A 576716-nucleotide genomic window follows, 5' to 3' on the forward strand; every position below is an offset into this window, starting at 1 on the left:
CCAGCCACAACGCGCAAGCCCCAACCCCAGGCCTGGCTCCAGGGTGAAGCCCCAGCTCTGCAGTACCGGGGGACGTTGCATGCCTCATTGTTCTGGTCCTCATGAAGGCTTCTGAACCACTCTTTGTCTAACCCTGTTTGCCACGGGAGACCGTACCAGGGGCATTTAGGCCCCAGACAGCATAGCCTTAGGGATCATCCGAGCACTTAAACCCCTCCACCACGTTAAGGTGGCAGTTCAAGGAGGGACCTATTAAACCTAAACAATGAAACTTGAATAATTAAAGTCTTTACTGTGTTTTTTACACTGAGACAAGACATTAGACTCTGCACATAAATATGGTATGAATCAGTTGTTTTCTTTAAAAATCTATCTGTGTTGTTAGTTTGCTTGTTTCTTCCAGTGTCACTGCCTCACATTTTCATCGGAAACCTTCTGAGTTTTTGGACAGTCATCCTGTGTGAGAATCGAGGGTAAAAAGTCACTTAAAGACAATTATGAAAGCATTTTCCTTGTAGCCTGTTGATGATGTAAAGGTTTTTTATATGTGCTTTAGAATATATCCACGTTTTCTAAGTGTCTCACTTCCTCTAATTACATTAATATTTTTGGAATCAAACAATGATTTTCATTTTGGTAAATAAAGGATTGACCTGAAGGGAGTGCATACAATATAAGCTGTGCAGGATTTTAAAGGCTTTTTTTTTCAAACCATAAAACATAGAAGGTTCAGAGTCAGGTTAGGTGGACCAGGGCTAACATTGTTAGCCCTGGTCCACCTAACCTGACATAGAACCTGGATAGAAGAGGAATATTAAGCTATTGCTTAATATTGCAATGACGATTACAATTATGATTATGATTGCTGACAGTTTTCTTCCTTTTCCTTCATGATAATTTCTGCAACATTTTCTCTCAGCTTTAAACTCAGTCACTGAAAATATCCATATGTTGTGCATCAGGGACAATTGGCGAGGATTCAGCTAACAAAGATATTGTTGACATGTAGAGTCTGACTATAATATTCAATCAATTATTGCAAGCACTCCTCTGCCATTGCAGTATTGCAAACATTAACATTATGATGGAAATTGTTATTTCTTACATTATACAGCTCTGATTAATAATGATAAAATGGCCAACATAACACAATAAGTGTGTGATTTGAACCATTATAGGAACAGTGTGAAAGTTTCTGAGTTAAAAAATGCTACAAATATCACAAAAAGCTACAAATATCTCACAAAAACAAAGGAAATGTCAATTTCATCATATAGTTGGAAATATTAAGTTGGAATTTATTCTACTCAATTTGGAAGACCCATGCAATTTAGAGTAATAGTTAAAAAATGTTTCATGTTCATATGCTAAATATTTAGTAACAGACTGTAGCATCATCTTGTAATTTAATCTACCAAGGGTTCATGAGTGAGTAAAGACATCCTAAAAAAATATATAAATCTTGCTTCTAAAACATTAAAACACCTCCTGTGCTTTTACATATTGCTTGCAGAAGTATATAAATACAAAATAATGTATGTTTTTTGGAAAGACAGACAGGAAACTGGCTAAACCAACATCAAGCTACAACATGTAGACTTGTAACGTTCACCATCAACAGTACTAATGTATTACAGCTATGATGGTCGGAGGGCCAGCTCCAATTCATTAAATGGAAACCCTACGGCGGTGAAACACTTAGGTAAAAGCCTGAGTGTATGCAGATGGCAGCATGCCCAGTGGTTGTTGCATACCTGTGTTAAAACTGATAGAGCAAGTTTTCTATACAAGCTACACCTGTTCTGTTTAACCATAGCTATTCTGATTCTAAACAAAAAACATAAATATACGGATCTTAAAAACTGATACAGCACAAAATGTCCCACAAACAATTTGTTGGACACATTGGAATAATGCCATAATTCCAACTTTACAAATTTGTCAACGGGGTATATAAAATATTATTTGACCTCCTATTTTAAGGTTTTGATCCAGGAAGTCAAAAGTTTGAAAATGTTTGTTACACTTAACTCTTTTTGATTTACAAGCTTACTTAATCCACTTCAGTGTCTTTGCAGTGGGAAGAGCTGGAGCCCCCATCTCTCCAGCCAAGAGGTGAGAGGTTTCACACATCCTGGACAAGTTAGTCAATCACAGTACCATGATAAACTGTGATGTACACATACACTCACTCCTAAGTGTACTTTACAGTCTCCAATTAACTAAATATGCATGTCTATGGACTTTGAAAAGGAACCTGAGTGCCCTTGGAAAAATGTTCAGGGTTAAATAAGCATTTCTATACAGAAAGTCCCCTGCTTAAAGTCAAAATGGCAGCCTAGCTGTGAGAAAAGTATTAAATGTTAAAAACACCCAAAAATATTAGCGGGTGAAAGGTATCAACCACATTTTTGCTAGATCAGCCCTGACCATTGACCAGTCAGTCTGAAATTGAAAACAAAAAAAACTTTTTTCAGATCAGTGAATCACCACAATAAGCGTTGGCACAACAGACTGTCAACATCTCTCTAAGATAGCCAGTTTTAGTAAGGTATTTAAACAGATGTAAGAAGTAATGTGAAGGTAAAATATTTTTCCACAACATTTTGAAAACCTGTGTGTGGTTCAATTAGGCTGCAAGATATTATATCATTTCAGTGGATATCAGGAAGGACAAATGATGAACAGCAAAGGTAGCGTAATGGCAGCCTCTGGAATCAAATTCTCTAGAATATAGATGTCAACACCGCAGCTTTTAATACTAGAGGCACTCGCTATGCTAATCGCTAAAATACCGAACAGCTTGCTCACACAGTATCAAGATGTCATGTCTGCTCCTAATATAAATAATTAATGAGTGCACATAACTGGAAAGCTTTAAAAATACATACTTAATGCATTTTAATATATTCCTATATTATAATTCCTAACAAAAAAAACTGTGTTCTCAGGTATCAGCTTTTGAAAAACAGGGATCAGAAATTGTCAAAAAAAATGCTTTATTACTTTCAAAATGTTACAAATATGTATTAAGTTTTAAGTTATAAAGTATATGTTTATGTTCCTGATTACTGTCACAAGTGTAGTTTGTGACTGAAAATCTCTGTGACTGTTCTGCTGAGCAAGGCATTTGACCCAAAAGTGCTAAGTGGCCACCAAAAAAAAAGGTGGTTGGCATGAAAAACTAAAGACAAGTTACAGGTTTAAATAGAAACAATGTTTAGTGGTTTTCCTATTTTATTGATAAATGGAACAGGAAAAAAAAAAAAAGTACCCCAACAAACATTTGCACGAAGAAACCCTTAACGCCTTTAAGGTTACCTTGTTCTACTCAGACGTTCTGGACCAGGATGGTCTCGTACGTTTCTTGTAACTCTCATACCTTTGCTCTTAGTGCGTCTAATTGAAAGCGATTTGGAGGTAAAGAGAGTACAGTTTCTTCTCTAATCCTTCCACTGGGGAGGCTCACATGGTCTCAATTACCCCCACCCCACCCTAGAACACTAGGTCCCCTCTCTCTGCTCTATATCCATCTGCCTGACTCGCTCCTCTGCCAATGCATTGGCCCAGGCCTTTTCAGCAGTTTATGTTATTAAGCACATACTGCTGAGTTCCTGTCCTTGACAGGGGCCTGGAGATGTTATCTCCCCTGCCGCCGTATACAGTTACCAACAAAATATCCCATAAATTAGATTGGGATTGGCAATTCGCAATACAGAGGTGGAGGCTGTGGTGGCCAGGGATTGGCTTGGGCGTAAAGGGTGTGGAGATATAGCTAAAGCTAAGTATACTGTATTAGCAAAGAAGAATCCCCATGTGTTTACACTGGATGGAGAACCTCTGGGAGGTATGTCACTGGGAAACTGAAAGTGAACTGAGAAAAGTGAAGAATGTTTAGGTGCTTTGGGATAAGGTGAAGAGGAGAGCCAAATCCTGTTCCTATTTGCATAGTGGGTATTTTGGAAGTCAAGTTAAATGTCTAGCCTGAAATGAGTTAGACTAGGCATTTATTGGGCTTGAGGGATTTTGCACAATGATATGCATGCATCCTCCATCTATAATTAAACAAGGCTGTATTTGGACAAGTTACTTTTCAAGTCCAGGACAGCTCTGTCAATCCTAAGAGCATGAAGAAAGTCTTGAGCCAAGACATCCGTGGTCAATTACATTAGGTGGAACCTGTGAGGTCTTCAAACAATGGGTCTCTCAGAGGATCTGCAATAATACAAACATGGCCCTTGACACACAACCACAGCACTTCAAACAGCCTTTATGAATCTAAGCTGCAGTGGGCAAAGACATAATAGCAATCACAAATTAATTACACTGGCCAACAAACTACAAAGGTTCATGGTTATTCAGAGCTTTGCACGAAATTAGAATTGCTAAAAAGCATGGGAAAAAAGATGTATTCATTAAAATGGATGGTTGTTTAATGTCAGACAAGATTCTTAGTTCTTTTTAACATACATTAATGCCTGAATCTAAACCCCCTCTAAATCCCCGCTATCACAGTCAACCTTCACTGTTTATTTAATGAAGTCATCTGGTTTGTACTTGAAGTTAAAATGTAAAAAAACACTAATTAGTTTATTATTAAAACTTAAAATGTTACTAAAAGAAGAATAAGTATCTTGATCTATTTAAAAGCAAGTTCCATGAAAATCTTGTCAAAGACAATAACAGTCAAGCTGTGCCGCTCATTTAGCAAGCGTTGCCTTAGGGTTAAAAAGCTAAGCTTGTTACCGACTTTGGCATAACTGCTGTCTTTAGTAATGGGCCAGAAGGTGGAAAACATTGCTATATATTTTGCAACCACTAGGAGCAGCCTGAGTTAAAAATAGGTTGAGGCCTGGATATGGGTATCGGCACAATGTGCAGAATGCTAGCCATCCCTAAATTACTTAAAGCTGAGCATAAAGACTTTCTAAAATCTGTTTTACCACAGTGGTATTTAAACCTTTCCTTGAGAACCACAGCTACAGCCCCCCCCCACAAATTAAATAATAAACTGAACTCCACTGTTTGATAACTAGGATTAAATTAAAATGTATTTAAATGACTTTGAATCATTATTTAAAACTGGATTCAATTGACTTTTTTTGTGAATAAGTGCATTGAGACAATATTTGTTGTCATATGGTGCTATATAAATAAACTGAATTGAATTAAACTGATCTTGCAAGTTTAACTTTAGCAATAGCCCTGTAACCAAACAAAGACACAATAAGTTGGATTAAAAATAAACAGGCTTACACACTAAAATCAAATCCTAGTCTAATATTTTACAGTGCAGAAAACCATGGTCTATAAGTGATGTAACTTCATTTTGTTTTCAGTAAAATGGAGCATATTCAGTGAAGTTTAGGTGAGCATTAAAAGAAAGAGGGAAACTGGAGCACTGGATATGGGTCAAGAGTTCAGCCTTAACCTGCATGGCTAATGTGGCACACTGTCCTTAAATTAGAACTGACCTCCCTGGCCAGCCTGCAGCAGTTTAAAATCCAAAGTAAACTCTTAAAGACAGAGCAACCTGCATGTTCCACTTTAGGAAGGTTATGGGGTTAAAAGAAAAATTCAGCCAACATATGTTGGTACAGTTTAGATTTAAGAAAAGGTCTGTGAAAAAATTTAAAACTTTAGGATGTCAGAAAAATTGAAATGTAAGACCGAAAAACAGGAATTAACAGCCACTCCACCTTGCAGTTTTAGAAAAGAAAAAAACTCCATAAGTGACAGGTTTTCCAAAAATGTGGAGAGTCACAGTTAAACACTTTAGCTCTGGTGACAGTCGCCAGTATAAGTGAGAACAAAGAATTGGCTTCAATTCAAAAAGGATGTAGGGTATAATGTTTTGGGGGCTATGTTTCTGGAGTTTTCTGCATTTATCACAATCAACAATGGCCCTAACTCATGTGGATAAAAAATCAGAATCTACATAACATTGTCATAAACTTTGTAACCTCATATACTTTCCTTTTTTTGCCATAAATGTATGAAGATTGAGATTAATCCAACATTTTTTTTAATATTATTATTAATCATAAAAAATAAACCTTGTACCAAATCTTAAAATGCTAAATGTTGCTTCTATCATCAAATTGCCTGAAATATTAATTGCTACACAATGCTAAACAGCTTTAGAAATGATAAGCAAATATCTTGTCATCCTTGATGTGCAAGAAATAAATTGCAAAATCATATTACCTGATGGTCATGATTATGGCTGGACAATATATCATCAGTTTATCAATATCGCAATATCACTTTACCCAATAAGCTTATCATTAACAACCATTTGGACAATAAATGTTGGTTCATTATTTAAGCACTATGCATTCAGCATTACTATGTTTTAGAAAGGAAAGAGGAGGAATGCTGGCAAATTAAGAAACTATAACTAATGCCCTTTTTCCATTGGCTCGATTTAGCCTGGCTCCACTCCACTACGCTCTCTTTACGAGCATTCCCATTACTGTTTTCCCATACCGGTAGCTTTTTGGTCCATGCTCCTGAGCAGAGGCTGAGTAGGGACTACATGTGATGTGAATAGATTGCTGTTCACTGATTGGCCATGGGACCAGGAGAATTTAGAAGATTTTCAATGAGCGAGTGCAGAGAAAAGTTAAAACTCAAGAGTGACTACATATTAAGGACCACAATGGCCGGAGCGGGTCATATCGAAATATAATTTTATTATTCGTAAATTATAAACCATGACTGAAGACTGAAAAAAAAAGAAAGGGACACATCAGGTTTCTAAATTACATACAGACGGAGCTCTGTATTTAATAACCATTAATAACATAAACCATCTGATAACACATAAAACCAGCTGTTCAGTCCACAAACATTTCCCCCAAAACACACAAAACAAAAACACCATGAAACAGTGTATTTGGATCCGACATTTATTGAAGGTTTTTAAGTGAACCACCCTCTGCAGGAGGAGGGAGCAGGCAGAGAGCAGCTGCCCATAATCAGACTGCCTGCATTAGATCAAATGCGAGGAAGACCCCGCTGAATCCGCGGAGCACATATGTCCACATGTTGAATGTGGTCAAACGTCCTTGTCCTCATTATTGCCAGGGCTGAGAAAAGAGCTTCCTCATAAAGCCTGTAAGGGGCCAGACTTAAACAAGGACAAAAAATGTAAAAAAATTGGAAACAACTTCAATTTAATACTGTCAAAAGTAGTTAACCTGTTAAGCCCTAAGGGATTTTAGACCAATTTCTACCTGAAATTACATACCTTAAATAAATCAAGTGTAGCTCCACAACTACAAGGTCTACATGCAAAGTTCTGGTACCTGTGTAAAGGTAAGACCTAAATGAATATATCTCCAATAGAACCACTGTTGCAACTGTTACCATGTCTGATTTATTCATAATTAAACACAGGAAATGTTCTATTTTTTGGCCCTCACCTAAATTATTTTCTAAAGAAACACTGTAAAACACTATGAAAATCCTTTGGAAATTCTAGGAGAACCCCCAGGTTGTATTCATCAACATCCTGGCTATAACTGCAGCCGATTTGGACTGAATCAGTAGAAGCAATTATTTTCTATAAAGGTTTTAGTGGGATACGTGGCAGGTGGACATGGGATTTTGGCACAATTTAGCCAAATGTGTCAAAACTGTGCCAAATGTGTTTTTCACCTCATAAAAGGGAATCTGGTCAAATAAAAGTGCTGATTTCCATTGGATGACTCCTTCTGCATATGACATAACCTTTGGTCATGACATTTACCCTGTGTATCATCAAAATGTACCATTGTGCAGAGCATAATATCAATATAATGAATAGAAAACAAGCTGAATTATATTGAATTATCTCTGGAGAGGTTTTATTGAAACAATAATTTTCAATAGAAAACAATCTAAAGTAATGTAAACAAAAAACAATTATTGATAAACAACAGTGTAAACAAATGTTGAAAAAACAGTTAGGTGGAGGGGCAGCCCTACTCGCCCGTCTGGAGACTGGCCTGGTTGAAGTGCTCCTTTTTTTTTGACGCAGATGCAACCTTGCGGTCTTGAGGGGGATCGTAGCTGATGGGCAGGTGGCTGACACATCTCATCTTCTTCTGCACCATTATCACTGGGGAAACAGAAAGATACACATTGAAGATTAACTTTGACTGTTTATCTAAATGGCAAGCTAAAAATGAAGTCGCATCTAACAAAGACTTATAATAGGCCTTTGAACACAATGCTAACACTGTGATGACACATTATGTTTTTTTGTAAACACAATGGTTTGCAGAATAGATTTCTCACCTCGAAGAAGAAGAGAAGGCCTCAACTGAAGCGGTGGGAGGCTTAGTGGGAGATTAGTTCATAGCTAAGTTTTCTGTTTACAAGATGATAAATTATTTGCTACTGTACTCCAAAAATAGCCACATAACACAAAACAGCAATGTTATAAAACAGTAGTGTAATTGGTAAAGTGTAAATAATAAAACATATTTATAACAAGCTTTCAACCAGTCACCTTACAGGACAGGTACGTATTTCTTTGTTGTCCTGGAGTGGGGGGAGGGACGCAGGGTCATTGCTAAGTTTTCTGGTTACAAAACTAAAATAAATATGGCATATCATCTCTTTTTGAAATAACAGCCATGTAATATAAAGACGCTGGAAATAAAAAGTAACGGTATTACTTACTCATGAATCGGGTCAATGAGAAGAAGTTGCTCATCTTCTTCCTCATCAAAATCTACGGTTGTGTCTGAAGAATCCTCTATGTCAATATCGCTCAACCTGGTAATTTCCTCCAACGCTTCCAGAGCAGTCATCTGCCTCTTCTGCGCCGTTATTATAAAAGAAATCCAACAAAAAAAACACAGCCAAAGCAAAACAACAAGCTGACTTTGTCCACAGCTGTGCGTAATGACGCCTGTGCGCAAAACAGCTGAGACTGCCGATTTTATAACCTCCGTTGCCAGGAAAACGTCGGGCAAGCATGTGACATACCTCGTTCGAAAGGTGAGGGTCTCTAGTTTCTGTACATACTGGTCAAGTGGGAGCGGACAATATTATGCCTGTGTACCTTCAAACAACTTCCTGTGTTTTTAAAGTGCTGTAAAACCAAAAGAATTTGTGAAAAACAAATTTAACGACTTGATTTTTCAACATTAAAGCCTCATCGGGGGCCTTTTATTAGGGGCCATCTGGTCCCTGTACGAGCAGAGCAGGAGTTTGGTCCGCATTGCCAGCACTAAGTCGGACCTGTTCCCGGTGCATGTTGGACTGTGGCAGGGCTGCCCTTTGTCACCGATCCTGTTCATAACTTTTATGGACAGGATTTCTAGATGCAGCCAAGGGCCGGAGGGAATCTGGTTTGGGGACCAGTGGATTTCGTCTCTTCTTTTTGCAGATGACGTGGTCCTGCAGGCCCCCCTCTAGCCAAGACCTACAGCATGCGCTGTGGCGGTTCGCAGCCGAGTGTGAAGCGGCTGGGATGAAGATCAGCTCCTCCAAGTCAGAGGCCATGGTTCTCGACTGGAAAAGGGTGGCTTGTCCTCTTCAGGTTGGAGGGGAGTTCCTGCCTCAAGTGGAGGAGTTTAAGTATCTCGGGGTCTTGTTCACGAGTGAGGGAAGAATGGAGCGGGAGATAGACAGACGGATTGGTGCGGCTGCCCCAGTAATGGGAGCACTGCATCTATACCGGATGCCTCCTGGACGCCTTCCTCGGGAGGTGTTCCAGGCACTTCCCACCGGGAGGAGGCCTAGGGGACGACCCAGGACCCGCTGGAGGGACTATGTCTCTCGGCTGGTCTGGGAACGCCTTGGGCTCCCCCCGGAGGAGCTGGAGGAGGTGTCTGGGGAAAGGGACGTCTGGGCATCTCTGTTGAGTCTGCTGCCCCCACGACCCGGTCCCGGATAAAGCGGAAGACGACGACGAGTATTCACTTAGCACAAATAAGTTAAAGAGGATTTTGCTTCATTTATGTTTTAGTACATTTTTTATGTATTTTTTTCATTTGTTGTTCCTCCTCTTTTCTGAGAGGAAACATTTACAGAAATACCTGGAAGGGGAAGAGGATGAACAAGAGAAGCGGCCAGGTCTGAGCCAGATGAAAGAGATGCTGTTGAGGAAGGTGGAGCTGCTGGTGTTTGACATGGAAGAGGAGGGGAGTGAACCAACACTAGCAGACCTGGCTAGTCTTCTCAGAACCCATATAGCACAACAAAAGGCCAAGGAGGACAACTGGACCAGAGAAGCTGCTAAGCAAGAACAGAAATTTGAGGAACTGGAAAAATAGTTCAGCTTGTTTAGAAGGGAATTTTAACCACGAAACCTACAGGCAAAGATTCCACTCGCTTCAGGTGGAGCCTGAAGAAACTCCAAAAGATCTCCACATAAGGCTGAAGGAGCTTTATGGCAAATGGGTGCAACCTAATGGTAAAACAGTTGAACAAATCAATGAAATAATTATTCTTGAACAGTATTTGAGAAAGTTGTCACCAGAGCTACAGGTGTGGATAAAGGAACATAATTCAAAGACTGCAAAGAAGGCTGCTGAACTAGCTGACGTGTTTGTGGCTGCTAGGAGGAAGAACCTGTCTTGGGATTTTCAAAGCTGGAAAAAGGATAGCTGCAAGTAACCTGGAGGATGGAACAATTAGGTTTTGCATTGACTTTTGCATTGACTTCCCCTACCTCAATTCAGTCTCAAAGTTTGATTCCCATCTAACTCCTCGTATCGATGATTTGATTGAGAAACTTGGCAAAGCAAAATATCTCACCACCACCACCACCATCTCGACCTTTCCAAAGGGTCCAGAGAGATGATGGCTTTTATAACACCATTTCTGGGTATTTCTGTCAATTTTTCCTCTCAGAAAAGAGGAGGAACAACAAATGAAAAAAATACATAAAAAATGTACTAAAACATAAACTAAGCAAAATCATCTTTAACTTAGCACAAATAAGTGAATACTCGTCGCCGTCTTCCATTTTATCCGGGACCGGGTCGCGGGGGCAGCAGACTCAGCAGAGACGCCCAGACGTCCCACTCCGCAGACACCTCCTCCAGCTCCTCCGGGGGGAGCCCAAGGCATTCCCAGGCCAGCCGAGAGACATAGTCCCTCCAGCGTGTCCTGGGTCGTCCCCTGGGCCTCCTCCCGGTGGGACGTGCCTGGAACACCTCCCGAGGAAGGCGTCCAGGAGGCATCAGGTATAGATGCCCGAGCCACCTCAACTGGCTCCCCTCAATGTGGAGGAGCAGCGGCTCTACTCCGAGTCCCTCCCAGATGGCCGAGCTCCTCACCCTATCTCTAAGGGAGTGCCCGGCCACCCTACGGAGGAAGCTCATTTCAGCCGCTTGTATCCGGGATCTCGTTCTTTCGGTCATGACCCAAAGTTCGTGGCCATAGGTGAGGGTAGGAAAGTAGACCGACCGGTAAATCGAGAGCTTCGCTTTTCGGCTCAGCTCTCTCTTCAACACAACGGATCGGCACAGCGCCCCCATTACTGTGGCAGCTGCACCGATCCGTCTGTCGATCTCCCGCTCCATTCTTCCCTCACTCGTAAACAAGACCTCGAGATACTTAAACTCCTCCACTTGAGGCAGGAACTCCCCTCCAACCTGAAGAGCACAAGCCACCCTTTTCTGGTCGAGAACCATGGCCTCTGACTTGGAGGAGCTGATCTTCATCCCAGCCGCTTCACACTCGGCTGCGAACCGCCACAGCGCATGCTGTAGGTCTTGGCTAGAGGGGGCCAGCAGGACCACGTCATCCGCAAAAAGAAGAGACAAAATCCACTGGTCCCCAAACCAGATTCCCTCCGGCCCTTGGCTGCATCTAGAAATCCTGTCCATAAAAGTTATGAACAGGATCGGTGACAAAGGGCAGCCCTGCCGGAGTCCAACAGGCACCGGGAACAGGTCCGACTTAGTGCCGGCAATGCGAACCAAACTCCTGCTCCTCTTGTACAGAGACCGGATGGCCCCTAGTAAAGGGCCCCCGATTCCATACTCCTGGAGCACCCCCCACAGGGCATCACGGGGGACACAGTCGAATGCTTTCTCCAGGTCCACAAAACACATGTGGACCGGTTGGGCAAACTCCCATGAACCCTCGAGTACCCTGTAGAGGGTATAGAGCTGGTCCAGTGTTCCACGGCTGGGACAAAAACCACACTGCTCCTCCTGAAGCCGGGGTTCCACTATTGGCCGGACTCTCCTCTCCAATACCCTGGCATATGCCTTACCAGGGAGGCTGAGGAGTGTGATCCACCTGTAGTTGGAACACACCCTCCGGTCAACCTTCTTATGTAGGGGGACCACCACCCCAGTCTGCCAATCCAAAGGCGTGTCAACCATGACAGCCCCACAATATCCAAAGACTTGAGGTATTCAGGGCGGATCTCATCCAACCCCGAAGCCCTGCCACCGTGGAGCTTTTTAACCAACTCGTTGACTTCAGCCCGGGTGATGAAAGAGTCCAACCCTGAGTCCCCAGCCTCTGTTTCCACCAGGGAATGCGTGATGGCAGGATTGAGGAGATCCTCGAAGTACTCCTTCCACTGCCTGATAATGTCCCCAGTCGAGGTCAGCAGCTCCCCACCCCCACTGTAAACAGTGTTGGCGAAGCACTGCTTCCCCCTCCTGAGGCGCCGGACGGTTTGCCAGAATCGCTTCGGGGCCAACCGGTAGTCCTTCTCCATTGCCTCACCGAACTCCTCCCAGGTCGCGGGCCACGGCACGCTTGGCCCCACGGTACCCGTCAGCCGCCTCAGGAGTCCCACAAGGCAACCACAGCCGATAGGACTCCTTCTTCAGCTTGACACCGTCCCTTACTGCCGGTGTCCACCACCGGGTTCGGGGATTGCTGCCGCGACAGGCACCGCAGACCTTACGGCCGCAGCTACGGGCAGCAGCATCGACAATAGATGTGGAGAACATGGTCCACTCGGACTCTATGTCTCCAACATCCCTCGGAATCTGGGCAAAACTCTCCCGGAGGTGAGAGTTGAATACAAGGGGTCCGCCAGACGTTCCCAGCAGACCCTCACTATGCGCTTGGGCCTGCCAAGTCTGTCCGGCTTTCTCCTCCCCCAACAAATCCAACTCACCACCAGGTCGTGATCAGTGGACAGCTCAGCCCCTCTCTTCACCCGAGTGTCCAAAACATGCGGCCGAAGGTCTGATGGTACGACAACAAAGTCGATCATTGACCTCCTGCCTAGGGTATCCTGGTGCCAAGTGCACTGATGGACACCCTTATGTTTGAACATGGTGTTCATTATGGACAATCCGTGACTAGCATAGAAGTCCAATAACAACACACCGCTCGGATTCAGATCGGGGAGGCAATTCCTCCCGATCACGCCTCTCCAGGTGTCACTGTCGTTTCCCACGTGGGCGTTGAAGTCCTCCAGCAGAATAATGGAGTCCCCGGGAGGGGCACTATCCAGCACCCCCGACAGGGACGCAAAGAAGCCCAGGTACTCCGCACTACCACTCGGCCTGTAGGCTGAAATTATAGTCAGAGACCTCTCCCCAACCCAAAGGCGCAGGGATGCGACCCTCTCATCCACTGGGGTAAACCCCAACACTAGATGGCTGAGCTGGGGGGCGACAAGCAAACCCACCCCAGTCCGCCGCCTCTCCCTGTGGGCCACTCCAGAGTAGAAGAGAGTCCAGCCCCTCTCGAGGAGATGGGTTCCAGAGCCCACGCTCTGCGTGGAGGCGAGTCCGACTATTTCTAGTCGATATCTCTCGACCTCCCGCACCAGCTCAGGCTCCTTCCCTCCCAGCGATTTGACATTCCACGTCCCTAGAGCCAGCCTAAGCATCCAGGGATCGGGCTGCCGATGTCTCCAACTTTGTCTGCCGCCCAATCCTCTTTGCACCGGTCCCTCATGGTTCCCCCTGCATCTGGTGGGCCCACTGGGGGATGGTCTCGCGTCTCTCATTCGGGCTTGGCCCAGCCGGTTCCTGCGAGGAGCAACCCAGCCACCAGGCGCTCTCCGACGAATCCCGACCCCAGGCTTGGCTCCAGGGTGGGACCCCGGCTCCGCCGTACCGGGCGACGTCACGTGCCTCGATTTTGTAGTCGTCATGAGGGGTTCTTGAAGTGACCGTTAAAGTGACAATATAACAACTTTAACAAGTTAAGTTTCCCCCCTCAGTCTTTTGGAATAATGGTATGTTCCTGGATTCCACCCGCAGCTGGTCTGCGTTTGCAGAACCTCAAAGAAAAGAACAAGTGTAAGCAAACCATTCAGACAAATATTCCCTAAAGTGTGCACCCATTAGAAAATATATGTCTAAATAAAATAACTTGAACTTATGTATAGTGTCATCTGGAACTAATAAATGTAAACTATGAAAAACAATACTAACACTTTGTGGTGGTGGTAGAAGCATCCACCACAAAGCCCAAAATAGTAACTTCTTTAGGCAAGCTTTGGAGCTTTACCTTTCCAGACAGCAACGTCTCTCCTCTCTGCTCCTCCTGCCACAACCACTGTGAGGGTGATGTGCTGTGGTCCAGATAATTATCCGAGTGAATAATTTTATACATTAAAAAACATATATAGGAAATTCTTCCATATACAATAATACAAACAGTATTAGTACTTAGTTTATGTTTTTATTTTCTATTTATTTATGCTTTACTGTGTCACACAGTTAATAGCAGCACAGCTCACTGCACTGACGGCTGGAGGCGGGGCTTCAACTGCCATAGCTAAATCTATCAGTGGGTCAATAGAAGCACAACAAGTACTGTACCGGGTAGAGCGAAATTAAATGAAGCGGTGCCGTGCTGCCTAAAACAAGCCAATGGAAAAGGGGCATAAGCTGTTTCATTGCTCAAACAGCATTCATCAGCTTGTAGTTAAGATGAAATCCAATATGAATAGACTGCTCATTTTCTCGTGCCTATGTGTACTGTGGTGACTTCATTGTTTAGTTTTTGCAAGTTATAACTTAACACAACATTCAACAATATTAATATGTATTTATTTGCTGAATATCGTGCTGTCGTACTGAGAATACAAAAACAGTTGGTAGGGATGTTTGACAAATTGTAATTTGGTGTCTGTGAAGGGTGAGTTGTTGACTTGCAGAAAGATTAATCTCCAGTTGTACATACATGTAAATATTAGCACAGCGTAAGCAGATCTCTTAACATCTGTTTACAACATTGAGTCATCCTTAATTAATATTTTTAAAAAGCTGATTTAAAAAATTGTTAAATTAAATTACAAACTGTCTATTAAAAAAATTATAGGGTTTGAATCCTTTTTGTTCTCTTCCTTCCACATGCATACAACAATGGGATGCAGCATGGGCAATGTGTTTTTGATTTTATTTTCCTGATTCCTATAAAATGCACAATGCTGAACGGGTGTTGCGCTGGGGTTAAAATGGAGCCCTTGATGATAGAGTACCAATTCCTGATGTGGAACTGTGTTTGTCTGTTGTACACTGTGAAACATGTGGTTTTAGTTACAGAATGTTTTACTGCTCAACAACGTTTCTGCCTTGGAGCTCGGCACACTGCATAAAGACTACTTTGTCCCCTGATGCCCACACGGGGAGAGACCGCCTTTAGTGTGCACACACACACAAACATGCATTCGTCTCAGATGATGACAACAGCAATCCAATTGAGCCAATTTTGATAGAGGTGCATTTTTTTCTCTAGACTGTTGAATATAAAGTATTGACTAGCATGCTGTTTCTCTACCCAAAGAGCAAAACAGAAAGGTGAAAATTAATCATTTTTTTACAGTACATCTGGACTATGACGTTATTCAACTCTGATTGCCTGCTTGATTGTCTGCTACACTAGCATAATAACAATATATAGTATAAAAATACACCCTGGATTAGGATGGATAACTGAATACGTTTAAGAAAGACCTACCACCATCAATAACTAAGTGTAGTGTAGAAACCAATTAATATAAGGCATATACTGTATAGTGGTACATTTAATAGGGCTGAAATGATTACTCGAAGGATTCAAGTACCTCAATTACTAAAATTCCTAGAGGCAAATTACTTGCCTCAAGGCTTTGTTAAATTCTGTTTAGTTATTTAGCGCACTGTTTTCCGGCCGGGTGGTTATTTGTGTTGCACAATACTCTCACTTCTGCTAATGATAGCCTATGCTTCTGATACGTGGATGCCAAGTGCGGTTATTAGCTATGGAGGGATCCAGTGAGGGGCAAAAAGAAGCGCAAATAATTTAAAAAAGGAATTAAATAATTTGCCTACTTACATTTTCTCTTTCATGCATTTCTATTACTCATAAAATAAACCAAAGTAGTTTATTTTAAAATCAGCAAAATGTGCCTATCCGACTGCTCAATCAGTCATCAGAATAATTCTCAATTACTAAAACAATACTTAGTTGCAGCCCTAACATTTAGCTAATACCACAGTAAAATATATAATACAGTATATATATATATATATATATTTGTCTGTGTATATATACACACTACCGGTCAAAAGTTTTAGGACACCTTTCTTATTTAATAGTTTTCTTTATTCATTGTACGTAGATTCTCAATGAACGCATCAAAACAGTGAAAGGACACATATACAATTATTTAGCAAACCAAAAATTGTAAAATAACTTTAAACATGTTATACTTTACAATCCTTAAAGTAGCCGCCCTTCGCTGTAATGACTGAAATATTAACCTTTGGCCGTCCCTCAATGAACGTCGGGGAAGTTCTTTCAAGACTCTTTGGAAAACCATTTCAGTTGATAACCTCATGAAGCTCATATATAATATATATGAAACGTTTGGAGTTATTTCACAGTCTTTCTTTACTACATAATTCAATGTCTGTTCAATTACAGGTTTGTTGTCTCTGGTGAGAATCTACAATTTAAATAGTCATGAAAATAAAGAGACCCATTGAGTGAAAAAGACGTTGACCGGTAGTGCGTGTGTGTGTGTGTATAGAAAGATAGATAGATAGATAGATAGATAGATAGATAGATAGATAGATAGATAGATAGATAGATAGATAGATAGATAGATAGATAGATAGATAGATAGATAGATAGATAGATAGATAGATAGATAGATAGATAGATAGATAGATAGATAGATAGATAGATAGATAGATAGATAGATAGATAGATAGATAGATAGATAGATAGATAGATAGATAGATAGATAGATAGATAGATAGATAGATAGATAGATAGATAGATAGATAGATAGATAGATAGATAGATAGATAGATAGATCTGTATCTAGATGTATAATTTTCTAGTCATTATGACAGGACGCCAGTTTATCGCAGGGCAACACAGACACCACGCACACACTCATTCACTCCTAAGGGCAATTTAGAGAAAAAAATTACCTAACAGTCATGTTTTTGTGGGAGGAAGCCGGAGTACCCGGAGAGAACCCACACATGTACGGGGAGAAAATGCAAACTCCACGCAGAAAGACCCCCGGCCTGGAGTAGAACCCAGGACCAACAGTGCCACCGTGCAGTCCATATATATATATATACGTGTGTGTGTGTGTTCCTGTCTTGGCATCACAGTGAGAACCATTTTCCCGATTTCACCATCAAATTGAGGACCGTTTGTACCAAAGTGAGGACATTTTGCTGGTCCTCACGACCTATTTTGCTAACAGTTAGGTTTAGGACTAAGATGTGAATTGAGTTTAGGTTAAGGTTAGGGTAGGCATGCACTGGTAATGGTTAGGTTTAGGGTTATTGTCAGGGTTAGGGCATAGAAAGGGTTGAAAATGACTGAAAATCAATGGAAGTCAATGGGAGTCAACAGATGGTCCTCACTACATATAGCAAAACAAGAGTGTGTGTGTCTGTGTGTGTATATGTATGTATATATACTCGCTTCCAAACACATTGGGCAACAAGACAAGCACAGAAGAGAAATTGTCAAGTTTGGAAGTAATTCTTTAGGTGTACTAAGCACTGATGAGTAAAAGATTTGTTTTCCAATTGCTGCACATCTAGAACGGGAACAAGAAGGCAAAGTGGTGTCGGTACTGATGTGTTAGGGACAGCCATCATTCACAACAGTGTAAGTTGACATGCTTACTGGGGATGCTGGGGATGCATGATTCTATAGTTTTTGTCATACAATTACCTGACATGATAGCATTATTTATACTATGCGATGTTTTAATTTTGATCTTTCGTCTGCAAAGATTGTTTGTTCTTCTGCTCACTTCAGTTGGCCTTACTGGATTCTATCATTAGTCAAATAGGACACGCAGTTTAGCTTTTAGAGCAATAACTATATCTTAGGTGCTCGTTTGCTAATTAATACCCAGGTTAATGAAAAGTAGAGCTGTAGAGTATAGACCAAAACATACATGTTTTCTGTGCTGAATGATTTTATCAAGAACGACTATCTAGTTTCTTTAAATTACAAAACCCAGTTGTTACACTGCTTAAGAATGTAAATATATTTGACTACAAGCATAAAATAATGCAAACAAAGTTCACATTACTTATTAGAGTCTCTTCTTTATCTTGTAAATATGCTTAAATAATGGTGGCTCCATATATTGCCTGATAAGCTGTATGTATTATTTATGTTATTGAATTAAAGCCTACAGTTGTCATTGCCATCGTCTCTTTTTGTTCCTTAATAAAATGTTATTTTTTTATTGCTTACCACAACTGATAAGTAGTCTGTAGATTAGGTTTAACTTTTCATTTATTTAGTTTTAGTTAATCAGTCGCTGGTGGACATTTTATTCGTATTGGACTGGGTTCACAGTTATTGGATGATATTGGAACTAATAATGTACCTTATTTGAAGGTTTCCTTTATAACCTCTATATAAGGTGCTTATTTTCCATGTGGAATTTTTGGCTACAATCCCAGTTGGCCATGAAATACAGAAATCTCCTCTGATTCTTTTACAATTGTTACAGTTGTTGTCTGCTCAGTGGAGAGGTAAATAATTAAGAGGACTTTATGATAGACAATGAGGCTGATTTATATATGATCAATGAACTAGTCAGTCAGTCAGTCATTTTCGACACCGCTTCTTCCATAGTGGGCCACTGTGTGCCTATCTCCGGCAGTCTATGGGCAGGAGGCGAGGTACACCCTGGACAGGTCACCAGTCCATCGTAGGGCAACACAGAGACATACAGGACAAACAACCATGCACAAACTCATTCACACCAAAGGGCAATTTAGAGAGACCAAGTAACCAACAGGCAAGTCTTTGGACTGTGGTAGGAAGCCGGAGTACCCAGTGAGAACCCACGCATGCATCAATGAACTAGTTTACCATAATTAATCAGCACAACACATGGGTACCCTCAATTAACCTTATTATATCTGAATACTCCATAACTGCTCAATCATTCATATGTATACTCAAAAAGGCGGCTTCTGTTGAAGTTTGACAAATATTGACAATATTGTCTAATGCATCTGGGAAGACTGCTCTGTCTCTGGTGACCTTTACTCACTGTTTGACTGACTGTCGGAGAGTCCAGTGACTGCCAGATAGCACTGTCTCAGCCCCTGCTGCCACTACGTGTGCTCTCCGGTTTCTACTTGGCACACCCAGGCACTTTGCAAGTGGAAAATACAGACAAAAAGAAAAATATTATGAAGACTACTTACATCCTGCTAAAGGTTCCCTTAAGCCAGGGACACACTGAGATTATCGGCCACCTTACCCAAAATCTTTTACTGTGAAAGAAAATCTCTGGTCATGAAGTTTAGCTGGTCATCTGTTCTTAGTGTGACAGAATCACTGATCGCAGAATCACACATGACCTGTGAAAAATATCAAGCATTGTCTGATATTTTTTTGTGAAAGTAATGCTGCCAGGTGCTGCATTTGACAGATATTTAAAAACCCCAGAACCTTTGCTAAAACAGTTACCATCTACAATTTCAATGGTCATTTTGTTTCAAAACTGTAATTTTTACAATTGCAAAATGTATCATAGTACCCATTAAAACCAGTAACCATTTCATCTCTAACGTATACGGTACTTTTTACGGTACAGTTTTAACTAGTGACTTCATGTAGACATGAAACGTCAAGTTTCAACATTACAATGTAATCTTTACTTCCCCAGTGTCGTAAAAATAATGAACAAAAGTCAAGGGAGTGACAAGTGAAGACATTAAATGTTACCAACATGACATCGCACCTTCAACTCATTCCATTTGCTGTGATCCTTAAATAAGAAGATGGGATTGTGATCTCATATCTAAGAGATGTGATTAGCACACCAAGGAACACAAAGCGAAAGGCTATGGTCAAGTTAGAGGATGTCTGGCATGAAATAACAGCAGTTGTCCTATGTGACACAACTCTATGAAACCAAAGTGGCACCAAACCCTAGTTTAATGCATTTAAAGCCTATTTTATTCTTTGACCCTATATATGTTAAAATTCAATAGCAAGCAGCAAATCTGCCACAGCTTAGGTTGGACTAAAACTGGACAAACAGGCAATTACAACACTATTAGAAATAACCTTTTAAAATGAATTATAGTTTGTTCAAGATTTTCTTTCCATGATTTGTTGAAATTTTTGAGTTTCTGTTTGCTTTAAAATCTGTTATTTTATGGTTGGTTTAATCCCTCTTTGTATTCTGTATTTACATTATTTTATGTCAATGTTTATTGTCAACTGACAACAAATTGATTATTTGCTTAGCTAAACTGTGAAGCACTTTGGTCAATTTTGTTGTTTTTCAATTTGCCATAAAAAATTATTTTACGTTGATATTGAACCTTGAAGTATTATAATCCATTGTATGATGTTAGAGGCACTAAAAATTAAAGTGGTTCTTAAATTTATATCTCTTGAATCCAAGATAATTAAATGTGTTATTATAACTTCATTTAACTAATAAATAAACCTTTTATAGACCTATTCCTGAATTCTCCACCTGCAATATAGCAAGATCAAAGCTGAGTCAAAGGCAGTTCTGGATAAATAATGAGGTTGAAAACTATGCCCTACTAAGTGCTCTCAACAAGTGTTTGCAATCCTGTTTTGGCACATATCCATAAAAGGCAGTATTTAAGGAGCATGAATCTCCAAGGTGACAATAAGTGGATAAGAAAAGTTATTAAACTGTTAAAAAGCAATGTTGCAAAAAGGCAATTAGGAGGGATGTGTACATTTCTTTCTCCAGAATCTGAAGGAAGGCAATAGAGTCATGAAAAAGGTACAAATCTAATATAGAAACTAGTTGTGGTTCTTGCATAAACTGCACCCTGGGGGAGCACCTCCTCTCTGCCCTTTCTTTTGTCGCTTCTCTCAGTCCAACGTTCTCTTAATCCCAAAGAATCATTGCATATACTCAATCTCGAACTGGGTGTGAAAGAATCAAGTTCAGGTTTGATCAGTTGAACATTTTTATACATTGAACAAGACATGATAACATGTAGTCCAGAGTCCCTAAAAACCGAAAAAAGAGCCACTAGTTTAGAGCTGTATCAGAAGCTGTAAGTCAAATACTATCTTCAGCATCGTTAGCCGAACCAAATGGCACAGACATATTTTTTTCTGCTACTTACACTATTTAGAACACATTGAGGTGCCCAATTCTCACTAAATGAGCATACAAATAAACAACATGCCACCTCCTAACCGACTGGCACCCTAGGTGTTGAACCACATCACACATATCCAACCATTAAAATTCTTGACCCTCTGACAGACTTACACCGAGAAATAAACTCTGGGAAACCTTTGTCAAGCAGTACAATGCAGAGTTAAATTGTCAAAAGTCACTTAAAACTTTATTGTACTACAAAAAAAGTCATTGTTAACCTTGTCAAAAGGCAGGGTCAACCTCTCTGGGCTCTGAGGCATCTGTGATGGTTTGTCACACATAGGAAGTGTGTCTTGTACTGAGGCAAATCATTACTGGATAGCAGTTTTTAAGGAAGCAATATATGCCATATGCTTTGGTCTATACCATAGAGATGACAGCTATCAGCAACAGTCAAAAAATGTAATCTGTGATTTACTATTCTGTGATGCAACTTTGAAACTAAAACCACTCTGAGATTTTACTAGACCACAAGCGGCTTTCAAGATAACTTTTTCTTATTGAAATTAAAAATATAGGAATGATACGTTATGAGTTATAGCCATTTGAAGGCAAATTTGTCTGAAAAATTGAAAGAAAATAAAAGTACAATGAGTAGAAATTGCAATATTACAAAAATCTTAAAGGCTAACCATCTTGTGGGACTTTTAAAGTGCATTAAATTAAGTATTTTGTTTTTTTCCTATGCTCTGAGGCCAACAAAGTGTGTAATAGTCTTTTCCAGGGCCTGGAGATGGTAACAGATGTTTGATGTTTGAAGTGGACTCAGAGAAAGCCATCCAGAAATTTTACAAAGTGGCAAAAACATCTCATCATATCATAAAAGAGGCTGAAAGGTTGCATTTGTTTAATGTTACTGCTTGCTGGGTTCAGTGCATGGACTGGAAACCTCACACATACTGGCGTGCAACAATCAGACAGCCTTAGCTGCAACACGGGCTGTTTCATGTCAAACAGAATCTGGTCCATGAAGCGGTCTTGAGGTCTTCTGACAAATCCCCTTTCACGCACACACTGACACCATCAGCCTGGCTGCTCTGTCTCTGACTGTTGTACACCATAAACCGATATCAGTTTGGTCGATTAAAGCTAATTACACAGTAATGTAAACATATGGATGCAACTGGGTGACATCTGAAACTCCAGTAGTAAATCTTTTTTAACAGCCAGGATAAGTAGATGTTCTAAGAATAAGTAAAAAGCTAACTGTACTTTGGACATCGATTATGGTATGGATACTTTGTTTGACTCAAGTTGCTCTGCCACTGCTTTCATTATAGTTAATAAAGAACTGTAAGTCTAAGAAGGCAATTTTGAAACTGGCTAATGATTTTGAAAGACGCTTCAGAATAGTACTATGTCGCCATCTTGTGGCAACAACACATTGCTTAAACTGAACTGAGGCATTTTTTATGGTTTCTAATTCTCACCGTGTAGTTTATTGGAATTTTATATGACTGACCAACACCAAGTAGTGCATAGTTGTAAAATGTAATGAAAAAAGATTATCTTACAAATAAAGAGCCGAAAAGCCGGCATGCATTGATATTCTGACACTTTTAATCTGAAAACTCTAAATTAAATCCAGTGCGACCCCTTGCCTTATAAAGCCACCTAATTAGTAAATAAAGTTCACCTGTGTGTTATTTCTAATCTCAATTTATTATGTAATCTGTTCTGTGAATGCCTTAGATGTTGTTAGAGAACTTTACTGAACAAATTAAGCCATGGAAACCAAGGAACAGTCCAGACAGGTCAGGAATAAACTTGTGGAGAAGTTTAACATTTCACAAAGCCCAGTTCAATCATCTGAAACTAAAAAGAGGCACAGCATCAACAGGCTCGGCAAAGAGAGCATTACTTTAGAGAATATGCCACTTGGCCTGTGGTAACTCTGGAGGAGAAGCAGAGATCCACATCTCAGCCCACATCTATTTGCTTACTGAAAAACATTATACTAATAATTATTTTGGTCAATTTTAGAATTAAGATTGTTTAAAACAGTAGTGTAAAAACAGTGAATTGCCTTATGCAATACATTTCATTGATACCTTCTTGATTTAGTTTGCAAGTCTGTGGTCCACATAGGAAGCTATAGGAAGTTGCAGTAAAACAATTATCCTTATTGTATGAAATCAACATTAATAATCTGAATAGATTGAAAATAAACATCAGAAATGCAGTGAGTTGTTTTAGAAAAGGGAAGTTTTATATCACAGCTCCATGTCAGGAGGATTTGATAAAAGTACAACGGTTAGTCCTGCAATCTATTCATTTGGAAAAGTGGCAAGAAAGAGGACAATGTTGAAAGAAAGTCAAAAGAAATAATGTTTAACGTTTTCCACAAGACACAGAGAAACACATCAAAGTTGTGAAAGAGGATGCTGCGGTCAGACGAAACCAAAGTGGAAGTTTTTGGAACACATACAACAAGGTAGAAACACATCATCTCCAATATAAAACATGATAGTGGCCACAACATGCTCTGGGAATGCTTTTTGCCAGCAGGGACAGGAAGACAGGTCAGAGTTGATGTAAAGATGGATGGAGCTAATCAAAGGGCAATGCTGGAAGAAAATATGTTAGAGGCTGTAAAATACTTACAGAGGTTCACCGTCCAGCAGGAAAAAAAAAATCCAAACATACAACCAGAGTTACAATGGGATGTTTTAGTTGAAATTATATTTATAATAGAATGACCCAATTAGAGTCCAATCCTAAATTTAATTAGGAATTTTTTAGCAAGAACTGAAAATTGCTCTTCACAGCCGCTCTTTATCTGACCTAAATGAGCTTCAGCTTTTTTGCTAAGAAGAATGGGCTTAATTTTCAGTGCCTAGATGTGCAAAGCTGGTAGAGATATAGTCCGAAAGATTTCTATTTGTAATACTGGCAAAAGGAGCTTAAATGTTTACTCATGAAATATTTACTCGGATGCTGAATACAAAAACATAAGATATTGATCCTTCCTATTTCCAGAGCATTTTGTATTTGCATGTTAAGTCTTCATTAGGAGTCCTTAGGAGTCAACTTTAATATTAACTCCAACAACAGTAAATATTAATCAGCTTTATGTGGCCTACAAAACCCGATTGTATTATATTTTTTTGTTTTATTTAACTAGTAACCAGAGACAAAAAACCTGGCAAACACATAAACCCTCTAATCTAAATGAAAATATTGTCTCCCTAGAACAAGACACCTTGTAAACAAAACATAAACGGCTAATTGGAATGTTGCCAAGTCTAAAGTAATAACATCAACACAATGCAAATAGAAGAAGTGTTAAATGTAAGTTTGCTTTATTAATATGTTGTTAATGGTAACTAACATGCAAATGAACGCTTGGAGCAAAACTGTGGCAATGTGGTTCTCTGTTAATAATTACTCTGCGACATCAGGGTTATAAATGAGATCTCTCTTGGTGGAAGACATGACAGTAATTGTGGTTTTGACTAAATAACTTGCAACACAGTATAAAGCATCCGACAGTGGGGAAAATAATGATCTCTGTTAATTATGTATCTGGTCTCAGGAGAGACTGATCTATGATGGATAAGTAGAATTAGCATAAATTAAAAGATATGTATAGATTTTTTCCTACAGAAGTATGCTATTATCAACCATTGTCATGAACATTAATAGTATAAATTATTAACTATTTCTATCACTAGCATATAGTTAGTCAGACAATACATAATAATAAAATGAGATCCTGGACAAAATAACATTTCAAGGACATCTTTATCTTCTTTTGCTCAAAACTAAACAGTAAGAATTCATGTTTGTTTTAAAGTACCCTATTAAAAAATATGTTTTATAAATCTGTGGTTCAATTTGGATGAATTATCTAACATACAGAATATTCATACATCTTCTGAACTGTAGAGCACAGTCATGCTGAGAAAAGCAAAAAAAAAAAAAAAAAAAACCCAGAGGCTGAATTATGTTAGGTTGCACTCAAAACCCTGAAATGTTTGGCTGATAATTTCTATTTAATTAAAGCTAACCTCACAACAATCAAGATACAACGATATTTTATATTGCATCACTACAATGTCTTCCATTTCTTCTCAATAAAAGGTCATTTAAACATTTTCACCACTGCGCTCACTCTGGTCTACAACAACATTTGTGAAATGTTTTGAGGAGATAGCATGAATCTGAGCTAAATTGTCAGGTTTACACTGTGTGGGCCTACAACCATACAGGCCCCTACACAGTGTAGCACACACCATAGTTACAGTGTTTAAACTTTCACAACTCTTGACAACACCTCTGCCGGTCCCCCCACACGAATTTGACATGTTTGTGTAAAGATCACTGTAGGTTGATCACACTTTTTAGTGTCCTCAGCGCACAAACATGCTTTTACGTAGCTCACAACTCAGTTCAAAACAAACATAAAATGGATCATTGCTGTGGGAGTGCAGCAGCAACTCTCCAAACCACCTTTCCTTCAAGCTGCTGCAAACTCATGTTCCTGCTCATCATCAGTAAATGTTATACCACTGTTTTTCTTAGACTGATAAATGCTGCAACCTGAACAACTCCTTACAATTGTTATGACTTGTGCAAAGCTACTGCAATAACAGGGAGGTGTGCACACTTTGAGCAATATCATTCTGAGCTATAAATACTTTATTGTGTTGTGTTATTTGTGATAAAATGCACAACACAGGAATGACACTGAACTACTAAAGGCCATCAGTTCCAGAGACCCTATCAACTTGCGTTTTAGTATTGTTCTCTCTGCAGAATCAAACTACATACTGTATGTGTCATACCTTTCTTATTGACACCAGATTGTTGCTTCTAAGAGAGAACAAAAGGCGTTTTACAGTATTAGAACCAGTAAATGTGTAAAACTCTTCCGGGTGCTGTTTTACAACTTAGGAAACAATCGTCTACATTTAACGCTGAAGTGCAAAGTTGAAGTAATATTTTAAAACACATATGCCTCTTGGATTCATTATAATCAATGCTTTATGGTAAATAAAATGTTGCTTCTTAATGCAGACTTAACTTTATGCTATATGTTTATCTGCCACCAGATGCCACTGCTTCTGCAGAATTTGTCACTTTCAAACTTTGCATTGAAGTGCAGTTTGACTTCCCACAGCAGGAAACACCTAAACCAGTCTAAAGAATATACTTAAATGACTTTAAAAACTAATAGGTTTTGTTGTGCCACATTGTGTAGGAGGATCTGCCACTCATCACGTTTATAGATCATATGCGGCTGGTTGATAATGCAGACTGAATGTGCAGCTCTCTAGGATTGAAGATGTGAAAAACTTTAGTCTGGAGATCAGTTTATTGAATAATCCCTCTTTTCTCATTTTCTAATACTATAAAGGTAATATTGAACACTTTCCTGGCCAAGAGTACAAAGTCTGAAATTTCAAAATTGTTACCTAAATGTAGTAATATTAAAGCAATCCACAAGAGTAAAGCAAAAACTTTGTCTATATTTAATTCAGTTATAGTTAAGGTTGAACTGGGTTACAAACTTTGTATCTATAGGTGTTCTACTGTATGTTTCCTGAAGACCCCTTTGGTTTTTCCAAGTACAATAAATACAGGTCCTTCTCAAAATATTAGCATATTGTGATAAATTTCATTATTTTCCATAATGTCATGATGAAAATTTAACATTCATATATTTTAGATTCATTGCACACTAACTGAAATATTTCAGGTATTTTATTGTCTTAATACGGATGATTTTGGCATACAGCTCATGAAAACCCAAAATTCCTATCTCACAAAATTAGCATATCATTAAAAGGGTCTCTAAACGAGCTATGAACCTAATCATCTGAATCAGCGAGTTAACTCTAAACACCTGCAAAAGATTCCTGAGGCCTTTAAAACTCCCAGCCTGGTTCATCACTCAAAACCCCAATCATGGGTAAGACTGCCGACCTGACTGCTGTCCAGAAGGCCACTATTGACACCCTCAAGCAAGAGGGTAAGACACAGAAAGAAATTTCTGAACGAATAGGCTGTTCCCAGAGTGCTGTATCAAGGCACCTCAGTGGGAAGTCTGTGGGAAGGAAAAAGTGTGGCAGAAAACGCTGTACAACGAGAAGAGGTGACCGGACCCTGAGGAAGATTGTAGAGAAGGGCCGATTCCAGACCTTGGGGGACCTGCGGAAGCAGTGGACTGAGTCTGGAGTAGAAACATCCAGAGCCACCGTGCACAGGCGTGTGCAGGAAATGGGCTACAGGTGCCGCATTCCCCAGACGTGGGCTACAGAGAAGCAGCACTGGACTGTTGCTCAGTGGTCCCAAGTACTTTTTTCGGATGGATGAAAGCAAATTCTGCATGTCATTTGGAAATCAAGGTGCCAGAGTCTGGAGGAAGACTGGGGAGAAGGAAATGCCAAAATGCCAGAAGTCCAGTGTCAAGTACCCAAAGTCAGTGATGCTCTGGGGTGCCTTGTCAGCTGCTGGTGTTGGTCCACTGTGTTTTATCAAGGGCAGGGTCAATGCAGCTAGCTATCAGGGGATTCTGGAGCACTTCATGCTTCCATCTGCTGAAAAGCTTTATGGAGATGAAGATTTCATTTTTCAGCACGACCTGGCACCTGCTCACAGTGCCAAAACCACTGGTAAATGGTTTACTGACCATGGTATCACTGTGCTCAATTGGCCTGCTAACTCTCCTGACCTGAACCCCATAGAGAATCTGTGGGATATTGTGAAGAGAACGTTGAGAGACTCAAGACCCAACACTCTGGATGTGCTAAAGGCCGCTATCGAAGCATCCTGGGCCTCCATAAGACGTCAGCAGTGCCACAGGCTGATTGCCTCCATGCCACGCCGCATTGAAGCAGTCATTTCTGCCAAAGGATTCCCGACCAAGTATTGAGTGCATAACTGTACATGATTATTTGAAGGTTGACGTTTTTTGTATTAAAAACATTTTTCTTTTATTGGTCGGATGAAATATGCTAATTTTGTGAGATAGGAATTTTGGGTTTTCATGAGCTGTATGTCAAAATTATCCGTATTAAGACAATAAAAGACCTGAAATATTTCAGTTAGTGTGCAATGAATCTAAAATATATGAATGTTAAATTTTCATCATGACATTATCGAAAATAATGAACTTTATCACAATATGCTAATATTTTGAGAAGGACCTGTAATTGATAGGACAAGCTCAAATTAGTCTACATGTGGCAAAGAGGTAGCAGATTTCATGTGGTTAATCCGACTGTGATGTTTTATGTTGTGATGTTTTTTGTATTTGCTTAAGGTAAAGGTTTTCATTGATTTCTTCTAATAAAATCATATTATTCTACAGTCAGGGAAATCTTAAAAGGACTGTGACATTTCAGACTTGTACAACCTATCTTAACAATAATGCCCAGAAGGGACTCCTGCGGCTGATTCTCTGTGAGATGTATTTTTTCCTAAACATTTCCCATGTTTGTTTCCTGGATTTTATGCAATTGTGTATTTTTAGCTAGACATTTGTTTCTTACAGGAAGGGTAAACCGGATAGAGGAAGTAATATTATATGTTCATCAAATTACTCATTGCACCTTGCCATTCAGAACATTCCAGCTGAGCTGTTATTAGCTATGCAAAGCAGGCAAAGAGGATGCCATTGCTATTCTCATGCACTGTTTCCTTTTTTAGTTTTTTGGGAACTCATGGAGGACATTGCAAAACTTTATGTGAGTTTAAAAATTGTTAAGCTACAGATTACTACAGCAGAGATGGAAGACAGCAGTGGAGAAGTGGAGGGAAAGAACTTCATGGAAACATGAACTCTCTCTTTCATTCTGCAGTGTGTTCTTTACACGCTCAAGTGAGCATGTGCAAAATTATAAATACTCTTCATACATCCTGTGCCATTCTGTTCATTCTTGAATCCAACTCCATATGCTTGTGTGGATTTCCCTTTGTGCTTTCCACTTTAATTCCACATTACACAGACAAAAATTAGGACACCCCATAAAGAAGTATAACAGGTTGTCTCACATTAGCCACTTTTCCAATGCTTGTGGGAGTGGTGGAAAGCTCAGGGTCTGTTTTGATACAAAATTATCTGGGTAATTACAATTTCCCCAGACCTTACTTTCACAGGTAAAATGTCACACTCTGAGGTAGGACTTTTCAGATTTCCCCAGGCTTGTTAAAGGGTTTTGAGCAGTGAGGCATTGCACCACAGGCTGCCATAATGGCAGCAGCCAATATACAAATGTATCATTTTTATACCATTAATTTGTCACAAAAAGTAGTTATAAGATGTTTTTAAGTGAGAAAGAAGACCTCAAAACTTCATCTTTGCAGTCAGATCATCAAGATTATGAGCCTACTTTGAAATGTTCCGTCTGAGTTTGCAGAGCAGCAGAACTCTGGTCACAGGGTGGTCTGACTGCTAAAGTAAGCTAAAAGTTAACCTGTTATCTTTTTGTGGCGACTGAAAGTCAATATAACACGTTCAGTATGTGGTGAATAACTGCAAGTACCAGAATATAAAATGTAATATTTTTCATCTGAGATTTCTGACATTTTAAGGTAATGTAGATATTAATTTTAAACTACTTCGCAATAGTTGTAAGAAAAAAAATAAATGGTACGTGGCCTTTCTGAGTAATGGAAACAGAAGGCATCCAAATTCCCAGGATTATTTTTACCTGGGTCAAACAAATCCTGGGACATTCTAGAGCTTTCAGTGGAAAAGGGGCTGTTTTCCTCAAGAAGTCTCTGATGCATAGTAGATTTCATAGCGGGCTCTATGATAGTTAGTGGGCCAGGTCCTGTTCCAGAAAAGGATTTCCAAACCATGACACTTACAGCTCTATGCTTCATAATTGGTATGAGATGATTTGTCACCAAATAATTCAATTGTAGAATCTGTCCAAATTACATTATTCCGTAAGTCTTTCTATTTTTAAGATCTCTTTATATTCCTTAGCAGACTCATTAGCTGCTACAACCTTCTTTCTAAACACCTTACTTTGGATCCTATCATAATGTTCCCTCTCACTTCAATAGTCAGGAGCACACCAAACTAAATGTCTGACGTTAAACCTCCTTCAAAATTCTGACAAACAATGCTTTAGCATTTACATCTTATGTGACACATCTACTTGTGATTTTAGCCATTTTAAGTAGAAATAAAAATGGGATTGTCTTAATTTTTACCTGGGCAGACTTTACTTTCTATTAAATTACATTTTACAAAAAGGTCTGAAAGATATTTTCTTAAGATATGTTGTTTTTTTATTTATTGACATTACTTGAATTGTTTAGTGCTGTTAAAGTTAATTTTAAATGTTCATATGCCCAAAGGCTTTCAGGGTGTCCATGGTTTTCACAGTTCTGTAAGTTTGCACTTTTGAATTGACTAGTAGTGTGTGCACAGCTGGCACTGAAAATAAATAAAATAAATGTATATGTTGAATACATTTGTCTGGTGTCTGATTAAAACACAGAAATAATGTTTTTTTTTTCTTTTTTTATTTATTTGGCAAGCTTCAAGTACAAGTGCAACAAGGACCCAGCCATTTTAGTTAGTGGCCATCACCTGAAAAAGAATGGAAATTATTTCTTTAGTCTGTGTGATAACAGAATATTTCATCAGATTTCAACCCTTTAATAAGATCTTCTCTCAGATTTCTAACACATCCAAATAACTGTCATCCAACAGTTTGTCATTTTGTGCTTTATATTGTTTGTAACAATTGCAAACTTTGTCAACCCCTCTCTAAAATATACAGCATACTGGGTTATTAAAATCTTAAGTTAAAAAAAAAAAAAAAAATATATATATATATATATATATATATATTATCATGCAGTACTATTAACCAATATTGATGGTATACAAATGTTTTCACTCACATTGTTGATCCAGCTGATGTATGCACTGACTCTGGTAAAGACAGAGGGCTTCTTGGGGTAGTTGCAGCCCATACTTGAGCCAAAGCTCACCACTCCATGGACATCCCAGGTGCCATCAGACCTCTGGCAGTTCAGGGGACCACCTGAGTCTCCCTGGAGGACAGGAGGGACAAATGTGACTCGGGTCAACATGGCATTAACAGACTTAAGTGTCTAAGGCGAGGAAAGTGTCTTATCTGAAGATGAAAGTTTATCAAATCTAAATAGTCTGACATACATTGCAGCTAGATACCACACCATCGCCTCCAGCACAAATCATGCTGCTGGTGACCAGGGAGCCCCACCAGTCAGGCAAGGTGCAGGTGGACTGGCCAACCACAGGGAGGAGAGCTTGTTGCAGGATGTCAGCAACGGGACCTCCAGCTTAATTAAAATCAAACAAGATATTCAGATTAACATCTGAAATTCATAAGAACATATACATGAACTACTTTCAACTTATTTTTTGAGTTTTGCGCATGTGCCATCAATTAAAGAGAAGTATTTTTGTTGTACATTTACAGATTAGCTGGAATAATGAATTATTTGAAAAGGTTTATTCACTTCAACCTTAATCGGGTTCATAGCAAATCACATTTAGGATCATGATAAACCTCTGTGTAACCAGTTTTCAAAAGAAAAAAAAAAAAAATGAAATAAGGGCGGGCTGCTGGTCAAAATGTAACATCAAACATGGGACACAAAAATAAGGTAGATTATTTGTGTTCTTTTTGTGCCTCAGAACTTACTCCAGAGACTTCCCCAGCCAGTGACGTAGCAGGGAGCGTTGTGAGGCAGGATTTCACCAGAGCTGGGAAGACAGGCGGGGGTGATGGCAGCTGAGAATGTGACAGGAGTTTCCAGCTTGATCAGGGCAATGTCGTTACTGGACCGTAAGATACAGATTAAACAATCAGAAACACTGCACTGTGGAGAATTAACACTAAACACTCACAGCATCATATAAAAACACCCAACATACTGTGAGTTCTCTGTGAGAAAACTATTGCCCACCGGATATTATAAGAGTCCCAGTTGGGATGGACGATGATCTTTTGGGGGCTGATGGCAGTGGAACCAGCCTCGTTGGTGGTCAGGTCATGTTTTCCCAGGTAGACTCTGTAGGTGCGGCTTCTGTAATGCCACAAAAAACACAGAACAAGATCTGATGAGATATCAAAAACATTCCCTCCATCACAAAAGTTACTAATAGAAAACCACTACAGTTTTGGATGTACAGTATAGAATTAAAAATGCCAAGGGATTTAAAGCATTACATCTTTCTTTAATGTCAATGATTAAAAACAAGAATACTCTACTTATCTCAGCTACCAATCATTGACCCGTCTCAGGGTCAAATAATGATAATAAAAATAAGTATTTTCTTGTTTTGTTTTCAATAAAAACTTTGTAGCTATGTAAACATGCAGATTTTAAAAGGCCTAAAAAAACACAAGTATGATTAAAAGTTAAGGTTTTCAGGCTGAAGTAGTCTCAAAAGATTTAAATGTCTAAAGTGCAAGTTTAGTTTTTTGTTTTTTATTTGACATTGTACAAAAGTAATCCTCCTGGAAATATATTTTATTAAAATAATTCAGTCTTTTTCAACAAAAACACTGAAGTTTGGTTAACCACTGAGCTTTAAAAGCTTGCCAATCCCAAACATATAGGTATTATTTGCTGTCATAATTTTAGGCTGAAAAAGTTTTAAAAGACTGACATGTTTAAAATGAAAGAGAAATCAATAAGATATTTTTACATCATTTCTTTGGGGAAGCAACCACTGTTTGTCCTCAGGGACACATTTGTTAGGATTTTTAAGAACTACTTAAGGGTTAATAAATAATAAATACACAGTGTGGCAAATTTGTGTTTTTTTCCCTCTATGTTACATTTGTAATCCAACTTCTCACTGTTTCTACAGTCATCAGACTTAATCATTTTTTTAAAGTTATCTTAATGTATATCTTAATTGTAATACTAGATTTTTTAAATGATCATATTTTTTCCCCATATTTTAGATCCTTAATTTCTTAAGTGTTGCCTGGGTGTTTAAGTCATAATTATATTTGTCTATTTTCTTTACCCAATGCAGTGAGCAGCAGTGATGACCCACAGGTCGGAGATCAGAGTGCCACCACAAGTGTGGTAGAAAGCACTACCACTCTTGTACTGAAGAGACACCTGAGGAGAGCATAAAAACAGGTACACACATGTGTTATAATTTGCAAAAAACTTTCAAACTATGGAGTCTAGTAAGAAGGGTAAATACCTGCCAGGGCCAGCTGTTCTGACGGACATCATCTCCGCCAATAACCTTGGAGATGATGGGGGGTTTGGTGGGCCGGCCACAGCCGTAGGCTACGAGACAATACAACTACAGTAGAAAACATTGCTATTCTTGCCATTATTAGAATCTAAACATACATGTTTGCATTTCATCTTTGTGTTTAGGACATTCAGTAAAAGATTTTCTTTTGTTAACGAGGAATCTTTAGCTTACCACTGGCAACGAACAAAGCCAAGATCACAAACTTCATTGTGACTGTCAGTGAGTTTTATGGTGACTTGTAGCTCTTTATATAGTATAGCTCTGGTCTGTGGCCATCTCAGAATATTGCAGTGAAGATAAATGCACCGTATCTCTCCTGTTTCCACCGTACCTGTGTGAGAAACACACAGATGCCTCCTGATGTGGTCAGCTTTTTTATCAGCAGAGAAAATACTTTTGTTGACAAAATATGTTTTTCTTTTTTTTTATTAAAATGAAGACTACTCATACAGCCATGGAGAAAATACAGTCATGGTTAAAAAAACATTTGATGTCCAATCTGTATGACTGCTGAAGCTAGGATGAAGCTTTGAGTGATGCATAGAAAATGAGCCGTGTTACAAAGAAAACTGGCCTAAAATCCATCCATTTTTTCTTTACAAAAATATTTAAACGATTCTGAAGTTTGTAACAGATGATCAGTTGGTAAGCCTTTGGTAAGCCATTCTAACACATGAATATACTTTTTATCTAAACCATTTTATTGTGACTCTAGTTGGATATTTTGTGTTATTGTTGTGTTGGAAGTTGAACCTTAGCCCCATTTTCAAGTCTTTTGTGGCTTTTATCTGTTTTTTTTTTTCAGGATTATTGAATTTAGCTCCATCTGTCCTTTCCACAGATCTGATCAACTTCCCTGTCCCTGCTGAAGTAATCATTCTCACAGAATGATGCTGCCATCACACTGTTTCAATGTGGAGATGGTTTGTTCAGGGTTATTTTTCTGCCCTTATGTTTTTCACATGTTGGCCAGAGATTTCCGTTTTGGTCTCTTCTAACCAGGACATCTTTTCCACATTTGCTTGTGGAAAACATAATGGAACATCTTTTGGTTTTCCTTCAAGAATTTGTTTGTGGCCAATTTTCAACAAGGGCCATGTCTGAGTTGTAGACAATTAATAGTTGCTGCACAAATGCCAATTTCTTTTCATTTCCCAATATTGGATTGATCAGTGCTCCATGAGATCTTCAAATCTTTGGATATTGATTTATTTCATCAATGTTTACTTATTTAATACTCAAAAAGTGCCAGTGAGGTAGAACTCTCTTTCAATTGTGTCAAGGTAAAACCATCATATACCATACAAAGACCAAAAATTGGAAAAGGGATAACAGCTAAGACTCATAACAGTGACACTTTTAATTAATAAGATTAGTAATAAAAACTGAGACAGAGGAGTCAGTGATGTCAGATTAAAGCATTGTTGCAGCATATAACAAGTGTCAGGTGCGTGAAAACAAAAGGCTGATCTTCCTAGATCCATAAAAGCTTTTGGAACTTGTAATCTATGATTGATTACAGGTATAATGATTAGTAACGTTCCAGAAAAGCAGGTCAGATAAGTATGGAAGTTGCTTCTGTAGGATGGCTTTGTGAGTAAATAACAAAGTCCCTTCCTTTGGAAAGATCTGAAAATCAAGATTCTGATACAATACATTGTGGTGTGTGAATAGCTACCTCCAGCGGAAAATTGTGGAGCAAATTATTGAACGGGATGAGTGGGTTTGAAGGTGGACCCTAACTCTGCTTTAAACTTCTCATCAACTTTATTTCAGGCCTCTCTGCTCTGTTTCTTGATCTGCATGAGGCTGTTTGTTAGCTAATGTTCTCTCACAAACCTCTGCGGCATTCCCAGAACAGCTGGATCTATACTAGCAACTACTGGAACACACAAGTGAAGTCTCTTCACTTCTTAGGTGATTTCTGAAGGTGGTAGGTTGCACTGGATTTTATTTCAGAGTATCAGATTAAACTTCGTCAGTACTCAGCCTGGTATAATGCTGCACTCCTCACAAATCCAGTTTAGAGCACAATCGTTGATGAATCAAAAAAGACTTCCACTAAATGTGTATGCCATACTTTTCAGATATTTATTTGTAAAAATAAAATCAAATAAAAGTGAAAAACCTGAGTCATTACACCTTTTATTTATGTAAAGTTTTGATGAGATGGAAAACTGTTAATGGATCCACACAGACAAAAGCAAGTTCTGTAATACAAGAGATTACATAAGCTATACCTTACATATTTTTGAGCTTTATGTAAGGTAAGTCAACAATCAGCAAAATCCAAAAACAGTTACTGGCCAGTTTATATGGTTAGGTGTGTCATTCAAGGTTTTTTTTTTGTAGTTCTTGACAATAAAACTTCAGGAATAGTAAATGGCTGTGACATGTTCAATAAACAATTAAAAAAATAGAAAATGCATCTTCAGCTGCAGCTTTGACCTTGGAATTGTATTGGACATCTGCCAGTTCTGCATGTCCACCTATAGCTCCACCCCCTCTGTTAAATTTTCTCAAGGAGTAATTTTCCAGGAATAAGGTCCAGATTTTGCAGGTTACATAAGAAAGGTGGTGACAGATATAAATATCTCAGAAGTTTACTTCAAACTGTGACGCTACTGATACAATGAAGTTTGTGGTGCTTGCTTTGCTCTTTGCTGGCGGTAAGAAAGACTTTCCTGCTAAAAACAACAGATAAAATAATTTTTTTACCCCCCTCTCTTCATTTGGTGTGCCATATTTACCTGAAACATGCAAGTAAGTCTCATCTTTGATTTCAGCCTACGGGTGTGGCAATCCTACCTACCAACCTGTGGTGAGTCGAGTGGTTAACGGAGAGGATGTCAGGCCTCACAGCTGGCCCTGGCAGGTAAAAAAAAATATGAAGCTCTACAAAGAAACCTGTAAAATTATATATGTTAAAATCATTAAGGCAGCGTGAACAGATATTTTGGGTGCAGAAATGAATAATAAGCATAAAGCTAGTTTACATGTATCTTTTGAACATAATATAAGGGAATAACAACAGGTACTCACTTATTTCAATTACATTAATGAAACGTCAGTTCCATTTTATACAACCTTTTGAAGATCTACTGCAAAAGCTAAAATATCTAAAATAATGGCTCCATGAGCAAGGATATTAGCCCCCAAAATGCTCCTTTGGCGCAGCACAGTGGCCCCCTGCTGGGTTTCATTGGATCATAAAGATCAACAGATTAACAGAATATTATTAAAGTAGGAGTTACAAATTCTCATCAAAACACTGGTAGCATAAATGTCAACACCAGCTAAAACAATGATAACAAGACATGAAAATAATTCTTGTTATTGTCAGATTTCCCTGCAATACAACAATAATGGTGAATGGAGACACACCTGCGCGGGAACTCTGATCTCTGACCAGTGGGTTCTAACTGTTGCTCACTGTATCAGGTGGGAAACTGTCACAGAACCCTTTTATAAAGACTCATGAGTCACATTTAAAAATATTTCTTTCTATATAAAACCAATTAATTATGTTATTTCTGAAAATGCAAACACATGAACATAGTGTTAAATCAGATCTCTGCTGCTTCTGATTTTTCAACTCGTAGCTCAACCAGGCAGTACAGAGTGGCTCTGGGAAAGCACAACCTGGTCGAAAATGAGAATGGCTCTGTATTTGTGAACCTGGCCAACATCATTGTGCACGAAAATTGGACCTCTTTCCTCACTCGGTAACTATTATGGTCTAAACTGTTTTTCTGAAGAGTGCAGCAATATTAGTACTGATAAAGTCTGATGTTCGTGTTCCACAGTAATGACATTGCCCTGATCAGGCTGGCGGCCCCTGTTGAATTATCTGACACCATCCATCCCTCTTGTCTTCCTGCTGAAGGCTTTATCCTCCCTCATGATGCACCATGCTTTGTGACCGGGTGGGGTCGCCTCTACAGTGAGTTGTCTATTTTAAATTTTTTGGGTTGGCTGGAACATAATCAAATAAAGGTTGCATTCTATGTGATGTGTAATACTGCCCACCTGTGGCCATCCTACATATATTCTAGCATTATGAAATTAAGAAAGATGAGAAAGCACTGTTGAGTTTCTATACCTTAAAGCAAGCAGAATAGATTGTAATTCTATAGTATTTAATTATGTTTACAGGTTCACAGTCACTGGATTTATTTGTTAATTAGCAAAGTAAAATGAGGTGCAATTGTGGCTTTGTTGTACAGTGGTTAATGCATCTCTTATGTGCACAGCCGGAGGTCCCATCGCTGACATCCTGCAGCAGGCTCTGCTGCCAGTTGTGGACTACGCTACCTGCAGCCAGTCAGACTGGTGGGGCTCTCAGGTGACACAAACTATGGTCTGTGCTGGTGGAGACGGAATTGTTTCTGGATGCCATGTGAGTCCTAAACACAAATATTTTCAGTTAGTATTGACTCTTCCTGTGGATACTGATGGATAACGTTGGTTTTTAAAAAAAACAATTCACAAAAATATTTGATATTTTTATAATCATTGCACTTTTTTAAGGACGACTTTATACAGAAATGAAAATTTGCTATCTTTTACTTTTACTTGAAATAAGATGTCTGCATAGAAGATCTGCTTAAATATACAAAGTGAATAATCTATTTCTGTCAAGAAAGTCTGTTAAATTTATCTTGCAGATATATATGCAACATATATGTGTATTACATTTTTACTCTCAGATTTTGATAACTGAAATTTTGTTTTTGTGGCACTGTTTAGGGAGACGCTGGTGGTCCTCTGAACTGTCAGGCCCCTGATGGATCCTGGGAGGTTCATGGGATTGTTAGCTTTGGCCCTGGGCCTGTCTGCAACTACTACAAGAAGCCCACTGTGTTCACTAAAGTCAGCTCCTTCGTGGACTGGATTAACCATGTAAGCTTCTGAAACTGCTGCTAAATCACTGTATATAGAGTTCAAATTTTTTATGTGATACATGTCATAAAAAGACACATCTTCATGATTTTTTCACAGTACATGATGCTGTTCGACTGATGGAGTACCATTTAAAGACCTAAACTGACATTCTAGTCACTCTAAAAGAAATAAAACCTTTTCTATACTTTATGTTATCTTGGTTTTTTATTGACCTGACGTTCCAGTCTTGTTAAAAAACAATGGAACAAGCTCATTTTGAGCCTTAAAAATCAGAAAATAATTGTTGCTTTTTTCATTAAATGAAAGTTGCAAAAGTACTAAAATTATGCTTTGTTCCACTCTCTTGACACCTTTTAGAAAAATATAACTTTTAGCTATTAAAACAAATGAATAGCCAAGAACTGCTAAAATAAATTTTTTTAATGAATAAGTGTTTTTTCTTAAACTGAAAGCAGCAGTTAACAATAATGTTCTAGCGCTGATTGATTCTTGTTTTTCTATGATCTAAATGTATCCTCCTAAACAAACCAGGACACACACACATGCATGCTCACACAAAAGCACACAGCTACTACAAATACCCTAGAAAATCCTAAATGCCCAAATGTAACTGTACTTTATGTTCTGTAAAAAAAACTCCTATTAATCTTAAGAAGTTCAATAATTCCCTCACCAGTGTTCTGTGACACATCCTTAGTAACATTTTTAAAGTAAATACCTGTACACCAATCTCCCTCACCTTGCATCTTATCCTCTTCCTGGAATCTTCACATTCCCAACTAATAAGATAATAAGACTAACTAGAAAATTTCGGAAGAAATGTAGACGGGGCCTGCCTCTCAGTGCGTGCTTCTCAGACCACAAAGGTTCTCTGGCCGTTAGGTTTAGCTATTTAAAAATCATTATGTATGCAATTATCACCTTAAAAAAATATTAGTAAGGCTAGTGATGCTTTTATTTTGAAAGTTTCAGTAAGCCTTATTTTAAAGGGCTGACATGGTCCTATTTCCTACACTTGATGAGCTCCAAAAATAGTGTGAAGTCCAGTCTTGCAATGATCTATAGTTTAAATTGTATAGGCTTTTATTTTGTAGAGCATATTTTGTCTTATTTTGAAAGTCCAGCATGGTTGTACTTTCAGGTCTGGGTTCGTTCCATTAGTTATATAGAACCCGCTTGCTATTTTAAAATCATTTTCTATGCTCTTTTCAGCTCACAAAATCCATAGTAACTATGTGGGGTTGAGGCTTTTATTTTGAAAGTTTCAGTAACCCATATTTCAAAGGAGCAGCATAGTGCCATTTCCAACACTGGGTGAACTCCAACAGTAGTGTAATGCCCAGTTCTGCAATGATCTATAGTTGAAAATGTAAATGCTTTTATTTTGTAGAGCATGTTTTGTCTTATATTGAAAATGTAGCATGGTTGTCTTTTCAGATCTGGGTTACTTCCATTAGAACCTGCTTCCAAAAATTATTGTGTATACTGTTATCAGCTTAAAAAAATCAATAATAATGATGGAAGGTTGAGGCTTTTATTTTGAAAGTTTTATTGCTTTTCTGAAATCATTGTGTATGCTATTATCAGCTTTCAAAAAACATTAGTAAGCATGGAAGGGTGATGAAAGATATTGCCCTTTAGGGTTAATCACAGTTGTCTGGGTGTTGAAACAGCAGTACATGCACAAAATGGCCGCCATGTAGTTGCCTCCTATGAAGATGGTGAAAGGGTTAGGGGTCGGGTCATGTTTAAGCCATAGAAATGAATGAAAATCAATGGAAATCAATGAAAGTCCTTAAAAAGATAGATGGATGTGTGTGTGTGTTGGTATTTGTGTTTTAGCAGGACATTTTGTCAGAATACACACCACACTAGAAGGACATTTTGTATTAACAGGACAGGAGCGGTGTCCTGCTAATTTTGATGCAATTCTGATGATGTAGAATGGTTTCTATTGATCCATTAACCCTAAAAATAAAAATAAAAAAACAAGATGCCCATTTAATACACATAAACCTAATTTTGTGTAAAATCTGTGTATCACCTTAGCGCCCCCTATGGCAGGTTGTGTCTTAGCAAGACCTCATGAATATTCACAAAGTGCCTTATTCTGATTGGTTGTCTGCCCGAACGTCCTGATAATTATTACACTGTCCTTCTTATTCATGTGTCGAAATTTACACTGGGGATGAGTTGGCAATAAGATTACTCTCTATGCTATAAAACTGAAGATTTTATAAAGGTTAGTTGGGTGCCGAAACCCAACCTTTTGTTCAACCTTGAAATGTATACGACATCTAAAAATATGCACAAGTGAATTTACATTTTGATCAAATATTGTTTTTTGAAACATTATGAATACTAAATGTCTGTGATAAGTGCACAGATGATAAGAAATTTAAACCTTAAGAGCCATTTTGTCACCACACTATTTTTGCACTCCACTGCTACCATTTTGTTGAATATGTCATTGAGAGAATGAAAAGAGCATATTCAAGCACAGATCAAAAAGAAGAGGTCACCATTTCTTCAAAGTCTTAATACTTTAACCTGTTGAGCCGTAAGGAGCTTTAGACCAATTTCCACCTGAAATCACATACCTTAAATAAATCAAGTATAGCTCCACAACTATAATATATACATGCAAACCTTTGGTACCTGTGTAAAGGTAAACTTAAATTAATATATTTCCAATGGGACCACTTTTGCAACTGTTACTATGTCTGTAAATCTTCTATTTTTTGGCCTTTGTCTAATTTTTTTTTCTAAATAAACATTGTTAAACACCATGAAAATCCTTTGGAAATTCTAGGAGAACCCCCAGGTTGTATTCATCAATATCTTGGCTATAACTGCAGCAAATTTGGACTGAATTAGTTGAAGCATTTATTTTCCCCAAAAACCTTAGAAGGCAATGTGCCAGCCGGAGCTGGGATTTTGGCACAATTTAGCCAAATGTGCCAAATTTGTTTTTCACCTCAAAAAAGAGAATCTGGTCAAATAAAAGTGCAGATTTCCATTGTAGGACTCCTTCTGCATATGAAATAACCTTGGTCATGACATTTACCCTGTGTACCATCAAAATGTACCATTCTGCACAGCATAATACCAATATAATGAATAGAAAACAAGCTGAATTACATCAGTTTGTCCCCCAACAGAGGGATTTTATTGAAAACAATCTAAACAAGTGTACAAAAACAATTATCTAGGGGTGTCAATCCTGGGTCCTGGAGAAAGCCTCGGTGAAAACATAGGAGCTTGTGGCTCAGTGTCAGCCTCACCTGGAGAGTGTCACATGTTCTCACTGTCATCACGGGGTGGAGGGGTAGCCTTACTCACCCGTCTGGAGATTGACCTGGTTGAAGTGTTCCTTTTTCTTGGAGCAGAAGCAACCTTATGCTTCACAGGCCTTGAGGCAGACTGTAGCTGACAGGCAGGTGGCTATACTCATCTTCTTCTGCATCATTTTCACTCGGGAAACAGAAAGATATATGTTGAAGACTAACTCTGTTTTTCTAAATGGCAAACTAAAAATGAAGTCACATCTGACAATGACTTTTAATAGGCCTAGGAGCACAATGCTAACACTGTGATGACACATTATGTTTCTTTTGTAAACACAATGGTTTGCAGAATGGATTTCTTACCTCGAAGAAGAGAAGGCCTCAACCGAAGTGGAGGGATGCAGAGATTTTTTCTGTGCCGGATGGCCCTACTTCCTCCTGGCTGTAAAAATATAGAAATAGATTGGTTCATAGCTATGTTTTCTGGTCACAAGATGATAAATTATTTGCCACTGTACTCCAAAAATAGCCAAATAACACAAAATAGCCATGTTATAAAACAGTAGTGTTATTGGTAAAGTGTAAAGGATAAAACAGCTTCTTTAGTGGCTTTCAGCCATACAGAACAGGTATGTATCCCTTTGTTCTGGGGGGGGGTTCATTGCTAAGTTTTCTGGCTACAAAACTAAAATAAACATGCAATTTCATCTATTTTTGAAATAACAGCCATGTAATATAAAGTAACTGTATTACTTACTCATGAATTGGGTCAATAAGAAGAAGTTGCTCAAATTCCTCCTTAACAAAATCCACGCTGGTGTCTGAAGAATCCTGCATTTCAATGTCGCTCAACCTGGTAATTTCTCCCAAAGCTTACAGAACGGCTCTTCTGTGCCAAAATAATAAAAGAAATCCAACAACAACAAAAACACAGGTGAAGAGAGTTGCTGAAATAACGAGTTGACTGTGTCTACAGCTGTGCGTAATGAGGCCTTTGCGTGAAGCAGCCGAGACTGCCAATTTTATAACCTCCGTTACTCACGGAAATTACAGCACGGGACAATGTTGGACAAACACGCGACATACTTTATTCGAAAGGTGAGCGTCTCTAGTTTCTAGTTTATATACAGGTCCTTCTCAAAATATTAGCATATTGTGATAAATTTCGTTATTTTCCATAATGTCATGATGAAAATTTAACATTCATATATTTTAGATTCATTGCACACTAACTGAAATATTTCAGGTATTTTATTGTCTTAATACGGATGATTTTGGCATACAGCTCATGAAAACCCAAAATTCCTATCTCACAAAATTAGCATATCATTAAAAGGGTTTCTAAACGAGCTATGAACCTAATCATCTGAATCAACGAGTTAACTCTAAACACCTGCAAAAGATTCCTGAGGCCTTTAAAACTCCCAGCCTGGTTCATCACTCAAAACCCCAATCATGGGTAAGACTGCCGACCTGACTGCTGTCCAGAAGGCCACTATTGACACCCTCAAGCAAGAGGGTAAAACACAGAAAGACATTTCTGAACGAATAGGCTGTTCCCAGAGTGCTGTATCAAGGCATCTCAGTGGGAAGTCTGTGGGAAGGAAAAAGTGTGGCAGAAAACGCTGCACAACGAGAAGAGGTGACCGGACCCTGAGGAAGATTGTGGAGAAGGGCCGATTCCAGACCTTGGGGGACCTGCGGAAGCTGTGGACTGAGTCTAGAGTAGAAACATCCAGAGCCGCCGTGCACAGGCGTGTGCAGGAAATGGGCTACAGGTGCCGCATTCCCCAGATCAAGCCACTTTTGAACCAGAAACAGCGGCAGAAACGCCTGACCTGGGCTACAGAGAAGCAGCACTGGACTGTTGCTCAGTGGTCCAAAGTACTTTTTTCGGATGAAAGCAAATTCTGCATGTCATTCGGAAATCAAGGTGCCAGAGTCTGGAGGAAGACTGGGGAGAAGGAAATGCCAAAATGCCAGAAGTCCAGTGTCAAGTACCCACGGTCAGTGATTGTCTGGGGTGCCGTGTAAGCTGCTGGTGTTGGTCCACTGTGTTTTATCAAGGGCAGGGTCAATGCAGCTAGCTATCAGGAGATTTTGGAGCACTTCATGCTTCCATCTGCTGAAAAGCTTTATGGAGATGAAGATTTCATTTTTCAGCACGACCTGGCACCTGCTCACAGTGCCAAAACCACTGGTAAATGGTTTACTGACCATGGTATCACTGTGCTCAATTGGCCTGCCAACTCTCCTGACATGAACCCCATAGAGAATCTGTGGGATATTGTGAAGAGAACGTTGAGAGACTCAAGACCCAACACTCTGGATGAGCTAAAGGCCGCTATCGAAGCATTCTGGGCCTCCATAAGACCTCAGCAGTGCCACAGGCTGATTGCCTCCATGCCACGCCGCATTGAAGCAGTCATTTCTGCAAAAGGATTCCCGACCAAGTATTGAGTGCATAACTGTACATGATTATTTGAAGGTTGACGTTTTTTGTATTAAAAACACTTTTCTTTTATTGGTCGGATGAAATATGCTAATTTTGTGAGATAGGAATTTTGGGTTTTCATGAGCTGTATGCCAAATATTTCAGTTAGTGTGCAATGAATCTAAAATATATGAATGTTAAATTTTCATCATGACATTATTGAAAATAATGAACTTTATCACAATATGCTAATATTTTGAGAAGGACCTGTATATATATATATATATATATATATATATATATATATATATATATATATATATATTCATGAGCTCTGTTCCCACTGCTTTCTTTTTTTTGTGTATTTTGTGTGTTTTTATGTTTTGGGCCACAATTCTGTGGTCTCACTCAGCAGAGAGGAACTTTTCAACATCAGAGAGTTTTCACTTGGGATTTATTTCACCATCATTCATCGATTCCAGTTTCAGTGGGGTTTTGGCTAGCACAGCAGCTGCGCTCAGGTAATTCTATATTTGTCTTACTTTTTAACCTTTTGTCTTGTTGACTGTACTAACTCATTTGTCTTGTTCTTTTTATATAACCTCTTTGGATTACTTAAACATTTAAGCAGAAGAAGGCCTTGGAGTTGAGTTCATTCTTATGTTGGTGTAGAAGTAGAAGGAATATGTGGAAGGTTCTGTTCATTCTAGGGAAGCACAATCTTTATTTTCTTTTAGGTCTTCCTATTTTGTACTGGTTAAAACACTATATTCAGCAAATAAGTCCTGCGTTAATGCAAAATGCACTTACAATTCTGTCAGCTTACATAGTAAATTTTATTAGGATTTAATGTTACTGGCCAGCATTAAGTTGAGTATACCTTTAAAGTATATAAATATATATATATATATATATATATATATATATATATATATATATATATATATATATATATAAACATCTAAAAAACATAAATAATGAATAACACCCTTAAACACACCCCTCTGTTTTAATTGGTTCATTCATGGTTTCGCCCATAACGCCCCTTAAGGACGCTCCTCTATTTTATGCCCCTCAGTCACACCCCTACACCACCTGTTCTCATTCCCTCATAACCCCTCTTAAAGGTCAAAGGTAACTTGTCAAGTAAGTTTGATTAATGGGTGTCGTTTAATCTCTGACTGGACTACTTTTGAAACTTCAGCCACTGACTTAAACCAACTAACTGATGTGGTGACATCATACATCAGTTTCTGGGTGGACATGTGTGTGCCATGGTTTACTCCACATCTCAGGAACCTGCGCAGGGATCAGGAAGAAGCTCACAGCAAAGGAGAGTGGGTACTGTATAGGCAAACCAGGAACAAACTAACAAAGGAGATCAAAGCAGCCAAGAGAAGCTACAGTGAGAAGCTAAAGAACAGCTTTTCTACTGGTGATGCTTCGTCTATCTGGAACTGTTTGAAAAACCTGACTGCCTAAAGGAGCCCCCCCTACCCACCCTGAGCAGAATCCTTGCCTGGCTAACCGTCTGAATGGCTTCTACTGCAGACATGAAAGAGAGCTGTTCACCCCTCAGACCATCTCCTCCACATCCCATTCAGGAACAAATTCTTCAACAGCAACAAAACCCCTACCTTCAGACCCCCTGCCTACACTACAGATATCTGAGGAAGATGTAAATTGGCTCTTTCAGTGCATGAAAACAAAAAAGGCTGTAGGACCTCATAAGTAACAAGTCACTGGTGTTGTGAAAGGTCCCCTACTGCTTCAAATGCCCCTCAGCAGACCCGTCTGTGAAACTCCTGAAGTTTGCAGATGACACCACCGTCATTGGTCTGATCCAGGATGGTGAAGAGTCTGCATACAGACATGAGGTGGATTGGCTGGTACACTGGTGTGGTCAAAGCCACTTTGAACTCAACCCACTCAAGACTGTAGAGATGATGGTGGACTTCAACATCCTCAACAATAACATGTCAGCTGTGGACCACTTCAGGTTCCTAGGAACCGCCATCTCTTCGGACCTTTGATGGTCCTCACACATAGACACTGTCTGGAAGAAGGCCCAGCAGAGACTGTACTTTTTGAGGCAACTCAAGAAGTACATCCTTCCTCAGGAGCTTTGGCTTGCTATCAAATTTAACCAATGAGCGCTAGTATGGTTAATCAGTTAGTTCTGAAAGGCCTAACAGTTAACACCCATTTATCCTATACTAGAGATTCTACATATGCACGTCAGAAAATTCCAATCGAGCTTACTAGGATGGGTGGAATTTAAAATAAAAAGTGAAAAAAAAAAAAAACACGGCTGCTCAAAAGCTTAAGAAGAAGAAAGAAAGTTGATTCCTGGTGGGGGATAGAGGACCGGTTTATTGAGGGGTCAGAATTACTTTAATCCTAGCAAGGAGGCATCTGTTTGCCGTTTACTTTTAGGAGAGACAGCTTATCCCGGCAATCCCAGTCCGTCTCTCTTCTTTTTATATTTTCACAGGAAGGCCCCCTCTGTCCCCTGATGGGGACCTACAGGTTGACTCTAGGAGGGAGTCTAACTAAAACCCTTTAAAACACGAGCACGTGCCTTTTATTATTACCCTCAGTCAGAAACCAGAAGTTAATTCAGAGAAGGAAACTCACCCAATAAAAAGAAAAACTCCCAGAGGCAGGGTTCTGTGTGAAAAATATTAAGTTCCAAAATGAAAAAATTGGTGCAGATGACAAAATATAAAAAGCCTTCACTTCTATGTCTGAAGAACAAAAGGTCCACTCGACTCCACAAAAACAAAAAAAACTACTCCCTAAAATCTACTGTCACAAGCTTTTATATGGTTAGATAAGCTTGATTACCATATTTGGATGCAATTTAACAAGTGCAATACATGTGAGAGAAAAATTAAAGCATTTAACATAGTGAAGAGGTCGCTGGCATCTTTTTTCGTCATAGTCCGCACATGGACTTCTTCTCCCCCTGCTCTCTCTGTCTGCTGGATGATTCATCTCCATGATCCTCAAGGCCCAGTGTCCTGCATGTTTTAGATGTTTCCGTACTTCAGCACACTTGATATCCATTGATGGCTCATTAACAGGCTATTGCTGACCTGCAAACATCTGAATCAGGTGTGTTAAAGCAGAGAAGCCTCTAAAACCTGCAGGACACCTGCCCTCGAGGACTGACTTTGGCCACCCCTTCTATAGTCAGAGGACTAGAGAGTGTCAGGGCCACTGTCCAAGATGAAACACACAAAATATACATTGGAAAGATGGCCGAAATGGATGAAGTGCTCAGTGAATGTCTCAAACAATGTAAACTGGAGGAGAATGAGTTGGAGGAACCACTGTGCAAAGAAAAAACACTGCATGGAAAATACAACCGAAAGATAGCTTAAGTGACTGATATGAACAAATCCTAGCAATGGACAGATAGGGCTAGGCTGAAACACAGCACAGAGGCACTAATCATGGCTGCACAGAAGCAAGCCATGAGCACCAGAGCAATAGTGGCCCAGATCTATTGCATCAGGCAAGATCCCAGGTGCAAAGGGTCCCTTGAGACAATCGGGCACCTAACACCAGGATGTACAATGCTAGCAGGAAAAGAATACATGGATCTTCACAACCAAGTAGCTGGACTAGTGTAAAGACAAATCTGTGCATAATATGACCTGGTTAAAATGGGAGATGCCACACAAGGTGGTAGAAAATGAACGAGCTACGACCTTATGGAACTTCCAGATACAGAACGACAAAATGGGAATGGCAAACCAACTGGACATTGTAATCATTAAGCAGCAGAAGAAAGCTGTTGTGGTGATGTAGCCATCCAGAATGATGGAAACATCAGGAAAAAGGAACACAATAAACTGGAGAAATACCAAGGGCTCAAAAAAGCAAAAAAAGAGCCGGGAAGGTGAAGAGACACAGTAGTGCCTGTGGTCACTGGAGCCCTCGGGGCAATGACCCCCAAACTGGAGTGGCTCAAACTCTAGTTTGGGGCTCAAACAGATACCTAGAGATGCATCAGACTTTTCGATACAGGAGAGCTCACCTCTGGTGCCCGTGGTAGAGGACCCAAGCTTGAAAGAAGGGATAACCACGCCTAATACAGAATTACAAATATAAAAATAAAAAGCATTAATTTAAAAAATACTTAAAGTGCAAAATTATCACGATTACTTATGTTACTGATAGCAAAAAACTATAAAGATTGATATTTTGTCCTTATCCCCAGGTAATACCATTAGTCTGCATTATCTAGGTAGTCTAGATTGTCTATAGGCAGGCACATCAGACAACCTTTTTCTGCTGGTGTTGTGCCTACCATTAGACAGCAGTTTCCAGAGGAAGGAACAATTTATAAAGCGTTTAAGCTACGTCATTTGGTTGAAAATGAATAATAACAAATACCAATCGCAAAGTGTCTCTGAATAAAAATGTGTTTTAAAGTATAGCTGCTGTGACATCATTTAGGTCAGTAGAAATTATCAAAAGTAGTAACTTGCCTGATAAAGGGTTAAACATTACTGGTGGGAGATACTATGTAACTGTGGCCTCCTAATTAAAGCAAAATGTATAAAACTATTCATTTTGAAATATTGAATGAAAGTAACAATATATTACTTGAATACATTTGTTTTCTTGTTCCTGGATAAATCAAACTTTGTGCTCTTTAGAAATAAAAAGAACTTCTCCTTTTGTCATACCCCTCCTCTTCTATCAATGTGGTACAGTCCACCAAGTTCAGGTGCAAGCCTTTACGTGTTAATTGAACACATTTCATTTGTTTGCATGGAGAAATAGGTAAGACCCATACAAGGAACATGTTATGTAATTATGCAGAATGGTGTAGGTTACTTGATGTTCGGATACACCAAAGATTTGTGACAGTTTAGCTAGTTATTAGCAAGCATGCTAGTCAGTGTACTAGTGTTTAAAGAAAAGTGAGAGATGTGATACTGTTAACTTAATTCATAAAGCATTTCACATATAATAACATTAAATCATATTGTATGCAGTAATGTGCTATTGCTAGTTATCAACATTTCATTTTTGCAGGAGATGGCAGCAACAAGGCCACAGAGAGTGAAAAGAAATCACAAACATGATGCCATTTATTATTGCTCCTTAGGTGAAGATAAGGAAGGATTTGAAATAAAATATTTTAATTAATTTAAAGGTGAGTTGTGAGTTTAACACCCAAAGGTTCCCAGAGTTCATTACAAAAAGATAGTTTAAAAGTGAAAAAAAAATTTAACTGTACTTTAGAAGCATATAACATGTTCTATGATAATTATGATCAGTACATCTTTCTTATTCCAAAGGAGACAAGCAACTGCTCAAAGAAGAAGCTTTTATGTTGGATTTTTTTTTTCTTGGAAAGATAATTGTATATCTAGATAGATAATTTATTTATGAAACAAAATGTTTATGGATTAATCCACAGAAGCAATTTGTTAGTGAAATAGTCATTCCACCACTCAACTGACATAAAATGTTTATATAATCACAAAAAGACATCAAATTAAATAAATTAACTGATTAAAAAAAGGTTAATAATCAATTGCTACTATTTGATGGCTCTACATTGTTGAAAGTTTATAATTCTACTTCGTTTACTATGTGTACTTTCAGGTTGGGGTGTGTTCAGCTGCCGGTGCTTTCAAAAAGATTTCCTTATTGAGTACAGAGGGGAAGTCATAAATAGAAAGGAACAAGAAAACCGATTGAAAGTTTACCATGATGCACTTAAGGTTTTTATGTTTGATTTCCGGTTCAATGGACAATAATTATGGTGTGTGACTGTTTTAATGTGTTTTTTTTTTTCTAAATTTGCGACAAAATGGGAATGGCAAACCAACTGGACATTGTAATCATTAAGCAGCAGAAGAAAGCTGTTGTGGTGATGTAGCCATCCAGAATGATGGAAACATCAGGAAAAAGGAACACAATAAACTGGAGAAATACCAAGGGCTCAAAAAAGCAAAAAAAGAGCCGGGAAGGTGAAGAGACACAGTAGTGCCTGTGGTCACTGGAGCCCTCGGGGCAATGACCCCCAAACTGGAGTGGCTCAAACTCTAGTTTGGGGCTCAAACAGATACCTAGAGATGCATCAGACTTTTCGATACAGGAGAGCTCACCTCTGGTGCCCGTGGTAGAAACGTTGGTTACATACAGTGAATCCAAACAGCAAAATGAAAGTTACAAGAGTGGATGGAAGACCCCATCTCTGTTTATTTGCACTCAAAGATATTGGTCCAAGGGAAGAAGTCACTTATAATTGTGGTGATTCTGACTGGCCATGGAGAAGCAAGGTATTTAGAAGTGTAGCAATACTGTCACAAGTCATTCTATCAGCTTTGAACACAACTTTAAAGGTTATATCAAGTTGTAGTACACAAAGTTTCAATATATTCAAAAACAAATCACAAGCATAGTGCCTAAAAAATGTCGATTTTGTAGAAAGACTTAATCAGACTACACTATTTTTAACTTCTTTAGTACTATTCAAAATTTTAGAAACTGTCACATGTAAATAGATTTATGCTGACCTTAGATTTATAAATATTAACTACTATGTAATATATTTTGAAGTGTCTAGACAAACAGGTCCTGTGTAATACTCAACATGTAAAGTTCAGGAATAAAGAGGACTGAGTTTTGAAACTGCACGTGCAAAAGAATGAAAGTTACATTTAGAAGCGTCCAGACACACAGGTCCTGTGTAATACTCAACATGTAAGATTCAGGAATAAAGAGGACTGAGTTTTGTGCATTAGGAACAAACTCACATTCAGTGATTGTTCTTTACATTTCAGATCTCTAAAGAGATGCTCGGTCGGGTTGCTGATGTGGACGCATGCAGATCCCCTTCAGGCAACACACCAAAGGTAATTTTCATCTCCAATGACAGATTTATTTTCCAAAATAGGTTAATGAGAATGATATTTCAATTCAATTCTGTTTTATTTATATAGTGCCAATTCACAACACATGTTATCTCAAGGCACTTCACAACAGTCAGGTACATACATTCTAATTAATCCTAACCATTGAACACTGCAGTCAGATTCAGTTATTTATTCAAATTGGATAAAACGTTTTTCTGTCTAAGGAAACCCAGCAGATTGCATCCAGTCAGTGACTTTCAGCATTCACTCCTCCCGGATGAGCATGTAGAGACAGTGGACAGTCACTGGCGTTGACTTTGCAGCAATCCCTCATACTGAGGATGCATGTAGCGACAGCGGAGAGGAAAAACTCCCTTTTAACAGGAAGAAACCTCCAGCAGAACCAGGCTCAGTATGGGCGGCCATCTGCCACGACCGACTGGGGGTTTTAGAGAACAGAGCAGAGACACATTTATTTAGCAGTATTCAGACACACAGGTCCGATGAAACCTTATTATGTAAGGTTCAGGAATAAAGAGGACTGAGTTTTGAAACTACACGTGCAAAAGAATGAAAGTTACATTTAGAAGCGTCCAGACACACAGGTCCTGTGTAATACTCAACATGTAAGATTCAGGAATAAAGAGGACTGAGTTTTGTGCATTAGGAACAAACTCACATTCAGTGATTGTTCTTTACATTTCAGATCTCCAAAGAGATGCCCTGTCAGGCTGCTGATGTGGACGCATGCAGATCCCCTTCAGGCAACACACCAGAGGTAATTTTCATCTCCAATGACAGATTTATTTTCCAAAATAGATTAATGAGAATGATCTTTAGCAGTATTCAGAGACACAGGTCCGATGAAACCTTATTATGTAAGGTGCATGCATTTGGAGGACTGAGTTTTGAAGCTACACGTGCAAAAGAATGAAAGTAACATTTAGAAGCGTCCAGACACACAGGTCCTGTGTAATACTCAACATGTAAGTATTAAGTTGGATTTAGTAAACCAGTGTTCTCAACCATTGATGTTGCACCTGTAGAGAAAACATCTTTTGGTGGTGTTAGTAAGATGGTGCGAGTGGAGTGGGATCTCCTTCACTGGGAAACAAGATTAGTCTTTTGGCTTTGGATCATTCTTCACAAGTTGCTGAGGCCTGTTTGTCAAACAATTAGAATTTATTTTAATTACAAATATGTCTTTTCTTCAGAATTCAATCATATAAGCAACAACACTTACCAAGCAAGTGTCAATAAGAATAAGCTGTTTGGCAATGGCAGAAATTAGTTTTCATATGTGCAACCCACATGCTCATTTCTGTAGCTTGTCCCACTAATGAATGTTCTTTATGAATGCATATTTTAAAAGGGGACTAAACAGGCATTACATCAGTACATAATTTATAGCCAAGAAACTTTGTTGCAATAAATAATATACCAAACACAAATTTCCTTATTTAAAAAATGTTTAAAGTGGAGTTGGTTTTCATTAATTATTTATTTGTGTTTTTTCTAGCATCTCTAGAAAGTGCTAGGAGAGCCAAAAAGCATCCATGGTCTCCCGTGGAGGTTACCGCGGTCATGCGACATTTTACCGAACAAATCAAAAAAAGGAAAACTGGCCACTATGATTGAATGCCAGCAATGCAAGAAGGCTGAAGATCCTGCTCTGGCTGGTCGCTCTATCCAAAACATAAGATATTTTGTAAGGAATTGGGGCATAACTATGAAAAGAATACAAAATCCTGGATAGAATATGGGAATGTGATTAATTGTCCATCAGTGATATCATTAGGACACATGGGATGTTAAGGGTTAGACCAGAAGTAATCTCTGTGTTCTGATTATATCACTGGTGGACAATTTAAATATTTCATCTTGTGGAGGCAGGAGGAGAGTTAATGGTGTTCCAGTTATAATGGCAAACTGGCTGTTGAACAAACGTTTTACAGTGTATATTGTTTGGTGTGGATTGGTTACTGTACTTTTCATGCAAAAAGATTCAGTTTTATTTCTACTGTGAGACGGTAAGTTCATCTTGTTCACTCAATTTGTTTAATCTGTGGGTTGATTTAACACTAGACATGCATAATTTTATTTTGCCATTCATACATTTTTCTGTTTACAAATAGGATTCTGTTCCTCTAATACTTAGTGAAGGAGCTGTAAAATGCAGTCCACTTCTTTTTGTTTAGTTATATTCCATTTATACATGTTTGGCCTTTTTAATACACAGAAATTTCATGTTTGTGTACGTGTATGGCCGTGGTCCTGACAAATAAATTTGGCCCTGGCAATTACTGTTTGTGTCATGGGCGGAGCTAAGTACCTCATTATCGTTTGTCCTCTTAATTCAGCATTGCGTCAGGTTCTTGTATTTTGAGTTCTGATGTGTTTATATACAATTTGAAGTGAGATGTATGTTGTATAGCTCAAACTGAATTTTTAAAGGTTTATTACATCTTTCTAGCATAAGTAGAAAGAGGTGTCCGTCTAGTGTTGCAAAAAACTGGTTTGAAAAAATTGTCCCTCTAATTCACCAACACCCGTATGTGTGTGCATGTGTGTGTCTGTCTGTTTGTGGGTGGGTGTGTGTGTGTGTGTGCTTGTGTGCACAGGTCTTCTTTCTCACTTAAAAACATCTTATAACTACTTTTTGTGACAAATTAATGGTATAAAAATGATACATTTGTATATTGGCTGCTGCCATTATGGCAGCCTGTGGTGCAATGCCTCACTGCTCAAAACCCTTTAACAAGCCTGCGGAAATCTGAAAAGTCCTACCTTAGAGTGTGACATTTTACCTGTGAAAGTAAGGTCTGGGGAAATTGTAATTACCCAGATAATGTTGTATCAAAACAGACCCTGAGCTTTCCACCACTCCCACAAGCATTGGAAAAGTGGCTAATGTGAGACAACCTGTTATACTTCTTTATGGGGTGTCCTAATTTTTGTCTTTGTAATGTGGAATTAAAGTGGAAAGCACAAAGGGAAATCCACACAAGCATATGGAGTTGGATTCAAGAATGAACAGAATGGCACAGGATGTATGAAGAGTATTTATAATTTTGCACATGCTCACTTGAGCGTGTAAAGAACACACTGCAGAATGAAAGAGAGAGTTCATGTTTCCATGAAGTTCTTTCCCTCCACTTCTCCACTGCTGTCTTCCATCTCTGCTGTAGTAATCTGTAGCTTAACAATTTTTAAACTCACATAAAGTTTTGCAATGTCCTCCATGAGCTCCCAAAAAACTAAAAAAGGAAACAGTGCATGAGAATAGCAATGGCATCCTCTTATTTTGAAAGTCTCGTATAGTTGTCCTTTCAGGTCTGGGTTACTTCCACTAGTTATATAGAACCTGCTTGCTATTTTAAAATCATTGTGTAGTAAGCATGGAAGGGTGATGTAAGAAATTGTCCTTTAGGGTTAATCACAGTTGTCTGGGTGTTGAAACAGCAGTACATGCACAAAATGGCCGCCATGTAGTTGCCTCCTATGAAGATGGTCAAAGGGTTAGGGGTCGGGTCATGTTTAAGCCATAGAAATTAATGAAAATCAATGAAAGTCAACGAAAGTCCTTAAAAAGATAGATGGATGTGTGTGTGTGTGTGTGGGTGTTTGTCCCGCTGGAAAAGAGTTAGTGGTAGTGTCATGTTTAAGCCATAGACATGAAGACAATAAAGGGAATTCCTCACAAAGATAGTAATCCATGGATGTGTGTGTGAGTGTGTGTGGGTGGGTGTGTGTCTGTGTGTGAGACACAGAGAGGCAGAAAGAAAGACAGAATCCCATCCAGACATATACAGTAGGAGATACACAGAGCTATAAATAGAACAGTGAGGAATGAATCAGCCAATCAGCAAAGAGCGTCAGTGTAACTTGACACCTGCTGTTTCTCACTCACGCAGCACCTCACTCTGTGTCTGCCCCTGGCCTGGCTTTATAACATGGAGGCGCATGCTCCCGAACGACTGGCCATAACTCGGAAACCGTAGGGGCGATCGATGTCATTCTTGGACCATTTTTATCAGAACGGACAGGGGATCGAGAATGTTAACACATTTTTGTTGAAAATATAATAATAAAGGCACAACACTAGGTGAAAAGAGTAGGAAAATGGAGAAAAGACAAAAATGCCTGAACATGCTCCCGAACAAAGTCTAATCTCTCGGAATCCGTACATGGTATTTGAAATTTTTTTAAACTGTGGGCGACAGCTGTCCCTCATCCCCAATCATGGAGATTTTCATAGCTCTTTGTCATTCACAGTATAAAATAGGATTATGGAAATAAATGGTGTCACTCATGGATTACAGGTCAAGCTCTCATTGAAAATACATGGGAGAAGGCCTACAGAAATCTACTGACTCTTGGCGATCGAGGGGTGTTTGACAGAAAACTATGAGACTTAGAACAATTTTGAAGTTATTGTGTGAAAGCAGAGGCCCGGCCCTACAAACTGACGGAAAATTGTGACTGTAGAGCGTAATCTGTGGCCGTGAGTGCCAGTTAAAAATAATTTTTCCTTAAAAAATCCCCTCTTTCTACACTCTATTGACTGCCATCTCCACTGTTAAGAGTGTGATTTTCTCGCAAACTTTGTGTCACTTGGAGTCTAATTTTACAGAAACCGAAGCAGTTATCAACAAACCGTTTTCACTGCTGAAAAGCCGGCGGATTGTTCTACAAACTGAAAGTCAAACTGTGTTTCTAGGTGAAAGTACGGCGATACAGTAGAGGCTCAAAAACAGTGAATTTTGAGGATTCCTTCCGCCCCTGACTCCATTCATTCCTATGGGATTTTGGGGCTCGGTTTTTCGTTAATTATGTCGCCATGGTAACTCGAAACGCCAATAAAAGTAATAGCACACCTCACGGGACCGAGCCGGACGTTTTGATATATATATATTGTGGGGGTGCACGCTGCGGTTCGGGCCGCAGTCCAGTTTAGAGGTGAATAGTAATAGGTGCCTGCCATGCATTGCATTGCTCTCCTATGCATTGCTATGGCAGGCCCCAATTAGGTGGCTTTATGCTCCATGCTATAAAGCCAGGCCAGGGGAGACACTGAGTGAGGTGCTGCGTGAGTGAGAAACGTTGGTTACATACTGTAACCCCAGATTCTATTTTGTATAGGCTTCGCCCTTTAAGGCTATTGCTAGTGGGTTTATCCCTTCGCGCGCAGCACTGAAAACTTTAGTCCACGCCCACCTGCTGTGTGGGCCCCACCCCGGTCCGTATAAATTACGGTGAGACCGGACAAACGGCTCCCAAATAGCTTTTTCTTCAGCCATTCCGGGACCAGTGAGGCCCAGAGCTTAAAGGGCTGCTCCTATACTCATAGAATCTGGGCTTACAGTACGTAACCAACGTTCTATTTCGTATAGGCTTCGCCCTTTAAGGCTATCGCTAGTGGGTTAAAGGCGAAGCAGGATGTAGTCTATGCCTCACTGGGTCCATCCAGACCACAACTGAACATCTGCTCGCCTAATGACACCAAAAATCAGCCTTCTGAATGCGTCATGACGCACTCCAAGCGTCTTGCGCATCATAATGAACAGAGAAAATATCTGGTCAGGGAAAGGCTGAGATAATAGACCTGCTGCTGTAATTGGAAAACAAAGGTTACGAACTGTAACAGTGTAACAATGAGCAGAACAGGTCAAAAATCTCCATGAGGGAACGTGGAGACAGATCAGCGGCTGGATCATGCGTAATGATGCGGCAGAACAACCTCGTGTGCCACAGACAACACAGCAGAGGAGAAAAACCTCTGTTCACACGGAGGCTTAATTAATACAGCCGCAGTGACAATAACATCATAAGTCACGATCAGTGGCTGATAATAATATTACGGCACCCTGCGTCTGCATGCAGGAAGGGTGACGAAATAACAGTCATTCTGTCAGAACCCTGAGAACAAAATGAGTCATGGAGAAACCTGACACATCTCGCAGGTAGAAACAAATAAATGAGCATGGAGATGACCATGAGGCTGCTGTGCAGATGTCTTCCACTGTCATTCCTCCATGCAGAGCCGTGGAGGATGAAATCCCCCTGATCGAATGAGCTCTGAGATTCTCTGGAGGATCCAATCCAGAGGAAATATAAGCCTGTGAAATAGCCTCGCACAGCCAATGTGAGAGGCGCTGGACAGATAGAGGACATCCTGCAGAGTTTTCTCTGTAATGTAGGAACAGATGCTGGGAGCGGCGCTGTGCGCGCTACGTAACATGAAAGCGCGCGCACGGGACAGAGGAGATGAGAGGTGGCCTCCTCTTCAGAGTTATGAGGAGGAGAATAAAAACCATCCAGAGTTATCAGTCTCGATCTGAACGAACTCGTGATGCTTTTAGGTGTAAAAGCAGAGTTAGGACGCAGCACAGCTGAGCTGCCGTCGGCTCGTATTCTGAGACATGAAGGAGCGACAGAGAGCGCAGATAAATCGCTCACTCTCTTCGCAGATGTCAGAGCTAACAGCAGGGCTGTTTTAAAAGACAGAAATTTTAGTGGAGCCTGATCTAAGGGCTCAAATGGGGCTTTAACCAGTGCGCGCAGGACGAGCGCTAAATCCCCGTTCTGTCACCAAAACCCTCATGACAGAAGGAAATAGCTGCAGCATAAGTTTTAATGGTGCTGAAAGCTAAATTTCTGTTCATCAGCTGCTGGAGGAATGACAGCACGCACCCTAATGGACATGAAAAAGGCTCCATGCCTTTCTCTGCGCACCAGCGCTGAAAAGCTGCCCACTTTGATGCGTATGACGCTGTGGTAGAGGCGGCTCGTGCGCCCTGAATCGTGCGCACCACATCGTGCGGGAGACCCAGCCTTTCTAAACGCTCCCGTTCAGCGGCCAGACCCAGAGACGTTGACCTAACTCTGGGACGCTCCTGATCGCCCCTCCCGCCTGGAGGAGTGCATCCTCTCTCCACGGCAGCTGCCACGGGCAACCTGACACCAGCTGCTGCAGGCTCGGAAACCATGGCGCGCTTTTGCGCTCGGGGGCTACGAGAATCACTGAGAGCTGTTCCTCTCAGATTCGATCCAAGAGCCGCGGGATCAGCGGAACTGGTGGAAAGGCATAAAGGAGCGTTTTTGGCCACGGGCTGTGAGCAAAGGCGTCCACTCCTAACGGTGGATCCTCCCGTGGGCTCAGTGAGAACCACAACTGGCATTGTGCGTTCTCCCGTGTGGCGAAAAGATCCACTGCTGCTTTCCCAAACCTGCTCCAGATCTGAACAATCAGCTCGGGGTGGAGACTCCAGTCCCCGGGACGAGGACCACCTCTGGACATGATGTCCGCTCCTCTGTTCAGGACGCCGGGGATGTACACTGCTCTGATGGAGAGCAGGTTCATGCGCGCCCAGCACAGCAGCTGCCTGGAAATGTTTAGCAGCTGAGCCGAGCGCACACCTCCCTGGCGATTTATGTAGGCTGCTGCCACTCTGTTGTCTGTGTGGATCAGAACATGCTGATCCCACAGCAGAGGAGCAAAATGCTGTGTCACCTTCCACACTGTGAGAAGCTCCAGCACGTTTATGTGGAGAGACATGTGGTCTGGCCACTGTGCTCCCACCGCCTGAGACTGACACGTTCCTCCCCATCCCGACAGGGATGCGTCTGTGAACACAGAGACGTGTGACGCCAGTCTGCTGAGGGGAACTTCCTCTGACAGGATGCGGGGATTTCCCCAATGGGCCAGGTCGGGTCCCACTGAAGGAGGGACTGAAATCATCCGCCTCTTCTGATGCACAGGATCTATGCGCAGGCGGATGAACCATCTCTGAAGACGTCTCATATGAAGCAGACCCAGCGGAACAACCACGTGAGCCGCTGACATCATTCCCAGTAACCGCATAAGTGACAGAGCTGTCACTACGCTGTGAGGTTTGACACGGAGGAGAAGCGCTGACAGCGCGTCTGTTCTCGGCTGAGAGAGCCGGGCTCTCAATGTGGCTGAGTTTAACTCCACCCCCAGATAAACGATCATCCGGGATGGGAAAACAGAACTTTTTTGCCAGTTTATTGAAAACCCCAGAACTGTCAGATGTGCGTCCAGCTTCTTTGTCTGTACCGCTGCTTCCTCTCTGGACCGAGCCAGCAAAAGCTGGTCGTCCAGATAAAAAAGGATTCTCATCCCTGCCGAGCGCAGCGGCTGCAACGCCGTCTCCACACATTTGGAGAACGTGCGTGGGGCGAAAGAGTAACCGAACGGCAGGCGGTTGTATTGATATGAGATCCCCTGATAAGCGAAACGCAGATATTTGCGGTGTTTTGGGATGATGGGGATGTGAAAATAAGCATCCTTCAGATCTATGGAGGTGAACCAGTCGTTCTGGTGAATGTTCTCTATCACCTGTCTGACTGTCAGCATGTGGAAACGTCTCTCCATGATCGCTTTGTTGAACAGGGACAGATCGAGAATCGGTCTCATACCTCCTGTTTTCTTGGGAACCAGAAAATATCGAGAATAAAACCCCGTGTTTTCCTCTCCGCGAGGAACCCTGGAAATGACGTTTTTTATCAGGAGTTCCTGCAGTTCTGACATGAGAACGGAGCTCTGCTCCGGGGAGGACAGGACTGTCTCCAAAATCCCTCTGAACGGTGGGGGCAGAGACAGGAACTGCAGCGTGTAACCTCTGCTGATCAGTCTGTCCATCCACCTGTCCAGGGAACATACGCGCTGCCACTCTGAGTGATGCTCTGAGAGCGGCCGCGCATTTATCTGTGGTGCCGTGGTGCTCATGGATACGAGCCAGGCTAGAGCCCCTACCGCCGTTACCCAACTCGGATTCTGATCAGAGGTAACCCATGGGGGGCTCAGATCGAAAGGGCTGTAAACCAGCCTCACCAAGGGGATATTCACCCAGGCTCGCAGCTTGGTGTTGAGCGGGGGCATCACTGGTGCGCCGCTTCGTAGGGAGCTGCTGTTGTGCATCCTCTGTGATCTCACCCACTGACAGCTGGGGAGGACAGGAGGGAGAAGGCAGCGAGCGTGGCTCTACCGGAACAGCATAGTATGCTCTCGTGGAGTCATGCTTTGAAACTGGGAGATTGTGGGGCCTCTTAAATGGTCGTTTAAAGGGGCCGTCTCATTACGAGTGGAGGATGTGTGTGAGGAAAGCACAGCGAGATCGTACGATCTGGCTGAGCCAGAATAAAACGGAAACTTGCTCTTAGAGAAATGTATGTGTTTTATTTCAAAACAATCAGTAGTTTTACACACATCCCCCCCCACCAGTCACTTTTTAAATCTCCGCCGTGGCTCCTGTGGAGGGTTGGACCAGGCGCACGCCAACTGCCGACCTCTGCGCTGCTGCTGCGGCTGAGTAGACGGAGCAACTCGGGGAGCTGCGGCAGCGGCCGTGGAGCGTCTCTGCTGCTGCCGCTGATCACAGCGATCCCGCCAGCGGCCGGGGGTATGGGACGACCGGAAGCCAGAGCAATTAAAAGACCCATGTCTCTTGACCCGTTCAAGTTCCTCTTGAGAGGTCTGCATCTGGCCCAGCATGGACTGGAAATGAGGACCGAACAGCCCATCCGGACTGATCGGTCCTCATTTCCAGGGCTGCCTCGGTCCTGATCATGCAAGCCTGGCCTTGACCCCGCAGTCCACCTGCCCTTCCTGCAGGCGTCTGCCTCTGGAAGAGAAGCAACGGCGGCTAGCCATTTTCTCCCCGCTAGAAGGGGAATTCCCCGCAGCGGACCAATGCTCCCTCGATGAGGCATTGAACATCTCTGGTGTTGGGCGAGAATCAGACGATTCCGCCCCAGAGACAGCGACTGATATCTCCACTCACTTCCTCCGGACGGAGGACGCGGAGGCAGATACAAAATCAGTCCAGGCTCAGGGCCTCCCGATGTCGGCGACCACCCCCTTTCCGGCGATGGGCGCACTTGTTAGCGCGCTGCCGGACATCATCTCGAAAGTAGCTGAGGCTAAAGGTGTCCCTGTTCCCGCGCCTTTAGCCCAGCTCCCGACTGACGACCTGGCGGAAAAATTCGCCCCAGCTCATTCAACTCGCCGAGATCCGGTTTGGCCCCATTTTCCGGCGGTAACTGCTTACCTGTCGGGAGCGGCGGCCGAGCCGCTTCAGCTAAAGGCACCGGTCTCCACCTTCACACCCATCACGAGGGTGGAGTCCCTGACGGATTAGGGGTTTCCCCCAGTTCCTGCTCTGGATCCCAGTCTGTCGGCAGTTTTTGGGGTTAGGTCGGCCCGGCGCGTCGGACGACAGCCTGTGCCCCCCTCCCCCAGTGATCAGATCACGGCCAGGCTGACTGATCGCTTCCACCAATGTGCCGCTCAGGTCGCTGCGGCGACCAACAACACCGCCTTCCTGGCCTACGCCATCTCCAAGAAGGCTCGGGAGATGGAGCTGCCTCTGGAGGATGTGGAGGAATTCTGCAATCTCGCAGACACCATCCTCAACCTCTGTGCGTCATCGGCTGTGTGCTCCTCCCGCATCGCTGCCTGGCAGACCTTGCTACAGCGACAGATGTGGCTTCGGTTCTTCTCCTCCATCCCTGAGGATTTTAAGAGGGAGTTACTGGAATGCATGCATGCAGGTCATAACTCATGATGTAGCCGGTGTTACAAGCCGGGCACAGGCGGATAGTGCCGACGCTAGCCATGGTTCTTCTTGAATCAGTGCTCTTAAGCTGTCGCTGAAGAAAAATGGGAGCCGTTTGTCCGGTCTCACCGTAATTTATACGGACCGGGGTGGGGCCCACACAGGTGGGCGTGGACTAAAGTTTTCAGTGCTGCGCTGCGCGCGAAGGGATAAACCCACTAGCGATAGCCTTAAAGGGCGAAGCCTATACGAAATAGAACAGCAGGTGTCAAGTTACACTGACGCTCTTTGCTGATTGGCTGATTCATTCCTCACTGTTCTATTTATAGCTCTGTGTATCTCCTACTGTATATGTCTGGATGTGATTCTGTCTTTCTTTCTGCCTCTCTGTGTCTCACACACAGACACACACCCACACACACACCCACACACAGACACACACCCACACACACATCCATGGATTACTATCTTTGTGAGGAATTCCCTTTATTGTCTTCATGTCTATGGCTTAAACATGACACTACCACTAACTCTTTTCCAGCGGGACAAACACCCACACACACACACATCCATCTATCTTTTTAAGGACTTTCGTTGACTTTCATTGATTTTCATTAATTTCTATGGCTTAAACATGACCCGACCCCTAACCCTTTGACCATCTTCATAGGAGGCAACTACATGGCGGCCATTTTGTGCATGTACTGCTGTTTCAACACCCAGACAACTGTGATTAACCCTAAAGGACAATTTCTTACATCACCCTTCCATGCTTACTACACAATGATTTTAAAATAGCAAGCAGGTTCTATATAACTAGTGGAAGTAACCCAGACCTGAAAGGACAACTATACGAGACTTTCAAAATAAGAGGATGCCATTGCTATTCTCATGCACTGTTTCCTTTTTTAGTTTTTTGGGAGCTCATGGAGGACATTGCAAAACTTTATGTGAGTTTAAAAATTGTTAAGCTACAGATTACTACAGCAGAGATGGAAGACAGCAGTGGAGAAGTGGAGGGAAAGAACTTCATGGAAACATGAACTCTCTCTTTCATTCTGCAGTGTGTTCTTTACACGCTCAAGTGAGCATGTGCAAAATTATAAATACTCTTCATACATCCTGTGCCATTCTGTTCATTCTTGAATCCAACTCCATATGCTTGTGTGGATTTCCCTTTGTGCTTTCCACTTTAATTCCACATTACAAAGACAAAAATTAGGACACCCCATAAAGAAGTATAACAGGTTGTCTCACATTAGCCACTTTTCCAATGCTTGTGGGAGTGGTGGAAAGCTCAGGGTCTGTTTTGATACAACATTATCTGGGTAATTACAATTTCCCCAGACCTTACTTTCACAGGTAAAATGTCACACTCTAAGGTAGGACTTTTCAGATTTCCGCAGGCTTGTTAAAGGGTTTTGAGCAGTGAGGCATTGCACCACAGGCTGCCATAATGGCAGCAGCCAATATACAAATGTATCATTTTTATACCATTAATTTGTCACAAAAAGTAGTTATAAGATGTTTTTAAGTGAGAAAGAAGACCTCAAAACTTCATCTTTGCAGTCAGATCATCAAGATTATGAGCCTACTTTGAAATGTTCCGTCTGAGTTTGCAGAGCAGCAGAACTCTGGTCACAGGGTGGTCTGACTGCTAAAGTAAGCTAAAAGTTAACCTGTTATCTTTTTGTGGCGACTGAAAGTCAATATAACACGTTCAGTATGTGGTGAATAACTGCAAGTACCAGAATATAAAATGTAATATTTTTCATCTGAGATTTCTGACATTTTAAGGTAATGTAGATATTAATTTTAAACTACTTCGCAATAGTTGTAAGAAAAAAAATAAATGGTACGTGGCCTTTCTGAGTAATGGAAACAGAAGGCATCCAAATTCCCAGGATTATTTTTACCTGGGTCAAACAAATCCTGGGACATTCTAGAGCTTTCAGTGGAAAAGGGGCTGTTTTCCTCAAGAAGTCTCTGATGCATAGTAGATTTCATAGCGGGCTCTATGATAGTTAGTGGGCCAGGTCCTGTTCCAGAAAAGGATTTCCAAACCATGACACTTACAGCTCTATGCTTCATAATTGGTATGAGATGATTTGTCACCAAATAATTCAATTGTAGAATCTGTCCAAAATACATTATTCCGTAAGTCTTTCTATTTTTAAGATCTCTTTATATTCCTTAGCAGACTCATTAGCTGCTACAACCTTCTTTCTAAACACCTTACTTTGGATCCTATCATAATGTTCCCTCTCACTTCAATAGTCAGGAGCACACCAAACTAAATGTCTGACGTTAAACCTCCTTCAAAATTCTGACAAACAATGCTTTAGCATTTACATCTTATGTGACACATCTACTTGTGATTTTAGCCATTTTAAGTAGAAATAAAAATGGGATTGTCTTAATGTTTATCTGGGCAGACTTTACTTTCTATTAAATTACATTTTACAAAAAGGTCTGAAAGATATTTTCTTAAGATATGTTGTTTTTTATTTATTGACATTACTTGAATTTTTTTGTGCTGTTAAAGTTAATTTTAAATGTTCATATGCCCAAAGGCTTTCAGGGTGTCCATGTTTTTCACAGTTCTGTAAGTTTGCACTTTTGAATTGACTAGTAGTGTGTGCACAGCTGGCACTGAAAATAAATAAAATAAATGTATATGTTGAATACATTTGTCTGGTGTCTGATTAAAACACAGAAATAATGTTTTTTTTTTCTTTTTTTATTTATTTGGCAAGCTTCAAGTACAAGTGCAACAAGGACCCAGCCATTTTAGTTAGTGGCCATCACCTGAAAAAGAATGGAAATTATTTCTTTAGTCTGTGTGATAACAGAATATTTCATCAGATTTCAACCCTTTAATAAGATCTTCTCTCAGATTTCTAACACATCCAAATAACTGTCATCCAACAGTTTGTCATTTTGTGCTTTATATTGTTTGTAACAATTGCAAACTTTGTCAACCCCTCTCTAAAATATACAGCATACTGGGTTATTAAAATCTTAAGTTAAAAAAAAAAAAAAAAAAAAAAATATATATATATATATATATATATATATATATATTATCATGCAGTACTATTAACCAATATTGATGGTATACAAATGTTTTCACTCACATTGTTGATCCAGCTGATGTATGCACTGACTCTGGTAAAGACAGAGGGCTTCTTGGGGTAGTTGCAGCCCATACTTGAGCCAAAGCTCACCACTCCATGGACATCCCAGGTGCCATCAGACCTCTGGCAGTTCAGGGGACCACCTGAGTCTCCCTGGAGGACAGGAGGGACAAATGTGACTCGGGTCAACATGGCATTAACAGACTTAAGTGTCTAAGGCGAGGAAAGTGTCTTATCTGAAGATGAAAGTTTATCAAATCTAAATAGTCTGACTTACATTGCAGCTAGATACCACACCATCGCCTCCAGCACAAATCATGCTGCTGGTGACCAGGGAGCCCCACCAGTCAGGCAAGGTGCAGGTGGACTGGCCAACCACAGGGAGGAGAGCTTGTTGCAGGATGTCAGCAACGGGACCTCCAGCTTAATTAAAATCAAACAAGATATTCAGATTAACATCTGAAATTCATAAGAACATATACATGAACTACTTTCAACTTATTTTTTGAGTTTTGCGCATGTGCCATCAATTAAAGAGAAGTATTTTTGTTGTACATTTACAGATTAGCTGGAATAATGAATTATTTGAAAAGGTTTATTCACTTCAACCTTAATCGGGTTCATAGCAAATCACATTTAGGATCATGATAAACCTCTGTGTAACCAGTTTTCAAAAAAAAAAAAAAAAAAATGAAATAAGGGCGGGCTGCTGGTCAAAATGTAACATCAAACATGGGACACAAAAATAAGGTAGATTATTTGTGTTCTTTTTGTGCCTCAGAACTTACTCCAGAGACTTCCCCAGCCAGTGACGTAGCAGGGAGCGTTGTGAGGCAGGATTTCACCAGAGCTGGGAAGACAGGCGGGGGTGATGGCAGCTGAGAATGTGACAGGAGTTTCCAGCTTGATCAGGGCAATGTCGTTACTGGACCGTAAAATACAGATTAAACAATCAGAAACACTGCACTGTGGAGAATTAACACTAAACACTCACAGCATCATATAAAAACACCCAACATACTGTGAGTTCTCTGTGAGAAAACTATTGCCCACCGGATATTATAAGAGTCCCAGTTGGGATGGACGATGATCTTTTGGGGGCTGATGGCAGTGGAACCAGCCTCGTTGGTGGTCAGGTCGTGTTTTCCCAGGTAGACTCTGTAGGTGCGGCTTCTGTAATGCCACAAAAAACACAGAACAAGATCTGATGAGATATCAAAAACATTCCCTCCATCACAAAAGTTACTAATAATAGAAAACCACTACAGTTTTGGATGTACAGTATAGAATTAAAAATGCCAAGGGATTTAAAGCATTACATCTTTCTTTAATGTCAATGATTAAAAACAAGAATACTCTACTTATCTCAGCTACCAATCATTGACCCGTCTCAAGGTCAAATAATGATAATAAAAATAAGTATTTTCTTGTTTTGTTTTCAATAAAAACTTTGTAGCTATGTAAACATGGCCTAAAAAAACACAAGTATGATTAAAAGTTAAGGTTTTCAGGCTGAAGTAGTCTCAAAAGATTTAAATGTCTAAAGTGCAAGTTTAGTTGTTTTTTTTTTATTTGACATTGTACAAAAGTAATCCTCCTGGAAATATATTTTATTAAAATAATTCAGTCTTTTTCAACAAAAACACTGAAGTTTGGTTAACCACTGAGCTTTAAAAGCTTGCCAATCCCAAACATATAGGTATTATTTGCTGTCATAATTTTAGGCTGAAAAGTTTTAAAAGACTGACATGTTTAAAATGAAAGAGAAATCAATAAGATATTTTTACATAATTTCTTTGGGGAAGCAACCACTGTTTGTCCTCAGGGACACATTTGTTAGGATTTTTAAGAACTACTTAAGGGTTAATAAATAATAAATACACAGTGTGGCAAATTTGTGTTTTTTTCCCTCTATGTTACATTTGTAATCCAACTTCTCACTGTTTCTACAGTCATCAGACTTAATCATTTTTTTTAAAGTTATCTTAATGTATATCTTAATTGTAATACTAGATTTTTTTAAATGATCATATTGTTTCCCATATTTTAGATCCTTAATTTCTTAAGTGTTGCCTGGGTGTTTAAGTCATAATTATATTTGTCTATTTTCTTTACCCAATGCAGTGAGCAGCAGTGATGACCCACAGGTCGGAGATCAGAGTGCCACCACAAGTGTGGTAGAAAGCACTACCACTCTTGTATTGAAGAGACACCTGAGGAGAGCATAAAAACAGGTACACACATGTGTTATAATTTGCAAAAAACTTTCAAACTATGGAGTCTAGTAAGAAGGGTAAATACCTGCCAGGGCCAGCTGTTCTGACGGACATCATCTCCGCCAATAACCTTGGAGATGATGGGGGGTTTGGTGGGCCGGCCACAGCCGTAGGCTACGAGACAATACAACAACAGTAGAAAACATTGCTATTCTTGCCATTATTAGAATCTAAACATACATGTTTGCATTTCATCTTTGTGTTTAGGACATTCAGTAACAGATTTTCTTTTGTTAACGAGGAATCTTTAGCTTACCACTGGCAACGAACAAAGCCAAGATCACAAACTTCATTGTGACTGTCAGTGAGTTTTATGGTGACTTGTAGCTCTTTATATAGTATAGCTCTGTGGGCATCTCAGAATATTGCAAACAATTTTCAGGAAAATGTCAGGAAAACTTTGCTGGAAAAACAAATGTAACCTTGGATATAAGAGTGAAGATAAATGCACCGTATCTCTCCTGTTTCCACCGTACCTGTGTGAGAAACACACAGATGCCTCCTGATGTGGTCAGCTTTTTTATCAGCAGAGAAAATACTTTTGTTGACAAAATATGTTTTTCTTTTTTTTATTAAAATGAAGACTACTCATACAGCCATGGAGAAAATACAGTCATGGTTAAAAAAAACATTTGATGTCCAATCTGTATGACTGCTGAAGCTAGGATGAAGCTTTGAGTGATGCATAAAAAATGAGCCGTGTTACAAAGAAAACTGGCCTAAAATCCATCCATTCTTTCTTTACAAAAATATTTAAACGATTCTGAAGTTTGTAACAGATGATCAGTTGGTAAACCTTTGGTAAGCCATTCTAACACATGAATATACTTTTTATCTAAACCATTTTATTGTGACTCTGGTTGGATATTTTGTGTTATTGTTGTGTTGGAAGTTGAACCTTAGCCCCATTTTCAAGTCTTTTGTGGCTTTTATCTGTTTTTTTTTTTTCAAGATTATTGAATTTAGCTCCATCTGTCCTTTCCACAGATCTGATCAACTTCCCTGTCCCTGCTGAAGTAATCATTCTCACAGAATGATGCTGCCACCACACTGTTTCAATGTGGAGATGGTTTGTTGAGGGTTATTTTTCTGCCCTTATGTTTTTCACCTGTTGGCCAGAGATTTCCGTTTTGGTCTCTTCTAACCAGGACATCTTTTCCACATTTGCTTGTGGAAAACATAATGGAACATCTTTTGGTTTTCCTTCAAGAATTTGTTTGTGGCCAATTTTCAACAAGGGCCATGTCTGAGTTGTAGACAATTAATAGTTGCTGCACAAATGCCTATTTCTTTTCATTTCCCAATATATGATTGATCAGTGCTCCATGAGATCTTCAAATCTTTGGATATTGATTTATTTCATCAATGTTTACTTATTTAATACTCAAAAAGTGCCAGTGAGGGAGAACTCTCTTTCAATCGTGCCAAGGTAAAACCATCATATACCATACAAAGACCAAAAATTAGAAAAGGGATAACAGCTAAGACTCATAACAGTGACACTTTTAATTAATAAGATTAGTAATAAAAACTAACGTTCCAGGAAAGCAGGTCAGATAAGTATGGAAGTTGCTTCTGTAGGATGGCTTTGTGAGTAAATAACAAAGTCCCTTCCTTTGGAAAGATCTAAAAATCAAGATTCTGATACAATACATAGTGGTGTGTGAATAGCTACCTCCAGCGGAAAATTGTGGAGCAAATTATTGAACAGGATGAGTGGGTTTGAAGGTGGACCCTAACTCTGCTTTAAACGTCTCATCAACTTTATTTCAGGCCTCTCTGCTCTGTTTCTTGATCTGCATGAGGCTGTTTGTTAGCTAATGTTCTCTCACAAACCTCTGCGGCATTCACAGAACAGCTGGATCTATACTAGCAACTACTGGAACACACAAGTGAAGTCTCTTCACTTCTTAGGTGATTTCTGAAGGTGGTAGGTTGCACTGGATTTTATTTCAGGGTATCAGATTAAACTCCGTCAGTACTCAGCCTGGTATAATGCTGCACTCCTCACAAATCCAGTTTAGAGCACAATCGTTGATGAATCAAAAAAGACTTCCACTAAATGTGTATGCCATACTTTTCAGATATTTATTTGTAAAAATAAAATAAAATAAAAGTGAAAAACCTGAGTCATTACACCTTTCATTTATGTAAAGTTTTGATGAGATGGAAAACTGTTAATGGATCCACACAGACAAAAGCAAGTTCTGTAATACAAGAGATTACATAAGCTATACCTTACATATTTTTTAGCTTTATGTAAGGTAAGTCAACAATCAGCAAAATCCAAAAACAGTTACTGGCCAGTTTATATGGTTAGGTGTGTCATTCAAGGTTTTTTTTTGTAGTTCTTGACATTAAAACTTCAGGAATAGTAAATGGCTGTGACATGTTCAATAAACAATTAAAAAAATAGAAAATGCAGCTTCAGCTGCAGCTTTGACCTTGGAATTGTATTGGACATCTGCCAGTTCTGCATGTCCACCTATAGCTCCACCCCCTCTGTTAAATTTTCTCACGGTGTAATTTTCCAGGAATAAGGTCCAGATGTTGCAGGTTACATAAGAAAGGTGGTGACAGATATAAATATCTCAGAAGTTTACTTCAAACTGTGGTGCTACTGATACAATGAAGTTTGTGGTGCTTGCTTTGCTCTTTGCTGGCGGTAAGAAAGACTTTCCTGCTAAGAACAACAGATAAAATAATTTTTCTACCCCCCTCTCTTCATTTGGTGTGCCATATTTACCTGAAACATGCAAGTAAGTCTCATCTTTGATTTCAGCCTACGGGTGCGGCAATCCTACCTACCAACCTGTGGTGAGTCGAGTGGTTAACGGAGAGGATGTCAGGCCTCACAGCTGGCCCTGGCAGGTAAAAAAAATATGAAGCTCTACAAAGAAACCTGTAAAATTGTATATGTTAAAATCATTAAGGCAGCGTGAACAGATATTTTGGGTGCAGAAATGAATAATAAGCATAAAGCTAGTTTACATGTATCTTTTGAACATAATATAAGGGAATAACAACAGGTACTCACTTATTTCAATTACATTAATGAAACGTCAGTTCCATTTTATACAACCTTTTGAAGATCTACTGCAAAAGCTAAAATATCTAAAATAATGGCTCCATGAGCAAGGATATTAGCCCCCGAAATGCTCCTTTGGCGCAGCACAGTGGCCTCCTGCTGGGTTTCATTGGATCATAAAGATCAACAGATTAACAGAATATTATTAAAGTAGGAGTTACAAATTCCCATCAAAACACTGGTAGCATAAATGTCAACACCAGCTAAAACAATGATAACAAGGCATGAAGATAATTCTTGTTATTGTCATGTATTCTTTCAGATTTCCCTGCAATACAACAATAATGGTGAATGGAGACACATCTGCGGGGGAACTCTGATCTCTGACCAGTGGGTTCTAACTGCTGCTCACTGTGTCAGGTGGGAAACTGTCACAGAACCCTTTTATAAAGACTCATGAGTCACATTTAAAAATATTTTTTTCTATATAAAACCAATTAATTATGTTATTTCTGAAAATGCTAACACATGAACATAGTATTAAATCAGATCTCTGCTGCTTCTGATTTTTCAACTCGTAGCTCAACCAGGCAGTACAGAGTGGCTCTGGGAAAGCACAACCTGGTCGAAAATGAGAATGGCTCTGTATTTGTGAACCTGGCCAACATCATTGTGCACGAAAATTGGAACTCTTTCCTCATTCAGTAACTATTATGGTCTAAACTGTTTTTCTGAAGAGTGCAGCAATATGAGTACTGATAAAGTCTGATGTTCGTGTTCCACAGTAATGACATTGCCCTGATCAAGCTGGCGGCCCCTGTTGAATTATCTGACACCATCCATCCCTCTTGTCTTCCTGCTGAAGGCTTTATCCTCCCTCATGATGCACCATGCTTTGTGACCGGGTGGGGTCGCCTCTACAGTGAGTTGTCTATTTTAAATTTTTTGGGTTGGCTGGAACATAATCAAATAAAGGTTGCATTATATGTGATGTGTAATACTGCCCACCTGTGGCCATCCTACATATATTCTAGCATTATGAAATTAAGAAAGATGAGAAAGCACTGTTGAGTTTCTATACCTTAAAGCAAGCAGAATAGATTGTAATTTTATATTATTTAATTATGTTTACAGGTTCACAGTCACTGGATTTATTTGTTAATTAGCAAAGTAAAATGAGGTGCAATTGTGGCTTTGTTGTACAGTGGTTAATGCATCTCTTATGTGCACAGCCGGAGGTCCCATCGCTGACATCCTGCAGCAGGCTTTGCTGCCAGTTGTGGACTACGCTACCTGCAGCCAGTCAGACTGGTGGGGCTCTCAGGTGATACAAACTATGGTCTGTGCTGGTGGAGACGGAATTGTTGCTGGATGCCATGTGAGTCCTAAACACAAATATTTTCAGTTAGTATTGACTCTTCCTGTGGATACTGATGGATAACGTTGGTTTTTAAAAAAAACAATTCACAAAAATATTTGATATTTTTATAATCATTGCACTTTTTTAAGGACGACTTTATACAGAAATGAAAATTTGCTATCTTTTACTTTTACTTGAAATAAGATGTCTGCATAGAAGATCTGCTTAAATATACAAAGTGAATAATCTATTTCTGTCATGAAAGTCTGTTAAATCTATCTTGCAGATATTATATGCAACATATATGTGTATTACATTTTTACTCTCAGATTTTGATAACTGAAATTTTGTTTTTGTGGCACTGTTTAGGGAGACTCTGGTGGTCCTCTGAACTGTCAGGCCTCTGATGGATCCTGGGAGGTTCATGGTATTGTTAGCTTTGGCCCTGGGCTCAGCTGCAACTACTACAAGAAGCCCACTGTGTTCACTCAAGTCAGCTCCTTCGTGGACTGGATTAACCATGTAAGCTTCTGAAACTGCTGCTAAATCACTGTATACAGAGTTCAGATTTTTTATGTGATACATATCATAAAAAAACACATCTTCATGATTTTTTCACAGAACATGATGCTGGTCAACTGATGGAGTACTATTTAAAGACCTAAACTGACATTCTAGTCACTCTAAAAGAAATAAAACCTTTTCTACACTTTATGTTATCTTGGTTATTTATTGACTCGACATTCCAGTCTTGTTAAAAAACAATGGAACAAGCTCATTTTGAGCCTTAAAAATCAGAAAATAATTGTTGCTTTTTTCATTAAATGAAAGTTGCAAAAGTACTAAAATTATGCTTTGTTCCACTCTCTTGACACCTTTTAGAAAAATATAACTTTTAGCTATTAAAACAAATGAATAGCCAAGAACTGCTAAAATAAATTTTTAAATGAATAAGTGTTTTTTCTTAAACAGAAAGCAGTTAACAATAATGTTCTAGCGCTGATTGCTTCTTGTTTTTCTATTATCTAAATGTTCTCCTAAACAAACCAGGACACACACACACATGCATGCTCACACAAAAGCACACAGCTACTACAAATACCCTAGAAAATCCTAAATGCCCAAATTTAACTGTACTTTATGTTCTGTAAAAAAAACTCCTATTAATCTTAAGAAGTTCAATAATTACCTCACCAGTGTTCTGTGACACATCCTTAGTAACATTTTTAAAGTAAATTCCTGTACACCAATCTCCCTCACCTTGCATCTTATCCTCTTCCTGGAATCTTCACATTCCCAACTAATAAGATAATAAGACTAATAAGAGAACATTCAACTGATTCATCTTCCTCACATTTGTTGCATAAACCTGTGTGGGGCTTCCATATTTTTCTTACGTTTTTGGTTTAGCCAGATGATTCTTGGTTCAAAACCTGGCCTGGGGTCTTTTTGCATGAAGTTTGCATGTTCTCTCAGCGCATGCGTGGGTTCTCTCTGGGTACTTTATCCAACAGTACAAAAAACACAATTGTTAGGTTGACTGGGCTTTCTAAATTGTACTCAGGTGTCAGGGGGGTTGATGCAATGTTGTTTGTCCTCTTTGTGTTGCCCTGTGATGAACTGATGACTTGTCTATGGTGTGTCCTGCCTCTCATCCAACAACTGCTGGAGATAGTCATCAGCCAGCCCCACGAACCTGTATGGATAAAGTGGGTATAGTAAATGGATGGATGGATGCACTCACCAATAATACACTAATAATTATTTGAGCACATATTGTTGCCACATCCTGTTGGATGCGGCAATCCCTCCTTCCAGCCTTTGGCAAGCCGAGTGGTTAAAGGAGAGGATGTCAGGCCTTACAGCTGGCCCTGGCAGGTAAAATTAAAGTGCAGAATATTATCTAGAAAAGCAAAGGACACCTTTAGACTCCTAGCGTTAATGACTGAGACTATCAGAGAACATTAGCAAGTTTATAGTGCCTATAAGGCAGAAAGGCAAATAAATCAAATTCTTTCAGCTATAACCAGGAAAAAAAAAAAAGGTACAACATGCCTACTTTGTATTGCAAAGGGAGAAAAACGTCTCTCTGTGAATTGAATTATAAAAAAAAAAAACATTAAAACATATAATTCAGTAGAGGATAAACTAAGAGCTATGAACACCCTCAGGACACCAACTCATTAATCAGCATGAAAATCAACACCATAAAGAAACATTAATACCAATGACACTAACGAAACCACTGAACCCCCAAACCTGTTTCAGTTTTCTTTGCAGTGCAATGTTAATGGTGAGTGGGGGGACTGCGATCTCTAAACAGATGTAAGAAACAAAACTTTTAGTTGAGAGGGATTTTATTAGGTCTTTGTTGCTTCTGATTGACCAACTTGAAGCCAAGACCTAGAGTGCAGAATAGGTCTGGGAAAGCACAACCTGAAGCAGACAGAGGCTAGTTCTGTGTTCATAAGGAGTGCTAACATCATTATACACTAGGATTGGGACCTTTTGCAGTAAGTAAGAATATAGGCAAATGGTGTACTGAAAGCAATACGTGAAGAGTACTGATAACCGGAGTTTATCATCTGCAGCGAGGAGCTTGCTCTGATCAAACTGGAGGCTTTCTGACACCATCAAGACTGACTGTCATACTTCTACTGGCTTCACGCTCGGCCATTATGGACCCTGCTTAATCACCGGGACAGGTCGCCTTTATAATGAGTTGATTTGAATGAGTTGCGTTCTTGCAACTTTTTGCAGAGGTGAAAGTTTACATGACATGATGAAGTTTACTTTAAAAAATGTCTAAATACTGTCTGGACTCATTTCATTAGCCATCAATAAACCTGTGGACCCTTACTTGCTAAAGTTATGCATTGTTTCTTTGTCAGCATTTCCTAGAGCTAAACAACAATAACGTCTTACGTGCACAGGTCTTATTGCTGACATCATCCTGCAGCAGGCCATGCTGCCCATTGAGGACCACACTACAAAAATAACAATTGTAGTGATGAATATAACTTTTTTTTTTCATTAAGTAACACTACTATACAGTATATGGCAGTATTAACTTCTCAGAACAAAAGGTTGGCTTTTGGTGTTAAACTTAAATTGTCTTGCAAAAGTATTCATACCCTTTAAACTATTCCATGGCAGTAGCTGAATTGTATTTCATTAAACCTTCCATTACCTTTCATAATATCCTGAAAATGTTTTATCTATCCTTGCTAATAAATATAATATATACCATAATTAAAATTAAAATGTGGATTTTGTAGATTTTTCTCACTGGTATACTCATATTTGTATATATCGATTATAGGCTCAGGCTCTGAAATTCTATATTTATGCACCTTTCCATGTGACTTTAGGCATCCGTTTGTGTACTTTGCTTATGTGAGGTATCACTCCAGTCAAACAGCAGAGGGCACTGGAGGCATGTCTGTTGAGGCACACTCACCTCCCAAGCTTGGGTCCTTTCTGTTACACACTGTAACAGGTAACAGGGCCAGTAAAACATTGCCATTTTATTTTTATCTTCGCCATGCACCAAAGGTATAGAAACAGATACACCTTAAATTTCTAATCTGCAGCCTCAAGCCTGAAAACTAGCAACATCACCAGAGCACTTTTTTACAAAGAATTCTAAGACTAAAAGTAGCTCCTAGTGACGTCATTTTAAGACAAATGTTAAGATTTTTTTTAACATTTGTCTTTGGTAAGATAAAAGTTATTCGCAAAACATCAGAGGCCTTAAGAAAGCTCCTAAAGTGAAGAAATGTTGAGAGTAGTGTGGAGGTCCTTTAGTTAGCCTGGGAGTGTCTGTCTTATCCAGAGAAGATGGTGGAAAGACAGAGATAGGGGAAATCTTCTCCATAAAATGAACAACCATTGAATTAATAAAACACGCAGGAACCCACCCCCTAAACAGCCGAGTAAATAAGCACATAAACCTCTATAACAATCATACAATTATTAATATAGAGATAAGTTAAACTTTATCATCCCCCAAGGGGGAAATTAAACTGTTTTGTCATCAGAACAGGGTAAAGGTGCATCTTTAGTAAGGTAAAATTAGGAAGGATAAATAAGTCACAGAAACAATAATGAATAACCATAGGTAAAAAGTGAAAACATTTACAAACAATACAGAAATTTAAATATTATTTACAGACTGCAAATGTCTTTCAAAAATAATTAGAAAAAAATTTAAAAAGTAAAACAAATACATATATGCATGAATACACACTAAACTTGTTTGCAATTCCCTGGACAGACTGAAATTAATGAGGGATTGCTGAAGGAGCTGGGCTAAATCCACATAATTACCATTAACAATTTGCTGACGTAAAACGGAAATACGGAACGAGGGGTTGAAGGTTGAAATGATGAAGGTGGGTGGGGGTTGGAACTGCTATTGCGAGGTTTTAAGGATTGTTGCAATGAGGAAACACATTGGGTAATGGCAGAGGGAAGTGGAAGGATTGAGGAGGGAAGAGGTAAAAGACAGACCAGTAGGAAAAGGAGAAGGAAGTCCTGGAGCAGTAGGTTGAGTTGGATGAGCAGGGGTGATTAGAGAAGATCACTGAGGCTCTTGACAGTTTTGAACAATTTGAGGAGCTTGAAAAGGAGCAGGGACCATATTAACTTGTAAAGCAAAGAAAGGGTAGAAGAAGTGATTGAGGAATGAAAGGATGCATGTACACTGGGATTTTGTGAAGTAGATTGCTGGGTAACTAGTGGTGTGGTTGAGGTGCGGCCCTGCTCCCGAACTTAACATATTAACTTCATTTGATTTAAGTTTGCTAAGTTTTGCCATTATGATTTACACCGTTCTTAATCCAGTCTAACGTCTACGATCAGTTAATTTGTTTTATTTTTTGCCCTATGCAACAACCAATCACAGCTCTTAGAGGGTAGTGTCACACCTAGCAACAGGATCAACCACACCTCCTGACTAAAATAGGAATTTCTGTCATCTCGCTCAGAGTCGCTCTCAGCAGTGAGGTGAATCACTCCTAACCCTAGACTCCTTGGCAGGAATGTTGAGGCTAAGATAGTAACCCTCTGAGAAAACTGAGAATCTTTGTGAATATGGGCCCAGATTTTTATTCTTCTTTTGGGATGGTTTTAATGCTTTCACGGTAGTTTAATTCAGCAGATTGTCATGGGAGTTTCTTCTGTAGCTAGAAAAATTCAGTCTGTTTAAAACCTTTCTACTCTTTCCTTGGTTGTTTAGGTGGTATGTTTTAGGTTTATTAACAAATCGGTCTAATTGTGAATTCCTGCAACTAACCGCAGAAAAACGCAAACCTCTTGTCTTCAGGTCAAAACCTAAAAATTCACTGACTTAAAGATGTTAGGTCATGTTCAGTAAATTAGATTAATGAAAAGTTCATTTATTTCAGTAACTCAGTTCACTGAGTGAAACACACTATACAGATTAATCATACAGTGAATGTTTTCAAGCCTTTGTTTCTGTTAATAATGATGATTTTCTGCTTGTAGCTAATGAAAAAATGACGAAAAGACAACATCTAAGATTAGAATATTACATCAGACCAATAAAAAATACATTTTAATGCAAAATGTGGGCTTAATGAAAAGTATCTTTAGTACCTGCTTATAGATTATTTTCAAAAGTTTTAAAACTTTTAATTTGACAAACGAGCCCCATCGGACCACATATTACTGCATATATAAAGATTTGAATATGTTCCAACAAAGAAAAACCTTAATTCATGTTTGTCTGAGATGCTCATGAGCCTGTTAAATATGTGGAGGTTATATGAATTTTGTCATTCATTATAAGCCAACAGATAAGGTAAAAAAACAAAACAAGACAGAGTTTAAACTCTAGTTATGATTTAACGAATTAAAAAAGTTACCTTTAATACAGGTTACATTGTTTGGTTATAGCGCCAACTAATATTTATACACAAAAACAATCAGTATACAGGTCCTTCTCAAAATATTAGCATATTGTGATAAAGTTCATTATTTTCTATAATGTAATGATGAAAATTTAATATTCATATATTTTAGATTCATTGCACACTAACTGAAATATTTCAGGTCTTTTATTGTCTTAATACGGATGATTTTGGCATACAGCTCATGAAAACCCAAAATTCCTATCTCACAAAATTAGCATATTTCATCCGACCAATAAAAGAAAAGTGTTTTTAATACAAAAAACGTCAACCTTCAAATAATCATGTACAGTTATGAACTCAATACTTGGTCGGGAATCCTTTGGCAAAAATGACTGCGTCAATGCGGCGTGGCATGGAGGCAATCAGCCTGTGGCACTGCTGAGGTCTTATGGAGGCCCAGGATGCTTCGATAGCGGCCTTTAGCTCATCCAGAGTGTTGGGTCTTGAGTCTCTCAACGTTCTCTTCACAATATCCCACAGATTCTCTATGGGGTTCAGGTCAGGAGAGTTGGCAGGCCAATTGAGCACAGTGATACCATGGTCAGTAAACCATTTACCAGTGGTTTTGGCACTGTGAGCAGGTGCCAGGTCGTGCTGAAAAATGAAATCTTCATCTCCATAAAGCTTTTCAGCAGATGGAAGCATGAAGTGCTCCAAAATCTCCTGATAGCTAGCTGCATTGACCCTGCCCTTGATAAAACACAGTGGACCAACACCAGCAGCTGACACGGCACCCCAGACCATCACTGACTGTGGGTACTTGACACTGGACTTCTGGCATTTTGGCATTTCCTTCTCCCCAGTCTTCCTCCAGACTCTGGCACCTTGATTTCCGAATGACATGCAGAATTTGCTTTCATCCGAAAAAAGTACTTTGGACCATTGAGCAACAGTCCAGTGCTGCTTCTCTGTAGCCCAGGTCTGGGGAATGCGGCACCTGTAGCCCATTTCCTGCACACGCCTGTGCACGGTGGCTCTGGATGTTTCTACTCCAGACTCAGTCCACTGCTTCCGCAGGTCCCCCAAGGTCTGGAATCGGCCCTTCTCCACAATCTTCCTCAGGGTCCGGTCACCTCTTCTCGTTGTGCAGCGTTTTCTGCCACACTTTTTCCTTCCCACAGACTTCCCACTGAGATGCCTTGATACAGCACTATTCGTTCAGAAATTTCTTTCTGTGTCTTACCCTCTTGCTTGAGGGTGTCAATAGTGGCCTTCTGGACAGCAGTCAGGTCGGCAGTCTTACCCACGATTGGGGTTTTGAGTGATGAACCAGGCTGGTAGTTTTAAAGGCCTCAGGAATCTTTTGCAGGTGTTTAGAGTTAACTCGTTGATTCAGATGATTAGGTTCATAGCTCGTTTAGAGACCCTTTTAATATGCTAATTTTGTGAGATAGGAATTTTGCATTTTCATGAGCTGTATGCCAAAATAATCCGTATTAAGACAATAAAAGACCAGAAATATTTCAGTTAGTGTGCAATGAATCTAAAATATATGAATGTTAAATTTTCATCACGATATTATGGAAAATAATTAACTTTATCACAATATGCTAATATTTTGAGAAGGACCTGTAGCTTTCTGAATCTCTGAGCCTGAAGAGGGCACAGTAGCTTGCAGTGCAGCTAAGATCATTACACATGAGGACTACCATATCCTGCTTAGCTGGCAACATCAGCCACATTTCTGCAAACACTTCTTTTTTTCCAATTTATCAGTTAATCTGAATGTTGTTTTATAGCTGATTTACATTGTAACATGCAAAGGAAATTGTTTCTTTTCTCTTCCTTAACGTAAAAGTATTGATTTGTTTTTTGCAGAAATGACATGCTCTGATAAAATTGTCTTTTTCTGATACAATCATACATCTCAGACCAGAACTTAGTCCTCCCACATGGGGCCCCATGCTATGTCACTGGCTGGGGGCTGGTTTGAGTGATTCTCGAGTTTCAACATACCAAATCTTTGTCTTCCATGCACATTGGCACATTGGTAGTGAAGTTGTGCAACAAACTTTTAGATCTCTGTATTTGACTTTAGTTTTTCAGAGCAGTTGCATAATCTCCCTTACAAACAGCAATAAAATACAATTAGAGAGCCTCAGACAACATAAACAAAAGATTCTTCTTTATTAATCATAAATATTCATGAGACAAATAACTTTTCAAACCTCTGCACAAAAACAAAATTTTTATAACAAGATCCTAATTTTTCCACAGCACATATAAAATACACAAACTGTAGTCATAAGAGGGCAATATTAAATGACACTGACAAAAAAATCATTGTAAAAAAGTGACTCTTACATCCAAATACTTACAATTAATGTTAAACAATTTGGCAACATATGTATACAATTTATATTTTTCCTAAACAGATTTTTGCAAAAAAAAAAAAAGGTACATTGCTGATGTCCACTGGACAACTGATACACTGTGTGACAGATATCAGCTTTCAAATAACTGTGAAACACTAGAGGGATTTTCCTTTAGCAAAACATAGAGAAAAGCTAGATTGTGCAACTTCACAAAATGAGTAACATTGACTTAAATGACTGAGTCACTCTGGCATCCTCTGTTTATATCTAAAACTGTACCGACAAGCCTGCATACCGCTGTAACACAAGTCACTTCCATGAAAAAACAAGGCCTGAGCCCTCTATTTTCATTTTTCGCCCTTTTCCTGCTTACCTTCAGAGTGAAAGCGGAACTGCAGTTAAAGTTGTGGTTGAAATAACGGTGGTGCAGCTACACACTCAATGAGTCTCTCTGTTGGTCATCCAGAAAAAAAAAAAAAAAAAAAACAAGCCCTGAGATGAAGAGACTAGACTGCCGATTTTACAACTCACAACTACTGAGCACAGGCTTATAACTATTCAACAAGTTCTTGCAAACATCTTTGCAAGAAGATTCATCCCTCATCATGCTGTGTGCAAAACCTAGAGCAACACTTTCCTTAAAAGAACATTGGAGTCAGGAAATTTGTTTTGAAATGTTTTGAACCTAATTTCTTGAAGTAAAAATACTTTGGTGTGTACGACTGGAGGGTATTCACTGATGCATTCAAAGTCAGATATTAGCATTTTTTTAAATCTACGACTCCTAATGGTTCCTGGAAACTCATTTCCTCCTTTGAAGTCATTTCTGTTAACTGGTTACCAAACACAACTTTACCACTGTAACCAAAGTTGCTGCACAAGCTAGGAGTACAAATACGTTTAAAACATGGTCCCTCACATCTTCTGCTTTAATGAAACAGCCACTTTACACATGCATGAAACTTGGTTTGCACCACAATATCGAACGGTGCCATTTGTACTTTCTACTGCCTTATCTATTTATTAAACATGTAAACATATGAGTCCAGTATAATGTTCGCTACAGCGGCTTCTGGATTTTGGCACCTCTGGTGCATAGGTACAAAAAGCCAAAAAATAATAGGATTTCTAATCTCAGAGTGAAAATGTAGAAAAATCCAACCTTTGTTTGAGTACATTGATTCAATATGGGGGTGGGGGACTATGAATATTTTGACATCCCTAAAACTTCCTATAAAATAAATGTAACTAAAGCAAATGTTAAATACATAACTTTACTTTTCCAGATGATCAGAGGGGCTAGGATTGATCAATTTGTAATGTCTTCCTGTTTCCACTGAACATACATATGGCGTGACACAAAAACCTAGTCTTCAAAACAGGGAAGACAATAAAACATACCATTCAACTAGGGCTGATGTGTGTTGATCTGCACAAACTAGGCAATTGCTACATCTCCAAAGCCTGCTTACTGCCAGAGTAATTACAAAAACAGTGTAGATAACTGGAACTGTGACACGCAGGGCTTGGTGAAAACCCAAGTTGGTCTTGCCGCAATGCAACACGAGGAGAATGGTTATGAAGGTTAAAGTAATCCCTACAGATCACTGTTAGAGAAATGCAACTTTTTTTAATGGGAGATTATTATTATTGTTACTAAAGTAAAAAAAAAAGCATACAACTTAGTTTTTATGAAGGTAAAGATTGAGCCGTAAGTAGGTTAGAAAGTGAGCCATAGTTTAACAGAGAGTCAAATCTGGACTCTTATCAAGACGTTATTCAGGTCAATGCTTATCTGTATTGTGGCAGCTATTTACCAGGTTGATCGCTATAAAAAACACCAGTGCCTTCTTTTCAGTGTTTTGTTAACTTTGTTGGTTAAAACAGGATTGCAGTGAAGTATCTGAGAATAGTTGCAGAGTTTAATCAACTTTGATTCTCCTTAAATGCAGTCCAACAGTTTGTTAGCCACCAGCTAAAACACTAGCTTAAGCTTGATCAAACTTTTTTACAACATACTACATAGTTTTAACAATTTTAGGGTCCCTGTTTGGTTATCCACTAACGGCAATAATTCCGTCTTTAAAAGTAGCCAAAATGGCAGTTACCTGCCAAAATGAGTGCACGTACCCACTTACTAACAAATCCTCAAAACAACCCCTCCAAAATGCCTCATGAGCTCTACCATACTACCATTAATTCACCTTTACAATAAATACAAAGTGAAGGTGGTTTCTTAACGTTTTGTATTAACTGAAACATAAAATGGAAAATGCTACAGCTTAACAAATTTTAGTCACCGCATGGAGTGATCCAGTAAAGCCCATAAAAGGCATGCTTCTTCCCTTGAGTGTTTTACAGTCATGAGCCATGATGACAAATTTGAATAGATAAGGTCCTTCGACCACATTCAGTTCTTGGCTGTGCAAAGCACACGCAGATCCACAAGCGCTGGCCATGGAAGTTAGCAGGAATTTCAGTCAATAGTTTTAAACAGTGGTTTGATCTCAAAGCGGAGGCACCTTATCTTCATACTGTGGTGGAGGGGTAAGAGGTTCAATACTGATTTCAGCTGCTGGCTGAGTGTTGCCAATGCTTTTCATGGGTAGCTTTTCCGACTTAATCCTTCGGATTTTGATGGGCAGGAAACTGAGGCTGTTTTTTCGATGTCTATGATTTGATGTGGAAATGGTAGCATTAGGAGAGCTACAGGCCGGGGCAGGCTGCGGTATGGTAGTGTTGACCTCTGCGCCCTCGTTCTCATAACGGATGCCGTCGACTTCAACCAGCTCATCGTAGGATGGCAGCTGGGAGATGCTTGGACGAAAGTTGCTCTGGCGGACAGGGTACTGCCCGCTGCCTACTACCTCCTCATAGCTAGGCACTGAATAGCGGTGGGCCTGCTCCCCAGCCCTGCAGAGATGCAAATGCAGAAATTATTATTACTACATGTGAATCACACACAGGTTTGGGTCAATTCACCTTTTTGTCAAATTTATACCTCAATTTCTTATCCACAGATATGTTCAAAACTATTCATGCTCCATGCAGATTTAGTTTTGAAGTAATCTTTTTATTTACCAAGTTGCTTCTGCCTTGAAGTAAGAGAATAATTGGAGGAAGCTAAAGGTTAGGGTCATGCCAGTGATGCCTTCCAACCTAAAACACTTGGAACTCATCAAGAAATATAAATAATGATTATACTAGTGGAAACATGCAAAAGCTGGGCAGCAATAATAAAAAGAGTTTGATTGCTGTAATGCAATAAAGATTATCTTCATCTGTTATTGAGAAGGGTATAGATAAGCTTTGACATGGTATTTTTCTTATAAATGAACATAAAAACTGATTTTTTTTTCTTTTACTTCCTGTACAGTGTTTTGTTGTCTTGCCTCTCTCATCTCATCAGAAACAAATTTGTTGGTCGAATAAAAATACATTTAAATCTAAATCTGCCAGGGATACATAAAAATTTGTGCTTAACTGTACATATTTACATATTCCTATTTTATCCCTTCTGACTTGAATCTATATTTTATACATTGGGTATCCATTTATTTCTCATTCTCTATTTCACTTAATTCCAGATAAAAATTTTCTCAGAGTGTATTTATAAGTTAGGTTTTATTAGTTTTTTTCTAAAATCTTTCTGCCTATCTTTTTTTTTTTTTTTTAGTTTTGGACTACTTGACTATAACAAAATAAAGAGAGATTATGACTCCTGATCAAACTAAGATTACTAAACAACCTCCTTCTGGTAAATATTTGTTGGAAGTCTTTAAACAACATTTTCTTACAGCAGATTATGAGGAGAATGAAGAAAATTGCTTAAATCATTAGCTGTCAAAGTGGGTACGTAATGACCACCGCGTGGATTTGATTCAAACCTCGGGGTGCACACAGCTCCATTTTGTACTTAAAACGTTGAGTAGAAATGAACCTAAACTAAAAACATGTACAAAAAGGTAAAAGGGTAAAATAACCAGCACCCATCACACAAAATATACCAACAGGTTTCTGGATAAAACCACTTTCCCACAAGCCACAAAGTTCTGATTTGTAATGATCTGCCTAAACAAATTTGGTAGACCTATAAATTAATGTTGTGCATTTATTAGCTTCCTGAAACTGAAATGTCACCGATATCAGCCCATCAATGAACCATAAACATTTTAAAATGTGTCTGCGCTTTCAGAAATGTTTTTTACCATTCATCTTTCAAAGCAATCACAGTATACGAGGAGCGGGTTGGCATGTAATTCTGATGGGATGAAACAGTTATGTAAAAATATCATGGCTGCGTCAGTGGATTAACACAGATATTACAAAGAAGAAATGTATAACATTATGTAATGACTTCTATTACAAAAAAGAAAAGCAACTATTTTTCCACCTGCTAGTAAAATATTACACTATTATATAGTGACTCCTAAAATTATAACAGTTTTAAATTGAACAATTATTATTTTGTTTTTGGTGCACAGACACACACACAGAGCAAGCCAACACAGGTGGGTGTGCTGACAGTCTCTCTTTAATAAGTGTGTGGCACTCCTTTAGTTTCAATGCCATGTCATTCTAAATAGTAGTTGTACCCTTTGCTGGAACCAATGGAAAACCAGCAGTTTGCAGGACGGGTGGTAGAGGGGGTAAGTGTAAGTGTTTCAAACACCAGTAGAACACTCAGTTCACCCAGAATCCTTTCTGGCATTTTATGACCAAACCTCTGGGACCAAAATTGTAGAGGTTTTACAACCTCAAGTTTTTAAAAATCTGACCTATGCCTTTAGTACAAGTACATCTCATCTCTTGACAATACTGGATACAATCTCTGTGGGAAAACTTCACACTGGCCCTAAAGCAACTTGGATTCTGCTCCTTTCCCATCTTCCTCCAGATTCTGGGACCTAGAACTCCAAATGAAATGCAACAGATCAGTCCTTTTCCCTTTTTACCCCAGGTAATATACTTCTGAAGTGTCTCTGTTTCAGGAGAGGGCTTTGCTTAACAATCCTGTCAGAGCTGTGGTTGTCCCTTTTTGCTATCAAACCTGTTTTCAACCACCCCTTTTCCTTCCACTTAACTTTCAGTTAATATGCTTGTTGCCAGCATCTTTAGTAATAATATTGTGGCTTACCCTACTTGTGGAGCGTTACAGTGACTGTCTGCTGGACAACTGTAAGTCATCAGCCTTACCCATAACTGTACAGGCCACAGCATAACATTTATGTATTAAAAGGTTTTCAGTATTAAACTGAATGTTTGGTCTTCAATATCTGCAAACTATAATCATCAAAATTAATATTTAAACAATTAAACGGTGTGTCATGAATATGACTATAAAGTATAAGTTTCACTTTTGAACTGAATTAATAAAATAAATTAACTTTTAAATTATATTCTATTTGAGATGCACCCATATAGTGCTTATGTTTGACTGTCATAGATCTAACTGGGTTTGCACGATATCAACAAAATATTTAACTACAATATCATTGCGGAAATTTGCAATAACGATATTGGTTACTATTAACTAGGGTTGCAACTAATGATTATTTTGCTAATCGAATACTCTGTAAATTTTTTTGATTAATACTTTGAGTTCTGGATACAGCATATTTACAGACAGAAAAGGTTTTTCATCTTAAATGCAATATATTTATATTTTTTGTACAATTTTGGCCTAATTACTGCTCTGAGTGGGTTGTTCTTTGAGCAAATTGAATGTTTTAGAGTCTGTATACTCAAGTTAACAATTATTCAATTACTAAATTAGTTGATTATTTCATTAACCGATAATCATGATTATTCTGATTAATTGTTTCAGCCCAACTATTAACCCGCATTTTCTAGACCATTTTCTTTCTTGCCGTTATATGATGTCCCCGCCCTACCTCCTTGAGCTTCAGCAAGTAAGCTACTGAATAAAAACTTTTAAAATTTCTGTTAAAAAGGTTCTCAAGAAGAGAACTAAAGCCTTCAGGGAATATTTCTCAAAGGGACCTTCTGAGATTCACTATGTACTCTAAACAGTTTACAGTATTTAACATTTGGTATTTGTGGACCTAAAAGCAACAAAAAAAGGTCAAGACACAGCTGGACTTACGTTTCTCTCTCCTCCTGCTCCCTCGCTGCTTCTCTCTGGTTTTGGGCCACCTGGCGTCTCACCTGCTCCCGCTGTTTGTTCCTTATTCCCACACACAGAGACAGCAGCAGCAAAGCTAGCCCGGAGCCGGCCAGCACAAAGGCCACAGAGGACGCTTTATTTTTCTTGCCCTCAGTGCCATCATTCCCCCCTGAACCGCTGCTGTTATTGAAAGCTGTGTTCGCAGGCACCACGCTCCAGACAATCATCACTACTCCGAGGGCGACGAGGCCGACTCCCAAAGCACACAGAGCATACTGGGAGCCTGAGTTTCTATAATTTTCTCTGTTACTCATCTGGTTGTTGTTGCTGTTGTTGTTGCTGCTGCTGCTGATGTTTGTCTCTACCACTCCAGGGGGGCATGGTGGTCCTTCCTCAGTGGAACGCATGTTTTTTAAATTTCAAAACGTCAGTTAGATCAGCAGCAGTGAAGACAAAAACTGCAAAGAGAAAGGCATTTTAGAATAGTTGCAAAACAAACTGAGAAACTTAATATAGACAAAATAATTAACAAAAAGGAACAAAACCTGCATTAAAAAAAACATAAAAACAAACTTAAATTTCCCTTTCTGATTTCAGAAAGTAATGTATGATCTAACTGGCTTACAGTGAAGAGAACAATGCCTTCTTCTTGCGCCTCTAAGCAGCACCTGAAGATAGACAGCACTCTGCTCAAATGCCTCTGCTGTTTAAAAAGGTTTCATAGCCCAAGCCCAGCTTTTCAGGGAACCAAAGGGACATAAAATTCACTGTAAGAAAATATATCTAAGCCTTTCCCCGAGTCATAGACGTGCTGCGTGGTAAACAATTTACAGCAGCCTCACCCAAAGTCACCTGCGACACAGCTAGAGCTGGCAATGTCAATAAAAGGTAGTGGCCGCTGTAAATCTAGTGCCTCAAGAAATATTACATAACGCTATACTCTACAGGTTTACTGAGCTCTTATCAGCCTCTAAATCAAATCTGTGCATTGGTATGTGTTTACTGTGAATTTATGATCACACATTACAAGAAGTATTTATTAGCACTTGTACCAAGTAAAAATGTTCTCTGAAAAGCAGTACGCATGTCAGATGTGTGCATAGCCATATAATGTGAATATGTCAAGGATCAGAAAGCTAATCTCATTTCTACAGTAAAAAAAAATAACTTTGCTGCTTGAGGATGGTGAGGTGACATGGTTTGCTTGGAATTTGAGGGTGGGAAATATGACTGTGTTGATGACGTGTTAAAGCTCGGAGATTATCTATACAGCACATTCTGTTAGAACAAGTGCACTTTGAATCTTAAAATCTCTTCAGAAATTTTCATTGCATTAAATCATTTGTTGCCATAGGGTTGGTATAAAACCCGGCTTTTTATTTTAATTTAAAAAAAGAAATTATAGGTTTTTGCAAAATTATTCAACTTTTGAACTTTTTTTCTACATGCACTCACAAAACAACCACAAACTTTAATGTATTGTATATGAATTTTATGTATTTGACAAAAACAAAATGGTGCATAATTGTAAAGTGGGAGTAATAGAATTTACAGCTTTTATAATATTTAGAAAATAAAAATCTATAAAATGAGACAGGTGTTTGTATTCAGCCTTGCACACTTTGACACTGATTTAATCCATCTTGCCATCAACTTCGACCAGATGCCTTATCTCTGATGAAGAAAAAGCTTCACCACATTGTGATGCAGTCACCAGCACATTAAGCCATAGGAATGCAGTGTTGATGGGGATGTGCTGTATTACTTTTCCTCCACAAATAACATTTTGCGACGTCGGCCAAGGTCCATGAGCACCAACATCCATGTATTTGCTGTGTCCCCTTCAAGGCTTAAAGCAAACTTTAGATGACTAAAAGCTGTCCTGCCAACAGATTCGAACATCTGAGCTATGGATCTCTGCAGCTCCTCTAGAATTAGCATGGGCCTTCTGGCTGGTTCTCTGATTAATGCTGTCTTTGCTCCGCCTGTCAGCTAAGGGGCATAGCTATATCTTGGTAGCTTTACAGTTATGCCATACTTGTTCCATTTCAAATGATAGATCAAGCAGTGTTCGAAGTATTAGAAATTATTTTAGATCATAACCCTGCTGTACATCTCTCTACGACTTCATCCTTGACCTGCATGATGTTGTTTATTCACTTATGTCTTCTAACAACCCTCTGAAGCCTTCACAGGACAGCTAGATTTATACACACTGGATTGACTAAAGGCTCCCCATAAGGTTAAAAAGGGCTCAACACATATGCATGCCACACTTTTCAGATTGTTAAAAGAAATGTTAAAACCATGTAACCTTTTCTTCCCACTACACAGTTATGATATACTTTGTGTTTGATTTACCACATAAATCTGAATCAAATACACCAAGGTTTGTGGTTATAACATGAAAAAAAAAGTAAAAATGTTTACGCTGGATGAATATTTTTTGCCAGGGAGCGTGCATTTCCCCCATAGCTCTACTTGGAACTACAAATAAATTCATACTAAGGTACAATAAATTAATCTGTATGCACGTTAAGAAGTATATTATAGTACTTTTGCCAGCAATCCATCTTTTGATAACTAACTTTTTGTCCACTGTGGTCCACAAACAGGCCCAGGCCTGCTGGAACCGAGGAGGTTACTGTAACTCAGCTCTCAATTATCCCCTGAATAAAGAATGCAATGCCTGACCCAAGATAAAGTTGGTGATGAACATCTGGACAGCTGCTTTCATTGTAAGGAACAAAAATACTAACCATCCTGCTCACAGACGTGTTGTGCAATTCAGATGTACAAATATGGGATAGTTTATGGGGCTCGACTGGTACAATTATACTTTACCAAGACAGCACAATAACAAATTGACAGGCTGGGGAAAAAAAAAAAAAAAGTTATTTTAGCACACATGTGTGTTATCATGAGTCAACATTGTGAGAAATACCTAAAGAATTTAATTCAGAAGGGAGGCTTTCTTCCTTCCAAGTATTTGGAGGAAATATTTATTTGTTTGTTGCAGAACCATCACTAGTTGACCAACACTGCCAACTTTCATAAACACAAAGCGGGTAAGTAGTTTCGAGCTCAAAAAGATAGAACTGTAAGTAAACTTTAAATCGTTTTTTTTATGCATCAAAGACGCAGCCATTGTCTTTATTTTCCAAACATTTCTGCGATACAAACTCGGGTAGCTACTAGTTCTTCGGCGAGCGGGGACACTGTAAACACACTCACCTCTGCACCATTTGCCAGTCTTCCTCCTCTTTCTTTAACAAAGCTATAGGTCGCTATGCTGTTTATATTTAATCTCTTACGAGCTCGGTTGTAAGCAGACCGTTTTCGTTTATAGATCAGGAACTTTCCTCTAAGAAGGATGGGCCCGGGCAGAATTAGAAGCAGGAAGGAGGGGGCTTCAGCTGCAGCTCACTTCCAGTTTGATTAACCCTTTCACTACTGGGTTACTCACACAGCCAGATTGGAGCCAAATACTTTGCAGGACAAAATTCTCCACCCTGCAGGATGTTAAAGCGACATCCTGCTTGTTGGATGTTTTGAAAAACTATATTTTCTATGTTCCCATAGTAAATTTACATGCCCATATCAATGTTAGGTGTATTTTTTTAGGTTGTGTGTGGATGACCATCATGTGTAGGCCCAAAAAGGATTTTGCTCAGGTCAGATGAGTACTAAGAAGGCCTGGGCTCACACTTGGGTGGACTACCTACAGCCCATATTGGAAATATAGTTGGGCTCCCCATGTAAGTCTAAACTGGTTTTCGAGTGGGTAGTAAGAAAATCGGTACAAACTGTACAACACATATGGTTCCTAATTTCCGCCTAAAATTGTCCTGCATTAATACTATACAGGCAGTTGACACTGACCCATTTTGGATTCTACAGATACTTTCAAATGTTCTTCAGCCCATTTTGTTTTACATATATGGGCCCAGTGAGCATTGACTTGACAATGTATAATTATTTGAAATCAATGCTATCATAGCCCCACCTCTCCTCTCTAACATTCAACCCCAAGTAAGGTAGAGGTAACAACAGCAAGTTTTACACACATGCCCCACATTCTCTTTTTGTTTTTGGTGTATTTATGTATCTTTTTTACAATGGCACATAAAAGCCATTGTAAAAAAGAGTCAATTACTTGCAAAGATAAAGTAATTTCTATAAATGATGCCTTGTTTATAAAGAACTTGTTGAAAGACAAATATATTGTTTAAGAGAAAATATTTTAATTTGGCCATAAAAATCTAAATTTGATGTGGACCTGAGTTTAATCTATTATAATTTGCAATTGTAAAGTAATCTAGTGTGGGTCAGGCACCAAAACTAGCTAAATCCGGTGCTGGTTCTCACTTCCCTTTACTGCTGCTGTAAATAGTGCAAAGAGTGCCAAGAAAATTAAATTAGCATCCAAGGTTTATGACAATTAATGATGACAAAACCAATAAAAAAAAGTAAAACCTGTTTGCAAGTACCTAAAATTAGCCTGAAAGGTCAAGCCTACAAGTATTATTAGGTTAAAGACAGCAGGCAATCGGTACTTGTCTAAGTAATTCAATTGAAGTGCAACCTAAAGAGATTTTTGCCAAAGAACCACAGAGCATGGTGTGTTGTGGCTGTAAACCGGATTCAGACATAATAAATGTAGTTTTTATAAGCAGTTATTCAACATTTAAACTGAACTGAATCTAGAATAATTTAAATGGAATTTTAAAATTCAGGTTTGAAAAAAAGACAATAAAGGATTTTTTTCTAAAACGTTTATCTTTGAAGAAAAATGCTTATAATGACTGTTGGTGTATCAGTGGCATGCAGGGTACCAAAGCGAATGTTGGCGTTCATGTTGGCATTTTGTTACTTTTACCTATTTCTGCAGTGCATCTGCACACTATTTGAAGTCAGGGTTGTCTTTGCTGCATCAGTCTGTTTAATATCCCAATTGCGAAGAGTTGCTTGCATGTAATATTTGGTGGGCTATATTAGTTCAGATGGAATGCATCACAACTTTGCTTACCAATTTTTCAATGTTTTTATGACTGCTCTAACACAGGTCTTAGTGACCTAGAATGCTAAAGTTCAAGGAGAGTAATGGGAATATCATGATGAGAAAGAGAGTAGCTGTGTAAAGCAATTTACTATTATTTGCTGGCTGAATAATTTTACAACCCAGCTTCTTTTAAGTGTCAAACTAATTTAGCAAATAAACTAACTAAAAAGGCCTCTAATTTTCAGGTAGTAACTATAAAATGTTAAACCAGTCTTAGTACAACAACAACTGTCAACTACTTTTCATCTTTGGAACAACTGGAAAATTCCCAATGATATTTCCAGGAAGGTGTAACTGACCTTTTTCTTCATGCATTTTTACAACAACCATCAACAAGGCCAACGTCAGAAACACATACTAATTTATTAGCACTTCTATACCTATTAAACCTAGTTTAATCATTGCAGGAACTTTACTTCCTCTTTGTAAATTTACCAAACACAGTCATGCCTCAGTTGCGGTTTGGTCAGTCACATAACGTAATTTGTCTTTCATCATATGTTTTTTCTTTGCATCTGTATTTTAAAATGGACTTCTTTAAAATACACTCTACTTTGTGCTACACTTCATCATTCCAGTGCCAACAACTGTATCAACCTGCCAGAATGAGGAACAGTCCTGGTCTATTTTAGTATAATGGTATAACATTTCCAGCATTTGCCAAGCCGTTGCATTGTTCGTTTTCAATGAAGCTGCCTTGTTAGTCTGGGCTCTGGGGATGCTTTCTTCCTCTTAAGCTTTTGTCTGGTTCCCCCTGTTGCACCACATATGCAAATAGAACAAGGGACAATATGCGTAGAGCCACAGTGAACGAGCCCTGATTACATCTGCTTGTCTGGATTGATGCTACATCACTGCCAGTCTGTAATCAAATTTGCTCTCAGCCACAAAGGAAAACATTACACTTGGTTACAAGCTTGATTTAAATGGCAGAAGCATCACATTTAGTTAACTTAAAACTACTGTAAGTAGATTAAGGTGGATCATTACATTAGATCAAAAAGAAGGTGGTCAAATAAAGTAAACCATTATTTTATTATTTTTTCTTTTTTTTTGTAGGGTTGTAAACAAATTCGCATGCATTACTGTGAACTTGTTGATATGGCTTTTATGGCTATAATGCCTGGTTATGAATTTCTGTTTCTTCATTCACTGTCTCTCTGCTGGAGCCTTTTATTTCCCTATCATTCCTCTAATATCCAAGAGTACAAAGTATAACCACCCAAGTCGTTCGGGATAAAGGCTCTGTGAATAAGAGTAGGAAGTTGCGTCATGCTGAACTGCAGCAACTGGTAAACCATGACTCATCCCACATAATAGATGAATATTAACGGGGGTATAAATGTACAATTTTGAGGTGTAGTCTTGGCCAATATTTTTGTCAGAGTATATGCATTGAACCACATGCTACTGTCTATATTTTTTTATATATTGGCTTATGTTTTGAATGACCAGGACTTCACTTATTTATAAATTTCAAGAATTTCCAAGTGGGAATGTTATGATATCTAATTTCCTATGAATGGTTTTACAATTTTCATGCTTATATTCTTGCTACAGTTAACAAGATGTGTAATGTCCTATTAAATGTTGTGTTTTTGCTGTTTGGGTCCAATCTTCCAATAAAAATACCTAACCGTAGCTGTTTAACTCTACGATTGGTTGAAAGTTATACTTAGGGGAAACCTCTGTGGTTTTACTCAGCTTGGTCCCTTGGTCGTAGATCTTAAAGCATTTCCTCTTTTTACTTATTGTTTTTGTGGGACCATGCAGAGCATAGAAATTGACATCCATCCATTATATTGTCTTTGAACTATTATAGTTATTACTTCTCATATTCCAATCCACACATAAATCTAGTTTCCATATTTACTCAATACTTACAGGGTCATGGGGGCTGATACCTTTCTCTAACAACCATTGGGCAAGAGGCAGGGTTGACCTCAGACAGGTCTCCAGTCCATCACGGTGCAACACAAGGACAAACAGGTCAACCATAGACACACACTCTTACACTTAAGGATAATTAAGAGTGGTCTCCTGACCAAATGCGCATGTTTTTTGGACAGTGCGAAAAATGGAGAACATCCAAATTCCACGCAGAAATCGTCCAGGCCAGTATTTATCCCAAATTATCATTACATCATTACACGTTACAAGCTTTTAAGGATTTTAACGAGATGTTGTTTCATATACTCCCTTTGAACTTATCTCTGATTAGGATGTATTTTGTGATTTTTATGGTAATTGGGCTAACCTTTGATGATGTATGGAGGGGCTGCATGATTAATTGCTTAAGAGGCAGGCAGCTGACTGAGGTGACAGATAGGTACTCACAGAATGCACTGGGCTTGGAGACAGAGGATGGGTAGCAAAACTGTTAATTCTGTGTAATTGGCAACATCTTTCCGGCTAATTTTGGTACCCCGGATAACAAGTACACGTGCAAATTGTACCCTTGCAAGCAAGAAACTGTTGATTGGTTCCATAGCAGTGTCTCTGAATCCAGTTGGACTTGCAGTGTTCTTCAGCTGATATCCTTTTGTGCAGGCAAAACATGGTGGGGTCTGTTGCAAAACCTATCCTGCGGTGCTGTGCAAATCGTATCTGTGTCAAAACCTGAAGCAGTAATGGAAATAGTGGAGACTGCCACCACACCTCGGCCAGTACAGTTGGTTACCATGGAAACTCTAGGTGCAGGTTAGTGGACAGACATTGCAGAGTAAGGCTTCTTCTTCTTTTTCATTTAACCTTTTTTGACCAGGAAACACTCACTGAAATTAAAATCTTTATTATAAGAGAATCATGACAGCAGCACAGAAACAATTTTACACGAAAAAAAATTTAACGTTAATGTATACAACAATGACAGTATGAACAAGTTTTAAATGCATGTACTACTTTCTAAGTTGTCTAAGAACTTGTTAAATGTCTTCAGAGAGATCAGCCCTTGGAATCCTGAATCATTCTGCAATTGATTCCAGATAGACTGAGCTGCACATTGAAAAGACAACTTCCCTGCTGTAATCCGGTCCATTGGGACCATGAGATGGTAAATGTTCTGTAAGTGAAGAGAGTCTTTTGGTTGACGTAGCTTAGCAGGTATGCATACCATTCTTAATGTACCATGCAGTACATTAAGAATTGTTTCATAAATTATGAATGAAGATGCACCACTGTTTTATTCTTCTGGTGGACAGAGGAGACCAGTCTACCCTCTCATATCAAAGCAATGGTGAGTATGAAATTTGACACTTGTTTTAAAAATAAGAACACAGGGCCCAGCGCAGCGGTAGAGTGCGCAGCCAATGTATAGAGAGGTTTCGGCCGTCGATCAATTGTCCCCATAGCGACCTGTGCTGCTTATGTTTCCCACTCTTCACCCCTTTTCCTGTCTTCCTACTTTTAAAAGAAAATTACAAAAAAGGCCAATTGAGACTCAAAAACAAATCTTAAAAATAAAAATAAATCAACTAAAAACACATGACAAACTGAGTTTAACATATGCAGGACAACATGGTGTTGTTTCCTTTTTAGTGACTCAATGACCTCATCAACAAACTTCAAAGCTCCTGTAGTTGTGCTGTGATTGTTTTCTTCAACCGGATTAAAAACTAGATAAAATATTGTTTGATGTCGAGTACTCTTTCAATTGCTTACTGACAACGGCTTGCTCAAAATAATTTAATTTCTTTGGCAACGCCTCCTGGTTCTTAGTTGTAAAAATATAACAGAAGATGCTCTCGTCCTGTTTAATCTCCCAATATTTGAAGAAAAATATTATTTCATTCATAACATCAAAATAATGGAAATGCAGTTTCATTTCATTGTATGTTTTTGAGAAATATATAAAAATGACAGTCAATTATAGGCTACTTTTTGTGTTGTTTGAAACATTCCTTATTCTTTCATTTTTTCAAACTTTTTACAAACGTTAATTTCCTTACAACAGCCATCTTTTGTTAGCATTGTAATGTTTACTGCACAGTATAAAACTCCAATTTCTTCAGACATAATGGTGTAAATGTACAACATGAAAATAACTGTACACATGAAAACTTTATTTAATTCTGATCTTTTTTAATTGTCCACCACATTGAGAAGGTGTCACAAAGGACAGAACTGGACAAAACAGAGCATTTTACGATGGAACCTTTTTTCTTTTAAATCATTAAGTAGTCTCTATTATACATTGAGTCAAACAATCAAATATTTCAGAAGAATAATCAGTTTGACTGTCAGAGTTGGTAAACTAAAACAATCCAGCAAAAGACATTTACACACATAATAAAAAAATAAGTTGTTTGACTCAGGTTTCCTACTTAAGAGCATAAAAATTTGTGCACAATTTACTTAAATCATGAAACTTTTAAAAAGAAACATATTCTTTTTATGAAGTGCAACATGTCCTGTAAAGGCTCAGAGAATATTCGCTGCAGTTTCAGTTTTTAGGCCATCACACATTGGTGATCTCAATGCTGGAGTAACCACGGATCGGGCTTCCTTCGGCTCTAGGGGGAGTGCGATCTCGAACGTCCCGAGGTAGGGAGCCAAAACTGCTATGGCAACTAAGGTCCCGCCCACCCCGGTTTTTGGAGCTGAACCCCATTGGAGGCTGAAACAGTAAAAAAACATATCACTGCAAATAAATACAACAAACACATTTTCTTGGTAGATTTCATTTTTATATTTTTTTATTTATACAATAATGAAAAATAAATTCTCTGCAGTGAGACCAAAAGTGTTTACAGAAGAACAAAGACAAAATTTAAGAGACACCCTTTTGTTTCTGATTACCTTGATAGCCCTTCTTCTTAGAGAGCCCTCATCATCTGTGTGTCGGGGGTTAGAGCTGGGAGGTCTGGTCAAGGAGTTCTGCCGAAGTGGTGTTGGTGGAGTTATTATACCTGAATGATCATAGCTTTGTTGTGCATTTGCTCTGCAGGGAAGCATAGTAAGAAAAGAGTATGGAAGATCAAAACAAGTAGCATTAGAAGACAGCATAGACCTTTGCATAGCATTTACAAATAAACAGAAAATATATTATCATGTATGATAATACAGTTTATTAAATATCAGCTGAAGAAAAAACAAGTCCACTCCTGACTTCTTCAGCATATTAGTGATCAAATTAGAATAGCAGTAGTGGCAAAATGTATCATCTGCCAACTAACTGTAACATTGTCCCTCCTACTGCAGCAAATACATACATAAACATTTGTTCACACCTGGCTGAGCCAATCAGTGCCCTCATTTCCTCGTCAAGGTGTCGGCGGACCATTTGTTTGCTGCTGGGGATTCCCAGAACTGCAGCCATGGAGTCAGTGTTGAAAGAGGGGTCTAGCATCATAACAGCTCCATGAACTCCACTACTGAGAAGGATGTCAGCATATTCCTGGTAGCAAAGATTGAAAAAAGAAATAGACTTTCAATATGTCTTTTTAGTCCTGTGTTTAATGACATAAGAAAAAAGCCCGTCTTATAATCTATATTGATTAAAAATTAAGACAATGTAAGTGAGTATAAAATTTAAAAAAAACATCTGGTCTGTTTACAATGCCAGATAGACATTCTTATCTGTAACTGTAGTCAGTGTTAAAGGAAATGCTTGTTCTGTACCAAGGAGGATGTAATCTGGCAGGTCCTGTGGCTATTTAAGGTAAAGTTACAAAGGGCCTTTTTAATCTGCTTCTTATCTCACATTACATCATTAGAAATAAATACCCTAGTTTCCCTAAGTAACCAAGCAACGTTTGATTCAGTAAAGATCTACCTTGGATATTTGGGCTATTGCCACTGCTCTATTCTCTTTATCAGTTTCACTATCTCATTTTATTGTAGCCTATCATAGACTGTTAATAAAAGGGAAAACTGCCAATAAACCTATTAGAATTTTAGGACTTAACCTTGAAAACATTAATAGTTGTTGTTGTCCTGCTTCAAAATGATCTTTGATTATTAACAAGTTTTTCCTAAGTAAACCTGTTTTAACTGAATTTTTAACCATATCCATATCCTTTCAACCATTTGCGACTGTTGACCACAGGATTTGTTCTCTTGTCTGTTCCTGTTCTCTTTGAGATCTATTCTCTATACACACACACACAGTATTATATACAGACACATCTCTAGAACAACTGTTAAGAGGAGACTGTGTGAATCAGGCCTTCATGGTAAAATAGCTGCTAGGAAACCACTGCTGATGACAGGCAACAAGCAGAAGAGACTTGTTTGGGCTAAAGAACACAAGGAATTGACATTAGACCAGTGGAAATCTGTGCTTTGGTCTGATGAGTCCAAGTTTGAGATCTTTGGTTCCAACCACTGTGTCTTCGTGCGGCGCAGAAGAGGTGAACGGATGGACTCTACATGCCTGGTTCCCACCATGAAGCATGGAGGAGGAGGTGTGATGGTGTGGGGGTGCTTTGCTGGTGACACTGTTGGGGATTTATTCAAAATTGAAGACATACTGAACCAGCATGGCTACCACAGCATCTTGCAGCGGCATGCTATTCCATCCGGTTGGCGTTTAGTTGGACCATCATTTATTTTTCAACCGGACAATGACTCCAAACACACCTCCAGGCTGTGTAAGGGCTATTTGACCAAGAAGGAGAGCAATGGGGTGCTGCGCCAGATGACCTGGCCTCCACAGTCACCGGACCTGAACCCAATCGAGATGGTTTGGGGTGAGCTGGATCGCAGAGTGAAGGCAAAAGGGCTAATAAGTACTAAGCATCTCTGGGAACTCCTTCAAGACTGTTAGAAAACCATTTCAGGTGACTACCTCTTGAAGCTCATCAACAGAATGCCAAGTGTGTGCGGAGCAGTAGTCAAAGCAGAAGGTGACTACTTTGAAGAACCTAGAATATACAGGTCCTTCTCAAAATATTAGCATATTGTGATAAAGTTCATTATTTTCCATAATGTCATGATGAAAATTTAACATTCATATATTTTAGATTCATTGCACACTAACTGAAATATTTCAGGTCTTTTATTGTCTTAATACGGATGATTTTGGCATACAGCTCATGAAAACCCAAAATTCCTATCTCACAAAATTAGCATATCATTAAAAGGGTCTCTAAACGAGCTATGAACCTAATCATCTGAATCAACGAGTTAACTCTAAACACCTGCAAAAGATTCCTGAGGCCTTTAAAACTCCCAGCCTGGTTCATCACTCAAAACCCCAATCATGGGTAAGACTGCCGACCTGACTGCTGTCCAGAAGGCCACTATTGACACCCTCAAGCAAGAGGGTAAGACACAGAAAGAAATTTCTGAACGAATAGGCTGTTCCCAGAGTGCTGTATCAAGGCACCTCAGTGGGAAGTCTGTGGGAAGGAAAAAGTGTGGCAGAAAACGCTGCACAATGAGAAGAGGTGACCGGACCCTGAGGAAGATTGTGGAGAAGGGCCGATTCCAGACCTTGGGGGACCTGCGGAGCCAGTGGACTGAGTCTGGAGTAGAAACATCCAGAGCCACCGTGCACAGGCGTGTGCAGGAAATGGGCTACAGGTGCCACATTCCCCAGGTCAAGCCACTTTTGAACCAGAAACAGCGGCAGAAGCGCCTGACCTGGGCTACAGAGAAGCAGTACCGGACTGTTGCTCAGTGGTCCAAAGTACTTTTTTTGGATGAAAGCAAATTCTGCATGTCATTCAGAAATCAAGGTGCCAGAGGCTGGAGGAAGACTGGGGAGAAGGAAATGCCAAAATGCCAGAAGTCCAGTGTCAAGTACCCACAGTCAGTGATGGTCTGGGGTACCGTGTCAGCTGCTGCTGTTGGTCCACTGTGTTTTATCAAGGGCAGGGTCAATGCAGCTAGCTATCAGGAGATTTTGGAGCACTTCATGCTTCCATCTGCTGAAAAGCTTTATGGAGATGAAGATTTCATTTTTCAGCACGACCTTGCACCTGCTCACAGTGCCAAAACCACTGGTAAATGGTTTACTGACCATGGTATCACTGTGCTCAATTGGCCTGCCAACTCTCCTGACCTGAACCCCATTGAGAATCTGTGGGATATTGTGAAGAGAACGTTGAGAGACTCAAGACCCAACACTCTGGATGAGCTAAAGGCCTCTATCGAAGCATCCTGGGCCTCCATAAGACCTCAGCAGTGCCACAGGCTGATTGCCTCCATGCCACGCCGCATTGAAGCAGTCATTTCTGCAAAAGGATTCCCGACCAAGTATTGAGTGCATAACTGTACATGATTATTTGAAGGTTGACGTTTTTTGTATTAAAAACACTTTTCTTTTATTGGTCGGATGAAATATGCTAATTTTGTGAGATAGGAAGTTTGGGTTTTCATGAGCTGTATGCCAAAATCATCCGTATTAAGACAATAAAAGACCTGAAATATTTCAGTTAGTGTGCAATGAATCTAAAATATATGAATGTTAAATTTTCATCATGACATTATGGAAAATAATGAACTTTATCACAATATGCTAATACTTTGAGAAGGACCTGTAAGACATATTTTCAGTTGTTTCACACTTGTTTGTTCAGTATATAATTCCACATGTGTTAATTCATAGTTTTGATGCCTTCAATGTGAAGCTACAATATTCATGGTCATGAAAATAAAGAAAACTCTTTGAATGAGAAGGTGTGCCCAAACTCTCGGTCTGTACTGTATATATATATATATATATTGGATGCACATGGTCCTCAAGAATGGTTCGGTAGTCCTGGGCAGTGACGCGCCCATCTAGCACAAGTATTGGGCCAAGGGAATGCCATGATATGGCAGCCCAAACCATCACTGATCCACCCCCATGCTTCACTCTGGGCATGCAACAGTCTGGGTGGTATGCTTATTTGGGGCTTCTCCACACCGTAACTCTCTCTGATGTGGGGAAAACAGTAAAGGTGGACTCATCAGAGAACAATACATGTTTCACATTGTCCACAGCCCAAGATTTGCGGTCCTTGCACCATTGAAACCGATGTTTGGCATTGGCATGAGTGACCAAAGGTTTGGCTATAGCAGCCCGTGTATATTGACCCTGTGGAGCTCCCAATGGACAGTTCTGGTGGAAACAGGAGAGTTGAGGTGCACATTTAATTCTGCCGTGATTTGGGCAGCCATGGTTTTATGTTTTTTGGATACAATCCGGGTTAGCACCCGAACATCCCTTTCAGACAGCTTCCTCTTGCATACACAGTTAATCCTGTTGGATGTGGTTCGTCCTTCTTGGTGGTATGCTGACATTACCCTGGATACCGTGGTTCTTGATACATCACAAAGACTTGTTGTCTTGGTCACAGATGCGCCAGCAAGACGTGCACCAACAATTTGTCCTCTTTTGAACTCTGGTATGTCACCCATAATGTTGTGTGCATTTCAATATTTTGAGAAAACTGTGCTCTTACCCTGCTAATTGAACCTTCACACTCTGCTCTTACTGGTGCAATGTGCAATCAATGAAGACTGGCTCCCAGGCTGGTCCAATTTAGCCTTGAAACCTCCCACACTAAAATGACAGGTGTTTCAGTTTCATTGTCCAACCCCTGTACATATACAGGTCCTTCTCAAAATATTAGCATATTGTGATAAAGTTCATTATTTTCCATAATGTCATGATGAAAATTTAACATTCATATATTTTAGATTCATTGCACACTAACTGAAATATTTCAGGTCTTTTATTGTCTTAATACGGATGATTTTGGCATACAGCTCATGAAAATCCAAAATTCCTATCTCACAAAATTAGCATATTTCATCCGACCAATAAAAGAAAAGTGTTTGTAATACAAAAAACGTCAACCTTCAAATAATCATGTACAGTTATGCACTCAATACTTGGTCGGGAATCCTTTGGCAGAAATGACTGCTTCAATGTGGCGTGGCATGGAGGCAATCAGCCTGTGGCACTGCTGAGGTCTGCTTCGATAGCGGCCTTTAGCTCATCCAGAGTGTTGGGTCTTGAGTCTCTCAATGTTCTCTTCACAATATCCCACAGATTCTCTATGGGGTTCAGGTCAGGAGAGTTGGCAGGCCAATTGAGCACAGTGATACCATGGTCAGTAAACCATTTACCAGTGGTTTTGGCTCTGTGAGCAGGTGCCAGGTTGTGCTGAAAAATGAAATCTTCATCTCCATAAAGCTTTTCAGCAGATAGAGGCATGAAGTGCTCCAAAATCTCCTGATAGCTAGCTGCATTGACCCTGCCCTTGATAAAACACAGTGGACCAACACCAGCAGCTGACACGGCACCCCAGACCATCACTGACTGTGGGTACTTGACACTGGACTTCTGGCATTTTGGCATTTCCTTCTCCCCAGTCTTCCTCCAGACTCTGGCACCTTGATTTCCGAATGACATGCAGAATTTGCTTTCATCCGAAAAAAGTACTTTGGACCACTGAGCAACAGTCCAGTGCTGCTTCTCTGTAGCCCAGGTCAGGCGCTTCTGCCACTGTTTCTGGTTCAAAAGTGGCTTGACCTGGGGAATGCGGCACCTGTAGCCCATTTCCTGCACACGCCTGTGCATGGTGGCTCTGGATGTTTCTACTCCATACTCAGTCCACTGCTTCCGCAGGTCCGCCAAGGTCTGGAATCGGCCCTTCTCCACAATCTTCCTCAGGGTCCGGTCACCTCTTCTTGTTGTGCAGCGTTTTCTGCCACACGTTTTCCTTCCCACAGACTTCCCACTGAGGTGCCTTGATACAGCACTCTGGGAACAGCCTATCCGTTCAGAAATTTCTTTCTGTGTCATACCCTCTTGCTTCAGGGTGTTGATAGTGACCTTCTGGACAGCAGTCAGGTTGGCAGTCTTACCCATGATTGGGGTTTTGAGTGATGAACCAGGCTGGGAGTTTTAAAGGCCTCAGGAATCTTTTGCAGGTGTTTAGAGTTAACTTGTTGATTCAGATGATTAGGTTCAAAGCTCGTTTAGAGACCCTTTTAATGATATACTAATTTTGTGAGATAGGAATTTTGGGTTTTCATGAGCTGTATGCCAAAATCATCCGTATTAAGACAATAAAAGACCTGAAATATTTCAGTTAGTGTGCAATAAATCTAAAATATATGAATGTTAAATTTTCATCATGACATTATGGAAAATAATGAACTTTATCACAATATGCTAATATTTTGAGAAGGACCTGTATATATATATATTTTTGGACACACCTTCTCATTCAAATAGTTTTCTTTATTTTCATGACTATGAATAATGTAGCTTCAAACTGAAGGCATCAAAACTATGAATTAACATATGTGCAATTATATGCTGAACAAAAAAGTGTGAAACAACTGAAAATATGTCTTATATTCTAGGTTCTTCAAAGTAGCCACCTTTTGCTTTGACTACTGCTCCGCACACTCTTGGCGTTCTGTTGATGAGCTTCAAGAGGTAGTCACCTCAAATGGTTTTCCAACAGTCTTGAAGGAGTTCCCAGAGATGCTTAGCACTTGTTGGCTCATTTGCCTTCACTCTGCGATCCAGCTCACCCCAAACCATCTCGATTGGGTTCAGATCCAGTGACTGTGGAGGCCAGGTCATCTGGCGCAGCACCCCATCACTCTCCTTCTTGATCAAATAGCCCTTACACAGCCTGGAGGTGTGTTTCGGGTCATTGTCCTGTTGAATAATAAATGATGGTCCAACTAAACGCCAACCGGATGGAATAGCATGCCGCTGCAAGATGCTGTGGTAGCCATGCTGGTTCAGTATGTCTTCAATTTTGAATAAATCCCCAACAGTGTCACCAGCAAAGCACCCCCACACCATCACACCTCCTCCTCCATGCTTCATGGTGGAAACCAGGCATGTAGAGTCCATCCATTCACCTCTTCTGCACCGCACAAAGACATGTTGGTTGGAACCAAAGATCTCAAACTTGGACTCAACAGACCAAAGCACAGATTTCCACTGGTCTAATGTCCATTCCTTGTGTTCTTTAGCCCAAACAAGTTCTCATGTGAGACAGTTTCTTTGTAGCACTTGGTGGTTTTTGTGACTGCATTTGGGGACACTTTCAAAGTTTTCCCAATTGTTCGGACTGACTGACCTTCATTTCTTATAGTAATGATGGTCACTCGTTTTTCTTTACTTAGCTGCTTTTTTCTCGCCATAATACACATTCTAACAGTCTATTCAGTAGGACTATCAGCTGTGTACTGTATCCACCTCTTGCACAACACAACTGATGGTCCCAATCCCCATTTATAAGGCTTGAAATCCCACTTACTAACCCTGACAGGGCACACCTGTGAAGTGAAAACCATTTCAGGTGACTACCTTTTGAAGCTCATCAACAGATTCCACATGTGTTAATTCATAGTTTTGATGCCTTCAGTGTGAAGCTACAATATTCATTGTCATGAAAATAAATAAAACTCTTTGAATGAGAAGGTGTGTCCAAAACTATATATATATATATATATATATATATATATATATGTGAGCTGTCTATATATTTGATGGAACATTCCTAAGGCATATAAAAAACCTCTAAAATGTTTTTATTCATTTTTTGCCTACTGTATTTAAATATCATTTCTATATCTTTATTAACTGTCTCTCCATCTTTCTTATTTATCCATCTTTCTGTCTCTCTCTATTAAATCTGTTTCTGTCTCTTTCCATCATTCAGTGTATATTGTATTTCTTTCTTTCTTTCTTTCTTTCTCTCTCTCTATCTAGTACGTATTTCATTACCAAGCTCAGTCATATAGAGCCAGGAGGATGATTTCACCCCCAACAGTCAAGCCAGGTCAGAACCTTTTATTTGGCGGTGACTAGACTTTTGCTGTGTGTCAGGGGCAGGACATGAAACACAAAGGGTATTTTGTGTTGCTGTCTCTCTGTACCTTTGCCATATATGCCAAGAGTAAGAGAGTTAGCCCTGCTGCTACTCACAGGAGAGTAAGTGCTGCCATCAAAACGAATTTTGGAGCTTTTAAAAATGTAGGTATCCTTGGCTGCTTTCCCGGTTTTAGTGGCATGTTTTTCTGTGTGCTCTCTGTCTGCTGTCGGGAGAGTGTGTTCACCTCATGCAGGCGCATGCAACTCAGCGTGTCACCGTTGGTGATACAGACTATGAGGAGTATGTTTTCATCCAGCGTTTGTCAAGTTTGGCTATAGAACCTAGAGTAGCGACGACGAAGGGACAAAACTACGTTGTTGGCAGGCAGGCCCCCTGTGGATAATGATAGGGAATCACTGCCCTCAGTCGAATGCGTTAGCAAAAAAGGAATGTAGAACACATGATTATTAAATTAAAATCATTTTATTTAATCTCTTTAACTTGAAAATTTATTTCTTAGGCATTTTATTCTTTTCAGCTCAAATTAAACATAAATATAACCCTGTGGCCATGAAAGTGAATAAGTAGCTAATCTAAATAAATACAAAATAAACATAAACAATAGACCTGCTTTTGTTATAACAAAAACTGGAGCTCTCTTAAATAAGTCCCCAATAAACCTAAAAAATCAGCAACAGAACACTTAACAAAAACAATGTTCAGGCTCACTATATTAGTTTACTTTGTTTTTATCATATAACTGAGCTTTAATGAGACACCTGAGATTGATTGTCCTTGATAAGCTTTGATAGGTCGGCAGAGTGGAAACAGCTGTTACTTTTCTCTCATCTTGCAGGTGTACAGCAATGACACTCCTGCTCTAGACTTTCCCACTAGTTGTTCTATTGTTTGCTCTTTGCACTGGGTCCTAATAAAGCATCACACATCCCAGAATTATCCCTACTAACTGATGATATTTACACATCATCTTGGAAATTAAATGTTAAATGTGTCCACGTACCGCCTGCAATGTGCTCACGTACCACTAGGGGTACGAGTACGCCCGGTAGGAATCACTGGTCTAGATGACATCATGGGATAGGTGGCTGTAGGGTTTCTAAGGCTTAATGATAAAAAGGTTATTTTATTCAGGTCTAATACTACCTCGCACACCTATCTCATCAATATTGGGTACTGTTGAGAATTAAAATCATGTACTTTCATGCTATTAGTTCAGTTTGCTTGTAAAACTGAGATATAACATGTATTATGAGCCTGAGAGGGAGAAGTCAGAGGTCACAGCAGGCTTCAGGTTGGGGAAAGGGTCAGGATGTTCCCAGCAGCTGTGAGCAGTAAATGCCGACTATTAGTCATAATATAGGCAATAAAGTACTCCCATAGGAGTAACAAAATTTTAGTGGGGACACGGGAACATAGAAAACTCCATTAAGTGACCTGTGGCTTCGTAAACAAACCTCAAGCTTTGAAGTAAGGGTATAAAATGCTTTGACACTGATTGTAAGACAGACCACTCGGTGATACGGCCTCGCTTTGCTGCTGACCGAGTCTTCTCCCAAAGGGCCCTTTTGTAAAATCTTTCTTTCTTTGTATCATTCTTTTTGTATTCAATATACATTGGAAATCATTGGACTTCTTTCTCACGACATCCGGACTGAGGTGTTGAGGCTGTATTATTATATCTGGTGAAATTATTTTACCTCAACAGTACCTTATTGGGTACAGTGTGTTATTAATCTGGGGGTAATTATGAATTCAGATTTTAAATTTGAAAAATAGGTCAGCTCTGTTTTGCAGATTTTTTTAGTTTAGGCAGATGGCAAAATCTAAGCTAAATCTGTCCTCTCTCCATTGGCTTCCTGTGCCACAGAATTGATTTTAAAAATCCTTCTTTGGCCTTTAAATGGCTTATTGGTCCTGCTCATTAGTACCTCTAACCAGCTTTAGCCATATCTTCCTTCCTTGGCATAAGCTGCTTTTAGCTGTTTCAACAACTTTTCTCTGTAAGAAAAGATTGAGCAATTTTAGCCAGTGTTCCCAAACTCTAGAACACGTCTCAAAATATTAAACAGGGCTTTCTTCACCTTTCAACTTTCTTTTAAAAGCTTTTCTTTTCTTCTCTCCTATGCCTTTGGAACAGTGTTTTGTTGTTTATGTCTTGGTTCTATGTCTTTTAGGCATGTTCTTATTGGACAGCATTTTGGTTAAACATTTATTTAAATATTCTTTAGTAAGAATTTGCATTTGTATTTAGTATGTATGTTGTTTTCATTCAAATTAATGTTTATCTCCCATCTATCTTAAGTGTTTAGCAATGTGTTTTACTTAGTGCACTTTGGTTTGCACTTCGTTATATTTAGTTAATTGTTCGTTCGTTGTTTTCCGCTCTATCTGGGACCAGGTCACGGGAGCAGCAGACTCAGCAGAGACACTCCGACGTCCCTCTCCTCTGACACCTCCTCCAGCTCCGGACTCTCCTGTCCAATACCCTGGCATAGGCCTTACCAGGGAGGCTGAGTAGTGTAATCCCCCTATAGTTGGAACACACCCTTCGGTCACCCTTCTTAAGAAGAGGGACCACCACCCCAGTCTGCCAGTCCAGAGGCACTGTCCCCGACCGCCACGCAATGTTGAAGAGGAGTGTCAACCATGACAGCCCACAACATCCAGAGACTTGAGGTACTCAGGACGGATCTCATCCACCCCCGAAGCCCTGCCACCGTGGAACTTTTTAACCACCTCGGTGACTTCAGCCTGGGTGATGAAAGAGTAACCCCGTGTCCCCAGTCTCTGCTTCCACCAGGGAATGCGTGATGGCAGGTTTGAGGAGATCCTCGAAGTACTCCTTCCACCGCCCGATAATGTCCCCAGTCAAGGCCAGCAGTTTCCCACCCCCACTGTAAACAGTGTTGGCGAAGCACTGCTTCCCCCTCCTGAGGCGCCGGATGGTTTGCCAGAATCACTTCGAGGCCAACCGGTAGTCCTTCTCCATGGCCTCACTGAACTCCTCCCAGGCCCGGGTTTTTGCCTCTGCCACAGCCCGTGCCACAGCACGCTTGGCCTCACGGTACCCGTCAGCCGCCTCAGGAGTCCCACAAGCCAACCACAGCCGATAGGACTCCTTCTTCAGCTTGACAATGTCCCTTACTGCCAGTGTCCACCACCGGGTTCGGGGATTGCCGCTGCGACAGGCACCACAGACCTTACGGCCGCAGCTACAGGCAGCAGCATCGACAATAGATGCGGAGAACATGGTCCACTCGGACTCTATGTCTCCCACATCCCCCGGAATCTGTTCAAAGCTCTCCTGGAGGGGGGAGTTGAATACGTCCCTGGCCGAGGGCTCTGCCAGACGTTCCCAGCAGACCCTCTCTATGCGCTTGGCCCTGCCAAGTCTGTCCAACTTTCTCCTCTTCCAGCGGATCCAACTCACCACCAGGTGGTGATCAGTGGAAAGCTCAGCCCCTCACCGGAGTGTCCAAAACATGCAGCCAATGGTCTGAAGTCACGACAACAAAGTCAATCATCGACCTTCTGCCTAGGGTGTCCTGGTGCCAAGTGCACTGATGGACACCCTTCATGCTAGAACATGGTGTTCATTATGGACAATCCGTGACTAGCACAGAAGTCCAATAACGAAACACAAATCGGATTCAGATCGGGGAGGCCATTCCTCCTAATCGCGCCTCTCCAGGTGTCACTGTTGTTTCCCATGTGGGCGTTGAAGTCCCCCAGCAGAATAATGGAGTCCCCGGGAGGGACACTATCCAGAACCCCTGACAGGGACACCAAGAAGGCCGAAACGACAATCAGAGACCTGTCCCTAACCTGAAGGTGCAGGGATGTGACCCTCTCATCCACTGGGGTAAACCCCAACACGAGACGGCTGAGCTGGGGTGCAACAAGCAAACCCACACCAGCCCGCCGCCTCTCCCCGTGGGCCACTCCAGAATAGAAGGGAGTCCAGCCCTTCTCGAGGAGATGGGTTCCAGAGCCCATGCTGTGCATGGAGGTGAGCCCGACTATTTCTAGTCGATGTCTCTCGACCTCCCACACAAGCTCAGGCTCCTTCCCCCCCAGTGACGTGACATTCCACGTCCCTAGAGCCAGCCTAAGCATCCGGGGATCAGGCCGCCGAGGTCTCCACCTTTGTCTGCTGCCCAATCGTTTTTGCACTGGTCCCTCGTGGTTCCCCCCTGCAGGTGGCGGGCCCACTGGGGGATGGCCTCGCGTCTCTCGTTCGGGCTTGGCCTGGCCGGGTCCCACAAGGAGCAACCCAGCCATCAGGCACTCTCCAACGAGTCCCGACCCCAGGCCTGGCTCCAGGGTGGGACCCCAGCTCCGCCGTACCGGGCGACGTGACGTGCCTTTATTTAATGGTCCTCATTAAGGTGTCTTAAACCGCTCTTTGTCTGACCCGTGACATAGAGCCTGTTTGCCATGGGAAACCCTACCAGGGGCATTTAAGCCCCAGACAACATAGCTTCTAGGATCATTTGAGCACTCAAACCCTTCCACAACGTTAAGGTTTATTTAGTTATTTGTTTATGCCCAAATGATCCCTTTTAGGTGATTTTCTTAGTGAGTATACTTAATTCTTAATATTTGGACTTTAGTGTTTTCTGTGCGGACCCACCTTGAGGTCAATATCCTTGATCCATTTCATGACACGATGAGACGTCCAGACCAATGGATCGTCATTCTGGTGCTCACTCTGTATCCGGCGAGCCTGCAGCACCTGGAATATTATTGTAAGAAACAAAATTTACCCATCTGCCTCCATTTTTCTTTTCTGCCTAATCACATGCAAGAAGATTCAACACCATAGTTTTTTTTTTTCTTGCTCACCTCCTTGTCGAAGTTGAACGACTGCAGTAGTTCAATGCCCAACAGCAGGCTGACCTGATGGAACTTCTTGGTGATGTTGAGGTGACGTTCTAGGTCACGACGAGTCAGTGAGTTCAGCATGCGTCCATCCACCAGGTGAGTGTGAAAAGCCTGGGAGTACTGAGGCAATCCCACATCACTCAGCCAAGCCTTGGCCACCCAGTGGTGGTCCAAATCTGCAGCCTTTGACAGCCTACAAACAGACAGAGGGAGGGTTATTTATAGAGAAAATTGCCTTATAGGAATCATAGATACCATTTGTTTAAGGACGTATGAGGTTACAGTCCATAAACACGCCATAAACAGCAGTATCGCCACAACTGCAGATTGCCATTAAAATATAATTTAGTCACTCAAGTATTCTTTTGAAATAAGATTACTTTCTTTTGTTCTCGACTGACATATTCTTGACTGTTTTGTGGGTTGTTTCAGTCAGGTTTTAAATGACGACACAGTATAGAAAGAGACAGCCTTTTTAGTTAGTTTAGTTTTTAACAACATTCTTTTAATTGTAGACTCAAGGTATTCTGTTCTTTCAGTACCTTTGGATTTATCAGCAGCCTTTGCTACCATAGATGATCTCATGATCTCAATATTCTGTTATTTTGGTTGGAACCAGGTCTGTCCTGGTTTAAGTCATACATCACAGGCAGGATCTTCTCTGACAATGTAGGGGCTTATTCCTCGTTTTCAGCCCCTCTTCATTTTGGGGTTCCCCAGGGGTCTATATGGGGACTGTTGCTGTTTGCTTTGAACATGTTGCAGCTAGCCTCTATCTTTAGGAAGAAAAACATACCTTTTCATTGTTTTGCCAATGCCAGTCAGGCCTATCTGCCAGTTAAACTAAGTGGCAGCATTGCACTTATTAACCTGTCTGGCTGAAATGAAAGCCTTGATGAGATGATATTTTCGAAACCTTAATGAAAACACTGATGCCATCTGGTTTGGCAAATCTAATTGTCCCCAGTGCAGTTGATGTTGTCGGTTCTTTAACTACTTAACTACATTGATTTTAATATCTTATTGATCACTTTCAAAGTTTTATATTGTCTAGGCCCATCCTATCTATGTGATCTCCTCAACATTGACACCTGGTTTGGTTGAGCACTCCAGTCAACCAGACATATTTCTCTTCGATGTTCCAAGATCAAAGTTAAAACATAAAGGTAATTGAGCATTCACTGTGGCAGCTCTAAGACTCTGGGATACCTTACCTCCATGTGTCCGCATGGCTCAAAGCAGAAAATCAACTGTCTTTTGAAAACTCATCTCTTTTCCCTAGCATTTGATTGATTTAGTATGAAACCTAAATGCTTAATGGTTCTTAGAAATCATAACTGTTGTGTGTTTTATTGATTTTTATTACAGTTTTCTTGTATTTGCTATTTTATGATTGCTGGTTCACTGAAATTGTGAAGCACTTTGGTCAACGGTCATTATTTTTTAATGTGCTATATAAATACATTTGACATTGACATAGATACTATTATGGTGATGTGGATATTTGATTTAAAGTTTAGTTCAAACAAATCTACATCCAACTTGAACAGCAAACGTTGTGATTCCTTGCATTTCTTTTACAAAAGCACAGAAAAACAACAGATGCATTTTTAACATTTTCAAGTTATCAAATTAAACCTAGATTATGAAAATAGCTTCTTAAAAAAAGAAAGTGCTTGCAAATATAAGCATTTTAGTTTAATAAATTTACAAATTTATGACAAATTGAAATTACCTTTTAATAAGCCTTTTTTAAATAAAAGTCTCCAAAAATGTGCTCACTAATCAAAGGACAAGTTAGCGAGTCATTGAAAGAGAACCATATATTTAGGAGTGTTATAAAATACAATTGGGAAATTCTGGAAATCATGGGGAAATTAGTCACCAAATTTTTTTGGTCTCTTCAGTGATAAGAATCTAATAATAATATCAGTATAAGTCATAAATATAATTCTTGCAACAACAAAAATGCTTTTTATTTTATAAAAAAATAATATGGAACATTTTCCATACATACTACTACTTTACAATAGTACAGGAAAAGAGATGCACAAGTTGATGCACTCTGATTGATTCAAAACTCAATTTAAGTGTGATAACTGAAAACACCTCAGTAAGTACTACCAGGCTGGGCTGAAAACAACAGTCATTTTCTGTGGAAGCTGCTACTGAGAGAAGAAGACCAACAGTTAACAATTTGTAGTATCAGTAAAGTGTTTAGCCTGAAGCCGTATGAATCACTAAATCTGTCTAAAGCTATTATAAAGGAAACAGTTTTCAACATGTTGAGACATATCAAGATATGCCTTCAAGTCATTCAGGTGGTGAGAGAACAAGAGAGAGTAAGACTAGTAAAGTAAAGTTGCTCTTGTCATGGAACATACTGGTTTTGGAAATGTTGCCGTTTTAACATTAATAGTTAAAGTATGGATCTACCTTCTCGGTAGGAGATGCACACAGAGCATGCTGTTTCAAAACCCCACAAATCACTAAAATAATATGCTGAAGACATTTTAAAATACTTGAAATGTCACCTCTGGAATGATTTTGTTTTTGTTTTAAGCAATTTTAAAGCGACTGTTCTCTGACACAAGAACAACTTCATCTCACTTCCATATTTGAATAATTAATGCCCATGAATGGATGAAAGGGTAGAAACAACATTCTTAAGGCTGTTGTTATATTTTATCATATTAAAGCTCATAAGGTGAAAGGTCAGAATTGTCCGAAATTGGGAAAAGGCTCTAAAAGCTTTAAAAAACAGGAAATGAGAAATTGGAAAAAAAAATTCTGACAAGAACCAGTGGGCAAATTACCACAGTACTATAGTAGCAGATATTATGTAAATTATCTAATGGGTTTGATCTGCCTCATCCTGCAAGAGGAAAACTTCAATTATCTAATTTATTTTTTAGTTTAAAGGGTATGCACTGACTATTGAGGCGAAAGACTGGAAGAGATTTTTACTTTAAATCACCAACAGATGGCTCCCACACACTGCCAAGACTTATAATAATTAGTTTCTTCAAAACAGCTCTCTTTAACCCTTCTCACTCTTTGCCATTCTCAGCATCTCTGTAATCTTCTATGGCAAGGCAGAGTTTCCTGCGGTGCATTAAACTGCTGACACCCAAACCCAGCTCCAGGTCTTCATCGTTTAGTCCCAGTAAGACCTATAAAATGTTAAAATAGACATGTTACAATTTATTTTGCTTCTTTCATTTAAAAAGAAACATGATTAATACAGCTGGTATTACCTTTCCGCTCTTGACGTTTTCTGAACAGGTGCGAATGTACATGGGCATTGCCATGACAACCTCCAGCCAGGCCTGCACAGTGCCCGCCCTCCACTGAGACATGGGCGTCGTCCTGGCCAGCTCCACTTGCTGGAGGCGATCCAGCTGGTCCTCTGACCCGTCTGACAGGCTGAGGCGGTTGAGACTGTACAGGCTGTCTGAGTCTGGGTGTGCAGGGGGATGAGATACAGATGGGTGATGTGGGTGAAGTTGTGAGTGGAGGCAGGGGTGGGAGTGAGGTTAGTGAGCAATGATAAAAACAAAGCGTTAATGCACCACAACAATAAAAGGTACGATATAAAAATCAGCCCATTAGGAGGGAAATATTTTGCTTTCATCACAAGCATTTGCTTGGCAGCTGTACTGCTTTAAACAAAGATGCAGCTTTTATTAACAAGCTTCTCACTTAAAAAGTCCATGAAAGGAGCAGCTGTTTGAGCTTTTAAAATAACATGAGTCATCCAGATAAATAAGCCTACAATTAGCAAGTGTGTAGGGTATTCTCATGCATTATGGTTCTGTCTGCCTCATATTACACCAATGTCCTGCGGTTCTCTGAACGGATGATAACCATCCCCTATGGATTTGCAAAGCTTATCTGCCAAAATGTTATGATAGCACAAACATTTACAGTTTTGAATAAATTATGTTAAGAGGAGACCAAGCATAAAGTTAATTAAAGCATTTTCCTTACTCTAACAGCAGGTGGCAACATCCTCATAGTTCATCAGGTATTGCTTCCCAACACAACATATAGAGTATGTAGCAGCAAACAATAGCCACGTGACTCATATAATCTTTTCAATATCACCATACCTTTCAATACAGCTAAGTTGTTTACCTGACCCTATAAATTAACATTAGCCATAGCCATCAGGGTTTAAAAAGTATGCTGGGAAGCTTATGAGCCTGGGATACAAGCATCATGTTTCATTTCAGTCATAATGGACAATGCTGAATCTTTGTCCTTGTTGGTCTCCGTACATTCAAAAGCGCTTTTTTAACACGTGAAAAAATATATAGTTGACATATTGATTGATGTACCCTGTCTAAATCACTCATTTTGAGATTTAGCCAAAAGCCTTTAACAGAAATGGCAGAAAAAACGAAAAAGGAATCATTTAGTTCTTCTCTTCCTCTTTGTTTCTCAGCAGTGAAAAGCAAACACAAATCTTGTAGTTTGTGCTGTCTTGAGCATATTCAAAAAGAAATTTAGGAATAGACAGACCTTTGTAAGCTTTCCTATTTTATCTTGCAATTTAAATTAAGCTGAATAAACCAACTCTTTGGGAATAACTCAAGTTGCCTGACAAAGAAAACCTAAGAGGGCAGGTATAATGGTGCTTGAGAGAACTAAACAAATCAAAAGACCTGTTTGAGTTATTTGTTTTATAAGGACAATCAGCTATCTGTTACTGGTTGGATGAATTGACAACAAAGCAGGCTCAAATTATGAAAGAACCAAAAACATGTTTTACAGACCAAATACAATTCTCTTTATTTTTTGCTATAGGTACTATTTTTGCCTAGTCTTTATGAAACAAAAAACAACTATTTTCCAACAGCAGGTTGGCTTGCCTATATAACCTTTAGGAAAGTGATCACAAAATAACACTCTTTTAGCACACCTTTGTTGTTCAGTGTTCAGCTGAAACATTCACAGAAGCTATTAGTTCTCCTCACAGCTGCCCAGGTTTTAACTTCATGCCCCACACAATTAGCTGGATGTCCTTCCTTTCCTTTTTTCATGTCTTACTAGGTAAAACAAAATGAAACATTTGATCTTTCTTTTTTTTTCAGAAGGTCTGGGATTTTCATGTACAAACATTTTCTTACAGAAGACAGTCTGACTATATCCAATAAGGTAAGGTAAGATAGGTAGGGTAAGTTTATTTATATAGCGCTTTGCAGTAACGAGACACTCAAAGCGCTGTACATAGTAAGCATAAGATAAGAATAAGAAGCAGTTTTGTGCATGAAAATGCCTTGTTGATGTCAAAGGTTGGAAAAGAAAGGGAACAGTGGTTCAAGATGACAAAAGGGGCAATTGTTCAGTTGCAATTTTCAGATGGTAGGGTCAGAATTTGGTAAAAGGAACACAAAAGCATGGATCCATCCTGCCGTATATCTAATGTTAAGGCTGGATGTGATAGTATCATGATCTGGGGGATATTTTCTTGGCACTCTTTGGGTCCTTTACTACCAAATAAGCATTATTTAAATGCCAGAGCCTACCTGAGTATTGTTTCTTGTTATGTCCATCCCGTTATGACCACAGTGTAGCCATCTTCTGATGGTTACTTCCAGCAGGATAAAGCACCATGTCACAAAGTTCAAATAATCTGAAACAGGTTGTTTTTTTCCCTAAAGAGCACCTTTGGGATTGTGGTGGAGTGGGAAAGTCGCATCATGGATATGCAGCCAAAAAACTGTGACCTATAAGTGACCTATAAGTTTATGCTACAAACATTTTCTTTTGCACTGCTTCGTTTTTAAGATATTTGATTTTCTTTTATACTTTAAAATGATAGCAGCTTGAACCACATTTTTGCAGTCTAAACCAGAACAAACAGGACACAAACTATTGACACCATTTCTGTTTGATCTGGGCAATGTGAGAGGTCTGGCTAACCTTCAATGACCTACTCTCCTAACTGTTATTAATATCTTTAAAAAAAATTATAGTGGCACAAATGAAAATTAAGCTAGCACTAAACAGCTCTAATAAAAACATTTTACAATTTTTGTTAGATTTGAAGTATTTAGGTGGCCCAACTCTACTCAGGTCACCAACATTTAAATGGCAGCTCTGAATGCATACAAGGGTTCAGCTCAGAACTACCAAGATGTGGCTAATAAAATGGCATGTAAGTATATATGATACAGCCAAAAATTCAGAGAATTACTCTCACAGCCTCATATAACTAAACATCACTGCTGCTCTCAAAAGCATTTATTATGTCACAGCACTCACTTTTTACACATCCTCTTTTCATAAAAGCTTACTTCAACTTGAAGAAGTGCTAATGGTCATGTCAGTGTGTGAAGTTGTTTGAGTGTTAGAAGGCACCTGCCAACACAGTTTGCAACCCAGTGCAATTTTTTGTTAAAGCAACTACAACTCATCTATCTCCAACCTACTTGAGTGTGACTGGTTGCTTCTTGGGTCGCTCCACTGTGTTGAGAGTAAGATGGGAGTTTCACAAGAAGGGGTCAGAGTTAGAGGTTAATGGTCACATCAGTACACACCATTATTGACACCATGCGCTCACACATGAGATCTGACATGGCCTTGTCTTCCCTTGTCCATTTGTTTTGACAAAACACTGTGCAAAATGTAGAGAGGCTTTCCGCTGGGAATAAATAATTCAGAGCGGGAAACAGAGAAAAGAAGGCCATTTAAAGGCTGCACATTGCAGCTTCCCCAGTGAAAAAAGGGACAAATCAGATTTAACATCATACAACCACAAAAACTCTTAGACAACACAAATACAGGAAAAGAGAGGACAGCCACATAGAAATCATTATCATTTATTTCATTTTAAAATAGTCTTATTTTTCTTAATTGGTTCTTTTGAGCGTAAAGTTGTTGCCATGCCTTGAAAAGTTGCTACTATCCACTTCTAAATATCTCAGCTCCACACTGAGGCCTACATCTCTGACTTTAAATAAAACTCTTCAAAAATAATAACAATAATATTCATGTAATTTTTGTAATGCTATTTCATTTACAAAAAGTAAAATATTTGTGGAAAAATAAAAACACAAATGGCTCAGAATATGAAATTATACAATGCTGCATTTGATATGTTGTTTCCTTATTAGCAGGTAAAAGTTTGTTAAATGAAAACATAAAAATAGCTTGTATTTTTCTATATATTAATTGATATTGAATACATTAACTGGTTGAGTTGTTCCTATAAATACAGCCAAATGTGTAATGGTTTCATCTTTGAATATCCAACAGATTTCTTTTTGTTTTTATCACATGGAAATGTTTCAGATTATGAAATACACCTTATTATCAGACCACAATGATCTGAGTAAAAAGAAAACACAATTTCCAAAAAATTATTTAATATGTTAAGAGAATGTAGCGATCCAAATCAGCCTGACCCTCTGTGAAATACAGGTCCTTCTCAAAAAATTAGCATATTGTGATAAAGTTCATTATTTTCTATAATGTAATGATGAAAATTTAATATTCATATATTTTAGATTCATTGCACACTAACTGAAATATTTCAGGTCTTTTATTGTTTTAATACGGATGATTTTGGCATACAGCTCATGAAAACCCAAAATTCCTATCTCACAAAATTAGCATATTTCATCCGACCAATAAAAGAAAAGTGTTTTTAATACAAAAAACGTCAACCTTCAAATAATCATGTACAGTTATGCACTCAATACTTGGTCGGGAATCCTTTGGCAGAAATGACTGCTTCAATGCGGCGTGGCATGGAGGCAATCAGCCTGTGGCACTGCTGAGGTCTTATGGAGGCCCAGGATGCTTCAATAGCGGCCTTTAGCTCATCCAGAGTGTTGGGTCTTGAGTCTCTCAACGTTCTCTTCACAATATCCCACAGATTCTCTATAGGGTTCAGGTCAGGAGAGTTGGCAGGCCAATTGAGCACAGTGATACCATGGTCAGTAAACCATTTACCAGTGGTTTTGGCACTGTGAGCAGGTGCCAGGTCGTGCTGAAAAATGCAATCTTCATCTCCATAAAGCTTTTCAGCAGATGGAAGCATGAAGTGCTCCAAAATCTCCTGATAACTAGCTGCATTGACCCTGCCCTTGATAAAACAGAGTGGACCAACACCAGCAGCTGACACGGCACTCCAGACCATCACTGACTGTGGGTACTTGACACAGGACTTCTGGCATTTTGGCATTTCCTTCTCCCCAGTCTTCCTCCAGACTCTGGCACCTTGATTTCCGAATGACATGCAGAATTTGCTTTCATCCAAAAAAAGTACTTTGGACCACTGAGCAACAGTCCAGTGCTGCTTCTCTGTAGCCCAGGTCAGGCGCTTCTGCCGCTGTTTCTGGTTCAAAAGTGGCTTGACCTGGGGAATGCGGCACCTGTAGCCCATTTCCTGCACACGCCTGTGCACGGTGGCTCTGGATGTTTATACTCCAGACTCAGTCCACTGCTTCCGCAGGTCCCCCGAGGTCTGGAATCGGCCCTTCTCCACAATCTTCCTCAGGGTCCGGTCACCTCTTCTCGTTGTGCAGCGTTTTCTGCCACACTTTTTCCTTCCCACAGACTTCCCACTGAGGTGCCTTGATACAGCACTCTGGGAACAGCCTATTCGTTCAGAAATTTCTTTCTGTGTCTTACCCTCTTGCTTGAGGGTGTCAATAGTGGCCTTCTGGACAGCAGTCAGGTCGGCAGTCTTACCCATGATTGGGGTTTTGAGTGATGAACCAGGCTGGGAGTTTTAAAGGCCTCAGGAATCTTTTGCAGGTGTTTAGAGTTAACTCGTTGATTCAGATGATTAGGTTCATAGCTCGTTTAGAAACCCTTTTAATGATATGCTAATTTTGTGAGATAGGAATTTTGGGTTTTCATGAGCTGTATGCCAAAATCATCCGTATTAAGACAATAAAATACCTGAAATATTTCAGTTAGTGTGCAATGAATCTAAAATATATGAATGTTAAATTTTCATCATGACATTATGGAAAATAATGAACTTTATCACAATATGCTAATATTTTGAGAAGGACCTGTATAACTATGATTCACTACATTTGTGCTTCAACTTAACCAGCTACACTCAGACCATATTACTGCCACACATTTACGATCCAAAAACAACCTAAATAGAACTTGTCAGACAACAAGAAGTAAACTAAAGAAATATCAAAAGGAACATGTTCTGATCTGATGGAATGTAAACACAGGTGAGAAGCAAAGTCGTTGACATCTATAAGTCTGAAAAAGATTGCAAACCAATTTCTAAGGCTTTGGGACCACAAAGCGAACCACAGTGATTCCAAGAGTACATTAATGACTCTTTGAAGATACTGCAAAAGCACCCAGTACCCCATCTAAAGCAATGCAGAGATGTAGGAAAATATTGTCTGGACTGATGAGACAAAAGTGAAAAGTATGCATCCTGGTATATATCTAGTGCCAACTAACCAACCGTTTCAGAAAAAAAGAACATCATACCTAAAGACAGACATGATGGTGGTAGTCCACTAAGCTAAAAACAATCTAATGCGGGACTTCTTTGCCATATTAGGACATACTTGACTTGCCTTAATTAATGGAACAATGAATTCTGCTCTCTGCACCAGCAAATCCACTTTTGAACAGCTAAAAGAATTATGATTTTAAAGTGATCGAGTCAACGTTTGGAATTAAATCTTACACAAAGGCTTTCGTATGACCTAAAACGGGCTGTTTATGCTCAAAAACTCTCCAGTGTGGCTGATTTACAAAAATTGGGCAAAAAAAAAGAGTGGACCTAATTCTTCCACAATGATGTTAAAGGCTCAGTGCCAAGGATAGCTTTTATCCTTTAATAAATGAAAACAATAATTAAAAAAAAAGTTTTTGGAGACTGCATTTTGCGTTTATTCAGATTGTCTTTGTCTGATATTGTAATTTGTTTATTGATTTGAAACATGTAATTGTGACAAAAGAAAAATAAAAAAATAAAAAATAAAAATCATTAAGGCAGTCATTAATTTTACATAGTTCTAGGGGAGGAGTTCAAAGATCTTAGTTCTGTATAAACAGCTCCAATGCCATCTGTCACTCTTTTGGGTTTTTGGTGAAGCTGATGAATACCCAGTGATAGTTTAATGTCAGGGATAGAAAGATTTCCAGTGGGGGCAGTGCAGACTCCGATTTGATCCAGGATAAAAAGAATCCTGTGTCTCTGGACATTCTTTTGCTTGAAGAAAAGATATTAACCTTTAACACAAAGTTAATTGCTCTCTTTAGAAGTAGCTTAAACCGCAGAATTTCTGGTGAGCTCTGGGGGCACCTGGAAAACAAGGTTTTTACTTGATTAGTATGCTTAAAACCTGATTTCTAACCTTCCAAGGTGGCACTGAATGTTAGAGTCCTTTGTTTAATGCATGCTTCTTTTAATTGAGGTTCCAGTTATCAGCTAAAATGACTTTAATTCCAGAGGTCTGAAAAAGTCTTGACCATCAGTTTTATATCTAGCTTCTAATTTTAGACATACTTCTCAGCTATAATCCAACCCCAGCAGCTTTTTGGAGTATTAGTATAGAGATAGCTGCGAGCAACTGTAAGATGACGCTGAAAGAAAATGGGAGAGCATTCACAAATAATTAAAAATAGAGTTGGTTTCTTGACAAGTTTGCTGATCTTTAAAGTTTTTAAGCAAATTTCACACGGAAATGCTGCCTTGGAGATGCAGAAAAAGGCTAAATTGCATTTGGGGTAGTTTAGTAACTCTTACAGAATAATCAAAACAACAATACAAGAAGGACAAGTTATAAAATATAACTGCTGCATTTGAATCCAAGAAAACTATGAATAAACACTATGAAATCAGTAACTGACCTCTCTTTTTAAAGCACCTTCTTGACAACATATGCTTGGAAAGAAGTTTCATTGTAATGAGGACCCTCTCAGCATGCTTTGGGGGTCTGAGACTATTTGCATGCATGTCACATGTTCAGGTGTGTGCAGTGCCTTGCATAAGTATCCCTTGAACCTTTTGACATTTTATCATACCACAACCTCAAACGTTAGTGGATTTTATGCCATAGACCAGCACAAAGTAACACATAATTACGGAACCGTATATGGTTACACTTGAATGACGTTGCATGCATTTGTATTCAGCTCTTGTTCTGTCACCCCTGAATAAGATCAAATGCGCCAGTTTGCCTTAGAGAGAAAAAAAAAGTTGTGCAGAAGTTTAACGCAGAGTTAGGTTGTAAAGTAATTTCTCAAGATTCAAACATATCACTGAGCAGTGGTAAATTCATCATTAATAAATAGAGTATGGCCCAACTAGAAACCTACTAAAACATGACCGTCCACCTAAACTATGTGCTGGAACCAACAGACCCATGATATCTTTGTAGGGGATACAGATTTCCAAATCTCAAATAGAACAATCTGAAGACAAGAAACTCTTAGCGGTTAAATCAGCAAATCTCAACTAAATGGAATAGTGGTAAGAAGAAAGATATTGTGAAAAGACACTAATAAGGCCATTTAAGATCAACACAATCAAGGGCCGTGCTACCATTCAGGCATTCAGGTCATGAAGCCAGGGCTGCAGAACCAAAGGGGCGAGGCTTACAACTCGCAGAATTCATCAGCATAAGACAAGTGGGGTTTACTCAAGTTAAAACACACGGCGCTGAATTCTATGAAGGAAGCCTTTAGCAGCCTCCATGTCCAAATGCATCCACTGCTTTAACTACCAGCAGAGTTGTTGTGTGCCATACTCAGCATGTTATTATCTGTGTTAGATTCTTCTAATCAACACACTGGAGGATGATACCGTGTTTCCGCTTTATGTGCACTGCAGATGGAGCTGACTTTAATTTACTTTGATTCAAATTACAGTGCCACACTTGATCCCCAATCCTGTATTAGGCCTTACAATTCAGGGGCGTAATACTGGTGGACTGACAATAACCGTTAATATACAAGCCGAGCTTCAATTGAATGGTTCACCTCAAGTTTAAATAAAATCAATGTGTTTGCAAAATGTGGAAAAAAAAACTCAAGGGGTATGAATACTTTGGCAGGGCACCTGTACCTTCTATCTCAGCAGATAGAACCCATGTTTTTTGCATTTCCTGTTTGGCTTCATTATGCTGTGGAACAAACAGCTCAATATAGAAATTTGAATCCACGCTCAACAGTTTATTTGCAATTGATGAGTTAAAATCAGTGACTACCCCTGTGCAGTTCTGAGGAATGTAATAATTGACAACCAAATTATTCCTGGAACTGAGGAGTCTGCATGTTGCCTACAGGAAACTGTTCTCATCATGGCTGTGAGAAAGGGGAGGGGTGAACCAGGCAGGATGAAAAAACAACAAAAAACAAGGGAGCTTTGAGTTGTGAGGGGAGGTGAGTACATGTCAAAATTAACAAAAGGCAATCGGAACATGAAGACATTTACAAGCACAAAGTGCACAGCAACTGTTGTTATTTACAGATACAGCAGTCCTTCAAGTTTCTAGTAATTTGAAAACAAAACGTCAAGAAGAAGAACCAATAACACAGCTTTAACAGAGCATGTCCACATTGTTGCTGTGTTTCTATTTACAGAACTGTACATACATACAGGTGCAATTTGTTCAATAAGGGTTACACTTCAGCGAAGCAAGATGTGCATCCGGCTCTTGACATGGCTTCTGACCACGGGCAGCACATGCATGTGCACACCGACCCACATAAACACATGTACTATATCCACTTCCTAGTGAGACTAAACAGGCACACGCATATATTATACTATATCTATACACTCCAGCATCCATCCTCTCACACATTAAACACAATAGGGTCCACAAGTGGTTTACTCAGAAATCTGTGCTTTACCAGTCTGCATCCTCTTCTATGTAATAATCAGGTGTGGAAGTACCATCAAACAAACCGGGGTCCAGGGACTTGCGTTGCTTTCCTCGGGCAAAGACACGCGACAGCGAGCCTAGCCCCATCTTTTCTTTCTTCTTCTTACGCTTCGCCTCCTCCAGATCTTCTAGGGACTGCAGAAGGAACAAAAGAGAAGGAAGATGAATGGACAACCACAGAACGTGAGAGCTGCAAGAGCAGAAGGGGTGCAAAGAGGGCAATAAGCACCAGAGGAGATCAAAACATAAAGGTTATATGAAACGTTTTGTGCTGCTAAGCATGCACCTTTCTAACACCCTACCAGTTTTTTCACACAAAAATTCATGTCACGTCTCTAGAGTGAGTGCACAACAGACTGCAAGGGGCAAATGTGAACTCAGCCAAAAGAACGATGAGGAAAAAACAACAGCAGCCAGGCAGTAGATCAGTCAGCAGTTACTACAAAAGGAGGTGATTACTTGGGAGGGAGCAGAAGTGGGCAGCTCTTACATTGCAGAGGGAGTGAGTCCGGTGACGTGGCGAGTTTATGTCGCTGGGTGTAGACGACCGATCTCCCTCCACTGCAGAGGCGTCAGAGATAACGGAGGGTTGACGCGAGTGGATCGGGCTCACCCGCACAGCAGCCACTAAACAGGACAAGAGCGGAGAGAGGACAGGCTTGCTTTTGTCTCGGGTGTTTGGGTCACCAAAGTTGCAAATAGGAAAAAAATATGTGTGTTTAAAAATAAATGCATGCAGAAACAAAGGAGATATTTTTGCAGCCAGCTGCAGTTGCTAAGCAACAGTGATACAGCTTCACAGAGGTTTAGAAAGTATGTGCCCGAACCAATGAGGCTGATACACAAACTATAGATGATTGCAATGTCATGACATCTTCAATGTCTTCTTGCTTCTGTCTGTGACTTCCTCCAGGTGTACCCAATTAGTTAGCAACTGGTGTGTGAACCTATGACTGTCATTTAAGACAATGTCTTTGAAGAAACTTGTACTCTGGTGGCTACAATTCTAATTTATGGAGAGCTTTCTTTCTTGGGATAACTGGGAGCGTTGGTTCAAGTTTCAGTTTGTCAGTTTTATGGTTTTTGTTCTTTTATTTTTTAATGTAAGAAATAATTGTTTGATAGAACTCCAAATAACACTTTTCCAAAAATATCTGAGCATAATTATTGTAGGAGTTCAGTATTTTTCTTTACTGGTGTTGCTAAGAGCATTTTGCTGATAACAGCAATTTATCATTACCAAGATTAATATTGGTCTGACAAAGATTGATACACGATCACTAATCAAAATACAGGCAAATCAGAGATAAATTCAACTTCTCTTTTGTTTATATAGTGTATTCAGATATCTTTCCTTGCAAAGCTGTCTTCACCCTTGTCAAAACATGATAAATGATTCATAAAGAAAATATTTCGCACATCTCTTAACATGTACTGAGTTTTTAAAATATCTATAATGATCTATTTTATTATAGGATGAAGAGCTGTTGATTGGCTGCTTAGTTTAAAAAAACAAAAAAACAACTGATCTATTTTCTATCTGCTGATGCAATTCCATTGGACTGAGCTCCACAAGAAAGAGGAATTTAAATTTCAAATGTGGTTCTGCAGTATCATAGCTGAGACAATATCACAACTGCCATCAAAGCTCCTCTCTTTTTTATCTTTATGTTCAAGCTAGCATTAGCATTGCAGCACAGCTATCCACTGTGGGAAGGTAGAGGAAAGTTATCTTTCAAACACTTTATTCACAATAATCAAATCTGTCAACAGGCAACCGGGTAAGAGCGCCCTGCTAGTTTTTGTTAGGGAATAAACAGCTCTTGATGAACTGCTTTGCTGCCATTAAACCTGATATGTTTTCGATTGCATGAAGACACATTTTTATTTGAGAGAGCTACACAAGAAAGGGAATTAGAATTTTAAAATTGGTTTTGCACTGCAACAACTAAGACTTGTGGCTCTTGTTTATGTACAAGCTAGTCCTAGCACCACAGCAGAGTTAAGCACTACAGGAAGTTAAAGAGTGGCAGTTTAGGACTCCCAAAAACTTTTGTTCCTCAAATGAAAGAGACTCTAAGGTATTTTTATGATTTGCTTTTTTTATTTTTGTCCTGTAGGTATTTAATACTGTGTGTTTTCAGCCGTTCTCCATTTTGGTGTTGCTAAGGGCATGTTGTAAATACTATTGATTAGAGACCACTTTGAACAAAATTCCTTTGACACAGATATATACTACCTGTTCCAAAGACTAGAAAGCGAAGAGTCACACTTTTGCAAATAAAGTATGTTCTGAAAATTACATGTAGCCTATGTGGAAAATTAGTTACTGAAACTGTCCCCCAAAAAAGGTGTTGAACATAACCAATGCTTTAAACAAATAGCAAATCTCTCAATAGGTACTCAGTTTTGGAAACAGTGATAGATTTCTTTATAGAGTAAACAGTATTTGGTTTGCAGCTGTGCTACAGTGAAACCCTAATATATTTTCTATCCATATTAAAATACAATTTAGTTGTATTGCCATAAGAAGAAAGCTGCACTGAAATTTCAAATACAGCTGTGCCATGCTTTTTCGGCAAATATCTGCATGCTATACTAGTGATAGGAGAAACCAATTCTCTTTTGAGTCTTAGAGTGTATGTCTGTCATAAGGTATGCCTATGTACTGCAGAGATGAAACCTGAGCAGAAAACACAGAGTTACAAAGTTAAAACCTCAAAATATTGACCAAAATATATAAACAATAAGTAAAATGTGAAGTGTTCTGTTTAGGTAAAACCACATACATTTAGCATGCAACTTATCCATAACTGCCACTTCAGAGAAAATAAAGCACATCACATAACACAGCTGCAACATCATCATGCTTAGCAGATGGCAAGATTTAATGTGTAGAAAGCATCTTCACATGAGCATGCATTTTGTAGGCAATGGGATAACCATCTCAAGATGTTCATGACAAAGTTTGCCGTCATCTCTGCCTACCTTGTCTGTCAGTGGGATGGCCTGTGTGGACATAGAGGGTCTGCTGACTCTGCCTAATGGCAGCAGTCAGGGGTAGATCCGCCTGCATCACCCACTCCTGGTTGTTGCCATTGACGACTGCCTCTGTGGGCATGGCCAACGAGTGACGCTTGGGCACATCCTTTGTCAGGGTGGCTAGTGACTGTTTGGCCTTAAGGAGATACACAGACACAAGCACATGTTCACATTGCAAACCTTCATTTTACCACACTTATTTCTGATTTTTGTGCCTGTTTACTAACAGACTCGTTATGCATCCAGAAAGCTACAACAAGTTTATGAATGTGTTAGTGCACACAGGAATCTGAGATTGCCTGCTGGTTCATCATGTTGCTCTTGCATCAGGGATAATCAGTCTGTTTTCTCGTTCTCTTTATGCTGTGCAAAATCTCTTGCTATCACTCCTGGGACTGCTGACAAAGTTATTCAATAAAAAGCCAAACATTAAAAAAGAGGGAGGGATATTGGGAAGACGTGTGAGGCGTTTGTTGCCAAGAGGGTGGAAGCTGGGGGTTGGTGTTGTGCAAGATGACTTAGAAAATGAAAAACAATTAAGCCTTTCTGTAACTTTAATGAACACATTTGCTTTGAGGTGTCTTTCAGACTTAACAATGAGCTTCTGCAAGCCTTAGGAGACATGCTTTATTCCCCAAATACCCTCAGAAAAGTTTTTTTTTATTACCACCAGTCTGTTTTTTCCGATTAGCTGTGGCAGGTTGCTGCTTGAAAATTCCTTCAAATATTGTTATAGTGCAAATGTTATCATGCCAAACACAGCAGGCTGCAATTCATCATCACAATCAGCTTCACTGCAATCACATCTACTTTACTGGCAGTCAAACAATTATCAGTCACAGTTTTTGACATGCAAAACTGAATACATCCACAAATGTTCAGGGCAATTAGGTGTCAGAATATAGATGAGCTTTATTGAGCATTCAGATAGATCACTGTTGTAATCTGTGGCATTTCTCATGTTAGGATCACTGGGATCAGAGAGGGGGAGCTCAGGATTACATAAAAACGTGCATCTGAGGAGGGTGGCTTCCCAGACACCACAATTAGGTCATAGGTGGGGGAGGTTTCCAGGGAGAGTAGGAATCAAAAAAGGTGAAATTTATTTTCAAACTGTGGGCCTGTCTTACCGCCATGACCCTAGGAGAGTAGTCCCTGTCCGCAAGCCGCTCAAACACCCGGAACTCCATTCTCTGATTGACACAGTTACTCATCTGGGGGGTTGGAGACATGAGGAATGGCTATATTGCACATTTAAAGCTGTTTTTTTTTTTTTTGATCAAATGTAGTATATGGAAAACATTGTATGTGACAGACCATACAGCTCTCAACTAGCATTTCTTATTCATTTTCTCCATGCACTGCTTTTGCTTGGTATACACTTACTAACAGTTTGACATAAAGTCTTTATAAGCAATTCAGAAGTAGTGGTAAAAGGAATTAAAAGGTTTCTTTCCTTATTACTTTTGTTGCAAATGATCACACCACCTATAAAAATACATGTCTAGACATGGAGTAGTATACGATTTTAATGATGTGATCAAGAATTACACAGTTAATTATATAGTTTTCACTGTTTTAGAAAATAAATTAAAACAAAACTATTCCATGACCTTAATGTAAGGAACAATAATGTTGCTGCCAATATTATGAAACATGAATATTACAGTGTCAATAATATTATCTATAACAGTTATTTGTTGGGTTTTTTTGGGATACACAGACTTAAGTATAAATAAAGAATAAACATTTTGCAGTGGTTTACTACACTTTAGTAAGTGTTTACTGTACAAAATACTACACGATTATCACAAGCTGACATTATTTGGCTTTCTACTGTTTTACAGAAGTAGTAGTGATGCACGACACTACTTACGTTTTATCGTAACACCTTTTTGGTGTTTTTTGTGATATAAATGAAGGCATCGATAAAAAGGCTTTAAAGGTTCATCAAGCTCACTTTGACAAATACTGCTCTATAAATAAAACTAACCTTATCTAAAAGAGCAATTCACTATAATAGTTACATTCACAGGTCTAACTGTGCTGCTAAACAGTGGACAACAGCACGTTTGGACACATACGCTCAGTATTTATTGCAGATCTAATAGAATTGATATTGGAAGAATACTTCAAACTTTAAAAGTAACAATCTAGCAATATAGTCAGTGTTTGAGGTTTGCAAACATAAGTATTCATAATAATTGATAAGCAATAATATTCCAGACGTGACATTAACAACTTCACAGCTGTAGTTTTAAAACTGTGTTACTTTGATAAGAGTGACAGGTTGGATTTGTTTACTCCCACACTGAAAACTGTAGTCGCCTTCTTTTAGTCAGCTGACCCAAAGTGCACAGCAGTAAGTGGGGGAGGGGCAGCAGTGTATCACTGCTTTCTCTGGTATCTCATTAATAGGACAAGAGGAATAGTATGATGGAAATCTTACTAATTTTCAAACTGTAACTGTTTAAAACCGTGGTTGACCTTGATTTCAGTAGCCAGCCCATGCTTATTGACCCCCATCAGTTGTGTATATATATGTACATTTAAAAAAGATATTCTTTATTGAGTGCAAAGTGTACCAGAGTCAAATTCCTTGTTTCTCTGTACAAACTTAGCAATACGGCTGATCATTCACTTTTAGAATGATTCGGATTCTAAAAGTTGGTCAAGATTTGGTTAAATCTTCCACTCCTATGAATGAACAGAATCAATAGCTGAGCAAAAAAAAAAAACCAAAAGAAATAATTGGGCAGACTTTTAATGTAAGTTTGTGAATCTCATATTTGAATTCCCATAACTTTTACTGAAACGTTAATTAGGTTTTTTCGGCAATTTTAAACTTCTTAAATCATGTTAATTCAGCACTAATTAGCACTGCTATGCAAGAGTTTAGAAAAATAGAGCTTTAGTTGGCAAAGCTATCCAAAATTCTGTTTCCTATTACTTTGTAATTATATCAAAAAGTATAAATCCAAATATTATTCCTCCACATAATTTGGCAAAAACTGATTGTTATTGAGAAAAAATTTGAATTTTTTATTTTAACTTTTTGTAAATAGTTTGCAAGTCCACTTCAACTTTCACTGAATGTCTCTTTCTATTAAATAACCCCCCGGTCTGCCCTTCTGTCTCACCATAGCAAGTTCAGCCTCCAGCTCCTTGATGCGGTTCTCCTTGAGGTCAAGCTGGGAGCGCAGCATCCCTGTGTGCTCCGTGGCCTCCTTGGTCTGCCGTCTCAGATCCCACTTCTCTCTCTCCAGGAGGTCTTTCTCCTTGGCCAAAGCCTTTACTGCATCCTCGCTCTCCTAGCAGACACACAGATCCTGATGGATTGGTTCACATATAGGGCCCTATGCATGTAAGGACTCCAGCGTAGAAAATAGCGACTCTTATTGAGTTTTCTTTTCATTCTACATATGAGTTCAGTTGATTTTTCTGAGGCGGAATTACAGATTACACAATGGCTCCATAGAAATAAGAGTATAATCATTCATCTGCACACATCCACATCACTCTCCTCTGAAATGTTCCCATCCACACTCACTGATTTCATTGTGAAAAGCTTCACTGATGCAAAGACATTGATCATTTTTGCCTGGGAGGTATTTTGTGCAGTGAGCACAGCAGGAAAAGTTGCAGGCATGCACGTTTTCAGACTGATGTACCATGTGGGTATGAGAGTGCCTTACTTTTCTGTGCTGCTCGTAGTTGCGGATGAAGTCACGGAGCTGCTCCTCTCGGCTCTCCAGCGTGGCATAAAGCTGCTGCATCTGGTTCACCAGGTCGGCTTTCTCTGCCTTAAGACGTTTACGGTCGGATTTCATGGCTGCGAGAAGAATAAAAAAAAAAACATTTGAGATAATATGGAAAAAGTGACTATGGGTTGTGAGTAAATACTGAAATTGAAATGTAGCAGCTCCAGAAAGGGGTTTAAGTCTCTGCACTGTCTACCACTTACACTTTACAACTGATTATAATGTGTTAGTAATAATTTTTTTAAATTAATAATATGTATCAGAGCGGCTTTTATTGTGTAAACCATCACAATCCCTTAGGTCTTCTGTACATGTATTCTGATAATTCCCAAAGTAAGACCAGAATCCACTCTGAGGCATCCTTTTTTATGCCCTCACCTAGGGAACAGTGATGTCAATTGAACTTCTATGTATTTTGGTTTTTTTTCTTTCCATGCTTAGCTTTGTTTAGCTTATAATGTTATTTTCTTCTTTGCTTTGTTGTTTGTTTTCTTTGCTTCCTGTTTTTATCTTACATAAAGCACTTAGTGGTGCACCCATTGTATGTGAAGAGTGCTCTATAAATAAAGACTAATTGACTGATTGATAAAGGTTCTGCAATAAAAAAATCTCCACGAGGAGAACATTGGATAATTATATTTCTCAAATTTGAAAAAATAATGTATTTTTTGAACAACGCATGTAGTTCAGAAAGTCCATTGTTCCATTACTCATAGTGAGAAGCTCCATCAGACATGGAACATGTGTATAAACCTGCCGCTGCTCCAACATGGCTGCATGTTGATAAAGAGGTAAATCGCGCACAAGCCCTTCTGTCAATCTTTCCCTTCTGCAGCTGCCTTTGTAAGAGGCTGGGACCTGCATTTCATCTATATCTCTGCCACACTTAGTCTGTAATCCTCTGGCACCGCACCCACACATCATCCTAAAAAATTACAGTTCACAGTGGTTATTCAGAGAAGTGCTAATTTTCTCAAAGACGACATCTCCTTCTACCCTCCTCCGCATCGGTTTTCTTTTCTTTCTCTTGATCTGCCTCCTCGTGCACAGCTGTTTAGCCAGACCACTAAAATGTATTTCCCTCTTGCCGACAATGACCATATTTGGTCAATTTATAGTTTTTAATATAAGATTTGTATTCCGTTTTGACTTGGACATCTGGTTCCTGAAAGTACAGCAGGTTTTATTATTATTTTAAAAGACAGTTGTTAGTAATTAAACACATCAAAGCCTGACTAAATATGAAATTGTATAGAGAGGTTTTGTTTTAGAACCATAAGCAGGTAAGTGAAGTGGAAAAGCAGCTTTTCCAAGCAGATTTTGTTTCCTCCAACCCTTTTATATCTCTCCCTAACACTCAGTGTAAATGGTGGAATCCAGTTCAATAAACACACTAGCTGGCAAATGAAGACAAAAACCATCCCTCACTGACCAAGAGAAACAGGAAACCTCACAGCACCTGCCTCGGGAAATGAAATGAAAGCTGTCTTTGGGACAAGCCAAAAACTCTTTGCTGCCGCCTCACATCCTGCACCTGTGACTGCTTGGCAACAACATCGTTCCTAGTGCTGGATAAAAGAAAGCACTCAGTGTGACTCTATGAATGGATCCTTTCACTACTGCAAATCAAACAACTATTAAATACCAATTAAAATCTGTCAATAAACACTTTTTTTGCCTGAAGATTGCCCCAGAGCTCTCTCCTGTTAAATGCCATTTATTAACAGGTGAGAAATGCAGAAGCTTGTGCACGTCTCTCCCCAATGACAGCCATAATAATGACTAGTCTGCACTGCAACTCATTCCAAGTTTTCAAGAAATATCACCACAGGACACAAGCTGAGGATGACATGCAGCTGAAGCTAATGTGTCTGGACATAGAGGAGGATTGCAAAGGGGAAAGAAAGCAGAAAGCAGAGATACGTGCACCTGCTTCCGTTTTTACAATGAACCTTATATATGAAGTAGACCCACAGTTTGGTAACTACTGGGGATAATCTCTGAAAAGTTGTCAAGCAAGGTTTTCGCAGCCATTTAGGGGATACATCAAACATCTTGAAGCACATGCTCTGGTTAGATAAGGTAAAGGGGACTTTTTGCCCTACAGGCAAAATAGTGTGTTTGGCAGACACCCTAAAGATATTATTGCCAACCTGAAACATGGTGGTGGCAGCAGAATGCTGTGGGGATGCTTTTTTTTTTAGGAGGGACAGGGAAGTTGGGAAGGGAGGGAGGATGGATGGAGATAAATTAAGAGCATTGCTGGAAGAAAACCGTTCAAAGTATGCGAAAGACTTGAGACTGGGGCGGAGGTTCAGCTTTCAGCAGGGCAGCTCTAAACATACTGTCAGCAGGAACTCTTGGAGTGGACTCCAGAATGCAGACAGGCAGGCAGAAGAAGCTCAGTTGAGAAAAACAATTTGATAGTATAAAAGCATAAAATTACAGCTTGGTGTGAGGCAAAAAGCAGGCATGGACATGGATAGACTTGACATGAACAACAGTATTAGCCAGCAAGGAGCAAACAGAACTGAAGGACAAAAATAACAGCAAACGTAGATGAGACAGGGAGACTGATTGGCATGATGCAGGTGGACTGAATGAAGCTGATTATGGTGGCAAAGACTTAGAGTGGGAACCAAAATGTGACTGGAACTAAACAGAAATACAAGGACAAAGTCTAACCAAAGGAAATGTCTTACAGATAAAACAGAACTAGAAATGCACCCTGAACAATAATGTGCCACCTGGAGTACATAAACAATAAAGATCAGAAGCAAGACCCACAAAATAATACAGAAATGCTGTAAACAAACCCAATGGAAAGAAACTAAACCCAAAGATCGACACAAACAGCTAAATTCAAATGCTCACCATCCTTTTTTTATCTTTGAAAAAAGAAATTCCAAAACTATCAAATCATTTTCCTTCTACTTCACATTTATGCACTACTGTCCATCTACTAACCACTTTATAACGGTCTATCACATAAAGTCACAATAAAATACAATGATGTTTCTGGTTGTAACAAGACAAAATGTGACAAAGTTAAATCAGTATGAATACTTTTGCAAGACACAGTATCCTATTGTCGTCAGAATCTTTGACCAACAAGATACTAAGCAGAGTGAAAAACATGCACCTTGAAATGAAGCTTACTTCTGGTTGGTCAGGGTGTATACATTTAGACTAGAGCAAATATCAAACTGCAAAACTGTCAAAATATCACCAGAGTTGTGTACTCCCAACACCAAACGTCACTAAGATCTCGTTTATTTATGTCCTGAGTTTTACTAACACTCACTTTTTAAACTGAATTGATAATCCTTGCTCAGCAGCTGCTGTTGCAAGTCTCATTCCATATACAAACCCATACTCTTAGTATACAAAGTGTTTTAGGCTGCTGTATCTCACTCATGCAGCTGATTTATGGTTTCTTAGCTTCATGCATTGCTCTTTAATGATGTGGGCAGAATATGCGTGCAATGCACTGCCCTTTAAAAACCTTTTTTCTACCTATGATTTGACACCAGATAAAGTGTCTCTTTGCTAAAGTGATGGTTTCACTTTGACACATTAGGTCAGCTGTTATTACAGTGCTGATTTGTCCATATTTGCAGCTGTGGTGGAAACCAATATATTTGAAAATAAGCATGATAGGTTTAAATTGAGTTGAACTATTTTTGGTGAGCAGATTAGCTCCACCTTTGAACAGTTTAGTTCAACAGAAACAGCTAGAGAAAATCTGACACTTTGTTAAAAGAACTAACATGATTTATGTCAAGAACTTCATTAAATTTAATCAGTAACGTCAACAGAGCAAAATATTGAGGTTTAATGTAAATAAAGAAACAATGATCTGTTTCTCCCTGTCCAGGGTGTACCTCGCCTACTGCCCATAGACTGCTGGAGATAGGCACCAGCTTCCCTACACCCCACTATGGAAGAAGTGGTATAGAAGATGACTGACTGACTGACTGATCTGTTTCTTTTGTTAAACTTCCGTTTTCTTTTTCTAAAATGTGAACATCTGCTTTTCTGCACAACTGCACAAAAGCTGAAGCCAAAGGCTACTTTCAGCTAAAAATAGTGAAGTTTACTGCTCTTGCTAAACAGCTCTCTCCAAAGTTTACTTGCTCCCATTACTTAATGTTAACAAATACACTGAGCTGTATCCTGCTCTCCTGACCCGTTCTGCGAAATCTGCATAAGTGGTTATCAGCTCACCGCACAAAGGCCCTTCTGCTACCAAATCAAAAGTGCTTTGAAGTATTTTAATGTGAGCCTCTAGTATTCTAGTGCACTAAAAGCTTTTGTCCACTGCACACTTGCATGGTGCTTTGCAACTGGAGGACTTAATAAATGAGCTAACTCATTAGTTACTGCACAAAAGCAGTGGCTTTTCAAAAGTCTGTTCCAGTTTTAAAAATAAGTTTAATCTGTGGCTTTCGACATTTTTATGTCTGTGTACTTGTACCAAATTGTTCGGACCAGCTCACAGCATATTAAAATAAATTACCTAATAGCATGGACACCTTTGAAAATATGCTTACAGTGGCTTTCAAAAAAAGTGTACCAACCCCTGTTTGAGGCCTTAATAAATAATTTTTAAATGTTTTCCACATATAGTGTGATATTTATCCTGTAAAATTCAACTGAAAACCAAACAAATGTGTTAGAAGTGAAAAATTAAGGAGGCAGAAAACCTTTGTACCGCAGACTATCAAGTCTTTTAAAAAAGAACTGAAAACATTTTTGTTTTCAGGGTATTATGATTGATATTTTAACTTCAGATTTCATATGTTTGTAAGTTATATGTTTTATATGTTATATTTTTATATGTTGGTTAGTGTTTTTATTGTCACTTTGTAGCACTTCAAGATTTACATGTAAAGTGCTTGATAAATAAAATGTATTATTATTAAGCTGCAATAACAAGATTGCATAGGTGTTCACACCTTGAAATTAATATTTTGTTGAAATACCATTGGACTCAATCCCATCATTCAGTCTTCTTTGGATAGACTCCTTGTACGATTTAAAATTTGGATGTTTGTCTGCCGACTCTATTGTGCAAAAGTTTTCTAAATGCGATTGTTTGGACCTGTCTTTCTTCACAGCCCTAATTCCACCGATTATTTGTCATACTAAGTTTTGGACTCAGGCTAGGACATTTCAGATCTTGAAAAAATCTCCTTGGAAGGGATTCTTTTGTTAATTGCGATGCATGCTTGGAATTATTGTGATGCTGAAAATGAAATGCATTCATCTTCAACCCGCTAGCAGAAAAACTCCTCAGCTCCATCTGGATCCAACTTGATCAGAGTGCTTAGGACCGTTTCAGTATAATCCACAATGTCCTGTTTCCTTAGGGTGTACATATGAAGGCCAATTTCTCTTAGCCAATTCTGAAAATTGGATAGGCAAATTATAAATTGGCTTGAAGTTAATCACCTAAAACAGATCTTACCGATAGTCAGTGCAGTAAATTAAAAGGTTTCAAACAAATGGAAATGTGGCAAATTTGGCTGGGCAAGTACCTAGGTTTCACTCACAACCAGTGAAGAAGATCATAAGGAAAGAAATATATCTACAATGATTACTGTTACTGTAGCAGACTCAGCTTACCCACCAACAAGCTGTTTAAGAGGAAAGCCAGGAAAAAGCCTGGGACATTACCTGAAATGTGCACTTTAGCAAGATAGGATGAGAGTTGGTATAATGACTAAGATTGAGCTTTTTGAAAGCTCTCATGGTCATTGTTCCATAAATATTCAGCTAGACACAAGTCAGGTTGTGTTTTAATTTAAGTTTTACTTTCTTTCTCTGAAACCAGTTAAGAGTTTCATGGCTGTGAGTTTGAGACAATTGTCCTGCTTGCAAAACCACAATCACTTCATCATCAGATTCTTATCTGATCTTGGGCCCAAGATTGGGGAGGGAGCCCAGAATGCAGTGTGAAAGCCATCACAAAACAGGCAAAAGCGATGCGGGAGCGGCTGGTTGCCTTGGAGCAATGAGACACAGTCAGGCTTACAGCTTAATTTAACTGTGTTGCCAACTCTGTCATTGCATGCAATCATACTCCACCTCCCTGTTGGCCCTGTGTTATGTAATCCATAATATAGGGCCAAATTAGTACAACAGTGGTTTTGTTAGCAGACTGCATAAGAGGGGACCTGACTATGGAGGAGCTCGACAGATTGTGCAAAGCAGGATGCTGAAAGATCCCTCTGTCTGCATGTTTCAACAATGTGGAATGGATATAGTAGAAGAATTAGGTTTATTCCTAATGGCAAAAGGGGGAGTTACATCAAAGTAGTCACACCACAGGTGCTAATAAAAGTGGCACCAGACATTTTGTAAAAACAATGATTTCTTAATGTAAGTTTTTTTTCCATACAAATACAATATAAAATAAAGCTTCAATTTTTCCAAAATTTCCTCTTGAGATTATGCTTATGTACTATAAGGTTAATATATATTTTAAGGCTTTTAACACACCTTCATCAGAGGCGGTAATAAATCTGGGTGACAGTGTTGATGACAAGACGGTGTGTAAACAGCAGTGAGAAACCTAACTAAACCACAGCATACATTGGATTAATATTAATCAATAATGTTTACTGTATTTCAACAAAGGGTGCAGTCTTTACATGTTCAGTTCACCGTACCAGATCACAAAGACACACTGATGAAAACCCCTCAGAATATTAATGAAAACACACTCTATACTGACTATACTCCATAAAACTTCAGTCCTATATAAAAAGAAGTGGCTTTGTCTCAACCCTTAAAATAATTATTTCTGGTGGGAACAATAGACTGGCTTACTGTGGGTAGTCTATTGTATGTGGTTTGGGATTTTAAATGTGCTGCCACTGACTATTAAAAATAGGAGCCTCACAGCAGCGTTCACCTTTTCTTTTCCTCAGTAAAGCCAAACTACGGGACTGGCTGAGGTTGACATCTGTATTTGTACTGATAGGACTTGCGGACTGTGTAACCATAATGTGTAATCTTCTTTGGAAAATTCAAAAATTATTAAATTCTAATGGTCATGACCACAACCCCCTGACCTAATGGAGCCACCTTTTCAGTCTGACTTCTTTTTGTGGAAGAGAACAGACTCCACTGTTTCTAACAAAGAGCACAACCTAATTTTGAAGAGAAAGATGTCACAAAGAGATGTGAGGCTATTGAAGTAAAATAATGTAAACTTAGAAATAATGTTCTCTTTATTGCAGCTGCAACAGAGCATACAAATAATGCAGCATGGAAACACATGCATGTATGACTCATTGAACAATTGTGGCAGAATAATCAAGATTCCACTTGCCCTTGTTCTATGTTAGCAATGTTAGCAATCATAAGCTAGTTACTAATTTAGCACATTGGTTCAGTTCTACACTGTTTTGTACCCCATATTTAATTTATTCTTATGTTCAATGTCCTTGTGATTTCTTTGATTTTATCCAAAGCAGAAAAACTTTGTAAATCACATTAAAATATAAAACACAAACGTAGAAATGCATGAAGAAATTTTCCGGTGATGGCTATTAGCTGCTGCTGGAAATCTTTATTTTTCTGATCAGTGAATGCACCATGCATACAGTAGGAGCTAACAGGCTGAACTGACAACAACACTCTTTGAAACAAGTGTCAAAGTTAGCTGTTGACAGTGTCAGAGAGGCGTTTAAAGATGAAGCCAGAGAAAGCAAAGAGACGTAAGAAGCTGTTTAAAATGAAAACTGTATTTTTTATGTACATGTTGAGACATTCAGCCTTGGTGTGCCATGCTGGATTTAGAAATGCTGACAGCCTTTTGAAAATCTTAAAGTGAGGATCTACATTCTTTTGGAAATACACACGAATACTGTTGTTTTGTAATGCAAGCTATGCTAACAAACCTACTTATTAATATAATAGGAAAAAGCAGTCTTAAAATCTCAGCTTTGTAATGTTTTTGTCTTTTTATAAAATATGAAAACCATTTCGTTTGTATTAGCACTTTGGTAGTGCTTTTGTTATTTTCTTTTTAATAAAAGGTACATTGTATCGCTCTGTGCATAAAAATGCACAGGTCAAAGCTTTACAAAACGTGTAGTTCATAAACCAGACACAGAATTATGGTCGGCAGATATTTCCCTAAATGTTTTTACCACTGTCTGTATAGTTTTTGCTACAAATTCCAGCATTATTTGTCAAGTTGCTCTCTATAAACATACAGACATTTCAATATTACATCTTCAAGCTTCCTTACATTTTTATCCTTCAACCAAATATTATAGTTCCCATGATGTTTAGAACAGTAAACCTGAATTAGCTTGCACGGTCCCAAATGGCACAAGGATTGGGGACAAACTATGACTGATCTGGCTTTGATTATCACAAATGGGTATTCTGATCCCATTGCGAATTTCACCAAATTGTTTGAGTTGAAACTTAATGGTATTGTCATTCTCATTATGAAAGATTCTGAAATACTGCTTGTAATGAGGTAATACATCTCAAAACATTCACAAAGCAGTCACATTTAAATTTCTGCACGTTTTATTTTATTTTTTTCCCTTTTTTAATCTTTGGTACATTTCAAAGTATTTCGAAGTATAAGTAAACAAATATGCAGTCAATTTAATGTTTTTGCCATATGAAGACAGGTAGAATTTGCCTTCACATATGCACACACTCTTGTGTATGTCTGTATGTGTCTATTTGGGTGTTTAAATGCCTAGTGAGATGAAGACTGTAGTAAAGGACACATTGTAGAGTAAAGTGGCACTAAACAGCTAGAGGACAACACTTTAATGATATATCTGTCTATTGCTTTCATACAAGCTCAAAATGATTGGAGCGGGAAGGGGTATTCCTGAGTGGTAGTAAGTAGCTAAATGGAAAGTAGATAATTAAAAGCAGAAGAAAGGGCCAACAACACTTTGAAATTTCATTAGAGGACTCGCTGATGAGGAAATCTTAATTGCAGCTGTGAAAAGTCCACTTCAGGGTCCAAAGATTGTCAGCACTGCATTATTTTAATGTCATGTAGCTTTTACACACAACAATGCAAAAGCTGCAATTTTGAACAGTCACCAATCCTCTGGATTATGGTAATGCAGATTACAGGTCAACATCTCCTTTACAATGTCAATGAAGTATGCATCAACACATCAAACAAATTTAGGCTTTGGCAGAAGAAAATGCAGAAAAAGGGATAGAAAAGGAGAGAAAAAATGGGAAAATTAAATAGCTGTAGGAAAAAATAAAGAAAAAAGTATTGCTCTTCCTTGTGCTCTCCATTTTTCATTCATGGTTGGCCAGCAAATCTGCCTGTAATTTAGCCATAAACCAACTGAACTGAGGTAGCAACAATGTTTCTGTGAAGCTTTGCCAAAGTAAACAGGTATTATCCCAACAGGCAGGGATCATAGCAAAGGATGATGAATAAATGCAACCTCATCACTTCAGTCTTTTACTTATTCAGCCAAAGCAAAACAACAGCAAAATTAAAAACTAAGTGCTTTAAAGCTTCACCGTTATTGCTGCTGGCACTTAATAATCTCAGGATGCTCAAATCCCCTGAACACTGCTTCCTTCTTTTAAATCAGAGGGGGTGGGTGGGTGGTAGGGGTTTGGGGGCAAGGACATCTAGTAGATTCAACATCTAACCTCCAATCAACTCGCACCATGTGAAAGTTGCTGTTATTGAATTGGTATGCTCTCAAGAGCCATTTCTTAATCAAGAATTCCCCTAACTTTACTAAATAACGAGTATTATTTGCTGTATTGGTTAAAATGGTTAAAGACTAGAACTTTCTAAGTCTGACAACTCTTTGCCTTTATTCCAGTAATAATTATTAGATGCACCAGGACGCTGATTGCAACGATCTTTGATGTAAATGCTGTTACTAAAAAAAGAAGACTCGAAGTTAGCTTTATTAAGTATCAGTGAAACCTGGGCAAGTCACCAGTCTATCACAGGGCAACGCAGAAACACATTGGACAAACAGCCATGCAAACCCACACTCATACATGCAGGCAATTCAGAGAGACCAATTACCCAAACAGTCTTGTTTTGGGACTGTGGGAAGAAGGCAGAGTACCCAGAGAGAACCCACGCACAGACGGGGAGAACAGGCAAACTCCATGCAGAAAGACCTCAGGCCGGGATTCAAACCCAGAACCTTCTTGCTGCAAGGCAACTGAACCACAGTGCCACAATGTAGCTCACATACAACTGAGTGAATGTGAGAGTCATTGCTTTTGTTTGTCTTTGTAGCTCACTTTCAGGCTTATTCACTATTGCTTTAATGCTTTCTTCATGACTTTTCATAACTCTGAACACCTTCAGAGATAATATTGTTAGCAGAGAAATACCATGAAGAGAATTTATTCGCTTTCACTGTCTGCTTCCTCTAAAGTACATCCAGTAAAGGTAGCTGCTAAAAGAAAAAAAAAAATACCAAAGTACCACAGTGTCTCCAAAAAGAATTTTAAAAACTGAATATTTTCACATTTAGCCAGATAAAATACACAGACCTCACGGTATTTTATTAGGACTGTATGAGATGGACCAACATAAAGTAACAACTAATTATAAAATGGAAAGGAAAGCAGACATGCTCTTAAGAATTTTTTATAGATACAAACCTAGAAAATTTGGTGTGTATATGTAGTCAGCCCCCTGATTTGATGGCTTGTAAAACTGCCTTTTGCCGCAACTAAAGCTGTCATTTTTTGGGGTATGTGTTTTGCACATGTATTCACACAGAGTGTTTTGCATACAGGCTAAAAAATTTCATTTTGGAGCATACGCTCTTCTTCCTTCAGACGTTTACTTTATACCCTAAATGTCTTGTGTTAAACTGAGGAGGATAAAGGGCACTGGAAACTACCAGCATCAGATATATTTATAAATCCAGAAAACCTACTGCATTTATTCCACTTCACATTCATATATTATTTTATGTATGCCTGTCACAAAATATTTTGGTAAAAGATATTAATGTTCGTGTGTGGTATCTGACAAATTATATTAATGTTCAAGTGCAAGACGTAGGCCAAAAACATACACACAAAAAAAAAAGCAGAAAGAATTTGAACCTTTGCAATACAGCAAGTCAAAATTTCAACCTTACAAGTAAAAATGTGAAGAGCATTTGATAAGGCTGTTTTACAGCTGCCTTAAAACAGTTTCTTAAAATTGTGTATCTCAGTTTGTGAAGAGTTAAAAAAGACAAGTGAGGACAGAAGCATGAGTTGAGATACAGCTCCTCCTGTACCGGCCACTTCAGAGTAAAATGGTAATATAAATAGAAGTATCTCCTTGCTGCCACCTAAATGCAAATACATGTTTGTGCATGAGTCACACTCTAGTCAAAGTGCAGCATAAACAATAGCCTGTTGTCTATTCCTATGACAAAATCACTTTTATGTCACACAAGACACACAAGAGAGTTATAGCTACAAGGGAATCTACTCTTTCAAGTTCACGCCCTTTCTGTTTGATCCCACGAAAATCAACATTTAACATCCCAACAACCAATGTCATCTTTTTCTCCCACAACTCCCATTTTAATTGTAGAACAGATCCACTATGCTTAGTGTTTCTTGAACTTGTAAGTCAACCGAAGTCCCGTGTTATCCAGCTTTTATTAGTGGTTGATTACTGTCACAGCCTGCAAGGGCTGGTAGGCTTTGGCCTTTATTAAAAGGCCTTAGTCATACAAATGATGGTATGAGGGCTGCCAGGAGTCTGTTTATATATTTAAACATCAAAATGGGAGAGATAAGTATCTGTTTAATGAGTGTTCTGTCCTGCTCTGCACCAGTCATTTTTGTTTATAGTTCAAATCTTCCAGAAACCGCAGTCTTGCTGGTGTCAAGCGAAAATGTCACAGCAACAAAATCTCCTGACAGCAAGTCGTGCTTTTGTGAGATTCCAAATGATAGTTTTGCTCTGTGCCTCATTTCATGGGTGATATTTTCTTTGAAAATAATGAATCATTGCTGCTCTGATGACATCTCTGCTTGAAGCCCTGCAATCCTCCGAGCAGTGTCAGGCAGAAACTCATTCCTTTTCATTTTCTGCAGTTTTGTGAGCATATTCCCACTTGAAAGAATTCTCTAAAACTGTGACAAAACCACCCCATCATGACTGACACTAACATACAAAACCATGAACCACCTAGTGGTTTTTGATTTGGTCCAAGTAGAATTATGGTGGTTTTGACCATTCACTGAATGTGGCCATGTGTGACCTGCCTGTCAGTTAATAATTTAGGTTATACTGTAGGTATTTTGTGCTGCAAGTTTATAATCGCTCATTTCAAATCTAAATCCAGAATCCATCAGTAATGACTGAAATTTATTGGCCTGTTGTGCGATATCTACATCAGCCAACAGTTCAGCTCAGAGGTTTATGCACAGTCTCACATGGCCATAATGTTTAATTTACATTAGCCACATGGAAAAGATAAATGTTTTCTGAAGAAAGATTTTATAATTAGACAAAGGAAAGACTGATCTATTTAGCCACAATCAGGCTTTCAAACCAATGCACATTGCACCAACTGTCAAGATTGGGGGTGGCAGCATCATGCTGAGGGCCTGTTTGGTTACAAGTGGCAGTGGCACACTTTGGAAAAGTGGGTATAATAATAATGAATGAGTACCTACAAATATTTCAACTTCACCTCAAATCGACAGCTAAATGGTTTGTTAATTTGCAAAGTTGGAAGAAAGGTGATCTAAAGCATACACAAAATTTAGTGTTAGAATGGATAAATAGACTATCGCTAAGTTTCTGGAATAGCCTTCCTGAAGCACTGACCTCAACTAAATAAAAACAGGAACTGTACTAAAAAGCTAGGTCTGTGCCAGGTAACCCATTCATTTAAAGGAATAATTTCTAATGAGAAGAAAGGAAAAGAATCTAGTTAGGCCAGAAACATTTTGTTGGCTACAAAAACTAGGTGGTTTCTCTGCAACTTGCTGAGTTATATTTTTCCAAATATCTGTGGACATATATGAATATATAAGCCAGTATGTTTATTTTGACCATGGGCGGTTGAGAGAAAATCCACAATCAGTCTATCACATAAAATCCCAATATGATATATTCAAGTTTGTAATTCTAATATGAAAACAACATGGAGAAGGTCAAATGGTCGGAATAGTTTTGTAAGTCACTGTCTCTTCAGGGTCTTGAGACTTTATTGTCCATATTGCTTGTTATAATAAAGACGATTCCTGTTTCAACACACCAGTTTCCAAGATGGACTTCTTACCTTGTAAAGCCTCCTTGGCCCGGTCCAGCTCCTCCTCCTTCTGAGCCAGCTGCACTCGGAGCTCCGTGGCGGACAGGACGTCAGCCGAGCAGCCTCTTTGGGTCTCCTCCAGGTCCTTGCTTAACATGTCTTTCATCTGCCGCAGCAGGTGCACCTCCTGCTGGAGCTGGGCCACCTCTTCACGCAGCAGAACTAGAATGTAAAGATAAGGGAAGAAAGCTTTCAGAGAGCTGAATGAAAACCCACTGACCTCCTTTTTTTAAAAGCCAAAGTAAAAATCATGCAGATAGAGACAGGTTCTCAGTAATCCAGCCCTATTCAGGTCCACTCAAGAGCTTTCAAACCTGTTATTTCTAAAATGCAAAATTACTTTCACCATAGGGGGTCACCAGCTTGATTTTGTTTAAGATAAGTGCTGCACTAAATCCCTTATTACTAATCATTATTATTAATCGCAGAAATCCATTTATTCCTACAGATGAGCAGAAAGGGGTTGCTGTCGCTGTAATAGCTTCTCTTTAAATTTTTGAAGCTGCCCAGTGAAACCACTCTGTGACAGCAATTGTAAGCAATTCTATTTAATATTGACTGATTGCTTTAAAGTGCTCCTCACTGCCTTCACAAGAAAGCAAACAATAAAATGAAAAACAGAAACTGTAAAAAGCTGGTTCCTCCCTTCCAATATGAATCACCAAAAAATATTTTTTTTTCTAACATTGGCATCTCATGTTTTTTAAACAAACCACAACTGAGTAATAGCAAAGTTGTCTCCCTTACATCAACTTTTTATCTAAAAACGAATCTCTTTTTGCGCACTGAATGTGCTTGTATAGATGAGTGGACTCATTCTGCTCGATTTCAGGCATCCTCAGGGCAAAGAGGTTAGATGAGAGTGAAGGAAAAACTGCTCAGCCCCGTCTTGCAAAACTTTGGCAGAAATACCACTTTATAAATGCCTGCATCCCAACTCCAGTATTTCTGCCTGAACACATTGTAGAAGGATAGAATAGCAATAGTAAACAAGAAACAAATCACAAGAGAGACAAATAGGCCAATAAAAGATAAGATACAGACTATACTTTTGATGTTAAAAGTGGTGCATTAAGATGCTGGGGGGGAACAGAGAGGGGAAACATACAGGCAAGATTTAAATTTACAGCAATGTTTGCCACTACAGCAAATATTAAAAATTTCTGTAGGGAATCAGAGTATGTATAATGTAATTGGGACTTTAAAACATATGTTGCCATATGTATTATAAAAAAACCAACATTTTTATTTGATTTCAATTAAGTTTTTTCTTATATTGCACTAGAGCTGGACGTTATTAGAAAATGATTATTGTAAAATACTGCAATAACAATATTAGCTGTAATAAATCAACATCTTAGGACATCAGGACACAGCATGACCTTTATCATCTTGTACACTTTTATCTGTCTCTAGAAAGGGTGGGGAATAAAATCATTTTTTGATCAATTGAGATGTGGACCTGGACATTTTTGAATTATCAAACGTCCAAACTTAATTATTCTAATATTAATTTGTGACCTAACTTTGAGTAACACGCATGCGGAGCACGGAAGCAAATAATTGCGGCACCTTGACAATTTATGGTAACACATAGCTAAGTTAGAAGAAAGTAGCTAAGCAAGAAATACAATGAGCACCATCTGCACCAAAGGGAAAAATTTGTTAGATGAGATCCTCAACATATGCAGGCTATGTAAATCTAAGCATGACAAATTTGTCAATGTCAATTTTATTTATATAGCACATTTAACAACAACACTTAATGTTGACCAAAGTGCTTCAAATGAAGGTAAATACAAACAAAATAACTACAGAAGACAGACATAAAACAAAAAAAAAAGCCCATTCTCTTCTATACCAAGTAGACAGAACTGTGAAAATTGCATTACTTAAGGTAAAGTTTTTTGTATGATACATTTTCCCCTTTTTCCTGCACGTTTGATAAGTACATTTACTGCGTATGGTAACGTGCCCCCTAATTTTATGTAATCTCATTTCAATCCCAATTAATTGTGTAAACATGGAAATATCTAAATTAATCAGATTGAATCCAGGCAATCCTATGTAACAGATACTAATCAATTGTAAGTTGCAGTCTCTATGATTATACTTGTATAAAAAAGTGATTTTTCTCCATTACAGTTGATCTTGTGACTGAACTGAAGCCTATTGTTGTTTATTTCCAGTTCAATCTCATCATATTTGACCTTCTGAATACTCAGATTGTTTATATGTAAATAAATTGATTATAGGGTCTTCATTGAATTAATTTTTTGTCCAACTATGTTTGTGTTTACATTTTATCTGTGGTATGCTAAATGTGAGAAAGTTATTTTGTAAAAACATAAATTCAGACAAAATAGCTTTTTTGGAGGAAAAAAAAGTTATGAATATTTGAGTAAGAAAAATTGTTGAAAGATTATGTTTTTTTAAATGTATTAATAGCTGCCTGCTACATTCCTACAAAATGCCTGGACTTCAGACAGATCCATCCAAGTGATTTTGAGCATGTAAGCTGGTGGCTAAACCTCTTATCAATTTAGCAATCGTTTATATTGAGGAAGTAGGAATACAGCTCAAAGGTGCGAGTCAGATCACAAGAACATCTCAAAAATAAGAACTTAGTCTGTTTAAATCTCCAGGAGTGCTTTGGTATGTTTCCCAAGTTGCTTAAGATTCAGAGCATGTAGAGGTAACTGTGTTTTTTACAAGCAAAGGAGTAAAACCTCCTTTCCTAATTAACTAATTTTCCATATTTTCATCTGTACACCTTGGATTAGGAGCAGTGTGTTTAAAAAAATACCTCATTTATTTATAAAGGTTATGACAGAGAATATTAGTTTTCCCCGGTGGGACAACCAAGCAAAAGTTTTCAACCAAAGGTAAAGACAGCTATCCACTTACTATTTCATGTTTTATATATGTTAATATATGTGAATTATACTCTGATTAGCATTTTGTTATGTCTGCCTGCTATACTGGCAAAAATGTATTAGGACACTATGTGTTCAATAAATATGATTCATTTAAAGACAGTTTCTTCCTCCATCTTCCAGTGTAATACAAAAAAGCATTGTTCTGAATTGTGTGCATGAATTTAAAGAAGAATCCTAATGAACAGAAACAAAAGAAAATCAAGTGTCAATGTGTTACAAATTTGGGTTTTCTCTAATTTGTTCTCTAATTTATTTGCTACTGAGTGAGGTCATCGAGGCCTCAATTAGAGCAATTAAGTTACTGCCTTCTTAAACAGCGGGGCACATTTATTGTTTTTCTTCTTGGCAGTATGCCTCAAACTCACCACTTCTGCTGTCGTATGGAATCTTGTTTGTTTGTTTTAAAAAAAGGTTTTCTAATGTTACATTTGGTGCTTAAAGAGTTAATAAAACAGAATACATTTTAAGAAATTCTACTTATAATTTTGATACCATCCTCCAGTGCACCATAACATCTGGGTAGTTTTCTAAGAGCATCTTTTCTTTAGGGGTACAACAAAACATTTCTGTTTTCTTGACTGTTTGTATTCCTTATACAATAGTGCTGCTTATTCATTCTGTGCTCACAGCTAAGATTGATATCTCATGTCAGGACAGACTTTTAAAAACAAACCATAACAGCGGATTTGCAGTATATTAAAGCACTCAGACCATTTAGCACCTTATGGAGCACTATATCTGTTTTTTTTTCTGACCTGAAAATAAATCTGTATGACAGATGTACTGTCTGGAGAATAAGAACCTGCTTCTCTGGGCTTTTAGTCTGTTAATTTGACTAAATTCATGTGACTGGGGAGTGCTGCCTGTTGAATGATAAAAATAATAAAAAGGTGAATAGAAGGTTCGAAGGGAAAAACACTGGTTAGTGGAGTGTCATTAAAAAGAGGCATAATTAATGAGCAAAAGCAAAAGCAAAAGCCTTATTGGACACCAGACGATTTATATCTGTTTTAAAACAACTGATGCCAGGGTAAATCTCATTGTGTTTTGAAACCAAATAATAGTCACAGAGCCAAATTTTGTATTCAGTAACTTGCTTCTTTTAATTGTATAAAGGCAGCAGTACCAAAAGTGAAAAATAAGGGTATAAGAACACTGAAAAAGAGCATAATGTCATAAAAACTAACAGATGAGAACAATGATCAGCTGTATAATGTAAAATATATTCTATGTATAAACATGTATTAAATTGTGTGTGTACATGCACCATATAAACAGACACATAAACACATTATTTGCACTGTCTAACATAAAATCAGGGTACATTTTCCCTATTTTGTATCCACAAGAATTACCAAAGTTTTTCTATTTGCCTACTTTTCCTGTAACAAATAATATATGTATATATATATATATATATTTTTTTTATTTCTAAAAAAATCCAATATTCTAATATTTAACATTGCTACATTTTGATTAGGGAGTCTTAATCTAAAGGTGTTTTATGATTTTATGATGATTTTTAAGTACCTGAATCTACCTAATGTCTATAACAACTGTAAATAAAACACAATAAACTATTTAATACATGGAAAGTTGTCCAAAACAACAACAAAATGAATCATTGTGGAGGTAGCATGGAGAGAGACTTCTTCAATTTGAATTTAACACATTCACTCAGCTCATTTGGCCTAAGGCTTTGTCAAAGCAATAAAAATTTAAGAAGGCTTCAAAAAGAGAAGATAACTTTATGCAGGACAGTGCTAAAGGGAAAAAAATGAATAAATGAGGCACAGAATAATTTGGATGCAACGGCTGGTTTCAGGACCTTTTTTGCTTATCCACAAAAAAACAAATAGATTACATCACAATAACTAATATTTACAGACAAGCCTCTGATTCTAATATTTGTTATGGATGCATTTTTTTTTCTAATTCAAAATAATAGGTTAACTGGATTTAAAACAATGATGCATTTGTTGGAGAGGTCCGGTTCTACTAGGTGTGACAAACAAGGCAGGTGTGGGAACCCATCTACTTAGAGTTAAATGTCTCCCTGGATTGACCTGAGCAGCAAAGATCCAACCAGGAACATGCAGATTGAGCAACATTTCAAAGCAGATGGATTTCCATTCATCTTTCGGCGATCAAAATTGTAAATGGACCGAATTTATACAGCGTTTTTCTAGGGCTGCCAACAACTCAAACCGCCTTACACTAGAGCCCCATTTACACCGACACACAGATCAGTAGGCATCTTGGTGTTAAGCGGCTTGCCCAGGGGCACATCCATATGTGACAAGAGGAACCTGATCCACAACTTTTAGATTTCAAGACGACCCCTCTTCCTACTTAACCACAGTACCCAAGATCTCTGTTTGCGAGAAACATGCACATTTTAACCAGTTATTCTCATCTGGAACTACAGGCCAGTTTTAGAAATGTATTATTCATTGTAACTTATTTGTACTGGTTCTGTGCTGCTACTTTGTTAATAGGATTGGGTGAAACTCATTTGTGACTTTGATTGACAGACAGCTTCATCCAGTTACTTGCAGATAATATTTTAATATGCTGGACTAGTTTTAAATGTATTTTGCAGAGAAATTCCCAGATGTTTGTTTAATAACAAAACATATTATGTACCAGCTTTTAATTCTGTGGTCCCGGTCTGTTGTGCTGGCCCTCTTGGCTGTGTCTTGGCTAGGTCATGATTAATACCAGATATGATTTGACTTTAATCAGTCAGCACTCAAATGAACTGAAAATGCAGCCTTGAGGTTTTTACATTCTCATTCAGTGTCTTTGCTGATTATAATCAGGCATGTAGTGACTCTGGGGTGTCACAGTTCTGAGTAATACAAGTATGCTAATCACAGTTGCAGCGAACGTTTGCTAGCTTCATAAACTTTATTACAGACAAGACAGTTTAGATCTTTACCCCATGATGCAAGATTCCCTGTCTGATTAAGCATATGGGGAATTGATATACTGTTGCCTTCTAAAGAACCATGGTATATAGAGTAAAAGCTTTTATTTAGTTTTGATGTCTGCATAAACTCTAGGTGGGAGAGAAGCCTGTCCTGTAACCTCAGATTACAGTGACAACCACAGTGGGAGCTTCCTGATGATTGCCGTCTCTCTTAGAAATTCATAGTGCTCATTTCCGAACACCCAGCAGGACTGCTGTCATAGTCATAAGGTTAATAATTATGGTTAGGTTGGGTTTTAAATATGCATTAGGTTTTTCTCCTATTGCTTTTTGAGTGTTTGCATTTTATTTAGGTGTAATTGTTACCGTGTGGTTTTGGTGTGGACCAAAGTGCAGACAAGGGCTTGGATGCAGCTTCTTAAATAATCTTCAGCTTTAATCAAGGGTACAAGCGTAACAGAATCAGTGCAGGTAAACCAGAGATCCAGAACTTACATCAGCAGGAACATGGTAAACATGGCAGTAGCGGGGTAGACCTGAGTTCTGCAACGAGCAGGCAGAACAGAGTGTAAATGAACAGAGGAACCAGCAGCGAACAATGAAACAAAACCAACTGATATACAAGGAGGGAGAACAAAGGCAGGTAATCAAAGGAACTAAGAACAGGTGAGACAAGGAGGCTGGGAGGCAGAGGGAGCAGGTGAACCTAATAAAACCAAAGCATGAGGAAAGGGACTAAAGACAAGACAGTAAGCAGACCTAAATGAAACTATAAACCAAGATAAAAATAAAGCATAAAAATCAAGGATAAACATGAATTGAAGGAAACTGAGAAACTGGAAGGAACACAACAACCTAAGCACTTAGCAAAACAGAAACCATAAGGAAACCCTGACTGCAAAAGTAAAGAAACCTTAGTAAACAATAACTAAAGCTAACCTATAAAGGAGAGGGTGGAAAACAAAGATGAACTAGAGGAACAAAGCTAAGAAGAACTGGAGAATAAAGGGAACTTAAACTGAGTAATAACTAAAAGGGGAAAACAAATGACAAGAGGAATAACAGAAAAGAAACTAATAAATGAGAGTGCAAGGGAACCAGAGAAATAAGAGAAATAACAATAATAATAATCATAAGGAAACCATTCTAAGAAAATAGACAGGAAAGCAATGCCAAGGGAACTAGGAGAGCACACTGGGGGGCAGAAGATAACCCAAAACGGAAAACCACAACTAACATGAATACAAAATACAAGTAAAAAACATCTAGCTAAAAGGTAAACAAAAACACAAAACCACAAACAAAGTCCAAAATGTCACATCCTGACAGTAATAGACTATGTCTGAGCAAACAGCAATTATGTAAGCCATATATCCTTCTCTTTTCTCCAAAAAACCTCTAGATTTATTTTTTTATTTTTTTATCATCATTGTTTTTTTTATTTAATTATGACGTTTTGATAAATAATATTTGCTAGTTAATTTGAAAAGCTAAAGGGTGCAATAGAAAGACCTAATCATTACAAGTAAAAGTATAATGACCTAGAAAGTGTAAGAATAAAGTTGTTCACACCCTTCGAGTAAGGACCCATGTAAACTCTAAATTCAAATGTCAAAGGTTACTGAAACAAGAACACATTTCTATTACATTTTTCTGCCTATACCAATAAATACAACGCTCTAAAAGTGCATAAATAGATGTTTTTTAGCAGGACTTTGAGTACAAAGAAAGTAGTTTGGCAAAACAAGGTCGTCTTGTAGTTTCAGATAGTGTGAGCCTGACATTAAGTCCCGAGGATACAATCTTGGTCAGGGTCAAATGTTTGTTGTTTCTGACTGAAGCCTCAACAAAAGCTGTTGCCTACTTGTTCAGTGAAACATCAATGGTTTGCCTCCAAACAGACAGCTACCATTTCTGCTCTGAGAGGACTCAATCACAACAAATCTCCTTTTGAACATGCCAAAAACTGCAGGCAGATGGCCACTAACACCTCAAACCAAAACGTTTCACCAGAGCTTTTCAAAGGAAAACAGTAGAAGAAAATGTCATCTAGCTTTTTTGGTTTTAAAGTAATCATTTTATAATTCTTTTCCCACTTTTAAGTCCATTAATAGAGGTTTCAAAAATAAAATGCAGCTTTTATATTGCAATGTAATACTGGGGATGCAATTTACCATGCGAGCAAACATCCTAAAGTATACAACAAATAAACTGGGGGCAAATTAATAAACTTGCAGATATTAATACAGTCATGTTCATACACAATGAACTGTGTACATCCATACTTTTGCCAGATGTATACATTTATGTGTGGGTACAGATTTAATTTGTTTTAATCTCAGTGTTGATGAAATTATATGCATATGCATATATGGATTTATTTTTATAATTCAGATTTATGCTTGCACCCTTTTCTAAAGCTATTGTTGCAGTTTTTAACATCTTACAATGTTTGCATGTGTATTGAAAAGTGTGTTACATGGGTCTAAACATGAGAAAATGAATTGCACACCAAGTCCTGCCCCTTCTTTGATGTATGTTTGTAGTGTTTAAAGAGCTGTTGATCTGAATAGTGAACCTGTATATAATAAAATAAATATAATATAATAAAATGTATATGTAATTGAAAACTAGATCCAGCCTCAGTTTCACTTTCAGTTTCAAGGATATGGCAGCCAGAGGCGTTGATTCAGTAGCAGTGACGCACATGTGCAGTACAAGTGGCTTGTGAGAGTTGCAGCACTCATGCAACATAATTTTACATGCCCTAAAAAAATTGTCAACCAGGATTTTGCTGAGGATCCACTTGTGCATGCAATCATGTCAAATGAATAGTCAGTCAGTCATTTTCTATTGCTTCTTACATAAGTGGGTCGCGGGGAAGCTGGTGCCTATCTCCAGTAGTCTATGGGCAAGAGGCGGGGTACACCCTAGATGGGTCGTCAGTCCATCGCAGGGCAACACACAGACAACCATGCACACACTCTAAGGGCAATTTAGAGATACCAATTAACCTAACAGTCATGTCTTTGGACTGTGGGAGGAAGCCGGAGTACCTGTTGAAAAACCCAAGCATTGTAGGTGTAGAACATGCAAACTCTATGCATGTGACTTCCAGTACAGTGGCAATGCATGGAGTCTAAAGTGAAACTGCTTAAGCTAAACCTAAACTATTTCTCTTGTTTCTGACTGCCAAAAAAATAAAGGTTGCTTTTACTTCTTCGCTCTGGTGTTGAATAATTTGCAGTGGCAATGGCTGTGTGGCAGGTACATGCATGGTAGGGCTTACTGGCTGGAATTGGCTCATTATAAGTGAGTGTAAAAGCTTTTTGGCAGGTACGTTTATTCCTGAAAAAATAGGGATTTGCAGCAAAATAGCAAAAGGTTGACCATGGCTTGTTCTATTAGTGACAAACTATATTTAAATGGAGTTTTATTGATTATTACAGAAAAGTCTTTCCATCTGCTTTAAAAAAAACACACATCTGTCAAAAGCTTCAAAATTGAACTGATTAACAGTTATGCTGTGTTTGACAGACTGACATAAACAATAATCTATGGGCTCACATAAAGATGTATTACTGGGTAAGAACACTGGAGATTAATTAAACAGCTTTTCAGTCTTTAGTATCTCGTTGGGTTATTCAACCTAACATCACTGCTAAGAAACCAACTTGCACTGGATACTACAGAGTTCCCTCCATGTTTTCACTGTCACCTCTGGACATACAAAATAGTTGTTTATTTCAAAGTAAAATGCTAAAATGTATCATTCCGTTTTAGTATGTATCTCTGTAGTCCTTTCTTTAGACATTTCTTATGATGAGTACCGAGAGGGATTAGACTGAAGCTAATGAGTGGCATCTACAAAACGATGCATAAATTATGTACATTCAATGATTCCTCTCCAAGACTGCTCCCATTCTTCCTCAATCCCCGAAACAGACTCCAGTTAATAAGATCCACTGAAACAGTAAATAAAACCCTCTCCGCCGGCCACATATCTAAACGGCTGCTTAAGTGTGTGCATTTGCATAATAGCCGCCATAAATCAGCTGACATGCAATAGGAAGCATCAAATTATGAATCTGATCAGTGTCGTGTCCTATTTGTATGATTTAAGCAAAATTGCTAAAACTGTCCTTCTAAATAATCCTGCAGCTGTTATGTGACAGTTTTGGGGGAAGTGGGAAATTGTTGGAAAATTATTCAAACAAAATCAGCGCTTTTCCGAGGACACAAAACTTGTCCTTCTCTCTATAAGAAGGGCAGTAAATTGTGCACAAAAAGAGAACAAACATCTTATACAAAATTACAAATTTCAAAGACCAGCTTCTTCTTTTGTTGCACATAATTTCAATTATATTGACCCAGAAACTCTTTTTTTTTATTTGCCAAAGGTTTTCCAGGAAAATACCAAACTTCTTTTGAATGCCTATTTTATAGGTTCCTACAGCATGTCAATATGAGGTCCTTTCTATCCATCTCTGTCTTTATGTCACCCTGCCACAAACTCTCTCCTCATGCTGTTCCTCGATCCTGAGGTTCCTCCTCTCCCACATGTAAGAAAAACAGCAGGACTCGGAAAAGAAAGTTGCAAAAAGGTCCAGCAATCTGTCAGAGATTTCATTGGCCATGAGGCAGCTGAAATTGGACTTGGCTGCAACAGCAGTGGAGGTGGGAAATTGATGGAGAACGACAGTAAGTGTCTAGAGGGGGGTCATTTTTAGATTGCTTTTCCGTCTTTTGAGAGAGTGGGAGGGAAAGACAGGATGGAGTTCAATTTTTTTTGCCTGCTACCGGTGGCAAAAACAATTAACGGCCATATTGTTTCCACAGAATTCTTATGCAGCCAGCTTGTAGAGAAGGGACACCCATGCCAACAGACCTGTTAACAGCAATGTCAATATAGCTCCTGTAACCAGAAGTATCGGTCCAGCCTGGCTGGAAATGCTATCTGCAGACTACCTAATGAATAAATATTAGAACTGACAATCTTTTTGAAAGAAATATATTTTTTTTCTGATACATAGTAAATATTGAGTAATTACTGCTGTCAAACATTTGAAACACAAATAAAACACAGCACCTTGCTGCCATGTCGCGTTCTGAGGTTTAGACTGACCAAAGCACAGACAAGACCTCGGCAGCAGCCTGTTTAAAGGAGTCTTCTTACTTTATTTAAAGAATAATCCAAAGGTTTTCCAAACGTAGCAAGAACGTAGCAAAATCACTGCAGATACAAGAAATCCAAAAACTTATGAAGTTGATACTGCAGGAACATAGTAGGCAAAGTACATAGACGAAGGTAGGTGAACGGAGATATAAACAGGGATTCGAATGGAAGGAACCAGCAAGGAACAAACAAAAACAGAGAGCTTCTGAACAGAGGGAAGTGGAGTATGGACCAATGATAAACTGAGGCAGGTAATCAGATGAGATGGAATTCAGGTGTGGACCAGGTAGTAGAGAACTGAGGGAATAGTTGCTAAGGTGACAAGGCTAGAAACAAAACGAAACACGAGGGAAGCTAGATAAGAACATAACCAAAAGAACCTGACTACAAAAACAAAACTATAAATAAATAACAAAGCTTAAGGAAACAGAATGAAGATAATAAACCAAAAGAGACATAAGAACCTAGAATAATCATTAACTAAAGTAAACCGAGAAACTAGAGGGAATAGAAGAAACACCAAAACCTAATAATTAACAAAGAACCCATAATGAAAGTTTGACCGAAAAGAAACAAAACTTAAACCACAGAAAGGGAACCAGGACGAGAAGGAACAGAGAAAATAAACTAGTAAACAAAGAGCGCAGGTGAACAACTATTTAAACATAAATAAACACAGATATACTAAAAGGGAAACTAAACTAGAAACTACAAGAAATACAAGGGAACTAGAATACAACAAATATAATAGTAGTCATAAGAAAACCATAACAAATAATAGAAAATAAACTACTAAAAGAACTTAGACAAATTCCAAACTAATAGAAAACACAAGACCACAACAAAACCAAAAATGTCGCTTCACGACATGGCAGTCATATCTCTTGAACTTTTTCATATTATGTCACATTACAACAATACATTTCAATATTTTATTGGGGTTTATGTCACAGATCAACAAATAAAAAGTTAACTGTGAAGGCAAAGGAGAAGGATGCATGATGTTCTAATATTTTATAAATAAAAAGTGACAGGACTAAAATGCAATAAAATCCAGTGGAAGAGTCAGATCATTAGTAAATTATCCAATTATGTACAATTTATTGCGAGTATAAATCCAGCTGCAGGCCTTTGAAGTTTGTTATATAATATTCGTGAACAAACAGCATCATGAACACCAAAGAACACCTTTTTGAAATGCTCATGGAGGACTGATCAATCTATCACCAGTATAAATGGCACAACTGCAAATCTACATAGGCGCTGTCCACCTAAACTGGGAAAGGAGAAGAGAAAGCCCATAGTAACTCTAGAGTAGCTCCAGAGATGTGCAGATCACATAGGAAAACCAGAAAGCAAGAAAAATAAATAAAGAAGGAAGCAAATGTTGACAGAACGCTAAAAGGACTTTGCACTTTACCAAAAGCCACATAAAAAACAAGAGGATGAAGGAGCAGTGGTAGGAAGCAACCAAACTTAAACCTCTTGGCCTACATGCAAAATACTTGGTCCACCTAAACACACCATCCTCACATGGTGGTGACAGCATTATGCTGTGGGGAACAGGAACTGACAGAAGTGATCAAAAAAGGGATGGAGCTAAACACAGTGCAATCCTTGAAGAAACCCAGTCGGAATGAGACAAAACTCAAAGAAGTACATCAAAGTTTGTGGTTGTAACCTGACAAAATGTAGAAAAGTTCAATTAGTTGAATACTTTAAAAAGGTTCTATAGATCTTTTCCAGAAATATGTTTAATTTGTGACACCTTAAAGTGGCATATGCTTCAAACATATTTGCTTTTCAAAAAATAATGGTGTGTTAAGGGAAATGTGCAGCCTAAATGCAGCATGCATTGTACAAAAATGAGGCAGGACAAAAGCTCAGCCCAATTCAGGAATGTGTGAAATAAGAAAAGGGGATGTAGGAACAGCTGGGGTCAAGAATGCGAGCAGCAAGTGCTTTCATGATGGGAGGCAACAACTCACATCCTCTTATTTGTTTTGGACTCTGTAATTGAGCCCCATCCCAGCTGAAATAGCTGTTTTCAAAAGCATTGTCTGAAATCTATTCAGAGACATACTGCATGCCACACTGCGTTAATAGCTTGACCTCTCTGGTAACCCTTTGAGTGGACTTGGAATTAAACAGTTATCGTTTATGGAAATCTATGAAGCTATTTCTGCATTTACCTGCCATCAAAAGGCCAATTTTATCTGTTTCATAAAACTAAAATAATTAGGGTACTTAAAAGTATGATGATGATTCACAATGAAAATCACTTGTAATCCTGAACTACTTTTCCTTACGATTTTGGTTCTTACATAAAAAAGTGAGGTATTAATTTCCACTTACGTTTAATAATATATTTTCAACTAATTATACGTTTTGCAAAGAAATGTGGTTTCATACAACACAAAGCTTGAAAGCTACAAGTACATGTAAAATCAGGCTTGGCTGAGTTTGAACGGTACTCTTACACAACCTTTACGATTTGTAAATACATGGTGGGATAATGGTAAATCATTTCATACTGCTGGTATAAAACCTTCAGCTAGCTCCCTCAGCAAGACAAAAGAAATGACTCATAAATCAGTCTCTGTTCCACATTATTTTAGACTTACAATCCTCTCTACCTTTGCACTTTGCTATCAATGAATAAATAGATTTATCGTCCCAATCATGCAGACATCAACCAAAACATTCAAACCATTATTGTGCTACGGAATTAGGCCTACTCGTTCAACCAAAAGACCTCAGTTCTGGTCGCTATGGCCTTTGTGGGCTATACATTTTCCTATGTAGGCTTTGGACACATTTCTGTATTGGCATAGGGCTAGTAGATGCCTTTGTTTGTCCTAAAATTTCTGTTTGAGTGACCAGGGTTTTTCTCTGGCTCTATGTAGTATAAAGTAACAGCTCTTTCCCTCCCCCACCTGTTGCTGCGCAATGGGAAACTACACAGTTCCCTCCATGCAAAGGTGCACAGGTGGTTAATGTTACTATCACTGCATTGTAACAACAGTCAAGTGTATTCAGCTCTCAGGCAATAAATGTCACAGTTAATTAATAAATAGTATTATGGTCCTTGGTTTAATAAATCTAATATATATTGTGACAGAGGGACGAATCACTAACTGTTACTGAAATTAGTTTAAGTGATGAAATCTAAGAGAAAAAGTACTGAATATTGTAGTCTCTGTGTAGGTTTCGGACAGTTTTGCACAGCAAAGTTTTTTTTTTTTTTTTCTGATGCCGTGGCTTTTGAAGACAGCAAGATAAAAAGTTACATTCTACAGACAAGCGCTGGTGTTTGCAAAAAAAATATGGAGACAAGGCTCACTGTATTTTACCATAAATAAACAATTATCCTCAGCAAGGTTTGTATGGAAAGATCTTCCAGAAGGCAGGCAAATGTGACCTGCATAATGTTTACACAATGCTATTAGTTTTGCATGTGATCCTACACAAGTCATTCAGAAAGCCAAGAATATTTCAAATACTCTTTCATCTCAAATGAGAAAGTGAGTGATTAATAATAAAACTAGGTCTCATCTCTTCTGCATCACACAAACTCTAATCTTCAGGCTATTGATAGCAAATTCATCAGTGGCAGATGACAGATATAACGTCTAAGCTCTGATTGATGAAGGCAGTCTGTAGCCTCTGCTTGGTCTGGCAGTGTATTGCTTTGGATTAGCCAGTCAATCCTCATGAGCTGAACAATCTCAGTTCATCGCCTGAGGAGATGATGAGGTCATGGTTGATGAGCAGAGAGGAAAAAAGGAAAAAAAGAAAAACCTTCTTGCCTGTGGGCACTCCATCATAGAAATCAGACTAATATTATGTATTAAGAGAGAAAGTAATGAAGACAGATTGGTATTCAGGATAACACAAAAGCAGGGATGGATTGCGATTTATTGATGGAAATAACAGTAATGTGGGCAAGCCTCAGGTCTCCATGGTGTTTACCCACATATAAAGTCATTATTGCTCACAAGTTTAGAGACTGCAAATATGAAAGTTTAAAAAAATGTGAACTTAGTTACTTAGATAAAACAAGAGATGCACAAAAAATGGGTGTAGTGATTAGTATTATAGTAAGAGCAACCAAGTAGCATTGACAACAACTCTCTGTGTGGTGGTTGTTACTGAGTGAAGAAGGCTCAAAGTTATCTTTAGTATCAGCAAGTCAGAGGAAGCATTTGGATTTTAATGTATTTTCCATGACATGTTGAGCCATTTCTAAGTTCATTCAGGCTGCAAGAGACAGCAAAACTTTCAGCAGATAACAGGAAGGCTGAAAGGAGTACAGCAAGGTTGTGCTGTTTTATCCTTGCACATATATTTATATTATATTGTAGATATGTTTATACTGTTTAATTTGTATTGTATTGCACCGACTACACCAAAACAAATTCCTTGTATGTCCAAAAACATACTTGGCAATAAAACATTTCTGATTCTGATTGTGATTTCAATCTCTGTAATGGATCATGATGGATCTGGAAATGTTGTCAGTCTTTTTTGAAATTTCAGAGTAAAGCTAACTGACTACATTTTCCAGGAAATGCACATGGTGACTGCAGTTTAGTAATGCTAACTACATGAATCCCTAATACAAAATACAGTTTTATATGTGTCTTATACCAATTTGTTATTGTAAATATTGTAAATGTTAATGCTAATATCATTATGTCTTTGTTAAGACATAATGATTTAAAAAAATTTGTCAAAATCCTGTTTTATAGCAACTGCCCGCTCACATGCACACACATTCTTCTCTTAATATAAATAACTGATGTCCACTAACAGTGCTTTTCAGTGCTGTTCTGAGTATATCTTCCTATAATATAGATCTTTAAGAGAAATCTGAATTTACTGAATGTTGCTGCAGCAGGAACAAACTTACAAAATGAGAAATACGAATCAAGTCTAAAAGTTCTCATCAGGGCATGTCTACAGAAATCCCATATTTCCAATTTCCAGTTATTTACTGTTGGGACCCACAGCCATGAGTTACAACAGGAAATGCGGTACGGACTTTTCTGGAACTTTCAAAATAAATTGCATTGACCTACTTCCGGCACAACTTAGGAATTGGGGGTAACAGCGAACTTCCCATGATGCCACTGTCCACATAAAACCCCACTTCCCCTAATGGTCCGATCTCTACCATCCGGACTCTGTGCGAGGCTGGCCAGTGAGACAGCGCGCTAATGTCTCTTTGCTGGCAAAAAGACATAAACTCTTCAAACTGGATCCAAGGTTGTCATAAGATCACGCGATCATATACACAAGTTAAGTACTGATGAATTACTGTTGAAATAATCTGGTATTCATTCACAAAAGGGAGATTAAGGTATAAGCATTGCTTTACTTTCTCACTGAGGCCTGCAGAAGCAAACTGTGTTCCAGAGTTCCCTGCAGAGACGCGGTCTCTACGAAGCAGAGTGGAGCAGTTTTTCCCAGGTCTGAAAGGACGACAACAGGAGCCGGATCCCGTGGAAACGTGCAGTGTGGTCAGCAGACAGAACAAGCCGTCTTTCACCCAGGAGGTTAGCTGGAAGCTAACCGTTTGTTGACTGTGGATGTTTCTTCAAACTTCGTCGTCACCTGGACAACTCCTCAACACGTTCATGAGGTTAGGTTTTGGGCAGAATAATAGAGAAGGATTTAGATTGAAATGATCTAAACGTTTTTCATTTTATGAAGTTTGGTTTTGTTTGGGTTGAACTCATCTATCTTGGTGCTAGCAGGCTATCTGCAGCACACCTGTTCAGTTTTGTGTTCTTTGTTTGTATGTTTTTAAAGTTAAGACAAACTTTACTTGAAGGGGGATTTTAAACAGAAGATTGATCATAAGGTGCCGTCCGCGCTTATGCATTTTGGCCCTTTTATTGACGGTATTTTTAAAGGTGTGTGTTTGATTCTATGCTATCAGCCTCCTTTGTTAGCTTCAACTGCTAATAGGTAAGAACAGTGCTTGCTGCCAAATAATATTTACCCAGAAAGGTTTATTTTTTAATCCAGTAAATAAAGTGTCCCTAACATAATTTTACTAAATTTGATAACTAAGTAAACACCATTAAGCCCCATTTCTCCAGAAAAATGTGGCTCTTTTCCAGAATACATCCTTAAATGTTTTACCATTCCCATAATAATATTTATTTAAATATTATTTTAATAAATAAAGGCAGCTAATGAGACACTGTTGAGAATTAGTCATCCAGAAGGTTGGTTTTATTCAACAAATCATTCTTAAAACATTATTTTATTAAAAAAATATTTTATCTGATCTTGCATTGTGAATGGTTGTCTAAAGGTATGCTGATTATTGCCTAAGTTAGTTCCAAGACTAACTTAACTTAATTTCCAGATTCTTCAAGATGATCCTTGGTTCTCAAACATAAACATTGCATGGTAATGTTGCATCACTCTTTTGGTCATGATTTCCAATAATCTTTAATCAACTTGTTTATATTGTACATAGCACATTAGTCTTTGTTATTATTTAATTCTCCTTGGTAGTTTAGTTGGATTGTTTTAGCAAAGTAAAGAGTTTGTTGATTGAAATATGTTTGACTTTGAGTTGACTTATTTTTCTTAATAAATTCTTGTATCTTAAGAAATTGTGTGAATTCATTCCATATATGTGCAGAGTTTATGCTGTTCAATAATGTCAGAGCTCATCTCACACCTTTCTATTTTGTCCTAATACCATCGCCTTACTGGGCTGGTATTCACAGGACAACCCTTAACAGACCGAAATATTATTTGATAAAATATTAAAATATTAATATTAAATAATATTCTCAGTTTCATAATCACAACATTACTATAGAAGTGAAAAGAGGCAATAGACTTTCAAATTTATCAATAGTAATATGTAGTTTTTGTCATAAATAATCATCAATAATGATCCTTAAATAATAACAAATAATCTCTATTTTAGTTTACATTTTGCCATGATTTTACTCTATAAAAATAATATCTGACCCAACCAAACCACAATCACATTTATTGGTTGCTTTAAGCAAAGTAGAATCTTAATTTCGAGATGTTTAAATAGCAGTGTCATTCCCTTCTTGATCTCTTCCCTTCTGGCCAGTCAATGATAATCAAGCACTCCATGTCTTAACGTTACAGAATCTTACAATCCACATGCTGGCAAGCCTATTTCATGCTTCAGCTCCTTGGAGTAATGGGGGCTGAACTTGTGCAGGAGTACAGCTTAGAATAAAGCTGAACAGTGGGCAAAAAAAAAAGAAAAAAATAACTGATGAAAGAAAAACATATCAGAGCCACATTCCACCACAATCTGTGTCCAGTCACTTAAAATAATTTCCTATTATCACCTAAACTCTGTTAAAAACTTTTATAAGAAATTCAGAAAATCACCTAAAGACATGTGGTTGCCACACAACCAATGGAAAGAAAGTAATCAGATCAGCATTTTTTTTACTTCAGAAAGTCTCAACTGACTTTAGTATTGTGATCATGAAATATTTAAAACTGTCTTCATGCTTGTGCTCTTTTTACAAAGTTGCATAAGGAGCCCTCTCATTTTCAAAGGCGGTACTTCATTCAAACTGACAGCAATCCATCAGAACATTGTGTTCGCTTTATAGGCTTTCTGCTATCTCTGAAGTGAAAACCGCAAACAATGAGATTACTGTCTTTCTGAGGGTGCAGATGGACAGATGTACAGCATAGCTTTCAGGATTTCTCCTTCACGGAGATTAACGAGAGAGTTTTCCATGAAACTGGAGGAGATAGAGCCATGGTCATTAGGACAGATGTATGGATAGGAAACAAGGGAGCTGGAAGCATGTCTGCTAAATCATAGGGATACTGCCTGTGTATAATTTAGATCATTGTAAATACTTTCAAAAATTTATGAAATGTTGCTAATGGGAAATAAAGGTACAAACACAATATGATCACTTATTAACAATTATGGCTAAATGAGGAGAGCATATGGTGTAGTGTTGTAGGATAAATGTTTTCTTCTTGCTCAGAATATAAAAGATATATAAATATGATTTCATGTCCACTACCAACATAAATTGCTATCTATGGTTGCACAGTGGAGCACCTGTTAGCACCGTTGCCTGACATCAAGATGGTCAAAGGTTCATTTAGTCTGGCATCTTCCTCTATGGAGTTTGAATGTTCTTTCCGTGAACATGTTGGTTCTCTCCAAATGCTCTGGCTTCCTCTCAAAGTCCAAAAACATGTCTGCTAAGGTGTTTGGTCTTTCAAAATTTCCCTGAGGAGTGAATTTGTGTGTGTGTGTGTGTGTGTGTGTGTGTGTGTGTGTGGGTGCGTGTGTGTGTGTGTGCATGGCAGTTTATCCTGTGTTACTCTGCGTTGCCCTGTGATGGTTTGACAGCATGTTCCCTTGCCCAATGATTAGCGGATTTAGGCACCAGCTCCCCCATGACCCTGCAAGGATAAGTGGGTATAAACAATGGATGGATGTTGTTGCTGAAATAATTGAGTTCACATATTATCATGAACCCCAGAAATGAAAATCAGCACTTCAACCATGACAACCTGTATCTATGGTGAAGACTTATGTTGAAGTAAGAAATGCAGTAGTTTTTGAGGTGCCCTGCAGTGTTTACAGAGTCAGTTTGTACAGTCTTGATGTGGAGCTGGCTGATAACATTCAGTTACACAACCATTGAGGAAGCCTCCAGTACTTTAAATTTATTTTGACATTAAGTGACATACAATAAATAGATGATTTTTAAGCACTGAGAGAATACAATAAATGGTTAAATCTGTTAACCATACTAAATCATCTGGTTTGGTGCTTTACATTTGGTGCTAAACAAAAGACATCGTTCTGGCCTGTATTTCATCATCAAATCTAAAAAAAAGGATCAAACTTGAACTGGATTATTCCAGATTGTTTAAAACACAGTTTGAGATTTATGAAGCCTTATATTCCATTTGTGAAAACACAAAGTGTGTCATTAGAAACACCTTAGAATTAAAAACAAAAAGTTAAACCTGGACTTGATTTTTCTACACAGATAAGATATTCTCTAAAACACAGATTTTGATTTGTGAATTTAAAGTTTTCTCAGTTTTCCAAAAAGTAATTCTAAGTAATTTTTTCTCTCCGTCTTGTTCCTTGAATACAGTACTGTACACGTTTTGTCTGGTGAGGTGTTTGTATTGTTACACACCTTGCAGCATGATTACATGCTGCAAACATCTTTCTCATATGTTCTCGGATATAACAATTATATAAGATCAAATGTACACAAATGTAAAACTAATATCTACCTACTCAATATTCCAAGCATGTTAAGTGAGTGACTTGTTCATGGATGAAATTATTAAAATAATAAAGGAGTCAGACAGTCCAAATTAGTAAAAATCATTTTGCTAGCCAAAATGATGAAAGTGTAGCCTACCAGCTTTCGCATTCCATGACCCTCTTCTAGTTCCATCCCATTTATCTTGCAGTATTTTAGGTTAGCAGGCATTCAGATGGGAAATGAAAAAAAAAAACACAAGGGGAGGGAATAGTAGTTGCACAAATTTGTACTATTTGCCCATGTTCTAAAATAATTTATAACGTGTACAGTGCTGCCTAAGTTTGGGGGTTAACGACTTGGTGTTTAATCGCTAGATGAAAGCAGTGGTTTTAATCTGGGCAGGTTTTATCAGACATAATAAAATGGCCAATTAGTGCTAAGAAAAATACATCTGCCTTGCTATGTTTCATGAGCTGTGCGGAGCAATTTGTGGAGTTTTAGAGCTAGTATAACTAACTCTTTTATTTTCATAACACGATATATAATTTTGTTTTGGTTTTATTCTGCTTTTGCACATGCCAAAATTTAATTTAACTTGTTCCCTACAATCAGGTTGTAATCACAGAGGCTGTCATGGTATGCACAGAACTTTCTTGTGTGTTATATACAGTACAGACCAAACATTTGGACACACCTTCTCATTCAAAGAGTTTTCTTTATTTTCATGACTATGAATATTGTAGCTTCACACTGAAGGCATCAAATCTATGAATTAACACATGTGGAATTATATACTGAACAAAAAAGTGTGAAACAACTGAAAATATGTCTTATATTCTACGTTCTTCAAAGTAGCCACCTTTTGCTTTGATTACTGCTCCGCACACTCTTGGCATTCTGTTGATGGGCTTCAAGAGGTAGTCACCTGAAATAGTTTTCACTTCACAGGTGTGCCCAGTCAGGTTTAATAAGTGGGATTTCAAGCCTTATAAATGGGGTTGGGACCATCAGATGTGTTGTGCAGGAGGTGGATACAGTACACAGCTTATAGTCCTACTGAATAGACTGTTAGAATTTGTATTATGGCAAGAAAAAAGCAGCTAAGTAAAGAAAACCAAGTGGCCATTATTACTTTAAGAAATGAAGGTCAGTCAGTCCGAACAATTGGGAAAACTTTGAAAGTGTCCCCAAGTGCAGTCGCAAAAACCATCAAGCGGTACAAAGAAACTGGCTCACATGAGGACCGCCCCAGGAAAGTAAGAGCCAGAGTCACCTCTGCTGCGGACGATAAGTTCATCCGAGTCACCAGCCTCAGAAATAGCAGGTTAACAGCAGCTCAGATTAGAGAACAGGTCAATGCCACACAGAGTTCTAGCAGCAGATACATCTCTAGAACAACTGTTAAGAGGAGACTGTGTGAATCAGGCCGTCATGGTAAAATAGCTGCTAGGAAACCACTGCTGAGGACAGGCAACAAGCAGAAGAGACTTGTTTGGGCTAAAGAACACAAGGAATGGACATTAGACCAGTGGAAATCTGTGCTTTGGTCTGATGAGTCCAAGTTTGAGATCTTTGGTTCCAACCACTGTGTCTTTGTGCGGCGCAGAAGAGGTGAACAGATGGACTCTCCATGCCTAGTTCCCACCGTGAAGCATGGAGGAGGAGGTGTAATGGTGTGGGGGTGCTTTGCTGGTGACACTGTTGGGGATTTATTCAAAATTGAAGGCATACTGAACCAGCATGGCTACCACAGCATCTTGCAGCGGCATGCTATTCCATCAGGTTTGCGTTTAGTTGGACCATCATTTATTTTTCAACAGGACAATGACCCCAAACACACCTCCAGGCTGTGTAAGGGCTATTTGACCAAGAAGGAGAGTGATGGGGTGCTGCGCCAGATGACCTGGCCTCCACAGTCACCGGACCTGAACCCAATCGAGATGGTTTGGGGTGAGATGGACCACAGAGTGAAGGCAAAAGAGCCAACAAGTGCTAAGCATCTCTGGGAACTCCTTCAAGACTGTTGGAAAACCATTTCAGGTGACTACCTCTTGAAGCTCATCAACAGAATGCCAAGAGTGTGCAGAGCAGTAATCAAAGCAAAAGGTGGTTACTTTGAACAACCTAGAATATAAGACATATTTTCCGTTGTTTCACACTTTTTTGTTCAGTATATACTTCCACATGTGTTAATTCATAGTTTTGATACCTTCAGTGTGAAGCTACAATATTCATAGTCATGAAAATAAAGAAAACTCTTTGAATGAGAAGGTGTGTCCAAACTTTTGGTCTGTACTGTAGTTGCCAGACAACAAAGCTGTTTGTGATTAAAAAAAAAGCAAGGAAAAGAAACTCTGAGTGTGAAAGTGTTCAGCCAAACGTGTCAGATGAATCGATGGAGCTCAGACATGTAGATAAATAATGTTTGGGTGCATTCCAATTGATGCATGACAGAGCAGGAGTAAGGATTCTGAAAGCCTTATAAAGGACAGATGATCCATTAAGCATTCTGCAACAGTGTTGATTGTTCATCTTATCAAGCTATTTGCATCTAGTCTAATAAATAGACCTATTGTAGTAAAGATGTATGTGTGTTTAGGTTTATATAGTGTAAAAAATGTCCTCATTTGGAAAAGGCAAGCATGTTGTTATTAATAGCTCGGGCTAGCAAAGAGAGGACAGGAAGAATGTTACCATAGATGTTTCATCGTATGCAGACAGCATGCATACCTGTCACTGTGACAACATTTTGCAAACTTCGAAACCAATCAAACACTTTTGGGCAGCATATTCTTTTTGCTAAAAATAAAAACTTGTTTTGATGTGTCGTGCCAGGATGACAGCAAATGATGCAGCAGAAAAATAAGAATACAGAGGTGTCAAAACAATGTTGGTTCCCTTTTTAGTTTCTGGGTCTGAGATGCGTAGATCATGCTTGTGGAGTTACATTGTTCAGTGTTCGAAATAAACCGAGTTTTTGCTGACAGCTCCTTTGAAGTAAAATACAAGACTGAAAAGACTGCCACTGCAAAAGTGAGGTACCTTTTTGAGCAACTGACTGCTATTCTGTCATTTATTTTAACAAATTTGAGGAGCTATGGAGACATACACTTTGTGTAAAATCAGCAGCCAACTCAGAGATGAGTTGGATTTAAAACAGTGAAAAGCAAGCAGCCACATTTATCTTTGCTTTTGCTTCAGCGTACAATCTGATTATGCATTGTGGTCTTCAAACATGGAGATAGTGGAAGGGAATGAAGGTTCAAATAGTCCATCCCTACTGAAATACAAAATAACTTGCTACACTCTAAAAGTAGCATGGCTCACCATTGTAGTTGCTCAACCATTATCCCTGATTTGATTTTTACAGGCAGCTGATTACCTCTAATGTGCTTCAAATTGTCACCTGTGTGTCACAAGAAGAGAAACTAGTAGCACCTAAGGGAGCAGCTCACTGCATTCACCCCAGGCGCAGCCAGTGAAGGATAGCAATTACAGAACCAGGACCAGAATCAGCTGCGCTCACAATTATGCTGTCAAAGCGACCTGACACAGGCAGGCATTTGCTGTACCTGTACGCATAAATCAGAGCAGATGTCAGAATAACATGTTGTCATTTCACTTTCTAGAAACTGCTCTGACAATATGCACAATGCAAAGTCTTATCAATCAGGGAACAAGCTCACAGTAGAAGCTTTTAACAAACGGCTGGTTGTTATCTGGTTTCTACTTGTGTTTTTCAGTATCTACAGTATTTTTCAGTATAAAGAGAAATGTATTCAGAGTGACCTTTTAGTTAGGACCCAAAAAGCACTTGGTTGTGATGTAAGTGAAATCCGACTAAAATACAGTCCTGTTTTCCTAAAAAGAAAAAGTTGCTCTGTCCTAAACTAGGAGAAAAATGTGTCTTAAGGGTGTCATATTGTAAAGATGCTGGAGCTTGCAAATGTTGAAATGACAAATTTCTGAAATCTACAAATATACAAAGTATAGACTTATGTACTTTGATAATAGGTTTCCGCAAATAGAATGTGGATTAATCTGGAGTCCAAAAACGCTGTCATGCATCAAGGGTTCAGACCTAATCTAATTAATCAATTAGAGCATCAGGGTGTAAGGTGGTAATAAAATGTCTTCCATCTTTGTTTCACAAAAAATATGAATTTTTAGAGTTAAACGTGTCAATTCATTTGAATGACATCTCTGAATAACAACCAACAGGCATTTGACAGGGGCAGAAACCCAAACAAGAAACATTTTCTACATTCTGCTGGGAAAATCATCAACAGCTTTGAATATGCATCCATCCATCCATCCATTTTCTACACCTGCTTCTTCCATACGGGGTTACGGTGGAGATGGTGCCTTTCTCCAGCGGTCTACGGGCAGGAGGTGAGGTACACCCTGGACAGGTCACCAGTCCACCATGGAGCAACACAGAGACACACAGGACCAACAACCATGCACACACCCATTCACACCTAAGTTCAATTTAGAGAGACCAATTTGATTAACAGTCATATTTTTGATTGTGGGAGGAAGCCAGAGTACCCAGAGAGAACCCATGCATGCACGGGGAGAACATCCAAACTTCATGCAGAAAGATGCCAGGTGGGGATTTGAACTCAGGACCTTCTTGCTGCAAGGCAACAGTGCTAGCAACTGTGCCCATATTAAATTACAAATGCAAAATGCAATGTATTTACTGTGATTTTATGTGTAAGATCAACATAAAGTGCATATTTATTAAGCAGAAGAATATCAATACATGGTTTTAAAATTAATTTACAAATAAGCTGAAACGTTTGGTGTGCATTGTATTAAGCCCACCTAAGTCAATACTTTGTGAAACCATATTTAATGCAAGTCTTTTGGAGTATATCTCTGCCGGCTTTACACATCTGAAACATTTGCCCATTCTTCATGCAAAATGTGGATATTAATGTTTAGATCTTGCCACATAATCTCAATTGGACTGTGGACTTTGACTGGGTATTGCAACACTTTGATATGCTTTAATATAAACCATTACATTGTTGCTCTGGCTCTATATTTTGGGTTGTTGTTCCGGTAGAAGTTAAACCTCCACCACAGACTCAAGTCTTGTTCAGACCCCAACAGGTTTTCCTGCAAGACTGCCTTATATTTGGCACCATTCATCTTCATTTTAATTGTTACCAGCTTTCATGTCCCTGCTGAAGAAAAACATCATGAAGACACAATGCCACCATCACTATGTTTTATATTAGAGACAGAAAATGGATAATGTCTGCTGTTAGTTTTCCACCACACATAACATTTTATATGTAAGACAAAAAGTTCAACTTTGTATAATCTGACCAGAGCAACTTCTTCTAAATGTTTTCTGTCTCCACTAACTAGCTTGTAGCAAACCTTAAATTGTAAATCTTGTGACTTTCTTCCAACAATGACTGTCATCTTCCATTCTTCCACAAAGCCCAGATTTGCAGAGTGCATGATTACCAGTTATACTGTCAACACATTCTCCTACCTGAGCTGCAGATCCCCCAGTGTTACCATGGCCCTCTTGGCTGTTTCCCTTATTAATGCTCATTTTGACCAGGCTGTACATTTAGGTGGACAGAGATATCCTGGCAGTTGTGCCATACTGTCTAAAATCTTTGTTCAACAGTGCTATGTGAGATGTTCAAAGCTTGGAACATTGTTTTATTACTTAACCCAGCCTTAAACTTCTCAACAACTGACCTGAATACCCTTCTCTCTGTTCGTCTACACATGGAACTACGTGATATTAATGTGACAAAATCTGAAAAAGCTGCAGGGGCATGAATGCTTTTGCCATGCCTGTAAGCTGTTGTAATAATTATAAGCACTAGTTACTGTTCAAATAAGATCCCATTGGCAAACACAAACTGTACCTAATAAACCTGGAAAAAGTGGCAGTAGCCTAAGTAAGGGTAGACACAATGGTGAATAACTGAGTGCAAATGCAAACAAAACAACACACCCTGTGATTAGCAGGGGTTGTGAAAGGGCGATCTATAGCATCCAGGTTTTTGGATTTTCTTTACAACTATTGTTTTTAACTATCCCACCTTAGGGTGAAGATTTAAATGAAATGGTAGGCCTACAGAATGTTTCAGAAGCAAGTTTTGGTCCGTTTTCACCTGAGTGCATAAGTAGCTAAACGCATCTCCTAAAGTACAAGGCACAAAAACATTCCCGCCATGCATTGAACAGATTTCAGATACATTTCAAAATATTTTTGCTCTGGTCAAAGCATTTCATTCCTTCCCAGTCAGTACTTTACAGACTAGTTGACAAGGCATGTAAGAAGAAGTATATTATCCCAACCATAGAAAATTATAAAGAGAACCCTGGAAACTAGAATTGTTTGTAAGCACTGAAGCAGTCTGCATCACTTTGTTGTTTGTGTGCCTGCCACAATGACAGCATTTGAAGACAAGATACACATAATTTGTAAGCATTTTGAGAAAACAGCGGTAGCTGCTAACGATGCTAAAGAAAGCATCTGCTTCTGACCTCATCAGTGTTAAACTACTGGCCTACTTAAGTTTTTTTTAATGCTTATAGACTTTATTAAAATTAGAACAAATTAGTGTACACCAAGTGTTGTGACTTGTTTGTGATTTGCCAAATGTAACTTGTTTGTCGTTCTCTTGAGTCCTATATCGTGTTACACCTCTCCCTATGGGCTGGATGTATTGTAAAAGGGAATGCATGTTGGAACAGTCACAACGCATCCAGTCAGATTAAGGCACATCAATTCATGCCTTTAACCCACATTAGGCACATCGGGTTAAAATACATGGAGACATGACAGATTATTGGACTTCAGCCTTTCATAGTATTATCAGAAGAACTGATGCATTGATGTGTGTAGCCTTTTACACACTTTCTGCTAACAGTTAATAGGTTTTAGCAAACAAAAAAAGAACAGGCCCTTTAATATTAGATCCTCTTTTTGTAGAACTCCCAAATATAACTCAGGCAAATCAGCTCTCCATCTACATTCATATCCCCACCACAAAGTTTTCCTTTTTGAGAAAATGTTTTGCTCTTATAACCATTCATCCCATCATACTCATTTTCTTTCTTCTTGCAAAAGCAGTTTGCCACTTTAAGAGTAAAGAAAGGTGCTAAACTGTTGCCAATTTCATGCCTTCTTTATAGACTGCTGCCACATGCAGTAAAAACAAGGTGAACACATGGGGACTTTTTATTCTTGTTGCATGAAATGTTACTTCTAAATGTAAGTGGTCTTTAGCTCAATGTTGTCCAGTTTAACTGCATGAAATGTAGGTATTATTAGGTATACTTAACAGCTTTCTTATAATAAGATTTGCCACATTATTCATGTATATTTCATTTAAAGCTGTTTGAATCTGATCTCAGAGTCTGATGCAGCGAAATAAGTAATAAAGGAAAAAAAAACCTGTATGATCAGTCTAAGGATGTAGTGTTTGCACTAACAACACAACACAATGCCTGCTTTAAAACCACTGTTTGTAGACACACTTCCCTGCAGAACTCTACAAGTCATTATTAGGATCCAAGGTTGCCTCACACTCTATAATAAGTGTTATGAAACAGCCTAGAATTAAACAACATTGTAAGACCTATTGCCATTTTTACATCCACATCTACACATGCATGAAAACTCTTAACCTGTTCCCTCTTTGCAAGTCTTACACTACAGTAGCCGATTAATGGTTTACTGTCTGTTGCAAAGTTCAAATACCAGTGAGTCTGAGGTCACAGCAGGTTAAAGTCTCCTAACGGCTCCACACAGCTACACGTGATTCACTATCAGACATGACACCTGCCAGTGTAAAACCTCCCCGTCTCAGTGTAAAACCTCAGAAAATTGCAGGTCTGACAATCACCTCACCCTCCACTCCATTTAAGTGCCGTTGATTCACTTGCTGTTTCCACTCACTTACCGGACTTTCCTCTCTCCCCATCTGACCTCCTTCCCTCTTCAGAGGGGAGCTTTCCCAAAGAGTTCAGGATCTGTCAGGTTTATGCTGGACTGTTTCAAAATTTTTAAAAAAGGACAAAAATATTTTCTTCTTTTTCTTTAAAAGTGACCTTCACTCAAATCTGAGCAATCTTCAGTATTTTGCCCCTGAAGTCATGTTCAGCTGACACCAGGAAATACATCCAAGAGCTATGGCTGTGTGTTTTCTTCTCTGAATACCTGTTCAAGGCAACTCCCACAGGATCAGTGTTACAGTACAATAGGCCCCTCCCCCTCTGCTCAAATAGTTTAGGTAAGGAAGAAGAGGAGCTCAGCAGGGCCGTTACTAGCATTTTCCCACATTACTCAAGCACACATGTACCAGACAAGGCCAATGAGGAAGGGAGCTAAACCTAATGTGTGAGCTCACAGGCAAGTTTATATTGATTTGAGTGTAGTATAACACCATCCGGCTGCACAGGAATAGGTCTGCCAGCTGTTGATTTGCCTGAGGCTCTGAGGCCTTTGTAATCAAATACTTTGTCCCCTCGCTATTTTCTTTTCTTACAGCTTTTTCTCAAAGCTGCCCATTTTTAATTGCCTTGTACTAGCTAAGTCACAGTCTTAGCAGTTCATTTATAATGGATTTAGAGCCAAAATCATGGATATCACTCAGGATAATATGATGATCTTGTGGATTAAGAAACAAGTCTTTTAAAACAGTAATTTGGAATATTTAAGTTTGATTTTTAAAATAGGTTTTCTCATTTTAAAAATTGTATTTGTTTCATTTCTGTGGTTGGCACAGATTCAAATAAGGAAGACTCACTAAAAAAAGGATACAAAACAAAAGTTAGATAAAACAAAGCCATAAGAGAAGATAACACATTTTGAATAACGTTAGCCCAAGTCATATTATGACTTAGGCAATTATTATGCACAGTGGTGCAGTTGGTAGAACTGTTGCCTTGCAGCAAGAAGGTCCTGGGTTCAACTCAAGGCTGGGAATCTTTCTGCGTAGAGTTTGCATGTTCTCCCCGTGCACGCGTGGGTTCTCTCTGGGTACTCCAGCTTCCTCTCACAGTCCAAAAACATGACTGTTAGGTTAATTGGTCTCTCTAAATTCCCCCTGTTTGTCCTGTGTGTTGCCCTGCGATAGACTGGCAACCTATCCAGGGTGTACTCTGCCTCTTGCCCATAGACAGCTGGAGATAGGCACCAGCTCCCCCACGACCCAGTTTGGAAGAAGCGGGTGTATTTGAAGAAGTTAATGATGCTGAGCGCTGTAACAATGTTTCCAATATGTTTAAAAAAAACAGGCCCATAGCATCACTGATCCTCTTCCATACTTAACAGTGGGCATGAGGTGCTTTTCTATATAAGTTCTCCTTTTGTTTCATGACAAAACCACCCCAGTGTTTGTTGCCAAAAATTTCAAACTCAGTCCTATCTGACCAAAGTGCACAATGCACAGTTGTACAACAAATAAAGTTTGCTTTTTTTTTTTTTTTTTTTACAAATATTCACTGTGATATTTGTCAATTAAAAATTTATTTAAAGATTTCTTAACAGGGGAGCCATCACATTTGTAAATATCTGTTTTTCTTTTTTTGGAACAAGCCACATTAACAGTGCAGCAAATCAGTAAACACTTGTTATGATTTTAAAGCTTCATAAAGTACAGAGTAGCAATTAGGCAACTGTGTTGTCTTTTTCATACAGAAATGTCTGAAAATTCTGCATCTATTCTTTTACCGACAATATTGAAGGAACTGTGATATTTGAGAACAATATCTTTCTACACGTAAACATGGCTGCTATTGTTACACACTGAATGAGGACAACTGTAATTCCGGTGCCACAAGTGTTTATTTGTTCTGTAAAACAAAACAGAGCTTCATATAGACACCAGTACACAACACGTTCCTGGCGCTCAACGCTCATCTACTGCTTCTGCTGTAGAATACCTAGGAGCATCAGTCAGTCACCAAATCACTACTGCCGTCTATTGGCGGAAATAAGTATTGCCGCCAATAGACGCCTAAAACAGATGAGGCTTGAAAAATCCAGTGCTTAAATTAGATGAATAAAATTAATAACATGTTGAAACTTAAGGGTGCCACACTATGAAAAAAATTATATAAAGATTATGGGCCTTCAAAATGTTTGAGCGGATGAAATTGAAAACAGACACATAGGGCTGCTGCCTGCTCGTCTGTGCTCGTCTGAACTCAGTAAGAGTAAACAGCAGATGATGACACAATATACCAATAGGTTTTTATGAGAACAGATAAGAGTCTGAGGCTTTGTCAAGCTGTGAATATGTGCATACATGAGTATATGGTGATTTAACTTCCTGATAATATTCAAAGGACTGTCAGCAAACAGAAAGAAGTGAGTTCTGAAATGCTTTATATGGCTTAATTGGAAATGAAGCAATGATTTTCCTTGGAACTTCTAATCTTTTTACAGTCTGTTTCATTTATGAAAGCAACAAACACTTTTTAGCCTCTGAGAAAAAGCTTTGTAGTTTAAGTAGCCATAAAAATCAAGCCTAATTTAACATTAAAAATATGCAAATAAGTGTGTTATAATTTTCTTACATTTTGCAGTTAAAACTGTTTGGTTACCAATAAATGAGCAAGGCGGTTGTTGGAAGTAGGAAAAACAATGAGCAGCATGATGATATTGTTTTTATTCCTCTGAGCAAGACAACATCTTAATGACACTATTCTTGCTGCAGTCCTGTTTGGATTTGCTCACTCGGCTGTTACATATCTTGAAGAGGACCAGCCAGAGCTCAGACACTTATAAAGCCAAAGTAATAATCAGCATGTCACTTGGATTTCCTAATTAAAAGAGTCTACTTGCCAAGCACTGGCTGTTTACTTTATAACAGCCATAAAAGTAAACTACAGGGATCAGGGGACAACAAAGAAAACTGGTCAGCCGATGCAGCTAAAATATTTACTTTACCTTGGTCTCTTTAGCATATTTTTGCTTTATCTTGGCTGCCAAAAGGCAATAAGCATACAGTATTATCTTTTAAATAAAAATCAATTGAGGCTGCAAATCTCTCTGCAGTCATTTAGAGAATATGTCAAAGCCAGCAGAGCACAGCTTCAAATAGCCAAGAATATGTCAACATTACAGTGTTTGGGACAGATAAATTAGTGTAAAATATGCTATGAGGGAAGGATTAGCAATTTATTAAACTTGCATGCATACACCATAAATGTGGGTAGTCAAGTTTTCTATAAATATAGGCTGTCCAACTCTTCTGGTTGTCTTTACTACTGCCCACTACTTTTAATAAAACATTTAATTCTTGTGTTAATGGATGCCCTTCCACCCATCCATTGTCTTCCACTTATTCAAGACCAGGTCGCGGGGACAACAGATCCATAAATGAATCAATTTTCTTTTACACATAAAAACCTGAATAGTGTGGCCTGCGTTTGTATTCAGCCCCCAAGTCAATAGTTCGTGAAATCACCTTTTGCTGCAATTACTATTGGACAGCCGTATCTCTATCAATTTGAACAGACAGAGGCTAAAATTGTTTCCGATTCGTCTTTGCTGCTGCTTCTCTGACCATTGCTTTTCTTGCCTAGTCTGTCAGTTTAGGTGAACGGCCATGTCTTGATTGGTGTTTTACCAACAGTAAAACTGGGTTATCTGCTTGTAACGGGGTGTAGATGAAGGTGGACTTAGAGTATTGTTGAAGCAGCAAGTGTTTATTTGTCCACATACAGTACAACTTAATGGAAGTAACAACATCTCAAGCCTTTCAACAGGAACAAAAATCTAATTTCTCCAATGACAAATGGCAGCTTTAAATAGTCTCAGCTATTAAAAGAGTAAACCATTATTCACTCACAGGTGAGTTTACCAAATTTTATAATCTATCTACATATAATACTTTAATAAATACAAATATATACATATTACCATATTAATATTAATATTCAAATATTTTATTGTTATGAAAACACACACGAAAAAAAAAAAAAACATGGTTAGAAGTCGCCCACTCTCTCTTATCCCTTGGCCTTTCCTGAAACCTTCAAATGCCACCCGGACCCCCTGAAGCATTTGTCCAAACACCCTGGAGAGAACATAAAATCCTAATAAAATACATTCAAGGTTATAAATGTAATGTGACAAATAGTAAAAAAAAAAAAAAAAAAAAAAAAACTGTTTTTTGAAGTGTACTATGAAAATATATTCAAGAGAATAGTCTCTTACCTTACTAATATTTATAACACAATTAAATTTTTACAACATTACACCTATTTTTTAAGGTTACTTGTCAGATATTTTGATCTACTATGAGAACAAGAAACATTTGCCCTGTCTAAACCTCCTGCTCTTTTATATTTGTTATCTACCTATTGTTGCACAGGATCTTTTATAACACCTCGCACAACCAGCTCAGCTCTTTTCAGTTTTTTATCTCTTTACAGCTATCATAATCAGTGTTTGAACCAGACATTAGGTGCTGCTTAGGTCTAAATCCAAGGACCCAGCTCGGACACCAGATGCCTGTTTTTTAAATGGTCATCAGAAGGGCGAGCAGACGGTAATAACATCAGTGACTCATTGCACCAGACCTGCCTGGCTCCTGTCAAACCTGTATCCAAGGTGGGTTCTAGAAATAGAAGGCACACCTCTGCATCGCCTTGCCTCAGTTATGCACAAAAGTGTGAGTCTGAAATCTTACACGGAGTTTGTCAGACCCTAAAAGTTCTGGTAGTATTTATTTACAACTAAATACCTACAAAATTGTGAGAAAGAGCTCATATCAATGATAAGGTAATAATTTTTTTATATAAGTTTATATTGAAAAATAATTTACAAATGAGAATTCTACTTCCAAAATTGAACATTAGTGCTATAAAACCCTGATGTCAAAGGAATCATGCACAGAGTAACGCCTTTTTCAATGTTCAACACAACTGTGTCAAAGCTGTGAATTACCTAAACAGCTTGAAAGGCAGAAGAAGACACTTTCAGAACAGCTTTGGGAAACATTGCATTAGCAGGTTTCAAAATTTGACAATTATAATTGTATTTATTAAGGGATAAAATATAAAATATCACCAACATGGCCCTATGTGAAACGCTCAGAATTCAGAACAGCACTTGAAGCACTGCAGGCTGCACTTACCCCAGTTAGGGCCAGTGTTCATGATAGAAAAAAATAATACATTGGAACTTAGCTATATGAGATGTAGCATGAACTTAAACAGGTTCGAAATGCTCAAAAAAACATCCAAGGTGGCTCAATTGAAACAATTCTGCAAATAAGAGTGAGCCACAATTCTATTCTGCTATACTATTTCATTTTTTCCTGTTATTTTCTATTGGCCTTCAATAGGTGCAGGTGTTTAGAAAGCATTAGCACATGAATAAAAAAACATGTACATATTCACTTACACTGGCACATTTACATTTTCTCTTCCAATTGCTCATTTCTGCACCTCCACTCACCTCTTTTCTGCATAATTCTCAGTAAATAATCATAACACACACTGCATTTAGGCAATCTTTCATCTTGTCATGCTTCTCTTCACACTGCCCTTCATCCATTTTTTTCTCTTGCTTAATCGTCTTTATCAACTTCTCTCTACAAATCTTGTTTTTTTTTTCAGAAGCACTTGCTGACTTCTTTGCTTTGACCTTCTGGTTAAACCGGCAGACATTCCAGCCTGGCCCAGCCAATGACATCAGAGCCACTCAATGTGCAGAAGCAGCACCTGTCTCCGTAATGCTTTCAGTTGTTTCCGTTCTCCTTCCCTGTCTCGTTTATACTGGAGAATGGTGATGAATTTGCTGATAATATCCCCTTTAGTTGCTTGTTCTCATCCTGACGAATCATGTAGTGATATATGTGGCCTTGGCCACTGCAGTGGTTTGTGTGCTTATGTGGGATTTTCCTGAGTCGACACATTTATAGCACCTAGAAAACGACTGAGGACCTAATGCACGAGCTGCCGCCTGCTGCAGGAGAGTGCTTGCATTCAAACAAACAGGTTAAAATAAAATTCTGCATGAAACTAGGTAGATCCCATTTTTGAATAATAGATGCAGGATTTACAAAATGTAACCATATTTTTTTATCCAAAATCTTAAACAAAAAACTATCTTGGAACTGTGTGAAGTTGTGCATAGAAAACATTCATATACACAGCTAAAGGCAATAAAGTTACTTTTAATCCCTCTGTGGTATTGTTTTTGTATTTTTTCCATTTTTCTATGAGTAAGTACAGTTTGTGAGCCCTCCTAGTATCTTCAACGCAACAACTAACTGCCAAGCAGACCCTTGAGCAGGATACTAATGAGGAATAGTTCCCCACGGCCTGCCCAGGTGACACTGCTGATCTGTGCTGAAGCTGACAGGCATGCAGGAAACAATGTTTGCGAGGCAGTCGTTACTTGTGCATAAACAAGCAGGACTATGTTGCTTTAGTTTTAAAAGTGCTGCACCATCAAAACAGACCACTCATGTCATCCTTTTACCAGGATGACATGAGACCAATCTGACCACCCAGCCAGATCAAACTCACAGGGACAAATAGAGCCTTTAAAGTTTAAACAGTGTCAATGAGATGGTTTTTAATCATACAAGCTAGAAAACACACAACAGGCATTACAGCTCTGTGTCTGCAAACCTATAAAACAATAAACTGGGATCGCAACTCAAGTGTGTGATGTAGCGATTTACTAATGGTGTGTGTGGGCAGCTAGCCAGGGATTTTAGGCAAAAACACACAGAGACAACCTCTGTACGATATGTATATGAAGCACATCCTTTCTCACCATTAAAACGCTTTGGACAAGTTGAAATGCATCGAGACAGAACAGGAAACTGGACTCAACAGTTGCAGAGTACAGTTTTTGGATAGCACTTATGCTTAAAAATAGAACAAAAGCAATGCCAACAATGTGTTCAACCCTTCAGAAGTTTTCTAACATTTTTTTCATTTCACGTGTAACATGCTATATTAACCCTTGTTGAGCTCCACTCTACTTCTTTGCTTCCGCATTGCTGTATTGATTTTAGAAAGCCCACATGGGTTCAGGATATTTGTGAGTTTTGAATGACCAGATGCAACTGAGAGTGGACCTTCTTTTTGCAGCTTTATGACAAAACTGTTTTTAAGAGGCTTTAGATTTGTTAATTGAAAAATCTAGCTGCTAATTTGTACGGTACAAAAACGTGCATATATTTACAATCTTGTAATATATGCAAGTATGTGCTAATGCAAATCTAGGTGTGGAGCAGGAATGTGTAAGTCAATGCTGACCTACCCCGTTATGGCTCTAAACCATGCCAGGAGGTATTCAAAGAGCTGTAATGACTGTGACATCGAAGATAGGTTTGCAGAAAGGTTTGCAGAACAAGTGTGGCATAATGATAGGATACAATGTAAAGACAGGAGCAGGTGCTGCACAGTCTGGTGTCCAAACAGCCTCATCACTATATCATCCTCCAGTGTCCATCTAATCCGAGCAATATATTGATCTTATGCAGATAATAATATATGGAGGGTGATGCACAATAACCTTGCTTGTGTTTGAAGCACTGAATGCATTTAGACAAAGAGCTCAGCCAGATATTATAAGGCATTTTATGCATATTGATCAGGTGAATGCTGCTGAGCTTATACTCAACACCCCTTTGGTTCTGTAATCCCAGCTGCATGACCTGAACACACAAAAAGCCCAAAATCTTCCTGGGTCGACTTCATTGATATGAATGAGAAAGTGATTTGTAAAACGGTGTCAAGCTAGCAGTGTGACAGGAATCCACCATCTAAGTCAACTTGCTTTGGTTTAATACAACTGCGAGTTGTACCTTTGTCCAGAGAGGCATCTGGAGAGTTGAAGTCCATGAGACTGCTGATTTCAGTCTTGTAGCAGAGCTCAGTGGTTGGGGGCTTCTGCTTGTGGTGAGGAGAGTGATCTGTGTAAACAAACAAACAGAAAAAAGATAATAAGTTGCTTTGATAGTTGAGAAACAGGGAGTAAAGAAGTTCAAATAAAGATAGTATAGAATACAAATGCATAAGATCATACCAAAACAAAGGCACTGTAAAGAGAAAAGCTAAACAGCACAAACACAACACAAAGTCCTCAGTAAGTAAAAAGTTTTTCTGTAAGGAACAAAATAAGTGAAGGTCTCTAACCAAACATGTGATGGAGACAGCATGATTAATACTGCCCATCAGGGCAGTCAACTCCATAAAATCTCCTTCAGTGCTCACATAATGAATTATTACTCTTCACTCTGAACGCCACACAACCTACCATTCATTAACACAACTACTGGCTCTAGGGAGAACCTGAATGGCCCAGCCAAACAAAACCATGCAAGCTTTTACAATCGAAGGCATTCAAACACAGAGGCCGCAGACTCAAATAAACATCACTATTTTTTCTGACCAGAGCATAATTTGATTTCTGGTGACGTTACGAGGTTTCTGATAGTGTTCCTCAGTAGCATATACCGATTGCATATTGAATGAATTGATTTAGATCAGCTCACATTAATGTGCATCTCAGTCACTGAAGCGTGCAATCAGCTTTTACCACACTTAAAACAGCCTCTTTTATGAGAATAACCTCTTTACTAGCCAAACTAGATATAAATTAAACATTTGAACCTTTATTAAAATAGATTTAAAAAAAATCACATTATAGCCATCTGCATCTCCTTTAGTTCAACTTCTGCCCTTCACTGGTCTCCTCCTCCTCCACCCCACCATCATTCCACCACCCACCTATTAAGATGCTTTTACTGGTTGAATTACTTACAGCAATTGAGCACAGATGTGTCTGGGAGCTTAAATTCAAGAGGTATTTGCTGTCAATTCTACAGCATTAGCCAGCTCACTCTTTTAAATGGGCATTATAAGGCTACAAATAAAAGTCTAGTCCCTACCTAGGGTAATTGTAAATCAGATTTTCCTATTTTTTTATTCTTTGTAAATATGTAATTTGTGTAACTCTCTGCAGCCTTTGGCCAGCAAAACCCACCTGTCAGTTTCTTTCCTTGAATAAAGTAAACATTCCCTCTGCATACGTGTCTGCACGTTTCAGGCAGCTAGAACTGCCCGTTAGCTTCGTGAAAAATATTCTATCTTCCTTGCATTGAGCCTTTGACAAGCCTTCACAGAAGTTTGGAGACTCAAGGGAAAGTTGAAAAGCATAGTGGAATAAATTCAGAGAAATAGGAAATCCACGATGGCTGCTGCTTAATAAAGGACAGAAGACGCCGGTACAGAGAAAATTATGAAATAGGCAAAATAGTGAGTTCAGGTTGGGACTGACATTTTGCATTGGTGCAAACCTTTGCAAAACACCACATCCCTGCTTTCTGATTTTATAAATCCAACAAAACTCTGCATATTTAATTTAACAAGCAATAGAAGGAGCAAACAGGATAAGTGTTGTCACAAAGAAGATATAATTGTAACACTTTTAACGCCTCAATCTTTGCATTTAATGAGCATTTCTCTGCAATGTCACTATTGCTGACCTTGCATCAATGATCTTTTCAAATCCCTAAGAAGTTAAGTGAGGTCTGACTGCCTCCTTCAGTCTTCAGTTCAGCAAGCTCAAGTCAAACAAAGATTCTATGAAGAGCTGATAACACTGAAGAGCTGCTGAAACAATGAATAATATCATATCTTTTGCTGCTCCTGTTCTCTGCATGCAGCACAAGACCTTGAAAGAGACTGATCCTCCAAAGACCTTTATTTGAGTGCAGTGGATAAATTATGTTTGGGATGATCTGTTAAATATTAGAGAAGAGCATAATTTCCTCTGTCTGCTTTCAGCTCATACTTGTCTGTTGCTCCTCATAAGCCAACAAGAATATTGTTTTCATGAAGACAAAGAAATCTCAAGAATAACCTTAGAGCAGATATAGGGATCTGCTACTAGGGGTTTAAGATGAATGATGAAAAGAAAGTACAACCTCTATCAAGGTTTTAATGTAAAAATGATCTGATCCTTAGAAGGTCCTAAATATTTTTATCTGATCTCAAGTGTACAAATGGAAACGATAAATTCTATCATTCCGTTATTGCTTATCAAACAAAGATTAATGTGTCCTTGATATATATCAAACATATATGTAGAAATATAGTATTTAAAGAGAACTGCATGAATAAGAAAGAAGTAATTTTCTGTAAAATTTAAAACAATATATACATTATTTTTAGGAATGGCCCAATCCTATTCTAAATATCAGATTAGGGTCCTAGTCCCACAAAAAAGGTTGTATTACTAGTGGAAAGTTCTGCATTCATTCATCAACATAAAATAGCTTCTAAAATACTTCTGTCAAGAGTAAGCAATTAAGTAAAATGCAGCTGACTTTTTCTTTAACTTTTGCAGTTTTCTAAAAGCTAATGATGGGGCTTTACGAATTAGTACCATCAGACGATTTAAGTTATCTTCATTTAATGGCGAACAGTTTAATTTATTGCTCACACAAACCTGGATAGAAAAGCGAACTTGTCTGTAAGGAAACAAGGAGTTATTTGTACCAAACCAAAGTGATTAGTTATATTTAAAGCTTGCAGGTTTGTAACAATGTAATTTATTGTAACTAGATCTTCTCTTCATTTACCTGCTGTAAGAAAAGTGTTGTATAAATCCTTCAAAGTTTTTCTTTGATTTCTTAAATCACAGTAGTGTATGTTTACACCACAATTACCCAGGTGGAGCGCAAAAAACATTTCTCTAGCAGATATAATAATACACAAAACCCATGGTTTAAGGAAATCCTAAAGGAAGCAGGATGCAGCTAAAGCAGGTAATAAAGGCATGCATTTTACTTTGAAGCTTCAAGATGCCGTTTAAAATACTAGGGCTGCACAATGTAACATTTGCCAATTATTTTCGATGCCTATGCAACAATGAACTACTTTGGCATGCAGAGTCCAAGCTATTCTGGGACAACAGTTATGTTGTGTGAAACAAAATGTCTGTGATAAAATGGATGTTTCGTTTATTGAAAGATAAGAGCTGTCAGCAAAACCGACACCTGAAAGTATAATAATGACAAAACAGATTTTGTTAATTAGCAACCAAATGCTAAAGGGAAATCAGTAGGCGTGATCTCATGTGGTTACTTTTATTATTACAGTAACGTACTGAAGTCGGGCTGCACGGTGGCACAGTTGGTAGCACTATTGCCTTGCAGCAAGAAGGTCCTGGGTTCAACTCCTGGTCAGGGGTATTTCTGCATGGAGTTTGCATGTTCTCCCTGTGCATGCATGGGTTCTCACTGGGTACTCCAACTTCTTCCCACAGTCCAAAGACATACCTGTTAGGTTAATTAGTCTCTCTAAATTGCCCTTCAGTGTGTGATTGGTTGTTTGTGTGTTGCCCTCCGATGGACTGGCAACCTGTCCAGGGTGTACACTGCCTCCTGCCCATAGACCACTGGAGATAGGCACCAACTTCCCTGTGACCCAGGAAGAAGTGGTATAGAAAATGACTGACTATTGAAGCCATGGTGTGATGGCCACACCTGCAGCCACATAGTCCATAACACCAACATGCTTTCATATTTATATACACATTCACCATAAATACAGTTTCTGTTTATATTTTCATTTGACAATATTGAAATACATTAGATCTAATTGTAGCATGCACATTTGGTTAACTTTTGTATATTTAACCCTAACCCTAACCCACCATATTGGAAGACCATGGAGTCTTTATTCTAATTTTTGCATAAGTTCTGTTTGCTATTGTGATTTGCTTAATTTATTTAGTTATTAGTCATTCAAGTTAATTATTAAGCTAACTGTATTTAGTTATTTTTGTTGGTTAAATTTCTGTAGATGTTTTCCTTCCATTTTCCTCAGTGTGTCAGTCTGGTCTGATCAGCCAGTATTTAAGTGCCCTTTGTTTGTTGTGTGGGAAGTCAGTTTATTTGTTTTGAGCAGTTAGTTTAGGTTTTGTCATGTTAAACCCTGATTTTTTGTCTTGAGTTTAGCTTCTTCATTGGGCTTCTTTTAAGGGCCCTGTAACCGTTATTTGAATTTTGTTATTTGGGGAAATAAAACCAATGTTCTTTGAAAATTATTACTGTGTCCTCATGCTTGACCCGGTCTCTCACACACGGTCACGTCTATTCCCACTGAACTGTTCATTTAAAATCTAACCATGATATTTTAAGATTTCTATGTAGAGTTATGCTATTTCATCTTGTAAAGGGCTACTGTCTTAATTGTGAATTCTAACCTGATTAAAGGAAGACATTTCATTGTATTACAAGATATTCCACAAAGTTGAGTTGGGATTTCTCTTTGAAAAGCTCTTGAATTACATTTTAACGAAGACAACAAATCAGCATAAAATTGCAGAAAAACTTAATATATCAACCTTCATCATATGTATAAATCTATTATATAAGAAGAGCTGCTAAGCTGTTTCAAGAATTCTGTTCAGAGACTGCCCAGGAGGAGGTCTTTAAAGTTAAGATAAAATCTAATTCATGCAGGTCTCTATGTGATTATAACACAAAATCCCCCATAGTGAAATGTTATTTATGCAAAATACCCCATTGTTGCAAAAAAGAAAGTCAGGCAAGGTGTATTTGTGGTTTTACTGCTGATTCTGTCTCATCCATTCCTGTTCCTTTCTCTTTACAAACTGACATCTCCTGGGCTCCTACACTCAATCGTTAACTGTCCTTTTCTTTGGCACCTTTTCGGTCTTTCTTCTGTCAATGTTAAATGGGGTTCCCCGGGCTTGTCTCTCTCCAGAGCCAACCATACTTTATCTGCTAACGCAGTACAGGAAATGGAGGTGGGAGGAACAAAAGAACACTGTAATGAGTCGTGGAAGGTGATTAAGAAATGAATAGTCCTTGCTGCTGGAATCTTCGCCACACTGCCCATGTGCCCTAGCACAGTCTGCAATCAGCAGATAGACACAATGCTTCACTTTTCTTACGGCTGCCATTCGCTTTTAATTGTACAGACATTCACTGGTCTTCAAGCCTGCCAGACTTGAGATATAGCTCATGTATTCATGCATTAATCATTGGCAGCCAGGACAGGCCCCTTCTCGGGTGCTTCATCTGCCTCAAGACCCCAATTCAGGGCACCCTATAAATATCAAGTAGATAAACAAAACTAATGGAGCAGAGTGCAATTTTGTGAAGCCAGTTCTTAACGTTCAGCCACCCACTCTAACCAGTCCCAGATTTCAAGATGCCTCCTTGTCAGTTCATATTATAATGAAAGGCTAGCGAATGTGTGAGGCAGTCCATTCAAGTAAATGTGTAGGCTGGGATGTTATTTGTTCATGTCAGGACTCAGGAGACAATAAGCTCCTGTTTGAAAGACTTTACTCGGGTGAAGTTCATTTTTGGTGAATGTAATTTTGAGAGATCAAGAGAATGAACACATCACTTCAATATAGTCAGTGAAAGATGTCCAGCTTGCTCAGGTTTATAAAATGTGCCTGGAAGCAATGTAGTTTTTTAAAGTAGACTTAGCACAGCTACTTTAACACCATCATTGTGACTGGAATTAAAGCTCTTCAGCAGATAGAAAGCTGCACATCAATTGCATTTGATAGGCTTTAATTTAAGCTTTCCTCATAACAGATATTCACCGGTACTCTTCAACAGCCTGCAGCATCTATGAGGTGGTGCATTCTTTGGAAACAGTAAGATATGAAAATGGATGTTGTTTAAATGTAATTAGCAATGCTAACTAAGAGGCCAAAGAACCCTATATATTTAGAAGGTCTAAAATTGTCTGTAAACACAGCATAGCTTGTAGTTATGGAGACATAGACATGATCGCAGCAAAGCCAGTTGCAGGAAATTATTTTTGTTTGAAAAAATGTGAATGAGCTACAACAACATTTAATTTCACTTAGGGATTAATAAAGTATTTTTGAATTTAATATTGATTTTTGAAACATTCAGAGAACACTTTCATATGTGTTTATTGCATTAGTAGGCATGAACTGAAATCTGTTTTTTTTACACCACAAAGCAGCATTCATGATATTCTGATTTTAAGAAGAGGATAATGATGGGTTTCCCTTTGTTTACATAAATGTAATCTGTGTATATTTAAACTAACTTGTCTGGAATATTTAAATTTCTGAAATACTTAACCGATTAAGCAAAAAACAATAATACATAAAAAAGAATCATATTAGGTAAAACTGCAAACAAATCCTAAATAGTGCATTTAAGTTTCGTTCTGAATTAATCTATGAAATACCATGTAGTTCAACTATTTTTATGAGCAGATTTATAAAGTAATTATCACTCAAAGCCATTGGAAAATGACTGAATATGATATTTTAAAAGGGGCCATTGGAAATGTTTTTGTGCTGCAAAGATAGTAAAGCACATTAATGTCACACATTCTTCTTTTAAGCAGTCCTCCATGCTTTACTATATAAAATTATGTTAAACCAGTTTTTGAAATTCCATCTAAAAGCCACTTACATACCACATGTTTTGAATGGAAAATGGAAATTACTACTCCTGTCACATTAATGGATTCCTAAATGAGCCTGTTCTAAAAGGAGACGTTCATGCCATCTATCTGTGATTAAATAGATTGTGTTTTGAACATGTTTAGATTAAAATTAAACTGCACTATGTTTATTGTTTTCAATTGGATGTTGGCTGTCATAGTCCTCTATGTTTTATTTTTAATTTACAGTGGAGGAAAAGGCTGCTTGTTTTTTAGATGCATAGGCTGGTTTAATTAAATTATTTGTGAGATGTGTGCAATTTTATGATAATAACAACAATTCTTCAAAAATACCTAGAAAATTGGTATGCAGTGGTAAAGTACATAGGTACAAACTGCTTTGTTTATGGAATGAAATTTGGGAAGTAGGTTGGGATAAAATAGCACAGTAAAGGGAGCAAATTACATTTATTAACTGAAGAAATGTGACCCTGACTGGCTAATTGTATGTATATAAACCTTTGAAACAAAATAAATTATTATTATCTAACATCAGTCACAGTGAAGAACACAGTATAAGACTTATGAGTTTTGTTCAGAGATTAATGCTGTTTAGCAACAGGGTATTTTTTCTACAAAACCAGGCAGACAGACACAGATGGTATATTGGTGGACAGCAACTAATTCAGGGGTCTTCATACGTGCAGCGATGTGGATCAGAAGCCATATGTGACATCACAGGACGCAAGAAATGTCATTATAAGTCTGAGTAAGAGCTGTGTTTCCATTTTATATGAGGAGGACCATCAAAAGGCAACAGGGCCAACATATTGATGACTGTAATCATGTGTGCACCTTTTGTAGTTTGTTTTCCAAATATAATCACCATACAACCAGGAAAATACACCAGTATAAAGTCTATAAATAGTTTAAACTAATTATGGATGACAACTTCTATCCCAGAAGTTCTGTTGATCCAGCACAATTAAAAAAACAATCCAACTCTACAAACAGAACAAACATTATGGAGCTGTTAATAAAATAAAAAAACATATAATGACTGCAGTAATTTCTACTCTTCTCCTTTCGTGTCATTTAATCTAGCAATATGTGTTGTATTATAGTCTGGGTTCCGCTTCATATTTATTTCTAAAATGTAACTGTCTCTATAAAAAACCTTTAGGAATGCTAGTATGCAATAAAAACACAGTAACAAGAAAAGGTGTACAAATATAAACTGTTTCTTAATAAAAAGTGAGTAAAAATCTGAACCTAATATTAGGAATGCTTACTAGTGACAAGAACCAACTGGTTTTACACTTAACTGGTGACACAACTGGTATGACACAAACATTTTTGGGAAACAGTGAAAGCACCATAACTCACCGGCCGATTAGTGCTACCTGTAGCCAATTTTATCGTGGAATTTATGAACCCAAAATTAGCAACAATAATCAATACAATGTTGAAAGAATTTGTTAAAGGCAGCAAAAGGGAATATCAGAGTGATAAAAATAAAACTTATTTTCTACAGACTTTTGATTATTATTCACACAGACTGCCACCGAAACAGATTTCCAAATCATGTTCAATCTAATTGCAACTGAATTCACTACATTGTGTCCTCTAGGCCAAAGAGCAAAAGGACTGTCCAGATTGTTATCAGCGCAAAGTTCAAAAGCCAGCATCTGTGATGGTATGGGTGTGTGTTAGTTAAGGTAACTTGCACATCTGTGAAGGCACCATTAATGCTGAAAGGTACATACGGGTTTCAGAGGAACACATGCTGCCATCCAGGCAAGGCCTTTTTCAGGGACATCACTGCATATTTCAGCACAACAATCCCAAGCCGCATTCTGCACGTGTTATAACAGCGTGGGTTCGTCGTAAGAGAGTTCCGGTACTAGACTGGCCTGCTGCAGTCAAGACCTGTCTCCTATTGAAAATGTGTGGCTCATAAGTCAAAACATATGACAACGGTGACCCCGGAGTGTTAAGCAACTGAAGTTGTACATCAAGCAAGAATGGGAAAGAACTCCATCTACAGAACTTCAACAATTAGTGTCCTCAGTTCCCAGACGCTTATTGAGTGTTGTTAAAAGGAAAGTTGATGTAACAAAGTGGTAGACATGCCCGTGTCCCAGCATTTTAGGAACGTGCTTTTAGGTTGAACAGGATGTCCCAATCATTGTATTCTGTTTTTATTTATGTTACATCCCAACTTAATTGGAATTGGGTATATACTTTATAGAAAATTCACACATAGACTTCTGCCATGCTAATTAACTGTGGTAATCACGTTAAACACAAATAAAATATGTCAAGGGCAGAAGAAACAATCTCAGCTTCATTATTAGCTGTGACGGGTTGATCAGAAACTCAGAAATTTGATATTTTTATGATCAGATACTAAGAGCTACCTGGTCACAATGACAGCCTTGGTGTGGAAGCCTTCACTGAGGACTGAAGACTCAAAGTCAGATATTTTCAGTTTAAGTGACAAGTTTAAAATTATGTCTAAGGAGGCACTGAGAGGTAAAAAGCATGTTGTTCACTTAGGCAGCAAGAGAATCAGGCTTTCACCAGACTTTCTATTTTATTCTTTTAAGCTTTCTGCACAGTGCATTATTTTAAATTGTTGATCAGTATCTGGAAATTCAGGTATGGACAGATTTTCTCTATTGCAAGCCTGTATGCTAGCTGCCCTAACTGCACTAATTATTAATATAATATGTAATGAATGATTAGTATCAGCAGTTTAAAGCTTTTCAAAAATTGTAGGAAAGTAAATTTTGATTAGTCTCAGTTAATTCAATTCAATTCAATTCAGTTTTATTTATATAGCGCCAATTCACAACACATGTTGCCTCAAGGCACTTCACAACAGTCAGGTACATACATTCCAATTAATCCTAACAATTGAACAGTGCAGTCGGAGTTAGCTTTTTATTCAAATTGGATAAAAAGTTTTTCTATCTAAGGAAACCCAGCAGATTGCATCCAGTCAGTGACTTGCAGAATTTCCTCCTCCCGGATGAGCATGTAGAGACAGTGGACAGTCACTGGCGTTGACTTTGCAGCAATCCCTCATACTGAGCATGCATGTAGCGACAGCGGAGAGGAAAAACTCCCTTTTAACAGGAAGAAACCTCCAGCAGAACCAGGCTCAGTGTGAGCAGCCATCTGCCACGACCGACTGGGGGTTTGAGAGAACAGAGCAGAGACACAAAAAGAACACAGAAGCACTGATCCAGGAGTACTTTCTATGGGAAGGAAAAGTAAATGTTAATGGATGTAGCTCCTTTAGTGGTTTCACCTAGAAAGAAAGAACAGATAAACTCTGAGCCAGTTTTCAAGGTTAGAGTCTGAAACAGAGCACATATAATTAGTTACAGTAAAAGCTCAGTCAATTTCCATGTCTAGGAGAGAGAAAGGGTTAAACACTAAAAGACAGGGCTATGTGGATCATCGGTAGAGGGTGAGCATTAAGTTGTTGCCAGCAGAAGCTGGGACGATTCCCCTCTCCAGAAAGGTGTCACAGGTAGACACAGAGCCAAGCCAGGTGTAGCTTCAAGGAAGAGAAAAGAGAGAACAAGGTTAAAAGCTGAAATAACAGCAAACAATGCAAAATTGGAGAGTAGTGTGAGAATGTAGCGAAGAGGGTGAAAGTGGTCGTTATGTCCTCCAGCAGCCTAAGCCTATAGCAGCATAACTACACAGATAGTTTCAGTTCAGATTATTTAGTTAAACGGCGCTTATTTACAACAATGTCGTGTCAAGGCACCTCACAAAGGGTCCCACTGATGGTCATTGTTATACTAAAAACCACAATGATTCGGATACCTCCCTCTGTCAGACTGATTATAACCATTGGAAAAGAGAAGGGGTCATACAGGTAGCAGAAATGGAGGGTGTGTTTGCACCTCAACCATAACTGAGCCGGTTTAGGCTAAACCTGACTCCCCCTTACTCCAATCAACAGGGAGGGAAGAAGGCTCCCTCCCTGATAAACTAAGCCACTCTAACTATAAGCTTTATCAAAAAGGAAAGTTTTAAGCCTAGCCTTAAAAGTAGACAGGGTGTCTGCCTCACGGACTAAAGCTGGGAGCTGGTTCCACAGGAGAGGAGCCTGATAACTAAAGGATCTGCCTCCCATTCTACTTCTAGAGACTCTAGGAACCACCAGTAAACCTGCAGTCTGAGAACGAAATGCTCTGTTAGGAACATATGGAACAATCAGATCTCTGATGTATGATGGAGCTAGATCATTAAGGGCTTTATATGTGAGGAGGATAATTTGAAATTCTATTCAATAGAATATTCTATTCTATTCCAATGAAGGGAAGCTAAAATAGGAGAAATATGATATCTCTTTTTAATGAGCATTCAGGATGTAAAGGCTTGTTACATTATGTGTAGTGCAAATAAATTATAGTTACAATACAAGATTAATTGCCAGTTGAACACATCTATTTGAATAAAAGTTTTTTAAAACAAAATTATTTTGGACTGATCACACCTCTTATTTAAAAGATCTGGCTCAGAGTTATTTAAACCAGAGCTGTTAATTACAGTTCTTTTCAGACGAACTATAAATAAAGGTAAGCAATTTAGAGCTTTGGAAAAACTGAAGCTGGCTGAGAAAAGTGCAAATGAAATAAAAATTGCTTTGTTTGCTTAATCTGTATAAAACTACTAATCATTTTCAGTTTCTGAATTCTGTAGGAAAAATATTTGAAATGGAAATGAAACATGGTCCAGTGCTTTTTTCACTAAGTGACAGGTTTAATGAACATTATCTGTTCTGTAAATCCTAATGTTGTGTTTCGTTTTTAACACAACATGCAGGTGTATGCGGATGTGTGTCTGTTGATTTAAACAAATCAACAACTCTTATCAAAGTGTTGTTGTGAATAAAAATAAACAAAAACACAAATATCTTCCCGTTACTATAAAGCCATTCCTTTCCTTTCAAACCATCCAAGGCAATACAAACGCCTTCATCCCTGTTTCCTCACAGGCCTTTCTTTGCTCCACGTTGCTCTGTTCACACTAAAACTCACCAACAACTGATAAGTACTCATTACGTCTGCTTTCATTGCTAACTGTAGAACAGCGTTCATGTCCTCCTTCCCAAGGGCTCCTTGCTCCCGCCTCCACATCCCTGATTATCATGTCTTCTTTACCTTTTCATGACTTCATCTTCTCCTTTCATCAGCCCTTTTCTTTCAACTACACTCTGTGTCTGCCCTTTCTTTTTCTACTTTTCTGTCACTTATATTCTACACTGACGGCCTGACCTTCAAAAAGTTTGTGTGTACAAAACCATACGCAAACTTGTTTGTATCTACAAACGAGGTGCTAATTGCCAAACAAGGTGTGTAAAATCAGAGGAACAGCAGACGCCAAGTTTTTAGCATGTTTGCCTTTGTCAATATGCAAAACATATGAGAAAGACCCAAACGTGCAAATTTATGGGAGGGGGATGTGCAAATTTAATCCTTTATCACATGCAACGAGATTTATCAAACCAGAAACGGATTGCGGTGCTGTTTTTGCGTCTAGATTTGGCATGTTTGAAATGCAGGGACTAAATGGGACGAAAAAATATCTGCTGTCGCTTTGGCGAGAAGGAGGCATAGATACATTAAAGATAATGGAGAGAGATAATCGTCTGTACATGTGTCAACAGATGTGGGTTGTCAAAATGAAAAATAATAAAAATAGATAAGAATATAGGATTCTGTGTAGGATTATCTAAGGTCTGATTGGAGCCAACCACAAACAGAATCACACATCTATGATAAAACTCATTTCAACACTTTTTGTCTTGCATCTGGATTCTTCCAGTGCACCATCGCTCTTAGTGCGATCATCTGCTGCCAAAAGCACAAACCTGATCATAGTGAAATGCGCACATAACTGATCACCCGCCTGAGAACTGCAGACAGCCAGTTAACTGTAATTGCAAGTTATACAAAGGACCTTCTGTTCTTTGATGTTAATAATATCTTTAATAGCAAAGAAATAAAGATATTATAAGGCAGATTCAACCCTCCATTTGCAAACTGGACGTTAAAATCAAAGTCAGAGTAAAATCAGAGATAAAAAAGGCAGTCTATTCCATGTTGTCACAACAACAGTGTATGATTTAACTTTGTCACTAAATAAAACAAATTGCATCATTGACAGTAACATTGTGTCTTTGCAGGGCGATCGGAGCTGGATTAGCTTGATTAAGTTGTTTGAATGTGAACATATGCCAGGGGAGGGTTTATACAGCGAAAATTTTATTTGTTTCACCAAAAAACAGTTTCAACATCATTGGACAAAAATTATTTATGTACATAAATGTTCGATTTAAATTATTTGCAGGACATCACTGTCCTGCAAAGAATTTAAATCGAATGATCGAATGATTTTATGCTGCTAATATTACATTCAAGCTTATATATTGTGGCTGTTTATGATGAACTCCGACAGTTAACAAGCTGTGCGCGCTCCTGTAGTGCTTTCAGCCTAGACCAGCTGTCCCGTGTTCATACTGATGAAAAAGGATAAAAACCGAGAAAGGTTAATAAACTGTAACAGTTCAGAAAAGCAAGAGCAGAATGGAACAAAAGGAAAAAATTAGCAACTGGATCATTCATAATAATGCAGCACAACCACCCTTGCATTTTTCAAGCAACACAACAGGGAGAATCCGTATGCTTTTCCTCTTGTTCCGCTGGGGGCAGTGGCAGCCAGCCAGTAGCACACGCAATTTCCTCATTTAAATAGGGCGGTCTGCACCTCTTTTGCACCTGTTATCCTCTGCACTCACAATCTTTGAAGATCGCGGGGCAACACACCCACTTATACCACGTGCAATTTTTTGTTGTGCAAGCAATTTAGCGCCCTTTATTTTGGATCTTTGAAGATCAGGGCCTTAATGTTTTTAAATGTGAGATAAGGAAATGGAAAGAAAAACTGAAGTTGTCCAAACCTCACAGACAGGGAGACAGTTTCTTTTATCTAACACAAAAAGCAAAAATGCTCACACAGCCTGCTTATCTTCAAGATTTAACAACACGTGATGCAGTTTTAATGAAAATAAAAATACCATTATACAGCGACATAGAGGAATAGCAATTTAGCATCTGTGTACAATAGCAGCATTAAGGCAGTCAGTAAACAAGACACAAAAAAAGAAAAACAGCCAGAATGAGTCAGACTGCGCCGTTCTTGCCAATTGCTAACAATTTTCATAGTTATCCACAGTGGAAAAAGGAAATAAAGATTTTGCAGAGCCCTGGAGAGTTGTTTAGGCCTGAAACAGTTGCTATTGACAACCACATCTGTGTGTGTCTTTAGTAGGGAAAATAATTTTATAAAATATTTTAATCCTCCATGATCTAATTCTGGTATTTGCAGATAATCTGCACATTTTATAGGCAACCCAAACAGACGTGAAGAAGGCATTAACATTTTTTAAGCAACAGCAAATTTAAGCTCCTGAGACTATTAAAAAAAATCTGTTCTCCAACACTGATCTGAGTTGGAAAAATACAGAAAGTCATATATAAACCGGAGGGTGACCAGAATCTGAGTAGTTTAGCTAATCTAAATTCCCATCTCTTTCTGGTCAGTAAACAGGTCATTGCTAACAGGTTACAACACTCTTCCAGGTGGAGACTATTAAAGAGTAAACATGACTAAAATGTAGGTATATAAGTTAGTGTTAAAGAATTAATTATAATGCTAATATAAGGCAAAACTGTCTTTTCTACAACAGTGTAGAACCAGCAAAATTGCTTGGTTACACTTTGTAGCATTCAGCTTCTGTCTGTAATGAAACACTGTGAATTTGTAAATGCTGCAAGCTTCTTGGAAAGCTCAGCTAAGGTATAGATCTACAATATTCACAGAATACCGATGGAGGCTGCTATTTTGTGATGCACGCTTCTAACCTTGCTAATCACTAATAAAAGACACTAAAATCGCTGCATATTGCCTATGTAATAATTTGCCTTTATTTTAAAATAATATGTAGTAATTAAAAAAGAAATCAACAAGTGAAAGATTTACAAAAAAACAGAAATCGGAAAGTGCACATCTGTAATCACAGGTTTGTTTAATATTATATACATTGTTAAAAAATGTCTTCAGAATTTCATGTTTTATCTTAAAGCCTGTTGGTGTTAAATTATTGTCCAATCTGAAGGGGTTAAATCTTTGCATAGAACCTACTCCATTCAATTAAGCACAACATATATAAAATCCATAACTTCAGTAAGTTAAAATAACACCATGAATGAATTTTACTCTAAATTGTTTAAAGTATTGTTATCTTTTTATTTTGACATCTTTAGATATCTTAGTTATTTGCCTGGGCAGAACATTTAGCTCATAATGTACATCACAGCCTGACTCTTGAAGGTCAGATGATTGAAAGAAGTGGACACAAAGTTAATAAGGTATGAATTTGTCCATTTTGTTAATGGCTCATGGTTCAACAGGCAAGTAGAAAATGAAAGGTTGCCATAATACAATGAATAAATAAAACTAGAGAAAATAAGCAATAAACAACTTGAGCAACCAGGAATTGAAACAATTACTTGCGATTTTGGGAGAATTCAACCATGCTGTGAATGATGCGTTTTAAACATTGTGGTTGAATTAACTCATGAATTGTGCTGCCAATTTAGGTTTTCGTTTTTTTCAGTCTGTCAGTTCAGGAATTAACATGCCTGAGTGTGCTTCAGTGTCTGAGCTGAGAAAACGTGTCCTGTGTTAAAGATGTGAAAATGTACAGCATGTAGGCAGGTACAAATCTTCGGGGCAATGTGGCAACACTGAGAAAAATAACACACAAAAGGACAAAAAGAGCTGGGAACTACAGATGGTTTATGTGTGTATAATATACAGTTTGAAGAAGATGTTTTAAGATGTTATTTTAAAAGGTTTATAGAAGTCTGCACTTTGGGAAAAAAATGCAATACAACACAATAACATATCTGCTGTATGTGTTCTTCTAAAGTGAGACCTGATTACCTACCGATTGGATACGTGTTTGAATTCTAACAGCTTGAACCAGGGCAAAGATTAAGTATCTATCTTAAATACTGTTTGAGAGCTCAGCAGAATGAATACATCATTTACTTGTGTTTGTCTGATATTTTCTGTGTTGTCAGAACAGAGAGTGTTCATGTCTGGTCTGTTTCAGGATCCGAGATGGGTTCACTCCAGATACCAGACTCTGGCATGATATAAAGTGTTCCAAGGGTTTAGTGTGAAAGCATTGTATACCACTGTCTTATCTACTCTTTTGCCAAATAGGGAAGTCACACTTAAATTATACATATAATTTTTTTTAAATGAAGAGCTGAATTGTTCCAAACTTATTGGTTTCGACAATAAGATAATTTTTCTTAGTATCGGAGTCGAGTTTGAAATTTTTGTATCGTGACAACCAGGGGTGAAAGTAGTTTTAAATTCTTGCCGGTACTTAGGGGCGGAGCTAGAGGGGTGTGCTGGGGGGGCACTGGGGGCATAGTACAAACTTAAACTAATTAAAACGTATCAATATTTTACTTTAATGTAGGCTGTCTGTATAAGGCAGAAATTAGAATTACTTGGCAATGTAGAGTATATACAGGGGTTGGACAATGAAACTGAAACACCTGGTTTTAGACCACAATAATTTATTAGTATGGTGTAGGGCCTCCTTTTGCGGCCAATGCAGCGTCAATTCATCTTGGGAATGACATATACAAGTCCTGCACAGTGGTCAGAGGGATTGTAAGCCATTCTTCTTGCAGGATAGTGGCCAGGTCACTACGTGATACTGGTGGAGGAAAACGTTTCCTGACTCGCTCCTCCAAAACAGCCCAAGGTGGCTCAATAATATTTAGATCTGGTGACTGTGCAGGCCATGGGAGATGTTCAACTTCACTTTCATGTTCATCAAACCAATCTTTCACCAGTCTTGCTGTGTGTATTGGTGCATTGTCATCCTGATACACGGCACCGCCTTCAGGATACAATGTTTGAACCATTGGATGCACATGGTCCTCAAGAATGGTTCGGTAGTCCTTGGCAGTGACGCCCATCTAGCACAAGTATTGGGCCAAGGGAATGCCATGATATGGTAGCCCAAACCATTACTGATCCACTCCCATGCTTCACTCTGAGCATGCCACAGTCGGGGTTTTACGCTTCTTTGGGGCTTCTCCACACCGTAACTCTCCCGGATGTGGGAAAAACAGTAAAGGTGGACTCATCAGAGAACAATACATGTTTCACATTGTCCACAGCCCAAGATTTGTGCTCCTTGCACCATTGAAACCGACGTTTGGCATTGGCATGACTGACCAAAGGTTTGGCTATAGCAACCCGGCCGTGTATATTGACCCTGTGGAGCTCCCGACGGACAGTTCTGGTGGAAACAGGAGAGTTGAGGTGCACATTTAATTCTGCCGTGATTTGGGCAGCCGTGGTTTTATGTTTTTTGGATACAATCCGGGTTAGCACCCGAACGTCCCTTTCAGACAGCTTCCTCTTGCGTCCACACTTAATCCTGTTGGATGTGGTTCGTCCTTCTTGGTGGTATGCTGACATTACCCTGGATACCGTGGCTCTTGATACATCACAAAGACTTGCTGTCTTGGTCACAGATGCGCCAGCAAGACGTGCACCAAGAATTTGTCCTTTTTTGAACTCTGGTATGTCACCCATAATGACGTGTGCATTTCAATACTTTGAGCAAAACTGTGCTCTTACCCTGCTAATTGAACCATTACACTCTGGTCTCACTGGTGCAATGAGCAATCAATGAAGACTGGCTACCAGGCTGGTCCAATTTAGCCATGAAACCTCCCACACTAAAATGACAGGTGTTTCAGTTTCATTGTCCAACCCCTGTATATATATTTCAATTGTTAAAGAACTGCCATGTATGAAACAATGATAAACCATTTTCTGATGCATAAGTTTTCATCTTCAGTTTCCGTCTTTTCTTTTGAACAATTAGGTTATTGTTCTCAGCATTGTGGTCAAGTTTTGATTTAATTTAAATTAAAAATTTGACAGTTCGGTTGTTTTCGCATTTTTTATTTAAAAGTCTGTAGATGGTAAGTGATTTATTGTTTGTCCTGTCCTAATGCAAGCAGCGTTTTTTTATGTCTGTGCACCACCTGTGTAAAATCTCCCAGTCCATTAAATCGAATGCAGAAATCTCCTTGGCAACCATTCTGTTTTGGAGGTAAGCGTAGTGTATGTGAAATCTCTGGTCATAAACAGTGTTTTCGAGCTGTACTGTGTTGTTGTAATACAGCAAAATAACATGAAACACAACTAGTTACTCTCACTTTGCTTTTAACTGGGGTATTTAGCAGCGAGCAAACAGACATTAAACATAGCGGTGCTCGTTTTAAAAGCTGGCCGTTCACAAAAGCCTCAAACTCCGAGGGGAAAGAAGCAAAGCAAGAGCATTGAGGCTCCAGCATAGAAGAACAGTTCAGAAACAATTTGGAATGAGGGGAAAATAGCTATATTTATAAACAGATTAAGTCGTGTTTTAGACTACCTATTGGTAGCGGATCTGATCTTCTTTGTGTGCTCGTGAGTTTTTGCGGCCGTAACTGGTTCTGGATGACGGCTTCATAGCAGACAGCCGTTCTTCCCTCTTCCCAGTACTGCGTACCGGCGCAGAATCTTTTAGTTGTACGCAGTACCGGACCATACCGGCTCACTTTCACCCCTGGTGAACACCATACTACTAGCTAACATAGCGACTCGGATCAACAGTCAAACATGGTGGTGGTAGTGTGATGATCTGGGGCTGCTGTGCTTCTCCATGGCTGTGCAACTGGCTATAGTTGATGGAAGTATGAATTCTTCTCTCTAGCAGAAAATCCTTAGGGACATTGTCCTGCCAGCAAGTTGTGACTTGAAATTCAAGATCACTTGGATTAAACAGCTGGGCAGTGATCTAAAGCACACCATTAACCACCCTAAATGGCCACAATAAATATAGGTTTTGAATTGGCATAGGAAAACTGTCGATTTAAATTAATTCATTAAAAGAGTGCATGTGTTTATGTTCAGCTGTACTAGATTATCAGTTTGCTCCAATGGTAGAACAATGTAGGTTTGACCATCTCTTATTGTCTTAAAATAATTCAGCATCCTGTTTATATGACCAGGCAGCAGCAAGGTTTATTGTCTTTCCTTACTGTAGCATCTAGCTGTTAATGTCCAGCATACAAAGGGTTGGGCTCTCAGCCAAGGAGTACTAAAACATTTGCTCACTGGGAATCTGCCGAGCATTTTCAAACTTCTTTATAACAATAAATACATAAATGATCAGCTCTTTATATAAGTGCTCTTAGGCTGCAACAGCAGCTACTGAGGAATCTTGAGCTAAGAATTTGCAGCTGGAGCCTGTGATACAGTGCTTTAGGGTGTGTATTATACTGTGCATTATAAGCATTGGGGTGGGAGGTTGGTTAGGATTTTAGCTTTAGTCCCAACTTTTGACAAGATTTGTTTTAGCACTAACATAAAGAGCAATTTCCCCAACTTTCTCCTTTAGCCAAATTAGCTTTTCTTATTTAGATGAATATTTATCTCAAAAGAGACAAATGATTATTGACATATTTTTAATAAAAAATAATTTTTCCAGTAGTTGTTAGTGCGTGTGTTTCTGTGTTGCCCTATGATGGACTGGCAAACTGTCCAGGGTCTACCCTGCCTATTGCCCAATATCAGCTGGAGATAGGCACGGGCACCCCTGTGACCCTGCAAGGACAAGTGAGGAAGGACAAAGGATGGATGGATGGATGGATGGATCTTTCCAATTTCAGTGCTAGCATTTAGACAACAATTCATCAATAACCTAAAGGACAGCCTGCTCTATATTTACAAATGTATACATGAGATGTAGGGATTATCTTCAATGTTGTCTACTACTGAAGGTTATGTGCCTTAATACACTGCTAATAATCAGAATCAGAATCAGCTTTATTGCAAAGTTCGTCCATACAAACAAGGAATTTGACTCCAGTACACTTTGGTTGTTGTTTTTTTATGCGTTATAAGAAATATTTATGCATATGTCTTTATGTCCTTAAATATACATATATACAAAAGTGCATTTGCAACTTCAGTATGCAGTTGTTTGGTACTCTATTAAATGTTCATCAGAGAAACAGCCTGGGGGGAGAAACTGTCTCTGTGGCAACTGGTTTTAGTAAACAGTGCTCTGTAGCGACGGCCTGAGGGTAAAACTCTGAATAGTTTTTGTGCAGGGTGTGTGGGGTCTGCAGAGATTTTAGCAGCTCTTTTCCTGACCCTAGACCTGTATAAGTCCTGGATGGAGGGAAGGTCAGCCCTGATTATTCTGTCTGCCGACCTGATTATTCGTTGCAGTCTGGATCTGTCCTGTTTTGTTGATGAGCCAAACCACACTGAGATGGATGAAGACAGGACAGACTGAATGATGGCAGTGTAGAAGATGACCAGCAGCTCCTGTGGAAGGTTGAACTTCTTGAGTTGCCTCAGGAAGTACAGTCTCTGCTGGGCCTTCTTCCGAACAGTGTCTATGTGTGAGGACAATCTTAGGTCCTCAGAGATGGTGGTTCCTAAGAACCTGAAGTGGTCCACAGCTGACACGGTGTTGTTGAGGATGTTGTATGTGGGTGGTGTTCTCCGAAAGTCCACCACCATTTCCACGGTGTTGAGTGGGTTGAGTTCAAGGTAGTTCTGAGAACACCAGTGTACCAGCCGATCCACCTCCTGCAGACTCATCACCATCCTGGATCAGACCAATGACAGTGGTGTCATCTGCAAACTTCAGGAGTTTCACGGACAAGTCCGCTGAGGTGCAGTCATTTGTGTACAAGGAGAAGGGACGTGGGGAGAGAACACACCCCTGGGGGGCACCAGTACTTATTGATCTGGTGCGAGAGAAGATGCTTCCCAGTCTCACCTGCTGCTGTCGGTCCGTCAGGAAGCTGTTGTTCCACTGAGTGGAGGCTGGGACGTTGAGCTGGGTGAGTTTCTGGTGGAGGACGTCTGGTATGATGGTGTTGAAGGCCGAGCTGAAGTCTACAAACAGGATCCTGGCGTATGTCCCTGGACTGTCGAGGTGTTGCAGGATGAAGTGTAGACCTAGGTTAACAGCATCATCTGCCGACCTGTTTGCTCGGTAAGCAAACTGAAGGAGGTCCAGCAGGGGGCCTGTGATGTCTTTCAGGTGCTTCCACACCAGCCGCTCAAAGGATTTCATGACCACAGACGTCAGGGCTACAGGCATGTAGTCATAATAACTAGTTTGCTTTACTAATACTGGAATCGAACTGTGCCTACCAAGCAATCACCAAGTAGGCTTTTTTTGTTTAAGATACAAACAATTTCTAAATTGTCCAAAGATGTCTAGACTAAAATTTGTTATATTTTTGTCAACTGGTGAAGGTTTTTTCAGACATCTAGTCATAATCTCGAGGTGTTGCGTCCATTATCATACCCGTTTCTTCCCTGTTGTACTCCTTTTTTCTCCGTCCATGCCCCATGTCCTGTTCTCTGTGCCATTTTCATTTTTTTATTTTATTAAACTACTTCACCTTTTTAGATAGTGAACTCAGAATTGCAGGCATCACCCTTTTTACTCCAAATGAAATAAGGTGATTATGGCAAAATACTTAAGGTCTTTGTCCCTGGTTGCAATTACGAACTATATTCTGGTTCTTTTGTTTTCTTTCGGAGTAATGGCTTATGCCTTGCAGAGTGGCATTTTAGCCTAAGTCGATACCAGACTTGTTTCAAAGTAGAAAACAGAACTCTTATCAGCTTCTGCCAAAGTCTTCACAAGGTGTTTTGCTTTTGCTCAGTGATAGGTTCACTCATTTCACACCAAGAGAGGTTCATCTCTGGGAGGTCCTTCATGAACAGTATCATGGCTCGGCATTCCCAGCTGTTTATACTTGAATACAACTGTTTGAACAGATTAACAATGGCACCTTCAGACATCTGGAAAATGTACCCAAAAATGAACCAGACTTGTGAACGTCCAAAATTTTCTTCATGATATCTTAATTGGTTCCTTTTATTTTTTTTGTGATGTCACATAAGGAAGCAGTGAGACTGAGGTATTGCCTCAAAATACATTCATAAATTTTAAACTTAATATTAAACTTAAATGTTATGAATGATCAAAAGCTTACAAAATCATGGCATCATGCCAGCTTTCCCAAATTGTTTAAAGGCAGAAAACAGGATGAAAATTGTTCATCTGTACTTAATTGAATGAGCCCTTTATTGGTTTGGTTTTCCTAGCATTTACAAATGATGTAGAAACTTTGTTTGTGGTCATTGAGACACCAGCATTAAATGTATTAACAGGACCAAAACTGCTCAGCGCAAATGTGGTTTAAACTTGTATATCTACATCAGGCCATCATGTCTAAATAAGGTCTATGTGCTAAAATCAGGTCCATGGTTCAGTGCACAGTAGATATAATAAGGTAAAGGGTTTGCACATTTTAAGTTATAAGACTGCAGTGTTCCAGACTGAACAAAACTAACAGCTAGAAGTCCAGTAATTCAACATTGTCAACTTAAAGATTTTTGTGTACATGGATGGACAGATGGGTGGATTTTGAGTCAAGTTGCTCATCAAGTTGATCTTAAAAGAAAAAAAAAAAGCACAATCTTCCTCCTCTAGTGAGCTACAAACAAATCAAACAGGTTAACCAATGTTCCATGAAGCTCTCACAACATAATGATACCCAGGCTGCAGTATTTATACCATGTCGATCTCTTTCCAAAACAAATTGCCAGTAAAGAATAATTTACCCCAACTTCAAGGCCTGCCAAATGCATAAAACCTTTAGTGATGATGCTACACATCAAGCAAAATCATTTAACAACTCAGCAGCTCAGCCTGAAACTTGGGAAAATAATCATAATACAAGAAATTATAATAATGATATTTACTTTGAGTTCTGGGCAACATGAGATGTGAGCGGTAAAACAAATTACCCAACAATGCTTCATGCTAGCGAGCCAATAAATCTTCCGAAGAGCGTGTGCTTGTTTTAAGCAAGATTTGCATGTAAAGTTACTTGCAAAAGTATTAATACCCCTTGAATCTTTACACATTTCATCACAACCACAAACATATTTTATTGTGATGTTATGTATTAGACTAACGATAGTAAATATCTGTCAAGTGGAAGTAATATTTGGTTTTCAATGCTTTTAGAAATAAAAGATGAAAGGGTGTAGAATATTTATTTATTTGTATTTAGCTAGCTGTTTCTCCAACTAAGACTGTTTTCCAGCCCCTAATATGGTATTTTCCTTGAAATGTGCTGTAAATAGCTCTATCCTTTAACTCTTACCAGTTTACTTGTCCCTGCTGCAGAAAAGCCAAAAGCCATCCCACAGTATGATGCTGCCACCATAATGTTCCTCCATGGGGATCTTCATTATGTTGTTTGTTTATTAATGTATTTTAACAAAGTTCTGAGACATTCACAGAATCACTGGATTTATACTGAGACTAAATTACATACAGGGGGGCTTGTTTACTAATTACATGACTTCTGAGAGCAAGTGGTTGATTTTATTTAAGGGTATGACATTACAGGGGGTGGAATCTATATGAATGTTATACATTGCAGAATTTTATTTGCAAAGCATTTTCAAAACCACCCATCAATTTTCTTCTTCTTCACAAATATAATGTGACAAAATGTGAAAAAGTTCAAGAAGTATCAATACGTTTGAAACGCACAGTATATAAATAATATTCACAAATAATGCTTTCATGGTATAAACGTTTTAGTGATATGGACATGGCATTTTTCCTCCTGCATACAGTAGTGTGATCTTGACCTCTATGGATGTAAGTTTTACAGCAGTGAGCTGAATTAAATTCCACAAGCCACCAAACCACCAAGTCATCTGTAGATCGCGTAGCAAGAACTGAAAAACTCTCAGATGCTTATGTCGGTAGGCAAGTAGGAGGTGAAGAGTGGGAGGTGCAGGAAAAAGAAGCCAAAATAAGTTTGTTTAAAAATTATAGATGTGTTATACAGTGCACATTTAGAGCATAATTATTAAACATTTAAATGATCGTGCAGTTGCTCATGTTAAATTATCTATATTATATGTTTCTATCAATTGATACAGAGATGGTCCAGATTATACCAATGGAGCAATACATTGGTATGATCCGGGCAAAAAAGAAATATTAAAATATTAGGTATGAGTGTTGCACTTAACAGTCAATAAGTCTCTTAGGCCTTTTCCACTTGCCATGGAGTACAGTAAAGTCTTCGGCATGAACAAAATTGTCATGAAACCATAAAAAAGACGAACACTAAATGATTTGGGTCACATATATAAAGCTGTCCTCTTGAATTTGAACAATGAGCACCTTGGCTCCTTTAATGTGTATCTCTGTCTACCTTCAGCACAAATAATGATCCAAAGCTTCTTTAAGGTTTAGCTCTAGCCTTGCAGCATCTTCCACATGCCTATGTGACAACCATTAGGTTTTTTAAACATCACTAAATCATCCAGCGCCAGCAGCAGGGAGGTGGAAATCATTCAGCCCTCTTTCAGAGCTTTATTGATTCGTAAATGAGGAAAAAGGGAACAGACCAGATTGTTCATGGCCTGCTTTGCACTTGTTTGGGACAGCCGGCAGCGATCAATATTTATGCAAGAGCTGCGGTTTTGCTAACCTGTAAATATATTTAAATATTTATTTCAATAGTTATGTAAACAATATCACTAAAAATGACTTTCTCTCTTCAGTACAAATGACATCTGTGTTATTTATGTGTATATTATTGTAAATATATTGTAAATAAAGCCAAAGGAAAATTATTTTTCTTACCCCTTTATGTTAAATGATAAATGAAAAATGGAAAAGTATGTAACTTGAGCCGTTTTTTAAGGGGAAATATGAGAGTGTCTGGGTCAGTGCAGGTCTATAGCTAACAAGCTCCTAAGAGACATATTCAATTGGGCTTGGCACCAGTGTGATCACATTGCTCAATGTGACATAAGACAACAAATCGGAAAACTCAGCGGCTGCTAAATCTTTCCTTCTATAGGAGGCTGAATGAACTACAAGCATGAAACCCTACACCCTCAACCATATACAGTCTCTATATAACTATGCATATACAGGGGTTGGACAATGAAACTGAAACACCTTTTAGTGTGGGAGGTTTCATGGTGGACCAGCCTGGTAGCCAGTCTTTATTGATTGCACATTGCACCAGTAAGAGCAGAGTGTGAAGGTTCAATTAGCAGGGTAAGAGCACAGTTTTGCTCAAAATATTGAAATGCACACAACATTATGGGTGACATACCAGAGTTCAAACAGGACAAATTGTTGGTGCACGTCTTGCTGGCGCATCTGTGACCAAGACAGCAAGTCTTTGTGATGTATCAAGAGTCACGGTATCCAGGGTAATGTCAGCATACCACCAAGAAGGACGAACCACATCCAACAGGATTAAGTGTGGACGTAAGAGGAAGCTGTCTGAAAGGGATGTTCGGGTGCTAACCCGGATTGTATCCAAAAAACATAAAACCACAGCTGCCCAAATCATGACAGAATTAAATGTGCACCTCAACTCTCCTGTTTCCACCAGAACTGTCTGTTTGGAGCTCCACAGGGTCAATATACACGGCCGGGCTGCTATAGCCAAACCTTTGATCGCTCATGCCAATGCCAAACGTCGGTTTCAATGGTGCAAGGAGCGCAAATCTTGAAACATGTATTGTTCTCTGATGAGTCCACCTTTACTGTTTTCCCCACATCCGGGAGAGTTATGGTGTGGAGAAGCCCCAAAGAAGCGTACCACCCAGACTGTTGCATGCCCAGAGTGAAGCATGGGAGTGGATCAGTGATAGTTTGGGCTACCATATCATGGCATTCCCTTGGCCCAATACTTGTGCTAGATGGGCGCGTCACTGCCAAGGACTACCAAACCATTCTTGAGGACCATGTGCATCCAATGGTTCAAACATTGTATCCTGAAGGCGGTGCTGTGTATCAGGATGACAATGCACCAATACACACAGCAAGACTGGTGAAAGACTGGTTTGATGAACATGAAAGTGAAGTTGAACATCTCCCATGGCCCAGTCACCAGATCTAAATATTATTGAGCCACCTTGGGGTGTTTTGGAGGAGTGAGTCAGGAAACGTTTTCCTCCACCAATATCACGTAGTGACCTGGCCACTATCCTGCAAGAAGAATGGCTTAAAATCCCTCTGACCACTGTGCAGGACTTGTATATGTCATTCCCAAGAAGAATTGACGCTGTATTGGCCACAAAAGGAGGCCCTACACCATACTAATAAATTATTGTGGTCTAAAACCAGGTGTTTCAGTTTCATTGTCCAACCCCTGTAGCTTTGCACTGATATTGTCATAGATACACTCACTGGCCACTTTATTAGGTTCACCTGTCCAACTGCTCATTAATGCAAATTTCTAATCAGCCAATCACGTGGGAGCAACTAAATGCATTTAGGCATGTAGACATTGTCAAGAAGATCTACAGCAGTTCAAACTGAGCATCAGAATGGGGAAGAAAGGTGATTTAAGTGACTTTAAATGTGGCATGGTTGTTGGTGCCAGACGGGCTGGTCTGAGTATTTCAGAAACTGCTGATCTACTGGGATTTTCACGCACTACCATCTCTAGGGTTTACAGAGAATGGTCTGAAAAAGAGAAAATATCCAGTGATTGGCAGTTCTGTGGGCGCAAATGCCTTGTTGATGCCAGAGGTCAGAGGAGAACGGCCAGACTGGTTCAAGCTGATAGAAAAGCAACAGTAACTCAAATAACCACTCATTACAACCGAGGCATGCAGAAGAGCATCTCTGAATGCACAACACATCAAACCTTGGGGTGGATGGGCTACAGTAGCAGAAGACCACACCGGGTGCCTTTCCTGTCAGCTAAGAACAGGAAATTGAGGCTACAATTTGCACAGGCTCACCAAACTTGGACAATAAATGACGGGAAAAACGTTGCCTGGTCTGATGAGTCTCGATTTCTGCTGCGACATTCAGATGGTAGGGTCAGAATTTGGCATCAACAACATGAAAGCATGGATCCATCCTGCCTTGTATCACTGGTTCAGGCTGTTGGTGGTGGTGTAATGGTATGGGGGATATTTTCTTGGCACACTTTGGGCCCCTTAGTAACAATTGAGCATGGTGTCAATGCAACAGCCTACCTGAGTATTGTTGCTGACCATGTCCATCCCTTTATGACCACAGTGTACCCATCTTCTGATGGTTACTTCCAGCAGGATAACGCACCATGTCATAAAGCACGAATCATCTCAGACTGGTTTCTTGAACATCACAAAGAGTTCACTGGACTCAAATGGCCTCCACAGTCACCAGATCTCAATCCAATAGAACACCTTTGGGATGTCGTGGAACGGAAGATTCGCATTATGGATGTGCAGCCGACAAATATGCAGCATCTGTGTGCTGCTATCATGTCAATATGGACCAAACTCTCTGAGGAATGTTTCCAGTACCTTGTTGAATCTATGCCACGAAGAATTAAGGCAGTTCTGAAGGCAAAAAGGAGTCCAACCCGGTAATAGCAAGGTGCACCTAATAAAGTGGCCGGTGAGTGTATGTCATCCAGTGGGTAAATATATGCAAAACATGCAGAAACAAAGGATTTCCCACTAAAAGCTGATGGTAGTTGTGATGTTTAGGTCATTTCTTGAATGCACTGCAATTAGAGAAGTATACTTAGGGATTAAAAAGGCCATCTCTGTACACATCTCTGACCTTTGCTACAAAACAAAATCTCTGGATGGAGATATAATCACTGTTTCTCCTCTACAAGCCAGATGTCTTTTCTAAAACACTAAAGTCAAGCAAATAGTAAGACATGAGGCAAATAGTTGGTTTGATGAATTAAACATCATTTTATTTATTTTTTCTAAACTAAGGTTAATTATATGCACTTATATAAATATAAATATAAATCTCACAAGGTTCCATTCCTGGCCAACTTTTTCATTGTACCTGCTGCATAACATCACATTTTCTTTCTGATTGCTGATCACTAAACATATATTACAGCATATTTCTTGGCTTTCCCTTCATGGATGCCGGTTCATTTGCAAATTCATTTTAGGATTCTTTGATTTGTTTCAAACTCTATAGTTTTGTCATCTGTCAACGGTTACACCCATATGTTGCTACATTCGAACCGCAGACCAGATGCTTTTAAAAACTCTAAAGTGACAGAGCTTTTACTGCAGCAGCACCAAAGTTAAGGAATACTTTGTCACTGTACATTCAGCTGGCACCTTAGCTCAATGTCTTTAAATAAATAACATACTTTTCTCTTTCAAGCCAAATTGAGTTGTTGACTTTGACCTCATTTACTAGCCTTTTTGTCCTGCTTGTTTATTTATTTAAATTTTATAGATCTTGTGTCTGTTATGTTTGATTTTTATGTTTAGCACTTTGGTCAGCCTAACTGTTGTTTTAAACATGCTCTACAAATGCTGTGGTATGGTATGGTATGGTATGGCATGGCATGGCATGGCATGGCATGGCATGGCATGGCATGGCATGGCATGGCATGGTATGGTATGGTTTGGTATGGCATGGCATTGTACTGTATGGTAAATATGACAAACTTTAAGGGAATAAACCTGTGCTGAAATGCACTGCACAAGAGGAGCAGCATTCAAACAGGGTTAGCAAATATCATTGCAGGAGTCTGTAAACCTGACTGTCGACATATTGACTTTTTTAGGTGTGAGGTTAGGTTATTTTCACATCTGATAGTGAAAATAAGGACTTTGCTCTGAAACTGACTATGTAAGCTCTTAAGTTTTTTAAAGTAAAATCCCTCCATACATGAGCCCATGTGCATCTACAGGTGTGTAAGTATGACAGCTGACATGGCTTATCAGATATAGTAATTATTTTTTCTTACCATTCTGAAGGCAAAATAAGTAAGGACTAGCATTGCAAAATCAACTATAAAAAATGGATTGAATGAATGCCAATACAATATTCAACTCTAACTATATATTGAATTTTTTAGGTAATAGTAGATTGTATATAGATTGAAAATAGGCTGCAGTGTTTTTATTAATCTTTGAAGGGAAATTAAACTCCCTGCTGACCAATGTCAGTAATCACAGCTTAGTTTCTGTAGTAGACTCATGTCTCAAAGGTTCTTACTACCAGTAAAAAGCCATTAATGGGATAGCTTTCAATTGCAAGTGACAAACATGAAAATCAAGCTAGTGATGACAAATCTGGACTATTACATGAAAGACAGGATTGCATTGTATACTAGGTAACCACAGAAAATGACATATACACGACCACAAAGCCAAAACCTCTTCATGAATGAAAACTACTTTTCAATTTCATTCTAAAGATGACTTTTGATATAACGCTTCTTTGATTTCTGGTTTATGACAGAAAGCTATAAAATACTCTTCATTACAGTTACTTGCAGCCTGCTTTTTTCCTCCATTCTCCATACCCTAAGATTACCCTTCACACATTTACAGCCTATGTACCGCAGCAGAAGACTAGCGGTAAACATGGTGATGTAAGCTGTCACTGCAAGGAGTTTCTACGCAAAGAAGTGGAAGGAGTTGTTAAGAGCAGCGCCTACTCTGTGTTAACATGTCTCCCTGCCTGTCTCCAACAACACACATAATTTTGTGTAAACAGCAACAGTAGATAGATAGGCAGCAGTATGGCTTCTTTAAGCCCTGACACTGGTATCTTCCTGACCTCATCAGGTGACTTGCTTTCTTTTTCTTGTCCTCTTGCTGTTCTACAATTGACAGGCTGTTACTTTGCCACACTTATGACTGTCTTTCACTTCTACTGAAGACACAGAAGCTCAGAGGTACTTCAACACAGAAAAACTTCATTACTTTTAGAATGAGATCTTTAGACGAAATATTCCTACCTTCATATATCAGGATTTTCTCTCTGAAAAAAAAACCCATCAAAGCCTGAAGGCAACATCCTACTTTAATGAATGAGGTTTATTGTTCTGAACGGATTTGAAAAAAACACAAAAACATTTGTTTTCTTCAAGAATGAACAATCAAGTTTAGTTTGGCACATGATTATAGGACACATTAACTAAGGTATTAAATATGGCTTCCCATATTTATTCTAAGGACATCACATCTCAGAAAATCACATCATCTACAGTAATAATTAAGTCACAATTGTAGTGTCTTAAGTGACTATATGATAATATATTTATAACACAGATGTCATCCATTAGAGATGATATCAAGAATACAAAAGTAAGAGGTCAAATTAAGTACTACTTCTTTATTTATTTTTTTCCAGTGGCACTAGAGCTACTTGTGGGAGAAAAAACAAACATTAGATACAAGAGGCTTATTCAACAGTTTTATGCCTGTTATTTTGGCATTTTTTTCCCAGTGCATCAAATTTTACATTTTGTATAGGGAGATCAAAATCTGGACACTTATTTTTTCAATTAAAATGTATTTAATTCTAAATGAAACAACAGTATAGTAAGCTGACAGGGGCACACATATGGAGCATTCAGTCACTTGTTTTGATCACAATCCACCCACAGCAGGGTCTCTACATAGGTCATAGGCCACTAAGTTTAAAACAAACTCATGATAATATCAATTGCGCTATAGTGTCACAAACGCAGACTCCGTGGAGTGTTGTATTTGTTTAAATTAGAGCATTTCTTAGGTTGAGTAACAATTGCTTGAGTTGTCTGTGGCTTACTTGGAAAACTTGTAAGCTGATGTGGTCTGCAGCCTGAATTTGGTCAGTGGGACATGAACAATAAAGGTTGTAGCAAAAGCACACCATCCTCTTGGTGCTTTCGATCAGTGCAGGTCTGCTTTCTACAACCATGACACCTGCGTCCTAGTTGGTAGCTGTCAGGATTTGGAGTTCTGCTGCCTGCTGCTTACACCTTTTCGACACTAGGTGCCGCCAGTAGGAGTGTACCTGAGGCGACAGGTGTTGTGCATCTACTCATCAACTGGGAAGCATATAGAGGAAGGTTGTCAAGACCTCGGCGCCTGAGTGTTTTTGCCTCTGTGGTAATTTCTGGCCAGCTCTGAAATCTTTGCATGATTTTTACCATGGATATCTTTTGAAGGATCTGTTGTTGCGAACTCTAACTTGCTTTGTTACCTGTTCCAGGTGTGAATCCTACCTGATCTGTTCCAGTCCTCCGTAGTGGCTAAGGCTACTTCCTGATCTAGTCTGTGCATAGCAAGCTGAACTCCTTTCCTAACATTTATTCTCTCCCTGGCGGGTTATTCCAGAATCTCCAGTAAGATACGTTTATGTTGGTTCATGTTTCTGAGGTTTAGCTATTTATCTTTTATCTTTGTGTTTTCACAGTAAGGAAGATTAGACTCGTTGCTCCTGTTGTTCCTGATCAATCTTTCAATAAAAACGTATTCCTTTTACAAAGTTCTCTGAGAGTCTCTGCATGTAGGTTAAGTTGGCTGTAAAAATCATGACAGTAGCCCTAACTATGTCAGCTGAATAAGCCCAGTGTTACTATGCTTACCTGCATCAAGGACCAGTGGAAAGCTTTGTCCTTCCTACAAGCCATCTCTTCACATTTCTGTCTTCCATGTACTTATACTCATAGCTCTATTTTTTCCACATGCTCACCACTCACAAATGCCATTTATTCCCCTCTCCGGGTGCATTTCTCCAGTGACTGGCTGTGTATTGTAGAGCTTAGCACCTCCACACACCAGTACGGGAAAGGAAGCTGCCAATAGTAAAAACAGCTGCAAGTCCCTTTGTAAACAAGCTTAAGATGTGACCTGACATGATGAATCCTGCTGCAGTTTGTTTGAAAGCCCCTGTAGCACATCTTTCTGAGAACTCCTCTCCTCTTAGGTTTGTCACACCCTCAGTCACAGAGTTACTTTGCAACTACCCTCTTTTAGATTTTTAATTTTCCCTCACCATGTCTCTGGCTTTCTCTGCTCTTTTCAAAAGTGAGGTCCCCCTCCATGAATCACTCTCTGTCCTTCACTTTGAGTATACTTGCACAACAAGTCAGCAGTTTTTGACAACTGAGGTTTTCATCTCGATTTTTTTCTTATATCCCTATCACACTATTCCATATCGGTCTTGTGTTTCTACAGAGAATGTAGATACGCTGTTTTAAGTTCAGCAATGTCTTTCTTTCCAACTTAGAAAATTGCATAAACAATTTGATCTCCAGATAAGCAAGGTTGCCACAGATTTTTAAAATTATGTTGCATGAGCATCCCTAATAGTCCAGCAATGACTGCATATGCTCTGTCTGTACAGATAAAAAGAAATTACTCGCCTCAGCCTACTGAATGCTTGGAGTGGCTAAAACCTACTGCAGTTGGATGTAATTCAGCAAATAATTATTTACCAACTTAGGGCACTCATACATAGAGCCCTAGATGCTTAGAGAAATATAGAAAAGTTAAAAAAACAAAAAACCGAGATGGTGACATTACAACAGAAGTGATTAACTATACTTTTGACACCCTCCATCCTACTCCACATGCACTGTACAAAACAGGAGTTTATCATAAATAACACATACTTTATATGTGTGACAGGCCTTAAAAATGTGTTTAATTGTAGCCACGTAAATCCACATAAAATTAGTCTTCACTGTCTTTTGGCTCTAGATCTGTCACAGCATAAAGAAATTGAATTTAATCATATCATATTGATATATTTTCATGGTTTCATGGAACCAACATTGGAAAAAAAAAGTTCAAACTGTGAATGTAACAATCCCAGCCATACTATCAAGTTTATGACTATGACAATAAATTACTATTTTTAATCAAAACAGTTATTTACTTGGTAATGAACAAAAAGCTAATGGCACATCCCTAGTGACAGCAGCTTTACAGTTTACCTTATCCAAAAACAAAGTTTTTGTTTTCTTTAGCCTGTCCTTCCTAATCCTAGCCCTCTAGCCCAGAAAGAAAATGTGAATATTTTTAACATTTTCTCATTATCTTACTATACCGTATTATGCGATTTTAAGATGCATTTGAATTGAAGGCTGTTTTAAGAAAAAGTACTGGATCAAACAGAGCTACCGAACAAAACGATACTCCAGCTGCTCACTGTGCTTGCTAAATCTTTAGCTCAGGGGGAACCATTCCTAAATATAGCTCCTACCTTAAATCTGTGGATTATTGAAGGGCTTTGATGCTAGTTCAAAAAGTAACTCAATGCAGACAGTTAATCTTTTTTTTAAGTTCCTTGTGGTTTTTAAAAATAAATATAAATTAATACCTCTTGATGGGAGCTTTTGTGCTACACAGAAAGGTTTATCGTGTGGATAATCTTTAATAGTGACATCATTCAGAGATCTTTGTGCTGTTTAGAAAGTTATGAAGCTTAATAAAATATAAAGGATTTGTTTGTCATTTAAAATGCTAAAACATCAAGATGTTGTGGTTGTTTAACATTTTTGATGTTAACCATTTTGTTAACATCTGTTTCACAATCTTTTTTTAGTGTATCCACTTCACAAAAAGATAATGCTGTGATCTGGCTGGTGAGTATTTAGGTCAGGCAGGTGACTACATGAAAAAGAGAGTGTTTGTCTATTATATTCCCCTAAAACCACACAAAGCAGCAATTACCTGAAATTAAATAAAGACTGCCAAAGGAAAAATCTCAGAAGGCTGCTGCTATAGCGACATATCCTGAAGCTGTCAGAGTGCATCATAACACTTAAATCAGTGATCTACAATGACACAATCCAGAGAATGCTAATGATTCCCCTATCGACTATAAATAACATGAGCGTCTGTCAGTGGAGGTGATGTAAGTGCCCTCAAACTGATTTTCAAGCGAACAGAGCAGAAGGATTTTCAGACAACCTAGCTTATCCAGCTGCAAAGCTCCATTATAAAATTTATTTGAGAAATACAAAACAGATTATTTCTCTTGAGAAGATTTAAAGACTTTAAACTGAATAATGACAAAACATGTCCTTAATCAGTAGTGATGCACATCAATGCCTTCTCTCTTCTCAGCATGGGATGGAAAGAATCTTGTGGGTCTGATTAGCAATTTCAGCACTTTTCTAAGCATAAAGTCGATAAACATGGGACATGTTTGGGCCTTTCACCTTTGGGTTTCAGGTTTCAGCATCACAGGTAGGGATGCTTTATTGTTTCAGGGAACACAACGTTTTGTCTTTTTTTAAATGTATCTTCAAGCTGTGGCAATAACTGTGTTTGTAAAGCTTTTGATTGTTTTATATAAAACTGCATGACTGCCAAAAGTAAAAAAAATGTTAATGGAATTTGTTTTTTTACATTTGTTTTCTTCTTCTTTTGCAGCATCAGAGAGACACATTACTCACAAGTCATATCTATCTGTCATAAGAGGAGTTTTCAACTATAGAGGCCATATAAGGCTGTAATTTCGTTAATGCACTTGGTGAGAAATATTAAACTCTTTCGATGCAAACCCATCATTTATGGTTCTGAGCAGAAGTTTTGATCCACTTGTGGGAACCAGTTAAACACACAGGAACAAAATAATACTTAACATACAGGCTTAGATAGAATCATACATCTTTCTAATGTAACTGTCTAATAGCAAATTGCACCATGACTAGCTACTAGCTACAAGTCATCAACAAGATTTTGACAGAAATGTTCCATAAATGTTCCTGTTGAAATAATTTGGGTTTCAATCATCTAACCCAATTTCTCAAAGGAAATTGCCTGGGATATTCAAGAAGAACCCATGAACATCCAGGTGAAAAACCTATCATAAACAGGAAGCTGCTAGACCAGATTCACTTCCCACAATGGGGTTAATTTTACATGGCCTTGACTGAGAGAATATCGGGCAAAAAAGAAGCAAAATGTTATCAGGAGAAAGGTTTTATGGTCAGACAAGACAAAAATCTTGCCACAATGTGCAAATGTATGTTTGGAGGGGTCAAATACACTGTATGAGCTGTCAACCATGGCTGTGGTATAAAGATGCTCTGGGCTATCTCTGCAAGTGGTACTGCTACATTGCATAAAGTGTATGGAATAGTTAAGACAGAAGACCACTTCATTTTTTTTTACTTCAACTCCAATCATATATATCTACTGCAGATGGCTGAAACTTAAACACACTAGGATTTTCCTACTCTTTTCTAGTTTTTGCTGCTTGGTTTTTTAAATTTAATTCCTGTCCCTAATTTCCAAATTAATTGTCACTTGTAAAGCCTTACAGGAATGTGTTAGCCCTCTCCCTCTGTTTCCTCTTTGTGCCAAGGACTTTTACTGTGATGTGAAACTGTTACATCACCAAATATTGTGATATCTAGCAGCACTGATAAAAGATGGGTAGGTACTGGACTTCTGTTTGGACAGTGTAGATAAAAGTACCACAAATATTTCCCATTTATTTCATTTATTTTAAATATGTATATATATCACCAAACCATAAAAAGGACATTTGTTTACTGCCAGCAGTTCATGAAGTCTTCTTCATTAGATTGTATGTCCGCTTTGATAAATACAGCGAGTATACAAGTTTACACAGGTAAGTACAAGCAAATTTGAGTAAGGCAAAGCATGCTCTGTTATTCTCTTTCCCTCAAAGCACGTTAAAATTTAGAGGGTGATTTTATCTCTGAACTATCAGCTCAAGCTAAAGCAGCAAAAATTCTGTGACTCTACAATCTCTTATCTATGTTCATGGTTCATTAGTTTATTCAGATTTTCATTTGATAGTCAGTTTAAGAGTTACATCAGGCTGGCTAATTAATTAGCCTTGGTTTCAATCATGTCCTTGCATGAAGAGTTTTGTGCTGGAATGTGGTTCAGTGTGCCTGAAAATTGGGAAACTTAAAACAAACACTATTTTTCTACAATGCCTTGCAAAATGATTTATACACCTTAGACCTTTTCGCATTTTGCCATATTACAACAAAAGTGTGTGTATTTTGTTAGAATTTTGTGTGATAGACCAACACAAAGTAATGCATACTTATTCAAATCACTTGGCCTTGTGAAATGTTGGTTTCATTTGGTTGCAACTCTTCCACATGTTTGCTGTATAGGTTTGTAGTTGTGCCTTACTCTTTTTGTTTTAAGACTGATGGATGAAACAGATCAATGTTTTAAGAAAACTGTATAATTTTACCTCCACTTCTCAATTTTGCACTCACACAGTTACACAAAATACATTTATTTTGGTCCGTCAAAGAAAATCACAATATAAAACACTGAGGTTTATGGTTTTAATGAGACAACAACTGAAAACCTACAAATGGTATGAATACTTTTGCAAGGCACTTTTTGGTCATGGTCCATGACCCCTGGTGGTGGGACATATTGATCCTAATTTGCAAATTATAAATAAGCTAATCAACAGTCAAAATAATAACATTCACGGCCAGCTAATAAGAAGAGGTTCAAGCACATTATGATCCATACAGTAATTGTAAACTACAATAAATAAATGTGCAGTGCAGTGGAGAATTCTTCCAAAACTTCCATGGAAGCTGAAACACATGAACTGCAGTAGTAATATAGGCTACTTGAACAGCACATGATGAGAAAATGTTATTCAGGTTGTATACGGTGACATTATAAAAGACAATTGGAGATCCTTCCTGCCCATAATCTAGAACTACTCTTATAATATGAGATTTAATTTCCCTCTGGAATTAACAAAGTCCTTTTGAATTTAACTGAAATGAATTCAATTGAATTGAAATAACAGGCAGGTTGAAAATACAGTTTAGTGAAGAACTCCCTTATGAGGTGTGGGAGAAAAATGCTAAGACATATCAGAGCTCTAAGACCCTTTATTTGTACCAGTAGTATAGTTTATGTGCCTGTTTCAATGCTACACCCCTTTAAAACTGCTATAGCAGCAACAGTCAACAATGAGTTATAGTTCATGTACAGTCTGTAACTATCATAAATGGGTAGGCTAGGACTGTTGTTTTTCCATGTCAGAAATAACAAACGTGGACTGCATATAGGTCATAGGACTGCAGCATTCCATCTGTTCTGATTCAGGAAAATCAGTAGGACCCTGAAGTTGTATTAATTACATGGAACATTTCTCATCAGTTTTGACATCAAAATCCAATAATGTACAACCTACATTAACATAAGGCAGCAGTGTTTAAAAGTACACCATGCAGATAAATTGCTTCAGGCCCACATCAGAATCCAACCTCCAAGAATAATTAAATTCAGCATATTTTCTAAGGTTATTTCAATATAAAAGATTTCAGAATTCCTGAAATGTTATATTTTTCAATTAGACTATTGTTAATCCACACTTTTTGCTTATATATCGCAAGAGGAGGCTTTAATCTTCACAAAACAATTCCCCAAATGAGTTTTGAACAAATATCGTTTAGTTTCATTTTAAGGTTGATGACTATGTAAAAAAAAAAACAGTACAAAAAGCACCTTTATCATTGCAGAACCCCCATATCTCATATCATTACAAACTAGAGACACTCACCTTTCTAGCAAGGCATAACATGTCTTTCTAGCACCTTCTCTGGTAATGTAATTTGCTTGCACATTACAGTCTGCGGTTGCTGTCCGCCGACTGCTAGCTTGCGCGCTACTCCGTTAACTTCCAGTTATGTTTGCAACTGTACATTTTGATGATACACAGGGTAAATGTCCAACCAAAGGCTATAGCATATGCAAAAGGACTCCTACAATGGAAATCAGAACTTTTGTTTAACCAGATACCCATTTATTTCGTTTTTATGAGGCGAAAAACACATTTAGTAAAGTTTTGGGCACCCTTTGCCTAACTGCCATTTCCGCCTGGGACATTGCTCTCTAAAACTTTTGTTGTATATGCTGCAACTTATTTAGTCCAAATTTGCTGCAGTTATTGAAGATGTGGATGAAGGCAACCTGGGAGTTCTCCATGTAATTACAAAGGATGTTCATAGTGTTTTGCGATGTTCATTTAGAAAAAACTTTTGTCAAGGCTAAAAAATGTTTATTTTTTCTTTGTTTATTCACAAATAAATCAGACATAGTAACAGTTACAACAGTGGTTTTAGTGGAAAAATACACTTTTATGTCTTACCTTTACACAGGTACTAAACGTTTGCATGTAGGCCTTATAACTGTAGAGCAATACTTGATTTATTTAGCGTTTGTAATTTCAGGCGAAAATTGCCCTAAAACCCCGTAGGTCTTAACAGGTTAAGACCTAGCAAAGACAACATAATGACTTTTTATCATTATGTTGCCTGTAAATCCAGTCAATACTAAATAACAGTCTTGTGTACACATCTCCAAAAAGCAATGTAAACCTATTTCGCTAAAGTATGACTGCAATAAAAACTTTGGATTTAAGGGTCAGCTAATTGAACCTATGCAAGAAATGAGGAAGTACATCTTAAGATCTGTGAAAAAATGAAGAATACTAAAAAAACTTTAACTAAAGCTGAATGATTCACTTCAGGAGGATATACAGAGCATACACAATGAATTTTGGAAAAATATTTCCAGACCAAATGCATTACTACCATAAATATCAATACGTTTCCAGGAGAGTAGGAGGTTGATTAATAGGTAAAGTGAGACAAAGTATAAATTGTGTCTTTTACATATTGAAGTATTACCAAAGACTGAGAGACTCTAGGGTGTAATTGGGCCAGTTTCAAGCCACTGTGTAATTTTCTGGATAAAAAGCAAAGAGGAACAGAGGTCAAAGCTTCATGGCTGACCTGAAATATTCCTGTCATCTCCTCAGTAGGGGACCAACATTCAGGGTTGCAGGCAGAGGTAGGTTTGAGCAATGTAGAGCCTCTTGGGGAAAAGTGAGAAAGAGAAGCAGGAAGGAGAATACGAAAAAAAACTTAACAGAGTTGGCTGCAAGGTTATGCCGAGAATGTATGATCATTGGATTGATGATTCGAGTGGTTGTCATTGGTATCTTTCTAAGATGTGTGTGTGTGCAATTATTTGTGTCCATTAATTATTTAATGACTTTTATGCCACTGTCATGTACTTTTCCTATTATGTCTCTTTTCTTTTTTCCATGTACAGCACTTTGAATTGTCTTGCTACTGAAATGTACAATATAAATATACTTGCCTTGCCTTACCTTATATTTGGAGAATAGAAAAAAACAATAAAGAAGAGAAATTTCTAAGCCTATTATAACAGTACAATGCTACAACAGGCAAAAAAACCCTCTAACCTTCACTTTGACGTCAAACAAAGCTGAATTGTGTTTATACAGTATTACTGACAGCTTTGTGATGAGAAAGAAAAAGAGTTTGTTTCTACTTTGTGTAATGTTATTAGATTGTGCTACAGGTAAATAAGTGAAACATTTTCAAAAAACACACAAAACTAATGAAGAACAATACAGCAGATTTATTGCATGGCTTTGCCAAAGGGGCTCAACAGGAAATTTCCATTTTGAAATTTAACCTATCTCTCGTTTCCAAGGTTATAAGTAGACTTCAATTACAAACCCCCTGTATTAGACATTATTACTCTGCTTCGACTGAACTTTGTTTTGCTGCCGTGTCACATTATGTAGCTCTCTGTTCATGAGCAAACAGTGATCATATTTTCCTATAAATCCAAGAACAAAAAAAAATCAATTTGCTGTAGTCACATATGCGAATTAATGTGTGCCAAGAGTCTATTTAATTGACACACTGAATTTTCCCAATTAAACAGGAGATTGTAATTTATCTTTGCTTGTTTGCATTTAGTCTTCAAACTTATTAGAGAGCAAATTTGTTCAAGAAATGAGAGGTTCTTCTGGAGAACTACAGTAACAAGAAAAGGAAACATTTGTGAACCTGATGGTAAACTTTATGTACAAAACTATGGGTGTGCGTTACCATTAACAACACCAATGTTTATCTATTTCATTTGTTTGCTGCGCTTTCCTTGTTAAAATAATGGCAATCTTAATACCAGTGTCCTACAGGACCCTCCATTTACTGTGGTCACTGTAGTTTAATGCAACATGAAAGGATCAATGCCATTATAGGAATGCAAACCATCAAAGTTGGACAAGTCTAAACAGACAACTGCACTTGACAGCTGGGCTTTAGAATGAGGTCTGCTAAAAGGATCAATATCAAAATGTTATATGCATATGTTATATGGATTTCTTGAACGCTCTACATCCATCTTCCTGGCAATCATAATACTTAGGGATGGTTTTATATAACCTCAGTACCCACTGTTGAATCTGGTGTTGTAGTTACCTTTATAATAAAAGTGGCCTAGAGCAGCACAGAGGCAGCCAGTTTATGTTGTTAAAATCAACAGTAAGAATTGCAGTAGAGCAAGCAGTATGTCAGTCTTAAAATCTATAGCCAATATGCCATATTAGCAATGTAAAGCTTTTCATTTACACTTCCAAAAAAACTTTTTTTAAGCCAGAAGGAAATGTTTATTGGTTCAGCAATCATATACGCTTGTAAATCTGATACACTGGGATATCAATACAACAGTAGATCTTAGATATTACCACAAACTGAATTTAAGGCAAAATATATAATTGTAAGCTACTAGTAAGGTTTAAGCAATATATAACAGCAATTCAAATTACACCACAGCTATATTCTGAGAAATAGTTTGGTCAAAGAAAGCTGAAAAGAACACAGCTGATTACACATGATAATATAACCAGCAATGGACTGTAACTGAAATCAATTAACACTAAATTGCTGGACGACTTTAATGTTTTATTACTAGCATTGGTAGTCTGTATTACAATGTAAAAATATGGATGTAGATGAGTAAAAATTATGTACCACTTAGGGTGGGATAAAGTGAAAGAACAAGTGCAGAAATTATTTTATAACAAACAAATAACCTTGACTCCTTTTGCAAAATATACATAGTGCTAAAAGGACAAAACATCGGAAAGTCAAATTAAATGGAGATTATGTGGGTTTCAGGCTAATAAACATGGGTCCTTGCCCGGCCCTGTTTGTGACAGGTCCTGTGATTTAAAACTTGTTAATTGTTAACCTGGCTGTTTATATTGATAAGTTTAAAGGATTACCTATTTTCTTGTAGCTCTTTCCTAATTTATGAAGATCACTGCACATCTGCTTAGCTGGATGGCATGTTCTCTTGTCTTTCTCATTTTGAAGAGTGGCAAAGAAAATTGGGTCACTGTTCTACATCATATTAATACCCCAAACAAACAGGAAGTCGTGGATTCCTGGTTCTGACCAACGTAAAGCAATGTATGTATTAATCAATACTTCAGTTACTTTTGTTCTAAACAAAATGCTAGTGGTGACAGCAACTACAATGGATTTATTAGGATTACATTGGATATACTTAGGATTTATTGCACTCAAATTGCACTCAAATTTAAGGTTGCACCTTTCTAAATTATTTTGTGTGAAATTATATTATGGCAATAGGAAATTATAAAGTTTTTCACACATTTTTTACCAAATGCACAAAAATTTAATTACCAAATATGCACTTTATACAGTCAGTCACTTTCTATGCCGCTTATTCCATAGTGGGTTGCAGGGAAGCTGGTGCCTATCTCCAGCAGTCTATGGGTGAGAGGTGGGGTTCACCCTGGGCAGGTTGCCAGTCCATCGCAGGGCAACACACAAACAACCATGCACACCTAACAGGCATGTTTTTGGACTATGGGAGGAAGCTGGAGTACCCGGTGAAAACCCACGCATGCATGGGGAGACAATGCAAACTCCATGCAGAAAGATGCCTGGCTAGGAATTGAACCCAGGACCTTCTTGCTGCAAGGCAACAGTGCTACCAACTGCAACACCGTGCAGCCGCACTGTATACAAGCTGATATTAAAATACAAAGAAAACATGCAGTGATAAATTTCTAAATTGTCTGAGTTACCGTTCAAAAAAAGTAAACAATTAGGATTTTACACCATCAAAAGTAACTGGCAACTAATGCTATTCGTTATGAACAAGGTGTTGAGGTCACATTGAAATGCGAGCCCTTCCTCTTTCTTCTGAGTGCTACAGCTGTTTCCCTTAGAACTCATTTATTTCAATAAGGGAGCCAGTGTCCCCTGTAGTTGAGGAGATAATGTCCGCAGAGTAGCCCCAGCTGCAGTCCGAATCAGAGCCATCGATTTGGCCCTCAGCTTGACGGGACAGTTTGGATCCCAAAGGAAAGAGCACAAGGGCAATTGCATGACTCATGTTGACTTCTGGCCCCCCTGCATTAATATTCATTTCCATTAAAATAAATCACCAGATGCTCTTCTTTCTTACATCACATTTCCTTTTAACAGTTTCAAATTTTAGGAAACTGAAAACTGCTATGACAAAGATACACCAACTGCACAGTTACTAAAATTATGTGTACCTGAAATGTAGGTGCTTATAAATGTGCCTCCTTATTTAAAGGTTCTTTACTAAGACCTGAAAGGTCGTTTTATTTTCCTGCTGAGAAAGTGACAGCAGTTTTACATTTTCCATACATTCAAGTCGGTCTCTCCTTCTCCCAGAGGACAACATCAAGAATCAACTCACTGCAAAAATGCCTTTCATGACTCATATGGGTAGAGAAAAATGCTTGTCTGATATTATATATCACTTTGGAGTGCCCTGAGCACAGCAAGACACCCATCTATGGCACCTGCCATTCTGCTTGAAGAGCAAATTTCAAGTTAGTATCTATGTTCTACATCTGGTTTATTGACTTTTTTTTCTTATTTCTTTTTCTTCTTGTCTCCATTGTTGTGTTGCTATGGTTCTGGTGTGAATAGAAGCTCTTTGTCCAAACATCACTGCCTTTTTCTTTAAGGTTTCTTTTGATAATTATTTTATGTGGACACACTATACTTTGGAAAGCTAAGTATATTATTGTTGAACATGGTAATGACGGTACTGATGATTAATCCACATTTTTCTCTTTCTTTCTCATCATAAGTTGATTAGAAACATCCAATTCCTTAAAAGCTGTGTCACATAAAGGCATCAAAGGCAGAAAAAAATCCATTCAACTGACCACAACAATGTATATCACTGGCATGCAAGATGTGAAGGTGAGAAACCTAATATATAATAGCCCACTAAATATCATAATAAAGCAATCTCTTGCAATTCACATATTGTACTTATGGATATTGCGATTATGATTTTGATTCTCTACATTGTACAGCTCTGTTTTTTATGTAAAATGTAACACAATTATCAGATATCACAGACACTCCTAGACGTCAAAGAATATAAGTGACACCACACAAAGTTTTCTAAATGATCCAATAAAGTTCATTAGGGATGTAAGGGTACACAAAAAGTTTTGTACAAACCTTAGTTTTAAAGTATGTATTATGAAGACAAATCAAAACAATTTATTTTGCTTTAGTCAATACTAAAAAAAGAATTGTAACATTTAAATTTTTAAAGATTTAAATTTATTTAAACATTTTAGCATTTCTAAAAGTATCATTATACAACAATAAAACAAACTGAAAATGGTCAGTGTTGATGTTAAGGACTTTTTTAATAAGACTGTGCAAACATTTGATAATAAAAAAAAATGTTCAGTCACTTTGGACTTGTACTTAAAATGTAGGAATTGTCCTTAAAATCATAGAATCACACCTGGTGCAAAAGCCCCTCCTGAGAGAGGCAAGAAGCCCCCCTGACGCCTCAGTGTGGCGTTGTTTCGGTTTAATAAATATTTACAGCGTAAATTGAGGTAAATACCTTGCTGTTAAAAAACACTGACATAAAGCTTTTGTCACTATTGCTTGTAAATGCATCCACCAAATACAACTGCACAATATTGTGTACAATATCATACTGAAAAACATGATATAGCCATTGTATTGTTGAATATTGTGAGTTTCCTGACATTCATCTTTCCTTTCGAACATCATGATTTCCCCACCACTCTCCCTAAGCTTTAGTATCTCGGTCACTATGGTCTAGATCAAATGTAAGGTTACATAACAATGAAAGTCTATTAAACTGGCCAAATATATCACTGGCAAGCATAGTTTAAATCCTTTGGTGGCCAAGAGTAATTATTTGAGATTGTGATATTGCACATATTGATATTTGGATAACACAATATATTGTGCAGGTCCATTATGGAAGACTTGATTTATTTGTGTTTGACTGCAGTTTTTCTTTATTTCCCTGCATTCATTTTTCCTTCAGATTTGACCCCTCACCCTTTATCCAGTATCTGAGAATTTGGCCATAGAAATGACGGTGCTTCCAGAACTGATTCAATGTTTGTATTGTATCAGGCAGAAGATTAACAGGTTCTGGTGTTCATCAGACACAGTTCTGTATGTTCTGCTAGCAGAGCTTTAATAGTGAAAAGAGTCTGAGGCATGACCAAGCTGTGAATACCAACTTCACATAAAGTGAGATGGCAATAAAGGATTTCTATTTTTTTCTTGATTTATTTATTTATTTTAACAAAACCCTGTATAACAACCATAGCATTTTACCCGGAGGCCTCTAAAACTAACAAAAACTCATAAAAAAAAGAGAACCTGTTCATTGATTTTACTTGTGAAGAAGATATCTGGAAGCTTACTCTCAGTTCTGCTGTGAGTTGTCTTCTCCCAGCAAGACAAAAGTAATAAACTTACCTTATTAATTCAAAGAGAAACCATAGTCCAGCTCAATTTCCTGCATCATACGGTTCACTGAAATACTGAAATACTTTCATGGGCCTTGAGCCAAAGACACCTTCAACTAGCAGCTCAGTACTAAAGCTCCCATATGAACTTGTTTTTAGCAGATTTTTTTTTTTTGCTCAACGCTTTAGATAGAGTAAGGTAAACACAATAAAATGAAGAACAAAAAAATTAACAAAGATTTCAAACCTGTACAAAAACATTTTGTCAATAATAGCAGTAACTACGAAACAGGAGAAGTCTAAAACCTCTGGCCTCATCCTAAATCCTGCAGCCTTCTGATGTCTGTGCCTCCGTTGTGTAATCTGATTAAGATATTTGTTACACTCAGACACTAATTTGCAAATTAGTTCCCTCAAGTGCATTTAGCATCTACTTTAAAAATATCAGACACAGAGTAGAGAGAGAACATATCTTTGTGAAGAGAAACATATAGCCAGAACCATATGTGTTCATCTTTTTAATTTGAGGGTTTTATTCCTTTTCCCATCAAGTAAAAAAAGTAATCGTTATATAAGCCAACCTTATGCTCTCTCGGTTGGCTTTCTGTATTTTCACTCCAAACTGAGGAGTGACAAAACCCATCAGGGACATCCAATCCACCCTCAGACAACATAAGGTGATGTTTGTTATCTCATGGACGACTAGGGAATGAAGGATCAGACAGGCTTTGTGTACTGACTAAAGGTAATGTTTAATATTGAATGGCGTATCTGTGTAATTTGCAGGAAAACAAGTAAATATGCATAGTTTCAAGTTGCCTGATAATGTACACTAAAGCCCAAAATTGTTCGTACCCCGGGAGATTAAGATTTGAAATAATTTATTTCAGCCAACAGGTTTGTGCAGATAGGAAATGAGACAGACATCTATCAAAAGATAACAAACATGTAAAAGGGATGTTCAATAAAAAAAAAAAAACATCTTTAATTACAGTGTACTAATAACCCGCAAAGGGAAAATATTTATACCCTGCTCAATAATCAATGGAAAAATATTTTGTAGCATTACAGCAATCAAATCCCATTCTTATAAGTGCTGACCAGTTTATAGCATGTCTCCAGTGATATTCAGATGTGTTAGAAGCTGGAAGGCCTCCTTCCCATCACCCTAATCTTTAGCTCCCTTAACAGATTCTCTATCAGATACCAGTTGGGACTCTGGCTGGGTCAGTCCAAAAAATTATATTATTTCCAGTCTGAAGAAGCATGTTGTTCAATTTGAAAGATTACTTTAAATGCAAATCGGCCAGGGGTGCAAATAATTTACCTGTAGGTAATAAATTATTCATTCATTTATGACATTGTGTCACTTTTGGCATTCAATGCAGGGTACACCCATCATTTACATAGAATCTATGACAGACAGGAAATTATTTTACTTAATCACCTCACTTCTACAAAGCAGAAATTGTGGCAGATTATTTCAAGCTGATGATTAAATTTGGACTGCTTACAACAACCTATTTGATTGAATTTGCCATAAATCACAAGAAAGTGTTTGCTCTTTCCTTTCCTGAGCTGTTCCTTAAAGCGCCTGTTCAGATGAATCTGGCTTCAGTACAAACTCGCCGCCTCTTGTTTTGTGTGTGGCAGCTTTTGACAGCCTGTGCGTGAAATCTGAGAACTTGGCTTCTTGATGAATGTAGCAGACCAAAAAAACCACCAGCTTCTCTTCAGGGCTGAGCATATTTTAGCGGAACTCACCACATGGACCCAAAAGACTGAGAGCTGACAGCAGACTGGTGCATCCCCAGACACTGGCATTGCTAATGCTTAGCTGGCATGTATACAACTGGATATTGATGGTCCATTTTAGCATGTAAATGGGGGAAGTAGGGACACAGGGAGCTGGGGGGAGGCGGGGAGATTCTTAATGTGTTAATGCAATTCTTTTAATAATGTGACGTACTCCAGAGCCAGGGGAAGAGGGTGGCATAAACTACTGGATGATTAGGTTAAACAAATGACTGCCTCATCAACTGGAGTTGTTTTGGGTGCATACATACAAACAGATCTACATATGTCCATCAATTCTTCATACACACACACAGACATATCCAGACATTTTAATTGGCATAAGCATTAGGTTGGCTGCGTATATAGAAAAGGGCACCACACAAAGGCAATGCTCAGGAGGGTACAACCTCCATCCAATGGACTAATTAACATCTCTAAATTGTACCAGCCAGCCCACTGTGGTGTTCCAGTTAGCTCTGGATGATTTTACACAATACAACAGAATGTGTCACCACACACGGCCATGTCGAGCTAACATCTGAGCTGCTCAACTAAAGCCAAGCTAATGACTGCAATTAGTGATGTTAGATTCCAAGCTGAGGACTCAGCTGGTGTAAAGTTTACAAGCATTCCACGTATTTTCCCTTTTTTTTTGGTCTGTCACACAGCTCAATGCATGAAAATTGGTGGGCAAATTATTTTGTTGGTTGTTTACATAGCAGCTTAGGAACAGACACTGGAATGATATTTAATTTCCTTTTTTTATTTGGGTCTTCCCCCAATCCATCCTATTTTTGATAGCTAAATATGTAAATAATTGACAAGAAAAACACCCTAATAACTATTAAATGCTTCTAAAGGCAGTTGAATAGAATTATTAGTAAATAATATTACGAAGCAAAGGGTTAAAGAGTACAGGGAAGAATGACAAAACTATTACATAGCTATTTAAGTGTAACTCATGACATTTGCTCTTTGAGAAATGTTCTCCCATCCCTGCTCCAAAAGGAAGTTATTCCCCTTGGCTTTGACTGCATGTCAGAGCAATCGCAGCACAATAAACACAAATGCTGCTCTTGAAAAATACACCCATTTTGAAATAGGTTTCTTCAGGACACAAGTTACATAAATAAATGTAACTTCCATCACTTAACTGCACAAAGTAACGGCAATTAATCATTCATTGACCCTCTCATTTAAAAACAGAGGAGAAAATGGTGAAAGTAACAATCCCAACAATACAGCTAGTTTTAGGAGTTTTTTGGGGGGTTAAATGGTAAAAAATGGATATAGATATATATCTATATATATACAGAGAGAACGATAGATAGAACGATAGATAGAACGATAGATAGAACGATAGATAGAACGATAGACAGAACGATAGACAGACAGACAGACAGACAGACAGACAGATAGATAGATAGATAGATAGATAGATAGATAGATAGATAGATAGATAGATAGATAGATAGATAGATAGATAGATAGATAGATAGATAGATAGATAGATAGATAGATAGATAGATAGATAGATAGATAGATAGATAGATAGATAGATAGATAGATAGATAGATAGATAGATAGATAGATAGATAGATAGATAGATAGATAGAAACATATTGCCATTACAACAGTTAAACCCTTCTTATAATTGCCGATTAACTGTTTGCATGTTCCAAAGGAGTTTTGGCAATTTATCTTTGGTGATGTGCTCTAAGACTTAACGGTTGAAAGGCCTCCTTGCCATCACCTTGCCACCTCACCTCCTTGGCAGATTATCTAAAAGATTTACATGAAAAATCTGGCTTGGGCACTCCAAACCATAATCTTAAATATTGATCAAATGTAAAGATTTATTTAAATCTGAATCTGCCAGGTGTATTAATTATTTTGGGCTTACCTTTGCATAACAGTCTTCAAACATTCTTTCTAGGAAGGGAAAGATAAATCTCTATAATTTAATAGCCCACTGTGAGGAAGCTCCCTGATCCTATTTAGAAAAAGAACAGAGAAAATCAGGTGGCGGACTTATGACCCCTGCAAAGATATAGTCTTGGCATGAACACTTAAGCATCTGCCACCTGACCATTAGCTAAATAATACATGTAGCTCATGGGAGGCCAGTCACACCCATTTTTATTCTTAATCAATGCTGAGGGGAGTAAAACGTGGCAGAGGGACGTGGCAAAGAAAAGAAACCATCTTACACAGAAAACCAAATACACAGTAACAGCCAAGCAAACAGACACAGAGGCTTATTGGCAAAGATTGCCGACATCTGTGGATTAAAGTGGATTCTTGAGATTATCTGGAAAGATGAGTGTAGACAGATTAGGCTCACTAGTAAGAATCCAGCTAAGGTTTAGAACAAAGGTTCTTCATCCGTAATTTTTCACAGATTAGAGCAAATAGCACATGAGTGGGTATGTTTGTGACTTGATGCATGCTGCAGTCTCACAACCTTTGAACAATGAACTGCTAGAGAAACTTGCCCAGTATCCACATGTCAACAAGGCCAAAAGTCAGAGTGACCCAGGACTATGGAAGCATTTCCCATCAGAAGTGCAATGGCCATTTTACTCCCAGAATAGCAAATCTGTGGAAATATAATCTTTGAAGTTTTAGCTAAAGTAGCCTGCCAAAGCCATTCTCTGGCAGAGGGATTGGCGGAAGTCTCAGAGGCTAGTGCAAAATTTCAAATGACTTACTTTAAGTGTCAGACAAAACATAAAAGCCCTTTAAATAATCCTTTGAAATAGGGGGTTAATTTTTTTTCAATCACCTACTGCAAAATTGGAGAATATCAAGTTTTTGTTAAAGATTGTGTCATCTTTGTAAAAAATAAATAACCTAACCTTAAACTTTGATCCTTGTCAGAGTTTTCCACTTTACAGCCACAAACTTCTGTTTATTTTATTGAGATGTTAAGACTAACTCAAAGTACTCTATAACCAAAACTAAAAGAAAATTCTAGAATATTTTTCAAGTAACAATTCAGCTGTTCAGTCAAAAGGCTCAGAAATTCATTAGAGAAGAATAGTAAATCATCAGCATCATAAAGACATGGCAGAAAGGTCAGTAATAAAGTCGAGGAAAAATATTAAGCAAGATTAGAATATAAAATGATAAAAATATATATTTTGTTACACCATCAGGTTATTGCCCAAAGACTGAGTATGGTAATACTGCAAATCGACGGAGACATGGCCACCCACCTACACTGACTGGCCAAGCAAAGAGAGCAGCAAAGTGCCTATGAAAACTCTGGAGAAGCTGCAGAAATCCATGGTTCAGTTGGGAGAATCTGTTGACATGACAACAATTGGTCATAAACTAAATAAATCTAGCCTTTATGAAAAATAAAGATTTTGTTGAGAGAAAACCATAAGATTTCCAATTTGCAGTTTGCTACAGGCAATACAGAGGAAACAGCAAAGATGCAGAAGAAGGTACTCTGTTCAGATGAAACCAAAATGGAACTTTGGCCTACATGCAAAACCCTAGGTGTAGGAAAACCAACAGTGAACTCCCTTAACCCATAATCTGGTGGTGGTGGGAGCAAGCTTGCATGTTTTTTTTTAGCAGGGACACAAAAGCTGGTCAGAAGATAGAACATGCTAAATACAAGGAAAACTTTAAAGAACTCTATCTGTCTTTAGACATTAGACTGGGGCAGCACAACAGCCCTAAACATAGCCAGAGCTATAGTGAAATTATTCAGATCCAAGCATATTCTGATAGAGTTACCCAGTCAAAGTCCAGACTTAGAGCCAATTGTAAATCTGTTCCAAGACTTGAAAATTGCTGTTCACAAGCTCAATCCATCTGGACTGACTGAGTTTGAGCTATTTTGCTATTTAAAAAATAATAATCAGCAGATTTAAACAGTAGATGTATAAAGTTAAGGATATATTCCAAACGACTTCAAACTAGGTTTTTATTTGAACAGAAAATAAATAAATAAACCATTTTTTGTGCTTAGTGTTTTTCTGTCACATTCAAGCCTAATAAATTACACAGAATTTTGTCATTTTAATGCCAAAATGTGTAAAAGTTCAAGGCGTGTCAGTACAAGGTACTTTATCAGAATAAATTTAAACAAATTATTTTTTATTAAAATGTACCTCTAACTTTTGAGAAGTTAGGAAATTACACTGTACATAATCAAGTCTCAAGTAGTCTAACACAGTAATCTATTAAAGAGCCCCAATCCGCTGGCCACCCTTCTATTACCCATTTCTTTTATCAGCTCTCTCCTGCTGAAGATAATTAAAAATTTGGTAAGGCCTAATCATTTGGACACAGGAACTGATTGGATTTAACCTTGATTTAACAGGAAGAACCCCTTGAGATACAGGCAGGAGGTTTATATAATGGACATGAATAGTAAAGAGAATGACAGAGAACCTATGGGAATTTGATAACCACCATCAGCTGCACCCCCTACCTGGAAAGGTGCCAACAGGATAAGGACAAAGGGTTGTAAAGCACTCCAGAAAAACACATTCATTCACACATGTCAAAAGGCAAATACGAAAGCACGTTAATATGTTCAAGCAAGTATGGACAACCATCTTTGTGCACACACATTCAGCATCCCCTCATCTCCAGCAGAGAGCAAACATCTGTTTATAGGTTCTAAACGAGTGAAGGCTATTTGCTATGGTCATTATCTGGCATAATATTAAGTGATAATGCTGTGAGAAAATAGGACAACACTTTCTTTTCTTTTCCCCAAGATGACATGCATGAGCTTCGGCTTCAATGGACTAAATCCATTACCAGGAATAGTTTAATGAAACTAGAGCTTAAAAAAAAAATTACAAGAAGTATCCTGATGTTTTGAATTTTGTCACATCAGACCTACACTCATACAATCCTGTCAAAGAAGACCAGGTTTAACTCATCTCCCAACATCATGGACCCTCTTTTCAGACCCTACTGAGACACTTTCTCTGTGGTTTCTGAAGGTGTCCTTGGTAGCCCTTGTGATTATGATCAGGGTCACTTTCGGCCATTCCTTCAACCCAGATCCACCAGCATTTTTTACAGGAGACACTTGCACTCATTCACCTCCTATTTTCAAAAAGCTAGTGGAAAGTGAGTTCTATAAACATATCCCAGTGTTCCCAATTTAAACTGCCTGTTCAAGATATCTCATAGGTCAATTTCTGATTGGGGCTAAAGTTGCAGATGTGTTGGGAAATCAGATGGTGACTAGAATTAAACAATCTTCGGCTGAACTGATACTAACTGGGGAAAACCTGGAAATGCAAAAATCTGATATTTTGTCACTCAGTGAACGCATCATAAGTAAGCACCACCAAGAGATGCTAACAACATCACTCTTTAGTGTGGAAGATGAAGATTTCTGAAAGTTAGCTATTTTCAATATCAGTGAAAATGCGCCAATTATTTAGAGGAAGTGAAAAGCTGGATGAAGTTAATAAAAGAAAACTATATTCTACAGAGGTATGACGACTGCTGCTGCAACAGAGTGCAACATGTGAATTTTTCAGGTGGCTCAGAGTTTCAGTTGAACTAAATATGTTCAGTCTGCCAGAGGTTGGTCTTTTTCTGGAAATATTTCTCACACCTCATCCAAGTGTCCTGCCGCCAACTACAATATGTTGTTCTTCCTGATGCCAGCTCACAAACCTCTCCAAGACTAGATGGCTTCCGTCTATGCCATGGATGTCCCTACAACTCAAAACAACCGGTCGTCACTATACCCATTAAACAATTGTGTTTCTGTTGAGAGTCTAGCAGCTTCAGCCCCTGTTGAGCTACTTACATCTTGGTTATCTGGTGGAGAATTCCAATTCCTCCCACCTCTACTAAAGTCATTGGAAAAGGCCATCTTTTATTTGATGGAAACATTGAACACTTCCTCCACGCTGCTGAGGGGACACTGGGGATGGCTGGTTTTGTCATACAACACATGCTGTATCTATGTTTTATTAAAATTCAAGCATTATGTTAAGATACACATATTTTTTCTACAGGGTATTTACTGATCAATAGAGGCCAGAGAAACAGGATTCCTCTGAATTAAATTTCCTGGATCCTGTTCATTTGAATTCAGACTTAGTGGTAGGTCCTTTCTCACCTACTCAACTAACCTGTCTTATGTACATATACATTTTTTCCTAAGCTTGTGACAGAAGGAAGAATGCATTGTAGGATAATTACCCTAAGCATACTTTGAAGTCCTCACTGAAGCAAAGTGGGTGTAGAAAATGACTTAGAAGGCCCTGGAACAGAAGTGGATTTTTACCTATCTCTATTTAATTTCCTGACCCAAACTGCACACACAGCTCAACTGAGTCCCATTATCTGTTGTAAGATTTGTATGGATTGTTAAAGGCCAGGTGTTTGGCAGCGCAGTGGTGTTGAATTAGATGTAACACAAACCTTGTCCTTTCCTCTTGTCACAGCCATCTTATCAAATCAATTGTGTTCTCTGGCAAATAATGCAACAAAGCATTCAAATCCCATAAACTCAAGTGGCTTACCAGAAACTAAACATAAACGGAAGCTTAATTTTTTCATGACCAATGTCATGAATAAGGATTTTTTGATCTCCGACCGATCAGTTATTTAGTACACATTTATAGATACTGAGGCCTATCCAAATACTTCATTTAGAGATATGCCATGTACTAAAACTAGACATTTACTTACACAATGTATAAAAAAAAACACATGCAGTAACATTTTTTTCTTACTGTCTAACTTGAAATCAGACTAAACTTTTTTTCTATTTAAGTCAGCTAAGATTATAAAATTATGCTTATTTGTGAACTGAGAGAATAATGAGCAACAGATTTTTATTAACTTTTTATTACTTTATCAATTTCAGAATTTTACAGACATTTCCTTATTATTTGGTAACTTTCAATTATACCAAATATTTCACAGCAAAGCTGTCCACACAAGTTAAAATTACTTGATGGCTACAACTTTTTTCTCCAATTAAAAATGCAAAAATATTGTAAAATAAATAAATAAAAAGAATATTTGAGCTGCTCTACATTTAACTAAACATGCATATGTTATTGCAAGAAATGCAATCAGAGTTTTGTTGAAAATTGATCTGTAAATTACCATTGATCCAAAACATTAAAAGAGTTTTGCATGTTTGCCTTATTGAAGGAAAACTAATCAGTTTACTAATTTCTTTGAAAACACTATTGTAATTTTAGTCATCTTTGAGTTGCTGGATGTTTGTGTTCCTACTCACTTTTAAATTAATATTAAACAAATAAATAAATAAACAGGGCTATTAAAGGATAAATACATTGTGTTGTCAGTCAATCAGCAATGTCATTCTGGGTGGTGTAGTTTTTCCTACCCATTTTCTGCGACAGATATTTTGTCAACTATACAACTACAGTCTTCAATAAAATCACTTCTTTCTCCTGGTGACAATGTTTTGCAGAAATTCTTGGCAAATATTACTCTGTTTACTCTCTCTTTTGATATGACTTGTTGATAAAACAAATATGGACAGCCTATATCACAGTTTTCCAAGTTGTGAACAGGAAACAAGCGGTAGTTTTAAACATTAGTGCTTCCATAAAATCCAGGACAGGTCAAAATTACTTGACAAAACCTAATCGGAACATCCCAATTAATTACCACAATTTTGTTTGTTTGTCTGAATTTCATCCAGTCAAATGAGCTTGTAAACAACTCAACATCATCACAAGGAAGTTTGTTTCTGTTCCATCAAACACAAAACTCACTCTCTGGTGTTTTGTATCATGTGTCATGTAAACAATTGTACACAAACAAACTAAATTAAGAATCTTGATCTAACAGTTTATGATTATTTTCTGTCTGTTTTTTACTGTTTTTTCAAAATAACAAAGAACCTGACAGTTGTCTGCCTTTTCCTATAATAAACAAAACAGCTACATGCCAGCACTTCTGACCCTTTTGTTCCTATGATGAACTAGTTAGCCACTGCTATTTCATACAGTCAGCTCAATTAAAAGTAGGCATACCAGCAGCTAGGTATGCGTGAAGCCATTACCTCCAGTTCCCATTTTTCCAGATGCAGGGTCGACACATATCCAACGCGGCAGCCGATCCACAGCACTATGATGAGATGAATAGTCCATCATCCCTGCTTTTTTCTTTCCCTCTTCACTGTACTCTCTTCCTCTTGCTGAAGCTGTTTGCTCAGCTGTTCCTCTTTCTGACCGCATTTATCCCAGATGAGAGGCGCAGCTTACCCCGTTAATCTTTGTGTGACTGTGTGTGTGTGTGTGTGTGGTGTGTGTGTGTGTGTACCCATCCAAGGCATCCTCTCATTGCCCACCCCATGACCATATTAAGACACGCCCTGATCAAAGGACACACACACACAAACACACACACACACAAACACACACATACTGCCACAGTATAGACAAACAGTATTCACGTGCCAGATATTAAGTGGAGGTCATTCAGAGAAAATCTGAGAATCATAAAATATCTATGGTTGTAGTGCAGCATGTAAAGGTTCTGTGAATCCTGCAGACAGTGATTCCTGCAGAACCCCCCCTGAAATGGGCTTTACGATACAAGTCAATGTGTTTTTCATTTCCTCGCTCAAATTTAGCATTTCTCTCTGTACCTCTATTTTTAGTGTACTTCTTACTTACTTCTGATTCTCGTTTCAATGTAGAAGGGTATATATTGTCCCTTTAAATCCTCATTATGAAATAATGAAACATATTGTGGAGTGAATACAAGACATTTCAGGGCATTCACAAATTAGACTTCTTAATAAAGAGGAAATATTCTTCCAAACTTTCTTCACGTTTTTTCAAAGGGTCTAACGTCATCTGCCTTTACACCTATAAATCTACATGTCGTCAACGATTTTTGCATGTTTTTTAGACATGCAAAATAAGTTAATTGTTGAGTACCATTACATGGTGCTCGAGCAGACCACAGCGAGGAGTTCTTGAGGAAAAAAAAAGGAGGTAGAATCTGGTTTTATAAAAACAAACTTTGGTGAGCTGATGTCAGACGACTACAGCTTCCTGGCTGACTGGCAACAGCAGTTAAGCTTGGGAGCATCTTCTCCCGCACAAGAACCATCAACCCCGGCGCCCTCCAGGGGTATGTTCTCTCCCCACTCCTCTTCTCCTTGTACACAACTGACAGCACCTCAGTGGACCCGCCTGTTAAACCCTTGAAGTTTACAGATGACACCAGTGGCGAAAAGCCTGCACACAGACAGGAAGTAGTTGGGCTGGTTCACTGGTTCGGTTAGAACAAGCTGGAGTTTAACCCACTCAAGACAGTGTAAATGATGGTTGACCTCTACAAAACACACACCCACATTGCCTCCCCTCACCATCTTCCACAACTATGTGTCTGGTGTGGATCACTTCTGGTTCCTAGGAACCACCTTTTCTCTGGACCTTAGGCAGTCCTCACACATAGACACTGTTCAGAATAAGGCACAATAGAGAGTGTACTTTCTGATGCAACTCAAGCACTACAACCTTCCACTTGTGCTGCTGGTCATTTTTTACACTGCCATTATTCAGTCTGTCCTGTGCATATCCAGGATGAGGCATGGTTTGGCTCATCAACAATGCAGGACAGGTCCAAACTACAGGGGTTGGACAATGAAACACCTGTCATTTTAGTGTGGGAGGTTTCATGGCTAAATTGGACCAGCCTGGTAGCCAGTCTTCATAGATTGCACATTGCACCAGTAAGGGCAGAGTGTGAAGGTTCAATTAGCAGGGTAAGAGCACAGTTTTGCTCAAAATATTGAAATACACACAACATTATGGGTGACATACCAGAGTTCAAAAGAGGACAAATTGTTGGTGTACATCTTGCTGGCACATCTGTGACCAAGACAGCAAGTCTTTGTGATGTATCAAGAGCCACGGTATCCAGGGTAATGTCAGCACACCACCAAGAAGGACGAACCACATCCAACAGGATTAACTGTGGACGCAAGAGGAAGCTGTCTGAAAGGGATGTTCGGGTGCTAACCCAGATTGTATCCAAAAAACATAAAACCACGGCTGCCCAAATCACGGCAGAATTAAATGTGCACCTCAACTCTCCTGTTTCCACCAGAACTGTCTGTCGGGAGCTCCACAGGGTCAATATACACGGCCAGGCTGCCATGGCCAAACCTTTGGTCACTCATGCCAATGCCAAACGTCGGTTTCAATGGTGCAAGGAGCGCAAATCTTGGGCTGTGGACAACGTGAAACATGTATTGTTCTCTGATGAGTCCACCTTTACTGTTTTCCCCACATCCGGGAGAGTTACGGTGTGGAGAAGCCCCAAAGAAGCGTACCACCCAGACTGTTGCATGCCCAGAGTGAAGCATGGGGGTGGATCAGTGATGGTTTGGGCTGCCATATCATGGCATTCCCTTGGCCCAATACTTGTGCTAGATGGGCGCGTCACTGCCAAGGACTACCGAACCATTTTTGAGGACCATGTGCATCCAATGGTTCAAACATTGTATCCTGAAAGCGGTGCCGTGTATCAGGATGACAATGCACCAATACACACAGCAAGACTGGTGAAAGATTGGTTTGATGAACATGAAAGGGAAGTTGAACATCTCCCATGGCCTGCACAGTCACCAGATCTAAATATTATTGAGCCACTTTGGGGTGTTTTGGAGGAGCGAGTCAGGAAACGTTTTCCTCCACCAGTATCACGTAGTGACCTGGCCACTATCCTGCAAGAAGAATGGCTTAAAATCCCTCTGACCGCTGTGCAGGACTTGTATATGTCATTCCCAAGATTAATTGACACTGTATTGGCCACAAAAGGAGGCCCTACACCATACTAATAAATTATTGTGGTCTAAAACCAGGTGTTTCAGTTTCATTGTCCAACCCCTGTACATAGAACAATTAGGTCTGCAGAGAGGATCATCGGTGCTGATCTTCCCTCCGTCCAGGACTTATACAGGTGTAGGGTCAGGAAAAGGGCAGCTAACATTTCTGCAGACCCCACACATGCTGCAAACGAACTGTTTAGAGTTTTACCTTTAGGTCAGTGCTACAGAGCTCAGTTTGCAAAAAACAATTATTGAGCTCTCATTGTAAGAAGGCTACACTTTTTTATACTTTAAATTATAGTTGCTCAAGATAAACTGGAAGCAGCTAAAATCTTATCAGCTTCTAGCTTTAAAAAAGAGACTGCAACTGGGAAAAATATACTCTGATTCGTCCACCTATACACTGATTACTTTATTTGTTTGGTTTTTAATCTGTGATTAAGTGATCGTACAGCATGTCAGTGGTTGGCACACAAGTCAAAAGGGTATTTATCACCTGTTCTAATGTTTTCTGAATAACGTCTGGCCTTGTGTATTTGTATATTACCTTAGGATTTATTTAGAATTGTGAAGGCTAAAAAAAAATAAATATAAATGTTTTGATGTTAATGTTGTCTCATGTAGAACAAATGTTTTATGTGCTTGGTACAAATATAGAACATGCTTCCTTTATATAAAAAAAAGTATCTTCCTTGTCTTCCGGTCCAAAGCCTATTGTCTAATGTAACAGTGGAATGACATGAGCAGATGTTGTTGTGGTTGAACCAATCCCCAGCTACCTATTTGTCTTCTGGTTTGTGTTCTGTCAGTGAGACAAAGAGTATCCATGCTCAATGGGAGAAAATGACACAATGTGTTTGATCAGGAATTTTGTCAGTAAAGACCACATTAAATGGAAAATAAATATTTTAAATTCCAGTCTATTTTAAAAGCTTTGACTACAATACTTTGTCCATGTTTCCAGAATAGCTCGATATGACATAGCACTGTCCCCCGTCTGTCTCATCTGTCTCTGTCCTATGCTCCAAGGGTTTTATCTGCATCTAAAACCTCCCCTACACTCAAAAAGAAATTCCCACCTCTTCTCCACAGCAGAGCATCTACAAAGTGAAACAAATAACCCTTCCTTTGTCTCTTAGGAGAAACTATTTACGCCTTTACTGAGATTTATGCCGCAGATGATAAAACAGAGCAGTGGGCAGCTAGAAGCTGAAATGCTGCCTTTGTTTTTTCTAAACACTGACTATTTTGCTATCCATCACTTTTGCAAATGAAGAGTGTGGCCCAGCTGCATATGTAACTCCGAGGCTATGTGCTCCCTGTCAAGAATATCTTATTCTACAACTGCTACACACACAAGCATTCAAAATTACAAATTCTTAAAAAATGAAAATAATATATTTATCCCAAAATAAAACTTTTATTCTAATATGTTTTGGAATATTCCTATCTCTGAGTTGCTTTAACGTTTGGGGAGTCCCTTTTTAATTGTTATATTTGCTTTAATTGCTTTCAATTTAAATATAACTGTTTAGAAAACCCTAGATTATGTCATTATGATGCAAAACATTACACGTAATCTACATGTAACAGTAAACCACAATTGAAAATTGGGACTCTTGCGTAGAATAGTTGTTATTCAGTGTCAAATGGAAAGAAAATGCTATATTGTTTACACATTTCTTACAAATAAAAAGCTCTCTGCAAAAAAGCTCAGTCTTGCAAATCACAAATTCTGCAATAGATTAATGTCTGGACTGACTGGGCCATTCTAACACATTAAAATGCTTTTATATAAACCCTTTTGTTGTAGCTCTGGACATGTGTTTAATGTGATTGCCCTGCTAAAAGTTGAGCCTCTCTCCCAATCTCAATGCTTTCTCCATATTTCCTCCAAGAAAGCTCTGTATTTAGCTCCAACCATCTTACCGTCAACCCTTCCCAGCTTCCCTGTTTATACAATAGAAAAGCATTCCCTTTTCATGATGCTTTACCTACTATATTTTATTGTATGACAACTACTATCCATAAGTTCCAAGAACTAATTTGAGATAGTTTAAATACGTAAATTATATGAGTTGTAGTCCCATATGAAAGAGGGAGAATCAACTATCCAATCTTTTAGGTTTCATGTTTTCTTTATGTCAAAATCTCAAAGCATTTACAAAGCAGCCAAAATCTTAAAACTGTTTCTAAGTTGAAAGACTGTTTGGAGTAAAAGGGAAAACTACCACAAGGGTCTGTGGTTTCTCAAGGAAAATCACAAAAATGAAGATGGATTTGCAATGTACTTTAGACAATAAATGACAGTAAGTTATTTAAGCACTACATATTAGATCTGCCAGGAACTATGTTTGTGACTCATCTCTGAGAGAGTAATTATGGTTAAGGTTTGTCAAAATGTTTTGAACGAGTGGAATAATTACAGAAACAAGCACCACAATTTCAGAAACTCATGTTTTGTCACAGATCAGCTATAAAGATCTCCTTTTTGGATTTTCTGGTTCTTCCAATGTGCTGCAACAAAAATTAAAGAGACAACCCAGCACATTTTTGTAACTGAACACAGAAAGATAGTTAGACATCAAGAGACAAAAATAAAAAAATAAGCAAATGATGTCAAACTGAAAGCAGTCTATCGCCATACACTGTGTTGTCTGAACATGTCTACTGAACTTCTGCTGGACCATTGATGCTCTTGTTGCTTTGCCTACATAGCACTTACTTTTGATCTACTTTAAACTGTATATTATACTGCATAACAGAGTTTTGCTGCGTTGTTCTCACATATCCTCAGCTGCTGACAACACAAATTGGATCCACACAGAATTGCACAGTCATGGGAATTAATGAAAAGAAGCCTGAACTGAACTTGTGGAACGGAAAAGATTCATCATCTTAACTGTCTAAATGAAAGATACTGAAAATCGACCTGTACAGGATCCTTGGGATGTTGTGTAGGCAATATGTAAGGAGAAGGAAAGGATGATTTTTTTTTTTATTTAAAATGAATACGGTTTTTCCTAGAAAGAAGTTAAGAATTACATCATACTCAGTTTTGCATGGGTAATTGGAGGCGCCCTGATACTGATACTGGGCCCGCTACCAGAGTCAGTTACTCGTACTTGTAAAAACAACCAGATACCTTTTTCATTTTTCATTTTCATTTTTTAAGGAAAACAATATGGCCATACGTGAAAAAGTAACGGCCCATTAAATCTAATGGTCTAGAATATTTTACCAAACATCAAGGGGCTCACCTAGATGATTTTGTGGATCTTTTTGTGCAGATATAGTTTTTGCCTTGAAACTTCTCCACTGATTAGCTTTCTGCCCAAGGTATTTCTTGTTGTTGAATCATGAAAATTGACCCTAACTGAGGCAAGTGTGGCTTGCAGAGCAAATTTAAAGTGGAAATTGGGTTTTGCACCTCTTTTAACTTCACACATCCAAAGTTAGTTAATTCCCAAAGGTGTACAACAAATTCATACAAACTTAAATTACACATACCAATCACAAGAACTATAAAAAATATTCTAAAGTAAAAAACTTAAACTGAACAACATTAATTAGTAAAATCTTTAAAAGAATATTTTTCCAAAATAAATATTAGAAAATGAAATAAAAAAAAAACATAATAAGAACCATCACAGAAACCCATAGACAAATCCGCATTCATGTCTGTAGGTAATACATTTTTAAGATAAAATACCCAGAATGCCTCTTTCTTTTCTCTGATAAAATGAATGTTTCCAACGTTTTGGTTGAACCAGTCAGCAATCACTATTACCTTCAATGCTTATTGTTCAGTCAGTCTACGTGTAAATTTGTGATTGGTTCATTTGATATATATATATATATTGTTTTTGTTTTTTTTGTATTATGCTGCTTTTCAACACAAACTGTTTGGGATTTTGTAATGAAACTCATGAAAGCCACAAGTTAATAAAGTTGGTTCCTCAGTATTTTAGTGTTAGTTTCCTGAAAGCTGGGAAATTTCAAATCAGATAAATAAATGTTTTGTTTTTACAGTAAAGATACATACAGATACCATTTTCTGTTTACAATCAACAGCAAAAGGACAGTGAACACTTCTTCCCTAGCTCAGCAAGCACAGTCTGCTCGAGATGCTCCACTGCTAATAAAGCTACGTTGAGATGCAATGACTGGCTCTCCATTTTAATGGTGACTGATGGAGGGTGCAGAGGCATTATTGTTCGCAGTCCATCAAGTTAACTTTGCACATTAGGAAGTTGAATTAGTTTCCTTGAGATTCTATCAGCAGTAATTACAAGATGAACAGAAATATAAAAGACTGTGGGGGTAGTGGGTTCAAGTGGTTTAACCCTTTGTTCTGCCTTCTGCACACAGCATATAAATGGATGCCATGAACTTTGTGTATACCATTAAAGAAAGAATAATTATATATCATGAAAAACTCTGTTAAAAAACGATGACCATACCAAGAAATGAAGAAAAATGTTTTTTATAATTTTATTACATACATGTATGCTTTGTCATTTATATCTCCACAACTTAAGCATTCTTCTTTGTCTTTTTTTCTACCTTCACTATCCCTCCATCTTTCCCTACTGTTCAATTTTCTTGTTCCTCATCTCGTCTGTCCACTGCTAGCTGCACTGCAGATTGCAGTAAGCTCAGAAAATCCTCTTCATCTCACAGCACCAATAACATCTGCACTCTGTCTGCCCCCAGTCACATTTAACAGCTCCATGTGCCCTGCAGCATTTGGGACAGCAATGGACACTGAAATGCGAGCCGCAGAATTTATACACAAACATGACACTGCAGGGCATAATGTCTGCTAAAGTATAGTTGCATTTTATCTCTTTTAGCTCTCCTGAACAAATGACAGGTAAAAATTATTTGTTTGTCAAATTTAATTTGAAAATGAGGAACTTAAACTAACAGCTAAAACTAGCTATTAGGGGTTAGAGATTTCTACCTTTGTATTATTTGTAAATATTTTTAACTAGGTTCATTTTTGCAATTAAATTATTTTCCTTTTCAGAGATAAAAGATTAGACATAGATATATTAAATTTATTTTTGAAAGAACTGCATATTTAAATGTGTAGCTAGAAGGAACATTTCTTGGCTTTTTTTAGTTTGTCAGAATTAGGCAACATCACAATAGTTTCAAAATATTGCCAACACTTTTAAATGATTGAACAGTTTACATTCAGTTATATTGCACAATTATCTAATAATTTATATAGTTACTTTGAGTCCTCATTTTTTGTTTAACTGTTTGTTCATCAGTTTGCAAACATAAACTTGACGACACATATATGACCTAAAGTTTTTGCTAATTTTGCAGTGGAGCTTAAGTTATACAAAAAAGTGTGGCAAAACCACCCATCTGTTCTCTGAGTGTTGGCAGATGCCTATACATGTAATTACCTAACTAGTAATGACATGTAATGCTACAAGAGCTACTGTAGTGGCAGAACTTGAAACCATAAATAAATGAAAGGTAAGGTAAGGTAAGGTAAGGTTATTTATATAGAGCTTTTCAGTAACGAGACACTCAAAGCGCTGTACATACAATTACAATACAATCACAAAGAAAATAAACACAGATAAAGACACAGAAAAACAAATCAAATTATACTATAATCCTTCTAAGAAATCTAAAAATCTATGAATCCTTCTGAGAAATCTAATAGTCTCATCATTCCACTGATTTCTAACTAGGGAAGCTGAGTCACTGGTACAAAACCACTTTAATCCACATTTTCAGGTACTAATAATATATTGCTTTTACTGGTATTAAGTTGAACTAAGTAATAACAGTCCATTGTAGTCTAATTAAGAAAATCATTGGTCATTGGGTCATTGGTGTAAGACCAGCTAAAGTTCAAATTACTAATAATATTTGGTTTTCGCTGGTAATCCTTCTGATAAAACTAAAAATCAATGAAAAAGTAATGAAATACTAATAATAATTGGCTTTTGCTGGTAATCCTTCTGAGAAATTTGACAATCTATGAAAAGTAATGAAATCACACATTTGGTAAAGTAAGATAGGAGGAAGAAAAATCATATTTCAGACTATTCTTAGCAGAATAGAGTCTGAAATAGTACAAAAACAACCTCAGCAGGGATAGGCAACACACACATAAGTAAAAATTTAGCAAGGGTACGGTGGAATCTTGAGGGTGCGGATATATATAAGTCTGAGTGTGTTTGCAAGAATTAGACTGTCAACACTGATAGAAGCGCCACTGTCCTTGAGAAGAGAGGTGGAAGTTTTATCAATCGGCCGCATAGTCCTATCAGCACACAGCTGGTAGGGGAGTGCTGGGAAAGAGCGTCGTGTTTATCTAACATCCAGGAGATATTTTGTCAATAGCCAGTTGGCAGAAGTTGCCAAGGCCACATTGGGGAGCCAGATTTAGAAAAACAATAAATGTTGTGGTTCAGGCAGTTGTGAATTTCCAACTACCTTAAGAGTTTTACTGGTATGTCTCAATTTCGAATCCAACTAGCCAAATTTCTGGTACTTTCTGCAGATTTCGAGCGTACAACTTCTCCTAGATTATATTCTTTAACCTCTGAGTCCTACCGCTGCATCCAGCTTGCAATTCTGCTCTCTTAACATATCAGTCTGAGTGCTGAGAGCTCTTAAGATCCCTTCAAACATCCCAGGCAGCTTTGGAGTGCTTTGAACAGCGTCCGATGTTTTACAAATCTTTCGATAAGCAAGGTAACTGCCAACTCCAAAAAGCAGAAATCCTGTTATCAAAAATCCAATTATGTACGTCCTCGACTGACATTGTTGTCAGGCACACAATCTTCCACTGCTGCCAGGAATCCATTGCGTATCCGGAGAAGAATGTCCCGTCTAGACAAGAAGGTTCCCCTTTACCCTTTCTTCTCGTCAGGAAAATTTGATCGATTGCATTGAGAGACCAGCTGACCAAATCCGTAATGAACAAATTAGGAGGATATGCGAACAGAGGCTCTAAGAAAAACATAGACAAAAAGCTGAAGCAGGGCAAAAAATGGGGGGAGGATCAAGGAGAGAGCGGAAAAGCATCTGACTCCACCGAGAGCAGAAGAGAAAAAAATGGCAGCTTTGTCCTCTAGTCAAATATTAGGAGCATTAATAATTAAATTGTGCAATAAATAAAATCACAAACATAACTATAGCTGCAAGCAGCATTGCAGGCCCTCGCAGCTCAACGCAACTCGGCCTGTGCAGCGACCGCGGGACCATGGCATCACCACCTACATGGCACCTACAAGGCTGCTGCTCAATTCCATATGTTGCAAGTAAATGGTACTGTAAGCAACATGTCATATGATGTTCGGTCATGCAGAGTTGTGGTCTGGCGAGAAGCATTCAAAATTTGGGGGAAATCCGACCTTCTAGATGAAAGCTTCACTCACTTGTTTGTGAGTGGGTGAGGCTTAAAAGATATCATCAAATGACTGTGCCAACATGTTTAGCATTGATCCGTGATGATGTATACTACATTTGAAGTGGATCCGATGATGTATGAGGAAGATAGAGCCCTTGAAATGTCCTAGGGGGCGCTGTTGATCCAAATTTCAATGTAATGCAATAGAACTGTTTGGGGGCTGACAAAGATCAAGCATATTTATTGTGGAGTGAATCGGACCATGCATGTGTAATTTAGAGGAACATGTATGGCCGTGGCATGACATCAGAATTCGCCACACCACCACAGCCACACCCTTCAGCTAAACCAGTCAGTACTGGAGACTGTCTTAGATCATCATGCTATCTGTTACTTGGGACAGTTTCACATTGATTAGGTGAGGAACAGCAAATATGGACCATCAAAAGGAAAACCTGACACTTCCTGTTCTCAGGGGACAGGGTTTTGATGATGTCAGCATCTGATCAGTGAATATTGTTCAGGGCCAGAGGCAAATCAATCTTAGAAAGTTTCAGGTCTCTGTGACTTTTCTAGTAAGAGCTATATCAATTTCATGTTTTATGGCGAGAAGTCAGTTTTTGAGGCTTGGCCACGCTCACACGCTTTCAAGTTTGATAACTTTTGATCAGTATACTGAGTGATTTTCAAGTCTCTAAGTGAAAAGCTGTAGGAGGAGTTCGATCAGATATTCGGGCTAGAAAGGGCAAAACCGTGGTCAAAATGGCAAATTCAATCCAAAATGGCCGACTTCCTGTTGGGTTTGGACCAACTCTCCAAGATACTTTTTTGTAGGTCCTGTCAAGTTACATATCTGTACCAAATTTCACAATCCTCCGTCAAAGCATGGCTTGGGGCTGATTTTTTTTTATTTTCTAGGGGGCGCTATGGACGAATTAGGACACGCCCACCAAATATGTCAGATCTCTATTGGGGACTGGACTAGGATCAATCACATTGAGTTTGGTGCAGATCAGATGATGTATGTGGAAATTGAAGCCAAACGTATGGCCATGGCTTGACGTCCAACTTCACTGCGCCACCACGGCCACGCCCTTTTTTGAAAAGTCACTGTGCTTCAAACGAAGTTAGACCCGCTAGTTATCAGGCACCTGACACAACTTGAAGCGGATTGAGTATAGACAGCCAGATTGCGACCTTTCCCAGTAAAAAAAGTGACTTCCTGTTCTCAGGGGGCGTGGCTTTGATGATGTCAGCATATAACCCCATAGGATCATCGAGAACCCGAAGGTCCTCCTTCATGCCAACTTTGGTGTGATTTGGAGTTTATTTGGGAAAATTATTGCAATTTTTCACTTTGGGCGCGAACGCCAAGTTTGTGCCCTAGCCACGCCCCCTAAACATTGCCGAAAACTCATAATTTTGATCAATTTAAATCCCCCATACCTTAACTGCATATTGACCAAATATGAAGCCGATAGCTCAAAATCCCTAGGAGGAGTTCATTAAAGTTCGAGGTGAGTAAAAGTGAAAAACAGCCAAAAATTACCCTTTAATCCAAATTGGCTGATGTCCTGTGCGTTTTAAGGCATAACCCCAAAATACTTTTTTTCTTGGTTAGAGGAGCTCTAGCAGTGTGCGAAATTTCAGATCTCTACAACTTACGGTTCGGCCTATCCCACGTTTGGGCCGTGGCTAAGAGGTTTGACCACGCCCACTGACAACAACGTTATAGAAACAAAATTTCACATGGGGGACAATTTTGGGTAAAATCGTGGGCATCTAGGGGCTTGGCAAATTCCCCAAATTGCCACGGAAAGAGGCAACGGGAAAAATAAAGAATTAAAGCTGCAAGCAGCATTGAAGGCCCTCGCACCTCAGCGCAACCTAGCCTGTGCAGTGACAGCGGAACCCTGCCATCGCTGGCTGCACGCCACCAACGAGGCTGCCGTTCAATTCCAAATGTTGCCTCTTGGTGGCGCTGTGAGCGTCATGTCATGATCTTCACTCGTGCAGAATTCTGGTCTGGCTAGAAGTATTCAAAATTTGGGGGAAATCCGACCTTCCAGATGGAAGCTGCACTCACATGTTTATTAGTGGGTGGGGCTAAAGTGATGTAATCAATTGACTGTGTCAAAATGTTCGGCATTGACCTATTACCATGTATACTACATTTCAAGTTGATCTGATGATGTATGAGGGAGATAGAGCACTTGAAGTGTCCTAGGGGGCGCTATTGATCCAAATTTAAATGTTATCCAATAGAGCTGTTTAGGGGCTGACAAAGATCAAACTTTTTCTGATTGGAGTGAATCAGACCTTCCATATGGAAGCTACACTCATTTGTTTATTAGTGGGCGTGGCAAAAATGATGTCATCAATTGACTGTGTCAACATGTCCATCATCAACTCATGATCATGTATACTATATTTCAAGTGGATCCAATGATGTATTAGGGAGATATAGCCCTTGAAGTGTCCTAGGGGGCGCTATTGATCCAAATTTCAATGTAATCCAATAGAGGTGTTTGGGGGCTGACAAAGATCAACCATATTTATTTTGGAGTGAATTGGACAAAGCATGTGTAATTTAGAGCCAAACGTATGGCCGTGGCGTGACTTCAGAATTCGCCACGCCATCATAGCCACACCCTCCAGCTAAAGCAGACAGTACTGATGACTGTCTAAGACCATCATGCTATCTGTTACTTGGGACAGTTTCACATGATTAGGTGAAGAACATCAAACATTGACTCTGTAAAGGAAAACATGACACTTCCTGTTCTCATGGAACGGGGCTTCGATGATGTCAGCATCTGATCAGTGAATATTGTTCAGGGCCAGAGGCAGATCAATCTTAGAAGGTTTCAGGTCTCTGTGACTTTCCTTGTTGGAGCTATATCAATTTCGTCTTTTATGGCGAGAAGTCATATTTTGAGGCGTGGCCTCGCCCACACGCTTTCATGTATCAAAAACTTTAGATAACTTTTGATCCCCAATCCCTTAAGAGTTTACTGTATGATTTTCAAGTCTCTAAGTGAAAAGCTGTAGGAGTTCGCTCAGAGATGCGGGCTAGAAAGGGCAAATCCGGGGTGAAAATGGCAACTTCGATCCAAAATGGCCGACTTCCTGTTGGGTTTGGATCAATGCTCCAAGAGACTTTTTTGTAGGTCTTGACAAGTTACATATGTGTACCAAATTTCACAATCCTCAGTCAAAGCATGGCTTGGGGCTGATTTTTTTTAATTTTCTAGGGGTGCTGTGGAGGAATTAGCCCACGCCCACCAAATATGTCATCAGATCTCTGTTGGGGACTGGACTAGGATCAATCACATTGAATTTGGTGCAGATCAGATGATGTATGTGGAAATTGAAGCCAAACGTATGGCCATGGCGTGACGTCCAACTTCGCTGCGAATACCTTTACAAGCCACTGTATGTGATTGCAGTTAATGTACAAGGAGAGCAGAAAAAAAGGACCACAGGCTGCTGCTGAGTTGTAGTGCCTTGCAAGAGTGTTTATCCCCTTTGAACTTTTTCCACATTTCAACTGTACAATCAAGGTTCAGTGTCAGGTAATGAACAAATAGAGCTTTAAGTGTGTAATGTAAATACAGCCATTTCCCAAATGTTTGTTACAAACATCAATGAAAAAACAGAATCATGAAGATCAAGGAACACACAAGGCTGTTAAGGAACAAGGCTATGAAGAAGTTTAAAGCAGGGTTAGGTTATAAAACAAAGCTTTGAATATTATGCAGAGCCCAGTTCAGTGCATCATCCCAAAAGGTAGTCAGATTCAGTGGGAATATGGACAGAGATAAATACAAAGGTTACAGCAGGAAAACAACCCTGAACAGCTAGGCCTACAATTGACTGGTTTAGGTCATAGCATATATATGTATCCAAATGTCCCAAGCAAAGCCAACTGAGGCTAACTGAAAATCTGTCTCAAGAATTGAAAATTGATGTTCACAGATGCTCTTCACCAAACTGAACTGAGCTTGATAATCAGAATTTAGGTATCTAGATGTGCAAAGCTGGTATAGACATACTACAAAAAGACTTTGAAAGCTATGAATGCAGGAGAAGATGATATTTACTAATTACTGACTCAGGGGGAGCTGAATACTCCACAAATGCACATTACAGTTTTCAGATTTTTATTTGTAAGGATATTTGAAAACCAAATTTCCTTTCCTTTCACCATACAGTTATCAACTACTTTGTGTTGCTCTAAAATCCCAGTAAAAATACACGGAACGTCAAGGCTGGAATATAACAAAATGTTGAAAAGACAAAGAAGCATGAATACTTTTGTAATGAAGTGTAAAAGGGCAAAACCAAGAAAACCTAAATAAGATAAGAGAAACATATGTTTCAGCTTGAACATTATAGCTCCATCTAAAAAAGTAATGTTAGAATAATATGCCTCATGGAAATGGTCGTGTAAAAGTTTTACTTGAAAGGAAACTTTCTTTCAAGTGGCCATGGGCAAAATAATTAAGCACATTTAGGCCAAGTTCAGATGACAGACAGCAATCATATTAGGTTCATGTGGCTAGTGAAAAGGACCCGTATAGCAAAAAATGACAAAGCACTCACCACATCCTTAATGATTGCAATGTCTTTGAAGTCACAGATGGTCAAACAGTCCTGGGATTGTTGACCTTGGCATTGTTTATTCGAGCCACAACCCTCAGAGACGACCGCTGAAGGTAGTTGCTGGAGAGTCTACCTCAGTCTCCATGGAGACAGGAGACGTTTGACTCTGAACTTTCCAGACTTATTACCAGATGAGGAAAAGCTTGCTGCCTTGCTCTGTTTGCCTCCTTTCAACTTGTGGATTCACTGCAAATCGAAGAGATGCTCAGAGAAAAAAAAATGGAGGAAGAATATGAGAATATTAACGTTGGCTGACTGAAACTGCTGGTCAGAGATCAACTAGGGAAAAGAAGAGCAAAGGAGACTAAAGTGCAAAGAAAAATGACAGTGTAGAGGGATAAAAGGAAGGAAGCAGAAAGGTTAACAGAAAGGTTGCCAAAAAGGAAAGGAACATTGTCTTTAAAATCAAATAAATCACAAATGACTAAGTAATTCAAATCTAATTGTGATAGGGAGCTTTTCTGTTGACAAAAGGCTGTGGAAAACACAGTAAAGAATATCAAGACAGAGGTACAGACAGCCACTTGGCAACTGATCGAAGGCACGAAGGCCGTTGTACTAATGGAGCAGATAATAAAAGAATCATGAGTCTCCAGGTTCTCTTCAAATCACAATCAGAACATCAAGCCTTTAAAGAAAAATTGGAGAAAAGAGGGGAAGTGAAATGGAAGAGAAAGCCAAGAAAAATATCCTCCTAACTTTCAATTACAGCTGAGGTTCTTTTAACCATTATCATGATCTATAAATACTTCCATCATTATAGCTTAATTGCTCTTTCTATCACTCTCCCAAACACCTCTGTATTTGTAATCCAGTCAGACAGCTCCATTTAGCGTGATTAGCCTTACAGGGACCAACAGTCCTACCCCGCAACCCCCCATCCCACCATACCTACCTCTGCACTGGAGTCCAGTTTGGTTTGATCTATTTCTGGACTTTCCTCTCATCTTTTCTTCTCATTATAACCTCCTTCAGTGGCCATAGCAGAATCCTAATGAGCAAAGACAATTTATTGTTCTTTTTCTCGATGCCCTGGAGAGCATACACACATTCTGCTGTCATGCACCTATGTCTTCCATGTACACACACTCTTTTTAGTTACCCACCCTTAGACCGAATGACTTGTGTGTAGTGGGACAGGGTGAATTGTTTCATCCCATGTCAATCTTGCATATAGGCGCACTTTGGATCATAATTAAAGCCAGGTGAGGATCAACAGATACACCCTGAGCTATATGGAGTTAAATTTGTCTCAATATTATTCAATCAAACAAAAAACTAATCTCAATCAAAAAAAAACTAATCTAAATCAAAAAAAACAATATTCAATCAAAAAAAAACTAATCTCAATCAAAAAATATTAAGTTGTGATCAAAACTTTCAGAGTTTTTTCTCACAAAGAGAAAAAAGTTATTTGCAAAACATAAACTTTTATTTGCGCAGGTCAAAAATCTTTGGTTACGAGTCTCGCTTTTTTGGTTTTGACGCTCTCTGTTTTTGTTTGAACTCAACGAATTTTGAGTTCTGGAAACATGAACATCCTGGGCGGGGCCTAAAGACGAACGCTGTAAGACGTTTCCCTATTGGTTAGCGCTGACTAAAGCAGCAGACTCTGATCCCCCGCATCTCTGAACTTCTGCTCGAACTGCAGGGCTTGCAGCGTCGCTTCAGTGAGGAGACATCAACTGTACAGAAGAAAACTGCGGTCAAGTGAGCCGACAGTCAGAAATACGCGGTCACGCCAGCCGACACTAGCTCTCTCTTAAAGATTAGCGTCGCGCATACAAGGCGCATTAATGGAGCATAAAGGACGCCGATCCTGGCAACGGTTGAGAAAATAAGAGGAAAACAGAAAAGTAACCTACAGAACATTTATATTAATTACATTTTTACAACTTTCACATTCATGTTTTATGTAAAAGAATAAATATTTTATATTTTACTGTACAGTTTTGGAGAAATACCTTGTCAAAATACTTCAAAATTCAAAGATTTTTGACATGCGCAAATAAAAGTTTATGTTTTGCAAATAACTTTTTTCTCTTTGTGAGAAAAAACTCTGAAAGTTTTGATCACAACTTAATATTTTTTGATTGAGATAAGTTTTTTTTGATTGAATATTATTTTTTTTATTGAGATTAAGTTTTTTTTGATTGAGATTAGTTTTTTGTTTGATTGAATAATATTGAGACAAATTTAACTCCATAGAGCTACATCATTGCATGTTGAGCGTGAAACATTCCTTGACTGTGCAGTTCTGTTAAAGGCTTTAACACTGTTGTGAAGGGAAATGTGTTAAGTTACTCGGTAGTCATAAGCATAATGTCTAAGAACTGTCAAATCTGTCTAATGAATGGTTACTGATGTCTGTAGGTTTTGTGAAAAATCGTTGTACATATCTGTGCTGTAAATATTTTTGTTTTGTGGTTTTTAGTGATGTTACTAGGAGTGCTATTTTTTAACCCTTGGTTAAAAAAAAAAAATCTTTTTTTTTAACCAAGGGTTGACTTTTATCAGTTTATGTCAAATGTTTGTGTTAGAAACTTAATAGGAGTGCATCATTATGGCAGAGGAACACATATATTACAGTATAGTAAGTGCTTTTAAACATAATGTTATGTTAACATTGGTATGGTTGTCTCTTCGAGCTTTTCAAAATATAATATGTGGCTCTGGATCAACAAGGCTGTTTGATTTTAACATTTATGTAATGCTGTGAAAGACTCACAATGATCTTAGATTGTTGTGTTGTATGTGGGACTGATTGGTGGTTTATCATAGTTTTACTTTACACTAGTTCCCTTTTAATTTCTTGTTCTGCCACACGCACATACATTTTGGGGGTTTAGTCAACATAACTAGCTTAGCACACCGTAAAAAAAATTGTTTGGTTGTTTTTTTATTTGTTATTTGTTATAACAATGCCTGGAAATAGATCTTACTCCGTTGATATGCCCGTTTAATCCCATATCTCCACTCTATCCTCAAAGGGATAAATCTCCATCCTTTAACTTGTAAATGCTCACCCCCACAGAACTTAGTTAATCAGAGATTACCTCAAACATTTCAGAGTGGAGAGGATTGAATGGCTTGCCTGCATGGTGAACTTTTAATAATTTAACAGTAGACTTGTTTTGTAAATAGAAACCCCTTCTGTCGTGATATAATGGAATACTTTCCACTTTGGGCACTTTACACCCATAATCGGACACAATGCCCACAAATTTATGCAGCACTTCCATCTCTTACATGTCTTTAAAAGCATTGGCCTGACTTGCTTCACTGTCTACAGGTTGACTTTGCTTCCAAATGGTAGGAGATTGCCATAACATTGTTACAGGGTTATAATGCATTAAACAGCAGATTTATTTGGGTGATGTTGTACACTGAACCATTGCACTTTCTCCCCATTGTGGACACACCTATTTGATGGCTCTGGAACAGAGCATTTTTCCACCACAACTGCAGTAACATGCAGAAAAGAATCAGCGGAAAAGCAAAACGACAGACACAGGACGCATGTAGCAGCAAAACATGTAGCACATGTTTGTGGGAAAACAAAACCAGGGTTGTAAGAGATTCACAGCCAGCTGGCTTGCATGCCTGCCATAGCCTTCTTGTTTACAGTTTCAAGTGTGGAGGAAAATTCCTGTGTATTTATCCACTATTATTTTTTTTTATTTTGTATTTAGAAGTTTTCATATTTAAAGGATCCACTGCAAGTACTTATTTTAGCCAGCCATAACTTACATCCACTGAGGAGGTCTCTAGTGTTCACTGAACCAAAAGCAGGGTATACTTTGAACAAGCCCCCAGTCTATCACAAGACATTACAAAGTCAAACAGGACAAACCATGAACAAATGCTCACTCTTAATAGTATGTTTTAGAGAGACAAATCAACATAACATACATGCTTTAGGACTGTGGGATGAAACCGGACATCGACAACAACTGTTCCACTTTACAGCCTTGTTATTTCATGTATTTCAGAAATATAAAATGAAACATAACGAAAGTTACGACTGTAACTACGGATCTATGAATCCCAGATGACCGCCAGAGCCAGAGCTTCAAGCACTGAATGATCATTCTTGCGCATGTGCAGGTTGAGAAATTAACAACAAAATGGTCACATGTGATCTACCGGTGGCTCACGTGAGTCTATATAGTCACATGACACTGGGAGCCCAGTCCTGACAATCTTCTCGCGAGCACACGGAGACCGAGGGACCGAGCACTCTGGCGGTCATCCAGGATTCATAGAACCGTAGTTACAGTCGTAACCTTCGTTCTATTTCATCCCTACTGACCGCCAGAGGTGGTGCTTCAGGCACTGGATGACGCATACCAACAGGGTCCCGAGGGATCCCATGGACACCCCAAGGAACACAGCAACACCACTAACCTCAGCGGGACGCAGAAGGCGGGTGCTCCAGTATGCCTTGCAGGGGATTCGGCATGGTGACGTTCACCCTGTAAAATCTGGCAAAGGTGCTTGGCGCCGTCCAAGCAGCTTCACAAATGGCCTCCAGAGGCACACTGGTCATGGCAGCCCACGAGGTGGAGAGGCTTCTAGTGGAGTGACATTGCATGCCGCCCGGCAGGGGTCGTTCCTGCAAGGAGTAAGCCACAGAGATCATCTCCACAATCCAACGTGCCAACCGCTGTCTAGAAAGGGCCTGATCCTTCCGAGAGCCAGCATAACAAACGAAGAGACAGTCAGTCTGACGAATGGGTGCCGTGGAGTGGACATACGCCTCAAGCGCTCGGACGCGCCGAGGAGAAGGACAGGCAGTCATGGAACCAGAATTTAGAACTATCCCTAAGAAAATAGTCACCTGGGAGGGGATCAGGCTGCTCTTCTCCAGGTTCACCCTCAAACCCAGCTGACGTATGTGGGCGAGCACCGTCCGGGTGTCTAGGATCGCCTGATTCAGCACATATGAGCCAGTCGTCCAAATAGGGCAGGATCCGCAGTTCCCGTGCCAGCAGGGGGGAAAGGGCCGCTGCCACACACCGGGTGAACACCCGAGGAGAAAGGGAAAGACCAAAGGGAAGAACCCGGAACTGGAAGTGCCTCCTGTGAAAGGCAAAGCGGAGAAACCGCCAATGATCCGGAGCAATGGGGACATGAAAATAGGCGTCCTTCAGGTTGATAGCCGTGAACCAGTCTCCTGGGGAGATTGTTGCAGGACCTCCCGGGTGGTCAACATCTGGAAAAGCATAACCTTGAGGAAAGTGTTCAGACCCCGGAGGTCCAATATTGGACAAAGACCGCCGATCTTCTTCAGAAACAGAAAATAAACTGAATAGAAAAACCCCGAGGCCCGAAGGGCCAGCAAGGTGCAGATCTCCCAGTCCAGGGCCTGAGCCTTCATCGGGTCGCAGATGACTGTCATCTTGGCTCGGCTGGGGATTGGAGGCCAGCGACGGAACTGAAGACATTATCCCCGGGACAGAGTGGACAACACCCATGAGTCCGGGGCATGAACAGCCCAATAACTGTGCTGGCCCGGGGAAAAAAACCCGACCGCCAGCTCCAGAACATCACCGGCAGGCCCCCAGAGGGCCTGGGGAAACGCCAACCAGAATGACCAATCCGAACTGGGCGCAAACCCTTGGCCCCACCATGGTCCCCTTGGGCCCTAGCCGGTCTCGGTCTAGGAGCCATGCTCGTGGACACCAAGAAAGGGACATGACAGGGGAGGGAACCCTGGAACAAGCTCCCAGCTGCCCCAGCAGCCACAGGCCGGCGGGGAGGTCTATGGAGACCCACCAGCTGCTGCCGTGTTCTTGAGGCCTGGGCTGTACGCTCCAAGGCCTCCAGCGTAGCGGAACCAAAGAGTTCCCCCAGAACCACAGGAAGAGTCCTCAGCATTCTCCTGCAAGGCTCAGTTAGGGGCAATTGCACCAGCCACACATGGCGCCAAGCATGGACCAGCGTAGTGAGCCTGCATCCAAGCTCACGCGTCATCAGGGCGAAGGCCTGCAGAGATGGATCCAACAAGCCCTGAGTCGACTGGTCCAAGGGAACCGACTCCAACAAAGAGGAGAGGCCCAACATTAGATGGGAGAGTGAGTTCCCGATGTGGCCCATCCGGGCACCTGAGTTGTAGGCCCGACACAGCAAATCGTCTGTGACACGCCATTGCGGTCGTGGACAACGGGCATTAGGCCTCAACGCCTCATTGGGAGGATAACGTATAAAGGAATGAACGGACTCAGCATGAGCAGAAAACGCTACCAGCGAGCCGAACAAACTTACCAGAAACCCTGGAAGAAAAGGCAGCTTGCGCAGCCTCTGTAGGGCAGAACCGCAGCTCTGACCACAAACGATCACGAGGCTCCTGGCAGCAAGAGGATCGAGGAGCAAACAAACACAAGTCAACACCTGCATTCATCAACCTGCGTGCGAGAAGAAGGAAGGGACTGGGCTCCTGGTGTCATGTAACCTTATAGACTCACATGAGCCACCGGTAGGTCACATGTAACCATGTTGTTATTAATTTCTCGATCTGTGCATGTGCAAGAATGATCATTCAGTGCTTGAAGCACCGCCTCTGGCGGTTAGTAGGGATGAAATAGAACTGTGTTTCCAGGATGTACTTATCTTTTCTTCAAATGACAGATCAGACAGAACTTGAGAGAGGAGAAGCACCTGTCTCCTTGTGATGGCCAAGTAGTAGAACGACTTAAGAAATCAGTATGATGTTTTGGTCAGCAATGTCTCAGATCATCATGGGCTGCACGGTGGCGCAGTTGGTAGCACTGTTGCCTTGCAGCAAGAAGGTCCTGGGTTTGATTCCCAGCCTGGGGTCTTTCTGCATGGAGTTTGCATGTTCTCCCCGTGCATGCGTGGGTTCTCACCGGGTACTCTGGCTTCCTCCCACAGTCCAAAGACATGCCTGTTAGGTTAATTGGTCACTCTAAATTGACCTTAGGTGTATGAATGAGTGTATGCTTGGTTGTTTGTGTGTTGCCCTGCGATGGACTGGCGATCTGTCCAGGGTGTACCCTGCCTCTCGCCCATAGACTGCTGGAGATAGGCACCAGCTCCCCCGCGACCCACTATGGAATAAGCGGTAGAAAATGACTGACTGACTGTCTCAGATCATTACATAATGATGCCTTAGGTGGTGAAGAGCCATGAACGAAATTACTATTGCTGTAGAACCTCAGCTGTTAAAGGAAGGTTTGGCTCATGGTATGTGGAGATCAAATCTAAACATTTAGCAGAAGCAGAAGCCTTTTAGAACAATTAGCAAGTACAGAAAGCCTGTTTTTATCTTCTTTTATCTAAATAAATGTAAATTGTATTTTTGTATTTAAATTGTTGCTAATTATGTAATAAATTACAAATCAAAATGGGTCTGCAGCTGAGTTGCTGTGCAGATTAACCAATCAGATGTTAGGGTTTATTGAGTGAAACATAGTAGCAGTTTAAATTATTTCATGATGTACTTTAGTAATGAAAAAGCAACAAAGAAATTTTTACATATTTGATTTTAATTTTAATTTTAATTGCCTATTTAATTTTTTCATAAAGTAATAAACCTTTAAAATATATTACAAAATAGCTATTTGTGTGATATACATATTTCAATGTTTTTTTCTAATGATCAAATATAACAATGTATAATATAACATGAATTTTGGAGATTTTGGTTACTGTTAGCCTTCTTTAAGGAATATTATCTAGAATCTGTTTTAAGAAGAAAAACAAATAAATTCACAGATAGGAAGGGGAAGAAGGGAAGAGGAGAGTAAGGGAGAACATGGGAGGAGAAAAAAGGAGACAGAATGGAGTATCAAACATGTCTTTAAATAGTAAATATTAATTTATTTTCTACTGGTTATTGAATACCATGGGTGGGAGCCCATCTGAGATGATTTTGTCCCAGGCCAGGTAAGGTTGTCAGCTGGCCTTTGTACACATGTATATTAACTAAAAGAACAGATTTAAATTTAGAAATTTCTACAATAAATAATGCAGATATGAATGTCCAATTCTGTTATTGATACTCTGAAATTATAAACCATCTAAATCAACCTAAAAAAACTACTGAAGGCAGCACAAATGAGCAGATACACAGTGGATTCGTTCATTTCATGAAGTTCTAATTTTTGACCTATGACCTATACTATTAATCCTTCCTAAATGTTGTGCTACAAAATTTAATTTCTTTGACTTAAAAAAAATGTTTCTATTATTTTTATAAATAAGCTCTCCAACCACATTTTGGTCATTTACAGTATATTATTTTACCTTTCAGGAATGCAAAGAGGAAATAATTATTAGAGCTTTATGTATTGGCAAAAAAAGAGAAGTTGAAGATGGACCCATTTTTATACAGCAAGTACTGCAAACATTTGCATTTCTTGACTTTTTATGTTGTAAATAACTTAAAATATACCTGAATTTCTGACCTGATTTTCATCATCTGATGTATGTTCTTAGTAGATGATATGCTAAAACTCATACAGAGCAGTGGGGACATCATGTGATTGTATAGCACTGTTGCCATGCAGCAAGCAGGTCCTTGGTTCAACTCCTGGCCGGGGGTCTTACTGCATGGAGTTTGCATGCTCTCCCAATGCATGTGTGGGTTCTCTCCAGGTACTCCAGCTTCCTCCCACAGTCTGTTAGCTTAGTTGGACTATCTCAATTGCTCTTGGGTGTGAATGGGTGTGTGCATGGTTGTTTGTCATGTGTGTCTCTGTGGTGCCCTGCAATGGACTGGCAACCGGTCCCACCCGTGGACTGCTGGAGAAAACAACGGTTTCCCCACAACCCTGTACAGAAGAAGCGCTTATAGAAAATTGATGGATGGATGGATGGATGGACAGTTCTTAGAATTGCAGTTATATATATATATATATATATATATATATATATATATATATATATATATATATATATTTATTTATTTATATAAAATGGAAAGAAACATGCTTGAGTATGAGCAAGTTTGGTTACTGAGCACATCCTAGAAGTTTTCAAAATTCCAGTCAGAAAATAATTTACTTTACAATGTATTCTGAATCCCAATGTTATTTATTATGAGAGGGAAATGGATTTTTTTCATCTTATCTAGTTAATTAGCATTCATTGTTGAAAATACCTTGTTTTATCAAGTTTATTGTTCAATACTCTTAACAACAGTGAGGTTCTGTTCAGTAAGGCTGTAGAAAATAAAACACTAGTTGTTCAGTAACCTTAATGGATGTTTTTTTTTTGTGCAATATTTATACCCTTACACTTGAATAAATTAAACTGGACCATCAGCTTCCTATAAAGATAATAGCCTTTTAGATTGTGAGATTAAAACGTTGTTCTAACACACAGTCTGGTATACCAGGAATCAATTCTTTATACACTTTATGGCCAAACACATCAGTGTGGCTAAACACTGATGTGTTAGCCACAAAGATTCCCAACCCACAGATCACTCACTAACACAATACAAATGACTCACTGAGACTACCTAGATGTGAGTCAACTGACTGTGACTGTGTGTGCAACATCGCAAATTAAACATCATAAATTTACCATCTTTATTTCTAGCTGAATAAAATTTTGTTAAAGATAACAATCTATCATCCTATTATATTTACTTACTTATTTCTGAATTATCTAAAAGTCATGATGACTTTAGGTGGTACTTGCTTACCTCATTCTCTCCTTTTTGGTTCTGCATTTTAATTAGCCATATGGACTGTCAAAATTACCTTTTCAGATTCCCTGAGATTCTTCCTTTGTAACACTTGATGCAAGCATGACCTTAATAAAGTAGACACTCTACTAGAATAAGCTACAAGCTGTTACCTTATAGGTTTCCCTTGATGGAGCATTAGAACGATAGAGGTGAGAGATGACAAAGGCTATAGCCTTCTCTCTCTCTCTCTCTCTCTCTCCCCCCCCCCCCCATATGTTTTAAACTCTCAGTTTAAGTCAAGTGAAAGCTGAGATGGGTGCCTGGTGCAAATGGTAGTGCCTGACACCAGATTTAAATTACAAATAGGACATGCCAACAGATACTAAGTTCCATGTAGTAAAAGACCAATAATTAAACAGGATTTTTGAGATTTTTGCAAGTTGTGCAATGCTGGATGCCAAAACCCTCAACCAGCACTGCATCTGAATATACAGCATTGTGAATATTGTGGATATTTTGGTAGAGAACAGAATGTAAGATTCCATTATTTACAACATGTCAGTGAGGTCCTGAAGCACCAAAACAGAACCAGACAAGCAAACTACCACCACCATGTTTGACTGTTGTTGTAATGTTCCTTATTTTACACCAGATGTAATGGAGGAACCACTTCTGAACATTTCCACTTTTGTCTCATCAGTCTGCAGAAATTATTTTTATCAAACGATTCCAAATGCTCACCAAGACGGTTTCTGGCAAATGTGGGAGGGGCCTTTGTGTTCTTTTTGGTAACAAGTGATCTTATAACTTGTTTGACAGTTAAAATATTTTTAACAAAAACAGCAAAAACAGGAGAAATCTGTAAAGGGAAAAAATACTTTTTCACAGCACTGCATATATCTTCTCAAATTTTACTTTTATAGAGCCTAAGTGATGCCTGGCTTTCAGAAAGAATCAAGCTCTGCAGGTCAGTTTTTACCATCAATCTATTAAGACAAGGCAATAGGAAGATGCAGCCAAAATGCAAAGGTCCTTTCACTATTCAGTCAGTGCCCATTATGCTTGTCTTTCTGTGTTGAATACAAAATCATTTTATAAATAAGTAAACTCGATTAGCAATTAACAGCATCGCTCCATTACATCAAAAAGAGAGTTCATATATTAGATTTTCTCATATCTACATGTAATGAGAATATTTTGGAGACTCAGAGGTGCGTGTCTTACTGAAAAAAAACAAACTTGTAATGTTCTCTCACCATTGTCATATTTGTTTTAGAATTATTTTTTTGTTTTTTTTACTCTCAGGTCTTTGTAATACACATACAAACAAAAGAATTGTTGGTCTTAAACAGAAAGCATCACAATATATGACTGAGTGAGGACGTTACATCTATTCACACTTCTCATTGAGTGTGAAGGGTTGGCTTCAGATGCATAATACTAAACTAACACCTCTGCTTGCCTAGTCTGTGGTGGCATTTACTCGTCCACCTTTTGATGCATTACAGATCCAGTCAAAGTAATCAATTAAGTCCCCATTAAAGCCAATTTAACAATGCAGATGGACTCTTAAACATCTAACATCTAATAGAACTGGCTGTTTTATGCCTGCGCTGCAAAAATAAAACTGCACTATACCATGTTTCAGAGTCGATAAGTTGTCCTGATCAATACCATTAAATAAAAAAAATGGGACAGATCATTGAGGTGAATAAGTATATTCATGTGTTAGACTTTTAGCGAGGTTAGAGAAAACCAAATCCTTCACTATGATAAGACTGTTTGACTGAAAAACTCCTATAACTGTACCTTAGCAACTCTGTGTGAAAGTTTTATTTTCACATTTTTCTAAGCTAAAACAAAAAGAATGCTATAATTGTTTCATTTTTGACTAAAATGAGTAATTTTAGTAAACCTTTAATGTGAAAGACTGACAAAATACACAGAACACATTTTCATTGGATAATCAGTTTGTTTGTTTTTTTGTTTCATTTAAATAAACTTCTTTGTTTCTTCTACTTCCTTTGAGCTATGTAGTACGGCTGTCCATTGGTTTACATCTAATCAATATGATAACATCATCATGCTCTCTAAGACATCATTATACCAAACAATAATATTTTTATTGGTACAAAAATAGAGCTGGTTTTATGGTGCGTGGAATTTACAAAATAACAAATTGCTGGAACGTCAATAGATTTACCCACTTAGGTGCACTTAGCTGTTTCAAAAGTGTTACATCTGGGGAAAGTAATGAAAATAAGACATTTACAACCTTTAGAAACTTACAGTTTGATTTCTGAATAGTAAAACCCTTTAATGCATGTCTGGTAGAATACAATTTTCAGGAAATGAAACAGGACAAAAAAAATCCGGCAGATAATTGGCAAGTAAAAATGGGTGAGACACTTTATTAAGAGGCATTTTTTGTTGTAAAAAAAAAAACTATATACCATATCTTGCATCCTAATTGGTGGACAGGTTCTCAGTCAGTTGTCTTAATTTTTTTACAGTAGCATTTCAGTTTGATCAGGGTTGTGATGAAACACACATCTGCTCTCCATTACTCTGCCAGTGTCTGTTCTCTTCATATGTCAGCCTCACTCTGGCACAGCCCTTGCTATCGTCTGGAAGCTTATCCAATTTGCCAGCGTTGAGATACACATGGCTCACAATCCACAATCCCGCCTTCACTTTTCCATCCCACATACCCCACCTCCCCCCTCTGTCCTGCGGCTCTGAGGCGGTCCGTCTGTGCCACAGGCATAACGATACCTGATGGCGGGGTCCACCTGCCACCACTGTGTCACTCACACCTCTCTGGTCTGCCTCTTAAAACCCAGCAGGCACCAGCTGGCTGGACAGTCTGAATGTTGATATATGGATGATTGGAGGCAGGATGATCATTCTTATTAACAATGACCACACTTGAATAACTGACCAAAACAAACACAGGCACAAAATGTGTCTATGTGCTGACTTTTGATATGATTATTAGAAAGTAAATTATGTCTCAAAACATTTTGGGAGGAAATTGTTTGTTGTGCCTAATTTCCTTTTTAAACTTTGAACACATTATCTGTGAAATTATTCACACCCCTTAAACCTTTGCAACAATTCAACCACAAATTCTAATATATTTTTGGGGGATTTTAAGTGCCAGACCAACCCAAAGTAGAAGGTACTTGTATAAGTTCAGATGGTTTTTTAATTTTTTCCAAATAAAAATCTTGACAGGACAACTTTTAGTTGTGTACTCCACAAATCTGGCCTTTACTAAAGACTTGCAAGAAGAAAGATATTGTGGAAAGTTTGTCAGAAACCATGACGGGTACATAGCAAACATATGGAATCTGGTGCTCCAGTCAAGATGAGATCAATGTTAAACGTGTTGGCATTCATGCAAAATTCTATTTTTAGTAAAAAACTAACTCTTCAAATAATCTTAAACGATCATTTTTACGACAAACTACGCTGGTAGCAGAATTATGTTGTGAGAATACTTTCAGAATTAATGGATAGATGGATGGAGCTAAATACTGGGTAATACTTAAAGCTTTAAGAGGTTGTAAAAGACTTGAGACAAGAGTGAAGGTTCACCTTCTAGTTGGACAACCCTAAACATTCAACCAGAGCTACAATGCCACGGTACAGATCAAAGTATGTTTATTTAAATACTATGTGTTATGGTCTATGCAAAGTTAAATGGAAAATTTAGATTTTCAGAGATGCTCTTTCCGTCTAATTAAGTTTGAGCTATTTCGCTATGGCAAATAGGTAAAAATGCCCACCTCTACATTGGCAAAGCTGGTGGGGACATTGCAGACTTGCAACTATGATTACAGCAATTTGTGGATCTTTAAAGTATTGACAGTGGGGGGACTCAATCTAAATGCCAGCTACGCTTTTCAGCTTGCATTTAGTTTGTAAATCTTGAAATTCCTTTATTCTTTCCTTCCACTTTACACTTATGTAATACTTTGTGTTAGTCAAATACATTCAAGCTTAAAATACATTTTACATCAAAATGTAAAAATGTTAAAGGCAAATTAATACTTTTGCAAGACCCTGTATATTAAAAACATCCTAAGCCTATCAATAATCATGTGTACACTGAAATACATACCAGATGGGAGCTATTCCACAAAAACAACTCATAAATGGTCGCGTTCTTATGCAAACCCCTCCCGTATTTAACTCACATTATGAAACATTACATTGAAAATTGTTACTGATAAATTCACACACTGACATTTCCATCAGACAGTGACTTCAAAGTAGGTGTCTCAAATCAGAACGGCATAGTTTGGGGCCATTACTTACCAGACACTTCTGATTAAATAATCAACTAATGCAAGCATGGCAGTGGTTTAAATGTTTCAAAATAGCTTTTACATGAACTGCCCTGACGCTATCAAGAGTGCTGTTGTCTTAGTACGGCAAAATGTATGCCTTTGACTTGGACTTGTGCAGACCATCTGCTTGCTGAAAGAATAACTTCTGTTTTATAAAAGCGAAGGTGCTTCATGTACTACAGGTACAATATTCACAGATTATAACTTCTCAATAAAACCTTAATTAAAAAAATATATATTTCTTAAAGAAAACAAAATTCTCACCTTTTAAACAAAAGACAAATCGCACATTGGCATCTTAGCAATGTTTAGATTACTGATCTGTTGTTTTTTTTTTTTTTTTTTTTATATATATATATATATAGGATATATATTTTGGTGAAATTATATAAGCAGTGCATCAAGTACAAAGTTGGAGGTAAATGGGAGTGTTTAATATCCAGATAACTACCTCAGTCCAGCTATGCCTGTGTGCATCTTCACTCCCACCTATCTTTGTCTGTAAACATTGGACGTCATTGATTTGGGCCATGAACACAGAATTCTGAGTGCTTTTCCCTGAGCGATGTGGTAATTTCAAAGCAATACCTCACCAACACTTGGAAACAAATGCACATCTTCCTTGAAAGGTCCGTCTGAGCCAGTGGAGGCAGTTTGACACATGAGTAGAGGCTTTACAGAATCACTGATCCGAGATTCCACTCTATTTGTCAGCTTCTAATTGGCTGCAGTGGGACGTGCGCAAGAAGATATCTGACCCAAGACCGGCCCGTACCTCTAAAAATACTCATGGGGAGGACAATGACTGAGCAGGGAAGAGTAGTAATTCTCATCTGAACCATCTAGAACCGAAATAGTCTCATCCTATTGTGATGAAATGCTGTTGTTTGTTTCCTATTCAAAAGCAAGAATTAAAAGCAGATTAGGTAAGTAGGCTTTAAACAGGACAAAAAAATATTTCTTAAACTGTATTTGACACCAACATCAACAAACATTTACAGTATTTTTATAGTACAACAGTAAAGCATTTTCAGCTGCATGGTGGCGCAGTTGGTAGTATTGTTGCCTTGCAGCAAGAAGGTCCTGGGTTTGATTCCCAGCCGGGGGTCTTTCAGCATGGAGTTTGCATGTTCTCCTTGTGCATGCGTGGGTTCTCACCGGGTACTCCAGCTTCCTCCCACAGTCTGTTAGCTTAGTTGGACTATCTCAATTGCTCTTGGGTGTGTGCATGGTTGTTTGTCATGTGTGTGCCATTGGAAATAAATGCTCCAGCATTGCCTTATGGCCTGAACATCTTTATGGTCCGCATCTTTGAACTCGTACTTGAATTTTTATCCTTTTTGGCTCTGTTAACCTGAGACTTCCAGTCAGAGGGTTGGTAATGGTTTATATGATGTTTACTCAGAAAACAAGAAGAACAACAGTAAGAACCTAAAAGAAAGAATAAAGTGATTTCGCAACGTGCACTTTTTGTCTCCCGGTGTGCATGAGGGATAATTTATACAAATAGGGAAAACAGTATAATATTCCCACAAGTATCATTGTTCTTTTTCTTCTTCTGCTCATGATCTGACTCGTGGTTTTCTTTATGTGCCATGTTTTTGGCGGCATCCTCAATATGGAAGTGTTGTCGCTGCCAATGTACACAGTACGTTTGGTCACAAAAATCTCTGCTGCATACCAATTGGTGGTGGAGTGGACAGTAGAGGGGACTTGGAGAATTGGCCTTTACTGTGCATTTGTACTGTAGAAAATACAATTTGATCACTAAATGAACCATGTTGGCATGGATTACCTGGACATGTTGAAAACTCTGCTACACAATTGCCTTAAATCTTACACACCATGTGCACTGTATCAATGGGGCGCAGTGCTACAGAATCAACTGTATTTGAAACATTGAACCAATGATCCAATAATTACATTACTTACTGTAATACCTAGTTGCGCTATGCTGTCAGCACATATAAAAATTCACTCACTTGCAATGCCAGTTGCATATGATGCGTGATGGCTTGCCTTTTTTCGTAATTAATCATCTGAAAACTTGGGGGCACTCATAAAACATTGAAATTGACATCACAGATGGTTAGTTGATTGTTAAATATGAAGAAAGTACCGTATATTGTGAATTCTACACCCTTAACCCCAATATGCACCCAGTATTTAGAACAGGAGGGCATCAAAACCAACACACATACTTCAAAGACATAACAGGACTTTATGTTCCAAAAAATCCCCTTTAATTCCTTATGATCAGACCCAAATAACAAGATATTTGCAATATGCTATCATGCCATCATAAATGGTAAAAGAGGAAACATTGAGACAGCACCTTTGAAGAGCTGAACAGCTGTAAAGATTTAACACTTTGTGTTTGGGTTTTTATGTATTTTGTGTCCTTTTGTATTTGTGTTATACCTCTTTAATTCTTCAAATGACATTGTTGAAGATCCAGAAGATCTCATTTTGTTGTTTTCATTGGTGTACAATGAAATGACAATTGTTTGGATTGTAACTCTCCATCTCTACACAGACTTGCAGCTATTGCAATAATCATACATTTGCACACTAATAAAAATAATGAATGCAGGTAAAGCTCACCTCGTACCTCTGACCTCACCTTGCCACTCCACGCTGACATATTATAATATAATGAATAATTGCAGATCAAATTTTAGGTGTACCCACAGCATTTTTCCCAACACAAAAAACGGGCTGTCACGTCACTTCAATAAAAATCCACTTTATTTCTGACTTGCTCACAGTTTCCTCATATCCTTTCGCTATATTATGAGCTATATTCCAGGACTACAACACATACAGCATCTATTAGCAGAGAGTAAAGATTCCACAGCAGGGTCACTTATACTTTAATTGCATTACAACCTAAAATACTTAACAACTGCTTACAGTTTCCATCAAATATCCTTTGGAATCCCAGGATTAGTGGCAGCAACTCAGATTTAAATGATTCCCACCTACTTTCTATGAAAGAACATGTCTAATCTAGACCCTGTGGTGTATACGTAAACCAAATAATGTCTAAAAACATAAGTAGCATTGGATGCAGTGAAAACACAATGACCCCCACCAACTACCATCACCTACAACTGCAACTTTCTATCAAATGAATGAACATTTTATTCAGTCGTTTTAAAATTCTTAGTACACCATCTACTAGATGCAAGGATACTCTTGCAAACATGAGAAAAAGTCACATTTCCTTTACACTTTCCATCTCCTTACCCTCTGCCTCCACAGCTTTGTAAAACATAGCTCAGCGTTTGCACTTCATGGCATCTGAATACAAGCAATGTCACCTACAACCGAGGACACATGCTACAGCCATCTGCCGCTGTGTGCCTGTGTTAGCATTACTTTACAGGACAAGTGAACTAAAGGACATAGGCCAACATAAATTTACATAACTTGAGAACCATTGAAACTCACAATGCAAGTTGGCCAACCTTAAAGCATTAGTCATTTAGTTGAAACCTGATTTTTAAGTACACAGTGCAAAACAGACACAATGTTTAAAAGTTCTAGGTCAGTCGCAAATATCAATATTATTTCTTTCTGCTAAATGCCAACTTAATGAGAGAGATAATTTTCTTAAAAATGCTTTTACTTTTTACTTTTTTTCAAATTCAGAAGTTCATACAGATTCCCTTAATATTTGGAAGCAGCGCCTTTAAACTGTAGGACATGGATCAAACAATTTTGGGTATCCTTTCACTAGCTTCTCAGAATAGTTCACTGGAAATTTGGCCCATTCCTCCTGACAGAACTGATGTAGTTGAGCCAGGTATGCAGGAGTCCTTGTACACACCATTTCAGCTCCATCCACAAATTTTCTATGAGATGGAGAACAGTACTTCATGCTGACCACTGCAAAACATTGACTTTGTTGTTGTTAAGCCATGTTATAATTATTTTGTGCTATGTTTTGCTTCATCTTTCTAATTAAATTTGTCCTCAAGCTTTAACCTGATGTTGCCTTGAGATATTGTTTCAGTATTTCAACACAATGTTCTTTCCTCCTAATACCATGTATTTTGTGAAGTACACCAGTCCCTCCGATTACACAATACAAACACAACATGATGCTGCCATTGCCATACTTCGCAGGTGGGATGGTGTTCTCAAACCTGTTAGGTTTCAACTGTACATGATGTTAGACAGAACAATTTTAATGGATAACATCAAACTGTCTAATCAAGACAATAAACAGACACTGAATAAGATAATTTGTCTAATAGGAGCAGAAGCAAAACCACTGATGACTGTGTTCAGTAACTTATCACAGTCTTAAGGTGTGGAAGTATATGTGTGCCCACACCATGACCCAAACTAATGTGATCGCACATGTAAAATACAGTCCATCTTAGGCTCTAAATGACTAGATAATGAATTACCTTTAAATGTACTGACTGACATCAGTTTTACTGACATGCTTTATAGACAACTAATTACAACCTCCAGCAGCTTGATGGGGATTCAGCTATAGTAATCTTTCCAACATGTGCCATTAGCCTTGAATTACAACTTCAGTTGGGTGGAAAATCCTTGTGTTGTTTAGATTCATAAGGAAAGTCATAGCTCTTGATTCAAGAAGATGACCAAAATGACGTTTACCTAAGGCAACTGGGGCAAACCCAATTTATGTTGCTTTTGAGTGTTGCTTTGATGAGTATCCATCTGTTGGGTGACTGTAAAATAAATTACCGTATTTTCCGCACTATAAGGCGCACCGGATTATAAGGCGCACCTTCAATGAATGGCCTATTTTAGAACGTTTTTCATATATAGGGAGCACCGGATTATAAGGCGCATAGAATAGAAGCTACTGCAGTCAAACGTTTGACTGGGGTTGCGTTATGCATCCACTAGATGGAGCTGTGCTAAAGAGAATGTCAACAAAACAGTCAGATAAGTCAGTCAGTCAAACTTTATTAATACACTACAAACCAGCGTTCTGATAACTCCATTCACTCTCATGGTAAGGTCTCCTCTACATAGAAATCTATTGACTAGAGCCAACCGCACGTTAGGAATGCATTGGAGTCTATGAAGTTGAAGTTGAAATCAAACGTTAGTTAAAACGTGAAAGGGAACTTTTCCCTGATTCAGTAAACACGTAAAAGAAACAGTTTGATGCACTAAATCAAACGTTAGTACATTCACAATATAGTAGCGTTAACTGTTGAATTCTCTCGCTGCTGCTCTATTCCCATGTTCGACTGCGTAGCTGACAGCCTTGAGTTTGAACTCAGCATCGTAAGCATGTCTCTTGAAAGATGCAATTTTGGGGTCGTTATACACACACAAGTGGTGTTGGACTAGGAGTAAGCACAGTACAGGTGTTTACCGCTATTACTTCGGCGACACCCCTGACTACGGTAGCCATAATGCTGCAAGCGGTGCGGCTTTGTAGTTTACCAGTCGTACTGAAACATTTTGACAGAGCGCCGTGTACAACCAGTATGGATCAACCAATTAACCAATTGATCCATATATAAGGCGCTCCGGATTACAAGGCGCACTGTCATTTTTTGAGAAAATTAATGGTTTTTAAGTGCGCCTTATAGTGCGGAAAATACGGTACTATACAATGTGCCATAAACATAAAACCTGAGGAAGACTATAAATCTTCCTCACACAAGTCATTACGTTTCTCATCTTCATACAGCAGACAGATAGGGAGTCATTTCCAGTGACAAAAACATTAATGGGACTTGATGCCACTTTCACGGTTTTGGGGTAATTCACCACAGGCTGTTACAACTGTTATAGTTTCCAGTTTTTGTTTCTTTGTTTTTCAGTCACATATTGAGTTTTCTTCTCTTAATGTCTCTAAAAAAAAGAGCAGAAAAGAAAGATCAGAATAGAAGAGGTACCAGTATGTTTGATTTGGCAACGGAAATGCCAAACAGACAAATGAAAAGTGGAGATAAAATCAGTCAAAAAGCTCTAAACTGTGCTAAGAGAATCTTCTACACTTGGATGAACCTACAGAGACTCTGGCAGGATTCCAACTTGACCATAAAGGAAAATAAAGTTTCTCCCTAAGGGCTTGATGCAGCCAAGCAAATCATCAAGACAGTGTTTAAGCATCCAACTGTAAAGAGGCGACATCACACCATGCGTCTCAGAGAGAACAGTTGGTGTCACACAGCTCTGCAGTTAAAGCTGCAGTAGGGAGTTTTGAGAAAACTGTGGACTTAGTTTGAATAAATACACCTTACAGGTCCCTCCCCCTTGCTCTCTGCTGTGCTGCAGCCCTTCCTCCACAGCGAATCCTGCTGTGAACCTGTAGGCTAGTGAGCAGTGCGTCAGATGATGGCAGATAAACAGCTATGGCATATTCACTGGCAGGGACAAAACATCAATGATATGCTTTACATTGACTATGGCCTGCCCGATCCCCACAAGTCTAATACCTTGTTCGAGGGACTGACAGTAGACCCTGATCAGCGGACCTCAGAGCTCTTGCAGAAGACTGGGACTTAAGCATGTCTAAGATATATTGAGGGGCCTGAAAATGCAGAGCCCTAAAAGTTAAAACAAGAAGTTTCCAATGAAACCTAAAATTAACTGGTAGCCAGTGAAGTGAAGCTAAGACAGGAGTAATGTGACCTCTTCTGCTTATCCCTGTCTTGCCAAGACTGTCAGAGTCTTGCCGTAGCATTCTGCACCATCTGAATAAAATGCAGAGCAGATTTGTTAAACCCTCCATTAATGTTGTGATAGTACTATGGGTGGGGCCCTGGGAATGTTAGTCATCTACTATAAAATTGGTAAACAGGAGAAACAATACTAATCAGGTTTTACCCTCTAATCAGGTTTTACCCTCTAAACTTATTTATGGTTTCCAATTATGGCGGTGCCACCAATTAAGAAAATAGATGAGCTACTCTGTTTTAACCTCACTAAAAACCATGGTCTTCACATTTAAAGTCTATGCTTAAATCCACAGTGATAAAATTATGACACAATTCAAAATCTACCGTCAAAAAAAGATTTTAGTGAAATACAAATACTATTAGGACATATAAAACAAAAAATAAGGGTGAGGTGTGTTCTTATATGCTGAATACTATTCAGCCTCCACTAACTCAACAGTATCACAAAATATCATATTTAATTAAAATACTTCCCTTTAAGTCCAGTTCAGATTTTGACCTTTTGAACAAAAACACGCAGTCTCATAAGAGATAAAGAAAACCGTTGCAGGCTTGAGACGTGGCTCCGGTTCGTAGTAGATTGTCACTCGTGATTGAAACTAACTTATGTCACAGTGTTCAGCAGTTAGACTGACAGTGAGCACAGATATGGAGGCAGGATTAAAGGTTCAACAGTCTTTATTGAAAAGCATGTGTAAATAGTTTTACTGGTCATCGGGGGGTCTGAGGACAATCGGGCTGGGCACTACGGAAGAGAGGTGACATGTTATAATCTTGAAAGTGGATGGATGGTAACTAATGTGTGGGTAGAGACGAAGCTTACTGTTGTAATGTTATTGTTAACCCAGAGCTGCACTGATCAGAGAAAATCTGTACTCATACATAAAGCTGTAACCAGAGGCCAAAATCATTTTGCTAAAATGCCATATTACTTAAGTGATGGGTATGCTGTACACCAGGGGGGCCAGTGTAAAGTCCAGACAGTACATGGATTTTTGTTTCACAGCAAGAATGCTTTAAAAAGATGGTAAATGTATTCACTACACATTCTAAATGGCTTGGTTCTTACCAGAGGAGGCAGAGATTCTGTGTCCCTCTCCCACTGTGAAAGGCCAATAGATTTTACAACACACCCAGTGAAGAACAGCTTCACCCCTTCAAGTCTTGTTCTGATTGATGGGTGGCCATCATAAAACTGCTTTTCCAAGACAGATGCTGCTAGTTGGACAAGGTTGAAACAGCTGATGGTACATCCACTCACTTTAAAGTTTAGGACTGTTTTCACAACAGATTTCTTGAAAATAGGGTGTGGTAGGTTTAGCAGAAATCCTGTTTATTAACCTTAAGCCCAAACAGTTCTAAAGACATAGCCATGACCTAACCCTAAACTAAGTGTGTAATATTACATACTAAAGATGTTGATTCACAATGCAAAGTTTTACAAATAGCAATCAAAGCACAACAATACAAATGTCTCACACTGACTGTGAAGCACAGTGGCAAACCATATTAATATTTATTAATTAGGGTTAGACCCTAACCCTTGTTTTGCAGCCACAGAACCTAAAGAATTTAAAGCCATTGAGCCAGCATTGAATTCCCCTGAACTTCCTCTGTATGCAAAAGCATTCTAGTTTTGTCCATAAAAAATATAATGTGAACTTATCTGTGTGAAAGCTAAAGCATGGTTAAAATTAAAACATGAAATAAATTAGTGATTCGATGCAAAACAGCAACTACAGCAGACTGAGCCAGAAAACAATAAAGGTGTAGCATGAACCAGTTAAGTCCAGACCTGAAGTTGATTGAAATGTTGTAGCTGGATCTCAACAGAGCTGTTCATAAACATATAATGAAGACATTGTAATCAAGACTGGCCCAAATTGTCTCCCAAGAAATGTGTATGATGGATAGGGTCATAAAAAAGACAACTGATCTGTGTTATCGCTGGTAAAATAATTCTACAAGGTACTGAATCTGGTTGCGACCTAATTACTTTTAAATATTTTCTTTTGCATTTTGATTTAAATTTAAAGGCTAAAAAATCATCTTATTTTGGAGTCATGAAGAGAAATATTTGTATGAAACAAAATCAATTATAATCTGCCTTGTTTTTCAAGGTATATCACTAATTTCAATGTGAAAAGACTCACAAAGAAAAGGGTTGGCAATTAGAAAAGTTTTAATGATGAGAAATTACATAATTATATCTTTGGCGCTCGGACCTGGGAAGAAGACATGAATGCTGTGCATGGCATGAGCTAAGATGATCATTTGTAAGGCTTAGATTTAGAGATGTCTTCCCCCTGATCCGACACTGGTGGTGTATTGGCGGCCGGGGAGCGAGAAGCCAGGAGTAGATGGGAAGGAAGATGGTGGAGGTGGGGTGGAGGAGGGATGAGCTCAGCTGACAAGCGAGGATGAACACAACCGAAGGTCCTTTAAAAACAAGGCATCGGAAGGTGATTGGATGGAGAATCAGACGGATGCTGATTGGAAGGCTGGGAGACACAGAAGAGTCATTGGAAGGTGGAAACGGTGAGGGTGAGTCTTTCATTCTGAATTTTCGTTTGAACTCCATTTTAATGGAACTAACACTAAAATCTTTTGTAGCCACACATCTCTTATAAACCGGAAGTGAGTACCATTAATGGATGGTGAAACATACTTTAGATACGCATTGCCTGATGTACTACTGATGTACATAGGACACGGGCTGTTTTCTTGTTGAGGAAGGCTGTTTAATAGCAATACGTTCAATGGATGTACCACTACGTCTTGGCAACACAGAAAAGTGGAGGAAGCACTTTTTCTACAAATGAAATACATTCATTTCAGCAGTTAAGCATCTGGGATTTAAGGGGAGTTTACCAATAGCTCAAGCACAAAATGAACAGCCAGACCAACAAGTCGGCTGCAGCTGTTGCTTGCGAGTAAAAAGGTTTATCAGATAAGAGAATGTTTTTCACTGCAGTGGCTTGCATGTTCTTATGTGCCCATGTCAGTCTAAAACATCTGCTGATCTTCACAGGTGGCGTTAAATCACTAGTCACTCTCTCCAAATGGTACTCCTGCATGTTCAGCCACGACCAATAGGTTTCAGTTACAACCGTGTTTTTTTCCACATCTTAGCCAAATGAAGCAGAGTGTCTGACTGCAGCTGTAATTTGATTACTAGTTTAAGTTCCCTTCCATTCATTACAAGTGTTGCATTAGCTTGAATTGACTGTTTAGAACCTAATAACAACATGTTGTTACAGATAGACATCAAGGGTCTGAGGACTGTGACAGTCAGTGTCCTCAGAATAATATTTTGACGGCTACACTTTACTGAAGTGAAGGTAAACCCTCAGAAGTAAAAAGAAGGAGGGATTATGAGAAGAAATGTGGGACTTCCACAAACACTGAATGGCTTGTTAACATTTAATAATTCTGGTAACACATTTTTCTTGTAGGAATGTGCTGAAGCAGAAATAAAAACAGAAATTACAGTTATCTCCACACTTCAATATTTTTCACATTTCAAATAACTATTTTTGTCTCAAATGGACATTTGCCACTGTGGTGAATTACACACTGAGCTTGCAAAAGAGCACTTTTTAAATCCTTTTACAGGGTCCCGGTTTGTTAGGTGTCCAAGCTCCTGCTGTCATATAACATTTCTCCTGACTTCCTCCTTCATACTAGATAAATCACCACACAAATGTTCACTTTATAAATTCAAATGCCATAACCACCTTTGGCCTGGATGGACATCATGTTATGTATTGATGCCTAAGTTTGACTTTTAAAACATAATATTGTCTTCAAAACTTTTTTCAATGCAGCTTTTAAATTTTGGTCATGGAAATAAATATAACATTTGTAAGCTACCAGCCTTACACCTGGTTGGTATGGAAAAGCTGCGAAACTTTATTATATATGCTCTTTAAAGTAAAACAAGCAGACATTTGGTGTTGTTAACCTGAGGTTTTATATTTAGGTAAATACCTTGTAGTGATAGAAAAATATTTTACCTTGCCATGATGTGAAATCTTTTCGAACTGTAAGATGTAGTTCCAACATTTTAACATGAACACAATTCTTTACAGACCATCAAAAACAAGTTGATAAATAGGTCCCTTTTACCACAAACACTGAGACAAATGTAACATGCAAATGTACACCACATAGGCAGTAAGAATGCAATTAAGGTCAGCTGGTTTGCTAGAAAGGTTAGTGCTGTGTATAGGGAAGGGACAGACGCACCTTCTCTTGGGATTTTCACGTTTACCGGCTGTGCAATGCACCATCGACCCTAACCACACACCTCCCTACCAGGCACGTGATAAATTACCTTATCCCCTTATCCCCAGTTGTTCATGCTATATATCCAATGCTTGTACAGAGCTGCTACAAGAGAATGGGGGTTGTGAACAGATTGCAAGAACTGGGTGTGAAGCAGAAAAAAGAAAAGAAATATTGACTTGGACACAAGAAGATATACAACACACTGAGCTCAAACAAAGGCAGGAACCAGCAAAAAAAAAGTCCAGACACAGACCCTGCGATTGAAATGTGAATATTCAGAAATATTCTCACAGAGGCCTGTGATTTACCTGCGTAATGTTCTTATCTCAGGCATCATTTCAGTAAAGCCAGCAAGCAGAAACAATGGATGGTTACATCAGTGATCAAACCCTCCCAGAGGAATGCTCATCGTCCCTTGCACTGACACACACACACACACACGCGCACTGCTATGGGAAAAAGGAGGAATGTGAATGGTCATCAGTGTTAAAGGGATAATTCACAGCATATAACACACACACGAAGAGACAAAAGCTACTGAAAACAGAGCTAAAGCCACTCAAATCTGTCCCCCAGTCAGCTATGTAACCAGCGCTCACATTTTCCCTGTTTTAAAAAAACCAGGGGTCATCAGAGGACCAAGACACGCGCTGTCCAAATAAAAGGAAATTTAACCAACAGTTTTAGCATGTAGGGAACGAAATATCGTTGGTCTGTTGGGGAGTTTGAACTCAAAAGTGTCAGAGGGAGATGTTGTTTCACAGCAGCGGGCTGCCAAGGAGTACGGACCATATCCAATCCCTCCGTTCGCTGTACCAGCTGACTGCTATGGAAACAGCAGGAGTTATAAGTGTGTGTGCTAGAAGTTTAAAGGAGCTGTAAAACCCATATACCCAAATACTGATGAGGTGAAAACATGATTATGCAACAGTAAAGAAACTTACACTAACATAGGTTACCTATATAGATGTCAGAGTAAGTATATAAATAAAAAAAGGACAAAGCAGCTGCAACATGCACACATATTAAGAGGACAGACTGGGCAGCCATTCAGATGGCTCGGTAACAGTAACCCACAGCAACCTGAAATCTAACCCTCTCTCCTTCTCTTCTCAAAAGACACCTCTGTCCAGCTAAGAAGGAAATAGCACACAGAGTCAAAAGACGCTGTAACTTTACCCACGCTGCCTCTACACGCCCCTTTACCCCCCCCCCCCCCCCCCCCCCCCCCCCCCCCTTCCACCGTTCAAAAGTTCGAGGGGTTAATTATTTAGCATGAAAGTGGATTTTGGGAGAACTGAGAGTGGACACAAGTCAACACAAACCTCTCACCAATTCTTGCTCAATTCATCCATTCTCTGACTCTGAAATAAGCACTTTCCTCATGAGTGGGGACACTTTGCAAGCTGAATCTGGAGGGCACTCATTCTTCACCACATTCTTGCCACCTTTCGGCACACAACTCAGGCAGGTTGCACACTCAGAGTGGCTCGCTTACCGTTGTGGTTGTGCTGCACTGTCTCCAGCATGCTGGCGGAGGAGTCCGTTGCACCCAGCTCGGCCAGTCTGCGGCTGGTGGCGCTCAGCTCTGACCGCAGGTTGGTCACCTCCTGACTGGCCGACTGAATGGCCCCATCGATCCGGTGAGCCAGCTGCTTGTTGTCATCCATCATTTTCAGGATTTTTGCCTGGGAGACAGAGGGGAATCCAAACACGATGTCATGCCGACAAGTTGACCATTTCCTGACAAGGAATAAAATCCTTCTCTTTCAGTTCTCTCACTCTTATGTTTATGAAAATGCAAACTTAAATCCTCAGAACTGTTTGTCCTTTCCAGTTCAAGAGACGCATCTGGCTCAGGGGAAACGTGTGTTTGCAGGAGGAAGAATATTTTTCAGCAGAGACAGCGTGTGTGTCAGTGTGAAAGCATGCCTGTGTGTGTGTGTGTGTATGTGTGTGTGTGTGTGTGTGTTTCTGAGAGCTCCGTAACAGCATGCGTGCCTGTGTGCGTGTCAGAGTGTGCCAGCACTGCCCCAGTGAAATGTGCACCCCGCAGCTGACTGTTGAAAGGACACAGAGCATTGAGAGATGACAAGAACGTTTTTAAATGGACTGTACCATTTGCAGAGAAAGACGGGGGGGTTAGGCTATCCCATGCAAACACATGGAAGTAAGGTCTCCTCATCACAGCTGGCTTTAGGAGATAGTGTCCTAGGTTTGTGTTTTCCGCTAAAATGATTCTCAGTAAAGCAACTTAACCCAATCTGCAACAAAAAAAATTAAGCTTTTCCTCTGTATACTGCACAGACCTCCTGCAGTGGCCTAATAAACAGAGGAAAGGAAATCATTAGTTTTGACAAAGAAGCAGTTGACCAGGAAATAATAAGAGCTTAACAATTAAAGCTTTTATCACAGTGTTACGTTGATGTAAAATATGTTTTTAAGTTTCTGCTGAAATTCTAAGCAAAATTTTAATTTGTCAGTACAGCAAAATACAAGTAAAGGAACATTAGTATGCAATGTGTTTTTATGTATATAAGGTTTTTCTCACAGCCTATCTCAAAGCTGTTTTTGAGATTTTGTTTTGTTTCATTGTTGGTAATAAATAAGACTGTAACAACATCAAAATGCCAAAATATGTCTTGTCAAAGTCTCTGTAGCGATGACCTATCCAGTTGCTGTCATTATGTGACTGTCTGGTGAAATTAGAGTAAACCATTACTATGAGACCCAGATGCAAACATAAGTGCTTTAGGCTTGAAATTAGGCATTTACGTTTCAAAACTCTTATTTAGAATAAAAGGAGGTAGTTCCCAAATTGATGACCTACTGTGTTGACGAGTCGGCTAATAAGTAAATTTTAATTATTTGCATATAAGCATACGACTGGAAATAAAAAACAGCGAATGACCAACAGAGAATACACAAATAATTTGTAAGCACTTTAAGAATACCACACCTGGCTAACCATTAGCATTAGTTGTGGAGCTTCCAATCGGAGCTAAACTAAAGGGCTATTACCATTGAACAGAGGTTCTTTAAAACACCGTTTGAAATTTCTGAAGCCCTTAGTCTGTTTGTGAAATCCTAAAAAGGGGGCATTTTTAATGGTTTTTATTTTTGACATTAGGACTATCTTAAAATCAGACAAACATAAAACCTGTAACATATGGACTAATCACTCCTGGACTAGAATATGCTGCACTGATTACAGATTTTTCTGAACAGAGTTAGTGTTTGTGAAATATTTACTGTGTTTTCAAGTAAAAACAAAAAATTTATGAGAATCATTAGTTTTCCCCAAGATATAGGTAAAATCTTGCCTTATTATAATGGACTGAATATTGTGTATTATCTCAGTTCATGAGCTGAATGTATCATTACACCTTTAGTAATAAGTTATCTGTTGAATTCATAATAGAAACAATCAAATGCTATCATCATCTTCATGTTGCAAAATAGCCAAAATGTATTGTCATCACAGTATCATCAAACTAACATCACACTATCAGTGCACACAATATTAATATGACTAAAAACTGCTTGGACTGCATATTAGTTACTTATAGTATGCAGGTACATTCATGCCAAATAAATCTGGTGACACCTTTGCTTGGAGCAGCAAGAAATGTCAGTAATGGATTAAACTTTAAAATTTTGCCTCCGACTGTCAGTTAAGCAAAAGCTTTAAAGATTTTATGTTTCTGTGTTTTCCAGGTCTTAAAATTATCCTTGCGGACTGACGATTAGCTGATCTGCCAAATCAGCTGATGAAGAAGAATGACAACTTGCAAACTCAACCAAAGTAATTCCACAAAGAAACACAGGCAATGTTCAGCTGAAAAATCAGCACCAAATGTGGTAATGATCTGTTATGAAATTGTAGGCTGCTTCTATCCTCTAACACAGCATTATATCCCACTGATATGAACAGTTTCAGTTTGCATTGTTTTAATCTGTTAAGGTAACCTAAAACCAATGATGTACATCTCACTGTACATCTGACTTTGACCTCTTTCATGATTTCTTTGCATATTTAACAAGCTTATTACATCTCTTTCCAGTCAGAACTAAACCTTTAAAAAATTTTCCAAAGTTCTTTGGTAGTTGTATTGTGATGATATAATGTATTTCACTTTGTTAGTTTTTCCATAAGCTACTGACCATCTGGGGTAAAGGACATCACCTTTGCCTACCTGATAAAGTCAGGTGTCAGGTGAAGACAGAAACTCAAATGAACAGATCAAACCTAAAGCAACCATTAATTGTGCCAAACAATGCACCATTATTTAAACAGGCCAAAGAGTCCCACAGAACTCTTTTTCTAACTTATACCAGGGGGAATTTCCCTACTAAGCAGAACAATAGAGTGATCCAAATACAACAAGCTTAGCAGCCTGAATGAAACATAAATGCTTCTTTCTCTCCTTTGCAGGACTAAATGGTGCTTCTCTTCAAAGTGTATCCAGCAGTGTAAATGCTTTTGTTTTTGAAAGAAGCTCAATTACATTGCCTCCTAATAATACAAAACAATATCTGACTATGTCATGTGTTGGACTTTATCATGTTTGGAAAATTACATATCTTGCATTTAGAGTTGTCTTTGGTTTCTTATTAGTAGCTTTCTGTTTTATTTTGAATATCTGGCCCTTTCCATTCTGTGTTCTCTATACGTTCTGTTTTGTTACTGTTTCTACGCTTCCATGTCTCCTGATTGGTTTTGAGTCTTTCTTATATCTAGTTATTTTTTGTTTGTGTACTGTTATTAGTATCTGGGCTCTATTTAGTTCCTGTTCTGCCATTCATTCTCTATGATTCCCTGTGCCTCTGTTCTCTGATTGCGCTCTCAACTTTCACTCTGCTCTTTAGTTTAATCTCTTTCTTGTGTTTAATCTCTTTTTTGTGTTATTCATCAATCCTGCTCCATACGTTTTTAGTCCCCTTTGGTTCTTTTGTCACTGCTGGTTCATCAGCTTGATTCTGCTCAATCCTGTTCTATTCTTCCCCGTCTACGTCTGCAGTCCACCGTGTTTCCTCCATGTTCGTGGTTTGTTTTGGGATTCATTAAGTTTCATGATCTTCACTCCATGTCTTTGGATTTTTGGTCCTTGGACTTTGTTTTTGTAAGCTGCTTTTTGTATTGTTAAACATCTTTATTTTTTTGCTCCAGTCCTGCCTCCCTTTTTTCTTCATTTGTGGTCCTCCAAAACCATCTCCCCTACTGACAAGCAGTGCAACTTCTTTCAATGCCAGTTTTGTAAAATAATTGCCCCAGTTGACTTTTCAAATGTATGTTGTATATTTAACTTGTTGTAGGTTTTTGCTGTTACCGCAGGTACAATCTTGGATTTCCTTTCTATATACAGTATAATAGACATCTCCTGTTTTATGTCAGTTAGGACTACCAAAATTATTCCTTATTCACTGCACAACAAAGATCTTAATATTTGGGGAGATGTCCTGTGGACAGATGAAACTAAAATTAAAGTGTTTGGCTTTAATGACCATTTTCAGGACGCTTACAAGCCTGAAAGCTTCATTTATAAAGCATCATGTCACAGCGTTATGTTGTGGGGAAGGAGGTTTTTCTACAGGATGAACTGGTGAGCTGCACAAAATAAAGGACATCCTGTGGAAAGAACATACGTGTTTGTATTAAAACAACATCTCAACACATCATCCAGGAAGCCTGGGCATGAATAAATCCTTAAAACTAATCCCCAAATTAGTTACAACAAAGTCACTGTTTTTGAGTGGCCATCACCAAACCCTAAACTCAGTCTAACAGAATATTTGAGGTCTTACCTAAAGAAGGTGTGTATGAGCAAGGCAACTCACAAACCTAACTCAGTTGCACCAGTTCTGTCAGGAGGAATAGGAAAAACCTCCACCAAACTACTGTGAAAAGCTTGTGGAAAGATAAACAAAATATTTTACCAAAGTCATTGAGTTTAAATAAAATCCTACCAAACATTAAAGAAATTTAAGTACATTTCTAATCTTTAAGAACGTTATAAATAAAATCTTTAAAACATATCTCTCTTTTTTCTGGCATTTATGAAATTGAAATAATTTTGGTGAAACTAAATGACCTAAAACATGAAACATTGGTTCTGTTTCAGTATCAGACACTGAGAAAAACAGGTCTTTGTCCTTTTCTATAGTGTATGTAGACATCTGGCATCAGCTGTATTCGTGTATATGTTATATTACATGCCAGCATGTGGGATCAAGTTTGCAGACGTAACTGAAGGAGCCAAATACCTCTTTCCTCCTTATTATATTTTTTTTTTCACTAAAACATCAAAAGGTTATTTAGAGTCATATACCCACAGTCAGCTTCGTAGCTCTAGTCAACATTCAAGCTGCTTAACATATCAGAGCTAAATGATTTCTTAATAAGTACTCCAAATGATCTATCTGAGGTCCTCAGGGGAAAAAAAATATCAAATGACAACCCTAGTCAGTAAAGCTGCAATCTGACATTAGGCTTCCAAAACATCCACATTCACTCAGCAGTGCAGCTGAGTAACCCATCCTGCCATGTGGTGAGTGGAGGTTAGCCACCATGCTGTTTAAGCTGGGGCAGTGTGTGACTGCTGTGTGCTCCCGGAAATTATTACAGTAGCCTAAGGCGCTCTGCGACTGTGACTATGAGCCTGAAGGTCAGAGACTGGGATCCACATAGTTGACTTGTCTCATATAAAAGATAACAGACCACCAACTGCAGTAAGAAAGCAAAGGAGATGGGAACAACAAAAACACTCTTGCAACACTTCATCCATCTGGCCAGACATATCCCACCCATCCCGCTATGTCAGTGAAAATCATGTTGTTATTTATAGATAACCCTGGTGATGTGTATGATGCATTGGTCACAGTGGAGTACAGACACAAACATGCAGACAAAAAGGGGGCAACATACATTACATTACAGGGCTAATAATCCTGTGACTATGTTCTGTTCATTTTTGAAACATTTTGTAAATAGGACCTGGACCCTTTTATGTATTTATATCATTGGTGCCTTGCTAAATTATTCATGCTCTTTGAACTTATTCCCATTTTGCCAGCCACAGACCATAGATTTTATGTGATAGGTCTAAATGGTGTATAACTGTAAAGGGGAAGGAATGGGTTTCAATTTTTAATATAGTGTTGTGTGCATTTATATAGAGTCAATACCTTGTAGAATAATCTTTCCCTAAAATTACAGTGTTTGTTGTATGTTCTCTACCAGCTTTGCACATCTAGAGACTTGCATTTTTGCTCTTTCTTCATCACAAAATAGCTCAAGCTCACTCTGTCAACATCAGTTTTCAAATATTGACACAAATTCCCATTTGTGTTTAGATTTGAACTTTGACTTGGCCAACCTAACACACAGGTGTACTTTCATCTAAATCATTCCATTATAGCTCAGGCTCCATCTTCAAACTCATTGGTCTGTTAGGAGGTGAAACTGTACCCAAATCTCAAGTCCTTTGCAACCTCTTACAGGTTTTCTCCCAGTATTGCCCTGTATTTAGCTCCATCCATCCACTCATCAATTCTGACCAACTCGCTTATCATATCCAAAACAAAGCCTTCCCATAGCCTGATGGTGCCACCACCTTGTTTCACTGTGGGGATTGTGTGTTCTGGTGATGTGCAGTGTTGGTTTTCTGCCACAGAGCATTTCAGCAGTCAAAGAGTTATATTCTGCACCAATCCGGCCAGAGCTTCTCCCACATCCTTGCTTTGCTCACTGCATGGCCTGTGACAAAATGCAAACAGGACTTGTTATGGCTCTCTTTCAACTAAAAAGAGTGGCAAAAGTCACCAAAAATCTTAATGAAGATGAATGCATCATAATGAATGGATCATCTTCATTTTAAGACAGAAAAACATATTAATATATGTGCAAATCTAGGTATTTTAAAGAATAAACTGAAAAATTTTAAAATACCAAAGTGCATATTACAAAGAAACAAATACAGGCAGAAAATACATGTTAATCAGTTTTTTTTCACAACGTAAAACGTTTGAAACCAGTACTTGCAGCAGGTAATATATATATATATATGCTTCTAGTGACAACACCTACTGTTTTCAGTATATTTACTTGACTTCCAATTGGCATAGCAGGCTCAGCAGATAGAAAATAGCTCTAGAAGTTCATCAGACCTTACGGTTTTAGATCTATACAAAATGTAATTTGAAGGTACATATTGTATTATGTTCCCTTCTGGGAAAACTGTATCTGCACCATATCCTGCCATTGCAACACAAACTAAAAAGTGATTAAAAGCTTGTCATTTGAGGTTTGATTTGTGTAGAGACCTCATGCCTATGCCTGTGTGTTGAAATATGTCTTTGTTTTTACACAAGTGGACCTTAGCTAAATGGGGCCTTCTGAGTTCTTGAATGTGTCTTCTGATCAATGAAGTGAATCGGGACATGAAGGATAAGTAATTAGTGGGTGTGCTGGGGGCTTTGGATTACCATATGAATAGTGAAAGTAGGGAGTGGAATCAGTGCTCAACCATTCTTCATTGTGCTCCAGTCGAGGGGGCATATAGCAGGTTTTCAGCAGCCAAGTTACCTGATTTAACTAAAGTCATGGAAAAAGTTATTGTAATTAAGTCTGTGTGTAACAGTTGCATGGCTGATCTCATTTGTTCACTTACAACTGTGGAATTCTGTTGCTAAGGAGTGAACCATCAAGGAGAGCATTTACTGACTTTGGATGTGTTGCCTAGAACCAAAAGAAACAAATTTCAGCTGCAATGGCAAAACAAAATCAAAAAAGAACATTGGTCACTACTTAAAATAGGTGTTTGGCCTATTTTAAGTAACTGCATGTCAGAAGTAAATTTGAGTTTTGTTTCTAAGAATAAAAGTTTTGTGTGGAGCGTATATTTCAGATATTTAGTTAAAACTCTCAAGGGGCACATTACCTAATAAGAAGGCACATTTAAATTGAAATGCAAATGGTTTAAATGAATAACTGACATGTATAAAAAGGCATTCTCACAGTTATTAATAGTACATGAGAAAGCATTCACACTTTACTATCTCACATCAGCACCACAGCTTCAGGTCAAATGTAATTATCACTCTGAGGTATTGGAAATAAGCTTAATCAATTAGAATCACTATACATGTGCAAGTCAAGAGCAAACATACAGAACTACTAATCTGCTCTTTCCACAACTGTTCAAAAGCAGTAATCTGAGAATAAGGCGCAATGAGACGCTGCAGTCAAAAGCTGACACTTTGTATTTTATAAACAATAATACCATATGTAATGATTTCAGATTCCAGGTGTCAGTGATGGGGATGTTTAAATAGAAGCTTAATGATACCTACACAACAATTTGTGTTAAGTCATTCAGGCACTGCCTCTGCAATGCAGAGTTCATGGGCTGCACCAAAATTACCTGCTCACTGAGAGCATCTGGAAAGGTTGGCCAGCAAGGTGGAAAAGATGCTGTACTGCAGGAACCTGTAAACAGTTTGTATTTTTAACCCCTAAAAGTAAAAGTAAATGGTTTAATGCACCCAGAGGAGGAAGAATTTTTTGTTTTTATTGCTGACCTCTATGTTGAGTTCCTTTCAAGATAATCTTATCTTATAGGTGATAATCGCACAAAAAAGTCTCATTCAGATGAAATCACACACACACACACCCACACACACCCACACACACACACACACACACACACACACACACACACACACACACACACACAGGGCATGGGGAATGTGAGAGACATGATGTGAAAAGTAGGATGTTCTAAAAAAAAAACAAAAAAAAAGTATTTTTCCTTTTTCAACAATGTTGTGCAAATCCTTGAGTAAAAGGGCACATCCTGTTTCCTCCAGGAACAGATAAAATGAAAGAACAGCCAGAAAATGCAAAAGGGAGCCATCTGTGTGGTCAGTGTGGATTTTTAAAAGCTGTTTAATGATCTTTAAAAGTAAGCAAGTTTTTTTTGTTCTGTTGTAGACACCATGTGATATTATTGGTGTTTTTAAAACATATTTTATCATAGGTAAGTTTAACATCAATTTTAACAATACTGAAAAATTCTAAAATATACTTCATATTCAATAAATTAGGATCTGCGTTGTGATGAAGTTTGTTTGTCTGATTAAAAGTACCTTTTGAATATAACATTTAAGCAGGTATTAAACATATGTTTCATTTCTGATGTCATTTGTCAGTCAGTCATTTTCTACCACTTATTCCATAGTGGGTTGCAGGGGAGCTGGTGCCTATGGGCAAGAGGCAGGGTACACCCTAGACAGGTCACCAGTCCATCACAGGGCAACACACAAACAACCAAGCACACACCTAAGGGCAATTTAGAGTGACCAATTAACCTAACAGGTATGTCTTTGGAAGTCAGAGTACCTGGTGAGAACCCACACATGCACGGGGAGAACACGCAAACTCCATGCAGAAAGACCCCAGGCTGGGAATCGAACCCAGGACCTTCTTGCTGCAAGGCAACAGTGCTACCAACTGTGCCACCGTGCAGCCCCTGATGTCATTTGTCATCTATGTAATTTATTTCACAACTGGTGTACTGAAATAAATGACTTGTTCAATAATATTATAATTTATTGACCGGGTCTATAAATAACAAGTAATGGCTGAGAATTAAGAATAAGGAAAGCCGTGGTTTGAGTCAAAGCCCAGATCTTGATCTCACTGAGAAGTTGTGGGGTGCCTTGAAACAGGCTGTGTTTGAAGGAAACCCTTCAAACATCTCGCATCTATAAGTCAGGAGTGGGTAAACATTTCTTAGGCTAATGTCAGTAGATGGCTTCAAGCAGCTTCTCACTGAAGTTCAATTTTATCTAAAGGCTGTAACACTAGGTATTAAGGGGTAGGGTGTCTTTTTTCTCTCTTCGAAAACATACCTTTGTTGCTGTATTTTGTTATAATAAAAAAAAAAAAGGTTTATTTTTTATGTTTAGCTGTATATAAACCACTTTCAAACCACTTCCTTTTCCCGACATGAATAGAAAAAGATTAGACATCATATGGGAACATTTCCTCAGAAGAAACTGAATATTTAATGGGGTGTCTTAATTTTTTTTTCACACAATTGCACATGTTTCAGATCATCCAATAAACTTTAATATCAGACAAAGATAATGTTAGTACATCCACAACGCAGTTTTCAAATGATGATTTCATTTTTAGGAAAAAGCAATTGTTCCAACAAACCTGGCCCCGTATCTGAAAAAAAGGATCCCCTCCCTTGTTTTGTCATGAAGTAAACTTGAAAAGATACATCTTTGGAAACCCGACTTTATTGTCACAGGCTAAAACCAGGCTTGATTACCAGCACAGAATATTGAAATAAGAAAATATTTAAATAGAACCTGACTGACAACATGAAGTAAACCCAGATGAACCCAGATGAAGCCATGCCTTACAACTAGGTGATGAATACACAAGTCTATTGGTCAAAGTTGTGAGCACACATCTTGGCTGTAGAGGTCAGGGAAGGGACTACAGTAAAACAATAATTATAACAAATTACCCACTTTACAATACAGTCTATTAACAAATAAACGTTACGGACTACAGCTTTAATAGATCTAGGGAGAATTTCTTTTTACCGGACAGATTAACTGTGTTTCCAACTAAATAAAATAATCATTTAAAAAATGCATTTTATATTTACTCAGGTTATCTTTGATATTGAAATTTGTTTGAAGATCTAAAAGATTTTAAACAAAAAAGTTTAAATAGAAGAACTTTGTGAAGGTGTAAGGATTTATTCACAGCATTTTTGAAGATAAGAATGTTAACAGCTGTGAGCGACACTCAGACTTAGTTGTTTCTATTTTAGTGTCCACATGGAGTGATGCATTCCACAAGAGAAATACCTACAGAGATTGGCATGTCTAGAAGGCGGAGATTAAAATAAAAATTGCAAGCAATACAAGAGTGCATAGTATTCCATAAAAAGACACGAGTGTCAGTTCTCCTGTTTAATTAAAATAAAGATAGAACGGTCTCATTGCTGGGTGCATTATGTGTTATGCTGCAGATTGTAATTAGTCTTTGATATATTTGCTAATTTAAAAAAGAAATTAAGCTATAAAAGTTTTACCTGCTAGTCATTGCATGTACAAACACCAGAAAGGATCACAATACTGACTAATAAACTGCAGACAGGAACTAGTTGGTTAGATTATTGTTACTATAAAATACAAGAGTTGTTAAATCCTCAGTTTCATTGAGATACAAGGTCTCATTCTTAAGCCAAAACCTCATAGTTATAACAGATATAAAATAACATTGAAGAAGGTGAGAGACTTAGTATGGCAAAGTATTAATAGTACCACTACTACTGCTACCACTAATTAATAACGACAATTAATAATACCTAGCATAGCTGCTACTTCCACTTTCTGTGTTATAACTTATATTTGTAAAAATCTTTTTACTTGAAATATTTTTTTAAATGTGACAGTGTAGAGAATAATTGAATTAAATAATTCATTAATGAATTAATTTGCACACAATAATCATGTGAATGTTCACACAGTTACATCCCTAAATGCTGTGAAATACAGTAATTATGAAAAGTGCAGCTTGAACTGAATCATCTGTGAAGGAAAATATGAACAGAATAAGACAATTTCAAAGGATGTTTTCAGTCATATGAAAAATTATCCCATGTTCGGTTCTGTTTTCTCATTATGCATACTGACACAAATTTTCCTGTCTTACAGGGAAAAAAAGCAAGTTTCTGTATGACACAAAAAGCATATGAGTTCACTCCAAAGGGGTAGGTAAAATAAGAAAATAAACAGACATGGGTCTTATGAAAAACACAGAGTTAAATTTATACTGTACTAATATTTTGATTTCCAATACTTGTCTAAATCCTTTCTGTTTAAAATATCAGAAAGTGAATGATAGAGACCAACTGGGGAGAAGGACAGAGTCTGTTTACCCTAATTACCTGCCTTATTGTTTCATGTCCACCTTTGTCTGTATTTAAGTTCCCCCTGGTCCTTGGTTCCACGCGGTGCCGTTAGTTATATTTTGCTACCAAGTTTGAGTTATACTTTGTGAATCTTGTTTCTGCAATCCTGTAGCCAGGACTTATGAACTTTGCTTCCTGGATCTCCAGTTAAGCCGGCAACGGCAGTTGTAAGTTGGCTCTGCATTAAATTGTGATCAACTCACCATACTGTCTCCGCTCGTCCTGCACTTCTGGTCCTCCACCAACTTAAACCATGACACTGTAAGGCCACAAGTTTGATGTCCACAAGTGTCAACTCTGAGCCAGCAAGCTTTCTATGTGTTACTTAGCTTAGCACTTTTGAAAAAAGAAGAAATGATAATAACCCTGTCATAAATCACCTGTTTTTCAAGCGAAAATGTTAAAGGGGGGGGTCTAAAATAAAGCTTTTGTGGCCACAAGTCTGTCAAAAAGATTGTGGAAATTAATATAACTATTGTCAGTTACAACACTGAAAACAGTTGAAAAGGAAAAGCTGTGAAAATGATGATGCCCTTTAGGTCACACATGTTTTTTAAGTCGTGTGCATTAGCTGTACTAAAAACCAGCTAAGTCAACTAGCAAGTCAAAGTTTGTCACTCTGACCAAACATAGAAATTGGTCTTACTCTACCAGGTCCCTTGTGCAAAATCTGGTCAATCAGAAACAAACAAATCAGGAATTAAATTCAAATGTGATATGTACCAAAAATGTATGCTATTTTATTCTGCTTGTCTCTGCAGGGTTTTGGTGTAGTGAGAATGATTTTTTGTTTTTTGCACTTTGGTTTTCTTCGAGCGAGCTCTTCTTATACACCTCTCTAGAGTCGTAAATTGGATTTCACACACAATGGCACAAAAAATTTGAGCAATTTTGACAAGGATTTTTAAAAATCCTCTTGATAAAATTACTGTATTTTTTTATACAATGGTAAGACAAGATACAAGTGACTCATTCTCTGTAAAATATTGTCAAAGACAGACAGACTGTAGTTATTGCTAAACAATAGTATGTGTAACCCTACAAACTCAAGCTTTGTTTTTTACCTACAAAGATAAATGAAAAAACTTGAATGCATGTTGACAAATAAAAGCCTAGATGGGGCCATGATGGAAAGAAAGAAGATGGTAAAAATAAAAATAAAATAGCTTTTCTGAACATGCTCTTAAACATATTTCCAGGCTCTTATTTCACAATTTACCAACCCACAATGATCTCTATGCAAAATGAGCACTTTGGCTGCTAAAGTATTTGAGGCAGAAAAGAGTAATAATTCCTGATTTCTAATTGAGCGGGGCACTGAGCCCAGGCACATTCCTAGGCGGTAATGAAGGAATTATTGATCCTTTTTTTAGCATTCCGCTGTTAATTGGTTTCTTGCGGGGATGAGACACTACCTCCTGGAGATTGAAATAAATTTGCAAGTGAAAGAAATTAGGATTTAGAAAACCGTTATGTGAGAGCAATTTTAAAAATTTTGACTGAAATAAATTAAATGATATTTGATCAGGAATATTAATTAGGGATATTAGTGATGCTGACTGGTGTATAAGTGTACCATTACTTTTTCTGCTATCAATAATGTTAAAAAAGTTAGTTTTTCAAGGAAGGAAGGATATAACAGAGGAAGGGAGCGCAGAATATTTAGAAAATTCTAAGTTAGTCTAGAAATGCAGGTTTTTCAAGACTGTTATTTACTTTTCCTATACCAGACCTGCAAAATGCCAAAATCAAATTGCAGACTTTTCTAAGTTGCTTAGGGAACATAATGGGCTTATCTGCATGTACTAATATTGGGATGAATGTCCCATAGGAAATTGCAAAGAAATATGGACTGGTAAATCCTTTCTGAATCCAGTATTATTGTTTTTGCCTTTCTATGTAAGTTCAAGCCCAGTATCTTTAGTTATAATCACCTCATTGAGATGAACAGCATGTTGGCGAGCAATCTCCCAGAAAATGTATACTGATATGTTTGTTGTTCTTGGCACCAGCAGCACTGCATGTACTCTCAGGTGAGAAATAAGATAAGTGGATGTACCCAGGTGAACCCAATGAATTTGCACATACGGATACGTTCTCCCATTCTGTCTGACAAGAAGGCGAGGTTTGCAGTAGGAAGCTGTGTTACTGGGATAACTTTTATCCTTATCCTGTCCTCACCAATTTTCTCTAATCTCTTGTTCCATTCACACTAAGCTTCTGTGCCCATTCTGCTGCCTTCATGTGGCCATTGTAAGTGTGAGGCAAATGCCGATAGAGATGGCAGAAAAAAAGACATTTCTGGGGGGCTCACTATAAACCTAAATGTAAGTCTGCTGCCATGTGAAAGCACAGGGCTAATCTTGGACACAAAACTGATTTGCAGACTTAGAAAGAAATCAAGCAATATGATTATTTCATTTAAGACAAGCAGGGTACATAAAACCCACAAGTGTCTGTGTACAGAGTAAAATCCTTTAATATCTGCTTGAATCTGGTTATGTGAATTCACAAAGCACTTTGCTCTGAAAGCGATGAAGATTGTATTTGCGGAAGGGATGTTGAAAGCGCATTTTTTGCCTCGGCACAACCTCGTAACCTTCAAACAGAAATACCACCATTAAAAACAATCAAACTGAATACCACAAAGGTAATTTATTCATGGAGATTTTGAAATAAATCTCCTTTTATTCCAATTGGTCATGCAGATCCCATAGAAACATTTAGCTTAAAGTTCTAATGATCACATAAAAATCCAGGACACACATAATTAGCTGATCAAATTATCCTTATTCATGATGTCTTTGTAAATATTTTGTAAAGATTAAATTTTTGGAGGAAAAATTAGCTACAGCACAACTTCACTGGCAATGGAATAACAATTACATACTAAATTAAGTTATTAGAAAACCAAACATATTAAACATCTTTGAAAGAAAACCAACAGAGTAACAAAATAGAAACACATTTTGCAACTCATATCATCAGAATCAGAATCAGAATCAGAAAAGCTTTATTGCCAAGTACGTTTTTGGACATACAAGGAATTTGTTTTGGCGTAGTCAGTGCAATACAATACAAATTAAACAGTATAAACATATCTACAATATAATATAAATATATGTGCACAGTTTTAAGTGAGTGAGAGTAAATATAGAGCAGTATAAGATGCAAGAGCAATACAACAGTGCAGGTGATCATTGTGCAAGTAAAGCAGGAGTCCAAGCTGAGCGTTAATGTAACGCATAGAGTTACAGTTTACAGGTGTCCTGTCAGCAAAAAAAGGGGGGGGAGGGAGAATGTCAGTGTGGTTTCCGGGCTTTGTTAACCAGGCTGGTGGCAGATGGGAAAAAACTGTTCTTGTGGCGTGAGCTTTTGGTCCGGATGGACCGCAGCCTCCTGCCAGAGGGGAGAGTCTCAAAGAGTCTGTGACCAGGGTGAGAGGGATCAGCCAGAATCTTCCCTGCCCGCTTCAGGGTCCTGGAGGTGTACAGTTCCTGGAGCGACAGTAGACTGCAGCCAATCACCTTCTCAGCAGACCGAATGACACGCTGCAGCCTGCCCTTATCCTTGGCTGTAGCAGCGACGTACCAGATGGTGATGGAGGAGGTGAGGATGGACTCAATGATGGCTGTGTAGAAGTGCACCATCATAGTCTTTGGCAGGTTGAATTTCTTCAGCTGCCGCAGGAAGAACATCCTCTGCTGGGCTTTCTTGATGAGGGAGCTGATGTTTGGCTCCCACTTGAGATCCTGGGAGATGATGGTTCCCAGGAAGCGGAAAGATTCCACAGTGTCAATTGTGGAGTCACAGAGGGTGATGGGGGCAGGTGGGGCTGGGTTCTGCCTGAAGTCCACAACCATCTCCACTGTCTTTAGAGCGTTGAGCTCAAGGTTGTTCTGGCTGCACCAGTCCAACAAATGGTCCACCTCCCATCTGTACGCGGACTCGTCACCATCAGAGATGAGTCCGATCAGGGTGGTGTCGTCCGCAAACTTCAGAAGCTTGACAGACTGGTGACTGGAGGTGCAGCTGTTGGTGTACAGGGAGAAGAGCAGAGGAGAGAGAACACAGCCTTGGGGGGAACCGGTGCTGATGGTCAGGGAGTGAGAGACGTGCTTCCCCAGCCTCACGCGCTGCTTCCTGTCAGACAGGAAGTCAGTTATCCACCTACAGATGGAGTCGGGCACACTCAGCTGGGAGAGTTTCTCCTGGAGCAGAGCTGGGACGATGGTGTTGAAGGCAGAGCTGAAATCCACAAACAGGATCCTGGCATAGGTTCCTGTGGAGTCCAGGTGCCGGAGGATGAAGTGAAGGGCTAGGTTGACTGCATCATCTACAGACCTGTTGGCTCTGTAGGCAAACTGCAGGGGTTCCAGGAGGGGGTCGGTGATGTCTTTTAGATGTGAGAGCACAAGGCGCTCAAAGGACTTCATCACCACAGAGGTCAGGGCGACGGGTCTGAAGTCATTAAGCCCTGTGGTCCTTGGCTTCTTGGGAACAGGGACGATGGTGGAGGACTTGAAGCAGGCTGGCACATGACATGTCTCCAGTGAGGTGTTAAAAATGTCTGTGAAGACTGGAGACAGCTGATCAGCGCAGTGCTTCAGGCTGGCTGGTGAGACAGAATCCGGACCAGCAGCTTTCCGGGGGTTCTGTCTCCTGAAGAGTTTGTTTACGTCCCTCTCCTGGATGGAAAGAGCCGTCCTCGGCGTGGGTAGGGGGCTGGTGGGGGGGAACTTCAGGGTGGGGGTTGGAGGTGCCAAGGCCCCTCTTGAGGTTGGAGAGATGGGGGTGGTGGATTGTGGCTGCAGCTGCTGGGGGGCGTCGTGGGGGATGGTTGCAGGACTGTCCCTTTGTCTTTAAAAGCGGCAGTAGAACTCGTTCAGGTTGTTGGCGAGGCGTCGGTCGTTGATGGAGTGGGGGCTTTCGGCTTGTAGTTGGTGATTTGCTTGAGCCCTTTCCAGACAGACGCAGAGTCGTTGGCTGAGAACTGGATTTGGAGCTTCTCAGAGTACAGTCGTTTGGCCTCTTTCACTGCCTTGCCAAACTTGTACTTAGCCTCTCTGTATATGTCTTTGTCCCCACTCCTGAAGGCCTCTTCCTTATCCAGTCTTAACCTTCTGAGTTTAGCTGTGAACCAGGGTTTGTCGTTGTTGTAACTCACCCTGGTGCATGATGGTACACAGCTGTCCTCACAGAAGCTGATGTAGGAAGTCACAGCCTCTGTGTACTCGTCCAGACTGTTGGTAGTAGTCCTGAACACATCCCAGTCTGTACAGCCTAAACACGCCTGGAGATTCTCCACAGCCTCACTGCTCCACTTCCTTGTCGTCCTCACAACAGGTTTGCAGAGCTTTAGTTTCTGCCTGTATGCAGGAATCAGGTGGACCATGATGTGGTCGGATTGGCCCAGTGCAGCACGTGGGACGGCGTGATAAGCGTCTCTGATGGTGGTGTAACAGTGATCCAGAATGTTGTCCTCTCTGGTCGGACATTTTATAAACTGTCTATATTTGGGGAGTTCGTGGGTCAGATTACCTTTGTTAAAGTCACCAGCGACGATAACTAAGGAGTCCGGGTTGGTCCGCTCCACACTCAGTACCTGGTCGGCGAGCATGCGCTGTGCGACCTGCACGTTAGCTTGCGGCGGGATGTAAACACCGACCAGGATGAACGAAGCGAACTCACGGGGGGAATAGAAAGGCTTACAGTTTATGATGAAGGCTTCCAGGTCTGGAGAACAGTGCTGCTGAATCACTGTCACGTCGTTGCACCAACCACTGTTGAGGTAAAAACAGATTCCTCCACCTTTCGCTTTGCCGGAGAGTTCCGTGTCTCTGTCCGCTCTGTAGAGCTGGAATCCTGCCAGCTGCAGCGCAGAGTCCGGTATTAATCCACACAGCCACGTCTCCGTGAAGCACAAAACTGCCGATGAATAAAAGTCCCTGTTTTTCCCCAACAACAGTTGTAGTTCCTAAATTTTGTTGGGAAGTGAGCGCACGTTAGAGAGAAATATTCCAGGTAACGGTGTTCGTAGTCCACGCTGGTGAAGTCGTACCAGCACCCCAGCCCGTTTCCCTCTCTTCCAGCGTTTCACCGCGTGAACAAAGGTGAGCGCACCTTTGACCAGAATGTCCAAAACTTCCAGTCGCATTATGTCGCAGAATGAATGTGATTTAGGGCTCATTTATAGAAGAATATCTATAAATACAATGGCTGATCTGATTGAAACAATGAGGTAGGTTTTAATAATAAACGGTGAAGGTAGTTTGGTGTCTGCACCTATGTCAGTCTTTGCATGAGTAACAGATAATATATTTGCTGTTGAGGTTGACAGGCAGACAGACAGCCCCTGTCTGTTCTGTTTAGTATGCAACAGCCACCGTTTGCATGACAAGGACAGGGAGAAGCTGTGTTTACATGCTCTATAGAGGTTGGGGGGGGGGGGGGGGGGGGGGTGGAAATCATTTTCCATCAAAGGGAAGCAGCCCAAATTGCAGGCTTTTCTACACTCTACAACAAACATGTGTAAAGGAAATAAGACAATTAGAAAAGCTGTTTTGTTTCTTTCTTTATAGTGAAAACCTTTGAAGGAGCTTGACGTTGAAACTCTCTGAACACTGAACTAAAGGTTATGTCTATTTATTAATTTTTACTGGTTTTTTTGACATGTAAAAAAATAATATGCTAATTTTTCTATGACAGCATAAAAGAAAACAATTTTTTATGCATCTTTCTGAGAAGACTGCTGCAAGAGAGTGACAACAGCTCCACACAGGGAAATATAAACCATTCAGCATTTCACTTCCAGCTGTAAAAAGTGGTAGGGTAGGGTAGGGTAGGGTAGGGACCTACTCTGCAGAAAGTCAGCAACCTTTGCACACTTTGCACCACAGCATTCACCGACTCCGCTCTTTGATTTTACCTAGCCTACCACTTTGTGGCCATGCTGCTTTATTTCACAATTGCTTCCACTTTGCTGTAATACCACCTACAGTTGACTGCAGAATATTTAGCAGCAAAGAAATTTTATGACTTCATCAGAGGACTTATAGTGCAAGTGCCATCCAATCCCAGTACCACGTTGGAATTCACTGAGCTCCTAACAGCTACCCATTATTTCACCAATGCTTGTAAAATACCCTAGATGCTTGATTTTATGCATCTGTGACCAAGGAAATATAACTATCACGTCTACAGTTTTGAGTAAATTTGTACTTTCTTCCCTGTACTTTCATATCATATAATGCTGCCTTCATTCTTCTTGGAAGTGAAAAGTCTAAACTTATGAAGTGAGGTAAAGTAGCACTGCTGCTGCTTTGTTCTGATTAATTACTTGAAAGACAACTAGATTTATCTTTTTTTTACTACCAAAAGATGACAACAAAATTCTGATTGTCTTTGAATGCAGTTTTGTTTTTGTTTAAAATTAGCTTACATTAGCAACAGTTCTGCATGCTAGGCTCTTAAAAAAACATTGTTATGGTCCCATCAAACCCATTGTTTAGAGTTGCTGTGGAATGCTGTTATCACAACTTGAGTAGGATGAGTGTAATAATGAGGCTGCAGCAAAATGCTCTGTTGACAAACGAGGCCCTTTAATCACAAGACTAAGGAAGTTATTTGCTCTTTACGTCCAATTCAGAGGAAAGCTGAAGGAAATATTCTAATCATTTAAGGCTTTACTTAAATGAGAAAACTGTTTTAAGAAACCTAAAACTAAAAATATATCATGTGAACACTGAGTAGACCTACTATTACATTAATGGTCTACATGTATTGCGAAAATCATTTATTACTTTTTGTAAACAAATAGGAACTTAAAATCTAGCACCTGTCCCGCAGGAAACCAGAGCTTTGTTCCAGCTAGTGCGTTTTGTTGTATCAGTAGTTTTAACTGGACTGATGTTTTTTTTCTCTTCTTTTCTAATAATTTAGAATAGAATAGACATAATATTTATTGTCCCACATTTGGGAAGTTTACAAAGTAATTTACAGACGCTTTTACAATAAGGCTGTCTATATTGAGCACTAGTAGACACAGTAACAAACGTGCAAACAAGGGCAAAATTCTGCATAGATATGGCAGTAAACGGCTTGGCTGTTTATTTTTACACAAAAGTGGAAATAGTATAATGTTTTGGACTTCAAGTCTCTGTTACAATATTTTAATATTTATTCATTCAAATGCATGAAGTAAGATCCACTTCTGTTGTACTTTTACCCTTCAAGACTACAGCACCATAATGTGCCCCAATATATATTCTGTACAAGACCACAGAAAATATCAAAGTAGCTCCTTTCAACTGGCAACTGTTTTGCTATCTGTACTGCTTTGGTCTAGATGAAATGAGTTACTGTGTGCATTTGGATTTAGACTTTTGGTGAGTAAATATGCCTTTCTATGAAACATGATTGTTCCTTCCAGTTTGCCTTCCAAAGAATTAACTCCAACAACTTTAAGCAGAGTCTGTAGCCAAACTGACTTGAAATGATCATGCCATGTCAGTTCAACTTTCAGTCCTAGTAAATGAAAAGATCAACAAAAGAAAAATCCATCTTTTATATAAATACAATGCAACATAGAATGCTTGTATTTATGACATTTAAAAAATATATTTTATCAAAACCCTAAATACATATTTCTCTCTGTGCTAATGAGTTGTTATTTAAAAGCAAATGAAACCTCTTATGCATAAATTAATTCAGTTAATTCCAATGCCTAATGTTGTTGACAGTTGATTCATTCGCAGTGAAATTAGACTGGTTACCACAGTCATTATGACTGTGGAGAAGAAATATGGATCAATTATAGGAATAGTGAGTGAGGCCTCTATGAGCACCATAGGGAATCAGTTTCTCATCACTCCTGGCATCTCACACCAGACATCTCCCTAACATATGCAGATCTTTGCAAATGAGCCATTACCTCAAGTAATAAATTAGCACTGAGTGTTTGTTGACTGTCTGTGTGTTTAGTGGAACAATGAAATGGGGACACACTCGTGTGCTAACCATCTTAGTCTGGGAACAGCCATTTTGTATACATTTATGTAGTATGGAGGAGCTAAATGTCGCACAAATACTCTGCTTGCCAAAAAAATATTCTGGTGACTTTTCCTCTCTGACTGAACTGTGGGCACGTAAAAAATAATATGATGTACATGTTTTGGACATTTGGCTGTTTATTCTTTGAATAAAAGAGTTATACACTTAAGCCAAAATTATCCATACTTCTAACAGATTTAGACTGAAAAATAGTTTCATTCAAATAAGATTTTTTTTTTTCTGATAGTAAATTGGACCAGCTTCTCTCAGAAGATAATGAAACAGCAGGACACAGACAGGGTAGCATGCACGCAGCAGGAATCACACATACACATAACATTAGGAACCGGCGGGGAACAAACGGGCTTAAATACAAAAACTGAACAACAGGGGGAACCAATGACAAATGTGACCAGACAATCAGGGGAAAACACAGAACAGGTGTGGGCTTGGGGTGCAGGGAGACAGAAAACAAAGGACTAGACCAGGTCATATAACAAAAACACAAGCAGGTATGACAGGTATGACATCTGGGTCTGCCGTCCCCGGCAGACCCAGAGCTCAGGACGCCGGCCAGAAGGCCGTCCCCGGCAGATCCAGCGATCAGCAGGCTGGCGAAGTAGGGGCTGACCAGGCCAGCAACGTAGGAGCCGATGATCTGACGGCCGGTGGCGGGACCAGGAGAACCCACAGTGGAGCTCAGTGGCGCGATGCAGAAACCGCTGGAACCCAGGTGATCGGTTCAGAAACCGCTGGGACCTTCGGCCATGGAGATCTGCGGCGGAGCCGCCAAGGCCCAGCATGCACTTTTAATTTCCTCATTATCACTGAAAAGCACAGTGGAGGGCAATAATTCTGTTTCTGCCCCTTCACAAATTGATTCTTTTGTTCATAGTGTTTCTTCATCATTGCGTGGTGCATTAGACAATGCAGCCCCCTTGAAAAAGAAGATAATCATTCATAGGAGGCTAGCTCCTTAGTTTAATTCAGAGCTGCATACTTTAAAGCAGAATATTAGAAAATTGGAGAGAAAATGGCGCTCTACACACCTAGAGGATTCCTACTTAATCTGCAAAAATAGCCTACTGTATAAAAAGACACTTCGCCAAGCTAGAACAGCTTATTTCTCATCATTAATAGAAGAGAACAAGAATAATCATAGGTTTCTCTTTAGTACAGTTGCTAAACTTACACAGAGTCATAGCTCTGTTGAGCCATCCATTCCCTTAGCTCTTAGCAGCCATGACTTTATGGGATTCTTCCAAAATAAAATTGATTCTATTAAAAAGAAAATCTTTGACATACTCCCAAAGATGATTACTTCATCCTCAGCAAGTGAGACAACATTGGAAATAACTGCAGAACCTGATTTGTGTTTGGACTGCTTTGATAATGTGAAGCTTCCTGAGTTATCAGAAATATTAGCTTCATCTAAACCTTCAACTTGTATGTTAGACCCAATCCCAACCAAATTATTTAAGGAATTGTTCCCTCTGATTATCAGCCCCATTTTAGATATGATGCCTAAAAGGCAGGTTTAAATAATATAATATCTTAACTGTGGACATTTTTCCCCATTGGCCATTTGTGCATTATTCCCTCAATTCCACTTAATTTACAACTGTGGGAAAAGTATCACAGGTACACCTCAAAGTCTCACAAGTGATCAATCTGAGCAAGAGGTCTGCTAGAAGAATTAGTATGATTTATGGCCTTCAATACTGTTATTTACAATTGTGTCGAAGCAGCCCAATAGGAGGTAACTCTAGGGAGAATTCCAATGTAGGCGAAGGAAATCAGAGATAGCTAAAGTGTAATTATCTGAATGACAGAGGAGACAAAAGGTAAGGAAAGGCAAGAAAGAGGGAAAAGAAAAAAGTCTATAGCCAAAGAAAGGGCATCAGAAACTAAATTAAAAGGAACATAGCAGGCCATAGTACCAAAACAATTTCAAAATGCTAAATATTTTCCTATATATTGAATGTTGAACATAAACTTTAAATGTAATAATGTATAACAAGATGGTCTCCTTTTAATCTGTACATCTATTATATATTGTCAGAAACAAAGAGACTGAGAGGTGTGCTGAACAGTCTCAGTCAAGCAAATGATCAATATGCAGAAGCACTGAGTCATACATCTGATAAAACAAACTGGATCAATAATCTGGTACAGTTTGACATATTTGGATAATTTCTGCAGGATAGAGTGAGCAAATATTACCAAGTCAGTATATGGCATATTGATAGACTCCTAACAAAGGACATTGTGTTGAACAAAGTGTTGAACCTCCTGTGTGCTTGTACACATTTGAGAGCCACATTTGAAGGAGAGAGCTTTATTTTGTTTGCATTAAAATCTTATTTTGATGTTTGCCATTAACTACCTTTCCAAGCTATAAAATGTTTTACCAATAAGGAACACAGTATCACCACACAACTATTCGCTCTATTCAAGACTTTAAAGCCATGAGGGTTCTTACAATATGTTCACAGTTTGTGTTTATATGACCTTTTCAAATGGTGCTACAACTCTGGTAATGTAGGAGGGAATTCAGACAAACTCTGACCTTTTCTCAATTTGGTGGTTCAATATAACAGTAAAGCTTTCAGATCTTTCCCTCAAATGTAATAGAAATGGACATGAGTCAAACATAAAAGTACATTCCCTTGTTCCCCAGGCTATAGTTTAGTTATCAGCTTCAGCTGACTTTAAAACAGATAGTGCTAATTCTTGCTTTTCTGGTCATTTCCATTTAGTGCAATAAATTAAAACACTATGTTAAATTAAAAATGTCAATCATTTTGTAGCAAAGTTCACAATTTGCATGTGACTTATTTCTTACTTAGTGTCTGGGATTGAAACATAAATTACTGACAATTATTAATAATTGTATCATCAGTGGACTGAATCATCACCCTTTTTGATGTTAAATTGCTTTTTCTGTATTATCCATATGTTTAAAAAAGGGCCTGACCTGAACAGACAAACCCCAACCTTGCAAATAAAAGACAGATTCACACAACTACAAAGTACAGCTAAAACATAATAGTATTTGCCAATTGTTTTCTACAAATACCATATCTTGAAGCAATAAAAAGAGACAGAAGTTTTGCTTTTACTGTATTTAAAATTTTCTAACACATCTGGCACTCAGAAACATTCTTAAATATGTTGTTTTAAATGTATACATGTGTAATTAACAGACAGTTATTGAAAATTGTCACATTGCAACTCTTTTTTTCACACACCCATTGTTGTGTATTGTGAGACAGAAACCACATTACCAACTCTGCCAACTATACAGTTTTTTGTAAGTCTTGCAAGAATCCCAATGTGATGTTAATGCAATGTTCAGGAAAACAATTCCTGTTTTGCCAGACCACTTTGTGTTTCAGAGTACCACATCTGATTCAAGAAGTAGGCATTTGTCTTCCATATCACCAAAGTTTATTAATCTGAAAGGATTCTGTACTCTGAGGAACTTTACATAACAAATACATAAACAACGACAACCATGTTACAGTTGGTACAGGCAGTTGTACCATTTTTATGTACTTTGATTGGGACATCTTTGCCTCCTTCTGGTGTCACGATGGCAGGCTGTTTTGGAGAATGTTTTGCATTACTAACTAAGCAGAATGTGTAAGACAGTGCTGTCCACATGCTGTGGTCAGGTGTTTGGTGTGGTTCTTTTTTTTTCAGTTTTAATATTTTTATTGATACCATTAACATAATATCATATCAAAGCTTGGCAACAATCCAAGTAATCCCCACATACACAAAAATTAAAACAATTTGGTCCATTAGATTATTTTTCTGTATTGAAGTGGAATGGTACAGGGAATAATTATTGAACACATAAAGAATAGAATGTGCAAAAACACATAAAAAGCCAAGAAACTTGATGAAATCTATCAATATCACAGAAGTTATTACTGCTGCTATGTGTAAATCAACATCTATCGATATAGTCAATATCTTTATTAACTGATGCCTAGCAAAAGGTTTGTAATCTGGAAGTGGGAAAAACATTCTTTAACCATAAACCAGCCACAGCTAGAAGCCCCTCAAATGAATTCTGTCAGGGGAGTCAAAAGCATAATCAAAAGAGTTGTCCAAGAGCCAATGAGCACTTGCAGAGATTTTCAGAAAGACCTGCAATAACATGTACAGTTTTACCAATGACAACAAGCTCAGAAAGGATGAATGGAAAAATGGACTGGAACATTTTTGATAAGAATCTGAAAATGAAACAAATGTGGATTGCCAGGCAAGGAAATAGTTTCAAACACACAACCAAGGACACTCTTGATTGATTTAAATTTCTGTAAGCATTTTATATACACATTACCAGGACACACTCTTGTTCAATTAATGAGAATGTGTGTCCAAACTTTCAACTGGTAGTGTATACGTATATATGCAAGAACACGTATATGTATCATGATAATGCCGAATTCCTGGAGACGTTTGATGCAATCCACAAAGAAAACTCAATAAAGAAGTGAGAAAACATATTTTTCTCTCTGCCTATACACAAAGATATGCAGCAGAGACTATCAATATTACAAAGATTGATCTGATAACTGTGATGGAGCAAACTGGCTTCAGGATATTGCTCTCACTGCTCTGAACCTGCTGCTGCTGCACTTGCACAGACAGATATAAGCCATCTGCAGCAGCTCTCAGCCTAGCAACATGCCCCAATCTGACAAATCATCTCATAACTCATGCCAGATAGTTATACACAATGCAATATTACCTTCATCTAAACGTGTTCCCCAGGAGCGACACTCAATTGAACCAACCTGTCTTGCCTTTCAGATCATGTCATACTAATGATGTTACACACTAAAACTGGCTTACAGGATTACCACTGTCTCTGGAACCTACAATCTGTGATAAAAACAAATATGCAAAGAAGATTATGTCAGCGTATATGTATGGGAGATGTTATGTAAATGCAAATATACCCCATCCAACCGCATTTAGGTTCTATCTTATAGATGTGCAGACCTAAAAATTCCCATGCAGTAAATGTAAGAAATGTGATGCTTTTTGCAATGAGCTCAGGTGAACTGAATAATGTCCAGTTATCCATCAGAGGCAGCTGGTTCATATTGATAAAGCAGGGTGAATTCATTTAGTATTAGATAAATGCTGGCATGTGTTAAATGCATTTTTTTCTAATTGGAGAAAAGAGTAGTGCTTGTTTAGCCAGCACCAAGTACCTCAAGGGAAAAGGACAAAACTGCCTGTTGAGAAAAGGAAAGTCATTTGTTCTATTTTTGTATTATCAATTGGGGGAGGCTGAGTTATCAGAAGGAGCTAAATTGAAATACACCCAAGCGTGCCCAGACACAGTCAGCAAAAAATACAGAAAATAGCAGCTTTAAAGACCCTTAAATAGAAACAGGACTATCACAGGAAAACATATACATCCAGTGTGTTTACAGGCAGAAGACACCAGAGAATGATTTAAGGCAAGAGACGTATTTAACTTTGGAGACATGAAGATTACAGTTTTTCTAAAGTACCTGGTAGTGTCACGGTACTGTCACGGTTTACTTGGAATTGGACCCAGAATGCAGACGAGCAAGCAGCGTGATGGTAAGTGAAAAAGATTTAATAACGAAAACTCACTCACTACAGAAGGCAGGAACAAAACAAACGGGCAGCCAAGACAGGCGTGGCATGATCAAAAAATAAGACTTGAGCATCAAACTTGACATGAGCATGAGAGTGAAAGATGTTTCCGCAAAGACTTACAGAACAGGTGTGAATATATGGCGTGAAAACCAGGTGGAGTAAGGAGACAGATTAACTTGAAGCAGGTGAACTGAATAAACTTAATTAACAGAACAAAACGTGACTGGAGCAAAACAGAGACTCTTGAACACAAACTAGAAAAACATGAAGCAAAAGCATAACCAGATCCGAAAACCAAACTTGACAAAACATGAACAAGACGACAAAACAAAAGCATGATCAGGAAAATAAACAGAAACATGATTCAAAACTTGAACAGTGAAAAACATAAGGAAGAACCCCGAAACCAAAAACCAAACAACCCTACATCAAGACAGGTAGAATTTGTTTTGGTTTGTTTGGTGTTGTTTGTTTTACTTCGGAAGCAGCTTCTTTGACTTGGTCTGAAATCCTGTTGAAACTGACCTTTAGCTCATGTTTCCAACCGATCATGTGAAACAATCCTGATGAAACAAGTTTTGTAGATCTCAAAAATGCAGCTTTAATGCTTACCTTTATAGAAACACAGCATATTGTAGACCTGAAGTCTTTGATTATTGAATATGGAAAGTCAGTCAGTCAGAAAGTATTATGGTGAATTATCTTTTTAAACCATGAGCTGCTGTGCCACTTCTTTCTGTAATAGAGAACTATACATTCTATATACTATACTATATTCTGAACTTTTTATTATTTTAGTCACACATGGGCATGAGCTGGGTTTCTCAAATCGTTCAGCAGACATGGGCATAGTTGCTGTGAAACATTCTAAAAGGGATAGTTTGGATATTTTGAAATAAGATTCTGTGAAGATGTGATCAGTCATAGTTTCCTTACCTGTAGTAGACAGATGTCATTTCGCTTTGTATTTGTAGTAAAGAAATCTTCAAAGCAGTGAAAGAATCCATTCTTGATTAACCTTGAGTAAAGTTGTTAAAATTAACTAAAACAGGGGTCCATCTGACAAGTAATGATCCTTTCAGCACTCTGAGAATTTGTTCACAGTTCTACAAGTTCACTATGAGATGACACCTGACTACTACAGGTAAGGAAGTTATTACTGATAATAAACGCTTATAAAAATAACCAAACTATCTTTTAAAAACCTGTTTGAGACTCACTTTTAACTCATGTTTACAACAGATCATATCTATTAAACAACCTTGCTTACTTTACAAAAATTTGTGGCTGTCAAATTCAAGCTCTATAGAACTCTAACATGCTATTTAAATCATTGTCTTACCAGTAACAAAAACTTATTAGGGAGCAAAAGAAAGAAAATATGTTTTCTTTTAAACAGAGACCTAGTAATTACTTTTGCTCAATATATATGTAACAAAAGTTTTTATTATTTAAATCACACATGGGTGTTAGGTATGTTTTTAACCATTAATGCTGTTAATGCCATCAGGGGTGGTTTTGGAGTTGGACCCAAGTACAGGCAGGAATGTTGGATGATTACGGTGATGATTTAATAAATTAGATATAGAACAAATGTATAGGGGAGGACAAGGAGAACAGGACTAGAAGCAGATCAACGGGCATGAAAAAAGATAGTAACAGGAAAATAGCAAGCAATCTAACAGGAGGGTTCATTAGAGAACAATGAGAACCAGAGAGCATATACTGAAAGAGGTGTGGAGAATGACTTCTAATGCCAGTATGTTCATTAGGGTATAATGTGGAGCAGCTGAGGCAGAAGGTAAGAAAGGAGACTGAGGGAGAGACACTATTTTACACAGAAGGAGCTGAACTAAGACACAATGAAACACTTAACCAGGTGGAAAACACAAATACTAACCAAAGGAAATAAACTGGAATACACCTGGAACCGAAAAAACAGAATATGGTAATAGCTTACTAACAATAATGAACACAAAGATATGAACTTAAGTTTGGAAAGACCATTAGAACATAATAAACAGGAAGATGGTGAAAACGGAGACACAAAAAAACCCCAAAATCCAAACACCTATGGATCGTCACAGTGAAATGCTTAAAATCCTCAGAATATACCTAACCAGATATTATGATGAGTTAGGATCAGAGATGAAGAGGATTTCCCCAATGCCTGATCTCTGATAAAGTTCTTAACAGGTCATTTTGATTGTTTGAAGACTTTTTAAAAATTATTTTCCACTCTTGCAATTTCTCTTTCACGATTATCTGTTGATTTGGTATCTTATGACAAAACCCTTTTAAAGTAAATACTATATTCTATGCTTTTAATCAGAGCAACAATTTTGTGATAATTGACCTAACTGTGAGTAAAGCCAAGATTATACTTGAGCATTGGTCCTGTGTCTGACACTGTGCAACATAACAGATCAACAGTAAGGGAGATTCAGAAGTGCCACAAAATAAATGTTACTTTTACACAGAAGAAATGGAACCAGAAGGAGGGAGTACATTCTTTACAAACAAACCGAGCTTCACAGTTTGGCTTTAACAGCTTTAATTATAAGCAGTATTTAAAGTTTATATATACTTGCAGTAAATGTTCCTTCTTTCACTTGTTTTATTCAAACAGACTCTTGTACAAAATTTCATAATCTGCCCTGCGGCTCTTCATCTTTAAATGTGTCCCATTCGCATGGCTGGTGACAAGTTGCAATAACTGATGTGCTGGTCCAGCTTAAACAACAAATCTCCACCCACACACATTAGTGTTGTTACATCAATTTTTGTACATGTTCAACAGTAGCAGTCTTAAATCTCTCTTAACAGAATAACACCAAACCAACATTATACTGCCTGTGTATTTTCAGAATCAGAATTGTCTTTATTGTCTGCATACACAGGAACATACCTATAACAAAATTTCATCTGAGGTATCACAGCTTCCACGACTTAAAAGAGTAAAACAACATAACACAACTTAACAAAAAACTTAAGATATAATGTAATTGCAATAAGGAACAGTAAAGTGCTGTAAGTAGTGCAATTAAGCAGAATATTATATGTAGCAATATATAGTGTATAGTGCAGTGACCAGCAGGGTACAGTATATAATGCAATGCCCAACAGAGTCCAGTAAGTGACTGGCATCGTAACATTATGCATAAACTAAGGTGTGGGAATAATAATCTCCTACCTTTGTGGATAATTGTATTAAAGTCTAATGTGGAGTGATGGCTTTGACAACTCAAAGAAAGAAGCTGTCTTTGAGTCTGTTAGAGTTCTGATGATTCTGTACCACCTTCATGAAAGCAGCGGTACAAACAGCTTTTAGGCAGGATGGGAGGGATTGGCAGTGATGTTCCTGACTCTCTTCTGGCCTCTTCCTGCATATATGGAGTCCAGATCAGAGAAAGGGTACCCCACAATTCACTGTAATGTTTTGACCTGGTGTTCAGGACCAGAGAGGATGATGTGCGGTTTCCAATTCTCACCACATGGTACCTGTTGGTGAGAAAGTCTTTGATCCAGGAACACAGAGAGGGGGACACTCCCGGGTTCCGGAGCTTCAGTACCAGCAGGATTACAGTGTTGAAAGCCAAACTGAAATCAACGAACAGCATCTTAACATTGGATTTAGGAGGCTCCTGATGGCACGGGGCTGTGTGAGGAGTTGATGATATTGCATCCTCAGTTGATCTGTTCCCCCTGTAGGCAAACTGCAGAGCGTCCAGTACCAGAGGGATAGCGTCCTTGATGTATTTTAAGAAGATATACTCAAAACACTTAATAACTACTAGTGTCAGGAAAACAGGGTGGTAATAATTTTTTTGATAAGTTTAACATGAGTTACGCTTTAATGGCAATAGAATAGGTACATGTTTTACCTAAGTCATTTTTCTTAACACTAACAATGTTTTATTAAATATTGGATACCCTGTTTTAAAAAGACAAATGTTGTTCCAAGTAGGTCAGATTCAAACCTAATTTTATAAACATTTTCTGAATTGATGCAAAACTGTTTAATGATGAGCCTCTGACAAGATCAGAAGGATATGTTTTGATTTTAATACAATGGTCGAAATAAGCATTTAAATTAAAGTTGATGAATTTATTTAAATGCCATTTTATCAATATCCAAACATATCCAGATATTTACTTTATAACAACAAAAATCAGATTTAAAAATATTTGTGCAAGGCATGCACATACAGTTGCAATGAGGATTGTTGCAGTGGGAAAAGGATATTATATACTTGAACAGCAATGTGTTCACCTTGAGTAAGACAGCTTTGTAGCTGAACTCCCGTGGCCTCATATGAAACCAAAATAATCCCCTTTGGTCTGGTGTTTAATCAAAGGAGAATCCAGCCTGTTCTCTCTAACAGCTGGTAATTACTACTGCACATCAAAGGAATAATGGTGTTGCTCTTTATCGGCCATCATACTGAAGGAATTATGTAAAGGAAGTAGGAAAAAACATGTCCCTTATAAATCACTTTCTGCCTTATACTTAATTCTATGCTATGCACACAGTTTAAAAATATTTCCGTCAGCATGGATCTAATGAAGGTTTACCCTGCTTTCAGTTCTACATATAGAGTTTTAAAACCAGAGCAATTCCAGTGCTTAACCATAGCTGGTGTTAGAATTAGTTCATTGCTGATTGTATGAAATACTCCTTTTGGTTTTCCAATCAGTTTGGGCAATGTTATTACACTACTATAAATGTTTCCTCAAATTAATATTGATCTCTCCTCATTTGTATTCTGAATATTTGTAAAAGGATTACAATGCAAGGAGGCAGTTTAACTACATAAAGCACATTACTTATCTCAGTGTCTTTCCAAACAGATGCCCTAATATCACCAGCTTAATTTATCAATGCTGTTTTAAACAATGAACTTGTTTGTAAACACTTTACAATCCAAACCTGCTAATCTCTGATGTGTAGCTAGAAGATGTTACACACAATATTTATAGCAGGATTTATTATGACCACCTGGTGTTATTAAAATAATTAACAGCGTTTATGGTCTAAGTTGGACATAATGATTACTGATTCAGAGTATAATATAAATAGAAAATACATAGAAGGAAGATAAATGACAGTGAGCTCATTTTATTCTAGCACTCATCCAACTTTTTATTAATGGCTGAAGCTCTGTGTTTTTACATTTGTTTTGTCTAAATTAGGCAAATCAATATTAAACTATTTGGAGTTTTAAACATGGCACTCACAATACTTGGTTACTGGTTTCAGTGAGCCCACACCCACTTAAAATGAGCCAGGTTAGAACCAGTTTATTGATGCCAGAGCTAGCACTGGAAACAGAAATAACTGGTACTAAGCAATGTCTTGTAACAGTTTAGTACTGGAACCAGTTTGGTGGAAAAGCTCCCATAGGGTCCAACTTCAAAAAACAGAGTTGAGACATCTGAAATGAGAGGAAATCTGACTATATATGCGACATTTATAGCCCAACAACAGAAACAAGTTTTAGATATGAAAATACAAAGTACTTCCTTGTTCTCAACAGTGAATGTGAATGAATTTTTCAACATAGTTCAATACACACAACAGTCTTGTGCAGCAATTTCATTTGTGTCTAGTGGAAAACAGCAAATATTGACAACTGTAGTTATTTGCAACTTGGTTGCAGCAGTGAATGCTGCGACAAGATTCTATTTTTCAATGCTATATCTTTGCTTGAGTGCATATATTTAACAATATATATTTTTTAACAAGTCAAAAAAATCAATATACACATGGCATTTTTACATTATTTGTGGTTCCCAACAAATACAAATATTTAATTCAGAGAACATTTTAGATTTGGAGTCCATCCAGAAAAAATTATCAAGCTAGAACCAGGTAGGCACGCACCACAGTGACCCTGTTCTGTTGTCAGAGCAGCAACTAGTGTCAAGTAAACCTCAATCGCCGGCTTATCTAAGAATCCAGTCGATAGACTGAAACAATGTTTTAGAAAAATATAAGCATTAAAACATGTTAACGATGTGAGGCTTTGGTTGTTGGTAGCCAAGTAGACTGATTTATAATGGGTGAGTGCTTGAGCTGTAAGAGATCATGCAGACTTTAATAAGGAAAGGTAGGTGATAAGGAGCAAAAAAGACAACGCAAAAGAGGCCAGAGAAGTATCCGATGGTCTGCTTCCATAGTAACATACTGCTCCTTATACACAAGTATACTCACAAACACAGATAAACACCTCTCAGACAGGAGGGACAATCAATGATGGTTTCCACTCAGGCTCAATCAATAGATGAGCAAGTTAGATTAGGAGAGTACTGGACCTAAACCCGTTGGAAAAAAACGTGTTTTTCAAGTGAGGGAGGGGATTATTTTGCCACCGGCAACAACAAGTTATAGACTCCACCATCCTGAAGTTACAAATTGTCCTGGTGAGGTAAGAGACTATTAAAATAAGTCAGAGGAGAACAGAGTACAAATAAAATGTCTGTTTAAAAGCACAAACTGAGCTAAGGGATGGTAATGCACATACAGTGTCTTGGAAAAGTACAAGGAAGATCAAGGAACACACTAGAGAGGCAAGGGATAAAGTTTACAGCCTGGTTAGAAATAATATTCCAAGTTTTAAACATCTCACCGGCCATGTTCAAAACAATTATCCAAATGGTCAAGGTATATGGCCCAGCTGCAAACCTACTAAGTCACAGCCTAGTCCCTAAACTGACAGCCCTTAAGAGAAGAGGCTAAGAGGCCCATGGTAACTCCTAGAGGGGACCCATAAAGACCCACAGCTCAGGTGGGAGAATCTGTTGACATGAGAACTTTTAGACCTGCACTCCACAAATCCAGCCTTTGTGGAAGAATGTGTGGAGTAAGGCTATTTTTGAAGTCTTAATTGCAGTTTGTCATAAGCCACGCAGGGCTGAAATGAAGAGGGTGTTCTACACAGACAAAATCAAATGATAACTTTTTGGTCTGCATACTAAAGACTTAGTGTGGTGGGAGACTAATATTGCACCTGACCCTAAAACAAAAACATGAAAAACGGTGGTGGTAGAATCAGTGTCAGATATACTTCTGACACTGCATGAGCAGGCAGCCTATTTCAGCAGCTCCTACTCAGTCTTGAGTTTTCTCTTATTAATTTAGTTTTTTGTGGTGTTGTTTTGATTTCTTCCATCTTGCTTGTTCACACAATGATCTAACTGTTTTGTGGATAACTTTATTCTGTTTTCTTATAGTTCTTGTGTTTGGAGACCAAGTCAGTGGCCAAGGCCCTTTGTTTACACCAGAAATCAGCTTTTAGATCTCCATTGCTCTGTATTGCTGCATCCCAGTGAGCGACCCGAAATTTCCAGCATGGTGAGGAGGGACCCACGCCGGCATCAGGCTTCACAACTGGAGGAGAAGGTAGAGACCCATCATCCCATCCATCATCATTTAAAATGTGAGATTCCTTTACATGAAAATGGATGAAATGGCAGTGCTAACCTGGCTTCACAGTCTACTGAGAGAGCAGCTTGGTCATGTGATGCGGACGAAACATGGCTAACTCTGGACACACACATAAACATGGACAGAACAACCCACCGCCCCACCCCACCCGACTAAAGCTTCAGCAGCCTGCGATGTCATCTACACTGTTACCAGAAGACTCCAAACACAACATCCCCAGACCCTTTTCCTGATCTCATGTCTAATCATGTCTCCCTGTCCTCAACTCTTCACTCAGTATGTTACCTGCTCCAACAAAACAATAAAATGCTGGACTAATTGTAAGCCAAAGACAGCTCATCACTTCTCCCTCACCAGGAGAGACTCAGATCACAATCTGGTTAATCTCCAGGCTGTGTATAAACCCCTTGTACACGCAGAACCAGCTGTGAGACGCACAATGAAGATGTGGTCTGAGCTCCACTCTGTGAGAAGAGCTCTGTGCTCCTTATGGGGAGGACATTGATAGCATTACAGACCGCATCACCGACTGCGTTGACTTCTGTTGGGTTAGGGGGTTAGGGTTAGGTTTCCATTTTGTGAGCCAAACGAACTACTATGCAGCTCAACAGGCGTCGCAGCTCTGATGTTACAGGAGGTAAGCTTTATGAGGGCTTGTGAAACGCTCCGACTTTGCTATTTCCACTGGAGCCGAGACCAGTCACCATGCAACGGTGGTAGATCCCTGGAGAATCAGAAGCTCGCAGGAGGAGGCGATTTTTCCTCTTTATTTTTGTTCCAGTCGACTGTCAACGGTCTATCTTATTTTTTTCCTTTTGCCGAAGTTGGAGAAGTTGAATGTTCTTGAGTGTGCCACAAACATGAGCGGACATAATTTTGCTCCACCCTCCGAGTCAACCCAAATTGTTATTTTATTCCCATTCTGTCCATAAACTGCTGGTTTGATCTTCATCTATACTCAGTACTCACTTTCATTTTTGGTTATTCGTTTACTCCCTTGTATGCTTAGTTAGATGAAGGCTGTTGGACCACAATAGTGAATTGTAATAGCAGACTATTGGTTTAATACATTTTCACATAGATAAAGAGACACCGTTTGTGTTTATTTTGTGTAAGAGTGATTTTCTGTCAAAATAAGGTTAGTGTTCCTCACTGTTTCATAAAATGGTTGATAACACAGAGACATTTTGGGTGGTTTTGGTTAATAATTATCAATTATTAATGACAATTAATTAATTGTAATTATTAAGTGATGTGAGCCCAATAATCACAACACTAGAGTGTATCTCTGATTTCTACTCGTAAGAAATTATTTTTGGTTTTAATTTATTTCTTATGAATTATGATTTTTTATTATAATTTTTGATAAATATATAAAATAAATAATCATAATCTCTTACACTTCTGTGTTGACTCACGACCCTCATGAAGGTACGGTGTTTCTCCAACAACATGAAATGGATCAACCCTGAAATACAGGCTCTCCTCAAGGACAAGAAGAGAGCCTTTAGATCAGGAAACAAGGTGGAGCTGAGACCTGTGCAGAAGAAACTGAGAAGATCAGGGATGGAAAAAAACACCTACAGAAAGAAGATGGAGGATCAGCTGCAGCTAAACATCAGTGAGGTTTGGAAGAGCCTGAAGACTATTTCAGGTCAAAAACCAAACCCTCAGGCTGTTGGAGGTTTAGGGTGGGTGAATGATCTGAACCAGTTCTTTAACCGGTTTGATTAGACACGTACCCCTCCCCCAGGCCTGTCACCCCTGCTGCAAACCCCTCTATCTTCGACAACTGCCTGCTTTTCTTCCCAGAACTTCACACCTCTCAGTTTTCAGCCATCAACCACCTCCTCCGCTTCAGAGGACTCCATCCTACTGCCTCTGGGAGGCAAAAATAACATCAGTCTTGAACAATGTCTCCCACCCCATGCATTAAGCTGTTGTAGAACTGGAGAGCTTCAGTGACCTTCAGTGACCATCACAGCTCCCAACACACTTATTAGTTTTTCCATCCCTGCTGTTATGTGCACAGTTCTTTTTTTATGCATGTCATTTTTTCTTGTAGTCTGTTGTTTTTATGCACAAATACACATGCACATTTTCTACATTTTTGAAATTACCCTGCTCAGTTTCACATTTCTTTTAATCTGAGTATGCTCTTCTTAATAACTGTGCAGTATTATTTTATTTTGTTGTAAATTTGCCCTTACTGTACAGTCTCTTATTCTTACATTTTGTTTTTAATTTTTATCTGTGTGAGAATTTCCATGCTTTCATTTGCCTTTAACTTTGCTGCTGGGACACCTGGCATTTTCCTGGCTTTGGGAAAATAAAGGATGTTTCTATTCTATTCAATTCTGTTCTATTCTATGTATTTCTTCAGCATTGACAGCATCGTATTTGATAGCAAAAATTACTTTCAAAATTACTTTCCTCACCAAAGAAACATTTCCATACCTCTTTCTCTATTGTGCAAATTGCAGTCAAGTAATTGAAAGATTAATGGTACCTTCACAGGTGTCCTATAAATATTTTCCAAACTGAAGCAATATTTATGTTAGTGTAATATTGGCTTATCTATGCATAGAACCACAACAGAATAGAAACTGTCGATTATGTTCAATGAATCAGGATTCAAGATGCTGGATAGCAAGATAGTGAATAGTCTGTTCTCTAGACCAAACCTAAAGGATCATTCAAGTCTTCAGCATCTAGTCTAAAAAATGACTTCAGTGATAATATGTAGCTTTTAATCAGTAATCATCAAAAAGTCCATTTGCTCTTGTTTGATAACAGCATTGATACTAAAAGCAAATTTATAGTTTAAAGAAACATAAGTTTCAAAAATGACTTTTTTCCATTGATATATATGAATTTTTCATGGATGATGAAATGAAATGAGATAAATAGAGCTTATGGATATTTTTATTGGTTTTCGACTGATCTGGCTGCCATTTTAACTATTGCAAAGACATGCCAAATGAATTAAGACAAATTCGAAGTAAGCAAGGTGCTAACTGGAAAAAGACTGACTCCATATCATCAATACCAAAATGTTTTTAAAGATCGACTGGACACTTACTCTTGGTCAAAATGTAACCATCCAATATTTTTAATCTGTTATGAGCATCAAGTATGAAATATTCCTGATCAGCACAAATGGATAAAAGAAAACTGATGACATAAAGTATATTCTTTACCACTCTGAAACAGATAATTATATTTATGTATGGCCTAGTAAACATCTGGAATTAAATCTGATTGTAATGCTGTAGCATGAACTTAAAAGGGTTGTTCTTGCTTAAAAACCCTCCAATGTGGCTGATATAGAAACATTTAGCAAAGAACAATGGGTCAAAATACCCCCACAGAAACAAAAATTATTGTTACCAGTTATCACAAATACTTGATAACAACTGTTAATGTTGTGCCACCACTGTTTAGGTTTAAGGGGCAACTACTTTTGAATGGCTTTTGTCCCTTCATGAATGAAAAATAATTGAAATTTGCTATTTGTATTTACTCATGTGGTATTTGTCTGAAATTAAATTTTTTTAAAGATCTAAAACACTTGAGCAACAACAAAAAGTAAAAACAGAAGAAATCTTTAAGAGCACAAATACTTTTTCACTGCACTGTACCAGCAGGGGGTCACTCGTGGTTATCTTCGTTTGCTCAGGGATCATAATATGTTTTACATTTTATAAGAGGTGACTGGCCCAAACTGGAAGCAGGATGATTAAAAAAAATGAGCTCTCTCACGCTGGAAACCGGACCAGCATCTGAGGCGCATCATTCTGGAGAAGAAAATCCCACGTGGACTTTCATTCATTCTCCCCCGTTGGCCAACGGGAAGAAAATTTATGAAAGAAGTTCCTGGAATAGGAAGGCCAGAAACTTCACTTTTCCGGTCGAAGGCATGAATTCAACACGTAACAAAAAAAAATCCAGAGGTTTCAAGGAGACGGAATTGCCATCCTTGTTTTTGTTCCACTCGACTGTTGACGGTCCGTCATAATGTTCCTTTTTGCCAAAGGAGGCCAAGGACGACGCCGACCGCTTCTTGGACCTAATTGCTGACGCGCAGCAACTTCCTCCTCTCTCCTTCCCTCCCTCTGATCCAGAGAAGATGACACCAAGTAATTCCGTTCTGTTTGTATTTCTATTAAAATAGCTTGGGCAGGATAGAGTAGGATTTTAGGGCGATTTAGAATCGGCACTTATAGTCCAATGTGTTCAATGTGTATGTGCATGCCATGTGTTATTGAATTTTGATTATTGCTGGACTCTGAAGCCGCCGAGCTTCGCAAGTTGTGTTTTACTGTGTGAAAACCTGAGCGCAGGTGCGCTGTAAAATTGAAATGCCATAATAACCTCATGGTGAAACTCAACTATTTTCTTTGTCTTCACCTTCGTGTTCCTCCACTGGTTGCCGCCGAAAGGTTTTATGATCTTTTGTTTGCTGAGCTTACGGGGGGTTCCCAAAGCTCCGTTCAGCACCATATTTCCTCTAGTTTTGCCATAACTACTGGTTTGATTTTCATACACACTCAATGCTGTTTTATCTTGTTTAGTAATTATTTTATCCACTTTTGTGTCGAACTTTGCATGCTTGATTAGGTGAAGATTATTGAATCGGAATAGCGAGGTGTATCAGGGCTGTTGATTTAATAAATATTCATGTAGAGAAAGAGAAAGCGTTTGTGTTTATTTTGAGCAAGAATGATTTGTCTGTCAAAATAAGGTCAAAGTTCCCCACGTTCGGTGAAACGGTTGATTAAACAGTGACATTTAGTAATAGTTATCAATTATTACTGAGAATTTAATAATTGTAATTAGCAAAGGCCTTGAGCCATAATTACAACACCAGAGGTTATCTCTGATTTCGATTCATAAGTAATGATTTTTGGTTAAGAAATTAATATTTTTCAAATTATGATTTTAAATTACAATTCTTGACAAATATTAATTAATCAATAATCATAATTCTTACACAGCCCAATAAAGCAGTGGTATTAGGACAAAATCGAAAGGGATGAGCCAAGCTCTGACATTATTGAACAGCAAAACTCTGCACACACATGGAATGAATTCACACAATTTCTTAAAATACAAGAATTTATTAATAAAAATAAGTCAACTCAAATTCAAACATATTTCAATCAACAAACTCTTTACTATGCTAAACAATCCAACTAAACTACCAAGCAGAATGAAGGAATAAGGAAGACTAATGGACTATGTACAATATAAACAAGGTGATTAAAGATGATTGAAAACCATGACCAAAAGAGTGATGCAACGTTACCATGCAATGTTTATGTTTGAGAACCAACGATTATCTTGAAGAATCTGGAAGTGAAGTTAAGTTAGTCTTGGAACTAACTTTACCTTTAGACAACCATTCTCAATGCAAGATCAGATAAAATATTATTTTAATAAAATAATATTTCAAAGAATGATCTGCTGAATAAAATAAACCTTCTGGATGAATAATTCTCAACGGTGTTTAATTAGCTGCCTTTATTTATTAAAATATTTAAAGAAATATTATTAAGGAAATAGTAAATTAATATTTAAGGAAATATTATTTTGAAAAAGGACCAAATCTTTATAGAGAAATGGGGCTTAATGGTGTATACTTAGTTATCAAGTTTAGTAAAATAATATTTAAGGAAATATTATTTTACTGGATTGAAAACTAACAACCTTTTTAGGTAAATGATCTTTAGCAAGCAAGCACGTGTTCTTAGCTGTTAGCGGTTGAAGCTAACAAAAGAAGCTTATAGTTTGTCATCAGATTCAAACATATACCTGTAAAATACCACTAATAAAAGGGTTAAAATGTATAAGCATGTACGGCACGTTATAGCCAATCTTCTATGTTTAAAATCACCCTTTAAATAAAGTTTGTCTTAACTTTAAATAAAAACAAACACAGAACACACGAACTGAGCACATGTGCTTACAGCTAATCTGCTAGCACTAAGATAGCTGAATTTCAACACAAACAAAACCAAACTTCATAAAACAAAAATAATGTTTAGATTATTTCATTCTAAATTACTTCTCTCTGCCGAACCTAACCTCTCAGGTGAACCTTGCTGAGGAAAAGCTGTCCAGGGCGACGAAGTTTGAAGAAAACATCCGCAGTGAACAAAAGGGTAGCCGTGGGGAGGGGCGGCTCGCTCTGTCGGCTGGCCAAACTGCACGTTACTGCGGTAGCCACGGTGATGCGGTCCCATTGTCCTTCCTTCAGACTGGGAAAACTGCTCCACTCGGCATCGTAGAGACAGGCTCTCTGCTGCGAACTCTATAACACTGTTTGATTCTGTAGACCTCAGAGAGAAAAGTCAAGCCGCACTAATACCTTAATTACCCCCGTTCATGAATGAAGACCGGATACACAAACAGCAATTCATCCGTACTTAACTTAGTGCATATGATTGCGTGATCGTATGACACTCTTGGATCCAGTTTGAAGAGTTATGTCTGTTTGCCAGCAAAGAGACATTAGCGTGCTGTGTCTCTCTGTCCAGACCCCTGGGGACCCGCGTAGAAGAGACAGGATGTAGCAAGAGCGGTGCTTTTATTTGGACAGTGACTTCACGGGAAGTTCGCTGTTACCCCTTTTTCCTGGCTGTAGGTTAATGCGATTTATTTTGAAAGTACCAGAAAAGTTCGTAGTGGACTTTCATGTTGTAAACATGGCTAGGTCCCAACAGATTCTATAACCTATGATTGTTTTCATTGTTTCCACCTGTTTCTCACAAGCCTATGGTTATATATTTGAATGATCTTGCCCTTCCTTCTGCATTTTGTTAGGTTGTTAGTTGAGATTTCCAGTTTACCTCACCTATTCAGCTAATTAATGTTTCTGCTTCACTACAGTCTTAACAGAAATCCTTGGTTTCCTTGTTTCCTCGCTTCTTTGTATATCCTGCATGTAGGCAATCCACCAACAATTCAAGGCCACAAAAAATAGCCATAGCCTGCTGAAGAAACAACAACAGCTGAGTTCACTAATAAATTCTGTCTGTAAACTTGCTTGAATTAAATACAAACTATCAATAACTGCTTTTGCACATGAAGTTACACAATTTTGTCAAAATTTGTCAGCAACAGCATAAAACTACTAATCCTTACTTTAATTAGTAAGACCAAGACATTTGTCAAGCATATTAGGAACAAACTGCTTTGTGGCAGTGATGCCTAATAAAACAAGTAAAGGTAATTTTATTCTAAGAGCAAAGGTGCTGCACAAAGTAAGACAATGCAACAACAAGGACAAAAGGGGAGAACAAATTTTTGAATCTCTACCATCCAGACTTTTTATAATCATACTTCACTAGTCCTGACACTGATATGGTGTAATAAAAATGTAAAATTCTCTTGCAAATCTCTAAAACAATAATAATAATGTTATGCAATTAAAACAGGCCCATTATGACAGAGACAACACTCCCTGAAAATCTCCCTAAAAAAGAATAAATAGGTGCTGCCTTGAGCTATGACTGCCAGTCCGCAGTCCTGATCATGATTTTATAGCTGCTTAATCTTTACAATATTTGCTTTGCAGAGCACTTTTTGTAGAGTCGAGGATAACTCTCAGGAAAGGCTAAGGGTTTAGATCAAGGAGGGATGTGATCAGCATACTTATAGATTCCTATTCACTGCCAGTTTAAATTCACGAGGGGTTTTATTTTGCAAAAACCTTTGAAAAATAGAGATTACAGGAACAGAAATGCAGAGGATTTCTTTTTAGGGATTTATAACTAAGGTCATAGGGCATTAGTATTGTGTTATTCTTAGTTGTGGGATGCGATTAAAAATTTTATCTAATTAATTAAAGGCTTTGTAATTCATTAATCTCATTTTATCAAATAGCAACGTTTAACAAAAAAAGCAAGGTTTTTCAATTCTTATAAATGTTAGTTATGGACTGAATCAAGAAATAGACATGTAAAATGTGCATTTTGACAATATACAGCCATTTGTACCTCGATTTACTGTAAACTACATTTGTATGGCTTTCATGATGTGTTTCATCCAACCATCCAGATTTAATAAAATTGAAAATTTCTTAGGACAAGCAAACCAATAGCTTTACATGACATACATCAAATCTTGCAACTATTTGGGAATTATTCTTTATTTTACAGAACAGGCTTTGTATCATTTACATTGTAGTGTAAGTGTATTATTGGGAGTTACCTTTTTAGTATTTAATGAGTGAAAGTAATGCATTAAAGTCCCAACCCAAATTATTTTTCTTAATTACTTCTTTTACCGTAGTGTACTACATTTGACAATGGAGTCACCATAACAAATAGGCAGTAATGGCTAAATTTCTTGAACAGACAAAAGTAGTTGAAATATGCTTTCTGACAGTGAAAGTCACCGCTTTGCTCAGCAGTTGGGATGCAGTGGGTTTTATTTTTTTATTTTTTTTTGCTAATAGACTCAACATGCTGAAAGAAACAGAAGAGAGAGGTCTAAATCTATACAAAGGTATTCAAAGAAGCAGCTTGGAAATATAGTTATAGTTTGTGAACATTATTTTGTTGAATAAGGTGTGGGTTTTAATGACATATGTACCAACATTACATAATCTTGGTTTTCATTTAAAATGATACATTTTTGTGTGTGGCAAGAGGGCTAATATCTGTGGGAAAACCTTGTGTTTGTGTGTGTTGTCTGTAATTTTCAGTGTTCGGTGAATTTCCTTTAGGCAGTATGTTGTGTGTCCAAATATTGGCACCAACCGACAAAATATAATCATGTAATTTGACTGATACATAATTAAATATCTTTTAGAAGACTTATTGTGGGAAACCAAGGAGGAATAAGTCATAATTTTAGCATTTTCCTGTTGAGTTATGATAATTTTCATACTATTAACATTACTCTTTTCTCTGCAGGCAAGATTCAGAAACATGCATCTATAATGAAATGCCTTTCAATTTATGCCTTACAAGATACACTGTCATTTTTAATCTACTCAACACAGAAGTCCAACAACTAGAGGAGCATTATACTGCATCTCACAATGATAGTTCAATCTGAGTGGTCCCTGCTCCATCTAAAAAGGGTTAAAGCCTGATACTATAAAACTGTTATAGATACATACAGTCATTGTATGAAATATCTGCAGACATTTCTTAAGCCCAGCACCCTGGATCACAGCAGCATTAAGAATGACAAGGGTCTGACCTTGTCTCTGTAAATACTGTCACCATGAATAACATTCTCTGAGATCTGACAACTATGACTTTGAGAAAAGGGTACCAGAGATAGATCCTTACATATATATATATATATATATTATTATTTTTTTTTAATTATTGAACAACTGCTTTAGAGATGGCCTTTGATTAGAAATAATTTGAAATTCAAAAAAACTTGTTGAACTTGTTGGAGCTAATTGAAGCATCTCAAAACTGAAGCTGGATGTTTTTTAACAGTGGAGTATAAACTTTCACTCCTTTCAGTTGTAGATGAAAGAGAGAAGAAAAGCTCTCTTCGAACCAAATTACCCAATTTTCACCCACATTTGTCACACTTTTGGATTAAAGTGGGCAACAATAGAGGTAGATGGTTGCTCCTGGGCCTGGCCGTGATTGGAGCAGCGCCTTTTAATATAGGCCTACGAAGTCAGAGGACAGTCTGAGAGGGCAGATGGAACCTAGGTGATATATTATGCATGGGTAAAAAAAAATGTGCTTATGGGGGGAATCTGAGGCCACAGAAGAAGAGAGAGACAGATTGACCCAACCAGACCCATCACACATTTACTCCCTCTGCATGGCCTCCCCCTCAGCTCTGTGAGACTGCTGCCTCCTCTTTGTGCTCCTCCATGACCCTGGGCACAAATCCAGAACTATTGGCTAACATAGGTAGTCAGCCACTACTGCTGAAATAATAATGTGGTCTCATATCTTTTCTGCATATATTTCAACATAACTAAAATAAAGAATAATATTGACTCACAGTGCCTTGCAAAAGTATTCATATGCATTCAGCTTTTTGATGTTGTCACATTACAACCACAAACCTCGAGGTATTTTCTTGGATTTTAAGTGATAGACAAACCGAATGTAGCACTTAACTGTGAAATGGAAGTCTTTTGGGCTATGTCTGAATCAGTATTGCAAGTCTATATTGTAGGTAAACATTGGTTTTAAAACTCTTGCAACAGATTTTGAATTAAATTTTTGTCTAGTCATGGACTGGGCCTATCTACTTGAATTTGCATGATCTAAACCATTCCACAGTGGACTGTATGTTTAAGGTTGTTTTTTTCCTGGAAGGTGAATGTCAGAACCACTCTCATGTCTTTCTTTTAGTATTTTCCTGTATTTAGCTCCTTTCATCTTCCCCATTGACTCTGATCAGCTTCCCTGTCCCTGCTGAATAAAATAATTCTCACATAATGTTACTGCTACTACCATGTTCCATGGTGTGGAAGATGTTTATAGGGTTAAGAGCATTGTTATTGTCTTCCATACACTAGTGTTTTTGTTGTCTTCTACAGTACATGTCTGGCAGCAAATTTAAATTGGACTTCTTATGTCTTTTTTTAAAATAGATTTCTGTTTGCCAGTCTTTCACAGAAGTCAATTTCTTAATTTTTAGGGTGTATTCATACCAGGAAAGTCCTTTAGTCCGCTTGTGTGGTCTGGACCAAAAGCAGACTTAATTTTTTTTGTTTGGTGCAGTTTGCTTTCACATTGTACTTTTTGCAAGTGAACTATTACTTGTAAACAAATCCACTCGGTGATGATCATTGCTCCCACTGTACAGAAATGACGGGCGGGACAGAGCACAGACCCGTAAATTTAGGAAATCAACTGTAGACGTGCTGCATGCAGCGATAACGGCGTTATTACAGCTGCATTATTATTGTGAGAGTCAAGAGCAGCTCCTTCGACACAAATTTTGCGAAGTTCTATTTATAATTTTGGAACGGCGTCGGAGATTGCATGTGCCTTGTCCAACAAAATGCCACTAGCGTTGCCAAGCAACATACAGCTTATCAGGTATGATTTCAGCACACCTTTGGCTACTGGCTACAGTGGCTTGTTAAGTCCAAAGAGACATACGTTTTCTGTAGTTGATTCAGATCGGGGCCGGTTCATATTCAGACCATAAGTGAACCGCACCAGAGTCCGTTTGGAAGCAGACCAAGACCACCCCAAAAAGTGGGTCTCAGTCCGGTGTTTGGTCCGGATCAGGGTTCGCTTGATTGTATTCACACCTGCGCAAAAGGTCTGGACCAAGGGGGGAAACAAACTCTGGTCCGTTTAACGCAGACCAAAAGTGGCAGGTGTGAACACACCCTGAGATAAACAGTGGACCTCTTCACAGATTTTCCCACCTGAGCTTTGGATCTCTGCAGCTCCTCCAGAGTTACCATGGGTCTCTTGGTTGCTTTTGTGATTAATGCTCTCATTGCCTCGTCTGTCAGTTTAACTGGATGGCCATGTCTTGTAGGTTTGCAGTTGTGTCATACTTTTCACATTTTTGGTTGAAAGGTTGAACAGCGCTCAGGGGGATGTTCAGGGTTTGGGATATTGTTTTATAATCGTTTTAAAATATTTCATGAATTGTATTGACATATCTATTGTACAAAATATTTAGAAATTAAAGCCAATGTCTGCATTTGAGAAAAGGTATAAAGGTCGGAATTAGACTATCTTGTTTTATGTTTGTTTTGGGGGAATGTTCTACACAAATTTTGGCAGAGGAAAATTACGCTAACCATGTCACTAAAAAATCAAATTTTAACATGTTACAGCTGTATGGCATTGATCCTCTAAGCACAGCCAAGCTAAGAAAAGTATTACACAGTTCATTCAATATGTATTTACAAAGGCTTCACAGTAACTGGTTATTTCTGCACATTTCATTAAAGGCATTATTGATCATCTGCAGCCATTGTTTTCAAGACATTTTTGGTAAATAAGTATCTGTCAGAAACAACGAGTTTGCATTGTTCGTTTTACTGTTCTTCTCTAAGCTCGACAGCCGTGTCTGCAGCGCTCCACTGATGATTAAAGTGAAGTGGAGGTTGCAGGGGGTCAGACAGATCTTATTTATCACTGTCTCTTCTTAGTCACTCTCAAAGTCACCTTAAATGGCCTCTTAACTGCGTTTGCACACAACCTATGCCCAAACTATACCCCCCTTCTCCTCCTCAGAGCACCCCATTCCCCCGCCTGTAATGAGTGACAGCTCAACTAATGCAGTCACAGCTGAGTACAGCATGAGGAAGACAATTAGTGGGAGGGTCGGTAGAAAAAACCCAGCAGCCCATCTCCTAGCTAGACAGGATACACACCAGATGGGCCTTTGGTGTGGAAGGAGGATCCACATGAAGCAGCTCTGCAGTGAGCCATGTCCAGATGGACAATAACAGTAAATAAACTCCAATGGTATGTCATGAGGCTTCAGTTTAAGATGAAGAGATTTGATTTAAAAAGATTATAACTGTGTTTTCAATTACCCAGTTCAGTTAGTGTGTTACAATCTGATTTTGAGCCTCGGTTATGGGGGGGGGGTAAAAGCTCAATGTAGAAAAAGATTATACTACTGCACTTGTGAAGACAATTAAAGAAGTTAAGCAACAAAAGATCTGTTACAACTGCAGTCATGATGTTGAATAATTTATTAGCACCTCATGAAAAGCCTCTTTGCTCTGGGCTTGTTTCGGAGAAAAAGCTTTTTGTTCTGCTTCAAATACGTTAATACATTAAAATATGTGTTCCCTTTTATACAAATCTCAAAATATTTACTCCATTCTAAGCCTCAACTATGCCATTTTAAATATTTTATACCTTCATCACACTTTTGTGTAGCTGCTGTGTTTTTCCAGATGCAACTTGAAGTAAACTCCAGAATTGCATTTCTACTTTTCTGATACTCTAGCATATATTATTTAAAATGTCATGGAATGGTTTTTGCCCCTTGCACACATGTCCTGCTGCTACAGAATTTACAGAAGCGCTAGTGAAATACCTCAGCTCTGACCAGATAATAAACACTACTCAATATTTGGCTATGCAATGCAGATGCTCTGTCAGCGCTGATGAAGAGTCACTCACCTGAGCAAGCTGAATGCTTAGAGTGGTGGCATGGCAGGCGATCTTGCTTCATTTTCCGATAAACTCAGCAAATAACCATTTCACCACTAGGGGGCACTCAAAGCCAGCATATAGACTTGAATTTTCAGCCCTGAGGGGGCTTAAATAAGACAGTGACTTCCCAACCCAAATAGCAGTACGAGGCTGTAAAGTTTGCACCCTTCATCCTGAAACACGTACTATATAATACCTGCATCCTGAGCACTACATTTCAAAAATATGTCAGGTATTGATGTTTCACAAAATGCGCTTGATCTTTTTTAAGGTTTTGAAACACTGCAGTTTTCAGTTTTATAGGATTAAGTGGCAAACTGTACTGATAAATACATGTTAAGAATTCATTTTCAACCCACCCCTTCCCAGGTCTTTTTTCATTAACATTTCTTGGTTTGTTTCCAGATTGATTTTAAACTCTTTTATTTGTTTTTAAAGTTTACATGATCTCGCCCCTCAGTATCTGTTTGCCCAGATCCAGCTGTACGCTCCCTCACACTCACTCAGGTCGGCAGATCAGTTACTGTTGGTTGATCCAAAGTCAAAGAGGAGGTTGAGAGGTGACCAAGCATTTTCAATTGCTGTCACCAAACTGTGCAATGAGATGCCTTTACAAATCAGACAGGCCAACTTCCTTCCTGTTTTTAAATTGTCTGTTAAAACACATTTTTTCTCTTTGCCTCCCAAGTCAGTACTCCTGTTATGATTCTGGCATGTCTGCTCTACCCTGTCTCCCTGGCTGCAATCAGCAGATTAGATGCACCTGGTGGCTGCTGCAGTGTAGTGCAATCTGTGGAATGCCAAACACCTGTGTCTTCCCTGATATATACTGACTCTGACAAGCAGACGGTGCCAGATTTTTGAAAGCCATTGTGTGAGTAGATATCCAGCGTTCCTTCCTGACTGATCATTGTTCTTGACCTTGCCTTGCCTTTTGGATTTATGCCTCTGCCTGCTCCCTGTTGGACTATTTGGATTCTGGTTGTCGACCTTGTTTCCTGCATCTGGTTTATGCCTCTGCCTGCCCCTTGCCTGACGCCTCTTGTTCCGATCGTTGACCCTGTTTCTGTCCTTGGATTATTGAGCCAGCCTAGCCCTCCGATTATTCAGCCTGGAGTCACTTCTTACCTGTGCTGTGGAGATCACCGCCTGCTGCCCACTGAGGTTTCCCCTCTGGGTTTCAAGTTCCACTCAAGACAAAAGCAGGTTAGTGGCTTTTCTGATTCCTGCAAAATCTGGAGGGACTACAAGTCACTAATCCCTCTTTCTGCCTCAGTGATTCCTGGAAGCTGTGAGGAATGTTACCTGTGGGACGTTTTCCTGTGGCTGAATAAACCTTTTAAACTTTCAGTACTGTGTCTGGCTGAATCTTGGGTCCACCTTTTTCTGATTCATAGCAGAAAAATCTGGCCAAAAATTGACCCATCGCCAGCACAACAGTGGCGCACCCATGTTGATGAGACCTTTTCCTGGTTGGGTTCCGGCTTGGAGGAAATAATTTCCACATTACGTTCTGGCAATCTTGTCTCCGAGCCGCCACCGTCACAAAGAAACCACGCCCAAGTAACACGGACAACAGCAGAGGTAAGGGAGCCACGCCTCTCTCCGCCTGAGATGTTCAGGGGAGACTCAGACCAATTTCGAGCTTTTCTAACTCAGTGTGAAATTAATTTTGAGCTTCAGCCGTCATCCTTTCCCACTGAACGTTCCAAGGTGGCGTTTGTTATATCTTTATGACACTTTTTCCAAGGAACTCATTCGAGTTTTTGACCCAGTCATTCCAAGTCGTGAGGCCGCAAGAGGATTATTGTCCCTCAAACAGGGTGATCAACCTGTCTCAACCTATATAATTGACTTTCATTTGTTGGCTGCAGAGAGCCGTTGGAATGAGGCAGCACAAATGGATGCATTCATGAAAGGATTAAACAAAAACATCAAGGATGAGCTAGCGACCCATGACTATCCTTCTTCCCTGAAACAACTCGAGGATTTGGCTGCTCGCATTAATATTCGGCTGGCAGAGAGAAGGAAGGAGAAGCGCCATGAGAAGGGTCGCTCATCATTAACTCAGGTTTCTGCACACCGGTATGAGAGAAGGAGTCGGTCACCTCTCACTGAGGAAAATTATAATTGTGAGCCCATGCTATTGGGCAGAACCAAGATTACCCCTGAGGAGAAAGATCGTCGGAGAAGATTCAAGCTCTGTTTTTATTGTGAAGAGAAGGGACATTTAGCACTCAGGTGTCCACTAAAAGGACAGGCTCAGTAGAGGAAGGGAGGTCTCTACAGAGCCGAAGTCAACTATCTGCCTCCTCCTTCTTGTTTCCTGCCCATTTTCAAACCCCTTCTTTGTCTCTCCAGGGGGCCGTGCTTATTGATTCAGGAGCAGATACTGAATTCATGGACGAAACATTTGCAAATAAGAACGGCATAAAACTTATTTCGTCAGCTGACACAAGAAACGTGCTAGCTTTGGATGGTCACAGCACGAACAATTCACATCTCAGGACGGAGGAGATTGCCTTAACAATTGGAGGTAATCATCAAGAAAAAGTAACTTTCATGATCATTAATTCACCTGAACTTCCTGTAGTCCTAGGGGCCTCCTGGTTGCAGAAACACAACTCTCACATCGACTGGAGGAAAAAAGAAGTTTTGGGTTGGTCTGAGTCATGTTCCGCTGACTGTCTTTTGTCTGCTGCTATGGAGATCAGTGTGGAGAATGCGGTTGAGGAGACCTATCCGGATTTATCCAAGGTACCGCAAGAATACCATGATTTAAAGGAGGTTTTTAATAAAATCAAGGCCACAGCTCTGCCACTCCATAGACCTTATGATTGTGCTATTGATTTGCTTCCTGGCACATCACCCCCTAAAGGCAGAACCTATTCATTGTCTGGTCCAGAGCACAGGGCCATGAAGAGTTATGTTGATGAGGCATTAAAGACAGGTCACATTCAACCCTCTTCCTCTCCTGCAGGTGCTGGTTTCTTTTTTGTTGGGAAGAAGGATGGTTCATTGAGACCATGTATTGATTATAGAGGCCTTAATGAGATAACAGTTAAAAATAGACATCCCTTACCACTCATGAACACAGCTTTTGATCAGATCCAGGGAGCCAAGATATTTTCTAAGCTGGATCTAAGGAAGGCATATCATCTGGTCCGAATCAGAGAAGAAGATGAGTGGAAAACAGCTTTCAACACGCCTACGGGCCATTATGAATACAAGGTCATGCCATTTGGACTTACTAATGCTCCTGCAGTTTTTCAGTCATTGGTCAATGACATTCTAAGAGACATGGTGGGTCAATTCGTATTTGTTTATCTTGATGACATACTGATTTATTCTCAAGATCTGGAAACCCACAGAAAACATGTCCGAGCTGTTCTCCTGCGTGTTCTCCAAAACCAGTTGTTCGTCAAGGCAGAGAAATGTGAGTTCCACATAACTACCACTTCCTTTTTGGGCTTCATCATTTCCCCAAATCAAGTGCTTGTCGACCCTTCCAAGGTTAAGGCCGTATTGGAATGGCCTGTTCCAACTGATCGCAAGCAGCTTCAAAGATTTCTAGGCTTCGCAAACTTCTAGAGGAGGTTTATTAGAAATTACAGCCTGGTTGCTACTCCTCTAAACGCTCTTACTTCTTCCAAGGTGAAATTTGTGTGGAATAAGGATGCAGAGAAGGCCTTCAATAGGTTAAAGGAACTCTTCACGTCAGCTCCAGTGTTACGGTCTCCTGACCCAGAGAGACAGTTTATCGTGGAGGTGGATGCCTCAAGCCCTGGGGTCGGAGCCGTATTAAGCCAAAGAGGTGAGGATGATCGTGTTCACCCATGTGCCTTCTTTTCAAGGACTCTGTCACAGGCTGAGCGGAATTACGACGTGGGAGACAGAGAGTTATTGGCTGTCAAGTTGGCGTTGACAGAGTGGAGGCATTGGCTGGAGGGGACTAAGGAGCCGTTTATGTTGTGGACTGACCATAAGAACTTGGAGTACCTGAAATCAGCAAAACGGCTAAACCCCAGACAGGCTAGGTGGGCTTAGTTTTTTGGTCGTTTTAATTTCTCCCTATCTTACAGGCCAGGGAGTAAAAATGGCAAACTTGACACCCTATCCCGGATTCAAGAGCCTGAAGAATCTCAATCTGCGGGTGAAGAGGAGTTTATCCTTCCTGAAACCGTCAGGTGGTCTGTGTCCCGAGTGGAGGTGGAAAGGGAGGTCCAGGAAGCCATTAGAGATCTACCTATCCCATCATCATGTCCACCTGACCGCTGTTTTGTCCCTGAACGCCTTGTGCCTAAGGTACTGGAGTCTTGTCATTGCTCTCGTTTAGTTTGCCATCCAGGAATCAGCAGAACCATTCAGACAGTTCGAACTCAGTTTTGGTGGCCATCGCTGGTCAAGGATGTCAAAGACTTTGTTGCTGAATGCACTCAATTTTGTCGAGCTAAGCCTTCTCGTCGCCCCCCTGCGGGGTTGTTGCACCCTTTGCCAATTCCCCCTCGCCCATGGTCACATATTGCAATGGATTTTGTGACAGGTCTACCGGTTTCTAATGGTCACTCTGTACTACTAACCATAATTGACAGATTTTCAAAGATGGTTCATCTGGTGCCATTGGAGAAGCTTCCATCTGCTAAGGAGATGGATGAGATATTGACCCGAGAAGTTTTCAGGCTCCATGGAATCCCAAGTGACTCTGTTTCCAATAGAGGACCCCAATTTGTGTCACGTTTCTGGAAGGAGTTTTGTTCTTTGTTGGGAATTTCTGTCAGTCTTTCCTCAGGGTTTCATCCTCAGTCTGATGGCCAAACCGAGAGCCAACCAAGAAGCTGAAACCAAACTTCGTATCTTATGTGAGTCTGACCCGACTAAGTGGTCACAAAATTTGCCCTGGGTTGAATACGCCATGAACTCTATGCAATCAAGTGCCACTGGTTTGTCCCCTATTCATGTTGTGTTTGGTTTCCAGCCACCCATGTTTTCAGTTCAAGAGAGAGAAGCTAATGTTCTGTCCACCCAAGCGGCTGCCCTAAGGTGCCAAAGAATATGGAGAAAGGCCAGGAGATCGATGATCAGAATGTCACTGGTTCAGTCAAGAACGGCCAACCGGAGACGGATCCCTGCCCCTAAGTACCAGGTGGGGCAGAAAGTTTGGCTCTCTGCCATTAAGGGTAGAATCCCGGAAATTGGCACCCCGATTTGTTGGACCTTTCCCAATCTCCAAGATCATCAACCCTGTCGCTGTAAGACTGAGATTACCCAACTCCATGAGGATTCACCCCACGTTCCACGTTTCTCAGGTCAAGCCCTTCTAATCAGCAGATTAGATGCACCTGGTGGCTGCTGCCGTGTAGTGCAATCGGTGGAATGCCAAGCACCTGTGTCTTCCCTGATATATACTGACTCTGACAAGCAGACGGTGCCAGATTTTTGAAAGCCATTGTGTGAGTAGATATCCAGCATTCCTTCCTGTCTGATCATTGTTCTTGACCTTGCCTTGCCTTTTGGATTTATACCTCTGCCTGCTCCCTGTTGGACTATTTGGATTCTGGTTGTCGACCTTGTTTCCTGCATCTGGTTTATGCCTCTGCCTGCCCCTTGCCTGACGCCTCTTGTTCCGATCGTTGACCCTGTTTCTGTCCTTGAATTATTGAGCCAGCCTAGCCCTCGGATTATTCAACCTGGAGTCACTTCTTACCTGAGCTGTGGAGATCACTGCCTGCCGCCCACTGAGGTTTCTCCTCTGGGTTTCAAGTTCCACGCAAGACAAATGCAGGTTAGTGGCTTTTCTGATTCCTGCAAAATCTGGAGAGACTACAAGTCACTAATTCCTCTTTCTGCCTCTGTGATTCCTTGAAGCTGAGGAGTGTTACCTGTGGGACGTTTTCCTGTGGCTGAATAAACCTTTTAAACTTTCAGTACTGTGTCTGGCTGAATCTTGGGTCCGCCTTTTTCTGATTCATAGCAACTCCTGTGTTTTTTTGAGGCTCTCTGTCCTCTCGGCCTATAGTATTTTGCAGCAGATGACTACTCATACGCCCTCTTCTGCTGAATGTTTCTTCTTGTTGGAAGGGTGTTGTGTCTCCACATGGTTGCTTAGAACGAGGAATTGCTGCAAAGTAAATGACTAAATGTAGTCAGCTGGGCTTCCTTACATATATAACAATTTTCTCAGTTTGCATTGCAACCTGAATTTGAGTAAATTGAATTATAATAAAAATCTAATTGGAAAGTATGTATTTTATTAAATTAAAATATATCTTGATTATCCACATAAGTGGACTTGGACCTGTATTTTGTAATGTCCCTTCAGATGGCATTCATTGTGAATTGGTCCTATGTAAATAAACTGAATTGATTTAAAATAAATTATCTTTACATTTTTATGTGTGTTGTTTATTTTAACCATACTAACTTTCCATGAAATATTTCCATGAAATCTTTTCTGAATGTTCATATTACAAATAAACTCACAATTCAACATCTTTTACTTTTTGAAAGTAAAGAAATGTTTGTATATAAGAGTGAGATAAAAAGCCTATTTCCTCCAATTTGAACAGGACTGAAATGTACTAATTGTGGAAAATTTTGATAACTGCAGTATTTGGTCAAGAACTGACAGCAGTTAAATGACAGCCTTTCTGAACAATTGATTAACTCTTCAAGATCTTTGAAAATGAAATTAAATACAGGCAAAGTTCCAAAACATAGCTTTAAACTTACTGAGCTGGACAGCTGCATTAATACAAATTGACGCTTTGTGACATACCATCTTGCACATCAAATTAATAAAAAAGTCAAACCTGTATACATAATTGTCTTTTCAAGGTTAATCCATGAACCATGTATTGACTGTGGTGCTTCATGCTAAATATATGATTCCTGCAAAACTGATAAGGGACACAAGCTGTTTTAATCTCTTATACATTTCAGGTACAGTTCATAATAATTATTACTATTATCCATTGTTTATACCTGCTTGTCCATGCAGGGTCTTGAGGGAACTGGTGTCTATCTCCAGCAGTCATTGGGCACCCTGGTCAGGCTGCCAGTCCATCATAGAGCAACACAGAGACACACAGGACAAACAACCATGCACACCCACGCTCACACCTAAGAGCAATTTAGGAGACCAGTTAACCTATTATGAATCATTATAAATCGTTTAGTTTTATGTTGGTCTTGTTGCTGTCATTAGTGAATTTTCTACCATGTAGATTTTTAATTGTCTCATCATTGAGACACCAGCTACTTAATATTCCATGGAGCCTTTTGATTTGAGGAAAACAAAAGGGCATGAATGCCAATTGACACTGACTGATGACATATTACCTGCATGAGAAGAATGATGTTCAGAGGAGAAAGATTGCTGGCAGAGTACCTGAGAGAGAGTAAATTAACAGACTTCACGGCTACATGTCTTTTGGAGGAAGAATGAAAGAGTGAGTGTGATAAGGTGAAAATAGGAAGGAGCATTCAGGGTCACTCAGCAGTCACTCTGTAGTCTCTGCATGTCTTATCTTCAGGCAAGCTGTTGATTTTTCAATTGACTTTCAGACTAAAACAGCTTTTTAAGGTTCAATGATAATAGGTAAAGACTGAGAAATGCTAAATGTATACACGTTATTAAAATCTGTGTAATAAATACACAGCAATTAAAAAAAAACTTGCAGGTCAACACAGTTTACATGACATCCAATATGTTGTGGCTTGTGCAGCAGATTTACTATGAAAATTAATTTGAATAGAAATGAAGCAGCAACAAATTAGCATAACAAATTCATACATGTTAAGAGGCAAGCAGTTCAATCACACATTGCCACTTAAATTTGATGAATCCTCCCTCCACTAATTGGAGCTCTCAGGAATCTGGAGTCTTGTCTATTCCTTTTTGTCCCACTTCCTTACAAAGGTTATACAAACTAATCAGCCATAACAAGCATGAAACAGGAGAAGAAAACTGAAGAAAAGACAATAAAGTAACCCGATTTTATTCTTTGACACAATAATTGCAATTCAGCAAAATGGCTTATCAGCAGAAAGAAGCCTTAGCAAGATCCAGAAACACTTGCTCTCTTTCAGCTTCTTACCTGGGCAATTAATGCCTCTGAAAATTAATTTTTGAGGATGAAGGGAGATTTAATTAAAAGTTGTCGTCCGTGGTCGGGAGGAGATAACAAAAAAAAAATATAGTTACAAGATTTGCTAAAAGAGCGATAGACATGTCACTGCCAAAAAAAAATGAATTGGCAAATGTAGGAAGTGTAAGTTTGTTGTTTCAACTCAGCACAGTCAATGCTATTATCCCATTTCATACTCTTAGTTAGAAAGACTTTATAAACATAATTAGATACCTTCAAAATCAATTTGCACTTGAGCAAAATGAGCAAGCAGTGTGTTCCCACAAAACCAATCTTCCAGTTTTCAGCACAAACTAAACTTTTTTCTCCATAGTTTCGCACATTTGAGCATCCTATTGACTTTTGTTCTTCAAAAAGACATTTTCCATCCAGTTTTAACAGAAAGGTGGTTGTGGCTGAATGCAATGAAGCACTTGTGAGAGTGTAACAAAATTATAGTAGTAAGAATTAATAGTACAAATAAAGATGAACATGAGGACTTCGGTCAAAATATGCATGGTGACAATATTTAATTAAAAATCTTACATCTAAATGACTCTTTTCATTGAGAGAAGAAAGTCTCCAAGAGCTGGGCATATTTTTCTGAGTAAGAGTTTTGCTATTTTCTACACACTTGTCAGAAATTGACTGTGATGCATACAGTACTTTGCATAAAGGTTCATATCACCTGAAATTCAATTTATATTTAAGGGATTTTATGTGATAGAACAACGCAAAGTAGTCCAAAGAGTGGGATAGAGTAGCAGAGAAGCAAACATGTGGAAGAAATTGCTCTGGTCAGAATACACCAAAATTTAACTTTTTGGATACATCCATAATGGTATGTATAAACAAAACCTGTACTTGAACGTGACACACATAATCCCTTTGAAAATAGTGGTGGCGTCAGCATGCCCCGGGGATGATTTTCTTCAGCAGGGACGGGGAAACTGGGCAGAGTTTGGTTGGACAACAAATGGAGCTAAATACAAGGCAAACCTAGAAGTAAAACAGTTAAAGGCTGCCAAAAACCTGAGACTCTATGCAGCGCAACAAGAAAATATACAGCTAACTAAAAGAATAGACTATATCAAAGCATATTCATGTGTGAGAATAGCCCAGCCAATGTGAAAGATTGCTGCTCACAGGTGGTCTCTATCTAATCTGACTCCTTTTAAACAATTTTCCAATGTATTGACCTGAATATAAATGAATGCCACACTTTTAAGATTTTTCTTTTCAAAATGTCTATATCTATATAGAATTTTTCACTTTACAGTTATGCACTGCTTTGTATTGGTCTTTTACATGTAATCCAATAATTCACACTGAGGTTTGTGGTTGTAACATGACAAAATGTAAAAAACCTCAAAGGAGGTATAAATTCTTTAGTATGGTTTTGGATTTTAGAGTCAAAAGTGTGAAAATAAATCTACAATGGTAATTAACACCTGCCCCTTGACATACTAAAGCAAAAAGGCCTTATTTTGTACCTGAGCATCAACGAGAAGGTGCCGCATAAGGTTCATGGATTTCTGCAGTGTCTCCGTCTCAGGAGGAGAGTAGGCCTGCTGCTCCTGTTCCAGGGACTTGGGTCTGGTAACCATGAAGCTTGCAATCTGGTCATTGAGATTATTCAGCGACTGCACAGCTACAGGAAGACACAAAAATAAAACCATTAACATTCTTTCTTTATTGCATTTTTTCTAATGCAGGGAGGTATACTGTATGTGCACAAGAACTCTATTTCTTGCCTTTGTAAGTGTATTGCGAACATCTTATTGCACAAAAACAACAAAGACAACAAACTAGTTTTCTGCTGTCACCAACTTTCTGTGTCAACATTATCTCTGGTTCAGAATGTTCCACTTCAGCCTCAGAGCCATCCTGTTTTTGTTTTCCTGTTCTTTCTTTTGTGTGTCCCTGGCAAACCTCTCCTTTCAGATTTCCTCTCCCACATTAAAAACTCACCACCCTTACTGTACTTCCTGCATCTCGCACACATACACACACTTCCTAAACACACTTCCCATTTACCAGTGAGTGACCCCTGCTCTGTGAAGGGTTATAGCAAACATTTCTGGTGGAAATTCAGGATAAATGAAGGCATGGAGGAAAGGATGATTTCCATATTGTTATGGGTTTTAGCAAACTCATCTTTTCAATTTTACATGAGCTGCAATGCTAACCCTTGAAGTGTCTTCCCACTTCTTTTCAGCATTTAAATTATTCCAAAACATTTACATTAGAAATGAGGTTCAAGGACTGACCATCTGTCCAGATGTGATTTTATACAAATCTTGAGCCATTAAATTTATTATATTTTGCTAAACTCCACTGCTGAAACATTTCCGCCAAATAAAGAAATGCAACTTGCCTAATCCTCGTGAGTAGGATGATTTAAGGCCAAGCAGCTGGATAAGGTATTTTCAGGATGTAAATGTAAAGCCTCTTTCAGACACAAACGCCCATGCACAGAGAAAAAGAGAGAGAGAGAGGCTAGATTAATGTGTTGCGTAACAACAAAATTGTATCACCACCATGGCTGACATTTCCAAGCAAACAAGCTCCGAGGTGGAAATTTGACAAGTCAGGATTGAAGGCAGCACAGATAAGAAGGAAACGAAGGACCTGAAGAGGAAGACTGTGTCCCCCTGAGGTGAGAGTCAAGCAGAAGTCAGAATAATGAATATGTGAATAGAGCCGTTGTTGCCTGAATTTCAAGTCACTTTAGTCAGTCTGAGCGTCAGAAGAATTTCGCCAGACATAAAAAGATGGACCATAGTATGCTGACAAGTTAGAGATTAGGCCTTAACTTTATTTAGTTTTTATTTATTTGGGTGATTAAAAATGACACATATTCACTTTGTTATAATTCACAAATAAATAACAGTAGAATGTGTATGAATCTGGTTTCTGTCAGGGTTTGAGGGGTATGTGTACTGCACAATCACAGTACCCTCTACTGGGCAAAACTAAAAATCAAAAAACACCTGAGTGTAAGTGAAATGTCGAATACAAAGAAAAATAAAACACACTGACCAGCAGACATTGAGAGTGTACAACATTTTAATATGAGCAATCATTTTATGGCAAAAAAAAAACAATACGGTGTAATTTTATAATCAGTTTCGCCCTCTCGATGTACAATGGGCCAGAGGAATATCTATACTAGATAGATAGATAGATAGATAGATAGATAGATAGATAGATAGATAGATAGATAGATAGATAGATAGATAGATAGATAGATAGATAGATAGATAGATAGATAGATAGATAGATAGATAGATAGATAGATAGATAGATAGATAGATAGATAGATAGATAGATAGATAGATAGATAGATAGATAGATAGATAGATAGATAGATAGATAGATAGATAGATAGATAGATAGATAGATAGATAGATAGATAGATAGATAGATAGATAGATACAGGTCCTTCTCAAAAAATTAGCATATTGTGATAAAGTTCATTATTTTCCATAATGTCATGATGAAAATTTAACATTCATATATTTTAGATTCATTGCACACTAACTGACATATTTCAGGTCTTTTATTGTCTTAATACGGATGATTTTGGCATACAGCTCATGAAAACCCAAAATTCCTATCTCACAAAATTAGCATATCATTAAAAGGGTCTCTAAACGAGCTATGAACCTAATCATCTGAATCAACAAGTTAACTCTAAACACCTGCAAAAGATTCCTGAGGTCTTTAAAACTCCCAGCCTGGTTCATCACTCAAAACCCCAATCATGGGTAAGACTGCCGACCTGACTGCTGTCCAGAAGGCCACTATTGACACCCTCAAGCAAGAGGGTAAGACACAGAAAGAAATTTCTGAACGAATAGTCTGTTCCCAGAGTGCTGTATCAAGGCACCTCAGTGGGAAGTCTGTGGGAAGGAAAAAGTGTGGCAGAAAACGCTGCACAATGAGAAGAGGTGACCGGACCCTGAGGAAGATTGTGGAGAAGGGCCGATTCCAGACCTTGGGGGACCTGCGGAAGCAGTGGACTGAGTCTGGAGTAGAAACATCCAGAGCCACCGTGCACAGGCGTGTGCAGGAAATGGGCTACAGGTGCCGCATTCCCCAGTCCTGGGCTACAGAGAAGCAGCACTGGACTGTTGCTCAGTGGTCCAAAGTACTTTTTTCGGATGAAAGCAAATTCTGCATGTCATTCGGAAATCAAGGTGCCAGAGTCTGGAGGAAGACTGGGGAGAAGGAAATGCCAAAATGCCAGAAGTCCAGTGTCAAGTACCCACAGTCAGTGATGGTCTGGGGTGTCGTGTCAGCTGCTGGTGTTGGTCCACTGTGTTTTATCAAGGGCAGGGTCAATGCAGCTAGCTATCAGGAGATTTTGGAGCACTTCATGCTTCCATCTGCTGAAAAGCTTTATGGAGATGAAGATTTCATTTTTCATCACGACCTGGCACCTGCTCACAGTGCCAAAACCACTGGTAAATGGTTTACTGACCATGGTATCACTGTGCTCAATTGGCCTGCCAACTCTCCTGACCTGAACCCCATAGAGAATCTGTGGGATATTGTGAAGAGAACGTTGAAAGACTCAAGACCCAACACTCTGGATGAGCTAAAGGCCGCTATCGAAGCACCCTGGGCCTCCATAAGACCTCAGCAGTGCCACAGGCTGATTGCCTCCATGCCACGCCGCATTGAAGCAGTCATTTCTGCAAAAGGATTCCAGACCAAGTATTGAGTGCATAACTGTACATGATTATTTGAAGGTTGACGTTTTTTTGTATTAAAAACACTTTTCTTTTATTGGTCGGATGAAATATGCTAATTTTGTGAGATAGGAATTTTGTGTTTTCATGAGCTGTATGCCAAAATCATCCGTATTAAGACAATAAAAGACCTGAAATATTTCAGTTAGTGTGCAATGAATCTAAAATATATGAATGTTAAATTTTCATCATTACATTATAGAAAATAATTAACTTTATCACAATATGCTAATTTTTTGAGAAGGACCTGTAGATAGATAGATAGATAACAAACCCAAAAGATTTGACTATGAGAAGTACATATTTAAAGTGGTTGACAAAAGAGATACTTTAAAAAAAACAATCAATGACAATGTGAGAAAAGGTTAAGACACGTTGCAACAGAGCAATTTTACTGTCTGCCCTGTAAGAGGTTTTTTTTTTTATAAATCATCTAATGATCTCCACAGCAAGCTTCAAATTTCACTCATCAAATGACTAAATGACAAACTAATGTATAACTTAAGTGGGATCCTGAAATCAGATTTAGTTTATTAATTAATTTCACAATAAATAAATCAAAAAGTTTCTCTTTAGGACAATTTAAACAAGAAAGATAACATTAAAGCAGGCACACAATATTGATAAAACTAAAATCTATAGCCATCGATCACAAAAGCTACATTATGCAGTCAAATCGATACCACTATTTTGTTGAAGTGAACCATAACTCTTAGAATGCCACCTTTACCCTGCGTATTGATTATCCAACACCGATTGCCTTTCTGGTGGTAACTGAGCCTATGAAGCAACAGGTTACAATTACATGGTCTGAAGTTTCATTTTATTGTCAAACTATTAACCTATTGAATGGAGCACACTATCACTGTGTAGTAAGATGTACTTAAGGTGTACTACAATAATGATTGGCAATCTTTGAACAAATTGTACTCAATGGACATCCCTCTTATCCAACACAAGATACTTTCTTCTACCAAAAATTAAAAGATATGGCTACTATGTACTTTCTTTAAAGAGCAGTAAGGTGTTTTTTTCAAGCAGTAACAATAAAGAATGACAAATCAAACTTGCTTTGTTTGATATTCTGCAAATACCAAATGCTGTACATGATTGTGACCACAAATCCAAGAGATAAAACTACCTTGAATAAGAATGCAAAATACAACAAACTATTGTGAGTGTCATTCTGTAGCTTCATGTAAAACCTGAAAAAGATTTCACCTGCAGCCTGCCTTCAGCACATATGAAACTGATGAAAGAAGCCAGAGGTATAGGTTGAAGGGTTTATACAAAAATGAAAATAAATAAGGCTGTAATTTCAGCTCACCATTTTAACTTGTAGCTTTTCTTTTTATTTTTGTCTCACCAACATAAAAGCTAAAGGTGCCTTGCATGTTCTCATTTAATTTGACCTAAAATGGGAAATGGCCTGGCTTGTATAGTGCTTTATCAAATCCGAAGACTCCAAAGCACTTTACACTACAATCAGTCGTCCACCTATTCATACACACATTGTCAGTGATAGGCTGCAATGTAGCCACAGCTGCCCTGGGGCAGACTGACATAAGTGGGGCTGCCATACAATCGGTGCTACAGGGCCCTCTGAGCAGCAGGCAAGGCAAGTGAATTGTCTTGTCCAAGGACACAACGACTGAGACGGATGGAGCGGGGTTCGAACCGGCAACTGGTTACAGCACAAACATCTACAACATCGCCCCTTCCAAATAGAATAAGGTGCAGTAGAATACAACTAAAGTTGAGTTAAAAGATTAACCAAACAACTTGTGGAAATGTGGTGAAATACAGGAATTATGAATGAAATCCTTTTTTTGCATGGTGCTAATATGGTGAAACAGTGCATTGCTGGTGGTTGCAGCAATACTGCAGCAGCAGCTGTTAGTCTCCACTACTTTCCTGAAGTGAAGAGGATTCAAACTGCCTGGATACGAGCTGTAAAACTGAAAGATAAGCTGGTCCCACCAAGCACAGCCAGTTGTGATCAGAGAACATTTTGGCAAACTGCTTTGAACAAGAAACCTCTGAATTCGCAAAAGAAATTACGTTGAATGTTGAAAAGCAGATGCTATAGCCATGCTATCCAGTGCATCTGATGTGAAAAGGTTGTTGCTTGCTGTTGCTAAATGGATCAAGGATCAGCAGGTAAAAATACTTTCTTGTCGCAAAAGCACATTTAGATATTGGTAGGTATTGTCAATAATTAAAAATCCAATAATCTGAAATTATCATTATTATAATAAGATAAATGACACATGCATACAATATATTTAAATAACTGTGTGTAAGAAATTAAACACCAGACGTGTCTTCAACTCTTGAAACACTTTTGGGATGTCTGCTGCTACTGTTCTATGCTGCTTAGCTTTGCCCCCGGTTGTTTCACTGCCGTGTGGTGCTGACGGCTCTGCCAGTGGCTCCAACATTGAAGGAGCTGCGCCCAAAACTTGTGCTCTGCCATCTGATGACAGCTGACTTTCTTCCTTTGACTGTGCTCTCTATGATAGTGACTGAAATATATCTAAAGAAACATCATATTATTTGCTACTGTATGTGTTGTTAGCCATTGTTGCAGCGGCCTTTTCACGTGCCAGGGTTCCCCTTTTATGTCATAAAAGCGAAAAGGAGTAGTCTGGAAGTGCCTTTTTAGTGAATTTTGTGACCATATATCTCAACAACTGTTCATTTCAGTGGCATGAATTTACTGCTAAAACTTTTCTCAGTGTTTCTATTACATTAATGTAACTGGTTTAATCATAGAAATTAGATGTCGAGCAGCACTTTAATAAAAATATAAAAGTGGTATATCACAGCATTAATAAAATGTTGTAATATAACTATCACAACATTTTACAGCTTGTATTTAGTTGAGGTATTGACCTCAAAGCAGTTCTTCAGAAATCAAGCTACCTGGCAGAGCTATCCAATGCTGCCCCCTATTGGTTAAAGTAAAAATAAACCCACCAATTATTCCTCAATTGTAAAATCGTATTTAGTGCTATTAGATCAATTTGCAACACCACAAAATAAATTAAAGAAATAAGCAATCATGGAGCAGAGAACAATGTTTAGGTTCCCTGAAAGTTTATATAAACATTGCACTGAATTGCACTGAGATTAATTTAAAGACCTGAACTTCACATTTGTAGGAGTGCAGTAACATTGACATTATGCAATAAGGACATCTTAATTGTGTAACATAAAAACATTACCTAAGACTGCATTACCATAATAATAAAATCTTAAATAAATTATGTAATTCCTATACTAAAAATGCAATTTAAAGTAAACAAAAAGAATTGAAGAATTGAACAAATGTTTATTGTTACTTCATGAAAAATTGATAAGGCACAATTTTTCACAGGAGAGATTTTAGCTTTTATGAATGAAAACACATTAACTTTATGCTATGGATACATGCTGACACATTCTGCATCTGCAAATCCACGTTACATCATCCCGCCACCAGTACCTACACAAGATTTACATAGTGGGGATGAAGACACAGAGATGGCACAGAAAGAAAGAGAGCACACATCACTAGTTTGGTAGAACTGAACCCCAGGGGTCCTGCAGCTGTGAATCGGCGAGCAGAACCCTCATCTCCACAGAGCTCATTAAACCCCACTAATCGTATCTGTTACTGCTGTACTGAGTGGAATAAAAGCAAAGCAGCAGATATGGGATGTGGTTTCCTGGAGGTGTAGGGCTGTGCAGTTCAAAAACTGTTTGTGTTTGTGTGTGTGTGTGTGTGTGTGTGTGTGTGTGTTTACATGTGGGTATATTTATGTGTGTATGTTTGGTAGAGAAACTTGGCAATGGCTCACTTTTTTTCTGCCCATTTATGCCTCCAGCACAGAACGCTTCCCCCTCAAATTTTCCCCATTTTCTCTGCTCAGATTTCCATGAGGCTTGCTTCATCTTTCTGTCCTCTTTCTCATGTTTCTGTGCCCTGCTTGAAACAACATTCTCAACTGATTGAATGGATTACACTCTGGCTCTATTTCACCCGCCATGTCGGCAAGAGAGATAACAGAGCAGAATAATCAGCGACAGAATCTGATGACAAAAATCGCTGTTTTTTTGTATGTTATGTAATATCATCTTCTGGTAGTGTGGTCTCACCAACAAACCTGAGGCTCTCTTGAGTTGAAAGGAAAATCCTCATGCCTGCTGCTTTGAAGGCTCTGCTTGTTTTTTGGTTTTGGTCACAGCCAACACAAAGCCTCCTCGCAGAAACAGTGAGACGTAAGTACAAAGATCCCTGCGCAAAGCCTAAGAGTGAATAAACCGAGTTATGTGAACTGCGTGCATTTGAAAAGGCTCTTCATAGAGAGTGGGTGGTCTGAGCGTGTGCCTCTTCAAAATCTCTGAGGTACAAATACTGCTTCTGCTTTTTTACTGTCAAAGTTTGGATCTAGGACAGGCATCAAGAGGCATAAATATCTTTGCCTGAGCTTGTTTTAAAAAGAGACGTTCATTTGTTTGTTACCGTTAATCCCTAGATATAGATCTATAAGTTAAACATTAAACCTCTATGACAGTTCTATTCAGTGGTGCAGCCTTGTTTTTCTGCAAAAACACAAAAACATCCTCACCATTTTATCTCTAAAACAAGTTAAAGTGCGTATACTTTATCTTTACATTTTAGAAACCCACTTTTTTTTTTAATATGACACATAAATAAAAGATTATGTTTTTTTTCATTGTTTTTCAAAACTATATAAATAATGTGAAAACACACTCTTCTCCCACAGTCCAAAAACATGACTATTAGGTTAATTGGTTTCTCTAAGTTGCCCTTAGGTGTGAATGAGTGTGTGTGCGGTTGTTTGTCACGAGTGTGTTTGTGTTGCCCTGCGATGGACTTGCGATCTGTCCAGGGTGTACCCCCCATCCTGTCCATAGACTGCTGGAGGTAGGCACCAGCTTCCCTGTGACCCACTATGGAAGAAGTGGTAGGAAATGACTGACTGACCTTTAAAAAAGAACCTTTTGAGTTACACCCATTAAAACAGAAAGCACTTCCATGTATGAATGATGACGTAGTGTATGCAACATCCTCTGCTTATTTGCAACACAGGAATATTTGCTACAAAACTCATCTATCTAGGAAATGTGACTGAGCTTCATCAACGTAAAGTGGAAACACTTTTGGCCCTAAGATTAGGATACATTTGGAATCTTGAATTTAAGGGAAGGAGCTAACCAAATCTGAGGGAAAAGGACTCAACCCAGTTCATGCTACAGATGAGATAGATCCAGCATACAGGAAGCCAACGGCCAGATCAAGTTAATCAACGCTGTTTTTTTGTAAGCGTAAATTATTGACATGCTTTATTTTACAGACGTCTTCATTTTCTGTTTCCTCTGCCTTGATAATTACCTCCAGCTACGATAATGTTTTTATCCATGTCTGAGCAAAATAAACATAAGTATTTGCAGGTGCTGTCTATTTGCATATCAGTATTTTAGCTTTCCCTCCATTCACCACATGCATAGCATTAGCTTGAAGAAACAATTACGGGTTTCAAATGTGTTGTTGTGAGAAATCTAACTGTAGGTACAGTTAAAGAGTTTGATTGGCATGATAGACTATGTCCTCAGAAGAACATTTTGACAACTAGAGTACTGTAATGCAGTCAAACCCTCACAAGTAAACCATCGTACTGATTTTGTTAACTGCATAATCATTGCATAGGTCACTAAAATGAGGTAGGCTTTTCTGGTAACATCTTGAAAGATGCCTGTGCACATAAGGGTAACGATATTGATCAAAACTGCAGGTGAAATAACATCTGTCTAGTTACTGTTAGACTTTCGAATGACAGTTTTGCTACAAAGGATTCATTACTAGTGAGGTGAATACAGGCAGACTGGGTTTAAAACAAAGTTCTTTTCAATCACTTCTTAGTGTGCCAGTTTGCTAAGTCTTCAAGCTTACTGTGTTCCTTAACCTTACCGTAAAATCTGGGACGTAAAGTTTTGTTTTATGAACTTGTATTTGAGCTGGAGACTATGCTGTTCTAACTTTTGTCTAAGGTGGATATTGTGGTCTGCATTGATGCCTGAGTTTAGCATTTCAAATTTAATATCATCACAGGCAGCTTTCGCCTGTCTTATGCTTGCTGTGTTTCTTTTACTTTCACATTTTTGCTATTATGCTTAAATGCTGACTTGAAAACGGTTAGCTAAATGTCTCAACACAGCTGAAAGCAAAAGTGTTAAAAATGAAAATATGTCCTTTAAATTTTGCAACATAAACCATTCACCTTCTGTTTTATGAAGGTTTAGGTATGTGATTCTATTTATAAATGTGTATATGGGCCAAGACTGATTAACACCTGACAAGACAGTTTTCTTTCACAGCTAACTGATTTAGCAGCGAGCTTGAAAGCTGCTGCCAAAAAACATCAACAAGAGGGAATATTCCGTTAGGGTAAAGGTCGAAGTTTAAACTGATTGGTTGGTTTCATCACAATTTAATTTGGCTAAATTATTAAAGTATTAAAACGTCAAGATATGTGTAGATGGAGTTAAATTCGTCTCAAAAACATTAACAAGATTTGTATGCATACAATATTATCAACAATTGTTTGTTTTTTTGTTTTTTTATTTAATATCTCTCAGAAAATCAAGTAACAATTAAACAAAATGCATTTACACAGTTTGGAATAAAACCTACATTATTTTATGCCATCCATCACAACCTTCTAATTACTTATTTTGGGGTTTGTCTGTGACCAGCCAGTTATTCAGGAAGAAAATGTTTTTTTATGTGAATTTTAACTATACATGTGTCAAGACATTCATTTTGCACTATTTTTCACTATTAACCATGTGCTATTTGATGCCAAACATTAACTAACAAAATAATAATGTGTAAGTGTGAACATAAAACAATTTGTGTTGTGTCCATCTAGTAATTACAATATAATGCATGAGAACAAGACATTTCCTCTTGTGTTATCCACATATAGGAGGGAATATGGATATAGTCATGAAGCCAAAGAGAATTAGTTGGAAATGTAATATTTTTAATACACACAAAACAACTCTGAGTTAATCAGTCATTAAAATGTCATGAGATAGATTTTTACCTTTTCGTTGATGTGCAGGTGTACTTCTTAATATTATTTTTTGTTTGTTTTTGTAACGATAATATCTATTTCTGTCAACCAATTTTACACTCTGCTCCCAAGCTTCACTCCACTTCACCTTTGAAGACTGAATGTGTTAAAAGGTAAAGGAACTGGCAGATATCTTACCAGCAGTAAAGACCTCTTTTAGGTCAATGAAACAGAGGTTAGTTTAAGAGCTAATGTCCAACAATCAGTGAATCCTTTTGATGTCAAAATAACAAAAATGTCACAGCAGCTCATGAATGCTTTCATAAACACTTACACCATCGTCTCATTAGCATTGGATTGCATTTTAATTTAGTGTGTGGTGGGTAATAATGGCTTTTCACGTGAAACGCTGACTGCAAAACAAAATGTGCATCTTTACCCACTGAGCCACTCACATGGCAGCAACTAAATGCATTTAGCAATCTAGACATGGTGAAGACAACCTGCTGAAGTTCAGACCGAGCATCAGAATAGAGCACAAAATTTAAGTGACTTGAACATGGCATGGTTGTTGGTGGAGTGTTTTAGAAACCGTCAACCTAATGGGATTTTTTTAAACACAACCATTTCTTGAGTTTACATAAAATGGTCCCATTGAGAGAATTGTGTTAACAAAAAATGCCTTGTTGAGGGCAAAAGTCAGAGGAGGATCATGATGATAGAAAGGGGACAAAAGCTCAATTAACCACTGTTACAACCAAGGTGGACAGAACGCCCAATACATAATATTTTAAAGAAAATGGCCAACAGCAGCAGAAGACCACGCTAGGTGCTACTCTTATCAGATAAGAGGTTTGTACAGGATTACACAAATTAAACAATTACAAAATGGAAAAACCTCACCTGATCAGATGAGTCTCAATTTCATCTGTAACATTCAGGTCGGATTTGCCATAAAAATAAAAATAAAAGTGGATCAATCATGCCTTGTATCAATCTTTTAGGCCAGTGGGATTATTAAATTGATGTGAGGGATATTTCTTTGGTTTACTCTGGGCTCCTTAGGTACAAGTGGGCATTTTCAAAGATCACAACGTACCTGAATATTGTTGCCAACCATGTCCATCCTTTTATGGCTGCAGTGAACCCATCTTCTGATGGCTGCTTCCAGCAAGCTAATGCACCATGTCACAAAGATTTCATGAAAATGACAATGACTTCAAAGTTCTCCAATAGCATCTGCAGTTACCAGATTTTAATCCATAGAGCACCTTTCAAGTGTGGTGCAACAAGGGAGTTATATCTGCAGCAATCTCTGTGATGCCATCATGTCAAAATGGACCAAATTCTTCTTGTTTCTCTTGTTAAATCTACTATATGTCACAAATAATTAAGACATTTCTGAGGGCTGAAGGAGGTGGTGCTAGCAAGATGTAATTTAATAGTAGATGTACTTTAGTCTGTAGCTTCCCACTGTAAATTGAAAATGTGTGCTAGTTTACCTTCCAAAATATAAACTTTTATATAATTTAACTGTATGTCTTGCATCAGGTTTTAAGGGAAGTAAAATATAGAAAGGGGAAGTGATATAATTTTACATAGTATATATTTTCTCAACATTTTAAACTACCAATGAGAGATTAACAGCCATGGGCTCATGTACGGCACTGGCCTGTTCCCTAAAAAGGAAAATAGTTGAAGCTCAGAAAGCATAAAAAAGTAAAGCTAATTATATCTTGTTAAAGTCTTGAAAATCAAGCTGCCCTGCAGGAGAAAGGTTTAGCAGATATTTGATCTGTATTGCACTCACAAGCAGGCATCAGAGGAAACCTTAACTGCTTCATCACATCAAAACATGACATCAAGAAAATGCAAACAGCCTACTTAAGAACTCCAATGCACGTTGGAAACAAATAAACAGGAAAGTAAACCTACAGAGTACAGTATGCCGTGGATAAGAATGGATGGTCGAATAGTCAGGGGAATGTCACATTGTCTCCTGTCTTGCCATAAATTGCCATTTCTTGTATATTTTTTTAAAATCGAAGGATAAGCTAGCCATCTCAGATATATTTCATGGTTCTATGAGTTCCTCAGGTCAGTCAAATAATCATTAGCAAAATTAACAAGAAAGTAGGTCATGCTGTCAGTTTCAATTTTAGTGTCTGGCATTCAAAGGTTAGTAAGTCTTCATCAGCATAGATAGAGCATTTGCATATTGTTGCATTAGATTAAGTAATATTTTTATTGCGTAATTGCTTCAATGCTTCAGTACCAGTTGACGTTGCTTTAGCAGCGGTGCACATATACAGTACATATGACGTTTCAGAGCTGCTATGCTCATAATGTGAACTTTCTTGACATGTCAAAAAATCAGTGGCAGCCTGGCTTGGCTGGTGATCAAATCATGTATGTTACAGTGTTAAACGTATGGAAAGATTATTTATTTAGTGTTATTTATCTTCCTAAGCCAGTGAAACAGAAGGCAGACATGTAATAGAGTGACAGCAGTATAAGCAAAACTGATAATCTAACTAATAATCAATTGTAATCAGTGAAGTAGATTTATATAAAGCAATTTTACATAATGCAAGAGTTGGGTTTTTACACAGAAGAAGTAATCAGTCATCATTAAAGTCTATTAATTTGCAGATCAATACTAATAATTACAATACAGTCCAGAACAATTCTATCAAAGACATTCATGTTTGTTTTTTGTTGTTTTTTTAATAGACTATTAACTCCTTGGCTGACAATACTGAAGTTATATTGTTATAAAAGCACCTTCGGCTCCCTTAGTGATCACATAAAGGCCGCAAACTATGGCAAATCATAAAGTCACAATCATCTGCACCAACCGGCTTCCCACCAGAGTGAAAACTTAGCATTAATGAACAGATATTAAGGGTTTAATCACTGGCTGAAAAAGGACTTTAATATTTGAAGCATAATTTTCCAGTGCTCTAAATAACACCAGGGAAAAGAGATACATTTTCATTTTAGGTGGGTGACATCAGGACAAAACATCATTACATTTGTATGATGAGATAATGGAGAACGCTTTGCTAATTTTGTCTGTTTGTGAAACTGCTAAATGTGCACACAACAAACATAGGTTAGCTGCAGGAAATGAATTGTGTCAATGAAATTCCAACATTGTCATTTATAAATTGTCTTTAATATAGTGTCCTTTACCTTATAGATGAAAAGTACTGACTAGGTTAAGAGTGTACTGCTTCATCACTTTTTTGAGGGTTCAGCCAGCTTTGTATGGCTTTTCAGCCTGCTGTGCTGTGCCATCCTAACACCTCAGCTAGACTGAGATATCTCCCTCAGACAGTAAGACCTCTAAGATAATTATAGTGGAAGGTGTTGAGTTTCTACACATCCACAGAAAGAAACGTCTATTAATCTTAACTGTTGGACAGCATTTGTTGGAAGATTTCTACTGACAGATTATATATTAATTAATTCAGACAATATTTGATAGGAACCTAATTAATATAATACTGTTTTGTCACAGAGCTAAGCACAGATTAATGTTGTATGTGCAGTTTCTCTCTCTCACCTCTTCATTCAGGGTATGACAGTCAGGTGCACTCACACAGCTGAGGATCATCTGGGCTAATCAAGGAAGAGCTTTTAAGCAGCAGGAACCCTGAAGGAGGCATCAGATTGTTAACTTACCTGAGTGGTAATCAGACCGGCAGACTATCTCTGTTTCTATTGTTTTCTCTAACCGTATCTCTTATCTGAGTTTTTCTGCTCCTCTCTCCCAGAGTGGATCTACCCTAAAGTCACAGACCTAAATGTCCCGGGCCTAGGGTCCATGTCCGAGTTCTTGTTTGGGTTTGAAGTACTTCACTGTGCTTACTCAACCGAGAGCCTCCTTCAGCTTCCTGGAACCTTTGTGGTAAGAAATGTACTTACCACTTCTCCTGTGAACCAGTTCCCTTCCCTTCCCTTGTTAGCCTCCACCTTTGTATCAGTTTATGGCGCCACCATATTCACCAAGCTAGATCTCCGCAGTGCACACCATCTGGTCCGTATTCAAGAGGAATGGAAGACGTTATTTAAATCACCTATTGGTCACTATGAGTACCTTGTCATGCCCTTTGGTCTCACCAACGCCCCTGCCATTCTTCAAGCTCTAGTGAACGACATGCTTAGGGACTTTATAAACGCTTTTGTTTTTGTTTACCTGGACAACATTCTAATCTTTTCTCAGGACCTTATAACGCATAAAAGACACGTCAGAATGGTCCCTCAATGCCTCTTGGAAAACCGACTCTATGTCAAAGCTGAGAAATGTGATTTTCACCTAAACTCCATAACCTTTCTTGGCTTCATTTACGAGGGTGGACAGGTGAAGGCAGATCCCAACAAGATTTGCGTCGTAATCGAGTGGCCTACTCTAACCACCAGGAAGCTGTCCCAGAAGTCTTAGTATTATGGTAAGCTCCACCCTTGTGCATATTATTCTAAATGTTTCTTACCCCCAGAAAGGAACTCTGACATTGGGGATCAGAAACTTCTCGCCATCAAATTGGCCCTGGAAGAGTGGTCACACTGGCTGGAGGGCACTACCTTACACAGCAAAATCTGGACTGATCACAAGAACCTCTACTATCTCCAGTCAGCTATGCGCCTCAACTCCCATCAGTGCCGCTTCTCGCTGTTTTTCTCCTGATTCAGCTTAACTATCACTTCATTGGGGCCCTCTCCTGGGACCTGGAGGATCTAATTCGCAGAGCCCAACAACAAGAACTGGACCCAGGAGGGGGACCCCCAGGCCATCTCTACATACCATCCAACATCAGGTTGCAGGTAATCCATTGGGCAAACTCTTCCAACCTCTCAAGTCATCTCGGGTCTCAGTCACAGCATTGCCTTCATCCATTGCTGTTTCTGGTGGCCTACCCTCAACAAGGATGTGGTGAGTTTGTGGCAGCCTGTTTCATTTGTGCTTGCAATAAAAACTCCCACAAACCCCCAACTGGTCTCCTACAAAACCTCTCTCCATTACCAATCCACCCTTGTCAAATGATCAAATGATCAGTGCAAACATCTCAATCAGGAGATGGAAAACACACTTCAGTGTCTCTGCACCAACATCTCACTTCCTGGGGTCATTATCTTTTTCTGGGCAGAGTATGCATATAATTCTCATGTTTCTGCAGCATCTGGTATGTCTCCCTTTGAATCTTCCCTTTGCTATCAACCTTCATTCCTCCCTTCGTCCTTCTCAGAGCCCATCCTGCCTTCAGTTCGTGCACATCTGTTTCGTTGCCGTAGATTGTTCCATCATCAGTCCCTCCTCTGTCCATCTCAAACTACTATCTCACCTCTGTGTTATATCAAGGAAGAGCTCTTAAGCAGCAGGAACCCTGAAGGAGGCGTCAGACTGTTAACTTACCTGAGTGGTAATCAGACCTGCAGACTGGCTCTGTTTCTCTTGTTTTCTCTGACCGTGTCTCTTACCTGAGTTTGTGTGCTCCTCTCTCCCAGAGTGGATTTACCCTGACCTGAATTTCCCCGGCCTAGGGTCCATGTCCGAGTTCTTGTTTGGATTGGAAGTACTTCACTGTGCTTACTCAACTGAAAGTCTCCTTCAGCTTCCTGGAACCTGTATGCTAAGAAACGTTCTTACCACTTCTCCTGTGAACCAGCCTGGTATCCTCCTGCCTGTCCACCCTCCAACTGTGCATATCGCCACCCGGACAAAAAACAAAGAGAACCTGAATCGTTCCACCCTCCTGAAAACACCATCTCTACTTAACAGTAAGAAGAATCCTACTTCATTTCATAATTTTACCTCTCCTCCTGTCAGCCATATTCACGTACCTCTCTCCCTCATTGAATCGACCATCAGAAAAGCTCAAAATAAGTAATTTCACAAGAGGTTTCTTCAAGTTATTCACAAAAGGCCACTTTAAATGTCAATTTGGTGGATGAAATTGTTCAGTTCCTTCATGCCATGCATCTTTAGTGCTTAGTAGAGCACACTTTTAATGTTATGACCTGCAGCAAACGTGATTCTTGGCAAAACACTCGCTTCTGACTGTATTCCTGATAATTCCTGATAGTCCAATTCTCATTGGCAAAGGCCTACATTTCATTATGCTTGTGTACTGCAACTTTTTTCAAAACTCACAAGAGATTTTCGGTGACATTCAGCTCAGGTAACTATAATGACCAATAAAGTATGTTTCAGGATTCCTTCTGAAACCATACCTTAGTGGACTGAAATATGCTTGAGATCATTGTTCTGTTTGAACATCCAAAGATGCCCAAGCTACTGCTTCCTCATGTCATTTTCTCCTAGGATTTCCTGATGCTTGAATGAACCCCCTTACCCACGCCCCAACCCCACCTTCTTTAACTTTAAGCTTGCAAACCATTGCTTCCAGCTGTATCTCTAGGAACATGCAGAGTATTTTAGATGTTATATCTCAAGTACACGAGATGCAACTAATGAAACCTGTTAATGGCTGCCTCAGCTCTGTCTACTACCACACTGAATTTTCAAAAGGCATCTCTTTTGAAGAATTTCATTCAGGGGATTTATTCAAGTTTGAGACTGAAGCAATCATTTAAAGTAAGTGTTGTTGTGGAATTTTTATAAAATCCTTCTAAAATCTGTTTGATTTAACTATTTACATTGTTCCATCATTTCTTTATTATAAAGTTCTTAACAATTTTAAATTTTGTCAATACACATAATTTGTGGCAAATATTGTAAACATGTTCTGGTGCTACTGTGAAAATTATATATGGCAGTGATTGATACATATTTATAAAAAAAACATATTTGTGTCTATTTTCATTTAATAGTAAAAAAGAATATCTGAAATAAATAACTAATACATGCAAAGAAGAAAAGAACTGAAAAGTTGACAGAAGTAACATCATCTGACATTTTTCCCTTAAAGGAAATATTTTCAGGTAATTAATTCCACAGGTGAAGTTCAAAGCTCCCCACTTAATGTTTCAGATATCACTGTTTGCTTTACTTCAAACACTTCACACTTGCCCTGTAATCCTGAATATGTGTGGATTTAAAAACTAAGCCTTTATCACTCATCAGCCATCACTTGTCTCATAGAGGGAAGCTTGGCAGAGATGGATCATCTGGATTGGAGAGCAAAAATGCCTGAAGTGAGGATTTGAAAGGAAAGTGAAGGACTAGGACTGACATGATTGGCAGAAGAATTGAGCCACTGCTGACGCATCATCCACCTGCTACTGAAGATAGATGCAGCTAAAACAGGAAACTCTTGCAATTTCAGTACCAAAAATTATGAAACACCATTAAGGCAGGTGGCGATGCTTGATGCTTGACTCTGAATTACTAATCAGACAGGTTGAAGGTCCTACGTTTTTCTTGAATGCAAAACTAATATAAAACATGCCGTTGCACCCTTTACTTTAAGACAATAACATTGGACATTGTATAAACATATGCCATTCTGTTTAACAGGTACATCAGCTGTTCAATTTTGACTTGTTAAAATTTCCAGACATACTGGCAATGACTAAAGCGCAGGGTGATTTGAGGAAAAACAGTCTCAGAGGATGTGATTCCCTGCCTGTTAACATCTAGTCCAGGCGGTTTGTCGTCCGCTGCTGTGCACCACAGGCTGACAGAATAATCAGAAGAGACCAAGAGAACCACTGAGAGCCGACAAGTTGTTTTGTACACGAGTCGGCCGCTGACGTCAACAGAAATCAAGCCACTATGCTGCATTGCATTTTAATGGAGGGACCCTCAGCAGAAACGTGGACTAGTGAGCAAGAAATTCACCCAACATATTTAAATTAAAGCCTGTACTTTAAATATTCACATGCACTGATTGACCTCTTTAATCAAGAAAATGAAAGCCACCGCATTTTATACTATTGGACGTTTTTCAAAATCCAAAGCTAAATAAGATTAAATCTATACATTGAATCAGCTTTCAGTCACTTCAAAGCTGCATTCATACTAATAAATCTTACACAATGCTGTTTATCAGTTTTATTTTCCATACAGATCTGCAAAACGTCCCTAGCCCTTTAAGTACCCAACCAAATGTATGGTTCAGCAAATGCTATAACGGTGGTCTTACCATGAATCTCGGGCCATCTATATGCATAGTTGATTCATAATATCAAGGCCAGGGAAATTTGTGTTTCCTGCTGTTATTTAAAAAGTTAGAGGAAATCAGTTTTTTCTGTTCTCAGTTTCCAGCTACAGCAAGTATTAAAATTGCAGTGAGTCTGTAACAAGTTTAATCCTTCTTGCTCTCTTTAATGTCACTTCTTGCTATCATTACATCATTCTTGTTGTAAGACATTTCCAGCTTGCTGTTTTGTGTTTGTTCAGTTTCCATGTCTTTTCAGTCTATTGTATTCACATTCAGCCCTTTACTTTTCTGTTATTTTATTATTCTGTGAACTAGGTAAGAATTAGAATTCATATTTCTCAAACCTTTTTTCATAAACATTAATGTATTTAATTGGCATTTTATGGACCAACACAATGGGGTGCATAACTGATAAAAAAGAAATTAGTTATGTTTTTTTTTCATCTGAAAACTTTGGTGTGATTAGTAATATTGAGATGCTTGAGATGTCTTTTTATAAACCTCATTTAAACTTGAGGGCTGTTACAGTGATGCAGTTGTTAGAACTTTTGCCTTGCACGAAGAAGGTCCTAGGTTTGAATCCAAGGTGGGGCCTTCCTGAATGGAGTTTGCACGATCTGGGAGATCGTGCATGTGTAAGATCTCTCCAGGTACTCCTCTTCCTCCCACTGTCCAAAAACACCATATTAGATTAATTGGTTTTATCAAAATTGACCTCAGAAGAGATTGTGTGTCTGTGAAACGTAGTTTGTCCTGTGTAGTTCTGTGTTGCTCTGTGAAGGACTGGCAGCCTGTCCAGGGTGTACCTGCCTCTCGCCCAATGACCCCTTCATGCTTTAAATTTCTCCACAACTTTATTTCTGGCCTGTCTGCTTTTCTCCTTGGTCTTCAGGGTGCTGTTTGTTCACTAATGCTCTCTAACAAACCTGAGGCTTCAAGGAATGGCTGGATTTATACTGAGATTAAATTACATACAGATGGACTTTATTGATTACTCCAGTGACTTGTCAAGTCAAGTCAAGTACAATTTATTTATATAGCGCTTTTCAGCAACAAGGCACTCAAGCGCTGTGAAGGCAGTTGATTGCACATAATTTTTTTAAGGGGTATCAGAGTAAAGAGGGCATATCATACTTTTCCATTTTTTTATTTGTAAAAGATTTTGAAATTTGATCACACTACAAAATTATGCACTACTTTGTGTTGATCTATCAGGTAAACTCCCAAAAAATACATTAAAGTTGTACATTCTAAAAATTAAATCTTCAATTATCTGGATGAAGCAACACATTTCTTGACACACGGATATTAAAAAGGGTGATGGTAGAGAATCAGTGAGATGTTCAGCTGGATCGGGCCTGACTGGTGACCAGCTAATAAGAAACTCAAAAATCAAGACTATTACCAAGATTGCTAACTCTTTTCAGTGTGGAAATTGTTAGTGGGGGAAGAATAATTATAGTTGGCTGTTTTCAATACCAATGAGGTGTTTAAAAAAGATGTCTGAAGCACAGAGATGCCATTTATTAATTCAGGCTGCTAGAGAATGCGAGAGAGCCAGACTTTCAGCTGATAACAGGAAGACTTAAAGGTGTACAGGCAAGTTCTGTTTAATCCTTTTGAGCTTTCGACCGTTTTCTGTTATTGGAAATGCTGGATTTAAAAATATTGAAATTGACAGCCTTCTACATTCTCCTGCAAACACACACGGAGATGGCTGCTATAGTCCGACTAGTAGCCATGCTAATAGCTAATATGAGATGCTAAAGACAGCTTAAAATGTCAACACTAGTCATTTTGCCTTTGTTTCAAATTAGTAATGACCTATCATGGCACCAAGGCTACAATTTTTATTTATGTTGTTCTTAAATCTTGTTATATATTTGTTTTTCAAGGAAATAATCTAAATCAGTCAAAATGGGTATCAATTCAATTCAGTTCAATTCAATTTAATTCAGTTTATTTATATAGCGCCAATTCACAACACAAGGTCAGGTACATACATTCCAATTAATCCTAACAATTGAACAGTGCAGTCAGAGTTAGTTATTTATTCAAATTGGATAAAATGTTTTTCTGTCTAAGGAAACCCAGCAGATTGCATTCAGTCAGTGACTTGCAGCATTCACTCCTCCCAGATGAGCATGTAGAGACAGTGGACAGTCACTGGCGTTGACTTTGCAGCAATCCCTCATACTGAGCATGCATGTAGCGACAGCGGAGAGGAAAAACTCCCTTTTAACAGGAAGAAACCTCCAGCAGAACCAGGCTCAGTGTGAGCGGCCATCTGCCACGACCGACTGGGGGTTTGAGAGAATAGAGCAGAGACACAAAGAGAAGAAAGAAGCACTGATCCAGGAGTACTTTCTATGGGAAGGAAAAGTAAATGTTAATGGATGTAGCTCCTTTAGTGGTTTCACCTAGAAAGAAAGAACAGATAAAATCTGAGCCAGTTTTCAAGGTTAGAGTCTGAAAGAGAGCACATAGAGTTTGTCACAGTAGAAGCTCAGTCAGTAGCTATGTCTAGGAGAGAGAAAGGGTTAAACACTGAAAGACAGGGCCAAGTGGATCATCGGTAGAGGGGAAGATTTTCAAAAACCGGAAACAAAACTAGCTTCACAAATCAAATCTTTGCATCTCCGATAATAAGGCACTATTTCTCTTATCGTTCACTTTTTTTCTGATAAGAACATTTGAATAATTTTTTAGATATGTATTTATATCGTAATGTACACTACAAGGCAAACATTTTTAAGCAACTTCATGTTTCTGTTCACAATATTTTCTTTATTGAGGCAAGAAAAAACACAAATCTCTGATAATTGCAGTAAAAGGGAGTTCTGGTCGGTGACCAGTTTCAAAAGAAATGTTCCCCAATTATCAAGACGCAAAATGGGTCAGAACAATTCTAAGGCGTTGCCTCCTCCCTAGGGAGAAATGTTTCACTTTATGTTAATACTGTTTATATACTTTATGTTTATACTGTTTAATTTGTACTGTATTGCACCGACTACGCCAAAACAAATTATTTGTATGTCCAAAAACGTACTTGGCACTAAAGCTTTTCTGATTCTGAAAATATGCCTAAATGAATCGAGTGCTTTCATTAATTTCAGTCTGTAGTGTAACTTTTCTTTACTTTTCTTTAGTTTCCTTTATCATGCCACTGCAATGTACTTTTTTCATCATGTAAAGCTCTTTTAATTGTCTTGTTGCTGAAATGTGCTATTGCTTTGCTTTTCCTTATATACATATTGGTGTTTGTTTTCATTATTGTAAGCTATACCACTGAAACAAAATTTATTGCACAAATGTGATCCTGGTTCCATAATATTTGGCCTGTAGTTTAAGTAATGTATAAATTTAATGCACAGCTTCTGTCTCTATGGATGTAGACTGAAAACAGCCAATTGTTTTGCTGTTAAATACATTTTCAAACATGATACTTGATGGTTGTGGAGAGAGTTGCATGTTGAGAAAAGTACAGATGATTGCATGAAATCATCTGTCATCATCTGAGCATGAAATGTGGTATCAGTATATCAAGGTATGTTAAGGTTTAATCAAAGCAAAGCAATTTCTACACTTTTAACATCACTTCTCCACCACGTCAAACATCTCCTTTATGGCCTCTGCTGTCCTGTAGATAAAATCTGTAAGCTTTTTTCCTGCCTCACTGATCCGAGGCTCCAGTCAATGCTCTCTCTTGAGAGGAAGCATTGAGACAGAAATCTCCATAACAGTTTTAAACATGTGTGATTTGTATTCAGAATGTGTGACAGCCTGCACAAAAACCCAAACCTTATATTAGAAATGCAGCTTAGTGGAAGATAGAAAAAAGATGAGGAGAACGAGCTGCCTGCTGACTTCTCAGTCAGGATCTCTCACAGCTTGCTCATTCATCTGAAGGTTAATAGAAGCTAGAGTTGTCCAATTCCAAGACATAAAGGGAGAGGGTGAATTCTTCAGAACATGCCAGGTGTGCTACAGCTTGCTGCTTAAACTCAAATCACTGCAGTGACTGATTTATTTTTTTTCTACTGTCAAGGGACAGGAAAAATAGGTCCCCTCACACACACATACATATATCCTGATTTAAATTTCCATATTTGCAAGACTTCATGGTTTTTCAGCAAGACTGGTTTGTCACAATGGGAAGCTCTCTAATTCATCTGATTTTGACTGGAATAAAGTTCTGATGCAAGAGCGATGTTTTTTTGTTTTCTTATTTTTTACTCCATGTGAAGATAACTCAGCCAACTGGTGCAGATGGATGATCATTATTCATCCTTGTCTGACCTCTCAATAAGGTTGGCTTCATTAGAGATCTGCTAACTACAAAAAAAGTGTATATTTATTTTGTATTTTCTGAAATACTACTCAAAGACTAGAGTAAAAATGTATTATTGTAAATTTGTGATAAATTAAACTATTTAGGATTAAGCTGAACTACATACAAAGACACTTGAGCAAAAAATTCTGCTTAAAAGTACTTATCAACAAAACATGCTGCAAAAGCAGCCCGTTGCCTGCAGAAGTTTTATATATTTCATGACTCCTAAATTCTATATGTATTACAAATTACAATGTTTTACTTAGTGTAAAGCCTCATAACCGTGAAAATAGTCCCCAAAATTGTCTTCAGTCAAAAAAAGTCAATCACAAATAATTATAAACTCTGAGTCAATTAATATGTTAGTAGTGTGAAGCATTTAAGTGTTATCTTTTCTGAAAAAAGCCTAATTTGTTTAAATGGTGTGCAAAAAGTTTGTTTAATGCACAAAATTAACGCAAGATGTGTGAGAGAAGGTATTTTTGCAAAGATCTTGCAGTCACTAAATCATAGGTAATCCTTTCACACCAAAGCAGGTAAATCAACTAACAGAATTAAACATTTCCCCCTCAAAAATACTAAATAATGTGAGTCATATACATTAAAAGTGATAACAGAAACTGGCTTGAGCAAGCTCTCCAACTACAGAGGCATAGTTCCTGCAACGTGACTTCTACATGATTAGCTATACCGGCAGCATGAAGCTAATCTCTAACTGCAGGAAAGCCTACCGGGTAAGGAGGTGGGAGCAATCTGAATGAGTTTGCTGGAACCATAACATAGGTGGCAGAAGGAGAGGAATTAATCACTTCAAAGAAGACCAAATTATGTCCAACACCTGCAGTGGTCACACATTAAAACTTCAAATCATGCTCACCCCTCCAGAGCGCGGATTCACCAGTGGCTTGCTGAGGTATTGAGAGGGCATTTATGGGAGTCCCTCTTTATCTTCTAAACAGAACATTTATTTGTTCCTTCTAATCTTTATGTGTTGTCTGTAACAGGTGTTTCTGTACAGCACCTGAAGAAAAACACAAATCATCAAACAGATGTCTTCAGGTGAGATCAGATCAGATTTATCTCTGCAATTTTTTTTTGTGTGAAGTCATTGTGTTGTTGATTTGAACCTATGCTTTGGGTCTCATGTCATGATGAAACACAGGACCTTCAGCTTTATGGCTTGTAAAAATTGTGGGCTAAAATTTAATGGCATTTATAATTTCATCCAACTGAACAAAGAGCAAATTTCAAGTTGTAACAATTAACCCCAGAGCATGACACTGCCACCACAATGTCTCACTGTAGGCATGCTTCTAGTGATTTGCTGCACTGTTTTTGTTCAAGCATGTAGTTCGGCCCAGAAGTTCTTTCTGGGTTTTATCAGACCTTAAGACATTCTCCCACAAGGTATTGGGGGATTTTAGCCAGGCCTCTGTTCTCTTTGGAATCAAGGACTTTCATCTTGCAATCTTGATTTTTTTTGTCCAAATATGGAGAATAAGGGAGGCTGTTGTCACATATCGAACACAACCAACATGAATCAGACATATCTGCAGCTTTGTCAGTTTTGTTTTCAGTCTCTTGGCAGCTCCACTGACCAGTTTTGTTTTTGTCCTGTGAGCAATTTAAGACAAAAAAGACTGGATGCTGTATATTTCTTCCAATAATGGATGACCGTCTCCTCTGTATTATGATATATATAATTCTGCTGAGTTTATTGGAGCCTTCTTCTGATTGATAAGCTAAGATCATTTTGCTCATTTGCAACCTCTCACCAAACTAAGATTTTAGTTATACAATGCAATGAGTATTGGGTAATAGAAAAAAATGACTTTGACACAAACATGTTTTTACGTTAAGCAGATTATATATCATTGATGTCAGGTGTGTTTTAGAGAAGGCTGAATGCTGAAGATGCTTGAGAAGGTGCTTCAGCAAAGTGTTTGTTTAGGGGGCTCACATCTATCCAACCAAGTTATTACTGCATTTTTTGAAGGTCTTCTCTTTACAGAGTTGTTTGTTCTTCACGTTGAATTGTATGGAATGAGTGTCATTTTAAAGTTTTCAAATTGTTTATCACTCCATCTTTTTAACATTGCAAAAACCAGACATTTTAACAAGGATATAAACTTTTTAAATCTCATAAGAGAAAAGTAATAGTCATTTTCCTGGAGCCAAAACTTGTCCAGCTGAAATGTTCACCAATAAATCAGACATATTTCATATTGCCTGCTTATCTGCTCCTGTGCTCTATGTAGTGTTAAACAGGTATTTATAAAAGATACTGTGAGCCGAAGCAATACAAGAGAGTTAATTTAGAATATAGAAGAAAAGAATTATTAAAAGCAATTTATTTAATGGTTTCCACCAGTTTCAAAATACAAAAATAAAAAGATACAAATAAGAAAATGCAGTGCAGGGGAAAGCTAATTAGTGTCTGACATTAATCCTATTACATGCTTTTTATTTTCAAGCTATAAGAAGGTTGATGTGGGAAATTTGGGCCAAGAGATTATGTGAGACATGAAAAAACAGAAAGCTGGAAGGTGGGTTGAAAATGTTGGACCCTGGTGAGAAAAGAGATTCTTTTTACTTACAGAAACAAGGTGTCTCTTAATTTGGCTTTTAAGATGACATGCTGACAATTTTCTTTGAGGACTCTGTTATTTCTATAACATTATGATAAATTTACACCAACTAGTGGCTGTTAGAAAATTTATTTCTTCCATTATTAAACTGACTTTACAAAGATAGACAGGCAATCTTGCAAAATTGACTTTAATTGAGCATTTTAACTACTTTCAAGCCAGTAAAGTGCTCCTCTATTAATCAGAAGCTGCTGAGGGATTTCTGATAACACATCACACCACAAGTGGGGAGATAGAGAACTGAATCTGGATTACGCACCTGGCTCTGCCACGTGAATTCGGTTTATGAAAAAGAAGAAATTCTGTCAGTTTTTATTCAGCCAGGAGACCACCACAAGGACATTAATATTCAGGTCTTTGGGCATGTGTACCACTCGTTGAATGAATTTTCTCCCCACGGCTCAAGCAGGACTTTGCATATGGCTGAAGGACTTCTGATTCAATCATGGGTGACAGCCAAAGCTATTTTAAAAAATCCCTCTAATAATTACTCTTCTCACTTCTAATATTGTGGATCAGCACTGTTGTGGATTAGTCTCTAAACAACTGTGTAACACCATATAAAGCTGCTAAAAATAGAATAAAACACCCATCTCCTATTCACACAGTTTGCAGCCTGCTCTCTTTCTTGTCCCTCTTCTCACCGCTCTCCCTTTTTTTTCTCTTCTTCTTACCCCCCTCCCCTGCCTGTCTCAGATATCCAAAATCGCAGCCATGCAGCAGAAGCTTCAAAGAGCATAGATAAGTTGGGGAAGCGCAGGAGCGACTGTAATTCATCACAACACATACAATGGTAATGCCGGTTTCACGACTAGAGAGTGGCATTTGGGTTTAAATCCTCCACACTTTAGACTGACAGGGAAGATGCTACACAGCATGAATGTCTCCACTAACTTTGGGTATAATTTTTGGAAAGCAACATAATGAGCACATGTAAACTCCATAGGGTTATGTAAAATAAATGCATTAATGTGTACATGGCCTTTTGTATTTGATGCAAAAGAAAGCTAGATTTGTGTCCTATAATAATTTTTCACTCTATATTAAGCAATCATACAACCAAAACAAAATCAATAACGCAAAACAATGCAATAAATACCTGCTGTGCAAGTTTTTTTCTATTTCGGGGGGTGTGAAATGCCAAATCCAGGCCTCTGTTTTCCTTAAACTTAAACATCTACCAGGAAGAAGGCCATTGAATATTGATGAGTGAGTAAAGTGGATTTAGCTCATTTTTGACACAGTCTAATAAAGGGTCCATAAATGTACTTTAGTAGAGCTAAGAAAAGGAAAAACATTTCTGCACCGCAGTGGATGAACTCGCTGAGCAGACATGAGCATGTAATTACCTGAATCTGTAGCAAACCTCTGGAAACCATGACTCTGCTTGACATTAGATCAGCCATGGCCAAGGGCATTTTTTACTTTAGTAAGGTACCACCCTGACACCTTTTTTAAACTAAAAAATTGCTTGCATAAAGTCTTAAAAAGCACACAGTGACACCACTGGAATGTATATATTCCCTGACAGGAGCAGAGTATAAAGAACTGAGCATAGATCTCAAAAAGCAGAACATACTAAGTAAAACATTACAGTATGGACAGTGCTTTTCAAAAGTATTCATGCTAACTGAAGGTTTTACACATTAGAATACAAACGTTAATGTATTTTATATTTTATGTGATAGACCACATAAAGTAGCACACATGTGTAAAGTAGAGTGAATATTATACATGGTTTTTAAGTTTTTACAAAAACAATCTAAAAATGCATGTATATTCAGCCCCCTTTAGTCTGACACCACAATATACAATTCAATCTAATTCCCCTCAGAAGTACCTAAATTGAGTCTACCTATGTGTGATTTATTCTCAGAATAAAGAAAGACGTTCTGAGAGCATTAATTACAGTTGATGGGACAGTGCATATAGCTGGAAACACTGGAAGAAAACCTGTGAGAGGCTGCAAAAGACTTCATACTGGGTTGGAGGTTCACCTTCCAGCAGAACAACAGCCCTTAACATAAAAACAGGGCTAGAATGGAATGATTTGGGTGCAAGCAAATCTATGTTTTAGACCCAGTCAAAGTACAGACCTATATTCAAATAAAAAAGAATATGTGGCAATAATGGAAAATTGCTCTTAAATGACACTCACATCTAATCTGACTGAGCAAAGCTGGTAGACCCATATCCCAAAAGATCTGCAGCTGTAATTGCACCAAAAGGGGGTTCCACAAGGTTTTGATCAAGGGAGGAAGAATACAAATTCATGCAACACTTCTCAGATTTCTATTTGTAAAGCTACCCCTTCCACTACACAAATGTGCTAGCTTGTGTTGTTCTATCACATTAAATCCAAATATGAAGTTTGTGGTTGTAATCTGACAAAATGTGAAAATATTCAAAGGGTATGAATACTTTTGCAAGACACAGTAAATCTAATCTGCAGTAATATATTTTTTAGTCATCCTGCATTCTGCATCTTTATTGCAAGGATGAAAATATCAACCCCTTCTAATAAAACAGACACTTCACCAGCTCACCAAAATTCAAACATTAAAAATACTGATGATACATTTGATGTATTAGATCATACAGGTATATTATTGCACCCAACTATTTAATATCATCTGTAATTTTTCTTACTGCCTTTATATCAGACCTGTGGCATGTGCAGCCAGGCTGAGATCAAAAGATCGCAGTCAGGAGAAAGTGAGCACACCATCCGCCAGCGCACACATGTTCACACCTGACATCTCTCTCGCAACCCATCAGCGTTAACACACCGACGTGCCACACTGTGTTACTCTGGAACTAAAGCACGAATATAAAACACGGGCATGCAAGGAAACTATGGCTAAACTGGAATTCCTTTCTTTATGAAGATTTCACAGATGACAAGATTAAACAGCACTTAGAGAACTGAGTGATTAAACCATCAAAGGCTTCTGAAAAAGAAAATATGTTTCTTCTGGTAGAAAGTGGGACAGACTTAACTGTTATCTCCCTAAACACCTCCATTGCATAACATTACAACTTGGTTTTGCAAATGTTCTTTGAAAATCAACACTTACTGGCTCGCATGAGCTGACCCTGGCGCCCAAACACCTGAGAGAAAGGGCTTCGACTGCAGGTGAGCGTTTCCTCCATTGTTGAGATTCTGGGAAATAGGTCCTTCTTCTATGGAGTGCACCGAAGGTCAGCTTTCACTCCGGAGTATTCTTCTCTTATTTCTCTCTTTCTCAGCTGATTTGTCTCCGAAGACTCTTCACAACCTCTTCCTACGTCTTGCTCAGAAATGTCATTTGCCTTCTTCAGTTGCCTCTCAGCTGACTGCAGATCAGCAGCTCGTCTGGTCGCCTCTTATGCCGTTGAGTTGCCCGCTTCTCTTTGGCTGATGGAAGATCTGTGTGTAGCTCTTGCTCTCAGCCCGCTCATTAAAGCTCCAGTGTGGCGTTGCTTCAGAAGGAGATCACAGCATGAACAAAGCAAAAGAGAGGGATAGAGCAATGAGAAAGAGAAGCCTGCTGCAGTGAGAAGACAGACTCTTACCCCTCTGATAAACGTGAGAGCACTGATCACTGTGTGTGTGCGTACATGTATGCAAATGTGTGTGTGTGAGTGGGTTTGTACGTGTGTGCAACCACTACCAACATGACATCCTTCTGGTGCCTTTTTCCTCTTTTCCTAAAACTACTGGGCTGTAAAAAGTATTTGCCCCCTTATGGATTTCGACTGTAGATTCCACCGGTTAGATGGCAAAAAGCTGTTTTCAAATGATGACTTCATTTATCAAGGGAAAAAAGTTACCCTGACCAACATGGCCCTATTTGAAAAATTCATTTCCCCCTAAACCTAATAACTGAGTAACAATGTGGAGGAATCTTGGCCCACTCTTCTTTGCAGAATTGTTTTAATTCATCCACATTGCATGGGCTATGAGCATAAATATCCTCCTCAAATACTATATATGTATTTATTTTGAGCCATTTCGAGGTTGGCTTGTTGGAGTGCTTAGGAACATTGATGTTCTACATAACCTAAGTCCGCTGTAGGGTAAAGTCGTGATTTGATGGCTTGATATTCTCCTTCAACATTTCCTGGTTGAGTGCAAAATTCATGTTTCCTTCAACTCTGGTCCAAGCAGTTGCAGACCAACACACTACCACCACCATGTTTGACTGTCTGTACGATGTCCTGTTTCTGACATGCTGTGTTAGTTTTACAACACATTCAACGGGACATGCATTCCTAAAAACCTCCTCTTTTGTCTTTTTGGTCAGCAGTTATTCTGACCTTGAAACTCCCCCATTGAGGCCATTTTGCCAACTTTCTTTCTTATTGTTAAACCAAGAACACTTAAAGTGAAGCAAGTCTAGACTTGCAGAGCTTTAGATGTTGTTCTGGTTCTTTTGTTACTTTCAGGATGAGTTGTCAAAGCGCTCTTGGAGTAATTTTGATAGGACTCCTGAGATGGTCTACCATTGTTCCATGTTTTCTCCATTTGTAGATAATGGCCCTCAGTATGGTTTACTGGAGTCCCAAAGCCGAAGAAATGGCTCTGCAACCCTTTCCAGATGAAAAGATGCCAATGACTGTTTCACAGCTGTTCCTAAATTTCAGATGATGTGTTACCATTTGAGGTCTTTTAGCCTACTTCATGCTGTCAGACAAGTTATTTTTAAGTTATGTTTTTTGGTTTTAAAGTGTCTGGCAGTAATCAGGTTAGTGAAGTTCCAAAGCTGTTCAATAACAAATAATTCATGATTTAACAAGAGGGACGTTTGCATTTTGATACAAGGCCAGCATTGTTTAGGTAGCTTTTTTCAACTTCATAAATCAAATCATCATTTGAAATCTGTATTTTGTATTTACACAAGTTACCGTTGTGTGGTATTACAATTTGTTGGAAGATCTGAAACATTTAAATGTGACAAAGTATAAACAGAAGAAATCAGTTAAGGGGTACATCCTTATTTGCAGCATCTTCTATATCCAATTCCAACTCCTTCAAGACAACAGAAGAAATGTAACAGGCATGATTAAGAACACTAAAAACAGATTCATAAAGTCTACAACAGAGGTTTGATATGCACCAAAAACAACATTAGCAAACTCTCGATTTGAATTACAGGACAACCCCAGCATTGTTTTCTGATAATTAAATCTCAGCAAACTAAATTTGTTTCAGATCAGCAGAGCTACGATCTATCCTTTCTTTCAATTTCTTCCAATGCATCATTACTTGAGGATTATCTTCCAGAAATAGATAGAAAAGACAATGCGTTTCAGTCACATACTGTCAGCTGCATGCAGGTGTAATATGGTATCTTGCTAACACTGGCAAAAATAAATTCTGCTTTTGTGAGTACCTCTCAATAAAAAACAGAGATTCTGATGTAAAAAAAAACTCAACCGTGGTCATAACAATCTGTTTCAAAGTAAAGGGGCCAAAGGATCATTAAAAATGGATCTGCATCTTTTATTAATATTCTTGTTACCACGTCTATTCTCCTCCCAAATGAACAGCACTGCAGAGGAGAAAAGGCAGTATTAGTTTTTACTCTCTGGTTTATCAGCTTGGTTATACTGCTTCCACCCAGAGCTGCTAGGAGTGTATGAAATGTGAAAAACATGTAAGTTTTCATTTCATGCTAAGTAGCTAAAGGTACTGTGGAAGACAGGGAAACAAAGATAACTTTTTAAAGAAAGAATGCAGACAACTGCAGCAGTGATAATCTACAAAACAACTAACTGGAGAAATGACGATTTTCTCTGATTTCCCTGTTCCACAAACACTGACAGAATATAGTTTATTGGTTGAAGAACTTCTATTGTTATAGTGTTTGTCAATCACTGATATTAAAGCAACATTCTTTTGTTTCCTATTGGCAAAAATCATATATCCGACTGGCTGGTGCCTATCTACAGCAGCCACTGGGAGGAAGGCAGGGTACACTGAGGACAGAGTACTAGTTCTTTATAGTGCAACAGAGAGAGAAACAGGACAGACAACTCTGCAGACACACTAACATCTAATGGCATTTTAGAGCAGCCAATTAGCATAACAGTCATGTTTTTGTTCCTTAACAGAGTACCCAGAGAAGACCCACACATGCATGGAGAAAACATATAAACCTCACATGGAGAGGTCCAGGCCAGAATTCAAACCCAGCTGAAGGACACTGCACAAGTTTTAAAGTGCATTTCTTTCACACTTCCTGCAGCAGCAAGCGGTACTGCAGTACTGAATTGACCTTGTATGTAAACTAATAACCAGCCTAGCACAAACATGTTGCTTTTATTTTTGCTCTCCTCCATAACAGTAAACATTACATCTTCAGAATGGCTGGGGAGACAAAAATATACACTAAAAATCATAAGGACACAGTCCAAACAGCCAGGAAATGTCCAAAAAAAGTTTCACATTGTGATGGCAGAAGAACATGAACTCCTTTTCTTCAACCAGCAGAAAGTCTCCCAGTTTTAAACCACGTGGCTTGTTAAATTGTTACAACCCACACAACTGCTAATTAACTATATGGAGACAACAGCCACATAACAAAATTAAATCTCTGAAAAATATACAAACATCTATTTTACATGTTTTTAATTTTACTCAAACAGCTTAAGTTCCTAAATAAACAAACAAACTAAACTAAACCCAAATTCAACTCATCGCCCCCTCCCTCCAGTCCATGTGATTTTTTTCCCATTAAGGCTGACTGAGCACACCAGTTCTTTGCCAGCACTACTTATGGGTGTGTTTCCATGGCAACACATGACCAGGTGACCTCGGAGAATGTGATGAGAAAGAGTCTCGTACCTAACTTAATAAACTGATCAACTAAGTATGTGCATCTGCTTAAGTGAATCAATACAAAAAGAATGCATACAATAAATTCAAATAAATACTTAATTTGGTGCATCAAAGGTAAACAGAAGACAATACCTGGTACTAAAGGGATAAATTTGCAGCTAACAACATCCTTCGGGTTTTTCTCCTCAAAATATAATAACACAGGTCTAGACCTCGAAGGAGTAGCAGGAAGGTATTGTTATCTGGTGTTTTGGAACTGTCTCTGCTGTGAAACTACTAGGAAATACTAGATTCTATACATTTTCAAAATCCGCGATGTGTTGATTAGCACCTGATGAAATAACAAGGGGTTACTTTGGAAGCTGTCTTAGACAGCTGACTTAGAAAAGGGTCTGACGCAGACTAGAAAAACACAACATTAAAAATGTCCAGCCCAATCGGATTTATCAAGTCAACTTGTTAAAAACAATTGTGATTTTTTTTGCTGCAGGTACTTTTTGTTTTTATGCTGGATCTTCCAATTCCAGCAAGTTTCAGTGTTTTATTTTCATGCACCTGCAGTAGAGACAAAACCCAACTAATCTAGTAAGATTACCATTTGTACTGTTTTTACAGTTTGGTTCCAAAGTCTAAGTGAGGAACCTGTGTAGACATTCAGAGGCCAGTTGCAGCACAGAGACAACAAGCCACTCTGCAGGTGACATTTCCAGCCAGAAAATAGTCATCTGTCTAGACATCCCCCACTGGTAGCATACAAGACAGACAATGTTGTGCTTAAACACGTTCGGATGAACAGAAGTGAAGCTCACACCTCTGAAAACATTGAAATAACCAATGCTGGTTTTTAAATAATGCATTTGAAGTGAGTGTAGCTCATCCTGATGCATTTATCTGCGCTCTGTTAGAGCAGCAAATAACAAATTTTAGACAGTGTTTTTTTAGAGCCAAACTTTAGATATTTAATGCAGAAAAGACCAACATTATTTTCCTTTAGGGTGAGCTGGCTGACTGCTGAGTGTGTGTGTGTGTGTGTGTGTGTGTGTGTGTGTGTGTGTCCAGGTAGCAGAGGTGAAGTTTAGCTGTGGCGCAAGGTAGTTTTGCTATCTTTGTGAGGACCAAATATTGATAATGTTTGTGTTGGGGCCATTCATTTTGGTCGCACATTTTGACACACGCAGCTCAACAGACGTCGCAGCTCTGACGTCACTGGGAGCATAAACCAGCTGAGATGCAGAGTTTTGTTGCCATTTCCCGCCTGTCTCACAGGACGGCGCAACGGAGGCGCACATCTGGAGAGACAAAAGCTCGCAGGCGAGCCTTTGCTCCATAAGGCCATTCCCGGAAGAGCTTGAAAGCTGGAAATCTGTCTGATACAAGAAGATCAGGAGATTTATTTGCCGATCGAAGACCACGCCGACACCCGGCACAGGTGGAAACTCACAGAGGTTCTATGTCCAAGGAGATGAGTTTCCCTCCTTGTGTAATGCAGTCGACTAACGGTTCATCTTTTCCCCTCCTGGACGGATGAGAAATTACCGTTTTTTTCCTTTAATTTGATCACGGACGCGTGATCCCCTTCCCTCCTTTTTCTTCAGACCTGATTCCTCCTAAACCAGTGGAGAGGTCAAAGTAATTTCTTTCTTTTCATATTAAACCAGATAGGTGCATTCATAGGTCTGGGCAGGATGTGGCATAGTTAAGGTGATTTAGGATCACCAGTAGTTAATCTCAGGTATTAACTGGTTGCATGCAATACTGATTGAAGTGTTTTATGCTGAGCTGTGTTTTGATTTGCTGTGCAAGCGCTGCTGAATTGTGCGTGTTCATGTTTTGTCCGGCTGATCCCAAATCATCCAGGAGTTAGAAGTTGGACTTTTAAAAGTTTTTAATACAAAGCAACTGCAGTCTGGGCCTCGCCTGACCACTCTTTGTTCCAGTTTTATTGCTGGAGATTTTCCACTGAGTTCCGGCCTCAGAGTTTCTGACTCTTTGTTCAGATTTGGGGCGATCAGCTGTACGGCTAAAGGGGCGTGGCCCCACCGTTTTATCAGCTGATTGCTGCAATCGAGACAACAGAACACCAGGAGGACTTCTTTTTCCATTTAACCCAAATTACACATTTTGTCCATAAAACTACTGGTTTGATCTTCATAGACACTAAATGCGCATATATGTTTTTCTTTTATCATTATTGTTAAAAGTCATTGTTATTCCCTTTGTGCAGAATAGAGCTTGTTAGTTAGGTGAAGGTTTTTGGACCAGAATAATGGTATATCAGGATTATTTGGCTTCAATAAATCTTCATATATATAATTTAAGAGAAGCGTTTGTGTTTATTTTGTGCAAGAGTGATTTATCTGTCAAAACATGGTCGAAGATCCTCCACCTTCGGTGACGTGGTTGAATAAACAGTGACAGTTGGTGGTTTTGGTTAATAATTTGTAATTATTAAAGAGCTTTGAGCCCATAATCACAACACCAGAGGACATCTCTGATTTATATTCGTAAGTTATGATTTTGGTTAAGAATTTGTTTTTTTTTATTATTATGATTTTAAATTATAATTCTTGATAAATATTAATGAATCAATAATCATAATCCTTATGTTTGCATATTCACTAGCTTTAAACTTGATTATACCTTCTTCTTCACTATTTACAAAAGAATATGAACTGAAGGCTAAACTCCATCCCTAAAAATCAACACCCATGGGTGGGAGATACAGTGCAGACAAGTAGAGAAGCAGATGTTGCATTCTAGCACTAAGTTTTCTCTCAGACCATCTTGGTAGTGTAGCCATAAAAAGAACATAGATGTTGTTTTTAATTTACATGATAAGAGCCAAATCCAATCTGAGCTGACTTGATGCCACTAAGAGAGTTAGGTGACCACAATTACAAACCTACTCTAAATCAACAACCGTTCCAGACAAAATTTCATTGTCATTTTAATATTTGTAAATGAGAGGAGCTGTTTTGGAAATTTAGCAATTATAAAATACAGTGTATGTGAACAAACACATCAGGAGAAAAAAAAAATGGATGCTAGGCAGTGGCATAATCACTATGCTAATTTGTGAATAATAACATTATAACAACTATGAACATAAATGACTTTTTTAACCTAGCTGAACTGAATTTAGAAGTTCTTGTTAAGAGTGAACTTGCACAACACTGGAGACAGGCCTGTGGGAACTGCACATGCTAAAGTCCAATTTAAGTTCACAAGGAGGTGAGACAACAGTCTGATTTTGGACCAAAGTAAGGAGCCCTCTCATCAGTTTTATTGTGGTGGATTGGTGGTCTATCTATCTATCTATCTATCTATCTATCTATCTATCTATCTGTCTATCTGTCTGTCTGTCTGTCTGTCTGTCTGTCTGTCTGTCTGTCTGTCTGTCTGTCTGTCTGTCTGTCTGTCTGTCTGTCTGTCTGTCTGTCTGTCTGTCTGTCTGTCTGTCTGTCTGTCTGTCTGTCTGTCTGTCTGTCTGTCTGTCTGTCTGTCTGTCTGTCTGTTCTGTCTGTCTGTCTGTCTGTCTGTCTGTCTGTCTGTCTGTCTGTCTGTCTGTCTGTCTGTCTGTCTGTCTGTCTGTCTGTCTGTCTGTCTGTCTGTCTGTCTGTCTGTCTGTCTGTCTGTCTGTCTGTCTGTCTGTCTGTCTGTCTGTCTGTCTGTCTGTCTGTCTGTCTGTCTGTCTGTCTGTCTGTCTGTCTGTCTGTCTGTCTGTCTGTCTGTCTGTCTGTCTGTCTGTCTGTCTGTCTGTCTGTCTGTCTGTCTGTCTGTCTGTCTGTCTGTCTGTCTGTCTGTCTGTCTGTCTGTCTGTCTGTCTGTCTGTCTGTCTATCCATCCTTTATGCCCGTTGGGTTGTAGGGGGGCTCGTGTCTATCTCCAGGGGTCACTGGGCGAGACACGGGGTACACCCTGGACAGGTCGCCAATCATTCGTGGCATTCTGACTTTTTCTCTCCCTCAATCTTTTCCCTTAGATTGGTAAAAGATCTCTGAGGCATGAAGTGCTGGCGAAGAAATATCAGAGACAGAGACATAATTGAACGTTTGATAAAGATAGACCACCAGTTAGGTAAAAATCCTCAGATTTTTTGCAAACCCTTTCGTTCTTGATTGCCTTTAATATTGCTTCAAGTACCTGCTTATTTCATATTTGTTAAAGTTATGTCTTGTTTAATATGAATATAAATTTGATTAATTACTACTATATTGTAATACACGAGTTTAGACTATTAGTGATGTATAATCAACAAAAATAATGTTTCAATTTCAAGTGAAGTGTTCATATTGTGATTCTCAAAATGAAAATTCACATAATATGCAACTTTCATTTCTTTATGGAAAGTATTCAATTAGATCTTAATACTTAAATAATTCCCCCTTCAGATGATTTTTGATTCATTATTTTTTACCTATTAGTATAATTTATTGCAGGTCATCATTCCCTAAACTTTATTAATTTAGTTCAAGAGTTGTTCTTTGTGGCAGCACTGGGACTCTGGTTTTAAAACAAATGACTTTTTTTTTCACCACAGTTTAGCAAATTGAGAAAAACACTTTAATGAAACAGATTAGTTGTCATCAAAAGCCTCCCAGACTGAGCTGATGGCGTGACACTCTGATAATGTCACTATTTCACATAGTAACACATGCAATCCAAAAGATCCAGAAGATAAAGTGTATCTTTCAAACCCTGCAAGTCATTTTGGCTTTTGGACTAATTTGACAAAGAGAGATCACCAACCTTTGCAGAAGAGAAAAACATAGCAACTTCCTCTCACTGCATTGCTGTTTTTGTTTCAGCCCTAAAATTGTTTAAGCATGATGAAATTAACAAGTTGGAGATCAAACGTTTCTCACCAGACTTGGGGGATAGATGCTTCTGTTTTATTGCAGATCATTTCTGATCTCGTGTCCTCACATCCTTTCATAATTTCCCGTGAGAGTTTAACATCGCCGCAGGCTGAAAGCCTACGCTGTTTTTTTAATCATGCAAATGCAGCATCGCAGTTTGAAGTTCCAGCTCAACTTGTGAGCTCGGGGTGATCCTCTACCTCCTGGTTCTGGATGTCACTGTAGGTACACTGGCACTGCTCCTGAATAAAATTCATCTGCCAGAAATAAGACAGCAACTCCCTTTTACTCAAAGACTTCTGAATTGCATCACTAAAATGCCACCTGGTGAGCATAACACCCTTTAAGGGACACAACAAATCCAATACAACTCAGCATTTACCAGCCTCTAATTTTCCTCACTTCAGGAACAAAGCAGGCATCTCAACCTATTTGGATTTATTGGCAGAAAAAAAAAACCTATACAATAACAGGTCTAAGCCCATTTGGTGTGAAAGCACTAAGAGCTTCTTAAGAGTCGAGGTATGAGCTTCACCAGAGGGGAGAACAAATCCTCAAGCCTTTCGATAGAGCACACAGTAATTTAAAGCAGCCTGGCACACTTGCTACTGCTGAGTCCAGTGGATCTGCATTGTATCACAGCTACAGCCATGACACAAAGGGATGGGGCAATTAAAGTAATATGTCAGCACCTCTGACACTTTGAGGTCTTTCCCTTAATACTGTTGAATCATGAAAAAAGAAGATTTGTTGTTTGGACCCTGAAGCTTTTTGTCTGTAATAATAAATGATTTGCATTGCTGCCAAATTTCCAATTAAATCCACGCTCTCAGCGTGCTGCATGTTGCTGAACAATTACAATTAGGCAGAAATGACTTTTACTCTGCTAATGATTTACCTGAGTGTGTGGAAACAGAGGACAGCACACGCAGACCTTGTCCCTGATGGACAAAGACAGGAACAGCATTCTGCTTTGAGGAAATTACCCATTTGTTACGGTGAAAGTGCTATTTTTGACTGGACAACAATGTCAAAACGAGCATTAATTTAAAAAGAAAATATGCTTCTGTCGCTTGGTCACAGAATCTTATGGTACATTGTTTAAGCATGTTTAACCTCATGTTTCTGGTGAGCATTTTTTAATCCCATTAACTTAATGAAAACAAAAATGAATTGCTTCTGACGTAAGCAATATTGTCAGATAGGCTTAAAACCTGGTGTCAGTGTTGCACACCACACTGAGAGCACTGAAGTTTATCACAAACTACCAACTTTCTTTAAATGTTATTGTGAATTTAACACTTGTGTTGGTTCCGCTGTGTTCTCCTATTAAGTCAGCTGATGGCATTTTAAAGCTATGTTATGCTTACATTCTACTTATGTCCCTAAAAGACGTTCTGTGGTAGAGCTTTAAGTTTTTATACTAGATTTATTTAAAGTTATTTTAAATCTGGTGCCTCTATTTGGATCTGTTCCAAACATACATGAATAGATTATTTTTGCTGAAGGAGATCTGGCAATCTCTGCAAACAAACTGCATTTAAACTGTTGTGTTATGTTTTGTCTTTAAAAGTCAGAAGAAAGTTTTTTATATCTCAGAAGTCTTTTTTAAATTGACCTGAAAGGTATTTTTCAAAACACTGATGAATGCACAGAATAATACAATACATTTCAAAACCTTGCAAAAGTATTTATCATTACAACCAGAATTTTTTATTTTTTTTTAGCTGAATTCTCTGTGATGGACCAGCACAATGAAGAGCATGGTAAAGAAAAATCACAGTTACCCAGCCTCCCCTGTCCTGTAACATAAATATCCTTGCAGCATGATGCTCCTACCACCATGTTTCACATGGCTATTGTGTGTTCAGGATGATATGAGGTGTTAGGTGTCCCCATTCCAAGGAGTTTTCCATCTCGTCCACTCTTCCATTAAGGCCAGATCTTTGGCTTGTCCTGTCAACAGATTATCCCACTTGAACTGTGGATCCCTGAAGCACCACTAGAGCTACTGTGGCTGCTGCTCTGATTAATGCTTTTCTTGCCCTGGCTCTCAGTTTAGCTGGACACCCATGTCTTGGTAGGTTTGTAGCTGTGCCATACTCTTTCTAAAGGTTATGGATTGAACAGTGCTCTTTGAGATGTTCAGCACATGGAATGTTGTTTTTATGCTGGCTTAAATTTCTCCACAACATTATCCCTGACCTGTTTGCTGTGTTTGTTGGTCCTTATGTAACAGCTTGTTTACTAATGTTATTAGCAGCTGGATTTATACTGAGATTAAATTACATACAGATGGACTTAGTTACTGGATTAGCTGACTTCTAAAGGCAACTGGCTGCACATGATTTTATTTAGGGTTATTAGAGTAAATAGGACTGAATACAACTGCACAACACACTTTTCAGTTTTTCAGTTGGTATGAAGTGATATGAATTTGTTGTATGAAATGACAGGAATTTGTGAGGGATTGTGCATGGTTTTCCAAACTAGTGCAGTAATTAGAAACTAGGGTTTTAGTCAAAGATTTGTCCAGCTAAAGATAAAACCTAACTAAATATTCTGCTGTTGCAAGCTGGACAGAGGAAAGTCTAAATTCAGCCATTAAGAAATCCACCACAAAATGCAAAGGAGAGACCCAGAAACATGCAAACGACACAGAATTCATATTGCTCTAAAAAGACGTTAGCTGCTGGAGGCAAAGTCATGTCAATTAAATGAAAACATACCTTTATCTGCAAAGATGAGAAATCTGGGTTTCCTCACCACTTTTCTCACAGGTTCTGTGTATCTAAAACTATACCTGCCAGTCAGAACAAAGGCCACATTGCAAAATGTACTCGTGTGGGTTTGAACAAAGACAAGAGCGTGTGGTGGGTGGAATTGTAAACATATGCCGAGGCTAGAAAAGCTAGCAAGTGGGCAACAGCAGTCCACAAAGTTTTAAAAAAGCATTTCACTCTCTTTAACATCAGTTTTTACTTTCCGTTCTAGATTAGCTAAATCACCCCGTGTCATGCTATATCTTACTTGCATTGCAGTAAAAAAGAAACAATAAATCTGGTTTAATTTATTTCATTTTTTGTTCTTTGTTTTGGACATTTTTCTCATACAGTGAAATTTTGACATACAGTTTTGACACTTTGACAAAAGGTGCCAATGAAAAATTCAGTTGTGCAACAATGTTGATTTTCCTGCACTGAAGCAAAAACTCACTTCTCCTGTAATGAAAAAAAAAGGTTTTTCCCTTTCTTTGTCTTGCTGCATTTTGCATGTTGTTTTGTCACATGCAGCTTGTGTCCACTCTTTATGGACAAACAGAAGCTCAGCCTCTGCCCCAGAGTACGCTAGCAAAACTAAATAAATTTCAGTCGACAGTCATGAGTTCCAAAGGTCAGGGGATGTGATTCAGGCGAGAAAAAAAAAATATGCAGATAGAAAATTCACATTTAAGCACAGACTGTGGGACATGAATTTGGCATTTTACAGAATATACAAGTAGGTATAGGTATTATGATGAATATAAAAATTAACTTATTTCATATGAATAACATAGTCTGTCTATGGTACAATGTTTAGAGGATTTATGCTGTTCTCCCTATGATTTTTTTTTTTTGTTAGTTCCCTCCTTCGAGGGATCCTTTTTTTGCTTAATTCTTTAAAAACAAAAGAGGTCAAAGTAAAAAAAAAAAAAATCCACGCTGCTGTATAATTATTTATTGGTTTCCAGGGGAATATATATTCCTCCAAGAGGAATATTAGGCTGTTCATTTTTCTTTTCATTTACTTTGATCAACCATGCTTCACTGTTCACTGTTCAAACCACAGAACCACTGTTCTGTGGTTTGAACAGTGTTTGAGGCTCATCTGCAACTGTCTGCAGTCCTTAGACACTAAAGAAGCAACCTTGAATTTCTCTTAAGGCCAGTACCATTTCTGGTAACCTGTAACCACTTCAGCTCATGTTACTTTTTGGACAGTCTCTTACCAATAGCTTGACTTCATGAAAGCGTCTTCTAGCTGTTACTGTACTCATAGCCACTGTAACAGCCATTCTTCCATCTCAAAGCATCGTTTTCAGTTCATTGTTTTGTTTTTTATTTTAAAGCGTTTAAAATCATTCTTTGCTCTTCTTTATACATTTTCCCCTCGCCAAACTAGTTTTTAAACAGAGTACGCTGTTCTGAACATTGTTAGGAACTGCCCATTTTACCTCCATGACTGAACTTCACACTGGGATTATTTTGGACCCACTCCTTTCGATTCAATCACACAGAATCAGTAGCTGGCATGTTACGACTTTTGGGTCTGTTGGTTTTCTGTTACTCTGCAACACCCACTAATGAACTGTTTGACCTGCAGAACTGTAATTTCTACCAAAAACAGTGACTGTTCTTGTTAGTGATATTAGACCACGATTACTTTGAACACAGCTGTATTAGATAGATGGATGCTAATTCATATCCAACAACATTTTCTAAACAGAGAATCACATCAAATTCACATTTTCAATTGACGTTCTCAATTTATTGAACACTTGCTTGAAAAAAACCCAAAAACCTTTAGTGCAAATCATACAGAGGAATCATTCAAGAACATGATTTTAAATTATTAATAAATATACATAAGTCAATTTACATTTTGAAATGCTACAAGCACTTTTCACAGTTCAGCTTCAGTCTCCCAATCGATCCTGTACATCCAACAGGTTACAGTCAGAACCAAAGAAAAAAATACTAGCTCAGGCAGAAGAGAAATTAAACAGATACAGACAGTTGTCAAGTTTTAGATGACTAAATAATTACCCTGTATAGCAGTTATTTTTCAAACTTTTAGTTGGTATAAGAAAATAAACTCTTAAAGAAAACAAATACTTGATTTGGGACACTGCAACAAAAATTTTTTTATACCCCACAAGAATATTGCCTCCTAGCCAAAACCAATTTTTAGAAGGTACAAACAAAACTGAAGTGCTTTTATGTTCCAGATGAAAACAAATACATTAGCCCTCCAATCACTGTATGGGAAACAAAACACCACAAAACAAAGTTTTGGTAAGTATATGTGGGAAGATGTGCAAAACAAAGCATAAAAACAAATCAGTATATCAGATGAAAATGCACAGATGCTTAATATTGGGACTGGTTCTGTCAAAGATTAAACCAGTTTCACATAATATAAACACGGTACTTCTATTTAGGGTTGCAGTGCAAATGCATCAAATGGCAAGATTTCTCAGATGTAGAGAATTTATTTACACCAATCTGTAAATACACATTTGGCTACAAAGAAAATGCGCATTATTGCGCTTAAGTTTCATATGGCATGCAACGCCATAACTTCTGAACAAGTTACACAAAGATCAGATGTGAAAGTAAATTTCAATAAGAAAATGGTTTATAATTTGTTAAAGCAGCAACATAAATTATCAATCTGAGAAACATTTAAAGATGATACATTTTCACCACTGTCATGCTGTATTTTGCTATATTTTAAATAAATCTGATAACACACGAGCATTCTATTTAAACTTATTCAGTAGCAGCTGGGTGTCCAAAAAGCCTGTAGCAGTAATTTCAGTAGATGTTACATTCACAACAATCATGGAAAACATACTATCTCAACTATATTTCTAACAATTCATGATTAGCAAACTTAACAGGACTTTAAATGTCAAGCTTCGGGACAAGGTTACATTGTATTGTACTAGTTTTTCAAATTCTGTTATTTAAACTTCAGAAAGAAATTATCCACATTTGCAATTTTCTAACAGTGAATGAGCCGCCTAGTTACTCAGATTGTTTTACCCACCGGAGCAAAGGTTTCTGATCAGATTCAGTGTTGAAGCCCTGGCTCCACCAACATAATACATCTTAAATCAATATAGCAAGAACAGAAGCTCACAGACAGCATGCAGTAAGAATTTAAACCAAAAGGCAACAAAGTACAAACAAGAAAAAGTGCAAATGCATGCCAGAAATTATTGCAATCTGCCATGCTCTCTAAACCACCCATCAAGAAGGAAATGTGAGCAGCTCAGTTCATCAGATCCCCGTTTCCAATTTGTGGCATGAAGCAGCATGAATAACTTCAGGTGCAACTCCCAAGCTGTTGACAGCAAGCTTACGTGACGAAGAAATCTTTTTTCTCAAAATCCCAAACAACTAAAATGGCATTCACACATTTGTATACACACTCTCACTCCACAAACGGGTCTGTTTTATCTGTTCTGTATTCAGTCATTTACTGTACAACATTATGCAGCCTACAAGTCTACTGGGTTTCCAGTGTGAGCACTTCTCCCTATAGAATAATGGAAAGAGGTTCATTCAGCAGAGTCCTGAAAGAACAAAAACAGACCATGGCATTAAAGTTATGAATGGAACACACAATAAATCGTCAGCATCCTCCACATGAATCTTTACCCCTGAGAAAGGCAGAGTAAAAAAAGCTTTAAACCGAATTTATTTCTCCTGTAGGAGCATAATTTCAAACTTGTTTTTTTTTTTTTTTATTCGTGTTTAATTTGAGTACATTTCATTATTTGGGGGGTAGGTAACGAGGTACATGCGACCATGTATTGAGAGTTTGATGATAAGCCAAACAAAAGCCGAAACATAAAAAAACTAAGTGAAAAGCAAAGTGACATCTTGTGTTCAACAGGCCTCTATAATAAAAAATTAGATTGTGGTTATTTCAGTGTCATGCATAGAGCATAAGAGGGAAATCAGGACTTTGGTCAAACTGAAGAGATTTTGCAAGGAGGAATGATCAAACATCCCCCTCTCTGAAGGCTTGAACTTTTTTAATTGTTATGTTAGACCAAGTACTCTCCAGTTGATAAAAGAGGGGCTCTATAAAGTATTGACAGCAGAAGTGCCAATAACTGTGACACAGGGGATATTGTTAAAAATTATTTCAAGAGTTTTCTGTCTTTACCATACTGAAAAAAAATTTACTCAAGACAGTTTCTAGTTTTAACAGTATGAGATTTTACAGTAATGAGACAAAAAACAAAGCTCTTGATTTTCCAGCCTGTATACATTTAAACTCACCTATGATCACGACTAAAAGAAAATGGGATCGCAGATACAAGCAGCTTAAACCGGCTTCCTACATAGTGAGGCTGGACTTAAAAATAGGATTTGGAGCTACGCCACCTGGGGGGTGCTTGAAGAAGAGCAGCTCCTGCTACATTTTAAATGTAGTTGGTTGAGGTGGTTCAGGCATCTGATCAGGATTCCTCCTAGGCACATCCTACTGGAACCTACAAGACCTTTCCCCTAGTCGTACCCAGAAAACGCTAGATAGACCACTACATATCTCATCTGGCCTGGGAACTGCCTAGGGATCCCCAAGGAGCTGGAGATCGTCTCTACAAAGAGGGTTGCCTGGGATTCCATCCTGGACGTGTAAACCCTAAGACCTGATCTCAGATAGGTGGAAGACTAAGCATGGATGAGAAACGTATGGATGGGAAACATTAATTGATTTTAAGGCTTTTAATACATCTTTACCAAGGTTGCTGATGAAAGGGAAAGGTGCTGCATTTGTTTCTTTTATTAGCATACTGTTAAATGTATAAAACAGCTGCTCTGAAATCTGAAATCCACTTTTCTATATTATTTACACACTACACCTGCATGTGGATTCACAGCTTCTTGTCGGGTCGTAGCCGGAGGGTCAGACTGGGTCAACACATCTTCAGCCTCCAGCCTCTGACCAGCCCCAGCTCTCCACAGGGTTGTGTTGAGCCCACTGCTTTACACCATCTACAGCTACGACTGTACTACCACTGTACCCCATAACACCACCATTGTCAAGATTACAGATGACACCACATTGGTGGGGCTAATCTCTGGGGGGATGACTTCCTCTTCCTGGCAGTACACAACAAGGAGGACCTGACCTGGAGGGTGAACACCTCTGAGCTTCTAACAAAAAAGGCCCAGCAGAGACTGGACCTCTTAAAGGATCTAAGGAGAAATAACATCATACAGAGACTGCTGGTGTACTTTCATCAGTGCTTAATTGAGAGCATAATGACCCCCTGCATTTGTGTGTGGTACACCAGCAGTACTGTGGCAAAGCACTCCAGAGGGTCATTAAAGCGGCCCAAAAGATTGTTGGCAGCCCTCCCCCCACACTTGAAGAACTTTACAATTCCCACTGTCTCCAGAAAACCAATAACATCACAAAGGACCCGGTCCATGCTGTGTTTGATCTAATACCATCAGGCAGACGCTACAGATCAATTAAAGCAGATTCAACAAGTTTCTGTCCAACAGTAGACAGTCAGGATGTAAAGGGAGATGCAATAATGGGAATGTGCAATAAGCACTATATTTTATCTTTTGAACAAACTGCTTCTATTTTTTATTTTACATTAAATATTTATTGTTCTATGGACAGAATTTGGTTGTACTTGTGACAATGACAATAAAATATATTCTATTGAAATTTGTATTACACTCAATGTTTGAGGTTTTTTTTGTTTACTTATAAAGTATTTTATTTACCTGCATATTGTAGATTATGATTTATGTCGTCAAGCTGAGGTTTTCTTCTGAGAGGAGCCATTAATGGTTCCAGGTACTACTTCTTGTATGTAGGAGGCAGCAGATTCATCTTTCTGAGGGACACTCTGTGGAGGCTTCACAATAGTGATTTTAATGGGAATTCCTTTGATGCTGTGCTGTACTCTGCTGTACTGCCGCATAGAGGGGTTGAAAGTGCGAATGGGAACTTCTGCCAGTGTGGGCGCCTCTGGCTTCGGCTGTAGGCTCTCTTTAATAATGATTTTACTTCGCTTGTTTGAGAAGACGGTTTGCACTGGGAGAATGGCGGGCCTCTTTGTAGAGCCAGATGTCTGAAGTCTTGTGTTATGCCGAGGCAGGGCTTGCAGTTTCTCTTTTAAATGGGAAACTCCTCGATGCGAGTGTTCGTTGTTTTCTTTTGTGAGAGAAATCCCTCCCTCTTTCCTTTTCTTCATCTCTTGAGGTTTTTTGGGGCAGACAGCCATGTGTTTGGTTCTGCTGCGGCGCATTGTGAACTCCCTGCTGCAGTGTGGGCAGACAAAGATATCTACCTGTGCAGGTGACAGTTTATTTGCTGAAGAAATCGACTTGTTTCTATGTGGCATTATCCTCTGGACAAACTTCTTTTTCCTTTTAAGTATTTTGATCCTGACTGGTGGATCTTGACTTGGTTTGGACCGGTTTGCTTGACTGACTCTCACTGAAGTATTTAGTCCGTTAGCAGAATTTGTCATAGACAGAACTCCATTCTGAGTTTTTGCAAAATGGCGTAAGGGGACAGGATTTTTTCTAGGTGTGTATCGCTTCTTGTCACTAGCATTTGCACAAGCTAAGATGTGCTTGTGTAGCTCTGGCATGTTGTCAAAACTTTTCCCACACTTGGTGCACCGAATAGCTGTACTGAAGGTTTGTGGGATATTGTGGGTGGTGAAGTTTGTAGCTGAAGCAAGTGACCCAGCAGGGGATCTGTTATGGTAAGGGAAAGGAGGCGGCTTGAAGCTCGGATAATGCTGGTTTATGCCAAGACGAACATCAGGCCCTTTGATTTTACCTCCATCCGAAGCCATGATCTTAATTGTTGTGAAGAGCTCGCCGGCAGCCATGTCGACTTCACATTCTTCCTTTTTCACTGATTTTATGGATTCCTCTGGTGATTTTGTGACTGAAGAATCTGTGTTGATTTTAATTGTGTTATTGTAGTTCTGCGGTCTTAGTTTACCCTTTTCTTCTTCTGTGTATGAGCACTGCTGGCCAGGATGCAGTTCATTTTGATGCTGCTTCAGATTGCAAAGGTAGACAAACTCTTTTGTACATGCACTGCAAACATAAGTCTTTCCAACACCATGGAGGTTCGATCGATGGTCGAGCAGCGCTGATGGCTTGCCAAAGAGCAGCACGCAGAACTCACATTTGTAGGGCCAATCATCAGCGTGCTCAGATACATGATGGCTGAGTTCTTTCATTGAATGGAAGAGCTTGTCACACACATTGCAGATGAAATTCTTGGTGAAAGTCTGCTCTTCTGCATCAACTGCAATGTCATTTACGGGCTCTTCTTCAGCTTTGTCAGGAGGAGGGGAAGGAGACCTTTCAGGTGAAGTTTCAGCCAAAGAAACATTCTTATCAGATAGTTCCTCAACTTTTTTCATAGGAAGCTCTGGACCAACAACTGGTTCTGGACCAGGTCTTGAGTCTGCCACAGGAGGGGAATCAAACACCAATGGGGTGTTAGGTGTCAGGGTTACAGATTCTGCGATGGAAGACACAAGAACAGCGGGGTCCACAGTTTGAGGGTCTGGCAAGGATGCAAACTGTTGCTGTTCTATGTGATTAATTACCATCTGGTTAGGTGCTAGAGGCTCGGCAGAATTCTTCTGTAAATTCACTGCAGTTGTGACAACACCTCCTGAAGATTCAAGAGCTATTGTACACTCTATTAGGACAGTGTTGCCAGCTATGTTGAGTAAAGAATCATTTAAGGTTACAGTGGATGGGAACGGCACTTCTGACACAGGAACAGATTCAACCATTGATGGGTTGAGTGAAATCTGATCAGTGAGAAACACGTGGCTAGGTAGGTTCAGACTTGGGTCAAGTGGCTGGGAGAGAGTGACAATGTTTGCCGAGTTAGCAGAGGCAAACGCAGAAGTTAAACCACACTGAGAAGAATTTAATGCATTTTCTCCACAGATTACCAAGGGCTCAGGAGACAGGTTTGGGGCGAGTACCTGGATTGGTTGGTGTGAAGAGCTGGAAATAGATGGAGGTGGTGCCAAAACTGTAATTAATGAGGGAGCAGAAGGGAGTACAGTGTGAGTGACTGGAGAAGCAAATGCTATGGCGCACGATGCAGACGGTTCCAGAGGGGTAAGAGTTGATGAAGTCAGAGAATTTGGGGGTAAGGTAAGTCCATAAACAAGCCCCTCAGCAACATTCTCAAGTGGGCTCACAACATCTGAACCTGTTACAAGAGTTAAGTCTGTAACCACAGGAGTTTTAGGATTCAGCGGGCTTATTTTTTGATCTTCACTTTTTATTAAGACATTTTCCCCCATATTTGAATTTGAATCCTTAAACATAGGTTCAGGTTCACCAGGGCTCTTTCTTTGTAAACTCAAATCTAGCGCAGCATCAGCTAATGCTACATCTTCGTTTCTCTTGACTGTATTAGAGAGATCCAGGGGTTGCTGGTTACAGGGATTACCACCAGTCGTAGGGGCCCAGTTCTCTGACAAAACAGGACTCCCTTCTGGGACTGTAACAGATTGAGTTGCATCATCATTCTCGGTTCCTGTTTGTTGGACAGGTGTGTTACAGTGAACCTCAATCTGTCTTTTACTTCCATCACCTAAATCTAATGGATGTGGCTCTCCTGTTTCTTCATTTGCTGCTTGAATTTGCTGTGGGGACCCAGTTGGAGAGCCAGTTCTTCTCCTAAACTTTCCTGTCCCGCAGGGTAGGACAGAGAGTGAGACGTGTGATGAAGGCTTCTGTCCATCAGTGATGAGGGCCATTGTAGGTTTAAAACCCTCCTGCTTCTCAAGAAGCTGCTTAAGTTTTGGAGACAGGAACACCGTGTGTTCTTCCTGAATGATCGCAGACTCTGTATTCTGAGGGAACAGATTCTCAATCAACGACGACAGAAGTGATGACGAGGATGATGACACGACCACCTCAGACTGCAGTTCAGTTTTGATCTCCGGTAGGAGAGGCGGAGTTGCGGTTCTTCTCTTGGATTGTTGTTGACCAGGTATTTCTGAATCTGTGTTTAAGACTTGGCTAATCTGGGCCGGGCTCACAATTAGGGCATCCAGTCCAACTAAAGTGGAGGACCCAGAGCAGATCTCCATCTCACAGTTGTTTACTGTACTTGTTGACAGTATCTTACCATCAATGTAAAAGCTAAGATTCTCTGAAATATCACTAGATACGTCTAGCATGTATTGCTCCTCTTGTTCTCCGTTATCTTCCAAAACAGCTGTTGAAACAGTTTTCTTGGTCTGGGTCTGTTCTTGAAATGATTCACTTAGTAACTCTTGAGTAATTTCCTCATGCAATAGCTCTGCATTTTCCTTCGTTGCAGGCTGCAGTTGGTTATCATGGGTCCTGCACTCTTGGTGCCGTTTGTCCGTACTTGTTGTGGATATGTTCTCTAAAGATTTGCAAGGATGATGAATGTGCCTGTGTTGTTCCAAGCCTTGTTTGCAGGTAAAACATTTGTTACAGTGCTGGCAGACCAAAGCGTCTTGATCTGTAGCTTCAATAGGTAGCTTGTGAGAGTATATGTGCTCCCAGCTGATATCTTGTTCATGTGTGTCCTCCCTGTCTCCAAGTTCAGAGATGTACAAGTGGGAAGAGTCTTCCATCATCACTTAGGATATTGATAGTTGTCTGAACGATGGATACACACACAGGATACTGGCACCAATCATACCTATTAAGACAAACGAAATACTGTAATTCAGAAGATTTATACAGGTTACTGAAGAACTGCAGAAAATTAATTTTAGCAAGGTAGAAAAGAAACAAAATTTCAAGACTACTGGAAGGATAGGCAATCAGTGCAGAGGGCTTGGCTGGCTTTGAGAATCTAAACATCATAGCTGCCTCTAAAAAACCTTAATGGATCCTTATTCTTATTCAGGGAAATAACAATTTGCCAAATGAATTACCAAGAAACCAGAATACCGCAGCAAGTACTTATTTTAAAGATCTTTCTACCAATAAGTACTTCATCAGATTACCAAATAGCAACACATATTGTTTATATATATTATATAAAAACAAAAGGGTTTCAGGTATGGAGTAACAGGAAAACAGTCTCGACATTAGGTAGTAACTGATTGAAACAATATACATTACCTTTATTAATTCCAATGAGAAAAATTATGTAAAAAAAAGGAATAAAAAGCTGATCAAGACCAAGGTACTTAGGCTCCGGGACACCTAATAACGTACTTTAACAGGTAACATTATTGCTCTGCGATATCCTGTGTGCAAGCTGAAATATAGTGTTGTACATGCAGGTGAAAAACATCATAAAAAATCTATCTTGTAAATTAACTTTAGACCACAAATGTATTATAGCTGGAAGTCAGATACTGAGGCATTAGGGTACAGACAATACAGCATACATTTGTGTAAAACCTATATAACATCAAAAAGCTGAAACAAAACAGAATTTGCCTACATTGAGGCACCTTTGGATATAAAATGCTGTAAAAAAGTATTTACCCCCCTTACAGACTGGCTTTGTTTCATGCTTAAAATTTTCAGATCATCAAACTAATTTAAATATCAGACCGCAAAGAAAAGTAAATACAAAATACTGATTTTAAATGCTTTTTTTTAAACTGGAAAAGGCTATACAAACCAACCCTGCCTATGTAAAAAGTAACTGGCCCCGAAACCTACTAGTACGTTAGACCAACAACTGTTTGTGATAACGAGCAAGTCTTTTACATCACTGTGGAAGAATGCTGGCCCACCCTTTGTTGCAGAGCTGTTTTAGTTCAACCACCCCGGGAGGATTTTAGTTTTTGAATATTAACTGCCTTCTTAAGGTCATGTGACAGCATCTCAATCCGATTTAAATTAGAACTTTGACTAGGCCACTCCAAAACCTTCTCTTTTAAAAAAAAAAAGCCATTTATAGGTTTACAGCTGGACTTGCTGGTGTGGTTCGTATCACTGGTCTAACCAACTGTAAAACCCAAGTGCACTAGAGCTTAGGGGCCATGAACTGAGGGCCAAACATTCATCTTCAGAATTTTCCTGTTAGAGAGCAGAAATCATGGTTCCCTCAATTACAGGAAATCATCCAGGTCATGAAGCAGTAAAACAGCCCTAGATAACCATCCCCATGTTTTACTGTAAGATCTTTTTCAGACATGCTGTGTTAGTTTTATTTTGGATGTAAGATTCCACTTTTGACTCATCAGTCAACAGAATACTTTCCCAAAGGTCTTGGGGATGATCAAAATGCTTTTTAGCACATGTTACATAGGCCTCTAGGTTATTTTTGGTCAGCAGTGGTTTCCACCTTGGAGCTGCTCCTGATAGTTGCCAGTCTACAGGACTTTAGTAAGTCTGGGTGTGGCTGGTGAAACTGAACTCAACTTTTTAAAACCTGTAGTTAACCACAGTTAATTAATTATTTACAAAGAGCGATTATTTTTATTATATACTGCCAGGCTGGTTTTGGATAGCCTTTTTGCCCCCTTTATAAATGAAATCATGATTTGAATGAATTTTGTATTATCTCTGGTCATTTGTATTTCACATTAAAATTATTTTGATTACCTATAAGTGTTACAAAAAACAAAAGCAGAAGAATACATTTTCATAGCACTATACCTCTCATTTACATCATTTACAAAGGTTTCTGTGAAAGTTGGTAAGGTTAATTTAAAATAATATCTATACTGGCTTACCATTTTCACTGCAAATGCAGAGCAGATGTTTGCAGAGTTATGTAGATATGTTTTGTTGAGGTTTTTCTGTTGGACAGAAGAAATATGTGAATGGTCAAACAGAAAACAATTTATCACCAGAATTTAATCCAGCAAATTGAAAAGAAGTACAACATTACAGCTAGCAATGGCGTGAAAGCAAATGGCAGAAGTAGTATTCTATCGCTTAGGATATTTGTGTCCCGAAAGGGTTGTGGCCATATGCGAAGGTCTTCCAAGGATGTCCCGGTTGCAGCAGACAGCAGAACAGAAAAAAATAAAGCATAATAGAGGATAACAGAACCGATCGTTCCCTTGAAACTACAGCCTCGATATCCTTGAGAAGGCCTTGTTTTAAAATACCTTTTTGCCATCAGTGACTGTGATTGACTAGTAAGACACAAAGTTAAGAACAGGGCGGTGTTTCTGACAAACCTTATGTCCTAAAACAAAATGGCAGGCCTGTCGTGTGATTTTTTTTTCTCCCTGGAATCTATAACAATGTAAACCTAATTAGATAAAAGATCGAGATCAGTCGTTTTTTTTTTCTGCATTTACTAATTTGCCTAACATGTTTCCTAAAATACACGTTTTAAAATATGTATTTCGCATAATTATGCACGTAGCGCAGCTTTCAAGCACATGTAGGGAAAAAAAAAAGGACATGTAAACAAACACTTTAAATAGATGTTCGTTCCCGTTACCTTTATAGCCCAAAAACTCGGGAGTATTCTTGTTGTACAAATGAGGCACTATTAAATATATAAGCAGAATCAATACCATGCAAAGGCCTAGAATAATGATTTAGTAGAAGCTATTTTTAAATATTCAGTTTCTAATTTAATTCCTGTAGATTGCAACAGGCTTGTTCTACTCATGCTGATAAATACCAGCCGTTTTCTTTTAATAGGTTAAAGGCAGACTGGCGTTGAGGTGCGCCTCCCCTGGATCAGTGACGCTCCCCCCGTCCTTGCTCCATTGCTAACTGCTCACACAACACGTCGTCACATTTACTCCCTGGCTACAGAGCCAGCTAGCTCGTCTTGATTTAAGGTCAACCAGATTCGTGAACGCAAGCTCTTAATTATTTACCGGAGGGGAAACAGACAGGAAGAAATGACAAAACCGACGTCTTCGGTCAACGCTTCATAGACTCGTTTAAACAAGGCAGTTGTTATCGACCGTGTACGCAGCAACCGATAGCTGCAATGCTATTGCTACCTGGGTAGCTCCTACAAGAATTAAACCCAATTTTAACGCGACAGCCACAAATACACCTTGATAAATCAAATTTACAAAGAAAAGTAGGGTTTCTGTACATACATGTTGCGTCCAAAGTTGAATAAAGGTTTGAAAGAGTCCTGTTGTGCACCTTGCAGACAGCTGTTTTTTCCACTTTACTCTATCAACAAGATTCCGGCGTTCTGATTGGACCGAGAATTAGGATGTCATAATATAACCAATCAGCGACAGGCTTCTTAAACTTGTGCTTTTGAAAGGACAAAAAGGATTCCTCTAGCAAATGATCAAATTCTGTCCTAAAAAATCTATAAACATAGAGAGATAAATTTAAGTCACCTAAACTCAACTAAACAAAAATTGAGGTATGAAATTAATAAGGCTTTATTATGTATTAAATTAATAATAACAACCAAAACAGAATGTTTTTAAATATAAATTTGGATCATCAGGCAGATTTGAAGAAATTACTTGTATGAATCTAATTTGGTTTTCTCGGGACTTTGATAATGACTGAGATTTTCTTTAAATAACTTTTCTTCTCAGAAGTAACAGCAATTTTGACTTGTTCAAAAATATGTATGCTCATGTTAGACAATGTATCCGAAAATTTGGAGAAAAAAAGATAATATAGAAGCTTGTTTTGGTCCATATAGTGAAAATAGCAAATATTATATAATGAATAACTCGTGGGCAAAAGTCTGTGTTTCAAAGAAATAACCCAATTCAAGGAAACAGTGTTAACACACAAAAAAAAAAAAATGTTACCTTAAACACTTGAAACAGCTTGATGATTCATTTTGCAGGCTGTTTCATGATCTGACATTATATAACAAAACAATTTTTTTATGCCCTGCTAATACCAAAATGTGCTGCAGTGTAATAGATAAATCATTACATATTTATACATAACGTAATCAAATAATCAAAATAAATACTCACAAAACTTAATGTTTTTTGCATGCTGTGTACCACTGACTGCGGACATATTTAAATAAATAAAAAATGCAACTGCTAAAAAGTTCAGATGTTATTTGTTTTTTAAATTGTCACTTTAATATTTTGTGGTTGCTTTCCTGCAGCTGCAATTTGAATAAATGTAAATTTTTCCAGTGGCTCGTCATACAGACTTTAACATTTGACTGTTTCCAGCAAGATGATTTATACCAACTGTGTTAACTAGACTATCAGCTCTAATTATTGGCTATTAAGGATAAGGCAGATGTATTAAAAAAACCATTAATGATACGCAGAGGATGGGAGAATTATATAATTATTCAAAAAGTGAAATGTGCTTTTTAAAAAACAAAAACGTTTAAATGAATCATATATAATTATTCCATATTTTTATTGCATTACTGATTTACTCATTTTCTATTTTATTTATTTAATGACATTTATGGAGTCATCTAATTTATTGAACTGCTGAGTTTGACCAATGTTTTTTGTTTGTTTGTTTTGTTTGTACACCAACTGAAGACGTCAATTAGGAAAAATACTTTTGACATTTGGATACAATCTAGTGATTAGCAACGTAGACTAATAATAAAAAAGTATTTATTTCAGAGAATATATCAGATCAAAACTCTGTGACAATGCATATTCACACAAGGCAATTTAAATCTTCCTACGAAATATGTATAAAAAAATATTGTTCAATATTCCGTACCATTGTAGTGTATTGTCTTGACCAGTAGATGGCGCAAAGCTAAAACGTTTCAATATATTTACTGAGTAAAAATTATCTTTAAATGTGCAATATTTTCAGTTGCCCACAGTAACTTAGAGTATGTATGTGAGTATTATATATAGTGATTATATTGCAGTTTTAGTTATACAGATAGTGATTGCAGATATTTTATATTCAGCAAACAAGTTACAAACTACACCTGTGCATGCAGAAACAAGCACCAAGGGGTGACAACTTTTTTTCTGGAAATAAAAAAAAGGTGAAATTAGATATAGTGTGGCGTGAAAAAGTAAAACAAAATTTGAATGTGGCTGATCAACAAATAAACATTACGATAAGACAAGCAATTTTGAAATAATGGTGATTCTGGGGACTCCTCTGGAACCTCTGGAGATCATTGTGGAAAGACGGATTCTTCATAAAATGAAGAACATTATGGAGAACCCTGAGCATCCTCTTCATGAGTCTGTCCTACAACAACAGAGTGTCTTCAGTCAGAGGCTTCTTCAGATCTGCTGTAAGACGGAGCGCTACAGGAGATCCTTCCTGCCCACAGCCATCAGCATCTACAACGGCTCTTTGAGGAAAACCTCATAATGAGCTACAACAACATTTAATTTCCCTTTGGGATTAATAAAGTATTTTTGAATTGAATTGAATCTATGAGTAAACCATTTACTTGATTCTATTTCGCTTGCCACACCCAGCCCTCATGACTGCCTGACCTGTAGGATTAGGAAATCACTTAAGTAGAACCTGTCCAACAACAAGAAGTAGGATAAAATATTTAGAGCTGTAACACATTATGTCCTGATCTAAAGAAAATTAAGAACCAATGAAAAACAATCACTGAAATCTTTTAGTCTGGAAAGGGCCGAAAAGCAATTTTTTTATGTTTCAGAAGTCCAGCAATGTTTCTTTTACAAATAATCATTTAAAGACAGGATTTTCTATTTACTCAAGTTATTTTTGTCTGATAATAACATTTCTTTGATGATCTGAAACATTTAAGTGTGTGAAAAAAGTTAAATTTGAAGGAAGCTGTCTGGAGGCAAATACCTTTTTTACAGCAGTGTACTGGGGGGTAATTATCTTACTCTGGACCAGTGTAGATTTTTTGACAATAGTTTAATGACAAGAAGCTCTCAAAAGGTAGATTTCCAACTGTGGGTTTTGATGAGGAGTAAAAACCTTGTTTAAAAAAGGAGGTCAGAGACATGCTGAGATGCATACAGTCAGTAGGAAAAAAGCTATGTTTTAAAAAATAACTTTTTTAAAACATATTTTATCACTGTAATTTTTCTACATCTGTCACGTTGGTTGGTGAGATTAATGTGTTCTCTAATAGAGAAAAAACAATTGTAAAACAAAGCTTGGCTCCTCTTAAAATATTCAAATTCAGATACCACTCTTGGATACGAGCCACATTCTCATCTTTTCAATCATCTCTGTCATTTCTGTTTCACAGCTGTTCAGAAAACAGAAGCCACTTTGTGCTGACATACTGAAGATTAATAACAGTCAGTATGTTTTTGCTTCTCTGTTTTCCTTAACAATCGCCAATTGAATCCAAACAAGATACATATCAATCTCACACCTACACTGACACAAAGCTAACTATTTGGCTTCCCATGGCATTATTTCCAACCTCTAGGAGTTCTTCGGACCCCTTACCCCTACCCACTGTACATCTATGACATTGTGGTGCATATGGGGGATGTTCATATTACAAGATACATACATGATATGTATCTTGTAATGTTGCATGTGGGAAGAGTGGTGTTTCACTGTGACACCACATGCCATAAAAATGTGGGCCATAATGAAAAATCATAAATAACAGGCGTAACCCACCCTGTTAAACCTTACTTTTTCATTCTCTGTATTTCACAATCAGCAATCTAAACTATACATTTAAATGCTGAAACAGCATAATGTGGAATAAAAGTCTTGTAAGCATTGCATAGTTATTTTTGTGGTGGGTTGGTTAGGATTGTGTATATTCATAGCATATTGTAATGAGTCTCTGTGGACCTTGGTGTGTCTTTCACAGCTGATAACAACTGAAGCTGAGAAACTTTAGTCAGCAGCTTCAAACTGGGTCTGTGAGTTCTGCACAAATCAAATCAAAAGGTTTACATATAGATAATCTTGCAGTTCCAAAAACTAATATTTTTAGCTGCATAGCTAGCTGGTGTAAACACAGATCACACATGTTTTCCATTTTTTTCTTTGCTAAGGCATGCATTAATACCTTAGTGACCCCTGAGAAGTTAATCACGGGAGAAATATAATCTGTTTGTTGCTGTGGCATATATGATCATGCAGGTGCACATGAACTGGGAAACACGACCCCTAGGCCTTAACGTGAAAAAGCTAAGTGAGACATTTTAAGTTTTAACAGATACCTGTGCAGCAGAGTTGTTGTTCTGAACAGTGAAATATGGCAACATACTAAGTGCAGCATCTTTAATATGTATAACCTTTTGATTTGTTTGCATTATCCTCAACTATATCCGAACAGAATGTCTAACATTACTGTGTCATGATGTTTTCACATGCATGTAAGTGTTTTCAAGTGGATATGATTTCTGCAGGTAAGTTCTGAATGTATGTACACCCTGTTAGGTTTAGTTCACAAGGCCCCTGTTATAAACATCAAATCAAAACAAAAAAATAATGTCCTACACAAATAGAAAAAGGGCCTTCCTTTTTAATAAGCTAAAAGGTTTCACTGTTCTACAAAATTCTTTATGAACATTAAAAAACTAGCTTAGGAGTTTTGAACAGAGGTTCTGTTGAAAGGTTGCAAGCAGTTAGTATCTTACCGGCAGTAGATAATACTCTTTGCATCCTCATTTAGTATAAATCCAGATAAGTTGGTCCTGGAGGATGAACCTGTAGCTTGTCCAAGAGGGGTATATGACTAAGCTTACAACAAGTACAATCTAATAAAACTAATCGTTTATAAAAATGCTATTATATGGACCTTTAGACTGTCATGAGCTTTGCACTGGGCGATTATTTACACAGCCTATGATAATTTACACAGGAAATAACAGTGATATGTGTTGCGTTACCAATGAACGTCTTGTAGGAAACACAAAACATAACAGGTAAAGTCAGTCAGTCAGTGGGTCGCGGGGAAGCTGGTGCCTATCTCCAGCAGTCTATGGGCGACCTGTACATCCTGGACAGGTCGCCAGTCTATCGCAGGGCAACACACAAACAACCATGCACACCCTCATTTACACACCTAAGGGCAATTTAGAGAGACCAATTAACCTAACAGGCATGTTTTAGGACTGTGGGAGGAAGCTGGAGTACCCGGTGAGAACCCACGCATTCACGGGGAGAACATGCAAACTCCATGCAGAAAGACCCCTGACCTTCTTGATGCAAGGCAACTGTCACTGTTGTAGTCACTGTTGTAGTTGGTAGCAAGTTAATCAAATTAAATATAAAAGTAAAGCAGTGTTAAAATCAATAAATTAGCTCATACTTAACTCAACTTATTTTTGTGTGTACACTTCTTTATTAGGCAGCGTGGAACTACTTTACCTGTTTTGTACTCAGTACATGTTTCACACAGGAAAGATAGATAGAATTACAGATGACAGGGAGAGAGAATTTTCTGTATGTGTCAACAGATTTGGATTGACAAAAATAAAAATAATATAGATGAGAATAGAGGATTCTATGTAGAATTATGTAAGGTCTGATTTGGAGCCAATCACAAACAGAAGCTATGACATTTATCCTATGATAAAACTTCTTGCAACTCTTTTTTTCCTTGTCTGGATCATTTCAGCACACCATCGTTGTCAGAGAGATCATCTGCTGCTGAAGCACAAACCTGATCATGCAGAGGTGCACACATAACTGATCATCCACCAGAGAAGCGCGTATACTCAGTAACTGTAATTGCACATTATGTAAAGGACACAATGTGCTTTGATGTTCAAAATAAATTTAGTAGGAAAAAATAAAGTCATTATAAAGCAGATTAAATCCTTTACTTGCAAACTAGATGTCAAAATAATTTTTTTGCAGGTAAAAAATCACCATTTTAAGGCGGCTTTTCCATTTGGTGAAAAAGAGTGTATGCTTTAACCTTATCACAAAAAAGAACAAATTGCATCATTGCCTTTGCCTCACTGGCTCCACCGGGCCACAAACATAAAGCATCTCCTTGCAGAACAACCTCAAACTCAGCCTTCTGCATGCCCAATTACAGACTCAGTAGCGCCTAGCACTAATGAACAGAGAGGAGATAAACATGATATCTAACGTGATAAACCACATGCCATAGCATATCCTGTGGTGATGAGCCGCAGTTTGTGCCGATGACTCTTCACACATTGTAAGATGCAACATCAACATGAAGATGTAAGACAAGAGAGACAAAGAGAGAAATACAACGAGGTGGCCCCCAAGGTGTCCGTATATCAGAAAGATCACTGAGCAAGACTGTGGCATAAAACAATAAGGGCCTCTGACAGAAGATATGTGCCACACCAGCAAAGACAAAGACTTGACTGTGATCTGACAAGATATTATGTCGCTGGCATCAAAATGAAATTTATTGCGTTCGTCACAAGTGCCAGATGTGCAGACAAGAACATGTAAATGAGAATATGCGGAAATACAAGTACTGTGTTGGTGGAAAAAAGCACTCAATATTGTACAAATGTACAAACGAAAGGGGCACATTTGTTCTGCCAAAACATCTACAAGACAGAAATCCCCTAAAAATTCAGAGACTGCCCTGATAAAACATGCTTCTGCATCTCTGTCTTTCTGCATCAACAAACAAGTGAATGCAGGTAACCCCGGCATCATCCCTTACAAACTTTTACCACACTTTAACACAATGTCCATGCCTGTCACCTAGCCTTGTGCATCCATCTGCTCCCTAATTCCTCCCCTTACCACGTCGACTCTCGGTCCCAGCTGTTTGTAGCACTCAAAGCTGTTTGGCTGACGCTTTTGTCCTGAATGTTACCTATACACGCTGGCGAACATGAACTGCTGCAGACCTCGAGTCAACCCACCACAGTTTTCCTGCCAATTCTGTGGAATGAACTTCAGCAGCAGATTGATAACAAAGGTTATTGGTGAACAGTTCATCAGAAACTTAAGCTTATGAACAATGTCAAGTCTTACTGCATTCTCTTGGTAATTCAAACATTCCTTTTTTTTTATAACGGGACTGAATTGTGGGTGTGTCCTCAAGCTACTCCTGATAAGATTACTTGTAGAATGAATGACATTGCAGTTTTGCACCCAGCCCTATTGCATTTTTTTGTGTAGCACATCCATGTTCTCTTTGCATTTAAGTTGTGCTTCCTTCACACTGTCCAGCTTCATCCCATAGTTAGAAACATCCAGTGATGGTGGACTAGCAGCGCTTTATTGCTACTTTATTGTTTGTCACTCATGACATGTCTGACCTCAGGAAATGAAAGGAGGGCTGATTCTAAGAACTGGTGCAAGAGAGACGTGTTCAAATAAATGATCTAGTAATCCTAAAAAATAAAAACAGATAATTAGCATGTTTATGGCTGACCATTTATAACCAAACCATAAAAATCATTCCAGGAATCCTGTGTCAGTTAGTTTAGTTGTTGTTGCTGCTCATTTAGAAAGGTTATTAAAAAGATTTAATATTGATGTGATTAAGCCTGGTTTATATTTTCAGCCAAAATTTGCCAGAAGATTGTTTAAAACATTTAATTAAAGTTAAAATGTACCAATAAAGTAAAGAGGGTTTTTGCATTAACAAAACTAAAGAAACATTTGAGCCTCATGTTCAGCTGTTTATCAGTTTGGGGATTCATTTATCATTGTTTTACACAACATGCAATGACTTTTCATTGGTGAACAGCCAGTTCTAAACTGTAGAAAGACTGATAAAGCACCCATCCAGACATTTGTCCAATAGGCTCTTAAATCATGTTCTTCAAGGCTCCTTTCGCAGCCAAGTCTATTCAGTCTCTATATGCTCCATCTAACATACTATTACAAGTTTTTACCATATGTATGCAGATGACACAAAATTGTGTTTATATTAACAATATGCAGAGGGGAAAAACATTAAAAATATTGAATTCATTAATTTTGGAGGGCTTCTTTGGAAGGCTAGGGATCATCTGTAAAGTAGACTTAATGAGGCTAAAAAATACAGATAATGCTAGAAAGTTAAATTACATATTTCTAAGATATACATAAACTCTGTTGCTTAAACAGAATTCTACCATCTCAAAACATTCAGAACTAGGGTGTGGTGCTGGTGGTGTAGGGTTTAAGCACACGACCACATATAGAAGCTATAGTCCTTGATGCGACCGTCCCGGGTTTGAGTCCCAGACCTGGCGATCTTTGCTGAATGTCTCACCCTCTCTCTTTGCCCCTCTTTCCTGTCTGCCTACTGTCGAAAAATGAGAAATAAAGGCCTCAAGTCCCGACAAAATATCTGTAAAACATTCAGAACTAGCCATGCTTTTATGTTTGGTAGATTAGATTACTGTAATGATGTCTGACAGACTCTTGACAACATCAAGACATTGAACCATAACACATCACCCTTTATATTACTGTACTGGCTCCCTGTTTGCACCAAGATAGATTTTAAAATCTGGTTATTGGTCTATAAAGCAATGAATGATCCTGGATTACAGAACAAGAGTCCTCCTTGGAATGAACTGTCAACCCCTCCGTGACCTGTTCACAAAGTGTCCTGAACTAAACAAGGGAAAGCAGCCTTTAGTTTCTATGCTGATTAGTTCAGGAACAAACTTCGTCAAACCCTGATATATACCGATTGATTTAAATCATGACTGAAAACATTGTTTGCTGCAGGTTTTCCAAGAAGGCCAACGATTATTTTATCAACTTATTCTAATCATGTCTAATCTGTTTGTTTCTTATAAATGTACCTTCCAATGTTTCTTTTTAAGTGATGATTGTTCTTTTAATGTTTAACTTACATACCTTTGTTTCTTTAATTCCCTGTAAAACACTTTAAATTAGGTAAATGGTGCTGTACAAATTAGCTTACATTTTCTTACATAGCCATTAAATTGTAATAAAACTGTTTTTTAAAGAAAAAATAAACATGGGCTATTATAAAAAGATCATATCTGCTCATCAAAATGTATCAGAATCAGAATATCCTTTGTCGCCATTGTCACAAGTACAATAAAATCAAGAAAAAAGTGTTCTGTCTGTGCACTGTATGCTAATATAATAACTAATATAATATATATAATAATAACCTTAATAACATCCAGCATTAACAGTGAATTAATGCAATGTTTTTTGTTGATATATCTTTAGTTTAAATAAAAATGTTTGCTCCTCCTTTTAAGTTTTCTTTTTTGCACACATTTGTTATGTGACTAGATTTGGGGACAGAGATGCCTGTGAAATAAGCTTTATTTTGTGTTTGAATTAATCCCTTCTATATTGATTTTGGCAATGTGTTTTGGATCATAATCATTCTGAACAAATAAATTATAATTCATGAAATGCTTTTCTACACATAGATTCTTTGTTTCATGCTAGAGCCACCTCATAGGCTCATATTACTAAAGTAGTTGGCTCTTGTTAAAGTCCCAATAGGGTTTAGCTAACCCCACATGTTTATACTGTAGTTGTGATAGTAGGACAGGAAAAGCTCTTTTATTGAATGCCTTCTACATGACCAATTGGCATGTATGGTATCAAGTGGTTGTTATAAATACAATGAGGATGCCACTCATAACTGCAGTTCTCTTCTGGTGGGCATTGTAGATTTGTTTGACTAGACCAGCTTTGTTGGCTGTCACTAAGTCATGTTTAAAGAAACTGGACGCCATCCATTATTCACCAAAGGTTCCAGAAAACGCTGAGCAGCATAAAAAGTTAATGTATTATTTTAAAAAGGCTTCAGTAACATTTCAAAGAAAATGTTAGGGGTGTCAATCATTACCAAGTTGATGAGTTAAGGGAGAAAAAAGAAATTATTTCTAATTGCAGAATTTTTGTCCCATCTGAATAAATATACCAAAATAAAAGATTTGATTTTTCAATTTTTCACAGTGTGATGTTATGCTACTATAGTGAAAAACTAATTTATTTAAGGCATTTTACATATTTTGCATTAAGAGTAGAGGTTACTGTGTTTGTGTTTCATGTATAAAAGTTCAAGGGAGAAATTATGGATTTAAGCTTTGGCAGATTTTCTGAAACAACTTTTCTGGAAATTAGTTTGCCACATGCTGGGTGCTTATTATCTTGGTCATTCTTCTATTGTTATACACTATGTCCTTCACTTATACAGTTGGTATTAATTAAAGCGGAGTGGGCATCAACAGCATTTTTGTGATGAATAGAAAAGCTTAATTTGGTCTGAGTGTAATTTAACACACAAACTGAAACAAGTGGACAATCATCTGGTAAATCTTCCAAAACCGGTTTCTATGAAAAACAAAAGGACACATCTCTATCCATCTGTTTACAAGCGCTAAGGTGGGTTCCTTCCTTCCTCTCTGAGTATTTTTTTAGTCACCTTCAGATGAGTAAGAAGGCAAGATAAACTGTGGAGTGATTAATGTTATGATGTCACATGGGTAGGCTTGTTTTTAGGGATAATTAAAGATGACTGCCAACAATTGTGCAGTTGAGACCATGTGGCTTCAATATTTGTAAATGCATCCCTTTGTGTTTTTACAGAGATGTAAAAACACAAAAGAGTTCTCTTGAAGTTTTACTAGTTCTTCTTTTATCAGCAAAGCTTATAATTTAAATCTTTATTAAGACACTGTGTATGATGTGTGTGGACGTAAAAACACATGATGGAAGCAGGGCCCATTAAGGAAGTGACTCCACCCTGCAGGGACGAACAGAATTTCCCCCCATTGCTGAAGTGAGGAGAGAGTGAGCCACGGTTCATATAGCCTCTCCATTTGCCCCCTTTCAAAAGACTCCATTGTTCCCAGCAGTCTGAGCCCAGAGAGTGAGCTAAAGGGAGTTATGAAGCTCGCCAGCGGGGCAGAGGCTGGGGTGCGGTGGGAGGTGTTGGGCCTGTGCCTAAAACCACACGGAGGACAGCGAGCCAGACATAGAGCATCTCTGTGCAACTCGCAGCCCACTGCTGGAGGTTTGCCTTAGCTTAGCAGCACCGTATGAAAAACTCCACAACATGACACAAAACGCACACCTAACTGTCAAGAGGGACCAACTGACCCAACGCACAGTTCTCCATATTTGGTGCTGCTTCTGCCAGCTTGAAAAGGGTTTTGTTTTCTCTCCCCCTCTTTAATTTGAAGCGCTGCTTGAATTGGCCAATCAGAGAGAGGGCAGCTGGACTGAGCCCTGGGCAACTTAACATTTGTATACTTCGGCTGGAAATAGAAAATAAGTGTCATGAGACTGTAACGGTCACAAGTCTATAAGGGGGAGTACAGTCCTGGTCAACAATGAGCTCAGTTGTATCCATTTTTAATGGTCACTATATAATAGAAATAGAGGGAGATGAACAATTTTGTGAAATATTTCATTTTTTATTGAAACTGTAAGAACAAAAACAGCAATTAAATAAAAGGATTGCATGAAACACGTGGCACAAATTAAAGACATCATGGCAAAGCAGAAGAAATGTATCATTGCAGATATTTGTCTAAAGCCTAAATCCTTTAACATTACTCCTCTTATTCAGTGCACATATTAAACAGGTTTTAAAAAGCAGGCAGAGTAATATAAGAATATTTATACACCCAGTTAGCACAGTTGCAATTGGAAAAACAACAAAACTACCTGCTTAACACTAAGCATTAAAACTAAGTGCAGCTATGAAATGTAATCCTGTGTGCAATCTGTGGTTAATAACTGGACGGCTGTTCTGGTAACAGAAAAACAGAAAACTCCGCTTACTTGCTAATACTATTATTATGTCTAACAACCCATGGCAGCATGAAGGCCTAAAGTAGATGTTCAAGGAGCGGGTGCCAGCTGAAAATCTCCAGTCAAGTCACACTCGTAACACACTTAAAAACTTTTGAATCCTCTGAGCTAGCGACAGAATACCAGAAACAGTGGCACAAACCCTCCTGCTAAATTTCACAGATATGTATTAGGTTTTAATGTGTCAGTGTTAAAGTGGGCAGAATGTCACGTTCCTCCTGCAAATGAGGGATCCTGTTTCTGCTCCGCTCACCCTCAGAGAGCACTTCTATGGACACAGCAACGTTTGCACGCTGTGCTTCCTACAATTGGCCAACGTGTCAGGACTTCTGGCTGCATGAGAAATTGTTCTAACTGGTCGTCTAGAATGAATTAACTACAGTGCTGTGAAAAAGTATTTACCCCTTGTACACGTTTCTTTTGTTCTTGCATTTTTTATCCCATTTAAAGGTATCAGATTATTAAAAAAGTATATGTCAGATAAAAATAACCATGTAGTAACAAAAAGGTGTTTTTCTATGATGATTTCATTTACAACAGGAAAAAATTTAAAATATGGTCACTCCCCCTGTAAATAATGAATTATCTGTAATCAACCACAGTTTTTTGAAAGTTGAATTCAATCTCACAAGCCACACCCAGGCCTGATTACTAGCAGACCTGTAGAATCAAGAAATTGTTTAATTAGAACCTGTCTGACAATATGAAGTAGGCTAAAAGAAAACATTGAACAGTCGTGAACCTTGCCAGGAGTGGCTAGCGTACAACAGTTACTCCTGAAATGCATCAGTGACTCATCCAGGAGCTCAAAAAAGAAAAAAAGGCTAGTGCTCATGATTTAACAATAATAAAAAGACTGGGCAAAAATGGCTTCCAAAGTCCCAAGGTGACAACCATTGGTCACCAAAAAGGACTCAAGGGCTCATTTGACATTTTCCTGAAAACATCTTGATTAATACCAAGAGACTTAGAGAGAAAACATTCTGTGGACTGACGTTTTTGGTAGGAGTGTATCCTGTTATGTCTGGCATACAACTAACATGTCATACTGGAAGTCAAACCTGGAGGTGGCAGCGTGATGGTCTGGGGTTGGATGGCTACTTCAGGATCTGGATGACTTGCCATAATGGATGGAATCATAGGGGAGAAAGTGGTAACTCAAGCTGCTTGGGGTAGAGAGCACAACTTTAATTTAAAGCATATGAGCAAGTCCAGCTCTCTGTGGCTCAATGAAAACAAGCAAAATGGTTTTGGAGTGGCATAGTCAAAGTCCAGATTTAAATCCAGTTGAAGTGCAGTGGCATGGACCTGAACAACCTGTTTATGGTTAAAAAAACCTCTCCAATATAGCTGAATTAAAACAATGCTGCAATGAACAGTGGGACAAAACTCAGCAGAGATGTAAGACTGGTTGCCATTTATTGCAACATTTACGTGTGACAAAATAAAAAAAAAGAGAACTTTGTAAGGGCACATACCTTTTTATAGCACTGTTCAATGATTTTCTATGATTCTCTGTTCATACTGTGTTTTGAATATTATCAAATGCTAGCCTATGCAACTGCAAGAAAATGAAAGAGTTGTTTGCTCTATGCTATGCAGCGCTACTACATTATACAGTACATACATCCTATGGATTTGCAACAGTATTTTCTACTTGTGTATTTGATACATGTCTCCGTTCAACAGTAATTTTGGTTACCTACTTCACTTTAATGGAGAAAAATGCCTTCCTCCTGATGTCAGATAATTGTTTCTTTACTTAGTAATCAACAAAATGCATTTAAAAAGCACAACAATAGAATTATGACAATTTTGATGTCCCCTTATTTTGTTCACTTCAGGAAAATAAGGGAAGAGAGAGCTTTTAATATCAGCTGCTCCTTCAGTTTTGGGAGGTAAGCGGGGGAAATGAAGATTTTGGCTTGTGCACCCCTCTTGTCTCACATACATTATAGTACACCCTGTTTATATACATCAACAGACTCAGCTCTCCCTACACTCACTGGTTCTGCGTCATTTCAAGTCCAGGTTAGATTAGTTTAGTTCTGGCATTGTGCTTGTTTTAATTATCAAAGTTAATGTCACAGTTCAGTAGTTTAGGATTTCCAGAACTTTACACGCTCCTGCTGCTTGGTGGACTTTTTCCTCAAGGGCTGTGGGAGACAGAAGGAAAGAAAAAAAATCATTTTTCAAATGAATATTAACCTGCTTACTTAATGGTACATATAATATTTGAGCTTTCTGCTAATGTTAGTGGCAGCAAGTTATTTTCCTTTATTAGGGGCGTGTGGGTATAAAAATGAATGGATAATGAAAATATGTTGGCTGTAGATTTAAATAACAGATTAAAAGTAAAAGTAAACAAGGGGTTACATATGCTTTTAGTGTTTATCCCCTTTTAGTATACAGTATCTTACCATCATGTTTTAAGTAAGCAATCAAACAAAACTGAGCAACCAGTTGCTAAAAAAACCCAAAATAAATTGGCAGATTCTAGCTCTTTGCCCCACTCCCAGCAAACACAAACCCTATGTTCCCATAGATTAAATCAAGGTGCCATTATAAAACCTGCCAACCTGATGACCACTGCTCATGTACACTGACACTGAGTCACTAAACAGTTATTTGGAGGAAAGAGAGAGTCACTTGTCACCATGAATGCCTAATTTTTACACCTCGGACCATGGGACTGTGTGTCAGTTGACGGAGCAGTTTACGCCAGGGTGTCAGGGGTGTTTTTATTGGAAGAAAAAATGTTTGTTACAATGAGAGGAAAACGATTGACAGAGGGTTCAAATCATTAGCAGAGAAAATCAAACGAAGAACTTTACTGAAACAACGCTGTCTTTTTTGCAGGTTTTCTGCTCTTGGCAGAACTATGAGATTCACAAACACACACCAAAGAAAACTATTATTATGATCCATAATCACATTCTCATGGGGGAGGGTGTGTTCTGTGGGATCGCTGTTATTTAGAAGACATTTTATTTATTTATTTGTGGGAACATAGGTTTTTATGATAGGTTCAACACCTTAGACCATTTATGGCTGTAATGCCGCACCATGTTGGGCATCCAATGTCAACTTATCACCACAGACTAACAAAACCCATTACATCATTGTACGTGATGTAATGGGGCTGCGTAATTAATGACTAAAGGCTTGGCTTAACATTTAGAAAAAGCAAGAAGTGATGACTCTGAGCACAACTTTCACAATTTCAACATTCACAGTAGCATCAGCAATTTAGGCTCAGAGCTGCATGTAGTTTAAGTTACAGGTCTATAGGTTATAGAACCTTGAATGCATTTTGTCAAGTTCAGACTACAAACATCAACCTTTTAAGTGAAACAAAAAAAAAAAAAGGATTAACAAGTCTAAAATACAAAAAGGTGTGCCTTACATTTAGCCTTCATAACTCTCATACCCCTAAAATCCAGTGCAATCAGATATCTTCAAAATCACCTAATTAGGTCCACATGTGTTTGACTTATTTCAGTATAAATCCAACATCTCACAAAGCACTGTTCCATCAAACATTCAAAAAGATAAAAAAATATGCCACAACTAGAAAACTGCCAAGGAGAGAATTAATCGGAGAAGCCACCAAGAGACCCATGGTAACTCTGGAGGAGCTGTACAGATCGACAGCTCAAGTAAATAGCCATAATAATTAGTCATACACCCCACACGTCTGGAAAGTGTCTAGTAGAAAGCCATGGTTGAAACAAATCCATGGCGTATTCAATTTAAATTTTGCCACACACAAAACTCCTTTCACAGCAAGCTTGTTAAAGGAGATGTTCTGGTCACATGAGACCAAAATTGAACCCTTTGGGATTCATGTAAACACTGTGTGGGGAAAACTAACACTGCACATCACCCCCAATCCCCATTGTGGCAGCATCATGCTGTGGTGATGCTTTTCTTTAGCAAAGGAAAGGGTTAGAGGCTGCAAAACACTTCAGACCGGGATGGGGGGTCACCTTTCAGCAGGACGACCTTAAACACAATCGTTTAGATCAAAGCACATTCCTGTGTTATAATGGCCAACTCAGTGTCCACACCTTAATATAATTTAGAAGCTGTGTCAAGACTTTGATTCAAGATTTATGTCTACAGATTCTCCCCATTTCATAGAACTGTGCTTGAAAAAATGGCAAATTTCTATATTTAGATTTGAAGTCTCTAGATTTGCAAAGCTGGGAGAGACAGACCCCAAAAGACTTGCAGCTGTAGAGTACTGAGTCAGTGGGGAGAGATATGAATGCAGGCTACACCTTTTAGATATTCATTTGCCAGAAACTTTGAAAATCATGCATCATTTCCTTTCCGATTGGCATTTATGCACTTCTTCCTGGTAGTCTTTCACACAAAACACATTGAACTTTGTGATTTTAACATTACAAAAAGTCATAAAAGTTCAACGGGTATAATTGAGCAAGGCACTGTTTACATATAGTCATAGAAAGAAGATATACTTACGAGTATTTTCCCATCCTCTTCAACACTGCAATCACCACAGCGGTGACAATAACCACTGCCATGATGGCACCAATCACAATTCCCACTATCTGTCCAGTGCTCAGGTCCCCTGAAAGATAGTAGTTATGTTTTTATATCTATAAATCATAATTTATTAATTTGTATTGCTTTTAGAATGGCAGGCTATTGCATGGGGTTTTCAATCACCTTCCACCATGTCATCTTTATTTTCCACCTCTTTACCAGTTTGGCCGTTCCTAGTTTCCTCATGTGGGTTCTCAGATGGACTTGGATTAGCCGGTGTTTCGGTCGTCTCAGGTAAGGTGCCTCCAATCTCTTCAGGAGCTGTGGTTTCGGGAACAGGAGCTTCAGCAGTAATGGCCGGAAGTAAAGTCGTCTCAGCATAAGCTGAAGTGTCCACAGCTGCAGCTTCAGTCTCTACTACACTAGTTTCAGTGGTTGGATCTAGTGCTGTAGTAAAGACAGTATGAGCCTCAGTTTCAGGTACAGGTCTATCAGTGCTGGCCATTACAAGCTCAGGGAGATATTGTGGATCGGTGGGAGAAGGAGCAGTGATGATAGTGTCCTGTTTCATTGTCTGAACAACTTGGATTGTTGTTTCTTCCTCTTTGACTTCTGTGGGGACCGTCGTGGGGCCTGAAGAAAGCAATTACAAGAAAGATCCCAAATAAGTTGTAAGCTTATATTTTCTCTCTTATCTTGTATTAGACAAACTGGTAGAAATAGATAGGAAGATTCACTTCTAATTGTGGCCACATGCTGGCTTAAGGATCAGTTGTCAGTTTTGTTGCTGAAATGTGTGTCTTTGTAAAGAGCTCAGTGTTTCGAGAAACATGACTTTGCAAGCCTTTAAAGCAAGGTGACTGCACATTTATTATAACATGTGGTAATGGATAACTCATGGTATCACAAAGAGACGATGAATTAGAAATTTAAATGATTGCAAGAATCTATTGAACTATTGTCCTCTTCGGTGTGGTTGCATAAAGTGAGATTGTTAAATCAAAATGACATTCAGCATATAGGAAGTTCAGTTTGTCTAGAAGGATGCCACAAAAGGCTTATGCACCATTTCTCACAACTATTGACCCATCATCAGTGCACAGTCACCAAAGGCAGGGTGTACGCCACACCCAATGACCTCATAAAATGTACATCCTCCCTATATCCCTCAACCCCTCCATCCTGCCTTTAGGTTTGCGTCTGTTCTCTATAGGAGAATGCCACATACTCTGCCTCATTTCCTGTGAAGGAAGCCTCAATGTCAGGACAGCAGGGGAAGGGTTGTTAACCCTGAGTAAAAGGGCACTTAAGACATGATGGATGTTAAAACCACTAAATGTCAAATTTTATCTTCTTGAATAATTAATGACATCTACAGTAAAATTAGAGATTCTCACAGCTTTAAAGTCTATGTGCTGTCGATGTGTCTTCTTGTGAAACGACACATATTTATCCTTGTGTCAACTATAAGCCAGCCAGATTTCAACGTAATCATTTACAAGCAATAGCACTTGCTTTATCTCCCCAAGTTCTATATCCTTCCAGCCACAACTGAAAGTTTAGCCTGGACAGCCCTACTTGAAAATTAGGGAGCCAGCCTTCAGCGGGCCACCAAAATTATAGCTTGCAATCAACTTTCCACTGACAAAACGTTGGCTTAAAAATTCCATCTTCTCTTCTGGAAAAGTAGGACATGGTTAAATCCACTTGGCCTGCAAAATTTTCTTTCTGCTGAGAGTTTAAAATTAGTCTTTTTACCTAAATACATGAAATAATAAATAATTCTTTAAAATGGCCCAAAATATCCCTGAATGGCTCTCGCTGGCTTCATTAGAAACAGGCGGGCAAAATATAACAAAACATTTGTTCTCACTGGCGTGGACTACTAAAAGGAGGGGGCTGCTTCAGTCTGTTTGTTTGGACCGTCTGTAAGTGATGATAAAATGGTCTGCACTTCACAGAGTATGGCTACGCACTATGTGTAATCACCCCCCTAAACTCTTCTAACAATTGTTTCATTATGTGCACAGTTCCCACAATTAGCTCGGAGTAGTATTTCCTTCCCACAGAAATAACCCTTTTGGGTTAACGCAGCTGCATTGCTGAGCAACTCTGTTACAATCTACATCTCCCTCTTTTTTTATTTTAATCTACTCCATCTCTCGCTATATCCGTGACCATGACACTCCCTGAGGACGGGTTTGTTGGCCAAAACCTTTGAAAGGACTGAATCATTGGACGGTGGGGTGGAGATAGGAAGGTAGGGCAAAAGCAAATCACAGGGCTGGGAGAGTTCTTCTTAGTGATTCAAAACTGAGAAGCTGGGGAACATGATGTCATGGTGAATGTGGTCGGCCTTTTGGACATGTAGGGTATAATACTGAACGTGAACATCTAATCCTGAGCAGGTCCAGGTCTAGAACCAGAACTCTTAGAATAGACTGCTTGGACTGCTGCCATCACGTGTGCCAACTATAAAGCAACGTTTTAATTTTGTCAGCTTTATGTGCACCAGAGTTTAAACATTACTGTAACGGTGCTGGTGTCATTGTTATCCCAAGATTTGAGTGCCAGGTTTTGGTAATGTAATAAGGCAGGTATGGCACAGGATGCGCAATTTGTCAAATGTGAGGTTGTCAGTGTGATTCCAGCTTGCCCCATCTCGTGTCAAAGTGATAAGAAACTGCCCCAAATTGGAGGTTTTTAAGCACGAATGGCTAACTGCTTCAAATGTTGGCATATGCCCTTTTTTCTAGTGTTTGAGAATGGCTGCAGGCTGGTTGATTATTGTTGACTCTGCGTGATTCAGTGGAGGGGTTAAAGGTGGCCTTTGGCGATGAGGGATGTATGGCAGATAGCTTGTTTTGGAGGAGGACATCACCCACTGCTAAGGGTCCGGTTGGTTGAACTGCTACTGCGAAGACACATTCAAGGCGGTGTGCTTGAAAACAGAGGCTGGGAAGCAGAGCTGTTAGCTTATAGCTGACCTGCAAGACAACTACACAACTGCATTTTTCCGGTTATTATGTTTATAAGCATCTCTACAGCAAAGCATCTGTATCCAGTTGGATGCAATACCTGGCTGGCTAATATCCTTCCTTCCAGGTAATAAAGCGGTGGGCATACTGCAAGCTATCAAAGCTATTGGCTGTTTGGGGCAATCTGAAGATTTTTCGGTTTTATCGGTCTCACTGGTCGTAAACTCAAAACAATTATCAGCAAAAACACCAGATGTATACTTTACTTGCTGCGCAAACAAACTAAATGAAACCGACCTAACAACGTTTTCGCTATTATCAGTATCAGAGCGGTGCTTAAAAAAGAAGTCAAGGGAAGCACAAAATGTAAGAAGCTAAAAGGAAATGGGTTTTTTTTAACAAAATGCTGCTGTTAATCAGACTGTCAGCAAGCAAGAGAGAGTAAGACGTTCAGCAGATAACAGGAAGGCTACATAGAGTACAGCAAAGTTGGTCTGTTTTATCCTTTTGAACGTTTGACCTCAGACTGTTATAGCACATGGTGGATTGGAAAATGTTGGCAGCCTTTTGGAAATCTCAACATTCTCTAGAATCCACACATGGAAACAGATTTTATTAATGATTTTCATACTCACTGCATAGATGCTACAAGCATTTTAAAATGTTAACTTAATATTAAATGTTAATCTTAATATTTTTGTCTTTACATCAGTAAAACCCTGTTTTGCAGTTACTACTCTTTAATACACAGGGTGGTATGCGGCACTTTCATTAAATGCTTAATGACTGCTCTTGGCAGGAAGGCTAGAAAAAATAAGCTTTAATGCTTTTCCTGAATCTTCTTATATTATGATTCTTTAAAACGAAGTTTCTTATATATTAATGTTTTAGCAACTTAAGCAACTTAATGATTTACAAAATCAGGTCCAGAAAGCAACCACAACATTTTTAAGGGTGCATCTCTACTTAATGCTGTAGCAACTTGTTCTTCATGTGTATCTAAACCTATAAATCTTAACACTGACCACAATTCATGAAGAGAAAGATATAGATTTGTGTGTAAATTTCACAAAAGACATATTTCTTTTATTTGAACCATCCTGGTTTATGACTTTGGTTGGCATGCATTAAGTAATGCAGATAGACAGAAAGGGCATAAAAAGGATGTTTGAAGACAGAGAGCTGTGCCTTCTGCCTGACAAAAATAAAATCTCTTTACTGGGAGATATGGTGTAAAGCAGGTATGCAACAACATATTGGGTGAGACAAGAACAAAGGGAGTAGCAGCTACCATCCTCCGAGACGATCACAATTAGCTGCCGCCGAGGGTCCTTGTTTACCTATGTGTGTATGTGCTAATTCACAGCTCAGTGTGGGAGGGAAAAACTATGTGAGGGGTGTGACTGTGTCCATCTTTGGCGCCCGGGAATGTTTTCATGGTGCTCAAGGAGAAAACTGAGAGAGACACTGCCCATCTGGCAGCACTCCAACACAAAACAAGTAGGATACATCTCTGAAGATAATGCTACCCAATACTGGGTAGAGGTTTTAAACAAGAGGCCAGGATGAAATATTCTGAGGTAGACACTGTTATCACTAACTCAACACAATGTGTCCAAACTCCTACAAGAGTTGATGCTTTTTCTCCTTTTTATCCAGATAAAGAGAGAACAGAACAGGTCCCATCTGGACCTCATCACTGGAGGCAGAAACTGGAATCAGATCAAGCTGCTCATTATTCTCATGTCCTGCAGGTTTGAAAGCAGTACACCTACAAATTAATTCTCTTCTTTTTCTTTTAAATAAATACAAATACATAAAAAAATAATCCATCTGATTACAATTTTTCCCAGCAACCTTTTTAAAGTATTCCTAATCTTTCTGACCTTTAATTGCACATAATGAAGCACACACCCAGCTAATTTCTTTGTCAACAGCTTTCCTTCTATGTGCGTTTTCGAGGCGAATGATGATGTTCTAAAAGAGGTTGGTATGTTTCTCCCCTTTTGATACATTTGCGGATTTCCTTTCACGTCTGAGAGAAGTTGTTGCAGACAGAGGACGTCAGCGCAAAAACAGCCTCCGTCTCCTATTCCTAAAACAGATGTTTCTGTCTGTGGAAAATTTTCAAAGCATGACTGTGCAGTTTTTCCTTTTCAAAATGAGACTGAGCTGACATGAAAAAATCTGAGTGGCTTATATTTATGTGTGACTATTACTGGCATGAGTCTCACATTTGGAGGATGAAGATACGTTTGAGCCCATTTTAAGAGAGAGCATCAGATGACGGACGCTGACCTCTCCCTCCAGTAGCCAGATGTTCAGGATGTTACTGGGGCAGCAAGGCAGACAAAACTTATTAGCAGTCAGAAGAGTGAGTGGTAGTAGGGTTTTACAGGATTCTCAGGACTTTCTGGTTAAATTAGCAGATAAGATGGACTAAAAAGTGTCCACTTAAATCATCACTTTTGAACTATACAGATACTTTTGGAAGTTTAAATACTTTTTTTCCTCTTTGGGTTAAATTCATCAGGCTCAGAGAGTTGCAGAAAGGAGAAGAGCTGTTACACGGCCAGGGTGTGAGGCGTGAGAGGGGGATTTTAAGTAGCTAAAGCTTGCCACCCCACCAAAGATGGGTAAACGCCAGGGGGGTGACCAGTCAAATGGTTTACCAACATACAGGGATGGGTGGGGCACATCCCCTGCTCACTCTCCCTTTCACATGACCCTCTCAAATATAGAGGCTCTCACTATTTATACCGAAACCGGCTCGGCCCAACCCTACAGCTCCTTCAGGCGTCAGTGTGGGCTGTTTCTCATGGGTTCTTTTCTTTCTTAAAAGGCAAAGAAATGAACCTAGGAGAACAAGATTTGAATAATACTCCAACTAGGAAAGAGAGAGGGGATTGAGTTGAAATGCAAAGCTGCAAGCAAAAAAACCCAAAAAAAACAAGATTGAGTAAAATGATAGAAAGAAAGAAGAGGGCAGCGTTTTAGAGAAACATGCATGGTGTATGTTACAGCTTTACACGACCCCCCCCCCCCCCCCCCCCCGCCGTCCTTGGCCGCTTGCGTATGAGAACTGCTTTGGGACGCTTCCAAAGGATATTCCTTTTCTTTAGCTGTGCCAAGAGTTTACAGACACGAGGCAGCTGAGCTCCCGCTATTACATCATCTTTTTTCCTCTCATGGCAGAAAATCAGACTCTTCCTGTTGTCTGGACGCAGTGGCAGTAGCAGCAGGCGACAAATAATATTAAAACTGTTTAGGAATATAACAAAGGAAGGAGAGGTGTTTATTAAAAAAGACAATATTTGTCAGGGAAATTTCTGCTTAGCAAAAAGAAGGAAAATGCCTAAAATCAGCGACAACCAATAGGTGTCAGATGTTGTTTTTATGGTAATCTTTCAGTAAAAATAAATACCAAAAAATATTACAAGATTTCAATATTTTAAAAAACGGCACATTATTTTTTTGGTAAAAACCTATTATCCGAAGTCCTTTCGCTTCCATTTTAACCCATATATGCATTGTTATTGTTAGATCAGCATAGGTTAAAGCAGACAAAGAGTGGTGTATGCAGGGCACATGGAGGCAGAGGCACACAGGGGGGACAGAGTGTGCTAACGGCAGGACTGTGATAAAGAGTACACTTACTTGCACGTGTGAAGGAGCAGAGAGGGCCGGCCAGGGCCAGCAGGAGCAGCAGCTGAACTTTCATTATGGTGGGAAATTCTTCCACGCACTTTTCTCCTGCCAAAAACTGTTGAAGACTTAAGTCAGAGAGACCTTGCACACTCCAAGGATGTAGACCAGAATGAGAAGGGATAAGGAACCAACCTCCCCACCAAAAGAGCTGAACAAATAAAAACAATCGTTAGAAAAAAGTTCAGGAAAAAAATTGGCCTGAGATTAGAGTTGATTTTTGATAAAACAAGTAAAAAACTGGAGAGATGGATAGGATGTGAAGAGGATAAGAGAGAAGCTCCGGCCACTTTGAGGAAGTATAAGAAGGGAGAGGGAGGGAATGGCACACAGCATGAGTGAGAAAAGATGGTGAATAACTGAGCGGGGAGGAGGTGGGTGATTGGGTTGGTGGTAGGGTGGGCGGTTTGGGGAGCAGGTTGTGCTGGGAGGAGGCACTTCTGGGTAAGGATGGTAAGGTGACTAATGTGGTCCAGCCCTGTATGAGGCTCTGCACTCTGCTCTTGCTGCAGCAGTAACAGTATCTCGCACACATGTACACACGCAAACTTTAACACTTTAAACAGATAAATAGATAGCTGACGTACTTATCAATACATGACACAAACTATAAAATGACACAGTGAAAAGGAAGGAATGAATAAACTATAAACACAACTTCAGGCAATAAGAGAGGTTTACCTGATGCCTGCATGCTTAATTCTTAATTAATTGTCTAAATAAAATAAATAAAATAATAAACTAAGCACATATAAAGCAGCTGTACTGATAGTTTAAAGCATAACTTTACTTTAAAAGACAAATTAGCAGCAGTAGTTGGAGGATTTTGACCCAATGAAAGGGAGCTTTTAAAGCAGTCTCAACACTGTGTGACTTTTACACAAGCAAGCATGGGTGGTCTGCTGAGTTTACATGCAGCTGAAGACAAACTGTTGCTTGGCACTTGGCTGACACCTATTGGACAACAAGCTACAAGTGTGGATGAAAGCAAGGTGAAAAGCACTTCTCTCAAAAAACTGAAAACTGGTTGTTCCTTAAATTTTTTTTCACCAGAAAATAACCGTCACTGCCGAAAGAGAAAAACAGTCCTAAACTGTACACCACATCCTGTGTAACAAATGATCCTTGCCAGTAACATTGTTTGTCAAATGTTCTTGAATTTCTTTAGTTGTGGGCATTATGTGTTGCTTTCTGTGATCTTTCAACCTACTTATTGTTGTCACATGCTTGGCAGTAATCAGACCTGGGCGTGTGAAATAAAACAAAACAGAAATCTTGATAATGTAAGTCGTAATTTAATAAAACTGCTTTTTGTGTTTGGTGTGATCTGGTGCAATAATCTGTTGTTCTGAAACCTCCAACTTTGACAAAGAAAAGGCAACAAAAGAAATCTGTAAGGGGGCAATTAAGACCATTACTTTTTCATGGCGCTGTACAAAAAATATCTTTCTAAATATCTATAGTTCGGAACAAATATTTACATGGTAGGCATATTTAAAGTTTTAAATTATTTTTATTTACCCAAGAAATTTGCTACGGATAGTAAATGTGACAGGCATTTCTCAAAATTTAAAAAGAAACAGTTTAAAATGAGTGTTAATTTTGAAAAAAAGTTATTTACCTGCTTCTATTTCATTAAAAATGCTTCTCAATAATCAATGAAAAAATCTTAGCATTAGAGCAATCAAACCCTTCGTCAAACCCTCATGTTTTCTTTATTTTTGGGGATAAGCTTATCTACTTTAGGCCTCACTTGCACCATTTAATAATGCATGATCTCTAAAGATTTTCAGTAAGAGTCAACTCAAAACGCTGGCTGGGCCACACAAAGACATTAGCCCCTTTTTCTTTGCTTTGCCTGTGTAAAGCAAAAGGGCATATTTCCATACAAATTTACACAAGTAATTTCACTTTCCTGGGGTCTTACTTTCATGGGTAAAACAATCTACTCTGAGGTGGGTCTTTCCAGATTTCCCCGGGATTGGTAAAGGAGTGGAGGTTTGTGCAGGAAGGCATTCCATCACCAGCTGCGCTAATGGCAGTGGTGAGTGTACAAAGTTTTCATTTTTTAAACCAATAATTTGTCACATAAAGGTAGTTTTAAAATGTTTTTAATTGAGAAAGTAGACCTCAAAACTTCATCACTTCAGTCATCAAGATTATGAGCCTACTTTGAAATGTCCTTTCATTCTGAGTTTTCTGGGCAGTGGAGCTCCACTTCTGGTGTGGCTGCTAAGCTACCAGGGTGATTGGACTGGGACTTCCCCACTAACAGCTGCCTGATCTTTCCTGGAACTCTAGGGTTTCCCGCAACCTATTATCTGTTTGTGCCAAATGAATGTGAAAATAAAATGTTTAGTAGGTAAATGGTGAAAAACTGAAAGTACCTGAATATAAAATATAATATTTTTCACCTGAAAGTTTTGACATTGTAAGTTAATGTAGGCATTAATGATAAACTGTTTCACCACAGTTCTGTAAGAAAAATATTTTAATAGAGTACCCCTTAACGATCAAACAGAGCTCTTTCACCTTTCCTTGTACATAAAAAATACACATTTGCCTAAGATTGGTTTTTCATGTAAACCTGATTTAGTAAAGTCTTATCTTTTTATTATTTTCCATTTTCCATTATGCAAACGACGTCTGCAGGAGGAGAAACAACAGTTCCAGGTTCGGATGGTTTCCCATAAATTCCCAGTGATCCTCTACTCCACTGTTTACGCATCTTCTACTTTATATAAATATATTTTCTTATGATTAGACAGTCATGGTATCAATTCTTTCATAAGTGAAATAAATGAATAAAAATAACCTTGAAAACGTGTTCTTTTTGTCAACTTAACATGTGCTGTGTTCTATTTTGTTCTTTAAGGTTTGAAAAAAAAAAAAACATACAGCTTCTTTAGTCGGGCTTTGATTCTTTGGTTTGTTACCGCCACCCGCTGGACTGAAGGTGTAGTGCAGGTTTAATCACAACCTTCCTATATGTTATTAGGCTGATTTAAATGAAAACGTCCCTGGCCTTTCTGAGCAATGAAAACAGGCCCCCATAACTTTAAATCCCAGGGCTTTTGGTGGAAAAGGAGCTATAAAGATAACATCCAGTCTGAAAAAAATGTTGGTAAAACAAAACAATTACCTTAAGCCTAAGTCTACATCTACCATTGGAAGAGAGACAGAGTTATATAGACATTGACAAAATTATATATTATATATATATAAATATATACACACTGTTAAAAAAAATAAAGTGAACACTTAAACAACACAATATAACTCCAAGTAAATCAAACTGTCCACTTAGGAAGCAACACTGATTGATGATCAATTTCACATGTTGTTGTGTAAATGAAATGGACAACAGGGGGAAATCTTTGGCAATTAGCAAGATACTCAATAAAGGAGTGGTTCTGCAGGTGGGGACCACAGACCACTTCTCAGTACTTATGGTTTCTGGATGGTTTTGGTCACTTTTGAATGTTGGTGGTGCTTTCACACTCGTGGTAGCATGAGCCGGACTCTACAACCCACACTGGATGAGCTGCTCAGGTAGTGCAGCTCATCCAGGATGGCACATCAATGCGAGCTGTGGCAAGAAGGTTTGCTGTGTCTGTTAGCGTAGTGTCCAGAGCCTGGAGGCGCTACCAGGAGACAGACCAGTACACCAGGAGACGTGGAGGAGGCCGTAGGAGGGCAACAGCCCAGCAGCAGGACCACTACCTCCACCTTTGTGCAAGGAGGAACAGGAGGAGCACTGCCAGAGCCCTGCAATATGACCTCCAGCAGGCCACAAATGTGCATGTGTCTGCACAAACGGTTAGAAACTGACTCCATGAGGATGGTATGAGGGCCCGACGTCCACAAATGGGGGTTGTGCTCACAGCCCAACACCATGCAGGACGCTTGGCATTTGCCAGAGAACACCAGGATTGGCAAATTCACCACTGGCGCCCTGTGCTCTTCACAGATGGAAAGCAGGTTCACACTGAGCACATGTGACAGACGTGACAGAGTCTGGAGACACTGTGGAGAGTGATCTGCTGCCTGCAACATCCTTCAGCATGACTGGTTTGGCTGTGGGTCATTAATGGTGTTGGGTGGCATTTCTTTGGAGGGCCGCACGGCGTTGTAGGGAGGTCATACAGGCACGTGGAGGCCACACACAATATGAGCCACATTTTGACTTGTTTTAAGGACATTACATCAAAGTTGGATCAACCTGTAGTGTGTTTTTCCACTTTCATTTTGTGTGAGTCTCCAAATCCAGGCCTCCATTGGTTAATACATTTGATTTCCATTGATGATTTTTGTGTGATTTTGTTGTCAGCACATTCAACTTTGTACAGAACAAAGTATTCAATGAGAATATTTCATTCATTCAGATCTAGGATGTGTTATTTGAGTGTTCCCCTTACTTGTTTTGAGCAGTGTATATATATATATACACTGTGTGTACAGCTGATGAAATAATGGCAGCAGACGCAGGATTAGCGCAGTAAAAATAGCTTGTGACATTTAATTAAACACTTAACATATTTTAACTGCCATACACAGAATATGTTTGACACACATTATGCCAATCCCGTTTTTTTGTTTGTTTTTCTAGATCACTTCTTTACGATATACTGAATTTATTTACATGATACAAATCCAGAAGGACAAGTAACAAAATACCATTTCCATTTGCAGCTTCCTTTTCTTATGAGTTTGTGTTTTTCAAGGGCAAACAGAGGATTAACACGGTTATTTACAAGGACAACAACATACAAACAGAGAAGATATACATATGCTGGTCACTGTAACAGCAATGAATGGTAATAAGGGGCATTTCCCTTTTTTTGTCCGTACGATGATAGTTTTGTGACCAAGCTCCTCGGAACTAAATGACACTTTTAAGTTTCAATATTTCACTCAAGGAAACATGAGAGCTCAAAATGTTACTACATAGAAATTATTATTTTTATTTATTTATATTTTTTTAGTTTTTAACCTTATGAAGCTGTACACTAAAGAAAATCAGAGACAATACGTAACTGTACATAGACGAAATTAACATCACAATGAACAAACCAGAGGATTTTGTCTTTTCTTTTTTGTTTTGCAAAAAGAAACAAAAAAGTTCATGTCTTTGTGTTACTAACCATTTGCTCTCCAGCTTAGTGTTGTGCAAAACCTGCCCTTTCTTTCCCTAATCGAGGCATCACAAATTATGGTTCAACTTCCTCAATCTGGTCAGGAACTCTGCACTTTTCCCACAGAAATACAGAACCTGGGTCAGAATTTTAAGGAAGTCCAAGTCTGGCCTGCAACTAGTTTGCTGCTATCAGAGCGGCTGTGAAGCCTACTCCACATAATAATCAACCCAGCTTATAGATCCGAAGGATATAGATCTTGACCATTTTAATGGAAGAAACATGATGCATGCTTAAATCTAAAAGAGATCTGAACACTCATGGCACAAACCAAAGCAGCCACACTGAGACCTGGTGTTAACACCTGTCCAAAGTGAATAGGCCCTAACTTAACACTCCTGGTGTTAAGTTAGGGCCCCTAGTGGCCTAGTGGTTAGAACAGGAGGTTTGCGTTCCGGAGGGGACACAAGGGGCCAGGTTTGTATCCCACAGATTGCCACTCTGAGTCCCTTAGCCCCAGAATGCTCCCCAGGGGCCGCACAATGGCAGCCCACTGCTCCCTATAAGGGATGGGTTAAATGCAGGGGACACATTTCGTTGTAATGTACATGTGCAATGACCAACAAAGATGATTTAAACAGACGTAGATGCTCTCAGGACACATGGAACTCGGGCTTAGCTGAAGGCTAATTCACAATCACACTCCTATCTCTGAAAATATGCCAAATGTGCATTTTTGTCTCTAGGGTTAATGTCTTGATGAGGTGACTTAATTGAACCCATGTCAATGCACAAGACTCCTGGATGGTTTTAATCAGTGGATAACCGAGATGAGTAAGTTTTCTCTGTAGTGTTTGTTTTTTGATTGTTTTGGAGCTAACTGTACCTTCTGTCATCCCTGTTATAAAATGAGTTGTGGCAATCATATCGCATGTATCTGATCTTTCTATCAATATATACTGCATACACCAAAAGCATTAGCTACTGGTGGAGATGTGTAAAAAGGCTTGAGTAAATTCATATTGTATAGATGTAGCATAATCTCACACTGAAAAAAAAATATTCTGTTGGGAATAACAGGTAATTGTTTTCACAGAAACCTATAAATAAATAAATACATATAAATAAATAATGTACAAAACTGCAGATAACTGCAATTATATACAAAACAGCTGCAGCTAATGAATTTTTGTAACTTGTGCTTATGATCATAGCCTCTACGTATGTTTAATTAGAGGAGTATATTATATATTACGTGACGGAGATTTTCTTAGGAACTCATCGAAATAGGAAAGACAAGAGAACATGCTTTTCAAGGGAGACGGATATGTATTGATCCAAAATTAATACAAGTCCTCATAACAACTATTATATGGCATGAACATGCCAACCGATTTCTTAGGCATGCCAGGAAAAGGTTTTTGCAATTCCACCTTCAAAAATGCAAATATGTAGGATTTGCTACATACTACTGGGACTGAACTGGAACCATAGATGAGAAGCACATTAAGCAACAACAAATACACCAAGTGGGTTTGGTGTGAAACAAGACAATAATATGTGGAAAAGCCTTCATGCCCACTTGAGGAAGGCGGAGGATCTGAGATGCTATAGGACTGTTTTTATTCCCAAGTGTCTGGGAACCGTGTCACATCAAGAACCTTTTTAAAATACCAAGGCATAAAAAAGAAAATATGGTGGCATCTGCCAGAAAACCCTAAATGGTTTGATATAAAGTCTTTTAACAGGATATTGATCTGAAGCATCTGGGCAAATCAATAAAGAAATGGTTCACTAAACACAAAGTCAACCTTCTTCCTTGGGCGTCCCATTCCCCATACAGAGATGCTATAGAAACCCTGATAAAGAGAAGAGAGCAAAAGAGAAAACCCAGGGCTCTGGTTGATCTAGAGAAAGTGTTAAAAGAAGAATGGTCATAGATCCTTCTCTCTGTATGCTCAGACTTAATGAAATGTTATAACACATAAAGTGCTGTAGTATTTGCAAAAAAGTGGTTGTAAAAAGTTAGAATAGCAGGGGTACCAATAAATGTGGTCCTGGGGATTTTGCAAAACAATTATTCCTCTTTTTTAAGTGTGAGATTATGTTTACAGGTGATACTAATAAGCATGTAGGATGGAGTCACCTATTTACACACAGCATGTTTGATCACAGTGACAATGTGTAAAACAGCTGTCAGCTCGTAAAAAGAGTGCTTAGCTGTGATGAAGTTTTATGGGTCTTTCTGCTGACACTAAGCTCTGAAGTCCCAAATCTAACACATTGCATCTGACACATTACATAATTAATCTCATCAAAACCTTTGTGTGCTTATAGATTATTTTTTAAGGCTTAAATGTTTAAGATGACCAAACAAATATCAGACAAAGATGACCTGATTAAACAAAAAATGCAGTTATCCAAAGATGTCCATACTGACAAAGACTTTTTTTACATTGTTGGCAAACTTTGGCCCACTGTTCTTTGCAGAATTGGTTCAGCAACAGTGTATGGTTTTCAAGTAGGAATGCATGTAATGATCAAACCACACTACCTCACTCAAAAGCCTTCATTTTGGTTTTAGAGCCATTAAGCAGTGGACTTGCTAGTGTGCCTTTGATTACTATCCTGCTGAATAACCCAAGTGCACTTGGCCTTAAGGTGAGGTTATCCTTCAGCATTCTCTGGTAGAGAGAGGAATTCATGGTTCTATCCTTTATGGTGAGGTCCTGAAAAAGCAAAGTATCCCTAGACCAACACTCCATCACCATATTTGACTGGAGGGGTGCTCCTTTTCTGAAATGTTGAATTTAAGCCAAATGTAATTGGAATTACACCGTCTAAAAGTTTCACCTTAGTGTTTTCAGTCCACAGAATATTTTCCAAAATAAAGTCTTGGTAATCGCCCAGGTGTTTTTTTGGCACATCTGAATGGGGCCTTTGTGATCTTTCTGGTCAGCAGTGGTTCTCACCCTGGATCACTCACACGCATGCTATTTTTACAGTCTCTTTTTATTTTTGAGTGATTAACACAGACCATAACTGAGGCCAGAGAGGTTTGTAGTGCTTTACATGTTGTTGAGCGTTCTTTTTGAAATCCTGTGTAATCTGATGCAATCTTTGAATACATTTGGTAGACTGGCCACTTTTGCGAACATTTCCACTGAGGTTCTCTGGAGTCCCAAAGCCTTAGAATCAAATCTGCTTTTAAATTTCTTTAAATCAGTGCATGACATGTTGATCTTTGAGATCCTCTAGCTCACTTCATGGTATTAGGTTCTCTTTGAATTATTTGTAAATTCTATGGGTCTGGTAGTTATCTGGTCTAAGTGTGAAATTTAACTCAGCTTTCCAGCAAATGCGGTTAATCACAATTAATTGATTACATAACAAATGGGACAATTACTTTTTCACAACCAGGTTGTTTCTTACTCAGGTTCTCTTTGTCTGATATGAAAATTGATTTGACAATCTGAATTTCAAGTGTGATTAAAAAACAGAAATCTGTAAGTAATGTCTGTATGTCATGTCTGACCATCTCATGATATATTTTACTACCAGGAGTGGAAATGTAAAACCAAACAGGCAGGATACATGTTAGTGCCAGGTCTCAGCAGGCCATTGTTGTTTCAGAAATTGCAGAAATGTGGAGATGTGTGTGAGCATTCCACCCTGATAGCATGAAAACTGAGCATACCAGATGATGGCATACAATACATTTTAGAAATTGTGTTTCAAAATACAGAGAAACGATATCTATGAATGTATTGCGGTGCATTAAAACAAAAGTATTCCTGTTTAACCAGTAGGTGGTGCTCCGCTCAATCACATTATCATGTTCCTTCTTTTGTTCAGATCTACAGCAGCATCTAGAGAGCCCCAGTTAAAGGGCATAGAAACATCCAAGAAAAAATCAAAATATCTGAACATGCTTGTTGTGTTTGTAAGAAAGTTGATTCATATGCAGCAATCTGTTGCAGGTTTAGAGTTTTCTGTCCGTGTCTTTCTCCAGTGGGGAAACATAGAGCTGTTGCAGGAAACACATTTAAGAAAAAAAAGAAAATTCACAGGTTTAACAACACTTTGGGATCTGTGACTCTTCGAACATTGTGTTTACCTTTTCACACTGACCCACATTATCAAAGTCTGTCCGTTTCTTTTTTTTATAATGATTGTCTTTGGACCCCTCAGCCACATATGTTAGAAAAAAAGGCCAACAAGATTTTAGAAAATTACTCTCCATTTGTTCTCTTTTGGATTGTCGTCTGTTTCTTCATTTGGGTGAACAGAGGAGGTTGTCCACCACAAAACCAATATTGTCCCGCCTGGTCTCATTTTTTTTATTTTGACTCACAGTTCAGTTTAGACAATGGAGTCCCAGTCGAAGTCATCCTGGATGTCGTCAGCAGCGAGCATGCGTCTCACCTGAAAGTGTCCCGGAAGCAGAGCGTGCTGCTGCTGGCTAAGTTGGCTGTGATGACCTGCATGTTGGGATAAAAGACATATTCTATTGTGATTACTACAGCTCTTAATAGCACATTAACACCACTTACACTCAGAAAACAAGGTATTTCTATAAAAGATGCAGGAAAAATACTGTCACCATAATCTTTAGTCAGTCTCATTATAATTATTTGACGTTTAACACAATGCAAGGGACATTATGTATTATATTCTTAGTACATGTTATGTAGCTTATTTAAACCTAGTGATGACAAGAGGTAACATTTCTAGCACCAAGAACTATATGAACAAGGAAAGTTTTAGCCAAAAAATGGAAAAATGTTCTTAAAGCCCTTTCCAAACCAAAATGTATCAATCTAACTTTATATGTTTAGTGACTTTTGGTCGATTTGCCCCTTTGCCAGTTAATCCTCCCATCATATCCTTTCCTAAACACAACCATTTTGTTCCATGTACTTAACCTTTGTATGTGTGACTGAGCTGTTTTTATTTGTTTGACTTGATAACAAAACGTCTGTTTGACAAGACTATAATAGAACGTGTTTATTTTAGCTTCTTTACATATGTTTAAAAAGCAAACACTTTACTGCATTATTATGCCTTTAACAAGTTTCTCCAGACCCATTGGAAGAGTCACCTGTCATGCTGGGAGCCGTGTTGCTCATTGGAGGCATGTGAGGGTACCCTGGCGGGCCCATCAGACAAGAAATGTTCTGTCTCGAGTCCATGTACATGTTCCCTGTGTGAGAACAGACAAAAGGGCAATGACTAACTGTCAGATTAGTGTACCAACTTTCACACATTCGTTTTTGCAGAACACAAGCTGTTACCGCGCATTTCGCATACACAACTGCATTGGCATGTTATGCTGGATAGACAGTACTAAATCTCTGATGAAACATTTCCCTCCGCTCCACATCCTCGCTAGAGTTGCCTTGAGAACATGCAGTGATGCCCCTGAGCATTACACTGAATGCATTTTGTTAGGGGTTAAAATGAAATAAGAGGTTATTTAAGTATTGACGGCACATTTTTAATGTTTGAAGATACAAGTCTCTTTCATAATAAGCCGATTATACTTATCCTCCTACTGATTTAGAAGAGACATAAAATATGCTTTAGTAGGTGGAAACATTAACATGCATGTCCTGAACATTTAAATTCCAAAATATACGGCCTTTAGAAGTAGTGTTCAACCAATTTATAGTATACTTTATTTAGTTTAACATATTAAAAATACAAATGGTAAAACATGTCTTACAGAGTTGAAATAGTATTTGGCATCAACGAGCCAATTACCAAACCCTAATAAAATAAAGGATTATGCAGGTCCAAGTTTTTGGTTTTTTCCCTCTTTCTTAGAAACCCGACTTTCAGATACAAGTTATATGTTACAGAAATTTGCATAAAAAAATGAAAAACTTCTTTGTCTTGCGCTTATCGACTTCCCTCATCTTTTTGGCACACATTGCACAAGTTGCTGTCAAAATGAGGTTAAGGACTGGACATAAAGTAAGGAGAATATTAGGTATGAGGTATCTATTTTTCTTTCTAATTCTCATCTTAATTTCACATTTCTAGATTTTCTGCCTTTTCCCTAACCTTCCCACTCTCCCCTTTGAACTGACTAGTGAGCTGAATATCTACACACACAAAGTTGAACATTTAATTGTTAAACGTTATGCACTGTGGTTGTGTGGAAAAAATGGCTGTGTGGACCAACCTGTTCCAATGTGCTGGTTGTGTTGCCCATGCTGATTGTGGTGGCTGGGCTTTGGGTGCATGGGAGCCGGGCGCTGTGTTGCTGAGGGTGCTGCTGAGTGTTGGACCTGAGGTTGTGGGTGGGTTGCGCTCTGAGGTGGGATGACCCCTGTAGCTGTGAAGAACTGGTTGATTGAAGAACAAAGGTCAGCCATCTGAGTGGCATCAAGGGTCCAGTTGTTGAGCTCGGCCTGCCTCATGCTCTCCTTCAGACCTGATAGAGAGCAAAAAAGAATAGACTGTGATGTCCTGAACACAGGTGTACCACAGGGTTCAGTGCTTAGCCCAGCCCTGTTTGCCCTCTTCACCCAAAACATGCATCAACATTCAAAATTAATCTCCATCCAGCCACAGAACACAGTTAATTATTGCGGCTGACAACTGTGGTGCGATTCAACAGTGAAAACTGTAGGAACCCTTATAGGTCCAATATTGGCATAGTGGTTTCTAGACAACAACCTGGTCCTAAACACAGGGGAGGTTGTTGCAGATTAAATAGGTCTAAGCGGACAATACATTCCCCACTCTTCATCATTGTGGCAGGTGGAAAGATTTAGTTTCACCAAATTACTAGGAACCTACATAACTGAAGACTTCACTTAGACTTTGAACATCTCCAGCCATCTCCAGACGAAGTTGATTCGGTTTGAACCAGACTCACCCAGGTCACTTTTTGTTTGCCTTTCGTCCATCAGGGACAATGTAGGACCCTTAAAACTCAAACTAAGAGAATGAGGAAAAGCTTTTTTACAGAGAATTGTGGCCTCTACTAACCACCTTGAAACAAACACACAGTAGCTCTTAAAAGTGTACACACACCTGTTAAATTTTCAGGTCTTTGTGATAAAAAAAAAAACTGAGGCCAATCTACTAATACTTTGTTGAAAAACCTTTTGATAAAATTTAAGCATTTACTCTTCTTGAAGTCTGAATTTGATGAACCTGAAATTCTTATTAGGGTTGTTCTGACTTTTGTGTCCTTTAGTTAAAGCCATAGCTTTAGACAGGTTATAACATAATCTATCATTTCACTGAGACAAACAATTGTTGGGACTCACAGCCATGGATTTCAACATTAAACTCTGGTACAAACTTTTCTGGAATTTTCAAAATAAATTGCATTAACCTTCTTCCGGCACAACTTAGTAATTGGGAGTAACAGCGGACTTCCCGTGATGCCACTGCATAAAACCCCCCACTCCTCCCACAAGACTTTCGCTTCCACGCCGGTGATCATCGGGATAGGAGGAGACAGCACGCTAATGTCTCTTTGCTGGCAAACAGACATAAACTCTTCAACTGGATCCAAGGGTGTCATACGATCCCGCGATCATATGCACAAGTTAAGTACTGATAAATTACTGTTGAAAGAATCCGGTATTCATTCATAAAAGGGGGTAAATTAAGGTATAGGCATTGCTTACTTTCTCTCTGAGGCCTGCAGAAGCAAACTGTCCCAGAGAAGTCCCCAATAGAGACGCTGTCTCTACAAGCCGAGTGAAGCGGTTTTCCCTGCCTGAGCGAAGGACAACAGGAGCCGCATCACCATGGTTACGGTAACGTGCAGTTTGGCTGGACGACAGAACAGCCGCCTCTCCCCACAGCTAAGGAGGTTAACTGTAGCTAACCGTTTAAAGACTGTGGACGTTTTTTCAAACTCCGCCGCCTTGGACAACGTTCCTCACCACAGTTCATGAGGTTAAGTGTTTGGGCAGAAAAATAGAGAAGGATTTAGATTGAAATGATCTAAACGTTTTCCATTTTATGACGTTTTGTTTGTGTTGAACTCAGCTATCTTGGTGCTAGCAGAATATCTGCAGCACATGTGCTCAGGTTGTGTTCTTTGTTTGTATGTTTTTAAAGTTAAGACAAACTTGACTTGAAGGGTGATTTTAAACAGAAGATTGATCATAACGCACCGTCCGCGCTTATGCATTTTAACCCTTTTATATTTTAAAAGGTGTGTGTTTGATTCTGGTGCTAAGCTATCAGCTTCTTTGTTAGCTTCAACTGCTAACAGGTAAGGACATGTGCTTGCTGCCAAATAATGTTTACCCAGAAAGGTTTAGTTTTCAATCCAGTAAATAATGTGTCCCTAACATAATTTTACTAAATTTGATGACTAAGTAAACACCATTAAGCCCCATTTCTCCAGAAAGATTTGGCTCTTTTCCAAAATATTCCCTAAATAATATTTCTTTAAATATTATTTTAATAAATAAAGGCAGGTAATGAGACCCCGTTGAGAATTAGTCATTCAGAAGGTTGGTTTTATTCAGCAGATCATTCTTTAAAACATTATTTTATTAAAATAATATTTTATCTGATCTTGCATTGTGAATGGTTGTCTAAGTTAGTTCCAAGACTAACTTCACTTCACTTCCAGATTCTTCAAGATAATCCTTGGTTCTCAAACATAAATAACATTGCATGGTAATGTTGCATCACTCTTTTAGTCATGATTTTAACCATCTTTGATCAACTTGTTTATATTGTACATAGCACATTAGTCTTCTTTATTCTTTAATTCTGCTTGGTAGTTTAGTTGGATTGTTTTAGCATAGTAAAGAGTTTGTTGATTGAAATATGTTTGACTTTGAGTTGACTTATTTTTGTTAATAAATTCTTGTATTTTAAGAAATTGTGTGAATTCATTCCATGTGTGTGCAGAGTTTTGCTGTTCAATAATGTCAGAGCTTGGCTCATCCCTTTCAATTTTGTCCTAATGCCACCGCCTTACTAGGCTGTTATTCACAGGACAACCCTTAACAGACCAAAATATTATTTGATAAAATATAAAAATATTAAATAATATTCTCTGATTAATAATCCTAACACAATAAACGTCTCAACAAAACTTCCTATGTTGCGATTGCTTTTCAGACTTTAATTCATAAATAGATTTTGTTTTATAGCCCCATTTTGTTATATTAAACTAGAGTGTTTTCAATTCCACTAAATAAAAAATAATAATTAGCCACAGTAGATTACCATGAAGGCACAGTGAGAAATTAGCTAAGTTAATAACCACTGAACCACCCTCCCCTTTTCACATAACTATTGACAGGTGCACATAACAGAATGAGAGCTAAACCTAAAGCCTCTAACTTTCAGTTTCAAGATATATCCACAGCTAATAAAAGTCTAATACTTTCCTCCCAGTCAAATGTATGCATCTTGTGGTGACGGAAAAAGAGAGGCTCTGTCCCTGATCCTTGGAAGCACGCCACAGACAGTGAAGGATTGCATTACGGCAGTGTGAGGGAGGTCAAGCGTTGCAGAAACAGTAGGGCCAGCGGCAGCCTGCATGTTTTAAAACTGGCCTTTTATCAGTTCTGTGTGGATGTTTGTTGGCTTTGTGCAATGACCGTGATAGCAGGCTGTTACTGAGCTGGAACCTAATTGGATTATTCACATTATACAATTGAGAGGGGGGTGAAGGTGGGTGTGAGACAGCCTGTGAGTGCATGTCTGTGTGTGAGTTATGGCAAAAACAAGTGGCAACCTCACCGATGCAGTATAATAACTTTTATTAAGCCAGCTTTATAACTAATTATTATACTGTGCCTAAAGGGTGAAGGTATACAAAGGTGGAAACATAACGGCCTATTCAAAGTAACTAATTGAAATAATTAGAATAGGGAAATTTTTTTATAATTTTTTTAAAATCATATTAATCTCAGATATGCTCATATGTGTGTGTTTGTTACCTTGAAATGGGGAGAGATCCACATCAGCCCAGTTATAGCTGGTTGCGATGCGGCAGCTCTCTTTCAGCCACTCCAGGTTTGGGTACCAGTCAGATGACATGCCTGACACACATCCAGCAAAAACATGAACGTTTAACGACATTTTAACCACTGATTAGCCTAACGTACAACATTTTAAATGTTCTACCTCTGACCTCAGAGTTTATGAGAGGTCCTACAAAATATACATTTTCTGCTTCTGCTTTTTAGACTTCCATCAAAAAATATTATTTTAATGCCCCAAACACATTAAAGTAATAACATCAATGACAGCCTGCCACATGTAAATATATGTGACAGGCTGAAAGGCATAATTGGAAAATATCTAAAAAAAAATCACTCCACTGAAATTGATGTTTTAACATTTCCATTTCAAAAGTACCTTTTAAATGAAGGTTTCCAGTAATGCCCTCATACTTGAGGTCATTATTAACTACATGACTTTCAGATAATGACAAAGTAATTTTTAAACAAATTAAATACTTTCTAATGCAAATTTTCAGTATATGCACATTTATTTCTGCTTTTGTTTTGTGTTTAAGCTGCAGTGATGTATTGTTAGGAGAGATGTTAGTTGAGTGTTGAGTGTTAGATTTTGGTTGAAACCACCATCCAGGGATGGATGGATAACGGGATGAGGGCTTGGATGGATGGATGAAAACAGCTGTACAACAGGATTTGGACTTTTTAAGTGGAAAAAACAGTTTATCATTCGCAATGTTTTTTCATATATTTACAAAACTTTGTAGATAAAAAGAGAAGAAGCAGGAAGTATTGGTTTATGCAAAAATAATATTTTTCAAAATTTCAATTAATGTTCCTGAAATTAATCTGACAAATTCTCAATTACCTAGGTCAATAAAATGTTAAAATTGAAGCCAAAATAACAAGTAAATCAGGGGAACTCTTTTCTGTTGCATTAATAAAAACTGTTCCGGTCTATATTGCAAACAGCCACAAGGTGGTATGAGTTCACATGTAAAGATTTTAGCAGAAAAATATAAACATGAGTATACAAAAGGAGAATATTTTACTGCCATCATGCTCTGATTAAATAGCAGTACATTCCCAAGCCATGGATAAAAGATAAGAGTGGATGGTATCATTCATCTGCAGCTGTGATAAAAACTGATGTCTGAAAAGTCTTACTGGTGCCCTGAGAGCTCTGTTGCAGAGAGACAAAGAAAAAACAAAATACAGGAAAAATGAGCAGGAAAATCCTTGAAAAAACTGTTTGTGCAAGCCCAGCCACACAATATGAAATGTAACACTATAGGGACTTCATAGGGAAAAAAATCATAAATGCAATAATTCTGCACAGAGACAATTTTGTGTCTGGTGAATTGCTTTGCAATAGTGTGGCTTTGGGAAGTAGAAGATGTAGAATCACTGCGTTGAAACAGTAAGAAAGAAAACTATACCTTAGGTGTTTTTGAAATAATGTAAAAGTCCTACTCATGTAATGTCTTCTACAGTGCCTTGCAAAAATACTAACTTTTTTACCTTTTGCTAATTTACAACCAGAAAATGGTACTGAATGTATTTTAATGGGATTTTATGTGATGGAGCCACAGAAAATAGTGTAAGACAGGAACCCAGTACCCCAGTGGCCCAGGGCCCCCACCAAGCCCCGGCAAAAATGTTGGGACATTGTCAGCCCACCGTGGCATTCAGAACCAGAGCCCCGAGCAGCCCTCATGGCCCACGGCTGGACTGACACATCCAAAGGAGCCATAGGCCACCCGACAGGAGCCCATCACTCCCTCCCGACCCCAGACCCTATTCTAACGCAAGCTGCAGTCTTTACAGGTATGTTTCTAACAGCTTTGGAAGGGTAGGTACATTTATGCTCATTGTTTCTTGCAAAATAGTTCAAGTTTAGTCTGACTGGATGAAGCATGTCTGTAAAGATCACTTTTCAGGTCAGATGAAAGACAAAGCACCACCCCTACAATCCCCAGGCTTTTGCAGCTTCTGAGAGGTTTTCTCACAAGATTGCCCGGCATTCTGATCCATCCATCTTTCTGTCAAGTCTTAACAGCTTTCCTGTCCCTGCTGAAAAAAAGCCTCCCCACATCACGATACTGCTATCATCATGTTTCACAATCCGTATAGCATGTTCAGGATGTTGTACAATGTTTTCTGGAACAAGCCTTTTTGAATGTTGGCAAAAAGTTTAAATGTCATCTGACCAGGACACCTTCTTTGACATGTGTCCCCTACAATGTTTATGGCAAACTCCAAGTAGGACTTCTCATATGGCCTTCATTCAACAATGTCTGCCTACTGTGTTCATTGGTCTTCATGATGCTGTTCCTTCACTAATGTTCTCTAACAAACATCTAAGGTTTTTACAGAGGAGCTGTTTTCAAACTGAGATGAAATTACACACAGGTGTACTGTTTTACTAATTATGTGGCCTCTGAGGGCAGTTAGTTGCACAGGATTTTCCTTGTTAGAGTGCTTCATGCTTCTTAGTCCGCCCAACTAACCACTAATCTGTAAAGCCTGTATGATATAATTTTATCATCTGTACATGCCCCCTAGTCTGCTAGGGGTCTCTGTGAATGGCCATGTCCAGCCCAGACTTTCTCTGCGCCTCTAAGTGGGCACCAACAGGTACAAAACACAGCAGATGAAGAAAACAGCCGGTCAGATCATGTGGAGCGAAGAAAAAAAAACAACAACAATGCTTGTTATAAAAAAATTACATTGGTGAGTGTTCTGCTGTTTTCTTAGTGTGGATAATTTATCTCATAGGGACAACAAGGATACAAAACTTGCATTGATGTTTTGACAAGAAATCATTATATTTATTTCTTTTCTGATCTTTTCTTCTTCTCCTCCAGTGAGCAGACGGTGTATAAACCACCACATTATCGCCCCCTAAGAGGATGTAGTGAAACTGTATACACATCTGAGTGGAACGTGGTTGTTGAGCTGAGCTACAAACAGTATGGATAAGGGTGCATGCTTTTCTACGAGTTTCCAGCAGAGAGTGTACATAGACACAGAGTGCCTTTAAAGTGGACTGAAGACAAATGCACGCAACACTTTTAAATAACCGCTAAACTTTTATTTGAAAGAAATGTTGGAAACCATGTATCCTTTCCCTTCCACTTCACAATTATGCACTACTTTGTGTTGGTGTAGCATGTTATAGAAACGAACTATACAAAGGAAAATCACAAAAAACCTCTAAAAAGATGGAAGTGGATGTTTTCTTGGTGATGCATTCTTGGGTTGTGCCTTTGTTGTAAAGGTTATAACAACTGCTAGATAAATAATTTTTACCTAGCACTGGGGGTAAAATTTTCAGAAGAGTGATAATTATATAAATACAGCATCCACACAATATATTACCGCTTTAGCTGTTGTGATATGGTACCTTTGTCTTTAGGAGATTTTCTCATGACTAAGTCAGTAAATCCTTACGGTATCATTCAACCTCCAAGTTCACACTTGAGTGTTTCATTGCTACATGTCAACTGTGGTATATTTTAAATAATATTCATACACATTTTTTCTTTATATTCAAATTGGACAATTCAACTGTCAAACATTGTAGTTTAATGTTGCTTTTACTTTGTTTCTGAAGTTCTGTCTGTCATGTTTTTTATTGTCAAATGTCACACTTACTCATCTCTAACAATTGAAAAAATAATGCAGGAATTAGCAGTTATGTTCTCACCTGAAGGCTGAACGGCATGACTCTGGTGGGAGAGAGAGAGGTGCTGTTGGTGCTGGCCATGCACCCTGTGCACCTGGTGCCGGTGAGGGGACAGGTGAGGGTGGTGGGCGTGGTGCGACGTCTGGCCATGGCTGTGTTGGTGGTGGTGTCCAACGCTGCCTCCCGCACTGGGAGAGTGTTGGTAAGAGCAGGCTGTTCGGGCCTGCTGGCTGGAGTCATTTGGCATGCTCATCAAACCTGCCAACATAAAGAAAATGGGGTTATGTCAGGTTTGACCCCACCCTCGCCTTTCTTCCCAGTAAAATAATTTATACATAAACATACAATGCCCTGACTTCTAAAGACAACTGTCTGTACTACATATCATTTTGGAATATCATATTAAAGAGGGTAAATAGTAGCAGGGTTACATGGCACTTTCATTACAACAAGGTGTTGTTCTAGAAGCTTCTGACTGTAATGTGAAAAAATGAGAACAATTTCAATGTGTTTAAATACAGGGGTTGGACAATGAAACTGAAACACCTGTCATTTTAGTGTGGGAGGTTTCATGGCTAAATTGGACAAGCCTGGTAGCCAGTCTTCATTGATTGCACATTGCACCAGTAAGAGCAGAGTGTGAAGGTTCAATTAGCAGGGTAAGAGCACAGTTTTGCCCAAAATATTGAAATGGACACAACATTATGGGTGACATACCAGAGTTCAAAAGAGGACAAATTGTTGGTGCACATCTTGCTGGCGCATCTGTGACCAAGACAGCAAGTCTTTGTGATGTATCAAGAGCCACGGTATCCAGGGTAATGTCAGCATACCACCAAGAAGGACGAACCACATCCAACAGGATTAACTGTGGATGCAAGAGGAAGCTGTCTGAAAGGGATGTTCGGATTGTATCCAAAAAACATAAAACCACGGCTGCCCAAATCACGGCAGAATTAAATGTGCACCTCAACTCTCCTGTTTCCACCAGAACTGTCCGTCGGGAGCTCCACAGGATCAATATACACAGCCGGGCTGCTATAGCCAAACCTTTGGTCACTCGTGCCAATGCCAAACGTCGGTTTCAATGGTGCAAGGAGCACAAATCTTGGGCTGTAGACAATGTGAAACATGTATTGATCTCTGATCAGTCCACCTTTACTGTTTTCCCCACATCCAGGAGAGTTACGGTGTGGAGAAGCCCCAAAGAAGCATACCACCCAGACTGTTGCATGCCCAGAGTGAAGCATGGGGGTGGATCAGTGATGGTTTGGGCTGCCATATCATGGCATTCCCTTGGCCCAATACTTGTGCTAGATGGGCGCGTCACTGCCAAAGTCTACTGAATCATTCTTGAAGACCATGTGCATCCAATGGTTCAAACATTGTATCCTGAAAGCGGTGCCGTGTATCAGGATGACATTGCACCAATACACACAGCAAGACTGGTGAAAGATTGGTTTGATGAACATGAAAGTGAAGTTGAACATCTCCCATGGCCTGCACAGTCACCAGATCTAAATATTATTGAGCCACTTTGGGGTGTTTTGGAGGAGCCAGTCAGGAAACGTTTTCCTCCACCAGTATCACGTAGTGACCTGGCCACTATCCTGCAAGAAGAATGGCTTAAAATCCCTCTGACCACTGTGCAGGACTTGTAAATGTCATTCCCAAGACGAATTGATGCTGTATTGGCCGCAAAAGGAGGCCCTACACCATACTAATAAATTATTGTGGTCTAAAACCAGGTGTTTCAGTTTTATTGTCCAACCCCTGTACTTGACAGTGTATAAATACATTACAACTGAAAACATAAATGCTGAAACATGACCTAAACAACAGCATAAATTAACAAATATTAATTAAACTATGAGTTATAAACAATAACCACCTTGGAGCAATTGATCTTTGTAAAGAAGGGGAAAGATTTTTACCATCTTAATTTTTGAGACTCTGAATGCTAACAGTAATGTACAGTGCAACCCATAACACCATAATGAGGTCAGGCCAGTGGCTCTTTTGATGCTCCTGCTGATAATCTCCTTTCAACACACACAGCCTCCCACATCAGTTTATTGACTGATTTCGGTGCAGTTCTCAGCTGAGATTCCTGCAAAAAGTAGCCACTGAAAAACTAAACTGGTTTGTTTCTTGGTAAATTTTCAGAAAGCCTTTCAGTTGCGTTGGATGTCCTAATGTTCCCTTTGCTTTAGATACATTCAAAAATATTATGTTGTCTTTATTAATAATAATAATAATAATACTACTTTAGTCAAAGAAACATTTTTTAAATTAAACATATATTTTATATGGAGAGGCTGACCCAGGAAACTGCTCCATGAACGTGGAACTACTTTCTTCTATGTCAGAAGACTTATTCTAAAAAACATAGTACAGCTTCTACTTTTCTTTATCTGTAGTTTTCCAGCTTATCACCTAATTGCATAATTCACCTGGACGGAGATGTAAAGATTGCTTTGAGTATTTCTACAAAAACAAATTGTAATTTAGAGGGTAACCAAGTCTATCTAAAACTAGCTCATCTCTTTTAGTTATGTTTTATGGCTGCTTTAAACCTCATCTACTTACAAGTGTTTTTCAAGAGCAGTTTCTTTGCTATCTGTCGGTTCAAAGCTTTCCATAATGACTTTACCAGATTCTGTTGTTGTTACCTTTGAGAATTTGGTGCCTTGCAAAACTATTTATACCAGTTGTGACCTAACACAAAGTAGTACCTATCTGTGAAATGGAAAGAAAAATATACATTTTTAAAAAAATGTTTTGAACGAACAAAAATCTGAAATGTTTGGTATGCATTTAATTCAGCACCCCTTTACTCAGCTTGCTTAATTGGCTACCTTCAGGAGTCACCTAATTAGTAAATAGTGTTAATTTAAACTCCGTATAAAAAGTGTTTTGTGAAGGCCTGAAGAAATCATAAAGAACAAAGACACAGCAGTGTACCTATAATAAAAAATAGTGTAAGAGCAGCATTGAAAGGAGAAACACCCAGGAGAACGAAAGTAACTGGAGTAGCGCCAGAGATCCGCAAATCAGGTGGGAGTATCTGTCAACAGGATAATTAGTAGTTGTGCACTCCACAAATCTGGCCTTTGTGGATGAGTGGCAAAAAGAAAGACAATGGTGAAATGAAGCTAAAAGAAGTCCCCTTTAGAGTTTGCCACAAGCCACACAGGTGACATCGTAACAGGAGGAAGATGGTGCTCTCCTCAGATGAGACCAAAATTTAATGTTCCTGCAAATAAAAAGCCAACATCTTTATGTGGAGGAAAACTAACACTGCACATCGCTGTGAACCCATTGTCCCCACTCTGAAACACAGTGGTGGCAGCGTCTTGATGTGGGGATAGTTTTTCTTTAGCAGGGAGATAGAAGCTGGTCAGAGCTTAAAACCACTGATTACTGTATTTTCCATCTACTTCACAATTTTGTTGGTCTTTTAAAAAGAACTGAACACAAAATTCATTAATGATTGTGCTTGTAATGTGACAAAATGTGAAAAAGTTCAAGGTGTATGAATGCTGAAAAGCTCTGTAAATACAAAGTTAATTTTTACCTGAAAAAGTGATTTATTTTTGTTTGTAGGTTCATTCAATTCATCATTTAATAAGGTCACTTTCAAGATTTTATTTAAATAACACCAACTAAGCCAGATATGGCTTGCCATACATTTTGACACACTGTGAATGAAACAGAGGCTCCATGGTTCTGCTGACTCACTGAAGTACTCAGTACTCAGTTAACACATCTTCTAAATCACTTTTGGTCATATTATTTCTCACAATCTGCACTGTAGTAGTGTTTTCCATCGACAATTTATTTTTATTGTCTTATCTTACGTGCATGTGATCACCCCTGACCACAGACCGTGGGGGACCTATTCAGACGGTACATCCAGGCAGCTGTTTGCTGAATTGAACAGAGCGCATCGATCTCCATCAGTTCTAAATTTCCTGAATGTGTGCAGGGAAAAGTAAGAAAGAGTAGGAAGGTGATAGGCGGTGGTAGGATGGGTGGAGGGGAGGCAGGGGGGTCCAAAAGGGAGCCTTGTGACCTGAAAGCTTCAGGAAGCAATTAGTGAGATGCTTCACAAACTTTAGAACCAATCTAATTAGCTGCTATCAAAGCTGCAGAACTCCTTCCTCTGCTCTGCTAAAGATGTGTTTTCCTCCTGTTGAATTAATTGCCTTTACTCGTTTGACTGTGCGAGGCGTAAAATGCAGATATGCGGAACAACAGATTGTTTGTTTATTTAAATACAACAGAGTAGGAGTAGCGAGTGGTGGAGGTTAATACTGAAATGCCTGCTATGAAAACAACGTTAAATTGTCTGAATTTCAATGTGAGTTTAACCGTGCCAGTTAATTATGTGCATGAGGGCTGACAGAGGTTTACAATTGTTTTTCTGTTCTCTCTCTCTCTCTCTCTCTCTCTCTCTCTATCACACACACACACACACACACACACAGTATTGTGTACTGTTGGATAGGCTGGCATCAACAACCCACAGTCAGGGTGACACCCACCTTGTTGTGAAAAGGATTGCTCAAAGATGCACTTGTACAGACTGCGGAAAGAAGCGCTGAGGTCCTCAAAGTCTGAGAAACAGAGCTGCTTGTCCCGTGATTCCGGGACAGGTAAACCGTATTGGGGCTGTGGGGGAGGAGGGGGCGGAGGTGGAGGCTGGCCTGACTGCTGAAGGCCCAGGGACTGGGACGAAGGCTCCGAGTGACTGCTCACCTTTAGAAAGACAAAGAAGGATGTGGACTTAGTGCTCTAAAAAAAAAAAAGATGGACAAATAAAAAATTATGTGGATAAAATACATATTTTAAACATATTTAGACCAAATTTTCTGAAAATCAGAGCAGATTTTGTAGAACTGAAGTGATACAAAAACAATATTGTTGCTGTGGCTGGAGGAAAAAACAGGTTCTTCCAGAAATAAATCTATTATACTGTATAGTTATTGTGGATTTCAAGGAGAGACACAGCTGTGACTGTTCAATCACATTTAAGTTTAAGTGTTTGTTGCAATGCCAAATTTTTTAAATGAAATTAGAACTGATCATTAGGTGGCTAACTAGCAGGTAAATGACAGAGGATAATAATAGTAACATTTTGCATTTTTTGCATAGTACCCTAGGATGACTTTATTAATAACTTGCTGGTATCTAAACAAACATTATCATCCATCCATCCATCCATCCATCCATCTCCAGCAGTCATTGGGCAAGAGGTGGAGTACACCCTGGACAGGTTGCCAGTCCAAATATTCTTATTCTTATTATCATTAAGATTATTAGTAGTAGTAGAAGTTGTTGTTGTTGTATTAGTATAGTGATGAAGATAAACATTTGTCATTTATGTTAATTTTAAGATAAGATAAGATAAGATAAGATAAGATAAGATAAGATAAGATAAGATAAGATAAAGACTTTTTTGCTCTCACAATAGAGAAATTAACTTGTTACAGCAGGTCTTAGTAACACACAAGTAGGGTGCAGATAGTTATGAAAAATTGTGCAATCAAAGAACAAGGGAAATGTGCAAAGATAAGTAGTAATATTAGAATAGAAATTTTAAAAATAAGATTACCTATGTACAGTAAAAAGTTGAGCTCATTTGTTCTAAAGTGACAATGATTTCGTTGGATTAGTAAGATACACATCATGTTATAGCAGACTAAAACGTTCCTGTTTGAGGCCAATTATTTTTATATTTTCTCTTCCTGATATTTTGGCCAATCCCTTTAGATTCTTTCATGATTTCACACAAGGAAGACGTGTTTTTGTGGTGTGCCTTAAAATATATCCACCAGTGTGCCTCCAATTAATAAAATATTGCCAATGAATTACCAGAGGCTTACAAAGCCATAACATCACCATACTGGTTTTCCTCAAAGGCATAGTCATCTTGGTCTGTGAAAATCTTTGACTGACAAACTGCCTAACTCTCCTTCTTATTATTCCTGAAATCAGCAAATAAAAATACTCGTACTTGTCGTCTTCCGATGTGGAGAAGCAGCAGCTCTACTCCGAGCCCCTCCCGGATGGCCGAGCTTCTCACCCTATCTCTAAGGGAGTGCCCGGCCACCCTACGGAGGAAGCTCATTTCAGTCGCTTGTATCCGGGATCTCGTTCTTTCGGTCATGACCCAAAGTTCATGGCCATAGGTGAGGGTAGGAACGTGGACCGACCGGTAAATCGAGAGTTTCGCTTTTTGGCTCAGCTCTCTCTTCACCTCAATAGACCGGCACAGCGCCCCCATTACTGTGGCAGCCGCACCGATCCGTCTGTCGATCTCCCGCTCCATTCTTCCCTCACTCATGAACAAGACCCCGAGATACTTAAACTCCTCCACTCAAGGCAGGAACTCCCCTCCAACCTGAAGAGGACAAGCCAGCCTTTTCCGGTCGAGAACCATGGCCTCAGACTTGGAGGAGCTGATCTTCATCCCAGCCGCTTCACACTCGGCTGCGAACCTCCCCAGTGCATGCTGTAGGTCTTGGCTAGATGGGGCCAGCAGGACCACGTCATCTGCAAAAAGAAGAGACGAAATCCTCTGGTCCCCAAACCAGACCCCCTCCGGCCCTTGGCTGCGCCTAGAAATCCTGTCCATAAACGTTATGAACAGGACCGGTGACAAAGGGCAGCCCTGCCGGAGTCCAACACGCACCGGGAACAGGTCTGACTTAGTGCCGGCAATGCGAACCAAACTCCTGCTCCACTTGTACAGAGACCGGATGGCCCCTAGTAAAGGGCCACCGATTCCATACTCCTGGAGCACCCCCCACAGGGCATCACGAGGGACACAGTCAAATGCTTTCTCCAGGTCCACAAGACACATGTGGACCGGTTGGGCAAACTCCCATGAAACCCTCGAGTACCCTGTAGAGGGTATAGAGCTGGTCCAGTGTCCCACGGCCGGGCCGAGGGCTCTGCCAGACGTTCCCAGCAGACCCTCACTATGCGCTTGGGCCTGCCAAGTCTGTCCGGCTTTCTCCTCCTCCAGCGGATCCAACTCACCACCAGGTGGTGATCAGTGGACAGCTCAGCCCCTCTCTTCACCCGAGTGTCCAAAACATGCGGCCGAACGTCTGATGATACGACAACAAAGTCAATCATTGACCTCCTGCCTAGGGTATCCTGGTGCCAAGTGCACTGATGGTAACCCTTATGTTTGAACATGGTGTTCATTATGGACAATCCGTGACTAGCACAGAAGTCCAATAACAAAACACTGCTTGGATTCAGATCGGGGAGGCCATTCCTCCCAATCACGCCTCTCCAGGTGTCACTGTTGTTTCCCACGTGGGCGCTGAAGTCCCCCAGCAGAATAATAGAGTCCCCAGCACCCCCGACAGGGACGCCAAGAAGGGTACTCCGCACTACCACTCGGCCCGTGGGCCAAAATGATAGTCAGAGACCTCTCCCCAACCCGAAGGCGCAGAGATGCGACCCTCTCATCCACTGGGGTAAACCCCAACACGAGACGGCTGAGCTGGGGGGCAACAAGCAAACCCACACCAGCCCGCCGCCTCTCCCCGTGGGCCACTCCAGAGTAGAAGAGAGTCCAACCCCTCTCGAGGAGATGGGTTCCAGAGCCCTCGCTGTGCGTGGAGGCGAGCCCGACTATTTCTAGTCGATATCTCTCGACCTCCCGCACAAGCTCGGGCTCCTTCCCCACCAGCGAGGTGACATTCCACGTCCCTAGAGCCAGTCTAAGCATCCGGGGATCGGGCCGCCGAGGTCTCCATCTTCGTCCGCCGCCCAATCCTCTTTGCACCGGTCCCTCACGGTTCCCCCTGCAGGTGGTGGGCCCACTGAGGGATGGTCTCGCGTCTCTCGTTCGGGCTTGGCCCAGCCGGGTCTCGCGCAGAGCAACCCGGCCACCAGGTGTTCTCCGACGAGTCCCGACCCCAAGCCTGGCTCCAGGGTGGGACCCCGGCTCCGGCGTACCGGGCGACATCACGTGCCTCGATTCTGTAGTCATCATGAGGGATTCTCGAACCGCTCTTTGTCTGACCCGTCACCTAGAGCCTGTTTGCCATGGGAGACCCTACCAGGGGCATTTAAGCCCCAGACGACATAGACCCTAGGATCATTCGATCCTGATAACCAATATTTAATGATATTGTATAATCCATTTGACACAATGAAAAAAACAATGATGGCATTGTTTCTGTGCTTCAGTTAAACACCCCACAATCCTTCACCGCATCACTATCTCTATCACCCCCCAAAACACATACACAAACAGCAACAAAATGGAAATCAACATCAATTGGAATATTGGCCCAGTTTGACTCATCGGACCAATTGCGATATGTTATAAAATGACTAACATTAGCGATGTTAATGCAGATATATTGTGCATCCCTAGTTGTACAGGGTTCCAGTAAAACGTGAGCGTCATATTAAATATTGATTTTCAATTTCATTATCTTTGATTTGGATTTCTGCTGCTTAGGCAACCCAGAACATATAGCTTTGAATAACTGAAACACGATATGTTTAATTTAAAGACCAATTTTGCTCTGATCTTCTAGGACAATCACTGATGTGCACATTTATATGACCAAAATGTAAACTGCATTCACCAGATCATGCAGGTGATGTTAGTTGCCAATTCAACTGTAAGACCTGCAAAGCAAACTAGAAATGTAAAACTAATTAAAAATCCAGTTATTTTTAGAATTATTAAAATAAAACCATTTGACTGTGCCTTGCAAATGTCCTTTTTTAAATTGTTTTTTTTTTAATTCTGCCGCTCAGAATGACAATCAAACCAAATTCAATTTCACTAAATGAAAAAGAAAGCCAATCATTTCTTTTCTACATAAACACATACAACTAAGCACAGTGCTTCCAATTTTTTTTTCTCATTTTGCAACTGCAGCTCGTCCTTCCTCCATCCTCAATCATCTCATCCAAGCTGTCATCCTCCTCACCATCCAGCCGGTGAACACGAGCAATTTGCTGTGATCAGTGTGCCTCTGCCAATGTGAGCCAACTTTCTATGACGCACGCCATCACTCACACATCTACCTGCACCCAGTAATGGGAGCATCTCTGTAAACTCCGCTGGTGTGTGTGGGAACTCTGCCAACGATGCCACCGGTAATCACTGTCAGTCAGGAGGATGTCACCTGCACCAGGTAATGAGACAGAACTAACCCTGATCCTCGGCAGACTAGATGAAGTCTGAAAGGATGGAGGAGGGTGATGGGTGGCCAAGGTGATGAAAGAAGAAGGAAAACAAAAGATGGCCTGCAGAAATAGGAGGTTAACGAGATGAGATTGCACTGACCTTTGCAAATGCAGGTGGGAAGTAGCAAGAGAAAAGTGATTGATGGTAAAAAGGTGAGCAGCTGTTACCAAAAGGAAGCAATAAAGAGAAGTGTGTTTATGCTTTGCTGTAAACCTGAATCAAATGTTGAACAGATGAGCATTAAACTGCATGCTGCCAAATGTAACTGGACAGATAAAAAGAGCAGAAAAAGCCCTATCTTGCTGCGATATAGAGTAAAGAAATATAAATAAAATAAAACAAAACTATTAACAGGCTCCTACAATGTATCCTCTGAAGTACTAATTTAAAATCAAGCTTTGAATAACTCAAGAGTTTGTGGAACTAAGAATTTCCAAAAAGCTACAAGTAAGCCTTATAAAAAGTGCAAGTTTAGGTGAATAGCTACTTTTATTATCTCCTGCCTCACTTAATTGGCATGTTCTCTTGCCTTTCCCATTTTGCAGAGTGGCTAAAAGTAATTGGCCTCTTTGCAAAGGAATTAAGTCACAAATAAAATCTTAAAATTGACAGCAATTGTATAGGGCCCTGTGAGAAATTAACTTCATAATGGCATTATGGAAAATAATTGGTTGGTATTGAACAATATATATAAATGTTTATAAAGAAATCTTTATGTCCACATGCAAACACTAGAGAGTTTCTTAACACTTAAAATTGTAATAAAGATTTAACAGTGAATAACAATGTGTTTTGAGTAAAAACTATATTGCAAACATTTAAACTTTGTTTGCCAAACAGATGAAGAGCAAAATAAAATCATTCATCCGGCCCATTTACTGCACAAAAATCACTGCCAGACTGTCACTGTGATGTGCCTGATTTCACACTGCCTCATTCTTTTCACATGACTAAATGATAGATTAGAATTCATGTTGCATAATCTACTGCTGATGTATACAATTTCTGGAGTTTTGAAAAATCAGAAAAAGTTAAGCCAAACAGAAATATGACTGACTCTGAATGTGAAACCCAAACACTGTAATTTGTGAACCGTTCCGTGTCTTTTAACTTATATTTTTCCAACAATTCAACATCAAACCTTGTTCTATTCTCCCCCTATTTATAACTAAGAACATATCATCACTTGTTATGTTCGTCACACAACTAGTATAAACAAAGTTAATCAGAAACTTAATATTGTATCACAGCAGGCTTTACGTTGAGGTAAATCCTGGTCATTTTCAACAGAAGGGAAACTTTAATCCAACACATACACATTATATTGCCAAAAGCATTCGCTCACCCACCTTGATTTGCATTTGAACTTAAGTGACATCCCATTCTTAAACCATAGGGTTCAATATAACATTGGTCCTTTGCAGCTATAACAGCTTTAGTTCTTCTGGAAAGGTTTAGGAGCATGTTCATGGGAATTTTTGACCATTCTTCTAGAAGCACATTTGAGGTCAAAGGCTGATGTTGGATGAGGAAGCCTGGTTCTTAGTCTCCTCTCTAAATCATCCCAAGATCATCCATGCCTTCATGGACTTTGCTTTGTGCATTAGTGCACACTCATGTTGAGGAAGAGGAAGGAGCAATTGGTTGGGGGCATGGAATTATCCAAAATCTCTTGGTGTGCTGAAGAATTCAGAGTTCCTTTCACTGAAACTAAGGGGCAAGCAACAGCTCCTGAAAATATAACTCCAAAGCAAAATCTCCCCTCCACCAAGCTTTACAATTGGCACAGTATAGTCAGACAAGTACTGTTCTCCTGGCAACCACCTGTTGGGACCCCAGCCATAGTTACAACATTAAAGGCCAGTATGAACTTTTCTGGAACTTTCAAAATAAATCGCATTAGCCTACTTCCAGCTCAGCCCAGAAGGAGGAGGAGTCAGAGATGGAATCTTTAAACCAAGGACACCTTTCCCCTCTCTGCTCGGTCTCATTCCGGCTGCGGACAGCGGCTAATAGAGGGACCAGACCAGGCGTCAGCGCAAGGCCTTGGAACACGAGGACTAGTAAGGCTTCTACTTTGAAGAATCCTTGGATCCAAAAGTGACTACGATCACGGAGTCATATGCAACAAAGTTAAGTAATGAATAATTAGTAAGTAATGTGTATCTGGCATTCATTTAAAAAAAAGGGTGTAATAAGACAAGCGTGGCTTGACTTTTCTTCTGAAGCCTCCAGAAGCAGCCCTAATTGATTTCCCCCACAGCCTAGAAAAGAAGGCACAGAGACCGCGTTCCTGCGTGCATGTCCGGGTAATAAGAGTTACCCCGACTGAAGTTGCCGCAACGTTGTACATTTCGGCCGGGCTGACTAACCAGCCCTCACAGCTACTGCGATTATCTGCAACACTAGTCCCTTTAATGCCCATACATGGATTACCAGGACAGTTTCACTTCTCAACTCGTCACCCAGGAAACCCTGTCTTCAGAACGGTTCACATCAGTTAAGTTTGGTTTAGAATGAAATAATCTAAATAATGTTCATTTCATGACATTTAGGTTTTTTTTGTATGAGTTGAGAAAACTCAGCTAAGTGCTAGCAGAATAGCTGCTCAGCTAATTATGTGTTCCGTGTTGTGTTTTAAAGTTAAGACAAACTGTATTTAAAGGGTGTTTTTTTTTTTTTTAACATAGATCAGCCATCACACTTATGCATTTTGAGTGAGACAACATTGGAAATAACTGCAGAACCTGATTTGTGTTTGGACTGTTTTGATCCTGTGAAGCTTCCTGAGTTATCAGAAATATTAGCTTCATCTAAACCTTCAACTTGTATGTTAGACCCAATCCCAACCAAATTATTTAAGGAAGTGTTCCCTCTGATTACCAGCCCCATTTTAGATATGATTAATCTATCTTTAGTAAATGGATATGTACCACAGGCTTTCAAGTTACCTGTAATTAAACCTTTACTTAAGAAACCTTCGCTTGATCGAGATGACTTGAAAAATTACAGACCTATATCCAATCTTCCATTCTTATCTAAAATTCTTGAGAAAATAGTTGCTAATCAAATGTGTGAGCATTTACACAGCAATGACCTGTTTGAAGAGTTTCAGTTAGGCTTCAGAGCTCATCATAGCACTGAAACAGCTCTGCTGAAAGTCACTAATGATATTCCTATGGCCTCAGATAATGGACTTGTGTCTGTACTTGTCCTCTAAGATCTCAGTGCTGCATTTGATACAGTCAATCATAATATTCTCTTAGAAAGGCTGGAATATGCTGTAGGGATCAGGGGAGCAGCGCTAGGCTGGTTTAAATCTTATCTGTCTGACAGATTCCAGTTTCTTCATGTAAATGATAAATCATCTTTAAAATCCAGGGTTAATTGTGGAGTACCACAGGGTTCAGTACTTGGACCAATTCTCTTTACTATATATATGCTTCCAATAGGTCAAATTAAATTTTCACTGTTACGTTGATGATACTCAGCTTTACTTATCCATAAATCCTGATGAGCCCAACCAGTTAGATAGACTACAAGCATGTCTTAAAGATATAAAAACTTGGGTGACGTTAAATTGTTTGCTTCTAAATTCAGACAAGACAGAAGTTGTCGTCTTTGGACCGGAGTCTTTAAAAAAGAAACTGCTTAGTCAATCACTTAACCTGGATGGCATTAAATTGACCTCCGGTAATAAAGTAAAAAACCTTGGTGTTACTTTTGACCAGGTCATGTCATTTAAATCCCATATTAAACAGGTTTCTAGGATTTCCTTATTTCATCTCCGGAACATTGCCAAAATTAGAAATATCCTGTCCAGGAGTGACGCTGAAAAACTAGTCCATGCATTTGTTACTTCAAGGCTGGACTATTGTAATTCGTTACTATCAGGATGTCCACAAAATGCAGTTAAATGCCTTCAGCTGATTCAGAATGCTGCAGCAAGAGTTCTGATGAAAATTAAAAAGAGAGATCATATTTCTCCTATTTTAGCTTCCCTTCATTGGCTCCCTGTTAAGTCCAGAATAGAATTTAAAATTCTCCTCCTCACATATAAAGCCCTTAATGATCTAGCTCCATCATACATCAGAGATCTGATTGTTCCATATGTTCCTAACAGAGCACTTCGTTCTCAGACTGTAGGTTTACTGGTGGTTCCTAGAGTCTCTAAAAGTAGAATGGGAGGCAGATCCTTTAGTTATTGAGCTCCTCTCCTGTGGAACCAGCTCCCGGTTTTGGTCCGTGAGGCAGACACCCTGTCTACTTTTAAGGCTAGGCTTAAAACTTTCCTTTTTGATAAAGCTTATAGTTAGATTGGCTTAGGTTATCAGGGAGGGAGCCTCCCTCCCTCCCTGTTGGTTGGAGTAAGGGGGAGTCAGGTTTAGCCTAAACTGGCTCAGTTATGGTTGAGGTGCAAACCCACCCTCCATTTCTGCTACCAGTATGACCTCTTCTCTTTTCCAATGATTAATGGTTAGGTATCCCAATCCTTGTGGTTTTTAGTATAACAATGACCATCAGTGGGACCCTTTGTGGGGTGTCTTGAGACGACATCTTTGTAAATAAGCGCCGTTTAACTAAATAATCTGAACTGAAACTCTCTGTGTAGTTATGCTGCTATAGGCTTAGGCTGCTGGAGGACATAATGACCACTTTCACCCTCTGTGTTACATTATCCTACTACTCTCCAATTTTGCATTATTTTCTGTTATTTCAGCTTTTAACTTTGTTCTCTCTTTTCTCTTCCTAGAAGCTACACCTGGCCTGGCTCTGTGTCTACCTGTGACACCTTTCTGGAGAGGGGCATAGTCGTAGCTTCTGCTGGCAACAACTTAATGCTCACCCTCTACCGATGACCCACATAGCCCTGTCTTTTAGTGTTTAACCTTTTCTCTCTCCTAGACATGGTGATTGACTGAGCTTTTACTGTGACTAACTCTATGTGCTCTCTTTCAGACTCTAACCTTGAAAACTGGCTCAGAGTTTATCTGTTCTTTCTTTCTAGGTGAAATCACTAAAGGAGCTACATCCATTAACATTTAATTTTCCTTCCCATAGAAAGGACTCCTGGATCAGTGCTTCTTTGTTCTCTTTGTGTCTCTGCTCTGTTCTCTCAAACCCCCAGTCGGTCGTGGCAGATGGCTGCTCACACTGAGCCTGGTTCTGCTGGAGGTTTCTTCCTGTTAAAAGGGAGTTTTTCCTCTCCACTGTCGCTACATGCATCCTCAGTATGAGGGATTGCTGCAAAGTCAACGCCAGTGACTGTCCACTGTCTCTATATGCTCATCCGGGAGGAGGGAATGCTGCAAGTCACTGACTGGATGCAATCTGCTGGGTTTCCTTAGACAGAAAAACTTTTTATCCAATTTGAATAAATAACTGAATCTGACTGCACGGTTCAATGGTTAGGATTAATTGGAATGTATGAACCTGACTGTTGTGAAGTGCCTTGAGACGACATGTGTTGTGAATTGGTGCTATATAAATAAACTGAATTGAATTGAACTGAACTGAACTGAACTCAATTGACTTGACTTGAATTGAATTGAATTGATACTTTTATTCAGGGTATTTTAAAGGTTGTTTGATTTTAAAGGAGTGGTAACAAGCTATAAACTTTCTTTCTTTGCTTCAACCTCTAACGGCTAAGGTAAAACGTGATTTCTGAGTCTATTAAGAATAATTTATCCAGAAATGTTGTTAGTTTCCAATCTAGAAAAAATATATATTTCCCTAAATATTATTTAACTAAATCTGATAGCTAATTAAACACCATTAGGACTCATTTATCCAGAAAGGTTTGGTTCTTGTTCAAAATAATATTTCATTAAATATTATTTCAATAAAAATAGGCAGCTTATTGACCACCATTGAGAATTAGTCATCCAGAGGGTTGGTTTTATTCAGCAAATCATCCTTTAAAATATTATTTTATCAAAAGAAATGTTTTATCTGATCTTGCATTGTGAATGGATGTTTGAAGGTACATCAATTACTCTCTAAGTTAGTTCCGAAACTAACTTAACTTAATTTTCAGATTCTTCGAGATAATCCTTGGTTCTCAAACATAAACAACATTGAATGGTAATGTTGCATCACTTCATTGGCTATTGTTTTTAACCATCTTTGATTCACTTTCACTTCATATTGTATATGTTAGTTTATTGGTTTTCCTCATTCTTTCATTTTGACCAAATTATTATGTAATAAAATATAAAAATTTTAACATTACATATTAAATAATATATTCATAATAATAATCACAACACACCAAACCGTCCATCTGATTGCCAGATGGAGAAGTGCGATTCGTCACACCAGTGAACGAGCCTCCTCTACTCTAGAGTCCAGTGGCATGAAGTTTGGAAGTCTATAGCGATTGACTCGTAGATTGACTTTGGACACTATGCGCGTCAGCATCCACTGCCCTCGCTCACTCCATCAGTTTAGTTAGTTTTTGTGGCCAAGTTGCTGTCGTTCCCAACCACAGGAAATTTGTTGCACAGATGGCATCCTATCATAGCACCATGCTGGAATTCACTGAGCTCCTGAGAGCGACCCATTCTTTCCCAAATGTTTGTAGAAACAGTCTGCATGCCTAGGTGCTTGGTCTTATACACCTGTGGCCATGAAAGTGATTGGAACACCTGATTTCAATTATTTGGATGGGTGAGTGAATACGTTTGGCAATACAGTGTATATTTTAAGATTACTCAGTAAAAACAGCTGTGGTATAAAGCTTTTTGTAAGATGAAACACATCGCTAGGCACCAGAACATCTAATGACACATATATTTATGAGGATATGAATGAGGAGCTAAAGGTTGAAAATAACAGACAAAATGGATTGGTCTTTGTTAACAAAAGGGGAAAAAAAACAAGAATGTGGCATTTCCTCTTTTTTTTTTTTTTTGCTGTTGTATCAACTGCGACCCCAAAGCTGAGGTTCAAACCAAAACATGATTTATGTGTGGGGTTATACATCTCTATTTCAAGCGGGGGGATGGTCTTCTGCAACACTATTCAGAAGGTCTCACAGTGGAACAAGATCCTGCTGCTATGGACAAAATGTGTTTAGAAAGGAGAGAGCTCAAAAGAAAGGGACACTTGGTTTCTGAACTCCACGCAGCTGATCACAGCGTTAGGTGGGTATAAACATCAGTTTGTTTGGAAGTTACAGAATATTTGGTCATCCAAATATCTATCCAAACCTTTAAAACATCTGCTAAGATGTTTTAAAGGTTTCTGCCTCAAAATCCATCTTTCTTTGCCTGCAGAATATCTGCTTCCGTTTTTGTTGCCTGTGTTTTAATAGGACAAATCTAGAGGGGTCAGGCACCATTCAAATGCATCAGAGATGACACAGGTAAACCTCTACCTACTGTTTTCTATTTGCATGAAAGAAGTGAGCCTCCTTCAAAGCATCCTATTATTTCTCACAGATTTAAAATTTATTTTGTTGTGTTCAACCCTGAGGGGCGTGGGGAGGCTGCAAAACAAAAACTCAATTTACAGGGTAAATAGTGAGTGCCTATGATGGCTACAATCAACAAGACAATGCATGTCTTTATACTTTCACCTGCATTGCTGCTGAAAGGATGGAAGGATACATTTAATTTATTGAAAGATTAAAAAAATTTATTTAGAGGAAAAACTGAGTAAAAAAAAATATATATATTTAGTATTTAAATCTTTACCTTAGTATATCTGAAATGTAGGACTTTGAAAACACATGCAAGTTGTCTTTTCAAACAATCACCTGAAAGCAAATGAAAATGTAAAAATATCTCCTTAAGGCTAGAAAATTTATTTGGCTTCAAATCTGAACGTCATACATGAAGTGAGAGTTTCAGCAGTGAGCTCCAGATCCAGTGCACGTTAGCCGGTTCCCACCTCCTTAGCTGCTAAGGGTGCAGCAGACACATTCAGCACCCACTAAATCTTCCAGATGATGTCAGAATCAGGAGATCACAGAACAGAAAAGAAACTGGTTTTATGCTGGTTGCCTGAAATTCGCCAGAGGACAATGATAAAAAAGGTGAGAGAAAGTGTTGACCCAGCTAAGGTATCCTTTTAATAAGACACACTCTGCAACAGGCAGACTCCTCCTGCAACACCTATAACACTCGCAGCCACAACAAAGACAAGCTCTTACTGGTGTGTAGCTGTGTACACGGCTGCCGCTGCTGACAGCAGGGTTCAGGCTGTTAAGGCTGACAGACGCCAAACTCTGCTCTGAAAGACTGTTGCTGAGGCTGCTACCCAGACTCCCAGGACTCTCACCGCCTTCTGCTTCAGGGTTATACAGCGCTACCTAAAGACACAGACACAACAAGGTTTCATATTTTTTACTCGTTTTATTTGTTTTTGCCAATTCATTGTCAGACTGAGAGAAAGAATAATAAACATAAAAAAATATTAAATTTGTAATTTTTGCATTTGCACCCCCCTTAACTTTGACTATAGTGCAACCAATTTCAGAGGTTACCTAGTTGTAACATCTCATGGAGAACGTTTAAATCCTTAATCTAAAAACAGAACGAGTATAGCATAGTTGTAAACCTACAAACACTTGGCCATCCAGTTGAACCAGCGTTGGCTGCCTTTATAATCCCAAAGACACATTTTTCTTTGTTTCTAATTTTAAGTTTGAGAAGAAGAAATGTTTACCTTGAGAAATTACTGGAATATGAATGAAGTAAATGCAGCTGATTCCAGTTGAGTTATTTCCATATTTATGGAGGATTGAGTACTTTAAACAGCAAAGCACTTAAAATCAGCTCCAGTGACATTAAAGGCATCTACAACAACAAAAATGCTCTTGTACTGTGAATATTATTTTGTTGTGGACATTTTATCCTGGACCTATTCAAATTTGTCTTTCCTATAGCTTGTATGTATAAAAGTATTTCTTCCTTACTGGCCTAATTTTTTTAGAGCCACTCTGTAGTGGCTAAAGAGCCACACTCTACTCTGGAGTTGCTGGTTGCAGACTCCTGAGAGTATTAGTCAGATAAGCAGCCAAAAGGCTGATAGCAACTCTGGAGGAGCTGTAGAGATCCACAGCTCAGGTGGGATAATCTATTGACATGACAGCTTTTAATCATGCACTCTGCAAATGTGGCCATTATGCAGAAGTGAGAAGAAGAATGACATGGTTAGAACAAAGCTATGTGAAGTCCTATGTGCAATGTACCGCAGGTCATGTAGAGGTCACGGCAAACATTCAGAAGAAGGTGCTCTGGTCAGAGGAGCCCAAAATTGAACAAAATTGTACCACGGCACTGGTGGTGTAGGGGTTAAGCACGCAACCGTGTACAGAAGCTATAGTCCTTGATGCGGCCATCCCGGGTTCAAGTCCTGGACCTGGTGACCTTTGTCGAATGTCTGCCCCTCTTTCCTGTCTGCCTACTGTTGAACAATAAAAAATAAAGGCCTCTAGTGCTGAAAAAATATCTTTAAAATTATACCACATGCAAAACCTGTGATAAAAAACAAACATGGTGGTTGCAGCATCATACTCTTTATATGCTTGTCTTTAGTAGGGAAAGGGTTAAGATTCATGGTAAGATGGATGGAGCTACATACAGAGCAATAGAGGAAGAAAACCTTTTAGAGGCAGTCAAAGACCACACCAAAATCCAACAGAGAATCTGGGCAAGACAGAAGGCTTCCACCATTTCTCCAGTCGGACTAAGTTTGAGCTATTTGGCAAACATACACACTTACATACTTCCAGCAGTAACTGAAAGAAAAGGTAGTTCTACAAAGTGTTGACTCAGGGTCGACTAAATGTAAATGCATGCCCCGCTTTTCAGGTTTTGATTTCTAACAAAAATCAAAACCCCTGCACAACTCATTTACATTTTTGGCTTTAACATGACTGAATGTGAAAACGTTCATGGGGTAATAATTTTGCAAGGCCCGTATCAAAGTAAAAACAGAAATTAAATAATTAGCCAGTGCAGTATGTCTTGTTCCTACATTTACAGACAGATTCAAACTAGCGGCAGTGTCATATTTGCAAGTCCTAACCCAGAGAACACCCTCTGTAGTGACAGGAGCTGCAGAGTGTCTCTTGTTGACACATCGCAAAGCTTTTAAAAGCGGTGCCTCAGAATTATGTTGAATCATGTTTCCCTTGTTTTATTTGACTGTCAAGACTTGTGAGGCAGAGCGTCAGGATTACCTCCAGGCTACATTTAATTGTAAAGACAAATGTGAAAACATAGCCTCCGGGTGAGACCACAGTAAAAGCTCTCCAGGGCAGCGCTCTACCCTATGGAACATCTAGTAGTAAGAAAAACACAAAAAATAAAATTTCTGAGAGGCCTTTACCAGTTTTAGTGGGTGTGGAGAAATCTGCGGTGAAAGAAGATTTAATTCTCTCTACTGTGACATTGTCGCAGCGGGGAAAACACTTTGCAGTGTTGAGGATATTTAGAGTTTGCACATGAGAAAACAGAAATACAGAATATGTTTTAAAAAGCATATTTGCAGGTTGTTTTTAACATGTAACAGAGGTTCAAGTAAAAACTACAGTCCCTAATAAAGGTCATTCCAAATGTCTAAGAAAAAATATTTTCTCGGTTTTATGCTTTTCTATCAAGTGACAGAAATGCCTTTTGAAAAGCAATGACATCTCTTGAGTATAACAGAATATGAGTGAGAAAATGTACAAGAGAGGAGGTTCTGACACACTCCTGTGCCTGCAGGACGCCACCTGTCTGGACGTGGGCGGATATCATTGACGTTGGCATCTGCATCAGTGTCGTCAAGGTCTTCCTCGCCCTGCTCTGAATCATTGTTTCAGAATGTAAAGCGATGTCTTAGAAGAGATGTGTTTGAGCTTTTGCTGGAGTAACACAGTGAGTGCAGACTGACATGTTTAACGTAAATGGTGCAAATGAAATCTTAAATAACACTTTCTCTGTTGGCTCAGCCCACCTGCTGCTTAAAACTGCTATGATGAAGATAAAAAATACAGCTGCTAATTGAGCTTTTCTTATCGTTGTGCTATGAAATAGCAGATAAACTGGGTATTTAGTGTTAATCATTATATTCATTATGATTAAAATTACCATGATGTGAAACAAATCTCTTACAGTGCTGCAGCATGTTTTTGGTGCTTTTTTGTTTTGTTTTTTCTGAACAAAGCTCAAAACTTAATCAATCAATACAGATGAAATTAGATATTGCAGATCCATCGTCTAAAAAAAACACAGATCCATCGTCTGGCATTAAAGAAGACTGAACATTTCCTGTTTTATGTCAGGTAGGATTAACAAAAGTAGCTATTTGCTAAACACCAGAATAATTAGACAAAATATATAATTTTTAGAAAATATTAAAAACTTTCTTTGAAGTTGGAAGTTTATATATGGGCTACACAATTTTTAAGTTTTGGTAAATGACCAAATTGCCTTTTAAAATGAATGACTTGGTTCAGAAGTTTTGGTTATACTTTCACAAGCTTGTCAGAATAGATTGCAGGAATTTTGGCCGATACCTCTGGATAGGATTTGTGTCACAAATGTTCTGCGAGACTGAGATCAAATCTTTGTGATGGCCACTCTAAAACATTGACTTTGGTGTTCCTAAGCATCTTTGTAACTGATTTGGCAATATTCCTATAGTCTCTGTCCATTTGGAAGACATTTTCATACCCAAGTTTTACCCTCTTCAACTGAGATGTTGCTTTAATATATCTACTTAATGCGGTTTTCTCATTAAGCCCTCCTGTACCAAAGCACTCACACAACATGAGGCTCCCCCCTCCGTACTTTACATTTGGGATGGTGTTCCCAGGTTTACAAGCTTATCACCCTCTTCTCTAAATGCTCAATTAATTCAGTCTACCAGACGTGTCTCCTAAAGGATCGTGGTCAGCAATGATGTTATGTTTTTAACAGAAACATGGTTACATGAATTTAATGAAGCTCCCATTCTGAGTCGATGCCTCCGAACTACAATTTTCTTTGTGAGAGCAGACAGCAAAGAAAAGGTGGAGGGGTGGCCACTTTGTTTAAAAATTTACTAAAGTGTAAAAAAGTTTTTCAGGGCAAATTTGACTCTTTTAATTATTTGGCTCTCCAGGTAAAGAGCCCTGTCCGAACCATGTTCTTGAATATTTATAGGCCTCCTAAGTCCAAAACAAACTTTTTCAGTGATTTTAATGAGCTTTTATCTGTGATATGTGTTGATTGTGACTGTTTAATTATTGTGGGAGACTTCAATATTCACATGGACAATCTTGAAGACAGAAGTACAATAGATCTATGTGACACTCTTAGAAATTTTGTTTGACTCAACATGTTAAACAGCAAACGCACAAACAGGGACATATTTTGGACTTGATCATCACTAAGGGTCTAAACATTTCCAAGATGTCTGTAACTGATGTTGCCCTATCTGACCACTTATTTTTGAAAGCATCATCTCCAGTGACTCCATTAGCCAAAGCGATATTATAAGAAAACGCATCTTTAAGGACGGTGCCACTGAAACCTTTAACCAGATTTACTCTTCTACCTCCACTTTGCCCTGTAACACTGTAGATGAGCTGGTAGAAAACTTTCATTCTAAAATCTCGGACATCATTGATTAATTTGCTCCAATTAAAGTGAAAGTCGTTTCTGGGAAGAAAATGTCTCCGTGGAGAAATGCTCCACCAGTCAGAAGTGAAAAAAAGGAGCGTCGAAAAGCTGAACGCAGGTGGCGAAAGACTGGACTCCAGGTTCACTATTTTATCTATAAAGAGAGACTATACAGATACAACCTACAACTGAAAAATGCAAGGGAATCTTTCTTTTCTGAGATCATCAGCAAAAACATTAACAATGCTTGTGCATTATTTGCCACAGTTGACAGGTTAACAAACCCTCCTGTAACTATAGCATCTGAACTCCAGTCTACCAGGACCTGCAATGAATTTGCTAAATTCTTTACTGAAAAAACACAAAAGATCAGAGGGGCAGTCAGCACATCTACATCAACTCCAGTACCAAAGTTGTCTCCAACTAGAACTGATATTGACAAAATTTCTCAATTTCACCAAATAAACTGCAAAATCTTAGAACAAATCGTACACCAACTAAGCTCTTCTTCCTGCTGTCTCAATCTTGTACCCACAGCTTTCATCCGGAAAGCTTTGCCAGTAATAACATCTGACAAATAATAAATGCATCCTTTTCGTCAGGTGTTTTCCCCCAGGCCCTAAAAACAACAACTATCAAACCTCTATAGAAAAAGAGCAACTTGGACAAGCTGCTACTACAGAACTACAGGCCTATATCAAACCTCCCTTCATCAGTAAGATTATTGAAAAAGCTGCATTTCAGCAGTTAAACAACTTCCTAACAACGACCAACCACTTTGATGTCTTCCAGTCAGGCTTCCTGCTCACCACAGTACAAGGACTGCTCTTGTCAAGGTGTTCAATGACATCTGTATTAATGCAGACTGTGGAAGAACCTCAGTGCTGGTATTATTGGACCTTAGTGCAGCATTCGACACTGTTGATCACTCCATTTTATTAGAGCGCGTGGAAAACTGGGTCGGCCTTTCTGGTACAGCACTCAATTGGTTTAAATCCTACTTGAAGGACAGGGACTTTTTTGTGTCAGTAGGTAACTTTACATCAGAAACCACAAAAATCACATGCGGCGTTCCCCAAGGATCCATCTTAGGGCCCCTCCTATTCAATATCTACATGCTCCCCCTAACTCAAATTTTAATAAACAACAACGTATGTTATCATAACTATGTAGACGACACACAGCTATACGTTACAATGTCACCAGGTGACTATGAACCCATTCAAGTGCTGGGTAAATGCTTAGAAGAAATCAATGCATGGATGGGCCAAACGTTTCTTCAGCTGAATCAAAACAAAACTGAAGTAATAATCTTTGGACCAAAGGAAGAGCGTTTAAAAGTTAGCACACAGCTTCAGTTAATACAGCTAGAAACCACCAGTCAGGCTTGAAACCTGGGTGTAGTGATGGACTCAGACCTGAACCTTCAGAGGCACATAAAGATAGTAAGAAGGTTATCATTGTTTGAACAGATGAACAAGGGACCTTCAAGTTTCTGAAAATTGTACGCAAGGATGAATCTGACTTGTGAAGGTCCAACAATTCTCTTCGAGATATCTTGGCTGATTTCTGTTATGTTTTCACACAATATAGCAATAGAGTTTGAGGTGTTGTTTTAAAATACATTCACAGTGGTGTGCACAAATAACCCAAATGTGTTGGATTGACCCATCAAAATCTCAGTAAACCACGACATAATCATATGGGCTCAGATTGTTTAAAGTCTATTAAAACTCTGGCTTTTAAAGAAATAATAAGAAATGTCTAATTTTCGTAATTATTTTGACATTTGTCAAAATAGATTTGGTGATCCTAACTGACCTAAAACAGGGAAAGTTTAGACTGATTTAATGTCGGACACAGGGAAAAAAAATTATGTGTCCTCTTATTAAATATCTGATTTAAATTGTAGACAAATTTTACAAAGTCAACAACCTGAAAAAGAAATTAAGTTTCAAAATTGTACTTTTAAATTACTAATAAAATAATTTGAGCATAGTACCTGCCATCTTTGAGCAAAGGTTAACTGATTTCTGAGTTCAGATACGAAATATAGTACCTTAATTTGTACCATACTGGGTATTGTTTTTCATAAGAATTCATAACGTTTGTCTTGCAGCAACCAAACCAATATATCTCCTAAAGTTTGGGCTGATGTCCTACCTTGTTATTTGCTGCACTGATGGCCAGAGTTGGGGATGCACCTCCTGACATGATGCAGTCCATTCTAAGGGACTCTGACTCCAGACTGTAAGGAGTTGATGCCTGCAAGGAAAGTGCAGAAGAGGGCAGAGGCAGATGATCAGATCAGATTTTACATGTAATGTTGCTGATAGCACAAGTCCTGTCACCTCTTTAAAGTATGTGTGTCATTTTTATGAACTGAGTATTAAATTAAAGTCACATAGTCCTTTTTTATGAGGAAAACAATGTTTGGATACCTTAAGAACTAAATATTTTCTTATAAATTTGGCTGCAAAAATGTTAAAATCTATCCAAGCCTTTACAGTTAGTTAAATATCTTCTCTTCAAGGATTAATGCAGTACTATGCAACTTAAGACCACATTCTCTCTTTAGCAGATTCTCCAAATAAATCTGTGCAAAACTTTCAGGGTACAACAGCCCAATTTTTCTAATTATCTATGGATCTTCTAACACAAATAAGCTAGTCAATTTGCTGTAGTTTATTCTGCTGTTACTGCTTTTTCTCTGTGGCAAAATGCAAGCCAAAGACATGGATGAAACCGTAGTTCCAGCAAAAGGCTCAATACACCCATTTAAACCAGTGAACTGCTGCACAACATGTGAAACTAATCAAAAATAGAAAAAACTGGACAATAAAGATGACATTGCTTTCCTTGTTTCTTCAGGACAGAGCAATAGAAACCGAATAGTTCCAAAAATGTCCACTGTGCTGATATTCATACAGTTCTTTTCAACCAAGAAGTGATGCTCATACAGATCTTTTAATCTTTAAAACCCTTGTGTTACTGAGATGAGGCACTCTTTCTACTGTTGTCCTGATCACCAGAATCACTTTACTAGGTTAAATAAACATTATTTTACATTGAAAGCATATATTTCCCATTCATTTCTACTGTATGTTACAATTTTAAACAATGTTTCCTTATATGCATGTCGTAGTCATTTTGAAGCACATATCGCACTGCACTGCTGACATGCAGATGGTATCTTACAAATGAGTAACTGCTGATCTGATAAGCAATGTTTTAGCTCATTCCATCTGCCTTTTAACTCAGGCCATCTTCCCTGTCCCTGCTGAAGAAAGCCCACAGCATAATGCTGCCACCATCACTGGTCTCTTTTGGGATAGTGTGTGTAATGTAAAGACAAAGTGTACAAATTCTGCAATAAAAAGCATTTTGCATGTAGGCCAAAAGGTTCCTACTTGTTCTTATCTGACCAGATCACCTTCTTCAACTAAAATCAGATGAAATGCAGTTTGTGGAGAACACAACTACTAGTTGTACCATAATCAGATTCTTCCACCTGAGTTGTTGATCTTTGCAGCTGCTCCAGTTACCAAGAGCCTCTGCTGCATCTTTGACTGATGCTTTCTTTCTTCTATTTAAATAACCTAACTCTGATTTAGCAACTTTGTCTCTTACCTGTGTGCTGTGTTCCTTGGTCTTCATGCTGCTGTGTGTTCACTGACAAGCCCCAGAGGTATTAATAGAACAGCTGGATTTTTACTGAGCCTAGATTACATTTACCAGTTAGGCAACATCTGGAAGCAGTTAGTCTGGATTTTAACAAGGTGTATCAAATTAAGAGAGGCTGAACAAAAATGCATGCCACACTTTGGAGATTTGTGTATGTAACACATTTTAAATCCGTTGCATCCTTGCCCACAATTATGGACTACTTTGTCTTAGTCTCTCAAATCTCAACAACTTACATTAGGGCATGGATTCTTTTGTGAGGCACTGTAAACCTGCATGAGTGATATGTAAACATGTTTACTGCCAATTATAACCATTATTTACTAATAAATAAGCCTGAACTATTTCCTGTGACCACAAATCCAGCCCAGGATGTAGCTCTTCCTGAATACCTGTGAGCCTTTTCTGTTCATTTAGATTCACAAGAATTTCAGATCTGACTTGTACTGATTGGGGATACCCAGAGAATTCTGGCATTGAGATGGGAAATTAAATGTGACAAAAGTTATGAAGAAATTTCTGTCTGCTTCAAGTTCATGATTCGTATACGAGCCTCCCGTGACTCACCCCAACGCCCCGGGCTCAGAAGCGTTCAAACAAGTCGGAGCATGCTTCATGTAAATTGCCGGACACTTAGGCAGGCTGGGAAGTGGACACATCACTTGCACTTGGTAAGATGAATCAAGCCATTGTCATGAATTATTCACACATTTCAAATGTATTCCGCAGCTTTTCATTGGCTGCTGCTCCCCCCCCCCCCCCCCCCCCGAGCCAAAGCAGGGGTTAGCTCAACGAGATACGATGAGCTACTCAAAGATTGATTAGGAGCAACAATGATGCCCGACATTTAAAAAAAAAAAGAAGAAATGTGGAGGTTTTTTTCCCCCCTCTTTGACTTCTTTTAAGGTTCAAGGCAGCTTGGCTGACTTCCCAAACTGCTTACAGTAAGAGGATTGGTTGGTAACAATGCAATCTTTAATTTATGATAAACTCCCAGACAAATGGGTTGCCAGTTCTCCCGATGGAAGCAGTAGAAAAAAACACAACAAAGAGGAGACGGGCAGTGGGGGGTGGGGGTCTTGTGGAAGAAAGCGGGAAGACAGAAAGAATAGGTAGATAATTGAGCGGTGACAGACAGGCAGACAGAGAGGTATATGTGAAATGAAAGGGCTGTGATTATCCTCACTGCAGCTACACGACTAACAGCACAATGAATTTATGAAGCTGACGTTTAGCCTCGCTACACACTCCTTATAACCGTGTGGCCCAGGTGCAACTAACCCCCCCACCCCCAATAAAAACACAAAGACATATTTAGTCCACCTTTTCTTTCCCCTATGAGACAGTGATAGCGCCATAAATCTCAGCACTTAAAACCTCCCCTCCTTAGCCCATGTGACAGCCCACAGTGTGTCTGCCAGCAGTGCAAGTGAGGCATAAGAAAAGGGGTCGAAGGGCCCATCCATGTAAGATGAGATGACAAGGCTCTGAATTAATTAATGTTTGTAATAAAAAAAAAAGTCGGTGAAGAAAATATGTCTAATGGCAGCCCCAGGGCCTTCTGTGGTAATTAACTGGAACACAAGCCTGGAATACTCCCTCCTCCCCCCACCAGTTCCTCTTTACTTCTTTTCCCCTTCTCGCAGCCTGACTTTTCCCTCAACATTCTGTCTACCTTGACGTCTGTTTCTCTTTTGTTTCTGCATTCTTTCTTTCAAACTTCTCTCTGCTCCCTGTCAGGCAAGCCTTTCTCTCTCTGCTACCTCTAGTCTTCCCCAAGTGAGCAACAGTGAATGTGCACTTTGCCGCTCCACGCCTGCCTGAGCTTTCCGAGACGGGGGAGGGTAAGGCAACAATATGGACAAGAAGGTAGAGAGGAGAGTGGCAGGAAAACGGGGAGATAATGATTATGTTACAACAAACAGTGACAGAGATGCTGGATAATAGGTAGAAAGGGGACTGTGATAAACAACTGCAGGTTTCTTTAACGTCACAACACTGTCAGATGTACATTCAGAAAATCTCACTATAATCAGTAGAATTAAGGAAGTACCTGAACAGTAAAGCTAGATCTCCTGTAAATTTGATGTTTTGATGTAAATCATATGCAAGGACATAGCTGGTGGCTACAAATAGCTAAAGAGAGTGAAGTGCTTTCGGAACATCCATACCTGATGTCCACACTTACTAACACTGAATTAAAGGCATGTAATGTGTCACATTTTCCCTAGAAAGTTACTTTTGAAACTTCGGAGACAAGATTTTGTGGTGAGTAGACCCTAATTCTAAGCTCTATTGCATTACGTTTTGGCAGGTATGGATGCGCATCTGAGAAATACACCAATAGATGAGTCTTCTGCATTAAAGTCGGAGGCTACGACAGGTTTTACAGATGGGTCAAACACAGTGTTAACTGTAATTTAATAATTATACATTAAACATTAAAGACAACTAATACAACCACTATATTCTAATTCATTCCTAATTTGTGGGCATTAACCATTTGGACTGCATAGTAGCTGTTTGAGATGCTGACTGTTAGGTAGAGTTTGGTGGAGCTTTAATTCGTGCATAGCTTCAGTCCTTAAAGTTAAAACGCACACATGAACGACTTGCTAAATCTTGCTAAAAACCTTAAAAAGAGTTTTTTGCACTTTGATGCTTGGTCAAGCTTTAACTCAAAAAACTGTTTATTAATAAAAAGCAATTAAACATTTTGTTTAAACTCTGTTGGAATAATGTTCAGAAAGTCCTCCTGACTTTTTGATATGCTAAATGTTTAAACTGGAAGTTTGGTCTAGATTTTTCTTTTTAATAAAATCAAATTAGTTATGTGTATGCTAACTGAAAAAACAGAAACTTCATGCAGAGCTTGCTGCACACAGACCTAAAACAACAAAGGATTGTGGATGGGGTTTGTATGAGACCTGCAACTTATGGAGGAGCTACCCCTGCACTGCTTTTGTATTCAGATCTGCAGGGTTAATGACTGAACGCCAGCCGCATTCTGCCGAGCTGTTGCAGGGTTACATATATTTATAGCTTCCGCTGCTGTCAATCAATGTTTCAAAACCAATCTTCATTCCTGCGTCTGCATTCTCTCATCTCTCCCATAGCTTTTCCCCGCTTCTCTTGTGAGACACTGACGAATGCAACCCAGGAGCCTCTAGTGAACATCGGTGAGTATATATGTGCACAGCATCGTTTAATTATGACTATGAATTACTTCAGTTTGAATGAACCACATGATGCCAGTGAGGTTTACCCATAAGCAAATGGTATTTTTTTTGCCAGTAAGAAATGGTAAATCTTAGTCAAAGAATCAAAAACAGTAACAGCACTGTTATTTTTTTGCTATTTTGTTGCACGAAATTAAAAAAATTAATCAAAGAAAAGATCTGAAAACATCTCTTTATCATCTCAGCAGCTTTTTCTTTGTCTGTTCTCTGTGGCAACTAAATTACTGTTTCAATTCCTTAATTCTGGTATAAAGAATAATCTTGAGTTCATGAAAACCTATAACAATTATTTTAAGTCTATTTCCTCTCAGGATATATTTTGCATCAGAGACCAGCTAAATACTGGGAACAGACCTTTTTAAAGCTTTCAGAGCAACAGAACCCAGTGTCAAAACGAGAAGCATTGAGAAGTTCGGTGAAATCTTACCCGTTCTCCAGAACGTGGTCTCTTCTTTGGCCTGCAGGGAACTGAATCCTCTTTAGGGTTAGTGTCTATCGCCCAGTAGGAACCCTGAAAAGTAACCACAACAAATACAGGTTAGCATTCACGTCTTTATAGTCTTCCAAAGCTTCAAATGACATGTCCACTTGCAAAATACTTTAATTATTTCTTTGTAAGCTCTCATTTAAAGTAGATGTTTACAGAAATCTGGAAAGGGCTGCTTCTTCCTGCTTAGTTTAGGATTTTCAGTCACTATTCCATCTGTAGATTGTATTTGGGGTCATGTGAATTATTTAAGTAGTTGAAGTCTTCTGCAGCAGCAGGCAGTCACATTGGGGAAGCAGATGAGCTTTATCAGCAGATATTCAGTATTAAGCTATAAAACCTAAGATTTCCTGTTTTTGGGTGGGTTAAGGTGGGGTTTGAAGGGGCTGCATTCTGAGTGCGACAGAAACTGAGGTATTACTAAGGAAGCCATGGGATATATTCTCTCCAGCTAGTCCTGATTCTGCTATGAGGCTTCCTTCCAATAAGAAATGATTTAGATATTAATAAGACATCTTCATCTGTCACTTTTTAGCCATGTTTACAAGCTGCTCAGATGGAAGGCATGGTTGTATTTTCTTTTTCAAGTCAGCATCTTTGGATTTGAGGGGGTTCTCGGGTATTCTTATCGTCAGCTAATTATTCCTTTCTAGGTTTGTGATGGATTTCCCATCACTGGGATTTTAGCATTGACCTGCCAACACCAATTTCAGCTGATTGAGATTTCTCTTTAAGAACTATGATATAGGAGTTTATTAAAACAGCACTGAAAATATGTATTCTAGTCTTCCTGAAGTACGTGGTCATTAATAATTTATTTTACCAGCAGAGAAAATGTCCCGCTGTATGTGCGAGAGAGCAATCGCTGTGAAACAGGGTTTTATGAATATTTTAAAACAAAAACATAATGAGTATGGTGTCGGCATTTTATACTGTCTTTTGCATCATATATTAATGGTTAGTGCGGTTAGCATTGGTAAAACCCAAGTCCCCATGTGTAATCTAGAATATTCCATAACATTCCGTTCTTTATCTAAAATTCTAGAGAAAATAGTTGCTAATCAAATGTGTGCGCATTTCCACAGTAATGACCTGTTTGAAGAGTTTCAGTCAGGCTTCAGAGCTCATCATAGCACTGAAACAGCTCTGCTGAAAGTCACTAATGATATTCTTATGGCCTCAGATAATGGACTTGTGTCCGTACTTGTCCTGTTAGATCTCAGTGCTGCATTTGATAGTCGATCACAATATTCTATTAGAAAGGCTGGAACATGCTGTAGGGATCAGGGGAAAGGCGCTAGGCTGGTTTAAATCATCTTCAAACTCCAGGGTTAATTGTGGGGTACCACAGGGTTCAGTACTTGGGCCACTTCTCTTCACTATATACAGGTCCTTCTCAAAATATTAGCATATTGTGATAAAGTTCATTATTTTCCATAATGTCATGATGAAAATTTTACATTCATATATTTTAGATTCATTGCACACTAACTGAAATATTTCAGGTCTTTTATTGTCTTAATGCGGATGATTTTGGCATACAGCTCATGAAAACCCAAAATTCCTATCTCACAAAATTAGCATATCATTAAAAGGGTCTCTAAACGAGCTATGAACCTAATCATCTGAATCAACGAGTTAACTCTAAACACCTGCAAAAGATTCCTGAGGCCTTTAAAACTCCCAGCCTGGTTCATCACTCAAAACCCCAATCATCGGTAAGACTGCCGACCTGACTGCTGTCCAGAAGGCCACTATTGACACCCTCAAGCAAGAGGGTAAGACACAGAAAGAAATTTCTGAACGAATAGGCTGTTCCCAGAGTGCTGTATCAAGGCACCTCAGTGGGAAGTCTGTGGGAAGGAAAAAGTGTGGCAGAAAACGCTGCACAACCAGAAGAGGTGACCGGACCCTGAGGAAGATTGTGGAGAAGGGCCGATTCCAGACCTTGGGGGACCTGTGGAAGCAGTGGACTGAGTCTGGAGTAGAAACATCCAGAGCCACCGTGCACAGGCGTGTGCAGGAAATGGGCTACAGGTGCCGCATTCCCCAGGTCAAGCCACTTTTGAACCAGAAACAGCGGCAGAAGCGCCTGACCTGGGCTACAGAGAAGCAGCACTGGACTGTTGCTCAGTGATCCAAAGTACTTTTTTCGGATGAAAGCAAATTCTGCATGTCATTCGGAAATCAAGGTGCCAGAGTCTGGAGGAAGACTGGGGAGAAGGAAATGCCAAAATGCCAGAAGTCCAGTGTCAAGTACCCACAGTCAGTGATGGTCTGGGGTGCCGTGTCAGCTGCTGGTGTTGGTCCACTGTGTTTTATCAAGGGCAGGGTCAATGCAGCTAGCTATCAGGAGATTTTGGAGCACTTCATGCTTCCATCTGCTGAAAAGCTTTATGGAGATGAAGATTTCATTTTTCAGCACGACCTGGCACCTGCTCACAGTGCCAAAACCACTGGTAAATGGTTTACTGACCATGGTATCACTGTGCTCAATTGGCCTGCCAACTCTCCTGACCTGAACCCCATAGAGAATCTGTGGGATATTGTGAAGAGAACGTTGAGAGACTCAAGACCCAACACTCTGGATGAGCTAAAGGCCGCTATCGAAGCATCCTGGTCCTCCATAAGACCTCAGCAGTGCCACAGGCTGATAGCCTCCATGCCACGCCGCATTGAAGCAGTAATTTCTGCAAAAGGATTCCTGACCAAGTATTGAGTGCATAACTGTACATGATTATTTGAAGGTTGACGTTTTTTGTATTAAAAACACTTTTCTTTTATTGGTCGGATGAAATATGCTAATTTTGTGAGATAGGAATTTTGGATTTTCATGAGCTGTATGCCAAAATCATCCGTATTAAGACAATAAAAGATCTGAAATATTTCAGTTAGTGTGCAATGAATCTCAAATATATGAATGTTAAATTTTCATCATGACATTATGGAAAATAATGAACTTTATCACAATATGCTAATATTTTGAGAAGGACCTGTATATGCTTCCAATAGGTACAATTATCAGGCAGCATAGAATAAATTTTCAGTGTTACGCTGATGATACTCAGCTTTACTTATCCATAAATCCTGATGAGCCCAACCAGTTAGATAGACTACAAGCATGTCTTGAAGACAGAAAAACTTGGATGACTACATTTTCTGCGTCTAAATTCAGACAAGACAGAAGTTGTTGTCTTTGGACCGGAGTCTTTAAAAAAAGAAACTGCTTAGTCAATCACTTAACCTGGATGGCATTAAATTAACCTCTGATAATAAAGTAAAAAACCTTGGTGTTATTTGTGACCAGGACATGTCATTTAAATCCCATATTAAACAGGTTTCCAGGATTTCCTTCTTTCATCTCCGGAACATTGCCAAAATTAGAAATATCCTGTCCAGGAGTGACGCTGAAAAACTAGTCCATGCATTTGTTACTTCAAGGCTGGACTATTGTAATTCTTTACTATCAGGATGCCCACAAAATGCAGTTAAAAGCCTTCAGCTGATTCAAAATGATGCAGCAAGAGTTCTGATGAAAATTAAAAAGAGAGATAATTTTTCTCCTATTTTAGCTTACCTTCATTGGCTCCCTGTTAAATCCAGAAAATAATATAAAATTATCCTTCTCACATATAAAGCCCTTAACAATCAAGCTCCACCATACATCAGAGATCTGATTGTTCCATATGTTCCTAACAGAGCACTTCGTTCTCAGACTGGAGGTTTACTGGTGGTTCCTAGAGTCTCTAGAAGTAGAATGGGAGGCAGATCCTTTAGTTATTGAGCTCCTCTCCTGTGGAACCAGCTCCCAGCTTTAGTCCGTGAGGCAGACACCCTGTCTACTTTTAAGGCTAGGCTTAAAACTTTCCTTTTTGATAAAGCTTATAGTTATAGAGTGGCTTGGGTTATCCTGAGCTATCTCTGCAGTTATGCTGCTATAGGCTTTGGCTGCTGGAGGACACAATGACTACTTTCACTCTCTCTGTTACATTCTCATACTACTCTCTAATTTTGCATTATTTGCTTTTATTTGAGCTTTTAAGTTTATGTTCCCTCTCTCTTTTCTCTTCCAAGAAGCTACACCTGGCCTGACTGACCTGACTCTGTTTCCAGGAGGAGTGACTGCTACAAGTCACTGACTCGATGCAATCCGCTGGGTTTCCTTAGATAGAAAACTTTTTAACCAATTTGAATAAATAAATGAATCTGGCTGCACTGTTCGATAGTTATGATTAATTGGAATGTATGTACCTGATTTGAAATCTGTATGATTCGACTGAATTGACTTTGTGAAGTGCCTTGAGACGACACTTGTTGTGAATTGGCGCTATATAAATAAAACTGAATTGAATTGAATTGAACAACCAGAGACTAAAAGCTTAACAAGACAAAACTGAGCAACTTCTGCTGCACCCTCTTTAGACTTTCAGTTATCTGCTGAAGGTCTTGCTCTCTCTCACTCTCTCACAGCTTGACTGAACTTTAGACATGTCTTGACATTTAATTACTTTTTTAAACACCTTACTGACCTGAACTTGGTTCTCTCAGTAATGACTTCCACACTGTGTTGCTTTCAGTACAACATGGTAGAGCTTAATATTACGACCGAGTGTTAGGCCCAGACTGATTTTTTTTTTTTTTAGAAATTACAAGAATAAAGTCGAACATTACAAGTTAAGGTCATAATATTGCCAGAATAAAGTCGCAATATTATGAAAAATGTGGTTCTAATGAGAAAATTATCCAGATTTGATGTGACCATTTCAAACAAACAGCTGCCTCAGCCTGAGTCCAGCAGCCGCTGTCAATCGTGCCATATAGTGAACAGATTAGCTAACATAATTATTCTCATAATGTTAGGACTGTATTCTCATATATCTAATATTAGGACATTATTCTTGTAATGAAAAATGTTTTATTTTAGTCTGGCCATAATACTCCGTTGTATAATAAAGTGCATTCAGAGACCAAAAAAGAGTTACAATTTTAAATTTCACTTGTCATGGACAATCGAGCTGGAAATCGTGCAATTCTGGTCCATGTGCAATTTCTAGGCGCATCTCTAAAGAAAAGGACAACTTCTAACATCCGTGCTGTTTTTAGCATGAGTTTAATTTTCCTGCTTTAGTTGCACACATTTAGATAATACTGCTGTCAAGAATTGTAGATTTAAAAACATTTCTAATCACTACATTTCTTAAGCTCAAATCCATTAATATCTGACATCACACAATATTTGTTGTATGGGTAAAGTCAATGCATTTCACACCTTTTACATTGACTATCAATTTTCAATAAACCTTAAGTATTTGCTTTTCTACTGACCACAACCAGTATTTCCCGTTTTCATTTTCTTACTGTCACACTTCTGCAACTTTTCCACATTATCGGGCTCAAACATTTATAGGTTAAAACAGTTATTTATATATCTGTATTTAAATATCTGGTTTTAACTCTACAATGACAGAGAAAGTTTTGCCGCTTGCTTTTCCAGAGGTCATTAATTTTCTCATGGTCTTTGTTTGTGCAACATATTTCCTCTTGCCTCCCAAGGAGGGCTAAAGCTGCAGAATGAATTCAAGAGGTTCATCTAGGCCACACACAGACGTAGCTCAGCTTCAAGCTCCCCCTGCCTCCCCCATACTTTTTTCCTCTTCTCCTCCCCTTGTCTCTCAGTCCCACATCACTGAGCTGTACACAGCCAATTAACGTTAGCACATGCATGGTTTAGCTTCTCCCCTCTCTCTGCGGCTTCAAGCAGAACACGTACATTCAACTTCTCCACACACCTTCCTCGTGCTGAGGTATCGACCGCTTCGATTCTGGTAGTAAATTAAAGTGCTGCTCAGGTCCAAGTCAGGCTAATCAGGAGGGTAGGCACTCTCTTTGTGTCTTTCCTGACTATAGGCCTCCACTCAAGCCGAAGGATTTCCTCTGAATTATTTAAAGCTTCTTCCCCCTAATTCATTTTTCAATGGCTCCAAAATCCCCACAGCCAGTAGAAACTCCCTCCACCAACCCTTCCCCCTAAGAAATTGTGCAGAGTTTTGAAAGTTTATTGAAAAGTTTTGGCTTAGATTTTATTTTTCTCTCCTCTATTAAAGTTGTGGTTTGGTTCTTACATTAATCCTGTGATGGGTGGAAGTTGGAACATTTCAGAATTTATTAAAAAAATTATGTGAAGACAAGCTTCAGTGATCAACCTTAATTACACACTCTCCCCCATCTGAGCCTGAGTCCTTCGATTCAGCACAAACAAGGACTTGACAAATTGTTGTTATCAAACCAGCGCTGCAGAAGTGGCTGTGGTAAAAGTCTGCTTCGTAACCACAACAGCAGGAACAGTGGGAGCAGCAGCAGGCGTGAAACATATCTAACGCTTCCTGTGATTGTGTCCAGGAGAAAAAAAGGAGAAAAGAGAACTCTAATAAACCATAACAGATGCATGAAAGGCCTGGGATATGAGGGTGTGTACCTACATATACTTATTATTCATTACTCCCTGTGCCACATTATTACTCGGCAGAATCAATATTGGAGGAGAAGCAGAACCTAGAGAAAACCGTATTAGGTATTCACCACAGCTGGTTATGCAGTCACAAACTGCTTTTAAGTGCACATGGATGTGTGTGTCTGCAGATGATCCTATGTAAAATGCCGGCAGAAATTTGTATGGAGTTTCTATCTATTTTCAAATCAAATTTTCATATTTTTCCAGACCAAATCTCCAGAGTACTCAATTCTGTTTGAGCAAATTTTAAAGTATAAATGAAATAGTTTGCTATAAATTAATCCAGATACTTCTAAAGTACTCCAGATTTAAAATATAATCTGAAACAAAATTAATTGAATGGATGGATGGATGGATGGATGGATGAAAAATAAGTTTCTATCTATTTTGAACATACTCTATTCCTTTTTTTACACATCCAGACCAAGATAACACTTAAATTGAAAAAAAAAAAAAAACATTTCCTTCTTACATAGAAATCCATCATATACTGTTCATCACAGGTCTGATTGTTCCATACGTTACTAACAGAACACTTCACTCTCAAACTTCAGGTTTAATGGCAGTTGCTAGAGTTTCTAAAAGTGGAATTAGAGGCTGATCTTTTAGTTATCAGGTTCCTCTCCAGTAGAACCAGTTCCCAGTTTTTGATTCCAGTAGGCACTCTGTCTACTTTTAACACTAGGCTTAAAACTTTCTTTTTGACAACTCTTATATTTACAGTGGCTTAGGTTATTCTGAGCTACTTCTGTAGTTATGCTGCTATAGGCTTAAGGGCAAAATATAGTCGTGCATACTTGACTCCACGGACACAAAGCGGACGTCCGCCGGACATGTCCACACAAATCGCGCGCAATCGCGTATGTGGGGCCACACAATAATCTACTTGGCAGGAAAAAGTCTCCACATTGAACTGTTTTATATGTGACACACTGCTCCAAGCAGCCAGTCGCAAGTACGCACAACGTCACGACCACTCTGCCTCGCACTGACAGGTGTTTCCTCTTCTTTGTCCCTAGTGTGGTTTAATGGTCTTTAATACCACCTTTTCTTTTTGTTTTTCCAAAGCTACACAGTAAATTACTTCTGCCTTTCCGTCCGATGACGCCATGGCAGAAAGTGTGGGAAATTTAGGAATTAGTCACCAGAAATGTAGGAAATTGGTACGCTCGACTATGAAGCCGCAGACACTACGCGAGGAGTCCGCACTGCTCACAGTACGCCCGACTATGTTCTGCCCTTTAGGCTGCAGGAGGACATACTGACCAATATTCTTCACTCTGCTGCTTTCTACAAGTACTCTCCAATCATAATTAATTACCACCATTAATGTTATGTTCTCTCTCTGTTATTTTCTCTTCATAGAAGTCACATCTGACTCAGTGTTTAGGAGACTCACCTTCCTGGAGGGAGCCACAAGGTTAGCTATTGCTTCCAATAACTTTGTGTTGTCTTTCTAAAGATAACAGCACAACGCAATTACCACCCAGAGTGGCCAAATGTTTCCTAAAGAGGAGATATGTCTTTAAAGTAAGTGACTTAAATCTGCAGGCATCCTTAGTCAGAAAACTTTAGAGAATTTAGCTGTAGTGTGTTATATTTGTGTCATAACAGTATCTGAATTAAAATTTGTACTGATCTAATTCTAAATATTTCTCAATATAATTCTGATTTATTTGTCTTTTAAAGGGCCCTAAAATAACATGTTGTTAATTGGCAGTATACAGTATATAAACTACATATTTTTCCAGTCTGTGTAGGAACCCTGTTTGTAGCACAGAACTGACTATCAAAACTTAGGAACATCTGTTAGCTTGCCAAAATAGGCTTTTGTTTTTTAAATTAAATGTTAAACCAAATTCCGCCTGATCTTTTTAGTCCCCTCATACTGGTCTGAACATACTCACTTTCCCAGGATCGTCTTTGGAGCGAGGCACTTTGAGAAAACACTTATTCAGCGACAAGTTGTGTCGGATAGAATTCTGCAGGAAAATGTGAGAAAGAGAAAAAAGAAAAAAATTAAAACAGTTATACAATAAATACACATGAAGTCCATCTTTTTAGTGCTGATAGTTAAACACCTGAGTTTTTCAGTCTGAAATCAGACGTTCCCCACCATCAATGTGTCAATTCCTACCCACCTTGAGGACATTTCATGCCGGCTTTGACAACTCATGATTTATTTCATAATATAAAATAATATTAATAATATCTACCAAAAGGAGAGCACGCAGTTACTTAGGTTTGATTGAGTCCTAATCTGTTATATTTTAAAAATCTTAATGCCCAAATAAATAAAAATATACAGTATGTGAGATTTATGAGAAACATAAAAAAATAAAGTGTTTATGGGTATGAGTAGAAAATATGTTAGGAGGAAATGGCAATATGCACGCACCAGGGGTACAAATTGGTGAAGCAGCGAACTGACTCTGATCCCCACTTCTTCCAGTGAGGAAGATTCTGCTGCTAAAGCTTTTGTTGCCTTAACTCAAAGGTGAAGTGCCTTCTCATTTCAGGGCCATCTGAAATATCTAACATATCTCAAAAGATGTTTACCTGAAGCAGCTTGCTAGGTGTAATATTCTGATCACAACTGAATCCATCATTAGCTCAAAGCACCTAGCTGCACTCAAAGTGGAGCAGTATAGGCAGCCATTATTCAATCAGGGAGTTTTGCTAACCCAATTTGAGCATTTTCATTTCCAGATTTATTACGACCGAGTTCAAACAACTATATTTGAAAACCCTATGTCAATTAAGATTTGATTACTTTCAGCAGACAAAAACAAGTAATATTAATAAAATATTTGGTCAGTTCCTGCAGTCAGAATAAAAAGCATTTAGCACTTTTATTCTGTAGATTCTTTAACCTCACTTCTTCCAGTGTTCTTCATTTAACTTTTTGTCTCCAGATAATCAAGATAACATTTAGGACAATCTAGAAAGACTACAAAGAAGGAATCTAAAAATTTTGGGGCATTTTATTTTTTTCACAGTTAAGATGGTCAATGAAAACTCAACAGTTTAAAGGCAGCATTCAAGTATAAGGATACATGACAAGGAGCCCTGGAGATCAGAGCTATAAAACATAATTCACTGCTAAATTTGTAGACACCATGGGCATTAAACTCTGATGAAAATGACTCAGACATCACTTCAAGGTCAAAGGGGTCTTCTTTTGTTGCACATCTAGTAGCTAATGATTATGTAATGTAATAACAGGCCACGAAAAGCACACACACAGATAAAGCTCTTAAAAAGGAGCTCTCCATGGCTCAGTGGTAGAGCAGGTGTCCCATATGCAGATGCTACAGTTCTCAACAGAGTTGTTCTAGGTTCAATTTCCAACAATGGGCCATTTGCTGCATGTCTTCCTCTTTTCTCTGCCCTTCTTCCTGTCCTTGGTGTGTTTACTTTATGCAGAGTGACACGTCACACTGAAGTGAAATCCAAGTGGACAGTGCTGCGAAATGCAGACAGCTACATTGATGAAAACTGAATTATATTTGTTTCTCTGGCACATCTGAAACTTATTGTTGGGTAACTGAAATACAAGCCGCTACAGGTAATCGACAAGCAAATACAATACTGGAGCCATGATTTGCAGTAATTGCGAGATGGGACGTGTGTATGGCTTCCTTGTCTCATGTGATCTGGGTTTGAGAACATTCTTTGAATATTTGAGGAGCTGTGTTAAAATAAAGCTTCGATCTCACTGGAATTAATGCAACTTCCGCTTATTAAGTATGTATGCATTCTTTTGACCATAATGAGAGGAAGCTGATACTTCTGTGTGTAAGATCTTGTGATGTGTGGATTTTTGTGTGTGTTGTGTGCATGTGAGAGGATTGAGAGGAGGAGAGAAAGGCAGAAGACCAGAGAGGGGGCCCACAACAGTGTACGCTAACCTGACATGAACCTGTTCTCCCTTCAGGCTCCTGTTCTCCACTCATCTGCTACTGCTAATTAATACCACTGGGGAGGAGGAGGGGAGAAGATAGACGGATGGGGGGAGTTTTTTTTTTATTTCCCTTCTCCCTTGTTCATACTGCTATAAACAAGCTTTGTTTCTCCTGCAAATCCTTTTCTCTCTCAGTCCGCAGCACATTGTAGCAAACTTGCCCACCTTCGCTTTGCCCTGATCCTCCTGAAGAAATGCTTCACCAGTTTTTGCTTTACTTGGAAGATCACTAGCTGTCCATCAAGGAAAGGCATGGCAATCAGGTGACTAAAAAGGCAAACATTTATGTCACCAGCTCCAGCTTCCCGCAGCTGCAAACCCATGCTACCAAAAAATATCTCATGGATGGTGCCGCTTGATCAATCACAGAAAGTGCCTTCATTTCAGCAGCAAGCTTGACTTTGGTAACTTCTACCAACTTTTTTTTTCTTTGTTTATTTATACACTATTTTCATAGCCCTAGCAGTTTTTGCACACCTGTGCAGGTCTTGCAAAGTCTGCACAATTTTGTTTATTTCAGAATTTGCACACTCTGGCATTTTCTGGCATGTGTGTCCTTGAACTTCGATGGTGCTTAAAAATCACCAAAGCCAACAATAAAAAATCTCTTTGTGGCCTAAATTCAGTCCTTATGATATCACTAAGTTTGGTGAAAATTATCCCCACTGTGTGGAGTCAAAAGTGGACCCGTAACAGTTCAACAGTTTAAAGTGATGTTTTTAGAGCAGTTTTCTGGATTCAGCAGTGTGAGCAGCCATCTGCCAATCAGGTTCCACTTTACAAATGAAGGTGTCTCTGGGTAAAATCCTAAGCTCATTGTGTTTATCGCTGTGTATGATATAACGCAACCTTACTTTAAACATAAAGTAAGTAAAAAAAAGAGTAATCACTCTTTCCTGTCAATGTGTAGCGGAAACTGTTTTTATTCAGCAGAGAAAAGGGAAAGAGAAAAGATTTCAGAAGAGAAACTGTAGATATTATTTTCCAATTTTCTTTAAATCATGACTTAAAGATTTGCTGTTCAATGTTTGAGTATGGACCCTCTCACTTTATGTGATTTGCCTTTTTGAGACTGAACTCATCAGTTGATGGCATCCTTCCGTTAATGCGAGGACCTTTTTCGACGACTTTATTGGCTAACTTAAACACCAAATGAAGCAAACAGTAGATAATACCCAGTCCATACAAATAATACCTTTTACATATTCTGTATGACCAGCAACTAAACGTCTGGAGTCAACAAGGTAAAGGACAGGTAGGACTTTTACAGTGCTTTGCGGAAGTACTCAGCCCCCTTGAACTGGTCAACCTCTTGCCACATTTCAGGCTTCAAACATAAAGATATAAAATTCTAAGTTTTTGTGAAAAATCAACAACAAGTGGGACACAATCGTGAAGTGGAATGAAATTTACTGGATGTGTCAAACTTGTTTAACAAATAAAAAACTGAAAAGTGGGTCGTGCAATATTATTTGTCCCCCTTGCGTTAATACATTGTAGCGCCACCCTTTGCTGCAATTACAGCTGCAAGTCGCTTGGGGTTTGTCTCTATCAGTTTTGCACATCGAGAGGCTGAACTTCTTGCCCATTCTTCCTTGCAAAACAGCTGGAGCTCAGTGAGGTTGGATGGAGAGCGTTCGTGAACAGCAGTCTTCAGCTCTTTCCACAGATTCTCGATTGGATTCAGGTCTGGACTTTGACTTGGCCATTCCAACACCTGAATACGTTTATTTGTGAACCATTCCATTGTAGATTTGGCTGTATGTTTTGGATCATTGTCTTGTTGGAAGATTAATCTCCATCTCAGTCTCAGGTCTCTTGCAGACTCCAACAGGTTTTCTTCCAGAATGGTCCTGTATTTGGCCCCATCCATCTTCCCATCAATTTTGACCATCTTCTCTGTCCCTGCTGATGAAAGCAGGCCCAAACCAAATTTATAAAAAATGATTAAATTTATTAAATTTATTAAAAAAATTATTAAGGACCAAATTTATTAAAAACAGAAAGCTAAGAAATCACATTTACGTAAGTATTCAAAGCCTTTGCTTAATAGCATGCCATGTCAGGATTCTTCTGCTTCCGCCTCTCTGCCTGCTCAGATGCTTTTCTCCTAAGCTCCCTGCTTGCTTGCATTCTTTTACTCCTAACTTTTTATCTCTTAGCCAAAATTACGGAAATATTGGACTAAAACAACTTCTTACCAGCGACTCCCAAGGATTATTATTATTATTATATTTTTTTTAAAGGACTTTGATGTTTTCATAATCGAACTCGAAAGCAGGACAAGTTGACGCCAGCTAATCAGCACAAAATGCCTCCCTTCACCACAGAGGACTTCGACAAACCTTTACAGAAATTGGTTGTTTTGGAGATGAAATTCCATCGACTAGAAGTGAATGTGGAGGTGAATATGGGGTACAGCGATGATTCAACTCTGCCTGTGATCCCAAACAGTGACAGCCAGCTCAACAACTCAGCTGGCAATCAGAACACTGAGAATAAACCTACCGGCAGACACCCCTGGCATGTTTTAGGTGCATGCCCAAAAAATCAAGGTGGACAACTCACTGGAAGATCTCAGCAATTAAATAAACTAGAATGACCAGAATTACAGAGAAATGCCCCCGTTTCCCCTGGGAAAAGAAGACTTCGACACCGAGCTGCTGTCACAACAACTGATAGGAGTTAGACAGCTGGAAATAATGGAATTCCCCTCCAAAACAGATTTGCTCCACTACAGAATAAAAACCAGGAAAATGATCCATCTTCTGAGAACCATAAAAGGTTTGAGAACAACCTTCACTCTAAACAGTCTTCTCCTAAGCTGCCAGAGAAAAAGCGCCCCACCGGTCCAAGAACCCTAATAGTGGGCAACACAGCTGTGATGGGATTAAAAACTTCTGCAACAAGAAAAACACAGAAGTTATGATTGGTACCAGTAACGTGATCTCTGATATCTCAGAGAATATTCTTGCAATCACAGAAAAGCGCCTGTCTCTAGAAAACCTTATTATACACTGTGGAGCCATGGATGACGTGGCTAAGAAAAAATCAGAAGGACTGAAGGAGGATTTCACTCGTCTTCTGAATATTATTGGAGGTCTCAATATCAAGGTGTTTCTCAGCGGACCCTTTGCACCGATTTTCTGTGGAGATGAGATTTTTTCCAGACTTCTGATGATAAATAAGTGGTTGAAAAAAACATGTGCCACCACACCTGTGAACTTCATCAACAACTTTAATATTTTTTGGGAAAAAAGACAACTCTTCAAGCAAGATGGTTTCTGTTTGAACAAGCCAGCAGCCAGACGTCTCACATCTAATCTCTTCTATTCAGTAAATAATCCGCCAGCAGCTTCGACCTTCAGCAGAGAACATGGAGTATCAACAACAATGATAACACTGCCTCCAACAGCTCCAGCAGAAACAATCAGCCAGTTGGCTGAGAAAGAGAGGTCATCACAAAAGGTCTCCCCGTCGAAATCCACAGGAGAAGTGGACCCCCCCATTATACCCCCCTCCCCCCAAACCCAGACCCAGACCGACACCCCCGGTAAACCCCCCTCACCCCAGACCCCAACCCTGACTGCACAGAACTCTCCCATCTCCCCACTGAGCCCGCTTTTTGCTTTACTGGATTCTGATAACATGAAAGGAGCTCTTAAAATCGGGACCCAAATGGCTCTGACATCTTCTCCATTCAACACCCCCTGGGGCCGAGGCCCTACTACCGAACCAACATCTTCCAAATGCTGCAGAGCTCCACCACCTCCTAATCTATCTCCTCCTAATAAGGACCTTCAAATCACTTCTATGTGATACAGTCTGGGCCCCGGTGGTAACTCTATCAGAAATGAGCATGTCCAGGAAAAACTTGGGCCCCTAATAGGAGATAGTTGTAAAATCTCTGTGCTTATACGTGACAGAAAGAACGAAGCCAAAAGGTTAAGAGACAGTAATAAACTATCAACGAAAGCCATAAACTGTCAGGTACAACCAGACACAGAGTTAATATCAACAACTAAGTCATATAAACTGGCTTTACTGAACATTAGATCTCTGTCAGGAAAATCATTTTTAATCAATGACTTCATTACTGACCATCTTGATGTTATGTTTTTAACAGAAACATGGTTACATGAATTTAATGAAGCTCCCATTCTGATAGAGGCGACGCCTCCGAACTACAATTTTCTTTGTGAGAGCAGACAGCAAAGAAAAGGTGGAGGGGTGGCCACTTTGTTTAAAGATTTATTAGAGTGTAAAAAAGTATTTCTGGGAAAATTTGACTCTTTTGAATATTTGCCTCTCCGGGTAAAGAGCCTGGTCCGAACCATGTTCTTGAATATTTATAGGCCTCCTAAGTCCAAAACAAACTTTATCAGTGATTTTAATTAGCTTTTATCTGTGATATGTGTTGATTATGACTGTTTAATTATTGTGGGAGACTTCAATATTCACATGGACAATCCTGAAGACAGACGTCCAATAGATCTATGTGACACTCTTAGAAATTTTGGTTTGACTCAACATGTTAAACAGCAAACGCACAAACAGGGACATATTGTGGACTTGATCATCACTAAGGGTCTAAACATTTCCAAGGTGTCTGTAACTGATGTTGCCCTATTTGACCACTTATTTTTGAAAGCATCATCTGCAATGACTCAGTTTGCCAAAGAAACATTATAAGAAAACACATCTTTAAGGACAGTGCTGCTGAAACGTTTAACCAGATTTACTCTTCTACCTCCACTTTGCCCTGTAACACTGTAGATGAGCTGGTAGAAAACTTTCATTCTAAAATCTCGGACATCATTGATTAATTTGCTCCAATTAAAGTGAAAGTCGTTTCTGGGAAGAAAATGTCTCCGTGGAGAAATGCTCCACCAGTCAGAAGTGGAAAAAAGGAGCGTCGAAAAGCTGAACGCAGGTGGCGAAAGACTGGACTCCAGGTTCACTATTTTATCTATAAAGAGAGACTATACAGATACAACCTACAACTGAAAAATGCAAGGGAATCTTTCTTTTCTGAGATCATCAGCAAAAACATTAACAATGCTTGTGCATTATTTGCCACAGTTGACAGGTTAACAAACCCTCCTGTAACTATAGCATCTGAACTCCTGTCTACCAGGACCTGCAATGAATTTGCTAAATTCTTTACTGAAAAAACACAAAAGATCAGAGGGGCAGTCAGCACATCTACATCAACTCCAGTACCAAAGTTGTCTCCAACTAGAACTGATATTGACAAAATTTCTCAATTTCACCAAATAAACTGCAAAATCTTAGAACAAATCGTACACCAACTAAGCTCTTCTTCCTGCTGTCTCAATCTTGTACCCACAGCTTTCATCCGGAAAGCTTTGCCAGTAATAACATCTGACAAATAATAAATGCATCCTTTTCGTCAGGTGTTTTCCCCCAGGCCCTAAAAACAACAACTATCAAACCTCTATAGAAAAAGAGCAACTTGGACAAGCTGCTACTACAGAACTACAGGCCTATATCAAACCTCCCTTCATCAGTAAGATTATTGAAAAAGCTGCATTTCAGCAGTTAAACAACTTCCTAACAACGACCAACCACTTTGATGTCTTCCAGTCAGGCTTCCTGCTCACCACAGTACAAGGACTGCTCTTGTCAAGGTGTTCAATGACATCTGTATTAATGCAGACTGTGGAAGAACCTCAGTGCTGGTATTATTGGACCTTAGTGCAGCATTCGACACTGTTGATCACTCCATTTTATTAGAGCGCGTGGAAAACTGGGTCGGCCTTTCTGGTACAGCACTCAATTGGTTTAAATCCTACTTGAAGGACAGGGACTTTTTTGTGTCAGTAGGTAACTTTACATCAGAAACCACAAAAATCACATGCGGCGTTCCCCAAGGATCCATCTTAGGGCCCCTCCTATTCAATATCTACATGCTCCCCCTAACTCAAATTTTAATAAACAACAACGTATGTTATCATAACTATGTAGACGACACACAGCTATACGTTACAATGTCACCAGGTGACTATGAACCCATTCAAGTGCTGGGTAAATGCTTAGAAGAAATCAATGCATGGATGGGCCAAACGTTTCTTCAGCTGAATCAAAACAAAACTGAAGTAATAATCTTTGGACCAAAGGAAGAGCGTTTAAAAGTTGCACACAGCTTCAGTTAATACAGCTAGAAACCACCAGTCAGGCTTGAAACCTGGGTGTAGTGATGGACTCAGACCTGAACCTTCAGAGGCACATAAAGATAGTAAGAAGGTTATCATTGTCCTTCTCAAAATATTAGCATATTGTGATAAAGTTCATTATTTTCCATAATGTCATGATGAAAATTTAACATTCATATATTTTAGATTCATTGCACACTAACTGAAATATTTCAGGTCTTTTATTGTCTTAATACGGATGATTTTGGCATACAGCTCATGAAAACCCAAAATTCCTATCTCACAAAATTAGCATATCATTAAAAGGGTATCTAAACGAGCTATGAACCTAATCATCTGAATCAACGAGTTAACTCTAAACACCTGCAAAAGATTCCTGAGGCCTTTAAAACTCCCAGCCTGGTTCATCACTCAAAACCCCAATCATGGGTAAGACTGCCGACCTGACTGCTGTCCAGAAGGCCACTATTGACACCCTCAAGCAAGAGGGTAAGACACAGAAATAAATTTCTGAACGAATAGGCTGTTCCCAGAGTGCTGTATCAAGGCACCTCAGTGGGAAGTCTGTGGGAAGAAAAAAGTGTGGCAGAAAACGCTGCACAACGAGAAGAGGTGACCGGACCCCGAGGAAGATTGTGGAGAAGGGCCGATTCCAGACCTTGGGGGACCTGCGGAAGCAGTGGACTGAGTCTGGAGTAGAAACATCCAGAGCCACCGTGCACAGGCGTGTGCAGGAAATGGGCTACAGGTGCTGCATTCCCCAGGTCAAGCCACTTTTGAACCAGAAACAGTGGCAGAAGCGCCTGACCTGGGCTACAGAGAAGCAGCACTGGACTGTTGCTCAGTGGTCCAAAGTACTTTTTTCAGATGAAAGCAAATTCTGCATGTCATTCGGAAATCAAGGTGCCAGAGTCTGGAGGAAGACTGGGGAGAAGGAAATGCCAAAATGCCAGAAGTCCAGTGTCAAGTACCCACAGTCAGTGTTGGTCGGGGGTGCCGTGTCAGCTGCTGGTGTTGGTTCACTGTGTTTTATCAAGGGCAGGGTCAATGCAGCTAGCTATCAGGAGATTTTGGAGCACTTCATGCTTCCATCTGCTGAAAAGCTTTATGGAGATGAAGATTTCATTTTTCAGCACGACCTGGCACTTGCTCACAGTGCCAAAACCACTGGTAAATGGTTTACTGACCATGGTCTCACTGTGCTCAATTGGCCTGCCAGCTCTCCTGACCTGAACCCCATAGAGAATTTGTGGGATATTGTGAAGAGAACGTTGAGAGACTCAAGACCCAACACTCTGGATGAGCTAAAGGCCGCTATCGAAGCATCCTGGGCCTCCATAAGACCTCAGCAGTGCCACAGGCTGATTGCCTCCATGCCACGCCGCATTGAAGCAGTCATTTCTGCTAAAAGATTCCCGACCAAGTATTGAGTGCATAACAGTACATGATTATTTGAAGGTTGACGTTTTTTGTATTAAAAACACTTTTCTTTTATAGGTCGGATGAAATATGCTAATTTTGTGAGATAGGAATTTTGGGTTTTCATGAGCTGTATGCCACAATCATCCGTATTAAGACAATAAAAGACCTGAAATATTTCAGTTAGTGTGCAATGAATCTAAAATATATGAATGTTAAATTTTCATCATGACATTATGGAAAATAATGAACTTTATCACAATATGCTAATATTTTGAGAAGGACCTGTATAAGTTACGTTGTCACCAGGTGACTATGAACCCATTCAAGCGCTGGGTAAATGCTTAGAAGAAATCAATGCATGGATGTGCCAAAATCTTCTTCAGCTGAATCAAAACAAAACTGAAGTAATAATCTTTGGACCAAAGGAAGAGCGTTTAAAAGTTAGCACACAGCTTCAGTTAATACAGCTAGAAACCACCAGTCAGGCTCAAAACCTGGGTGTAGTGATGGGCTCAGACCTGAACCTTCATAGGCACATAAAGACAATAACAAGGTCGGCCTTCTATCACCTAAAGAACATCTCCAGGATTAAAGGACTAATGTCTCAGCAGGACCTTGAAAAACTAATTCATGCGTTCATCTTTAGTAGAATTGATTACTCCAAAGGTGTCTTCATAGGTCTGCGCAAAAAGTCAATCAGACAGCTGTAGTTGATCCAGAACGCTGCTGCCCGCGTCCTCACTAGAACTAAGAAAGTGGAGCACATCAACCCGGTTCTAAAGTCCCTACACTGGCTCCCTGTAGCTCAGAGAATAGACTTTAAAATACTTCTGTTAGTCTATAAATCACAGAATGGCTTAGCACCAAAATACATTACAGACTTGTTGTCAGTGTATCAACCACCCGGACCTCTCAGGTCTTCTGGCTCAAATCTACTCTGCATACCCAGAACCAGAGCCAAACATGGAGAAGCAGTTCTTAGTTATTATGCTCCACTAATCTGGAATAAACTCCCAGAAAACTGTAAAAGCGCCGAAACCCCAAGTTGCTTTAAATCAAGATTAAAAACTTAATTGTTTAGGGTGGCCTTTGAATGTGCCATCTAAGAATTATTAGTTACATTTTCAGTCCAATTTTCCTTTCATTTTCTTATCCATCATTCTATTCTCTTTATTTTATTATTTTTTTAAATTACCTCTGTTGTTTGATTTTATCATTTGATTGGTTTTTCTGTGTCTGTATCTGTGTTTATTTTCTTTGTGATTGTATTGTAATTGCATGTACAGCACTTTGAGTGTCTCGTTGCTGAAAAGCGCAATATGAATAAACTTACATTACCTTTTACCTTACCTAATACTTTGTTGATCCACCCTCAGCAGCAGATATAGCCTCAAGAATTTACAAATATGATTAGCACACCTATCTTTAGGCAGTTTGACCCATTCTTTTTGCAGTACATCTCAAGCTCCACCAGGTTGGATGGAAGATGTCTGTGCACAGCCATTTTCAGATCTCTCAAGAAATGGTCAAATGTATTCCAGTCTGGACTCTGGCTTGGCCACTCCAGGACATTTACAGCGTGGTTCTGAAGCAACTCATTTGAGATCTTGGCTCTGTGCTTTGGGTCATTGTCCTGCTGAAAAATGAACCATTGCCCCCAGTCTGAGGTTAAGAGTGCTCTGGAGCAGGTTTACACCCAGGATGTCTCTGTACATTGCTGCATTCATCTTTCCCTCTATCCTGTTCAGTCTGCCAGTTCCTGCTGCTGAACAACATCCCTATAGCATAATGCTGCCACCACCATGCTTCACTGTATGGGTGGTATTGGTCTGGTGATGAGCGGTGCCTGGTTTCCTCCAAATATGACGTTTGGAATTCACACCAGAGTTATATATTTGTCTCATCAGACCAGAGAATTCGGTTTGTCATGGTCTGAAACTCCTTCAGGTGCCTTTTGGCAAACTTCAAACGTGCTGCCATGTGCCTTTTATTAAGGAGTGGCTTTCATCTGCCCACTCTACCATACAAGCTTGATTGGTAAATTGCTGCAGAGATAGTTGTCCTTCTGGAAGGTTCTCCTCTCTCCATAGAGGAATGCTGGAGCTATGACAGAGTAACCATGGGGCTCTTGGTCACCTCCCTGACTAAGGCCCTGCTTCCCCGATCGCTCAGTTTAGACGGCAGGCCAGCTCTAGGAAGAGTCTTGGTGGTTCCAAACCTCTTCCATTTACAATTGATGGAGGCCACTGTGCTCATTTGGACCTTCAAATTAGTAAACACTGTTCTGTATCCTTCCCCAGATTTGTGCCAGACAATTCATTTGACTTCATGCTTGATGTTTGCACTCTGACATGCACTGTCAATACAATTCAATTCAAAAATACTTAAATTAAATGTTGTTGTAGCTCATATAATGCAGGTTTCTTCAAAGAGCCGTTGTAGATGCTGATGGCTGTGGGCAGGAAGGATCTCTTGTAGCGGTCTGTTACAGCAGATCCGAAGAAGCCTCTGACTGAACACACTGTTGTTGTACGACAGTCTCATTAAGAGGATGCTCGGGGTTCTCCATAATGTTCTTCATTTTATGAAGAATCCTTCTTTGCACAACTGTGGGACCTTATATAGACAGGTGTGCGTCTTTCCTAATCATGTCCAATCAACTGAATTTACCACAGATGGACAGAATTTAAGCGGTAGAAACATCTCAAGGATGGTCAGTGGAAACAGCATGCTCCTCAGTGTCATAGCAAAGGCTGTGAATACTTATGTAAATGTGATTTTTTAGTTTTCTGTTTTTAATAAATTTGCAACAATCTCAAAAATGTTTTTTACATCTTATAATGGAGCATTGTGTGTAGAATGTTGAGAAAATAGATTTATTTGATACCATCTGGAATGTAGCTCTAACATAACTAAATGTGGAAAAAGTGCAGTGCTGTGAATACTTTCCGGATGCGTTGTTTATTTCTTCTTTATTTATGCTCATAAAAACAATATACCTGCTTTTTATGTTAAGTGCAAGGAACAAAACCATTTCTTATCACAGACAGTTGCAAGGACATGAGGCGCTGTGTATGCATGTGTGTGTGCGTCTAATTATAAAAACATACATAAGATTGTCCTTCTACCTGGAAAATATCAATCCGAGCCAGCTTGCTCGCGCAGATTGCACATGTACAGTACCCGTATCTAAATATAAACCCCATGACTGAATGCCTTTTTCCTTCATGTTACAGAAACAATAATCTTTCAATGAATTGGGATAGTCACCATCAATAAATGTACTGATTAGCAGTGCTGTGAAATAAGATAATGAAATCTACTGCTGCATCCTCCTTCCACCCACTCCTCGCTCGGCTTGATTAATGAGCTTTCTGGGCCTCGCTGGGGCAACGCCGTCACTGCCCAGGAGCTGATGGACCACACATGCATTGGCATTGTGTGTGAGCATGTCTGAGCATCTTCATAAAAAACAGAAAGGATAATGAATAAGATCTCTGGGGGAGTCGTGTAACTCTGCCATGAACTAAACTACATAAACAGTTCCTCTGTGATGTTTCCACTACAGGAAGTTGCACCATAGATACATATTTGTTGGACTATTATCTGTATCTAAATAAAATAACAATGGTTTCACAGAATAATAAAAGAACACTGAGAATTGAATGTAATAGCACTAGACAAACATAACTTCTTGGTTTTTATATCTTCTCCACAAAAATAATCCCCTTGGTTAAAAATATTGATCATTTACAGCAATCCACAGTATTTAGCCTTTAAAATAAACTAAACAGACATAAAGCACTAATGTTACAACAAATGGCCATGAAATCTACTAAAACTAAAAAAACTAAAAGTTGCCCCTTTAAAACACTCCTCCACCTGACCTGTGAATTTCTGCATCACCTTCCGAGTTATCATGGAGTTCTTTGTTGCTTCTCTGATTAATGCTCTCGTTGCACAACTTATCAATCTAAGTAGACAGTTTGTAGTTGTGCTGTACTCTTTAAATTTTCAGATTAGCAGTGGTCTTTGAGATTTTTGAAGCTAGGGCTAATGTTTTATAAAATAACCCTACTTTAAATGCCCCCACAACGTTATCCCTGACCTGTCTGGTGTGTTTTATGGTCTTCTTGATGCTCAGCTGGACTCTATTTACTAATGACTGCTGAAGGCAATTGGTAGCACTACATTTTATTAAGTGGTGCCAGAGTAAAGTGGAGTGAATACAAATGTAAACCACTCACAATTTAATTCACTATCATGTGCTAGTTTTTGTTGGTTTATGACATAAAATCTCAATTAAATAAATTCAAATTTAGTGGTTGTAACATGAGGAAATATGAAAACGTTTGAGGGGTATGAATACTCAAGGCACTGAAGAACAATTAACTGTGGTATGAGTACACATAAAACAAATTTTGACTCATAATTTTAAACTGGAAATGAAACTGAATGTGTCAACCAGGATTAAGCACACACACTGAAAACTTCCAGTTGGCTCCTTCCCACAGGAAATACAGGGGTTGGACAATGAAACTGAAACACCTGGTTTTAGACCACAATAATTTATTAGTATGGTGTAGGGCCTCCATTTGCGGGCAATACAGCGTCAATTATCCAAGATGGCGCCGTAGATGGTCGCATTGGCGTGTTGGTGCGCATTGTTTTGTTTTGTTTTTTGCTTTAAAACGGTCTTCTGTGATGGTACCCGAAGCTCTCTCACCAGAGAAGAACTCATGAACATCAGGGCTACTACACCAGAGGAGTTATTTCCCACTTTTCTGCCTACTGCTCTGGAATTTTTGGACATTCTGGTCAAAGGTGCGCTCACCTTTGTTCACGCGGTGAAACGCCGGAAGAGAGGGAAACGGGCTGGGGTGCTGGTACGTCTTCGCCAGCGTGGACTACGAACACTGTTACCTGGAATATTTCTCTCTAACGTGCGCTCACTTCCCAACAAAATTGAGGAACTACAACTGCTGTTGGGGAAAAACAGGGACTTTTATTCATCGGCAGTTTTGTGCTTCACGGAGACGTGGCTGTGTGGATTAATACCGGACTCTGCGCTGCAGCTGGCAGGATTCCAGCTCTACAGAGCGGACAGAGACACGGAACTCTCCGGCAAAGCAAAAGGTGGAGGAATCTGTTTTTACCTCAACAGTGGTTGGTGCAACAACGTGACAGTGATTCAGCAGCACTGTTCTCCAGACCTGGAAGCCTTCATCATAAATTGTAAGCCTTTCTATTCCCCCCGTGAGTTCGCTTCGTTCATCCTGGTCGGTGTTTACATCCCGCCGCAAGCTAACGTGCAGGTCGCACAGCGCATGCTCGCCGACCAGATACTGAGTGTGGAGCGGACCAACCCGGACTCCTTAGTAATCGTCGTTGGCGGCTTTAACAAAGGTAATCTCACCCACAAACTCCCCAAATATAGACAGTTTATAAAATGTCCGACCAGAGAGGACAACATTCTGGATCACTGTTACACCACCATCAGAGACGCTTATCACGCCGTCCCACGTGCTGCACTGGGCCAATCCGACCACATCATGGTCCACCTGATTCCTGCATACAGGCAGAAACTAAAGCTCTGCAAACCTGTTGTGAGGACGACAAGGAAGTGGAGCAGTGAGGCTGTGGAGAATCTCCAGGCGTGTTTAGGCTGTACAGACTGGGATGTGTTCAGGACTACTACCAACAGTCTGGACGAGTACACAGAGGCTGTGACTTCCTACATCAGCTTCTGTGAGGACAGCTGTGTACCATCATGCACCAGGGTGAGTTACAACAACGACAAACCCTGGTTCACAGCTAAACTCCGAAGGTTAAGACTGGATAAGGAAGAGGCCTTCAGGAGTGGGGACAAAGACATATACAGAGAGGCTAAGTACAAGTTTGGCAAGGCAGTGAAAGAGGCCAAACGACTGTACTCTGAGAAGCTCCAAAACCAGTTCTCAGCCAACGACTCTGCATCTGTCTGGAAAGGGCTCAAGCAAATCACCAACTACAAGCCGAAAGCCCCCCACTCCATCAACGACCGACGCCTCGCCAACGACCTGAACGAGTTCTACTGCTGCTTTGAAAGACAAAGGGACAGTCCTGCAACCATCCCCCACAACACCCCCCAACCGCTGCAGCCACAATCCACCACCCCCCCAACCTCAAGAGGGGCCTTGGCACCTCCAACCCCCACCCTGAAGTTCCCCCCCACCAGCCCCCTACCCACGCCAAGGACGGCTCTTTCCATCCAGGAGAGGGACGTCAACAAACTCTTCAGGAAACAGAACCCCCGGAAAGCTGCTGGTCCGGATTCTGTCTCACCAGCCAGCCTGAAGCACTGCGCTGATCAGCTGTCTCCAGTCTTCACAGACATTTTTAACACCTCACTGGAGACATGTCATGTGCCAGCCTGCTTCAAGTCCTCCACCATCGTCCCTGTTCCCAAGAAGCCAAGGACCACAGGGCTTAATGACTTCAGACCCGTCGCCCTGACCTCTGTGGTGATGAAGTCCTTTGAGCGTCTTGTGCTCTCACACCTAAAAGACATCACCGACCCCCTCCTGGACCCCCTGCAGTTTGCCTACAGAGCCAACAGGTCTTTAGATGATGCAGTCAACTTAGCCCTTCACTTCATCCTCCGGCACCTGGTCTCCACAGGAACCTATGCCAGGATCCTGTTTGTGGATTTCAGCTCTGCCTTCAACACCATCGTCCCAGTTCTGCTACAGGAGAAACTCTCCCAGCTGAGTGTGCCCGACTCCACCTGCAGGTGGATCACTGACTTCCTGTCTGACAGGAAGCAGCGCGTGAGGCTGGGGAAGCACGTCTCTGACTCCCTGACCATCAGCACCGGTTCCCCCCAAGGCTGTGTTCTCTCTCCTCTGCTCTTCTCCCTGTACACCAACAGCTGCACCTCCAGTCACCAGTCTGTCAAGCTTCTGAAGTTTGCGGACGACACCACCCTGATCGGACTCATCTCTGATGGTGACGAGTCCGCGTACAGATGGGAGGTGGACCATCTGTTGGACTGGTGCAGCCAGAACAACCTTGAGCTCAACGCTCTAAAGACAGTGGAGATGGTTGTGGACTTCAGGCAGAACCCAGCACCACCTGCCCCCATCACCCTCTGTGACTCCACAATTGACACTGTGGAATCTTTCCGCTTCCTGGGAACCATCATCTCCCAGGATCTCAAGTGGGAGCCAAACATCAGCTCCCTCATCAAGAAAGCCCAGCAGAGGATGTTCTTCCTGCAGCAGCTGAAGAAATTCAACCTGCCAAAGACTATGATGGTGCACTTCTACACAGCCATCATTGAGTCAATCCTCACCTCCTCCATCACCATCTGGTACGCCGCTGCTACAGCCAAGGATAAGGGCAGGCTGCAGCGTGTCATTCGGTCTGCTGAGAAGGTGATTGGCTGCAGTCTACTGTCGCTCCAGGAACTGTACACCTCCAGGACCCTGAAGCGGGCAGGGAAGATTCTGGCTGATCCCTCCCACCCCGGTCACAGACTCTTTGAGACTCTCCCCTCTGGCAGGAGGCTGCGGTCCATTCGGACCAAAACCTCACGCCACAAGAACAGTGTTTTCCCATCTGCCACCAGCCTGGTTAACAAAGCCCGGAAACCACCCTGATACTCTCCCTTTCACCCACACCCCCCCTTTTTTTGCTGACAGGACACCTGTAACCTGCAACTCTATGTGTTACATTAACGCTCAGCTTGGACTCCTGCTTTACTTGCTTGCACTGCCATACTTGCACAATGATCACCTGCACTGTTGTATTGCTCTTGCATCTTGTACTGCTCTATATTTACTCTCACTCACTTAAAACTGTGCACATATATTTATATTATATTGTAGATATGTTTATACTGTTTAATTTGTACTGTATTGCACCGACTACGCCAAAACAAATTCCTTGTATGTCCAAAAACGTACTTGGCAATAAAGCATTTCTGATTCTGATTCTGAATTCGTCTTGGGAATGACATTTACAAGTCCTGCACAGTGGTCAGAGGGATTTTAAGCCATTCTTCTTGCAGGATAGTGGCCAGGTCACTACGTGATACTGGTGGAGGAAAACGTTTCCTGACTCGCTCCTCCAAAACACCCCAAAGTGGCTCAATAATATTTAGATCTGGTGACTGTGCAGGCCATGGGAGATGTTCAACTTCACTTTCATGTTCATCAAACCAATCTTTCACCAGTCTTGCTGTGTGTATTGGTGCATTGTCATCCTGATACACGGCACCGCCTTCAGGATACAATGTTTGAACCATTGGATGCACATGGTCCTCAAGAATGGTTCGGTAGTCCTTGACAGTGACGCACCCATCTAGCACAAGTATTGGGCCAAGGGAATGCCATGATATGGCAGCCCAAACCATCACTGATCCACCCCCATGCTTCACTCTGGGCATGCAACAGTCTGGGTGGTACGCTTCTTTGGAGCTTCTCCACACCGTAACTCTCCCGGAAGTGGGGAAAACAGTAAAGGTGGACTCATCAGAGAACAATACATGTTTCACATTGTCCACAGCCCAAGATTTGCGCTCCTTGCACCATTGAAACCGGCGTTTGGCATTGGCATGAGTGACCAAAGGTTTGGCTATAGGAGCCCGGCCGTGTATATTGACCCTGTGGAGCTCCCAACGGACAGTTCTGGTGGAAACAGGAGAGTTGAGGTGCACATTTAATTCTGCCGTGATTTGGGCAGCCCTGGTTTTATGTTTTTTGGATACAATCCGGGTTAGCACCCGAACATCCCTTTCAGACAGCTTCCTCTTGCATCCACAGTTAATCCTGTTGGATGTGGTTCGTCCTTCTTGGTGGTATGCTGACATTACCCTGGATACCGTGGCTCTTGATACATCACAAAGACTTGCTGTCTTGGTCACAGATGCGCCAGCAAGACGTACACCAACAATTTGTCCTCTTTTGAACTCTGGTATGTCACCCATAATGTTGTGTGCATTTCAATATTTTGAGTAAAACTGTGCTCTTACCCTGCTAATTGAACCTTCACACTCTGCTCTTACTGGTGCAATGTGCAATCTATGAAGACTGGCTACCAGGCTGGTCCAATTTAGCCATGAAACCTCCTACACTAAAATGACAGGTGTTTCAGTTTCATTGTCCAACCCACTGTATCAAATAAATGTTTGCTCCTTAAGTGCTGGTACACACATTGTGTTATTCATTGAGTTTTGTTAGACTATAATCGTGTATAGACAGACAAAAATGCACCTGCATGTGTTTTATAACCTCCTGTTTTCCTCTGTTGTTTTGGAAGTGGAAGATTTAGAGTTCTGTTGCAAGAAAATAAGGTCAAACTTCCATTTTAAAAAAGTTTTTACTTATGTCAGGCTCGGTGAGTGAACACATAATTTGCAAACTTACTATGCCGCTGCTTAATATGGACTGCAACATCTTGAACATGAAGAGGTCAGTTACATAAAGAAGGCTTGATAAGCATGAATAACTTCTTGACAATGTGATATGATTTGATGTGTGACAATAAATAGGTTGGGATTTACAAAAATGCTTTTGGGTAGTGAAAGAAAAAAACAGACAGAGGAACAAGCGCCAGACTCAGTGTGCATGTGTAATTCAGTCAAAGAAAATGATGAATGACAAACTGATGATGCAGGTAGGGATGGATGTAAACATTATGTGTGTTAGCATATAGATCAAGGTGAAGATCAAACCAGTGAAACAGGCCACAAGGAGAAGACTGATGTTACATAAGTTTGGGTGATTTGGCTCTTCGCGTCTCAGTTGAACACAAAGCGGCAACTTTGAAAGAACATTTGCTCTAAAGTCAATTCAACAGGGATTGCAATATTGAATCACCAACTAGAAACAAAACTTGTCATAATATCACAAATAATAATTTTAATAATTTTCATCTTAGGCTCAGTAAAGAAAAATCACACCTAAATAGGGTGGCATCACTAATTAGTAAACTTTCCTTCCATGTGTCACAGACCCTGTTCAGATCAGGCACTAACAACCTGAGGCGATTCGATCACACCTGAATATCAATAAAGGTTTCCCTCCGATGTCATTTGGAAGTGGTCTGGGAGAAGTTCATCACAATCAGTTTTGTTGTGTGTGAATGCGATCCCTTCTGGAATCTCTCGCTGATCCAATACGTGACTCCTCTCAAGAAGCAGAGCTATTACATTTCCAGGTCAGAAAAGAGCCTTCTATAAACAGCATTTTTTAAATCTGACACTGCTGTCAGGTAATTTAAAATAGTTAAAAAGCTATCTGATGAAACAATTCAAAGATGAAAGATTTTTAAGTCAAGGTTTTAATAAAGTCCATGTACGAATTCTTCTGAATAAAAACAGGACACGTTTTCTCGTAAGTCAGGATTATAATGATTCGTGGATATCGTGGTGTGTTGCTCTGTAGTGTCATATTTGTTTCACCAAGTTGTGGAGCAAAATATTTCATGGCCATTAGCGGTGTGCCAAATGTTCTCTCGTTTTTAAACAATCCTATGTGCACAATAAAGATTTGTAGCAGCTGACAGCAAGCCATTTACTTTGACAATGAGCTTTTTGACATCCCACAAATGACTTATAAATTATTTATTTAGGGGTACACTATTAGTTTGTAACTAACTCGTTTTTCTAAGCTTAAGTAACGGCATAACAACGCAACCCAAGTGAACCCCAACTGCGTTAAAACTGGAGTAACACGTTGCAGTTGGCAGAAGGTATTTTGAACATAGAACAATATCAGTAGACCCTGTTGATGATGAGGTTTACAGCTCAGGGTCATGACTGTTTATTTTTAGGTAAAGTGGATATGATGAGATCTTACCATTGAGGATGAATTTTAATGCCAACCTGAACAGTTGTACTCAAGTCTCGCTTAATTGCACCTAAGACACCCAGGACACATGTTAATACCAGGCCTGAACACGGGCCACAGTGTCATTGCAAATTCTGATAAAAGCTGGTTGGTTATTTAACAGAAAAAAAAATGTTTAGAAAGTGAAAACATTCTGGGGACTGCCCTGCTCATGGAAACAGTATATTTTGTGTCTAGTGAACATTTGGTTTAAACCCTTATCCTGTTAACAGGCACAGTATGGACCCGTTTTCAGTTTACTGGAAGAGTCCACAAAATGTTCTGTAAAAGCTCCTGGCATACAATGCTATGCACTCTCACATGGTTCAGCATGCCTTCTAGACAAAAAATAGGCCCACAGTATCCCAGATTGTCCACCTTACTTAATACTAGGTGCGAAAATGCCTTCTTACTGATTTCCACTTTTGTTTCAACCAACTGGACTGTTGGAGAAAAGCTTAATCATAGTTACATTAGCAGATGGTTTCAGTAAAAGTCCCAGAAGAGTTAGGAAAACTCCATATATTTATGTTTTCTCTGTTTCTGTCTTTGAATGAATAAATGAATTTATTTAAGACTTTTTAATCATCTTTAACAGGGGTGAAAAAATAGTTGTCTTTAATTTCAATGCTCTCATCAAATTTAATAATAATAATAATTTAGACTTTCTGGATCTCACAATAGAGAAATATACTCTGCATTTTACCCATCCCTTAGGGAGCAGTGTGCAGCACCCGGGAGCATTCAGGGGCTAAGGGTCTTGCTCAGGGACCCAGAGCGACAGGGTGAGGGATTTGAACCAGGTTACTTGTGGTCAAATGCCCTCCTCTCTAACCCCCCTATAAATTTAGAAAATAAAGAAAATTCTATGTGAATATTGGCAAGAAAACGTTTAAATTGCTTGACAGACAAACAGAGAATTGTACAGAAAAATATAATGTTTGTTTTTTTCTTCTCCTGGTATCTTGCAGATCTGTGACATTTATATTCTTCTGATCTCCAGTCTCTAGATGGACATTGATCTTTAGGTTGAATCAACCATCTATCATCAGATTTGCTGTTTAGGGAAAGGATGTCTTCTTTCGTATAAGGATGAAGAATGATTAAAGCGACCAAAACTTGGTCATGACATTTAAAGGATGTGAGGGATCAAACATGTGGGTCCACTGTGGCGTTTTGAGATGGACTGTGAGATTTGAAGGCTGGGAAAAGGATAAAAAGTTTCAGTCTGCCTTTGCAAGCTATAATAAACAGCCTGAGAGTATTTTTAAACAAGGTAAGAAATAAGCCTTTTGTGCCTGTATGCATTGTCCCCCAGAAACGTCTACTGATCTGTGTGTTTGCAGGGAGACTGGAGTCATTAGGCCAAAGATTTGCTGACCTGGGTATTGACCTATGTCCACAGGCACACACATCCAGCAGTATCCAGGAGAGCGCATTGCCTTTCAGGCATGTGTTGTAGTGTTAGAAAAGGTAGTCCATGTGCATCCGCAAACAAATAAGAAAAACATAGAAAGGAAGAAATGGCAGGAGGGGTTTCTTGGAAGAAAGAAAAAGAAGACTTTATTACCTTTCAGCTGAGCCATGTAATGCATAAAGGAAGGGTAAGATATGGTACAGTTTGAAGGCAGAGGAAAAGAAGCTTGGGAAAGGGAGGGTGCACTAAAAAGAAACACAGAGTAGGAGTCAGCTGGAGGAGGGAGTTCAGGGTATATGCACATACGGACAGGTGTCTTAGATGTGAGAGCCTCTGGAGTTCTGAGCATCATTGAGATGCCAGCTTATTAAATCCTGATGCTGACAGAGTGACAGACGCTCCATGAGCATGCAGGGCTGAATACAAGATGGTATTTTAAACCCCATCTTATACATATTCATTTCATTTGACAGACCCTTCCCCCCACCCTCTACTCTTCCTCACATTTGTTTTCTATGAGATATGTGCATTTCCTAACAGTGTGTGTGCCTGAAAATGTGTATCTGTAGGTTGAATTTGTGCATTTTGTTTGTATGCCGCGTTGGTCAAACGTTTACATACATGCATCATCAGCCTGATGTCACATTAGTTTTTGCATTTTAACAATGTATTTTATTCATTCTTTTTTAAAGGTAGAATGATAATGGAATACATAACTTTGAATTGTATGATTGTGTGGTGGATTCCTCAAATCTAGGGTCAAGTAAATAAATATATATATACACCACCCTCCATGCTAGGGTCTCCCAAGGCAAGCAGGGTCTGGGTGATGGGTCAGAGAAAGAGCCATTCAAGACACCTTGAGACACCACTAATCGAGACACGTGACATCGCCCGGTACGGCAGAGCCAGGTTCCCAACCCTGGAGCGAGGCCTGGGGTCGGGACATGTCAGAGAGTGCCTGGTGGCCAAGTTGCTCCTCGCTGGATCCAGCTGGGACAAGACCGAATGAGAGACGCGAGGCCATCCCCCAGTGTGACCAACACCTGCAGGGGGAACCATGAGGGACCAGTTCAAAGAGGATCGGGCAGCGGATCTCCGGATGCTTAGGCTGGCTCTAGGGACGTGGAATGTCATCTCGCTGGGGGGGAAGGAGCCTGAGCTTGTGTGGGAGGTCGAGAGATAATCAACTAGAAATAGCCAGGCTCACCTCCTTGCACAGCATGGGCTCTGGAACCCATCTCCTCTTCTACTCTACTTCAGGGGTGGATGAGATCTGCCCTGAGTACCTCAAGTCTCTGGATGTTGTAGAGCTGTCATGGTTGACACGCCTCGTCAACATTTCGTGGAGGTCAGGGACAGTGCCTTTGGCCTGGCAGACTGGGATGGTGGTCCCCCTTCATAAGAAGGGTGACTGAAGGGTATGTTCCAACTATAGGGGAATCACACTCCTCAGCCTCCCTGGTAAGCCCTATCCAGGGTATTAGAGAGGAGAGTGTGGTTTTTGTCCCGGCCGTGGAACACTGGACCAGCTCTATACCCTCTGCAGGGTACTCACGGGTTCATGGGAGTTTGCCCAACCGGTCCACATGTGTTTTGTGGACCAGGAGAAGGCATTCGACTGTGTCCCTCGTGATGCCCTGTGGGGGGTGCTCAAGGAGTACGGAGTCGGGGGCCCTTTATTAGGGGCCATCTGGTCTCTGTACAAGTGGAGCATGAGTTTGGTCCGCATTGCCAGCACTAAGTCGATCTGTTCCCGGAGGATGTTGGACTCCAGCAGGGCTGCCCTTTGTCACCGGTCCTGTTCATAACTTTTATGGACAGGATTTCTAGGCGCAGCCAAGGGCCAGAGGGGGTCTGGTTTGGGAACCAGTGGATTTCGTCTCTTCTTTTTGTAAATGACGTGGTCCTGCTGGCCCCCTCTAGCAAGACCTACAGCATGCGCTGGGGCGGTTCGCAGCCGAGTGTGAAGCGGCTGGGATGAAAATCAGCTCCTCCAAGTCCGAGGTCATGATTCTCGACCGGAAAAGGCTGGCTTGTCCTCTTCAGGTTGGAGGGGAGTTCCTGCCTCAAGTGGAGGAGTTTAAGTATCTCAGGGTCTTGTTCACGAGTGAGGGGAGAAAGTGAAGCTCTTGATTTACGTGTCGGTCTACGTTCCAACTGTCACCTATGGCCATGAACTTTGGGTCATGACCGAGAGAACAAGATCCTGGATACAAGCGGCTGAAATGAGCTTCCTCCGTAGGGTGGCCAGGCACTGCCTTAGAGATAGGGTGAGGAGCTCGGCCATCCGGGAGGAGCTCGAAGTAGAGCTGCTGCTCCTCCACATCGAGAGGAGACAGTTGATGTGGCTCGGGCATCTATACCAGATGCCTCCTATACGCCTTCCTCGGGAGGTGTACCAGGCACATCCCGCCGGGAGAAGGTCCTTGGGACAGCCCAGGACACGCTGGAGGGACTATGTCTCTCGGCTGGCCTGCGAACGCCTTGGGCTTGAGCTGGAGGAGGTGTCTGGGGAGAGGGAAGTCTGGGTGAACCGGGAAATCTGGGATTACTTTAAGACTAATTCTGCATGTGGAATAGATTATGTTTTGTCTTTTATGGCTGTGCTTTCAATAGAGAGAAAGCTTTTTGAGCTTTTTTGCTTCCAGATTCTCAGATAGCTGGGTCCCCTTGTCGTATTTTTTTTCCTCTACACTCTCCACCTACAATATGCAGGCATGTGTATTCTGCCCTGTAGGATGGTATGGGCACAGAATACATAGAGGCCGTACTTTATAGCTCATTCTTTTCCATGTGTTGTGCAGTGGGGTGCCCCATGCCGGATTGAGAATAGTGAACTAGAAAGTGCGATCCTTCTCATTGCCTTTATTTGAAAATCATTTTAACTTGATTGTACCACTTTTGAGTCTAGATTTCAGTGCACCCGGACAAAGGGCGTTAGGTACACAAAATCTGAAATGTCTGTGTTTTAGTGTGCTGTATGCTGTCAGACTATTGCACCAAGGCTTCAGCGTCATTAGTTGTTATTAATTTCATAAATCTTGCTGCCACTCTCGCCAACATACAAGCAGGCTAAATTGCTGTCTACACGTACTTAAGTAAAGGTGGAAAAAGTTGTTTTTCAGCTCCAACTACTGAATGAGCCTAAACCTCAGGAATTCTGGGGATTTTATAGATCCTCAACTTATTTGTTGCTTTTTAGTCTTTCTTTTCTTCATCTCTGGCAAATGTAAAGCCAGGCATAATCTCTGAAAGATACATACTGTATTCAAAGAGCAGCTTTATGCCACCATTTCCTGCAGTCTTCCAGCAAACAGTGCCAAACTTTTTTTTTACTTTTGTGTACCCTTCTTGACTACTTTAAGTCAGTCGAGATTGCTATGGAGACTGCAGAATATGCGAATTCCAGTTTGCACAGGACCTATGCACCAAATCAGACAAATACAGTGCCTTACAAAAGTATTTATGCTCCTACTCCTCCATAGGTTCACAAATTGTGTCATGTCATAACCACAAACTTTGATGTATTGCAATAGGACTTTATTTGAATGGCCAACATAAGGTTTAATCATAATGTGAAAGGGAAGTGGTTTTCTAAAAGTTTTACAAATAAAAATCTGAACCCCCTGAGTCAATACCTGTAGAACTACCCTTCACTACAATAACAGCTCCATGTCTTTTAGGGTATTTTTCACTTTTTCTTTGGAACAAAGTTCACACTCGGTCAGATTAGATGGAAAGCATTTAAGCAGCAATTTTTAAGTCTTCTCACAAAGAGACTTTGACTGGTCCATACTAACAGATGAATATACGTTGATGTAAACCACTCCATTGTAGTTCTGGCTGTGGGTTAAGGGTTGTTGACCTGTTGGAAGGTGAAACTCTGCCCCCGTCTTAAGGCTTTGGCAGCCTCTAACAGGCTTCCCAGAATGGCTCTGTATTTAGCTCTACCCAACTTCCTACAAACTCCAACCAGCGTTTCTTAAAGCCTTTGCTGAAGAAAAGAGTCTCTAAAGCAAGATGCTTCAACTATTAAGTAGCTGTACCTGTGTTCATGGAGTTTTCTGGGTGATCTTCAGTTATGGCTAATATGGTTGTCCCTATAATAATTGTGCTGTCAACAAATAGTCCTACCTGAGCAGTGGATCTTTCAAGCTCCTCCAGAGTTACCATGAGCTTCTCGGCTGTTTCCCTGATTAAGGTTCTCCTTGCCTGTCCTGTAAGTTTTGGTGATCGGTCATGTCTTTGCAGGTTTATATTTTTGGATGATGGATTGAACAGTACCTCTTAGGATGTTAAAACATGTTTTCTAACCAAACTCTGATTTAGACTTCTCTAATGGCTGAGCAATTAAATACATTCAGCATCAAATTTCAATTTTAGCTCCAAATGATCATAAAAGATACATCATCTTGAAAAAAGGCTTTTTCTAAAAGGATTGTTTTGGCATATTAAGCTTTACAAATATATTATTCTTGTGTATAGTCTCCTGACTTTCAAAGGCCAAACCCACATTTGTTGTCAGATCATGTTTTGAAAAGTCAAGTATAGATGGCCGAAAGATGTCCTCTGAGAAATCTCGGAGGCCATCACAGAACATCTGGATTTATACTTACAATTAGATTAAATGACACACTGGGGGACTCTTTTGCGTAATTCTGTGGCTTGTAAAGATAATCGAGTGGACTGGGTTTAATTTAGTGGATATTTTCAGATCTTTACTTGTAAAAACTGTTAAAAAGCAAGTATCATTAAATCTGAATAAGATGCAACAGAGTTTCTGTAATGTAAAAATAAGAAGGGCTATGAATAATTTTGTTAAACACTGTATTATCTGCAGCAACATAAAGCAGACCAGGGCTGAGAAAGGAAACATGCATTTCTGTCTATTTAACCTTTTTAGCACCAAGTGGAGAAGGCTCAGTGTTGTTTCAGAGAGTGTTTCCAAAGAGCAAATCAACATTAAAAAAAAATATCTGGAGGACAAAACTGTGGTTTCTTAGAGCAGTGTAATACAATATGGTTTTATCCCACTTTAGCCCAATAGATAACTGAATACAGAACCATTAAGACCACCAGCCTTGTTTGTTGACACAAGCTTTTACTTTATGGGTCAGTTGTATGTTTTTTTTTCTCTTGTTGTGCATGTAGAGTGAAACATTGAGGTAAAAGAGACTTACTAAATAGAAAACATGAATAATAGATCCAACCTGGGATTCACTGGAAGCAGCGCTGATAAATAAAGGTATCTTTTTGCCATTGTGGGAATGGTTCCAGAAGGATATTGGCTTTCACATCACAATCCTACAAGCCACAAACTTTTATTTTTAAGTAAATACAACTAAATCAACAAATAACAACAACCACCCCCAAAAAGTATAGAAACAAGACATTCATTCATGGTTGTGACTGTGCAGAAAAGCTTTTAGTTTGCATTGACAAGCAGAGAAATCAAATTTTTGCAATACGATGCATTAGTTATAATGCTTGTATATTGTTCACAGGTTATGGTATGTATGACAACAAATTGCAGAATCAGATAAACCTGGTAAAACCTATCCTGAACATCCTTCCTGTGTCAGATTAGCAGGATTTCTTATGCTGCAAGTAATGTAGAAAGACATATGCTCTCAGCCGTAATTCTACTGAAGTGTTTCAGAAATAACACAGGTCGAACTAGGTCATGGTGGCACATTTCCTGTTGCTGTGCGGCTGTTGTGTCAGGCATCGGACTGTTGTGGAGTGACAGCCTCTGTCAGCGGCTTTCTGGGAGAGAAAGTGTGTGAGCAGGGGTTGCACTTAGTGTGCATACAAATAACATCCAGCGACAGCCTTTTGTTTATTCTATATCTGATGGATTGCAGTCTACATTTATTCCACGCCATTCTTAGGTTATACTTTGTTTTTTGATGTGCTGCACTTCAAAATATGTACATTGTTTGTTTTGTATATACGCTTTGTTGTTCAATAAAAAATTTTAAAAAAAAGAACAGTCCTACTGTAACACAAGCCTCAAAATACAGCAACAGCACCCATGGGTCGCTACAATATAAGCTAAAGTATATTGCATAAAACGCTATGATCGATGCTCGCAATTCCAAGTTCCGACTCACTGCGGGGGCATGTGTCTGAGTGAGATGGTTTTATACCTGAAGCCGGGGCTGTGACGTCGACATGTGCCAAGCTGTACCGTTTTGACCAGTAGGAACATTTAACTGCAGTAGGGGGCAGCACTAAGACAATATTAGGCCAATATTGCAGAATTAAAGTTTAAATAAAAATTAAAAAAAATGCACAGTAACATAAAGATAGCATCCTTAAGGCGCAATTTATACATTTTATCTGGAAAAAAAGTTGATTTGGGGTTTACCTACTCTTTAAAAATGAAATCAAAAGAAAACACACAAGATGTAAGAAGCTATTGAAAAGGAAACTGTATTTTCCACTGAAGCTGCACAATACATCACATTGCAGTCGTCACCAAATTTCAATGTGTGCAATATAGCGACTGGAAATGCGCGCTTGGATGCAGTATTTGACAGGACACTATATTCCTAATGTAAAGCTATCATCCTCTGCATATCGATAATGTGTTCGGCCAGCTGAGTAGACTAACTGGCCTCAATGCCCACAACTGATGTATACGGATCTTTATTGGCTGAGATAATAAAACTCATGGAAGGTACTAGGAATATTTTTTAAGGTGAAAAAAAAAAACGGTCAGCAAAATGTGGTTTAATCATGATTTATATCGTCATTGCAATTTTCAGCAACTTTATTCAAGCAACAATATTTTCTACAGAGGTATGTCAGGCTGTTCATTAAGGCTGAAACAATTTGAATCTGGAAATGTTTGCAGCCTTTTGGAGAGTTAATCTGTCTGCATTTTACACCCAGGCACACAAAGATAAAGATTTTTACAGTTAAAAATTTAAACTGTGCTTAATGCTGATATTTGTTTTAAAAGAGTAAAACCCTATTTTAGAGTAATGTTTATCTCACGTGTATAGGGTTAATTCTTCTTTGTTCCTTATATTAATATTAAATGACAGCTCACAGCAAAAGAAACTGGAAAAAAAATGGTTTTTAGAAACCAGAGATCAGAAATTGACTACAAATCTGATCTCTCCTAGAAACCAATGAAAAGGGCACACTCCAGAAACCCTCATCAATACCTTTACAAATTATTAAAAGAAAGTCTGGCAAAATCTAAAGGAACAACACATGACCCAAAGGGCTGCATGTCAAATAATCTGTGATTAAAATTTCAATAAAGCCAATAAGCAACCAGCTTGTCATCATCAATTTAAAGGCAGCTAAAGCTGCAGCACAACAGTTTCTGTTTGCTTGTGTCATGTCTTTTTTGGTGTAGTAACTCAGTTGTTTGAGGACAGTATATAAAAAAAGTCCTTATGTAAAAAAAGAAAAACTGCCTAAAAGAAACCCAGGGACCATTTTGTTCTTCTATAAGGAGTAGCATAAATGTTTTAGCGGAACATTCACTAGAGTCGGCCTCTTTTGTTAAACCAGAAAAATATCTTTGAAATGTCTGCTGAAATATTTTACGAGACGTTGTGGTGTTAGTTGGGGTCTGACAAACAGCAGACCCATGTCAGGAAGGATGTGAAGCCTATTACAACAAAATAAGCTCATTCTGTGGTATAATTGTTGCATTCCAGAGTGAAGAAAACCAGCCTTAAGCCTGTTATTAGCCATATGGAGAGTGCTCTGGGCCTGGCTGGTTGGAGAGCGAAACACAGTGCTGGGCGAGTGCCAAATGCTCGAGGAGATAGTGAGAGAAATTCCTCGCTTTTAATTAAGAATTTAATACCGACACTGGTTCTAGTGATTAGTACATAATTAAAAGCTCTACCATGGATTCTCACATGAGCATAATTAATAGCAGCCTTGATGTATATACAGTGTTTTCATCTGTATTACATACATACAGTTAAGTCCACAATTATTCATACCCTGGCAGATTTTAATTCATTTTAATTGAACCAAGAAGTTGTCTAATTGGAAAAGGTTCTCCATGCTTTTTGCATGTCTTCATTGGTGTCTTTAAACATTCATCTTGTGTGATTAGCTCTGAATCTCTGAGGTTGGAAGGCCTCTTCACCATCACCCTAACTTTTATCTCCTTTCACAGATTCTTTATCAAATTTAAGTCAGGACTTTGCCTGGGCTACTCAAAAACATTGATGATTTTGTTAACCATTTCTTCACCATTTTAGCCTTTTGTTTCGGGCCGTCATCTTGAAGCATCCAATGTTGCCAAAGACCAATTTCTCTGCAGACTGGCTGATGCTGACATTGGGAATCTTGATTTCATCTTCTTTCTTCATTTACTTTAATAAGACTGCCTGTCTCACTGACTGAAAAACACCCCCTTAGCATCAGAATCAGAATCAGAAAAGCTTTATTGCCAAGTACGTTTTTGGACATACAAGGAATTTGTTTTGGCGTAGTCGGTGCAATACAATACAAATTAAACAGTATAAACATATCTACAATATAATATAAATATATGTGCACAGTTTTAAGTGAGTGAGAGTAAATGTAGAGCAGTATAGGATGCGAGAGCAATACAACAGTGCAGGTGATCATTGTGAAAGTATGGCAGTGCAAGTAAAGCAGAAGTCCAAGCTGAGCGTTAATGTAACGCATAGAGTTCAGGTTACAGGTGTCCTGTCAGCAAAAAAAAGGGGGGGGTGTGGGGGAAAGGGAGAGTATCAGGGTGGTTTCCGGGCTTTGTTAACAAGGCTGGTGGCAGATGGGAAAAAACTGTTCTTGTGGCGTGAGGTTTTGGTCCGGATGGACCGCAGCCTCCTGCCAGAGGGGAGAGTCTCAAAGAGTCTGTGACCGGGGTGGGAGGGATCAGCCAGAATCTTCCCTGCCCGCTTCAGGGTCCTGGAGGTGTACAGTTCCTGGAGCGACAGTAGACTGCAGCCAATCACCTTCTCAGCAGACCGAATGACACGCTGCAGCCTGCCCTTATCCTTGGCTGTAGCAGCGGCGTACCAGATGGTGATGGAGGAGGTGAGGATGGACTCAATGATGGCTGTGTAGAAGTGCACCATCATAGTCTTTGGCAGGTTGAATTTCTTCAGCTGCTGCAGGAAGAACATCCTCTGCTGGGCTTTCTTGATGAGGGAGCTGATGTTTGGCTCCCACTTGAGATCCTGGGAGATGATGGTTCCCAGGAAGCGGAAAGATTCCACAGTGTCATTGTGGAGTCACAGAGGGTGATGGGGGCAGGTGGGGCTGGGTTCTGCCTGAAGTCCACAACCATCTCCACTGTCTTTAGAGTGTTGAGCTCAAGGTTGTTCTGGCTGCACCAGTCCAACAGATGGTCCACCTCCCATCTGTAAGCAGACTCGTCACCATCAGAGATGAGTCCGATCAGGGTGGTGTCGTCCGCAAACGTCTGAAGCTTGACAGACTGGTGACTGGAGGTGCAGCTGTTGGTGTACAGGGAGAAGAGCAGAGGAGAGAGAACACAGCCTTGGGGGGAACCGGTGCTGATGGTCAGGGAGTCAGAGACGTGCTTCCCCAGCCTTACGCGCTGCTTCTTGTCAGACAGGAAGTCAGTGATCCACCTGCAGGTGGAGTCGGGCACACTCAGCTGGGAGAGCTTCTCCTGTAGCAGAGCTGGGACGATGGTGTTGAAGGCAGAGTTGAAATCCACAAACAGCATCCTGGCGTAGGTTCCTGTGGAGTCCAGGTGCCGGAGGATGAAGTGAAGGGCTAGGTTGACTGCATCATCTACAGACCTGTTGGCTCTGTAGGCAAACTGCAGGGGGTCCAGGAGGGGGTCGTTGATGTTCCTACCACCAATGTGACTGGGGATTATGTTCTTGGGGTTGAATGCTTCTCCTTTTCTATGCCAAAGGAAGGCTAAGTCTGTAGTCCAACTTTTTTTTACTTGTCTTTATTATGCCACTGCAATGTATTTTTTTCTATGCTTTCTTTTCTTATCACTTTGAATTGTCTTGTTACTGAAATGTACAATTCAAAACAACTTCCCTTGCCTAAATCAATGTGGTCAATCTTAATTTGTTCAAAAAATTTTGTTTTTCAGAGATTTGTTCTCTGAACAGTTTTTCTCAATGTTAATTTTGTCTGACCACAAAACAGAAGACTAGAACCATCTTTGCTCAAATGAGATTTTGCAAAGCCCAAGTACCTTCCTCCTTGGTTTGCAACCAGCGGCATGCAGTTTCAATTGCACTGTCTGCCTTGAGATGTTGCCAATGGCATGGTCAACATTTTTCAGGATGGCCTTGGTGGTGAACCTCGGATTCTTTTTCACCTGTTCCACCATCAGCAATTTGACTTCCTTCATGTGCTCTGAGATTTTCCATTATGCAGAAGATCTTTTTTTTTTTTTTTTATACTCTAAACTGTGGCCACTGAAACTCTTTTTAAATATTACCTTGTAGTCATTTAGTGAGATGTGAGCAGTCACAATGTGCAATAGCACATGACTAGTGGCAAGTCAAGCCAAGACATGTCCCAAATGATCTGCAGAAAGCTGTTGAGTTGATAAAAAGGGAAGAGTTGTTGATAATTAATCTGGGTAGTTATCATGCTTTAGAACAGCTTGGACTATTTGCAATGGTGTAAAAACCAAACACAATTTTGCAATGTGTTTGAATCATTGGAGACATTTTCTTTGAAATTGTTTCTTCTTTTGCTGAATTCTATGGCACCTTAAAGTAGCACATCGTATTTCAATACACATCTATGTCCTTCTCAATTATATTGGTCAAGTTAGAAGATTACTTTAAATACAAAACTGCTAGGGGAATAGATCATTTTTGGCTTAACTGTATAAGCATGTGTGTAGAAAAACTGAATAAAAATGTCTTGAAGGCTGAACGTCCTTATAAACAGCAGTTGTATTAATTACAGAACAAAGGTATGCTAATCGTAAATGCGGTGGTCCTAATGCCTTTTACGAAAATTGGCACCTGGTTTCCAACGGCCTGTTCAACAGCTTAAATAAGGTACAAACTTCCCTATAAACAGTAACCCTAGCAAATTAAATTGTGTCTACTGTTTTGCTACATAAGTTAATTGGTCCTTTTGTATCTAAATGGCTTTTGACTTGCCTTCTACACATTGGTTTTGCACTAAATAGCTGGGTGTTTTTTTTATTGCTCCTGAAAATGGTAAAGAGTTTGAAATAGTTCTATTGTAACAACCATTCAAGCCACTCACCTAAACGTGACCACATCTACAGTCAGAACATTATTTAATAAGTCATCATCATCAAAATCATTAATCATTAAAAAGGGTGAATGAGATTTCCAACCTATCTTGTCACAGAGCACACTGGAGAGTATATTAAAGAAGGTAAAAAAAATAATAATAATAATTCTTGTGTATGGCTGTGCTACTAAATAACTCCAAAAGCTCTCAAAACAAGAAATCAATTTAGGAAAAATTGATTACACACAGAAAACATATGGCCAACAGTTATTAATGGCATTATAATATTACAAAGATGTCACCTTTTAATAAGGATAACAACAGATAAGAAACAGCTTATCTTTTCTTTACAGTCAGCTTTAAAAGAACATGAGGGACGAGTTTTAAAGGATTAAATAGTGGGTTTGCAGAGATACAGCAACTTCTCATGCTATGGATAGTTTTCCTTTTGTTAAACCACTGTTAAACAGTTTAATCATTTGGTGTTCAAGCACAACCAGGAGTCCCACTGGAAACAATGGAAACCCACAGGAATGAAGAGAACTTTACTTCAGCAGTCGATCACCTCATTGGTCTCGACAGCTGCTTAAGAGGCTCTGCAGGCAGCAGGAGAAGAAGCAAATGCACATCTACTGAAGAGACAGTGTAGAGTAGTCTGGGTTAGACCAGTGACTGCTTCAAACAGAGTGCTCCCTCTGCTTATTATAAAGTAGACCATGCGTATGTCATCTGAGATTTACTCATAGGACGATGTTAAGCTTACATTTTTCTGTAATCATATTTAAATGGTAACATCCAGGCATGAGTCCAACTTTCAGTTCACCAAGCAGAAACACCCTGGGTGAAGTGTGGCGAGTCTCCCTACAGAGCTGTGTGTTTATTAGGGCTGAAAACAATTAATCGGATTAATCGATTATTGAAATAATCAACTAATTTAGCAATTGTTAATTGGAGTATACAGAGTCTAAAACATGCCATTTGCTGAAAGAACAACCCACTCAGAGCAGTAATTAAGCAAAGACTGTACAATATATAGAACAAACTGTAAATATGCTCCACCCAGAACTCCTCTCTGAAGATGAACAATGTTCTCTGAACATTGTTCAATGTTGGTGACCTTCATATCATCAAATGCATCTTTTTCTGTTGAGAGTTTTAGTAGTTTTATGAGTGACTATTCATCTATGTTCAAGCGAAACAAGGACTGAGGAAAACAGTGTATGATCCTCTGTATGTTTCTGAATGCTGGAGTTCAAAATATTTAATCTAAATGTGTTCTTATATCTACTGTATGGCAGAAAAAGAGTCATGAGTATTGCATTCACCAACATTCACAAGTTCTAATTCACTGGGGTTTAGATTCTATCTTTTGGGGCCTGTGTGTTATTTGATTAAATTTGTAACCAACATTCATATTACTTTGTACAGGTGACCTCTCCTAAGCAGTTTATTAACCGATCAAATCTTTAAGACTATCACCCTTAAAAGTCCAAATCAGTGCATAGGGCAGCACAAGCATTCACACTGTTATGACTACCTGATGACAAAGTCAAAATATTTTCTGTGTTTGAAAGGGACAGGCAGGATTGTTGAGCTGCAGAAGCAAGGCCTCTCACACAGCACTCCAGCTCTGCTGATGTCAGACACAGTAAGACTTCAATCATTTTAAAGGGTCCTGAGCGGGTTAGGACAAAAAAGACAAGTTGTTGAAGCAAAACGTTCCCCCTGCGCTTAACCAGAATATCCAATATGGCATCCAGGAAGACATCAGCAGATCCTCGACCAAAATTAAGGCTCTTACTTATCCATCATTACTGGAAGGGCAAGAGGATCACACTGGAGATGTCTTCTGCACTGCACAGTTGAGGAGGCCCAGTCATGATCTACGGAGCTTTTTCCTTCAGTGGAACAATGGCGCTTCAGGTTGTGCAGGGAAGTCAAACTACTGCTGGCAAGGTTTATCTCACAAAGGACTTCCTCCAGGAGAATGATTTCCCTCTTTTAGAGACTTCTCCATGTTCGCCTGATCTGAATCCCAATAAAAAGCATTTCAATCTGAATGGTGAAATAGAGGTCAGTTCCGGACCGTGGATGTCCTTCATGAAGCCATCTTGAGCACATATAGCAACGCTTCCATCAGCATGCTGGAAACACAACATCTAGAATGTCTAAACTAACTTCTGAATTGTTCAGCAGCAACGATGGAGCTAATAACTACTGTGTCCTTTTGTCGATACTTTTAGTTCCGTTTAAAGTTTTCATCCTGACCAATGGTCTTTAACTTTTAATGAGCTGATAGACAGCCTGTTTCAGTTTAAATGCCATTTTCAATAAACAATTTACGCAGCTTTTTTGTCTCTTGCTTCTGTTTCTAATTTTTGCATTCTGAACCAAAGTTTGCAACTTGGTTACAATTCAGCAGCATGAAAGACAATTTCTGTTACTTTTTTTCCCATCAGGAGTCTATATAGATGTGTAAAACATTGACTAAAGTATTTTACACTGATTATAGATGTTTTTTACAAACATACTTTGTGATTTGTGAGATCTCCAATGAACTCGTACTCGTTGTCTTCCGCTTTATCCGGGACCGGGTCGCGGGGGCAGCAGACTCAGCAGAGACACCCAGAGGGGAGAGGGACGTCTGGACGATTATCTCTCTCGGCCAGCCAAGAAACATAGTCCCTCCAGCGTGTCCCGGGCCGTCCCCAGGGCCTCCTCCCGGTGGGACGTGCCTGGAACACCTCCCAAGGAAGGCGTCCAGGAGGCATTCGGTATAGATGCCCGTGCCATCTCAACTGGTTCCTCTCAATGTGGAGGAGCAGTACTACTCCGAGCCCCTCCCGGATGGCCGAGCTCCTCACCCTATCTCTAAGTGAGTGCCAGGCCACCCTACGGAGGAAGCTCATTTCAGCCACTTGTATCCGGGATCTCGTTCTTTCCGTCATGACGCAAAGTTCATGGCCATAGGTGAGGGTAGGAACATAGACCGACTGGTAAATCAAGAGCTCCGCTTTTCGGCTCAGGTCTCTCTTCACCACAACAGACCATCACAGCGCCCCCATTACTGCAGCAGCCGTAACGATCCATCTGTCGATCTCCCGCTCCATTCTTCCCTCACTCGTGAACAAGACCCCGAGATACTTGAACTCCTCCACTTGAGGCAGAAACTCCCCTCCAACCTGAAGAGGACAAGCCACCTTTTTCCAGTCGAGAACCATGGCCTCGGACTTGGAGGAGCTGATCTTCATCCCAGCCGCTTCACATTCAGCTGCGAACCGCCCCAGCGCATGCTGTAGGTCTTGGCTAGAGGGGGCCAGCAGGACCACGTCATTTACAAAAAGAAGAGACAAAATCCACTGGTCCCCAAACCAGACCCCCTCCGGCTCTTGGCTCTGCCTGAAAATCCTATTCATAAAAGTTATGAACAGGACCAGTCACAAAGGGCAGCCCTGCCAGAGTCCAACATGCACCAGGAACAGGTCTAACTTAGTGCCAGCAATGCGGACCAAACTCCTGCTCTGCTTGTACAGAGACCAGATGGCCACTAATAAAGGGACCCGATTCCATATTCCTGGAGCACCCCCCACAGGGCACCACGAGGGACACAGTCGAATGCCTTCTCCAGGTCCACAAAACACATGTGGACCGGTTGGGCAAACTCCCATGAACCCTCAAGTACCCTCCAAAGGGTATATAGCTGGTCCAGTGTTCCATGGCCGGGACGAAAACCACACTCTCCTCTCTAATACCTTGGCGTAGGCCTTACTAGGGAGGCTGAGGAGTGTGATCCCCCTGTAGTTGGAACACACCCTCCGGTCACCCTTCTTATGAAGGGGGACCCCCACCCCAGTCTGCCAGTCCACTGGGCACTGTCCCCCGACCGCCACGAAATGTTGAAGAGGCGTGTCCACCATGACAGCCCCACAACATCCAGAGACTTGAGGTACTCAGGGCTTTCTCCTCTTCCATCGTGTCCAACTCACTGTAGTTTCCCACGTGGGCGTTGAAGTCCCCCAGCAGAATAATGGAGTCCCTGGGAGAGGCACTATCTAGCAACCCGGACAGGGACGCCAAGAAGGGCGGGTACTCTGCACTACCGCTCGGCCTGTAGGCCGAAACGACAGTCAGAGACCTGTCCCCAACCCGAAGGCGCAGGGATGCAACCTTCTCATCCACTGGGGTAAACCCCAACACGAGACGGCTGAGCTGGGGGGCAACAAGCAAACCCACCCCGGCCTGCCGCCTCTCCATTTGGACCACTCCAGAGAAGAAGAGAGTCCAGCCCCTCTCGAGGAGATGGGTTCCAGAGCCCATGCTGTGCATGAAGGCGAGCCTGACTATTTCTAGTTGATATCTCTCGAACTCCTGCACAAGCTCAGGCTCCTCCCCCCCAAGCAAAGTGACAATCCTCTTTGCACTGGTCCCTCATGGTTCCCCCTGCAGGTGGTGGGCCCACTGGGGGATGGCCTCACATCTCTCATTTGGGCTTGGCCCGGTCGGGTCCCGTGAGGAGCAACCCAGCCACCAGGCGCTCTTCGACAAGTCCCGACCCCAGGCCTGGCTCCAGGGTGGGACCCCGGCTCCGCTGTACCAGGGGACGTCACGTGCCTCGATTTTATGGTCCTCATGAAGTTGTCTTTTACACATTTCCAATGTGTGAAAACAAAAAACTTGAGTTCCTTTGTTTTTGGAAAAATATTCCTAAAATTCTGTCTTGTGAACCTAGTATTGTCCAGAATGTCGCCTCCTGAGCTGGATGTTTCACAGCGCCTCTAATAAGACATCCGTTTGCACACATGGACACGTGCAGCTGAAGGTAAAATAGTATTTGGTTAAAAGTCAGAAAGGGCTTGGAATGTGTTTCCTTGAGTTACAATCTCTGACTGATATCATCTTGACTAAAAACAAGGTACTGCATTCATAATATATACACACCAGACAGTCAGACTACACAACGTTGACAAACTGCATCATACCAATCATAACTTCAATATGTTTGCTTCTAGTACAGAAAGTAATTAATTTTGACTGACTCTTTTAATATACATTTATATTTCAGAATACACTGGCTCCAACCCATTTTTCTGATTTTCTTAACTCTGCTTGACGTTCAGGGTTCCATGAAAAAATCCCATTAGTTCCTCACAATATTAAAGACCGTCCTCCAAGATTTAAGGGTGACATTTGCTTTAAATACAAAAAAAAACTTATAGTGGGTTTCTTATTTGTGTTGCAATCATTTGTAAAAGTAGATCTATACCTTAAATTTTAATCATGCATTATCTACTGATAATAAGGATATATGAATTAAAAAGAGAAGAAGTCAGTTCTTACTTCTTAAAGAGATGAGTCAAATATGACATAGAATTAACTTGCAATGGAGTGATACAAATTTTCTACTCAGTAACGTTTTGTCAATGGAAGATATAATCGAAGCAAGTTTGCCTTTCAGTTCAGTTTTCATGTCAAAGGTGAACATTTTCCTTCTATGTACTTGTATGAAATGTCAACACTGTTAAGCAACAAGGGAATAAGGTTTCATTTCTTCCTACTTTAAAGTTGTATCTGTGACTTACAGTGTTGGGAGCAACAGCGTTACAAAACAACAGCTTTGGTAACTTTTCCGGTAACGGAGTAATCTAACTAGTTACTATTCTCATTTTCGTAATGCTGTTATGATGTTTACAATGTAACGCCACGTGTTACTACAACTTGATAAGCAGGGTTTAATGAGAGCACAGTCTGCTGCTGCAGAGAGATAGGCTTTTCTCCCACAGCTGCAGTGAATGTTTTTTAAAGCTCTTCAAGGGAAAAGCAGGGGGTGGGGGAGGGGGCACAGACAAATAGCAGCATACGTGACGCTGATTGGCTGAGAAGGCGTCAGGTAGGCAGGTTTTCACCACACAGAGTAAACCAACAGCAAAAGGGAAACATGACGATGGAGGGGAGTCTTGTAAATTCGAAGACAGCGTTTGAAAGCTGGAAGTATTGGCAATATTTCACGTTTTGCTGAAGTTAAAGGCAAAAATGTGCATGTGATTTACAAGTTATGTCCGGGAACAAGGAAATTATCCATGTCCGTGACCAGTAACTCCAGCCTTATGAAGCACCTCGCATCATCTCACCCTTCCACAACACTTGCAGCTAACAACCCGAGCCCTGCTGCAGCCAGCATGAGCTCTGACAATCCTACACCGTGCAAACAGAAAAGGCTTGATTTTTCTGGTCAGCAACTTATAACATCATTTTAGATTCTAAAAAATAACTGAACAGTTACTTTGCCTAGTAACTAATTACTTTGATGGTGCTGTAACTGAGTTACTAACTCGGTTACTTTTTGGGATAAGTAACGAGTAACTATAATTAGTTACTTTTTTAAAAGGTAAATGTTCCCAACACTGGTGACTTAGCACCTTGAAAATTAAGAGTTTAAGTATGGTGGCCGACAGGGTCAAATGCACAGCAAACAGCTAAACTAGCTGCAAACACAAAAAGTGTTGCATACACATAAATGATGCAAACACTCAAACGCAAGAAACAACTGTGAGTTACAAAACAACTGCTAAGTAAAAACGCTGCAAATAGCAAAACAACTGCAAGATAAAGTGGAACTAAACCCTGTGTAAACGAATAACTCTGCCCCCAGACAAATTTTGAAAAATGCCACTAAAGTGGGCAGTGCCAAGTGTGGGGATGAGGGTAGGAGGTTAAGCAGGGGTGTGGTCAGAAGGATGAGGGAAAGTGGCAGCGCTGCCTTCATCGTTGGAGGTTAAGAGATGCTTTACATAGTCCAGCAGGCCTGAGCCTTGTCAGCTGGCTCAAGGCGCTGACTCAGCAATGTCCAAAGCTGGTGCTGCAACGGCAGTGGAGGAGCAGTTCCAACTCCTGACTCACTACGGAGGCGTGTCAGAGTGACGTGGTTTTAAACCCGAACACTGGGCTGTGACGTAGACATGTGCCAAGCTGTACCATTTGAACCAATAGGAAAATTCAACTGCAGTAACCACCGTTTAACCCAAAGAGGGCTGCACTAAGATGGTTTTAGGACAAATATTGCAGAATTAAACAAATATACATGAAATAAAAAAAGATAGCACAGTAACATGAAGATGGCACACTTAAGGCCCAGTTTATACCGTTTATCTGCAAACAAAAGTTGATTTGGGGTTTTGTTTCTCTTCAAGAAAAGCTGCAAACCAACTTCACAAAACGGAAGTGCGCCAGACACTAGGAGGAGTTGACTACCAAGTCCAATGGGGCCAGAGCCTTAGTAAACATTAACTGGATGTTTTCCTTAGTGTCTTTTTAAACATCTAATCTTTTACAATATTATAGAACAGCAGCATATTTATGTCCTGAGTATTAGCATTCTAGAGACTTTCATATATAACAGTTAGCATTTCTCTGTTATCTGTAATGGTAACGATAGTCACTGTAGCAATCTTCATTGAAACCTGTGTGTTGTGATTAAATTTAACTTTAGTTGTTTTTGCTTTTTTTAGCATTTTTTCTTTGCAATTGTTTTGTAACTTGCAGTTGTTTTTTTCGCATTTGTGTGTTTGCATCATTTATGTGTTTGCAGCTCGTTTAACCGTTTGCTTTGTGTTTGCACCTGTTGGCCACTGTATTTAATGCCCTCCAACAGTTGGAGAGAATGAGTCTTTACATACCTTTAAGTTTGCAAAATATACACTATGTGCCAAAACTGAGCTCTACATAGGTGTGACCTATTTTTATTCCTGTGTTATATGTGCATATGCACATTTAGGTTGTATTAAACCAAACTACTCAAAACAGGTGAAAGAAATGGTAAACAAACTCAGGAGGCACCAACCTACAATGAAGAATATGCTCACCTTATGTTGAGCATTGATTTTCAAGGCTCTCAGGTGTAGAGCTCACATGCAGCAGGAAGAGTGGGGAGCCTGAATAAATTGCCTCGTGTTGATTCACATCAGGTGATTGTGATATGCAGTGGTCAGCCAAAGGGCAAAGGCCTCTGTGGCATGACTGCCCTTCACAGCCTCACATTAGGCTCTGATAATTTGCAGGCAATTAGCTTGGCTGCATGAGACCCTGCCTGAAGCCTCTGGGTTTCAGAGAGACCGATTTAGTCAGCACAGACTGTACAAGTCTGGTCTGCATTTTGTATGTGGTGTATACAGGGTTCATACACATCTTTAAGAGTAAACTTTCCTGAGTTCCAGGTCCCTAAACATTCCCTTCAAAACAAAAAATAGTAAAGTTTACTATGAATTTATGGCAGATATCTCAACAGCAGGCTGATACAGGGAAGGAAGGGATGCAGGACACAAGGCATGGAGGGCACAAGATGGCCCTCCATGCCAGAAGGAAGAAAGGAAGCACAGGAGAGGATCAAAAGTAGGATGTAACCGAGCTAGGAAAGAATAAGGAAAAAAACGCAACATTTGGAGACAAAAAAGGAAGGGATGTAGGAAAAAAGGGAGGGAGGAAGGAAGTAAAAATCAATGATGGAAGCAAGAAAGTCACCAAAGAGGAATGGAGAAAGGAAACAAGGCAGGGAGGAAGCCAAAAGAAAGAAAAGGAGAAGGGAAACAAGAAGGAAGGCACAAAAAGACAGGAATGGAACAAAAACTGTAAGATGGACACAGCGAAGAAAAGTAGAAAAGACACAAAAAAGAAAAGTAACAACGCAAGGAAGGAAGGATACAACATTTACACAGTGGGATAGGTAAGAATTAAAAAACAAACATTTTTTTGTCTTCTCTTAATTTCTTTTTAGCATACCAGGTACAAACTATTCCAAAGAGTTTCACCTTTCAATAACTTTTTAAACGTTCAGAATCTACAATTTTCTATAGGTGCGTATAGCCTAATAAGAATCAAACACAGATCCGTATTGGCAAAAATATAGTCTAACTGTGTTGACTAAACTGGAATAACTTAAGACCTGTTTTTTAACTATGTGAATAGTATCTGCATTGCAGAATTCAAGAGATTTATTTTTCTCTTGATTTAACAACTAAATCTTTTGAGGAACAGGGTCCATATTACTGCCTAATTTCCCTGTCATCCTATATAACACAAAGTGACATAGCAAAGGAAAATTACAGAAGAGACATTGTGTATCAGGAAGGACAGGGTAAACAGAAGACCAGCAATTGCTAACAACTATAAATTCTACATTTTATTGAAAACTTCTAACATTCATCATCAATCATCAGCAAACTGCTTTAATCTATTAGCAATGATATACAGTATATCTTTCATTTTCTAAAATATTGCATACTTACCATACATTTTCTATCATATGTGAAACATTGTTTTAATTAAGAAACGTATATATTTATTTACAATTGCAATTACACCCATTTTGTTATACATACTGGTCCTTCTCAAAATATTAGCATATTGTGATAAAGTTCATTATTTTCCATAATGTCATGATGAAAATTTAACATTCATATATTTTAGATTCATTGCACACTAACTGAAATATTTCAGGTCTTTTATTGTCTTAATACGGATGATTTTGGCATACAGCTCATGAAAACCCAAAATTCCTATCTCACAAAATTTGCATATTTCATCCGACCAATAAAAGAAAAGTGTTTTTAATACAAAAAACGTCAACCTTCAAATAATCATGTACAGTTATGCACTCAATACTTGGTCGGGAATCCTTTTGCAGAAATGACTGCTTCAATGCGGCGTGGCATGGAGGCAATCAGCCTGTGGCACTGCTGAGGTCTTATGGAGGCCCAGGATGCTTCAATAGCGGCCTTTAGCTCATCCAGAGTGTTGGGTCTTGAGTCTCTCAACGTTCTCTTCACAATATCCCACAGATTCTCTATGGGGTTCAGGTCAGGAGAGTTGGCAGGCCAATTGAGCACAGTGATACCATGGTCGGTAAACCATTTACCAGTGGTTTTGGCACTGTGAGCAGGTGCCAGGTCGTGCTGAAAAATGAAATCTTCATCTCCATAAAGCTTTTCAGCAGATGGAAGCATGAAGTGCTCCAAAATCTCCTGATAGCTAGCTGCATTGACCCTGCCCTTGATAAAACACAGTGGACCAACACCAGCAGCTGACACGGCACCCCAGACCATCACTGACTGTGGGTACTTGACACTGGACTTCTGGCATTTTGGCATTTCCTTCTCCCCAGTCTTCCTCCAGACTCTGGCACCTTGATTTCCGAATGACATGCAGAATTTGCTTTCATCTGAAAAAAGTACTTTGGACCACTGAGCAACAGTCCAGTGCTGCTTCTCTGTAGCCCAGGTCTGGGGAATGTGGCACCTGTAGCCCATTTCCTGCACACGCCTGTGCACGGTGGCTCTGGATGTTTCTACTCCAGACTCAGTCCACAGCTTCCGCAGGTCCCCCAAGGTCTGGAATCGGCCCTTCTCCACAATCTTCCTCAGGGTCCGGTCACCTCTTCTCGTTGTGCAGCGTTTTCTGCCACACCTTTTCCTTCCCACAGACTTCCTACTGAGGTGCCTTGATACAGCACTCTGGGAACAGCCTATTCGTTCAGAAATTTCTTTCTGTGTCTTACCCTCTTGCTTGAGGGTGTCAATAGTGGCCTTCTGGACAGCAGTCAGGTCGGCTGTCTTACCCATGATTGGGGTTCTGAGTGATGAACCAGGCTGGGAGTTTTAAAGGCCTCAGGAATCTTTTGCAGGTGTTTAGAGTTAACTCGTTGATTCAGATGTTTAGGTTCATAGCTCGTTTAGAGACCCTTTTAATGATATGCTAATTTTGTGAGATAGGAATTTTGGGTTTTCATGAGCTGTATGCCAAAATCATCCGTATTAAGACAATAAAAGACCTGAAATATTTCAGTTAGTGTGCAATGAATCTAAAATATATGAATGTTAAATTTTCATCATGACATTATGGAAAATAATGAACTTTATCACAATATGCTAATATTTTGAGAAGGACCTGTATGTTTATTTCCTTTGTGTGGATTGGAACAACACCAAAAAGGTGAGGAAAAAAAAGCTGAATTTGACATAATTTCACTCTAAAAAAGGGCCAGACAAAATTATTGGAAAATTTTCAAAATTGTGGGTCAATAACCTGTTTTCTTGCATGTGATGCTAGTTTAAACTCGTCTGTGGCAAGTAACAGATGTGGGCAATATAAAAATTACACCTAAAACCAGACAAAAAGGACAGATCTTGGTGTTCCTTTATCCAGGGTGCACAACATAATCAAGAAGTTTCCAACCCATTGCACTGTGGCTGCTCTCCTTGGTCGCGGACGGATAGTCTGGATGGTGGATAAGCAGCTTGAAACAAGTCCCAAACCAATTCAAGCTGCCCTGCAGACTCAGGGTGCATCAGCATCAGCGCAAACTATCCGCCGACATTTGAATGAAATGAAAGGCTATGGCAGGAGATCCAGGAGGAGCCCACTGCTGACATTGAGATATAAAAAAGGTAGACTGCGGTTTGCCAAATGTATGTGGGTATGCCAAAATCTTTCAGAGGAAACATCTCGTGAACAGATGAGACCCATGACAGAGCTTTTTGGTGACGCTCATCATTCTGCTGTTTACCGGAAACAGAATAAGGTGTACAAAAAGAGTAACACAGTACCTACAGTCAAGTATGATGGAGGTTCAAAGATGTTCTGTGCTTGTTTTGCTGCCCCTGGCACTGGGTGCAATGCATCATTAAATAAGAAGATTACCAAAGGATGTTTGATATATAAAACTGACAAACTTGATCATTTATAGTTTAACAAACAAGTCTCTTTAGGAAAGTAATAAAATATTGAGTAATATTTAGCAAAGTAATAACCTCGAATCACAGGTTTTCGTATGTCCAGATCTGAGTACTATGATATTGTTCTTTTTGAAGCAACTGAACAGTAAATCAGAATAGGAAAAACTGTCCCTAAAAGGTAATAATTTCAGCTGATTTACCTTTTATTTTCAATGACACATGCAAGATGAATGTATAACATCTAAACCCTCTATTTAATTATCATGGAATAAAACAAAATCACAATTGCAAAAATTTATTTTGTTTACAGATGCCTCACGTCTACAAGCTGACAGTAAAGGACAAACACAGAAAAAGGGAAGCTGCTATGAACTTCGGTTTCCAGCTGTGTGCTCATTATGAGCCGTTGTCTCTTTGGGTGGAGGGGGGGTGTTTTGCTGTGCAGGACATGGGAAAGCACAAAAGCACGGAGTGGGGGAGGCTGGTAAAGATAACATAGGGCAGATAAAGACGTTCCAGTGATACTACAGCAAATAACCCTGGAATGACGCATTCTGATGCAATGCTGTTTCCAGCTATAGCCCTCTTCCAGTTTACTCCCATGGTTTTACTTTTTTTTTTTTTTTGCCAAAAAAAAATGCTGTGCATGCTTGTAACACAAGATAGTTTAGGAAGATTCAACATCCATAAATCATTTATGCATGCATGTGCTGCTTCATTTGAGATTTTTTCCTAACAGATTCCTTCACAGCTCAAGCTGAAGCTTCTTGTCAATACTTCTCGTATAAAAACCGTTCTCTTCATATTCATTTTTCTTGCCAAAAATGCAAAAATCTCATGACCTTGAGGGGCTGATTGAGTACAAGAGAAAAATATCAGCATTCACTTTTAATGTATTTGAAAGTGAGACTGTGCGTAAACGCAACACATGCTATACGGCGGTTGTATGTATTCACGTGGTGGAGTTGATGCATGTGTGTTGTCCTGGTTTAAACTCTACCATTCCTGCACTCTCACATTATCATACAGAGCAGACGGAGTGCGTGTGCTGGGTAGTAAACCTCTCCGCTGCTCCCAACCAGCACCCTCCACCCCTCTTCCTCCACCCCATTTTGTCTCCTGCCGAGCTCCCTGCATGTAATCTGCAAACTGCACACGTACGCTGCCTACCTGAGTGGGAGTTTCTCTGTTGGGCCACCCGTTTGTGTGTGAGCGTATATGCATGAGCAGGGGTAGGTGAACGGAGACAGCTGATCCAGACGTATCATATATGCAAAGTGTTTCCTGAAAGCACGAAAGTTTGCCTCGAGTCTAAATTCAGAAAACATCCTTCTTAGGGGGTTTACTTCACACAGGTGTATATGTCTCCCCAACAATATCCGCAGAATCTGGTAGCGAGACAATCATTGAGTCTGGATCCCACTGTGTACAGCTGACAGCAATCACCTTAACTGGAATGAACTGGACTTATGTAACTTTCTCTGTAACAGCTGATACAAAACAAGACCGCTGTGATGAGTTAGGAAAGCAGAAAGCAATAGTAGAAAGCTTTTCCGATCAAACTTAATATGCTTTGATTTAAACCTAATATGCCTGGCAAAGCTAATCATATGCCATAAACTAGTGTCCGTTTGGTTAGGTAACAACTACCAAATTCAGTTGGTTTCATGTAATAGACCACCACAGTATTTCATAACTGGAGAGTGGAAGAAAAATCATATGTGGTTTTCAACTATTTTTATAGATAAAGACCTGAAGTCAATTTTTGCCCAGTTTCTTTTTCATTTAGATTGGGTGGAAAGCGTCTGTGAACATCACTTTTCAAAATTTACCGCAGATTCTCTACAAATTTTTGGTCTGGACTCTGATTAGGTCATTCCAACACAGAAACGTGCTTTGATCCACACCAATCCTTTGCAACTCTGGCTGTGGTGAATCTCTGTTTTGTTCTCCATCCATCTTCCTATCATCTCTAAGGAGCCATTCCTCTTCCGGCCCAAGAAAAGCACCCCCTCAACATAATGCTGCCATCACCCTGTGTCACAGTGGGGATGGTTTGTTCGGGATGACGTGCAGTGTTAGGTTTCTGCCACACACAGTTTTTGTATGCAGGCCCAAAAGTTCAATTTTGGCCACTTCCGACCAGAGCTACTTCTTGCACATGCTTGCTGTTTCACACACATGGCTTGTGGCAAACTGCAAACAGGGCATCTTACACCTTTCTCTCAACATCTTTCTTCTTGACACTTTTCCATGAAGGCCATATATGTGGAGTGCATGTCTAATAGTTTGGCTGTGGACAGATTCTCCCACCTGAGCTGTAGATGTCTTTACCTTGGGCCTGCTTATCTCATCAATGCTCCCCTTGGACAACCTGTCAGTTTAGACCGACAGCCATGTCCTTATAGGCCTGCAGTTGTGTCTTACCCTTTACATTTGAGTAGGGTTGGTTGAACAGTGTTCTGAGTTGGGACATGTGTTTGTTGGTCTTCATAATGTTGATTGTTCTCTAAAAACACATCTGAGGCCTCACAGAACATCTTTCTTCATGCTGAGATTAAAATACTTAATTGGATGAATTATGTAGACAATTAGCTCCACTGGACTTTATCTAGGACACAAGAATAAAGGGGTTGAATAACAATGCATGCCCAATCTTTCTGATTCTTATTTGTTTCAAAATAAATAAAATAAAACCATGTATTATTTTTATTTCAAATGAAAGCATTTCAAATTGAAGTGTGTGGTTGTAACATGATAAAACGCAAAAAATATTTAAGGGGTATAAGGCACTAAAAGTTTCTAAAAGACAAGTTAAAGATTTGTTTTCAACTGATAAAGGACCTCCTTTTAATTATTTTTTGGTAATCTAAGTGAAAGACGTCTAAGGAATATTTTTGAACTGCTGCCATTCTGACTCATGCAATATATTGTATGTATTGTACTGGGCTTAATCAAAAAGCAGCATACCTCTGCAATGCCATCATGGGCGAATGCCAGACTGCGTGAAAAAAATATTCCATTGACACTGGCATAGTGTGTTAATGATCTTAAAGGAATGGAGCAACACACACACACAAACAATTCATGTCACGGTATAATTATTGGATAAAATAACCTCCTGGCACTCCAATACAACCATCAGCAGAACGCATTCATAAGCTGCTGTAAGAAAAAGCCAAAAATGGTCTTCTCTCTGTAGACAAAAACTAATTGATTGAATCTATGTGCAGGTGAAGGAGCTCTGCCAGCAGATCCCAGGCTTGTATCAAAACCTTTTTGTCTCCGTTTCTGGCATGCGTCTGTGTTCAGGGAACGGTGCGTTCGAGATTACAGACAGGGAACAAACATGAGTTTGTGAAAGGAAAAAGAAGAAGAGACCAGAAGAGTGACTGACTGGGAGACTGAGGAAAAGAGAGGGGAAGTGGTTTGGTGGAGTGCAAGTGCTCAGGAGATGAAGATGAAAAGTGAAGGGAAAGAGAAATAATGAGAGAAGAGCAAAAACGTTCCCGCTCTCAGAGAGATGAATTGGTTCATAGTTTGCAGACAGCCTTTCCAGTGCATCAGTCGAAGGACTATATCCATCCCCTTCTTCACTAATAAGGCAGAGAATCCCCAAGGCACAACCGCAAGGATCTATTCATTTGTCTCCAATAACACTGCCACCTTTCTGCTTGTATTAGCCGGGATTTGCATTGCTACATTTGCATAAGGATTTAATAATGTCCTCTGAATGAGACAAAATGCACCTGACAATCATTCTCAGTTCACTAATAGGTTTCTGTGCTCTTTAAGGCAGCAACAGGATCAGTCGGTGTACTGCATTCCAAGCACCATCACTATGAGTTTCATAGGATATGATGCAATTGGTAGCGCAGTACAGGTCCTTCTCAAAATATTAGCATATTGTGATAAAGTTCATTATTTTCCATAATGTCATGATGAAAATTTAACATTCATATATTTTAGATTCACTGCACACTAACTGAAATATTTCAGGTCTTTTATTGTCTTAATACGGATGATTGTGGCATACAGCTCATGAAAACCCAAAATTCCTATCTCACAAAATTAGCATATTTCATCCGACCAATAAAAGAAAAGTGTTTTTAATACAAAAAACGTCAACCTTCAAATAATCATGCACAGTTATGCACTCAATACTTGGTCGGGAATCCTTTTGCAGAAATGACTGCTTCAATGCGGCGTGGCATGGAGGCAATCAGCCTGTGGCACTGCTGAGGTCTTATGAAGGCCCAGGATGCTTCGATAGCGGCCTTTAGCTCATCCAGAGTGTTGGGTCTTGAGTCTCTCAACGTTCTCTTCACAATATCCCACAGATTCTCTATGGGGTTCAGGTCAGGAGAGTTGGCAGGCCAATTGAGCACAGTGATACCATGGTCAGTAAACCATTTACCAGTGGTTTTGGCACTGTGAGCAGGTGCCAGGTCGTGCTGAAAAAGGAAATCTTCATCTCCATAAAGCTTTTCAGCAGATGGAAGCATGAAGTGCTCCAAAATCTCCTGATAGCTAGCTGCATTGACCCTGCCCTTGATAAAACACAGTGGACCAACACCAGCAGCTGACACGGCACCCCAGACCATCACTGACTGTGGGTACTTGACACTGGACTTCTGGCATTTTGGCATTTCCTTCTCCCCAGTCTTCCTCCAGACTCTGGCACCTTGATTTCCGAATGACATGCAGAATTTGCTTTCATCCGAAAAAAGTACTTTGGACCACTGAGCAACAGTCCAGTGCTGCTTCTCTGTAGCCCAGGTCAGGCGCTTCTGCCGCTGTTTCTGGTTCAAAAGTGGCTTGACCTGGGGAATGCGGCACCTGTAGCCCATTTCCTGCACACGCCTGTGCACGTTGGCTCTGGATGTTTCTACTCCAGACTCAGTCCACTGCTTCCGCAGGTCCCCCAAGGTCTGGAATCGGCCCTTCTCCACAATCTTCCTCAGGGTCCGGTCACCTCTTCTCGTTGTGCAGCGTTTTCTGCCACACTTTTTCCTTCCCACAGACTTCCCACTGAGGTGCCTTGATACAGCACTCTGGGAACAGCCTATTCGTTCAGAAATTTCTTTCTGTGTCTTACCCTCTTGCTTGAGGGTGTCAATAGTGGCCTTCTGGACAGCAGTCAGGTCGGCAGTTTTACCCATGATTGGGGTTTTGAGTGATGAACCAGGCTAGGAGTTTTAAAGGCCTCAGGAATCTTTTGCAGGTGTTTAGAGTTAACTCGTTGATTCAGATGATTAGGTTCATAGCTCGTTTAGAGACCCTTTTAATGATATGCTAATTTTGTGAGATAGGAATTTTGGGTTTTCATGAGCTGTATGCCAAAATCATCCGTATTAAGACAATAAAAGACCTGAAATATTTCAGTTAGTGTGCAATGAATCTAAAATATATGAATGTAAAATTTTCATCATGACATTATGGAAAATAATGAACTTCATCACAATATGCTAATATTTTGAGAAGGACCTGTATTAATTCCTCTAGCTGAGTCATATACATTTTAAACCGCTTTGATAAATGGAAGCAAATAGAAAAAGAGAAATGGTAAAAGTTGAATTAATTCAACTAAAGTTAATACTTTATATTTTATTTATGGGATATTTGATAAAAATATGAAAAACGTCTTAAGCAAAGGGCTTTAGTTTGCAATTTATTAAGTGGATATTTCTTTTTCTTTGAGTGTTAAAAGTTGTTATATTTTAGGTCCAATACAGGAATACTGTGCAGTGCTGTAAAGTTTTCCAGCTGAAACCATCAAGATCTAAAAGCCCACATACAGCAAAGTAAAAGTAAATCTTGGAAAATATCTGTTTAAAAAACACCTGCAGTATTTTAGTTGGAGCCTTCATGTTGGATTCCCAAGTCAGAAAAATTAACAGGGTTGAATTTCTGACTTAAAAAGCTGGAAGTATTTTAAAATATATTTGCACTCCATACAAAATTTGTTTACAACCTCTAATAGTGAGCATGTTGCTACAGATTCTAAATGCATAAAATGCAGACTAATATATTTCTATCCACTTGTACTGTTAACAAACCTTGTTAGCCTTTTCTCAAGGAAAAAAGACTAAATCTCATTTGGGGATGACATCCTTCCCTGTTCCCTTTTGACCAGATGGAACCCACCAACAGGACATCGGCAGATCTAAGAACGGAGGAGCCTGTAAGACCAGAGGCATCAAGGAGCCGCCACTGATCAAACAGAGACTGTAAGGCCAGATCCCTTGGAGTGTTTTTTATTTTCATCTTTAACTATTATGCTAACTATATCATTCTATTATACAAACAAAACCTTCTAATTGTGGAGTTACTCGTTTGTGTCTTCTCTTACCTTCCAGCCGCTGCCCGCCTCTCTATAGTAAGGAAAGTTGTCACAGATCCACTGGTAGATCTCACTGAGCGTCATCCGTTTCCGTGGAGAACCATTGATGGCAAAGGTGATGAGGCTGGCGTAGCTGTAGGGGGGTTTGCCGTCTCTGTGCTGTGCAGCCTCTTCTTGGTCCAGTGTGGTTCCCGAATCCAGATGCACCATCTTCTTTCCTGGCCCATGCCCGTGATGGTGCATGTGGTGGTGATGATGATGCCCAAGGTGACCGTGGTGGTGTCCCACATCTGCCTTCTGGATGGCTGCCCTCATGCCAAGTTGAGGAAGCCAGTCCATGGAAGTGAGGCTGCTCTCTAGCTCAGAGGTCATGGTGCTTGATGCCCCAGGGGGTAAAAAAGGAAGGAGAGGGGCTTCAGCAACGTTGCGAACGGAGGGATCTTCTGCTGGCTCACTGAATGGGTTTCATGCTGCAGTCTTGGCTCAAGCCTAGGAAGGAGCAGGAGGTTTATTTACTATGCCTATTCATCTTCCTTAGCTGGAGCAGAAAGCAGACTTGGCAGAGACACATGGATGTCAAGTTGCACATTATTTTCCACATTCAGTCTGCCATTGTATAACAGAAAACTAAATATTTTGGCACTTTAATCACTTTGCCTTTAGCACCGCACATACATATGTGAGCTGTGGATATACAAACTGTTTATGGTATTGTTTCCATTAATTATACATTACCCAGCACAGTAGTTTGGGGTCTACAAGTGAATTAAGTGACTTACTCTTCCCATTTGTTTCCATCTTTCTTTTGGCCAAAGCATCTGGGGAAGTCAGCGCTGTGAAAGATAAAGTTCTCCACTCGTGCATGTTCACAAAATCTTCATTTAGCCCGTGAGAAGGCGGCTGTTGCTGCGGCTGCAATATAAAAACACAAAACCACACAAGACGGTGAGCTTACACTGGCAGACAGCCCTCATAAGATATTAATATCGCACAACCGTTCAACTGGCCTCGGCATCTGTCCAACCTGATTAAAAACTCTCTTTTTTCCTGTATGGTGTGTCTGTCTGGATTGGCTTAAAGTCTCATTCCCTCCTAGGTGGACATGGCAATTGGATCTGCACAGTGACTAAAAGCTGGGGAATTGTTTTCACAAGTGTCTGCCAAACAGGGGGGGGGGGGGCTCAGGAGGAATTTCAACCCTCCAGAGGAGCTGAAAGGCTCGTCTCCTTTCTTCTCAGTTACCCACCACCCCATACCTCTCTCTCACTCTCTCTCTCACACACACTCTCTTACTTGACGTGTCTCACTCTCCCTTCACGTTCGTGTCCACCTCTCTGTTCCAGTCTCTCAATATATGCTCAATAACCCTCGGCCTCAAATTATTGTGGCTATTTTAAGCAGAACACTCAACCAAAAAGCATTTCCAGGGTTAATCTTAGCAAGCACCCTTATTAAGGATTTAAAAAATAATTTAGCCATGAGTCATAACTAAAGAATATAAAATTCTACATGCACGATTGTTTTGTACTTCAGTTTGTCACAGAAAATTTGTAGAGTTGTTATTAAAAGGACTGAAAATGTCAAGTAACTTTTACTCATCAGAGAAGATGCTTTGAATTGACAAATATAAACCTCTGTGGTTTGTAGTTATGGATGATAAGCATTCTACACTGTTAAAATAATTTTTGGAACATATATACAGGTCCTTCTCAAAATATTAGCATATTGTGATAAAGTTCATTATTTTCCATAATGTCATGATGAAAATTTAACATTCATATATTTTAGATTCATTGCACACTAACTGAAATATTTCAGGTCTTTTATTGTCTTAATATGGATGATTTTGGCATACAGCTCATGAAAACCCAAAATTCCTATCTCACAAAATTAGCATATTTCATCCGACCAATAAAAGAAAAGTGTTTTTAATACAAAAAACGTCAACCTTCAAATAATCATGTACAGTTATGCACTCAATACTTGGTCGGGAATCCTATTGCAGAAATGACTGCTTCAATGCGGCGTGGCATGGAGGCAATCAGCCTGTGGCACTGCTGAGGTCTTATGGAGGCCCAGAATGCTTCGATAGCGGCCTTTAGCTCGTGCTGAAAAATGAAATCTTCATCTCCATAAAGCTTTGCAGCAGATGGAAGCATGAAGTGCTCCAAAATCTCCTGATAGCTAGCTGCATTGACCCTGCCCTTGATAAAACACAGTGGACCAACACAAGCAGCTGACACGGCACCCCAGACCATCACTGACTGTGGGTACTTGACACTGGACTTCTGGCATTTTGGCATTTCCTTCTCCCCAGTCTTCCTCCAGACTCTGGCACCTTGATTTCCGAATGACATGCAGAATTTGCTTTCATCCGAAAAAAGTACTTTGGACCACTGAGCAACAGTCCAGTGCTGCTTCTCTGTAGCCCAGGTCAGGCGCTTCTGCCGCTGTTTCTGGTTCATGGTCATGCTTGACCTGGGGAATGCGGCACCTGTAGCCCATTTCCTGCACACGCCTGTGCACGGTGGCTCTGGATGTTTCTACTCCAGACTCAGTCCACTGCTTCTGCAGGTCCCCCAAGATCTGGAATTGGCCCTTCTCCACAATCTTCCTCAGGGTCCGGTCACCTCTTCTCGTTGTGCAGCGTTTTCTGCCACACTTTTTCCTTCCCACAGACTTCCCACTGAGGTGCCTTGATACAGCACTCTGGGAACAGCCTATTCGTTCAGAAATTTCTTTCTGTGTCTTACCCTCTTGCTTGAGGGTGTCAATAGTGGCCTTCTGGACAGCAGTCAGGTCGGCAGTCTTACCCATGATTGGGGTTTTGAGTGATGAACCAGGCTGGGAGTTTTAAAGGCCTCAGGAATCTTTTTCAGGTGTTTAGAGTTAACTCGTTGATTCAGATGATTAGGTTCATAGCTTGTTTAGAGACCCTTTTAATGATATGCTAATTTTGTAAGATAGGAATTTTGGGTTTTCATGAGCTGTATGCCAAAATCATCCGTATTAAGACAATAAAAGACCTGAAATATTTCAGTTAGTGTGCAATGAATCTAAAATATATGAATGTTAAATTTTCATCATGACATTATGGAAAATAATGAACTTTATCACAATATGCTAATATTTTGAGAAGGACCTGTATATAATCCACATTCAATTTGTTCAAATATAAATCTAGCATATTAGTTTGAAAATGTACTACTGTTAAATAATTGATAAATTTTAACTTACTCGCTGTCTTTTTGGAAACAAATCCTTTCTTAACTTTCTGATTACATTTTAATTCAAGGTTTCTGTTCCGTTTACTGATTTCTCATTAATTGGTGTTCAGCACAGAACATTAGGGCTGCATTTCAAAATGTTGTATTATTAATAAATATAACAACTTAGTAAAAGTTAGGAGCTGTCATGGGACATGATGAGTGAGCTAAATTAATGTATGGAAATTTTTGTGTTTTGAAAATATAGGAGCATACAATTTAAATCAAAAAACACAATTCCCTTTTTTCTCTCTTACGGTGGGGAGAACAAGTATTTGATACACTGCCAATTTTGAAGTTTCCAACTTGCAAAGCATGTAGAAGTCTTTCATTTTTATCATAGGTACTCTTCAAGTGTGAGTGACGGAATCTAAAATCTTTATTTTTAGGTAATTAATTTGCATTTCTTTGCATGACATAGTATTTGATACATCAGAAAAACAGAACTTAATATTTGGTACAGAATCCTTAGTTTGCAATTAAAGATATCAGACTTTTCCTGTAGTTCTTGATGAGGTTTGCTCAGACTGCAGCAGGGGTTTGGACCACTCCTCCATACAGATCCTCAGGTTTCGGGGTTGTCGCTGGGCAATATGGACTTTCACCTCCCTCCAAAGATTTTTGATTGGGTTCAGATCTGGAGACTCCCTAGGTCACTCCGGGACCTTGAGATGCTTCTTGCGTAGCAACACCTTAGTTGCCCTGGCTGTGTGCTTTGGGTTGTTGTCTTACTGGTAGACCCAGCCATGACCCATCTTCAATGCCCTTACTGAGGAAAGGAGAGTGTTGGCTAAGATCTCCTGATACATGGCCCCATCCATCCTCCCCTCAATACGGTGCAGTCGTCCTGTCCCCTTTGCAGAAAAGCATCCCTAAAGAATGTTTCCAGCTCCATGCTTCACAGTAGGAATGATGTTCTTGGGGTTTTACTCATCCTTCTTCATCCTCCAAACACGGCGAGTGGAGTTTAGACCAAAAATCTCTATTTTTGTATCGTCAGACCACATGACCTTCTCCCATCCCTCCTCTGGATCATCTAGATGGTCACTGGCAAACTTCAAATGGGCCTAAACATGTGCTGTCTTGAGCAGGGGACCTTGCCTGCGCTGCACGATTTTAATCAATGGCGGCATGGTGTGTTACTAATGGTCTTCTTTGAGAATGTGGTCCCAGCTCTCTTCAGGTCATTGACTCGGTCCTACTGTGTAGTTCTGGGCTGATCCCTCACCTTCCTCATGATCATTGATGACCGAGGGAGACTGACCGTCATCTTGAACTTCTTCTATTTTCTTATAATTATGCCAACAGTTGTTGCCTTCTCACCAAGCTGCTTGGCTATTTTCCTGTGGCCCATCCCAGCCTTGTGCAGGTCTACTATTTTGTCCCTGATGTCCTTACACAGCTCTCTGGTCTTGGCCATTGTGGAGAGGTTGGAGTTTGTTTGATTGAGTGTGTGGACAGGTGTCTTTTATACAGATAACGAGTTCAAACAGGTGTAGTTAATACAGGTAATGAGTGGAGAACAGGAGGGCTTCTTAAAGAAGAACTAGCAGGCCTGTGAGAGCCAGGACTCTTACTGGTTGTTAGGTGATCAAATAATTTCATGCGGTAAAATGCAAATTATTTACTTAAAAATCACACAATGTGATTCTCTGGATTTTTATTATAGATCCCATCATTCACCGTTGAAGAGTACCTATGATGAAAATTAAATACTTCTACACGCTTTGTAAGTGGGAAAATCTGCAAAATCGGCAGTGTATCAAATACTCTTCAAAGACTTGGGACGGAGAGAGACATTCTGGCAGTTACCGAGGTTTACGTTTTTTTTTTCTTTCTATTTTTTAGTTTTCTTAAGCATGGTTTGTATTTTTACCCTAGTTGTCCAATTAGTAACAGTAAAACATGAATAATTTTAAACATATAATTTTGAAGTATTTTTGTTTGCATACAAATCTACAACAGCACTACCGAAATGAAATAAACGAAAAAAAAGTGTCTGAAAGCAAGGAGTGAACATTGCCTGTCCGTACTGCAGCTTAGAGGGACTGCTGCACGAGGACAGGTCCATCTAAGACTGCTTCGGGATGGGGGAGGGACCCACAGCCACAGCCACTAATTAAAAAGAGTAATAAGTCTGTTTTAATTTTGGAGTCTCCAAAAGTCTCCAGTGCCAGCCAAAAATTTGCAAGATTTATTACAAGTTGATTTTTTTAAGGGTCACTAGAACTGTCTGAATATTTGCTAAATGTAGTGACAAATTGGCTGTTAGCAACACTGGATTCTGTGTTGGGAAACAATAAAAACAGTACATAATATTATCCTTGTGTTTGTGAACTGTTGATTGTGTAGATGTTTTGTACTTCAAAATGATTAATAAAATACAAATTCACAAATATTGCCTGTTGTGTCTAAAGTTTAAGTCAGTATACTAGAAAAAGTACAACCTAGTTAAAACCTAATTTATTTAAGTAATTAACTTCATCTGAGTAAAATTATCTTAAAAATGTGTCTTATTAGTAATGTAACTAATTTCTAAATACTTACCAACATCTAATCTGACGAAATAAATTACCATTGTTTAACCAAATTTCCTGGTTAAAATCCAACTATTTATTTTATTAGTGTACATTTAGTGAGTTAAAGGTAGAAGAAATACAAAATACATTAATGCCAGTACAGATTTAACAGTCTTTGCATGGAATAAACATGTAGATGGGAAAAATTAAATGAAAAACAACCATCAAAACTTTCATCCCCATCCTATGCGCTTACCTTCATGTGTCCTTCAACAACAAAGAGCCCGATGGCCCACGCATTCTCTATTAATGCTGTAAATGATAAAGGTGCGAGAGCTTCAAAAAGCCTGCCTACAAAGATAAAACACATTGGTTTCTCTTTCCACCTTTCCCCATGGAGAGCCCTAATATACTTACAAGAGGAAGAAGAGGGGAAATACCAAGCATTTGAACAGCCTCTTGCTTTAATTACAAGGAGGGAAAAAACCTGTGTAGCAGCAGAAATCATAAAGCTAGACAAGTCAGGCAGAGGGACGGTACGGGAAAATAAAACAAGAGAAGCTCAATGAGGAGTCTTCTCCTTTAGGCCGTTCCACTAGGCAAGAAGTGTTTTTTTTTTTTTTGCAAATCCCAAGAAGCTGTCTTAATTAGTGTTCCTTCTTTTCTATTTTTCCTAAGGATCTAGTGTTGGTGGGTAGGTGGGATTTGGGTGATGACACACAAGACACTGTACAACAAGTGCTTATTTTCCTCTCATTAAGAAGAGGCTCGAACTGCAAATCAGCCTGCCACAAGCCCCGACCTGCTGCGCTAATGCTGCTGCTGTTGCGGAGCGTGGGATGGCTTCACGGCTGCATTGTGATGCTTTACACCACTAGCCTGTTGAGGTTTGAGATGATGAGTAATAGCATAGAGCTGCAAGAGAAGGAAAAGGGGGATAAGACTTGGCTCATGGCTATAGAGGACCTGCTGGGTGGGTAGACACAAGCAATTACCTTGTCGACTCAGTCAACTGGTCCCAAAGTGACTAAGCTAACCTCATCACAATGCCTTTTATGCCTTTTATCTGTCGAGTTTCTATTCAGCATGATATCCGACGAACATGAACACTGCAGTGAGGACATGCCAATGTATAGAGCATCTGCATTTAACGTTGAATTGTGCACTGATGAAAAATGTGCTGCAGTAGTTGATCTATAAAATCTCAACTTCAGGTTATTGCTCACAAACCACATCAAAAACATCCGGTTTCTGAAAGAAAACAAACCTTTCATGGCTATTGTTTTTGCCTAAGTATAAATTTCATGCAGACACGATCTTAAACTAAAAACATGCTCCATTCATTCAACCAGTGAAGATGAATGTCTGTAGATGGCCCCAGTTTGTAATCTCTTTTACAGTTCCCTGTAGGAAGAGCACAACCTAGGGCTTTCTTTCTTTTTATAAGAATCTAGAGGTGTGACAACAGTATGCCCCAAATATGTAATCAGTTTTATTAAAGTCAGGCCACATGAAGTAATGATACAATGTTTGAGGTGGTAATAGGTAAAGTAGACAAACTTTTGAAGAGTTTGTTCAAAGAATTTGCTAATAAAATCACTGATTATGATTACTGTCAGTATGTCCATAGATGCTATATAAACATCCATCCATGTACTGTCCACTTTCTTCACATGCCTAATCCTTGCAGATCACAGAAGCTGGTGCCTTACTCCACCAGTCAAAGGGTGGGAGGCGCGGTACCCCTGGTACAGGTTGCCAGGTCATCACAAAGCAATACACAGACACACACGCATTATCTGCAGCTCTTTACTCTGTACATACTATATGCATTGTTAGAAATTTACAAACTTTTTATGAATAAAACAAGTGTGGCATGTGTTTGTATTCAGAGCACTTTACTCTGATACCCTGTAATAAAATCCAGAGCAAGTGACATTAAAAAGTCACCTAATTAATAGAGTTAATCTGTATGTAATTTTAATCTCCATTTAAATACTCCTATTCAGTGAAGGCCTCAGGTGTTTGGTGGAGAACATTAGTAAACAAACAGCATCATAAAGAGAGAAAGGAACATACCAGACAGGTCAGGAATAAGGTTGTAGAGAAGTTTAAAGTAGTGCTGGGTCATAAAACAATATTTCAAGCTCAGTCTATCATAACAAATTGAAAAGAGTATGTCTGAAGTGCAAACCTCCTACGATATGGCCATTCAGCTAAACCAACAGGCCAGGCAAGTCTGTTATGCAGCCAAGACGCCCATGGTAACTCTGGAGGAGCTGCAGAAATCTACAGTTCAAGAAGAATTGGTTGACAGCATCAAGTATTAGAAGTGCACTCCACAAACCTGTTCTTTATGGAAGAGTAGGACAAAAGGAAGCTGCTGTTGAAAGAAAGCTAAAAGAAGTCACCTTTGGAGTTCTGATAATCAGATACCGAATTAGCTTTATTCGCCTTGTTTGTGCACACTAACGAGGAATTTGGCCTCGGTTCCACTTTGCTCTCAATAAGGACTTTTTTTTTCTTTTCAGAAATATAAAATGGGAATACAAATATTTTTGTAAATATGTACTTATACAGCGTTTTCATAAAAGAGAAAGTGAAGGTTAAATTACTGCAAATATGCATAGTATCTCTCTGGGCACTGTGACTGTTAAGTGTTCATCAGAGAGACAGCCTGGGGAAGAAACTTTCTCTGCAGCTGGCTGTAGCAAATAGCTCTCTGGAGTACCAACTTAAAGGTAAAAGTCTAGACAGATTGTGTGCAAGATGTGTGGGGTCTGCTAGCTTCCCTTTTCCTCACTCTAGATCTGTTCAAGTCCTGGATCACAGAAAGGGCAGGCCCGAAGATCCTCTCTGCAGACCTAATTGTTCATTGTAGTCTAGGCCTATCCTATTTTGTAGATGAGCCAAACCACACAGTGATGGATGTGCACAGGACAGACTGAATAATGGCAGTGTAGAAGATGACCAGCAGCTTCTGGAGAAGGTTGTACTTTTTGAGTTGCCGCAGGAAGTACAGTCTCTGCTGGGCTTTCTTACGAAAAGCGTCGTTGTGTGGGGAACATCTCAGATCTCGAGAACAAAGTGTATAAGCCTCAGTAAACGTGGAAAAATGTTCTCCAATTAGATGAGACCAAAGTTAAACTTGTTGGTCTACATGTAAAGTTATCTGTGGTTTAGAAAACTAACACTGCGCCATGAACACATCATTCCCACAGTGAAATATAGTGGTGGCAGCATAATGCTCTGAAGACGCTTTCCTTCAGCAAAGAAAGGGAAGCTGTTCGGAGGTGATGAAATGATGGATGGAGCTAAATACAGGACAATCCTGTTAAAAAAAAACCTGTTAAATGCAACATAAAAATTTAAACTGGGCCACAATCCTAAACATGCAACCAGAACTATGATAGAATGGTGTAGCTTAGAGCTGTACATCAGACCACAGTCGTCATTACATTTTCAATATGACCAATATTGCATGCACAATTCACAGATTCTCTTCATCCAATCTGAATGAGCTTGAGCTATTTTGCAGAGAGAAGTGCCAAAAATCTCAGTCTCTAGATGTGGAAAACCGGTAGAGACATTCTCGAAAAGACTTGCAGCTGTAATTACAGCCACAGTTTTAGGATTTTTATTTTGAAACCAGACGTATATAAGCATTGGGAAATAACGTAGGCAATCACTTTCAGTATATATTAGCCAAAGGCCTTCTTGACTTAATTCTAGCATAACCTTTCAGGAAACCCCTAACTATATATGTACGGCATCCATCTTTAGCTGGGTAGGGCATAGAAATATTCAGTGGAAGATGCCTTGGTAGCAATTACGCCGTAGCATATAAATAGTGTTCACATTAGTGGGAACAAGTAGAGGTTAACAGCATGATAAAAGATGATGATTTCAGAGGGTTATGATCAACAAGATTAAAAGAAACGGACAAAAAAGTTTACTTTTCCAGCTTGGTGGTTTTCATAGAAGAAATTAGAAGTATCATTTTAAAAAGAGGATTTAGGCATTTAAAAGCAAGAAATCTTTCTTTCCCCATCTCTGAAAATAATGTTATAATGTACCTCTCTGTGTGCTGTGGATATTGCTTTAATGACTGTCCCTTTAAAAGAGCTGAGGATATGTGTGTGTGATTGAATGTATTCACCCATTAGATTTTGTAGCTGTTATGCACTCACTCAGCTGTATACATCACTAACAGCCAACAGTCTCCTGCTGCTAGCAGGCTTTTAGACTGAGAGAGGGGCTTTACAGTTCTGCATTTTAATAGCGAACTTTCAATGGAGTGACAGGGGATGGGTGAGAAAGGGGAGGGTGGTGAGGGAGGGGAGCCAAAGGAAAGAAGCATCAAAATATTTTCAGAGGAAAATGAAGAAATGACAAAATACCCATCTGGAGCATGCAGAGCAGAGGGGGCTTCTGGAAAGGACTTCTTTTTGGCAAGAGCATGGCTAATGTGCCAAAGAAACTCTGTAGGCATTTTAAGCACTGACACGTCTAGAAGTGTGGGCCATTCAAAGGAAGGAGGAAAAGGTCCAAAAAGCCACATTGAATGTCTTAATTACTTTCTGCTTTGGCAAAACATAACCCTGAAAAGGTTCATTTATGAGATATCAAGGCAAATCAGCTGCCCTCAGTGTGGCTGTTCGCGCACCACTAAATGGAGCTAGGGTTAAGCAATTATCATACACGAGACCTGGTGGGGCATCAATGTAAGGCGCTACTTCAAAGTCAGCAGCATTGAACACATTGGTCAGGCTAACCGATTTCTGAAAGGGAATAAAATGATGATTAATACAGAGGACTGTATTTTATTGGTGAAAGAAAACTTTCATTAGCTTACTGATGTCAATCAAGTTCATCCATCGACGTCTCTGTTCAATGTCATCATTCTATCAGATATAAAAGAAACTCTTATTGAGATAAGATTTTAAAAAATGGTATCTAAGGAATTCAATCAGTAACTGACTCTCACCTGCCCTGGAATAAAATATTTACCCACTAAGCCCACACAAAACGTAACACCTAAAAACACCTAAAAATCATCTGCCGGGGTAGGGAGTTAGCGACCCACAAGTCTTACAGCAACCAAAATGGGGGGGAAAAAAGCTATCAGAATTTGAGATTCTGACAACGGCAGAGTTAAGAAGGCATATTTTGTCATAAATAATACATAAGAGTGCAACATTCAGCAAACTCCCCCAGCGAAAGGTCCCAAGAGAGACAGAGATGGGATGCTGTTTGTGAACACACGCTTTGCACACACTAAAAGAGGCTATAGCATGGCGCCACCACAACTCCAACTACATTCCCACATCCAAGTCCTATTCAGCGAGGACTAGGCCTCTTTAAAAATTCATTAATTTACAGCAAAAATAGATTAAAGCACCCAACTGTACCACCCTAAAAAAAATAGTTTGGCTTGTGAATAGCATTAATAATGGAAACCAGCATCCTAAACCTCGAGGCCCAGGCTTGCAGGCATGGCTCGGGTTTTGTTGCGCTTTTTAATAGAGAGTAATTTACATTTGTTAGAAGTTTTACAGCTTTTTGATGCTTGTTTGTAATTGCATTGTTTTACATGCAAATTGGCCAACAATTCTTACTCATTAAAACATGAAGAAGTAAGAGTGCAACGCTCTCGGCCTGTGCAGGACATGGAGTTCACAATGGAAGCTCTTGTCGCTGGCAGCGCATTGGCTGAGTTCAATCCAAATAGCAGCCCTTTAAAGGTGATCATCCCCCCTATCTTATCTCTCACATCTTTCTTTTTGAAATCACAGCGATGCTTTTGCAAACTGAATCAAAGAGGATTTTGACAAGATAAAAGGATTTGCTGCATTAGAATTCAAATTATGTGTACTTTCCTGGGGACATGACAAAAATCACAGTGACTGGGAGCACTCAGGGAACTTAAAGGTGCTTGAAAAGAGAGAACGCCTGCTCTAATGTGTCGTCAAATTCATCAGCTCAGAGCTGGGTGACAGAGCAGTCCGTTATGTTGGGGAATTAGCGCCTTGCTAAAGTATTAATACTTCTAAAACTTTTCCACACTGTGCCTTTGAAAAGGATACATGGTTTTCAGTTTTAAGCAAATAAAATTTTAAAAGAGTGGCATGCATTTGTATTATGCCTTTTTTAATTCTGATACACCTAAATAAACTCTAGAGGAACCAATTGCTTTCCATCTTTGTCCCTCTGTGTGTAATTTACTCCAAACACTAAGTGTGGCAGAAAACTAATGGAGCACATCACCCTGAACACACTATCCTTGTGGTGAAACATGATGGAGGCAGCATCATGGTGTGTCATGCCTCTCCTCAGCAGCGACATGGAAGGTGGCCTGATGTTATGGTAAGATGGATGGAGCAAACCACAGGGCAATCCAGGACCTTCACCTTTTACCAGGACAAATATCCAAAACATACAGCCAGAGCTACAATTGATCTATATCTCCATCCGGTCTGACTGAGCTTGAGCTATTTTGCAGAGTAAAATGAGCAAAAGTTTCAGGCTTCAGCTCCTGGAAACTGGTGGAAACACACCTCAAAACCTGCCATTTGTATTTGCAGTGAAAGTTGTACATGCATATTTTTTAATGTGCATATATTTGTATTCACCGAGATACACACATTTCAGATTTTAATTATCAAAACAATTTAAAAGTACTAATCCTTTTTCTTCCCACTTCACAACGTTGTGCTACTTCTTGTTGGTATATCACATAACATCACAATTAAATAGACCGACTTTTGCTTTTAATGTGACAAAATGTAATCAAGAATGGCATTGCAAGACACTGTATCTTGATAATAAATAAATTATTGCCCTGACATGAACTTTCCACATTATTTCAGGATTCAGCTTTAAATTTCTCTGAACTGACATACCTGAGGCAATTAGTGACTTAATCACCTATAGCGACCAGATATTTATCAGCAGATTAGAGGGGCTTTCAGCTGAACCTCAGCCTCACCTCTCATCATGGCCACGACCCTGCTGTTTTCCAGCAAGGCAGGTAGCCCACAGCCTCTCTAACTGAAACGTTCATCATGATGAGGAGCAGACAGCTTCTTGGCATCTTGGGTGTAAGCGTTTGCTAAAAGCATATTGTTCATCATTTGGAGACCCAGATTTCTTTAAGGCTGAGCACGGACTTTCACTTTATCATAGCATAAGTTTAAAAAGTTTACAGTTAGTCTAGCTATTATGGCTTGCTGAAGGTTTTCTGCACAGCATGTCAGAGATTACTTATGAGCTACAAAAAAACCTTGTGAATGATACACTCTAATGCAGCTCACGCAGAGTTTTTCAATAAAACAGACTCAGTGTGAACACCGAACAGCCACCAGGGTACAGGAATTGTGTTTCAATTCTATATGTTCTCAAATATAATTTTATGAGCATTTCAAAAGAGTACATATGTATTAAAAATGTATGCGGCTTGCTTACAAATGTATTCTGCTTTGTAAAACTTTCTTAGTGTCAGGGTTCCTATACATTTGTTATTTAGAACATTTTCTAGATGTTTTTTCTGCAGTTTTAATAACATTCTAGACATTTTAGAAGAAAATATTTATAGAATGTTCAGCAGTAATTGGCTATTTCACTACTTTTTAGGCATCTGGACCACTTTATATCAGCTCAATTTCAAAACCTATAATAATCAAAGTTGCTGAATCAAGATTATGGTGCACTAAATGTTTCTTCTTTTTAGCACAGTTTGTGAACTCCGGAATATTTTTCTGTTAAAGAAAAAAAATTTAAAGAACCGACATGAACAGATCTGGATTACTTGGTCATCACCGATTTTCAGTGAACTGCCGATTCTGATTTTGACTTGTTTAAATGTTTTTTTTTCTAAGGACAAATATAAATGGGAAAAATCTGGTACGATGGGAATAGTAGTTTTGAATCCACCAAAAGAAATTAAGGAATTACATGATTATATCCATTTACCCATCCAAGCATATGTCCCCAACCTTTATCGGATTTTTAAATAACTCAAGAGCATCAAAGTACATATGCTGTAAATTTAATCATTTATAGACTAAAACTAGTGAGAGTTTTGATGCATTCAATGAACAGAAAAAATAAAATATTTCAGTATTTGACGCACAAATGTGCCAATTCTGATCTGTGGACAAACAATTGGTCCATCTCAAAATTAAATCAATGCTTTGTTTGGCATTTTAATCAGACCTAGTTTGAGGATTACAGTTTGTTTTTTTAAAAACCCTGATAAAAGGTTCTTCTGAGGTCAAAAAAGCAGCAAAGGGTACTTATTTGATTATTGTACAAGCATGCATTCACATTTTACTGACTGCATACTACAGTTACTTAAAAATATAAATATGGATGGTTTAAGTGTTAATCACAAAGAATGATGTGACAAATAGAAGATAAACTGTATTATTTAAATGTAAATAATGTAAAAGCCACAGAATTTATTGTAGACATTCATCAATCAATCAGCCTGGAATATGAATGAGCCAATTTTTCAGAATTCCCAGCATTTACAAACTCATGCATCAACTGCATGTACTATTATGCATTGTTTTTTAACTTAACAAAAATCAGATTACGGTTAGAGACATGTGCTATGATGCATAAATAGGGATAATCTTGTATTCCCTGCAGTTTCATATGTTACAGACCTTAGACTAAAAATCGAAATCAACAGCTCAGGCCTTTAAAGAAAACCGGATATTAGAATTAGCCAACTAAAGGTTGATCAGTGCATCTCTAATTTTTAGAAATTCTGATTTATGTTTTCCAGAAAATATTAAAAAAAGTATTAAAACCTAAAACAGTTTTCCACAAAAAAATTGTTTTCTGTATTTAACCCGACCTGGATAAAATAAAAACTAATTCCTTACCTTACCAGACTGCAATATTGCCAGCTGTATTTAGTATTGTAACTCCACCATGTTTTAACTTTTAGCAATAAGACAGAAACAACACTTAATGAGAACCTGCACAAAAATAACACAGGTCAAACATCAAAGTGCAGGGAAAAAAAAGAAAAATCTGACACAAAAAGTGGATTAAAAAAAATAACTGGCATTATTCAGAGTTCATCGTTTAAAAGAAACTACAAAGCTGCAGTGTAATCAAAAAGAACCCCTCATTCGACTTTCAGAAAGTCATTACTTGACTCCCTTCTTTTTCTACTGTGTTTGCTGACATTGACAATAATTACAATGACCTTTCCGAGGATAAAAGACAAATCACTAAAAAAAAACTAAAAAAAACACTGCGACGGTTTCTTCTCCTTGCGTTTCATGAGATTCCGCGTAATATTTTAATGAGGCATTTAGGAGGTCTATGAGTGATGTACTGAGAAGAGCCTACAATGGCAATCAGCAGTGAGTGTGGCAGCTGTTCAGCAATTAAAAAGCCAAATTGCCCTCAATCAACACCATTTACAAGCACAAGTAAATCTCAGAGCAAATAATGATGAGAGAAATCTGTTCAGACAGTTCTCATCTTGATAGGAATCAGAGATGCATCCAAATCAGAAGCAAAAAAAAAACAAACAAAACACAGTCTGTGACACACACACACACAGAGTAACATCTCATACTGCCTGTTTATTTTTTATGGAGCTGGACAGTCCTGACTGGCTGTCTGAACAGCAGTGAGAAGAAACATGCTGACACCTAAAAGCACTTTTCATTTCAGAGTTATAGGGTCATTATAGAAAGAAAGATTGTGTTTTTGCCATTCTGTGTTAAAACCACTAAAGATTTTAATAGATTACCAAACTTTTCTCTGCAACAACAAAATATGGTATTACTCACTAAACTTCAAATGAAATATAGTTTTATTAGGTTGATATTTGACTGCAAAGCAGAAGCTACAAGCTGTGAAGCTGCTGAGAAGATTATATCCTTCACATTACTGCAGTTATTTTCTTATGTTTTTATTATCACTCTATTTAATGATTTTTCATACTAATATAATATAGATCACACGCTGTTGCGTGTTATTTAGTAAGAAAGGCCCGCTAACTTGTACGAAGGTGTACCGAGATGTTAAAATGTTTAAAAATGGCAACACTTTTCTCTCATATTGATCCTACAGTTCACCGTATGCTCTCCCCCTAACCCACCTGTTGCTGCTAACTGCTTGTGAGCTGGCTCAAAATAGAGCCCAACACTATCCCCTTTACTTGCAGGAAAGACAAACTGAATTGTTTATTTCCGAACAGAAAATTGTAATGTGGAAACTAAAGGAGTCCCAACCTTTCACGCTTATTTTTACTTTTCCATATTCATCATTTGTAATATTAAACTGAACAAGAGAAGGTGATTAAAACTCTACATCAACTAACAAGCATAATGAAAACTTATAGAGTTGAGCCTTTTTAACAGCTGATATGATCTCAGTTAACATGTTGCATCCTTGCAGTAAGAAGAACGATGTTGTGTCTTTAAAGCACCTTCTCTCGTTAATTTATGGTTTCATGTTGCAAAAGAAGCTTCCTTTTATCTTATTTAACTTTAAGTTGTACTGGTCTGCAAATTTGGAAAAACCTCTACTTGCAACATATAAATTAGTATGGTGTTGTTCACCATAAAGCATAGCTGTTATAGGTGCTGAACAACTAGACTGCAGCACACTTTTCTGCCATAAGTTGGTAAAAATCCTGCCTAATATTCTTTACTCTCCAATGTTCTATATCCCTTCTGTTGAACATGTGAAACTGACACAGTCATTTTACTTTACATGAAATCAGACCATTCTGAATTGCATGAGATGCAAATCTGGGTTTTTAATTTTCTTATTTGTATTTGTCGCTAAACTGAACACCAAAAGCCTTTAATGTTAAATGATTCACATTATCATAAAGGGGTGAGATCAAATAAATATAAAGAAAGCTGCCTAACCAAAATTGCATATATGAATGAGACATTGCTATTTATCCTTTGCTCATTATACAGACTGAAAAGATATGAAACAAAGTTAAGACCCTTTTCTACATCTGAGCTGCCTTGCAGTTTCCTTGGGACAAATCACTGTGTAGCTCCGCTGTGTGTCTCCACTGAGGTTGTCTCGCTTTATGATCTCACTTTAAAGATGTCAACAGCTTTAGATGATCACTTCATATCTTTGTTCCGAACGCATTTCACCCCTTGAAGAACTGTGCGTCATTGAGTACAACTTTGTTTTAACTGCATCTCTTCTGACAGCCTCACTGATGTCAATGTCATTAAGATGAGAATCTGGTAAACTTGCAGAAGTTGGACTTAACTACAAAAAATATATTTAAAAAAAATTCAAATAAAAATCTCAAGTACCTGCAGGCATGCATACTGTCACAGGCAGCCAACTTGTCACGGCCTGCCTTTGCCCATTACTCCATCACAATATGTCATTACTAATTACATGCCTTTATGACAAACGTCCCAAAAATTCCCGCGCAGACTACTTACCGTGAGGTATAAAACTGAACTGGCTCAGGTCTCTATGTGTTTTTAATATATTCCCGACGTCGCTGATTGTGCACTTGAAAATTCCCCTCTGGAAGACAAAAGCTCCAGCGGTATCTTTGCGCTGTCACTCGGGTTTGCGGGCTCGACGCTCCGGCTGGCGGAGTCAGACTGAACTGACCGGGTTGTTTGTGGTCATTCGAGGCTCCTGACGGAAACACTGCGACCCGCTGCTGGCGTTTGAGCTGAGCAGCAACAGCGGCGGCGGCAGAAGATCCCGGCTCTCTGAGCGCTCCGTGCTCCGCTGAGAACCCACCGGAACTACTTCCAACTCCAGCCGGAGCACAATGAAGATGAATTCATGCACCACACCAGGAGGGGGGATGAATTCACATCCATGTAACTAGTTCCCAGCTTCAATGTTGATGAGATTCTACATGAAATCTAATTGAGTGTAAACTATCATAATATGATTGTTTGCACTGTATATGTTCATAAAAAGCTCTATAATAATGATTATTACGTTTATATATAGTTGTAATAATCACGAACAACACTGTGACTGTGTACCTTTAAAAGGAAAAACTAAAGAAAACCCCTAAAGCACCCAAAAATCAAAGACACAAAATGACTGTAGACAAATTAACATATAATTAATCATATTCCTCGCATGGCAATTTAAGCAAGTTCGCCGCGTATCGCTTAGTTGCACCTGTATATTTGGGATTGATGGTAAATTAACGATTTGCTTTAGCCTGGTCCTTACTTCTAATTTGGGGATTTAATACGGGGAGTAGCCTGATGTGAAGTAACAGCGCACCCCACTGGCGAATACATAAAGTCCATCAATCTAACGCATGGCGTCTGCTACCAAACTTTCTGCAACACTTGTTCATGTGAATTCAACATTCAATTAACCATGTCAGTGTTGGTTTAACTGTTTGTGCTGCACTTCAAACCTAAAATGTTCATTAAACGCGTGTAAAAAAAAAAAAAAGCATATTTGATTGTCTTCAAGGTAAATGTGTGTCTGACATCAAGTCTGCTGAAACACTTGAGATGTCATTTATATCTTTGGGATAATTGTTGATGAGAAAAAACAAAATGACTGAGTTAGAAATAATATAGATCTGGTGGTATTATAGAATTGGTTCATCATCTTGACACTTGGAATATATGTTTGTGCTTTGTATTACTGCATAAGCAATGTAAGTTTATTTGTATAAAACCAATAACACACAGGATACTTCAATGTTTTACAGCAAAACAAAGAAACAAACACTTAAAAAACACAAAACACGGAATACACATTAAAAACATAAAGCATAATATACAAGTGTAAAAAAAAACATGGGACATAATCACATCAAAAGAAAGAAACATTAAAATGTCTACTTCAAGCAACAAAGACAAAAAGCAAAGACATGAAGGAAATTAAACTTTGGCCTTTATGGGAAAAGCATTTCAGCCATGTAGAAACAGTCCAACCATTTCTGCACATCTTTGGTTTTCAGGAAGTTGGTTTCAGAGCTGAGAAGCCAAGAAACTGAATGCTACCTCCCCAAAGTTCTGGTTCTGAGAACACTGAGTGAGACCCCTCAGGTTATCATGACCTGAGAGTTCATACTTAGCTTGCAACTCTGAAATGTATTTAGGTTCAAGACCATTTAGTGCCTTATAGACCATCAACAAGATTTTAAAATCTATCCTTTTGACAAACTGTGTGCCAGTGCAGATTTTTAAGGACGGGTGTGATCTGACTCATTTTCTTTTTGTTAGTCAGGACTCTGGAATCAGCATTTTGGATAGGTCTGTGGTGCAGGATTGTGTTTTTCATTGTTCTACTTTGATAAGAAACATTTTATTCTGGCAATGTTATTGAGGTTGTAGTAGGCTGCCCTATGGATATGCTTTATTTGGTTGTTAAAGTTCAAGTCTGATTCTGTGATAACACCTAGGGTTTTTGCTTGTTCTGTGGTCTTCAGCTCCTTGGAGCCAAGTTCTATCGGGATGTGGGTTGTGTGTGTGTGTGTGTATATTGTGCTTGCAACATTGTCTCAGTGTTTCAGATGGTGCTGGAGTTCTCAGGTGTGCTGTGTGACAGGTGCGACTTATTCTGCTGATAGCATGGAGGAGTACTTAAGCAGGAAGCTGCAAGCACTTTGACGCCAGAGTGTTTGCCTTCTGTAGTAACACGCTCAGCCAACTCTAAGTCTATGCTTTGTCTTTCGATCTTGAGTAACTTTGTTTATGTCCCTTTGCAGGCTGAGAACCTGAGCCTTGGATTTATTTCACTGAACACTGACTTCGTGTCCAGAAGTTTCTGGGTGATCAAGATTATCTACGTTCTGAGGACTTTGTTTCCTAACTACTGTTTCCATCTGGACTCAGACCAAGCTGGCGGTTTCCTACTTCCTCCGTCTTCTGGACCAAGGCATAAGCGTATCCTGTCCACCCTCCAACGCAAGTATTTGCAAAACGAACTTACTTCAGATATCTTCAAGTTCACACAAACAGCACCTCAGAAATCATCTGAACAAACTCCGCTTCGACAACCTGGATCCCGAATCCCTCTACCCCTGGTGACCTGACCGCACCTACTTAGTAAGCCGTTCACTTGATTATCATTGTTACTTGTTGTTCGCTCAGTTTCATTTAGTTCCCTGTTTTCACCAGTTCTCTTCCCCTCTTCCTGTACAGTTGGAGATTCGTCCATTCACGTTCCTGATTATTTGTGGCACAATAAAACATAATTTTACCTATTCTGTTTCTCCGAAGGGTTCTTCTGTATGTGGGTCAGATCTATTACAAAAACAATAACATGTTCAGTTTTGGAGTTTTCTGAGTTGGAGAAAATCTTGATCCATCCACTAATGGAAAGTTATGACATACTAACCCAGTCGTAAAGAAAAGAGGAAAAACAGCAGTTTTCAGTGTAATCTATGAACAGGAAACCTTTTACTCTGTCTGTAAGATGGTGATAAGCTGATTTATTAACAGACTTTGTCTGTTGTGTTTCCTTGATCACCACTAGCCTTTTTGATTTAGCTGTGGTCTTTAGCCTTATGGAGTACAGTGAAGTTCTGAACTCTAGCCTTCTGCCATTAGTTTGGGAACAAAAAGACATGGACAGAATTGTGACCCATCCAAGATTCTGACAAAGCAGCTTATGGGTATTTTGGACACATTGACTAAGTCACTTTAGTGAACTAGGGTCAAACGGTGATGCAAAAATTTAAAGTTGTATGTTATCATCATATTGTAGCAGATGTTCTAGTACTCCATAATCTGAGATAGTGGGGGTTATCATTATCTTACTGCAATAAGGTAAGGTTAGCACTTTCCCTATATTTTCATTTTTCAAACACAGTTGTCTGAGATATTACACATATAACCAGTGTAAATACAAAATGCAATAAAAAAAATGTTTTTAATTCATTTACTAAAGGAAATTTAATAGAACCTGTCTGACAACATGAAGTAGGTTTTCAGATCACAAAAAGCAGCACATCACAAACCTAATCTTAGGAAAATAAAGAAAAAATTAGACACAAAGTGACTGACATCTATCAGTCTGGAAGGTATTACAAAGCCATTTCTAAGTCTTTGGGTTTTCAATGAATCAGAGCAGAACGGTGGGCCTGAGTGTTCGGCTTTCCAAAATTACTCCAAGAGGACATCGAGGGCTCATCCAGGAGGTTACAAAAGAACCCTGAGCAGGACACTGCTCAGGGCAAAAACCACTGTTGATCAAAAAGAGCTCATAAGGCCCATCACACATAACTTATAGTTATAATCTGATGCTACATGTTTAATTTTTTCTTTGTGTTTGAGCTTGGATTGTTCACAAATACATCTCAGATTATAATAACCAATTATCCAAAATTGCTTTTTAAAGCTCAACCAATTTAACTTAGTCCCATTTGCCAGATTCCACCAATTTTGTATTGAAATGCTGTTAGTGGCAGCCGTACTTTAAAGTCTGCTTAACCTTGACCCATACAACCTTGTGCCAGCCCTGCTAAAGGACCCGTGGATTATAGTATCTAGCAGAAACTCCTTCTAGAGAATAAATGTCTGGCGAGCAGTCCTTTGAGCCAGTGCACATTAGTAGGTCCTTCTCTAAATCACTCAAAAAACCTAACGTTTAGGAATGGTCTAGTCAAAGTTCGGCTAGAAGTCTTGCTAAGATGCTGTGGTGTTTTATTAAACATGCTGTTCATGCTCAGAAATTCTCCAGTGTGGCTGAATTACGAATCCTGTAAAGAAGACTGGGCCAAACTTCCTCCACAGACTCACTGCCACTTCTTGCAAAACGTTGATGGCAGCTGCTGCCGACAAGGGAGGCACAACCAGTTATTGGGTTTAGGGGGCAATTATTTTTTCACACTGAGCCAGATTGGTTTGGCTATCTTTTTTTCCAAATATATGACTGCCGGGGCTGGAGTGTTTTGTGTGTACTGTCTGTGTTTTGGCTCCTAGTAGGCGCTGGTGTTCAGCAGAGGTGGTGACTGGTGTTTCTCATCCCCGGTGATTGAGTCCTGGAGTACTTAAGCAGGAGGCAGCCAGCATCTCATCGCTCGAGTATTAGCCTCTATGGTAGCTAATCAGCCAACCTTACAACCAAGTTTAAGAGTACTTTGTCTTTGGCTTCGTTTAACCTGCTTTTGCTCTTTCTAGTGAACTGAACCGGCGACTACCTGGAGGATACCCAGGCTGGCCCCCCGGTGGCTCAATTCCTATGCTACCTTCGTTCCAAGGACCCTCCAAGGACAGACCTACTACAAGACGACCAGCTATCGCTGAACCCAGGAACCCACTCCAGCTGGCTGCTTCCGGACTCCATCGCTGCTCACTCAAAAATACCTGTCCACCCTCCACCACACCGCTGACTCTCCGCCTGCTCTCCAAGCACAAGCCCAAGGAACTAGAAAACTATTGGACTTACCATCTTTGTTTCCTTCGCTGTTTCTCCAGTCCGAATCCCTCTCCTCCTGGTGGATAACCATTCTCCCTCCTAGTAAGATACATAACACAGTTAACATCCCGCTTAGTTTACTGTTTTCACTCACCTGTCATTTCCTTTCCTACAGTTGTGCCTGCATTCCGTTCCGTTCCAGTCTCTTTAATAAACTTTTCAAACTTGTACCTGTTTCCTTTGAGTGTTATTCTGCATGTGGGTCAGATCTGTGCGCAAAACTATGACAATGACAGCATCATTTGAAAACTACATTTTGTATTTACCTAGATTATGTTTGTCTGATGTTAAAAATTGTTTTATTATCTAAAACATTCAATGTAATAAAAAACAGAAGAAATCTGTAAGGGGAAAATTGTTTCACAGCACTAAAAAACACATATCTGTTATGTATCAGTCCACATATGTTCTATTCTACTAGAAAACTCTAGAAAAAATTCGACATATTTTTTTTATCTGTTTATTTTCATTCATGGTAATTATTATTTTGTTTATTGTGTGTAAACAAATATTATTGAAAATTCTGAATGATGTAAATATGTATGTTTAATTTATTTGCAATTATGTTCATCATAAGGAAAATAATGGTATAATATTTGGGTGGACTCTTTATATAAGCTCTTTGAGCTTTTTTTCTCCCACCCTGCCATGTGCTGTATGTATTTTTTTCTGTTCTAATAAAAATAAAATAGGCTGTTCATGTTTTAGGTTTGCAAGGTGGGACTTCCACTAGGCCTGCATACTCTAAAAATGCTTAATTAAAAAAATATATTTTAAGTGAAAACCTAAAGCTGCAAGTTTCTGTTTTCAAAGCAGATAATAATCTGACAATATTTTTTATTTACATATTTTACACAAACAATGACAGAACTACAAACACAGATTTTGACATTAAGGTATGAAGGGGGGGCTGAAAGGTGTCCTTTATAAAGGATGCTGATTTAATTTAACAGCCAATAAATATAAAGGCCAGGTTACCAGGGTTACCAGGCAACATTTTGAAAAGCATGACGTTGCATTACATCTAATATAATAACAGTTGCCCTCGAAGGTTCACACAACCTTCTAACATTGTTACGTTTTTCACACATCATTTGACATTTATCCTGTGAAATATAACGAACAACACACTTGTTAGAAGGAAAAAATAAAAAGGTGAAATATCCTGGTTGTGTAAGTGTACATACTCTTACTATTGTAAGTGTATGTACAATGTACAATTACTGTATTTTGTTGAAGCACCTTTCCCACATCTTGACTTCACAATATTTGCCCTCTCTGCCTTGGACAGGGCTCCAAATCTACAACACTGTGTGGATATTTCTTGTCCATCTCTTGTAGGCCATTGCAAAACTTTTAGTTCCCTCTAAGAAAGTCAGCCATTTGTTGCTGTGGACATCCAGTGGGTAAAATAAGAATTGAACGAATCATCAGTTCACTAAGTAAATCAAAAACAACCCATCCAGTCCACACATGCAAAAAATTCAAACCACTGATGTCCATACATTATGTATAATACAATGGACTGACTCAGGAAAAAAAAAGTATTGAACACACTCACCTATTTATACACATTTATTATATAATACTTAAAAAACCTTTGAGGCTGACGACAACTTCAAAAAGCTTCCTATATGAAAAAACTAGTTCAAAGCATCGCTCAGTTGGCATTTTAGTCCATTCTTTGAAACAGTCTTCAAATCCTGAAGGTTTGGTGGGCCCCTTCTTTCAACTCTGATCCTTTTCAAGGATGGCCACAGAATGCGTTAATATTTTCTTTGAAACAACTGTACTTGCACATTCCAGGTCTTTCTTAAGCTCTCCACTGGTGGTCATTGGCTCTTGGACAACCCTGCTAATAGTTAATTTCCCTCCTCTGTCTTAAATCCTGCAGGGAGCACCAGTTATGACCAGTTTGTGGTGTAATGATGTTCTTTACACGTCCAGATAATTGCCCCAGCAGTGCTCACAGAAACATTCAGGGGTTGATACATTTTTTTTTAACCAATGCTATCAATATGTTTTGCAATGATAGGGTTGTAAAAGTCTTAAGAGAACACTTATTATGCCCATTCAGGGTTGCTTCTTATATGACACCTGCATAATGAGACACCTTTTTACAGGCCATCAGTTATGACTGAACCAGCTAATATTAATATGTACAAATTGGCAGGATTACTTTCCAACTACTAATAGATTTCAGCTGCTGTCATGACTTTTCATGCCAATTTGAACCTTTCTTTCTTCATCTGTTCAATAAATTTTCTCTACGGTAAGGTAAGGTAAGGTAAGTTTATTTATATTGCGCTTTTCATCAATGAGACACTCAAAGTGCTGTACATACAATTACAATACACTCACAAAGCAAATAAACACAGATACAGACACAGCAAAACAAATCAAATGATAAAATCAAACAACAGAGGTAATTTAAAGAAGTAAAATGAAATAAAATAAAGAGAATAGAATGATTGACAAGAAAATGACAGGAAAATTGGACTGAAAACGCAACTAATCATGCCTAAATGGCACAGTCAAAGGCCACTCTAAACAAATAAGTTTTTAATCTTGATTTAAAGCAACTTAGGGTTTCGGCGCTTTTACAGTTTTCTGGCAGTTTATTCCAGATTAGTGGAGCATAAGAACTAAAAGCTGCTTCTCCATGTTTGGTTCTGGTTCTGGGTATGCAGAGTAGATTTAAGCCAGAAGACCTGAGAGGTCTGGGTGGTTGATACACTGACAACAAGTCTGTAATGTATTTTGGTGCTAAGCTATTCTGTGATTTATAGACTAACAGAAATATTTTAAACTCGATTCTCTGAGCTACAGGGAGCCATTGTAGGGACTTTAGAACCGGGGTGATGTGCTCCACTTTCTTAGTTCTAGTGAGGATGCAGGCAGCAGCGTTCTGGATCAACTGCAGCTGTCTGATCGACCTTTTAGGCAGACCTGTGAAGACACCGTTGCAGTAATCAATTCTATTAAAGATGAACGCATGAATTAGTTTTTCAAGGTCCTGCTGAGACAATAGTCCCTTAATCCTGGAGATGTTCTTTAGGTGATAGAAGGCCGACCTTGTTATTGTCTTTATGTGCCTTTGAAGGTTCAGGTCTGAGTCCATCACTACACCCAGGTTTCGAGCCTGACTGGTGGTTTCTAGCTGTATTAACTGAAGCTGTGTGCTAACTTTTAAACGCTCTTCCTTTGGTCCAAAGATTATTACTTCAGTTTTGTTTTGATTCAGCTGAAGAAAATTTAGGCCCATCCATGCATTGATTTCTTCTAAGCATTTACCCAATGCTTGAACGGGTTCATGGTCACCTGGTGACAACTTAACTTATAGCTGTGTTGTCTGCATAGTTATGATAACATACGTTGTTGTTTAATAAAATCTGAGTTAGGAGGAGCATGTAGATATTGAATAGGAGGGGCCCTAAGATGGATCCTTGGGGAACGCCGCATGTGATTTTTGTGGTCTCTGCTGTAAAGTTACCTACTGACACAAAAAAGTCCCTGTCCTTCAAGTAGGATTTAAACCAGTTGAGTGCTGTACCTCAAAGGCCGACCCAGTTTTCCAGGCACTGTAATAAAATGGAGTGATCAACAGTGTCCAGTAATACCAGCACTGTGGTTCTTCCACAGTCTGCATTTATACGGATGTCATTGAACACCTCGACAAGAGCAGTCTCTGTAGTGTGGTGAGCACCAAAGCCTGACTGCAAGACACCAAAGTGGTTGGTCGTTGTTAGGAAGTAGGTTTAACTGCTGAAACGCAGCTTTTTCAATTACCTTACTGATGAAGGGGAGGTTTGAGATAGGCCTGTAGTTCTGTAGTAGCAGCTTGTCCAAGTTGCTCTTTTTCAATAGAGGTTGATAATTGCTGTTTTCAGGGCCTGGGGGAAAACACCTGACAAAAGGGACGTGTTTATTATTTGAGTTAAATCAGATGTTATTACAGGCAAAGCTTTCTTAAGGAAAGCTGTGGGTAAAACATTGAGACAGCAGGAAGAACAGCTTAGTTGCTGTACGATTTCTTCTAAGATTTTGCAGTTTATTTGATGAAATTGGGAAATGTTGTCAAAATCAGTTCTAGTTGGAGACAACATTGGTACTGGAGTTGATGTGGATGTGCTGACTGCCTCTCTGATCTTTGAGTTTTTTCAGTAAAGAACTTAGCAAATTCATTGCAGGTCCTGGTAGAGTGGAGTTCAGATGCTACAGTTACAGGAGGGTTTGTTAACCTGTCAACTGTGGCAAATAATGCACAAGCATTGTTAATGTTTTTGCTGATGATCTCAGAAAAGAAGGATTCCCTTGCATTTTTCAATGTAAGTTATATCTGTAGAGTCTCTCTTTATAGATAATATAGTGAACCTGGAGTCCAGTCTTTCACCACCTACGTTCAGCTTTTCGACACTCCTTTTTTTTACTTCTGACTGGTGGAGCACTTCTCCACGGAGACATTTTCTTCCTAGAAACGACTTTCACTTTAATTGGAGCAATTGAATCAATGATGTCTGAGATTTTAGAATGAAAGTTTTCTACCAGCTCATCTACAGTGTTACAGGGGAGGGGGGGTCCTTTCGATGGGGAGACCTTTTGTGATGACCTCTCTTTCTCAGCCAACTGGCTGATTGTTTCTGCTGGAGCTGTTGGAGGCAGCTATCATTGTTGTTGATACTCCATGTTCTCTGCTGAAGGTCGAAGCTGCTGGCGGATTATTTACTGAATAGAAGAGATTAGATGTGAGACGTCTGGCTGCTGGCTTGTTCAAACAGAAACCATCTTGCTTGAAGAGTTGTCTTTTTTCCCAAAAAATATAAAAGTTGTCGATGAAGTTCACAGGTGTGGTGGCACATGTTTTTTTCAATCACTTATTAATCATCAGAAGTCTGGAAAAAATCTAATCTCCACAGAAAATCGGTGCAAAGGGTCCGCTGAGAAACACCTTGATATTGAGACCTCCAATAATATTCAGAAGACGAGTGAAATTCTCCTTCAGTCCTTCTGAATTTTTCTTAGCTACGTCATCCATGGCTCCACAGGGTATAATAAGATTTTTTAGAGACGGGCGCTTTTCTGTGATTGCAAGAATATTCTCTGAGATATCAGAGATCACGTTACTGGTACCAATCATAACTTCTGTGTTTTTCTTGTTGCAGAAGTTTTTAATCCCATCACAGCTGTGTTGCCCACTATTAGGGTTCTTGGACCGGTGGGGCGCTTTTTCTCTGGCAGTTTAGGAGAAGACTGTTTAGAGTGAAGGTTGTTCTCAAACCTTTTATGGTTCTCAGAAGATGGATCATTTTCCTGGTTTTCATTCTGTAGTGGGGCAAATCTGTTTTGGAGGGGAATTCCATTATTTCCAGCTGTCTCACTCCTATCAGTTGTTGTGACAGCAGCTCGCTGTCGAAGTCTTCTTTTCCCAGGGGAAACGGGGGCATTTCTCTGTAATTCTGGCCATTCTAGTTTATTTAATTGCTGAGATCTTCCAGTGAGTCGTCCACCTTGATTTTTTGGGCATGCCCCTAAAACATGCCAGGGGGGTCTGCCGGTAGGTTTATTCTCAGTGTTCTGATTGCCGGCTGAGTTATTGAGCTGGCTGTCACTGTTTGGGATCACAGGCAGAGTTGAATCATCGTTGTACCCCATATTCACCTCCACATTCACTTCTAGTCGATGGATTTTCATCTCCAAAACAGACAATTTCTGTAAAGGTTTGTCGAAGTCCTGTGGTGAAGGGAGGCATTTTGTGCTGATTAGCTGGCGTCAACTTGTCCTGCTTTCGAGTTCGACTATAAAAACATCAAAGTCCTTTAAAAAAATAAAATAATAATAATAATCCTTGGGAGTCGCTGGTAAGAAGTTGTTTTAGTCCAATATTTCCGTAATTTTGGCTAAGAGATAAAAAGTTAGGAGTAAAAGAATGCAAGCAAGCAGGGAGCTTAGGAGAAAAGCTTCTGAGCAGGCAGAGCTATGTCATTCCATCTTTTTACACACAGCTTAATTTATGGACATCCAGGGTTTCATTCCTTTGCAGGTGTGGACTGCATGGTTGTTACTGACATCTGGTGACAATTTCATGTCACCTTTAGAAATTACATATTTACAGAGACAATTGATGATGTGTTCAATACATATTTTATCCACTCTATCACTGGTTAGGAATAACATTTATTAATATGCTCATAGCTGTTTTTCCCATTTATACCATAGTGAAGTAAAGTATAAGTTCTAATGTTTCCCTTCTGTTACAATAGGATAAGAATGCTCATAGACATACAGTACAAGGATAAATGGCCCAAGGATTGTCATAAATGACCTGAAGCTGGGGCACTGGGTTTGATAGTGGAGCAGCCGGTATAACTGGGTTGATTAGAAACCTACAGCACACTTAGATGAAGTATGGACACCCGCTAATACACAATCTAACAGATAGACACCACAATGGTGACAAATAGTCTACTGATAAACACTGAGGGAGGACACATCCATTGCATTGGAGTACCAGATATAAAACTATATGTGACCTTCTATCGGGGCTCTTCGTCATCCTCTAACAGACGGCAACGGTCCGAGACGGAGCCTCAGCGCTGATCTCTGTAATCATTCCTCCGCCTTAATTTAGATTAAAGGAGCTAAAAGTTAGAAACTGGTTGAGAGTCGTTCCTTTAAGAGTCTTTGGATAGAAGTGGTGACTGTTTCCGGGGTCCAAGTACCGGTGGAGCTCCCAGGGGTCTGACCGCCAACAGGTTGCGGTCGCTCGGACGCACTAATGCTCAAAAATAAAATCCCTCTTCATCTTTTGGGTTAAAACTAACTGGTCTGGGAACTATTCATAGCTTCATCCACCTTAACAAAAACGTGATAACCCCATAGCAGAATGCAGCCACCAACATGTTTCACTGTGTGTATGGTGTTATTTTGGTGATATGCAGGGCTGTTTTTGGAATTGTGGCACAAAATCTCAAGCTTGGTTATCTTTGTCCATAACACAGTCTCCAACAAGCTTCTGGTAGACTGTAACGAGGACTGATGTTTTCTTTGGAAGAAAATAACTCTGTCTTGTAATCCTACTCCAGGCATATACAGACAGTTGTTATCACATGAATCATATGTCTTCTTAGAGTTTTTAATTATCTGCTTTTAAATGCAGACTTCTCAGGGATATTCTGGTGTTTTAATCTGGCTTGATTTGCTGTGTTTGACACAGTGGACCATGATGTTTTATTACAGCGTCTGGACAAGTCTGTCGGTGTTAAGGGCTACGTTTTTATTTGGTTTCGCTCCTACCTGTCTGGCAGAAGTTTTTCTATCTATTGGGTCAGTTTCCTCCTCTGAGGCCCCTTTAAATTGTGGGATACCTCAAGGTTCCATCTTAGGACCTATAATTTTCTCACTGTATATGCTTTCTTTGGGGTCAATTCTTAGGAAATATAATATCTAAAAGACATTATAAAAATAAGACAGAAGTAATTGTGTTTGGGAAACCCGACTCGCATTCAGGATGCAGCCGTTCTGGTTTGGATCTATTTGAATTATACTGCTGTCAGGAATCTTGGAGTGTTTTTTGATAATGTTTTTAAATTTGATAAACAGGTCAGTGTAGTGGTCCAGTTTAGCTTTTATCATTTGAGTTTAATTAGCAAAATCAAACTCTCTTTACCTTATAGTGGCCTTGAAATGGTAATACATGCTTTTATTACCTCTGTAAGTTTCAGGGTTGATTTTAATTTTGGGTTTAAAATGTTTAAACGGTCTGGAACCTTCTTATTTAACAGGGTTTTTACACAAACATGTTCCTTGAAGAAGTTTGAGGTCAGACTCCTGTTGCTTTTAGTTGTTCCTAGGACTCTTCTTGCGACCTGAGGAGACAAAGCCTGTTTTACTGTTTCTCCCAAACTCTGGAACAATCGTCCTCTTATTGTAAGGTTGGCCAATACCTTGAATGATTTCAAGCCCTTTTAAAAACCCCATATTTTTAAGTTGGCTTTTAATTCAAGTTTTTAGTCTTTAATTTTCTTTTTCTCACTGTTTTGAGCTGTTGGTTTTATTTTGTGTTTTATTGGAGATGTTTGTGTCCTATTGGTCATTTTTATGTTTTTTCTTTGCGTTTAATTAATAGACCTGCATAGCACCTTTGTCGCTTTGGTGTGTAAAGGGCTGTATAAATAAAAGTTGACTGACTGATTAATTGACATGTAGAACACAGACAGTACTTTTAGGAAATTCAACTCCTTTAAGTGTTGTTTTTGCCTTCTTGGCAACTTCTTTGAAAAGGTTCAGTCTCATCTTACTGCCTTTGGTATTCGTTGCACATCTGTGCAGTAGTTTTCACTATTGTGTTCAAACAAAAAGGTCCCGGGATCAATCCCAAATGGGCATTTCTGTATGGTGTTTGAATGGGTTCTCTCTGGGTACTCTGGGTTCCTCCCACAGTCCATAATAATGCATTTAGGTTAATTGGCTGTGAATTGTCCTTATGTCTGAGTGTGTCTGCATGATTGTCTGTCATGGGTGTGATAATGTGGATTTTTTGTTTGGCTTTTGTTGCCTTACCTTGACTGACGTGTTTGCATAATGAGAACCATTTGATCCTTTGTAACCTCTCTGCAAATCAAGGCATTAGCCAAAGGATGCAAATGTCATAAAAAATCTAACTAGAACAGTGGAAAGCAAAATGATTGAATGCAGAGCTCAGTCAGAGTGTTTCAACAAAGCATTACTCTAAGGTAGTGCACAGAATTGCAACAAGGTTGTTTCTTGCATTTTTTTTCCTGTAACTGATTTGTTTTTAAGTTGAATTTTACAGAATAAATATCAAACTGAAAGAGTTTTTTAATTATTTATCAAGGTCTGATTTTTCTACTTCACAAAAACCTACAATTAGGGTATTTTTATGTTTGAGAACCATTGTAGGAAAGGGGAAAAGTGTAGCAGCCCTCTTTTAGCCAGCTTAAAAGCAGGTTGTGGAAACAAAGATGTAATTGTATAGGAATTACACTTTTGTCATATCGTGTATGCACAAAATGTGTGTAAAATCGAATTTTTGCAATGGACACTGACTCAGATATCTTGTATTGACACCTTTTTCTGTGAACCTTTTCAGCCATTTAAATCTCAGACTGGACAACACATTCATAGACTCATCAGGATAATCCAATAAAAGCTGCAGTTGTGGAGATGTTGCCGTCTTGCACAGGAAACTTACCATCACAGATTTATTAATGATAAAGGTGCTGAAATCCTGAACTTTAATAATAATAAATATATAAAAATAACTTATTTATTTGTATGCTGCTTGTTTAATTAGAGGGACTGCCATATAACCAAATACAATTCAGAATCAGAAAAGCTTTATTGCCAAGTACGTTTTTGGACATACAAGGAATTTGTTTTGGCGTAGTCGGTGCAATACAATACAAATTAAACAGTATAAACATATCTACAATATAATATAAATATATGTGCAGTTTTAAGTGAGTGAGAGTAAGTATAGAGCAGTATAAGATGCAAGAGCAATACAACAGTGCAGGTGATCATTGTGCAAGTATGGCAGTGCAAGTAAAGCAGGAGTCCAAGCTGAGCGTTAATGTAACGCATAGAGTTACAGGTTACAGGTGTCCTGTCAGCAAAAAAATGTCAGGGTGGTTTCCGGGCTTTGTTAACAAGGCTGGTGGCAGATGGGAAAAAGCTGTTCTTGTGGCGTGAGGTTTTGGTCCGGATGGACCGCAGCCTCCTGCCAGAGGGGAGAGTCTCAAAGAGTCTGTGACCGGGGTGGGAGGGATCAGCCAGAATCTTCCCTGCCCGCTTCAGGGTCCTGGAGGTGTACAGTTCCTGGAGCGACAGTAGACTGCAGCCAATCACCTTCTCAGCAGACCGAATGACACGCTGCAGCCTGCCCTTATCCTTGGCTGTAGCAGCGGCGTACCAGATGGTGATGGAGGAGGTGAGGATTGACTCAATGATGGCTGTGTAGAAGTGCACCATCATAGTCTTTGGCAGGTTGAATTTCTTCAGCTGCCGCAGGAAGAACATCCTCTGCTGGGCTTTCTAGATGAGGGAGCTGATGTTTGGCTCCCACTTGAGATCCTGGGAGATGATGGTTCCCAGGAAGCGGAAAGATTCCACAGTGTCAATTGTGGAGTCACAGAGGGTGATGGGGGCAGGTGGGGCTGGGTTCTGCCTGAAGTCCACAACCATCTCCACTGTCTTTAGAGCGTTGAGCTCAAGGTTGTTCTGGCTGCACCAGTCCAACAGATGGTCCACCTCCCATCTGTACGCGGACTCGTCACCATCAGAGATGAGTCCGATCAGGGTGGTGTCGTCCGCAAACTTCAGAAGCTTGACAGACTGGTGACTGGAGGTGCAGCTGTTGGTGTACAGGGAGAAGAGCAGAGGAGAGAGAACACAGCCTTGGGGGGAACCGGTGCTGATGGTCAGGGAGTCAGAGACGTGCTTCCCCAGCCTCACGCGCTGCTTCCTGTCAGACATGAAGTCAGTGATCCACCTGCAGATGGAGTCGGGCACACTCAGCTGGGAGAGCTTCTCCTGTAGCAGAGCTGGGACGATGGTGTTGAAGGCAGAGCTGAAATCCACAAACAGGATCCTGGCGTAGGTTCCTGTGGAGTCCAGGTGCCGGAGGATGAAGTGAAGGGCTAGGTTGACTGCATCATCTACAGACCTGTTGGCTCTGTAGGCAAACTGCAGGGGGTCCAGGAGGGGGTCGGTGATGTCTTTTAGGTGTGAGAGCACAAGGCGCTCAAAGGACTTCATCACCACAGAGGTCAGGGCGACGGGTCTGAAGTCATTAAGCCCTGTGGTCCTTGGCTTCTTGGGGACAGGGACGATGGTGGAGGACTTGAAGCAGGCTGGCACATGACATGTCTCCAGTGAGGTATTAAAAATGTCTGTGAAGACTGGAGACAGCTGATCAGCGCAGTGCTTCAGGCTGGCTGGTGAGACAGAATCCGGTCCAGCAGCTTTCCGGGGGTTCTGTCTCCTGAAGAGTTTGTTTACATCCCTCTCCTGGATGGAAAGAGCCGTCCTCGGCGTGGGTAGGGGGCTGGTGGGGGGGAACTTCAGGGTGGGGGTTGGAGGTGCCAAGACCCCTCTTGAGGTTGGAGAGGTGGGGGTGGTGGATTGTGGCTGCAGCTGTTGGGGGGTGTCGTGTGGGATGGTTGCAGGACTGTCTCTTTGTCTTTAAAAGCGGCAGTAGAACTCGTTCAGGTCGTTGGCGAGGCGTCGGTCGTTGATGGAGTGGGGGGCTTTCGGCTTGTAGTTGGTGATTTGCTTGAGCCCTTTCCAGACAGACGCAGAGTCATTGGCTGAGAACTGGTTTTGGAGCTTCTCAGAGTACAGTCGTTTGGCCTCTTTCACTGCCTTGCCAAATTTGTACTTTGCCTCTCTGTACAGGTCCTTCTCAAAATATTAGCATATTGTGATAAAGTTCATTATTTTCCATAATGTCATGATGAAAATTTAACATTCATATATTTTAGATTCATTGCACACTAACTGAAATATTTCAGGTCTTTTATTGTCTTAATACGGATGATTTTGGCATACAGCTCATGAAAACCCAAAATTCCTATCTCACAAAATTAGCATATCATTAAAAGGGTCTCTAAACGAGCTATGAACCTAATCATCTGAATCAACGAGTTAACTTTAAACACCTGCAAAAGATTCCTGAGACCTTTAAAACTCCCAGCCTGGTTCATCACTCAAAACCCCAATCATGGGTAAGACTACCGACCTGACTGCTGTCCAGAAGGGACACCCTTGACACCCTTGACACCCTCAAGCAAGAGGGTAAGACACAGAAATAAATTTCTGAACGAATAGGCTGTTCCCAGAGTGCTGTATCAAGGCACCTCAGTGGGAAGTCTGTGGGAAGGAAAAAGTGTGGCAGAAAACGCTGCACAACGAGAAGAGGTGACCGGACCCTGAGGAAGATTGTGGAGAAGGGCCGATTCCAGACCTTGGGGGACCTGCGGAAGCAGTGGACTGAGTCTGGAGTAGAAACATCCAGAGCCACCGTGCACAGGCGTGTGCAGGAAATGGGCTACAGGTGCCCCATTCCCCAGGTCAAGCCACTTTTGAACCAGAAACCGCAGCAGAAGCGCCTGACCTGGGCTACAGACAAGCAGCACTGGACTGTTGCTCAGTGATCCAAAGTACTTTTTTCGGATGAAAGCAAATTCTGCATGTCATTCGGAAATCAAGGTGCCAGAGTCTGGAGGAAGACTGGGGAGAAGGAAATGCCAAAATGCCAGAAGTCCAGTGTCAAGTACCCACAGTCAGTGATGGTCTGGGGTGCCATGTCAGCTGCTGGTGTTGGTCCACTGTGTTTTATCAAGGGCAGGGTCAATGCAGCTAGTTATCAGGAGATTTTGGAGCACTTCATGCTTCCATCTGCTGAAAAGCTTTATGGAGATGAAGATTTCATTTTTCAGCACGACCTGGCACCTGCTCACAGTGCCAAAACCACTGGTAAATGGTTTACTGACCATGGTATCACTGTGCTCAATTGGCCTGCCAACTCTCCTGACCTGAACCCCATAGAGAATCTGTGGGATATTGTGAAGAGAACGTTGAGAGACTCAAGACCCAACACTCTGGATGAGCTAAAGGCCGCTATCGAAGCATCCTGGGCCTCTATAAGACCTCAGCAGTGCCACAGGCTGATTGCCTCCATGCCACGCCGCATTGAAGCAGTCATTTCTGCAAAAGGATTCCCGACCAAGTATTGAGTGCATAACTGTACATGATTATTTGAAGGTTGACGTTTTTTGTATTAAAAACACTTTTCTTTTATTGGTCGGATGAAATATGCTAATTTTGTGAGATAGAAATTTTGGGTTTTCATGAGCTGTATGCCAAAATCATCTGTATTAAGACAATAAAAGACCTGAAATATTTCAGTTAGTGTGCAATGAATCTAAAATATATAAATGTAAAATTTTCATCACGACATTATGGAAAATAATGAACTTTATCACAATATGCTAATATTTTGAGAAGGACCTGTATATGTCTTTGTCCCCACTCCTGAAGGCCTCTTCCTTATCCAGTCTTAACCTTCTGAGTTTAGCTGTGAACCAGGGTTTGTCGTTGTTGTAACTCACCCTGGTGCATGATGGTACACAGCTGTCCTCACAGAAGCTGATGTAGGAAGTCACAGCCTCTGTGTACTCGTCCAGACTGTTGGTAGTAGTCCTGAACACATCCCAGTCTGTACAGCCTAAACACGCCTGGAGATTCTCCACAGCCTCACTGCTCCACTTCCTTGTCATCCTCACCACAGGTTTGCAGAGCTTTAGTTTCTGCCTGTATGCAGGAATCAGGTGGACCATGATGTGGTCGGATTGGCCCAGTGCAGCACGTGGGACAGCGTGATAAGCATCTCTGATGGTGGTGTAACAGTGATCCAGAATGTTGTCCTCTCTGGTCGGACATTTTATAAACTGTCTATATTTGGGGAGTTCGTGGGTGAGGTTACCTTTGTTAAAGTCGCCAACGACGATAACTAAGGAGTCCGGGTTGGTCCGCTCCACACTCAGTATCTGGTCGGCGAGCATGCGCTGTGCGACCTGCACGTTTGCAAACACACAAATCACAACGAACAATGAAAATATACCATAAACGTACTACTTCAGTAATGTGTGCACATTAATAAAGGGTTGTTAACTCTTTCGTACTTAGGTTCAACACATTTGTGTTAAGGATAAATGTTTGAAGTTGATATATTAACACCCTAGGAGTAGTTCAGAATTTGCATGTGCAATTTGCTGTACTATAAGATTATTGTATCATTGAGTATCATGAGAGGCTTAGAACTTCCCTCATCTGGGTGCTGAAGGAAATCTGAAACGGGAAGTTAAAATCTTGCTTAACGGTAAAATTGAAAAAAATGCTGACATGGTATGTTTTCCAACGAAAACCCCAGAATTTAAACACCAGGATTTGCCGTTCAACATTGCTTTCAACCAAAACTTTTAAAGGTTTAGCATGTATTTGTTTTGAGCTCCCTTTTATCTATTGCCAACCTGACAACCAACTGTCCTCAAAGTCAACCAGATAGCCACCTGTGTGCACTTAAATCCAAGTATAAATACAGCTGTTCAGATTTCAGAAACACTGTGTGGAGGTAAATTAACACTGCACATCACTGTGAACACACCATCCCAGGGTGAAACATGGTGGAGGCAGCATTCTGCTTTGGGGATGCTTTTATTTAGCGTGGACAGAGAAGCGAGTCTGAGATGATGGAATCAAATGTACAAATACTATACAATACAAAGGCACAGCGCAGTTTTCAGATTTTTATTTGTAAAAGTGTTATTAACTATGGATAAGTTACTTTTTAGCCTACTTCACAGTTATGTGCTTTGTTGTGTTGCTCCATTGCATACAATCACAAATACGTTGAAGTTTATGGTTGCAACCTAAATTTGAAGAGGTATGACCAGTTTTGCAATACACTGTATCATACCAGTAAAAAAAAATACTGCTGTACTAAGAAGTGTCTTTTATATTTGAATAGTCAAAGCTTCTGCTAGCTGACTGGATGTGATGCAATGTGATGCCGCCCTGCTGTTTTCCAGCAGGGCAGTTAGCCCACAGCCTCTCTAACTGAAACATTCATCAAGCGGTGAATGCGTTTGCTAAAAGCATATTGTTCCTCATTAAAAGTCACAGGTCTTTTAAAGGCTAAGCACTGACTTTCACTCTATGATATCCTGTCTCTTATCACTGAATCATAATAATAACAACACATTTTATTTGTACAGCACATTTCTAAAAACTCCAAGACACTTTACAAGAATCAAATAGATAGATAGATAGATAGATAGATAGATAGATAGATAGATAGATAGATAGATAGATAGATAGATAGATAGATAGATAGATAGATAGATAGATAGATAGATAGATAGATAGATAGATAGATAGATAGATAGATAGATAGATAGATTTGTCAGTCTACCACTAGGGGTCTCTCTAAGCAAGGGCAGTGAGCTACATGTGATCACAAGTCATGAAACTGCTACTAAATAACTCACATAAAAATACCTCAAATTTGTTTTGAAAAAAAAAATTGTTGAATACATAAATTAGTCACCACCAAACACTTATGAGACAACACGTTCTATTTAATGTGTTTCATATGTATTTTTATATTTCCTCTAGTTTGTATGTTTATGCTTAACGTTTGTATGATAGGCGTGTGAACCAGAAGTTCAACTCTTGTTTGTGTACACAATCATGGCAAATAAAGCTAATTGTGGAGAACGCGTTGTTTGTGTTGAGTTTTTATAACGTACTCCTACGTGTCATTTTGTAGAGCAAAGCGGGTTCACAGCTGCAGGAACCACGTCAGCTTTAAGCGAGCTGACATAATTCCTGAAAGATGAGCTATACTTCAACCGGCTGTTGTTGACAAAACATTTCCTCTCAGTCCCGCCGTCGTTTATGAATCTGGCAAACAAAAAAACAGTGGGTTGATTTTAAAGTTAGAAGTATGCTCGAGTGCGGGATGTTTAAAGCAGCATATCCTGTCACAGCGCCTTCAAACCACTTCGTGATGGTTCAGCAGCCGGACTGGTTCGACCCGGTTTGATCCTGTTGAGCCTCCGGAGCTGCAACGTGTTGTGTGGAGAATGCAGCAAAGTAGACGGAAACGTGGTGTATTTGGGTGAAAAACATACAAAATCGGTAGCTTTTTTTTTTTTTTTTACAAATTTCTACAAGCGACCATTAAATAGAGTTTGAATGAAGACTTTTGTCAAATCACAAAATCAGGAATAAAATAAAACAAGAAATATGAAAATCCGCCATCACTTTGCGAAAATACCTCGACGCAGACTGGTTTGCTTCGCCATGAAAATATGAAATCTGTTTATGTGCGTAATAACTTCTGTATGACTTTGTCTTGCCTTTATTGTGTTAGGTTTTTCTGGTCACGATGATGCGAAGAGTAATCTAATCTCGCGAGACACTGCTGCAGCGAATTCGCAGTGCTGCTTTGTTGTTGCTCTAGGTGAAAGAGGTCTTTCTCAGTTCATTTTGTCTACTTTCATATGTGGATGCGCTGTCATTCTTGAGAGACTGACGAGCATCAGACAAATTTGTAAACGTTGAGCACATGAAATTAAAGGAAGGGATCCAGCTTTGAGTCATTTGACGTGGATTTCCATGTAGCTGCAAATTAGCATAGTGAGTTTCTTTCGCAAAGAAAGTAGCTTTTGTGCTATTGTGTTTCATTTTTAATTATTTAATGGGTATTGTAATAAAATATACATTGTCAGAAGTTCCAACAGAAAGAATAGCAGCTAGACAATACACATATTTCCAAAACTGGTTGGTAATATATAGAAAATATTATAAGTGATGGAAATTTTCAGTGTGCCAGGAAATTAAAGAAATAGGTATGTACACCCCAGTTTCAAGGTGAACAAGAGATCTTTGAAAGAAAACTTTTAGGAAAAAGACCTGAAAAAGTTAAATATATCCAGGTCTGGCAGATATAATCTCTTATCGAGCAGAGGAAATAATTTCATATTTTGGCAGGCTGTGGTAATTGTGTAAGGATGAGCACATATTACACAATGCAAGAAGCTTAGATTGAACTAAATGTTGAATAGTTTCCAAACAATTAAACAAAAAAATTTGAAAGACCAGGATGTATATCAAGCTGAAGCAGCGCACACTATATTTAATAAAAACATATTTCAAATACAGCGTTATTTATTAACCTGTGCAATGACCCTTCTTTGTGTGAAGGTATTTCAATATTTTACTTTTTTTTAGCTTATTACAAGTTTTTGTCTGAGCAATGGTTACATTTTTATATCTTAAATACATTTCTTTGGTATGATTTTCACATGTCATGTTTGCATCGAGGCTCCACGCTTATGACAAAGACGCCACACAAACTCAGGATGACTCTTTGGAAAAGATGCCCAGAATGATGCCATTAACAAGCTCCAGGCATCCAAGTGCTCCAGTATTTACACAGAGGTTATCAGTGGTTACCTGAGATTTTATGACTTCTGCAATAGTGCGAAGGACACTGCATTATGCCGATATTTTTATCAACACGGTGTGTTGTTGCCTGGAAAAGCTGTATTCCCATTAGAAGTGTGGTGATAGAATCCCAAGCATGTTAAATCACAAAAGTATTTGCCAACAATTTCAGTCCATGAGTGTGTCAAAACTGGAATATTCAAACATTTTCATCTAAACCTGAATGCCACTATAGTGAAAACCCTGACATTACTCGCACCCCGGTAGAACAACCTTTAAAACAATTGAAAACGGGCTAAATGGTAAAGCAACACAACCAACTTACACGATGATGAGTGGTAGAAGGTTTCTGCAGAGACTGTACAACACTGCCAGTTTCCATGGCAGGGAATACAGAGTGGCTCATCTTAAAAATATGCATATGAGGAAAGATGAAACCCAGCAAAAAATTTAAACTTGTCAAGCACTAAATACTGTAGCTTCACATTTCAAAACCTAACTTTGTATAATGTTGGGTGCGTTTAGCCTACAGGTTCTTTCTTTACATTTTCCCACTTACAGATTCCTAAAAGTATCCCTAATTAGCTTAAACAAATTCTTGTTGGAAATGTAAATGTGAAGCTAAGTGAAATGGCAAAAAAAAATTTTATTTGGTGACGTTTTAGAATTTCTAAAACAAGTTCGTGAGTCTTAAGGCATTTGTTTCTTTAAGGTTGGACTACTGCAACTCTTCATCATCAAGAAGTCACAAAAATTCAGAAAAAGCCTTCAACTCATCCAAAATGCTTTAACTAGAGTTCTGATAAAAGCTAAGAGGAAAGATAACATTTCTCCAATTTTAGTTTCTCTTTGTTGGCTTTCCTGTTAAATTCAGCCAAGAATTTAAAATTCTTCTTTTTACATATAAAGGCCTGCGTAATCAAACTCCATCCTCTTAAGGTGACCTCATGAGGCCATTCAAAAATGTGATTTTCTGGCAGTTCTGTTGTTGATTTTGACATTTGAACTTACAGTGATGCTAAATAATCAAATTCCTCTTCCGGGTGATGGCAAGGAGACCCTCCAACCTTAGTCTTGGGGCTCATCAACAAAGACCCAGTGGAAACATGCAAAAAGCTGGTCAGCAACTATTAGAATTGTTTGATTACTGCGATTCAGTAATCAAGATTCTCCATTAATTATTGAGAAGGATGTATTATTTTTGACAGTTTTTAACAAAATCTAAAAAAAACCAGTAATTATTATTTTTCCAAATGTGATACTTTTTATGTTGTTTTATTGTGGCTTTGGGTTGAATTAAAATAATTTAGTTAAATCTAAATCCTCCAGGGATATGAATATTTTTGTACCCTTCTCCTGACTGACCCCTGAGATAATTTTGATCTTTTGCAAACTCTCTGCAAACTAAGACTTTAGAGTGCAATGAGCAAGTGTCAAGAACATATGACAGCTGGACTATATGGTTAATCAGACTTTCTATGATTAATGTTAGGTGTATACCAAACAAGACGGATCCCTGGGTGTTGTTCAGCAAAAAGTTAGTTTAAGGGTGTGCACGCTTATGTAACCAGGTTGTTCCAGCTTTTTATTTTTTCCAGTCAACTAGCAAACCTCATAAATAAAAAATGCAAAAAGTTCTGAAATTATACATCATAGTCTCTTTTCCTTACATTTCAAAAACCTGGCATATTAATAGAGGTGTATAGACTCTTTACATCCACCGTAAAGAAGAGCATTTTTCTTGTAAATTGGAGTTACTTAAATTAACAGAATTTCTTCCAAATTTTATCCTGTGTAGGATACTGGTGTTATTAAAAAGTGCGAGTAGCTAATTTCAAAGATGCTTTTACAGAACTTGTCATTTACACTAATAGTAAACAAGTAATTCTTCACAAAAAGAGGGGAGGGAGAAGTGGGTTAGTAGCATAATTTCTCTCAGCCGACACAGCTGTCCCTAGATGGCGTTGGTAAACAATAGCCATCATCAAAATACGACTTATTTCTTACAAAAACTTATTTTTGCTTCCTGGAATTGCTGAATAACGTGTGAAAAAGACGTATGGTTGTGGTTTCTCGGTCATGTGATGACCTTAACTCAGTTCCTGCGCCTCAGAACAACAACGCTTTTCGTCAAAAGCTCCACGCGGCGCTGGTCTGAACCGGTTCGGAGAATGCGCGGTCTCGTGCGCCCTGCAGACGTCTCGCAGTGCTTCTCGCTGCATTCCGCGCGCCACCAACAGTCTCGACCCTCCCTTCCTACGCACGCTCATTACGTTTTCTCTTTCCTCATTGGCTCAGAATGTAGCGGCTCAGCCACCTTTTCCGCCTGCTGCGTGGACAGCGACACTATACAAGAATTGGGATTGGTCATCTGGCGTCCGAGCCTTTGTTTTGGGGCAGGGCACGAGACGTGGAGGAGTGGAGTTGTAAACTCAAGCGCGTGCACTTTTCAGCACCAATACCGCGTGGATAGCAGCCAAACGGACCAGACAGAGTTGCTCCATCGGTTAGCTTGTTTCGGTTTTGATAGTCGCTGTTGTTACGTTGAAAAAAAACCTTTTTTTTTTTTTTTTGTAGCGGTTCTGACTCTTCAGGCGGGAACCCAAAGCGGCGAGGCTTTAGCTTTGTTTGCCTCGGCGGCAAAAAAAAAAAAAAAAAAAAAAAGCTGCGTCTCGGTTGAAAAGGAGGTAAAAGCATCCTTATTTTCCTCGTCGCTGTTTCGAATTAGCTTTTTTTGTCGGGGTTCGACAAACTGATCCACGACAAGACTAAATGGCTGGAATCGACGGAAGACAAAGGTGATATACAGATCAACTTTCATCCTAGCCGGTTCGGTCCAGATAGCGGTTGAGCAAGTGGTCTTGTTTTTAAGCCATATTACAGCCTGCTCACACCGCTTGCCTCCATTGTGAGCGCAACTCTGCCATTCCCTCTGCCGCCCCAATCCCGCGCTCCCACCACGCACACCTGAGTGCCTCCCCCTCTTCACTTGGCGTATTTCTAGCTGTTTTGTAATTAAATCTACATTAGAAACAATGTGTTCTCGGGTCTGGTTCGTGACCGACCGGCGTATCAGCCAGGAGTACCCTCAGGTCCAGATCCTCCGGGCTCTGAAGGAGCGCTGTGCCGACGAGGATGTTGAATTCCGCTACCTCCTCATGGATCAGATCGTGCTAACGATCAGCCAAGGGCAGCTAGGCAAGTATCACCGAAATATTTCAACATTTAATGTTTCATCAGAATGTGACTAAGAGACTTACACATCTAAATAAGGTCTGTTACGCGTTTCCGTGTTATGCAAAGATCAAGGCGGGTGCTTATTGTGCTGCGATCAGGGTAGTGCCAAGTAGGGCTTGCCTGGTCTGCCTTGTAGCGAGGAAGCTTAGCAGCAGTAGCACAGCAATGACCGCCTAACCCACTTTCCAGCTAGACTGCCCGCTGACTGACGGAAGAGGTGACGCTTGATTTAATTCTGCTGAATACACTGCATTCCCCGGACAAATAGGATAATCAGAGGGATGTGTTCATTGAAATGATGCAGAAATATGATACTTACAGGGTAGACCTTAGGTGGGAAATCCAACTTTACTTCTCTATTTTTTTTCCTCCTCTTGGATTTTACATTTGCTAAAATTGTAGTTTTCTTGACTCCAATTATTTCAAATGTATAATCAGAGTCTAATATTAACAAAAAGGGGAAATGCACCTTGCCTAGATGCAGCTATAGCATCACCTTAAACTGCTGTTCCAGAGTTTCTGCTCATAATTAATTTCAGTTAATAGAGATTGCACCAAATAATTCACAACAAAGGTTATCCCAAGGACTTTACAAGAGAAACAGATCCATTTCATATCGAAAATCAGTCCGGTACAGTCCAGTCACTTTCAGTTCAGTTACAACATATTCAGCTCAAATATAGTTAAAAACCCCACTGGTAAAAACATACAAAGGAAGCACAGCCATGTGTCGTTGACCACTGACTGGTATGTCTGTCTCGCGAACAGGGGTGTGTGTTTTGTACTGATCTGTTCTGAAATCAGAACATTTCATATGTAACAGAAGCCCGTGGTAAACCGATGGTGACGAGGAGGAACTCTAAAATAAACAGACGCACATGGAATCTGTGAGCATGGTGTGAAATGGGGCTGGGTAACCAGATGAGAGGTGTAAGGGTCTAAATTAGCACATAAATGCTGTAGTTTGAAATTAGTGGAGGGTGAATAGATGGGAGAAAATGTTGGGTGGATTGGGGTGGGTCCGCCATGGGCTCATGCTCAGAGATCTTATTGTATTTGTTCGTCATGTGGATGATTTACACATAAAATTCTTATGTATGCTTAAAATTGGAAAGAAAGGCAGATACAAGGTGACATGCTGACCCAGTGACCAGGTTAATCTGTAAGTAAATGTGAATGTTTAAATATCCTAAATGCCCATTGAAATGGAGCTCACATGAGTTAATTCCTATTTGTAGGTGGATCACTGTCTAGATCTGTGGTTTAGTGGCATACTCACGAACAGGACTCTTAGTTTGGCTTGTAATCCAAATTGGCTCTAAGTGTTCGTACAAATGTCTCCTGAGCCTTGCCTTGACATCACAGATTAAGAACTGGGTGACAGATTGTCTATGGAGAAGGCTTCTTACATGAGAATTCACAAAATGCATGTGTTTCGTGTTTGTGGGTGGGGTTCAAGCACCCATTCTCTTGATTTATCTATATATGACTTACATAAACTTTTTAAGCCTATATTGCAAAAAAGAAGTACCTGTCAGGGGACCAGACAGGTCCAGTTAGGTGTTTAGAACTCAAGTCTGGATTCAGTGTGTTTGTAGGAAGAGACATCGCCAACAGGGGCAACACTAGTTGCTTCTGATGACAAATAACCTCCGCTTGCATAAAACTGCTGAACTCAGCACCCAGTCTGCAAGCAGCATTTCACATCCCATGATTGGATATATTTAAAGAGAGTCCTGACAGGAATCGTTTTCATAATCCTCTGTGATCCTGGTGCATGGCAGTGGCCGTAGCATTAACCCACTGATGATAAATGCAGCACTTCTGTGCCAGCGAACATGATATACTGAGATAGCTCCATTAACATTATTCATCACAGGAAAGCTATGAGAGCATCAGTAGCCAAAATGTTTGAACCCATTAGCTGTATTGGGCTAAATAATGTTTTATTGTTCAGGAAGGATGCTCTTAACCTGGCACAGCTATAACATGACAAGTTAACACTGAGTCTCGGTTGGTATTTGCTTCAAAATATGTTGTTACGTCTTCTTCATTGTAATAGAAGAGATATTATGCTTAAAGTTATTTAGTAAGTGTGGTAGTAGCTGTGATCTGATGTATTTTACTAACCAAGTTGCTGATGATCACATTTAGCCTACAGAGGCTTCATTTGCATTTTGTTGGCTTTTGCAAATAGGATCATGGCCTTTTCTTTTTTTTTTTTTATCTAGATAGACAAGAAGCTTTCTCAGAAGGCAGACACATTGCTGTAGTTAAATGTAAACCAAGCAACATATATTTGTGCTTTTAGGTTGGTGTATTTAAATGTTTCCGATAACAACAGAAAGGCAACATAGACTGCCAAATCACCGTTAACTCTAACTCCCATTTCTTAGTATATTTACCCTATGATCATATAATCCCAGTTTGACTAAGCATTGAGATAAGGAATTTGCATGGTTGCAATAAGCAATAGAACAATGTTTGCTTAATAAATGCTTGACCCCAAGCCTTGTAGCTTCATATTTTCTAATGCAAAATAATTGTTGAAACTGGGGTGCAAGTCATTGGAGATTAAAATAAAAAGAGACATCACCTTCGCCTTTCAGCAGTCTGTTGTAATCAGCCCCTAAGGTAAATTGTTTTGGTATAATCAGCCTCTCTGGAGATTAATAAAGCATATTTTACTCTCTGTTAAAAAGTTGCAATGCCCTTTTTTTATTAGTAAGCGCTAATACAGATAGGTGTAACCTGCAACCATAATTATTTAATAGTCTGCTCTATGTATGTACATCTAAGTTGTATTGATTGTTAATACTGGGCATGCAAAATTAAAGGCTACAAAAGGAAAGTAATGTCCATTGTTTTAAAAAACATAGTGCTATAAAGGGATAGGCTGGTATCAGATTATCACTGTATATAAATCTTTTCTACAATTACAACAGTTTTAAAGTATTGTAGTATTTCCCTTTGGGATTAATTAAGTATTTTTGAATTAAATTAATAAATAAAAATACATATCTTAAACCAAAAAGTGTTTAATGTTCTAAATGGCTTTTATTTAAAGCAGAAAGCTACAATTATTCTTACTGCTTTTAAATTTGTAAAACATCTTGATTAATACAGTTACAATAATGTTATCTATAACATTTATCTACACTGCTCAAAAAAATAAAGGGAACACTCAAATAACACATCCTAGATCTGAATGAATGAAATATTCTCATTGAATTCTTTGTTCTGTACAAAGTTGAATGTGCTGACAACAAAATCACACAAAAATCATCAATGGAAATCAAATTTGGATATATTTAAAGAGAGTCCAATCCAATGGAGGCCTGGATTTGGAGACTCACACAAAATTAAAGTGGAAAAACACACTACAGGTTGATCCAACTTTGATGTAATGTCCTTAAAACAAGTCAAAATGTGGCTCAGTATTGTGTGTGGCCTCCACGTGCCTGTATGACCTCCCTACAACGCCATGCGGCCCTCCAAAGAAATGCCACCCAACACCATTACTGACCCACTGCCAAACTGGTCATGCTAAAAGATGTTGCAGGCAGCAGATCACTCTCCACGGTGTCTCCAGACTCTGTCACATCTGTCACATGTGCTCAGTGTGAACCTGCTTTCATCTGTGAAGAGCACAGGGCGCCAGTGGTGAATTTGCCAATCCTGGTGTTCTCTGGCAAATGCCAAGCATCCTGCACGGTGTTGGGCTGTGAGCACAACCCCCATTAGTGGACGTCGGGCCCTCATACCATCCTCATGGAGTCGGTTTCTAACTGTTTGTGCAGACACATGTACATTTGTGGCCTGCTGGAGGTCATTTTGCAGGACTCTGGCAGTGCTCCTCATGTTCCTCCTTGCACAAAGGCGGAGGTAGCGGTCGTGCTGCTGGGTTGTTGACCTCCTACGGCCTCCTCCACATCTCCTGGTGTACTGGTCTGTCTCCTGGTAGCACCTCCAGGCTCTGGACACTACGCTGGCAGACACAGCAAACCTTCTTGCCACAGCTGGCATTGATGTGCCATTCTGGATGAGCTGCACTACTTGAGCCACTTGTGTGGGTTGTAGAGTCCGTCTCATGCTACCACGTGTGAAAGAACCATCAACATTCAAAAGTGACCAAAGCCATCCAGAAACCATAGATACTGAGAAGTGGTCTGTGGTCCCCACCTGCAGAACCACTCCTTTATTGAGTATCTTGCTAATTGCCAAAGATTTCCCCCTGTTGTCTTTTCCATTTGCACAACAACATGTGAAATTGATCGTCAATCAGTGTTGCTTTCTAAGTGGGCAGTTTGATTTCACAGTTTGATTTACTTGGAGTTATATTGTGTTGTTTAAGTGTTCCCTTTATTTTTGTGAGCAGTGTAGTATCTTGGTTTTAATACACAGGCTTTAAGAAAACATATAGAATGGATACTTGCTAAATGTAGAAGATTTTCAAGTCAACAAACTAATTCAGATAGTTTTAGCTCTTGGTTCTACTCTTTATAGAGCAATCCAAGTATAAATAGCTCATATTAGCAGGTTAATAAATATTTATTTGTCTTTCTCATAAGTAATGGAGATGCTTGCATTAATAAACAACTAAACAAGTTGTAATGTAAATGTACCAGAGTTAGCCAAACCAGCTAGCTTTGATTGGTAGTCCCTAAGCCTGATGTAAAACAGCTATAACAGAATATAACAACAATATAATCACAATAATTACATGTTAAAAACTATATGGCATCATGACTGAACAAAGATATGTGATTGGTCAAGTTAAAAAGACTATCCAAAGCTAAGAGCTGTGATTCTCAAAAACAACTTTACCTTTTGTTTGAAGGCAAGATGAAGACTGCCTTCAATTTCAGTGACATGAAACGTATCTTTTTGAGTGGGATTCTACGCTTTCCTCTGGCATTTTCCTTCGATAGTTTATTTACTCCAACACTTTTGCTGGCATTTCACCAAAAGGCCTTAAAGCCTTAAGGTGAAAACGTTTTTTGAAACCGAGTTGCTGCCTGGTACACCTCGAGACAAGTAGTCAGCCCCTGCATTGTATGAAGAAAGTGTAAAACATGCTGTTTATTAAAGTCATCACTTTAATATTAATTTATTATTAGGTGTCACCATATCAAAGTGGCGTCCAACTCATAACTCAATTTAGGTTCCCTATCAGACCAACACAAAAGGACCCGGTTGCTTCAGTAAGCTAATGTCGGACAGGACCCTGAATTACAGTACATTCAGGACTGACACACTGGGCACACATGTCAAAGCAATCGTCAGTCCGCTTTGTGACGTAACAGCGGTATGTATAGCATGCCTGCTATTCTTTAAAGCTTTGTTGGGTAGGATGGAAACCGGATGAACCAATACAGTCTGTCGAACACAGTGAAAACAGTATGATCTGTTGAACCAGCAATGAAACAGTCCTCTCAGTTTTTACTAGAAACTGATCCAACCCAGTAAATATAGACCTTCCCTCCTAAAACGCTGTTGTATTCTTAAATCATTATCCAACTAAATTGCTATGGGATTTTATTGTAACGGTCACATGACAGAGAAGAGAAAAGCACACAAACCCGAGCACAGATGAATAGGGCTGATTCATCCGGCTCGCTCATTGGTCTCTGTTCGGTCCCCCTGGAGACGGAGACAACGCTGTGAATACTGTCTGTCAGAAACCATGAGAGAACATCCCCTGATACTTGCCACTGTAACAGCACTGATGGTGCCTGCAAAAACCACCAGTGTGTGAGAGTGTCGAATGGAGAGAGGCAATGAATCCTCCTGCTTCTTTGCTGAGATCGTCAAGAGGAAGAAGGGGGGGATGAAGGGGGAAAAGGAGAGGGGTGGGGATCTTTTCATGGCTACATACTCTTCTATTTTCTTGCAACATATTCCCTCTCTCCTTCTCACATTGCCCTCCTGTTGGTTTCAAGACATCCTTGACCTCGTGTGCATTTTGCTGTTTTTCATTTCCTCTTTTTATCCGTTGAAACAAAAGCAGCATGTTAAAAATACACATTATAGAAAAGACTGGTCAGCAACTGTCTGTTGTTATTATGTGGGCAGCCGGCATAGAGCATCTCATGACCTCTAATGAGCTCCGCTTGCTTTGTCTGGTCTCTCTGAAAATCCTGCAGCTTGTAAGATGGCTAAAATTCAGATAGCAGTGAATGCTTCTTTCACTCCAGTGGTCCAAACAGGTTGTCATCGCAAGCTAAAAAATCTTTGCTTCATGCCTTTCCCATTAATTCTGCCAACCTGTGGTCCATTGCTGGTGAATATGCCATCTGTGCTGCAAATTTCAAAGCAACACACTGATCTGATGCTTTTGTGCAGAATTAGAAGGGTGTTAGAGGTTGAAGAAAGCTTGCTGGTGATTTTGAGCAAACTGGGTATTTTCAGTTTCATTAGCATCATGCTTCACAAGATTGTCAACTCCCCCTTGTTTTCATTCTGCCCTGAATTAAAATGGCTGATCAGTAACCAGTTCAGATGTGCTCAGATAGCCTTTTGTTCCCTAGCTGAAATTTGCATGAGAAAAAGTGGTGTCAGGCTGAGACGTTGGAAGCCAAGGTCAATTTGACTTTCAATAAAGCAGAGAAATACACAGTTTGGATCCCAGAAACTATTTCCATTAAGACGGCATTTGGATATTAAACATGTGTAGGTGACTGGACTTGATTGCAGCATAATATATCCTAGATAAAAATATTTTACTTCTGTGCATAAAACAGTGTATAATCAGGCTTTTTTTCAGTGTGATTAAATTCAAGACATGCAGTCTTGGGATTTCAGAGGTCTCTTAACTGTCTGACTGCTCTACACTGAATACACAGCATAGTACTTGGTGCCCTTACATCACTAAAGATATCTTGCTCTTGCGACGGCGTTGTATATTATAATACTATTGAGATGGCAGGAAGGACTTGCAGCATGTTCTATGTTCGTGCATCATTGGGTTCTGTAGGTTTAATTGTCTATGCTTTACTACAGTCCACCCTGCATGGCTCACTCGTTATACTTGTCTGTTGAAAACTGGGTCCGGAGGCCATTTCCAAAGGAGGAGTAAACTTTTCCAGTGCCTGATGCCCATGCACTTCAACATTTTTCCAGGCTTAAACGTGACAGGGAAATTAAAGGTTTAAACCAACATAAATTTGTTCATAACTCTGGTTTCTAGATGCAAGAGAGTCAAATACTGAGGATGTTTGATGCAGGTTTTTCCTGTTTTGGATTTACATGCAAGTATTTCACAGCTTGAAATCACAAATATTGAATTAGAAAAAAACCCAGGAGATTTTGAGAATCTCGATTTAAAACTCCTAAGACTTCCTACGTGTTGGTTTGAGTCTAAATGTTTTTTTTATTTACAACTTAGAATGATCAGCCAGGTTCTTGATTAATATTTGTCTTTTTATCTGTTTTTCATCCACCCCTCCTCCCTATTCCTCCATCATTATCTTACCCTCCAGGTCTGCGAGTGGAACAGGAAATGGTAACATCTTATCCTCAGGTGGTGGTTGTGCGGGTCCCCACGCCCTGGGTTCAGTCTGACAGTGACATTACCGTGCTACGCCACCTGGAGAAGATGGGCTGCCGGCTGATCAACCGACCCCAGGCCATACTCAACTGTGTCAACAAATTTTGGACCTTTCAGGAACTAGCCGGCCATGGGGTCCCTCTTCCTGACACCTATTCTTACGGTAATAATGTAGAAACAACCAGCAAAGCAGTTGGTGTGCATTATTACAATTTCCCAGTATGAGAACAGACATTAAGGCGACCATGTGCTCAATGTGTGGTTTCCCATGTTTGGCTCCTGAGGTTTTATGAATACCAGATTCCCTTTACAGCCCCATGGTTTTTTAGTAAGAAGTTGTAAATATGATATTACGATTCTCCTTGAGCTTTATCGTGAAACCTTATATTTATATTTTCATAACATTTTTTACAGTATTATGTTAAAAACACATGCTTTAATGTGTTATATTGGAATTTGATGTGTTAGACCAACACAAAGTTGTGCATAATCGCATAGCAATGTGGTGTGCTGTTCATTTCTATTCACCCCCTTTACACTGATGCCCCAAAATAAACGCATCAGAACTGCCATCAGAAGCCACTTAATTATGAAATAGAGTCTAAACTTGTGTTATTTAACTTCACTATAAATTCATCTGATCTGTAAAGGCCTCAGAGCTTTGTTAGAAAACATCAGGGAACAAACTACAGCATTAAGACCAAGGAACACAGCAGGGAGGTCAGGGAGGAGGCTCTGGAGAAGTTCAAGAATCTGTTGGCCAGACACCTATTAGTCTTCCGCTCCACAAATCTGACCTTTATGGAAGAGTGGTGAGAAGAACGCCATTTCTAAAAGAAGGCATAAGCCATGTGGGGGGCGCAGCAAACATCTGGAAGAAGCTGCTGAATAACTGAGCTAAATGCAGGGTGATTTTAGAAGAAAACATGTGAGAGGCTTCAGATGAGCAGCAGGACAACAGCCCTGATCATACAGCCAGAGCTGTAATGTCACGGTTTAGATCAAAGCATATCCATATGTTAGAAAGGGCCTGTTGAAGTACAGACCCAAATCTAATCAAGAATCTGTAGCGAGACAGACAGTGACAGATGCTCTCCATCCAGTCTGAGTAAAGTTGGTTAATATTAATATTAATGCAGGGCACATTTTGTTTTTTATTTGTGAAAACGAGTATATTCTTCTTTTAAATTGTAAATGATGTGCTAGTTTGTGTTGGTCTGTTATCTGACATACATGAGTGTGGTTGTCATGTGACAAAATGTGATTATATGGGTATGAATACTTTTGGAATGCTCTGGTAAAGTCTACATAGGCATTTTGTGATTTTAGTCAACTTAAGACAGAATAAACACAGACCAGACTTCATAATTAAAGGGATTTTTTTTCTTGATTTATGAGAAGCAGATTTGAAGTACAGCAAAACCAGAGCTCCCGTGTTTATTTCTTGTACTTCATGGACTCTTCTGAGTACCAACAGCGCACATTTCTTTGTGCTTCAAAAAAACCACATTGCTGTGGTATTCATGAGAGCAGAAAAGGAAGGATAGAGACAGCAGGGGAAAAAAGAATGAGCGGGGGCTGTTTGGCCTACATTCCATGTGTTTCTGTGCACAGGCCATGCATGCAGAGCAGCTGGAGAGCTTATGTAACCAACCCCCCCACCATCCCTCCCCATGCCCTTTCATTTTTCAAAATAAAGCCTGCCATTGCTTTCCTGCCTCTACCAGAGAATACCATAGCAGCTCACTGGTTGATTTGTTATCTGCTGTCTCCTGCGCTCCTTCCTACATTTTTTCCCGTCTGAGTGAAAACACACATGATTTAGTACACCAGGAGAGGTCCAAGTCACAGGGTTGGCTGCATCTGCCGCTCTGACTGCATGCCAAGTAAGCGCGGGCAGGAGAATGAAGACGCTGAGACAGTATCAGGGGTGGAAAAGGGAAGAAATTTGTTTAACCCATTTTTGTGCATCCCCTCAAGTCAAAACAGGAAGCTGAAGCACATCTGTTGCAACAAGCTGCCATTGTAAATCATTGTCAAATATGCTCAGCTGCTTTACATGCAGTGTGTCGGTCAGCGACTCCACTCTTCTGTTGTGTGAACCAAGGCTACAGATTCAAGCTCAGGCAACACTCCTACAGCATCACTGTTTTGAGTAACTCTTGTTTCCATAGAAACATGCTTCTTCCACTCTGCTCGTCCTGCCAGATTGGCTGTAATGTGTGATCCATGTCACAGAAACAGCTCCTAACGTGCTTTAATGTGTGGTTGTGGATGCGTGTGTGTGTGTGTGTGTGTGTGGGCATTTCTCAGGGGGGCACGACAACTTCCGTAAGATGATCGATGAGGCCGAGCCGCTAGGATACCCGGTGGTGGTGAAGAATGCACGTGGCCACAGAGGTAAGATGATACGGCCATTACGTCTTCTCATTCACCCAGGCCACCGCACTACCTTTCAAAAATGCCCTCATGAAGGGAATTTTAGCCACCCTGACATGAAATTCATTGACAGAGTGTTAAATAATTACCACTGCGGTGCTGCCACAAACACAAAACATGGTCTCGTAAAGACAGGTTAATCATTTCTGTTTCTGGTTAACAAATGAACCCTCAGTGTATCATTTTCACTGAGTTCATGAGGGGCTTGTGTGGAGGGTCTAAGCCATAAATGCATTGACCCCCAAGACAAATCCGCTCCTTACTGCAGAACCATTAGCTGATTCCTATTCTCAGTTATTGACTTTTTAGAGGCTTGATGAAGAAATAACCATGGTATTCGGTAGCTGAGGCGTCCATCATGCAGCTCCGTCCTGGAGGGCTGCTGCTGCTACTGAACCACAACTGTGACAAGTTTTATGGAGCTCAGAGTCTCAGGGGTTGGTTTTAGTGGCTGAAATCCAGCTTCCTTCAGATACTTAGGCCTCTAAACTAATGCCTAGTTAGGGTCAAAATGATACTATTTTTTTTTTAGCAGTAAAAGGACAAATACTGATTCTGTTTAGCCATCTAAAATGGTTACCCTTGAAACAGTTCAGAGGTCCAGACAGTAATGAGGCAGAGCCAGGTTATGCTAATTAAGACGGCCATCTTCTATCCTCTGTGAGAAGAGGTTCTGAGGGTCCTGTCAGTTATTTGAGAAATGGGAAATTGGATGAGTTGCTCATCTGAGAGAACTGCTTGTCAGTAAAATGTTAGGGAAGCAATTCAACCTGGTCTTGCATCTCATTATTCACCAGTCCTGCAAATATTTGAATATTTATCTCATTTTAACAAGTCTGTGTGTCATGGTAGCCTGAAGAGTTGCTCATTTTTCCTTTCTTCTCCTCATTTAGTCTCTCCTTCCTTCTCTTAGGCAAGGCTGTGTTCCTGGCACGCGACAAACACCACCTGACAGATCTGTGTCACTTGATTCGCCATGAAACGCCCTACCTGTTTCAGGAATATGTGAAGGAGTCTCACGGTCGTGACGTGCGGGTGGTCCTGGTGGGCGGCCGTGTTATCGGCTCCATGCTACGCTGCTCCACCGATGGACGCATGCAGAGCAACTGCTCCCTGGGTAGGTAAACACCCGAGAGGCACCAATGTTTAATTACCCAACATGCTTCACTGCTTCATCCTTACAGTTGGCAGCTCTGCTGCGTTTAAGTTGTTCTTGAATTTGCCAGACATCCACATTTTTATGTTGGCAGCTTGTATTACATACAGTTTTGGTGAGAATTTTAAATACACTCATCATCAGCATAAATGTCATTATTTTTTGTGCCTTTTAAAAAGATTCTTTGAACCATTTTCTTTCAGGGTAGGACGCTTATTTTATAACACATATTTTAAATTGTTTTTTTTAATCTAACGTAATCTGTGCCAGAATTATACATACACACTCAAATATATCCATGCAGCCCTTTTAATATTTAAATAAGTCACCCATTGCAAGTTGCAGAGATACTTATTTGTTGCAAATATTTATTTTATTTATGTCAGTACTTGGTATGTATTGTATAGCTTATAATACCTCAATCGTATAGCATTGTTTACGATTGTCACTGTGATGGGACCCTTAAATATCATGCAACTTTACTAGTATTTGTAATTTTATAGGTATTTTATAGGTGTTTACCTGCTCTGTTTTATTTATCTTTCATTGACTTGCATTTGATGTAAAGCCTCAGGTTCCCCCCATGGGGGTCAGTAAGGGAACATCTTCGGTGCATTTTCTAAAGGGTTGCGTTCGATCCAGTCCAGATGCAATGTTGGCAAAGTTTCTAATGTTAGCAGTCTTGATGATGTTAGTCTGGGGTATTAACCAGGTATTACCCCCATTTCACCAAACCATCACCTTCAGATGAAAGGTTTGGACCACAAGTACCAAGCCTGTTATAAACTGGATGATACAGGAACACCAGTGTCTCTGCTCGTAGTTAAGCCAGCTCAATATCAACATTTACTGAGAGGACTAAGAGAGAAGGCCCTGCTAAAAAAATGACATCTTTAAGCTCAAAAGAAGTTTGCAGCTACCCACATGCACAAGTCGAATATCTTCTGGAGAATCGTTTTGATGGCAGAACTGAAACAAAATCCGAGCTGTTTTGACACGATGGCAGAAGTATGTTCAAGACGAGGCTTTGAAACCTAAAAACAACATGCCAACTGTCAGGCACGGTGGTGGCAGCATCATGTGTGGATTATGCTTAAAAGCAAAGTCAGTGTCAGAAAATCAGCCAATTTCTGTCCAACATGCTAACAGGCATCAATCCAAATATTAGGGTGTGTGTGAATGGCGGTGAACCCAGTTCTAGCTTTAAAGAGTCATTGAAAATGAGTTAGGGTTGTAAATGCCCAAAATTAATATGATGATCAAGCCTTTGATGAGTGAATTCAAGCTTTTCTCCAGCACTGTAATCAGATAAATAATTTGGTATCTAATTTCATCTGTGAACAGTTTTCTTTTACTGTTTCTAAGCTGTAACTCAGCTGCTGTGATCATCAGTGTATGGGAGCCAAAACTGATGACTATATCTGTCCAAATGTGTGGTTAAGTAGCGCAGAATCAACACTTTTGCTTAATCCACCCTTAGGACCTTAAGTGACACAGCAGACCAGCTGGTGAGGCTGATTTTCAATGTCAGGGCATGAGTACTTTGAGTGTAGCTGAGGATGTAATGGTATGTGACATAATTAGGACATCAGTCGCCACATTTCTCTGAATTTATGTAACAGATCATGTTAAACATATGAGAAATCTCAAGTAGAGAGGTACATTTTTCAATGATATTATGTCCTTTGAATATTTCTATTATGTGTCTTTATACATTAAACCTGTTTTTTCACAGAGATTTTAGTATTCACTGGGCTTGCATGTCTCTGAATTGTCAGGTGGTGTGGGGATGATGTGCCCCCTGAGTGAGCAGGGCAAGCAGCTTGCCATCGAAGTGTCCAACATCCTGGGCATGGATGTGTGCGGCGTCGACCTCCTGCAGCTCAACGACGGCTCGTTTGTGGTTTGCGAGGCTAATGCCAACGTGGGCTTCATTGCCTTCGACCAGGCCTGCGGGATTGATGTGGCGGGGATTATAGCTGACTTTGCTCTTTCGACGCTCCCCAGCCGCCTGACTCGGAAGATGTCCCTACTGTCTGTCGTGTCCAGCACCAGCGAGACCAGCAGCGAGCCCGAGGTGTGCATCGTGAACATGGGCGGCGGCTCCCTGCCCGAGGCCGTCTGCAACATGAGCGTAGGTTCTTCCTCGAGCGAGAGCGACCCAGAGCTGGCCGAGCCATCGCAGTCGTCGCCCCGCCACTCCTCGGCCTCCGCCCTGTCCGACCTCCCCGGCCTGCCTGACGCAGCTTACAACTTTAACACCCTCCTGGCCAATGAAATCAAGCTATTGACTGAGTGAGAATCAAACAACTTTACATACACACCACAATCACACACGTACAGTACATACACTAGTACAAGCATTCATTTCAAAAAACACATATTGCTTTGAAACAAAAAAATCACAACATGTTCAGTGAAAAAAAAAAAAGGTGAGAGAAACAGACCACATGTTATGACTCAACAGAGGCAAACATCTAAACACGAGGCTTCTACTTTTGACGAACAGATCTACGGCTGCTCCCCTGACTCTTTTCTTTCCATCTTTTTTTAAACGACCACAGAGGTATGAGAAGCAGCATATGGTGTCACAGCGTATGAGATAACTGCCAAAACTGGCCTCTGCTAATGTGTATTTGTTTAGTTTTTTTTTATGGGTGAAGATTTTCATTAAATGCCATGTTTATCCCTCCTCACATATGAAAGGTTCTCCTGGTGTGGTAAGGTTTGGTTGACGAAAGTATTTCTAGGTTGAGTGTTCACACATGCTAGGCATTTTCTGTCTGTTCCAATTTAGTACCGAAGTGTTCCTGAGGAGGACAGAAAACAAGATGGAGTCCAAAACTGAAGGTGTGCAAACTTTATGTCAGTGGGTAGTTGTCATGTTCTGCTAAAACTCGCACGTCGCAATAAATTCACGACCATTTCAGTTTACATTTCAGCTTGTGTGTTGGATTACCAGCAGCAGCTCTGCTTTTTTTTTTTTTTTTATCCATTATATGCCTAGCACTTTATTAAAACAGCTTTGTCTTTTTTCTCTCCTAGATGACATATTTAGGAAAAATGAAACCGTATTCATCACCTGAAAGCAAAATTTACCTCAAAGCAGAGATGTCTCACTGCCATAGGACGTCACAGACACACAGAACATATCAGCTTAGATCCTAACACCTTCCAGACCAGGTGTTCCTCCCCTTTATGTCTCGGACCTAAAATATCGTATTTTATGTTTATGTTACATTTGAAATTCTTTTCTTTTTTTTTTCTTTTTTTATAAATAATAGAGATAGCAGAATTAGCTTCATGACACATTAGTATGCAGCTGATGAAACTGGAACAGCTGGAGAGGGAAAAAACGGTCATCTTAGTTGTGGACAAGCTAGATTGTACAGACCAAACTGTGATTTTTAAAAGGCTCACGCTGGTGCTAACTGTTGTGGATGTGGTTAGTTCACAGGGTTAATGTAGGTTAATTGTGTTTTTTTTTTTTTATTGTTCTCATAAATCCTTTGTTAGTTGTTGAAGAAAATCAACCTACCTTGAAACAAAAATGGAAAATATATTTCCTTTAACAGGATGTTATTTTTTCCTTATAGAGTAAAGAAACAAAAAGAAAAAATCCAGGGATTTTAGCAGCCAAGACTTTATTGTTTACAGTTTTTTGTTCCTATGAATTTACTTTCTGGATAACTTGTGACATTAAAGACAGAGGCATAAGGTATATCCATTACTTACGAATACTTTGAGACCAACTTTGATCAAAAGCACAAATATAAACTCTAAATCGTCCACATAGTTGTCTTTAGGCTTGTAAACCCTTTCTGTTGGACACAACTCAGGGAAGCAGCCTGGATCTCAGTCCTGACCCCTTCCACAAAGGCATGGAATATCCATCCAAGCTTGAAACATGTCAGAAACATAACACGTACTTACACGTAGACCAAAAAAAATAAACAACAATGAAAAAAGGTTGTAAACTACAGTATAAGACATGTGGTGTATACCATGGTTAACATGTACTTTTTTCCTTGCTTGTTTCATGATGTTCCATGTTTTCTTCCTAATTTATGGGATTTTTGAAGAAAAAAAGTGGTTTGTGTGCACTAATATTGTCTCAATAAAGTGAAACCTCTGTGAAGCTTGATTTTTCATTTCCCTTTGTTGTGGGCCAAAGTTTTACCGTCTGGGGTCAAACAGCGTCCCGCTCGAGGGTCTGGCAGTGGAAAGAAAGGGCAGCTTTTATTTTAAATCTGCTCCTCACCGTTTTCACCACTACTGTCATGGTGTTTGGTATCAATATTATCAAAACTCAAAAACTGTGACATCTGTCACTGTCTACATTCCTGACACGTAAGGACAGCGATCATGTCGACAAGTCACATCCTGAACACTTCGCTGAGTGAGCAGTAATATTTCCCGTCTGCATTAAAGCTTGTATATCTGTACATCTTGTACTTAAGTAAAGATCACATATCTTCCCAAGACAAATAGCCATTCACAGGAAAGAAACACACTTTCCTCTCACACAGACCATGTTGTGTGATTATATGTATAAATACTGACAGAACGCATCTTGCCAGGATTACCCTCGTAGCTCTGATAGGGCACTCAGATTGTCTAGATTTACTTGGGAACATCCGATTTTAGGGTAAAAGCTGAATCATAATCTGTTTTCAGTTATGCCTGGTCTTTATTGGTCAGCTGCCATAATGAAGTGGATAGCTGCTGAAAAAATACGGTAATGAAAAGAAAAATGAGTTTACTCTCCGGGATAAGGTCCTTGGTCCGCCTGGAACAAGCTTGTTTATCTGGGAGGGAAGTTGTGGATGCCGACTGTTAGAATTAAAAAGGGAATTGATGTTGATCCAATTATTTACTTGTTTAGAAGAACAACTGAAATAGAACCAACAGAAACCCTTTTTATTGAAGGTCGGTACAATGAACACTGACAATTAATTGATTTTTAAAACGCCTGTTGTGACAACGAATTGTATCTAAACATCTTAAAGCAAGGTTTAGTTGCCAGTAATATTTGTTTTAAAGCCTGTGGTTTGCTAAAAGGTTTCCCATATGCAAGAAGAAAGCAACTTCTGATTTACTTCGTGACTCGCTGCAGCTCTCTGCTGATGACATAAACTGTTTACTAGGCAGTTCAAGTCTGCTAAGACGGAAAATATGAAAGTGGTTGCATAAAAACGGTCCCAGCAAATGTCATTGACCTTTCTCTTTGTTTTATTTCTGGCTGAAGGTTGTTGTTCACAAATGTCCAAAATCATGTAAATATACATCTCTCTTTCTTTTTTTTTTTTTTATTAAAATAAAGCGTCATTATTCAAACCAATGAAAATGTGCCCTTTTGCTCTTTATTGGACATTTGTAAGCGTTGCATGATTGTCATTTTATTTAGATTAGGAAATAGCTATAGCTTTGCTGTTTTGTCACACTTAAGATGTTTCAGATCATCAGAAAAATGTAATTATCTGGCAATTATAACCACCTGAGTAAAATTAAAATAATTTTATTATGTTTTTATATAAGAAGAAAAAAAACTTCTCATTCTGGTCATTTTCCCGTTCTAACTGGCCCTTGGTTACTAGTTTGGCAACAACCGCCGTCAAGTGCTTGCAAGAACTGACTGTTTTACATCACTGTGGTGAAATATGGCCCAATCCTCTTGCTGTGACATGTTTAAGGTCATCCCACAGCATCTCAGCTGGGTTTAAGTGCAGACTTTGACTCCAAAACATTTTTTGAGTTATTCAGTGTGCAGTATTGACCTCCTGCATGAACCAAAGTGTGCTTGAGCTGAAAGTCACAAACTGATTGCCTGAGATTTTCCTTCAGGATTTAATGGCAGAGAGCAGAATTCATGTTCCCCTCAGTTATGGCAAGTGGTCCAGCGTCCTGAAACAGTAAAGCATTCACACTATTACATTACCACCATGTTTGGTTGTTGTTATGATCTTGTTTTTCCGATTCCAAAGACTTCCACTTTAGTCTGGTCTGTCCACAGATCATTTTCCCAAAAATCGTCAAGATGTTTTCTGGCTGTGAGATTGGACTTTGCGTTCTTTTGAGGGGGTGCTGGCGACAGTGGTAGGAGTTTGTCCTGTAACAGGTGGGTTGCCAGTTCGAACCCCCGCTTTGTGCATCTCAGTTGTTGTGTCCTTGTGGCCTGCTGATGGTGGTCAGAGGGTTTGGTGGCACCAATTGTATGGCAGACTTACTTCTGTCAGTGTGCCCCAGGGCAGCTGTGGCTACAATGTAGCTCACCACTGTCAGTGTGTGGACTGATTGTAGTGTAAAGCGCTTTGGGGTCCTCAGACTTGATACAAGTGCAGGCCATTTACCATTTTTTGGTTGAAGGTTCACCACTGCTGCATGTCTTTCCAGATTGATTGATATCAGTGACCGTTTCTCAGCTTTCTTGATTTTTTTCAGATTGGAGCATGACGTGTTCCTTTGAGATCTTGTGTCCCAGTTTATGTTAAGAGGCAGGTTCTAATTAAGAGAACCTGTTCTCTTAATTAGAACCTGCCTCTGTTACGTGTCAGACAGTAGCTAGGTCCGGGTGAGGCAAGTGAAAATGATCCAGAAAATGGTCAATTCATGATTCAACAAAAAGGCAAATATATTTTCACATATGGACAGGTTGTTTTCCCCTAATAATAAAGGTAATCATTATTTGATAACTTTTGTATTTACTCTGGATGTCTTTGTATAAGAGATTTTGTCTAAAATATGTTTCATGATCTAAAACATTTAAGTGTGACAAAAAGTAAAAACAGGAAAAATGGCATCTTTCTTCACAACACTGTATATCACAAGCACACAAGTTTACCAATAATAACTGCATGAAGTTTTATTTATTAGCTGTTCTCTGTATTCACATGTGGATGAATTGTAAGGCTAAACACATCAATGGAGCAGATCTCAGAGAATAAAGTAGGCAGAGGAGAGGTGTTGGCTAACCAGAACCAGGCTGTGGTTCAGTCTGCAGACTCTGCACCTGCTGCAGCAGCCTCTGGATGGATTCTGTCAGGTCATGTTTTGGTATCTGCTGGCTGGCCTGCAGGGCTGTGCTGCCAAATCCCAGAACCTGGCACGGAAACAAACACAAGCACAGCAGCTGACAGAGTCTCTCGGGAAAGCAAAGCAGAGTTATATAATTATGTCACTGAAATTGGACAGCAGCTTCATTTAACCCACTTTACATAGCCTACTGACAACCTGACATGCTATGCCCTCTTTTATACCTGGGATCAGGTAACTGGTTATAAGATCAGTTTGATTACAGTAACTTTAACAAGCTGAATGGCTGCAGTTTATATATATATATATATTTTTTTTGTAGACCAAATACAACTCAAACAAGTCCTTTTATCTACCAAAGTAAAATGCTGAATAACAAATTCATGCTTTGAATCTCTTTTGCTCTGTTACAGAATAGCTCGCCATTTTTAGTGTGAGATCAAAATAATGCAAGAGCATTTGTCTGTAAGGTGAATTGCAAGGAGAAAGTGGGTCATAAGCACACAAGGCATTTAAAAAAATATTAAACTGGAATAAAGTTATTGTTTTTCAATGCCCAAGTCAATGTACTGACCTTAATCTGACAGGAATGTTATGGATGGACTTGAAACAAGCTGCTCATGTGCGGACGTCCCACCAACATTCTAGAGTCAGAGAATTACTGCTCTGCATGGGTGGGGGGGTGTCACCTAAAATATGCTTCTTGTTTTTTTTACTCAAAAATATACAATGTTGGATTAGATGTATAATTTGTTTATAGTCTTGAAAACCTTCAAAACGTCGAAACTTGTATGGTTATCATAGTATATGATACTCCAGATGCATGTTTTCTTTTCCGACCTGAGATGCTAAATAATTATATTGTGAATTCTTTCCTTTTTACCTGGTCAGCAATAAATTAAACATACAATATTTTAATGATTCAAAGTAGTCTGATGTAGAAAAGAATAAACTGTTTCAGATTCGACAAACATTGTCAGACGGCCTTGAAAAAAAGAAAGCGGTACTTTCTGGGTCAAAGGATTTCTATTTTGTTGTTCTGGAAAATGTTTTTAGTCTAATCCCAACAACAACGAGATCTTCATTTAAAAAACCATTGCTGTATTTTGCCAGGTTTAATAAGCCAAGTCTGTTTTTGAGTAAAGAGTCGCAAATCATTTGTTTTGCATTTTACAATTTCAATTTAAGACGATACGGTCGGGGGCCGCACAAAGTTATTCAGAGGGCCTCAAATGGCCCCTGTGCCGCACTTTGGACACCACTGCCTTAAGCAATTTTAAGCTAAAAAAGTTGAAAAACATTTGATGCAATTTTTATACTAATTCTATCTAATAAAACTACTTACATTTTGGGCTAAAATATAATTGCTCCCAAAGTTCAAAGTTATAAACCCTATCTTGCAACCGTGGCACGCAGAAGTAAAATAAAACACTCTACAGTCCTAATAAAACAAGCTATTTAAAATAATAATAATAATAATATTGGGGCGGCTAGTGCAGGTATTGGTATAACAAATCCCAGCCCAAGAAACCTTCCACATTACATCACAACTGAGAAATGGAGAACAAAACCCGAAACAAAATATGAAGTACTTGCATTGACCGTTCTGAGTAGAGTATGGTTTTCAAAGATGCTCTCTAGCATTTAACTTCACTCTGTTTCAATACCTGCTTAATGTAAAGATCCTGATAAGATGGACCAACGCTGGCATTTAATGTGCAGCGATATCAAATACATTAACGTCACAAATGTTTTCCCACTTTTGGATGACATCCAAGAATCATCTAAAGTCTTTTAGGTGAGGCAGTACGCAAAGCCTGGCGGTTAAGTCTGGGGTCGGACTGTCGCGACATTCCCTTAAAACTCCCACTAACATGCACCTTGTGTTTACAGCATCACCAGTTAGTGATAATCTAACCTTGAGACAATGCTGGGAAGAAACAAGAAACTGTGTCACAGAGTCATACCTAACCTCGTCAGGTGACTTACCTTTTGGAAATCTCCTCTGAGGAGCCACAACATGGCCAGGCAGTGGGCCAAAAGCGCAGTCTGAGCTGCGTCTCTTCTGAACTGCTTTTGTTCAAACTCCAACATGGCTCTCAACATCTCATCCATTTCAACTTGCTGGGATATTTCTAGTTGAAAATCACGGAAAGGAAGATGTTTTATGTTGTACTTAATAATTTAATAATGAATAGACATCGCTATAACACATAAAAGAGTCAGGAATTCCCTCAGTGTTGTGGTTGTGGTGTGTCTGGTAATCGTGTGGAGCTTTTCTAAGCATCCGTTCTCACCCACTTTTGTCAGTAAACATCCCATCAAGCCTAAGAATGTGCTTCGCAGCTAACAAGCTTTATATTCCAAGTAGGGCAGCAGCTGGGATAGAGGCAAATAGTACGGATGCTGCTCAGCCAGAGTTGTGTCAGCAGTGGTCTCCCGTCAGCCCTAAGCATGCTAGTGTAAATCTGGGGTTTAGCGTTTGGATTGCACAGCAAGACAGCTCAGCTAAATATAGTACTGTTGACCTTATTTCTTTCTGTTCTTCTTAGTCTCATTCATTAGTTCACTTGTACGTTAATGGAGCTCTTGGCTGGACGTTTGGAGCGTGACGTAAGATGGACAGATGGTGACATTTTTCTGTGTTTTCTGCAGCTCCAAGTATAGTGAGAATATGTTTAGTCTTAATATTAGATGATTGTTTTACATAGTTGATGAGACAATAAGCACCATAAAAGGAATCTGATGACACATCGCAGTTCTGGGGGATTTTCACGTGCGTCTTCAGCAGGCCACTGAGGTGGTTGTGCCAAGTTTGTGCCACCTGCAAAATAAACAAAGGATGAATAGATTAAACATAAAACATATGAAGAAAAATAAACTTCATTACG

General features: G+C 39.2%; 11 protein-coding genes and 3 long non-coding RNA genes across 29 annotated transcripts in view; 6 read left to right on the plus strand and 8 right to left on the minus strand.

The window, feature by feature from the left end:
- Nucleotides 1-31062: 31062 nt before the first annotated feature.
- On the minus strand, nt 31063-34059 carry LOC124875720 (chymotrypsin-like elastase family member 2A). The gene is made up of 8 exons (XM_047378438.1): nt 33987-34059; nt 33756-33844; nt 33570-33667; nt 32498-32617; nt 32233-32369; nt 31722-31867; nt 31445-31597; nt 31063-31127 (listed from the first exon to the last, which is right to left on the minus strand). Exons 1-8 carry the CDS (start codon nt 34021-34023, stop codon nt 31110-31112), a joined length of 798 nt encoding a protein of 265 aa, XP_047234394.1. The 5' UTR covers nt 34024-34059; the 3' UTR covers nt 31063-31109.
- Nucleotides 34060-36410: 2351 nt separating this feature from the next.
- Nucleotides 36411-38909, plus strand: LOC124875059 (chymotrypsin-C-like). Its single transcript, XM_047377279.1, has 8 exons — nt 36411-36484; nt 36602-36690; nt 37159-37256; nt 37418-37540; nt 37622-37758; nt 38069-38214; nt 38565-38717; nt 38817-38909. The coding sequence occupies exons 1-8, from the start codon at nt 36448-36450 to the stop codon at nt 38835-38837; spliced, it is 804 nt and encodes a 267-aa protein (XP_047233235.1). The 5' UTR covers nt 36411-36447; the 3' UTR covers nt 38838-38909.
- A 10401-nt stretch (nt 38910-49310) lies between these two features.
- LOC124873686 lies at nt 49311-50251 on the plus strand. The gene is made up of 3 exons (XR_007039600.1): nt 49311-49378; nt 49494-49614; nt 50070-50251. It is a non-coding gene; the product is annotated as an uncharacterized LOC124873686 (long non-coding RNA).
- A 14397-nt stretch (nt 50252-64648) lies between these two features.
- LOC124874986 (chymotrypsin-like elastase family member 2A) lies at nt 64649-67648 on the minus strand. The gene is made up of 8 exons (XM_047376714.1): nt 67575-67648; nt 67344-67432; nt 67158-67255; nt 66096-66215; nt 65831-65967; nt 65320-65465; nt 65043-65195; nt 64649-64713 (listed from the first exon to the last, which is right to left on the minus strand). Exons 1-8 carry the CDS (start codon nt 67609-67611, stop codon nt 64696-64698), a joined length of 798 nt encoding a protein of 265 aa, XP_047232670.1. The 5' UTR covers nt 67612-67648; the 3' UTR covers nt 64649-64695.
- Nucleotides 67649-69910: 2262 nt separating this feature from the next.
- Nucleotides 69911-72420, plus strand: LOC124874980 (chymotrypsin-C-like). The gene is made up of 8 exons (XM_047376702.1): nt 69911-69983; nt 70101-70189; nt 70669-70766; nt 70928-71050; nt 71132-71268; nt 71579-71724; nt 72076-72228; nt 72328-72420. Exons 1-8 carry the CDS (start codon nt 69947-69949, stop codon nt 72346-72348), a joined length of 804 nt encoding a protein of 267 aa, XP_047232658.1. The 5' UTR covers nt 69911-69946; the 3' UTR covers nt 72349-72420.
- A 7330-nt stretch (nt 72421-79750) lies between these two features.
- On the minus strand, nt 79751-89460 carry tmem51a (transmembrane protein 51a). Of its 2 annotated transcripts, none has more exons than XM_047375718.1 (3): nt 89319-89460; nt 86064-86542; nt 79751-82870 (listed from the first exon to the last, which is right to left on the minus strand). In XM_047375718.1, the coding sequence occupies exons 2-3, from the start codon at nt 86489-86491 to the stop codon at nt 82465-82467; spliced, it is 834 nt and encodes a 277-aa protein (XP_047231674.1). In that variant the 5' UTR covers nt 86492-86542; nt 89319-89460; the 3' UTR covers nt 79751-82464. The 2 variants fall into 2 exon arrangements, with proteins under 2 accessions (XP_047231674.1, XP_047231739.1); XM_047375783.1 differs by lacking the exon at nt 89319-89460 and adding an exon at nt 86710-87139.
- A 4461-nt stretch (nt 89461-93921) lies between these two features.
- kazna (kazrin, periplakin interacting protein a) lies at nt 93922-369740 on the minus strand. 13 transcript variants are annotated; one of them, XM_047365258.1, is made up of 19 exons: nt 369677-369740; nt 358343-358727; nt 329810-329967; nt 273405-273594; nt 177983-178090; nt 141807-141998; nt 128455-128591; nt 127900-128070; nt 125890-125973; nt 124706-124895; nt 122208-122344; nt 121729-121852; nt 112085-112287; nt 111882-112000; nt 108789-109020; nt 108577-108678; nt 96375-96541; nt 95944-96085; nt 93922-95761 (listed from the first exon to the last, which is right to left on the minus strand). In XM_047365258.1, the coding sequence occupies exons 2-19, from the start codon at nt 358416-358418 to the stop codon at nt 95603-95605; spliced, it is 2691 nt and encodes an 896-aa protein (XP_047221214.1). In that variant the 5' UTR covers nt 358419-358727; nt 369677-369740; the 3' UTR covers nt 93922-95602. The 13 variants fall into 13 exon arrangements, with proteins under 13 accessions (XP_047221214.1, XP_047221246.1, XP_047221223.1 ...); XM_047365290.1 differs by lacking the exon at nt 358343-358727 and having other exon boundaries at nt 369677-369694; XM_047365267.1 differs by lacking the exon at nt 369677-369740 and having other exon boundaries at nt 127900-128067; nt 358343-358799.
- On the plus strand, nt 273417-277075 carry LOC124868290. The gene is made up of 2 exons (XR_007038298.1): nt 273417-273549; nt 275624-277075. It is a non-coding gene; the product is annotated as an uncharacterized LOC124868290 (long non-coding RNA).
- A 1706-nt stretch (nt 369741-371446) lies between the features above and the next one.
- prdm2a (PR domain containing 2, with ZNF domain a) lies at nt 371447-382857 on the minus strand. 2 transcript variants are annotated; one of them, XM_047365221.1, is made up of 4 exons: nt 382759-382857; nt 381418-381483; nt 375467-379418; nt 371447-373287 (listed from the first exon to the last, which is right to left on the minus strand). In XM_047365221.1, the coding sequence occupies exon 3, from the start codon at nt 379351-379353 to the stop codon at nt 375496-375498; it is 3858 nt and encodes a 1285-aa protein (XP_047221177.1). In that variant the 5' UTR covers nt 379354-379418; nt 381418-381483; nt 382759-382857; the 3' UTR covers nt 371447-373287; nt 375467-375495. The 2 variants fall into 2 exon arrangements, with proteins under 2 accessions (XP_047221177.1, XP_047221188.1); XM_047365232.1 differs by lacking the exon at nt 382759-382857 and adding an exon at nt 382140-382363.
- An 11031-nt stretch (nt 382858-393888) lies between these two features.
- Nucleotides 393889-405858, minus strand: si:ch211-156j16.1 (uncharacterized protein LOC564557 homolog). Its single transcript, XM_047376523.1, has 4 exons — nt 405457-405858; nt 399005-399454; nt 398798-398906; nt 393889-396465 (listed from the first exon to the last, which is right to left on the minus strand). The coding sequence occupies exons 1-4, from the start codon at nt 405518-405520 to the stop codon at nt 396459-396461; spliced, it is 630 nt and encodes a 209-aa protein (XP_047232479.1). The 5' UTR covers nt 405521-405858; the 3' UTR covers nt 393889-396458.
- A 4136-nt stretch (nt 405859-409994) lies between these two features.
- LOC124875113 (forkhead box protein J3-like) lies at nt 409995-530776 on the minus strand. 2 transcript variants are annotated; one of them, XM_047376970.1, is made up of 13 exons: nt 530407-530776; nt 513951-514083; nt 513181-513660; nt 461943-462017; nt 453465-453548; nt 448278-448379; nt 441674-441832; nt 428831-429044; nt 424305-424541; nt 420575-420676; nt 416827-417078; nt 415741-415842; nt 409995-415120 (listed from the first exon to the last, which is right to left on the minus strand). In XM_047376970.1, the coding sequence occupies exons 3-13, from the start codon at nt 513541-513543 to the stop codon at nt 415002-415004; spliced, it is 1809 nt and encodes a 602-aa protein (XP_047232926.1). In that variant the 5' UTR covers nt 513544-513660; nt 513951-514083; nt 530407-530776; the 3' UTR covers nt 409995-415001. The 2 variants fall into 2 exon arrangements, with proteins under 2 accessions (XP_047232926.1, XP_047232932.1); XM_047376976.1 differs by lacking the exon at nt 441674-441832.
- Nucleotides 530777-532207: 1431 nt separating this feature from the next.
- LOC124875294 lies at nt 532208-533166 on the plus strand. Its single transcript, XR_007040009.1, has 2 exons — nt 532208-533007; nt 533104-533166. It is a non-coding gene; the product is annotated as an uncharacterized LOC124875294 (long non-coding RNA).
- Nucleotides 533167-554234: 21068 nt separating this feature from the next.
- On the plus strand, nt 554235-570931 carry rimkla (ribosomal modification protein rimK-like family member A). The gene is made up of 5 exons (XM_047364236.1): nt 554235-555610; nt 563131-563361; nt 565512-565598; nt 566551-566754; nt 568572-570931. The coding sequence occupies exons 1-5, from the start codon at nt 555448-555450 to the stop codon at nt 569090-569092; spliced, it is 1206 nt and encodes a 401-aa protein (XP_047220192.1). The 5' UTR covers nt 554235-555447; the 3' UTR covers nt 569093-570931.
- zmynd12 (zinc finger, MYND-type containing 12) overlaps nt 569784-576716 on the minus strand; it is a 12629-nt gene continuing 5696 nt past the window's right edge. Inside the window, exons 6-8 of the mRNA XM_047364248.1 lie at nt 576556-576649; nt 575815-575960; nt 569784-573892 (exon numbers count right to left, since the gene is read on the minus strand). Coding sequence (XP_047220204.1) covers nt 573761-573892; nt 575815-575960; nt 576556-576649 — 372 coding nt within the window. The 3' untranslated portion in view covers nt 569784-573760. The remainder of the gene's footprint in view (nt 573893-575814; nt 575961-576555; nt 576650-576716) is intronic.

The sequence above is a fragment of the Girardinichthys multiradiatus genome, chromosome 1 (genome assembly GCF_021462225.1).
Source record: "Girardinichthys multiradiatus isolate DD_20200921_A chromosome 1, DD_fGirMul_XY1, whole genome shotgun sequence".
Lineage (NCBI taxonomy): Eukaryota > Metazoa > Chordata > Actinopteri > Cyprinodontiformes > Goodeidae > Girardinichthys > Girardinichthys multiradiatus.

Bases quoted from the DNA above. Each gene is read 5' to 3' on its own strand.
- kazna (XM_047365258.1), bottom strand. From the start codon at position 358,418: ATGGAGGAAACGCTCACCTGCAGTCGAAGCCCTTTCTCTCAGGTGTTT. The intron at 128,592-141,806 runs GTAAGAAGTCCA...TTCTTCTCGCAG, and splicing joins GGCCAAGGAGGCTTTACAAG to CCATGAAATCCGACCGTAAA. The intron at 95,762-95,943 runs GTAATCAGAAAC...TTACTGTTTCAG, and splicing joins TAAGAAGAAGGGCTATCAAG to CCTCCAATGGGGTTCAGCTC.
- prdm2a (XM_047365221.1), bottom strand. From the start codon at position 379,353: ATGATGGAAGACTCTTCCCACTTGTACATCTCTGAACTTGGAGACAGG.
- si:ch211-156j16.1 (XM_047376523.1), bottom strand. From the start codon at position 405,520: ATGAAAGTTCAGCTGCTGCTCCTGCTGGCCCTGGCCGGCCCTCTCTGC. The intron at 399,455-405,456 runs GTAAGTGTACTC...TGCTTTCTTCAG, and splicing joins CTGCTCCTTCACACGTGCAA to GCCCCACGACGGTCCCCACA. The intron at 398,907-399,004 runs GTGATTGAAAAC...ACTATCTTTCAG, and splicing joins TAAAGATGACATGGTGGAAG to GGGACCTGAGCACTGGACAG.
- tmem51a (XM_047375718.1), bottom strand. From the start codon at position 86,491: ATGCGTTCCACTGAGGAAGGACCACCATGCCCCCCTGGAGTGGTAGAG. The intron at 82,871-86,063 runs GTAAGTCCAGCT...GCATCTCTGCAG, and splicing joins GAGCAGGAGGAGAGAGAAAC to GGCTGGGGAGCAGGCCCACC.
- LOC124874986 (XM_047376714.1), bottom strand. From the start codon at position 67,611: ATGAAGTTTGTGATCTTGGCTTTGTTCGTTGCCAGTG. The intron at 65,968-66,095 runs GTGGGCAATAGT...TTTACGGTCCAG, and splicing joins TGGGACTCTTATAATATCCG to TAACGACATTGCCCTGATCA. The intron at 65,466-65,830 runs GTAAGTTCTGAG...ATTTTAATTAAG, and splicing joins TGGCTGGGGAAGTCTCTGGA to CTGGAGGTCCCGTTGCTGAC.
- LOC124875720 (XM_047378438.1), bottom strand. From the start codon at position 34,023: ATGAAGTTTGTGATCTTGGCTTTGTTCGTTGCCAGTG. The intron at 31,868-32,232 runs GTAAGTTCTGAG...ATTTTAATTAAG, and splicing joins TGGCTGGGGAAGTCTCTGGA to CTGGAGGTCCCGTTGCTGAC. The intron at 31,598-31,721 runs GTATGTCAGACT...CCTGTCCTCCAG, and splicing joins GTGTGGTATCTAGCTGCAAT to GGAGACTCAGGTGGTCCCCT.
- LOC124875113 (XM_047376970.1), bottom strand. From the start codon at position 513,543: ATGACCTCTGAGCTAGAGAGCAGCCTCACTTCCATGGACTGGCTTCCT. The intron at 453,549-461,942 runs GTGAGTATGTTC...GTTACTTTTCAG, and splicing joins CCAAAGACGATCCTGGGAAA to GGTTCCTACTGGGCGATAGA. The intron at 415,843-416,826 runs GTTGGTCCACAC...GTTCTCACACAG, and splicing joins CAACCAGCACATTGGAACAG to GGAACATGTACATGGACTCG.
- LOC124874980 (XM_047376702.1), top strand. From the start codon at position 69,947: ATGAAGTTTGTGGTGCTTGCTTTGCTCTTTGCTGGCG. The intron at 71,269-71,578 runs GTGAGTTGTCTA...TTATGTGCACAG, and splicing joins CGGGTGGGGTCGCCTCTACA to CCGGAGGTCCCATCGCTGAC. The intron at 71,725-72,075 runs GTGAGTCCTAAA...GGCACTGTTTAG, and splicing joins GAATTGTTGCTGGATGCCAT to GGAGACTCTGGTGGTCCTCT.
- LOC124875059 (XM_047377279.1), top strand. From the start codon at position 36,448: ATGAAGTTTGTGGTGCTTGCTTTGCTCTTTGCTGGCG. The intron at 37,759-38,068 runs GTGAGTTGTCTA...TTATGTGCACAG, and splicing joins CGGGTGGGGTCGCCTCTACA to CCGGAGGTCCCATCGCTGAC. The intron at 38,215-38,564 runs GTGAGTCCTAAA...GGCACTGTTTAG, and splicing joins GAATTGTTTCTGGATGCCAT to GGAGACGCTGGTGGTCCTCT.
- rimkla (XM_047364236.1), top strand. From the start codon at position 555,448: ATGTGTTCTCGGGTCTGGTTCGTGACCGACCGGCGTATCAGCCAGGAG. The intron at 555,611-563,130 runs GCAAGTATCACC...CTTACCCTCCAG, and splicing joins GATCAGCCAAGGGCAGCTAG to GTCTGCGAGTGGAACAGGAA. The intron at 563,362-565,511 runs GTAATAATGTAG...GGCATTTCTCAG, and splicing joins TCCTGACACCTATTCTTACG to GGGGGCACGACAACTTCCGT.